Source organism: Motacilla alba, chromosome 1 (assembly GCF_015832195.1).
Source record: "Motacilla alba alba isolate MOTALB_02 chromosome 1, Motacilla_alba_V1.0_pri, whole genome shotgun sequence".
Classification (NCBI taxonomy): domain Eukaryota; kingdom Metazoa; phylum Chordata; class Aves; order Passeriformes; family Motacillidae; genus Motacilla; species Motacilla alba.
The window spans coordinates 105,628,249-106,204,964 of NC_052016.1; the positions used below are offsets into that span (position 1 = coordinate 105,628,249).

The window sequence follows — 576,716 nt, forward strand, 5'->3', positions numbered from 1 at the left end:
CTTGATGAAGGAGTGCTTGCTGCTTTCTCAGTCACCTTGTAGATGGTTGGGGAATGGTCAGTGAGCCCATCACTCCTACTTAGGACCACCAAGGACCACCTCCCTCATGAAAATTCAGTGGCAATTCTAATACTTCCTTTACACTAAAGAAGGCAAAGGATGTAAAAATGACATTAAAATTAAGGACTTGAGAAATTAGCTACACCATTAAAAGGCATATAGAGAGAAATTAAATATTCGTCTAAGATAAGTTTTGCTAATGATGATTTCAATCTGACTTCGAATTATATTCTGGTTTGTAGACTGACCTGTCAAACTGACTGCCAAAATATCCTACACAGCCCTCCAACACAGTAAATATCTCCATTAACAAATCTGTTACTGAAATCTGCCTTCCTTGGAGTGGAGACTGACTTGGAAGTAAAGTTTTTCTTTCCCATTATTCATTTTTTTTGGTTGCAAGTGAATTGGCCCAAGAAACTTTTCAAAAACCCCTCGCAACTAATTTAATTAATGCAATTTTTTTTACTCATTACAGTCTATCCTCTTTTTTCACCTTTGTCAGATATGGTTTTCCTTTTGTTCCTTAATGTTGATTGTAGAATCTGCCATCCTGCTGGAAGGCTACCATTTGTGTGGATAACTTAGTTGCTATAAGCTCCATCTTATTTACAAAATAGAAATACACATTTTCCTGGAAGACAGGAGGGTAGTCCTGAGTTACATCACTCTAAATATTCATGAGTTCTGAAAATAATTTTTAATGCTTTATAACTTCCACAGGAGTCATTATACCAACATCTAAACAAGAATGATGCATGGCTCATCAGAAATCCTTGACAGAAATTAGGTACAATAATAAATAAATAAGCATGGAGTCTTGCTATGTCTGGATCAAGTGATCTTTAATTACGGCCTGTTGAAATTACAAAGTATAATTTCTATGTGCGCCACCTTTAGCCCGATTGCTGCTTGTGTGGTTATAGCTTCTCTGGGTTGTTCATGAGCCATTTTCAAAAGAGAAATGTTGCTTGTCACTGCTGATGTAATGTGAGCATTCTCAGGCTCCACGCACAGCAATCAAAAAGGCGTGAACCTCTGTGACATGGATCTGGATACCTGTTTTGGGTCCCCAGCAGCTCCAGCTCAGTCACAGGAAGCAGCCAGAAACCACTGAAAAGACAAACTGTGGCTGCTCACAGCTTTATTTTGAACAGACCTGACACGTCAGTCATTGGAAAACCATCTGTGAGCCGCTTAACCTTGACCATAATTTGTTTCTTCCAGTTTCTGAGGCAACTCTGTGCCAAAATATGTTGGGGTGGATATAAATCTTCTGGTGGTACATGACTTCTTGGGTCACAGTCCCAGCTTGCTTACGGTAGGGTGTCAGTTTCTGTTTGCTCAAGGCAGTAAGGAATGTGTCTAAGTTAATTATTACCTGGGACTTCTGTAGATCCAAGTTTCTAAAACAAAAAAATATTTTTAAACACTTCTGGCAGCACTGAGACTCCTCTCTTTTTCTCTTTCGTGTCCTGGATTTATTCCACCATGCATATTCACCATGAGTTGTATCTAATTCTGACTGTGGTATTACCTCATAGGATCTTATCTGGCAGGTGCAAGGTTGGAAAAATGCAATTTAAATTTTTCCCCTGATTTTATATTTCCCTGTAACTAAGGAACATGTACAGCAATAGTGCTTATTGCAGCTCTGTAACACACCTGAAAATCAGTTTGCTTGTTTTACCAGTCTGTTTACTGATTTTAAGATGATAAATAATAGCATATGAAGAATTCTCCTAAGGATGTCAAATGCTTTATATAGCTTTGTTGATATGACGAGTGCAGAAAAATTACTTGATTTGATGCAAACATCAATACATACAAGTCAAACATAAGCTGATTGTTAAACAAACACATTGCAACTCCAAATGGATCACAGATGCAAGATTAGCACCATCACTTCTCTCCTCCAGCTCTGCCCACTGTTTTCAGTGAGCCTGGGACATGCCCAAAGCTCCAACACTGTCAGTCTGCCCTCAGTTACTCATTCCTGTCTTTTCCACACCTCAGCTCCTTTCACTAATGGGCAGCACTGGAGATGAATTTGGAAGGAGAGGAGGAAAGAGCCCACTTTTCAAGTGAGAAACACTGTATGAAAAGTTCTGACAGAGGATGTAATTATGATAAACAATGGGAAGAGGACTCTTGCTGAATACATTCAACACCATGGTCTACCTGAATTATGCCCAAAAAAAGTGTGTGGATCTTAATGTGTTGGGGTTTGGGAGGATGAGGGAGTGCTGGGCTTTTGAGAAAAGAGCCAGAACACTGCCAGAGCATGTTTTTCACATGATTGCTGGCAAGCCTATACTTTCTGACATGTAAAAGGTTTTCTTCAAAAAACTTCCTTCCAAACCTCTTGAAAGCCAGATTCAGTCACACCAGCAAATATAATTTTATGGAATACTGCATCAGGGGAGCAGTAGCAAGAGACTGGCAGCATGGTAGACCAGTGTAACACCAAAGCCCAGTCTGTATCTTGCTTTCATGTCTGTAATATAGACCCTCAAGGGAGGCTCTGAGACACAGACCCTTACTTGAAGTTTTAAGTTCAGAGTTTCTCCTTTAGATTCTATTCTTCTTTGTTGTACATAATGTGTTGCCAGTCTACAGTACTACATACCAAACAACTCAGATAGACAGTAAATGGAAAAAAAGACTTCTAGGCATTATTCATCTTGACTGTAAAGCAGCCAGCTGAATTAGGTCAGATGAATCACATCCTAGAAGCCGCTGTGGCAGCAAGCAGTGGGTGACCAGCAGAGACAGCCAACTGCACCATAGGCCTCTGGTGTCAGACGATGCGAGTCCTGCTTGTGAGGATTGTTGCCAAGACCAAATGAAGCTAGAGTATGTCTAGATTAGCTGTTTTGTAGAAAAAAATTACCCCTTTCATGCCCTTAAATAGGGTCCATAATGCTTTTATTTTTTTCCAAACTGAGTTCAACTAACATGCTATTTAATAATTGCCCTATGGAATCGCCACCATACTTGGCCTCCTGATCACTTAGAGACTTCTCTGTATTGAAATGCCATCAGACCTGAGGCACCAACATGATAGGCAAAGTTTAATTTTTTAATAATTCCTGTGAAGCAGTAGTTAATTTCCTGACTAGCAGAACAGTCAAATTGGCAACTTATCAGCACTGTTCTGTGTATTCATTTAGTTAGCAAAGCCTGCCTTTGGCTTTACAAAATGGTATTGACACCTTATCCTTAGAAACCATGTTGCACCCAGTGGACTGAAACTGATGTTAAGTAAAAATAAGCGCTGGCCCCACTGTAACCTAGAGCAGCCATGGAAATCAGGATGAGGCTTCACCTTGCCTCAGTTTAGTGGCTATTCCTTCTCTTATGATGAAGTTCATCGGACTCAAACATATCTCTATAATGAGATGCATTACATCCACAGGTGCCTTATTCTTTAGTGATTTTGGACTCTTAGGTGAGGGGATTAAAAGTCTGCACTTCGTAAGATAGGTCTCATTCTTCCAGTTTAAATGCAAAAATGTTGGACATAGCAGTGAGAGAATAATTAATTTTGTTGTGGGTTCTAGGAGCACTGTTATTGTGGGTTTAGTTGATTTTTGTCCCTTTTTTTTTTCAGTAGCATTACATCTTTTCTAAGGTTATAGTCATGTTCATCTCAGCAAAGTCAATCGTATTAAAACCAAATCCTGTGCCGGAATTACCAGTTACATAACTTATGAAACCTTTTATTAAGGCCCAGTTGTCGTAGCTTCTAGTGGATATATATTATCATTGCTCTACTGGTTTCAATGTGTGTGCATCAAATCATGCCAGATGAGCATCTGGCCCCAAACGTTCAGTACGTGATTCTCAAGATGCTTTTAAGGGTGTAGTGAGAGGAAAGGATCATGTTAAAGGCTAGTTCATTTCATCACTGGTTTGTTCACAAGAGATGCTCTGAGAAGAACAAATAAAATACGTCATTTTTCCCCTCTCTAGTTCTTTCAGTGTTCGTCTTACTGGAATTTCAAAACGGGGAAGTCTAGAAATGGGAAACTGCTGGTGCTGAAGGTTGGCTTCTGGGACCTATCTCATTTTGTATCATGTTATCACGAAAATGACGTCATTAATTTCTTCTGAGTAATGAGTTTGATCTCAGTGTCTAATGGTGCACGAGTAACTCCTGCCATATCTTTCATAGTGTGGGCAGACACCAAGGTTTCTCTACAAAATATTAGAGAATCTGAAAAATGAGTAATAAAGATCCAGATAAATCACATGCAACTGGGAGAAAACACGAGAGTGAAAGTAAGTGATCAGATTATCTATTCAAGTGCACGTGAGGAAGTCATATGGGGTAAACTACCCACATCATCCCTCAAACTATTCCACAAATATTGCCTGAATAATCTTTTAGATATGTAAACCTTTGCTTCTCTTTTGGACATTTGGAAACTAATGCAGTCTGAGTAGCTGTGAAGCCTGTTGAATTAGTGGGATATCTCCAAAAACACTTGCAAGGCTTGAGATGAAAAACTTGCTATTTAAAAAAGTGTCTTCTGATTACAGAAGTCAAATTAGTGGCATTTTGTATCTAGATGAGTTTAAAAAAAATGATCATCTGTGACTAACCCTTCAGGATGACACTCACTTTGAAAATACAGCCCCACATGTCTCAGGCTGAATACTGAGTATTAGTAGCTCTGTTTGAACAAATGTCTCTACAAGTTGTCTGTTAACAATTTGCTCACTGCCAGAAATAAAATTAGTTTCAGAGCTAGGATCTGAATTCAGAAATGTTGCCTAACCCCATATTTATACTACAGTGCACTTGGAGTTTTTCAGTGCCCTGGAGTTTTTTAACCCTTAGATCACGTATTCAAACCACCCTTGAGAAAACAGCCATTACACTTGTTATCAGCCTGCTTAGCTGGAATCAAAGCTTACCTTAGGAAAAAATCCTGTCTGCTTTTTGCACAAGTGGAGATGTTTACCTCATCTTGTGATCCCAAAAGAAGGGCCCAACTTTGCTAGTAGACCAGAGTGTCCAGCTGTAATGTGATAGACCCTGCAGACATCAGCATTTCAACAAGGCTGGTGGTGTAATGTGCTCAGCCTGAGAATTAACACTCTCAGACCTTCCATTAGCACTTTTTAAATGGAAAGATACATAATGGTCTCCATTTCACTTCTCCATGTGAAAATATGAGTGCCACAGCACAGTAAAAACCCACCAGGTTGTCAGCTATGCTTTTACAGCAAGGCTCTGGAGCCTTGGTGTGGATTTCCCAAGCGTTTCTCAATCCACTGCAGCCACTGCACAGAAGTGATTCTGTCTTCTCTTATCTTGCTCTGCTTGGGGCTGCAATGAAAGGTCTTTAGCCTCGGTCATTAGCCTTTAGCTGAAATGATCTCTGTTAAGCTGTGGTCCCTTCCAACCTTAGGGTGATTCTGTAATCACCACTGCAGCAATGCCAGCAGTGTTTGTGATCCAGCTGCTTGGAACTTCTATTCTGGAGTTTTTCACCTCACTAGGAGAGATTGCATTTCCTTGTAATTTTGTCAGCCTAGGTGAGAGCTGTGGGAGAGCAGATGGGTCTGCCTTGTTGGAAACGGAGATGCCATTTAACTAGCTGCTTTCAGGACATCCATTTCCATGGTGGCTGCCTTTGATGGTAAAGACTCACACTTCAGGTATCCAGCTTAATGACTGCAGCCACCTCTTTTCCCTCTTCTTTTGCTTCTCTTCATCTACTTGGACACAGCAGTTCCTGTCACCCAGTGTAGTCTGGGGGTGAGGGCTGGTGCACTTCCCACAGCTTCCCACGTGCCTGTCAGCCCAGCCTCACTGTACAATCTGTCCTTTCTCCTCACCTGAATGAAGCTGTGTCCAGTGCTGCACTCCTGGAGTCAGGGCACTGGGTGTCTGAAGAGAAGAAGTAGTGCTCCCTTGGAAGTGCTCAGCTGTCATCTGACTTTCACAGCTGAAGGATTTTTTCATGCAGGATCACTGGGGAATAGGTCATTATTCCTTCAGCAACTGTCTCAGGACCATTGTGTTTAAATTGCAGTGTAGATTGGTAAGGAAATACTGTTTCTTTACTTGAATAAACTGTGTTTCTCACAGGTGTTTTGTAAGATAATTAAGTTCTGGAGCTGTAAGATCCTTTTAAAGACATACTTATCAAAAACTAGTGGCATCCTCCTTTGAAAATCAGAGGTCTTCAGCTCGGCAGAGGAAAACTTGGAAATACACTCAATTGGTTTTAGTGGAGTGGTTTGTACTGTTCGTCCTGTGATATTTAACTGACAGTCTTTCTCTTTCTGTCATGTTTTTCTTTTCATAAGCAGAAGAAAGCTTTATTTCATTACAACCCCCAAAGTTATATTCTATTCTAAGAATCCCAGCCAAGGCAAAGAAAACAAAGCACAACTGCGCCTATCCCTCCTTACACCGGCAGACACTGACACGTCATTAACATTAGGCTGGAATCACACATGATCCAGTCTGCATCAACATACATTTCTGTATTTGTTAAGGTTAATCTCAAGGCTTGTTTCAAGGTGAAGCTACCCAACAGTTTTAAAAATTGTCATTAAATCATTACAGCCCAGACCACGGGACCGCAATTTTCCCATTGATCCTCCCGTGTCAGCAGCATTGACATGGATTGGCGTGTGGGAGCGTCACTGCCATAGAACCCCCCCGTGTCCCCCACTGCCTCTGGCAGCTCTGAGCCAGCAGCAGTGTCCATGGTTCCATAGGCAGCCTGGGAGAGGCCAGGGAAGCACACCCAGAGGAGGGCTGGGGGTGGGTGTGTGTGCAGGAGCGCGTGTGGAGGGTGCCGCAAAGGAAAGGAGGCACAGATTCACCAACCCAGACTGCCGTGCCCCAGGACTTTGCCACCCGCTTCCATCAGCTTTAAACACAATGGACGTTTATGATAATCCGTTGGGAATCTTCACCGTGATTCAGTGAGTAAGCTAACACATCTGTTCTTCCCATTTCCAGCTAATGGGAATATAAATATTTAAATATATGCATACTTTGCAAGGGCAATATGGTTTTGAATACTCACACCTCTGTGCCCTTAATGGTAAGGCATGTTTTGAAATGACTTAGTTAAACACTGAAAATAGTTTGACCTTTGAATTGAACTAATCTAAGTAGCATTTCAACAACCAGTAACACAGACATTCTAGATAATTTATTGAAAATGCCATAGAACTGCAGTGAACTTCAGAAAGTGAAGAAAGAAATCAGGCATTTTCTTTCTGCAAAGAATGCTGACTCTCTCAGAAGTTTTAAGAATGTTTTAGTAAGCATGTATTTATGTCACAAATGGATTTGAAAGATCCTGAAAGTAATGAAGCAAGTTCCCATTAAACTGCATGGTATGCTTGTCTTTGAATAATGAACTCATACGGTAGATAAATTATTCAAGATTTCACTGTATTGTATGTGTATTGGGTCATAGCATAGGATATGGTGTTTGTTTAAAGAGTGCCTCTCTGCATTTATTTGCTAAAAGAGGTTGTCCAATACTTAGGAGGGGTGGGAGGTGGTATGCCTGGATTCTACTCCCAGTTCCAACAAGGACAATTCTTCAGCTCCAACTCAGGTTGGAGGTTTTTTTGTTTGGTTTCATTTTGGTTTTCTTATGTTGTTGTTGTTGTTGTTATTGTTTGTTTTCTCTTTTTGATTATTTGGTATTTTTTCATCTTTTTGGATGCAAAACTAGAATTCAATGAATAACAGCGTGTCAGGAGAGTTAAGTTTTGCACAATCCGAATCTTCAAGAATTGTAGAGGTTTGGACTCATCTGGTCCCTTTCTACTTGAATAGAATTGTCTCTTCCCATTGAAGTGGACCACAGCTGAAGCAATTTTCTCTGGATCTTTCAGTAATGTGGGTTGTTTGTGAATGATTTAAACTGTTTTGCCTCTATTTAATTTTCCGCAAATGTGACAAAATAAAATAAGCCCAAAGACATCTGTAAATTTTCATTAACAATATGATTGTCAGATTTTTGTATCTATTCCTTCTGCATTGTTTGCTTTTCATTACTCTTTTGAAAGTTTTAAATCTATGCTAGACATTTTTTGAATAGGGACCTTGTCTTTGTAGGTCACCAATGGAAAAGCTAGTATATTCTGGAGCATATTAAAATAAATTCAAGAATTCCGAGTAGTTTCTTTAAGAACAAACTCTGCCCTTCCTCCCCTCCATGAACCCCAAGGCAGATGGGCCACTGCTGTGGGGCCAGCTTGCTCCCTTGTTCTGGATGCAGCAGCTGAATGCAGGAACTGGGCAGACTCCAAAAAGAAAGAACAGAGACACAAAAAAGATTGCAAATAAAGAACTACGTTCACAAATATTTCCCTTTCCCCACCTTCCCTACTCCAAAGACAAGAAAACAAACACCAAGCCTGGAACAGGCAATGCAGATGGAATACAAACCGACACAGTCTCGGGAGCAGCAGAGGGATGGCAGCTTCAGCTCCACACACACGGGACCTGCTTGGGGCAATGCTGCTGCTCCTGGTCTTCCAGAGCCTCTGGATACTTTGCCTTTGAGGACTGCTGGGCTGCTATGTAAAGCAAGGCAACCACTGCCAGTTTAATGAGGCATAGCAACTGAGCTTCTGCAGGAGGATTTGCTGAATAAATTGATGGAAAGACAGGTTCATCTTTCCATACTCTCCTTCACATTTCAGAGGGGCTTCAGGAAGTGTGTTTGCAAATTTGGACCCAAAGACTGTACAATGGCTGCTGTTTTTAAAGTTTATATGCACTGAAGTTATGCTCAGCAGGCTTAGAACTGATAATTATTTTTTTTTCCAAGTAGAATTCTTTGAACATACTACATCAGAACAAAAGATGCTTGGAATGAGTGGGCAGAGCCTGTGCAGGCTCTACCATTGAGCCATGAGAAGGAGGCAGAACTCTCTATTATGCACATTCCCCTTAAAACATGAAGAAAGCTGGCAAGTCCTGAACTTGGAATAAGGAATTTGAAAGCTTCAAAAGAAAGGAAATATTCAGACACAGTCATTACAGTCTCTGTTCTTTGATTATCTGGACGAGGAGTACCAGGGATACAGAGTGAATTAAATAAGGATTCTTGTATCGTCATCAAGCCCCTGTATTATCTGCTGCAGAATTCTGTCTGACGTAGGCTGTTTTTTTTCCCCGGAGCACTGAGCTATCCCCCAAAGTCAGTTATACAGTAATACAGATCCCTATTTGCTTGTGGTATGCCCACAAAACTTGATCAGACATATGCTCCTTTGTATATGTGGCTGAGTCTTCATCTCTGTGAAAGCCATTTATCTCTATAAACAACTGTGCTTCAATGCATTCAGAATGGAGAGAAGCAAGAAAAATCAAATCACACCGAACAAACCCCTCCCAAAAAAACAATAAAAAAACTCCCAAGAAAGCAATATATCTCGCAACAGTTGGGCAGTGAGGGTTATGCCTGTATGTAGGGCTGTTCTCCTGATTCTGTTTCTGACACATTCTTCTCTGAATGCCCATCAAGCTCACTGCGAAATGGACTTGCTGGAGTTTAACCAGAGGAATCTGCTTACTGGAATACAGTATTTGTGGTTTCTGTGAATTGGCAGCAGTAAACATCTCCCCTGTGCAGAGAGCTGCACAGTGCTGTCCCCAGAGCACCATTCCTGACTCACAAAGCATCATAAGACCAGGTGTCCCACCATGGACATGCCTGGAAGATGACAACATCTGGCAGTGATGGCCTGGGACAAATAAATACGCTTTTGGACCCAATTCATATAAAAACTTGACAGAATAGGCTAATAATGTAAAGCATTCCAAAACCAGTCATGTGTACTGCTCAGTGTTAAACTTTCAAATAACAAAAAAGACAGGTATTTCCTGATTTGAATCTCTTCTTCTTTGTAACATTTAAGTCCTACCTTTCCAATAAAGAGGGAGAAATAATTTACTAGCTCTCACAGTGGTTCATCAAACTTATTAGTTTTATGTTGAACTGTGTACAGACAATGTGAGCAGCCAAGGATGCTTATTATCTCCACAGTCAGAATCTTTTCCACACAAAGGTTTTCCCCGAGAAAAGACCACTCCTAAGTGATCCCAAGATGTGTTTGTATTAGTTTAGTAGAGATCAGGAATGTACTCAGGAAGAAAATATCCTGTCCTGTTTCCTGTACTTGCGTTCTCAGTGTGAATGAAGTGGTCTTGGAGCACACAAACTGCATGTCCCTTTGCTGAACCAACTGGATGGGATTCACTCAGTATCCTATGTAGAGTACAAACCAGAGATAGTCTGAAGTAATATCTTTAAAATGTGTACAGATTGGCCCTAAGCTGCTGTGCACCCACCATTTCACTCTACAGATCCATCCCAATCACGCTGTGCGACTTGCCAATGCAAAGATGCCCTAGACTTCGAAAGGGGACAGTCAAAATCAGCCTGGCACTGAGCCAGATCAGCTATTAGCTTGCCGGCTTTTGCAGCAGTTTGCACTGAGATTATGGAGAGGTGCCGAGCAGGAAATCTATGACTGCAGTGTGGGTGGTTTTTAAAGCAGCTTTTAGCTTTAGGTTAGATGAGGGTGTCTGAAAGGGTGGTCTTAGTGACTTGTTTTGCTTCTAGATAAGATGTGTTGTTCTCTCTTGGTTGTTTTCTTTTCACTCTATGCTCATCATCATTATGTGAAAGGTTGTGTCAGGATACAGCAAGTTCCAGCCAATGCCAACAAAAATGGAAGTAAAACCCCCTGTCACAAGCCATTCACTTTGAAACAAAGGCAAGGTAGAGCAAGTGTTACAAATATTCTGTCAGAGAGATCATCTGGATGATATAGCTGGATCTGTGACCTTCCTTGACTCACAGGGGATCTTTTCTGCTCAATAGGCCACTGAAATAGCTGACTTCTGGCTAGATTTAAATAAGCCACTTGTAAATAATTTTGTCATGTGTACTGGGAGGGAAAAAATCAGGCTAAAATTGATTTTGTTCCTGTACTTTCACAGCATTTTGCCACAAGCCCTCAGTATTGACAGTCTTCTCAGACCTACAGTGAATTCACAGTGGCTGCCCTAAATATCTCATGCCTGCTATTTTCTCTTTTCCTACATGTTCATGTTGAATAAACATTGAAACCATTTCTGTCCTTGAAATATTTGCATACTGTGGTTAAGTCTCCAAAATGGCAAATGCATCAAATTGTTCTGTGATCAAGTCTGTAAGTGCTACTTTACTGGGAAGGTACAGATGGGAATGGCAAGCAGCTCACTGGTAATCTGAGTTATGCTCTGTTTGAACCTACTGTAAATCTTACATTCGTTTTAAAGTGTGGGATATTGGGATTATGGAATCCTTTGGTTCAGTCAGCTGTTCCAGTTGAGCTAAGAGTAGTGTAAGTGACTAGTATGGCTATCACCTCACACTAGGCTATTGTCCTGTTTTTGTGGAAGGATGGGTGCCCTCAGACATGGGGCACTGAGCTCTTGTTGGACAGGAGAACAGTGGTGGTCTTTGAGATGGTGACCCATAGCTGAAAGTAAAGGGTCATGAAAAATGGTACTCTCTTGAAAAAGGCCAGGGACTGATAGCCTTGGCAGAAGGTCACCTGGCAATGTGTTCAGTGATGGCTCTGCTTTGAGCAGAAGGTTGGAAGAGAGACTTCCAGAAGTCCCTTTCACTCTGAATAACTCTGTGATGGTTTTAACAGGACAGTGGAGAGGAAATATGCTAGAAGTAGCTTGTGAAAAATAAGTTAATGTGACTCACAGGAGTCACAGACCTTAAACATAAGCAAAATACTGATGGTGATGAAATCAAGAGAGCTGCAGGCAATTACAGCACAAGCATGAAAGATTGTATTAGGGAATCAGATACATGGTTAAATTGGCAATAACACATTTGTCTCCCTCCTCTTTGATGTCCTTCCTTCCACCTTAATACCCAAACTTGCCAGTGGCACAGTTTGTAGCAGTGACTTCAGTCTTGACAAAGTTAATAAGCTGAAAAAGCATTTTTTGTTGTGTCCTGAGATTGACCAGCTTTTTTGTTGGTCTTTTAAACTGGGAGACCCAACTGAAATACAGTTTTCAGTGGTTCTGATGATTTAAATATTCTTAGCTGGTGCAGCTGCAGAAGAGCATCCCCAGGTTGTTCAGTTTCGGTTTGCAATAAAATCTCAGTATCAAAATATCTCAGGCTTGCAAGGGTCTTCATGTGGCAGAGCAGAGCTTATTGTGGGCTGAGACATCCTGGTGTTCAGCACAACAAACTACAGCTCCTTCAGAACTTGGGGTAACTCTCCTCTGCAATCCACCATGAAAACATGTTCTTGTGCACCTCAATTCAATAGCAGGTAGAAATTTTTTTTTAAATGGTTGTCTGGCACCTGCCTGCATCATGAGTCACCTTTGAAAATGTGCCTTTTTGAGCACTGTTTTCAGAGGTATTAATTGCTTGTGTTTCCACTGACAGCGAGTCTGGAACAGAGGGCCCTTACCTGCAGCTTTGTTAATCAAGCATCAGTTTCTGGTGTTTGACAGCAGAACTGGTGGTAATTTCAGAGAGTTCTTCAGTATATTTCTATGATTTCATGGTGGGTTTTACTGCAGAGCTGCTGAGAAAGGAAAATACTCATTTGCATGCTGCAAAGCATAGGCAAGGAGCCAGATCTGTGCTATTACAATATCTGATCTCTGTAAGGCAAACATCCTTTTTGAAAGGAGCTTTTGAAAGGAGCTAATGTTTCTGTCTATTCAATTCAGATTCACAGTTCAGCACTTTCCTCATTCAAACACCCTGGGGAAGAGTTAACTGTATTTTTCTCTTCTCCTTTTATCTTTATTCCTGGATTAAGTGAAGAAATTATTGGTTCATGTTACAGCCCTTTTTTCCCCTTGCAGTAAATCATCTGCAATATTTCTTGCTATTGGTATGCTGCATGCCATGTATACCCTGTTCATGTTACACTGAAATAGTTAATTATTTGCATGACAAACATTCTGGTTTTATCCTATGAGTTGCCCCATAGGAGGCACATATTGTTAACTAATGCATACATGCACATATCTTGAAATGAGCTTTCCATCAAAAGCAAAATATTGCTATAAAACATTTAATAACAAATGTTCTTGATTATTTTCCCTTCTGTTTATGAAGAAAAATCATAATATTTAGTATAGTCATTAGTAGAATCTCAGCACTAATTTTTTATCTGCTGTTCACTTGCTGCCTATGCTTTGCAAACACTTTCCAAAAATCAAATTATAAGAGTCACGAGATGTAGTCTCTTCTTTCTGAGGGGACATGACTGACTATTAAAAGAACCTTTAATTCTGTGAATACACACGTTAAAATTATTTTTCTATAAATACCACGCAAAATGCAATTCATATTTATCACTTGTATTCCTGCCAGGAAATTTAACTGCTGTTCACAGAGAGTAAGTATGGAGAAAAAAAAATCATTTAAATATTTAAACATTTAAACATTTCCTATATGTACTTTATCTGTGAAAAAAACAATCCAAACAAAACAAGCCTAGACCAAACCCACAAAACTCTTATTATAGGGAGCACTTTACATTTATCAACACAAAGACTAGTCATGTCTTTCTCATCAGTCAGCCTGCTTATGCTTTCTCTAACACAGCAGTTGCCCTCTACCTACACCTGCAGTGTCCGTATGGACCCCTTGCCTTTCCAGATGAACAGGCACAGGAGCTAATTATTCTTGAGATGACCCTCCATGTAAAGTCTGGGGAGCATTTCAGAAGCCTCTCCCTGCTGAACCAACATTCCCAGCATGCTAAAATGCTGAATAAATAACTTCCCTCCAAAATCAATGCATGCTATATACTGCTCCTTCATTTAAATAACATCTTTTTTTTTTTTTATCCCAGGGCTTCGGGGTTAGAGTTCTGTAATATGAAGGCAAGTTATCCCTGCATGGTTTCTGGCTTCAATCGCAGGCCAGGCTATTCAGGAATCTTTTTCTTCCAAATACTTCAGCTTGGTCCCACTGTGGCTTTACTGACTAATTCTGTGCTCTGTGAGAACAGCAGCATCAGGGATGAACTTAAGGCATTTCCAGCCAGTCCTTCCCCCCAGGGGTGCCCCAGAGCCTTCCTGCTGCGCTCCCCTCGTGGGGCAGTACCTGCTGAGGGACCACCACGCCCTGCCTGGGGAGGACGGGGTCAAGGAGGCTCTGAGCTCCTGGTCTGGGCTGCCCAGGCAAAGGCATCCCAGCCGGTGTGGGTTTGTCTGTTCTTACCCCACTCTCAGCCATGCCTTTCAGCTCTGCTGGAGGGGGCTGTACAACAGCTGTGCCTCACAAACTCAGCTTCCCAGGGTAGGAGCTTCCAGATTGAAAGCTTCAACAGTTCTTTAATGGTGCTACAGCAAGAACCTTTTTGCAGGAGGTACAGCTGCCTCTAAATACCCGTGGTTCCACAGATACAGGTTAGCAAAGACGTCAGAGTTTCACAGCATGCCTGGGGTTTTACTGAGATCCTGCCACCAGTCCCTGGGATCTGAAAGGGGGCAACAGGCTGCATTTCATTACATGTTTGTATTTCAAATGAGACTTAGTTTTCTTTTGCCTCAACAGTACAGCATTAATGTTTTGGAAACGTTGATGTATTGAAGCTGGAACAGCACAGCTCAATGCATGCTAATGAGCTTTAAACAAATGGAAAAGACATATGAGTGCTTGCCTAGTTCCAGCCTTGGCCAGCTGCACCAGGTAGCAGGGGAGGTTGCTTGTGGGATACAAATAAGTAGCATCAGTCCTCTCCAGAGAAATTGCTCAACATCCCTGCACATACTGACACAGGAAAATATCTCTCCAGCTGTCAATCCTTCAAACTCCTACAAGAGGAAAAAATTGCTGCAGTTTGTTGTGACTACTTATCAGTTTAACTGGTTTATATAACCAAATATTTTACCCACATAGAAAAAAAATTTCAACAGTCAAATACAACAAAGAAATGAAAAAATACATGTGGCACTAGGAAAACTGCATCCTTTTCTGTAAAATCATAAGCAAAGCGAGGGAGAAAAACCTCATGCTTTTTTTAATTTTGAAATTTGCTATTTACTTATTTCTAAATAGTTATGGTTGCTTTGAAAAGATACCTTAAAATTTAAGGAAGAAATGCATTTTTTTCCAGGATTTGCAATTGCATTCCTTGCAGAAGGTTATGACTTTTTTTTTCTGTGCAATTTATTGAGCTAGTCAGGAAGAGAATTAAAAAAAAATAAAAAAAGCAAGCAGTATTGAGCAGTCAGTGTATTCCTGAGCATCTCTGTAGGAGGAAAGGTTTCTTATAAATTAGCATACCTCAAATCTAAGAAGCTTTCTCTCTGATTCATATGGGTCAAAAAAGTTCCTCTCATGAAAACAATTAAGAAAATTCAAAGGTAATCCAGTTCTAGGCTCTCTGCCATCCAGGTGCTTGTACCCAGCAGGAAAAAAAAATCTCCTTAATCCTCTTCTGTTTTTATAATTACTTGTTTTTCCTCTTCCTAGCAGTTCTTCTGTTGAACACAAAAGTTACCATATCCAATTATACCTTTTTGTCCTTGCTTATAAAATCTTCACGTCTCCTTAGTTATATATTAACACAAGATTAATCACTTGATCAATCTCAGGTTTTTTCCTTATCTGGCACAGTGACAGCCACCAGCCATTTGGTGGCATGCTCACAGGGTTTTTGTGCAGCCAACGTACGTGTGTGACTGCATGGGGGAAAAAAGAGGGTGAACTAGAGAGAAAGAAAGAGCAAGAACACCAGTATCACATTTAGCATGGTAAATGCCATGGCATTTTGGAGAGACCAGCTTCCACATGTGATCACCTAATAGCTTCTGATCCATGTTGTTGTGCATTTCACTGTTTATGTAAGAGAGGCTGACAGGAAGGGCACTTCTTGGTAGTTAATGATCACTGTCATTGACCAAGCCAATCAGTCAGTAACTGGAAATATCTGACCTTTATGGCTTTCTTCCTTTGATGATTCTCTTTAATCATATATTTTTTTAACCTTTTCTGTTGGATCTAAAACTGTGTACTTTGATATTAATGCAATGTGCCCTACTAGAATGAAAAGATTTTTCTTTCTCAGACTATTCCTGACAGTTATTGTAACCAAAGGGAAAGCAAGATTTGTTTCTGAAAGCTCCATCATATTTACACTGTCTTCCAATGTTTTCCTTTACTTCCCTTACCTTTGCTGGAGTTGCTGTCACTTTGTACTGTCCAATGCATATTATCTTCAGAGTTCAGCTCAGAAAAAGCCCTGAATTTGTCAATGATTGTTTGCTTAAGGTCTGCTACAATATGAGTATTTTAACCTAGGGGATTTAAAAGTTTCCAAAATTGACTTTCTCTGACAAAAATACGGTTTGATGAAGACTGTAGCCTTTCTTTGGGAAAAGGGTATTACCAAGCTTTTAATTTTCAGATTACTTGGGGTTTATTTGGTAAGCCATTGTGAGTTCAAATGTTGGCATGAACAGAAGTCAATTTACTAGAATGTATCATATTCATAATTTTCGGAAAAGAACTTTGCTTTCCAAGCCATCTTGTGAATGTTTGCAATTATTACAGTAAACACTTGTATACTTCTGGCCAGGGAGAAACATTCTGATTTATTTAGGTGCATATAAATACAAAGCAGAGCCTCAGATTTACAAAGAGTGCTATCATCAAACAATTTTCTTAAAAATTATGGCTAGTCAGTGAAGTGCTGAAGGCCAAGTTTGGCCCTCAGTGAGCAGAGAGCTGGAATTGAGCAGGGGTGCTGCTGCTCTGAGCTGCTGGGGCTCTGGAGCGATGGCTCTGCTCCCCATGACTGAGGCTTGGAAACACATTGCCTGTGCAGCCAAGTACAGCAGACATGGGGCAAGTTCAACTCAGTGGCCAAATTGATTTCCACGGGCATGTTTTGTTTTGTCTTCTGGTTAAGCCTATTTCATGTATAGCATAACAGACGCTGCAACACACAAGAAAAAGGAACCAGCCCAAGGACACTGAACTGGAGACTTTGCAAAGGGAAAGGAGCACAACTCCAATGATTTCAGTGGGCATTCCCATTAACATAGTGCCTCTAGCTGGAAAGATGCAAGAAGGTTAATGTTTGACAATGTATTGTGGTCTTCTTTTGGTGAAGCTCAGAGACACTCTGTCCTGCCCAGTGTGAAATCTCTGTATTTGACTCGTGTCATGGAAAAGGTTAGAGTTAATAGGAACCGTACCTTTAAGCAATAGACTTTCTGTATTACAGCATTCTGGTAAGTTTGGACAATATTTCTAAAATTATATGAAAATTACTTATTGATGTTTTTTGAATTATTGTTTGTGAAGCATTTGTTGAAATTCCTATGCTCCAGTGAATTGGTGAAAAATGACCTATCCCCGAACACCTGAGATACTACAGTAAATGTCTGTACCTAGAAAAATACAATATTGGTATAGCACTCCAGGAGCATTGTGTCCATGACAGAGGGCTCTCATTTCTGGCATCAAGCAGCCAATGAGCAAAATGAACTGATGTTCAAAATGCCAGGCCTCACCTCCATAAATTCACAAAACAAAGACTTGTATCTTGTCACCACACAGATCCCTGCCTTGTTTTGCTTGGTAACCCTATGCATCCCCTGACTTCACTGGTGATAATTATCATGACATTGTGAAGTGCCCTGAGACCAGCTGCTGAAAAATGCCATCCCTGAGGTGCTGCTAAAAAACCCCACAAAGCCAGCCTCCCCCCTTGTGAGGGAGAGCAATTCGTGCTGTGCCTGGGTAAGGGGACGCTGGGGAGTGAGCTCTGGTTTGCAACTCAGCTAATTAAACATTAATGAAGTCCTTTCAGAAGAGGGAGCTTTGCTTCACACATCTGAATGCCTAAATCCAATCTGTAAATGTTTGTTTTCCCCATTTTAGCTTTTTAATTTATTCCTCAATTTTGTAACCTCTGAAATGATAATAAAATGTACTAGATTTGAAATAGAAGTCTCCAAACAGTATTTTGGCAATCTGTTAGGAGCTGGAATACATATGGATTACTCTGTAAATCTAAATTATTGGCACTCAGGAGAGATTATTTCCATGTATTTTGTTTTATTGTGTAATATTTTGCAGCTATGGCTGCAGTGCTGTTATTAACTCGCAATAGTTCTAAACCCGGGTAGGTGATAAGATCATTTACTGTGTAAAATTCATGCCTCCAAAGTAAGATGGTGCTAATCAGTTGAGCCATAGGAGTCCCAGCTGCTCACCCTCTCCATAGATTTGACCCCTAGTGTACTGGAAAAGTCTCCACAGAATTTTAGTTTGTAATTGGAAACAGTTGGTAGAATATATATTTTTCTTGACTAGCTATAATAGAGATAAGATACCAAAAACATTGTCACAGCACAGGATGATTTTAATTTATACAAAGAAATTCATGACAGGAAAACAGTCTTTCCAGATGCAAAGAGGGTTTTGCATATTACAAACATGCTGCTTTCAACCATTTGGAAAGAAGTATTTTTCTCCATTGAAGTTAATTCCTTTTTGCATTAATTACTTATGTATCTTTAAAAATAAGGCAGCCCTCTTTGTTAAATGACAGCTGGCCTTGGTGAGAGATAATTTTGCAACTTGGGCATTCAGGAGATAGGGTATTGCCACAAAGTCACTCTTGGTCCTCAGGCAAGTGATTCTATTGGATTTCTTGCCTGTAAAGTCAGATAAGTCGTCCCTCATAGCTAAGTTAGGATTTTCCTTCCTTTTTTTCTCTCTCTCTCCACATCCTTGCACTTTAGATGGATTTGAATTTATTCACTTAGGAAAAAAAAAGAAAACCAATGCTTGCTCAAGAAGCACACAAACTGACTTAATCGAAAAATCTTGAGAATTGCAAAGTCTAGCACCAGTTTCCACAGGGAGAAGAGCACAGATAGAGTCACTCACAGATGGTCACTCACTGAAAGCTGTGAAGATGTTTATTCTGGGCAGTTGGAACCTGGCTGAGAGAGGTCTTTCACCAGAACCTTTCTGAGCCCAGCTCCAGCCACCACTGATGCAGGTGGTACTTACTGCTCACACAGTTCCCCCGCTGATCTGGGCTGGTTGTAGCTTGCATTATGAAGGGCTATGTAATTTCAGAGTTGTGTAAATGTAGATTGCCACAGTAACCACATACACAACAAACACCAGATTTCTTAGGTAGGTCAGTGACCAAGATGGAAGAAGACTTGCCGGTTCCAAGTCCTGCATTTAGCATGCAATAAAACCTCTTCCCCCAGACACTCACAATATTTGATTTGAAAGTATAAAAATGTATTACTCTTGCTGTGTTATGTCTATTGGGGGCTCATTTAATGCACTTTTACTGTCCTTGCCCAATTGATTCAGACATAACTGAAATAAAAATGTTATTTAGAGAAGCAGGTGAATGTTATGTAAAACCAGAAGAATGCCATTCAGAACTTCAGTTCCTACTAACCTACACAAAAATGCTGGAGGGAGTGTTTAGCTTATTTTCTCAAACTATCACTTATGGCTTAGGTTTCAGACCTTGAGTTAATGACAGCAGTTAATTCAAATAACAATTAGAACAGCCATTTGGAGGTGAAGGGATTTTAACTTCTCACCATTAATACATCCTGTGCTAGCAGAACATGCGATGGAGGAACTTCTCTCAAACAGTAAGCATTTGCATTTGTTTGATATGTTTACAGACTGATGTTAGTAGTTTTCTTTATAAGAAAAATATATAACATGAATTGCAATTGAAGAGCAAGTGGCCTCAGCAAAAATACAGGAAAACAGCACAGGGCACTTTCACATACTTAAAGCAACAAAGAATGATTTGTCCAAGCATCCTGTCAGCTCTTCAAAATAAAATTCATATGATCAGACACCCATGCACACAATCAGGCACCCATGCACACTGTGGTGTGTGTTCTTTGCACATTTTTGTCAGTCTCATCCACTGAGCAGCTTGCTCAATAAAGACTAAAGGAAAAAAAAATCCAAACGATAAGTTTTCCTTATGTTTTTGATAAAGGTGTTACATTATCTACATTATCAACATTTGCAGCAACATCACACCAGTTTGAGATCTTGTCAGAGCTTACAAAAGTAGAGCCAGGTCTTATTGGCAGGTAGATGGCAAACTTCCAGCAGCTCCCAAGTGCTGCAGAGTTCAGCAGCAATTAAAGATGTGCCACTCTGCCTCCAAGACAAGACCATGAGAGCTTGTAAAAACTCAGAGCAAAGCTATGAAGTTCCTGTCAGCTTTTGGAAACTATGTAAAACTGAAGTTCTGGCTACATGTGGTCATTAAAAATCCCTTCAAGCGGTTGGAAAATATCGTGCAATACCTCCTTTATCCTGGACAGGTGCCACTCAGGTTTACTCCCTCACCTGGCAGCTGATGTTCCCTCTGTGGCCTCCTGTGAGCGTGGTGGTCTCGCTTCATGGACAGGGCTGGTGGATGGGAGCTCTGCTTCATGCATGGCTTTCATTCTCTGCATGCCCACTGTGACAGCGTGCTCTTCAGCTTTCAGCTTGCCGGAGCATTCCATCAATGAGAGCATGTGGTTAAAGTTAACACGAGGAAAATGGGCAACCTCATGACTTGAGAAGCACTGTCACACAGGAGTTTTGGAGAATATTCTAAATATTTACACATAAAACCTGCTTACTCTTCCACTCAACCACTTCAAAACTGACTACCTCTTACAGTTAAGACCCTGAATATTTTCTAGAGATCTTATAGAATATTTGAAGTTTACCATGCTCCGAGCATGCTAATGTTCCTGCCCCCTGCAGGCTGGACTGAAAGTCAAACAGAATCACAGAAATATCTAAGTGGAAAAGGCCTGTACAACCATTAAGTCCATCTCTTAACCCAGCACTGCCACGTCTGCCACCAAATCATGTCCCTAAGTGTCACATGTACATATCTTTCTAATACCTCCAGGGGTGGTGACCCAAACACTTCCCTGAGTAGACTATCCCAATGCCTGACTACCATTTCTGTGAAGAAAGTTTTCCAAATACCAGACATAAATGTCCCCTACTGCAACCTGAGGCCATTTCCTCTCATCCTGTCACTTATCTGGGAGAAGAGATTGACCCCTTCCTCACTACAGCCTCCTTTCAGGCAGTTGTGGAGGTCCCCCTGAGGCTCCTTTTCTCCAGGCTAAGCTTCCTCAGCGCTCCTGACAGGACTTGTGCTCCAGACCTGCCACCAGCTCCTTTGTCCTACTTTGGACATGCTCCAGCATATCAGCATTTTTCTCGTAGCAAGGGGCCCAAAACTGAATACTGGCTCCAAGGTGTGACCTCACCAGAGCTGAGGGCAGTGGGATGATCACTGTCCCAGGCCTGCTGGCCACACCATTTCTGACACAAGCCATGATGGTAGAACAGCATACACAATTTGCACTGACATACATAACTGCTCAGCATCCACAGCCACAGAAATCCAGTATTTTTTATCTCCTGACTGCCAAACTAGATAACTGAACAGTGTAGCTCTGTAGCTACAGCATGGGAAGTGAAAGGTGTGAATAGTAAATGCCCTGAGGTCTCTAAATTATCTAAAACATTCTTTCAGTAACCCTGAGATGGTATGGTCTCACCAACAAGTTGCATTACAACTTACACTTTGGATCCACCTGAAAAACTGGAGTTTGGCCTTTCTCAGTGCAATATAGCCCCAATTTTGTTATTCTCCTGGATTTTGCATCATAAATAAAGCTTTCACTGGTTTCTGAATATATATATATATATATATATAGTGCTGATTCAGAGCTCAAGGTCAGTGTATGTCAGAGAGCCTAAAAGAAGATCTTTGTGGCTACATTGTTGGGGAAAAATATTTAAAATAACATCTCTTCAAAGCTATACAACTATTTTAGGCATGTGGTGTGATTCTTGGGGTTGTCCTGTGCAGGGTCAGGAGTTAGACTTCAATGATCCTTGGGTCACTTCCAGCTCATGGTATTCAAAGATTCTATGATTTTAGAAGTTACAAAAAATTGAGGTCAAGCAGTCAGCAAAGTGATTCTGAAATGGTCAAGGATTAAAAAAAAAATCTATCACCATGATCTATTTGCACTTCATCATCTGGGTATCACCACTGAATTCTTAGATTCAGACAGCTAGGCGTCCAGAAATAATGGGATAAAATAAAAAAGGAACAAAGATTTGGACTGGAATACAAATTTTTTTTCCTAAGTTATTTTGAAACTGATGTGGAACAAATTGCTACCTGCATACTTTGCAGTCATACCAATAATAAATCCATAAATAAATACAAAACTGAAGTGAAGTAGAGCACTGCTTTCCACAGCTCCTGCCCTTGATCCCTGAAAATACCAGGAATCACTCTAGTTGTCTTCCACATGGTCTGATTAAAAGTTTTTTGAAATTCTATTTCACAGCCTTAGTGTTTTGAAAATGTTGTTATCCTCAGTTCTTTTCAATAGACAGAAATAGAGGTCTCCAGAGCACCATTCATCTCATCCTAAGATAGGCATCTAAGACAGGTCAGCAAATGGTGTTCTGAAGATGATTCTATTAACTATAAAGGGAGAGTAGACTCAGATATCCAACTTTAAGAAGTCTGTAATTAGACAAGATAATTTTCACTCATCAAGCTATTTTTAGACAAGTTTTTTTCCTCTTAAGATATAAAATCTCAAAGTTTTAAACTAGAAAAATACACTACACCCTTAATAATTTCAAAATCCTGCATATAGTAAGATGGACTTTATTCTTCTGCACTCTAGACAAACTTTCAAGCCTTTCCTTTTTCCTCCACTTGAAATGCCAGCATACTAGAGGGACATTGCTCTCTCTGTATTTCTAGGTGTAACTCAAATCAAAAGTGTTTGAAAACTTGTGAAAAATGTTATACTTGTCACATCTTCAGCTCAGGTTCAGAGACTTCCAGTTCATGTATGATTCAAAGGATCATCTAAATATTAGGATGCCTGTCCAAACTAAAATGAAATTCCAGATACTTGAGATTCACCTGTCATTGAAGATAATGTTCCATAAAGAAAGCCCCAATTATTCCACCAGCAATAAAATACTGAGAATACCAGTAGTAAAAATGGCACCTACTGAATTTACAATGATGCAAAGCTATGAGTTACCAGGAAGATGAACAAGGAATGTGGGACACATTTTCCATTATTCATACTAGGAGCTATACTCTGCTCCTTGCTGTGAACATATCCATCCTATACAGTTTGCCCAGAGTCAGATACTGTCTATCCCAAACAACTGCATGTGTCAGTTCACATTGCTCATTGAACGGTGACACCTCACTCATTTCATGCTCCTCACCCTTTTCTCTGTATCAGTCCTTTGTTGTGACCCTTTCTGTCAGAGATGTTAGTTTTAGAGCCGGCATGAGATTAACAGCATAATGCTCCCCTTTCAAGCCTGCCTTTGCTTTATCTGCATCCAGCTGAGCCGGACACCGGGATGCACCGAGCCCCCCCGGGAATGGCTGCAGCTCCCTGTAGCCTGTTTGCATAACAGCTCACTCCTCTTTCTAACATGGCCACAATAAGAAGAGGGGCCACATTGTTTCCAGAAATAAAACAGATTAATTCTAAACCTACTGCAGAGCCAGGATAATAATTCTTTTTTTTTAGCCATGTGTTTAACCATTTCTGAGGAGTTTAAAATAGCTAGACATTTGTGTGTATGCTATTCTTGTTTAAGGAACAATCCTCATCTGGGTTTAGCAGGGATTTAAGTTTTCTCCCCCCAGTTTAACAAAATACATTCAGAAAAAAAAATCAAAATCAGAAGACTGCATCACTATTTGTTAGTCTCCTCAAAACAAACATATTTAGAATTTTTCCTCAGTCCATCCACTGTTTATCCAGCCAACCATTACTCAAAGACATGTTTACCTTCTTTCAAGGAACAGCTATTACTGCATTTTTCCATGAAAGCCTATATCTGCTCTCTTTGCTGATTAACCAGCTAATTGACACCTTTTATGAGGAGGGTTTTTTTTCCGAGTTTTTCCCCCGCATGTTTATTCTCTGCACAAGGCATTGATTTTCTCATGTTTCTGCTATCCCAGGCAGTTCTGACTTCTTCCCTTCAAGCTACACTGTAATAAAACAGGACAAATGCTGCAGTATTTTCTCCTTAAAAAAAGAACAAGATTTTAGCATGGGTAGTATTTACAAATAAAATTCACCTCTTTTAACTTTGCGCCTCTATGAACTCAGTTTCTAGCAATTTAAGTCATTGCAAACTGACCTTTTACATTCTCTACAGTCTTCAGACAGAAGCTTCCAGATCCCTGGCTAAGATGGGCACTCAAGGCAGGCACCTACAGAAGAGACTGACTCCTATATCATCCATTAAATAAACACAGAACCTTAATGATCTGGCAAAAACAAGACGTGTGGTTTGGCAGGGTCAAGTTTCAGCAGATGAGATTCGCCCGGTGTCTCAATACCTTTAGGAACTTCTAGTCTTAAAAATCCCCAAACCAGTAGTTTTCATATAATCTGAAACAACCTTCAAGTGAAATGAGTGGTGCTGGATCATTCATCACAGTTCAACATGGAAATTAAAGCAATCACAGACAAATGTGTTCCAAGTGATTACAAAATTTTTTCCCCCATTTCTGTGCTCTTTTGGAAAGATAGTAATAGCTTTGATTGTGCATCACCCAATGATACCCTGCCTATATACCTAAGAAAGATATATTTATTACACTGATATAATATTGTTAAGTACTGCTTAAGTACTGCTGAGGGGGGAGGAAAGAAGAAAAGGAAGAGTTATTTTATCTCACTCTTAAATCTACTTCAACAAATAAATTTTATCTTTTCTTGAGTAAATTTAAATACGCCAACTTTCCCAAAGTTTGAAGCTGCAAGCATTCTAAAGCAATTTTCACATGATATATGATATGTGTAGAGATATCAAAACTATGATAAATATCAGTTCACCTACAAGTAGCCTCCTGCTGAACCTATGTTGAACAAGAAAGTATCAGTAGATTTGGGATTTAAAGCTCCTAATGAACCTGGTAAGCTTATCCTAAACATAAGTTTATTTCTACTTTTGCAGAATAATATAAACTTGCATAGATGAGAAGTATGTGAGGTAGGTTGAGTGATTTTTATTTGCCATATGCATTCACTGCATTGGGTTTTCTTGATGATGTCTTTCTTCTGCCCCTCACTGTAGACCCAAGGCAGGTGCTGCAAACCTAAAAGCCTCCTGAAACAGCAGGATCCCCCTTATCCAATGCCTGCCTATGGTGTTGTCAAGGCATATTCTAATCTCCATCCCTGTTACCTTTTGACAAGTGTTTGCAAGATTAGAACTAAGAGAAGGAAAATATCTTCTAAGTAAAATTAGTGGGGCCAACTTTTGCACCATTTGACAAAAGTGAACTCTTTACTTTTAGGCCAGCAAGCAAGGAATAGAGCGGTTTCAGGATGTAAACTTTTCAAAAGTTTAATTTGCTTTTGCAAATTGAATTGTTGTAGCACGGTATGGAAATATTGAGGGAACTCTTGGTCTTTTACTGAAATAAGTTGTGGCTCTTGACAGTGATCTGTATATAGATTATGGCATGAGAAAAACTATTGGGAATTAATCTGATCCTATGAAGGGAATCAGATGGGACTCAACAGGACAAGAGATGCCTCCAGTCGTCTCTCCAAAATGGCTTCTGCATTTTTAACTTGTGGTAAGCTCTTTTTTTAAGTTAGTGCTTTTTTACCAGGAAAACTAAATTGCCAGGAAACCTGAATTAATGATGAGCCAATGTCAAGATCATGTAGTTTCAGCCCACTGTAACCATGTTTGTTATCCCTAAGTAGCAATTCAGCCTTTCTGCTATTCAGAAATAAATGATCATTTTTATCTGCTTGTGTGCAGAATTTATGAAGCATACAAGAAAAGTCCCAGGTCACAACATTATTTACTTAGTGCTGCAAGGGGAGTTCCCTAACAGCAAAAAAGAGTTGTGATATGACATGTTCTTAATATTTCTCTCTTCCCATCCTTGTTATGTACCCTGCAGTACTATGAGAGAAGCTCTCATACCTGTTCTGGGAAATAAGCACATCTGGGTGCCTCCCTAGAGAGCCTGTACACTAATGCCCACAGCATGGGAAAAAAATTGGAGGAATTAGGGCTATGATCTCATTGGAATCACAGAAATGTGGTAGGATTCTTCACACAACTGGAGAATTATGATGGATGGAGACAGATTTTTTGGAAAGGGTGGCAAAAAGGGTGAATTATGCTGCAGCAGAGATGGATGGAGTTCTGCTGCGGGATAGGTGGTAAAAGGGCTGAGAGCCTGTGTGTCAGGATAGGGGACAAACTGACACAGGTCATGTTGTGGGTGTCTGCTACAAACTGCCTGGTCAGAAAGAAGTGGATAAAGTCTTCCTCAGACAACTGGAAAAAGCGTCATGTTCACTGGCCCTGGTCCTCATGGGGAATTAGAATCACGGTGGTATCTTCTGGTGTGCTTTGACAGAGTAGATAATGATGGAGCTGCTTTGCTCATGTCATACTTACAAACAAGGAAGGGCCAATCAGGGATCTGGGGCTGCGAGCACCCTTGGCTGCAGTGATTATCATGACTGGAGTTCAGAAGATGGAGTGGAGGCAACAAGGAAAATTAGGATTATAAACCTAATTTTAATATAAATTAAATATAAAATTTTAATATTATAAACCTGGACTACAGCAGAGGAGACTTTGGCCTTTTTCAGACATCTGCTTGGAAGAATGCCATGCAATATGTCTCTGGAGAAAAGAGAGGTCAGGGAGAGCTGGTTCATTATCAAGGATCACTTTCTCCATCCTCAGGGGTGGTCCATACTAATGAGCAGGAAATCAAGCAGAAGCAGTAGGAGGCCTGCATGGATAAACAAGGATCTCCTGACTCAACTCAGACATTAAAGGGAAACATACAGGAGGGGGAAGCAGGGATTTCAATGACATTTATCAGAAAACTCATCAAACATCAACAGTCTCAGTTTCCTAAAGAAAACTTGGTAGGAGACAGGACATGGAGTTCTAGTTACAGAGAGCAGAAAAAACAATGCAATCTATGCATTTCATATGGCAGTACCTAGAAATCTGAGCAGGTTTAATTCTAACTTGGGACCTATCTGAAAGAGAGTAACTTTTACAAAATAAGAGACTTATCATCCATTGGGACAAAAAATGATCTGTGTTGCTGGTATTTTAGATGGTGTCTCATAATTTTCCCAGTCCCTTTATAAAGATATTGAAAGGAAAGAGTGATTGATGTAGAACTGGAGGGTCTTCATATTTTTGGCAAGTAAGACAAAGCAGGCCATCAGCCCTCTGATTGCATTTCGTACAGTGGATATTTTCCAGCTCAGTGCTTAACCATTAACTTCTCAAGGTAAAATGACTACTCAGTGCAGTGAATATATTGAACATTGTAGAAAGACACAGGAACCTTTAAATGGGCAAGAGTGGGTCATCCATCACTCCAGCCAATGGTGTGTCTATTCCAAATTCTGTCTGCCCGCTATTCAGCTGGAAGGAGTCCATGAGCCAGGTGGTAAATAAGTTGGCTGTGCACAAACACAAATCAAAAGTGGTGTGAAGGCAGAGGTGATGGAATAATAGTAAACAGCATCTAAAAAAGTTTTAAAAATTTGCATTATTAAGTCTGCATTCTCAAAGTGCTCATTTTTTTCCCCGCTTTTTTTTTAAATATAGAACTTAATGTCTACCACTTCACTGATGCCTGGGGCCAGAAATCTATGGAGAGAATCTGGTACTCAAAATACAAAAACCTATCTTCATTTTGCAAAGTTTCTGACCAGACACAGTGAAAAATAGCAAGTACAGTCAATAAAAAATACATATACTTTAGCACTTCCTTGATCTGCAAGGAAAATTTATGGGCTTCAGTTTAAAAGATGGTGTAGAAGAATTTCTTGAACTATAAAACTTTAAAAAGAGGATTGTGTATATGTTCCTTGAAGACATAACCACTTCTGTTTCATATAAATATATATACCTATATATACACACACACACAATGATTTATGAAGGTGATATAGTTAGATAGTATTACAGTAAGGAGCAGTGATCAATGCATCACAAAGACATAAAGTTATGTGCTAATGGGTTTTTGATGTTGCTGGAAAAAAACCCCAGGGGTGATAATATTAGCCTGATGATTCAAAAAATGGATTAAAAATAACACTAATGAAAGGTCAAAACATTGCAAAAGGAACATTGCAAAGCTCTTGGAAAGAGTTTTGGGACTCTCAAGGCCTCAGATTACTCTTGGGGATCATCGAGAAGGATCAGTCTTACCTATCCTTGAGTACGTGAAATGAGTAAAATAGCTTTTCTGCCCACATTCACAGGATATTTTTTAAGGTCAAGAAGAATCAGAAAATATTAAGGGACCACAGAAACACACCCTTCGAAACAGACTGAAGAGCTTCCCGACTTCAAAACTGTCATTAGCAGCAACATTCACCATGCTGCAAATCACAATTCCATCCACCGTATTCCTTACTTTCGGACTTACTGTGTCCGGAACTAGTAGATAAATTCCTCTCCTAGCCACAGATATTTAGACTTCTCAAAACGAGTAAGTTGAGGTCTGCATTGTACATCTAATGTGCTCAATGCTCTTATGATTTTTTTCAGCAGCAAATTCACATAAAGCTGCATGCCTTTCAACCACTCTGATTTATCAGACACTTCCATTAAATTATTAACTCTTTAGAGAGCTATATGTGATGCAGACTAATGCCAGAATTTATCAAACTTTAAACCAACGAAGGAACTAATTGGAATTGTTGTCTTTACGCTAAAAATTATCCAAATCCTAGCTAAACAGCACAATCCTAGAATAATAGAGAACTATTGTGTAGTGAGTATGCTCAAATCCCTGTTACAGCAGTTTTATTAGTCTTCCTTTAGCTGGCATTTGTTTGAATTATTTGACAGTAAATTTGAAGAGGGATAAGGGGCTGAAAGTATTCATAAGGTATTTTCTTGCAATATTACTCACAATATTACTCTCCTCTGATGTCTGTCTTTATCTGGGGAATTTAAAATTTAACTTTTTATATTATTTTATTTAATTTATAGAAAGCTTTTTGATACACTAAAATATAACAAAAAATTTCAATGTTACAATACTAAGCTTAAATTTAAAGGATAATATATTTTTAGTGTTTTTAAATCACATTGGTCTAAAACAAATATGCAATGAGACACCTGTCTAATCATCTTCCTACAGAGAGAAAAAATAAAAATAATCCCAGACTCCAACTGCTTTTCTTACAAACTGTCCTTTATTTGAAGAAAAATAATGAAACTATACATAAAGCTGGTTTTAATGGGATTTTGGAAATTTTTGTGTTCTTACTGAGGCAATTGACTATCAAAGCCAACTCCTGAAAACGTGCATTGTCCAGGAAATTTTTATTTTATTCACAGCAGGATGGTGTGAAAAATATCAGCCATGCAAAATAACAGTCAGAGTCTACAGAGATCTCATTACAATGTCAAAACAAAACATCTCTCATATAAATTATGCTAGCAACAAAATATAAATAATGACCATAGAAGTGAATGGAGAAACTCTTAATCAATTAATATAGAATATAGATTTTTTTGTCTCTGTTGTATCAGCATATAACTTTAATAAAGGCTATTTCTAGCCTTAAATTGGCATGCAGTTACCAGTCCACTGCTTCTGGAACAAATAAGCTCCAGAAGATTACCCGTAATGTTTGAAATTCAGCCTGGGTATTTCAGGAGGCAAACTGACTTGGATCCTTCACCTCAAAAGTCTTATATTTATTCCCGCAAGTTGCAGAACAATTGAAAGTAAGCAGGGTGATAAAAGCAGTGAAATCTCATTTTCCTGAAAGCTTTTACTGTTCTTATTGCAGTGTGTTAGTCTAGTGTTCTTAGTCCAGTGTGTTTTGAAGTTAATTGTAAATTGGAAGGTTTTCAGGTAGATGCTAAGAATATGGCATGTGCCCTTTTTGGTGAACCTTTTAAACACCAGATACACAATTAATGCACAAAAACTCATAAAAGCTGCAGACTAAAGGAGTGAAGTCACAAAATCAATTATAGAATAATAGCATATATTTTTTTCCTTTCAAAAAACTTATGGCCTACTGTCAGCCTTTCTATTTAAGACTTATACCAACACCCTTAGCACCTTAAAGCCATCATGATTCATAAAACACATTTTTCAAAATCTGTGTCATGTTGCTTCCTCAATCTGCTGAGTTTCTGTCCACCTCAGTGACCTAAAATTTCTGACTGACAGATTCCAAACCTTGCATGGTGATCACTTATGATTTCATATGAATAACTCGGAAGTAGAAACGGATATTGTGCCTCAAACAGGGAATAAAATTCTGTAAAAAGTTTGTGTCTAGTTCTGGCAACTTGTAAGATACAATGGCTATATGCCTGCATTGCTCTGATGGAGAGACGTAATATTTTTGTATTTTGGAGGGCTTTACACTTGTACGAATATTATTTTCCCTTTCATTCTAAGGACTATGCTTTGTAACTAGGCAACCAGGCTATAGAGCATTATAGTATAACATTTTTTAATTCTCTAAAAATGATATAGTTATTTGTCCACATTGTTCTCTAAATTTTTCTTTAATGCTGCATAAACAGACAAATCATGGGTTTGTGCCTTTGCACTTTATTGCCCTTAATGATTATATTTACCTATATTGTGGGTGATCTTCAGAGCTTATTTCTGCCTTCATTCCTTGTTAGCAATTACCAGTCATTCCTTTTTCCACTCTGTGGGAGTGGATCCAAACCAAAAATATGATCAATTGTTCCTCTGTCCCAATGATTCTTTTGTGCAGGACTCTGTGGTGCTCAGCTTGGCCATTACTCCTTTTCATCTACAAGGTCATGACTGTTTTAAGCTCTCTTGGCACCAGTGAGCACCACAACTCTTAACCTGGTGATTTCTCATCTAAGCAGTACTAAGGGCTTTGAGTTTTCCCACTCAGAGTGGGACAAAATTGAGATTTAAGTGAGAATTTCTGTACCATATTTATTGCAAAAGATAAAGATACTGTCAGGCTTCTAATAACAGAATTTGTATCTGTTCCTCTACATTATGAATTTCATTATGAAACAGTCAACCAAAAATTGCAGAGGATTAATCAGTAGCAGAGGAAGGCAGGGTTTTGCAGTCTCTAGTGGGAAGACAGAGTGGGATGAACCTGGATGTATGGAATCAACATGGTATGAATGTAATATTACAGTTACCTCTGGCATTGCTGTCTCTTCCTTGTCTTGGACCAATATGAATCCCTCAAAGCTAAGACCAAGAAGCCTGCACTGAGAAGTATGGCTGCCCACTTATTTTGATGGTCTTGGAATGAGTGTGACTTCAACTTTGCACTGTGCACCCTTACGCAAAAAGCCTGTCCCTAGATTAAATTCAAAGTGTTATTTTTGACATTAAAAATCCTTTAATGGGAAGTCATTTAAACCCTGGTGACAAGACTCTTGATTACAAGAGAATCAAGATTATACCAAATTGCACTGAAATACAATACGCAATTTGTGGCGGTTATTTAGCTTTGTGCTTCAGAGTTCATCCTCATCTGAGCACAGAGATGGGATTGTGTGCCACAATATAAGAAAGATATAAAGCTATTAGAGAGTGTCCAAAGGAGTGCAACAAAAGTGGTGAAGGGCCTTGAGGGGAAGCCTGGTCTGTTCAGCCTGGTGGAGACTGAGGGGAGACCTCACTGCGGTTAAAATCTCCTCATGAGGGGAAGAGAAGGCGCAGACACTGATTTCTTCTCTTTGGTGACCAGCCATGGTTGACCCAAGGGTCAACCATGTCTGAAGTTGTATCAGGGGAGGTTTAGGTTGGATATCAGGAAAAGGTTCTTCACCCAGAGGGTGGTTGGGCACCGGAAAGGGCTCCCCAGGGAAGTGGTCACAGCATCAAGCCTGACAGAGTTCAAGAAGCATTTGGCCCATACTGTTGGACACAGGTGACTCTCGAAGATGGTCCTGCACAGGCCAAGGAGTTGGGACTTGATCTTTGTGGGTTACTTCCAACCCAGCATATTTTGTGATTTAGTATAACTACTTTTAACACAGCTGACAGAACCACAGATCTCTGTTCCTTTCTCTTTACTCTGGTGAATGGTGCAAGCTTACCTTGCAACAGACACTACCTGAGATATCCAACCCAGGAGCACAAGTGGTGGTGCAGAGCTGAAAATCCACCTCTAAATTCTCCCACTCCTCCCCCTAAAAAACCAAAACACAAGCTGAACAACCAAACAGTCAGACTTTAGATGAACAGAATTGCCCTCAGAAAATGCTTGCAGTCAGTCTCCACTGACTTCACAGGGAGAAGTACTCAGAAGTTGTAAGGTGACTTTCAGGTAAGCAGAGTTTGTTCCTCTCAAATGCAAATGTCTTAAGCAGGAAGTTGATGTGTGTAGTCATGACCCCTATGGTGTGGTTCTATCAATCTTCCTACTTCAATGGCTTTTTGACAATTTGGCTATTCATCTGGCAGAGATATAGGAGAAGTGGGCCCTGGAGGACAGCCAGCATTATGGAGTTGGCCCGATGGATAACCAGAATAATTATTCAAGTGGATGGTCTGATACAACTAAATATGTATTTTTAATTTTATGTGTTTCAAAACTTCCAATATCCTGACATGTTTTTAGCTGTGCTAAACCAAAAGATTTCTGAGGAATTGTTACACCAGATGTTGTGCATCTCTCTCCCAGATGTTTCTTGAGGCAGTCTGAAAAGACTGGGTTCTCAATGACTGGGGATGACTTGGCTTGGAATTTCATGGGCATCTGATTTATTTCCCCTAAGTGTAGGTTGTGTTTTTTTTAAGAGGGACCCCTTGGAGGAAGGGAAGGTTGTTTCTTCCCCAATGGGCACTGAGTGTGCTCAAAAAGAGAAGGGTCAGGAGACTGCAGGATGCACAGAGAAGGTAAGTTATAGAAGGGGGTCTGGACATTGTGCATGGTTTGGTTTAGAAGACGAAAACAAAGATGCCAGAGCAGGCCAGGAGGCTTTGGACGTAAAGGGATGAATTTCTAGAGGACTAGAGCAGACAAAGCAGAATTTCTGTCCAATCAGAAACCTGTAAAGTTAGCTGCAATCATGGACTACCCTTCAAAACACACTGGATTTGTAAAAGCTCTCTAGAGAATTCAATTTCTCTTTATGTCTTCTTTGTCTCCTTTTTAAAAAGCTAAGACTTTATCTAAGACTTTAGGTTTCAGTTTTCATTCAGACGAAACTTTTATTTCTGAGTAATGTAATGCAGATATGCAATAACCTGACTTTGAAAGAATCATCCAGGGGAAAAAGTGCTTTGGCATATTGTAAACAAATAATTGTACTAATCTCAGCAGAGAAATACAAGAAGACTTTAATAGGACATTTATATCATCTTAAAACACTCATAAGGTACTCACTGGACCGATTTAAATTTACAGTCACAAAAGTATTTCATGGAACATAAAGCCAGCAGCCTCTTTCCTCACCTCTTTCTCACTGCTCCACTGCAAGCAAAAGGAAAAATCTTATATAGCTCTGTGCTCCTTGCTGCATGAAGCCAGCAAGCTTCCTGACAGCTTCACTGATATTATTCTGGCTGCTAAGCTCCAACATAGTTCTGAACCACAGGCATTTCATGAGGCCCGCAGTGATTTGAAAATACCAATGCCTGATGTTTACATGGAACAAGTCCTGATTTTTTAAATTTGAATAAAATTCCATTCACCTGCAGCTACAGAAACTAAAGCAATAGGTTGGGCAGCGGAAAAAATTTTCCCAAGGGCTTTGTGGAAATTGTGCTATGTTTCTTTTTTTGCAAGAGCTAGGAATATCTGCTAAGTATGTTACTGCTCTTTCATTAAATGGAATCACTTTAAATTCCTTTATTATAATTGCATTTGGATGTAAAATACATATCTGTAGAAGATCTGGGTGCACATTACAAAATTTAGATCAGAATTAGGCAACCATTTCTGTGACAACCCCCACATAGCACCAAAATAGCTGCTCTGAAAAGAAGTGATATGAGGCACATGATTAAATGTCAGTGAATTCTAAAGACTGTTTCTACTAGGGAGCACAAAGAAAGTGATCTTGCATTGTGCTCTAAAATGTCTCTACCCTGTAAGCTGATCTGCACAGACTGATGGTTCTTATGCTGTGCATTGGCTCTTGGACTCCTTTTTGACTCCAGAAGGTGTGCCTGTCCATTTGTATTATCAAGGTGCACCATCTAGGCTGAACAGCCTGCCCTAGGGGATGCTCTGCAGTCCATCTCTTTGCTTTCAACCTCGGGGTGCTGCATGCTGCAAAGGGGGAGGGGTAAAACAGGTCCAAGATAATGAGTAAGGAGACAAAACAGGTTATAAATTTCACCCAGACTAGAACTGGTAGCCAAAGAAGTGAGTACAGGAGAGAAGCTCTCTTGTCAATGTTTCTTAGTGATCTGGGCAAACAGATTTCTGTTAGCAGAAAACATGGCACAAGAGCCTTCACATGCAGGTTACTCAGGCACGTGACAGGCCACTTGCTGATGGGGATTGTAAGGCTGGTTTTCTATTTCCTCCTAACTGAAAGCATCAGGCTTGTACATTGTAGTAAGTAAATAGTTTTCTAAATGCATTGTATTTACAAGATAACTTTCATCAACTGCAGTACATTTCTAAATATTGCACACACTTTCTTAAGAAACTTATATGAACTTTATGGGATGTTTTTGTCCCTTTCAGCTTTGCATTCCCCGCTGGTCTTTCCACATACCATATTCCCAAGATAGTTACTCTCCAGTATTTGTTGTTAAGACATTAGGGATTCATTTTCTGTTCTAGAAGCACTAGAGAGCCTGAACAAAAATCAAAATCCTTAGTGACACACACCAGTGGTCACTTCAATAAACAGAAGTGTCTTGGGCATGCAAGACTCCTTATAATTTTACTCAGTATGCTGAGCAAGTAACTATCTGACTGTACTTTTGACTACAGACAGACCTGCAGTCTTCTCTTCTGCCTGGAAAATAAACCCATTAAATATTCTTAATGCAAGCCACATTAAATAGTTGCCTGTACACACCTTGCAAACACAGTTTTACACTGAGAACAACGCCTGATGTACAGACTGGCTGTTCTGTTGATGCTATGGTCAGGAAGAGCAGCTGCAGTGTGCTGTAACTTTAGCTAACAGCAATTCCTCTGCCTGAGACCTCACATATAATTCACAGGCCTAGATGTATTAAATCTGCAATTAAGATCAAAAGAACACATTGTAGTGGATAAAATATGGGGGGGTGTGATCTTTCAATCTACAGGCTGGAAATTTTAAGACTACATGCTTTGTCTCTTCAGATACTCAGGCATCTTTGTATAAGCTGCTTTTAAAAGTACCTAGCAATCTCTTTTTCATTTGTGAATGTTTAGTATTACTGACAAGTAGGCCACCTATGTGAAAATGCCTAAATATGGACTGAGAAAACTAGGTTTTGGCACCCAGATACAAATACTGTGTCTCTGAAGTTTCTGTTCATTGGGAAAATCTCTTTTTTTTTCCTTTGTTCTCTCTCTCCTCTGACTGTAAGCTATTTTGCACCTGAGACATTGCTATTTTCCCCTCTTTGCTCCGATGTTTGCATATACTTCCCAGGAAAATGCACACAGAACGAAAGTTTTCAGTATTTCTTGAGTTTCACCATAATGTCCCATTCTAACATTGAAGAAAAACAAATACAGACAAGCTGGCAAATTTTTAATCCATAACTAATATAAGAATATGCTACTGGGAATAATAATAAAATAAATATTTTAAACTTCAGACTACAACAAAAACAAAGGTTTCCTACCCCAATACAATTCTACCATAACAATCTTGTCCTTGGTTTTGATATCTTAAAAAAAATTGAATATGCCTCTGCTTTTGAAAATTCAACACATATTTGATCATTTTAATCAAAGATAGTACTAGAAAAACTTCAGCGGTAGTCCTGCTTTTTGACATTTTATTAATTTAGAAATTCATACTTTGATAATTTTCTCTGAAGTTGCCACAGAATTTTCATTCTGCAGTCGGTTTTGGTTAAAGTATGAAAAAAGCCCTGATGACAGAATCAGGATTGCCTTTGAGAAAGAAGGTGGATGAGGTTTTACTTTTCCTCAATTTTCCTTTTATTGTAAATAAATTTTAAGCACAAGTACTTGCACATTAGCATTTCAAATTTCTTTTTTTCTGATTCATCTCTATATATTTTCTTATGATTTGTGAAGTCATATTTATTCAACCAACTCTTAAACACGTGCTTAACTTTGTGATTGTTTCAAGTTATATTTTAGATTAAGTGAAGCCATGAATAGGGCTGATTAGAAGCATGTTTAACATTTTCTTGAATTGGTCCATTTGTCAGTAAAACAGCGACTGCAGATAAGTCCTTTCTATACTCTGATTTGAATATTTCATACATACCCATTGCAGAAAAGTGAATCCTTTTTAATAATTTCATTTTAAAATAACTAATGCATTAGCATTGTCTTATTCATCGAAGTAGAAAATGTTGTCTAAGGTCCTCTTCCTTATCTTAATCTCATCTGCCTGCTGCAGCATAGACAAATATTCTATTTAATGGTGTTTTGCTAATGCTACAGGCTCAATACACTGCAAAAGTTTTCAGTTCATAATAAAACCAGTAGTTTTTGTTAACTGTCTTGATAAATATAGGCTTGACTACAGATGTGTGGCTTCATTAGAATTGTTGCAGCAGTTGCAATATTCTTGCTTATATTGTTCTATGCAATTCAGTATCCTTTAGGCTTCTAGATTTTTTTCTTAATTGGCAAGAAAGAAAATCTTATCTGCAATTTAAATTTTCTATCTATTATCTAATTTTGCACTTTGACATACCATGTCCACCACATCAAATTACTCAGCAAAATTGAAAACATACAGGGTTTAGCACTCTGTATGGGTCAATTGTAAAATAGGCCTGAAAAAGAATTTGACACAGTTGCCAAAAATGACAGGTAGAAGCTGGTGCACAGATTCAATGTAAGCAGAGGGACTTCTTGATAATGCTGTAAATACAGACATGGAGAAAATCTGTAATGATTACAACATTTTTATATAGATTTGTATAGTGTTGGTAAGCACCAGGATATAGAAATGTATTCTACAAAAGGCCTGTTTCAAAGGCTCAAGGTTGAAAAAAAGAATGTAACAGTTTATAATACAAGTACCCAGAGTATTACAGGACTTACTACATGACAGAATCATAACCAACTATCTTTAGAAATAACAATCAGTAAGTAGGAGATCACAATGACAAAATATCTTCCCTTAAAACTTTGCATCACCAGCTATGTATTAACACCGCCTTACTCAATGGATTTTATTATCACATTTCTTTACACATTGTTGCCATTTGGATATGAGTAATATCAAGCACTGCAGAAAAATCATAGAACCTTCAGCTCTTATCTAAAAACAAAAACATTCCAACTTGATGAATTTTAAACCATTTTGAAGATGAGACACAGCACTTTAAAGTATCTTTTAAAAGATTCCAAATCATTAAAAACCCTACTTGACTAGTCTTAAAAAAATTATAGTGATGAGCTTTTAATTCACTGAGAGAAAAACTTGTAAGACCTACAGAAGTATTTAAATATTACATGTTTGGTTTAGGATTCTACCTGTCTTCATTTAAATTATCTGGGATCAAATTTTATGCATCTTATAAATGACAGGAGATGCTATTGGTCCAGCTGCAGGGCTAAATGTTTGTACTGCTTGGTATCCAGGAAATCCCAAAGCATCTTCTTCTGGGGACTATTTAGTGCCTCAGAAGAAAAAATAAAAAACCTTAGAACTCACGAACAAAAAAATAAGTGTTTCTTCATGTCAGTTGTAAAGATATATACAATGCATCTTCATAGCAGATTCTCTGGGACCAAAACAACAGGGTTTTCAAAAAATTAAGTCTTTACAGTGGTTGGTTTTAAAAATTACTTGGTTTTAAAGTTTAGATAGTATAGCATTCCTGTCTGCATTACATGTCTGCCATTTCCTTCAGAACAGGGAGCATCATAAAATGACACAGATTTCCTTCTCTAAAAATGCCTGTGAAACTGCCATGCTGTATGAATTTAAGGCTTTTACTGGCCCACAGACTATACAAAAGGATATCTATGACTACACAAAGCATCAGTATTAAGTGTCCTAATTTGATTACTCTGGACAGGCATAATAAAAAGATAATAGTACATGGCAACAAAGCACCCTCAAAAAAGCTATATTTACTATGCTATTCTAAAAAAAAAAATGTAAAAAGCTGTGTAAGAATTCAGCCAGGAACTTACTTTCAGATTAGAAATGTTCATGTTCAATTATTATTTGTTACTGAGATACTGAGTACATGTTGGTTTGCTGTCTCTGGCTGCCTGTTCTCATTCAGTGTTTACATGTACCTTTGTCACATCCAAATGGGTTTTACTTCACCTGACTTCAGTCATCTGGAAGACAGTCCTCTAGTCAAAGGTAGGCATCTGTGCTTCCCCTCACTGGAGTTAACAAAGAAAATAAAGCACCTGCAAAAGGCAATTTATGTCACTTTTCCTAGAAAGAGATGGTTTGGAGTGATGTACCTGTGCACCACAGATGTAGGGTATGACTAGCTGAGGCTGGATCCTGAAATTTTGGGAAGAATTATAGAGAAGAATCCCACTGTAGTAACTGAAAGGTATAAATGTACGTACAAGAGTGCAGTCATGACACCGTCTAATTGATATTTCTGCAAATGAAGATAAAATACCAAAATGTTATTTCAATGTACAGTTGATGGTTTCAAAGCCAGTCCAAACTACATATCAACACTCACTCTTGAAACAGAACAACGCCCACCGCTTCGCTTCTTTGGGTAGGCAAATTTTAATCTTTTACTATAAGACTGACAGTTTTGTATCCAGTTGCTATGACAGCAGAAGCCAAAGAACCATGAACCAAAGCTCACTCTCATACCCCAGCCTCCTTCCCCATGTGTGATTCTCACATTGCACAGCTCCAAAAGGTTATCAGCACTTAGCAAAGTAGGAAGGACACTTGCCCAGGTTCTCTTTTCATGTCTCACATCTGGGAGTAAGGCTCCTGTGATACTGCTATTAATGGACCTCCAGCATATTGGCTGGTCCAAGAGTATCTCCACAGGCATTCTGGAAAATTTGCCATGTTGCACTAGCTTCTGCCTAGGAAAACAAAAATATAAAAGTTACTATAAACACAACAATATGGCACGTATCTATTTGGAAAGCCAAAGAAAGAGGAGATAATTTCAGCTTCATTTCACATTTCAATGACTTTCATAAAGGCATATCATTTTGGGTACACACCCTGTGTTTATAATACTGATGTTTATAAACAACAATCATTTTTATCTCTTAGTCATTGTTTTGCTAGGCAAAACTCTTTCTTGTCATAAGACTGACTCTTCATTACCTTTAACACTCCTGCACCTGCTCTCATTTTTCATAAATGTACTTTTTGAATAAGCTGAGTATGGCATTTCTGATCTGATCTTATGCTTTCTGCTTTTCTTTCTGCTTTTCTACATATCTCTACTGCAAATACTTCAGCCAGTATATCCTAGGATCACATTTGCCTTTCCACTGAAAGACCCTGAAACCACAGAAATTCCTGTGACCACTTAGAATTTTTTCATTTTTCTGGCACTCACCCCTATGCTCTAAGGCACCTTTATGTGAGAAGCCTTGGAGCATGAAGTGCTCAAGACGAGAACCTTGTTTGATATGGAACATATGTGCTTAATCTTATATATGGTATATCATTTCATCAGCTTCAGTTAGCTTTGTAAGATCTTGGCCTATCTGCTCAGTCTATAAATAAATAATGACAGATTTATAAATAAATCAGTTTCTAACCAGCTGAAACTGTGTTATCTTTGTAGCTTTTACCAATCAATAGAGCAGCGTGAATGACAGGCAGAGGTTCTGCAGTTTTAAAAAAATCTAATATAACAATAAATAAATAGAATACACGTAAGTAGCACATAAATATTTTGATGCACTAACATAAAATATTTCATATGGTGTTTCAGAATATGCCCAAGCTGTTTACATCTATGCTGGGCCAGCAAGTACTAGCAGTTCAATGTTCTCCCAATATAAATAGAGGATCAATCATTCTTTGTTGCTATTGTTTTAAAGAATAGTTTGGAACCCAATTCACACTGTGTTAGTACGGCCTGTTCTTTTTGTTCTCTTATCAATTCAAGTTTCAGTATAAAAAAGTGCATTGTTTTCATCTGGCTGCAGGAATATATGGGTTGAGCTCTACTGTAATTTTCTAAGTTCTTGGTTGGTGGGAGGGTGCAGGTGCAAGCCTGCAGAAGAGACTGAAACTCTGTGAAGGCACAAAGCAAAGCACATATCAATCTATTCAGAAAACAAACACACAAATGAAAACTTAAGTGGAGAAAATCCACTCCCATATTGAGAATTATTGTATTACAGTGTAGAGTTTGTGTGGAGATGAACTTGAATTTCACTTGCCTTCCTCTTCTGCTCACTCAGAGGAAACTTGGGGAGATCTAAACTCCAGTGCCTCATTTAAAGCCTGATGCAGGACATAAGTACAAGGCAATGCATCTGTTCTTGTTCTTGGGTCAGGAGCCCTAGATTTATCATTTTTCCACAAGATGTGGTATGAAGAATGCTTGACCTTAATTATGTTGCCACAAATCAGCCTTGTCATGTTCCTGCCACAACGAGGATGCCGTCCGCCGGGTCTCTTTCCTGGCACGTACAGAGAGATCACAGGATAGTGCCAGAAGCCAGGCGGTGGATCTCAGCCCGGTGCCTGTCCTCGGTCCACCACTGATGAGCACTCAGCGCGAGGGCTGAAAGCCAAAAGGCCCTTCCTCATCCTCGGGGACTGCATGGAGCAGTTTGATCGTCGAAGCTAAGACGGCTCTCTGCTTTGCCAAGTTTTTGCTTTCGCAAGGCCCAGGGTGCTGATCCCGGGCTGGGGAGGTGTCGCCTCCTACTTACCCGAGCTCCCCTTCCTCTCTCGCTCAGCGTTCCGGTCCCTGCCCCGGGAACCGCAGCCGTGTCCCTCACACCCGACCCCTCGCCCTCCTTTCCCGGCACCGCGGCTCCGGGAGGCCCTGTGGGGAGCCCGGGGCTCGGCCCGCCGGCCGCAGCGCCGCCTCGGGCTGGGGCGGGCGATCGGCGCTCGCCCGGGCCGCCACCCGCGCCCTGCGCTCGCCCACCGGAGCGGACACACGGCCGGCCAGAGGAGAAGGCACCCCGGTACACCCCGCGCTCTCCTCAGCAGCCCGCCGCCTCCCTCCTCTGGGTACTGCAGAGGGGCGGCGGAGCGCTGCCGCCTCCCCCTCCGGCTGGCGGAGCGCAGGCTGCGGGCAGCGCTCCTGCCGGGCAGCCCCGGCGCCCGCTCCGGTCCGGACTCACCCCGGGAGAGCGCACGGCAGGCGGGGAGCGGGGCGGGGGGGAGCGGGGGCAGGGCTGCGCGCAGATGAGCGCCGGTCCTGCGAGATGCTGCACGCCCAGCTCCCCGCCGGAGGGGGGTAGCAGCCGCTGTCTCCGCCGGCTCCTGCTTTTTTGCAAGGGCTGTTGCTGCCGCTGGACGCAACCTTCTCCCGACATGGAGCTGCCGCCGCCGCCGCCGCCGCCGCTGCTGCTGGAGTGAGTGAGTGTGACGGGCAGAGCTAGGCGGCCGCATGGATGGATGTGTTTAGCTTTGTGAAGATTGGGAAGCTCTCCGGGTAGGTGTTAGCCGCCACGGCTACCGCTCCGCGAACCGCGGGCGTCCCGCGGCTGCGGGCGCTGCCCGTGTCCTGCGGGGGCAGCGAGCGGTGGGGGCTGCCCGGCGTGGGGAGCGCCCGCGCCGCTCCCAACTTCTCTGGCAGCGGGGCTGGGGGCTCGGTGTCGGGGTGGGGCGGTGAGGGCTCGCTGTCCGTGGTATCTGCCCGGGCCGTGCCGATGTCCCTGCGCGGGATGGGTCATCCCCCTCTCCCTGTGAAGGGAGAACGAACTGCGGCCGCAGTTGGGCGAGAGCGGTGCCCTCCTTGAGGCGCCGGCCAGAATGGGCGGCCGGAGTGCTTCTGAAAATGCAAAAGCGGCGACAGAAGCCGGAACCCGGCGCGGTGGCGGTGGCTGAGGGGTGTGCTGGTGCTCGGGGGGTGGTGGCCGCGGTGCGGGTATGGGTCATCTGCCGGAGCGGGGGGCGAAGTTCCGAGGAGCGGGCTGCGCCTGGCCGGGCCGCGCCGCCGGGAAGGGTCTCGCCCTGCCCCTCCGCTCCGCTCCCGCGCTACCTCGGGCACACCGGCTCCCCCAGGAGCCGTATTTTTGGAGAAGTGGTGAAATCGTCGCCACTCGCATCGTTTGTGAGCGCTGCCCCTCCGCCGTTTCACACGGTGATGGGTGCAGGGGCGCGAGTGGATTCGGAGTCTCTTATCCCTTGCTTGTGAAGCTCATACTCCTCGTTGTTTTAATGTGTGGTTGATTTGTATTATTTTTCTCTATTTCTTTGTTTTCCGAATAAACCTCTTGAATGGCCTCAGAGTTGTGGTCTCAGCCTGTGGACTGTTGCGTTCGCAGCCGGTTGCCAGGCCTGGAACTGCATAGATAGATCAAGAGGCACAGCAGCCCCTGTTAACACTGTTCCCACCGTAGTTAAGCATAACTGGAGGTAGCCCTTCGCAGTTACACAGGGGATTGTGCTTCATCTCAAAGATGCTGTATGAAAGTACTTGAGTCACATTTCTTTTTCAGGGTTCTGGTGTGGATAATCTTCCTAAAGGATTTAGCTTTGATCGCTGTAACTAGGAGTGTTTCAAATTCTTATGATTCACTGGTTCCTACACCATAGTTACCATATCCTTTTCTGTTTATGAGGCACGTATGAGGCAGAAATTGGATGGTGTACAAAAGGGAAAAAGGCCTTGGTAAGGAAATAAAAAAGGTGGCTGCTCCAGTGACGGTCAGGTAGGGAGCTTGTCAAAATGACAGATGGTCTGTAAAGAACAAATATTGCATGGCTAGAAGTTACAGAGTGCCACAGGTGCAGGCACTGCCTTTATCCCCCAAAATTCCCACCATTGCACCTGGCTGTGATTACAGCTCTGCTTGTGGCATGCCAGCACAGAACAGCTGCTGTCATTCAAGCACATCATTGTCTCATCCTGCTCACAGCAATTTGACACCATGTGACAATGACAATACAAGCAGCCCCCTCGGATTGCCTTGGGTGGTGTTACTGGCTGATACCGCTAGAGCTGCAGCAGCAGGAACTACAGCAGAGACTTTGAGGAGAGAGAAAATATGCTCACATAGATAAGGAATAGGTCATGTAGTATGGTATTTATTTCCAGGTAACTGAATTGTGTGACCTTCTAAATTTTTTTGGGGGAAATGATGTTTTAGAAAAACTCCTAGGTCTTCATGTCACACTTGGTCTAGAATCAAAGGCAGAGAAAGGGATGTGTCATTCAAAAATTTTATTATGTCAGGTGCACAGCAATTTTTAGGTATGTATATTGTAAGCTTGGGTCTTTCTTGGCATGTACAAAATCTGTAGCTTTCTGCATACTTGAAGACAGAGCTAAGATTTGTACTTAAGTAAAGACAGAAATTTTTCAGAAGAACGTGGAGATTCCTTCTGAAATGAAATTGCAAGTTTTAAAGCTTGTATCTGTCTCTGCTTCATTTAAGGATGTGAAATACCTACAGACTGTGTTTATCTTGTAGATTGCAGTACATGATTTTTGTACTGAGCAACACTTTTTTATTTCTAATTTTCTGGTTGTTAAAAGACATAATAGTTTACACAGGACTTGACTTTACTTGCTGTTACCTAGGTTACAGCCAGGTATCTATTCCAGTTTTATGAGAGCTTCATGAAGAAGACAGGTTCCAATGTAAACCACAGTTTTAGACCCTTTGTGCATTGGGGTTGGAAAACTAGTTTGCCCAAAAATACCAGTTGCTTGCTGCTGGAAGGAAGGCCTTTCTGAAGAAAATATTTGACTGAGAGTGTGATCTTACAGGTAGATGACCTACAGAAAGTTGTTTTGAACATGGCTGATGCGGAACTTCTTTTAAATTTTATTTTGTTGTGCATTCAGATCTCCTCATTTTAAGTTGCAAGTATTCTACTACAGTTTTAGTCTGCAGCCTTGATCTTGCAGGCACACCTAAGTTCTGTTATACATGACTGCTGGAAGGGATGCTTCCTAAAGTCGTGATATGATTTTAATGGATCTGGTAAGAATTTAAATTTTGTCTCGATGAATTAACATACAAATTTTTTTATCTGGAATAAGCTTAAGATGAGGTGTAAAGTCCCAGAAGGTGGCTACTGGATATAAAATTTTACATAACATACATAATTTTTTATGTTTTGATTATTTATGTGGGGTTTTTATGCGATACCTTTATGTTTAGGGTCTTTTAGAGACTCTGCTTCTACAATGGCTTCAACAATTGTCCATACTTGCTGGGTAAGTGGAAAATATGGACATAAGCTGGAAAAGGATTATGTGCAGAAATGAGAGAATGCCAAACTGGTTTTATGACAAATATGATCTCTGGTAATCTTGTCCTTTCCTTGACTTTGTAGATCTGTCACATTGTGTACTATGCATAAACGTACAGATGCTTTGGGATAAAGTTTCTGTTGAAAGTTTGGAGATACCCATCACACACTGAAACCAAAAATACCATGCAAAAACAGTGATCACAACGATGTAGCCTCTCCCCCATTCAGTTTTGGAAATTCACCAATCTGGTAATGGTCTGGAGTAAATGTTTTGGTATAAATCTTATGGTGTCATTCTCTGGAGGAAAAAACCACAAACAACTGCCTTTTATTGTGATGAATTTCCAAGGGTGGAGAATGATTGACAAGTCTTGTTCAATGGATCAGTGCCCTGATGTGGAGCTGTACAAGGCAGGAGATTATTTCTGTACTGTGGGCAGCATAAGCATGAATGGTGTGGTAGCATCTGTAATTTGGGATGGAGGATTAGTGCCATAGGTGAGGTACAGAGCTGACAGTTGAGGTTGGTTCAGAAGTCTGCCGTGCCTAGTATTCTCTCCCAGTTGCTTTTAGCAGCTGCTTGGAGAAACAGTAGGAGTGGTGATTCCTGAGCATGGGTATAGGCAGTGGAGGAAGGATGGTGCTGCTGTTCTGAGCATGGAACTGTTTTCAGATCAAGGTAAATCTGAGAAAAGGGCACAGTGTCAAGTTTCTAGTCAGTACTGGACAGATGAACTATGAAACAATAGGGCAGAATAGTGAATGGAAGTTATTGAGAATTTAAGCCTGTATTCATAGAATATGTTTTAGTTGGACTTTTTTTTTCTATTGGGAATGACTGTTTTTGCGATGTCTGTTGAGGTCAGTTCTATTTCAGAGCTTTCACAGCAGGAATTCTAACTTTGATATGGAAAGATGCTTGTCTGGATATCACCTGAATGTGACTGAGTGAAGAAGTGACTCTCCAGAGTTGGGATACAAAGCTCCTGTGCCCCTGTTTGTAGCTTTGCCAGATAACACTGGGGAGAAAATGACATGTCCGTCTCCATGAGTGGCTGTCAGGTTCTAAGCTGTGGCAATACTGCTGAGGGTAGGGTGGACATCTCTACTATCATACAGTTACATTTGTGGGAGAAGTTCTGAGATCAGGAGTAATTTGTCACCAGAAAGAAAATCTCCAAGTAGGCCTGCAGTATGGGGTAAGAAAGTAGAAATCGAGACCTCATTGTAGCCATTAAAAATATAACTAATGGAGAATTAAACCCATGTAACAAACAGGAGGATACCAGGAAGGTTTGGACCTGCCCTTAACAGCCATGCCAGTCTGTTGCTTGGGGTAGGCAAATTTGTCTTACCTGGATCTTTACTTTTCTGCTCAAGTTTAGCATTGCCATCCATTATCCTTGAGTTTAAATTTATTCTAATGAAATGAGACATGAATAGCCATGTTCTTGTTAGCCAGGCCCTTGGAACTGGCTTTAAAACAATGACAAAAAGAAAACCCCACCACCAACAAAAAACCCTTAACCCTGTAAGCTCTTCTTTTCACAGAACAGTCAAATATTTTTTCTTGCTGTGATTATGCTAAACCTGAGACTGGGTTTCTAACTGAGAAGGAACTTCTTACCAATTCCTTTTTTATTGGGGTGGATAAATCTCACATTCTTATTTTTTGTGTTTATCTTTCCATAGCTGGCCATCTCTAGTCAGACAGACTGACTTGGTACCTACACAGGTGTTTGAACTTTTGAGTTCTTGCTGCTGACAAAAGTGAAAGAAGCCTAAACTGATGTGGAGCCTTGGATTTGTTCTCTCCCTTTCCAGCCTTTGTAGCCCTGTGCTCAGTTTTGTTCTCTCCAGATACTGTCTTAGGATGTCCTGCCAGACTGATGTGAAAGGTTCTCTCCTAGATCTGCCTTAAAATGTAACAGACTAGAAGCTGTGCCTGTATCTTCTGACTACTAAGCTCTGTTGTGTTCTTGTTTGTTTGGTTTTCTGTTTGTTTGTTTGGATTTTTGGTGTGTTTTTTTTTTTAGGGACTCAGATTGCTTGACTTCATGGTTTAATTATTTTTATGCAGCCAAGCATTTGTATGTTTTTAGATTTAAAGTTCTAAAATTAGCCTGTCTGTTGTTTGTGGGTTTGGGTTTTTTTTTGTTGATGGTTTGTTTTTTTTGTTTAAATTTTTTAACCAATTGGAGAAGATTTTGGGATGTTTCTTTGTCTTTATTAGAATAGCACCTTTCTTTCTCTGTGATTTTCCTTGCCAAGTCTTTATTTTCCTGTGAAATTTAAAAAAACTCTGCGTTAATGGAGAGACAGTTGAAAGTGTGATTAACTTACTGATGCTGTTTTGCATATGATTTTTGGAACAATTTTTATGAGTACTCTTTGAAATGACAATATCGCTGCTTGTAAGTTATTTTCAGTATTTACAAAAGATTCAGAAAGAAAGCCTATGATTATCCTTTTCATGTTCAAAGGAGGTAATTTAATTCCAAAAAGGATTTTATTATACTGGGTGATAATTCAAATAACCAATAATTCATTTCAGCCTTTTTCCTTGAGGACTGCATTACATTTAGTAGCACATTTGCCTAGTCACATTAATATAGGAACTTCGCCTTATATTTTATTATTTGTCTGTTTTGTTTTGTTAGCTGACACACATAATAGAGACATATGCTTTAATGTTTGTCATGCTAGTAATGCTGTATGTCATAGTGACTTCAGCGGTTTAGAGATTTATTAAAACCACTCCTTACATTAGGAACTGCTGTAAACTTGTCAAGTGGCCAGTGAGTGATGATGAAACTCTGCTAAATAAATATGTTCTCTATACCAGAAGCAACATTGTCTCCAGAAACTTTTGAAAAAGCAAAAAAAAAAAAAAAAAAAAAAAAAAAAAAAAAAAAAAAAAGAGAGTGAAGAGACTGAACTCTTGAACTCCTAGTATTGCTTTCTTTCTCCCTTTCTCCTCTTGTACTAATTACTGAAGAAGTTGGAATGCAAACTTTGAGAATTTATGCTGTGATTTAAGAAAAATCAAAATGTGCAGGTTCAATATAATGCTTTTATTTCTAGGAAGATGTCTTTTCTGTTTGCTTTTGATTTATTTTGGAGTACTTGAATCTGTAATGTAAAATTGTTGGTGACATGGCCAAATCAAGAATCTCTTATAACTGTAGCCTGCAGCAATGATCTTGTGAGCACATGTTTAAGTCACTCTGTCAAAATTTTTATATGGTTTGAGAAGAGAGAGGAGGATTTTTTTTGTAGGTTTTTGCTTCTATTTCACTGGTACCAGGACAAGCCTGAGGTGTTTTACAGTTTATGTTTAGTTTTTTGAGGGAGGAGAAGGTTTGCTTGCTCATGATGTGATTTGCTTAGTTTGTTAGTTTCTGAGAAGCCTGCTTTTCAGCCTGACAGATTCATGCGGGAAATTTCAGTTAAAGAGGAAAAAATTCTCACCATAGCAGTAATAAAAAATGAGGATATGTTTCCATATTTTGCAGCATTCTAGATCATTATGGAAGTGTGCCAAGCTGTTCATAGGGAATACAAACCATGACCTGAAATAATGAGAGGATAATACATGGTCTCAGCTCCACTCATAATGTGGTGCAGAAGGGGTATTTTACTGCTCTTGAAAGCATTTCCAAACAGTTATGTCAGATCTATCACAACTTAGCATCTGACTGATGGGGTAAAGAATTGACTAAAGTCATGTAGGAACCACTGCCATTTATAAAATGAACCATCATCTGGGACGGATCACAATCTGCTGTAGGCAAATAATGCAAAAAATCGAATGTGAGGAAAGGAAAGGTAATTTTGGGTTCCAGTCCTACTGTGTCATGCACAAATAGCTCTATTAAATCAGGGAAGACCATCCAGGTACATGAACTACTCATTTTCATGACTGTTTGCATGTAACCTATTTGGATCCACGTTATGGAAACTTTCGGTGCTGATAAAGTATCAGTGTCTAAATACTACAGGGACGTGCTTGAACAGGAATTGACTTCTGATTATACCAAACTGTATTTAAAGCTGCTTTTTATAATCAGGAATAAAATGGATAGTTTTGTGACGTACTTTTGAAGGAATCTGTGAAGTGAAAAGGCTGCACATTTATTGAAGGTATGCTTAAAGACCTTTAAAATAATAAGTGAGACACTGTTTCTGATAATTATTCAATTGACTGGAAATGAAGCAAATAACAGTGGAGTAGTATAAATTTCAGTAAGTAATTGCATTTCAAATCCTAGTGAAATCCACACTGCTTAAAATCTAAACCTGTGAAAGTACATTGGAGCTAGAGATGTAAAATACTCCAGGACTCAAAAATCTCTCTGACCTAAATTAGGACCTAGTGTTGGAGAAGTTTCTACCAGTATTCCTTTAGCTCAGAGTGAAAAAAACTCCCTTTAAGAGGTTGATTATTGGCTACAAACTGAGAAATTTCTTTTCATTAGTTTTAAAACCCAATATTTAAAATTATAATAAAGTTAGTGAGTGGACTTGTCAGGTATCAGTTTTAGCTATGAGAGTGTGGGGAGATAAGGCACTGCAGAATAGATGGGTATCTTGCAAGATTTTGACAACTGCTGGTAAAAAAATAATTTATACAGAGAGTAGAAAGAAGGCAGTGAAGACTAAGAAGGAATATTTGTATGTTAGAGTCAAATGCTGAGAATGAATCTTCTTATGATCTGGCTCTTGATAAAGTTTATTTTTGGATTTTGCTGAAGTTTTTGAAACTTTAGGGAAAGAGACTTGGGATATTGCAAGGTATTATGACTTTGTGTGGATTGATGAAAATGACTTAGTGATTTACATTAACAATCAAAAAGACCAAAAAAGTCTCCCTTCTGTTCTTCAGAATTTATTTCTGCATATGTCCTTTCTGTTTGTTTTTGAGGAGTGGGAGAGAAAATATACAATTTTTGTAACTAATGTTGTTTAAGAAGAAAATCTAAAATCACTATTTGTAAAACTTTGCAGTACTGATTGTACCCTATTAAGAGCGAAGGTTTTCATTAATGTTTGTGAGTGATTGAGTTTTAATTGTTCAGATAAACTGTCCACCTTTCTTATGAAAGTGCTTACATATTTGTTTAAAATACTTTTCCAGCATTATGCAGCCCGTAAGGTTTTGCTTATGTTGCTTATAGATTTTGCAGTTTCACTGTTTGTTCCTAATCTTGAATTTGTGATTATATTCCTCTGGATTTGGCAGTACTCATATGTTTGGAAAGCAAAATGCCCATTGTTCTGTGGCAGTAAATGCTACCAGGAGTGCTAGCAGTTGCACCAGCCATGTAAAACAAGCCAGGCACGTGTTACAAGTCCGAGCTGCCTTATTTCACTTGTGCTCTGTGTTTGACTGAAATAGATCAGGAGAGAACTGGAGAAGAAATCTGGAAATATTCCATATCTAAGCGGATTTGTAGAGGCAGGATGCTTCATTACCTGAATGCCTGAATGATGGCACTGACTTTGACTTACTCTAAATGAGGCTGTGACAAGCCTTGAGGCATCTATGACAGGAGCCTTGAGACAGCAGAGATTGTAATTGCACAGAAGAGCAGTTCAGACTTAGGGGTTGGACCTGAGCTTCAAGGTCCTTTCCAACCCAAACCATTCTATAATCCTGTGATTTTTCTTTGTTTGTGATGTTAGACCTTTATCCCACAAAAAAGAAAGCAAAAAAAAAAATTGAAAGTTATGTATGGCAGTATTGTCAAGGCCTTACCCACTCTAGAAAAGGGGTGGGCTGTCTGTTTAACACTGCAATATATAACAGGTTGTACACCTTTATCAGAAAAGACAAGTTTTGTTTTGACAGTACAATGTGGCTGGTAAGTCAAAATGTAGTACATGTGTTCAGTTAGAAATTACCAAATTTTACAGTTTTTTTACTGACATTATGTTTTGGATCATATGAAAGTTGCTATTTAAAGGCATCTGCTTTTTTTCTTTTTTTTAATTTTGAGTTATTGCAAACCTCAGATGATGTTAACTAAATTTTTAATTTTTATCTTTGAAGAATTTTTTTCCCCAGTGGGGGTGGCAGATAGTTTTCTCATGAAGTTGGCTATCTGCCTAGGTCTTTGCTTTGCATAATGTATTGTGTGTTGCCTGTCATGTTTACAAGGAGTGCCTTCTCCTCTGTCAGGGCACACAGTGAAGGGGGACAGAGAAAAACTGTACATGGGGAATGATCTGTACTTCACTATTCTGCTTTGAAGGCAAGGTGAGTATGGGCTACAGCATGTAATAGGGGAGAAATGGCAAAGAAAGGAAGAGAGAAATTGGAGAAAAGAATTTAATGAATGTTGTATTGGGTGGGGGCTAATTTGCCTTGAGTTTAATTAATTGTTCAAGACTAGCTGATCTTTATGTGGAGGTGAACTTACATTGTTGCCTGGGTAGAAGTTTAGTTGCTTCATAAGGCTGGTTGAATTAGTTGGTTAGATGTGCTGTAATCTGTGTGACTGCTGTTCAAAAAAAAGGGAGTAATTCACTTCAGCATTGGAACAGAAACAACCTTTTTGTTTTCTAAGGTCTTGATTTTCTTCTTGAAAGTCTTTATTTTTGTAAGGGGTTTCTGGTGGCTAAGCTTGAACTAACTCAACACATGCAATAACAAGGTGGTCCTTGACTCCCTGAGTATTTTCTGTCCTGGAGATGCTGCAGTCAGGATGGTGCCTTCTGTTAGGGTGAAGCTCAACCCCTGCATTGGTTTACTGGTGAGCCCTGTTACTTCCCCCTCTTTGAATGCAGATAACTTGACTGCAAAATCTATAGTTGTTGGGGAATGTGTTTATGTTTCATTTTGGCTTTTAAAAAGTACAAAAAACCCCAGAAAGTATATTTGTTTTTTTTTTTAACTCTGAGGCACTTTGAGGGGGCCCTTCTGTGATATGATCAGCCTCATGTAAAATCTACTGGCAGAAGACCTAATGCCAGTGGGGTCTGATTTCCATTTTCTTTTGCTTTTCAGTTTTCCCATTCTGTTCCCTGCAGCCCTTTATGTCTCACACCATGGTGAGCTACTTCAGGGACTAAAACCACTAGAAAACTGGTTTTGGTTTGTTTCATTTCTGCTGGTGTAGATGTCTAAACTGGCTTCGCAGAAGTGATTGAAGCATATTGTCTTGGGCAGCAAGGTGGAAGGGGAGAAGGGGAAATGGAGCTTCTGGCATATGCTGGGCTCTGTTTGCACCCCATTTAGTGGTGGGTGGTGCTGTGGGAGAACATGGAGATGAAACCTTTCTCCAGGTACCTCTGGGGACTGAGGAGCGGGGAGGCTACGTGAGAGCCCCACATATGAGCAAATCCGGGAAGAGGGGAGATCTGCAAAAGATGGCTTGCAGTGAGGAGAGGCTGCTTCAGTCCCTCTGAAATTCCTCAGATCTTTCCTAGTTCCTCTTGCTTCCTTGTAATTTCCTGCCTTTGAAGCCTGTTCTTCAATTGACTTGGCTTTGCTTGGCATTTGGGAAACCAAGTACAGGTTTCATGTGCTAAATGCAACTTTGTGTATCTTGTACATCCTGATGTATGAAGGTATTGTACCCTTGCTACCATACCACACAGTCTAAAGAAACTGGCTTCCTGTTGTCTTAAAAAGCAGATTTCTAATAATATTTTTGCTTTATTAGGCAGCAGAGGAGTGTGGTTGTCCAAGGGATTAACTTTCTTAGATTGCTTGTAGGAGGTGAACTGTCAGGATAAATGAGAGGTTGTTTATTTTTTTGTTATCTTTTAAATAATGAACATGTGTTCATTCCTAGCAGCAAGTCTGCAGTTATATCCTTTCCATGGACGTGTTTTCTAGGTTCTGGAAGCTGTCTGAAGAGATAAAAGGTTTCTTTCAAAGGCTCTATTTCTGAACTTGGAAAGAACACCTTACAGAAGCAAGTATAGAGTGTCTGTGCTACTTCTGAGACCACAAAAAATAACTGGAGAGTATTAATGGCTTGCTTTTCAAATGCTCTCAATTTTGAAACTGGAAATGAGCATTTTATAGGTGCATAAGTAGTCTGAATTTTTAATTATGCTTTGAACCACATGATTTTCTCTTTTTTAGCAAGAGCAGTAGTAAACTTTGAGGATCTTCCATACAGCAATTTTTCTCTTCCTTCTGTATCTTCTGTCATTCTTTATACATATATGGCACTTCATCAGCCTCCTTCCTTGTTGATCACTTTCATACTTTGCAATGTTTATCCACCAACTCTGTCACATCATTGAATATGTGGTCTAAAAACAGTGGTGGTTATGGGGATCTTGAAGGATCCGCCTAAAGGAGAACTCTAAAAAGCCTCACAACGAATGATTCCATAGAAAAAAATCAATTTAGAGCTACTAAAGTTCTTTTAGCTTGGGTGTTTTATTGTAAAAAAATAATATATACATATAGCATATCAAAAGAAGTACTCTCAGGATGCACATTTAAAAATACTGTAGCTTTTACAATTTTTTTTTTCCAGGTGGCTAATATCATGCATCTGCATGACTTATAGTTAGCATGCCTTACAGGATACTACTTTATAAGTAATATCCTTGGAATATAAACAGTGGGATACAAGTCTGTTTTTCTTTAGTTGACATGTTTGGATAAAAAAGACTTCCAATATCTTTATTTTTTGATGCTGAATATGTTGCATATTTGTTTACTGATACAAAGGTGTGTTTTTTCAAAGCAAAACATTGATTATTATTCTTCTCTTTTGATTATTATTCTTCTCTTTTGATGGCTTTAATAGGCATTAAGGTCCTGTGAAGGTCTTGTGGAGACAGGGGTGCTCTGAAGTGGCAGTGTGGAAAGCTGGCAGATTCTTTGCTCCTGCCACTTGTTTCCATAGTTTTCTGTTGGATTCAAGTTGTCCATGGTATCTGCATGTGCTACTTGGTGCTCTGACTGTTTAATAGATAGTAGCCTGCTATGTAGAGGATGAATTTCACTCTTCCATATGTCAGTGCAAGCCTTCTCCTTCATCTCAGCAAAAGTACTTTGTATTTCTTTAATGGCAGAATGTTGTGACTTTTTGTTGTGTTTTCTAAACACAACAAAAATGACTTTTTGTTGTGTTTTCTAAAGCTTGTCGAAACCTCATCGTGTTCTTTAGCCTTGTAATGATTAGACAAATGTATGTTTTTGGAAGTGTTTCCCTTACATTAGTGTTCTTTAGCCATTAATGTCAGAGTTCATCCCATTTTCTCATGTTATGTGCTGGTTCTGAAAAAGAGAAATTCTGTTTTCCTGTTAAATGTTTAAAATGTTTCTTTCATAGTAGAAGGTAAAGCCACATTAGTTTATTTTTTTTTTCTCCAAACGATTCATAGTTCAGTGCTGCAATTAACAGCTCTCCAACTAGAGGACACAATACCTGTTCTACTGCGTGTCATTCCAAAATGGCTGAAATTTATTTTAGCTGCATAAAATGTTAGCAGTACTATTTGTATATATTTATTTACCATGCTGTAATTATAAGAACTGACATTTAATCTACTCAGTGTTAATTCTTTTTTTTCTTCTACAAGTGTGATGGTAAGCAGAAAACAGTTTGTCTCTCAATTTCTGTGGTATGGTTTGCTGTTTTAGTTCCTTTCCCCCATCCCCCTCCAATCAGTTTCCAGCTCAAGCAGCTTTCTTTTGCTAGTTCCCCCCTTTCACAGGGAGTACTTAATGCTGACTCACCACTTGTTGTGATTGGACTGCTTGGCCCTGTTGGCAGGGGCACAGGCATATGTGTGAGAGCACTCTGACCACAACAGACATCTTCTTGATCCAGAGCTCTTTTTTATTAATTAGTTCAGTATTCTGGCTTTTAAAGGTGTTGGGGGAATAGGTGGTTTAGTCTTTAATTTATACTTATGTTCAGGGGAGAACAGTTCTGAGCATTAGAAGTTCCTGGTGCTTCTGCCTTAAGTGAACAGTGACAGGAAGCCATAAAGTTTGTTTAGTGTTATGTGAAACCAAAAGGAAACTTTACTCTTGTTTTTGTGTAGTCTTTGCAAAAGCTGAGGAAGAATGAACAGCCTGGCTACTTTGTTTCTCACATACATGCAATTGTTTTATTCTGTCTTTATGTCATCATTCTTTTCTTTCTGAGCTGAGTGGCACAGACCTTATAATTGACATGTGGTGGATTTTTCTGCTTCCAGCCGGACTGTGCACCCTGCATAGGCCAAATAACCCTGTGCACATCATCTCTTTGCTCAGTAAATAACAGTGCAACTCGAATCGCAGCCAAAACTTTCTTTGCAGGCTTAACTGTAGCTCTAATTTCATCTGGTAGGACCTGCCTGTCCCTGGTGCCAGTTCAATGTGTCTGACCAGCCACAACTGCCCCGTGTACCTGAGCGGAGTACACGGAGCGCCCTCAGCACAGAGCCGCAGCCTGTACTGCTGTCAGGCTGGCTGGGGGAAGGAAACCTGCCACACATACCTTGGGTCTGCTTCCCTGTGCTGATGGACTGCCTCTGAATGTGATGGTTGCCAGCCGAGGCAGACTCTTCAGCAGGGATTTGTACTACACTGAAAGATGACATGATCTATTCTTCAAAATGACAAACCTAGTCCGCAACCGTTTTGAATAATTTGCTGAAAACCCAGCGTTAATAATGGCAAAGGAGTTGCATGTTTGGTGATTTTGGGGTCTGTAAATGCATCATTGTGTACACATGCCCACTCATCTTACCATTCAGCTCCTAGAAAATATCTGTTGAGAGGCTTTGCTATATAAAAGAACAGTAATTTTAGAGGCAAAGATCATGGCTTTCCATTCTCAAGTTAGACTTTCGTAACTTAGGCCTATTGTATTGAAAGATGTGGTTGTTTCACAGTAGAAAAAAAAGTACTATTTCACCTCTGAGAAAGGTACTTCTGCAGTTTAGTACCTGGTGACTCGTTTAGTATTTTTTGATATTTATCAACACATACAAATACTTAGTGATAAGGATGGTGGGTCAACTGGAAGGAAAACTTACCTGTGTAATGACTAGACACTGGGCTCAATGTAAAGATCAGATCACAGAATTAAAACTGTCACCTGGTAAAACATGGGAGAGAATTTTGTTCCAGAAAAAGCCAGCAGTTCTAATTGTCTGGTGTGTTGAGCATGATTGTGGGGTAGGGCAAAACTCCAACAATTAAAGACCATTTTTTGCTATTTATTCCTCTTAGAACTAGGAGTTTGGTATCTGCTACTCTAATGAATACTGAACTTCCACATGAAGATGCAATAAATTCAAGCTGATTTTTTGAAATTTAAGGCCACCTTTGGCATTTCATTATGCCAAGTAGATATTTGACATAGATATTGGACATTAAGAATTTCCTAAAGGACATGTTATTTCTGTGTGAAATTGTCCTAAAATATGCCTTTCTAGTGCATAATTAAAAATACCCATGCTCAAATAAAAATGCACCTTTTACATTTTGATTTTGAAACTGTCTGCTTTCCTCTGCCCCATGTTCCTATAGTGATTCTGATTGATTGCAGTGGCACTTGGTGGTGACAGAAGAATGCACCACCTGCAGTCAAGATCACTTTCTTCTGGATTTAGCCAGGGGAGTCTGCTCCCTTGAATGGGAACTCCAAAACCATTACTGGTAGGGTTTTTTCTTTTCCCAGCTTACTTTCTCTCTTTTTTTTTTTCCTTCTTCTGATTTTTTCTTCCACAGTTCAGAAAATCAGGAGAAATGCTTTTGATGAGAACATTTAGAATTACATGTCTGTCAGTAGATTGGAAGTACCTTTTCATTCATGTTACTGGGTTCTAACTTCTTAACCATTTTTAAAATAAACTCTTATATTTTCCCAAGTTTCTTGTAGAAACTGTGTGTTTCTACACGTGTAGAAGACCCACCAGCATTCAATGGTAGGGTCTGAAACCAGAGTGTTCTGTTCATCCAAGGGATGGACTTGGCAGTGTTTTTTAAAGAATTGCTTAGTTTCCACTGTAATGGGGTATAGATTTGAAGATCTGGTGAGACAATCCATGCTCACCTGGAACACTGCATGTAGATATTTTTTTAAAACAATATTTCCAGATGTTGTTTTTAAAAAAAAAGTGCTGGAGGATAGGAAGAACTGATTTGGGAACTGATTCAGAAAGGGGATTTTCTTAGAGATACAAAACTAAATTTTCAGGTGAGGTAAAGCATGGGTTTGACATTTACCCTTATTTAATCAAAACCTTTAGACCTCCAGAGCAGTTAAAAAAAAAAAAAGGAAGAAAAAACAAAACAGACTTAAGAGGGAGAAGTTTTATGAAACAATGTGTGCATCCAAAATAAACGCCTGTTCAGTAGTTGTGCTCTTTGTGAGCCATAAATACCATCTTCTAGCTGATGAAATTAGGCAAAAAGGGTCAAAGGTCAGTTTGCTACAACTTCAGCTGTATTTTGCCTTAGTATAGAGAGGGTGTCATGAGGAATAGCATTTTGGAAAATGTTCTATTGTTTTGTTGGCGTAACATATTGCTACCACAGAGAAAACATGAGCCTTAAGCTTTCCTATGCTTCATTGGGAAAAGTGTCTTCTCATCCATCTTCCATGGGCTGCACAGCATAGCACTTTATATAAACTGTAATTTAGAAGGATATTCTGAATGTAGCAGTCCTTAAATGTTAGTAAAAAAAAAAAAAAGAATTCTATTACCATTTTTCCACTTGGAGAGGATAAACAGTAAATAAAGTGATGAGAATCTGGAAGACATGCTGTTGGTCAGCTGATGAGAGTTTGTTAGTAAATTAAAGTATGATGATTTATGTTTAGATTTCTCCAGTTTTTGTTGTTTTGGTTTTTTTTTTTTTCTTCAGTAGTTTAAATCTTCACTTGTCTACAAGGACTGTAGAATAAATAACAAAATTGACGGCAAGTGATAATCTACCTACTCTTGAGTGCTCCTGCATTTTCTAGTTGGTATGCAAAAGTGAACTGCTGTTACCTAGTCTCATGTATATTAACTTCTGTGAGAGTTTGTAAGCACCATTTCTGAAGCTGTCTACAGAGCATGCAGAATCACTGGACAAATCATTCCAGAAACTAAAAAGGCTGGATGCCAAATGAGATTTCAAAGCTACTGAAGCAAATGTGTAGGTGAATTATAGAGCCCATTTACAATGTTGTGATATAACCTAAAATTTTGGTGACCTCCAAAAACTACAGAACAGTCCAAGTAACTTTGTTATCACAAAAAGAAGCATCCTTAGGTATGAAAATTTACACCACATTCCTGAGGCTATTGAGTGTTCCAGACCAGTTCATGTTGGCTAATACAGAATACCAGATGTCCCTGATGAGCAGATCTGGAAAACCATTTGGCAGTAGCTAGTAGAAAATATCATCAGGCACAATGGTGTTGCAGAATTTCTGCCCCTCTTTGGATGTTGTGCATTTTATATCCCCTCTGAAGGCTGGAGATCTGAGCCAACATCTGTTGCTCCTGACTACCAGGCATTAGGATATTCCAGGAAGAAAGAATTCTGCCACAAATACAAGAACCAAAATGGAGTAGTGAAGAATATAATGTCTGACTGTTAAGTAGTTATAATTAGCTGCCTAGGAAAGGGATCCTTTGATTCCAGTCCCTTTTCCTGGGCTTATCCAGGACTTTTATTCTCTCATTCTAACACAGGCATGCAGAGAAGAGATGAGACTTAGGGGCCCGACAGCCAACAGCTTGGGCAGCTTCCCTCCATCTCATTCCATTAGCCATTCCCAAGTTCTTCTTATGTATAAAGATACCAAGACTATGTTCTTCCCTTCCTTCTCAACTTTGCCTCTGTTTAGTCCCATTTTGTTGTCCTCCATGTCCTGAGAAAACTGTAGATTATTTTACTTACTCTGTATTTATCCAGACTTAACATTTCTTCAAATACTTTTATTAGAGGATGGTAAAAAAATTTCATTTTGTTGTAAAATAAGGTCAGATAAAGTATTCCAAATCTAGCAAGACTCCAAAGAACATGTATTTTGACAACTTCTACCAAAATTACTTAAGAGGGCTATGCTGCTGGCAACTATAGTTTTCTCAAAATAGACCTCCACTGCAGTGCAACATTATGCTGGAACACTCAGCTATGGTGCAGTTGGCTTTTTTCCCCCACTTCCTTTTCCTGGACTTCATTGATGCCAAAGACAGTACAGTTAAATAACATAATTCCTTATTTTTATTATTAAAATAAATATATAAATGATTAAAATATATCCTAAGCTTGAAAATTAAATCTTCTTATGCCAGACATATCTAAATGTGAGCCTTTAATGTCACTGGGTTTTTTCCTTGTGGAAGGTGCTTGACTCTGTTCTGTTACACGTGATGGTTTTCCAAAGCTAAAATTAACATTAGGATAGGCTTAAAAAATTAGCTGGAAGCTATTTTTGTTCCGTCTTTGGAAGTTGTGTCCTTGCTGTTTTGTGTTGAACAGTGAAATAATATAAATCACTCCCATGAGTTCTGATCTGGGTTATTTTGGTAGCGTGTTCCAGCACAGCAGGTGGTAGCGTGCAGGTTGTGAATGCTTTCTTTGTGGCTCTGCGGTGTTTTTCGGGGAGGAGGGGCCGCAGACAGGGGTGGCTGTGGTGGGGTGGTCTCCGTGTCACCCTGCTGTGGTTGTGCTGTATGCTTGTAAAGCCAGAAGAGGGAGCACAAATGAAGACCTTGTTTCTAAGATGTGACTGAGCTCCATGAGGCAGATCCCAAGCCATGGAAAGCTGAGACCACACGAGTTAATTCAGGGTGCCTTACTCTTAGACTGCATGTGAATAAAGAATGGGAATTTCAGCCTGCTGTGGGCTCCGAAAAGAAGGAGAGAAATGGAAGATGTGAAAAGACTAGGAGAAATGCTGCTTGGCACGAGGACTTTTAGTGCAAAACCAAAGTGTAGTTTGCTATTAAAAGCTAACCAGTGTATTGGGTTTGTAAGTCCAGCGGTGCTTTTCATGAATCAAGAAGAATATTGGTGTTGCTGTGCAGACCGGGTATGTTGGATAGTTGAGACTCATGCCTTCTACAGCTTTTTCAAATATATTTTTTTAAATACAGCTGTTGTGTCTTATTGTGGGTCATATAGCATGTTCCTATGGTCTCTCTTGGTTTTTTATAGGCATGCTGATTTGTAGTTTGCAAATATATATAAATTTATATGTACTTTTACAAATTATGTATTTTTTATGATAATTGCAAACATTGTGTGATGAGCCAAGGTAATATTGAAACTAATCACTAATGGGAACTATGTAAGGAGATGGAGGTGTTGATTAAATTTTGCAAATTGGTCTCCTTGATGGCAATAGCTATTTTGGTTGCAAAGGCTTGTTGACAGACGTGCAACTGCTTCCCACTCAAATTGGAAGACTTTTTAAGAGTATAGTCTTCTCCTAAGTGTTTTCTGAGACTTAAATTTGACTGCATTAGCTTGAGGAGTGTGATACATGATATTTTGAAAAGAATAATTTAAAAAAAAAGCTGCAATCTTATTAGTCTCTTGCATTTTTTTCTTTCTTTTTTTTTTTTGTTTGTTTTGCTATTCAGTTTATTGTTGGGATAGAACTCCAAGTTTCATGTCTGCATCTATTTGCTTTATTACTTTAGATGTGCTATTTCCACTGTTATGCTTGTACACTTAACAAGCTAATCTGGGAGACTAAAGCAGAACTGTCATTTTGAAGCTACTTAGCTGAAGTCTCTTTGAAATCAGTGTAGAAAGCTCCAAGACTATTTTTGTTCTCTTTTTAATTCTTAGAGAAGATGTATTGACGTGTTATGTTATGCTTTTAGTGGTCCCTGGATGAGCTGTTACAGAAATGTTGCCTCTTCAAAATCCCTTAGGCATTAGACCCTAAATGGACATGATTTATATATAGGGACTACGCTGGTCTGAAGGCAGACTTGGGATGACTCCAGGATGCCCCTTTTTTGAGACAATTGTTTCTTAAATTGTATAATACTGAATTTGGTGAAAGTATTTTAATGCCTAACTGAGGAAAGATGGCCCATTAGAACTGTAGTCCATGCCAACGTTGCTTGATAAGAAAGGCACCACAAAATTCGGAGTGCCATCATAATTCCTCTCTCTTGATACAGCTTGTTTACTGTCACTCACAGACGCTTCCAGGACTGTGGAGTAATTATATGTGCTGTGTCCTATAATAGCTGTGTTCCCACAGTGTGGTCATCTCCTCTTCCTGTCTACTTGGATTGCTCTGTCAGAGATTAAGGAGGAGGTGATTGAAGCCATTTCTGTTTGTTTGTTTTCTCATTTCCCCTTGAAGAAGACTGAGGCTATGACATATCTGTGGTGGGCTGCCACTCGTCGCTCAGGATTCCTTACCCAAGGTCCTCGTTGTGTAAACTCTTTGAAGTTCACATGTCAGGAAGCATTTGATCATCCCTGTAGCAAGAAAGTGCTGAACTAATGACAGCAAATGCTGGTGACACAGGTTAATTTCACATTCTTTAGCAAGCAAATTAAATGCATGATAAATCAGATTATTGTCACACTGGCTGTGCTTGTGCTATACATCACATTTTAAAATAATGGAATTATCACAGAATCATAGAATGTGCTGAGTTAGAAGAGACCAATCAGAATCATCAAATCCAACTTCTGGCCCTGCACAGTCACACCATGCACCTAAGAGCATTGTTTGAAGGCTTCTTGAACTCTGTCAGGCTTTAAAAGCCTGTTTCATTGCTCAACCATACTTTGGGTGAAAATCCTTTTCCTGTCATCCAACCTAAACCTGCCCAAACTGAGCTTCACGCTGTTCCCTGAAAGTCTGTCGCTGGCTACAAGAGTGAAGAGATTGGTACCTGCCCCTCTGCTTCCCTTCATGAGGATGTTGATGACCCCAATAAGGCCTCTCCTCATCATCCTCTTCTCCAGGCTGAACAGACCAAGTGACCTCAGCTGCTCCTCATACAGCTTCCCCTCAAGGCCCTTCACCATTCTTGTGGTTCTCCTTTGGATAGTCTCCAATAGCTTGAGGGGTTTTTATATTGTGATGGCCAAAACTGCCTCCAGCACTCAAGGTGGGGCCGCCCCTGTGCAGAGCAGAGAGGGACAATCCCCTCCCTTGCCCAGCTGGCCATGCTGTGCCTGATGCCCCCAGGACAGGGCTGGCTCTCCTGGCTGCCTCATGTTCAGTGCTGCTCATGTTCAACTTGCCATCGCCCAGGACCCCCAGGTCCCTTTCCTGGCACTGCTCTCCAGACTCTCATTTCCTAGTCTCTACACACAGCCAGGGTTTCCCCATCCCAGATATGGAATTCAGCAGTTTTCTTTGTTAAACTTCATATGGTTGGTGATTGCCCAAGATATGGTCAAATGCCCGTCATTGCCTTTCATATGGTTGGTGATGGCCAATTTGTTGAGGTCTGTCTGCACGGCCTTTCTGTCCTAGTTTTGTTGGAAGGGAGTATTAAAAGTCATCTAGGCCAACCCCCCAGCAATGATCAGGGACGTCTTTAACAAGAACAAATTGCTCAGAGCTGTGTCCAACCTGACAATGAATGTGTCCTTGGGTTTTGTCTTAGAAGATCCAGAAGACAGCTTTCAAGTTTGTGCAGCATGATGGTGCCTTCAAAGTACTGTCTTACACGTATCTTCAGATATGTAATAGCATGTTTTGTTTATCAGAATTTATAGCTGTCAAGGTTCATTGGGTTAGAAGGAATAATCAATGGGCTGCCAGTTTTAGAGTGAGCTTTGGCTCCCATCAGGTCACAACCCACTTGCAGCTCCAAATGCTTCTTGAGGGATCTTAAAGGAAAACCCTTGTGTTCTCAAGCCAAAAGATAAGAATGATGCATGACAGGAGCAGTAGATTTTCTACACTCCTTCCCCCTTTTCTTTCCAGTGTTTTCTGAGAGAAAAGAGTTGTCAATTCATCTTGGTCTTAAGGCACCCAAATGAAGATTCTCCTAGGAGTAGTAGGTCATGTGCATGATGCAACTGTTTGTTCAGCTCTGGGTATAGGAGCAAATCCTGTGAACTTGTGTTGTCTCTACTTAAATATATGCTGAATTGAAAGGCTTCTGAAAGCTAACAAAACTGCTGACTAAACTATAAACTATGAATGTATTACCTGAACAGGGAAAATGTGTGCAGTATTATATTTGGGCACTGTGTTCACACTCTTTCCTGTCTTGATTTACTCCATTTGTCCACCAGCAACTTCTGCCTGTTAGTTTTGAGGACCTCTGTTCATCACCTCGTTTTTTTAAAAATGGCAGTTTCTTGGATTCTAAAGATCAGCACATAGATAAGTTCAGCTGATCTAGGGTCACTGCTTTTATTCTATGCTATATGTTGATAAAACCGTTCTTTTAGGGTGACGTGTTCTTGGAAAAAGTTAACGAGAAGTTTTTTAATAGTTGCTGGGTGTTGTCTTTCAGCTGCAGCTGAAGAAGGCACTGGTGCCTGTATGGCCCCAGATTGCTTGAGGTTTTTGGGCCTTTATAATCAGTGCCAGAATTAACAACTGTGTGCCCTTTTACTTTGACCTCCGGTCAAAATAATCTGGGTAATTCTATGCCATTTTAAAAATAATTCTATTCCTACTTAATTGCTACAGTGAAACCAGCAGACTTAGGGGGATTTTCTAGTGAATCAGGATGCAGAAACATGTGGTAAGATTTTGTAAATCACGTGTAGATCTCCTTTGCAGAGACAGATCTGATAGGCTCTTGCAGGGAAGCAAGGAGTTGTATTGTTGTTCTCCTCAGCTTGTTCAGTCTGAAGCTAAGGAAGAGCTTTTATCTGTAGTCTTACTTGTGCTATGTAAAGCAGCGCTAGTATTTTATTTAAACTATTTTCCTGAGAATCTGCAACATTATTTTCATTCTCATCTTCACAGAAGAACAGCCAAACTTATTGCTCTAAATTTAAATTCTGTGTTTTCTCCAGCTCTGAGTTGAAAGTTGAATGTGTACCTTAAGGATCTGTTCTTTGTTTCTCAATTTTATTTTTTACAATTAATAGCAATTATTTGAAAATAATTCAGAACTTGCCTGGGAAAATAGCTTGATGTTCTGAAAAAGGTCAGGAGTCCAGTGGAGATCTTGCTGAAAGAGCAACAAGGAAAGAGTACTGAGGACAATAGAAAAAGGCATTAATTAAGTGGATGCAGAAAATCATGTGGCTTATATGGATCAGTATTCAAAGCACAACTTGCAGTGCTTGGGTTTTTGTTAGGTTTTGTGGGTTTTTTTTTAATTTTTTTTATCTTCCTAAATATATCTAGTAGCAACATCAGCTTTAAGCAGGTAGAAATTGGACTTAAAGACTGAATTACGAGGAGAGCTGAGGAGGAAATAGCAAAGCAAGCGGAAATGATGGAGAGATAGAGGAAAATGGGCAGTGGGAAGAAAAATGAAATCACTTATCCTTGGAAAGAGTACACCTGTTCTTGTCTCACTTGTACTTACTGGTAGCAACTTCTGAAACCAACTGCTATAAATCACTGGAACTGCGAAGGTTTTGAAAAATTGTTCCAGCTTTTACAAACCTTCCTTGTGAGATCTTGCCTTGGAAGCATTCCCAAGCAGAGTACTGGTGAGATGTGCTTGTTTGTACACATATTTGCTACCACTTTAAGAAGAAATGTTGGCAAGGCTGAAAGAAGACTAATTGCAGCTTTGCAGTGAGGGTCTTAATATGGTTGTGGATGACATTGCCTTTTGTTTTTGGAGCAAAAAATAGATGTTAGTGTGAAGCAAGAAGCAGGGACTGCATTGTTAAAATGACTCAAATTATTACTTCAAGAATGTTACTTGCTGGTGATTCAGGATACAGTGATGACAGGGGAGGGTTATTCCTGATGGATGCAAAAGATTAAGTAACATGCAGAAGAAATGAGAGAAATAAATGTGTGTTTGGGAAAGAAATAGCAGGGACAGAATGAGTGTTTAAAGAGAATGAGAGAAAAATCAACCCGTTCCTCAGTTTTGTAGCCAAGTTAGCACCCCCTTGACTCATTAAATTGTTCTTTTGAATCTAGAAATTGCCTTTACAAAATGTCACCTCATCAAACAGCAGAGGGCCCTTAAGAGAGAGGAAGGTCAGGGCCAACAAATTATAAGCAGAAGCCCTAGCTATTTTAGTTCTGCTCATTCAATGTAGCTTTAAGCTGGAGACTTAATTAATCATCTTTGTGTTTGCTGACGTTTGTACATATGCTGTATGTCCATTCTTATTTGGCATCAAGCAGCAGGATGGTGGTTTACTTTTAGTGTATACAGAATCACTGAATGGTTGAGGCCGGAAGGTACCTCTGGATGCCATCAGGTCCAACGCCCTTCTTAGGCAATATCTGGTTCGGTTCAGAATACCTCTAAGGGTAGAGCCTCCACAAAATCTGTGGGCAACATAAACCAGTGTTCAGCTGTCCTCATGGTAGGAAAATATTTTCTTTAGTCAAATGAAGTGTCCTGTATTTAAATTTGTGCCCATTTCTCCTTGTCCTGTCATTGGGAAACTTAGGAAAGCCTGGCTTTGTCTTTATTCTCCCTAGCAGGTATTTATACATGTTGATAAGCCTTCTCCTTTCCAGGCTGAGCTCTGTTCGTTTGTCAGATGCTCTTAACCATCTTCTGGACTTGCTCCAGCATGTCCATATCTCTTTTGCACTGGGGAGCCAAGAGCTGGACCCAGCACTCCACATGTTCCTCACTGGGGATGATGTGATATTCTCCCTAAACCTGCTGGGGTCACTCTTCCCAATTTAGCTTGAATGCAGACAGTTCTGTAAGCCGAAGCATTTCATGAGGCACTTGAGAGCTTTCTCCTCAGATTTGTTGTGCCATCAGCCATGGGTGCTGTGAGGTGCTGGTGTCCCTTGGGTTTGTTTCCCTGCTGCTCTCATGCTCATGTGTTGACTCCTCAGGTAGCTGGGGGAGGGCAGCAACTTGTGGTTGCAGCTTCTTGGTGTGCTCAGCTGCCTACAAGGAAATAGCAGCGCTTGGATCTTGTCTTTGGAAAAGGGTTCTGGAGGGTGTGAAGTGGAAGGAAGTCGGGGATCTGGGGAGGGTGAGGCACAGGTGACAGTGCTGTGAAGGGAAGGGCTTGCCTGACTTTGCCGTTTTGAAATTCTAATGGCTTGTGGACTTATTTTGAGCAGTTGTGGCTGTTCTGTCTATGAGAATATTTTTTTACTTGTTTCAGAGTACTTGGAAAAGGCTTGAATAATGCTTATTCATTTGTGATTTATGCAGTGTCGAGGCTTGCATCCAAAGACACATCCAATGAGTGTCCCTCTGGGCCAGACCGGTCCATTAACTTGTAGTATACTTGCTATAGGCTTCTTAGGCTTCTTAGGCTTCTACTTTCCTTTCTTTTCTTTTTTTTTTTTTTTTTTTTTTTTGTATTCATAGCCGGTATACGTTCACTCTTAACTCCCACCTTCACTGGGAGTATATTTCAGTTATTATTTTCATTTTCATTTTTGTTGTTTGGAGTTCCTTTGCTTTAAAACCATCCCAGAAAAAGACAAACGAAAAACCAAACAAAAGCCCCCAACAACTCCCAGAAAATAGTTGATGGATTTAAAGAAGTTACCACTCAGGTTTACTTAGTATTGAAAGTTGGGTAAGAAATTTATCCAAAACATTCTGGTTTACATCTGGAAGAGAAAAATGCTTCTGCCTCTCCCTTCTTGGTTTACTGAAAGATCTGTGTGTTTTGTATTTGGCAAATGCTTACATTGTGATACTGCTAATTTAAATCAGGGAAAGAAATACGAGATTAATATTGGAAGCTAGAGGTGGATTTAAAAAAAAACTGTATAAATTCTATAGGAGCTACCAAACTTGTAAAATATCAGCTCATTAACTTCTGAATGATACCACCTTTCAAAGGATGATATTTAGGAAATCCAGTATATGTCACTGGAAATTTAAGGAAACAGTTTATTAAGGTATGTACATTTTGATAAACATAGATTTTACTTTTCCTGTTGCAATCTGCTTTTGTGCTTCACTTATGCGCTAGTATCGGCAACATAAGAAATGAGAAGGAATTGCAGAAGAAAGCCTGTGATACTTAAGCTTCATCCTACAAATAATTTAGACAGTCTGACTTAATCAGTTTTAATATTTGTTCTCTGGCTCAGAGTTGAAATGAGTTAATAAAATAGGAATATTTTGTTTTGCTGTAGTTGAAGTTCTTGTAAATTTTATCCGAGTCTTAACTGTAAAAACAATCCTAATAATTCTAAATTAAGGTGTCACCTTGATGTAAAAAAATCTTGACTGAAAACTTGTGAAAGTGATGTGAGATCTGATAGCCTTATTGAGGATCATGCAGAAGAGTGCAGTTTGGGCTGCATTAGCCATGTCTTGGAAGAAATGAGCGCAAATGCATTAGGAATGGGGTCTGATAACCCATTTCTGCAAAAAGATGGTCTAATATATTAGCAACATTTCTATCTAACACAAGGAACTGAAAGTGATACAAACCAGAAGCTCTCATGCTGGGCCCTAATGAAGGCTCTTCTTTTATCCAAATGCAGGAAACATTAGGCAAAGGTTTTAAAGTCCACAATATGAAATATCTAGCACTTTTCATAAGTTAATTTTATTATGTCATGTTCTTACATCTTCAATTTTAGACTCCTTATATTTAAAATATTAATTTTTAAAAAGACTTTAAGAATCCCTCATTTCCAATACAGAAATAATAGGTTTGGTAGGGAAACTTGTAAGTGCTGTATGATAAAGATGTCAATTTTTTTTCCTATTAAAACATTTTCTGCAGTGCTTAGTGAAAACTAGGATTAATCTGAATGAGAATTGAGCAATTTCTGCATATGTTATGTCAAAATTGGCAAATACAAATGTAGGGCAAAATGCTGACAGAGCAACTTTGTCATACTTGAACAGTCTTTTTTCTTTTTTTCTTCATGTCATGCCTGTATTTCTATATGTGAGGTGGGATAGTGCTCTAACAAAGATCAGCTGCTTAATATTTCTCTTTGGCCATGTCTCCTCTGTTCTGCAGCATGTGCAGAACTGCTTGCTTCCCAAAGCTGCTCTGTGGCTCACTTATCATTGTATCTGCGTACTTAAAAGTATACTGAATTCATTTTGCTCTGCTGCTATAAGATTCAGTAGCCTTTTCATATCTGTTTACGGAAGAGGGATTGATATATGAAATGATTAAAGCTAAACAAATATCTAGGTCTTCACCTGTGATATGGGACACATAGATCTGATACTTCATGGGTTGTTCATTTTTTTAGCCCTCTCTGAACAATGAGAAAATTGTGGGGGCAGGTTATTTTGTGTGTGGTTTTCTTTTTGTTGTTATTATTTATTTTGTTTGGTTTTTAATTTTAATTTTAAAAAATTAATTCTGGTCTGAAATATACTTAATTTTTTTTAAAAAAACATATTAATTTAGATGAATACTTGTTTTCCATTTTTGCAAATGTCAGAACCTTTTTTTCTGCCATAAATGACTTTGTTAGTGTAGACATCTTTTCTGCTTAGCATTTTTGCAAGAAAAAGGCCCAATTCAGCCTCTGCTAAAAAGAAGCCCTACAAATGTAGTTTGTAGACACTGGCTTAAGCAATTTGGAAGATCCTGCTTATTCTATAGATTTAGATATTTTTTCTTCTTTTTTCAACCTGTCCATCAGGGAAAGGCTGGCATTTTGTACTCCTGTGTCTGTATGGTTACTGTGTGTGCTTAGATATAGATACATATGTATAGTTTACATATATTTCTTTATTCTAGATGGTTGGTTTGTTTATGTTATTAAAGACATCATCCGGTATCTGGAATAGCAGTAATCTTTTCATGTGTCATATATTGAATCTTAATAACCAGAATTTCAGCAGCTGGCTGGTACCTTCTGTGTGTATGATTGAGATAGAAAATGAAGGCGTCCAGTGGGCTTCACAGCTATTCCCAATTGCATCTTCTGACTCCAGGCTTCTCTCAGTTTTATTTTACTTCCATCTTCTATCATTGCTAGAATTCTTCTATCCCATCCTTGCCCCTCACCAGATTTCTGTTTCCCTGGCACTTCCCTGCTCCTTTTTCCTTACCCCACTTGTGTTGGCTGCCATCTCAGCTCTTCCATGTGCCAGCGAGCGGCGGCCGCAGCTCTGCAGGCTCAACTCTTGTGCCATTCTCTGTAACAGCTCCTGGTCAAGGGGATGAACAACCATAAGTGAAATCTGTCTCAGCTGCTTCAAATTTCAGGTGGAACACCCCCCATAGCCCTCTGGGACCAGTGCAAACTTCCTTGGATGGATGCATGGCCAGCACACAAAAAAAGGGTGTGAGATCTCCCTTCATTTGCTGTCAGGAGAAAAGAGACTGCTGCAGGCCTCCCCAGAAGGATGCCTTTCAGTAAGATCTTTCCCTGCCAAATCTTTTTTTTTTGTGTTTTAAAACTGTCGCTAACTTGACTGCATATTCAGGAAAATAGCAGACACACTGGTTCAGATCAAGGAAAGTGGCTGACAAATGGTTAACTTAACCAAACTTTATTTAGCTTAGATAGAATTAAAAGTCTGTATACTAAGCTGTGTGCAGTGAAAAGATGTAGTACTTGCTGGGAAGGGGGAGGAATATGGAAAAGCATGAAAATATTCCTAGCTTTCAAAAATCAACCCTGGTAGCAGACATAAAATAAGGATGGCGAAGAAGCCTGTTGTGTTTTGATGTATGTATGATAGAAATCTGCAGTTAAATACAGACTTTGTTAAGCATTAAAAAAAAAAAGCAGCTTGGACCCTCTCTGCTTGCCCTCCTCCCTTTTTTCTTTCCCCCTTGCTTTCTGAGAAGCAAATATTTGAACACTGATAGGGTATGGTGGTAACTGGACCAACCACAGTGATATGACTGACAAAAGAAATAAGATGATTCTGTGGCACTTTTAGTTCATCTCTTGTTTTCTGTTTCCATGAATATCTCAGATTCAGTAAGAGAGGTAATGTAGAATTAGCATTTCCCAATCAATGAATAATTATAACAGAAATTTCCTGTTGATTTTGACAGCTGAGTCCATCTTTTTTAAAGGCATCTGCATTTTTAGCTTTAGAATACTGAGCTATTAATGTTAGAAAAGGTCCCTAAGACCACAAATCTAAGCTTTGACTGAATACCACCTTGTCAATTGGACCATATGCTACTAAGTGCCATGTCCAGTTGTTTCTTGAACACTTACAGGGTTGCTGACTCTACCACTTCCTTGGGCTTCAATGCTTCCTTCATCCTTTCAGTAAAGGGATCCTTCCTGAGAATTTCTTTTAATATCTTATTACTAGAAGTAGGACTAGAAGTAGGACTACGGTGATTTACTATCTCTGATGTTTTTGCAGTATAAAGAAATATGATGCAAAAGCACACTTTCGAATTTGGGAATATGAATTGACTACAAAAATCAGCAGTAGTATCCTTTATAGAACAAAACTTAGTGAAAGCATTTGGCTTTAAGTTAGGTGGCCATGGTACTTAATTGCAGCCATAACTATATTTCCTCTACTGGATTAGAAAAATGTACTTGTTGCTGGAAAAATATTGCAGCACATAGAGTGATTGCTGTGTTTTCATACATGTTTAAAAGTGTAAAACTGAATACTGCAATCACTCAGTTTTATTCACAGAAGCAGGTTTTATCTTTTATTGCATAAGTACCCACAGATCACAGACTATGTGCTGTGACCTTTTGAGGTTATTTATCTTCTTTCTTGTATGCACTAGAGCTTGTGTGCTTTAATCTGTGTTTGCTGAGAAGCAGCCAAATTGCCCCTTCTGTAGTAATCTATCTTTTGTGTGTGTGTGTGTGTAATCCATGTTCTGATTGATGTATTAAAGGTTTTGTAGAAAAAATGAGTCATCTGTATCAGTATTTGCTTATGAATCACATTTTATTATATATTTATTAAGTATATGTTAAGACCTCGTGGACACTCAGATGCTATATATAAGAATAAATACTTAATTGTTTAAATGTGCTTTAGCCTGTTAGGACTGGGTGAGATGTGGTGCCTTCTTCATGTACATGTTCCCTCAGTTTGTTAATCTGAAGCTTTCAGATCCAGCCATATAAAGCACTGACAAATTGATAGAGATTAAATTAATCTGATTTATTCAATTTTCTTGTGTGTGTAAGTAAGCCTGAAGGACAGAAGAATGAAAAGCAAGTTGCTTGGGGTAGATGAAAATTCTTTTCAAATGCTGGAATAAATAACTGTTTCTGATATGAGATCTAATTATGGACCAGAGAGCTGAATGATGAAAACCCCATTGACGTCAGCATCACTAGGGTTTGCACATATGAAGTCAAGGCAAATGACAAAAAAAGTGGGTCTAAATTGTGCTTTCAGATCTTCAGTAGTGGTGTAAAAGTAGTTCAGTTAAAAAATTCCATGTGAGACAGATTTCTTTCCATGATTCCATTACTAGCTCTTTTAAAACTATGTTGTACTTAAGGTTGCACACTGTGATGTCTCTCCCTGTAACACAAGTGGCAAAAAGAGTTGATAATTTTGTCCTGGATTTGTGGAACATTTGTCTAGGCATTTTTGAAGCCACTATTGCTGGTATATAGCTGTCTAGGTCAGGAAGGAAAGACAGCAAGATAGATCAGGTAGAAGACATCATGTAGAACAATGATAAATTGGTTTATGCTGAATTATTTCTGTGTAGTCCAGAGTTTAGTTAAGATTTTGCATCAAACTTTTCCAAGAGGCAAAATGTTTTATTCTTTGTTAAAATGCAATAAAACTGTATAGTGTAAGAACTATTGAAATTAGGCAAATTATTTACTGTACAGGTATGCATATTTATGTTATTTTCCCTCCTTCCCCTTATTTATAGTGGATTTATAGAGTTTTCTTCATTGGTATAATTTGTTATTCTAGAAGTCTCAGATAGAATTACAGCCCTTTTTTGTCATGTTGCACAAATAAATTAATATTTATAATGAGGTCAAAGTAAACTCAGTAGATTAAAATAATATTAAAAGACCCGAGTGTAGTTGGTAACAACATTACTTTTTGCCTAGAATCTTTGTGTCTCTGATCCCTCATAGCATGTTCCTTTTTTTCCCCTCATGGCTTTCTCAACTTCTGCTTTTGTGCAGATTGTGTGAGGATGTACTCGAGCGACATGCAGACTGTGAAAACAGTGTAGAGTTTTGGGCCCATGTACTGATGTGGGCAAGGCCCTGGGATTCTAAAAGGTATTCATTTAAGGGAAGGAAGCAGGTAATAAGACGTCTAATAAAAGTGACCTTTTCAGAAGTCTGAAGGAATCCTGCTTTACTTACTGATGGGAGAAACAAATTTTCATGTATGTGGAAGACTGATGCCAGGGGAGAAGCAACAATAGACTTTCTATTCAGAAGGGACAAGGCAAGAATTTCAATGTGCAGCTAAAAGAATGTGGGTTAGATACTGAAAAAAAAAATAAAGACAAACAGGTGAAAGATAAAGAATGGGCAGAATACTTTTGAACAGCAAGAACCATGAGCTTGGGATAGATTACTTGGAGACTCTGAGGAACAGGTTGGAAAACTCTCTGCCTGGATTACATTGGAATGGGACTTGGGCTATCTGACCTCTCCAGGTCATCTTCTGTGCCCTTTTTCTCCCCACTGGTGATTATGTTGTTGTTGTTGTGTTTGTTGTTTTTAGGTAAGGATTTGCTTTCCTTAGGGATCTGGACCCTATATTATGAACACATGGTAGTCTGAAGTTTCCATTTTTATTTACAATAACATTTTGCAGGCCAGTAAGCCCTGCTGTCCAATGGATGTGTGTATTTTGGTATTTATGATCTGCAAATTAAGGTAATTTTTTTACAGTTCCTGCTTGTGTATGCTGGAGGAGTAGCTGAATGCCTAAACAAATGGTTTCCTACAAAGCAATCAAGAAACAATTTTGTTTCAGAGGCCAGTTCTGCTTCTTCGCTTAATCTCTTTTCAGATGCACCCTTAGAGTACAGGTGGTGTTAAGAAGGAGATGAATATCTGGAAAATGACAATTTAGGGGCATGAGATGCATTTACATTCAGGCTGGGAATATACTTGCTGCCTGTGAGTCAGCAGTGTCAAGGAACTATGCGGCAGAAAAGAAAATGATAAAAAGGACAGAAGTGAAAAAATGAGTGCAAATTATGTAATCAATGTTTCTCTTTTTATCAAAACAGTTATTTCAAACCTAAATGAGCTTTGCCAGCTAGTGGTAACATTTTGAAGTATTAGAGTAATTAGCATTCATTGGATTTTGTTAGTATTGATACAATATTCAGTAATGCTGTGTTAATATCTAGGTGACATTTATCCCAGCTGCTAAGTAGTAGAAAAAGGTTATTTTTTTTTAAAGATATGCATGAAATAAATAGCCTTTTTATTATATGAAATGAGATCATATGGGGGAAATGTGTTGTTTTTACCAGATGGAGATGCCTCGATTCTGTGTAGAAGGGTTGGGTGACTTAAAAAAAATAGGGAATCTCTTTGTAATGTTGCTGTGTGATCCTGTGTGGTTGATTACTACTAATTAGCTGGGCACTGATTCATATGCCCTAGCAATATCAAGGTCCTGCAGGACCATTACATCATATGGGCTAAACTCTGCATAGTATAGGCTTTTTCTGAATCTATGCAGCTACCTTTCTGTTAGGCTGGTACTTATCATGGAGTGTAGCTTCTGGAAGTGTTTGGTCTTCATTTACAGATGTGGAAGATGTGTTGCACTCTAACTTCATCAGTAGTTAATGGTCCTCATTGCTGGAAAATGTAATTAAGCTCTATTTCTAATATGAATTTGTCTGGCTTCAGTTTCCAGGCATGGCCTCTGGTTTCTTCTTCAGAGCTTGAATGTTTTATTCTTAGTGAGATGTTTATACTCTCTAATGAAGTCACCTTTCAATACGCTTGTACTGAACTAATCAGACATCTCTTTAACTCTAGTTGTAAGGCATTTTCTCTAGTCCTTTGTTGTTACTGTATTGATATGAATTGTTTTAGTTGTATTTTTATTAAAGGTTTCAAAGAGAACTGCCCAAGTGCTGTTAACATCTACCTGGCCAGTGCAATACAACATACTAAAATCAATACTCTGTTGTTTTCCTGTTGATTTAGCCAAAGATTGCTCTGTACTTCTTCAATTCTGTGTCATCCTCCTAGGAGATCAGATTCATCTACTAGCTCACTAGGAATTTTTTGTAGATGTTACTCTTCAAAACATGTATAGAGTTCTACAGAATAGGTTAGACTATTTTTTGCCCAGCTATAAACTTTAGATTATTTCCCTGGTCCCTCTGCCAGTGGTGGCTTGTATTAACAGCAGCCCTTTGTCTTCTGGATCATTAGTGAACTGTTAAATAGCGAAGGGCCAAAAACTGTTTTTGGTGGGTCCTACTTAGTTACGAATCTATGTTAAATAATGTCTTGTCAAAATTTAATTTTATTGTGTTTGCAAATTACTTGATTTTTAAATCAAAATAATGAATGGATAAATAATTTGTGTTTGAAAATGCCAGATACATTCTGTTAGCACTCCTTTCCTATTTAGCATTACATTCATCATTTTTTAGCTGCCAACTTTTTTAGCTGTGGACTGTAGCAGAGCCACTAAGATGATCAGAGGGCTGGAGCACCTCTCATATGAAGATGGGATGAGAGAGTTGGGGCTGTTCAGCCTGGAGAAGAGAAGGGTCCATCAAGACTTTACAGCACCTTTCTGTATCTAAGGCGGGGCTGGAGAGGGACTTTTCATGAGGGCCTGAAGTGATAGGACCCGGGGAAATGGCCTTGAGCTGAAGGAGGGCAGGTTTAGATTAAATATTAGAAAGAAATTCTGTACTGTGAGGGTGGTAAGGTTGCTCAGAGAGATTGTGGTCTCCTTAGCCCTGGAAGTGTTATAGACCAGGCTGGATAGGGCTCTGAGTTCCCTGCTGTAGTGTAAGATGTTCCAGACAAAAGGTGATCTTTGAGGTTCTTCCTTCAGACCCAAATCATTCCATGACTCTATGAGTTTCTGTGTACGTACATTAATTTTTAACACTAGCAGACATACTGGATATATTGGATATATTTGGATTTGATATATTAATGTAAATATTTAAGAATGTAGTAACTTAATTTCTGAAAGTATTTTCTCAAAACTAAGTTTAATAAAGAAATCCTTTTTTTCAGTTTTGCTCAGAGCAAGACTTCCTTTCATTTCTGTGAGGCCCATACTGTATATACCTGGGCTTATGTATATGAAGCCTGTATATCTGGAGACTTTAAATAGCATATATATAAAGTTTTGTTTCAACTTAAGAATTTATTTTTTGAACAGCTTATTCAACTATCTAGAGGAATAGTAGACTTCTGCCTGTCATGCCAGCCAACTAATTGTGTCTTAAGAAATATTTTGCCTTGTTAAGTATTTGAAAGTGATATCTGAAATGGAGAAGCTTTGGAAAAATGTTTGACTTTCCTTTGTGTCTTGAAAGCTACCCTGTCAGTCCTCCTGTGGTGGGAGAACAAATGTGTGTAGGTGTCAGCAAGAGCAGATTGGGTTGTGTTAGCAGCAGCCAATAGAAGGGCATTCTCAGTGGGGTCTGGAACTTACTGTCAGTGTAGTTGGGTGCCACAGTCCCTAAAAAGTGGGACTTGGCAGGTTGATTCCAGTCAAAGCCATGTCTGTACTGCCACTGGGGTTCAGTTCTTGCAGAGGGCGGTTTGTTGTTCCCAGTGGTGCTGTTGGAAGGATGGATGACACCAGGGGGGCTGCCTGCCCTTCACGGGATGCGAAGGAAGTGTGGTGGGAGTCATTTCTGTGCTTTTCTTTTTGGATGGATGCTGATTACTGCTGTGAGTTCCTTGTACAGAAGGCAGATATTTAACTTGTGCCACTCTCCCTTAAATGCCTTAAATGCAGAAAACAGGTAGAATAGGGGAAAAAAAAACCTCAAACCTCATTTCTTCCCTTGATGTTGCAATTTTGGCCATGCTTGTCCTTGGGATGACATTGGTTCCATTTGCACCCACAGCTCAGCTTGCAAACTATGTATTTTGTGCTCTTCCCAGGATTTGGAAATAAGTAGTGTGCTCATAACATAGAGCAGCACATAAATATTAAGAATTTGGAAGCACAAGTATAAAATGAATAAAATCAGTGTAAAATGAAAGCCACCAGAAACATTTGGCTTGCTATTTTTTGTGTTATTTATCGCTTTTCATTGGCCCCACTATTATGTGTATTGAAATGTGTTACCCAGTTTAGCATTTGATTTATGTGAAAGACTGTTAGCTTCAGGATTCAGCTGCAGCGTACTAAATACTTGGTTCATTCTTAATGAACTGGAATTCTGGATACTGCGTACTGGAAAAGCCCTGGGAATGAGAAATCTTCCCTGATGTCTCAGAGTAACTTTTACTCTGTGTTTCTCCTCCCAACCTATGGTAAGTTACCCTAGATTGTTTTGTTGTGGTATAGGTTTCTTTTTAGGCTTTTTGGTTGTGGGGTTGGATTTTTAAAATTATATTTTACTTATTTAAAAACTTTTGTGACATCATTATCTGTAATATCTGGAGGATAAAAAAAATACCCTTTTCCAGTTGTGAGTAAAAAATCTGAGTCATGCAATGAGATGCCATTCATAAACTTTCACAGGAAATTCTGTTAGCCAGTTGTTTGTAAACTCTGACATTAGAATTGTGTTTAAATCTTATTTCTGAGGTAATTATGATGCCAAACATACTTCCAAAGCTCAGGCTTTCTGCATATTATGCACAAAATACCAGAGCATAATATTTATTATGTTTGTAGGCCCAGAGGGGGAAGAAAGGTGCCAAGTAAATGTAGTGAAGGCTGCCTAAATTATTTCACCGGTTGAAGGATGAGGGAACATTTTAATCTTAGAGCCTGTGGGAGTTTGGGAGGAGAGTTTCAGGGAGAAGAGTAAGTATAGACTGAGATTTGTAGTGATTCAGAGATTGTTAGTAAAAGCCATGTGGAGAAATTGCTAATTTTGGGCTGATAGGTCATCTCTGGCAGTTCTTTAAAATCTGATAAACTTGTTTCCTGCTAATTGTACATGTTCCAATTATGTTTGAAGGAGATTTAATTGGAGTCATTTTAGAAATCACATCCGGCAAGGAAGAATTAGGGAATACAGAGGTTTAAAATTTATAAGTAGCAGCAAAAGATAAATCAGGGAATGTGCCTCTGGGGCAGTTTTAAGTGGTATGCCAAGGTAGGGAGTCTGGTCATAGGTGTGGTGAACTCTCCCTCCAGGCTCTGGTCAACTCTATATATCTAAAATCCTATGTGTCTTTTCTGGACATCAGAGGCATGTTTGTATTTTTAATTTTTTTTTCCCAATTTGTAAATTCCTCTGGTGTTCAGCTGATTAAATTGGTTACACTGCCACAGTGCCAGGAAGGCTTGCCAGGTTGTACAGGTGCTGGCTGTATTTCAGTGGTGGTGAAGAAGGAGACCCAAGTTGACTTTTGGATGACTTATGTATTTGTGGGAGGAGATTTTTAGAGGAAACAAAACATTATTTGCAGCAGCTGTCTTTGTAAATCTTCTAAAAATGGTTTTCCAGAAGAGGTGTATCTCATGGTTTCAGCTGTCTGGGCGCTAAGGTGTTCTGTTTAGAAAGGAAGGCACAAACCAACTTCGTAGAGGTCTGACAGAGGCACAGGATACCAATTCTATGCTGAGTAGGAGTTGATTTACTTTTATTAATGTAAAGGAAAGCATCTTTAAATCACTGCTTGAATTTTTGGTCTTGATTTTTGATTTTTATTAGATTGGTTAAAAATTGATGACAGTAGATTGTTTAAACTCCCTTGGCTTAATGCTTTTTCAGCAGTTTCCACCCATTAGCCAGAAGGCATAGGAGTGCGTCTTTGCTTACCTAACCTGCTACAGTCTTGCTGGTTTTGGCAGGGTGGAGTTAATTTTCTTTACAGTGCTGGTAGGGGGCTTTGTTTTGGATTTGTGCTGATCGCAGGCTTGATAATGTGGAGGAGTTCTAGGTATTGCTGAGGAGTGCTTATAGAGAGCCAAGGCCTTTTCTGACCTTTTACAAATTACAAAGGGATATTCCATACCGTTTGACCTCATGCTCAGTATATAAAGTGGGAGGAAGGAGGCAGAATGTTGTTTGAAGCAGTGGTGTTTGTTTTCCCAAGTCACCATTACTTGTGATGAGTCCCTGCTCTCCTGGAGTTGCCTGATCATGGGAAGCAGTGAATTACTTCTTGCTTTTACTATCTTGGGTGCATAGCTTTCGCTTTCCCCATTAAACTCTCTTTAACTCAACCCATGAGCTCTCTTTTCCCCTTCCATTTCTCTCCCTGATCCTTCTGGTGGGGCAGAGAGTGAGTGCCTGCCTTGGGGCTTGGCTGCTGGCTGCTAAACCATGACAAATGCTGAAGATGAGTTCACTTAAACCAGAGGCAAACAACCCAAGTGCTGTGATAAACTGGCTTCTGGCATAACAGGAGTTTTTATGCCCCTAGAGGATGGTGACTTCAGTCTGGACAGACTTGCCTCTAGGAGAAGGTAAATGTCACCAGCTGGCCCATCTGTAGTCCTCCCAAACTATAGGAAGTTGGTAGCAGGTTCATCTCAAGCTGTGGTTCACAGTTCCTTCCTCTGAATGGCACATGGTGAGGATGGGGAACAGTCTATCACAATATGCTCTTTGGAATATGGTTTGAAATTACTGAGCCATCATTTACATCTTCCCAAAGCCAAGTGTAGAGCTTCATAGTTACTCATTTTTCCCTTTATATAAATTCTTTGCTTTCTCATTTCCCCTTCCTCCTTGTAAACAAAATAGAGAATGATGAACCCAATTGAAAGAAATGTGCTTTGGGAAATGGAAAGTGGGAAAAGAAGACAGAGATCTATTTTAAACCCATCTGTATTATAACTGAAACAATGGAGTAAAATGTTAACCTGGTTTTGCAAAACATTGTCTTAAATTGGCTTCTTACCACAGAGCTGACTAAGGAACTACCCTTTCTAGACAACAAGTCATCTAATAAGACAGACTTATATGACATACTGATCTTAGCTTGGATAAGATAAAATCCAAGCTAAATATAAATTATAAATTGGATAAGCAGTTACACTTTATTTCAGGATTTAAGTAGGATTTATATCTCATATATTAAGAAGACATTTGTTTTGATGCTGTGTAATGCAGTGATTTGCATGGTATGCTTCCTTCCTTGCTACTTCTTTTACCTATTCTTTACTGAGATGCAAACCATCAAGTTTTATTTCTGTTCATTTAAAAACAATGGACTTATTAAAAAGTGCATGTGCATGCATCACAGCTAAGAGTGAAGGCTCACAAGCTTATATTCCTTATACTCTTTTAGTCATATGTTTTAAAGCAGCAAGCAGGAGAAAAAAGTGATCAAAATGAAAATTGAGAAGCAATCAGCTAAAATTCTTTTAATGAGAAAATTAAAATTCATAAATATACTGTGTAACTGAATTTTTATTTAATAAAAATCTCTTAAGTGTAGTTTAAATACTAAGATTAGGTAAATAAATGTGAGACTAAAAGGTAGCATGTTTTGTAAATGTGGATGAGAATATAGTGAATATGTTAAGTGTGGAGAAAGATAAACCTGGCATCCTACCTGGCCACGGGGCCAGTGTGAATGAGGCTTTGAGAAACCTGATCTAATTAAATGGCATCCCTGCCCATGGCAGGGGGATTGGAACTACATGGTCTTCAAGGTCCTGCCCAAACCAAACCAATCTGTGACTCCAGGATAAATGAAAAAAAAGGGATATAATTTTTGCTGCACATTGGAACTCCTAAGGAAATGTTTAAAGCAAAGAATAAAAGTGATGGGAGGTAAGAGCACTAGTGTACCTGAGGGAAGGCAAGACAGGAGGGGCTAAAGAAATGAGAAGTAACTACACTTATGTTACTTTAGTTATATCTAATGCTGAGAGTGTCCCAAAGGAAAGTTAACCCTGGAGAGTTTGTATGCTTGAGGAAGCCTTTACTACGCAAAGCAGTAGTGGAGGAGAACTTGAACAAGGACATTAAAGATGAGCTAGAGAATGTCCGGATTTAACCAGGCACATCTCATCCCAACACAAGGATTGTATAAAACAGGGGAAGATACCTTTGCCTCTTTGCTGATGGGATTGAATCTTCAGCTCATACTACTGTTGCAAAGCTGGCAGGATTTTTAAAATTTTTATAATTTTTCTTTTGTCTTTAGATCAAAAACTTCCCACCTCTCTTGCCTCAGTTATTAATTTGAACATTTCACTGCAAGTGGGATGTTTTAACTGTTTACTACTTTCCATTCTAATACCCTAAATTTTGTGCACATTTTAGCTCTACCTGCTACAATTGAATTATATGGTAAGTAATCTATTTGGGACCTTTAAAGCTTGGCTTTAGCAAATTAGGTCTCCTCTTTTTCAACTCTAGGAATGCCCCACCCATATGTGGTCAAAGTGTTTTATATGTTTCTTGTATATGTATCTGTGTAAAGTTGTGAGTTCTTTGACCTCAGCAATGTTTCCCTGCCAAGTGGATGCCTCTTAAATTATGAAATACCATGTGGCAAATTTCTCTGAGCAGTTGCCTTGCCTCACTTCCGACTATATTAATTCTTTGTTATGTGAAGAACATCAGAAATTTTGATTAAAAAAATAACCAGTTTAACTTGCTCATTGCTGCACCTCTAGCAGATAGCATTGCTCCTTTTGAGCAGTACATTATAGGAACTGTAAGACCTAGTGATTAATTATTATCAGAAGGAATTTAGTCCAGCTATTTGTAGACGAATCCTGAAATGTTTGGTTTCTGAATGTGGACTTTTTTCCTGGTATTTATACTGTGGTGTGGCAGTGAAGGATCTTGTGCCTTTCTATCTTGACTCCCATTTCATAATGGATATTTGTACTTATTTTATTTGTATTTAGCTATTCAAACTGATGCCAAGGTACTGACTATATATATCTGATACTTCTGAGTGGTATTTCTTCTGTAGTGATGGGGACATGATTCAAAACATTGTCATACACCGGGCCTTGTGTGTATGCTTATTGGCAATCATGTTTCTAAATGAAGAGGGAATTTACAGAATTTATAAAAAGATGTTTCTACAATTCTTGGGGAAAAGAAAGCTAGTATAAAGTTAGTCAACACTGATAATTGCAAGATGACAGTTCACCTTTGGTTTTGTTTTTTTCTGAGAATAAACTAAAAGTTACATATTTTAATTGTGTAAGGGTATGCAAAATTTCTAAGGCACTTTTTTTTTTTTGAAAGTTAAGAGAAATGAGTATGAATTATTCTCTTCTATGACATGTGTGCATTAAATAAAAAAACCCCACACTTTTTCATTTTGAGTATTTTGTGTTATGTTCCAAGATGGAAGAATAAGGGGATGAGATCTTCCCTACAAAGAGGATGAGTACATTCACAGCAAGACGTGAGCTGTATAAATGGCAGGTTACAGATGTTTTTATTGAAAGTAACACAGGGCTCTCATGTGACAGTTTTTGCATTGTTTACATCATTCATCTTCCTAAACACAGAAGTAAAGTATGATTTTGTTTTCCTCCTATAAACTTGAGTAAGATACAGCAGAAGAAAATATTTTCGTGTAAGTTATTGCATTTACTTTTATCAAGTTACTATTGACAGGCGTTGTCTTCAGTATTTGTGGAATTTGGAATGTATAGCAGAAATAGGGCAATAAACATTATTTTATATATAAATATGTGCATATTTTCATAGAAATCAAAGCACAAAAAATTTGATGACCTGAGATAAGGTTTCAATTATTTTTAATAATACAACTATTTAGTGTTTTACAAAACTGGATATGATTTAGGTATTAATTGCCAGGTGACCAGATCATAACGTTTTTAGATGGCATACAGAATTAGAACAAAACAAAACTTCTGTACCTGCAGAGCACTCCAACTGTCTTGACATACAGATGCAATTATCTTTGGGAGATATTTGAATTAACTTGTGCTGCATTACAGGACTTGAAGGGAGGTTATGTTGGGTAAAACTCAGCACTTTGCCTTGTTTCAGGTTAGAAGAGAATTCTGCTTCTATTTGGCTTTTCTTTTGTTCCTACCAATTCACATCTAATGAAATCTTCCTCCTTATTTTCTGAAAATTGAGCTTGTTTAAAATTCTATGAGTACTTGGAATTACTTTTCTAGAGTCTTTTTCTCTTGAACATTGATGTATAAAAAACTCAAAACTCCTCCATACAAGGTTTAGTACTTCAAAATCAATTAATTTCCTAAAAGGGCAAATGAGGTATTTTTACTGTCTGCTCAGGAGCTGATTAATTATGAAGGTAAATGTGAACATGGTCATCATACAGTAAGCAGTGGGTGGTGTTTGGTGTATGAACATTTACTTGCTTGTGCTTGGGGTGTGAATGTGGAGGAGCAGTGCCCTCTGCTCTCTGGTCTGAATGCCTGGGGAGAGCAGAACCACCTTGTTGTGTTGCCCCTGTGCTCACATAGCAGCTGCTGTGTGAGAACAAGCCACACATCATTTGGTTTGTCTAAACCTGTGTGTGCCTCCTGATCCCAGAAGATGGTACTGGGGGAGCCTCTTGCCAGAACCATTAGGAGAGAACTATAGAGTTCCAGCCTCTTGCTAGAACTGTAAGAAAGAGACTGGGACAGTATTTAGGGATTCCTACACCATTTCAGAAGTTCCCTGGAAACATTGTGGTATTAGGTCTTGTTGAAATTGTTCTGATTCTTTCTTTTTTTGACTTAAGGGCTCTTGGAAGCCCTGGAGAGTAAGAGATCATTGATAGTCCTTCAGTGGAAAAGCAGCACACACCTTCAGTCAGGACAAGGATATCTGCTTAGCCAAACATTGAATTGTGGGTGGAGGCCAGCCATACAGGCTGGTCTCCCTCCATCTGTGCCTTTGGTGGCAGGTTCAAACAGATGCTGGGGTCACTAGGGGAGGCTGGTCTGGGGAGAGTGCTGGGTTTGCCAGTTCAAACCCAGCTTGGCAGCAGGAGGTGCTCAGCTGTTTGCCCCGTGCTTTGTGTGAAGTTGGTCCTGTGGGCCCTGCCCCAGATTGCCTGCCCTCACATCATCATCCTGTGGCAGGAGGTCTGACACAAGCAGCCAGCTCCTGCATAGGGTCCGGAGACTTGGGGAAGAAGCAGAGACAGGCATGGAAAAAAGCCATAGCTCCTGCTTTGGGATCTGACATCAGCAGTGGTTACCTTCCCTGTCCAGGGACATGTCTGCCTCTGCCTCCTCTACAGCTCTGTGTACCCATGTCATGCCTTATCACCACATAGACCAAACGAGCTCCAATATGACATAAAAAAATGTGTATGAGTTGCCCTGGATTGACTTCACCTGGTATGAAGAGAAAGCTTATGGAAATGCTTATTCCCTTTCACCATTAGATGGAGCAAAGAGCTGTTCTCCCCCCTCAATGCCTCAGAGCTGAGAAGTCCTTGCTTAAGCTCTTCCAGGGAGCAAAAGAAGCCTCATGACTTCCAAGGGCTGTGTGTTTGCTTCAGTTTGGAAAAATAAAGTGCCCAGTGTAGAATCCCAGTATGTTTTCCTGTCTATTCCAAGTTGAAAAACTGAGTATGTGGTAAATTTTTACTGTCTGCAGTGAAGCAGCTTTTATGCACAAGCTCAATCTTTCATGCATGATTTCTACTTGAACCCTCTTCACTTGCCTGGAAAGATAAGCTGAAACAGTCAAAGGGATGTATAACCAAATACTTCCTTTTAAGTAGTGCCTTTTTGCCAACAGGAGGTGAGTATAACTTGTGCTGAAAACTTGAGTTATTAACCTGCTATATTGAGAAATGTAGTTCTTGTGATTTGCAAATCATTTTCCATTGATGCATCTTTACATGCTGTGAAGCTATACTTGATATCTTGTTTTCTGTGACAGATTTTAAAAAAATGTGCTTTTTTCTCCATTAACTCTTCCTATTCTTTGTTTAGGTGTTAGGAGGGAGGGAATGAACATGGAAGGGAACAGGATGAAAGCCTGCTTGTGCCCAGCTGTGGTTGAAGTTGTTTGTGTTTTTCTGTATGTCCATGCATGTCCCATTTCTTGTGTTTATTAGAACAATTGCTTGATCAAAATGGTATTTCTTTCAGGCTGTTCCCCTCTGAAGGTGAATTGCATCTGGTAAGCAGGGAGTTTTTTATGCTTTCATTTTGGGACTGAGAGCAGGTTTGATACCTGGCTCCTGGCTAAGCTTTTTCACTCTTGTTACCTTACAATGTGGGGTTAGTCTCTTCCACTGCTTGTTCTTTCCTGTTTGTGTTTTTATTAGGTTTTCCTATGCTGAGAAAGTATTTAATAATTTGATTCTGCAAATAGTTATTCTTTTGCTAAGGAAAAGGACTGCTGTAAAACTGACTTAGGGAATTCAGAAATAAATAATGGTCAAAAGTAAATCTTGCTGCATGCAGCTTGTAATGTTGTGTTTACAAGTGCGTAGTCACACTGTATTATAAAAATTTGCAAGCATATTTTTCTATTAATACTATGCAACATTTATTGAGATGATGTTACATCAGATATTCTACTTTTTTATGCTGTAAAAGAGTTATGACTCCTAGCACCTCCTTGGACATAATTTTAAGATGACCTGCCTTCATTTATAAGGCACTATTCCTGGCTATATAGGTAATTCAGTAAGAAAGGAATATAATTACTTACATGAATTTTTTTGAGTATAGAGATGAGTTCTTCACTCTTTGCAGTCTTAATGATGGTTGAACCTTTTTATGGTTGTCAGACATCTGTCACAAGGTGGGATCTTGTTCTTTGGAGGGGAGAAAGCTGTTTGGCAGGCTTGCTGCTAGTGTATGAAGCTCTGTAAATTTGTACAAAGCAAAGTCAGGAGAGAGGGTTTTTGGAGAATGAGACAAAGATATTGTGATGGGATTTTGTACATAGTACATGGACATAATCTAGTTCATTATAGCATTGACTATAAGTACTGTAGAGAGATCACTGCAGGCTTACCAAAAGTAATGGGATCTATGGATAGCTCTTTTAAATAGAATCTTCCACTGCAAACTTGGATTTTAGAGACTTATCATTCTGCAAAGATTATTAGAGCCTTAACTCCTTCAGTTTTTTACAAAACCAAACATTTAAAGAATTTTCAGGTTATTTGCTTATTCATAGGGAAGAGTCAGTTACCTATGATTCACTGCAGTGAATACTCAATTTAGTCTTTCTCTCCCTCTCTTTGTCTTCTCTTGTAGTCTGATATGTATTTTATTTAATTTCAAAATCTTCATGGATCACCTCTACATCTGCAGCTGGCCTCTCCTAAGTAGCAGTAATACCTGTGTGGTGATACAAGCAGAATATTTTAATATTGTTATGTGAAGCAGTTCATAAAAAGTTAATGAATGTGTTTTTGATCAGGTATTTTCATAAAGAACATGTGTTATTCACTACTGAAAACTGAAGGAAATAAAACATTGAAATAGATGCATGCACCACTATTTTAGTAAATTTTTTTTTCTGTAGTAAGAACTGTGCAAGAATTCTTTTAGTAGGTGAACTGAAAAATCTGAATTTCTACAGTTTAAAGCTAGATTATTTTTTTCTCCTGTCTGGGGATATTGCATACATTTCATGCTGTGGAACAGTGGTCTTGCTCTGTGCACAGTATGTTGCACTGGCCAAGACACTGCTTAAGGAACTCCAAATTCACATTTGTTCCCTAACGTGTTCTAAAGTAGAAATATGATAAACAGTTATGGAGTGGGTTTTTAGAGGTGAGTGGCATGGACTTTTTTTCTGTGTTTGGTTTGGTTTTGAATCGCATTTTGGGAGAAGGGGTGAATAATAGGATGAAAATATTTGGAAAACTTGATCTGGATTCTCATTAAAGTTTTTAGAGTTACTGAAAGTAAACATTTCTTTCAAAATATTTGTCAAATACTTAAATGACCTTTCTATCATTAAAAATAACTGTGTTCCCAAGGTAGCTGATAACTCTTTACCCTCTGGGAATAGGCTGGAGAATACCAAAATTACTTGGCATGTTATCTCTGCTTTGTATGCAAGCAATCATTTTAACGCCTGTGTATTTTAGTTATATAGACATTCCATTCATATTTTTGTTTATACATAATTATTTATGGAGTGACTGCAGTACTACATCAGAAGTTTTCTATGCTATGTGTGCATGCTGTGCACCTACTGAACTGAAAGGAGAGGAAATTTTAAAGACTTACACATTGACGATAACGCAGAGGTTCTTATGAAAGGGATAACCTGTTATGCAACATTTTCAGAGGATTGGTTATAAGTAGGAGTGAGCTGGGGAGCTGTGTTGCTGTTGAAGCAAGGGCTTGTGACATGATGTTTGCTTGCTGAAGGCTCCCAGCAGCCCCCGGCCTTGCGCGCTCTGCGGCGGGAGGCTCTCCACTGGGTATGGCCATGGGAGGAAGCACTGTTCACAGAGAATCCAAATAAGCTTCATTTTATCCATAGGAAGAGATGTTCAGATGGCAGAGAGGAGTTTTTTTTGAACAGTCAGACAGTGGGCATAATGTTTATTTTGATTTAGAGTTTAGGTAAGAGCTAATCATGTTACTGCTTGTGACTGAACAGTAAAAAATGATTGTGAAATGTTCAGATATTCAATGGCCATTTTCTGGCTGCATCCAAAACATTGTGCATTTCTCTGTACATTTCCTGTATTAAAAATTGGAGAAAAAATTATTAACCCTCTCATTTCCTCATTACTTCTACAAAAAACCACCCCCCCTGTGCTCACCCTGTAAGGATCTCCGCAGGACCAAAGGAAGTTGTAGAACTTTCAGACACTTGTGTTTTGGGTGCTAGTGATCCTCTGAGCCATTGCTAATGATTTGAACTCAGGGTAAATCTCAATATGAAGACGCTGAACGTGTCCTTTCTGCTTTCAAAATTTGGTGTTAGGGAGAGGAAACAGGAGCTCTTCTTTTGTGCTCCTATTGGAATAAATTAAAAAAAAAAAAACCAACCTGCAAAACCAGGATTTTTTTGCTTATTTTCCAAGAAGGAAAAGGGAGGGTTTTTATGGTTTTATTGGTTTGTTTGTGGTTTTTTTTTTGTTGTTGTTGTTTTGTTTTTTTTAAGTTTTAGTGCAGAGAGGGCGAGAAACCTTCTAAGCAGCTAAAATTGCTAGTGTGTGCCACTTTTCAACTTGATCATTAATGAACTAGAGAAGGACTGAGCATTTAGCAGGGGGGAGAGAGGGAAAGTCTTGACCTTGAAATTGGAAAAGTTGTTCATGTACTGATAGAAGTGACCTGCAGTGTACTCCTTTCACAATAGCTTCCATACCTAAGGCATGAGGTCAGTAGAAGAAGCAATAGATTTTTAACTTGAACGGACATAGCCATCCACTATAGATCTAAAAACCTCTAGATTTTTATTGCTGGCCCCAAGAGTAAATCCTGGAGTAGTACTGCAAATTGCTCTAGGGGTGCCTAATCAAAGAAATCCTTCTGAACCACAAAGTACTTGTAGACGTTGGGAGGTTTTTTGATTGTTATTGCTGTTGTTGTTTTCTTTCCAAGCCCTTTAAATGTGGTTTTAAGTTTGCAAAACCACCATGAGCATCCAGACCTGAAACAGTTGCGCTCTTCAGGGTGAGATAATCTCAGACACTGAAAAAGCGAGAGGGCCTCTCATGAGAGGAAGGATTTGAATGGCTGAGCCAGAGCTGGCACGTGGCCCTGGAACTGGCAGGGCCGGCTCAGCCCTGTGCCCTGTGCTGGGGTGTTCGTCACACGGTGAGGGAGCAGGAGCTGGAGTGCTGCCAGCCAAGGTTCTTTGGAGAGAACAACAGCTTTTTGAACAAGCAGGAGCGCCACAGAGGAGGTTTTTATTTTTCCTTTACCTTGTTGAACATTTACCTCTGTTGAACTTGCTCTGTGTCTAGCCCAGCTGCTGAGATGCAAACTGTTGGCAATGTGCTGGTTTAGAAAGAAAAGCACAAGGCCGGCAATGGGGCTGGTTATATTCTGCATGTTACATTTATTTGTTTAGAATATTCCCTTCTAAAGGTCTGGGCAGATGTACAAGGCTGCATTAACAAAGTGTACAAAATGTACGTGGATTATGTAGCATTCCTTTGTGCACTTGTAGCAAAAGCAGTCTGAAGAGAATGAAACAGTGAGGAAATGATGAGGGAGCTCAGGGTGAGAGCAGAGAAGCTGTTGGTAAGGTCAGCTGGTGCCCATGATTTTTGTGTTCAAAATGGCTGTGTACTTTGGGATGGCTTTGCTCTGCTCTGCTGGGCATGGAAGTTGTGTTTTTGCACACAGAAGCAGGTATTGTAGGTTTTGGATCTTTCTTGTGATAGTACATAAAATGGGGTGAATTTTGGAGGTTTCCCTGAGGTTTCTAAATGCTCCCTTAGGAGTTTGTATTGAAGATTTCTGTTCAAGCTGTCTTACTTTTTCATAATGTGAGTTTCACTGTCTTTAGTTTATTTCTAGTAAATGTAGTGCTTTATTTTCTACCTGAAACTTGCTGTGTTGGTCCCTTTTAAGGGAGACAGTGTGTAGATGTTCCTTTTAAGGACATTTGTAGGTTTGTATCTCTGAAAGTGCAAGTTATCTTGCGAATATTATAATTTCTTAAGAAAGAAATCAAGTAAGCCTTGGCTTACAAAGTCATTCTTATTGTCAGAACCCTCATATTGTCTTCCTTATCCCACCTTCCATTGTATAGCCAGACTTCTTATTTCTCGTTTCTCAGCTTGGGGAGGTCTAGTTCCATTATTTGTGCAGCTCAGGACTGGCAGTCTTCCACTGCCATTAAGAGGGTGATTTGCAGATCTTCAAGAACAAAACTTTTTGCTTTGAGGACAGCCTTGCATTTGGTTTACAGTTGGTTACTGGTAAAACAAGGAAGATCTTGATCCTGTGACACTGGAAGGTGAAAATCAGTTTCGGGTGTTGATGCCAGAGCTGTAGTTCACGAGCCTGGCATAGCTACAGCAGAGGAGCTGTACTGAGGAACCAAGACCAGCCCCACATGATGAGCTGTCAGGCCAGTTCTGACAATAGTAATTCTGTTTGCTTTAATTGTTTGGTTTTGTCTTGGTTTTTGTTTGTTGCAGTCTTTTTGTTTAGTTGTTCGTTTGTTTTTTTCTGGGGCATTTTTATACAAAAACATCAGTAGTCTCACCTTCTTTCCATTTCTCATAGTCTTTGTGTGATGAATCACAAGAAGTGTATGTCACTGACAATGCAGAAACTCTCTGAATTTTTAGTTGTGAAATCTGGCAGTCAAGTTGTCAGTTGAGATTTGTCTGCAAATCACGGTATCATGACTAAAATTATCTTTCATAAATGTAATGAAACCAGGTGAAATATATCTTAAACTATTAGCTGAATGGCAGAGCTTGTTATGTACAAACATTGATTTTTTCTATGGTCTGTGGAGAATGAGGAGAAAAATGTTGCAACATTTCCGACAATTTCCCAATCCCCAATTCCGACATCTTCTCAAGGAATTGAAGACTTCATTTTGTTTAATAGAAGAGTTACTTTTGGATAGGAAAACAAAAGTTTTATTATATGAGCTGCATGATCAGGTGTGAACCCGCCACACCCATATGTTTCAGAAATGGGAAATAACTGTCTTTTCATGAATTTGCTCCCATCTCAGACATGAAATAAATGTAATACATTTTCCTAGTTAAAAGATTTGGGAAGTAAAAAGAAAAAATATAAGTGGCCATGATACCCTTTTTTGTAATCCGGGATCTTAAGCTTGAAAGATAAATGCCAAATTATCAACAGATATATAATAATGCTACAGTAATTCTGAACTCAAAATACTTCTGATTCTTAATTTCTGCTGTTCTTTCCACCAAGGCTTTATTGCATTACAAAATTAATAACTCCTATTTTCTTCTTTTCATTTGGTGCATCCCTGTAGCATTCATTTGGTTCATTAGTAAATCAGCTCAAGTGCTGAATGATTTCCTAGACTCATAGGAAAAACACCTACGCTGAAGTTTAAAAACATACACTGTCTCTTAAGTAAAAAAAAAAAAACTGACCCCAGAAAAACAACCTAAAAGCCACATTTCACCTTTACTCCTTTGTGTAAAACTTGGCAGATGTCCTGCAAACCTTACTTAAACATACTAAGAATAAAATGTATGCTGATATATCTGGGGTACTAAATAATTGCTTCATTTTGTAAAGGCTGTTCATTTAATCAATATTTTTGTCTCTCAGATTTTCTTGGTGTTTTTTTAATGGATGCTTGCTAGATTCCAGTGTCAGCCAGCAGCTATTTTCCCTAGAAGAATGGACCAGCTGGAAGTTTTTTTGGTAAGAGTGGAAAAAAATAAAATAATTGACTCCAGCCAATGCCAAGTCCCTTATCAAAGACTGTTACTCAAAATGCTAAATCTAGTTTTCTGCCACCGTTGTGAGCTACTCCTTCTGTATAGCAGATATCGCCCTAACTGTTCCAATTTCAAGTCACCAGTTGTCACTACTAAAGTGCAAATGACTGTTGTAATCCTGAGTATTTATTTTCTATTTTCTTCAGTTTGTAGCTTGTGGGGCAGTTTGGTGGTCATAATGGATTCATAGAATCATCAAACAATGTTTTTTTCCTGGATTCTTCTTCTAATGTATCTTTTACAGACCTACCCCCACCCTGCCCACCCCCCCAAAAAAAAGTTAAAAAAATTTAAGCACACACGTTAGAAAAATTTCTCTGAGTTACTCCTTACAATCAACAGTCTTCCCTCATGAAAGTAGGTTGTATAGCAAATAATCCTCTGCAGGAATGCATTTTAATCTGCTGTTAATGAATACTCTTATATAGAAACATCGGAACATAAATTTGTTAGTTCCTTCCTTCAGTAATTATGGAGATTTAGCCTTCTAGTCTAGTTTCCTGTTACATTAGTATAATACCTATTTCCTTTGGAAATTTACCCTTTAGATGACTGTTTTAAAATCAGTTGGTGCAGTCTTTTATGTCACATTATTATACTCATCCTCTTGAGAATGCCACCTATTCTTTGTTCATATCAAGACCATTACTCTAAGTAACTGTAGGTTACACAGTAAAGAAGTTTTTCCTCATATTCATGTGGAATTTCCTGTGTTCCAGTTTCTTCCCATTGCCTTTTGTCCTATTGCTTGGCACCATTGAGAAGAGCCTGGCTCCATCCTCTTGGCATGCCCCCCTTCAGATACTTACTTACATTGATAAAGTCTTGCTTCTTTGTCATATTTAATGTGTTGGATTGCATGTTTTAATGTATTTTGATGTTGCACAAAGGATTGTTAGAAAACACAAAAAAGAAAATTATTTTCACAGGGCAATGATTTTAAACCTGTAAGTTTATTTTACAAAGCCTGAGAAGTATGTGAAATTTTCAAGAGAAGTGGATGTGATGAAAGGCATCTTGTCAAAAGTTGAGAGATTTCAAAGAAAGCTTCTTAAATAGTGTGAGACTGTGGAAAATGACAGTATAAAAGCAAAGTTTAAAAAAAGGAGTAAATTTCAGAGGCATTCAGGAAAAACACTGATTAGAAGTTCCTTATATGAAATGGAGGACCTCAAGTAAAGCAATAATTTATTAAAACTTTAAATATATATACCAAATCAATTGCTATTAGAACATTTATCTGAGTTGGGATCTTGTGGGGTATGAAATATTGGGTTCAAGTTTTGCTGTCTTCTGAAACATAGCAAATCTCAAATGATGGGACACAAGTCATTTGTGGTAAAAGTGCAGAGCAGAATACTGCTGGCATTTTGGAATGCAAATATATTACCCAAATAATGTTCACATGACATGAACATGCTTGCTTTCTTTTGGAGGTCCCAAGAATTTTGCTTAACAAAGAACATCAAGCAAAGGAAAAGTTCCCTTTTTACTGTTAAAAGTATTTGGAAGCATTATTTTCCAGTCTTCCTTTCTAGTTGCTTGCCTAGATTCATCATCTTGATTACCTCTTGCAGTCTGCAAGTAAATACAAATAATGTTGTTAACTGCAGTGCTTCCCAGGTAGCCAGTTCATTTTCAGTTGTTGGTCCTTGGTTTTTTTTATTTTTATTTCCAATGTTACCGTCTAGCCCATGTTTATAAATCTGCTCCTCTTGCCTGTCCTCCTGTGCTGTAGATTTGGCTCTTTTCTTCTTCTTCTGACTGCCACTCATGCCATTAACTTCTTGTTCGTTCCCACTTTGCTCATTATTGGTTTACATCAGCAGAGGAAAGACAAGGGGTATTCCATAACACAGTGATAAATTAGAATATTATTTATGCTTAGTAAAAGCAAACATCCTGGGAGCAGGGAGATGTATCAAAATGATTGTTTTATAGATATTTGTAGCACCACTTTGATTTATGCCTTCATCCTCAGCAGTACTCCAGCACACTCCTGGGAAAGCTGGCAGCCCCTGGCTTAGACAGGTGCACTTTTTGTTGGTTAAGAACTGGCTGGATGGCCAGGCCCAGAGAGTCGTGGTGAATGGTGCTGCATCCAGTTGGCATCCGGCCCTTGTGGTGTCCCACAGGGATCTGTGTTGGGCCCATTCCTGCTTAATGTCTTTCCTGATAATCTGGTTGAGATGGTTGTGTCTACTATTAGCAAATTCATGGATGGCACCAAACTGGGTCGGTGTGTCAATCTGCTGGAGGGTAGGAAGGCTCTGCAGAGGAACCTGGACAGGCTGGATAGATGGCTGGAGTGTACCCCTGGAGTGCTGCGGGCTGTATGAGAGAGGCTGGAAAGTGGGCCAGCAGACAGGGACATGAAGATGCTGAACAACAGCTGCTGAACATGAGCCAGCAGTGTGCCCAGGTGGCCGAGAATGCCAAAGGTGTCCTGGCCTGGTGTTGGAACCCAGAATGTCCTTCAGACATTCTTGGATGTTGTGGGTCCAGGTCAGAAGCATCTGAGACCCTGGCATGCAGCCCGAAACCCCTGAGGCTTTGAATCTGACCCATGGAACAATTTACCAACCTTGCAGGAAGTACAAGAAGTCACAAAAGTTTAGGTATTGTAGTAGAAGTAGTCACAAAGTGAAGGGAAGGATTTTTCAGTGCTGAACAGGGGGGTTTAAGGCCTTGTATGCAGGGGTCCAAGTTTTGTACATGGGGGTCAGAAGTTCTAAGATGGAGGGATTTGGGTGTGCCCTGTCCTCCTTCTTTCTCCTTCCTAGCCTCCATGTTCACGGTGATGTTGGCACTCACAGATTGGTTTAGAGTAGAAAGTCACCATTCAATATAGATAATAAACATTGGGGGAAAAGTATAAACATGTAATACGTAATGTATGATATAAAAGATGTCCCCAGCCCCCTGGGAGGGCAGTGTGCCTTTGCCTGCCCTGCTGAACGGGCCACAGCAGTTCAGGAAGAAAATCTTCTAGATAATCAACAATAAACAACCTTGAGAACAGACAACAGAAGACTACTGAGTCTTTCTTTGAAGGCACAGGTTGGAGGAGGGACTTTTCCATCTTTCGGGGTCACCCCAATCTGGGGGTGAGTCCTGAGAGCCTGGATCAGAAATCGTGTGGCCTGCATGACTAAGAAGGTGATTCTTAGCCTGTACTGCACCCCAAGTCCTGTGCCCAGTTCTGGGCCTCTCAGTTCAGGGAGGACACTGAGGTGCTGGAGAGATTCCAGAGAAAGGCAGTGAAGCTGGGGAAGGGTCTGGAGCAGCTGGTCCTATGAGGACTGCCTGAGGGAGCTGGGGGTGTTTAGCCTGGAGAAAAGGAGACTCAGGGGAGACCTTACCACCCCCCACAAGTACCTGAAAGGAGGCTGTAGCCAGGTGGGCATTGGCCTCTTCTCCCAGGTAACCAATGACAGGATCAGAGAACATGGTCTCAAGCTACTCCGGGGGAGGTTTAGGTTTGAAGGAAGTTTATGAAGAATTTCTTCACAGAAAGGGTGATTTGATGCTGGAATGGTCTGGACCCAGTGGTGGAGTCACTGTCCCTGGAGGTACTTAAGGAACGACTGGGACTGGCACTCAGTGCCATGATCTGGATGACAGGGTGGTGTTGGGTCATATGTCAGACTTGATGATCTTGGAGGTCTTTTCCAACCTCATTGATGCTATGATTCTGTGAAAAAAATTAAATTAAGGTAACAGCAGAAGAAATAATAAGAGACTTACAGCTCTGCCTCTTGCATAGTATGTTATTCCTCAGTATTTGTGAGAAATTAAACTGGTAAATATTTTCAATGAAGTGTTTGTGCATAAATACTTGATCATATGTGGTAACAGGCTTTGGTCTAAAACATTCCAATGATTTGAGAACTGCCAAGCTTCAAGTGAGCAGTCAGGGCTCTGCAAAAGATGGGAGAGATGGTAATTAGAAAATAAAATGAGGATTATATTTTAATAATAGCAGGCTAAGCTTATTTGTAGTTTTGTTTGGTAACTGCTTGCAGCATGGTCAGCAGCGCTTAATAAAATACAAGAATAGGGGTGAAAAAGGCCTGTTGTGGTGAAAATGCCTGTTTTACATTGTGTTACTGCAGGGGTTTATATGAGGAGACTGAAATTGGCGTGAGTTATAATAGGAGTATATTTGCACTGTGTTTAAAACTGTAGCATAACTTCCTCAGGTTAATGGAATGATTCACATCTGCTATGAAATATTTTAATTCTAGCTGTGTTTTCCACAAAGTGAGTTTACACTTCCAAAAGTATAGGGTGAGGCATCAAGAGATCTGAATTCATGTTAAGAACCAATTTCCTTTGTGATTGCTGAGATCCTCAACCATTTGAGTGTACTCTTTCTTTCTATAAAAGAAAATAACTGAAGATATTGGATTGTTTCATAGTAAAATGAAAAGAAATGTTGACAAGAAAAAAAGCATGTCTTAATGGGAACATTTTGAACATATTGGTAACGTACTGCTGAAAACCTTGGCAGTTTTCTTAGTGTCAGCTAGTTATTATCTTTCATGTGTGCCCTCTCAGCAAAAAACTCATGTTTTAATGGTGAGGAATCATCCTTTTTTCTTTCCTTGACTTGCTTTATTAATTAAAAGTCTTGGGATCTCCTAAAGCTAGCAAGTATGTTCATGTGATGACAGCAGCATTTGGATAATACATTTACACGATCCTCCTGCAAATACCCAATGTTTGTTTTATGGTCTTTTATTCTTAGAAAAACACATTAGTAATAACAAAAATGTTTAGTTTATATTATATACTTATAGATCTATGTTGAAGTTACCCATAAAGACGCCAGTGAAGAGTTAAAGCAGTGTTTAAAACCTAGTCACTGGTGCTTCTTTTTCTGCCAGAGATTAGGCCCACTGCTCAGACATTGAATCTGCCTGGAAGTAAATGTGGACTTCCCTGGAAGTTTTATATGCCAGTTCTGGGTGAAAAGGGTTTGAGATCCATTCTTTTGAATTCTGCTTGGTTTTTTTTGTGCAGCATTAGAGTCTTACTGATTGCTTGGCAGTTTCCTTTTTTTTTCCTTGGTTGTTTTTTTTTTTTTTTTTTTTTTTGTTGTTGACTTGGTTGGGTTTTTTTTTGTTGTTGTTGTTTTTTGGTTTTTTTAAAATTATGGGGCAGTTGCAGTGTGTAACTTGTAGAGGATGAAGCAAGTAGCATTCACTTGCTCAAGAAAGGGGCGCTCAGTTTCTTCCTCTTCTTCCTACATAGCTTCAAGTAACAGTAACTAAGACAGAAAGCTTTTTATTCAACTTCTAAGAAGATCTAGGAAGGGAGAAGTAACATCAAGGTGAGGTCTTTACTAGAAATTATGAATTTAAATTTCAGTATCATTTTTTAGTTTAAAGGAACCAGCTGCTTATAACTAATGACAAATCGTTCTTTGAGCTCTGAATGCTGTTATGAAACTTAAGATCATAAGCTTCTGGGACCAAGGCTAAACCAACTCTTTGGGAGCCTGGTGCAGCTGGTGCTGTAACCTTTGTTCTTTAAGCCTATTTTGTTACAAAAGCACAGAGTGGCCTCCAAAGTGTGTAATGGGATGCAGTTGCCTTATTCGACTCTATCACTGAGTTTGTTTCCTGCAAGTTTTGCAGTTTTCTGTATTTTGTGGCAAGTCTGTCTCCAAGTTGTGCTGGGTCCTTGTAAAATAATTAGGTTTTGATGTTAAAATGTGTGTATTAGTGTAGGAAACACCTAAGAATGAGGTTAAGCTTTCTGTCATGTTGGGGATTGATCTTTACCTTTGTTGTCCAGATTTATCTCTGTTTCATTGCCCTTACTCAAAACTGGTCTCACAAATAAGGAATTCAGTGAAGATAATGGCTTTCTAGTCAAGTGTTCAACTTCATAAATGCAGGCTCTTGTGCCTAGATCACATAGTATCTGCCACATCTCCTGTTGAGGAAAACTGAATTAGCTATCTCTCCTTTGTTTTCTGAATGCAAACTTTTTGTTGTCTGTTCCTTTTTTTGTTAGTGACAAACTTCATCCTCAGAATTCAATGCTATTATTTTTGCTTCTCCCAGTAAGAAGTGTTAATAGATATGCAATGATTCAGGTGTGACCAATCTTTGCATATAAAAATACAATCTTCATACAACATTGTGCCATCATTTGCTAAGAAGCTCAGGAGCTGGGAGTCCTGCAAAGGACTCTGTCTGTCCCAGGATCTCCTGTGGCTGGTCAGCTGGAAAGGAGCTGACTTCCCAAGGACATATCGTGTTCTATCCCTTGCAGCAGCTCTTCCATGCTCCCTGATTAGGAATCACCTGTTGCATCTATATTTGCCACATACACTGCAGGTTTGGGGCAGCTTTCAGCAGCTCATGATCACCTCTAAGAACATTTATGTGGTAGTTGTTCACCATATTTGCATTTCAAAAAGTTAATGTGTGTAGTAAAGCTTGGCTCCCACCAGTTATGTCTCCATACTAAGACAGCTGAAAACATGTCTGAAATGTCTGTCTTACAGGTTTGGATTCTGCAGCAAAATCATATTGCTTGGCTGTTAATTATACAGCACACTAATGCAACAGAAGTAAACCTGAGCAAAATAGTGGAATAAGATATATTAAAAGAAAAATGACATTTAAAGGCACTGCAATGCAGATGACAGTTTCTCTTAAAACAGGATTACAGAGGCTGTCGTGGTGATAATTGTGTGTTATCTAACTTACTATCCAGTCACCTGTTATTCATAGTTTGGGGTTTTTTTTCCCTAGGAGTTTGGATTTTTTGCTGATCTTCATAATTTTATTAAGTTTTATGTGTGATTTTTTGAGGCATTTAACAGCTGCAGCAAGCCATAGTGTGACTTGAAGAGATTTGTTGAGATGCCTAGGCTGTTAGTCTGAATTTAATACAACATGTAAGAGAGCAGCCATAAGAGTTGTAAATAGTCAAGAGAGATTATGTTGAAAAAGAGACTGCATTTTTTGCCTACATGTAAAAAGTGTTTTCTGGGAAGCATTTTGTGAGGTTATTCAGGTAACTGTTTATCAAGTAGAAAGTTAGAAGAGAACCAAATCTTTACTTACAGCTTTTTTTGCTTATGTAAGCAAGTTCAAGCCTTATTTAATATTTTTTATACTTTTGAAAGCTATCTGTTAAAAAGTGCAAGGATTAAATTTAAAAAATCCAAAGAAAACTGCTCTGCAAAAGCATTACTGTCACTTCATATGACAGACCAAAACCACTAAAATGTATCGAGTTTGAAGTAATACCAAAACATGTATGATGCTGATAAAAGGCAGTTACTACTGTGGTAAATTCCACCAATGCACAGGAGAATCTGACCTGAACTCTAGAATTGAGAAACCTTTTCCTTTTAGGCAGTTTCTTTTTCTTGAAGGGAAGAGAATGGGGGAATAAAAAAAAAACCCTGGGGACTGTAAAGTCCATACAAAGCAAATGACTTTTTTCTTTCTAAAAGCATCATTCAGACAGTGGGAGTAAGAGGTATATAAAGCCTTTGTACCTCGCAGCCATTTGATGGACAGGCTGTCATTATTTCTGTTAAAGTCTTGCAAGTCTTCTGCTGGAATCAGAATGTTTAATTTTGAGCCTTTGGCAGGCGAGGATGGCAGTACCCCTTTTGCTTCCGAATTCAAACAATGAATGTGGGCATTCAGGAAGTTTCACTGTATTACATAAGCTCTTTTGTTAGGCCTTCCATACAGACTCCCCATCATTTCAAATTAGTTGAAAATACCCTGGCATTGCCTATTCCAAATGAAGTCAAACTAGGGGAAAAATCCAACAAGAACAACAAAACAAAACAAAAAATCCCCCTAAAAACACTAAAAAAACCCAACATAAAACCACTCAGAAACTGGAACAAAGATTTATAACTTTGAGTGGTGAGACACGGACTGTGTGTTTTTTCTTCATGTGTTGGTGTTTTTTGCAGTCCTGTGTAGAGATATGCCTAAAAAATGCCATTAACCTGTGTGCCCAATCAAGTTTGAATGTTTACCTCCTTGCATAGCAGAAACTCTTGGTGTAGGGAAGACTGAAGATACCTGTTGTTTAGGGATGATGTTTTTAGTGTTTTGGTATGCAGACTTCTTGCTTTTTGTTTTCTTTTTGAGGCAGACATGTCCTATATGGAGTGATACTCTTGTATCCTCTTTTTCTTTACCCTTCTGTACATCTGTGCATCTCTGGTATTATTTTTTTTCTGTACTTCATATTCTGAACCCAAGAATTTGAGCATCATCAGTAGAAAACTCTGACGTGTACAAAACTTAGATTTCCATTGTAGGTTGAGCAGACAGCCTGTTTGCATGTGGGACATGTACAGAGTTTTCTGTAACTCAAGTAATTATGAGTAAGATACAAATATGGAGGCCACCTTATCTTTCAGTGTGATGCCTGCTGGGTAATACTCCCCACCCCCTACAATCAGGTAGTTGATAGTGTAGTGATCCTCACTGTTTAAGATTCCAAAAGAGATTCTGTAACATAGGAATTTAGGATTATAAACTGTGGTTTAAATACTTGCACCCTTGGGATGTATCTCTTTGATCCAATTTTTCTAGAAGGCACTCTTGTGTGACTGAAAATGTTCTCATTTCTGGAGTTAGCAGTTCCGTAGGTTTTCCTAACTGTATTCAGTAGCTTCTGTCTATATACAGCCTGGCCTTGTGGACTGAGACAGAAAATACATGATATTTGATGGTAGGATTGTATGCTGAAGGTTTGCCTCTTTCTTCTCAGTGGGAGTGTGCCCAACTGGCTTAATTCCTCCCTCAAGTCCTAACAATACACACCTGAAATTTGGTTTCTGAATTCTGTTCCTGTTACCTTAGTAAATATGTTTTGGGGAGGTTTTGATCAATCATAGCTTTCTGCTTGTCTTCCAGGTGCTCACTGTTTTGCAGATCTCTCTCTTCTGTGGTTGTTTATTTTGAAAACTAGAAATAAAGACCATTGAAATTCCATTAACGGTGTCCTATTTGCTCTCCATTTCTCTCTTGATGTGTTTCCTTTGTCTGAGGATTACTGGAAAAAAGTAGTTTTGTAACATTTAGTTCTTGCATTACTATTGCCCATCATGCAACTCATTTCCAATGGATGTGCACTCCTCCTGCCGTGCTGCCAGGCAGCCTGGGCTCCAGCCTTAAGGGATCCACATCCTCTTTGTGCCTGCAGGATGTGTCATTCTCTTCCTTTTTTTTTTTTTTTTTTTTTTCCCTTGTGGGTAATACTTACAGCTCTATTTTATTTCCAGGCTGATATTCAGAAAAGCGTGCATAATTGAACGGTGCAGTCTAAGAGGTTAGAAGTGCAAAAGTTATTTTTAAGCATCTGTTTTCTGGCTCAGACTTAATGATATCTGAAGCATGTTTTTCAGGACAACTCTGTTAAAATGGTTTGTTGTGTGGAAAGGCTGATCAAAATCTATTGAAAGTGATGATTCCTTTCACATAACGTTTTCTATTCAGCAGTGTGGTGAATTATGTAAAAGTTTATATAACACTGTATTAAAAAATTGCTAGTTTGTTATTTTTGCAGTTTTCTTTCCCTCTTAAGACTTCAGGAAGTGTTCTTCCTTGACTGGATTAGAGACAGTCAGGCAACTATTGCTTGGAGACCCCTGTTTAATGGGTCTTTGTAAAATTAAAAAGAGAGATGCTCCCTTTTTTTAAAACAAAACCAAAACCAAAAACCCCACAAACTGGTAAGAAATTTGTTATCAGACATAAGAAATCTTGTGTCTGACTTACTTTATTTATTTATTGCAAGAAAATACAAATAAAAAGTGAATTTCAGTTTTGCAAAATTTGCATTTTCATGATTACTTTCTAGACTATTTTTGAAGCTCCCTTAGATTTTTTGTTTCCACAGGTAAAAAGCTAGGAAAAAAAGTAGCTCATGAAGGTTATACATCTTCGTATTTCAGGATGAAAGACAAGCTAAACATTTTAAAAATAAAAATCAGGTGTATATAGATGAAAACCAGACAAGTTTTGTTAATGTATGTAATTGCATTTATTCTGTTCTTTATGTGTCATATTTTGGTTTTATTATAAAATGCCTAAAACTTTTTAATGCTTTGTTCAGGAGGGGTTGCAGGATGTCTATAACAAACTGTGCATTTAAAGAGGAATCTGTTTTTAACAAAGGTTACAGATCTGTTATTTAATGAATATCATTGTATACTTTCATAGCAGGGTTTGCATTAAAGCTTTATGCTGGTGATTTTTTCCAATTTCAAACCTCATTTACTGAGTAGTATAAGAATGTTGTGACTGTGACAAAATTTCTACCAAAAAAAAAAAGTAAAAAAGAATATATCTTTTTATTAGGAATACATCTTAAGAAATTATGATTTATATTTTTGGACATGCCTTTTGTATCCAAGATTCAAGGAGAATCTTGCCTTCCCTGAATAGAGTAAGTACATAAAATATGTGCAAGTAACAGCAGAGTTTAAGACTATATTTTCCCTATGAGTAGGCTTTTTTTGGGATTTTGCAGTAAAAGTTCAGAAGAACCAACATATGGCTGGTATGAATAGTCTGTAAGGGCAATATATAATGGAATCATGGATTCATTAAGGTTGGGAATATTCTCTAAGATCATTGAGTCCAATCATATCCCTGGGGGTTGCATCCACACATCTTTTCAATGCTTCCAGGAATACTCTGGTATCTTGTCAAATTGTAAAAATCTTTTGCCCCTTAGTAAAAATTTTCATGGAGAGGAACGGGCACAAGTGTTGAGGGATGCATATTATAAAAGAGCAATTCAGTAATATCATAATAGAAAATAAGAATTGAATTTGCCTAGTCTTTTCTACGGATAAACAGAATGCCCAATCATTTGTTTCTTCAAAGTGTAAGTTTAATGTAAATTGTAAATATAGGTGCCTTTTGGTGACGGCTGATAACCTTTTATAGTTTGAGCTTTGCCTTAGATTGACAGGCGACAGCCCTAGGTTTTTCCTGACCTCAGAGATTTGCTCACATGAGCACTTGGAGAAAGCTGATCTGGTAGAGGTTGAGTGGCTCATTGCTGTTACTCTTCAGCCTTAGCAGGGTGCAGGTGAGGTGATGTTGTCTTGTGCTCTGCACAGACTGTCCTGGCAATGTCTCCCTGTCTGTCCCTCTGCCACGCTGGGGCTCGCACAGCCATCGTGCCATCCGTGTGGCGGAGGAGGAGGAGGAGCATACAGCTGGTGGATGTAGTGAGCCGTGAGCTGGTTCATGTGGTCCCTTTTTGTGGGGACTGTTGATAAGCAGTGTGGAAAGAGTCTGGGCTGGAGTTCCAGTGCCAGGCAACACCTGCATTGATGTAGGAAAACCCCCTTTAAATTTATTTTTTTTTTAATGGCCGGGCTGCTAGGTGAAGTTTGGCAAATGAAACTCAGAAGACTGTGCTGCTTACCTGGGGAGGCATGCTGGCTGTTCTCAGATTTCTTCTGCTTCAAAGCAGAAGGGATCAAAGATAATGGACATCTCACTTGGCCAGCCTTCTTTTGTTAATACCTTTTTATTAAGACTCTATTGTTTGCCATGCTAGGTGTAAGTCTAAATCAGTAAATGAAGCACTTACATAAGCTTTGTGTGCCAATGCATCATCCAGGAACAATGTGAACTGCTTTCACAGAGAAGTAGTTCTGCATTTTGTTTGTGTTTCTTCTAGGATGAGAATGCTTGGGAGGAATAACACATTATCTATTTAATTCACTTGGATGTAAATTGTTTTGGAAGAAGGAGGAGAGCAATGAGCTGCAATTGCTAAAGAAAAATGAAAAAATGTGAAAGAAAAATATGTTTAACAAGAACCGAGAGTTTTAATACATTTCTCTAAAAATAGCCTAGATAAAGTATGTCATTCTGCTCTATTTCAGTCACATTGGTTTGTTTCATAGATTTGTTTTTAGTCTCAGTTCCTTCAGGCAGAGAAATTTAAGAAACATGAGATCATTGCATCTCTGAAGGTAGACTACCACGAGGCTTGCAGAGCCTTGGAAACTCGGTTACCATAACGCCTGTGTCTCCCATGGGAAAACTTTTGGTTTGAACTAAAACGGCCTGTGATGTGGAATGTTGTTTTTGACCCTTTTAATAAGTAATGTGAAAGTGGAAGGAGGTGGTGCCATGTAGCAATAGTCTAAACCTTAAACCAAAGCCGAAGAAAGAACAGCCCCACTGATTTCAGCATCCTTTTTGGGGGTAAAAAAGGTTTAATAAAGCTAGAGTAGCTACATTTGTATTTGCTTTCATAAATTACAGTCATAAAATTGTAAACCAGCCCACGTTGGAAGGGACCTTGAAAGATGATATGGTCCAAACTTTCTTGGGAATGGGAACCTAGATGAAATTATCTACCACCCTCTCTAATCTCATCTTGAAAACCTCCAGTGATAGGATCTCTACCACATCCCTGGAGAGAGGCTGTTGCAGAGAATGATCATTTGCTCTATAAAGAAAGTGTATCTTATGCTGAGGTGAAACCACTCTTGGTGTAGGTTGTTCCCTTTGCCCCTTGTCTTTTCCATGTGGCTTCTTTGAAGAGACAGCTCCATCCTCTTTGTAGCTACCCATTACATACAGGAATTGTGATGTTCTTCCGGGCCTTCTTTTCTCCAGGGAGAAAAGTTTAATTCCTTCTGTCTTTTGTCAAAAGGCATGTTTTATAACACTTTGCTCATTTTTATGGCCTTTCCTTGGAGCGTCTCTGGACTGTCTGGACCTTTCTTGAATTGTGGAGATGAGAACTGGTCTGGTACTGCAGATGTGGCCTGAGAAACGCTGAGCAGAGTTGGATGATCACACCCCTACCTCTGCTACTAATGTCCCTGAAGATTCAGCCCAGGATTCAATCCCTTGCTGCAGTGACACACTGCTGACTCATGGTCAGCTTGTTGTCCACCAAGACTCTCAGGTCCCTTTGAACACAGCAGCTCCCCAGCCATATAAATCCTGTCCTGTTTGGACAGGATTTGGTTATATTTGCCCCAAGTGCAGGACCTGGCACTTGTCTGTTAAATGTCATACTGTTTTTGCTGCTCCACTTTTTCCAGTTTCCAGCTCTCTGCAGGATGGGTCTCCCTTCTGATGTGTCATAAACAGACTTGGTGAGGGCATTTTCAAACCTGTCATTCCCATGATTTATGAAGGTGTTGAACAGTATTTATCCCTGAGGGATGACCTATGACAGGCTGCCAGCCGCAGTAAAAACCCATGTTCACCACCCTCTGAGTCTGACCATGTCTGCTTCCAACCCATCTTGCAGACAGGTCATCCCATCTGTATTTTGCCAATTTGTCCAGGAGAAGGCTGTGGGAAGCAAGACTGAATGCTTTGCTGAAGTCCAGGTGAACAACATCCTGTTCTCCCTATGTCCACAGAAGAGATTACTTTGCTGTAGAAGTTGTTCAGGTTTGTTGGTACAGTTTGCCCTCAGTATATCATGGTAGCTTTTCACTTGCTTCATTAGGTTCTTTACATCTACTTGTGACCAAGCTGAAAGCCCTCAAGTTGCATGATGTTTACAGTAAAGGGGATTGGGAAAAGTTACCTTGGCAATTAAGCTGTGAAATTTAAAATGATTCAGGGTTGGTAAGGCTCTTTAACCTTCCCTGCAGTTCTTTTTTTTTTTCTTATTTAAAGCTCCTTTATAAAAGTAAAAGAAGCTTTCCAGAGCGTGCTTGATACATAAAATAGACTGGCTAACCATGGAGTAATGCTGTGTGGCACCTCCTGAGGAGAAAATAATGATGTTTCAATATATCATAGGGAAAAAATATCTAGATGTTAAAAGCAGAATATATTAAGTGTGATCAGTAAAAAAAGGACTCGATATTTTAAAAAAATATCAAGGTAATAGCAGAAAAGTTCATATTTATTATAAAAAGCAGGTGTCTGGCACACAAGGTAATTTAGCATTCAGAGCTGAGTACTTTTAGGAGAAGCACGTGCATAAGAAATATCAGATTTTTAAAAAAATATTTTAAGGCTAAGAGAACCTACTTAAAAGATGAAAGAGTGAACCGAAGTAACTGTCCATAGTGGATAAAAGATCTTACGTGTTTTCATCTTGCACAAATGAAATCCTTTTAACAATTACTGGACTTTAGAATGAATATAGGGAACAATACTTTAGTTCATTAGTCGTTGTATCTCTTGGTTTTGTTCTTTATTCTCACCCGGGGTGGTAGCAAGAATACTTTTTATTGGCTAAATAAGGGACTAAATGAACACAAATTATTGTTCTCTTTTTTTTGAGCAAGTTTGTTTTCTTGGCAGACTTGACAAGATTCCATATGGGAGTGAAACAAACCTCATTGTTTTCCATTCAATTGAGATCTAATTCTTGTAGGACAATCAGTAGCTTTTGAATAGAAGTCTTGTGCAGAGAAGTTTGCTTTTCAGGCAAAGGAAAACTGCAAAACCCTTTTCCAAATATCAGATGTGCTCAAGATGTTGAGTAGTTTTCTTTAACTTCCAAAGTGAACCAGCTGTATGTGTCCGAGGTACATGGTTATGAATTTTACACAACTGGGTGTGTTTAAAATTCATCTGGTGTCAGAGGACCTTGTGTTTTTTGAGGAGGGAGCAAATTCTCTCTGCAGCCATTTTTGGTTTTAACTTCCACTAGAAGCTTTTATTTATTTTCATTAACATGTTGATAGAGATACCACTAATAACAAATATAAATGCGTAGTTGAAAATGTGACACTAATAACATTTTTGATTTTGTTATCCCCATTCAGAATGTCCTTTACAAGTTTTTCTCAGCCTTGTCCTTATTTCATTTAGGAGAACTAGAGAAACTATCTGTTTTTTTATAAACCTTTGGAAACTGAATGGACAAAATATTTAGTATTCTGCTGCTCTGCTTCCCAGAAACTTTCTCTAGTGAGAACCTAGACTAGTAAATGAAGCAACTGGGACTTGGAAAGAAGTCCCAGAATGGGTTAATTTGAATCCTGTGCTCTACTTCCCGAGATGTAATGGTTTTAGAAATCTGCTGAAGAGCTGTTCCTGAAAAAAATGAGGAGCTGTGAAAGGCATCTAGGAGAGGAGATAGTGATGCTGCTTCACTGTAGACCTTCAACAGAAAGAATAACTAATCTTCTAATGATTTTCAATAAGTTTTTGTAGCTTTCTCTTTTCCTGGGAGTGATGGGTAGGATATCCAGGGCAGAGCAAGTGTCTTGGAAGATTGCATTGAAAATCTTTTTGGTAACATTAAGAAAAATCTTTTTACTTGTATTGCTTCATTTCCAGTTGTAATGTTTCATGTTGTATGGCCAATATTGTAGTTATAAAAACAGGAAGAAAGTTCAAGCTTTCAAGAAAGTTCAAGCTTGTTAGAAATTGTGTATTTTCTAGAATTTAAAATGAATGATCCTTGTTTTCCCTCCAAAATTCTGAAAAGGTGTGCAGAGTCTCTTTCTGGGACAGAACTAATAATGGCTGCAACTTAATTAATAAGGTTCTGCAACTTCAACAAAGATGCAAAATAATGTGAACTAAGATGATACATGGGATCACATTTTAATTCTCATCCTTGCTTTGTTCCAAAAAGCAGATATTTCATTCATATATTTATTTGGTGTGGTTAGTGATACCAAACTTGCAAAGCTTGATGGTCTCTTGATGATATTTGTGATAACTGGCTGGTTCCTTGAAAAGATGAGGTTTGTGAAACCAAAACCTTTTGTATGCTACAGAGATTAAGTAGTAATTCTGTTCTTTGCAATGATGAGGAACTCTGTTAGTTCAATCTTACTGTGATTTTTATTGAGCTTTGTTTGATGGATTTGCCCCTGCTTGAACATGAAAAGCGATTTTGCATTTACATTGAATTTTGTTCTACATGGTTCCTGTTGTGGCAGGTTCTCTTTTGATGCTATAAATCACATACATTATAATGGATTATTACTTATTGCACAGTATTTTGCTGTATGCCAAAGTCCTGAAGCACTGAGTTTACATTTTGAGAAAATACATGATATTACTGTAAGATTACTACTTGTGATTGTGGAGTGCTTTAGCTTTTTAATGGTACTCCTGTATTTACTCTCCTAAATAGTTCTCTGTCTCTCCTCATGTTCATGTGCTCTTCCAAATTAACTCAAGGGTACTTATCAGAACTTAATTATGAGACAAATAAACTCTGAAGTCAGCTCCTACTCTTGTGTAGTAGCTCATAGCACTGCAACACCCGTGCCCAGGAGCGGCAGAGCGGCACTTCCCTGTGAGTGCTTCACACACAGGAGTGCCTTGTGACTGCACCAAGGTTCTGAATTTCCTTGGCTTTGGGAGAGCTCCAGCTCTCCTGTTTCCTACACCTCTTGGTCTCTGTTGCACATCTGCAGACACAAGGACCTTACAGAGTAGGCAGTCAAGAAGGCTTTTCTCACCCATGCCCAGCTGTTCAGGCTCTTCTTAGCACACCCTAACCTGGAGCTCAGGTGTTTTAGCACCTAGTCTGAGGTAGTTTGTCTAGCTCTGCATAGTAAAGGGTTGAATGAGCTGTTAGCAAAGGATGATTTGTTTCATTTTCTATGTCTAGTGCCTGACTCTACCTTTAATGTAAAATAGAATCCTGGAATTTAGGATTAGCAAAGAGAATCCTAGCCCCTTTGTTCATGTTTCTGTACTCCTTTAGGCACAGATGTTACCCTTCAAGGCAGTCAGTTCTTACCTTAGTGGTGTTAGAGATGCAGACAGAGCCATAAAATAGAAATGATTGTAGGACTAGGGACATGCAAAGTCCTTTCAGTGATTTGCAAAAATTTTTTTTTGTCTCAAAGAAGCATAATACAACTCTTACTTAAATTAATTGGGTTCACCCATTCTGTGTGAGTTCATTCTTTACTGTCTTTGTATTAACAAAACTGTTCCTGGATCCGATTTCTTATGTGGATGCTTTTAGGACTGAAATCATATCATGTAGCTGGGGCTGTAGTTTTTGTTATTGCTTGTTGGTTTTAATCTTTTGTTTATAATAAGATCCTTAATAATCTGAAAACTGGCAACTATCTATGTGCTGGATCTGAGGGTTGGACACTTGTAAAGGGAAAACAGGAACAATATTATTCTTAGCTTGGGATTTTTTGGTGACTCAGTGAAATAGAGTATGAAAAGAACCAGATTTGTATAAAAAGGGGAGCAACATAGGGAATATGCAAGGGGAGGAGAGCTGAGAGGATACCTCACGAACCTCAAGAAAAGCATGGACCTCAAGAAAAACATTACAGGTGTCTACTGTTCAGGGTTTTGCTGGCTGTAGCCATGGTAGTTGGCAGAGCAGCTGTTTGGCAGTCTGGAGCCATGGGGTTGGGTGGCAGTTTGGTACAGAAATAGAAAGGTGTAGTTGATGCTTTTCACTTTGGTGACATGCTCTGTGGAACTGCTCTCCAGCAGAAGTTCTAAAAGAGGATAACTGAGTCATGTGCCACTGGAAGTGCCAGTATGCTTTTAGAGTGAGCTGTTGAAGTTGTTTCCTCAGGAAGATAAACTTGCTGAGCTACCTGGGCCTTCTGCAGTCAGTTTATATATCAAATAGTATGTGCTGTTACCCTGTCAGCCCAGGCTGGTGTTAACTGAAATGAGGTCATTGAGGGTGGAGAGGAGCTCAGAAGGACTCTAGTGCAACCTCTTTCTGAAAGCAGGACTTTTACTGAATTTGAGATGCTCTAGTTTTTGGTTTTTTTTGGTTTTTTTTTTTTTTTGTGTGTGTGTGTATGTGTGTGTATGTGTGTGTGTGGATATAATGAATAGTGCTGTGTGCCACACCCATGATGTTGGCAGTAGCAGGCAGTCCACAGTGATAGCAGAAGAGCACATGCAACTCCTATAGCTCCAGCTGGGTACTAGGAGGCAGTTGATGCTGTAAATTGCAAGATCATTGCTGGCACCATGTTACAGAGAAGTCTCACAAAATAAGTGTTGATGTCTGTACAGCTCTGAAGTAAAAAGTTTTCCTTTGTAAACACAGACTTAATATGCATAAAGATTTTGAGGTATCAGTGTCCTAGAAAAAGCTCCTGAAACCTGTGCAACTGATGTAGGTGCCAATGCCTGGCTCAGCTGTGGTTTGCTGCTGCCTGGCAAGGAGCAGAGTGAGCCAGGGCACCTTCAGTGTTGAGAGTTGATTTGGGACGAGAACCTACCTCTAGAAACATAATAACATCTGCTGTGTTTTGTTTCTCTAAATATAATTTCCAGAGGGAAAAAAAGAATTCATTTAAATATGCATCTCAAAGGCTTGTGTAGAGAATCACAGCTGGCCTAGTGCCTTCAGGAAAAAAGTGTATTGCCATTGGTTTCTGTACATTCATCTTTTAGCTGATTTCTTTTTTTAAAAAAAGGCCTTAGTATGCAACCACTTGTGTAAGTACTGTTCGAATGTTGCTGTCATCAGTATATTTGCATATCATCTTTATTTATACTGTGTGATTGCTGACAGCTTCATTTTTTCTTTTGATAACTCCTTTGGGTTAACCAAGGCATCTTCTTCTAACAAAGCTTTTTTTCTGTTTGACTGAACTCTCATCCTCATACTGTTGGTCAGCTATGGATAGCACAGGGCATGCAGGGCAGGCAGAGAGAGAAATGCCTGTTAGTGCTCTTTCAGTTCCTTTTGCTGTTTCATTTTCTGTTGCAAAACAATGCTGCCTTTTAACTTCTTTGGTTTTCCTCTGAGCACTACCAAAGTGTGGCAAGTTTCACAGCTTTTTTTTTTTCCTTAATGATATGTTTATCTTTTCTAGTCTGAGACAGCATGGTTACAACTCTGATTTAGAGAACTCTTTATTCTCAATTTGTATTAACTCTCCTCAGCCTTTTTTTCCGAGGTAAAAGGAGGTGATACTTTGTGGTGTGCTAGTGTAAAACATATTTTTCAGTTGCTTCAGTCGTTCTTGTGATGTTCTTCTGAACCCTTTTCAATATGTGGGCACCCAAATTGGATATTATTCTCTGATGCTGTCTTGGAGAAGCTGCCACAACAACAGTTGTCATACAGACTCTTTATTATTTCAGATTATATGAGATTCTAAGTTTACAGATTCAAATTTAATTTTATTCGTTTTCCTGAATGTTTTCCTGGGAAATTTCTTTCGTTTGTTAGCTCTTAATGGTCCCCAAGTCTTGTTCATAGCTTTTTTAGATTGAAATTCATAATTAAATGCATTCTTCCTAATATTTATTTTTTTAATTTTTAGTAGATCTCTGGTTCTTTACTTGAGCCTTGCTGTTTATGGAAGTCAAGTTACTGTCTTCAGTGAACTGTACCACTGATTTTCTTGGCTTAATTATTTATTATCTGATTTTGCACCAAGTAATTCAATAAAAATACTGTAGATCCTAGCATGTTGTCAATATAGTCAGTCAAAGGTGTTGTATTGGTAATCACAGAGACCTATTATGAACCATATTTCTAATCTTGCAAAAAATTATTTTAAATTGGCTTGACATAAAGTTTTGCCTTAAATCCAAAATGTTTTAACTATATTCTCCTTGGAAAGCTAAAACTCCTTCATACTAGTTGTTTTATCTACTCATTTTATGATATTAATACTATGTTTTCAAAGTTAAAAAAAAAGACACCTAAATGTAGAAAAGACTACTTTGAGATTTGTATCTTTTCTGTTGATGCCATTTGGGTTTTGCCTTTTTTTTTTTTTTTAATATTTTCTCTGTATTCTTCACACACATATTTGTAACTCTGTCACCTACTGTATTAGTAGCTGGTTTTCCCAGCACTTTTCCATGTCCATTCCTGAGGCAGAAAGAGGGAAATTCCAGAGCTCCAAGCCCTGGGTGTACAAGGCCCCAGTGCTGTCTTGGTTATTTCTGGGAACCAAGACTGAGAACAACTCTTCAGGATACATTCTCATGGATAAAGTACAGCTAGTGCTAAAGGAAGGGCTCCAAAGAAAAGGCTTGACCTAAGAAAAAATTGCATCACCACTTGTCCTCCTAATTGGTGCTTTTTATCAGTTATGCTAATTTCCTAAAACTTATAAAAATGTACTCGCCCCTGGAGGACGTAGGATTTTGGAGACATCTTTCCATAACTGGTCCTGAAAACCTTGAAATAAACATCCACTCTTATGTTAGCTCCTTACTAAAATTATCTCAAGTTTCATTTCCAGGCTGAGCAAAAGGCAACAGTGCTACTATTATAGCTCCAGCACTCATTAGTGAATCTGCATTATAGTGTTGCTTTTTGTAAAAGCCACTTGCCCACCATGTTTGTAGCCTCCCTAGCAGCAGGTTTCTTTTCTGTTCTCTTGAATACATTGTAACTTCAAATTTTGTGTGTAACAGAAGGGCATGTTGATGAAGAATCTATTTATGGATGTCACGCTTGACTGAGCACATAATTTTTAAGTTTAGTAAAATTGGTTGTTTTTAAAGGATGAAGAACATCTTTTATTTTCCATGTTCAATTCTAGTAAAAATCTTTTTTAATACCTTTTTCTTTTTTCTTTTAGTGCTATAGTTGATAAATCAACTTTTTTTTTCTTTTTTTTTTTTTCTCTTTATAAATATCCTTTAGGGGCTTTAGAATAAAAAATATTTTTCTTAGGTCCTCCTTCATTCAGTATCCAAGAGGTGCCATAACATTTAAGAGTAGTAATGATTAAACTGCCCTGTTGTTTTTTGTCATTTTTGTTGTTTGCAACAACCATGAGATACACTGAATTTCTACTTTGAATTTTCTGTGCCACAGGTGGTGAAACTGTTCAGTTGGAATCCAGAAAGATGGACACTGAGAGGTGGACTGACCTTGCTCATTCTTGAGTTTTAGCTAGGTTAAAAAAGAATGGTCCTAGGGAAGAATCAAATTTCTGAAAGGAAGACTTTGGGGTGATGCTTTGGTTTGCACATTGTCAGCTCTCCAGCTGGAGCTGGGGTCTGGCTTACTTGGTGAGGCATTGTGTGTGCCTTTGTGTCTTGAGGGCATCTGCTGCCTCTTTCTTCCTATGAGTCAGTCAGCTGAAGAACATGGATGTCTTCTTAAGAAAGCCTAAAGGATTCTAGATGTGTTTTCTGGAGACAACTCATTCCATCCACCGGCATATAGCAAATTAATATTTTCTTAATGTAAATAGTATCATTTGTTATCTAGTTTCCAGGAAAGGGAGTAGAATAAAAAATGTCTATTGAATGTTCTTTAGGTTAATGTTTTCCTTTTGATGTCCTGACCTTTTGGCTTTAATTTCATTTTGCATTAATGACGTTCAGGGAGAATGTACTGAATGTATGGAATGGCTGAATTTGGTTGCCATTTCTATGCCATTTTACCTCATTAAAAATCTGGTTTTGTTCTCTTAATCATCAGGTATTGAATGTGCCTTCTGGGAATTTCAGCAGCAAATACTTTCTGAATCCTCAGAGAGTAAATTTCTGTCTCTCTGAGGTAGGTGTGAGTTTTATACTGAGTGTGTCACCTCTGAGCAGTGTGCATCATTGTGGTAGCTTAGCTGTATATAGCACATGAAGTCAGCACGTATGTTACCTCCGTTCCACTTCCACTTCAAACAGGAGGTGGTTTGCTGAAGGTCACTCTGCAAGCTGTTGGGCAAGGGAGAAAACAGCCCACAGGTTTTCTGTTCAGCCACATTGTCTAATTTGGTGGAGAGCCCTTTCATAGCAAGTGGCATGTAGGGTATTTGACAAGAGGTAAATAAATCTTCTCCTATATTGTTAGATTTTGAGTACTGAGGTGTCAGTTGTTAGTCATGATGAGTTCAGCTAAACCTGAATTTTTAGCCAAGCAGTGTGAATCCAACAAGAGCAAAAAGCAGTAGAAAGCGTCTGTGAACATGCAGTCCTAAAAATACCCCCAAATCACTGAAAATTAAAAGGGACCCACAAGGATCATTGAGTCCAACTCCTGGCCTTGCAGAGACCCATCTCCAAGAGTCACACCATGTTCTTGAAAGCATTGTCCAAATGCTTCTTGAGCTCTGTCAGGTTTGGTTTTACAACCACTTCCCTGGGACCTGTTCCAGTGTCCAACCACCCTCTGAGGGAAGAATCTTCTGATGTCCAGCCTAAACCTCCCCTGATACAACTTCAGGCCATTCCCTTGGGACAGCTGTCACTGGTCCCCACAGAGAAGAGGTCAGTGTCTGCCCTCCTCTTCCCCTCACGAGGAGGTTGTAACTGTCGAGAGGTCTCCCCTTGGTCTCCTCTTCTCCAGGCTGAACACACCAAGTGACCTCAGCCACTCCTTATAAGGCTCCCTCTCAAGGCCCTTCACCATCCCCGTGGCATGCCTTTGGACACTCTCATAGTTCAATGTATCAGTAGTTCTTACATTGTGGTGACCCCAACACTTGAGGTGAGGCCATCCCTGTGCAGAGCAGAGCTGGACAATCCCCTCCCTTGCCCAGCTAGTGCTGGGCATGCTGTGCCTGATGCCTCCTAGGAGAGGGTTGGCTTTCCTGTCTTTCAGAGCACTGCTGAGTCATGTTGAACTTTCCATTGATCAGGATCCCCAGATCCCTTTCCATGGCACTGCTTTCCAGCCTCTCATTCCCCACTCTGTCTGTGCAGAGTGACATCCATGTGCAGAATCCAGCACTTATCTTTGTTAAACTTCAAACAGTTGGGGATTGCCCAGCCCTCTGATTTGTTCAGCTCTCTCTGCAGGGCCTCCGTGCCCTTGAGAGAGTCAACTACTCCTCCCAGTTTTATATAATATGAGAACTTCCTTAGTGTCCCTTCCCGTAGGAGGAATCCAGACATCCACATTATTTGTGAAGATGTTGAAGAGCACAGGGCCAAGGATGGAACCTTGCAGAAGTGACACGCCACCAGAGTGATGTTGCTCCATTCACTATAACCTTTTATGCGCACTGCATGAGCCAGCTGCTCACCCATCACACCTTTATCCAGCTGTGAACTGGACATTTTGTCCAGAAGGATCTTGAGAGAAGGCAGTTTTGAACGCATTACTGAAATCCAAAAAGATTGTATCAACTGACTTCCCTTGATCACTTATGTGGGTTTCCTTGTCATAAAAGCAAAATGAGTTTAACAAGCAGGACTTTCCTCTCAGGAAGCCATAGTGGCTGTGACCAGTGACTGCATTGTCTTTCAGATGCTTTTCAGTACCTCCCAGAATAATCTTTTCCATGGTTTTTCCAGACACTGAAGTAAGACTGACAGGCCTGCTGTTTCCAGGGTCCTCCTTCTTGCCCTTCTTGAAAATCAGGGTCAATGTTGGCCAGCTTCCAGTCAGCTGGAATGTCCCTGAATTCCCAATATGGCTCAAAAATCATCAAGAGAGGCTTTGTGATGGCATCAGTCATCTCTTTGAGAGTTCTTGAATGAATCCTATCAGGCCCCATAGATTTGTAGAGATCCAGCTGGAGCAGCAGATTGTGCACAATTTCAGGGTCGACTGGGATTTGATCATTCTTGCAGTCATGGTCCTCCAGCTCAGGGTACTGAGACCCCCTTGGTCCATCATACATGTTGAGGACAGAAGCAAAGAATGTCATAAACACCTCTGCCTTGTCTCTGTCCCTGTTTGTCAGGTGACCATCCTCATCATGTAACGGGTTGATGTTATATAAATGATTTGATACTGACATAATCTCAGTAATTGCCAAGATTATATATTTTAGAAATCCTCCTCAGTCAGATTGTCTGCAACTGTCTTGGCATTAACTTGAAACTACGATAGATCTGGCTAAATGTAGTAATGATCCTTTTGTACTTGATAATAGATCTGCAAATTGATCCAGAAAAGCTTTTAATTAAAATTAAAAAAATACAAATGTATTCTTTTAGATTTGCTTTTTGAAGAACCTTTTAAGTAGGGGCAATGACAATCATGAAGGAATGATGCTGGTGACTATTACAGCTTATTTTAAATTCTGTTTTGAAGAATTGAACAGTGTGATTGACACTGCAGGTAATATGCTAAGCTATAATTCACTTTGTTGTATTTAAATAATGATTTCTGTTTAAAAGGAGATGCTCACTTCATTAATCTACATGAATTGACAGTGATGTCATGGATGTGAATGTAAGTTATGTATCACATTTATTATTAGGAGCTTTGTCATTTTTATTGTGACAATGAAAATGAGGAAGAAGACTGAAGTGGCCAGGATAAAAAACACAATGAAGTCCTCAGAGACTGCTTGTGCATGGTTTGGGAATGCTCTTCAACCAAACATCCCCTTGGCCATATAATATTTATTATGACTTTTTTTTCTCCTATCAAATTTCATTCTCTCTGAACTGTTAGGAACATTTGCCTGCTGTGACGATAATAAGGTCTTTGAATATTAAATGTGTCTTAAATGATTTATGAAGTTTTGAAATAAACTAAACTCTGTTTTAATATAGGTGGGAATAGGTCTTTGTGATTTCATAAAAATATGAAGTCCACATCAAAGACCCCAAACTAAGTGGAAAGTCTTATTAGTACTCTGCATTTACTGTATCTGGGACCAGATGTAACATGAAGCTGATGTCACAGAAAAGTCACACTGTGTGACTTTTCTGCAGTGTAACCTATTCATGTCACTCTTTTGGAGCTGATTAGGAGGAGACTGTGGGAAAGGACTTGGGGTTCTGTGAGGATCTGTATTCAATGTAGTTGGTCAGGGAAAAAAGTAAGTATGGAAATTGGGCACTTTGTGGGGATGTCTTGTAACAATAAAGTGTAAACACATGAAGTGTAAGCAGAGCTTTATGTATGACATGAAAATTATTCATTTTGTTCTGTTCAACTTTGGTAAAATATTGTAGAAAAGATGTGGACCAATTTCAATCCAGAAGGATACAAGAAAATCAAGCTGGAATCTGAGAAATGTTGCCTTATATTGGAGGTCATATTAGGAGATTAGTGTTATTACTCTTTAGGGGGCAAGACCAAGGAGGAACTTAAATTCTCAACCGTACAAAAATGGCATTGCATGATGAGTGTGTATTTAGTGTTTCTTGTGAATATCCATTTCAATGTGGCCAGCATAAAAAAAGTCTTCAGCAGCTCTATATTTCAAAGACGCTTGTTACTGAAAACCTCCCCTGCTGGAATGTGGACAGGAAAGGGATTATTGTCAGGGAAATGGAACCTATTGCATGGTATGGGCAGAGACTTTAGGCATCTGCCCTCTTTGAGGTCATGGGTCTACAGGAGAGGTTGTGACAGGTTCCTTCCTGTGGTGCACATGTGCTGGCCTTTCAGCCTCATCTGTCATCTGTGCAGCCAGCAGCTCTCCCTGGCCAGTTTTTTGCTATGTGGGATTATGGAGCAGGAGGGAAAATGGGATCTTTGGTTATTTGAAGTGGACAGTTGTACCTGCCCTGACAGGTCCTGGTTTTGAGCCTCAGCTCAGTGACTGGCTGAGGTGGAGCGCAGGCAGCCGTATGGCTGGACAGGGATTGTGGAGGTGGAAGCAAGAATAGAGCAGGTGTGGGAAAGAAGGTGGCACAAGATACAGGATAACAGGATGGAGGACGAAGGAAAGATCCTGATTTTCAAAAATAGGGAAAATTGGAGCATAATAGAAGTAACATAAATAAAGTCTTGATGTACTGGTTGAAAATTATATAAAAGGGAAGGTGAGAGAGGAAGTGACAAATGCATTCTTCTGATAGAAGGAGCAAATAGGAAGGAAGAGAGCTACCTAGACAAGGAGACTGAAATGCTGTGAGGGACCTGACTGCAAATTAGTGTCTACTGGCTGGTGAGAATATGAGTGATTATGGAGTTTGCTCCTACTGAAGTCAAATCAGGGCAGATCAGGAGCTTGTGGACACATTCTCTCACAGAATTATTTATACTTTATTTCCTACTTTCTCAGATTGGAGGAGGTAATTAGTCCTCTTATTGGCAGGACTATTAAAATATATGTCCTCTTCTTTCATTTCTGCTGTAGGATTGTTCAGTCAGATTACTTGGAACTGCTCTCAATTCTCCTTTAAAATGCAGTTTTAAGGTGGGTAAAATGGTTTGGGGAAGGGAAACTATAAAAACCAGGTTTTGTAGCAGTCATTAGTAATTAGGTATTTCTGTTTATCTGCTTTCTTTCTTTAAGAGAAAAAATAAACTCAAACTACAAATTGCTCAAACTACAATTGCAAAAAATTGCTCAAACTACAAATGCTCAAAGAGAAATATTTATTGAATGGATGTTTTGTGAGCAGAAGTAAGAGCAAAGAGCAAAGGAAAGTTTAGAACACACTTCATGAATGATGTGGAAGTTAGCAACTTTTAGCATTGTTTTAGCATTGTTTTAGCATTGTTTTATAACTGATTAAAACTAATGTATGTAGCTCATGGGCAAAAGAGCTAGAAAATATTTCAAGGGGTTAAAGTCTTCTCCTGTCAGAAGATGTAGTGTTTTGGAAAGACTACATATCAATAATTTTTGTGAGAAAAATATCATGCTCTCCCCAGCCTTGGTTTCTGAAAAGGAATTATTTTTCATCAAGGTCTCTGTAATCCTCAAGTTGGGTGAAGGGCTGTTTTTTGTAGTGCTTGCTAGTCTTGGCTGTGTGACATTGCCAGAGCTGAGCAATTGCAGAGGGCCATTAGAGTGGGAAGCACTCTAATGGACAGGGCCCCTGGTCCCTACTGAAGTAGCTTTCTTGCTGGATGTAGACATGAGTTTGGTTAGATGAAACTCACTTCAGTGTTCTGAAGTTCTGTCTGGTTTTGCTAGTTATGAAGTGAAATTGTCTTTATATTTCAGTAGTAAGTATTAAGGTCTAATACCTGTTTTCCTCTGCAGGCCACAAATCCCCATCTACCATCTACCTTTTAAAATTACTAGTTAACCTGCTTTGCACAAGGCACCCAGAGTAAGAAAAAGTCTCCTCTTTAACTTAAGTCTTTAACACACTTTTGATATCCTTTTAAAGAATAAGCTTACTCTTTCCTGTTTAGGTTTAGGTTTGGGGGATTTTTATTTAGTTGGGTTTTTTGTTTGATTTGAGAGGAAAACAGCTCAACACAAAATACTGTCAACACAACAATACTGTCCTAGTCATACTGGATTGTCTCTTGATGCCCACTGCCTTGACTGATTGCACTGTACAGGCTGCCTACACCACAGAACAAGAAACACCTGAAGGGTGCAGTTTGTGGGAGTTCAATAAGCAGTTGCTCAGTACAGAGAGGAGGCAAAGTGAAGGCAGTGTCCGAGGTCTTTCTAATGCTTTCCTTTCTGATGATGTGTGAAAAGTTTCCCAATCAGTTCAGAAGCTACTTGCAGTGAAATAGTCTCATTCTCCTGTGGTGATAACACTGCTGTCCTTTCTCCTGGTTGGTCTTTCAACAGTTGTCCTGCAGTTCAGCTGACTTTTCTTATGGCTGAGTGAAAGATTAATTAAGAAGGACAGGCAATGTGAATTGTATATGAATAATAGTAGACAACTTACCTTATATAAAAATTTATCTAATCTTTTGGAAGTGGGTGTAAAAAGAAATGTATAACTTTTTTTTTTCTTTTTTCCCCATCAAACCTGGAAAAAAGAAATCCATCTATTTCCAGCGTAAATTTTATTGTAATATCTGGAGAATGTGGCCATATGATTCCTTACAGATTTCATATATCCTTTTTGTCTCTTACTTAAATCAGTACAGGAGTTCTGTATTTGTGTGGGAATGTTTTAAATGACTGACATTTTTGTTTTCCTGGGGTTTGTTGTCATTTGGGGTTAAAAGAATTCCAGTCCATTTTCTTTTGAGCCTGTAGGATGTTTTGACTGACGTTTCCATCCTGTGTCTTATTTTCCTGTAACTGGATTGTGTACTGAAGTATGTAGACAAAGTGTATAAAACTGAAAGATCCATCCTTAAAATAATGACGAATTAACAAAAATGTTCACAGACATAGAATCACAGGATCATTTAGGTTGGAAAAGGCCTTTAAAATCATTGATTAGCATTAACCCAGCATTGTCAGGTCCACCACTAAAACATGTACCCAAGTGGCCTGTCTACATGCATTTTAAACACCCCCAAGGGTGGTTACTGAACCTTGCTGGGCAATGTCTTGCAGTGCTTGACCTTTTGGCAAAGAAATTTTTCCTAGTATCCAATCTAAACCTCCCCTGGTGCAACTTGAGGCTGTTTCTTCTTGTGGAATCCTGTGGGTTCCCAGATGAACTGACACTGCTCTTAACTTGTTTTGGAAGTTTACTCCCTCACATGGGAAATTCTGCAGGTGCATGAGACAGAGTATCATGTGGGTTCTTTGATTCTCTCTCTGTGCTCTCAGTCTCCAGTGTGCTGACTGATGTCAGCTATTAATGGTGATTTTTTGCCTCATACAAATGCAGGACACTGTCTACTACAAGTAACTTGTGTGTTGTAATTTGCTTTTAAGGAAAAGTGAAAAGTAACTTTATCTGAAATGCAGTCTAATTTTGCATGTCACTGTTTTTTTTGCCTGGGTGCACACAGAGCTGTGTAAACACTGGAGAAGTAGTAGCACTTAGGGAAATACAAATAAGTCACTAATAAAGTGTGTAGTTGGAAAAGTTCAAACTCATTTAAGAAAAATGATGGACCCAATAATAAAGAATTAAGTGGAGAGTGCTGACTGACAACTAGCATGCATCTGCTTCCAAATTTCAAGATTACTGTTGTAACAGACAATGCTTAAAATGACTGTAATAGCACAAAATTGGATGAAGATAATGCTTCTGTCTTTGTTCATTTATATTCTGCTTTTGCAGCACTTTGGATATAGCCATCCTGTCCTTTTGTACTCAGCCAATTTGTCTGTTTTTGTTTGTGTGAGTTCGGTTTTTTCTTCCTGTGGAAAAGCAGGACATAATGTTTTCGGAGGAGAGAGGGAATGTATATTATTTTGAAACCACTATTAGTCATCAGGGGACTCAAAATGTTTGGTACCTTGAAGTTTTTTTTGAATTGCTACCTTTAAAAGTTGAAAGGTTTAGCAGGAAGACCACGATGGTCCATAGCATCTATTTACTGGAATTCAGAACAAGTGAAAAGCAAAATGTGGCAATTTAGAAGTCAGTTCTGTGGAGCTACTAAATATTGCACAGCTGAAATCTCTTCTGGCTTTCTCATACAGACAAGTTCATGTATGTGGAAAAGCTGCAGGACAGAAGTCTGTGGATGGCATGAACTGAATTGGTCTCATCAGCTGAAGCAATTCAGACGAACTGATTTGGATTTTGTCTTTAGAAACAGCCATTTTCATGAGCAGAGGAGACTGAAACCTGCATAAGTATTGAATGGACTCTGCTAAAATACATATTTGCAGTAATAAATGTTGCTTTTTTCATACATTAGGGAAGAAAGGTTTCCTCTAAGTGAGGAAACTGTAAGTTAGTGTTAGAAATAACTAAAGGCCTCTTTTTCGATGTTCTGATCATCTACAATATATTAGGTGTGTGTGCTGGTTTGATTCATTTTTACAGATTGAACATCTGTGTTCTGTGTCTAATTTGGGTGTGTTTACACCCTTTTAATCTGCACTCCTGTTGTGTGAAAAGAGCAGTTGCAGAATCACAGAATGGTGGGGGTTGGAAAGGACCTCTGGGGATACCAATTCCAACTTCCCCGCTACAGCAGGTTCACTTCCAGCAGGTTGTGCAGGACAGTGTCCAGGCAGGTTTTGATAATCTCAAAGAGACTCTAAAGCCTCTCTGGGCATCCTAATTGCTTAATACCTCCGTCTGCTGAAAGACTTTCCTAGGCTGTCAGCAGTGCACACACATCAGGGAATACTGAAATATTAAACTACTGGAACAGATTTGGCAGAAATCAAAGCCTTCTTTCTGGTAAGAATATTTTTTTTTAACTTCAGGTTAAATAAAATAGGCCAGAATATAGCTAGAAAAGTTTGGGAACTGTCTCTTAAATGTGAGTAAATCTTGAATGTAATAGATATATGGTTTTCTGGCAACATAAGTTGTTATGATTTTGCCTGAAATTTTAATTGCATATTCATCAAGGAACTGATTTGATGAAGCACTTAGGAATAAGCTTAATTATAAACCTGTGAGTCGTCACACTGTTGGTTTTATTTTAAGATTGTGAATTTGTTGTGTTCAGTAGCTTTGTTGATTTTTGAGGCATGGAACAAACTTTGCTATTGTACTTAATTGTTTTTTCTGGTGTGGAGAAAACTTTGTGGGAATTAGTCATTTTGGGGACTAGTTTTGTGCGGATTCTGCTAATTTCCCAATTTTTTTTGTAATAGTGTCACTGAGCTGATGAGAAGTTCAGAGGGGACAGGTGCCACACTCCTGAGAAAATATAACATTTTAAGAAGTTGAATGTGCTGATTTGATACCTCACTTTTAGCATTAGAGGCAATTTAGGAGGATCTGGTAAACAATTCTGTTGTGGGGTAGATTTTCAACTGGAAACACTTTGCCTCTAAAAATCTAAAATTTTTGGTGTGATTTTGTGCTTTTTTTTTTTTAATGAGTTCATGTCAGTCCCCTTAAATGAATCTTGTCAGGACCTGGGGCAATATTTCCAATATTTCACAGGAACAGTAGTAGAACCAGATAGTCTGAAGCCACTTCTTATCTCTACTGTTTTTAGCAAAAAATGTTTGTTAAAGTGACTCTGTCTTCAGGTTGAAATAAAATTTTAGTTCTGAATTAATCTGTGCTACAGAGAGACTTGGCTTTTTGATCTTCCTAAGGAGCCTCTTTAGAAGTAAGGGAGCTTTGAATTCTGACAGGTGACTGATAGACAGTGAAGAAGAGGCACAATGAAGCTTATGTTCCAAAGAAATGTAGTCATCTGAAAGGTCAGTTGAATTGAGGGTGGGAATAAACATCTTCCTGTTAATGCATTTTTAAAACATAAGCGATGTCAGCAAATAATTCTGGAGAAATGTATTATAGATGTCTTGAGGTGACTCATGAGTCATTATCTGATGGCTCTTTCGAAGATAAAAAGGCAAGAAAAAGAAAGGATGCTACTTGCCATGTTCTAAAATTCAGAAGATTAGATGGTGCTGGGGAAATGGCATAAACATTTCTTTCTGGGTATGAGAGCAAATACTGACTGGTTTCCCACTTGGAGCACTCTGATTCAAGAAATTAAGCAAGTTGGCCAGTGTAATGGCCTTGTAAGAGAGGAAATCAAAGGAAGGAAAGAAAGAAATGGAACTCCAATTCCTATCAGAACAGGATTTCTTCTGCAGGTAAGAGTTTATAGCCTGAATCCCTTCTGTATTGCCCCCACTGATATATTTTGGTGATGTTATTCAAGCTATCTGTTATAGTGTCACCTGACGAAACATACTTTCCTTCTCCTATCTGTGCTCTCAAGTTTGGCATCAGTCTTTTGGGGCATTTATGCTCAAGCAACTTTGATTGTTGTGCAGCTTCTTGTTTTGGGTATTTTTAAATCCCAATACCTTGTTTGTTTTGCAGGCTTCATGAGTACCCAGCTTTACACAAAAGAGACTGTTTCTTTGTGATGCTGCCACTGATCCCTGACAGATAGTGTATGTGTTTGTGTCCAAGTTTAGCTGAGTGAAAACCTGGCCTACTTTCTAAAGATTTTTTTCAGGCTGTAATAAATATGCCAAATTTGGAAGCAGAGAAGATTGTTCATAATGTCTAATTTGCATGCCAATACTTTGAGTGCATTTGCGGATCATTAGGGCTTCTTAACAGTGCTGGATTGGGTGGCTTTGGTGCTGTACCTTCTTCAATGTCACCTGCTGCTTTGGGAGAGTCTGTTTCATAAGGGAACTATGAAGACTTTCCACATAGCTCTTTGCACTTTTGAAACTGAGAAAAACTGTTTTTTTACCATAGAATCATTATGACTGGGGAAGACCTCCAAGATCATCAGTTGACTAAATACCACCTTGCCCACTAAACCATATTACAAAGTGCCACACCTGCTTGTTTTTCAAACACTTCAAGAGAGTGACTCTAACTCTAAAATGCCCTAGAGGCCTTTTCCAATGCTTAACCACCCTTTTAGTGGTTAAGCTCAATCATACTCACTTGCAGGGAAAAAAAGCAGGCCCTATATGCTTTTGTTTATACATTTCTTTTCAATTCAATTTTTAAAAATATTTGTTCTGCTCCAGAAAGTGGAAGTAATATTTATTTGTCTTAGACCAGTCAGGAAGCACTTCTGCTTCAGATCAGATGCCTAAAAGGCTAGAAATGAGTCATAGGCCAGATCCTCAGCTCATGTAAGTTATCACAGTTTGAATGAAGTAATTTGAGTGGTGACAGATGAGACTGACTCTATATTCTGTGCAGATTTTCTTTTAACTATATGAAATCCAAAAAGCCTGTTTATTCCAGGTAATTTCCAACATGGGGAGATGATAGAAATTTTTTGAACTCCTCAAGGATTCATCTGGTGTTGAAAGCTCTCTAGTTTCATCTGTTATGGATAGTATTACCTGAAATACCTTTTCCTGTAATGACTAATTGCACATTAAAATACTAACTCCTCAGTCCTGCTCTTTTAAGGAAATAGGACAGTCCTGCTTTTTGTTCTTAAATGGCACTGAAAGGCTTCTGAAAGTTCTTCATAAGTTCTTAGGAGAATTTCAGAATTTTCAGGTACAGACCATTCTAACTTTTTGCTAAAAAAAAAAGGTGTTTTTGTCTTTGTCATGTGTATCTAATGCACCTTGAAAGGAAGATGTGATTTACCCAGAAACACCATACAGCTTTTATAAACTTTGATTGCATTATGGATTTGATGCTGATTGTTAATATGATACTCAACTGCATTGTAGCTCCTTTTTTCAGTGTTGAATATTTTACTGTATTAATCCTTAATTTAGGATTTTTCCTCTGTAATTATTTTTCTGCCTAATTTCAAGATTTTTGTCAGATACATAAGATGAATTACGTTAAATCAGTCATTAAAATAAAGCAACGCTACAGGTTACAAAAAATAACCTACTTGAAATTTAATAGAGATGTGTATGATGATAAAAATTTGACCTCAGCTCATTTTAGAGGTAAGTGTAGATGGACAGATTGTAGTGGCAATGTTGTAACTGCCTGTACTTGTCAGCATGTAAAATATGCTAGAGGGGATAGATGGCTGTGTCCTAAGTTTATGGTTGCCATCTGGTACCTATTCTCCTTTGTTGTTTCTCCCTACAGCTTCATCCTGTGCCCTTCAGCATCATAACTGCAGATCCAGCTCTTTGGGACTTTCCTGCTACAATACAAATTCTCAAAATCATGTAATTGGGCCTCAAAATTATTTTGTATTTAATTAAAGAAATAAGTGCTCTAACATTCACACTTGACAATAACACTGACTGTTTCAGTGGGCAAGGGAAGGGCTACAGATGTCATTTATCTGAACTTTTGTAAAGGCTTTGACACAGTCCCCCACAACATTCTTCCCTCAAAGTTGGAGAGAGATGGATTTGATGAGTGGACTGTTGAGTGGGTAAGTTGACAGACACTTGCATACAGAGGCCTGTGGTCAGTGGCTCAGAGTTTTGTTGGACATCAGTGACAAGTGATGCCCTCGGGGGTCCTTAATGGGACCAGCGTCATTTAATACCTTCATTAATGACAAAGAGAATTGAGTGTACCTTTGGCAAATTTGCAGGTGATACCAGGCTGAGTGGTGTGGTTGGTGCTCTGGAAGGATGGAATCCATTCAGAAGCACCTGGATAGACTTGAGAAATGGGCCCACAAGAATCTTATAAACCTTAATAAGATCAAGTGCAAGGTGCTGCACCTGGGCTGGGGCAACGCCTCATATCCATGTGGGCAGGGATGAACAGATGGGGAGCAGCCCTGCTGAGAAAGACTTGGGGATGCTGGTGGGTGAGAGCCTGGACATGACCTGGCCATGTGCACTTGCAGCCCAGAAAGCCAAACGTGTCCTGTGCTACATCAAAAGCAGTGTAACCAGGGTTTGTTCAGCCTGGGAAAGAGAAAGCTTTGGGGTGGCCTAGTTTCAGTCTTCTTGAACCTGAGGGGAGCCTGCAAGAATGCTGGAGAGGGACTGTTTTCAGGAGCATGTAGTGAAAAGACAAAGGAGAATGGCTTCATACTGAAAGAGAAAAGGTTTAAATTACATACTAGGAGGAAGTTCTTTGCTGTGATGCTGATGGCACACTGGAACAGGTTGTTCAGAGAAGTTGTGGATGCCCTGTCCATGGCAGTGTTGAAAGCCAGGTTGGATGAAGCTCTGAGGAACCTGGTCTAGTGGATGTGTGATTGGAACTAGATGATCTTCAAGTTCCCTTCCAACCCAACCCATTCTATGATTCTTTGCTCAGGTATAAGAATTAGTGTATGTTAGAAATCGCTTTCTTGTGATTTTTAGATCTTGTATGGAGCACTACTTTATCCAGGTCTCTATCTTAGACCACTGGTTCTATTACAGAATATCCCAAAAAGATGAAATGTACCAATAAGGTGCACCTGAAAGAAAGCTTTTTGGCTCAAGATTTGTCTGAAGGTTGAAAAAGGAGATGGGGAAGTTTTCATTTTTGTCATTGCTGTGCTGACTGAGTGTACTGAGTGTGGTAGGAAGGGAATTGACCTTCAAAGAGTGTGAGCTCTTGGAACAGTGTCTGACAGATGTGCAGAAGATGCCGATTGATATGGAGCACAATGCACCAGGCTGGTGCTCGACTGGGAGCTGTCTGAACAAGTGCTACTTCAACAGAAAGTGTGTTGTGGAACACACAGTGTCAGTCTACTTTAGCAAAGAAAACGTTTCTATGGCCTGGCTGTATAAATAATAAGAGTACAAATACATATGTTCATAAAGATTCCTAAAAACTATGCCTCATTTACTAGTGGTTGAGAAAACATACTTTCAAATGAAAAAAAAATATCCTCCCCCCCCCCCAAAAAGAAAGAATTTATTACTGGCAGTTGTCAGACCATTGCATCTGGTTCTTGGTTTGCTTTACCTTGAAGCGTGAGCAATTTCTTTTTAAGAGGGGTTTTGGTAGTTTTTTGTTTGTTTGTTTTGGTCTGGTTTTTGTTGTTGTTTTGGGGGTTTTTTTTAGAAAGACTGGAGTACCTTGGTGTGTAAATAGTGAATTTTCACTACTAGCCATGTTTCTTGTAGTTCAAATCTTACTGTTATGTTCCTATTTTGTGGAAGTGTTCTATATCTGATTTTGATTGGCAGGTCAGCTGATCAAAACAAGTTGTCATAAAATATCTACATTGCCAAGTCTTCTTTTTCCTCCTCATTTTTACCATTTGCAGGTGACTTTCTGCTATTTTTGGCATTCATAGTCTTCACTTTTGTATTATACCTGATATTTGGTGCCTTTGCTAATAACAGGATTCTTTGTGCGTTTTTCTTACCGTGATTCATGTGAGTTTTAATATTTGGAATTCCTTTGTTAGGTTGCTATTTCAGAGCCGCCTAGAACTCTTTTTTGCAGCTTGTTATTTCTTTTAGGAAGGAAAAATGAGAAGGCTCTAGTGTACTGTTGACTTGAACTCTTTACAAAAATTCAGCTTTGAAGCAATAAATGTCTTGAATAGATTGCCTACTTAGCAGTATGGGATAGACCTATCCTTTAATGCTATTACATTTCTTGAAACATTTCTTAGTTTAGAAAGTAGAACACAAACTGTAGTTCCCTTCTCAAAACTCAAAGTGATGATTACTCTTATTTTTGTTGTGAGCCCAGCAGTGTGCAGCTACTTCAATTGTAAATGTTAAAATACCGCTTGCTGAAATCTGTCCTGGAAACCATGTAGCCTTTTGGAAACACTGTTCTAGCAGGCTGTGTGCAGATTTGTGCAAGATTTCGCAAGCAATCACAGGCTATGCAAAATCAACTTGAGCTGGGAAACTCTTGGTCCTACACAGGAAGCCCTTTGTATGACAGAACTCAGTGTCTTCAACTGAAGTTCCAGAAAGAAGGTATAGTGCTCTTACTTCATTAAATACAAATTCTGAGTGTAAACCCCTTTTTTCCCTTGAATATTCTGAGACTGAGATACATCTCAGTTAATTTGAGGTGGACACAATGGCTTATTATTGCTTTAACCTACATTAGCACAGTTTTGTAGCATCGTATTAAACTGTGTCTGGAAGTGCCACTGAATGACTATGTGCTGAATGAAAAATAGTAAAATATAACCTCTCATTTTACCTGAACTAATGGTGAGACTGACTTTACATAGCTTGAAAGTGTTGAAAGTATCATATGACGGTGGCACTTCATTCCATGTTTAAAAATTTCTGTTAAGGTTTTTTTTTCCTCCATCTGATACATGCAACATTACTTCAGTCATTTTGCAGCATCTCTGAGAGGGGTAGGGAAAAGTGAAAGGCTGAACACATTGATACTGAGAAGTGTTTAGTCTCAGGTCCAGGTAATTACAATTTCTGTCGTGTCATAGGATGGATTATTTGTTATCTTATATATGACCAGTCTTCCTAATTAGTACTTAGCTATTCCAGAGTGCAGCGACTTTTTAATTTAGCACACTGAAATTCTTCTGAGAAGGTAAATGATAAACTGTGTTTGGAGAAGAAAAGGCATCGTCAGTGCCATTTAAAAAAAAACCAAACAAATCCCAACCCCATTTTAATCAAATCCCATTCTGTTTTTATAATATGTGCCTGTTACTGAAATTAGGATCTCTATTGCTTATGCATTGGCCTGGATATGTTGCTTTTATTTTTTTTTTTTCTGAGGATACTGGATTAAAATTTCACATTTAATAAAACCGTTTCAGTTTTTTAGGATTGTTTTGTTTTCTTCATTGCAGTCAGCTCTGGTGGCCAACACTGGCTTGAGGAGAATGCCCTTATGGTGTTTACCAGGTTTCCCTGGGTGTAGTGGTATTTTTCTTACAACTATAAGTCTCAGGAGTTGATTATGGTGGTGCACTTCAGTGTGAGAGCCAGGCAGAGAGAAAGATGCTTCAGAAAGAAAATTTTCTTTGTATCTGGAAATGCGCAGGGGGGTTTTGATCCTAGAATCTGTGAAGAAGAAAGATCTGTCATGATGACAATGGAATATAACCTCTTGGGGAAAAATTCTGCAGGCATTACAGTGTCTGTCTGTCTACTGACTTCTGTGAAAAACATTTCAGAGTAGTTGGATCTTTTGCTATTTCAGGTAATTCTAAAATATTTAATACAGATGCTTCCTGAATACACATGAATTCTAAACATCACTTTATTTCCTACTTAATCTCTTTCTGTAGTCCTCAACAAGGGAAATGAAGGACTGTTTTCCACTGTATTTTAAAAATACAAGTTTTTTTTCTCACAAGCAATTATTCATTAAATTGCACTTAATATTTGCTAATGTGGTGGATATCTCTGAATTACTTTTTAGCTGTAATAAACAAAACAATAATGTGGGCTCTTGCACAGAAACACGTTTCTAGTTTGAATGACCCAAAGCTGGAGCATTGATTACTGAAAATTAAAGAAGAAAAGAGTGGGAAAAATGAGTCTTAAGTTTTTTGCTGCACTAAGCCTGGAGAAATCCCCCAAAGCAAGAATTTAAATCTCAATGTTTAATACTTTTGCCAGCATGGAAATAAAAATGCTTAGTATATTTTCATTGGAAAAAGAAGGAAAGGTGCTTGTTCTGGGTCTTTTCAGGAATCTTCCGAACAAAAATTCGTTTTTCTTCTTCAAACTTTAAGCTGTAAAAGCACTGCAAATGGTACAATCTTTCAGTGGACTTCAGAACACAAAGATGAGCAGTTGTATATGCTGACTAAAACTTCTTTTTTAATGTATCTGTAGGAGATGGGGATATTGGTTTTTCTTAGTCATCTTGGAGCAGACAATAGAATATTACAGCTATTGGGAAATGCTGTGTAACAAAGCTTTTGATTACATACTGTCTGTGGTATTTTTCAGTAATGTGAAAAGAAGTGCTGACCTTCACAAAGACAAATGAATTACATTAATACCATGATGCCTGGGTCCTCTTCTCCCAGAACCTTCAAATATTTCAGTGGGTGTTAAGTAAAATAGAGTACTCTGTGGAAGTGAAGAAGTCATTACTGCTTCTGGCACTATCATGGCTTCCTTTTAAAGCTTCTTAAAATGCATAAAATTAAAAACCCATCAGAAATCGGTAGAAGCACAGCTTTTGTACACCGAAAAAGAGGAAGTAGAATGGATATGAGAAAAGGAGCACTGCATGTGAAATGCCTCGGTAATGGATCATTTTGGGATGTATGACAAAGGAAAGTACAGAAGTATATAAAGGCATAGATTGTAAAAGGAAGAAAAGGAGGTAGTTTACAGAAGGTGACACAAAGTCAGTCAGCTCATCTGTGGAGAATATCAACTCAAGAAGTATTTTCCAGGTCAGTGCTAGCCATTATTTGCCTTAACAGCTGTAGGTAACTTCAAATACCAAATTGTATGCTGTGGCTTTCTGGAATTTCTCATTTTACTAAGTCCCAGAAGATTGGTAAAGGCCAAGGAAAGTGCGCAAAGGAATTTTTTTTTTTTTTTTTTTTTTTTTTTTTTTTTTTTTGTTTGGTTTGGTTTTTGTTTTCATCCTTTCAGGGGGATTGCAAGCTAAAGACTCGACTTTCTTTGACAAAAACATTGGTGGAAAGTAGTTACACTATTTGAAGATTCATGGAAGAAGAGTTGGATCAAGAGCAAATCACACTAAACCAAGTCAGTCTATCACTGTGTTTCAGAAGAAAAATTGATCATTAGATATTTTCTTCTCTTAAAATCCCAGTATGACTCTTGCTATCATGTAATGAATATGGCAGGGGAAACTAGCTTAGGGGACACAGAGTGTAGATAGAAAACTTCCTTCTAGTTGTCACCCATTTACTTGTGAATTTTTAAGATTTGCAGAGTTCTGATTAGTCTGATGTTGCCCTGAATTTCTGTGCACGAGCTGAGTGATGGAGGACGTATTCTGTGACATTTCCAGGTGACATTTCCTCCTTAAGAACATGTTAGACAACTGTCAGAATGATATAGGCAGAGCTGATCCTGTCTGGAGGAAATAGATGCATGCAGAAACTTTTTCCAATTCCATCTCATTTCACCATTGGCTCCTGGCACCTGCCAATTCTCTGTCTGGCAGCTTAGGAGGGGGAGAAAGGCTTTATTTGGTTGGGGTTTTGTTTGGTTTGTATTTTTTTCGTTTGGTTTGGTTTGGTTTGGTTTTTTGTGTTTTGTTTGTTTGTTTTGTGTTTTTGTTTTTGGTTTTGTGTTTTTGTTTTGTTTTGTTTTTAATATGCCAAAATTTCCAGGGACTAGGAAACATCTGTTTCCTATATTTCCACACATTTTGCATCATTTTTATATTTTTCCTTTCCAGAAAACCATGTTAACATATATAATGTGTATTTGTAGAAGAAAAGCTAAGTAATAATTATTTACAGAAAAATTTGGTGCATGTGTCATCTCTAAAACAGGAAATCCAAGGTGGTGTCCCTCCAAAGGTCTTGAGATTTCCATCTGAGCCTAATGGAGATGGCAAATTTTTACTAGGGATTGAGGCAAGAGATATTGTTTCTCTGAACAAAAGAACAATGAGATAGCTCTTCCTGTTTGCTGGAGCCTCAAGAAAAACCCAACCTTTTTAATTAAAAAAAAAACCAAACTAAAAATTAGTTGTAGGAGAATATCCATGGCAACAATAAAGGTGGTCAGTGCAAGGGCAGTTCCTGTTAAGATGGTATTTTGTGGGCTTAGATTTAGGTCGAAGTTTAGGTTGCTTATGATCTTCATGCCACAGGAAATGTACGTATAAATATTGGTGAAATATTGTATGTTGTAAGCATAGTCTGAGAGGACATGGTCTCCACTGTCACACAGGATAGTGCCCATCAGCTGTGCCCAGAAGCATAAGGATTAGACAGATGAATCCAACTGAGAGAACAAAATATTTAAACTGAAGCCCAGATTAGGAAAGGACATTGCAACCTGGTTACTGGGAAAGAAATTCTCAATGCTCATTTTACCTGATCACAAAATATTGGTTGGCTGGTTTAGTGTGATTTTGTTGGGGTTTTTTGGTTGGTTGTGGGGTTTTTTGTTTGGTTGGTTTTGTTTTGTTGTTTTTTGGTGTTTTTTTGGTGGTTTTTTTTTTGGTTTTTTTGGTTTTTGTTTTTTTTTTTTTTGTGCATGGGAGTTTTTTGTCTGCTTGTTGGTTTTTTTTTTTTGATTTTTGAGGGAGCTTGAGTGTGTGTCCATGCTTTCAGAAGCTGAGTTACTGTGAGGCTTTTTTGTGGTGAGAGACAAAGATGTTTCTAGAAACAAGTAAATGAGGTTCTGCATAGGTACTATAGGATAAAATCTGGGTTAATTCTGAGATATACTCACACTGAGTGGACGTAGATGTGCATACACCCGCATTGCTTTGCAAATAGATTTTTTACTGTCTTTTACAACATCCTACTAAAATAAAATAGGTGTCTAAAAAGCATTGCTGTATTTGGATATGATAGATTATATCATGCATAACTAGCTTTCTGGGACATAGATGAAGGTATCTGCCATCTCTATTTTACTACTGCTGTGAGAAACATAATGCAATATCTGCTTCTTTTAGTCAGAATTTTGATTAAATTTTCTGCTTTCACAATTTATTACATGGCTGTGTAACTTGGATGAGCTGCTGCATTTCCAAGTAACATAATTCTGAAATAACAGCATCCTCTCTCACTTTACACTCTTATATCTCAAGGTGACAATTACTTAATCATTTTATAATTTCTTCTGATTGCTGCATAGTACTAACTTCTCATTTGAGCAATGACTCTATCCTGGACAAGGAGCCTCATTTTGGTAGCCTCTGTACAATGCACCAAAAAAAAAAAAGGTGCTTGGTCAGCTAAACCTTTAATGATCTTTAATTAACACAAAATGGTTTGTGTTTAATAGATCACATTTACATTATTAGTTAATGTAACACATACCCTTAAAGATATAAAAAGTGCTAAGTTATCTATACTATGCTGCTTCATTGAAGGCTGTATGTATTACTAAGAGACTGTTTCAAACTTTTACTTAATATAACTGAGGATCCCTGCAAAAAGTTCTGAAGCTCAGTTCTAAAAGCCACCTGTCCTCAATAAACCTGAAACAGAAATACTTACAGATTACGTAAGTACTGTTATTTTTGTAGATTCACTAGCTTTCTTTCAGAGATCTGAATACAGATGACAAGGGTAAAATATTGTGCTTTTCTCCTAATCCACAGTGCAATTTGCTATTAGCATGCTTCATAATGGGTTTACTGTCATCATTGTTGAATTGAATGGGGTTAGCTGAGTCAGTGAGTGATTGTGGTGCTTGAATTTCTAGCTTGAACTGTGCTATTATTTCTATGAGCACAATACTAATATGTTTCCTTAAAATGAAGTCATAATGTCACTAAAGGGCTTGGTTTTTGAAGTTATCCCTCACTGTTTCTTTCAGGCAGAAACCTTGTTTTACTCCTAACCCTTTTTAACTTTCCTAAACAACTATTTATTTTCATCCTTTCATTTCCCCTTAATTAGTCTTTAAAAGAATTGTGACTTTGTTTTATGGAACTACTAACAAGGTCAACATTTCAGATATATTATTTTCTTACCATCCAGATCCTCTTTTCATATACCAAACCAGTTGCTTTGCAATTCTGAAATAGAAATGGCTTCTAGCCATATAGCTGAACTAAAAGAAAGATGTGTTGGGCAGACTCTTTCTGACTTGAATCACAGAGTAGTTTGGGGTGGAAAGAACCTTAAAGATCATCCAGTTCCAACCACCCCCAGCCAGGGACAGGGACACCTCCCACTAGACCAGGTTGCTCAAAAGTCAAGTCTCTCTATCTGTTCACACTTTTGTGCATATTTTTATCTGGAAGGCAGTTTGCTGTCCCTAAAGCAAAGGCAGAACACAGCAGGATTGGCCAGGTGTCTCCCAGGGGATGGCCTGGGCAGGGAGGGTGGAAACCCTGCAGAAAGGGATTAATCATCCCCTGTGGTTGGGGGCTGGGGCTGGGCCAGGGCAGGGAATTAAGCAGAGATCATTCCATTTTTTTAGAGATTTAAGTATGGTTGTTTATTCAATAGGTTGATGTTTGAGGAAAGTTACAAGGGAATTGACCCTCAGGGATTAGTACTCAGTTGCTGCCTATTCCTGTGTGATTGTGATCCTTTCAAGTAACTGGAAGGGCATCAGTATCTAGACAACTGATTTTTATAATGCTTTCAAAATCCTGAGCCTTGTTCATGAATCTCTCACCTTCTGGGGCAGTGATTCTTCTCTGATGTGTGAGATTCCATTTAGTGTGTTTAATCCTCATTTTCCTTTTCAAAGAGCAGCAATTGCAATACATAGCTATTATACTTTCTTCAGTGCTCTAATCTGAAGTGTGAGTTAGGGTTTATCACATTGTTTTGTATAAGGAGTAAGTTACAAAAAAAGTGAATAGAAAACAAACACTTAATGGGTTATTGAGGAGAGAAAGGAGTAATCTGAAACTGTCAAAATGTTTTCAATGTGGAAGCATGTATCCATCACAATTTTATTGCTCCACAGAAAGGTAAACTAAGGATGTTAGATTCAGAACTCAAAGAGAGTGGCATAATGAATAATTTGCTATAAAATGACAATAACATTTTTATTAGAAATACTGTTGTAAGTATCAATGCTTCAAAATATATTTTCATGGATTATTTCTAGAGATGGTGTTTTTATGAAATATGTTTGTGGTAGTCTTTTACAATTTTACCTGATCTGTAGCACTGAGTGTTTTCAGAGATGTATTTCCATAGATATGTTTAGTGACTTTTTCTGTGTTAAAGACTGTATCACAAAGGGAATTCAAAACTTAGCTTCCTAAAAATAATACTTAAAAATAGCTTTTTTTTTTTTTTTTTTTTTTTTTGTTAAGCATTTTCTGAGATCACAGTTATGCCAGTGAAGGATGAGTAGTGATATGTCTTTGTTAAAACTGTAGCAGTTTTTGGAGCTCTTCCTTCTTACATTTTAAAAATGGTTTCAGACATGACTTATCACTAAAGCAGAGACAGTTTCACTGGTCTGAAATTGTGGTGGGTGAAATTGTGTGATCTGTCCATGATGGTGTTTGGTGTTCTATAGTAACCCACATGCTGATGTGAAGAAGCAGCTGAAAAGTTGTGGAGGCTGTCTCATTTCTACAGGAGATGAAGAGTAATTTTGTCTGCTGAAATAACTGATAAAAGATCATTTTTAACTCATAAAGCAGTGTTTTGCATTTTTTTTGCTGTAATACCTAAGAATTTTCCTTAGTGATGGGGAATTCCTTTTAAACCAAACTAAAAACCAAAGTACAACATTTAACTTGCAATTGTGGTATACTTTTTTTGCATAAGTGGGACAGATTTTTTTTTTTTTTTGTCAGGGGAGAGGGGCTATGCACTGCTGAAGCTCTTAAGGGCTTTAATGTATGGATTTTTCCAAATCCAATTATATCTTGATTATCTTCAGTCAGTCTTGCATATCATTCAGTAACCTTTCAAGTGATAGGAGCTTGAAACTTACAGTAATAAAGATGCTCTTAGATGTATTTAAATTCCAGACCTCTGAGACCAGGGTGCTGTGCCAGACTTTGGGCTAGCATGGTGTGTTTAGAACACAGATGCTCAGGCCACTGCAGTTCAGTGGGATTCGTCTGTTCCATAGAGGCTGGGTGGTGATGGTGGGACCTTTCCCTATGCCTGTCTTCTCCCCATTCTTTCATTTTTGCAGGCAGTATGTTTGGTTTTTTTTTCCCAGTAAAATGACATGGAAACTACAGACAAGTTAAATATGTTCAGTGATGTGGAAATTCTGCAAAGGTTTGGGGACAGATGTCAAACCAGGAACCAATCTTTGCTTGCAGTGAAAAGAAGTTGTTCTCATGCGTGTGGAAGACTTGTTCCCTCTAGCTGCTTGTGCCAGTCCCTTTTCTCTCCAGCTGGGGATCCTGGAGAATCCTGTTTATCAAGATGGAAGTGCTTGGTGACTTCCTGCTGAATCCTCATGACCTAAGAAAATGACCCTAATTAAAGTATGTTATGAAAATAAGATCTAATGTAATAGAAGACTAAGCTGTAGTCCTGCAAGATACAGAATTTATATTTATCCCACATCATACTTGATATAGTAATAAAATATATGATAAAGTAATAAAATATTACTTAGCTATATAATTATAGTAAAATAACGGGCATTGACAAGCAAAGTTTCTGTCCTTATCTAAAAGCATGTTGTTTAAATCATTGCAAGGAAGATAGCAAAATCAGAAGTTACTGTGGGATGGAAAACATAAATAAATGTCTTGGGATTATGTGGATACCAAGCTGGGGTTCTGTAAGAGGAATGTAGGATGCGCATGAGGGACTGACAACATGTTGTAAATGTATGCAAGAATTGCCCAATGCAGGTTTTTAAATAAACCTGAGAAATAAAGTTTAGATATGCAAGCATTTTCTACTGCTCTTTTATTTAAAGCAAAACCATTTGGAATTTACAATTCTGTAGGTTCCTGTGTGAGCTCTCACTTTAGATTTGATAGCTGTAGTGGTAGATTTGGGTTTGACATAGTTTTAGGATGAAGCAAAAGGGTGAAATAAGTCCACCTCAAGAAATATCTCTGCCTGTGTTATTCTGATAAGAAAATATTGTACCTTTGTGGCTTGACTGTGACTGAGTTGATATACTCTACTCAAAAAAGAAGAAGATATACTTGAAAATAAAGTATTGGTCCAACTGAATAATTTATTCTCTATTTATTGCAGACAGTTTTGTAAAATGAATTCCTTCAGTGTTTCAGTTGTTCCTGGAGGCTCCCTGGTGGCTTAGCTTTTATATGAAGGAAACTATACTTTTGTGGCTCGTCTGAGCTACTAAGGGCAAGGTAACAAGTTTGTGTTTCAACATTTGGCTCAACCTTGTGTGTAGTAGACTTCAGTCAGACTTCCCTATTTCTGTATCTCAGGCAGCTGAGGGTTATAATGCTCCTGTAGCTGATGAACTTTGAAACTGGTGTATTCATGAGTGATTTAATGCTATGTACTCTGAACCTTTCCTACAGCACTGCAGTAGTTGACTGTTGTCCTTTGTGAAAATTTCATCCCGTGAGGATGTTGTCAAAATGCTGGGGAGGCAGATTATGCTGCTTCCCCTGGTCCTGTATCTGCTGGGGGAAAGTAGAAGGGGGGACTTCCTAAATGAAGTATGGTGGATTAATGCTTGGGTTGTTTTTTTTAATTTGTTTTGGTTTTGTTTTGATTTTCTTTTTTTGGCTGGTTTGTTTTTGGGTGGGTTTTTTTTTTTTGCGGGGGGAACATATTCTGTTTTTTTGGTTTTTTGGGTTTTTTTTAAATTTATTTTCTTAATCCCTAATCTTTGGGGCCGTTTTTAGATTATGATAACCTCTGAAATCAATCATCAGAATCTGAAGCAGGGATTGTGATGGATTCTGTCCTTGCAGTGCCTCCAGTATGTGCTGTTTTGAATTCAGCATGATGTGAACAGATGGTTGTTACAACTTAGCTTTCTGGTGCTCTTAATAGTACAAAATTATTGGAGTATTAAAAAAAAAAAAAAAAAGGCAGTAGAATTTTCCTTGTTTCCATTCCTGAGCTGGATGAGAGGTGGTTTTCTCTGCACAGCAGACTGCAGACTGAGGAGCAGCACAGGGGCAACGTGGTGCCCATGTGCACAATTCCTCTTGACGTTAATGGCCCTTATGAATATAAAGTGAGGCTTGCATGCGGTGATTACACATGAAGAGCCAAATTATTATTGGTAATGATGATGTGTATATGTTTCAGTGATGGCTGAATTGCTTCTAATGGGTTTTGTTTTCAATTCCCATGTTTAATGTGAGGTACTTCTGGCTCCTGGGTTCTTGTTTAAAATAGGATTCCCATCTTCTGCTGTCTGTGAAACATGATTCTGGATTCTCTCGATTGATATATGCACTTTTGGTTTTGCTGTTCCTTTTTTTGAGGGGGCGTGTGGTGGTTTTTTTGGTTGTCAGGGTTTGGTTTTTTTTTGTTTATTTGTTCTTGAACTGTCAAAATAAGCAGCATATTTTCACCTTATGTAAGGTATAACTTGCACCTTATATAACTGTTGTGATAAGAGTATGAAATTTTGCAGAAAATAACGCCCCTTGCGCTCCAACTTGTCCTCAGACATCAGAAGGGCGGGGTGCAGCTGGCCTTAATTTCTGATTTATAACCAATTCAACACTATGGGTCTGGTTACATTGAATCAGAACTTTCACCGTCACAGATTCACAAAGTGCAGTTTCTTGAAGCAACAGGTTATAGATTATTGTTAGATTGCTGGTGATAAATTCACTCAACCTGAAAATATGAGCGTGTAGTGCTCTGTACAAGTGTCCTTGTGTGTGCTTTGATGTATTTAGAGGTACAAATCTTACCCAAGAGGTGTCCCTGCTTTGGAGGGCAGAGCAAGGAGCAAGCCTGTTAAGTGAACATTTTCTGTGAAGTTTGTTTGTATTCTGATCCTCCCTAATGGAGAATTTCAAGTATCAATTTTTTTACTTTTTTAAGAAAATGGAAGTGTGACTGTAGTCAAGAATAATTGCTTACCTGTTGCTGCCATCAGAGATGGTGGGGGGAAGATGTTTTTTCATTTTCATATTGGTTGATGTGTTCTTTTTAATGTATTAATTAAATTATGAATAATGAGTTTTTCGTTCCCTTCAGTAAAACCGAGTTTTGTAGCTAGTGGTTAAAACAAAGACAGCATGGAACCATAACACCTCAGTATTCTCCTCCTCCTAGCTGGGAAAGTGGCAGTTGAAGATCCGTGGGTTTTGGGCTGTAAAATCCCCCCGGCTAGTTTGGGATTTAGGCCAGCACGGATCCTACATAGACGAAGCAAAAGACGAGAAGCGCTCTTTCTCCACGTGGTTCTGATGTCCTGTTTTATTAGCTGGTAAGGGACATCTGCATAGGAGAGCACCCAGGTGAAAAAAGAGACCGAATTCCAATCCCAAGGGACATTTATACCGGCGGAATGGGAGGCGGGGATGGAAGGCTGCAGCCAATGGGATACCAGTGAGGAGGGGCGAAGGGAGTGGCTACAAGGGCAAAGGGATACAAAGGGAACAAACCGCCTGAGGGAAAGGGGAACCGTTCATGTAACACAACACCCAGTGCAGAACATCTAAATAACTATTTAGTGCATCACAACAGGCAGTGAAGTTCCTCTGACATCTGCCGGAATTTTACTCATACTGTTAATCTCCTTGAAGGACCAGATTTATTACAATGTTTGTTATGAATGGAGGAGGGAGAGGGAGAGTGATGGCTGGCACAGAGATACGGGTGCTCTCTTGTGCTTCACTGAGATAACATCAGGCTATGAGGCCTTCAGTCCACCCCAGACCTCATTCAGATGTTGAGCACAGCTCAAGCCCAGGTGCAAGATGAGCAAGACGCCCAGATCATGGTTCTTGCTAATTTCACCAGCATCTCTGTATCTTTGCAAGACAAACCTGTCAATCTCCCACAATAACCAATGTAAACTATGAGGGAAGGCAATCCACAGAGGCAGCAGGTGGCAAGTAATGGTGGAGTGGAAGCAAGGCAACTGGGATTTTTAGAGGAGGCGGGGAATAGGAGAAAAAGCATTCCTGCAGCTGGGGCTGACTGTGCCCAGGCAGCTGGGAATGTGTGACCACCACGAGGGGGCTGTGCTGGGGCAGTACAACTGTGAGGAAGGAATCAGAGCTGTCATTGAGGTCCTTGCCTCCTAGATGGCATGCATGCTTCTACTGGATTCACAAGGTGCAGCGATGGAAAATTTCAGGACACTCCAGAAAACCTAAGCAGTTCACTGATTCATTATTAAATGTCAGGCCTTACTTAGTCTCTTTTTACCCTTCAGCTCCTCTCTGAGTTTCTGTATTTGGCTGTCCCCCCTGAGATACTGACAAGAGATGCGTCCCACCCTGCCTTTTGATGGTGTGGATGGTGAAATTGCCTGACAGGTGATGTTTGGATGCTGGCTTGCTCACAGCAAAAGACTAGACTGTGAGCAGCCAAGCTTAAAACCTCTGCTATTTAATAAAAAAAACCCAACCCAACCCAAACCAAAAAACCTGACAGGAACCCCCAGAATTCGGAAAGTTTTTTCTGGAAAAAAGACTTAGTTGTTACATCAAGAGTCTTCTTTGCTGGGGGGAAAAAAAAAGTTAGGTGTTTTTGGTCAGTTTTTTCAAGGGATGGAATGCCAGTATGCTAATTATTATGATGATAATTTTTTTTAGAATTGCTGTTAGTGAATCTTAGTGATGTATATGATTGAAATTGTGAAATGGAGCTTTCAAAGGAGAAGATAGCCAGAGAAGCCATTACCTTTAGGAGGAAAAAAAATAGCGTGAAATTAATTGTTTGTCCTAGGAAACCTTTAAAAAATGATATCCTTCCTCTCTTTGTAAGAGGAACAGGAGATGATAATTTTGAACAGAAAAAAACATTTTAATACTTTGTGTTCCATGGTCAACTTCAGTGCATGTCTTCTGACAAACCAGAGGAGAAGCCATGTTGTGAGTTCGACTGAAAACCTTATCTCAAGATCTGAAATACGAGTAAACCCAGAGGGATTTGCCCTCCAAGACGTATCAGAGCAACTCCACTGAGTTAATGTAATTTATTTCCACTTTTTCAAACTGCTTCATTTAAAATTCAGTGATATTTATCTTAGGCAACTCTAGTTTTGTGTAGGCATTACTAGTTTATCAAGCATGGCCATTATTTTCCAAAATATTTTTATTACAGCTTTAATAAATTATTTAAGATATGTCATCATTTTCATTGGTTTCTCAAGACTGAGCATTTCTAGTGGCCTTCAGGCAACTGCTTAGTTTATCCAATGCACATTATAGTATTGGAAAAGTGATCTCCATCTCTAGGAAAGGAGGTACATTTTCAAGACTAGGAATAGCTGGCTAGCAGTTGGTTTATGCTGATACTTTATTTTGGCAATTGCCAGCTTTCTGACAACATTCAGTGCTTGCAGCTGTCCCTATTAGGGCATTAGCTCGTATGCCTGCAGTAAAGATTTCCTTTCCTTAGTTACAGAAGAATGAGACAAATGCTACATTGCACTTATTTGTTTTTTCAGTTAATTCATGTTTTTGCTAGAAGATGTACGAACAGGAGTACAGGAGAGAAGGATATTGGAAACAGAAGTAGATGGGAAAGAATAGAACCTGCGCAACTTGGGAAAGAGTGCCCAAATTTGGCCCATGGGGCAGAGGGAGATAATTATGGCAGGAAGAGAGAGGTGTGAGACAGTGAAAGTATGTTGGATTGGGAGCTCCTTTGGGGTTAGGAGAAGCAGAAGGTTGAATGCATCTGCTCATGATGCATAGAGTTTGGCTTTTACCCATATGTCTTAAAGGTCCTTTTTGACAGAGAATTGGACTCACTCTTGAAACACTAACTTGAAAAACAACCCACCCTTTCTTATTTTTTTCCTTCTGAAAAGTGGTTTGGAACTCTGAGTTTCTTCTAGGTACACTGTTGGTAAAATGTGAATCCTAAACCTTTAAATCTGCAGTGCAGACCCATTACAGTGGAGGAAAAGAATAAATTTTGATCATCTTGAGGACCCAAGTGTTAGAAAGATTTTTATACTGTTTTGGTTTTTTTTGTATCACAACTGTTTGATAGGTACAATAATAGGGATGCAATGCTGAGTTTGAGCTTCAGGTATGAGAGGGGACTGCTGTCTCTTGATTCCAGAAACAATCAAAAAATAATTACCTTGCATGATCAGCTCAAGAGTCTGTTAATTTATTGGCTTGGCAACAGTTACATAGAGCTGCTACATGGGTGGGATAAAACTGCTTCAGTTTATAGGGAAGCATAGGAAATCTTGTAAGTAGAAGGCATATGAGAACCTAGAAACATGGTTAAAACTCTCTTAAAAGGTGGCAGAATCATAGATTTTCTGTCTGGCTTCTGAAAGAAAGATGAAGTGTGATCTAGTTGGAGTAATGACATTGAATTAAAATTGAGCATTCATGAGAAGCAAAATTATGATTTTATTGGCTTTTTTTTTTCAATGGATTTTCAGGTAGGAGTATATGTAAAGTCATTGAAGCATTTTTGTGAAACTTTGTATTATTTGGATTCAAATTGATGCTGGTAATGCCACTCAAAATTAAGGGAAAAGATATAGGATAGTATCACATTTATGCAGCAAAGGTAGTACTTTTCTTTTTGTCTTTTTTCTTTGTTTCTTTTTTGTTTTCCTAGTTTCTTTATTAATTTATTCAGTGCATATTGAGCTCAGGACCAGCAAACAAAATATTGGCAACTACAGAGCTTAATCCAACTACTGAATCAATCACTCTCAGAAATGAGTACTCATTGCATTCTCACACCAAATTACCATCTCTTGCCTGGTGTCATTGTAAGAATGCCTTAAGGAAATGGCACTATCCCTTTCCTAAGGAATAACAGAGCTTGTATACAATATAGAGATAAGATACTCTTAAGTCTCCCATGTTCACGGTTTTAAAACACCAAGCCAGGTCTGGACTTTATACTTCCTCTCCTTTTTATTTTTCACTATTAATTGTATAGTTATGGTATTGTAGTGCTAGGTACAGTTAATGATGAAAATTTTCTGGGAAAAAAAAAAAAACAAACTTATTTCAGAAATCATGCTTGGTTACTCTAAATCCAGTGTTAATAAGCAGGGAGGAGGTAAATGTTGGTCCATTCATCTCACATGTTCTGAGGTTGTAATGAGTCAAAGGATACTGCTTCCACACACCCCAAGTCTCCTTGTCCCAAATCCTGCAGCTGCACCAAATCTTGAAATTCAGTAAATTATTAAATTGCTTTTTTCAAGGCAAAGATCAGATTAAAAGCCACCTTCTTGAAGAAGGCACCAAGAAGTTGCCTTTTTGCCCAAACAAAGTTTGGTCCATCATGCAGCCAGCTTCAGACAGGATGCTCCAGGTAGAAGTAGATGGGTCACTCTTCCAGTGTTTTGGGCATAAGGGACTCATCCATTTCTCCAGTTATTATTCTGTTGGGATGACTCTTGAAATCAGGCTAGGAAAAGTTTTGTACCTTGTTTTGTAGAAGTGATATGAAGTTTGTTCTGGTTACATGAATTCCTGGTCCTGGCCATTTTATCTGTATTTTTGCTTGAACGATAACATCGATTGAAACAAGATAACAATAACAAGATTGAAACTTTCTGTTAGTACTAAGTAAAACTGTAATTAATATAGGGCTAAGCTTTGACAGGAAAAAGAAAATCTTCAAACCAGATGCTGGTATTAATTGGGCACTGAACTGCATGAAATCATTCATTAGCCTGTAGGTACAGTGTTCCCAGTCAGCTGCAGTTTCATTTCAGGCAGAAAGTGATAACATAATCTCATTTTAATTAAGGTGATATTATAAATTAACCTGTCAATAAATGGCATTAACTTTTTCAGCAGTGCAGTTACAAGTGGATGGATTCATGGCACTGTTCTTTTGCCAAAAGACAAATATTGTATCCAGTGCCAAGTTGTTAAATACTAATGAATAATTTATTTAATGAATTTTGTCTTTCTCTGTTCACAATGTGACTGACTGAGCAGCAGCCTTCTCCAATTGTTCTGTTCTTCATAATTACTCTGAATTTTGGGGCTTACTGCTTCAACTTTGCTACCCAGCATGCTAACTCCTTTGCTCTATTTTGGACAAGATAAGTACATTAACTGTTAATTTCCCTGATTCAGCTGAGAACTATTTTATATTAAAAGTTGTGGTGGGAAAGCATATTGGTGATTAATTTTTAAATTCAGTTTCTGCAAAAGGTTAGCATGTGTGTCTCTGTAAACCTAATTGTGAAAATGATCATGAAAGTGAATCTACAGTGGCTCAGACATCAAAGTGAATTAAAAATGTGGTGAACTGCAGAAATACTTTATACTATATCTGGTCAGATCCAGGTCATTATTCTCTTTTTAAAGATTATTGGGGCTTTTGAAAGAAGAGGGAACTATCTCCAAAAATATTACTTGAAGCAAATTGGCTTACTATGGGCATCCAGTGTAAAGTAACACATGATAAAATTATTTCCAAAATTTGTAAGTGCTTATAGGTCCAGCTGTTTTTTACTGAACTGTTGGTGCTGAAGCAGCTCTCTTTAGAAGATGGTCTACATGTTTAGTATCTTTTGACACAATTTAAAAATAAAAAAGTATGGCATGTTCTGGTTTAGTATACTGCAGTAAAAAGGTAACCCAGGGTACCTGGAAGTGAGACTGTGTTGGGATGAGACTTGTGCTGGAAGTGTTGCAGAGATCTGAAGGGGTAATCCTGAGGAATATATGGAGTTGGTGAACATCACTGCTGCTCCTCTTCACGAGCAGCTGCTGCATTTTAGGCTCATGTGCTGCTCCTGCTGGTTTGCCCCATGCCCTGTATAATCTGGTTTGCATGAAGGCACTTTACATTTTAAGCTTTTTTTTTAGCATATTTTTCTTTTTGTCATCTTCTGACATCTGCATGCTATTTAAAATATCACTACTATTCACTACTACCCCATCTGCTTCTTGAAGGCTACCAAATGTGCTTCTGTTGGAAAAGATGTTGTGTCTTTTTTCTCCTGCCCTCTTAGCAGACACTTTAGGGGCTGATGCTGAGGGCGGGGGAGATCTTTTTCCCTGCCTGAATGTAAAAGAGGGAGGCATGTGCAGCAGCTGATGTGCATTCTCGAGTAGAAGCTGGAGAAATAGGGCTTCAGTATTCAATGCTGGAGCTCTGCTGGGAGTACTTGTGGGATGGAGGTCAAAATATTTCAAGTGCAAATTCAGTTTGTTTATTCCCTGAACACAGATTGTTTGGCCTACCTGGTCTGTCACAGGCAATAGCTTTTAACCAGTCTTTAAAATCAATTGGTGTGATTATGTTTATGGCACAGTGGCTTCTACTGAAAGTCTCTGTCCTGTAGGAAACCAGGACCCAGGTCCTAAGCATGAGTGCTTTGAGCAGTAGTCAATTATTTGATAGCTGGCTTTCTTCCTGCTATTTCCATGACGTTGTATGTGGTGTTCCCCTAAGGCATATTGGGATGCTGAAGTGGAACTTTTTAATTACTATTTTTGATTGATCTGGGAGGGCATGGTTGAGGGGGGGAAGTATGGGGATCCACTAGTTAAACTTGAAAATAAAAAACAGTAACGGAAAGAAAAAAAAAAACCAAAAACAAAAACAAAGCAAAAAACCCTCAAGCCACAAGGCACTGAACAGTGTGATTCAGTGTAACTGAATCACAGTTATTCTGCCTTTGCAAAACATAATAATTACTTTTTAATTCTTATTTCCTGTCTGAATTAATTGCATTTTGTATTCAAATATGTTCATCTGAATTATTCTCTTCTTAAGTGACTTCCTCTTAATTGCATTTTTAATTACATGCCCTTCATAGTAACATAAATGTTTGTATTTGTCTCCTGTTCCCTAGTTTTTGATATATTCCCCCCATAGTCCGTACATTTTCGTAGTGCTTTGAGCTCCCCCTTTGTTTTGCCTGAGTTCACTGTAGGTATTAAAGGCTGTTGATTTTCTGTGAGTTGGCAGTTTCGCCAATTTTAAGGAAGACAAGGCAAATTCCATGTTACTGTACAGTACTGTAGCAGCTGGGGCAGGAGAACTGATATTGCTCAGAGACTTCCAAAGGATCCATAGCCTCGAGAAAAAGGTGGAGAAAATACAGATTAAATAAAAGAAAAATTTTTTTTACATCTCTAACAGTGCTGTGACTCACAGGAGGCAAGAAAAGAAGTTGATTTTCCTTCAGCTGCTTGCAGAGACTATGCACACACTTTTCTTAGGTTGTTGAATGATAAGTAGGAAATTAAAGGATGCCCATTGGGGGATTTCATCCTAAGTGGGGGAAGCTTCTCTCTGCTCAAACAGTCAGAGAGCAAGCCATCTTCCCAGGGAGGTACTCGGGAAATACTTCACTAGGTTTTGTGCTTAGAAAGGAGCAAACCTAGTTGCCCACTGTTGGATTAGTATGAACCATGGAGTATTTCAGAATATACCCCATCTGAGAAAGCGCTCTTCTTTTCCTCTCTGGAGAGAAAATATTTTTCCTAATTTAAATTAATAGCATTTTGGCATCAAGAAAGAAAAGGACTTCATGCTTGGTTGTGGCACTTGCAAATATGAAGGCAAAACCCTTTCCTTAGCAGTAAGGATGGTTTTACATGCTGTGTGGAAAGTACCTGTGTGCTGGTCTGCTATCAGTGCTTTTCTCATTGGCCTGTTGCTAATGACAGGCCAACTGTAGGAGTATCCATTTCTTCCCATTTTAGTTTTCAGATGTTCAGTTTCTTTACAAATCTTAATCTTTAAACCCCAGATCTTTTTTAGCAGGAGAGCTGGAGTGGACTTTAAATTGTCTAAGCTTGAATGAAGGACTGTGGCTTTGGTTGACAGTTGCTTTCTGGCCGTTCATGATTGCTTTAGCTGCCAGCCCAGAGGTATTAAATGAATGGAAATTCTGTAACAGGGTGCCAGTGCCAACAGACAAGTGCCTATTCTGGGCTTGCTCGTTATGCCAGACAACAAAAATGTTGTGAAGCCGCGTAACACTTGCATTGTGATTAGATGCATCACTTATTCATGTTCTGCAAAATAAACACATTTAGATGGCTGACCATGATAAGCATTTGGAGAAGTAATAGTCTTTAGGCATCAGCAAAGACATAATTAAACTGAATATTGAAAAGAGCTTCACAGCTGTGAGTACAGTTAATCAATGAAATGGGCTCTCAAAAAAGCCAGTAATGGTCACATCGGTCCTAAATTTTGGGTCCAAGAATAATATCATTAATGCCCGACTAAAAGTGATGGAGACCAGCCTTCTGTACCTCAAAGTGAACAGTAACCATCCACTGACCTCCTCTTGGGGAGCTGCTGCACTGCAACCCTGCTGGGGATGGAGCTGGAGTGGGTTGATTCACAAGAGGAAACACCTCTATGTCAATTATAGGAAGAAGGATTGCTAAAAGGAAGTTGGTGTGTTCGGCATTGAGATAGTGCACAGTGCCATTGCAGTCACAGCACAAATCCTTAAACTCTTCCTTAGTAAGAGGAAATTTAATTTTCCACAAGAAGAAATTTTATGCTACTGTGTTTCACCTATTAATGTCTTTGTGATCAGAACATTCACTGTGAGCCTAGAATTAAAAAATCACGGAATATGCTGAGTTGGAAGGGACCCATCAGGATCATCAAGTCCAACTCCTAGCCCTGCACAGGACACCACAAGAATCACACCATGTGCATGAGAGCATTGTCCAAAGTATGTTCTGCAAGTAGTATGTTCTCCAGTAGTTCTGCAAGGAACGGGGGAGTTGCACTCAGTCATTATGGGTGCCTTTCAAATTGAGATAGTCTACAAATCTGACTCTTACAGACAGTAGGGAATGAGAAAAAAGTCAAGTTGGCAAAGCGTGAAGTATAAGGAAATCACAAAGTAAGGATGAAAAGAAGAAATCATGAAGCAAAAGGAGAGGCTGGAAAGTATAGCAAAGTGGTGGAGAAGTTTGTTAAATAATGAAGAAATTAAAGGCGAAGAGAAATGATGCAAATAAGTGAAAATCAGAGAAACAGATTGAAAGAGGAGGAAGAAGGCAATAATTTAAAAGCCACACACTTTATTAAAAAATACAGATAAAATAGCAGTGAAAAGAGTGTCTGTGTATAACAGCTGTGCAAACATGCAAAGCCCACTACTGATTAGATTTCTAGTATGTGTATTGGCAGATGGATTTACTTGGAATGCTTTATGTAAGCCGTAGGCTCAGCTGTGTCTTACTGGCCCTTCCTTTTCAAAGACAGGTGGGGGACAGTAGTCTGGCAAGTTAAGGATGGAAATTCTCTCTCCGATTCTATGTTACTACTAATGTGCAGGTGATCTAGGGTAATGAACCTCTAACATTAGATGGGTGTGAAAAATATCTGTGTATAAATCCCTTTTGGTGTCTTCACACCCTCAACACTCCTCCTAAGTGGGACTTCCCCAAAACTTTTGTTTATGAAATTTTGGCTGTTATTTTGTTTTCTCAGTCTTCAAAATCTGAATTTTTTAATCTTTTTTTCCCTGAAGAGATGTGAGACCAGAAAAATTGAGTTAGAAATAAGAAAAGGTTACATTTTGCTATGTAAATCATGTATGCAATTTAAAAAACCCTCTCTCCCTCAACAACTGGTCAGAGGAAGAAGAGTCAAGTTTCAGGATACTCAATGTCAAAGTGGAAAATCCTGGTGTATGTGAGTTATTGTAGCTCTCGTGCTGGCAGCTTTATGAATCAGGACTATAGGAAACAAGGCTGTCATCTCTCTTGCTTCTCAGTTGATTTATAACTGCTTAACACCCAGCTTCTCAGCTCTGTTGGACTCTTACGTTGGGTAAAGTGAAAGAGTTATTGTCTTGTGGAATGACAATGCATCCAAAGACTTGAGTGATTTGATTGGATGGACAGTGGTAGAGTGTCCATAGAACCATTCTGCATAGTTCTATTTATTGATAGGAAAATATGTGTGGAACTTAAAATCTGTGGTATTTCAGAGTAAGATGTCTCGGTCCTGTTGAACTCCAGTGATATTTTAGTGACTGAGTTAGCTTTTTAAATTTCTGGTCCTTAAACTCACAGACAGAACTGTAAATGTCCCCTTCCAATTTTTCATTTTGCATTGGTTTGTGCTGTCACCCAGTCTCTTCTTCATGTTTTGCAGCAATCACCCCATCCTAAATCAGAGCTAAAAAGCTCCGTGCATCCCCAGATAGAGAACTTTTATTGGCTGTATTAGAATTAACCAGATTAATTTAGATTAACAAACTTCTGAGTTTAGTTTTATCTGCTACTTTGTACTTTCTATAAAGGGTTTTCCAAGATCACCTCTTTGAAGAACTGTTTACATGTGACAGAGCACTCAGTTAAGCAGTGATTTGGTGATTTTTCAAATTACAAATCTCTGTGTAAAATTGATATTTTGGGGTATTACTCTGCAGCATGAAAATTGTTTGAATTTTTCTTCACTCCACTGCTAGTGGAGTTGATGTTGTCAAGGTTTCTCATCAATCATCAGTACATTTATTCTTTGAGTTTTTCTTAATAGGATGGTGACTCTTGGGAGTCACTATGATCTTTTGAGTTTCTGAAGACAAATATGCAGAAACTGCTGTGTTGGGTGGAATAATTGGGTGGTACAAATAAGAACATAAAGGTTATTCACTTGTTGGTGCATAGGTTGGTATGTGACCTGAAATTAAACTGGGACATGGCTGGGGCCTACTGAAAAGAACCAGCACAGCTGGTCTGACACAGGCTAAGAGTCCCGATGTGGTTTAGTCCCTGTTTTACTTACAATTGAGAGCTAATAGAAGAAAACAGGACTTTATGATTTAACCCAGTTGGTTGAAATGGGGCAAATGGAACTCAGCATAAGAGAACAACTCTTGGATTGTCCACATGGGTGGTGCTTCCAGTTCCCTGTCTCTGAACATTGCCTCCCTATTGTACATCTGTGTTGGTTGTGACTAAAGGTAAAGCAGTTGAAACGAGGAGTTTCCTCAGTGGCAAAACAGAAAAGTCTTGATCTGAATCCAAAACACCTATTACTTCTCCTGGAATTATTCAGTGAGGGACATACTAGAAAGAGGGTCAATTCTTAGCTGAGAATAAAAATGAAAAAATCAAATATTAAACTACCAGGGAGTTGACATTCTTTCAACTCTTAGATTTTTTTCCCTCTTACACATGTTATATCTATAATGTTAATTAGGTTGTATTGCAGTCAGTAGGTTTCAGCATATCTAATGGCCACCAGGTGGAATGTAAGTTCTTCAGTCTGCCTGCCTTCTATTTCAGAGAGGAAAGAAGGGAATATTTTTATTCTTTTTTATTCTCTGAGTTGGTTTTGGTTGTTTTTTCCCCTTGATTTTTTTTAATGAGTTTGGGTTTTTTGTTTTGGTGGGGTTTTTTTGTTTGTTTGTTTTGGTTTGTTTTTTTTTTTGGTGGGAGGTGGGTTGGTTGGGTTTTGTTTTCTTTGTCCTGTTGATTTGGAGGGGCAGAATGAGGTTTCTATGAGGAACGTTTGAAGGAACTGGAGTTGTTCAGCCTGGAGAAGAGGAGGCTTAGGGATGACCTTATTGCTCTCTACAGCCTCCTGAAGGGAGGTTGTAGACAGGTGGGGGTCAGTCTCTTCCACCGGGCAGCAAGTGACAGAACATGAGGACACAGTCTCAAGCTACATCAGGGAAGGTATGGGTTGGATATTAGGAAAAAAATTTTCACCAAAAGAATAACAAAGTACTGGAATTGTCTTCCCAGAGAAGTGGTAGAATCACCATCTCTGGATGTGTTTAAAAAAAGATTGGACATGGCACTTGGTGCTATAGTCTAGTTGAGGTGTTAGGACATAGGTTGGACTTGATGATCTCAGAGGTCCTTTCCAACCTCATTGTTCTGTGTGATTCTGTGATTCTGTAATGTTTGATAAATGGATGCCTTAAGCTTTCACCCAACCTCCATAGCAAAATCCCTATAACTTCCCCCATACCTGAAGAGGTAATAATTGCCTTGCAACACTCTGTTTGGAATAGGAAAAAAATGTGGAACTGGCTGATACTGGGAATCACTAATAAGTGATTAAATGTTGAATGCTCTGTTTCCCCATCGAGTGAGCATTTCCTTGAGTATGAAGGTACAGTGCACATGGAATCAGGAACTCTGCCTATACAGAAGGAAAATATTTTTGTTCTTCACTGTGGGTCTGCAACTGCAATCGGTAATACAGGGGAGGAAAAAAGATACCAGTGGAAGTGCTGGACTGGTTCAGCAAACACTTATGCATATTTGGTGTAACTAATTAACCTAATATCAGCCTTTGCCAACATCAGCATGTATTGCTTAAAAACTCAGGATGAAGCCAGAAGGCAGAAAAATTAAATCTTTGTTCATGCAAGAATAGTTGATAGGTTATTACTCTGTCTCTCCATTTGGAACAGTAATATTTCTGTCTGTAACTTACAATTAATATAATTCTCTGGAGAGCATTAATTTGCCATACCTGAAGTTATCAAAATTATGTTCTAAAATTTATATTTTTTCTGTAATGCAGTTCCCGTGTCCTTTTCTTCTTCTGCACATTGCATTGAGAAAGATAGAAAGTTTCTTGTCTTTATTCTAAAAGAGGTAGATTGCTCTTTTTCCATTATGTCATCTTCTTTTATCCTCTAAAAGGATAAGTAGATAATGGCATAGCTTCAACAATAGTAGATAGAAGAGGAATAATCTAAAAAATTTTCCATAATATTTTGTTTTTATCATCTTATTCCACTGCTGAATGTTTTCTAAAACAAATTTGGTCAGAGCTGTGAGTCTTTCTACTCTTTTGAAATTACCAACAGTCTTGCTTGATAAACTTTAAGGATCATCAAGAATTTAAACAGAATAATTTTATCACACTGGGGGTACTCTCAGTTGGGCATATGAGTCCGTAAAGTCCCTGATGACTTTTGTAATAACTCACCACAACATGCCCTGTTGTATTGCAGCTATTAAGAAAATCTAATTTCTAGTAGTGCAAGACCTTTCTGAAATTTCTACCCTTCTTGGTAGGGCTGAGTGATGGGGGCAGTCAGTCCAGGGCAGTGTGTGGGGATATGTGGTGTACATCCCCTTTCCCCTACCTCTAACCAAACAGTCAGACACTCCAGAAAATTCTGGGGATCAATCCTGCAGCATAAGTGGTATAAAAGAGACAATATTTTAGTAAAGGCACAGTGGCTGAATGAGAAATATGGTGTTAATAGGAGTGCATAATAATATATAGTGAAAAGAATAAAGAAAAACAAAGAAATGGGAAAAGCAAGGAAGATACAGGATCCATCAAGATATTATATTTTTAAGACTTCATTTTATTGAGCTTTTATTGTTTTATCAAAGACAATAGTGAAAGGTATTGCCACAGATAGCATATTTTTTGAACTTAATATTTCAAAGAAGTTTTCACTTAGAATGGCAGCTTCTCTGTCCCATTACTTGTAACATGCATTTTTATTATAACTAGGAAACTGAATTTTTAAAATGATAACTTTTTACTTCCTTGCTGTCTTGGAATGAATGATCTTTTCAACAGAGACTTCTTTCCTACTGGTGTAGAAGAAGATTACCTCGTGGAGAATGCTCCTGAAATATAAATAATGTATCATCAGGAACTGTAGAACGATGTAGGTGGAGGACTAGAAAAACTGAATGTTTGCCAGGCTCGTCTATTATTTATCAAAGCTGGTTAAATCTAGTTGTCACAGCCCAAGATATTCACAGATCTTGGTAAGAGCCATTCTTCTCATAAGTCTTATTTCTTTAACCAAAAATTGCAGTAACACTACTTCTTTAAAGAGCTGCGGGGTCTAGGAAGTTTGTTGTGGTTTTGTAGTTTTGTTTGGGTTTTTTTTTCCTTGTTTGTTTGGGGTCTTTTTTAATACAGATTTTAACTCATTTGGTTGACAGGTTGGGACATTTTACATTATTGTCATATGGATCTCTGATACAACAGAAAAAAAAACATTTTTAATCAAAAACTTGTTTGTGCTTTCATTGAACTGCCAGGTTTTTCTCTGAGGACTACAGAGCAAGTTCATAAAATAAACTTACCTTTAGGCACATTTGAAAATTAAAGCCCTTAATGAGTTTTGGAAGCCAAAAGAGTTTAAATCTGGTTCCTAATAGCCAGAAAGTTAGCTGTATGGATTATTAGCAGAATATATTTTTTATTCATTGCTTCCTGTTATCACCTGGATAGGTTTGACAGTTTTTTGAGTTGCTCCTGTGGGGTCATAAAGCACGTGTGATAGAGGGTGTGTGTGTATACCAAACATAAATACAAGTGTACAGATAGTGTCTGGCCATAAAAGAAGTAGAATGCTTGCAGGCATGCTGACACACACCAGCGCAGAAGAAAGAGAGCCCTGTAATAAAATCTCATTGAGGATGCAGAGAGAATGTTTGAGCATTAGGCATTCTCCTCATGTTTCACATAAATGCATCCTCCTCTCATGAGGGGATGAACAGTGCATTTGCACCTGCTCGTTTAAATTGAACATTGGTAAAAGAAGAGTCTTGAGCAAACACTGAAGAGTCTGACATTTTTTAAAGACAGGGGAAAGGTTAAGCTGACTGCTGTTTAAACTGCTGTTTATTGGATATTTATTTGCTTACCGTGTTTATTGAAGGTGGTGTTGAAAAGATCACTGGCAAGATTTCGGATGGCTGCGTAGCACAGGTCAGAATTCTATTAAGCTAATGCAGTTTTTAAAATGAAGTTTAGATCTTCATAGGTGACTTAGTAAGTTTTTTTTATATCTGAGAGTGGTTAGATTGTATTTTTCTGGAAAAGAGGGTAGGATGTGCCTTCTCTGTATCATTTCCTTTCTCTCTCACAGCACTGCAGCTTTAACTTTGCTTAGGGCTGTAGTAAATGAGGAACTTCCTCTAGCATTTACAAACCAGAACATTTATTAAGAATAATTATATTTCAATATGAATGTTTTGTTTTTTATTATTTTTGTTTGCTGTTTCAAAAACAACAGAGCTCACTGAATTTGCTAATTTTCTCCTTAATGCACTGAGGGGCTGCATGGGGGAGAGTCACAGTCACTCTTTTGGGTGAAGCACAGGGTCATCTAGCAGTGCCTTAGGCATATTTAAAAGCATCACTTGTTAATTTTTAGAAACAAAAGGTAAGGCAGTATATGGACACTAGATCTAGTCTTGCATTGTACTCACAATGAAGAGATTTAGAAGAACCAAGGAATTTTTGAGGTATTCTAATTTTACACTGGTTTAACTCTCCGACCTTGCAATAGACACACACACACAGGCACCACCTCTCTGTATAGCTGAATGTCAGAAATAAAGTCACTGTTTCAGCAGGGCTCTTCTTTAGTGGTGTCTGAAACATTAGGGGAAGTCTTGTGTTACAAATGCGTCTGAGGTGTTATTTGCTTCTCTTCCTCTGCATGCACATGCTCTCTGTTTATATTTTTTTTTATTTTCAAGGCACTCTTTCTAGGAATTTTATGGGGATTTATTATTTTTTATTATTTAATTTATTTACTTTTTCCCTGTCTTTCTCAGACATAGGATAAAAAGTCTTGTAACTTAACTGTTGCAATGAAAGTTTGTGCTCCTGGTTGTGAGGTCTTGCTTACATAGTGAATGTGGTCTGCAATATTTCCTCAGGAGAGCTGCACTCAGGAAATACTCAAAATAGCAGTGTTTTGCTTTAAAAATGTGTGTGTAGGCATGTCATTTATGTATATAAATATATGCTATATGTGTCCAGAGCTGGTACTGAATTGTCTATGCAAAACAGACATGTATGGCGTTTGTATTAGTGGCACTGCCTTCAGATTGCTTAGACATTCTTCCACGGACATTCTGGATTGGAGGTTCCTAAAGGACTAACACGAACTCACATGCAGCTCATCTTGGGGTTGACTGGCTCTGTTTGGATGATTTAGTGTAGAGAAGCTGTAAGCAGTCACATGCTCTGTACCTGCTTCCATGGACAATTTGATTGCATTAGTGGTCTCAGGTGAATGGTAGAAGCCAGGTGGCCCTCCTGTCATTACTGGGAATAAACAAGATCATAAGCTTATGCAGCCTCTAAAGCATTTCAGTACTGGAATGTGGTTTTCTTTTGTTTTGGTTTGTCTGTTTGTTTTGTTGTTGTTGTTGGCTTTTTGGTTGGTTGGTTGGTTTTAAGTTTTTTGTTTTGGTTTTGTGTTGTGAGATTTGCAGGGATCCCAGGACGAGGGAAGAGACAAGAATCTTCACTCCATGTTTCAGAAGGCTGATTTATTATATTATGATATATGCTATATTAAAAAAGCTATATTAAAATTACACTAAAAGAATGGAGAGGAAGGATTCATCAGAAGGTGAGACAGGAATAGAAAGGAGTGAATAATAAAGACTTGTGACTGACCAGAGAGTCAATGCATCTGGATCCTTGATTGGTCACTAAGTAGAAACACTTAACATGGACCAATCAAGGAAGCATCTGTTGCATTCCACAGCAGCAGATAGCTGTTGTTTACATTTACTTCCTGAGGCTCCTCAGCTTCTCAGGAGAAGAAAATCCTAGCAAAGGATATTCATTAAAATGTCGTGGTGACAGTTTTGTTGTTGTTTTTTTGTACTAGGAAAAACAATCTTGCACTGGGCTCTGTGTGTGTAGTTACTGCAGTGACACTTGAAATCAGAGTAACTCTGGAATCCTAAGACTGTAAGGTGTGCTCCAGAGCTGGGTAAATGCTTCCTGTGAGTTTCCTATGTATTTGTTAATAGGTTTCCAGATGACATGGTTTGATTTTATGTTTGAATGAAAGTATTATGTGAACAGAACATAGCTCACTCAGTTCCACAAGGATTTGTTTAAATACTCACCCCTACCATCTATTTTACAACAGCTGATTTTGGAAACACTGGGTGTGATCAATGTTGAGTGAAAGGGCCTATGATGGAAAAAGGCATGACATGAAGCATAGAGAATTATTGCGGTCCATAGCATTGCTTTGCTGCCCCCATGGTTGTCAGTTGTTCTGGATTTGACTGTATTTATTGCTTAGTACAGTGTGAAATGACAGGCAGCTCTGTCATGTGCTGGTATTTGAGAGGGGGAAAAAAGTGATGCATGTTGTGACTTGCACCACTTTAAATACTGGTTAAAAGGCTGAAAGACACTAATCCTTCCTGGCTGGGACAGCTGTATTTGGTTTGGGTGGCCAGGTTTTGGTAGCAGGGGAGCTACATGGGGCTTCTGTGAGAAGCTGCCAGAAGCTTCCCTGTGTCTGGCAGAGCCAATTCCTGGTGGGTCCAAGATGGACACACTGCTGGCCAAGGCTGAGCCAGTCAGGAATGATAGCAATGCCTCTGTGTTAACATACTTAAAAAGGGAAAAAAAATAGTTATTGCATGGATGTAATTGTGGCCAGAGAAGAGCAGAGTGAGAATATGTGAGAGGAACAATTCTGGCCAGTGAAGGAGGGGCAGAACCTGCTCCAGGCACCAAGACTGAAATTCCCCTGCAGCTCGTGGTGAAGACCATGGTGAAGCAACTGTGCCCTGGCAGCCCATGGAGGACCATGGGCATGCAGAGATCCACCTGCAGCCTATGGAGGAGACCCATGCTGGAGCAGGTTGTGTCTGAAGGACACAGTATGGAAGTATTACCCACACTGGAGCAGTTCATGGAGAACTGTTTCCTGTGGGAGGACCCTCATGCTGGAGAAGGGGAAGAACTCTTTTCCCTAAGTAGCATCAGGAACAACTTGTGATGAACTGACCATAACCCCCATTCAATTTCTACCTGCACCACTGTGGGGGGCGAAGGTAAAGCTGGGAAGCAGGGAAGAGTGGGGGAAAGATTTTTATTTTTTAATATTTATTTTACTTCTCATTATCCTGCTCTGATTTTGTTAGTAGAAATGCAGTTACTTCCAATTTGAGTCTGTTTTGCCTGTGATGGTATCTGGTGAGAGATGTCTCTCCGTCCTTATCTCAACCCATGAACCCTTTTTTATGCGTTTTCTCCCCTGTCCAGCTGCAGAGAGAAGCGATAGGGCAGCTTTGATAGGTGTCTGGCTCCCAGCCAGGGTAAACCCATTACAACAGCCTCTTCCTATCCCATACACGTGGCAGGTTTTGATTGCACTGAATTTTATGCTGTTGTGTCAGTGTTTGGGAGTTGCGTGTTGGAATTTTTTAAAAATCATTTTATTTTTAAATCAACACATTTTGAACTCTTTTTTGAAAACTGGAAGTCAAATCCCAATTCTATCTTAAATGTTAATTAACTTTTAGTACTAGAACACAGTTTCTTGCTTTTCTGAAATCTGATGATTAATGCTTTTGTTTACTTCCACGTGATACGTTGTCGTGTCACCACTGAAGCCCTGCTCCTTTTCTAAAATTGTTGTTCTTGGCTTTGCATGAGCAAATGTTTTATTTTTCTTGCTAAACTGCCTTACTTTCTTGTCCAGAATCCAAATAGTGAATGGAATTAAAATTTTTAATTAACCTTAGAGCAATATTTTGCAATTAAGTCTCAGCATCAAGTTTTACAGGATCATATAATGGTTTGTGTTGGAAGAGGTCTTAATGATCATCTATTTCCAACCCCCCTGCCATGGGCAGAGAAAACTTCCACTAGAGCAGGTTACTCAGAGCTCCATACAGCCTGGCCTTGAACACCTCCCGCAGTGGTGAGTCCATAACTGCTCTGGGAAGTAAGTTAGAGTTAGTCCTTTTTTCTGGCTACCTATAAGAAAGATGAAGGCAATGACAGCCCATTTTCCTGTGTGTAAACAGGATGCTTTCAATATCATTGCATAGTTGATTCTGCTGATAAGCTCAGGGGGTTCTAGTTCTACAAAACTAACCAGTCATTTGGCAGCTCTGCATGTCCATCTTTCACTTCTAAACATTTTAAACATTTGTTTCTAAGAGAGCTGTCAGGCAGTTCTCAATCAATATTTATAAAATTCATATTTGTCAGAGAACATGAAGAATCTCTCCGGTGTCATCACACCTGTGAGTGAGTGCAGCCTTTCACTCGATGGTAGAGAAATGTCAGAGGCTGCGTGGTGATCCTTGTGTTGTTTCAAGATGACAATAGAAGAATTAGCCATTTCTTGGAGGATATGTCTGAGCTGTCCCAGAGAAGATGTAAACAGGTACATTAGAAGAGGTGGAAAGAAAATCGGAGCTAACATTTTCTGGGAAAGTGTAACTTCCCTGCGGATGCCTAGAAAACTGTCCATTTGGTAGTATTGCACTTTGTCAGGAAGTGAAAGTGTTGGCATTTGTTACATTTACATTGTAAATACAAGTATCATGTCTGCTTCTAATGGACGTCCACTGAATGATGCAAAGGCAGACTTTGAGGTAAGAAATACTATTGTGGTAAATTTAGTTGGTTGCTTACTCATTTTGCAGATGGGGAAAAAAACTTTTACTGGGGTGTTGAGGATACCTCGCAACTTGGAGGTTTTCCGAAGCTCTAGTCCAGGAAAAATACAAATATCTCTGGAAAATAAAAAGAAACGACAATGAATATTCCTAATGTATGCTTTTTTTTCCAGTTAAAATTTTGTTCAAGAAGGTAGCTATTAAAAATTGAAATTATTAATAGATTTTGTATTTTAAGCTACTTTTAAAGTTCAAGCTGTAGTAATTCAAGAAGGTTTTGGCCATTTTCACACCTATCTGAGAGTTACAGAGAGGGAAAAGACTCAAAGTTGTGCTCATGCTCTAGGAAGGACCGAGCTCTGCGCTTCCTGATGATTGGTCTGCTTGAAAGTGGACATGAGCTACCTTTCTGCTCAGCTGTTCTCATAGATACAGTCACTCTCCAGGATTTTTTAGGGAAAGAGAGGTACCCTAATGTCTGAAGACAGCTACTTCTGTGCAAGAACTTCGGTGTTTGGTGAAAAATTCTTCCTTTCAGATACTGAAGGATAAATTTGAATTATAAATCCTTTGGATTTAGAATGTTGCTATTACTCTGTGAGGAAAGTATAAGGTTCTTGTATGGATGCAGTTGTACTAAACGGCTGGATTTTGTATTTGGTTGAGTATATGCAATAAACATCAGTCAGATTTCATTCAAGGGGATGCTGCAGCTGTTGGGGAAAATGCTGTGAGTGAAATTTAAGGGTAATTATGACTCAGTAGTCTTTGCATAGAGTTTCTAAGAAACTGAATAGTCATTTGCCAATGAAAACAGTTCATTGAAGTTAATGCTTTATGGATATGAAAAGGGATGATGAGGCTATAGGCACTGCAGAAAGTAGCAACAGGACAACAAAGTCCTTGCTGCCAATCAGGTGGTGTCATCAAATTTTTCTTAGTCTTTGAAAATCCTTTTGCAGTCATGTTTTTTTGTGAGTTTTTTTGCTAGCCTTTTGCCCACTCAAAATTTAGGATGTAGAAAATCTAAATGTCGCTTCCATATTAAGGATTAGCTTTGGGCTTGGAGGAAAAGGCATAAAGTTAATTGGAAGGTCATAAATAAATCAGTGCATTTATCATGTGTGTTTATGCATATACTTTAAAAATCTCTTTGTAGAAAAATAAATCTTTGGTTTCTAAAGAAGATTTGGATAAATTTCTGCCCATTGACCATCTTAGCTGCAATCTGTAAGATTCTCTATTTCTCAGTTAGCTGATAAAATTATTTCTGAATTTCTGGAGCTGGCTGTATTGTTTCAGAAACAAAAAGGAGATGCCATATACCCTAAATAGAAAGAAATAATTTTAACACCTCATATAAAATATTTAATAAAAAGAAAAAGAGAAAAATAAGAAAATTGTTTATTGTAAGAGAAACAGCATTTCATGAAAAATTTGTGTGTGTTTATGGTGCCAGACAATTTTGATTTCTCAGTTTTAGTGAAACTATATAATGAAAAATGCCTGTTACCACCAGACATGGAGGTATTTCAAAGACCTGTAGATGTGGTGCTTAGGAATGTTTTTTAATGGTGGATTTGGCAGTACTGGATTTATTATTCTGTGATTCTATAATGTGATCATGACAGTTAATATAATGATATAATCTTTGGCACATGATAATTAATGTACATCTTCCATTTTAGAAAGAAGATTTGCAAGAGTTTTTAGCATATTTTTTGCTATTAATTAAAAATAAAAACTCCTTCAAGTACCGATTACAGTTAAATTGCTTCAGGAATGCTGAACAAGTGATCTTGGGGCTGTGGACAGCACGAGAGCACTGTAATCTCTGGCTCCGGTGGACAGCAATGGTGTGTAGCCTTTCTGCTTCAAAAGCCAGTGGTCAGCAGCTGGCCAGAAGCAGAGAACCCCCTTCTGGCTGGGACAGTGGGGACATCCATAAGGATCATGGGAGCTGCTGGCACTTCCACCAAGGTGGGTGCAGAGAGGGTCCAGCCATGGTGGAGTGTCAGTAAAATCATCTTGTATCACCTTCTCCAGTCCCTTGTGTCACAGTGATTTGAGCTGTAATACTTACAGCTCTGTGTGTTCACAAGAACACCTTGATGGACTTCAGTGACTTGGTTACACTCAGAGATGGTATTTCCAAGTTCATGAAGGTGTAGGCAATGCAGAGGTGATGTGAGGGAGCACTCAGTTGATGTGAAAGTGCTTTGTCAAACAAAACTGCTCTAGGTTGTGGTGGGTTGACGATCTTTAAGGTTTTGCAAAGTGTTTTGTATATAATAGGCTCTAGATTACCTCTATTTCAAATGTATGATATGAGACTAAGCAGTGAAAATTTTACATATCTTAGTTATCAGATTTCTCATGTTTTTTCAGAGCTTTATTGTATCCTGTTTCATGGTGGAGTCTCTTTCAGTGGTTTCATATTTTGATAGTAGTATGTGGAAATTTTTACCTTGCTCTTAATTTAATAATTAAGTGGAAAAAAATAGTCTAGGGATGACATAGTGGTGGGCTTGTTTGTTTGTTTTGGGTTTTTTCCCTCCATCTTGGTAACTGGGAAATTAATGCTGAGTGGATGCTGTGCTCAGAAAACAAATGCTGTACATAATTCTATTTTGAAGTAAAGTGGCACCATACTAGTGTGTATATCATTACTGATATGCTCCTGCGCCTTGTAGAGTACATATATCAATGTTTTGGACTGAAACTCCTTTACTGGGGTACTAGAAAGCAGTACTAGGCAATACATGAAAATGATGAAGTGGAAACTGACATTTCTTAGTCTTGTAGCCATTCCTGTTCGAAGCAAGTAGCTATTACACCAAAGAAATCACTGTTCTGCAAAGCTGAATTTGTGAAATCTTCAAGGTGTTTTCTTTTTTCCTGAAAATCTATTGAAACTACTTTTTTGAGGTTTGCAGAGGAAGTCGGCAAAACTCTTAGGAGTTTGTACAAGGTTACAGATTTCCAGCTGATTTCTGAATTACCTTTCTCTTAAGCTTTTCTTTCATCTGGGCAGCTGCTATAGATGAGGTGAGTTTGGTGCTTATTGCCTCCTTCAAGGGATGGACTAAAGCCATGGTGTTGACTTTGATGTAGAAACAACAGCCAGCTGTTCTGCTTCCTATTTTCCATGGACTTCACGTGAAATGAAATTGCATATGAGAAGGATAATGGATTTAAGGAAAAGGAGTTAGAGAGCTTCCTAATCTATTAAAGCAGAGAGATGCAGAGAGAGAAAATGCTAAATGAGAAAGAAAATAATGAATCCAAAGAATGGTTTCTCTGCAAAGGCTGGTGGCATTACCAGAGAAAGCCAACATGCATTTGTGACTGAAACTTGTGTATTGTTTGTAAGTTGGGTTTTGTCTAACTTCTGGTACATTTTCACTTCAGACAAAGAAAATAGGTTCTAACTTTCACGTGGGTTCTTGGGAGTAAAACACAGGTTTATCAGAGATGAATAAGTATCTCAGGATTACTTTTATATATTTATGTGCATATCCACAAACACAGATGTGTGTTGTTGTTGGGTCTGGGAATTATTTTTGTCCCTCAAGTTTTAAATACTTAATCTGTGAACAAAAGTCTTCTCTAGAGCCGAGTAAGGTGTGGTTTTTTTTGTTTTGTTGGGTTTTTTGTTTTGTTTTAGCCTTTTTGTTTGTTTGCTTTTTACATTTTATTTTATTTTATTTTGTAGTGATGAGCTATAGCTCATAACTGTCTGGCAGAGCTAAAGTGCAGTTGTTTACTGTGCTTGTATTTTATTTCTGATCTGAGCCAAAGTGCTGAACCATAACAAATCTACAATGCAGAAAATTTCTTTATAAAGATTGAGCACAGTAATTTTACAAACTGGAATAGAGTTCATTTAACAAAGTGCTGAGGAGAAAAAAAAAAAAAAAAAAAGAAATTCATCAGCTCTATTCCTATCCCACTGCTGGACGGTTTCCAGACTTCATGGAGTAGGGTTCCAGCTCTTGAATTCAGGAGCATGAACTTTTCCTGGAATAAAGGCTGAGTGTATTAAAGCCTCAAAAGGCTTCTGCTATGCTCTGCAGTGACCACCAAGAATTACAGTTCTCCTTCTGTGAACCTGATGCATTGTGCAGAGCTTTAAAAGCTGTATTGACAAACATGTAGTTGAGATAATTAGCCTCTGGAGGCTTCACTGAGATGTGAGAAAGCAGCTGTCTGGTATTGTGAGGAACCAGGGTCCTTTGCAGTTGCAGTGATGTAGGGCTGAAAGTCAATTCCTTTGACATGACATGAGATGTGTAATTACATTTTTTTTGTCTTTTATAAACTACTTGCTGATAGAAATGTGAATTTTTGATAGACTGCAGAATGTGATGGAGGATGGACTTTCCCAGTAGTGGGAACAGCAATATTTGCTGATGCATCTCTTTGGTTAGCTCTGGGCTATTAATAATGGTGAGTGGTCCTTGAAAACACAAGCAAAAAGATCTGTTTAGATGGGGAGAGTTTGATGGGAGTGAGAGAAAGGAAAAAGCATTTTTCTGTGTGCTGTTGTATCTTCTGAAGAAGGGCAGGATCAATTTGCGATGTGAAAATAAGGCCATAGTGTGTAACATGGCAAAACATTACTTCCAGCTTTTTTAACTAGTTTGTTTTTCAGTGTACAGAGTCTGACATGGCTTGTCCTTGTCCATCCATGCACATGAATGTCTTTTTAGAAAAGAATAAAAATATGTCTGTCAGCAGCTGGAGTGTCCCAGGGTCCCATTTCAGCAGTGTCACCAAAAGAAAACTTGATGAAATATGGGAGGGAAGCTTGCTCATCTAGAGCTTTGCCAGTGGATAGGATAAAACCTTTCCATTATGATTTTTTAAATCATTTTGATTGAACAGTTAAAACTTTAGTGATATTTATGCTAGTTATAACTTTTTTCTGTAAGCATTTTGCATCTATTCTTAGGTATTTTGTTCTGAAACATGAAAACTGAAAGGGAGAACTTGCAGAAAACATAGATAGCTGAACCAGAGTTTGACTAGTCAGCTTGCTTGAAACACTCAAAAAAAATGTATATGAAGACACTAAAGCTGGTTTTACATCTTTCCAGCTTGGCTTCACAGTTTATGAGAGTTTTGTTTTTCAACTTTGACAGAATTATTACTGTTTGTTATGATTATTGTTTAAGAAGAAATATTCCAAAATGTTATTGAATGCAAGAGGAGGAAAAAGTTCCACAGCAATTTTGAGGAGAACTTTAATTTGAATAACAATTTTAGTAGTGTATCCTAGAACTTACTCTTCACTGAGACTACATGAAAGTGCATTGGAAGACAAATATTTCTTAGCTCTGAACAAGTTTCAATTTGGACTCATGCCTGTTACATTTTCAAAGTGCAGAGCATGGGATATGTGACAAGAATTTGGGTGAGAAGTACAGGAGTGCACCGTATCTGTGGTTTGAAAGGAGTAGTTGTTTTCTATAATGAGCAGTTTTTTTTAATTGGTTATTGAAATCTGAGCACTGAATTCTTTTACTGAGCTTTCTGATTCTTCTGATGTTTTTGTGCTTGCAAACAAAAAGAGCTGCCTGCGAGAAGTAGATGAGAAACAATTTTATGTCTGTTCTCTTTTTTTTTTTTTTGTGAATGAAATTCTGTCAAAAGTCAACTAAGAATCTGGAGAACAGAATTTCTCTCTCACTTTTTTTGACTTATTTAGGACCTGTTTGTTACAGGGTGACAACTAGTAAGCCATTCATGTTTCCACAAATTCTATAGGGTTTTTTCTACAGTTGGCTATTTTAATCTAAAATATGGGTGTCTGCACAGTGAGTGTATAAAAACCCCATTTCTGGTGTGTTAGATGTGCTTGCCCAGGCTCTACAGCCCTTGCTTGTAAATATAAACTCACAATTGTAGATCATCATTTGTCTGTATGTATGCATGTATGCTTTCTTTCAATATAGAAACTTAAATCTGACCTGTCTTGCTGGTAGCTGGCAGCCTCCTGGCTAATTGGGGTAAGACTGGCCTGGTGTCAGGGGGTGAGGTGAGCCCAGGATAGCATTACTTCAGGGTAATGTAATAAATAACTATGATTTGTTCCTGGAAATTTTATGATTGTAGAGAAATTATAGGGTAACACTCAGTGATTTTTATTTGTTTGGTATTTGTTTGGTTTTTTTTTTTAACTTAGCACTATTTTTTTTTTTTAGTAGGTGTCTGGAAAAATAATACCTGAAGACAAGAGTCTTGACTATTATTTTATTTACCACAAGCAGAAACACCAAAATCTTCTTCAAACCTCATTGCTTCTCTATTCAAACTAGTTTAGAGCTCATGGCAGTGGGCAGCTGAGCCACATGGTGCAGGAAGCTTGCCAGCGTCGTGGTTGCTACCCTTGCAGGTGTTCCTGCTCGCCTTCTGGAAACACGAACATCCAGCCCTAGCAGGGACTAAAATCAAAACATTTATGCTCTTGTTACTCCTGTGATTGACCTGTGCTGCCCTTCTTCATTAGCTGTAGCAAACCCCTACCCTTAGCCCTTTTTGCACAAGTGAAGCTATGCCTTAGTATGATGTGTAAGTAACAGCTGCAGCTGGGCTCTTTGGAGATGAGGCTCAGGTCTACTCATGCCATGTGTTTACAAAGAAAAAGAGAAAGCAAAAAATCATGTCACAAATTGTGGTGTTTTCCCAAATTGTGGTGTTGTTGGCTAAAGGAGATCTTGACAATGTGGAAACCATCCTGGTTAGGGTCGAGTAGTTCTTCCTCACAAGGCAGGTCCAGATCTGTGTTTTCCTTAGCCCAGCATCTGGAATCTGACAGATTTTTCTATAGCTACTGATGCAAGACCAAGGATGTTCAGTTTCTGCAATCTCTTTTATTTAAAGATGTGACAAACAGAACAAAACCTTGACCTTGTTAACTCTAACTCCTGAAGTCATTGGTTGCAGTAAAGCTTGAATATCATGAGTACCTCTAACAATTTTTCCAGTTTTTGTTTGGGAGCATCAGGATATCTCTCTGTCCCCTTACTCTAGCCATGAACTATATAGCAATAAAATGGCTATAAAGTTATTGGTAAACACCCCCTATACTGTGACTGGTGTGGGGTCAAGACCATAGCTGAGAGAAGTGCAGTATTCACTCTAAATATTTTCTTTTCTGAGCAAAGTGTTAATCTAATAGGTTTTGTGAGACAGATAGATAAAGTCGTGTGCTGGTTTAACAAAGGCAAACTGTGGTCTTGCACAAAGTTGGTCTAAATATCTCTTTTGCCAACTTCCTGTGCTCAGGCTCTCTTTTCTCCCGAGATTCACCTCTGCCAAGTACTGTGTTCATTTTATTGTAACGATGTAAAGGGGTGGTAGGAATAGAGAGGGACTGTGCTGTGCTAGGTTCTGGCAGCAGAATACCAATCAGATTGTGGTATTCTCCTTGATGCTTAAAGATCAGCAGTTCCCTTATACATTCTTTCCAGTTTAAATTTTTAAGCCGATGTATGGTATTTATGTATTTATTTTGGTAGGCCATGTGAAGTTTTCAAAAATTCACTCCAAGCTGGACAGTTCTTTTAGTCTTCCCTCTATCTAGGGAGAATTAAAAGAAATTTCTGTGTGAGTTCTTTTTGGTTCTTCTAGCAGGAAGAAACTGGATGAACTATTTTTTTTTTAATTGTGCAATTGAAAAATCTGGAAAATATGTGTGGAAACGTGGCATTATGGAAAGTGAAGGCACAGAACTTGCTATTGTGAGTTGGAAAGTGAAATTTATTGTTAAAAGACATGGTGTAAGCTGGTTTTACTCAGGCTAGCGAAGAGTTCTCATGGGAAGGTTGTCACTCCTCACATAGAGGAGGAGGAGAGAGGATCTACAGACTTCTTAGGATATTTCAGAAGAAAAAGTAGAATAAATTATGCATTTCATTGTTTGTCTCAAAGCACTCAGTAAACTTCCACCTTATGCTGTTTTCAGCAATGAAATTTTACCTTTACATCAAGGGCAGTAATGGAACTTTGTTCTGAGTGGTGTGTGAGAAAGGCAGTGTCAGAACATACAGGTCTTCCTGCTTACAAGCGGGGTTTGTCATCCTTTTCAAAGTGTATAATAATATGGCTAGATGAAGAAACTCCTAAACAGCACTTCTTTTTCAGGTCTGCATGCTGTGTTCTTACTGCTCTCAGTCCTTGTGGTGCTCTCATGTAAATCAGCGGCTGACTGGTCTGTCTCATTTATGATACTTGCAGCAATTCATTAGCTCTGTCTTATTTAAAGGACTTTTATTTTTAGCTTTACGGTCCTTTAATGTGCTTCTTTCTGGCACTGACACATGACTGTGAGAGAGCTCTCAGATCCAGCTTGAAAATGTGTTATTCTACAGGGAATGAATACAGTGGGAATTAATCCAGTTTTTCCAGGGGCTTATATGATACTTGCTGCCATGTCCTATGAACTTGGACTTCTTTTGGAGTAATTTCTGTAGTGAAACTCTGCGCTATGGGGAAGGGTGCTAATGACTTAATAGACAGAATAGACTTTGATAGTAGATTTAGTCATACTTTCTCTTACAGACTAGTGGTTTCATTATATAATTTTAAAAGCACACTATAATACTCTGCTATGTGGGCACCTGCTTACAAGAGCTGCTGAGCTTCAGTGAATGGTCTCTATTTAAGATGCTCAGTGACAGATTCTGTCACAAACTAGTCTTAATTATATTTATGTTTACCTGTCTCCTCTGTAACTTAACTGCATTATGAAAAGGTTTCTTATTTTTCTGTTAGTAGCGAGCTGTCCAGTAATACAGACTTGCATGTGGCACTGATGAGTAAGTATCATTTAGGTAAACTAAATATATTTAGAGACACCTTTCATAGTTGTTAGCATGCTATATTTAGAGAGCAACAGCTGAGTGATGGATTTAGGTAGGGAGGTGTAGGAGAATATGGCTAGAAATTTAAGTGAGGAGTCATCTGTAGTGGTAGCTAAGAAGGGTCGTCAGTGATGGTAATGCACGTAAAATCCTCCAGAGAACATTCTCCCTGCTCTTGTCACATTCAAGGGAGAGAAGATGGCTCTTCCGAAAGAGAGTTCACTGCCCAAGAGAGATTCCAGTTTCTGCATCCCACTCCTTGGGAGAGTCGCTTTTTCAGTGTCAGCAATAGATCAAGCTAAAGGGGACAAGCATCACTAAACCAAAGATTGCTTTTCTGAATACCTCCCACAGGGCCTCTGAGGGCAACATTCAAGTGAAAAATATGAGAAGCATTTCAGATTTCTAACAGCTGTCTGCTCTCTTTGGGTTTGCTTGGACTTCAGAAGAGATAGGAAACAGTGCAGTGGAAGTGTGCAGATATGAGATCAAGTGGGGAAAAAAATGGCATAAAAAATTTATTCATTTTTTCTGAGGCTGTCTGTAACATTCTTTTCCATATTGCCAGCATGTCTGAGAGTGTTTGACAGCATTGAAAACCTGGGTTATTTAAAAAACAATCCTTAAGGAGTTTAAAATTGCTTCTGAAGAGGAACCTCGACTGAGTTGTGGTTGGTTTAGAGGGGGTTTGCTAAGAGAAATGGTATAGCAAGGTGTGCTGGTACCTTAACTGGGCTGGATCATGCTTCAGGATGACTTTGTTCCCTCTGTTTTCACATAAACTTTTCATACTTCTTAACTTTGCTTGTGATCATTAGTTGCCTCTTGAGTAAATGAGGTGCATCGTTGTGGCCCTCTGAGTTCAAATAAATAAGCTTCCATAGTTTTCTGTCTGAGACCAGATCACTTCACACTTACATGTGTTCACGTTTCCCAAACAGCTGGAGTCAGCAGCAGCAAGTGTAATTGGGTAATATTTTTGTATAAATTGATTTGGCTTCAGTTTCAAAGAGGTTCCAAAACAATGAAGCCCTTCAGAATCCCATTGGATTTCATAAGAATATAACATCTCTTCAATCTGTTCTTTAGTGATAACTCATATCTTGTCAAACACTTTTATGACACAGCTATTTTTTCTTTTTATTTTATAATTTTGTTGTTAATGTATGTTTTTTTTCTTCAGCTACAGAGCATTGAGCATATTCTTGAAACTGCTCTATGCCTTACCAGTGTGTCCTGACTGATTGTACATTAGAATCAGAAATGCAAATGGTTTCTATCCAGTGCCTGCTTTCTCCCCAAACATGGAAACAGCTGCTTAAGCAGTGAACCTCCTGGCCAAAAGTCAAATGTCAACCCCTTAAGCACTGTTTGACAGGGATTTGGCTGCTACAGCCATCAGTGGAACCTGCAGAGTAAGTGAAGGGCAAGGAAGGTGAGAAGTGTTGCCCCCTGGTCCCCAGGGACATGAAGAGCCGGGTGTGTAGGCAAAGATGAGAACCCTGTTTCCTGAGAGGAGAACAGACTGTGGGGAAGATATTACACACTGGGATATGCTTCCTCTGCTGCTAGGACTGTCAGCATCCGGATTTGAAGGGGGAAAAGAAAAAAACATCTCAAATACTGTTAAAAGGAAAAAGTAGGTGTACTTTCATATAGTACGTAGCCCTCTACCTCTTGATATTTCAGCGTAGCTAGAGATTTTATTCCCGCTTCATGCAACATGCCTGGAGCTCATGGCCGTGTGTTGTTGGAATTAAGATTTTTGTGAAATGGCTCTTGCTACCACAGTGGTGCTGTCACTAAGCAATTGCTCCCTCTGACATCTGGCCTGTCCTTTTAATTCCCAGTTTGCTCACAAGCCTCTGCCAGCTGGCGGCCTGGCAGGGGAGGTATTCAGAGGTGAAGCTAATGTGCAGGGTGGGACGTGAACAGGTATGTTACTGAATGTCTCCTGGACAAAAAAATAGATGGAGATTGTCTTTGATGCAAACAGTTGTGCTACTTTGCCGCTGAGGCAGTTGGGTGGCCATGGTGCCTCTGGTGATGAGAAGATGACAGATGAGGTAATCTGCTTATTTAATAATTTTTCACCAAAAATTTTAAAACTGGAAAGCAGCAACTAGCTGATCACATGGATTCTTAGGACAAAGAAATATTACAGTCTACAAGTCCAAATATACCGACAGACCAAATGGCCTTCTTGCTGTAAAAAGCAAAAAAAAAAAAAAAAAAAAAGAAAAGAAAGGAAAAGGTAAAGGTAAAATAAAATTTTGGTATTGCTGATAGATGTTACATCTGTCACTACAAGATGTATGTATGGGGAAAATATACTTAGAAGAATTTATGTTCTTCATCATTGCAGTCCAAGGAGCTGTCCGTTTTCTGCAGCCTTCATAGCAGCAGTAGTATTTCAGTGTTTCAGATGTATTTTTCTTCCATCACATGCTATCCAGTGCCAGATTTACAACCTGTGCCAATGCAAGTGACTAGGTACTGTTTCTTCCCACTTCCTCTCAAAATGTATAACCTAAATTTGCCTTCTGAAAAACCTTGGTGCTACAACTAAATATGTTAAAACAATAGATATGAAATAGGTAGTTGGGGGACCACCTAGCTCCCCTATTTATTTGGGGGTTATACTCTCTAGAGCTTCCGAGCTGAAGCAGCCAGATATTTAGTGTGTTCCACATTCAGGTGTGCAAATAGTTCCTCCAGCAGGAGGAGGAAACTAGGCTTGGTATATCCTGGTTTACCTGGTGGATTTAGTTGGGTTGTTTTTTTTCTTTGTCAAAAAACACAGGAACAACTTAAACAAGAGGTGTCTGGAGACACCTCTGGGATAGGTGTCCTCCATAGTAAATTGTAGTGTTTCATGGATTGAATAAAGCTGTTATTTGAGAGAAACAGACACAGAGGTTTCTCCTTAGCAAATCAGCATTTTGCATGCACAGCATTCTCTTCAAAGATCAGTTTTTTTCAACTACCATCCATTTCAAAACAGGTTATAATGACACAATTAATCAGGGTAAGTCTTTGTTATATGGACAAATGAAAAATTAAAATGTGCCTTATTTTACTTTCTGGGAATTTCTGTGGTCAGAAATGAGAGTAGGAACCAGCAGTCTCTTTGGGAGTTGTGAGCTCAGGCATTTGATCAGTTGGAAAAGATACTCACAGATGTTAAACCTTCAGGCATCCATGCACTCAGTTTGTAACTTCTCTATTAATGAATTTGCCATGATTATAGAATTTCAGTTTGCCAGAAGGAAAAAATAATGGGTGACAATTTCTAGGAAGCTATTGTATTATGCTGGTGTCTTTCACTGCAGTAAAAATCCGTGCATCAAACTGCAGGGTTGTCAGAGGTCTTTTGAGACTACATGTGCCAACAAGGAAAGTATATAATGAGAGATGAAATGACTAGTGTAGTTTCTTGAAGGAGCTCAATTTCCTTTTCTGAAGAGAAATTTTCTTCAGGATTTGAAATACTATTGCAGTGTAGCTATTTGGCAGCTTGGCTTGTTCGTGTGTTATGAGAATGATGCTGATAATTCCTACTGACTGCTGTGACCTCTGCTGCAGGGAAAAGAGCCCATTTCCTTGTACCCCCTCCTCTCAAAGCCTGGTAAGATATTCTTAATTTATTTATTTACTACCTGTTTGTTCCCTGCAGCAAATTTCCCTGCAGCCCTGCCTGCCAGGTGGCTGAAGTAATTTATATACGTTGTCATTTATCTCTTGTCATAAATGTAGTTCAAAATCACATATCTGATATCATTTTTAACCTAATAGGCCTTCAGTTCTATGGCTGTATGCTTTGTATTCTTTGTGGGGCTTAATTTAACTTAGCCTATGCATGTCTGTCTTAACGTTTACATCCACAGCTACATTTCTGTATTTGTACAACACGTCTTGCTCCAAGCGTTCAGAGATGTCAATGTGTAAGTCTAGATTGCATCACCTTTCTGAGCGCATACCCTGAATCTGCAGTCAGATCTACTCAGTTTGAAGGCTGCTGTTGCAGTTCTGCCTCTGTTTAGTTGGAAACTACTGACAGTGGAGCCATTTCAGAATAACAGATCTTTGGCTTCAGACTGTGAGGATAGCCACTAATTATGTATTTCTCATTCTTCAATGCTGCAAACATTGGCTTACATTTTGACTTTATGCTCCAGTTCACTAATTAGATTCCTCTTTAAGAAGATGCATGTTCAGTATCATTGTTTTGGAAACATTAAGAGGCTTGGGGTTTTTTGTTTGTTGGATGGAGAGTTTTTTGAGGAGTTTGATTTGTTTTGGGTTTTGTTGTAGTTTTGCTTGTTTGGGTTTTTTTAACATGGAGGACTTTTTGCTGTATCTAAAGCAGGCTTGTCGTTGGCTTCAGATCAAGAACTGTCCTTTGCTGTCCTGGCTCTGCCCCAGAGGGGTTGCAGTGCAAAGTAGCAATGAGCACACCTGTGCCATGTTTTTGCGGGGACTCCAAGCAGTACATTGTAGCCCTGTTGTGTCAAACAGCCAAAACTTTTTGAGCTCTGACCCAAAAAGCATGACGCAGAGTTTTGCTTGCTAGCTCTCAGCAGCCTAGGAGGAGCTTACTAGAGACACACGTAGGCCCACGTGGTGTTTGTTCTCTGCACATTTGTGGGCAGTGTTGTTGTGGTTTGGTTGTAAAAGCAGCCCCCTCAGATGGGGAAACAGGTCAGCAGAGCGCCAGATTTTGGGTACAAGTGGGAGGCTTTCAGGGAGGAGTGTGAGATGCAGTTACTTGCAGCCTTGGGAGTCTCTGCGTGCTCCTTTCTTCTGGTGAAATGGCATCTTTCTGTGCCAGCTTAGCTGCCTGTGGTGAGACACGTGCACAAACCAGGTGTTGGAGCCACAGCTGTGACACTGGCAGAAGAGAAAAATAGCTGGGAGGGACAAGCCACAGGATTCATGTGATGCCTTAGGTTTTTGTGTGTGGGAGGGAGGGAGCTCAGGGTTTGCTGTTTCTGTCATGTCTCTGGGGGCTGGAGAGGCACCAAAAGTTGATGCGGAATGAAGCTTGAGTAGAAGAATCCTTAAGAGGAAAGATCTGGGAAAAAGGAAGTCATCTGCAGGGCATAAAGGAATTTGGGAAGAATAACAAATGAAAAAGTCTAGATAAGCATAGTTTTTTTCCCTTCCGTTTAGCCTGTGTTCTAGCTAACAGCACAGAAGAATCAAAGCCCTCAATATTTCAGAAGGTCAAAATCTAAACTGCTGTACTGGGCAAATCCAAAATGGTTCCATAAATGGTGTTGCATGTCTAATTGTCTCTTGCTGGCTGGATTGTTTAAAGGTGGATATCCCCATCCTTTAGTATCTTAATACACCTTTGTTGCTCAGAGGGGCTGTGTTGGCATCTCCATCTTCTCTTGCTCCTTGCCAGGCAGATTTTACCATGCTTACTTCTTCATGTCTAAAGCTTTGAAGCTCAGTGAGGGAAAGCAGCTTAAACTCTTGGAGGCTATCATGACCATAGTGTTGCACATGGAGAGGAATTTACAAACCTGGAATCTGTGGTTCTCATATTAAATGACAGACAAGAAATAATTATAAAAGAACTTTTATGCTATTGAAATGAATGTTATAAAAGCAAACTCCAGAAGTGGAAACAAATATAACAGTTTAAAAAAATAATAAATTTTGAAAAATAGATAAGTCTTAGAAATCCAAACTTTAGAATCAGTTCTGGGTTTTTTTTTTTACTTTTTCCATAAAACCTTTATACTTATTCAAGGCAACAGTGGAATTTGAACACAGTCATATTTACATAGTAAAGTGGCAGTTATTTCCTTTTCCTGTAAGATTGATTTAATTAACATTTCTATTATCTGGGAAAAAAAAAGTCTACCTGCCTGCTTGACATCTCCTCATCTCCTCTAAAAATCTTCTAAAGACCTTGTGACAAAAGGCAGTCTTAAGAATCTTAGCAACCACTTATGGATTATAAATTCATTCTACCATGAACTTTAGTAGAATAGAAGAAATACAATGGTTGGTGAAATAGGAATGGTGATGCTTAAAATACATCCCCTCTACTGCTTTTTTGGGGAGTGGCGCTCTTCCTGTAAGCCAGTCTCCAACATTCATATCAAGACAGCATTCTTTGTGTAAAGTATTCAGTTATTCCTTTATATTCACATGAGTACTTCTCCTTATGTGGAAATCCAAAATGCCACCGAGTGGAGGAGTCCTTACAGCATCCATAGGGACAGATTGTGTTTGCATTTCTATGGCTGGTGAAAACCTGAAATGCTGGAGGATGGAAGAGTTTGGATCACCTGTACTTAGTGTTATACTAAAATATCTAAATGGCAGCCAGTGTGAGTTTAGTTGTGCCAGCAGTGCAACTTTAAAGTGCCTTTAAAGAGCAAAAGTTTTGTTTTTTTAAATTATTGTTTGCAGTATTTTCTGTTGGTATGTTGTGATGTTACAGACCCAGGCATGCAATCACTAAAACTCCAGTGCTGCTTGCTTTTCTCCAAATTACATCTCTGTGGGAGTAGTCCAAGAAAGTTAAAAGGAGGACTTACTTCTTGATGGAAAAGGACTGAGTTCCTGCATAATCACTGCAATATTCCTTAGTTTGAGTTATAGTTTGAAGAAATGCTTCCCCAGGTCCTGTCTCACAACAAGCTGTCATGGTTATCTTGACTTCCAAAACTGCTTGTGTACTTCCAGAATGAAGGGATAACATTTCTCATGTTTAGTTGTAGAGTTTTCATCTGTTGATTTGTGTGGGGCTTTTTTGGTGGTTTTTTTTTTAATTTTGTTTTGGGTTTTGGTTTGATGTTTGGGTTTTTTTGGTTGTTGGTTGGTTTGGTTTTTGGATTTTTTTGTTTGTTTTTTGGGGGAGTTATTTGCTTTGTTGTTGTTGTTCTGGTCTTTTTTATGTGTTTTTTAATTGGTTTTTTGGGGGGGTTGATTTTTTTTTCCTGTTGTAGGATAGAGTTGGAAAGAATATAGCATAATTTACTTCAGTTCACCTGCCAAAAATATTCCAGTTGGAGGCTTTCTTCTCTAGAGTTTAGGGGGAATGTTGGTGATAAAGCCTGATTGTTTAGTACTTTTCTGCCTATTAATCTGTAGAAGTCAATTCTCTTTCTAAAGAAGACAGCAATCATTTATTTCATTATTTTTACAGTAGATTGAATTTAAGCTAACCTCCATTCCACTTCAGTAAAGTGGGCCTGAAAGATAGATTTGCCCATCCCTTCTTTAAATTCCTGTCTTCTGCAATCCAGACAATTAAGTTTAATGCTTGCATCTCTAGTGTTACTGTGGCTTGAGTGAGCTGGTACTGGACTTGCAGCTTCAAGTTAGTTACCATTGCTTTAGGACAGGCAATTTGACATTTTCTGAAACTGAATGTTGAGCTGCAGTTTGACAATTGGACTTGTCAAGGATAACATGTTTTATGTCCAGATCTCAGGAAATGACAGGTTGGTTTATGTTCTCCCCCCTCACCCCGTAGTGCATAAATGAAGTTGTACTATCGCCTTCCATCCCTCATAAGATTATTTTCTGGCTTCAGCAACAGAAAGGCCTTTTGTGGTGACTTTGAAGGAAATATCTGATTGAAGTTAGTTAGCCTTGTATTATCTATTAAAACTAAGTTTCAGTCATCGACTCGCAATAACCAACATGTTGGAAATTATGACCCTGAACCTTCAGATGTTAGCCAGGACTTCAGCAAATATGACATGTGATAATGAGTACTGAAGGAAAAAGTAATTAGTAGTTCTTGAATTTTATTTATGAGAAGGATTGCATGGAGCAACTGACTTCAACTTGCAGACTTTTATTTTTGTTTCTCTTAATATTGTTTGGTGTTTTCTTTACATTATCTGAATCAAAGCTGATGGAGGGGGGAAAAAATCAATATAATTTGCTTGTATTGTATTAGATGCCTAAATCCCACTAATGTCTGTATTACATTTGTTTCTATTACATTATAGCTAAAATGTAAATCAGTAGATTTGAATATAGCTTTTTTTCTTTTTTAAATTTTTGTTCTTCATTTTACTTTAAGTTATATCTTGGATTAAATCCACTTTAACTGATGTGGCAGGTGTTAATTTTCCAAACAATGGGCTGTCAAACCATTTAGGCTTGGAAATGAGTTGTATTAAATGAATTTTTGTAATCTTTCTAATGTGGGGAAAGTATGCTACATTCTGCAAGGCTACATTTTCAACTTTATCATAGCAAATCTGCAATAACTCTTTATTGCTGTTAAGCGATTTATATTATCTCTTAATGGAACTTAGTGATAGATAAAACTGCCCCAACAGAAAGGCTAAGATTTTTAGCACCTGCTTCATCTTCTGTTTTTAGGCATGAAACAAATTCTGATTCTTTTCATAGCAGCATTTTGGAAGAAGGGGGTTAGAGCAAATAGTGTGCTGTGACACCCAGTATCTTTCCTCTATCATGTGGAAACAAAAAGAACATGTTTTGACTATATGGTCTCAATAGTGCCAAGCAGGAATAGAGAAGGAATTCAGGATGATATTCATGTTGGGGAATGTAATAAATGCATGGACTGGTAACTGAGATTTGGTTAAACTAGTTTGCTGATATGGAGGATGTATGCATATGTAGGGGTGACTTAGCCTGGTTTCCAAAGGGGAAAAAAAGCTTATATATTTTTGCTTCCTGTTTCTGTGCCTGTCACACATTTTAACTCATTGTCAGATGTCTTTCAAGCTGGCCAGATGGGTGGTGATCTCAGTGGTCCTAAAATAGTCTACCACAGCCTTTAGCCAGGAGGACCTATGATCCCTTCCCCAGCACTTGTCTCTGACCCGCTCAGGAATCAGAGGGGCAGTAGGCACTTGCCTGTGGCCCCAGGCAGCTGCCATGTGGCTGAGCAGCTGGTGCCCATGCGGGGCTGGATTAGCCCCAGGTTGCAGTGCTCACACTCTCTCTCTCTCCCCCAGTTATCAGATCAAATTAACCTTGGTAGGTGACCCCTGCCAGTTTCTAAGACTTGGACAGGGGGGAGGCTGGCAGATGCACACAGAAGGCTCCAGCGCTGTTTGTGGCTGTTTGCCTGGGCTTCATGGGCAGAGGAGCGTGGATATCTCTGCTCCTGGGGGACAGCAGCCTGGACACCTCTCTTCACTGATTCAGACCCATCCGTCCTACGAAGATGCCATGACAAGTGCTAGTGGTTTGTGACTTCACCCACTGTGGGACGGGGCATGGTGTTTGCCAGCCAGATCAGTCATCTGGGGAGGGCTGCTGCTTGCCTGGAGCCTGGATCCATGGTGTTACAGAGAGGCTGTCACAGCTTACCTTGCTTTCTGACTGCTTCCTTGGCACCTCATCTAGACAGACATCAGTGAGGAGGCCAGGAAAAGCTTTCAGCAGATTGAAGGTCACTGCAGGGCTCTAGGGGCAGAGGGAAGAAGGACAGGTGTCTGAGTGGCAGGCTTCTCAGTGCTCCCATATAAGATGTGAAAACTTGCTGAGACCTCAGGAAAAAATAATCCTATTGTGCAAGAAGATTAGGGTCTTTTAAATAAGACCCCCTTGACAGGAAACTGCTTTGGGAACTAAAATTCAGAAAGGTATAATGCAAAAAGGGGAATCAAAACCAGCTAAAGTAACAAGTAACATTCTTAAAGTGGATTGATAGCAAAGGGTGGTTTGGAAAAGGTGTATATTCACTGAATAGAAGAAACCAGCTAGTATATAATGGTACAGAAGAACTAAATGCTTTATTGGCTTCAGGGAAAAGCCTGTTCCACTGCCTGGTATTTGCCAGCATTTTTTTGAACAGCCAATATCTGGAGAGCAATTAAGTTCGTGGGCCCTTAAAGAAGCTGGATATATCCAGAAAAGTGGGATCAGATGGGAGCTGCTGAGAGTACTGAAAGAGCTGGAAGATGTGAGACCACTACAAAAAAGCCTGCACCTGGGGAAGGTCCTCAGTGAAAGAGAAAAGCCTGATGTGTTATCCGTCTCTAAGAAAGACAAGGAGAAGCATCTAGGTAACTGTAGGCTGCATAGCTTCTTTTTTGGCCTGGAAAGATCATGGAGTATACTCTTATTTCCAAACACATAAAGAACAAGAGGACAACCAGAAATCACCTGCATGGATTTAGCAAGGGCAAATTGTGCTTGGCTTGCCTTATTGCTGCTTTGGCTGAAATGACTTGTTGCAGAGGTGAGGGCAAGCAGTAGATCTCTTGAATTCTGTAGTGCTTTTGTCACTGTCTCCCACAGAGGTTTCATTTGGAAGCTGAAGTGGTATGGTCTAGGCAAGTGGAATTTTACATGGGCTGAAGACTAGCTGCTGAAAGGTTAATGGTGCTTTATGACTGGTCCTTAACAAGCAGGGTACTCCAGGGAATACTGGAGAGGCTGACACTATTGGGGCTTTCATCACCATCCTGGGTCATGAAGCAAGAGGCACTTTGTGCATATTTTCAGATTCACTAAACCACTTGGTGGAAATTAACCCATGTATTATATTGAATTGAACAAGAGCCTTAAATGTGCCATCGTCACAAATAGGGTAAATAAGGCACTGGGCTGCACCAGAAACAGTACCTCAAGGACTGTTTTTATCTTCCGTATTTAGGGTCTGTAAGGCTGTCTGGAATACTCCATTCAGTTTTGGAGGCACTGCACTTCAAGAGTTAGACAGAAAAGTGGAAGAAGGACCATGTGGATGTCTAGCAAATGGTGTGAGGTTGTGGGTGCGAGTGAGAGGCTGACAGAGTTGAGCTTGCATAGTCTAAAAAAGAGGAATCTGAAGAACAGTCCAGTAGCATCCTAAATCTTCTTGAAGGGCATTTACAAAGATCTTAAAGCTGATTTCTGTTCAGTAGTGACAGATGGCAAAACGACAGATGTAATGGCACAAATGGTAATTTGGGTTTGAACAGTAGGGAGAAAGTTTTATCTGCAGGGACAAAGCAGCCCTGGAAGAGGTTGCACATGGAAATGGTTTAATCTCTGTCCTCAGAGGAATTTGTAACTCCTTTGGACAAAACTGTGACTGACTTCATCTGCTCTTAGCAATGGTTTCCACCTGGGCAGAAGACATCCCAGCCAGCACTTTGATTCTGTGAAGTCTCAGAGACACAGAGGATGTGGGGACAGTTGGTTCAAGTATGGTGCAAAAATATGTAAGAAACCAATTTCTTTCAGCAGGATGCTTTGATGGACCACTTGGTGGTTTGTTGGGGTATTTTGTGTGGTGTCATCATCCCAGATTTCACAGAGTACTGGAAAAAATAATTTCACTCTGGGTCGCTTTAAATTCGGTAAGATTATGTACAAAAGGATAGTTACTCCAGTACCAATATGCACACCCCATACAGAGTGCATCTCTAGTCACTGTTACCACTTAAGCTGAAATGAACCAGCATAGTATTTTTACATCTGAGCTTTAATTTGAAAAGTTTACATTCACTTTTTAATTGGAGACATGGATACTTTTAACACAGGTAGTTTGAAAAACTGAATGTTCCCCATGTATTCCGAGTTCAGCTTTTCTGTCAACGTAGATCAGATAAGGGTCTAATATCCTGAAAGAGTGCCCCATTTGGTGAGTACTCTCTGGATTCAGGGAACCTAATGGAAGCATATGTAATTCCAAGGTTGACTGCCTCTCACTGTGCAACTTCTTAGTCTCATGGTCTGCTGCATAGGGAGCTTTTTGAGTTCAACTGAATGGTCAATATTAGTATTGTTATATACTTCATCTTTGGGAAACTGAGGAGGTAGTCTGAAAGTAAATGTATTGCTGTGTTTTCGTCCTTGTTCATGTTTTGCATCAGTCTGCACAGAGTACTGTCTCTGTGGGGTTGCATGCTTGTAATCAAATTTTTACTGCCCTGCTTATTTTTCTTTCTAACTCTTCATACCTTCATGAAAATTGTTCTTTGTGCACAAGAAATGGTTGGGTGCATGCCAGTAAAGCATGAGCTCAGTAAATAGAGATTTTCCCTTTAAAAGATTAAACAAACTGCAGAACTTCCTATCAGTTTATCACACTTCTTGTTTAATCTAATCACAATGATTGAAGTCTGTTTACTGTGGTAGCTTTTATTAGAGGTTATGCAAATTTTGTGTTAAATCCCATCAGTGATAATCAAGATCTTCTTGGCTAGGAAGTTATATTGCTTGGATTTTTTGATGTCATTTTTTAATAGCTGGGGAGTATCTGAAATATTAATTTTAAGGTATGCCTAAACTGTAGTCACACCTTTTAAAATACCACTGAACTAGTTAGCCTGGTTGACAGTAATAATGCAGTTGGTTCAAAAATCATATGCTGCCACCATTCCTGTGGTTATTGTTACAGGAATGGCATTACTGTAGAGGCTCAAGGTATACTCAAGTGCTGGAGCAAGAATCTGAATGTGCAGGGATGTGGTGTGCAGGTTTTATGAGCTCTGCACATGCAGTTTGTGACCTGGACTGGGAGGTGTGATGTGTATGCACTGACTATATGCACTGTTCATCTCCATAATGAACCTGGGGACTTGGGGGAGGTTTTTTCCTCTTGGTCTTTGCTTCTGGAATACTGAAGGGAAATGTGAAATACAGGCATACCCCATTCACAGTTGGTTTTGCTGCACCATTCATCCTTGCACCAAAAGACCAAAGCTGTGCCTGTCTGGGAAGTGTTTCTGTCTTGGGTGTATCTGCATGAAGCATAATTACCCTTCTGAAAGCAGGATTGATAGTCCTAAAATAGACTCAGGATATGACCTGAAATTTATCTGCAAACTATAAATGTATGTGTTTAGAGGTATTATTAGTGCATGATGTCTGAAGTCCCAAACAGCTGCAAAATTTGATGTTTTAAATTATCTCTGTTTATTTTTTGAGCTGTATGCATAATGGAAGAATTTGTAATGCTGACATGGCAGCTCAGACTGCATGTTGCTAATATTCTTAATTACTCTGCTTCTGCAACTGAGAAGGATGACAGCTCATACCTATTTCAGTGATGATTTGTTTAATTTTGGTGTAATGTCTGTATGAATCAACTTATTTTGCAAATCTTAAAATTGTCAGATTACAGTGGTTCTGATTTGCAATGGCTTTATTTTTAATTGTTGTGCTTGTTTGTGTGGGAAGCTGAAGGAGAGAATTGTCACGATTGAAAATTAGGGTTATCAATCTTCTGTAGAAGCCCTTTCTGGAAAGGTGATTTTCTTTTTCAGTTGCTCATATTTTAGATGTAAATCAAAACTAAAATATTGTGTGTTCCAGTACCAAACCAACATTGATTATCTTAACAATTATCTATTGAATATGGTTGCATGAACTATTAGTAAAGCTGGTCCACACATAGCAGTGGTTGCTACGACAACTTGCAGGGAAGTTGCAAGGCACAGTATGCTTGATGACTATCTATATTGAGGAAAGAAAGATGTAACTTGATTTTAAGCTTAGGTTTTAATGTATAAATGCTTCTGAAAGACAGATTGGTCTCCTGCTTTTCCCTTTCAATTTAACCATCCCATTGTAAACCATAAAAAAGTCTTAGTAATGTTGTAAATGTCTAAATTACTAAGGATCTTAAGTGTTAGAAAAAAATTTAATATGTGATTTTTTGCTACATTAAGGTGTTTGTCTGTTAGAGTATAATGATTTTAGTTGTGTAACAAAATTATGTTATTTCTCTGAACTTGGGTTCAGTGCTTTAGCTTCAGATGTATGTGGCCAGCTTCAATAATCAAAAATTAAAATCATGGAATTAGTCTGAGTTTGAGCTTAAGAGTTTCAAACATCCAAATTTGCAGCTGAATAACCTGGAATGATATAGTCTATCTTGGTTTGATGTTCTGGGTTGTATTTTGTATTTATGAAGTGATGCACTTTTAGCACTTTTCTTGGGTAGTTATTTAATGTTATCATCTTATGAACGTGTATTAAAGCTACATATTATTAATAATTAAATAAGATCTTCATGCATAACATCAGCTTTTACAGTTTTCCTGGTTTATGATCCTCATGTTTTGTTGCAAGTCTCATAAAGTTCAGAGGATTGGCAGCACTGTACAGCAGGAGTGCACAGAGTATCATTTTGTTTTCACTTGTGCTTGTTATCTGCCTGGCATTGTACCTAAGTGCCTGCCAAGGAAAATTAACTGTAGGGAAGTCCATAGAAGCAACTGAATTTGAACCTCCTCTGACTCCTACAATGACTTTTTTTATTTTGGTTAATATTTTTTTATTTTAAAAATTGGAATAGGAGACCTGTATAGAAGATGGTCACTGCATACAATAAAATTTGTGAAGTTCAGGCTTTTCTATCCTAAACACTGGAGTAGACCTGCCTGTTGTCTACAAAAGGAATAATGAATTCCAGCAAATAGAGAGTTGCTTTCTGATTTTATTCCTACCCACAGCAAGGGTTTGAAACGAAAAGTTCTTTAAGGTCCCTTCCAACCCAAACCGTTTTATGATTCTGTTATTTTCCTCAGTTCGTGTCCTTTTTCATATGTGTTTCTGTGTTTGAAACTGGACTTTGTCTTCTTTTACTGAGCAGAGGTCGATTGTTATCACTTGGGTGCCTTGTGGCTTTATTTTCCTAAATTTCGCTGAATGGAGAGCAGAACTGAAAGAAGCAACAGTCTTTGAACTGATCTGGAGGGTGATAATGCAGAGACAAAAGCAGTGGGTTTTAAGTATGCAAGAGGAACTGGGTTGCTGCATGATGACTTCTACAGGACAGCAATATAAAAACATGTGTTCATACTCCTCTGTCTCTTCCTTGGGTTACACACATCAGCTTTGCCTGAGCTAACAGGTGTTGCTAGTGCTCCCTAATATATTTTACAGACATAATACTGAATGCATGTATGCAGGAACTCATATGTTGATATAGCTTGTAAGTCTGTAGTAATATTAAAGCACATTTTGAACCATTTGGAAGATAGGTGTTTTTCACTCTACAAAAAGTGGCAAAAAAAAAATCTTCCTTCTTTTGTCTTGGCCAGTCTAATTTAGATATTTTACCTTTCCTTCCTTCATTAATCCTTGTGAGTATGGAAAAAAACTAATTATTTCAGTGAGCTAATTCTGACTAAACCCTGCGATGCAGAACAGCATGTGAAACTGCTTGTGCCCTTCTATTACTCAGGCCTGCAAGAGAAAAGGGGAAAAAAAGAGCACATATATCATGGATTATATTTTCCTTCAGGCATTTTCTGACCTACTGTATCATGATTTGGCAGTTACATAAAAAAATTAAAAGCTATTTGGGTTCTTACCAAATACATTTTATAAAAATAAAAAACCCCAGTAATTTAGATTGTAGAATGGCTTTAGATGGATGATTAATCTGAAGATTTTAGTAGTCCAATAAGAACCTAATCTAATTGTATGTTGAAATGAAGTTAAATATTTTCCAAGTAGATTACAGAAAGGGAATTGCGTTTGTCAGTGTGGAATGACACCCTTCCTTCTTAGTGAGCACACACATTTAGAACCTGTATTATTTTGACTAAACAAATGTGTCCCAAAGGAAATAGATATAACCAGGTAATGCTGATATCCATTTTGCCCACTTAACGAGAGGATCACCAACTGCAATGCAAAGTCTTGGCAGAGTAGCTGTAAGAGCCAGTTATCTCTTTGTTTCCCAGTTACAGCTTCTGCAAGACATTTAATGGTTCAAGGCAAGTCCTGCTTGGATTGAAAGATACCTTAACTATCACAAGTAGGGCTACATTTGGGACAGTTGTAGAACACTGGCTGTTCCCTTTGAGCTCTCAGTATGAGGCTGGAGTCAGTAAGGACAGTGATCCCAGGGTCCCTTTTGCTGGGTGATGGAGTCTCCAAAGCAGTTTGGTGCCTTGAAGCAGACCTTGAAGAACAAAGGGCTGCAAGATCTGTCAGGGATTGGTCTCATCATCCTTTCGGACCCTAAATGAAAGGACTGGAAGCAGCAATGCACGTCAGAGCTTTTTTGGTTGCAAGGTATGTCTGATACAGCATCTGACTTTCAGATGGTGTGATCTCCTTGATCTTGTCACTTCTTTGAAAATTTTAGGTCAGTACCCGAACCCCACACTTCTGGCCTACAGAAGGAGGTGAGCATACTTGCTGGCTATTCAGCCTGTATCTATTGAAATGTATTACTTAAATATACTATTAATGTAAGTGGTTCTACAGCTAGAAAGGGACTAAATTAGATACTCAAAGGTAGACGCTTTTCAGCCATCAAGTATACTGCTCTCTCCACATCTCTCCAAGTATAATAATAAAATAAACATTCACGTCTATCAAGAACTGAGTTCTGCAAGATTTTATTTTCAATAGGGGAAAAAAAAACCTAAGCTTTTCTCCCATCTCAGTATGAAGTACAAGCTAGGAAAAGGCTGGGGAAGAAACTAGAGCAAGAATGAGTGCAACCTACCTCCTGCATTTGTATTGCACTCTCCCGATCCTTTGCTTCTGATTTAATTTTGTGTTATTACACTTTGGATAGCATGTTATAGTTTACACAGTGGGAATAAAAACTTGTTTTGTTCTGTGCCTGAAATGGCCTAAGGGTGTGCTTTGACAAGATGCTGAGAATTGCTGATCCACATTCAGCAGGTGCAGGTGGAGCTGGTTTGGAGCTTTCATGCTCAGCCCTGGCTCAGCACCCAAAGCGCCATCAAGACCACAGGACTTTTGATGAATGAATTTATGAACTTCTTTGATATCCATGTTCTGAAGGCGTCATGAGAAGAACTGCTGAAATTGATTGTGTGCATTTCAGACACAGAGATGTGAGGGCAGGAAGGGAGATAGGAATAGTTCTCTTCAGATGCCTATAGATTTGCATTAAAAATTACTAATTTAAAAAATCTGCAACCCTGATGGACTGGTTAAATGCATTGTATTACCACGCTCTTTAAATACTAAGGAAGAAACAGTTTTTTCTCTATGCATAATGAGTAGTTTTTCAAAATACTGCTTGGAGAGAAACCTTTTCCTGAAAATTCTTTTTTTTGTTTGTTTATGTTCCCTCTATCCTGAAATTAAAATGGGAATGGGAACACGATTAACTTTCTTTTCCTTTTTTTCCTGTACTTTCATTTTACCAATGTTCTAAGTTTTTGGCTATTAAAATGACGTCTGAGGCCCAAAAACCTAGAGAAAAAGCCAGGAAAAATTATGGAGCAGAAAAAGGGGGAAACCTTTCTTTGGTTAATGCGACCAAAGGAAAAATACAGCTTTCTACTATTCAGTGGTTAGCTAGAAGTGTTCCTGAAAGTTGAATGTGTAGGATCTACCTTTTTCCTAAAAGTTCCAAAAATTTAGGATGATAGAATGGGATAGAAGATTCTCTTTCAATCTTCCAGCCTGTGATTTTGCGCCTTTATATAAATTTTTAGTTATGCATTTATAGGCTTCATGTTACTAAGAAGTTTTTCTTTTTGTTTCAGTTAAGTCTCTTCCAAAAAAACCCCATAGAACAGACAAACTTTCTGAGTTAGTAATATTTTTGGGAGGATAACTTTCTATATGCAAGTCGTATCGATAGATAGAGTGTTGCCAATGCCACCACGAAGGTACTTTTTACCACTGATATACAAAAATTAAGAAATCTAATCTCTTCACTGTACTTGACTGCTAAGCCTACTGTATTGCTTCTATTCAGCATATACCAAAGGTATATAGGTGTATTAAATAGCCAAATATAACCGATGTATTAATATAGCAAAATAATTTCATTAATACTAATTTAAAGAAAGTTTTCTTACTAGCTGTCAATAAGTGTCATTAATCTCAACATCAAAATACTCATGTGTCTGTATTACTTATTAGTCTGTTCCCATGTTTTGATTTACATATGCAGAAAAATTAGTAATTTAACCAAATACATTTCTTAAGGAGTCAGGGTATGTCAGTGTAGAAAAAAGCTGAATGGAGTAGTGGAATTATCAAAAAACCTTTCTTGTTTCGTTTTAGCCATACTTAACGTTCTACAAATTTTCTAGTTTCAATTTTTTTTGAGAAATAAGATACCACAGTGAACCTATTGGCGCCTAAATTGTGTGCCATCAAAGCTGCGTTTATTCTTTTCCCATGCCTTCATTAACAATGAACTCCTTTTGAATGGTTGACAGTTCAGTTTGGGCTAGGTCCTTCTGGTTTTTTAATGGCATATATCACCTTCCACAGTGCTGTTGTGTTAGAGATTCGCTGCCTCGCCATGGTTGCCTCTGTTGCTGCTTTAGAGGGCAGTTCTCAGCCTGCAGCCCAGCGTCTGTGGTGGTGGGAAACCTTACATACACTGCTCAATGGAGTAGATTCTGCTTCACCAATCAGCTGCTAGCCCCTTTTATTGCAGATCTCCTTTTTATTGCAGATTTCTGAAGTATGCATTTATGTCCATTTTTAGTAGGGCTCTCAGTATTGACCAAGATGTCTGTTCTGCCACAGGAGAGATGCCTGAGGAGGTTGGGTTCTTTTGTTTAAAGAAGGATTTCAGACACAGTCATAACTGTCAGCAAAGTGGCTGAAGAATGTCCCTTCTCTCCAATATAAGCTTCAGCTTTTTGGGAAAGAGTTTCAGTAAAGGAATTTTGTTTGAAGAGGGAGGAGCAGTGAAAAAGTGCCCATGAGATAAAGGTTTGAATTCTTTCTCAGTCTCTTCTGAAAAAAGTTCCTGCTGTCACCCATAGCCAAGCATTTAGCAGAATTGCTGACTGCAAACCCAAGAAACATCTTAAGAAACACCCACTGAGGTATTTTTAAACTCTCTGGGGCTGGGGAATAAAACAAGACAAGTTCACAGATGCATAAAATATTCTCTTTATTCTAATCTGAATCCATCATTGATGGATTCAGATTAGAATAATGCAGTATGTAAAGAAAGCAAATATTTTCATGTTTATGTGGAACTAGAAATTATGTAAGATGAACAAGTTTTTATTCCATGCAGTTTATCCTCTGTTTTTACATTTCATAGAAAAATGTTCCCCAGCCCCTAACGGAGGGCCAAACAGGACTTCAGATATTCTGTTAATCATAGAATCACAGTATTTGCTGAGTTGGAAGGGACCTCTCAGGATCATCAAGTCTAGCTCCTGGAAAGAGGACTAGGACACCCCAAGAACTCCCACCATGTGCCTGAAGAACATAGTCCAAATGCTCCTTGAACGCTGTCAGGACTGGTGCTGTGACCTGTTTCCTGGGGAGCCTGTTCCACCCATGGAGTGAAAAACCTTTTCCCAGTCTCCAGCCTAAACCTCCCATGTGTCAGCTTCATGCCATTTCCTCAAGTCCTGTCACAAGAGTGAAGGGATCGGTGCCTGCCCCTCCCCTTCTTTGTGAGGGTGTTGAAGATCACAATGAGGGTACTCCTTGGTACTAAGAGTAAGTTCACATGATCATACTATAGAATTGTGGAATCATTTAGTACAAGAATAAACTCAATACTACCAAGTACACCACTAAACCCAATTCCTGAGCAGTTCATCATTAACTTACATACTATGCAGATACCCCATGTGCAGATGTGTATTGTATACCCACAGTAGTGCAGGCATGGGCTGTAGATTCCCACATCTTATTGAATATGTATTAATCATAAATACTGAGATTTTTAGTCTTAAATGAAAGCAGTGAAACAAACTGTTATTACTAAATTACATAAAAAGTAAAACCACATTTTCTTTCATTAACAGACTGCAGTATTAAGAGCACTCCATTTGCAATTGGTACTTTTTAGTGTCATTCTTCAAAACTGATTAATTGAAGAAGAAATGCTGGACATTGCAAGATACAGACTATCTCATGAACTCTGGCACTTCCTGCTTAAAAGGTGCTGCCATATGGTGTAACAAGGAAAAGTTAATACATTTAGGCATGCTTGATTGCTGTTTTTGTTTAGTGATATTCAATATACTTGCGAGTACAGAAAAAAAAGATAAAAAGCTTGTATTTGAGATTGTCTTAAAGGTTTTCCTACTTTCAAAACTCCTGTTAAAAGTTTTTGATATTACAAACTAACAGTAAAAAGTCAAACAAAAATTTCTCCTGTACCATTGGAAAAGCAGCTTTTTATATTCTTAAAAAGAAGACAAAAAAGTAAGCAAGAGGAAGAAAGTCCTAAGTTGAAACCTAACAGAATGCAAGACCCCCTACATAATACAAATGAATAGGTCTTTTCCAATTAGTTGAGTTTTTGAAATAGATTTTGGTTAAAGAACAAATGCAAGAAAAGTAATAAGGAATCCCAAAATGACCTGTTGGCTCAATTTCTGGGGAGCAGTGATAATTCTAAAATTATGTGCCACTAATCTTTCTTTTTGACATTTAAATTGTCTTTCCTTTTGGGGCATGAAAATTCATTGTTTTCCTTTAACTTCTCTGTGAGAAAGTGGAGAGGAGTAGCATTGAGCGCTGGCACGCTGGAGAGAGCTGGGGAGCAGTTGTGGAGCAGTAATCAGTCTTGCATATTGCAATATCTAAGTGGGTAATGATGATTAATGTTCAGCATGATGCTGTGTGCTATAGAAATGATGCCTCTTCTGTTCGATCTGTATGCAGACAGAGTCCTGCAAAAGCTGTAAGAAAGTAAGGACTATTTGTTTTGGCACAGCCTTGTTAGCACCAGGATTTCTTACATGCAGGTTGTGTGCTGCTTACATATTGGAGGATTTTTTAAAAATTAATTTAGGCTGTTTGGACCTTTGATTTAGTCTTATTTTTGATAGGAACTGACTGATACTTAAAAAAGTAATTTTGGGGTTTTTTTTGCTTGTTTGGCATTGAAGGGAGATGTGGTCTAGGGGGGTTAAATATGGAGTGGAGAGTGCTGGGAAACTGCTGCAGCTATGTGGGTTAATCTCCAATTTAGATGTAACTCAGTCACATTCAGACATGACTCATTTAAAAAGAGAGAAGGCTAGACTGTGTGAATGATCTGTTGTTTTGGCTTTTTTAAGTGCACCTGTATGCATCTGATTCTCTCCAGTATGAAGGGTTACAGTTGCAAGTACATGTGCAGTCTGTCTGAAGTGCTTTAATGCAAACATGTATGTGGAGAGATTAGTTGAAAGGGATGTGGCTGCAAAAGCAAGTTTTTAGAAGAAATCTTTGCCCATCAAAAAGCAGATTTAATGATGTCTTACTGTGTTCAACATGGGAGCCTCTTTCTGTAAAGAGCTAAAGAAGCTGGAGCCAGCTGTGGAAGGAGCCAGCTAAAACTCTTGTCCATGAGTGGGAAACTCAAGATGGTGCAGGAGCCTAGTCTAGGTGGGGAGACTTCTGTGAAGTTACTGTGTGATGTCCTGATCCCTGTGGCAATGCACAGTGTTTGGCTTGGAATTTACTCTGGTGAGGACCATCAGTGGGACTGGAACTTTGAAATGTTGCCCTACTATGCCGTTGCTCCAGATTGCAGTAACTCAGCTAAGATGATTTAGTAGTCTGTAATACTGTGAGCTAATGCATGAGTTACCTGGTGGTGAAATATGATCACTTTTAGGAAAATAAAGTGTTTTAATTGAAAATAATTTTTCTCTTGTTGTTTAAACTGTGGAAGAAAATAAGTACAGCAGCTGCAAGACAAGAGCACCGTGTTAATCTGTGATAGCTAAGGTAGGAATAACAGCCTGGCAGGACTTGCTGCTTGCAATAAATATCCAAAGTTGTATAATAACAAACAGCCTAAGGACAAGGTATTCAGGTATTTGACTGTTTGAGAAAATTGTTCCATATTGTAAGATAATAACACCGTATTGCACTATGTGGATTACAGATTGGTTGTTTTAAAATCACTTAAGTAATACAATAACAAAATAGTAAAATCTTTTTAAATTTGACTGGAGAAATTTTGAGGTTGTTTAGGCTGTTCTATAAAACCTGATTATTAATAGTGGGAATACAAAAAACTTACCATTTTTTTTTAATTTTACCTTTCTCTGCCTTAAAGTAAGTACTAAACTGACTCCATTTATTAAATTCTTTCTGTAAAACCTTTACTTTCAACTACCACTGTTTGAAATAATTCCATTAACAGGGTGGAACACAATGAACTGAAAACTGGCTAACTAGTAATTTTCAAAATAAGAAATAACAACAACAACAAAAAAAAAAAGTGTTGGAGAGAGGCATGTGGTGTGTCCCAAGAAATATACTGCTGGGTGGACATGGCTGAGGGAGCTTGCTAGCACTGGTGTGGCAGAACATAAGAAGTCCCGGACGTGCCAAGTCATCCTTGTGCTGTCTGTGCAGTCTGTTGTTCCTGGGTAGCCTTGGTGTCCCAGCACTCTTGCAATGACATGTGCCTCTGCACAGCAGGCACAATTACCCCCGTTTTGGAATGAAGCATGTTGAGCACTCTTCCTTCCTCCCCTGAAGCCCATATTTCATTTTATGAAGCCCAAAGGGACCTCTACACCTTGTACTTTTATCTGCTTGCTGCGGGCTGTTTAAATAGGCTGTTCCTTGACTGTGTCCCCTAACGTGTAACTGAGACCTGCCTGTTTCAGAGCGTATTTGTTCTTTGCATTCTTGAGAGGTGCCATGGCTCTTGTACTGCTTTCACTCTTGTATTATAGATGAATGTGAACACCTTCTCTCCTTCTTTTATATGAATTTGTCTGACTTCAGTGTCAACTTTTGCCTCTTGTTCTCTTGCACTGTGAGATTGAAGTGCCTTTTCCAGACCTGCTGTTACTTAGCATTTGAGTCACATGCTTTTGCTGTTTGTTTGTGAATCCAGTCACAGTGTCCAATTCTCACAGACAGCTGCTTCTCTCTTTTCTCTGGATGCAGTTTATGGCTCTCTGCTGCATCTCTTGCAACATGGAGACTCAAGCTAGAACCCACATTTCAGCACTGATCTCAGCTCTTCGCTCTCTAACTGTGGGTCACTCTTCCCTATCACCTGGGAACACCTGGGCCTTGCAGTCATACTCATGAGCTCGTTTTGTGGGGAGGTTCATGTGCAGCTCCTGTGCTGCTGCTGCCCACAGAATTTTTCCAATGCTTTCTTGTATGTCAGACTTTATTTCACCATCCCCAGATGTATTAGCTTGTGTACTTAATTTAAGATTTCAGCCAACTGTTTAAAAGCTGTAGCCAGCAGGGCGAGGGAAGTGATTCTGCCCCTCTACTCAGCTCTCATGAAACCTCACCTGGAGCTGTATGTCCAGCTCTGGCATCCTCAGCACAGGAAAAACATGGATCTGTTGGGGCAAGTCCAGAGGAGGACCACAAAGATGATCAGAGGGCTGGAGCACATCTCTTAGGAGAACAGCTTGAGAGGGTTGGGGTTGTTCGGCCTAGGGAAGGAAAGGCACTAGTTTGACAGCAGCCTTCCAGTTCCTGAAGACAGCTACAAAAGAGCTGGAGAGGGACTTTTTCCAAGGGTATGTAGTGACAGGACAAGGGGAAATGGCTTTGAGCTGAAAGTGGATAGATTTAGAGTAGATAAAAGGAAGGAATTCTTTACAATGAGTGTGGTGAGGCACTGAACAGGCTGTTCAGAGAACTTGGGGACTCCCTATTCCTGAAAGTGTTTGAGGCCAGCTTGGATGGGGCTTTGAACAATCTGGTCTAGTGGAAGGTGTCCCTGCCCATGGCAGGGGGGTTGGAACTAGGTGATCTTTAGGTTCCCTTCCAACCCAGACCATTCTGTTATTCTATGATTGTATGAAAAGCTTGGTTTAAATGGTCAAAATAGCTGAATTTCTTCTGCCTTGACCTTCTCTTTTTAACTACTTAATCAATTTGCTTTCTCATCCCAAATTTGCATCAGACCTTTTTATCCTTAGACCTGCAAGGTACCTGTGCTTGAAACACGTTTTGATATAAAACAGGAATTTAAACTGTTTTTTTATTGTTTTATTTCCATTGAACCCATTAAGTTCTAACGGAGAGAGAGAATAGTTCAGTGATTAATTTGGCTTTATTTTTTATAGTGAATTCTTAAGTGAAACCAATCTGGGGATCACTACCTTTTGGTAAAGAACTGGTTATTTTTCTCTTAAAATTTAATTTTCTTCTTGTATGCACACACCTACACATGGACAATTAAAGTTTTGTACAGATTCCAATGGTAATTTTTAGACAGAATTTTCAAAGTTTTGACATTTTAATTTTTTGGTAAACAAAAAAACCCTGTTATCATATAAATGAGGGTTTTCCAAAATAACTCAACATTTTGTCTGGAAGGCTTGTGAAAATGAAAACTATTTCCAGGCTTATGTAATGGGAACAATACAATTAAAAATAGATGAGTCTATTCTTTTTTTATTGGTTCAACATGGTATATTTTTAGTTTTCTATATTTCTTTTAAATACTTCCATGTTTCTCTCTGTAGAAAATGTCAACAACACTCTAATTAATTGTTCTACTGTGTAAAGAAGAGTAGGCTTTTTATATATGCGCAGCACCAAACTGCTACTATATATTTGCAGAAAATCAATGAGAAAAATCTAGCTAGAATATTGTCACTTCCCAAAGGAAGTAAAATTTAATTTTCACCAATCAAAATGTCAGCTTGATGAATGTATGTAAGAATACATATACCAAACTGCAGAGTTCATTATACGAATATAAATTACAGAGTTATCGTTATGTTAATTACATAATGCCTAATAAAATAAATTTCACAGTCCTTAATAATTTGGCTTTATTTGAAAAAAGTGGTTATTTCCAGTAGCTCCTGGGTATTAAAATCATACTTACGTGTTCAATGTTCTCTAAAGTGCACTTGAGGGCCTCAACTCGTGCATTTGTCTATTCTGTGTCTTCATTTCCTTTTCCGTAGGTGAAAATTTTAGTTCCTTCTAAGTATTTCTCTGTAAAATACACGTATATTTTGGGTCTTACTGCTTTGTCCTTTTCTGGCTTAAAATACTTGTTAATGAGTCTTTATTTTGGTATTGCTTGTATTTTTTTCCTCACAGAGCTTGTAGAGTATATAGAAAATATACATTTTGTCACTTAAAGCCTTTCAGTTCACTGTTCAGTACTTTCTCTCCTCACATACATCTCTTGGCATCTGACACACAAGAAATTTTCTCTTAGAGCTGGGTGCCCTCCCAAAACCAGGAGAGAGGCAGGAGCTTGCTGCTGCTGACATACCATTCATGTTGCCCTGTCCAAGCAGTGACAGTTTGGCCAGCACAGCTTAGTCGCTCTCATCTCCCTTATGGCCCTCCCTGGTGGAGTGGGATGTGGGCCTGTCTTCCCCAAAGCGGCATTGACTCTAGACCAGGCTTCTCAGGGCTTGGACCAGTTGGAAGTTGAAAAATCCAGCAATGGAGAGGGCACAGCCTCTTGGGGTTACTCGCTCAGCTGCCTCACTATCATCACTGGGAAACAGATCCTTTCACCTGCGGGAGTGTGGTCTGATGTGTGCTATGCGGAGGGCGACAGTCCCTTAGCTTGATCTCTGGGCTGTGCCCCTGTTTGTACATCCCAGGAACTGCAGGATGCCTTAGTTACCAAGGCACAGTGCACACCATTTGGATGTCCAGGTCATTGATAAGGATGTTAGTGGTCTCAGGACAGACCCCTGCAGTTCTCCCTCCACTTGGTGCTGGTCTCTGGGTGGGCTACAGCTCACTCAGCCTGAGTGTCCAGCCAGCATCTTACCTGTCTGGTTTAGCTGAGCTCCAGTCTTTTCTCTTTCTTGGCCATCTCTCTGAATATTGTGTAAATTCTTAATAGCAATTGTAGTTGTGCTGCTTTTCTTCCTTCACCCCCTTTTCTCTTTCCCCAAAAAAAGACCCTGTACATTCCAAGACAGAGAGCAGGGGAGTGACGCAGTAACCTAAGGTTTACTCTAGAGGGTTTTCTGTACTGGGGCTCCCATGTTTGTCTTCCTCTAAACACGAACCATTAGTTGCCATACAGTAAGTAGGATAATCAGGTTCTTTCTGGGAGGACAGGTAACTAAGATCCTGCATTGCACAGTTGAACTTCTGGAGCTATAATGGAGTTAATTTATCTCCACAGTGTGTTCTTTCAAGCAGGAGAGGCTTTACTGAATTGGTACTTGGCTTTCCTTTTCTTTGGTTATCTGCTGCTGGATAGCTCTGTGTTGAGGAGATGGAGAAAGCTATGAAAAGATCTCAGATGACATGAACTTACCCATCAGCTTGAGAGAAATGCTGTAATTTCTCAGTTTTGACAGTACAGACTGCAATATGACCTGCAAGCTCCTGACACACTGCCTTTGAATAGGTGAGGAAAGGATTGATTTGGTCCTGTTTCTCTCCTTAATGCCTGTTATGGTTGTTGCATTGGTATTAAAAAATAGAAACCGTCATGCTCTCATTTCATGATTTTCCTCATTTCTTGAGGAAATGACTGAATATAAAAACACCCTGATTCCATTACAAGAAGTAATGGCAATAATTTGCTTGACTGTAGAAGTCAGAAAAATTTTATTATGAAAACCGAGAGAAAGAAAGCCTAAATTTTGCACCGTCGTAAATGTTGAATAAAGGTTAGATTTATACAATGTTAAATTATTTTGTCAACACATTAGCTATAAGGATAGATGTACTGCTCAGTTCAGGAGGACCAACCAGCAGCCTGCCAGCAAATTATGAAGAGGGCAGAACTGAGCCTTTTACAGAGGCATTTACCTGAAGAATGACAGATTATAGTAATAAATTGAAAAATGTGAGGTTCAGACTGGATATGAGGAAAGAAAGCTTTATCATAAGGATAATTAAGCAGTGAAGCAGGTTGCCCAGAGTCTGTGCAGTTTCCATCCTTGGATGTGTTCAAGACTAAACGCAATAAAGCCCTGAGGGGAAGCCTGGTTTGACCTTACCTTGGCCAGCAGGTTGAACTAAAGACATCCATATATCCCTTAAAACCTGAATTACTCTCTGGGATAAGGGTCTTCTTTATGCAAGATTCATAGGGGCCTGGCTTTAAATTCCATGGCCATTTGGCCTGGGTGAGTTCTGCAGTTTATGCTCTTTGGAAAGACCAGTTGCTCCACAGCCTTTTTACATCTATAGCAAAACCATTAGTTATTATTACAAGGGATAATTTCATGTTGAATGCTGCAGCAGTTAATTTGATTCTCAGGTGGTATCAGTTGTTGTAAATTTAGAATACATTCTGTATGCTTTTGTTTCATTGGTTTTACACACAGGGCATCTCTTACTCCATATTAACCATGTCACAGGCTACATTTTCACTTCTTTCCCAGGCTTCCTTCATTGTTAATTTTAAGTACAGCTTTGTGCTCCTTTGGTCCTGCCAGTCTTTATGCATAATTTTCCTCCTTTTGTTACATTTCTCAGCATCTAGAGATGTGACAGTAGCAAGTTATTTAGCTATGTTTGTCATCATTCAAAACAAAGAATTTGTTGAAAAGAGAAAACAAACCCCAGATACCATCATTGTCTGTGAAATTTGTAATTCTCAGGACTTCTGTGTAAAGTTATCTTGGATCTCTCATTATTACTATTGTTAATAATATATTCTTCCACTGCCATAAGACAGGCTTCCTCAGCTTTTTTTTTTTTTAATCAAATTTTCATGCTGCAAGCCACTTCTTTATAACTGTTTTATTTTGATACTTGTTTTGGTTCATATTCTGAAAGGAAATATTCTTTTGCATCATGATACTGGATAATTTTATCCCCAAATTATATGACTCTAAGATATGAAGCATAATATACCAAATTAGTGCACATACTTAGTGAATTATGGTACTTCTATCTTGATTTGAGGGAAGGATCCTGTACTTTCACATTTTTAAAATTCGTATCCGTGAAACAGTTGTGTTTTATCTTGCAGAGCTGGAGGTTTATATGTAGAAAGAGGCAGGGTGGTGGGAAAAGTATGAGTTTGGGAAATTCCATAATTAGGACCCAGTGTTAACCCTGCTTTGGTGAGAACAGTTTACTGAAAGCTTTGGACTGAATTAGGGTTTCATTGTTTACATTGCCATCAGTCTGTGTCCTCATCCTGACTCTTTGCAAGCAACATCTTTACCCCACTGAGTTTTAAATACCCCCTGAACTGAGCAGTGTTGGGATCTGACCCGTGATGAGCCTGACATTTTCTAAGGCAAGGAGGGCAGGACAGACTGTGGTTTGGCAGGTCACAGCTGACCGGCAGCACATTATTTTGTCAGGGGGCTGAATGTGCAGGCAGTTAATAGTGAAATTCATAGGTTTGCATATGCATGTGCTCTCACAAAACCAGACTGCTTTAAACTGAGATTTAACCTGAGAGATTTTATCTTTTCCATAACGTGAAGCATTTCAAAATGGGGAATCAGATCTTTGCAATCTGGTTAAGGTCATGGTGCCATCTTCATGCTACAGTTTTAATTTTAGTAGGATGTAGAGTTTTGTTTGGCTTATGGGCAGACACATTTCCTTTGAACTGTGCAAAAGCTTACATTGTGTTTTTTAAGTTAAAAGACTGCCAGCAGCTGGTTCACATTTTTAATTTTTTTTTCTCTTTTTGTAGCTTTGTGAATTGTGAATTGCTCTGAGGAAAATACAAATGAGTTTTGAATCAATTAGAACTATCATTCTGGCTTAAGGATATATAGAAACATAGCCCATAATTGTTAGGCATTTGCAGGTCACAGAAGAGCTTGCTCCTGATCATCAGGTGTTCTTGCACAATATGGATGCAAATGGTTCATTATTCCCAAAGTAATAAGGAACTTCATTTTAAAAACATTTCAAGAGTGAGAATTACAGTTTGTCTGATTATTGATATATTCCAAGTCTACATCTTACAACTTAGGGTTTGTTGTTTGTTTTTTTTTTCTGAAAATATGTTAATTCTTTCTCTAGAAATTATTGCTTTGTGGCAAAGTTTTTCATGTTATAGCAGTTGTCTTGCCTAGTGGCTTGATGATGCTGCATCCTCCACCAGTTTCTTCCTGTCTGTCTGCCCTTCCCTTTTCAAAGGCAATCAGTCTGCCTGCTTTTGTTATTAATTCTGAGCTCTTCCATTTTTCCTGATGGGATGTGGTATTGTATGAAAAAAAAAAAAAAAAGCTTTTTAATTACCACTCATAAGAAGGAAAATTACTGTTTCTAAGAAGGAACTACTTTGTGGCCTTCCTGTAGGTGCTTCAAAGTGCATTCAGGTACAGTTGGCATTTGCATAGACTTTCTGGTCAAACTAAAGCAGATGCCATGAAAATAGGCAGTTGTCATGGAAGTAGGCATGGTTATTTTGCCCTATTTAGCCTGTGTAAATGCAATTATATATACTTATGACTTTGAAGGGGGATCACAATTCAGAGTGCTGGAACAAAATAATTACATTATTCGATGCTTGCTTTTTATTATTTCTTCATTTTTTGTGTTTGCGATGTTTGGATTTGTCACATTAATTGTTCTTGCAGCAGTAAGCATGGCTTTAATTGATGTTCTCAAAGTGTATCCAAGTATTTTTAAAATTGCCAAGCATTCTCTCTTTTTAGTCACTGAGTTTTATTTTTAAACTAACTAAAACTTAGGGCAAGTTTACTAAATATCTCATGGTTTTTTTTTCTTTCTTTCAATACCTAAGATAGAATTTTTAGTATTCTGCAACAGGTTTGTAATGAAGAAGAAATGCTATTTTTCCCCTGTTCCAGAAAGTAGATGCTTGATTTGGTTTTTGAATGCTCAATTCAGAGATCTAATGTGCTGAATTTGTAGTAATAGGTCTCATTTGATGAAGTTTTCTGTGAACTGTGTTATACATGGGTAAGGGTAATGACATGATGCTCCTAGGTTTGAGTCCCAGCTCATTAAATGGATGCCTTGGAATCCTAGCTGGGCTATTAATTTTTCATGTCTTTATACAGTATAAATGATTAATGTGTGCTTCTGCACTAGAGTCTAAGATTTTGAAATGGGGAATAACAGATGACACAGCATACTTTCAGCTGTGAAAATGTTTCCCAGGGGAGCAATGAAATCTAAAAAAAGAGTGAACAGACCAAACGAAGAGTTAAATGAAAGAAAATGCTTTAGGTTTCCGTCATTTGAAAACAGATAAATATTGTAACTTCCCATGAGCATTATATTGTTTCCTACAGGTGTAGGAAAACCTTTGTCTTTAATGTCATGTCAGATAAGCTACTTCAAAAAATATCTTAAATAAAGTATAGGTGGGGTTATTTAGTTAGTTAGTCTTTGCATTCAGATGAATTTCAATGAAAATGTATGCAGTTGATAGCAGAGGAGTTACTTTACCAGTAGTTCCCTGCTGGGAGTTATTTTAGAAGGAGTGCTTTGCTCCCATTGCCTTTGAGAAGATGCTGTTAGGTCTCTGCCAGCTGAGGTGGTCCAGGGGAGCAGCAGGAAGAGCTGTGTCTGACAGAAGTTTGCTCCACTTGCAGGCTTCTGAGGCATGGACCATGAAATACACACACATACAGGGCCAGAAGCCAAAGACTGAAAATAAAAGAGACAGCAAGGACTAGGATGTGCTAGGGGGTCACTTTTGGTGTTGTGTCATTCGTTTTCCACTGCTGACGGAAGTTTAGTGCTGCAGTTCAGAGGTATGTGAAGCGTATGACTAACGCAAAGGACACAAATTTGTTTGTTTCACAAAGCCATTACAGTAAAGTTCCTTTCACTTGCTTATTTCTTCACTGTTGTTTCAGATGTTAATGTTTTTACAAAATCACAGTGTGAGTTTTGCAAGTTGTGTGGCCCCTCTCAGCTATACCTCCTGTGAAAAACTTATTAGATGATACATGCTGAATGACATTAGATAATACTAGGCCTGAAAACTATTCTTGCACTTGACTGTAAACTGCATCAATTCCTGATTTAAGAAAGGCTTTCTGCTAACACAAATTTAGTTGGCTGTGTTGTTTCTGCAGGAGATGTGTGCTCTGCTGTTACCATGTTTGCTTGTAGAACATTTTCCCTCTTTCAGCTTGTTTTTTGGTTCTAACATGACAAAATAGGGACGCTTGTTAAAAAATTAAAAACTCTCATGCACATAAAAAATACCGTGACCAGTGTCCTGACTTTCTTATTAGAAGTTCTCTTGAGATGCTTCTCAACATTGGTTAAACTAAGGAGCTTCCTCAGCCATGTACTTCTGCAGTGCTGCCTTGGAGAGTGGAGCCTCTTTGAAACTTGGAAGCTGTTGGAGCCGAGTTGGAAATTCAGTAGTGTGTTACCTCCAGAGAATTAATTATACTAATAGTGTAAGAGGTTTGCAACTTTGCTTTCTCTCATCAAGGCTTCCTTCCTTTTGAGGGGCTCTCAGGAGATGCATCTTCCTTCTTGTCCTGTTTGGTCGTAATTCCTCTTCTGCTTCTGTCTTCAATGCGATTTCTGGGAGTCTCTGAATTGCAACTGTAGCATAGAGTGTTTTCATACATGCACAGGCACAAATTAGTCTTGTACTACTTTTGTACCAAATATGTCTACTCTAAATATGTATGAAATACCCATCTGTCGTTTATATTTCACAGATTGATCTTCAGAATCACAGGAATGGTTGAGGCTGGAAGGGACCTCTGGAGGTCACCTTGTCTAATCCTTTTCTCAGGCAGGAACACCTAGAGTTGGTAGCCCAGGACTATGGCCAGTTGGGTTTTGAGTGTCTCCAAGGATCCAGACTTCATCATATCTCCATATGAATGAAATCTAATTTGGCCTTTTAGCATATTTCAGTACTAATGAAGTATTTGGGATGCATCTAATGCATCATCATTTACTACATCCTGCAGTAAATGTTTTCTTTGATATTTGCAGGAAATCCCAAATTTGGTCTGTTGTAAGGCTGCAATGGTATGTTATACATAGAAGACATGAAGACTGTCTGAGCTGCTGAACTGTGTTTCGTGGCTGTGTTGGGGGTTTGTTGGGTGGGAAAGGTGACACGATGACAGACTGTGGGGGAGGCTGTGAGGGAGGTGAATAAGCTGTGTAAAGAACATGCAGCTTTGTCCCCGTCTCTGGGACTGTATCATTCTACTCCTGTCCCTAGACTCCTCTCTCAGGAGGTGTCCTGTCTTCCAGTGTCCTCCCCCTGACCTGTGTAGATGTGGCCCATGGATGCCATTCCAGGAGCGAGACATGGGCTTGGGACAGCCCTTGAGTAGCTCTGCTCGTACCCACAGGGTTCCACACCACTGGTAGCTCCACATTGGGTGGACTGCTGAGAGTACAGCTCACAGACTCAGAAAGCTTCCAAAGTAAATTTTATCCTCCTTTCTCTCCTGATCTTTGTCAGATTTGTGGTCTTAGGCCATAGAGAGAAGTTGGAGAATTACTTGGGTTTTGCTTAGCTGAAGTAAGGCCCTCAGGAGAAAATGCAGATGGAGGTGCCTTGGTGTGGTGCACAGGGTTGTTTTGTCTTCTTGAAATGGAGAGATGGGGAGTTATCACAAGATGCTGCTCCTGACTGGCACAGAAAACTTTTGGTACATATTGCCACCTAATTTCTACACGCTGCAATCTTCCCACCTGTGAAGCAGGTGTAAACACATATGCATTAGCAGGTGTTTTGTGGGGTTGAATAGTTTGAGGCTGCTCAGCTGTTTTGGGATTGCCAAAGTGAAATTACAATATAAAGGGCAAATAAATAATTATAATTTGGACACTTCATTTTTCAAGACTACTTATTTCTAAGCTAAGGAAACTTCAAAGCTGACATGTCATTAGGAAATAAAAGATGACTGAAGGCTAAGGAGGTTATTAAGCCAAACTGTGATTAACTGAATTAGTATGAAGTAATGGCAAAATATTGCCACATTTGTAATTACCTCTTTAAAAGCATGAACATTTACAAAACTAATGTTAAAAAGTAGGATTTTTACCAAAGAATCTCTTTGCATGATTTACATTCCTTTATAGGAAAATAACTAGTGCCCCAGAATGTGATGAAAATGTACAATACAACAAGATGAAATTGAGTAAAAATTTTAGTGTGTGGGGTTTATTCTCTCATATTCATATAAATTAATTTTACAAATAAAATAAAAATACAGATTTACTGGTCATGCATTTTGAAATTTTTTTCCCCTATGAGAAGTTTGGCTTTTCTGAGGATTCTTTGAGAGGTAAGCGCCAAATTATTAGTCATATGTTGCCTCAGTGATTAGAAGGTGTTTATTGACTGAATGTTTTGCTGGGACTGGCTACAGTAGAAAATGAAAATAAAGTGCAAAGAATAAAATTATTGCCATTTTTACAAAGTTAAATTTTTTGCAAAATCATTCCAGTAGAAGCTAAGGAGCCATCTTTTCCTGGCAATATGAAATTTCCCACTGAGCTTTTAATTTGAGTATCAGTATATAAGATTAGCCTGATTGAGACAGGTGATTAAGTCTCCAATTTCATTTCAGATGGAAAAAAAAAGGCTGTGCAGCAGAGCATGAGTAACTATCCTCTGGTACTCTGTGCATGGTCATTGTTTTTTTTCAGTCAGCTTTTAAGCTGCAGTGTGTGCCCTGCTTCTTTTTCAATGTGCTGGAGGAAAGCTGGTTGTGCTGTCTGAGAGGAATGTAGCAGCTTTCAACTGGGGTTCATTAACAGGTTGTTCTTTTTTTTTCGGTTGTAACATGAGTAAATACAAATTTCTGGTACAAGTTACTAGTAAGGATAGCAGTCAGATGCAGGCTACCATATATATTTTTTTCTGTCTGTGAAAGAAAGAGAAGACAGGTGTTGATATCAGCATGCCAGTATTCACGGGGAAAAAAATGTGTAGAACCTGCAAGAACTGGCTGCTGTGCACAGAATCTCTGTCTGATGATATTACTGGAGATGTCATTTTGTGGTACTGCTTAACAGGAATTTTCATAGAGATAGCTATATGTGCAAAAGAGAAGGAAAATACCAAGAGTCAGTAAGGTTTTACAGATTGCTTACTGAGTGGAGGTAGTCTTGAATGCTATATGATTGTCCAATTTAAACACTAAATGGATAGTTCGAAGTAGAAATTAGGTGGTGCACATGTCAAGAAAATAAATGTCAGTCTCTCACTGTACATGAACTTTAAACAGCCTCTGCTCTTCTGAATATTTGCACATTGTATCTTAGTGCTAGACAAATGCATTTGCTATTTATCTGTTATTATTATTATTATTATTATTATTATTATTATTATTATTATTATTATTATTATTATTATTATTATTATTATTATTATGTGATTGTACAAAAAGCTGTCTGGATTTTATAGCCCCTGACTGCTGCCAGCTCTCTTTGAATTAGTTCTGTCATTTCTATCATACATTACTTGAGTGGAAGATTCTCAAGTATTGTAGCCTCTCAGGGCTATTGCTTGTTGCCCTCTCCCAGTATTCCCTGCAGATGAAAGAGATGCTGTATCTCTAGGAGGATTTTAGGGTTATTTTTTTCTCTGACAAAGCTTTTACTGTAGCAATGCTTCATGGTGATGACAGTCAGAACATCAATGTTAGTTTTGCATCTCAACCTCTGTGGAGAGGGCCCATCTCCGTGTTGCAGATTAATTCCCAAAGCTAATTAAACCTCATGAAACAGTTTTTTCAAGCCCAGCAAAGCTGCTACAATTGAAGATAGGATTGCTTCGGCTGAGTGACATAGCTGAAACTTCTGAAGCATCCAGCATCTGTGAACCCTCTGTCTTTTGTGGTTTGGGAGCACATTCATTCCTGTTTTTCAAGAAAGGGCCTGTAAGAAAGCAGTATGCATTTGGTGAATTATACGTATTCCCCGAGGTGCTGGGGTGGCAGTGTTTGACGAGAAAGACTATTCAAGTGTGGATCAGAGTCAATGCCTGAAATCTTCCAGAGGTTTGAAAAATGTCTATGTCAAAAGGTTCTTGTCCCATTCAACTCCTATGGCTTTCCTTTTCAAAACATGTCAGTTGGAGTGTAAATGTTAAGGCTTTCAGTCTCATGATGACATCCTTTTGAAGCGTAAACGAGATTTGTATAACCCTGCTAGATATTTAACATTAATTTTGCAGAGTACGCAGGTAACTATCCGCATATAGGGAGTTGATAATGCTTGCAGACTAATTGCTTGAAAATGGATTCACATTATCCGTGAAAAAAACCTAATAATTCATTTAGCTGAAAGCTCAATGCACATGATCCTTCAAAACTGTCTAATGACTCAAGACCTTCTTTGAATTTTAACTTTCTGGTTTTTTCTTAACCAGATAAGGATCTTAGATAATGTGCTCATAATTGCTTTATTGCAAGAAAAGTATTCCTGGAGGATGTTCTTTTCTTTTGTTACTTCAGCTTTCGGTGTAATCCTCTTTCTGCATCTATATTGAAAATAATACAGAGGACTGTTTTCTTATGACATTGACAAGACATGACTTTATTTGGCCTAGAGAAAAAACCTTCTTTGCTCATTCTGGGAAGGTAATACTAATTGCAGATGCTGATGTATTCTTCCCTCCTACATTCTTGTATTCAGTCAAAACCGAATATATTTTAGATGAGACCTGCAGAATCTGCTGCTCTTTAATTTCAGACCACAAAAAACACCACTCTGCAGCCTCAGTTCATCTCACTGGTGAGCTGCTCTTCATGAATATACTTTATTCTGCTTTCTGAGCAGGAAGGTTTAAGGGCACTTTGTCTGAAAACTCTCAGCGATGGTTTTGATTCCTGTTTGCTTTGTATGAGGTAGCACTAACTTTCATATTTGAGCTACAAGGTACGTGAGCTGCTAACGTGAAACAAAACCAAGACCCACATACGTGTGATGAATGTTAACCCTGGGAGTGTGGTCTTTGTAGAGTCCCTCTGTAATGAGTAGAGAGGATGTGGTAGCCCTCTCGCAAAAACAAAAAGTGTTCCAACTTCCTCTGCCGGGTTGCTCCTGGAAGAAACTTCAGTCTTTCCATTGAGAGTAGAGGAAATCTCCTAAGATTACAGTTTTAGGGCTAGTTTCCCAAAGAATTTCTTAATAGTTAAAACAGATGTAAGAGAATACTTTTAATAGGTCAAATCAGTGGGCTGAATTTGAATCAACCTGCATGTTGATTGCTGTATTGTAAATGTAGCACACTTCATCCAAAAGAAATTGCTTGTATTAAACAACCACATTACTACAACTTAGAAAAATATAAGACATGAGCAGCCAGCCTACCTTTTCTTACACAGACTTCAAAAAAGATTAAATTAAAGTTATGACTGTGGAATAGGATTCATCAAAGAAAAAAAAGTGGTAATGTTTTTTTGGTTCTCTAAAATACCTTTGTATTAGATTAACCAGTTGTCACCTGAGGAATTTATAGTCAAAGCTAGTGTAAGAATGTGGAAATCTGTACTGTAGAAATTTCTGATGCTTTCTTGCTCTTTATTAAAAAGAAAAAATCAGTATGATATTTTAAGATGTGTTGAATTATTCATTTAGACATATTAAACAATGAAGACTGTTGGCTTTTCACCATACCATTTTGATAATTACTGTTGGTTTATTTTTTATAAAAAATAGTAGATTCTTTGCAGCCCAGAGCTGTATTTTCCACATTATTATTTTTTCCTTGAGTTGCTGTCCTATTTAAAATCCTGTATCATTGCCAATGCATTCCAGGTTCTGCACCTCAAGCGAAAAAGAAGCTGAGATTTCTGTGTATTACAAGGGGGTTTTATATAGCATTTCTTTAAGAAGGAAAGAGTGTGTAATGACACATTGCATTAATTTGGCATAATTGCATTCCTCAGTGGTGATGCACCTGGAAATCATAAAGAAAGTTTCTTAACTCTAGAAATTAGGAATTTGTTGCCTTTACTAGAACTTACATTAGAACCAGAAAAAAAAGTTAAGCAGTCCCGAAATAAATTAGATCTTTTTGATACGAGACAACAATATCATACAAGACAACAAACAAGTATGTGAAGTGAAATCTTCCTAGGGAAAAATGCTTGCATTCATATTCTTTTAATTGTAGATGTTTGAAAGGCCTGAACTTCTTGAAGTGGTCTTGCCATGATGAGTTAATTGACAGTATAGAAATGTAATCAAAATCCTCATTAAACAGTTGACAGCATTGGATTTTTTAATATTTTATCATTAAAATAGTTATGTATATATAGTAGAGAAGTTTATTAATTTGCATAAGTTCCTTCTGGATTGTGAATGCATTGTACTATTGATGAAGAGACATATGAACTTGCACTGTATAGGTCAGTTTGTTTTGGGCTTGTATTTTTCTCTTGTCTCACTGTAATCCCATTATCTCAATTTTTTGTCCTACAGACAATGGAGAACTGAGTACAATATTGTAAAACCAGTGTTCTTTGTAAGAACTTGATTTTAATGCAATTTTTGTAAGATGGTTCATAGAAGCTGAAAAAGTATTTTATTTTTTCCCTTTCCACAAAATCTAACATTTTACAGTTTAGGCTGTTATTTCAGCCTAAATAGTATTTCAGCCTAGTCCCCCTAAATTGGTGACTAAGTTGTGGGTCTTGTGTAGTATGTACCTGACCTCTCTCCTCTCTGCTGCTCTGAACTGGATAATGAACAAGTTATTCTTCATCTCCATAATTACCAAATATGCCAGGAATTCATGCCTAGCAATAAGTACCCATATTTCATTCAATGCTCATGTGCCGGCTTTCAAACTCAGAGATGCCACTTGTCTTGATGTTTGAGGGTCTTGCTGTTGTTTTTTTTCTGATGTCAGAGTCAAAGATGAAAATGAAGCATGGTGCGTTTGTCTGTGCTGCTCTTGATCGGTGCAATGGTTCATTCAACAGACAGTCTCTAGACATGAGATTGATCTTTTATTTGGGCTTTGTATTCCATTTTTCTTTTTTTAATTTAAAATATTTAGCATGAAATGGTATATTTTGATAGGATTTTTTTTGACTGATTTCAGAGTAAAAGATAATGTAGTGCATATCTGAATAAAGAATATTTTTGATTTTAAAAAAGTGTAAAAATTCTTGAGACTCAACTAAAGAATGTTGCACTGTCTTGACACATTGCCTGGTTTATTTTCATGGCCATTATGTTGCTTTGTTCAAATTTAGTGAAAAATAGTGAAGAATAAGTGCAATCTGAGGCATAAGGTCTATTACATGATCATCTGAATTTTAACAGTTATTTTAGAGTAGGAAGAAATAACTAGTTCAAGAACATTATGAAAGTTTTCCAATGAATTGACAAATGATGTTTTTGCAAAATTATAAGAATAAACTTACACTTTTTATCCAGATGCACTAGTGCTGTCAATACCATCCTTCTTGAAAATATTTACTGTGCTTAGAATATAAAACAATTTTATAAAAAAGTGACTGGAAATCCACAAGCTTGTATGTGTTTCTGTGTAATAGGTAATGTTTGTGTATTGACACTAAGGGCTTCGTTATGCTATATAATAAAATTCAAAGTCACTTGGCTTCCAACTGGTTTGATTTATACAAGGTAGAGTTTAATCCTCTGTCTTTGATTTCTTGGCAGAAAGTAATTTAGAAAAATTTGGGCTTGCATGGCAGATCTGAAGAGCTTGGAAGAAGTCTGACAGAAATGTTTTGGATGATCATTTTCTGGTGGCATGAGAAGGGAATGGGCAAAGTCTGTTCTGTCCTTCAAAAAAAGCAGACTGTTGGTAGTCCTTGGATTAAGTTTGGCAATGTGGGAACAAGCAATCCTGCGATTCTTCCATGCAGCCTCTAAAATTTTGTTACAGATTTTATGGAGAGAAAAATCCATAGTCCATGAGTATGGTGTTTATATTTGAAGCCATTCTATAACTCTCTGCCTAGAAAGAGGAAGATTCTGTACAGAAATGTTGCAGCATTGCTTATCAAGATTCATGATATATAAATAGTTTGAGATTTGAAAGTTCACTGAATGAGGATTTTCTTCCTCTTCCACCATCATATCCTCTCTATATGTTCCCTGTCTAAGGGTTTTGCTTAGCAAAGATTAGTCAAGCCTATTTCTTTTTGGCAGCATAGTGGAACTTCAATTTGTCTTCCATTTTTCTCCTTTATTCCCTTTTGACTGGTCCATATTCTAATTGGGAAATAATCATTCTTCCTACTATTCACTGTTGTTTTCAAACTTCCCCTCAAGCCAACTACTAATTCTGGGAGCTGCACAATTTCTCAGATGTGCAGTTGTTAAATTTTTACTCAGATTACATCTAACAAAGACTGGCCTATTTTCCATAGGTCCATGCTGACCTACCTTAAGAATGTCTTAAATCATCTTATCTTCTTTTTGTTTAAGCTGTCATGAATCACCTGGTAAAGTTTGTGAGCTACTTCTATCTTTTAATTTGACGTCTTATCCAGTTTAAAAAATTGCACTCATTGATTTCTTCGCTGAGCCTGTGTTTTCTGTTTCACCTATGTGTTTTTTTAATGACCTTCAGGTTTGATTTTATGTCTCGAATTGATTCCCTAATTACCTGTTTTATTATTATAAAATATGTCCCTAATTTTTCATTTTAATTCATCTGGTGATCCCATCCAGCCATTGACCCTCATTGTACTGTTTTCTCAGTAGATCTGACATAAGATGTTTCTGCAGGAATGCATTTTTACTTTAATTTAAAAAAGAAGGGGTGAGGGGGAAGCTATGGGCCCTGGTACTTTATCCCTGCTTAAATCTGTCTCCTTTAGGTCTTCATTTTAAACATGAGAAGGTATCTGGTCAGATGCAAAATAATTATGTGCTTTAGAACTTTTGCAGTTCTTGTAAGTGATTATTTAATTATCATTTATTTATTTTATCAGAGATTCATCTATCAGCTGAAGGTCACAATGTCTGCCACCCTAAATTGCTATGGAGGGTGTTGGGGATAACTTTTAAGTCAAATTATATTATAATGTGGAGGGGGTTTGTAATTTCTCTTTCACTGTCCACCTCTAATTTCTATCACTGATGCCACTATAACAAGTTTAGGCCCAGCTAAACCAAATAAATCCTGCTGTCTGATAAAAAGTGAAATGAGGAATGTGGTGCCCAAAGGAATATTTCAGCTTGTCATTCCTTTCCAAGGAAAAATGTCTCCTTGCTTTACTACTACTCCGAGGACAGAGAAGATTACAGAATGCCCAAGATTAATATCTCTTCTGGTGCATCATTCAACCGTTCCCCTTAACTTAGGAATGAAAAATTTGTTGACGGTATTTCATGCTTGCTCTGCTTTTTTATTTTTTTTACTGTGCACTATCTTTGCATGAGCTCATGCAGCTCAGGGCAGCAGCTACATGTGGGGCTGCAGACTGGTGGCAGGGGGGTTGATGCATTTTAGGTGTGCTTTAGGTATAATTTTAAGATGAAAGAAGAGTTTTGGAAGAGAAGGTTTTAAAAATATCAATTAGAAAAATAGGTATCTGTTTACAGAAAAATAAAGATCCTTCAAAGTGCTTTTATATTAAAGCACCTGCCTTTTGTAAGTAATCAAAAGAGAATTGACTCAAGGGTTTCGATTGTGTACCTTTTTGGAAAGCAATGCAATGATGTTACTGTGTTTGATATGGTGAGGTACTGTTGAAAGTGGACTTCTGATCTTCTACTCAGCAAACCGAAGGATGAAAACATCAAATGACATATCTGGAAGTAATAATGTTTAATCTAGTATGAGACAAATAATCCTTATCTTAAGGTGGACTATCTGAGAGAAAATTACAAAAGCAACACTGTACTTCAGAGCCCTTACATTTGTGGAAATATCTCTGTGGGCAGTCAGGGAAGAACAGATCTGTGCTCCTTGGGAAATGTTAGGGGCAGTTTTGTTTCATTTGTACACATGTGCTCCTTTGTTTTTATGCAGCATCAAAACTTTACAGCCAGTTATTTGCCTTCCACCCCAAGACAGTTCTTGTCCAGGCCATGCCCCATCCCTGTTGTGATGCCTACACCTCTCATGGCTTGCCAGAGACCACCATGAAGAGAGGTCACCACTGGTGCCACTCTGCTTTCACTAAGCCTTTCTTGCTAAATGGAAATAAAGTAAGTTCTTCAAAATCCTTTTAAAACCACATGAGTTGAAATCTCAAAAATATGACTAAGTTCAAGAAGCATTTGGACAACACTCTCAGGCACTGGGGCTGCAGCAGGCCAGGAGTTGGATTTGATGATCCTGTTGCATCCTTTATTGCCAAGCAGATTAAAAACCGTTTAATTAATTTGTTCTAATAGAGTATATAAATTCAGGGTATTAAGAATATTAACCCTGAAAGAATGACACTTAATAACAATAGAAATAAATTATAAAATAGTCTTTCCTGATACTTTTAAAATCAGAAGTTTTGGGCTTTTCCTCGAGCCTTCTCTGAGCCAAGCAGTGACTCTTTATCCCATGGCATGGGATTTGCTTGCCTCCATACTCCAGGGATGGTCAGTGGTACCTCATGTAAGGGGATTGCTTCACTGGTCAGGTTCTCAACTGACAGCTCTTCACCTGGTCAATAAGCTCCTGATCCCAGGATTTTGTTGTGTTTGGGAGTGAAATGATAAAAATGAACCTGGGTGTCTCACAGTCATGAGAATGCAAGCTACTAAACATGCATTTTCATAACAGGGACTCTTACTGAACTTGGGTTTTCCAGATTTTGGAATAGTTTAATTGGATTTTGCTTTACATCCCTTCCTATACAAATTGAGGAATATATGATACACCTGTGTATTCCCCTACCTCTTTCTTTCTCTCTAATTAACTTTGGTCCAATGATTTTAAACTAATTAGATCATCCAAGCTGGTGCTAGGAAGCAGGGAGACGTTTCTAATGTGTTGGAGTCAGTGAAAGTACAAATTGGATATTTTTCTGGCAGAAGCTGTTTTCCTGCTTTTTCGTGCACTGATAGTGGATTTAGTTTCTCTCCTCTGCCCAGTGCTTCCAGGTAAATGAGTTAAAAACATTTTAACTGGGTTAGCCTTCTTGGAAGCAATATGTGTTCTGCCAGGTATCTCAACAGCTGGTAATATTAAATTTATTTCTTATGTGGGGTGAAATGTGACCCAGTGTTACAACCAATGGCATGCTTAGAATGAGCATTGGGATTTCACTCCACTGACCATTTTAGAATTCAAGCTAGTTGTTATGTTCCCAAAGCAGTGTGTTTCCATTCCTGGCATTTTCTTTGCTTATGCATCTCATATGTTTACTTCCAAGGTAAAGAAAAGCTACTGACTCAATATGTTATAATAAAAAGTGAGGACAATCGTCCTTGTTATCTGCCTATCTCGCAGTCATTTTTGCCCTGTTTTGCTTGTTTCTCAACTACAGATTAAACTGGTGTCCTATTTGTGCTTCCTAGACAAGTAGTGGGACTAAACAAGCAGTAGCCTTTTCCAGCTGAATGTAACCTAAGAGGTGAGAGGAGTGTGGTGGAGTGGTGGAGAAGGATGATGAAAGGTATCCATGGGATACTCCCCAAGGAAGCAGAGCATTATAAAATGAATGCATGCCTGCTTCCTGCTGTATGAGAATGGTTATAGCTATGTGAGGAGTCAGTAGGAGAGATTGAGTCAAATATTATTAGGGTGGCAAAAACGGAGAAATGGGTTTAGAACAAACCAACTGAGAACATTATGAAAGAAGCCAAGATTGCAGTAGGGGGAAAAAAAAAAGCTTCGCAAAGCATATAAACAGAGCAAGACTGTGCCTCCAGGCATGTGCTTGTATTTAGTGGAAGTGTTTAGCTCCGGTGCCTTGGGCAGTGCTAGGGGAAGAGCTGTGCCTTGGAACTAAGCTGTTTTTTCCCTGCTCATCACCCTTTGCATCTCGAGGGAAGGGGCTGCACTTCCCCACAGAGAGAGGAATGGTGCAGACTTTGCTTCCTGGCTCGATGCTTCTGCTCACCACTTCCCAGCTTCCAAAGCTGGCTGTAGTGACAAGGAAAGGAGCCCTGAGCTTACCAGCTCTTCAGAGCGCATGGTAGTCAAGCTACAGGGTGAAGAAGGGAGAAGAAGGGTAGATGCAAGAGCCAAAAAATGTATTCAAGGATCACCGTGTTATGCATCTGTGCAACTGCAAATTGTTTTGTGCACTGAGCGAGTAACGCAGTTCGTAGAGGGGTGACAAGGGAAATTTGGTGTCAGAATAAGTTTGCATTGTTCAAATGGAGAAAATGTTTCATGTTTTATGACTCCGCGTGCAGCAAGGCACATGAAGTAAATATGCCAGTAAATTGAGGAGCACTTTCCTCCTTAAAAGAGAATAAATTTTAATGAAGATACAGGTGGTATGCACACAGATACGCACACAGAAGAAAATAAAAGAGGAAGTAGAGCAGTTATAAAAAGCAAGCTCTGGAAGAGTTTGATGGCTGCCTTCCCAGAGGTTTTTGGTGGGGGGAAGGTGGAGGAAAATGCAATGGCAGCAACAACAAAAGAAAATCATAACAGGGTTTTATAAACTCCTGAGGAACTGGAAGATGAGACTGAAGGGAACTGAGCAACATCCTCTTCTTAACAGATAAAAGGGAATGTGCTGTAAAAAGCAATATTAAAGTTTGATCTCTTTGCTGGTGACATTTTTGTGATTGATTTAGGGCAGTCCCCAAGCACAAGCTGTTACAGGCCATGCTAGGTCTAACTACAGCACCTTGCTGCAGCTCTGGAGAGACAGGCCCTGAGGACTGGCAGGAAGGGAACAGTTTTTGCTATGGTAAAGACAGCTCAAAATTTAGTAATAGGGCCCGGTGCTACATTCAAGGAGAGAAAATATTTCATGCTTATAGCCAAATGCTTAATGCACAAGCCTTTAACAAAGGATGGTACCACAGAGACCAGACCTGGGTGGGAGACAATTTAATTTAAACTCAATGCTGCCAAACACAAACTCATGTTTGGCTTTTGTGTGGATGAAAGGTCTCAGCACTGAAGTTAAGCTCCTTCGGAGCAAGGCTGAAGCTTTCCACTGTGCCTCACTCCACTTCTTTCCACCCTCAGATAGGGCTCAGCCCATACCTCACATGGCTCTTGTCACCTTGTAGGGCTCGTAGCAGAGAAGCCTTTTGAAGGAGAAGCAGAGAGGTTTGAAGGACTGTCCTGCCTTTCCCCTCCCTGGAGGCAGGCTGTTGGGAGCCTTAGCAGGATGCAGCCAAAGGAAGGCCATCTCCAGCTATGCTGTGTTTCATGGCAGGCACTGGCCAGGGCACAGAGAAATGACAGCAGAGAAACACAAGTGAGGACTCTGGCAACAAGGTACTCAGTTACACAGTACCTTTGTGTATATATTGGGAAAAGAGGAGTCTTGAGCAACATAATGCTAAAAAGAAGAGAGTGTGCAGACTTATTAATTTGAATTGTTTCTCCTTCAGTTTTATTCTGTCTTTATATTTTTCAGTTGCTGTGTAAGTGATGCAGTATTTGGACACTCTGATGCCTTCCTATTGTATACTTGAAATTGTATGTCTTCTGTAAGATTTATGCTAAACCTCTTACAGCTTTTAGGAAAAGAAGCAGCATATTTCATTTGCTGTCCCTCTATAAACAAAATGTAGAAGGACTTTTTTTTTTTTTTAAGTTTGTGTTTTGGGGCAGTAGAAGTAGATGTTTAAAAAATGTGATTAAAAATAAATTTGGAAGCAAGATTAAATATCTGTCAGATCTCTGAGGAATAGATGTCTAAGAATAAAATTAACTCTTTCCCAGAAAAAAACAGTACAGCAAGACTTGTATAAAAGCTTTTATGCAATTCATCTTCTGCCTCAGCATTTCATAGGTAAAAGTCTTCCATATCCACTTTGAGTTCAGGAAATTTCTTTTTATATCTGAATCAAAGTTACCATAAAATAGCAAGATTCCAGGAAGTTTAGAAGACAAAATAATTAAATTTGTAATAAAATCAGAGGTCCCAGCTCTAAAACAACAAAACTGGGGGGGAATTCTACAAGCACACAGGTAAAATGAAGCTTGGTGGGAAAGCGAATTACTTTGTATGATGTATATTTCTAGTACTTCATGCATACATTACGTGTGTGTGTGTGTGTGTGTGTATGTATATATACTTGTGGGTCTCCTTTTTTTCCTTTTTACTTGCAGCTAGATATGCTGTTCCTCACTTGATCATAAAATGGGTAAAGAATTTAAAATAATTTTGCAAATGTAGCATTTGGTAGAAAAATAGGTAAATAAATAATGTTTACATATTTTGTCAGGATAAGTCCTGTAAACTTGTAGACTTCAAAATATCTGTATTAATGGCAGAGTAGATCACAAAGACCAGTTTAAAAAACATTGTTTGCTGCCTTTTTGGATTTCAAATATGCCTACATGTCTGCCTGTTATGACAGAGCTGGTAAAAGGAAATAATTGCCTTGTTGTGACTTAAGAAAACAAGTTTATTTTCCAAACAGTCTCCTAAATATTTACTTCTAGGGAACAGTATGGGGGATAAAACAGTGTATCCTCCCAGTAATGTCTTCAGGACTCTGACTCAACTGTGTTTAACCCAGCAGCAGAGTTAAGGCTGTTGCAATCTAATCTGACAGTCAGTAAATATTTACCATCCAAACCACTCTGTGTTGTTTCTTTGTGCTGTCAGTTCCATGGAGCTAATTTTGACTTGGTGAGATGCTGATGTGGACAGGAACGTTTCTGGGCATGTGCTGCACTCCAGTGCCTGCTGTCCGAGCACACACCTGTCCAGAGCTGCAGGAACCTGCCTGCTGGGGAGAAGAAGACCACCAGTTACGCTGTGGGGTTCAGCAGCCCCAGAGTTACGTACTAGTGTTTGCTGTTGATCATACTGCAGAAATGAAAACCTGACCCTACTAAAGTTAGTAGGAGAGTTCCAGCACCTTAAGTAGGATTAGAATTTCTGTTTATCTTCAGTAATAGTGTTGTGAAGCCGTAGTCCTCATGTGTAAGTACTGTCCTCCAAAGTGAATTTCCAAACCCAGCATATTGTTGTTTGGGAGCAAAGTATATTCCTGTTATTTAAATTAAAAATGAGAATAACAACTTTATTGTCAAAAACCTAGAAACCTAGCCATATTTAAATTTATTCTTTTGTTGGGGTTGGTGAGAAATAGAAGATTAAAATGTGTTAATATATGACCTTTAAAATAAAACAAACTAATTTCACCAATACTGTACTTGTTGACATACTAATTTATTTTAATAATGCCTAAGACAGTCTCAAGCTAACTTAAACTTTATAACATGTTTATAAAACCTGAACCTAGGTTGTTTTGAACTTAGATTTATCTTTGTAAATCATTGCAGTCAGGTTTTTAAGGATATTGAAGCATCTAAAGGTTCGGGTGGGCTTCAGTAGAATCACAGAAAATGTCACAGTAAGTAACACCTGTTACTGGGCACTTTTTTTTTTGCCAGTTTTATAAATAACTAGGCCCTTATGAACACATGTAGCATTTCCGAATGTCTTTACAGAAATTAAGCTGTCAAGTTCTGGCTCTGTGCTTCAGAAAATGGGTGGGAGAGTTAATACATTGAGGAAATAAAAATAGCTCTGTGAAGTATAATGGAGTGGTGGGTGATAAAATCAGCCTGCTGACCTGTTGCCTGGGGTAAAGCTTGCTAGCAAAGGCAGTGAAACAGGCAGCACTTTAGCAGTACTTATTCCAAATAGGCTCTGGCATCCTCCAGAACTGTTTCTTGGGGTATGAAACTCTGCAAGTGGCTGGATGACTGGAAACCTGGAGGCTGGCTACTGTGCTGGTAGTGCTTTCCTGTGGCTAAAGCAGCAGAGAGCTCAGCGTGTGCTAGGTCCCTTTACATTAATCTTACCACAGCCAAGACTTTAGGCTAGCAGAATTGGTTTACTTTATCCTGTCAAGGAAAGAATCTATTTCTAAATGAATTTACAGTGCTGGAGGAGGGAGTGCAAAAGGGTGAAATTTAATGTATGACTCTCAAACCAAACTTTGTAAGATTTTTCTCAGTTGCTTTTGTCTGCATCACTGTCTCAAGTAAGACATGGTTGTGCAGGACAAAAATGCACAGATTACAAAAATGATCTGTTATCTAATGGCTTTTGTAAAAGAAGGGATTAAGTAATTTAATAATCAAAGCTATGAAAAAAATAATTTTAAATGCTGGTTACTTCTTCCCTGAATTTTGTTGCTTCCCATGGTAAGGGACATGGCAAGGAAGCTGGGCTCAAGCCATTTTGGGTCTGACCATCATTACCCATTCTTTATATTGTTTTTCTATCTTCCCTGGATAAAATGGACTCTTGCAAACTCCCATGGGCACCCAAGGCTTCTTATAGTCTGACACAGGTTTTCTGATCTGTCTTCTGTCAGGGCTTCACCTTTTGCTGTATCATACAGGGCAGCAAGAGAAGAGCAATTTTGTTTACTCCCTCTTCCCAAATCTTCCCGCATTTTGTATTCATCATATTCCGTAAAGTGAAGAGGAACGCACAAATTACCATTTTTCTTCTTTTTCTGTCCTCTTTCTTGCAACTCAGGAGATGACACATTTTTTTATTGTGAAAATCACATATGCTCATTGAATAATTTTTAAGCCTTTAGCTCAATAGTTCCAGAATATTTGTTGAGCTGAGACTACCTCGTGAAAGCCCAACACGATACAGCTGGTGCTGATGTTGGGGCCAGTTACATTGAACATATCTCTTTCATGCCCTGTTATTATGAGGGGATCTAATTTATGGACTATGTTGTGAAGTTATTGGGAAACAATACATTAGTAGGTGGAACAATGCATATATCACCCCTTAAATGGATCAAACTCATGTGTGGCTGTGTGACTCCAAGCAATTTCTGCACTGAAAACACAATTTCATTTCAGAATTGCATTGACTGTTAAACTTCAGTGTTTCTGTATGCTCTCGCTCAGATTTCCCTGTATTGGTGCTGTGCCTAATTTCATTCATCTTAGCAACGCAATTAATAACAAGCTCTGAGAACTGCAAATTTAGAGAATGCATAATATCAATGAGCTGGACTTCATCTAAATGTGTGTGTAGGTGCACTCCTTGATTGGAGTAACATGCAGCTAAAACCTGCAAACATCCATCTATATTCCTGTAGGAAAACAGCCAGAAGCACTACAGCCTTGTGTCAGAGAACAGCATTGAACCTGTGTAAGTTGCAAAGTCCCTCTAGTTTTCTTTCTGCAGGGAAAGTTGCATTTTCTCCTGCAAGGTCTTTAAGGAAGCTGCTTGTCAGTGGCAGTAAGTAGGTTAGCTCAGCCGGCTGTACCTCTTGTCTGTATCCTTTTCCTTAGCTATCACTTGCAGAGAGCTGAGAGAGATTTTTTTGGGACTTTCCAGTAGCTGTCACAGTAGCAATGCAGTTGTAGCTTACTGGAATATAGGCAAGCATATGTACCCAAACTCCTACCACGGCATATAACCAAGGACTGGTGAAAATTGGAGGAGGAAAGATTTAGTTTTGGTTTTGTTTTTTTTTTGGTTTTTTTTTTTTTTTTGTATTTATTTCCTGTGTGTATGTGTAACTTCATTTCTAAGAGCCTGCTATTAGAAGAAATTTATAAGTCCATTTACTTAGACGGCTTAACATCATAAGATATTACGGATTTAGATAGCTGGAGCCTTGGAATTTCAGGAGCTTTTTATGCAGCAACATATCACAATAATATTTTCTCTTTTGGTTGTAAAAGTAATGTCTGCCTTCAGAATGCTTTTCAGGTCATAAATCAAATTAAAGAAAAAACATGCATTTTGTGTTACAGGTTTTTGTTTCCAGACTTTATGTTTAAAAATCACTGGGTTAGGAAACACTGATGGGGAAAGAAGAGGATATAGACCAAAAAACAGGAAAGAATGGAATCGGCAAATTTTGCTTTTTCTATCTATTGCTTAGTGATTAATGGGATAGGCATATAGAGTTAAAGTATGTAACTCCAGGCAACTGAGTTTTTGGTGTAATACCTGTTTTTCATATTTTTAATGCTGATTTTTTTTGAGTGGGAAATTGGAGGAGCTGGCCTTGTGAGGTTCTTCCCAAGCGGAGTTGTCCTGTGATTCTGTGACATGTGTAAGTGTGTAGGCTGCTATTGGAGCATGAATGCTGCTGCCTCACAGCTCAGCAAGAGTTTTTGCTGGTCATTGTGTAACATGAAAATGGCAGACAGCCGCATGGTTTGGGACAGCTGGCACTAGAAACATCATTCAAGGTAAACTCTAAGCCTTGCTGCTAATCTTAAAGGCAAGCAAAAGGAAATGGTGCAGCCACTGACTTCACCAAGGGTACTGTAAGCTGAGTAATGGGTAAAAAGTGATTCTAAGTTGACAGAGAAGATTAATGTTACTGGTGCTCCTTGCTGTGGTTTTCTGGGATAGAGGGGGCTTTTGTCAAATATTTAAGTTTGCCTTGATTCTGTTGGGGTTTTTTTTTGTTGTTGTTTGTTTGGTTTTTTTTAATTTGCAACCAAGAAATTTCTTCCTTTATCTCTTGTCCTTCTTTTGCAACTTTACACATTTGTAGCTTCTTGTGTGGAAAGCAGTCATTTCCTTGGAATTTCAGGAAGACATGTACATTAACCAGTAGAGAATGCAGGAAAAAAGATTTTGAAAATAATTCCTGAGCAAATGTCTAGATAATTGTCATGGGAATCTGCCTCTGTCACATATGGATGGATGTTTTGCCCACTTTGTTCTAAGCTCCCCTGTGGTTTGGCCTGGGATGTGTTGAAGGGATGAATGTTCTGAGATAATTTGTCTCCAGTTTTGTATTGGATCTGTACAGCTTCAGATCTTCATAAGTTAAGTTAGTTTTCAAGGCACCTCATATTCTGTTGATGCATCTAGTAAAGTTGTGCACTTTCCCTTAAGTATGTAAGCTCTAAAATAAATTTGAAACGTGAGACTTTGGTTCCACTTTATTGGCTCACACTTCATGAAGTCACTAAGGCTAAGGAAGAAGTTTTAACACTCCACTCCTGAATGATTCTTTCTCATTTGTTAAGGTTTTACACATGCCTTGGTTTGTAACATAATTCTGCAACAGAATGTGCCAAGTGTTGGTAATTTCCTAAGAATGAAACTGCTTCAGATTCTTGTGTTGTTTAGAGTACTTGAAATAACCTCCTGTCTGGATGCAGGCTTCTTACCACTGGTGAAAATGTCTGACTACTACATAACATGTCCTTTACTTACAATATTTCTCAGTATGTTTCCATATAAACCATAATTTTCTCTATGGAAAAATACAAAGGAACTCAAAGAAAATAATTTAAAAATGCCAGCCTTGTAGCATGATAACAGTAGAAACACAGGCTTTTCTGCATATGTTTTGAGAACGTAAGCAGATTGCTCAGCACACGTTTTATCTGGTCCTTTTCTGAAGTTCTTTGTAACTTTTGCTGGGGAGTGAAGTATAGAAAAATGTGTAGTATTGTTACCCTTTTAATAGCAGGATGGCTATTTTGTTATATATTCCCAGTTTTGAGAATTTTGGTTTAAAGGCAAGTGGAATATTGAACTTTTGGGGTATTTTTAATCTACAAATTAGGAAAAAATACCTTGCACTACAATCATGTTCTTGTATATAGTATTTGAAATTAGATTTAAGCCTAGCAGACTGATTAGTTTGGTAATTAAGATTTTTGAATGGGAAGTGCTGCTTATGGAAAGCAAACTCAGCCAGTGGTAAGAGGCTGCATCTCATTTCAAGGTCATCAAATGTGTTTTGTAAGGAGATGACCCTTTAGCTCTCAGAACTTCTTCTGTAATCACTTGCAGTGGTGCTTCGTATTGCTGGATTTCTGTGTAGGGAAAATATTTAAAATATACATGTCTTTCACCTCCAAAACTAAGAGGATAGTATTGGTTGGATTTCATTTACAAAATATGTTTAAGATAGGCTACCTTTATGTAATTTATTGGCCATTTCATTTTATTTCCCAAGAAATTGAAAGGGAGGAGATGAAGTCATAGGAGAAATCTGAAGAGCTGGTAAATACGAAGGTGTTCTTACTCTTCTCTTTTCTCTGCAGTTCTCTTCTCTTAATTAAGATCCACCAGATCTTTTGTTTTACTATTTTGCTGATGGAGCTCATCTTGAGAAAGAGCTCCTACCAAAACCAAGCAGTAGGAAGTTAGGCTTTAATCCAGGTTTACAAAAGCAATTTTGTTTCTTTTTTGGCAATTCACTTCATGCTTCTAATGCAAGGTCACTCCCTACAGACTAAAATGTCACCTTTCAGCAACAGTATGCCATGAAGAATTTCCTGGTGACCACAGGCCTGAAACATGGGTGATATCTTAACAGAAATAGAAATAATTTACCAGGAAGTGCTTAGAATTTTTCTGAGCTGCTTTTTCTAGTGTATGATTGTCCATTTTGCTCACAGCAGGCAGATTGTATTCATGTAAAGGTATTGAAGAAAATTCAAAATTTACAATGCAGAAAAATGAGATTCCCTTTAGCTTTTCCAAATGCTGTGTGCATAATTGAATTTTAATAACTATGTACGCCTCAAACTTTTATGGCATAAAATGGACAGTTGTGTAAGAGGTGGTAAGAAATTATATGCTACACTGTTATTTTTATTTAAAATATTATGCCACTTTACAGCATTGTGTTTGCAGTGCTCTACTGTCTACTACCATAAACTCTCATTATTAGTACCGATGCAGTCAATGAGCTAGACTGCATTTCTATCAGAGGCTTTATGGGACATTTTTTTCATAAGGCAGAAAAGGCAAAATTCCTGCACTTCTACCTGAAACACAGCAGTGAGTCATGGCTGCATGTTACTGCAAAACTGATAAGAGGGCAAATGTTCATTGAGAGCAGAAGTAACAACACTTTAAAGCAAGAAAAAAAAAACCCTAAAAAATAATATGTGAGATAAAATTCAGCATCTGATAATAGCTGTGATTTTTTCAGGGATGGCATTTTATTAATAATTAATTTGGTCCCTGGTCTGGGGGTATACTGCGTATCATATGGTAAGATTTCCTGCAAGTACTAGGTTGAGGGAGGAAAAAAGAAATTAAAAAGGTTTTTCAGAAGATTTAGAAATAAATATCAATACTCCATTTACTAAATGAGAAGAGACAAATATGCTTCATATGCTTTCATTAGTTTCTTTTGTTGATTTTTTTTCTCCTGACATACTGAGTAGGCCTGAGAAAGCCTAAGGTCAAAATCCCCATTAAAACAGAGAAAAACATCTCTCACACATCAGCTTTTACAGACTTTCACTTTCTAGCACACGTCAGCATGAAGCTAAAGCATCCTATAGAACAGAAGAGCCTTTCACAGGCGTCCAAGTCCCAACCATTACTTGCTGCTTTTGGAAATTTTTGGCTTCAGCAATACAAAATTCTGGAGGTGAAAGCAATTCCTTCAGGACTTGGATCTCTAATGAGGTCAGTGTGCTTTAAATGAAAAGCCCTGGCAGTCTAAAAGAAAATACGATGGAGGCTTTTGTTTTCTATGAAATGGGGCCACATCTCTAATAATAATGGATGTAAAACATAGAGTGAGACGAGACAGGCAAATGAAAAATGTGACCTGTATCAGTAATTTTAAAAAGCCCACGAAACCAACCAACCAAATAAAACCCAGAATAACACAAACAACAGACATGAAAGTGCATTAACTGGGCAGCAATGACTGTAGAGAATCAGAGTACATGCACATTTTTTTGCTAAAAGGGAAGACTCAGCCTACAGCAAACAGGGCAGTGCAAGAGACCGGTCTGTCAGTGATAAAGAGTTTATAACTTTTTGTGGAATCAGAGACAAGAAAGGAAGCATTCTGGGGCAGGCAAGGTACCTCAAGGAATGACAAGACCTTTGCCTTGTCCCTTTTCCAAGGCATGTGAAGGTTGTTGGTGCCTGAAACAGTACAGCATTGCCTCACAAGGTTTGTTTCATACCTTCCCAGTGTCCTGTCTGTGCCTTTGATAGTTATGGGTCCACAGAGGACAACAATGGCTCTTTCAGCAGCCAACATTCAATTCTGAGGAGCTTTCTATCTATCTGAAACAAACATGTTCCATAGGTTCTTCACTGTGCTGTTTGGTAACTTGTGGCTTTGCACATATCAGTTAGAGAAGAGAGAGGAAAGCAAAACTGAAATTTTGGAAGATACTTGGTGCAAAATGTTCTACACATACATCCTTAGAACAAAGTTTGTTTGGAGGTAACATCATGTTGTTGTAGTTTCAGACTGAGAGGAACCATTCCTTGGACAGTGAGGTGTGTAATGGGTACAGTGCACATTTTGAAAAGCTGGTGGTTTTGTTCTTCATTGTTCAGTACTGCCTGTGATACAAACAGGAGTCTGGAATTGATGCTGAAGGGTTTGGGGCCTGTGAGTGGCTCACAAAGTCCACAAATAAACTTTTCTGGCCATGTGGAACTGCCCTCTTTTATCCCTGATGAAGTGATGAGCACCTGCTGCTGTATTTCCTGCTTGTGTGGCAGGAGAGCCGGCACAGAGCGTTCCCCATGGCAGCCATGGAATCCCTGGTAAAAGGGATCCCTTACCTTTCAGATCATCTATACAGCATGGGCCCTTGTTGTCTCATGACTAGCAGCAGGAAAAGTGACTTCTGGAGGAGGAATTCTTAATTCATTGGAGTGTCTTGTGTTCTCAATCTAGGCATAGGCTGCCATTTAGAAAAATCTGGTTTAGGTACTGAGGAGATGGAATCTAATGAAATCTATAACAAAACCAGTCTGATAGGGTTTTCTAGAAATGTAGCTTCTCTACAATTGTAAATTACCATAGAGGAGTTCAGTATGAATTTTTGAGTTGTACTTGAGGTTTTCTCTGGTCCCCCAAAGGATTTAAAGGTCGAGTGAAGCCTTTAGCATCGTTGTCTGTTTGGAGTAAGAATGAGTGGTACTTGGTGAAATTGTGAATAATTCAGAGCATCTGTGGTGGAAAGTGAGGACAGGAGAAAAAAAGTTTGGATTTTTTTTTGCTTCAGCCAGAGTTTGGGGAGTAGTTAATGCCTAAGAAAGAAAAACTTTGAGCTGGAGACAATTTCTGCTCCACTGATGCAAGGCAACCTGGCTTTATTCATAGACCTTACTAGGAAAATAGAAAAAACTAACAGAAGGTACAATAAAGGTGAATGCCTTTATTTTCTGAATAGCATTTGCATTTTTCTGATGGTGCATGATGCAGGAGAAAATTTCAGGCAAGCATAGAGAATACAGTAGTCTTATTCTACCTTTGACCAGAGCATGGCTGTGTTGCAAAATTACTGAGAATGATAAATGGTGTCAAAGGGCAAAAATATTTATCTAGCATTTTGTTCTTATGATCAAATAAGAAAAGCAGTCTTGGACAACAATTCTACCTTTGGTGATTGGTTAATTACAAGCTTGAAATTCTAAACTCATTTGTGGGATGATACACATCAAATTTCTTTTAACTGACACACACAAGTTCAAAAACAGAACACATTTAGATGAGGACTAAAACCCTTCTGCTTTCTTACCCGTCAAAAGATCTGAAAGCATGTGGGTTGTAGAAGATGAAGGATATCTGAAGTTATTAGTGTTCCCTTCTGTACTGAAATGATTTAGTAATAAGAGATTAAGTATGAATTAAGTTTTTTTACTACAGCAGAAGGTGTCTGGGGCAGTTGAATTTCTTCTTTTGAGTTTCTGGCAGGACTACTTCTCTGGGGGTTTATAGGACTCATCTCTACAAAGACAAGAAGTCTTTCAGTGTCCTTGATCTTGTATCCAGAAACTATTGTCCATCATGTCTGTGTGCCCCTCAGGAGAGTTTCTATAGCAGGGTATGATGATTGATTTTGATAGTATCTCTGCAGATTCTTTAAAACTTTCATTTCTCATTTTTTCAAGTTAAAGTGGTACGATGGAGGTAAAAGTATTGCAGTAGTCTTCTGGGACAGGAGAGGGTGAGAACTGGATTGAGAAAGAAAGGTTTCATTCCTGAGGCAGTGGAAGATTAAATATCCTAGAGAGATGGTTACTGAGCTCCACTTGTGTCATAATAATGTTTCCTATTTGCAGAAGACATGTCCTGCAGGTACTTCAGGGGGGTGTTCTTACTTTTAAAAACTAATAATACAAAATGTTTATCTCTGGTGTTCCTCTCATTACCTCCTTGGGATTGTTGAGGCTGGAATTGCCTCTGTGCTGTTGAGCTGTGTGTCCTTCATAAGCAGCTCTGGGAGTGCAATGTGGCTTTTGTTCAGGATGTCTTTCTTTTATCATGGGTGGAAGAAGGACTGACCTATGTATTGGCATGTGGGAAGCAGAGAACTGGCTTTTGTACCAATGGAGAGTTGAAATGAAGCCAGGCTACATGGCAAGACTTGAAATTTGGAAGTTTTTTCTTCATGGAAATATTAATATACATAAAGGAAGCCAGCGTATTGACACTGTTACTCCATTTGCAGTGCTGAGTTGCTTGTGCTACGTGGTCGGCCTTGTGTGAGTCACTGTTGCCCCTGCAGACAGTGCTTTCAGGAAAAAACAATTCCTGTATATGAGGAAGTACCATGAGAAACATCAAGATGCTGAACAAGATGATTCTAGGACATTGAATATCCAAATGGTAAACATTATAATGTGAATCCTCATAATAAACATTCTGTGATTTCAGCCATCCACCACAGCTGCAGCAGTTCAAGGGCTTGCTATAAAACAACATTAGAATATAATCCTTCCACTGTTTTAATCCAGGAAATCCAAGGTAGATGCTTAAAAAGTTACTAATACCTAAAGAGAAAGTAGGCATTAAATATTAATAGTTCAAATTATTTATATTTAGGAAAATCGTAGGGCTCCATATGGTTCCACATACAGAGATTTTAAACAATTATGAAGATTTTTGTCAGAAACTCTGTGGATAATGTCAGTTTTTGATAGCCTGTGCTGTGAGCTAACAGATATTAACTAAAAGCAGCACTGGGAGAAAATAAGGCAGAGGAAAAAAATGCTAAGGGTTTTTTTTTGTTTGGTTGGTTGGTTGGGATTTTTTTTTGGTTTTTTTTGGTTTTTTGTTTGTTTTGTTTTGTTTTGTTTTGTTTTTTTGTAGTTGTGTTGAGGGGGAGTTTTCAAGGGGAACTGCTTTGATAGGAACATTTTGGAAGATATGCCCCAACTGTGTACAGAGTGTTGTGCCCCATTAGACATTAAATATGCTAAATACAGTTGGGATATTCCATTTAACTGAATGCTTTACCTAAGAACTCTCTGAAGAATGCAGTTCTACCATTCATTTTCGCTGCCATGTGACCGTCTGTGAGGCCACAAAGTAAGCAGAGATGAATCTGAATGGAAAAAAAAGCTGCTAATTTGAAGGTGAACCAGTGTACGTTCATAGGCACAGGAGCAACTGTGATGTGAAGCAGGAGATGCTGGGAAAATGGGAATACTTTTGTGTCAATGCCAGTTTATGCTGTTTTAAAATTACAGCCTGAGAGCTTAATTTCCACTATTTCCACTATAGGGAAGCATTACATTTATAACAGAGTTTACAGGCTTAGGCTATAGAGGTGGTACAGTTAAAAAGTCGGTCAAGATTTCTATAGAAAAGACCTATTGTGAGGAATCTCCAATTGCTGGTTAAAAAAACAGGTTTGGGACAATATCACATACTTATTGGCTGTAGATACTATTTTTTTTTTTTAATTTGAATTTTTCAACCTATTTAATAATTTATTTTTTCCACATTTGAAAGAAGAAAGGATGTTGCTTTCTGTGTTTATTAACACTATCTGAACTGCTCTGGACATTAGGCTTTAATAGTATGTTCTAAAAATCCAAACTGTTCTAGTTTTGATCTTTAAAAAGGAAGTGGATAATACTACAGATTTGCACTTCCTGTTAAGGCATGGTTTATGCTGATTATGTTCTGCATGTCACATAAAAAGTATATCACTGGTACAGTGCAGGAGACTTTACATATGATCTCATTTCAGATCATTACTCAAGCACAGGGCAGAAAAAAGGCTGACCTGAGATGTTTGCTGTGGCAGAGCTATTGCATTATCAATCAGAATGTTCCTCCACAGGACACATTGATTCCTTACACACCACATCAGTAATCACCACTTCGGTGATTTTAATGAACTGATTATTTAATGTCAAGGAATTTGGAGAGATTGGGTTTTGTATTTCTGCATCAAGAATGGCAAAAGCAGGTTGAGGGGATATTTTAGCTAATCTGCCTTGTTTTCAGACTACTGCTGGCATGGTGCTGGCCTAGCTTTCACGGTGAAGTTTGACACCCAAGAGCTGTGCTCCTAAAGGCTCTCGAGCAGCCAGGCTCTCCCATGGCCATGAGCGAGCAGGGAGGGTGATGGACAGCAGGCAGTGAGGAACAGCAGTGCCAGTGCTGCCTCTGCAGCCAGGCTTGCTGAAGTAGAAGGTGCATTTTCTTTGTCTTTTTGGTCTTTGTAAGTGACATAAATCTAGGCAGTCTTGGTGGGCTCCTCCTTTGCCTGTGCAGGAAGGAAATGGCAAATGGTGATCAGTGAGCTGAGGGATTTATCCAAGATCAAGAGCATGGAGGTAGGATTTGGACTGGAATCTCTCAGGGCCTGATGATCTTCCTCATCACTTAGGCATCCTCTTGACTTAAAGATTACCAAGATGGCTTTGTTCTTCCCCCAAGTGAAATGCCTGACTTGCTTATCATTCCTGGCATTTATCTCCTCTTTGCCATCTTTTGCCCTTCATAGTGGCCACTGAAGAGAATTCTTGCAAACAAGCAGAATTAAATTCAACAAGTGAAGGGAGGTGTATTAAAAAATGCAGGTAACTTGCTCCTTTTTTCAGACTGTACAGGCAGCTGGGAATCTTAGTCACCTCTGAGAGTAAAGAACTTGCTTTATTGTTATGACATGAGTGTTTATTATTGAATTGCACAATAGCTATAGGAAAAATTATGTCTTTTTTTCCCTGTGGAGCCACTGTGAATTTGCACACAGCTGATGTAGGTGCATACAGTGTCTCAAGTGCTAATTTGTATCCCACTGATTATATGAAAGTCTGGAGGAGTAGATCAGATGTAGACACATTTATAGTTAAGTAGGACAGTTATTACCTGTCATATATGATATGGTTCTAACACCATTAATGTTTTAAGGACTCAAAGAAAGCTTTCAAGGGAATTAGATTTACCTTAAAATTCACTAATACTATAATCCTTAAAAAGATGAGCCCTTAATTTGAATGCAGAGAGTTACAATATTGATCATCATCACTGTCCTATGCTCCTACAAATTATCTGATAGTTTGATGTACTTTATGTGGGAATTTAAATGTCACTGTATGCATTTAACAGATGGTGAAACTATAGCACAGGGTTTGTGAAACACATCTAATTAAAAGGAAAACTGTTAAATGGATGGGTATCCATTTATACAGTCTTGATGAAAAAGGTTACGTTCTAGTGTATTTAGTTAACTGCAGTGGTTAGGATTCCAAATACTCTAAAGTGTTATTTGAAGTCTGTAGATGTTGTTAAGCTGACATTCTCACATTGTAGAATGGCTCCTGTCTAAAAGAAGGGGCCCTTTCTTTGTCTCTCAAGCATATGGAGAAAACGGAATGTTTATGCTCAGCTTAACAAGAGACTGCATGAGAGAGTGTTGAAAGTGTATTGGATTTGTTCCTTGTATGACTGTTTTCTAACCAATTCCTTGGATCAGAAATGGACTAGTTGCATTTATGTGGGGTAGTGTATCATATCTGACATTTATGTGTTTGATTAGCCTTGAAGAACTAATTTTTTTAAGGGTTCTAGCATTTTCAATATTAGATTTAAGCCGTGCCTTATGGCAAATACCAGTGTTTGAATATGGTAACAGAAATGTTTTTCTACTCCTTGAAGATAGATTACTTAATGTAATTGATAAACCAAATGATACCTAGCATTCCATTGTAATGCTCTACTTTACATGTAAATTGTATTTTGAAGCACCATGTTTTTTCTCAGTTGTGATTAATCCTTGAAATGAAGGGGGAGGGTTGAGCAGCTAGTTTGTTTTTAATGATACATTCCTCCTTTGGGAAAGATTGACTATGCACAACTTCATTGAATTTAGCAATTTACAATCACTTGTTGAGTTGTCCATGGAGACCAATTCTTTTCCTTCAGGATACTTTGTGCTCTGTTTCTCTAAAGAAAATAATTTCTTATATCTCTATCTGTGGCAAGAGGTAGTAAATTCCTTGCTACAATTTGAATTTAAATAAATCTAGCACATAAAACTAAGGTGTAATATATTTGATGGGTGGAGAAAAGACAGAAATGGGGAAGACAAGTAATTCAAAACATGCTCTTATTTTGTGAGGTTTTGGTTTTCATGTCAAAATTTTAGATTGTATTCAGTGTTGGATGCTCATTCCTATTTGCCTGTCACATACCCTCAGCTGGCCTTTAGCTTTTTTGGTTGCCCTGCCTCTTCTTCCTGCTCTTTCCCTTTTTCAAATTGTACATAGATATTAATGGCTTGAATAATTTTGCTAGAAGACTTGTTTGTTGTCTTCTGAACCTCTTAGTCCCACAGGAGAGAGTGGGAATGTGCAGTAACATCTAGCTTAATCCCTGCAAGTAAGGGGAAAATCATGTGTGCAAACGTTGGGAATTCCTGTGGGAAACTATGGTGGATCCCTGCTAGCTGAATCTTTTTTTGTGGGGAGTCAGTGCCTCACAAAATATTTCAGATTACTGGGGAAACACTGTCACTTGGGAGTGCTGCTGGGCCCTTCTTTGGGAGTGGGAATACCAGCAGACAGTGCTGGAGCAGTGGGATGTAACAGTGTGTGGGCTGAGAGATACTGCAGCCTTTTAAAGGTTATTTGGTGGGAGAGCTTAGTGGCTAATGATCAAGTGCAACAAGATTCACATATTCAGTCAATTTAGTGTGTTATGCAGCAGTGTCATGGCCATCCCTCATGACAGCAAAAGAAGCAAAAAAATGGTTTCCTAACAGAGAGAAGGTTGATGCTCCTTCTCATGCCAGGTGTTGCACTGTGTGTGTGATCTGGAGTGATGTAGTGGGTGGTTTGGTTTGATTTTGGTTTTTTTCCCTAAAACTGTGCTGAGAGCTGGCATTTGAACAAGGAACGGTGATGAATGAAAATGCTTCCTGTTCCTTTTATTAAAAACGGCTGAAAATTAGCACTGTGTATGTGGGAATGATAGAGAATGACAAATTCACCAACCAAAGGGTTGAACTCACACTGTTAGAAATGACAGCGTATCTTTCTACTGACTGAAAGAATATCATAAATGTAAATAGATCTGCTAACCTCTGTTTCATTGTCTGGGTTTTGACTCTGTATTTCACAACTATAAAAGTACTTGGATGTCAAGTGAATCATATGAAGTACAAGAGATAAATAACTTTTTTGTTTCCTCTCTTTTCCCCTCCACATTTTCCAAAATTGCAGCCACAGGAATAAATCTTCAGGCTGGCCTCACCCTTCAGGGACCTGGAGCTTGAACCAGGGGACACCTTATGGATGGGAGATGACGGCAAACAGAGATGGAAGAGACTACTTCATCAGGTAAGTGGGCAGTGTGGGGCGCAGCACTGCAGCCCTGCTCTCAACTGTATCCCCTTGGAATCCTAATTCCTGCTTCAGCCCAACATGGTTAATGTTCACTGCTTTGATTTATGGCACAGGGATAGCTCAGACTGTGCTTGCTGCTCTTTGCTTTGGTACTTGGTTACTTCATTTGCTCAAGAGAATGTTGATAATATAAGGACCTGTAATTCTTTGAGAATTACAAGTAAGGTCATTAACAAAAGATGAATAAAAAATAAAAATGCCATGTTTAAAGAATGAGGCAGAAGGTCAGTTCTGACTGAGACTTCCAACTCTCCTCCATGTTGATGCCTTAGGATTAAGCTTTTATATTTTTCAGATCCTGTACTGCTTTAGTTGTATAACTCTAAAACTCCACAGCCTGTCAGCTACTGTTCTCCTGTTTTATTCAGACAAAACAATTCCTCTCTTGGCCTGAAACTCAAGGACACCTTATTGTCTCAGGCCCAGAGAGATGTAAACAACAGTGAAGAGGGGGGGCAAACTTGGAGTAAATGACTTCATTACCTGAAACTGTCATTGGAGGATTAACCCCTTATATGGAAATAGACTTTTAACTTGTGACCATTGTCCATCTTGGGTAAACCCCCCCGGAGGCTTTTGACTGCCCAAAGTGCCCCTATTGAAGGCCTTTAATGAAGACCCGCTTTCATACTCTTAATTTTGTCTAGCCTCTGTTTTAGGTAGCCACTCCAAGGCATCAATGTGAGGTCTTTTGGTTTAGATATTCATTATACTCATAATAAGAAAGTGTATGTTTGGATCCTGTATAGTAAATGCACTAATTTTTAGCTTTCCCATAGCTTTTAGCTCTGATTTAAAAAAATAAATATCAATATGTATGATATAATTGTAAACATAATTGGCTTTTCTTTTCCCATCATAAGCTGTGAATAATAATTTTTTTTAATCACTGAGGTGCCTTGGATAAAACACATTTTGCTGTACTAGCAAATGTACTCTTAGGTGACTTTGGAACTTCTTCACTAAAAAGGGGTGATGGTAGGTTTAGCAGAGCTATTGGCTGCTTGGCATTCTTTTCTTTAGCTTACATTTCATTTTTAAGGTTAGCATTTTGAGTCTGTTCTTGTGAAGTTTTGGCTTTTTAAATTGCTGTTTAATTTTTGTCCTTATCAACCTATTTAGAAACTTGCAGGTGCTTGAAAAAGTCATGGATGCGAATTAGAATTCTTTTAACACAGAGTAGAAGGATCAATCATATTTTTAATTGACTATTAAAAGTGTTTAATTCTCTCAAGATCCTTCAACTGCAAAAAAAAATAATCACCAAGCATAAGGCTGAAGATCCCTGTAACTGTGCTTTGCTTCCCTAGCTCTTTTGCCCGCAGGGTATGCCCTGGCTTCCTAGGAGGCATTTGCTTTTGGAGCCAAAACAAGATTTGTAGCAGCCTGGTGACCTGAAGGCTTTCAAGATTTAGAGCAATTTCCGACCTGTCCAAATTGGAACAAATTTTCTGGGTTAATGAGGGCTCAGAAGCTGACTTTGAAATGTTGTTTTCTTGCTTCAACAAGTATTTGTCATGCTTTGGATGTCTGAAAGATGGGCAGTATGAAGCTGAATGCCAGGCACAATATAACTGTATTAGCCTAGGTTTTCTGCCTGAGTTAATGAGGCTTGTCGAGAAGTATAGATGAGCCTCCAATGCAGATGTGAGACTGTTGTTTCTGTTACTCGTGTTAATGAAGATACCTGCACACCATCTCATTCTTATTTTCTGCAAACTGTTGGCATGTTTTCATCTGTGTGAATGAGATTCATTTGAAGGAATAATATCCTGATTATGAGGAGAGGTGCTACATTTGATTGCTCCTCTTTTCTCACTGGTCACATAATGGGATGCTGCACTTGTTGTGTAGCTGTCAACAGCTTTAGCTTACAAAAAGCAGTGCCTTAGTACTCATTAATTTTGCAATTTGGGAATGTTTACTAACCCTCTGCAGCTAATGATTATTTTATTTTCTAATGGCTTTTAGTACCTTAAAGTACCACGTCCCTGTCTTAAATTGAGAAAACTGCATCTAGGGAAAAAAAAAAATCCATAACAGGAAGTGCCAAATTATGCCTTAAGTAATTTGAGGCCTGTGGTTGTTTTGTTGTTGGGGTGGTTGTTTCTCATGCTCTTAAGAGGTACTTGTTTTTCGTTCTCTTTTGGGCTCTCGTCTTCCTTCCATTTTTCTCTGCATGTGGATAGCAGACTACGTGGAGAAAAATAGTCTGCTCTGAGAGGTAAAAGGCATGAAGCCTCTGTGGAAACTGATCTGTAGAAGCCTTTGATGTTTTGTGGCAGACTTTCCAACCCACCGGAATCTCTGAGCAGTTTCAGGTGCAAGGTGAACACTGCTACATACCTACACCCTGGGTGGTTTATAGTACATATTCCTACAGTACATATTCATACGGTACCAAATGCTTCACAGCATTGGCTGTAGCCTGTGCACAGATGTGCTTCCAGAGTAGTAATGCATCTTACGTGAAATGATGTAAGGAAAGCATTAAAAGCCAGTACTTTTGGAAACAGAATGAAATCAGGAAAGCATTTGGAGCCACGTACTCCTGCAGCAAGTCCCCAACCATCCGCCATGGCCCAGGGAACATCAGCCCAGGTGGCTGCTACAATGTGACTGGGTAGTTCCATTAGATATATCTTGGTTTTAGAAGAATGACCAAAGACTAAATAGAGCCAGTGACTTGCCAATGATTCCTCTGTGGAGGTGTACATAGTATTTGTCCTTACAGTGACTGTTATTTGGCAGAGAAGCTCTCTGGCTTTCAGAAGAACTGTTTTTTGCAAATAAGGCATGAGACTATATAAATTAAAACAGAATTTAATTTTCTTTCCTTCATTTTCATGCCTAGATTTTAGGAATGATATAGTGAGACGATTGTTGACTGTTATGCCAATAAAGACAGGAGAGAGATCAGCGAGATAGCATTTTTATTGTCTCTAAGGCTTTTTATAGCCATGCAGATTAACAAATTGCATCACACTGAAGGAGAAAAAGCAATTCAAATACTTTGCTTGGTTTTGATTAAAGATGTATAAACCAGGTATTATCACAATGAAATGTATGCCTGAGTTCTGTACAAGGAAGTAACATAATTCATAGCAACATTAACTGCTTTTTAATTAAATAATTTACTTTGTGCCATAGGTACATATCCATTCAACTGCAAGCAGACATATTGTAATTTTGAAATTGTGGGAGGAACAGAGAATCCAGGAGAATCTTCTGGTGAAATGAAATGTAATTATATAGTGTTGGTGCAAATGCTTTAAGGCATGAATGAGAAGAGATGTTTATTCTTTCTGCTGAAGCAAATTTGATTTTCAAATTTTCAAAACTCTGAAAGCCCTGATGACATGAGCTAATCAGGGGCAGCTTCCATCACCAGGCAGTGCTTTTACAAAAGTGTGAGAAGAATCTTTTATCAAAATATTTTCAGATGTTGCTATCAGTTCATTATCTCTTCTGTAGAGATGGCACAACCAGGGTAATTTTGCAAACCTCTAAAATGTTTTTTCTTAAGTTTAGGCCATGCTACATAAAAGTTTCAGAACTTCACCCATTCCCTTTTACCTTGCCCCTTTTACTTGAAATAGCAGTATGATATAAGTAACACATTTCAGTATGGGAGGATGGCAATCATCTAGTATTCTCCCAGCATGTTTCTGTACTTCACAAGCTGTATTAAACTGGACTTTTATTATGAAAAATTTGAATATGGTATATTTAACCACTTTAAAGTTCTAAGTGTTTTATTTGCATCTATTATATATGCTGTGTAGTATATGATCATGAGAAATTCTGTAATGTTAATTTGAATAAAAGTATGACACTTATTAAAAATGATTTTGTGTGAATATAGTATTCCAGAGAGCAGAAAGAGCAGAAGGTCTTGGCTGATTTTGTATATAAAAGGTTAAGACTCACAGCAATTTTAGGTCCTTATTTTTGCCACTGCTGTGATCTTACTGATTTTTAGGCTGGTACATTTTTTTCCTTTCCCTTGTGGAAACTCTGCTGCTTGTCAGATCTAGAGGGAAGTTGATAGAGGGAAATAAACAGGCAAAAGCTAATAAAAAGTCAATCTTAGGGAGAAAGCAATAAATTTTATGTTGGTTTTGCTCTAAGTCAGTCCTTTTCATGGTCTGATGAAGTTGCAGAATGGTTTAGCATGGAAGAATCCTCTGAAGGTCAGTCTGTCCAGCCTCCTGCTCAGACCATGGATATTACCAGGTGATGAGCGTTGCTGCCACACTGAAATACCTGAACGGTTTGAGAATAGGGCTGCAACAGAGTTGTATTGTCTTAAGCTGCCCTGCAACTCCACTTTAAGGTGCAAGTGGAAGCAACATTTACTGCCTTCAAAAGTCTTACCTTTTTGATTCCTATTGCTGTTTAATTCCTAAGGAATGAGACACTTTGGTATTTTCATTGATCTGGTTTCTGTCATTCAAATAAAGACCAGAGAATGTGAAATAAAATTACCTGAAAGGAAGTGCAGCCCTCCTCATGAGAACCTTAAGTAACACTGGTTCCACTAAGGTGTAGTTAGTTATTAGATTTTCAAAGTAGAAGGGTCTCTTAGGTTTATTGCCATATCCTTGTTTGCAAGAGGTGCTATTGGTTGTGTTTACTTTATTTTGCTTTATTATTTTTATTGATTGTGTTTACTTATTCTTGCTATTGCCTGGGAGAGGATGATGGGGTCTGTCTGTGTTTCCACTTTGGTTTGCTCCCTATTTGACTCCAAGGACCCTGGCCATCTGTACTTTGTGCATATTAGCTTGCTTCTGTGCTGCAGTCTGGAACAAACTGAGCAAACAGTTGGGATCCCAGACAAGAAATTAAATGAAGCACACCCAGAGATCAAAGCCTGCAGCATTATTATTGCTTGGTTTGAACCCACAGGCCAGTCTCCAGAGTGCACAGCAGAACTGGGAGAGTACTACTTGTCAAAAGTCTTCCTGAATTTTATTTATGTTAATGTGACGTGGTTGCTAGGGCAGTTGAAATGACTAAGTCCCACCTGGTGGATGAGGGAACCTCTGAGGACGTAGGCTGCTTGGACTTCAGCAAAGTCTTTGATATTGTCTCCCATGGCATTCTCATGGAAAAGCTGGCAGTCCACATGTTGGGCAGGTGCTCTCTTGACTGCATTAAAAACTGGCTGTATTATTGAGCCCAGAGAAGAGTAGTGAATGGTGTCACATGCAGTTGGAGGCCAGTCACTGCTGGGGTTTTCAGAGCTCAGTACTGGACCAGTCCTGTTTAATACCTTTATTAAGGGATGAGGGGATCAAGGGCACCCTCAGTGTGTTCACAGACAACACTAAGTGGGGTGGGAGTATTGATCTGCTGGAGGGTTGGAAGGCTCTGCAGAGGGATCTGGATAGGCTGGATCAAGGGGTGAGGTCAGTGGTGTGAAGTTCTGTTGAGTAATACACTCAGTGCAGGTAGCTGGGTGTGCAGCTGCACTGGGAGCTGCAGGTTGAGCTCTGTGGGTGGGAGCTGGCACTACAGGCTGTGAACTGCCAACCCTTTGCATAACAAAGGGCACAGAGCCCTGTGGCACAGCCAGGTGACCTGATGCTCCAAGACACAGCAGGAGCCAAGGATCCCAGACTTCCCTGTGCTAAAACTGTAAGGATATAAAAGCCCAGGTTTCCTTTATTCAGAGTTCCTCCTCAGAGGCATCCAGCTCAAGCTGTTATTTTGTTCTTGCACCATGATTAAATTATTCTAAATATTAAGACCTGTGAGGCTCTGCTATGGGAAACTTGGGGTCGAGCTGGTAAGGAAACCTGGTCTGATGATGAGTGTGGGGTGTGTAGCTGTGAAGGGGCCTAGGTCCCAGCTAGGGTGGTGTGAATGTGACAGAGTGACTCCTGGATGATCAGACAGGGACAGTTGAACAAGTCTAAGTTTCTGGCTCCTGCACTTACAGTCACAACACACCCTGCAGCACTACAGGCTTAGGGAGAGTGGTTGGAAAGCAGGCCAGTGGAAAGGACCTGAGGGTGTTGGTTGACAGCAGGCTGACCATGAGCTGGTGTGTGCCCAAATGGCTGAGATGGCCAACAGCATCCTGGATTGCATCAAAAACAGTGGGACCAACAGGACTGGGGAAGTAATTTTTCCCCTTTGCTGGCCGCTGGTGAGGCCACACCTCAAATCTGTGGTCAGTTCTGGCCTCCTCACTTCAAGAAAGACATTGAGGTGCTGGAGCATGTGCAGAGAGTGACAACAGAGATGGTGAAGGTCTAGAGAGCTGAATCCTTTAAGGAACTGAAAAAAAGTTATAGGAAGGTGAGGGTCGGCCTCTTCTCCCAAGTAACTAGTGACAGAATGAAAAGACATAGCCTCTGGCTGCACTAGGGGAGGTTCAGCTTGGACATCAGGAAGAATTTCTTCATGGAAAGGGTTGTTAAACATTGGAACAGACTACCCAGGTGGAGTCACCATCCTTGGAGGTGTTCAGGAAATGACTCTACGCGGCACTTATTGGTATGGTCTAGTTGACAAAGTGGTAATCGGTCAAAGGTTGGACTTGGAGGTCTTTTTCAACCTAAATTATTCTGTGTCATATCACATTTTGATATCCTGAGCTCCTTGTTATTCACTAGTGTTTTTGTATTTACTATCAAAAAATAATTCTAGACTTCTTCCAGGTGTATCTGGCAAGCTTAATTATTTTCTCTAAGGTTTGTTATCCTGCATATTTAATCTCCATGATTTTTGGCTTGTGAAATCATTACATTTAGGTTGTTCTTGTTTGGCTTAGTAGCTGTGATATTCCTGAAACATGAAATTCTTAAATGTCAGCTTTTGCCCTGTACAGGAAATAGAGGTAACACGTTTATGTTCTTTGATAACTATTGTAGGTCCCAACATCCCAAATTCTCAAAGCATACACAGTACAATATTTCTTTGCAATAAAAAATATTCTTCTTTACTCAAATACCTAAATTTTCTTTAGTAGTTTTCATCTTATTCTTTTAGTGCCTGCTGTTCTTAGAAGAGGAACTCAGTTGTGTTTTCTGAAAGTTCACCTCTGTGCCTGTTGATGCATCCTGTGTGGTCTGTGTTCTCCTGCTTGTACACACAATTCTCATGGCTGGCCAGCAATGTGGAATGACAAAACACAATCATTGATGATATTAATGGCCTGTCGATCAAGCATCCTGCTTATTAAGGACCACTAATTTATACCAGATGCAAAACTGAGGCTCACAGCTTGCAAATCAGTTTACTTCAAAGTAAATAAGCACAGAAGATGACCAGACCATTCAGCATTTTAAAAAATTATTATTTTCTTTTTTTTATGTCTAGCCTACCCCAACCTTCTCATAAATGTGTTCTGTAGGTGTTTGCATTGTTGGAAGGTTCTGAAAACCATCAGTGGATATAAGTAAAATATAGTGAAAGCCTTGATTGTTGTTACTCTGTTGTTCATCTTCCTGGGTTTTGAAAAGGCTGTTGTTATTTTACCTTAAAACTACCATAGTACATAAGGCCATAATGAAAGTTTGAAGTCACAGGAGCCACCTTCTGCCCTGTAGGTATGATATTACATAGCACTTTATTGAGCACATTGCATTCTTTCATCTCTAAGTGCAGAAACAATGTTCCCTGAATTCACAGGGGATTTATGTGATATTCACAAAAATATGAGCAGCGCAGCTGCTGCTGCTTCGTTCATGAGGCACTCACCCCTTGTGCAGGGCACCTTTCCTTTGGGCGAGGGCTGTGAGCGGAGGCAGCCCGTGCGCCGCTTCAGTGCCTCCAGCCAAAGGCTGGCTGCCGTGCGCCTCTTCGGGCATCTCCACTCCCAGGTGAGATGCCAAGGGGAAAAAAGGCAGTGGAATCACACTCTGGCCCACTTATTCCTGAGTCCCTAAAAGGGACATCCAATGAGATTGAATGGCAGGCAGTTTAACAGTGATAAAAATAGTACAACCTATATAATTAGCAAATAGAACTCTCAGCTACAGGTTACAGTAAAGCCTAAAATGCTTTGTAGGATTGAAATGTACATTTGCAAAGTACATTTGTAATAAGACTTTCACTATTAAATTACATAGGATTAAAAAAATTAGAGCAGATATAAAATCTTATGTTTCAGACAAGCGGGTGAGTCAGCTGCTGACTGCCTAGGGCTAGGACGAAACTTCCTGTATTAATCAGGTTATTCTATAATTACAAGGTTTCTTGCACCTTCCTCTGAAGCGGGTACTGAGTGCTGTCAGAGAAAGAATACTGGACCAGGCGGACAACAGGTCTGATTGGTATGGCGATTCTTGGGGTTTTTTCTATCTCTTTTATGTTGTTTTTTTTTTTTAATTCCCTTGTCACTAATACGGATGGTTGATATGAATAGTGCGCTATTAGAGAAAGAGTGCTACTCTGCTTCTTTCAGACTGCATACAAATTTGCTTTCTGTTGCTAAGGATTTGACCTACTCAAGGACAGGATCATATGGTGGAAGGGGGAGTGGGTCTAGAAGAGATGAGCAGCAGCAGGGATACAAAAATGGAAGGGATTGTTTAAAGCAAACCTGAATAATTTGAAAGGAGAAGAAGGAAAATTGTATAGCAACCTGTTTATGTCAGTAGTTTGCCTAGAGACTACTCCGGTATGGTGAAAAAGAAAGTATTGCTAAATCAGCTCAACCTCCTGAAAAGAGAGTATGATTTAACGATTGTCCTTCCTTCACAAAGAGATGTTGCTCTAGCCATAAATACAGCAGTCATGAATATGACAAAGTGATGTTAATACTGGCTGGGATAAATCGTTGTTATAATGGAGGGTATGATAGCAAGGAGATGATGGTTTGTGGCGTTGTTTTATTTTAACTAGAGCATGGAAAAATGGAGAGTTCATTTCATTGTAAGGCAGCTGTACCTAACCTGGTTAGTGTGCTGTAACTCAGGAGCTAGTCACAGCAGTGTGGCTCCCTCCCTCTCTACTGGCTTGCAGTTACTGAGTCCCCTCTGCACATACACAGAACCCTCACTGACTGAACCAAGAGTATTTCTAACACTGGAAAGGTGAGGGGGGTTATACAAGAAGGTGTGAATGTGGGTGAGACTCCTCAGAATAGAAGAAGCTTTTGCTCAGTCATTTGCCTTGGGTTGCCTGGATGAAATTATGCCTAAGAGGAGTACAGGGAATTATACTGCAGGCCTCTGCTACAGCAAATTCAATGTTTCTGAGCTAGTCCTCTGTGTTTTCTTGAAACACAAACTGGATGGGGACACCATGAAAATCAGAGAAGTATTGCATCCTGAGAACTGTTACGCTTGGGTGTTTGAAGGCGGATTAGGAAGGAACAACATTTCTGGAGCAGAACCAGATTTAAAAAAAAAATCAAAGTACGGAGGATCAGAGAATACATTAATACAGAGGTGCAAAGATTAAATCCTCAGTATTGTTGGAGTACACAGTGTTCTAGGTAGGTGTTTCATATGGAATAACAGCAGTTCGTCTGTGAATTGAATTGCAGCATGTAAATGCTTTTGTAGAAGCTTTGCTTTGGTACACCAAATTACCTTTCCTGGGAGTGTAAAACAAATTAATTCTTGTAAACAGTTTGTGTGAGAATGATAGTCCCCAGTGGAGTCTGTTTTCAAGCATCTCTCTCCTGAAACAGTGTAGTCCCTGCAGAACTGAGACTAAAGGTGTCATGTTCTGTTTCTGCAAAGCCATGGAAGTGGTTGGAAGAGTGGTAGTGTTTTGTAAGAAGCTAAGTCTTATCTTGGGTCACATGCTGGTATCCCAATTGATGCAAACACAGAGACTCTGCATATGAAATAAAACCAGGCTATGTAAAAATAAAGAGGGGAATACAGCCCACCTGAAAGGTGTTTTCTGCAGCTTGCACGTGGGGCCTTAGTGGCCATGAGCTTGGAAATTTAAATAAAGCAAAGCTGTCTGATACTTGGTGATGGAACTGACACCTTTCACAGCAAAGGCTAGGTGAAAATTTCCCCCAGAGCTGCAGTTACGACATTGAGAGAAAAATGTGCTGGAGCTGGGTGATAGAGCTGAAAAAAAAAAAAAAAAAGTATGAGAGTTAGCACATTCTATTGCTGCTGTTCAAATACCACAGTTGAAGTTTACCGGTTCATCATGGTGTATGTAGAGAATTTAAAATTAGTTACTTCATGTGTTATGCCATGACAGGAAATACCGTATTTCCAGCAGACACTCATGTACTAAAGAACTGTGTGCTGATGTATATGAAAGCCAGCAATTAGGAAGCCTAATTCATCCTGTTGGATTAATTTCTCTCCAATAATTATATTTACAGTTTTCTGTAAAGAAAATCAGGTATAAGCCTCCTGTGAAAGGTTCTCATCTGGACAGTTATTGTAGAACATGAAGATAATTTGTTTTAGAAAGACAAGATGAAACTAACAAAAGTTTACTGAATTTTACTTCTCATTTAGTTTTAAATTTCCCTTTTTATAATAAAATACTGCCTAATTATACTCAAAATTCTCAGCTCCCAAATATAATTCTAAGAATCCTCACATTTTGTACGTTGTCATATATGTGTAAGATTCAGGTAAAGAAATAGTTCAACTGAACTCAAATTAATCCAGTCACTGACAACATTATGACTCACTGCAGTATTTTGAAAGCTGTTTATCTCAAGTTCACTGGAATCCTGGACCGTTCCACAGAAGAACTTCAATTTAAAATAAACCAATCAAACTGTGTCGCTGAGCAATTAAATATCTCCATGGTAACAGGGATTAAGCACATAAGGTAAAGACCTGCTGACAGTGCAGAGATTATTTCAAATTTCTGGCTCTTCCAGCAGTATACAAATGAATTTACATTTTCTGCATCAAACATTGGGAGACATAAAATGAAAGCAATTGAGCTACTTCTGTGACATCTTGGGACTTCAGACAGTATTTTCTTGACAGGGGAAGTAATTAGCTGGAATTACAAGAAGGAACTTAGCAGACAGATACAAATAAGCATTTGCTCATGGGATTTATTTAGCTCTTCATAATTAAAACCTGGATAGGCATATTATTTAGGATACAAATAGCATGGAAAAATCTTGCCATCATTAAAAAAAATTAACATAATAACACCATTTTTCTTTTAATTTTTATGTGTTGTTAGGTTCACTTATGAGAGAAGGTTAATTGCAGTTCTGCTATCAAGTAATATTTTTAATGAGAAATTTACTTCTAAAGTTATAGTGCAGATATACCTATCTACTGCCTGTCCTACTGATATTCAGTGAAGACATAGGATGATGCTTTAATCAATCCTAACATCTTTCTGATTCTCTCTGACTCTATTCCTAGCTTTTTTATGTGTATTTATTAAAACTACTGGAAATGCACATCTGTTGGCATGTGTAGTTTTCAGCTTTCCGTTATGTGGCTTAGGGTTGGTTTGTTTTTCTTTTCTTAGACTGGTTTGGTTCCTAGGGACCTAGAAAGACTTGGAAGGGACCTTAAAGATCAGTCAGTTCCAACCACCTGCTGTGCACAGGGACACCTTTCACTAGACCAACCAGCGCAGTTGCTCAGGGCTGCATCCAGCCTGCCCTTGAAAACTTCCAGCAATGAGGCATCCAGAGCTTTTTTGGGCAACCTGTGTCTTCCAGCCTCACTGCCCTCAGAGTAAAGAATTTCTTCCTAGTACCTAATCTAAATCTAGCCTCTTTCAGATTAAAACCACTGCTCCTTGTCTGCAGCTTGTCCTGTCATTGAAAGTCCTTGTAAAATGGCTTTCTCCAGCTCTCCCATAGGGCCCCTTAATGTACTGGAAGGCTGCTCTAATGTCTTCCTGGAGCCTTCTCTTCCCCAGACTGAACAATCTCATGTTTCCTAGCCTGTCTTGATAGGAGAGTTGCTTTTCTGTCAAACTGTGGGAAGTGGAAGTGAGCTGTAGCTCTTCATCCTGTATTAGGCACTTGCAAACTCTGCAGTGCTTCTGCATTCTGAATATTATTTCAGTATTTTGAGCTCACAATATGTTGAGATGAAAGGTGCAGGCTTCCCACCACTAGTGCTTACTACTTTGAGGTTGGTCTTGGACTCATGCTGTTCTCATTCTTTGTGGCAGGATGGACTTCCTACCCTCACAGATAAGACATTTGGAAAATATTTTATGAGACCAAGTTGTAGATGGACTCACAAATGAACCTCTTCATTTGGAATTAGAATTTACCTACCCTGTCAGGCTACATTTTGTTGTCTGCTTTTGAATGTGGGAGCCTAAACAGTCTTGATTCCCTGTTCATTTCAAACACAAGCTTAGGTCTCTGTGTGTAAAGAGACAGGCTTTTTAGCTGTGCTTCAATTGTCCTAGTTGTCTGACACTCAGCTTTATGTTAGCATGTCCTTCCTTGCATATTGAGATGCAATTTTTTCTCTTTGCATCTTGGGATGAAAAACTTTTGTTAAAAATTCATAATAAATATGGCAGATCTATCTAAAAGTCATCGTAAGTGGTACGTTCCTAAAGGAAGAGATTAATACTAAGCACATTTGGTAGGAATGAGTGTAGAGTGTCTGTTTATGGCTGCACTCTTTTACCATTCAAAAAAAGAAGAAGCCCATGGTAAAGTTAGCTCCTGGCATAAACATCCAGCAAATGTAGAAGGAAGAAGTTCTGAAACGTTGATGAAACTTCAGGTAAATCAGAAAGTCAGGGGTTTATGGAGGAGGTGTTGTAAGAAACAACTTCAAAGATAAAGAGAGTTTCTGAGGACTGCTGTTTTAGATAATGCAGTTCCTGGGCTTGACCAGGTGGGAACAACAGTTTTACCTGGGATCAAAAGAGACACTTCATATTTTTGTTCCTGCTTATAATCCCTTTTGTGCAGTGTTTTCTTCTTGCTGCTGTGTTTATTGGTTTTGTTTAATCCAGTCAGTGCCTTGAGCTGGACAGAAGAGACTTGGCAAAAAGCCATACTGATAAAAGACATCTTGGGTTGGGCCAGAGGGGCTGATTTTGGCAGCTCACGGTAATGACATTTAGAGGTTTTGTTGCATAATTTCCTGTTGCCAGCATCCAATGAAGATGCAGTTCCACCCTTTTAACAGGGTCCCATGGAAGTACGAGCTAACGATCATTCTCTGAGAAGGAAACCGTAAGCATAGCAATGGTGTTGCACACTGACAAGTTGTAACTTTACAATTTTAACTTTTTAGTTAAAATATACATATAAAAATAGGGGTTTCAATGCCTTCAAACACGGGCCAAAATTGTGGCTATGTCTTGAAAAATATTTGGGTCCCCAGAGTGTCACACTATGACTAGCCAGAAGTTTCCAAAACACTTTGAACAGTGCCTGGTAAGAGAAATCCCAACGTCAGCATACTCAAGCTCCATCTAAGACAGTCCTGTTTCCCTGACTAGAATTAATTAACGCAAGTGCAAGCTAATGGGCAGATCATAGAAACAGCTGCTTTCATGGCATGAGCCTTCAGGAACACTGTTCCTGAAGGAGGAACCTATCACCTGAACATAATGTGTAATGGATGCACAGCTGGTTTCCCAGCCTTGCCTCTGTGACTTGCATAGGCAATTGAGCCCCGTGCTGAAAGCCTGGGCACCGTTAGGGAGAGTGACAGGACAGGGCTTCACGTGGAGCTGCTTGGAGGGGGCAGTTTGGCTGGGTAGCTTGATGTTTTCCATAAGCTTCTTTTCCAACAAGCTGTACTCAGAGTGAGCTGGCATATCCCAGCCAGTCTTAGAAAGAAAGGATGTCATGACTGCCCATGCTCAAGATTTGTCAATGTGAAACAGCCAGATAGCAGTTAGCTTAATAGTGCTATTGTTTGACCTTGAACTCACATTTAAAGAATTGATCAGTAGAACTTCCAGAGAAATTTGCTCAAAAAATTCAGGGTTTTGGTCACTGGAGTTCTTTTTCTGTTATTGTTTTTGGGGGGTTTGTTTGTTTGTTTTTGGTTTTTTTTTTTTTTTTTTTTTTTGATTGCTTTGGTTTGGTTTTGGTTTGGTTTTTTTGGTTTTTTTTGTTTATACTACAGGACTACAGGAAGTCTGCCACATAAAATTGGGATCCTCATGGACTAAGTGGTTACATTTTAATTAGCAGATGCTAGAGACACTGACTTGATTCTCATTATGGGTTGCAAATCTAAAGCATGAAAAGATTAAGTGAATTTTTTAAGGAGGGATTTACTGTCACCCTCTCCTCCCCAGATCTCTGTTAAAGCTTAAGAACTGAATGTGCATTTTTTCTTAAGTACCATTCAGTGACAAATTAAAAAGCTAAGTTATCCACATGTTGCCAGACTAAGTATTGTGCCATATTTTAAAGTAATAATGATGTTTTAATGTAAATATTAATGATAGAAAAGTGATTTTATGTCAAGTGTTTGGCTAAATTTTTATAGAGTACAGCACAAATGCTGAATGCCTCTGCTACATGGAAGAGTAAAATAAAGTATTTGCACTAACCAATCAGTGTCTTATTTCCTAATGAGCTTTTGAGTTCCATGCATTGTCTGTCATTCCTAGGCTACCATAAAGGTTAGCATGGACAATCTAAAAATTTATTTGGTTTCTCAAGCAGGTTTTACAACTTGGACTGATCTTTCTGCTACAACAGCTAAGCTGCTACTTGAACCTGACTTTGCTACTCTAAAATTATTTTGGGATAGCTTTGCAAGACAGTACTTGCAAGTGGTCTATTGGCTGCATTATGGAAAGGCTGCTGCTTGCAATAAATCTGAAGAGCATTGCTTTTACTGGAGAGCTAAATGTGGATATATATGAGACTTAGGGGGATTCTCACGGTAAAAATTCGAAGGTAGAGGAGAGAGAGGCAGCAGAAGCCAGCCAGGAGGGGTTTATTCCAGTCCCAGTTTCAAGATTCAGCATGATAGCATAGAGTAGTGTGCGAGTATGAGAGACAGGTATGAGTGTAAATACACACATAGATACATCTCTGCACTTGTACAGTGCTGATGCTAAGAATTGCAAAAAGCGTGTTACATATTTAAGGAAAACATTTTTAATCATCTGGATTTATAGTCCAGTTTATAAAGTCTCAGGTCTTTGAGTGATATGCATGCACCTGAAAACTGTTAGAAGATAGGCATAATCAGCTGAATGACCACATCTGTAAATACACTGCATAAAAAGCAACAGATGTGTAAGGAAAGGTTCAAAGGACTGACCAACATCGAGAACTTCATAAAAAGCAGAAATTAGAGGCCTGTAGTGAGGTTTGCAGAAGTGTAGCATGAATTAGTTCTTACAGTGGCTCTTTATCCATACAGAAAGCATTGAAGACCTCTGAATTTTACTATGTGTGTCTGTGTTCTTTACACAAAGACATGATTAAGGATTAATAACAAATCTTTCCAATGATCTAAAAGTAATTGTTCAAACAACTGAGGAGAGGAATCTTGATTTATTACCTGATTTGCTGAGAGAAATCCAAATATCATCATTTGAGTATGTCACTGGAAAATGCTGTTGTAGAGATAGGGAAGTATTATTTATTGCAGCTAGACATGTTTGAGAGTGGGGATTCAAACTGTAACAAATGCAGAAGCTACTGTTAGAATGATTTTGGTGAGGGAAAAAAATAGGGGAAACAAAAACACATTGATTTGTCTAATACAGCATAATTAAGATAAAGAGGGAATAAACACCAGGAAGAAGCAAGAAATATTTAAAACAAAAAGTAATTTGTGCCAAAAAAACCTAAAGGCACTATACATTCAAATTGCAAGAGAGAAGACCCTTAAAGATTAGAACAATGGAGTTAATTTCCAAGTTTGCAGCCAGAGCACTGAATTGAGTAATCCAAAATGTATTTACAAGAATGATTGTTGGTAAGTATTTAAAGGAGAATATGGGACACAGTTTATATGATAGATTGTAAAACAGCAAGGGATTGGAGATGGTGGCAAACCAGATAATTCCCATTCCTGTTTTTCTGTAAGTCAAGTGACACTTTACCTCTTTCTTTAGCATGTAGAACATGAAATCTAAGCAACACATTTGCAAAACAGACTTAATCCACTATATGCCCTTAGAACCTTTTGCAAATATTAATGAAACATATCTAATTATCTCTGTTAGACAGATTACTTGAGGCAATTTAGATTGTCATATAAAAGCAGAATAAAAATCAGTGATTTTAGTTACCATATGGGTAATAAAAATACTTAAATGGGATGATATTCAAGGCAATGATATCATTTGACCAGGCTTTCGGAAAACTGCATAAATTCTCTTTCCTAAATTCTGTCAGAGAATGATGAATAATCTCATTTTAAAAAAATGCTTTTGTTGAAAGATAGGAGAGGAAACATTTTCTTCCTGAAGTGTTTATATGTAGTATCAGCAAAACGTTTTTCTTTCTCTGGAAAATGGGCATTATCATCAATCTTATTAAAGGATAAAACATAGAAGAGGTCTGCAAATATAAGGACAAGTTAAAGGACTATTTCTTTCTAGAAGTTTTGATTTTTATACTGTTTTCTGATAGCAACCAGCAGCAGTTATTAATTTCATCAGGACATGCTGGTTGTCCTCTTCTGCCCACCTATCTAAAAAAGCAATTGCTAGTACCTGATATAATTTTTTTGAAGCAAAATTTAGGGAATCTTTTTGCTTATGTGAACTTCTGCATAATTGTGGTAATATATGTAGTATTTTTGAGTGAGAAGACTTTTGCTGCCAGTAATATAAATGGTGGTGCTTTAAAAGTGTGCTAGTTAGACAGCTCCTCAGAGAAACAAAACCCAACAATTTGAATTCATTTGGCATGCATATGGTACAAGTTGCTAAAGCCTCCATAGTTCAGGCAACCTGTGTAATAATCAGCTTCTTTAGTCAAATGCGACAAGTTACCTTCACACAGGGTGTTAGTTTTGGGCTTTGATGGTTTTATTAGATTATTTTAAAGACTGGATTTTATTTTGGCTCTTTAGTATCAGTAGCACACTTTTCCTGGCATGTAGAGACAACAGTTTCCTTGTACAGGCTGTCAACAATTTGCAGCGCTGCAGCACAGACCCTACAGTACCACCTACCACTACACCCTACAGTAACTACTAGTAACACGAGGAAATACAGATATAAAATAGTGTCAAACAAGCGTTGGCACTGGAGCAAAGCAACTGGCTACATATGTCCAGAATGTTCTGGTGGTTGTTTCACATGCTTCATCAGACCTCCTTTCTGACTGGCTCAATGTCTCTTTCCCTTCTTATCCTAATGTATAGAATGCTAATGCTCCTTATGAGTTCTTAGACATATATATATTGTTTCAATTAAAGTAGAACAGCTAAAGTAATGCTAGTCAAATGTAGAAAATGTTCTAAGAGAAGACAGATTGGTGACCATCTACATCAGAAGGGGTTCCTCCCATGCTAGTCTGATAGCACCAGGCTGCTGCAGTCCCCTGTTCCCTGGTCCAGCCCCCCATAAGGCTGAGCATGCAAACACACTCTGGACTGACACGGATGACCACTATATGCATACAGGCAACCAGTGCCTCTGCAGGCACCACATCAGCACAAACAGCCCACCCATGAACAAGACCAGTACGAACAGCCTGATGCTGTTCTTACCCATCAGCAATTGGATCTTGCTGATCAGGTGCTTGCTATTGGGTCATGTGTGCCCATGCACACGCAACCTCCCCATATTTGTGCAGAATTTGTGTCACCAGAAGACCTGTGGTCTTCCCCACAGCCAACCCTTGTCTCTGGTCTCTCCAGTGCCATGCTCCACATCACTTTTCCTCACTGGTTTCACTTTCATAGCATCTGCACCTAAACATGGTGTTTGTGAACCATCACCTAGATGCCATTAGCCTTACACAGTAAGACCAATACTGTCCCTTGGCACGGTTGGCCTTGGAAGTTCAGTTCCCCAAGGATTGGTTGGGGTCCTGTCAAACGTGGTGATCTTTCACATGGTTCCCCATCACCTGCCCATGACACCCCACCAGCCCTCTCTGTCACTTGTGGCACTTCTCACTCTGCTGTGTGTTACAGCCAGCTGTTTCTCTCTATGTGCTTTCTAGTTTTTCTTGGTTGATCAGCTGCACCTTAATCTCTGTCTGCATTAAAAAAAATAATAAAAAGATCATTGAAAACAGAATAATGTGTGTGTTCACTACATAGTGCCAAGAGTGGTCAGTTCCAAATTCTGTCAATCAACCTCTGGGAAAGAAAAGGAGGCACAATGTATCACAAGTTTAGACAAGGGTTTTGCTCTCCATTTTTCAGTGATGTTTGGATTCTAATTTAGCATCACAACTATTGTATTTTAATTCTTTCTAACAGTACTTCAGGAACTTAACATTTTAAAATATATGTGCTTTCTCTGCAGTAAATGAGGATGGTTGTCTAAGCCAGATATTGTAGATTTATAAAAAAGCTATACTGCTCTATGGGCGTTACAAAATCTTGGAAAAACTTGAATGAAATTATCAAGTTCTTCATGATCTCATTCTTTTTACAAGGGCTACCTTTCATCAGCAGACCCTTTCCAGCAATTTGTAACCTTACATGCTTTCCTTGACTGAGGTGAAAAGTTTTGTTCCCATCTCTTTTCTGAGACCTAATTGTTATATTGAAAAATATCTTCCCTTTCCTGGAGAATCAGAAGATGTTTTGACAAAGTGCATTGCAAAGCTTGGTTCCCAGTGTTTGAGACATATTTGAAACATGACCCACACATCCCCTTGCAACCAGGGATGTACTTTTTGTTGTTGCTGTGAAGCTCTCCTGTTTTAAGAGCCTTCTGAAAATTTTGGAAATTGCCAGAAACACAGAAGGAGCAGTAGTGTCCATGCAATGTGTCCAAAAATCACACGGCTAAAAAGAAGGATGCTGATAGTGACTGCTGGGCATCAGAATGGAGAGCTGAGGGGAAAGCTAGGTAAAAATATGGACAGCACAATTTGAGGAGGAACTAGTGTGAGTGGCAGGACTTGGTTCAACTGAGTTTAACAAGATAGTCATTAGGAACCATGAAAGGAGAAGGATTAGGTGGAAAAGAATTGTTCTCACAAGGAGATGGGAGCAGGAAACATGGAGCACAGGGGAAGTAACAAATGACATCTGTAATTTTTTTGCAGCACAGTGGCACTGAGTCATGATCTGGTTATGACCTGTAATAAGCTTTGCTATTGCTCTGCCTGTTTTATTATAAATTTTTTGCATACGAATTCTCTGTATTTATGCCTGTCAGATGGATAGGAGCATTAAGTCTGCAACATGAATGTTAATATTTTGCTTTGTCAAATGCCCAAAACTCTTAGCCACGTGTTATATGCATATTTACATTATTAAAACATTTTTAGAGTTCAGGAGTGACATGAGTTAAATGTTAAAACATTTTAGCGTTTAGGAGTGGCGTGGATTACGTATTGCAGTTCTTGCTAACTGAATCAAAATTTGTCTTACAAAATTATAATATTTAGTTGTCCTGAAATGTGACTGCTAGTAGTTCTGAAGCATTCATTTCATGCTGTGGTGCTGCCTTTCACAGAGGTGTTATTAGTATTTTAATTATGTGTATCATTGCCGCTGTCAATATGAGACCACAAGATGAATGCAATATCGCTCTCCTGCACAGACTACATACATTTGTGTTCTGTGTTATTGTAGATCTTTAATAATATATTTCTACAGTATCTGCTGTTGAATTTAGACATTAGTTGCCATCACAGGAAATAAAGAGACACAGTCTCTACCATAAGTCGGGTTGGCTTCATTAATGTCAGCAGAGCCCCACTGATTTACACCAGAAATGACACAAAAGCACTTTTTATATTTTACTGCTTCTCCCGTGAGTTGCTTTATTGCAGTGTTTCACGAGTCCTAGAATAACATCTCTTTTTCTCCTTTTTCCCATCTTTTTCTGTCTGTGCTTTCATTGTTTTTTCGGCCACTTGAGCTCAAAAATATCCTTACCGAGTTTGAGTAGATGTAGAAAAAGGTTTAGTATTGTGGTGTTTGTCCATAGCTATCATGAAGGCATTTCAATTTTTACTTTTTCATTAGAGATATTAGTCAAAGTGTGCTTTGGGCTTTTGTGAACAGGAAGCTCGCTGCCTGTAGCTTTCCTGGCCTTGTTCTGCAATCATCATCCACACATAAATGTTTATGGATACGAATGGATGTCCTGTCAGCCCCATGGTAGAACCCAAATTGCAAATGATTGAGTTTAATTAGGCCTACTCAGTTCATTATGGGAACCTTGATGCATTTCTCTTAGATAAGTGCATTATGGGGTCATTTTTCTGGATCAGGGTATCAGTTGTGACTCAGGAAGAAAAAAGGCCTAGTCAAAACGCAGGGTTTTCCCTGCACTGCAGTCGCAGTGACAGTGCCCCAGTCAGCCCTAACTGAGCTGGCACAGGTACCAGTACAGCTCTTGCTATGGCAGCCTCAAGTTTTGGCTGGTGTGAAGTGAAGCAGGTTAAACTTGTGCTGTGCTCTGCCGAGCAGCAGCTGGGCTTCCCACCCAAGCACTCTGGCTGAAAGCTGTATAGATTTCAGACTTCTCACAGCTCACTACTCAAGTATTCACTTTTATAGATAGTTGTCCTTAGTGATGGACTCAGATTTTCAGCCTGACCTATCTTCTAATGGAAATACTCTCTAGGGATGTAGTAGTCTTTTCTGCATGGGAGAATCTCTTCTATTTTATTGCAGTTAGCAGCCTCCACCTTGCACTCCTGGTTTGTATCAGCAATAGCATGGCCAGCAGGACTAGGGCGGTGATCATCCTGCTGTACTCAGCACTGCTCAGCACTGCTGAGGCCACATCTCGAATCTTGTGCTCAGTTTTGGGTCCCTCCCTAGAGAAAAGACTTTGAGGCGCCAAAGCAAGTCCAGAGAAGGGCAGTGGAGGTGCTGAAAGGTCTGGAACACGAGACTCATGAAGAGCAGCTGAGGCAGCTGGGGTTAGCCTGGAAAAGAGGAGGTTGAGGAGGGGCCTTATTGCTCTTTACAACCACCTGAAAGGAGGTTGTACCCAGGTGGGGGTCAGTCACTTCTGCCAGGTGACAGGGTGGGAGGAAGTGGCCTCAAAGTTGCGCTAGGGGAAGCTTAGATTGGATGTTAGGAAAACTTCCTTCACGGAAAGCATTGTCAAGCTCTGAAACGGGCTGCCCAGGGAAGTGATTTCGTAACCAACCCTGGAAGCATTCAAAAGACATGTAGATGTGGCACTTAGGGACATGGTTTAGTGTTGGACTTGGCAGTACTTGGTTAAGGATTTAGCTCAGTGATTTTAAAGGCCTTTTCCAACCTACATTATTTTGTGATTCTATGAGAACTTGCAGCTTTATTCTGTGAATAATTGTTTTTTTCAGCTTGGTTGCTATTTCAGATCAAATCAAATGTAATGGATGTGACTGGTTCTCTTCTTCCGGGTTGTTCCCTGACTAGAACAAAAAGTACTCCACTTCTTCAGTAATTCATGTTTTTCTACACCAAATGGCCCGTTCATGGATAGATTCACAAAACTGCCTGAATATTAGAAACTGCATTTGCTTTTCAAAGTGATTCACGACTTTGTGTTCTTCAGTTTCATCATTTACCACGAGATAAGCTCACGATTCCTGTTCCCTGCACAAGATTATCTGGCAGTCAACATTCCTGGCCACAATGGTACAGCTTCATGTTGCATAAATGTGAATTAAATGCTCACTGAAGCAGAGCAGGGACCAAGTATGACACTTGTCAGATGACTCATTTGGCCTTGCTTCAGCTTGCCTGTGGGTAATGTTTTGATGAGATTTAGCTGATGGACTTTACAACGCAGCCTTATGCTGGGTGGGTAGCAGTCATTCTCCAGTGCCATGGGAGCTTGCTGGATGCCCGGACCCTGGGAAGCTGGGGAAAAAAGCTGGAGTTTTTTCCAGTCCCAGAGACTGCTTCTCCTGAGAAGGAGTGAGCCCAGTTTGAGTCCCAGATACTTCACTCCTCTGATGATTTTGAGATTTTTACTTCAGCAAGTAAAACGCCTGTACCAAACCCTACAGTAGTTAAAGCAGGACTGGCTCACTGCTTTCTAGGTCTTTGGCTTTATGGGAGAGCTGAGGGATTGCATCCCAGTTGCCCTCTTTTATATTCTCTCACTGGGAATATTAGAAGGCAGGGAGCAGCTGTGCTGCTTTCTTGATGGGTACTAACAAATCAGGAAAAATTGGTGTTGTGCATATGTAGCTCATGTGATCTGTTCTAACCTTTAGAGAAACCTGCTCTGCTACAGAATTGCCACTTGATATTCAATATATTTTTTTGAAAGCTGTCTTTGGAGATTAAAATAATTATTTTTGCATTCAGCAGAGTGGAACAACCTCTCACCTTCACCCCACCTCCACAGACTGAAGGAAAGAAAGGAGTCTGAAATAGTTAATAAAGTTAGAAAAATTAACTGCCTTGCAACAGATCCTACTTTATTTTAATAAACCTTCCACTAAGTTGCATTAAAAGATTTATTTTTAATTTCTTTTGAAAAATCACTTAAAATTTGATTATTTATTCTACATATATTCTCAAAACATTTTTCCAAAATTAATGCCACAGAATTCTCTTTTACCCCACTCTATTGTTTCTTTCTTTTCCACATTTGACAAAGTATTTTTTTTAAAGTAGACACTAATTTTGCATGTGTGCTGTAAGCCTTAAAAAGGGTGGTTCGAAGGTTGTGAAAATGTGAAGTGTTTAGGGTTTATCCTTAGAAAAGAAGCACTCATTCGTAGACTCTGAAAAATCTTGATCTCTGGTCAAGCATAGCTTAAATTGTGAACATGAATAATTGTAATAATTACTGGGGTTTTTGTTTGTTTGGTTGGTTGGTTTGGTTTGGTGTTTTTTGTGTTTTTTGTTTTTTTTTTTTTTTTTGTTTGGAGTTTTTTGATTGTTGATGTTTTGGTTTGGTTTTGTTTTGTTTTTATTTTGGGTCAAATTATATAGCTAATGGCTAACACATATCATTACTTTTTGTTGCCATTATAATGTATTTCCTTAGGGGATGTAATGTTTGGGAAATAAGTCGTACATCCCCCCTGTGGTTTATGTTCATATACTTACCTGTATGTATACAGAAAACATAACCTTTCTTTGAGGCAGTCAACTATTAAACTAATTTGCTACAATTCCTTGTTTGGTCTATAACAAGCAGTAGTGCTTTACTCATACACTGCTGTGTATTTTACCTGTACTATGTAATTTGTTCCATTCAGTTTGGTTTATTTTCTAAAACTACTTTAGCCTGTGTTATTTGGTGAATACAGAGTAATGGAAGTGATTTTAAAAATGTTTATCTAAGATTATAAATGAAAATTTTATTAGATACTATAATGTTTTGCATTTGCAGTAAGGTTGTATTTAGAAATTGTGGCTCTTTGGGAAGGCCATGCTGGAAGGCAAGGCATAATTTTTAATGTGAAACAGCAGCTAGGAAGAAAAGAACTCTGCTGTGGGGATGGGAGATGACCAGATCAGTGTGTACAGGTCAGGATTGGCAGGTAAACCAACATGGGTGATGCTGTAGGAAGTCTGCTCTAGGCCACTGTTGTGGTTTAGCCCCAGCCAGCAGCCAAGCCCCAGGCAAACGCTTGCTCACTGCCCCAGCATCAGGATCAGGGAGAGAATTGGAAGGGTAAAAGATAGACATTGTGAGTTGCAATAAACACAGTTTAATATGAAAAGCAAAAGAATCACACACAAGCAAAGTAAAACAAGAAATTAATTCAGGCCTTCCCATGGGCAGGCGGGTGTTCAGCCATCTCCAGGAGAGCAGGGCCCTAGCACATATAACAGTGACTTAGGGAGACAAACACCACCACTCCAAATGTCACCCCCCCTTCCTCTTTCTTCCCCCCATTTAATGTACTGAGCATGATGTCAGATGGTCTGGAATATCCCTTTGGTGAGTTGGGCTCACCTGTCCCATCTGTTTGTCCTCCCAATCTCCCTTGCACCCCAACTTCCTCCACGGCATGGCAGTAGAAAAGGGAGAAAAGGCCTTGGTTCTGTGTAAGCCCTGTTCAGCAATAAAAAAAACATTTCTATATTATTAACTCTGTGCTCAGCATAAATCTAAAACATAGTCCCATACCAGCCACTGTGAAGGAAATTATCTCTACTCCAGCTGAAACCAGCACAGCCCCCTGATCAGGAAGAAGTGGATGAGACCTTAGGACAATGGGAAGTAGCCTCACATTAACACACAAAGGTTGTCAGGGGTGAACCAGCCTCATAACTTGCTGGTGTGCAACACAAATCAACAGCTTTGTGCATAGGTGATGGAGGGGTCAATGAGAGGAGATACTTCACTGGATGTCATACTTAAAAACAAAGGCCAGCTGCAGAGATGAAGGTTAGGAGGAACCTTGGCTTTAATGGCCATAATATGGTGGAGTTCAGGAGCATGAGAAGGGACCACAGCCTTAGACTTCAGGAAAGCAGGCTTTGGCCTGTTTCAGTATCTGCTTGAAAGAATCACATAGCATCTTATGGTATCCGGTAGCCCTGGAAAGAAGAGCAGTTCAAGACTGATCTTCAAGAAGCATCTTGAGCAGGTTGATGGAATTCACTGTCCTGCTCCACTCCGTGCTGGTGCACCCTCATGTCAAGTCCTATGTGCAGTTTTGGCACAGGGAGAAAGATATAAAGCTATTAGAGAGTCTAAAAGCTACAAAGATGGTGAAGGACCTAGAGGAGAAGCCATAGGAGTACTGGATGGGATCACTAGGTCATTCAGCCTGGAGAAGAGGAGACTGAGGGAAGACCTCATTGTAGTCTGCAGCTTCCTCATGAGGGGATGCCAAGGAGCAGGCACTGATGTCTTCTTTCTGGTGACCAGGGCCAGGACCCAAGGGAATGAGAGAAGCTGTGTTGGGGAGAATAAGTTTAGATGTCAGGAAAAGGTTCTTCACCCAAAGGATGGCTGGGCACTGGAACAGGCTCCCCTGGGGAAAGGTTACAGCACCAAGCCTGACAGAGTTCAAGAGGCATTTGGGCAATGTTCTCATGCACATCATGTGAGTCTTGGGGCTGTCCAGTACAGGCCAGGAGTTGAACTTTGATGATCCTTCTGAGTCCCTTCTAACTCAGGCTATTCTATGATTTTGTGATCTTCTGCAGGATTTAATTTGGTCCATCCTAACAAGCAGTCAGCCTGGAAGCAGGGACAGGTAACCCAGGAGTAATAGATACTGTCCAGTCGTGCAGGGGTGGTATCAGGAAAGGCAGAGCTCATGTGGCTTGAATCTTGCAAGAGATGTGAAGGGCAACAAGAAAAGATTTTAGAAGTATATCAGAAGCAAAAGAAAGACTAGAGAAAATGTAAGCCCACTGCTGAATGGTTCTGGAATACTGCTGATAATAGACAGAGAAAATGCTGAGGGACTCAATGCTTTCTTTGCTTCAGTCTTTCCATGCCTTTATGAATCTGGAGCAAAGACTTACCCTTAGTGGAGGGTGATCGGATTAAGGAACCGTTAAAAGGGATGTAAACAAGTCCATAAGGCCTGGTAGATTGCACACATGACTGTTGAGGGAACTGGCTTATTTCACTGTGAGGCAATTCAGCTATCTTTGGAAGGTTCCTGAGAGTGGAGCAAAAACAAATACCACGTCTCTTTTCCAGAAGGGCAAAGAGTGGGATTTGGGGAACTCCAGGCTGGTCAGCCTCACCTGGATCCCTGGAAAGGTGATGGAGCAACTAATCCCAGAAAAGATTTCCATACACAGGAAGGACAAGAAGAGGATCCAGAATAGTCATTGTGGATTTAGATAGAGTAAATCATGCTTATGCAATCTGACAGCCTTCTACAAGGATGTGGCTGATTTGAAGGGAAAGGAGTGGATGCTGATAGCTTTGACTTTGCAGAGGTTTTCAGCAATCTTTCATAAGGTCCTCAAAGACAAGCAGATGAAATAAGGGTGAAACAAGTGAGGTGGAGGGAAAAGTGGCTGAATGACTGAGTCAAGAGGGTTGTGATCAGTGATGCAAAGTCCAGTTGGAAGTCAGTCACTAATATGGTACCCTAGAGGTGGCTACTGAGCTCAGTACTGAGTAACATCTGCATTAAAGACCTGAAGGATGAGGTCAGGTGCACTTCCAGTAAGGTTGCAGATGGTAAAAAATCCTGGGAGGAATGTAAATACACTGACTGGGTGTGATGCCATTTAGAGAGACCCTGACAGGCTGGAGAAATGGGCAGGCCTGATGAAGTTCAAGAGGGGGAGATGCAAGGTCCTGCATTGGTGGAGGAACACCATGCGTGAGTACAGGCTTGGGCCTGACCAGCTGGAAAACTGCTACTGGAAGATTGTTTCTGCTGTACTCCAAGCTGACCATAAACTAGGAATGCACTCTTGGGACAGTGGCAGCCAACAGCATTCTGGGCTACATTAGGAAGTCCATTGCTAGCAGGTCAAGGAAGGTGATTTTCTACCCTGCTCAGCACTGGTGTGGCTGCATCTGGAATCCAGGTCCCCAGAGAGGTTGTGGAGCCTTCATTGTCAGAGGTGCTCAGAATCCATCTGGACACATTTCTGGACAACCAGCTCTAAGTGGCCCTGCTTGAGAAGGGTCTGGACTAGACAATCTTAAAAGGTCATTTCTGGCTTCAATTGCTCTGTGACTCCATAGCTCCCCTGATACACCTTCTCATCGTCCAGCAATCTGTTAGTAGATTCTTGGTGCTACCCATGCAGAGGTTGTACTTAAAGAATGTTTGCCTTTTGCTGGTTGATTGTTGTTAGGTGCATTTAAAGGGCCATGTTTATGAATCTTTCTAGACATGATACTTCTATTAATATGAGTAGAATGAGACACAAGACATTGATACAATTAACACCCTGAAACTTATATTATCACAGTTTTTATTGCTGTTATCATTTAATTTGCACTAAAGCAGCTAGAGACTTTCTCATAAAAGATCATATTGTTTTAGACATCATTGATATAGAAGCATTTGTAAATTAAGCAGTGCTGTATGATTTTTTCAGGGACAAGAATTTGATGGGGCCATCAGCTGAAGTATTAGAATGGTCCTTGACATGCTCATGCATGTGCCACTGAAGACTTTTCAAATAAACTGTGATGAGAGGTTGGGATTTAGCATAGGCTGTACGGGTCTTGTCATCCCCACAAGACTTTTTGGACATCATACCTTCTGTTCTGGAGTTTAACAGAATAACTATAATGAGAAGTACAGTGCAGTAATAATGTTGGCACAGGCTGCTCTGTGCCATTTGCTCTCAGAGCCAGTGAACAGCTTCTGGCATAATTAATTTATTGGTACTACTAGGGAGACAGAAATGTTCTAGGCCAATAATGCTTGCATATTACTGGGAAATATATAATAGGGAGGTTGGGGATACTGGGAATCTTCTAGTCCATTTGCAGAACAAAATCAGATACCTGTTGAGAAGTACCTGGGAAATGATAAATGAGGATGTGCTTGGAGAACACTTCTATCTTAGTAAAGCTCCATTTTTATTTTTCACTGTACATGAATATCCATTTTTGTCAGTTATCCAGCTGGCAGAAGTTGTTTTTTTTTGCCAGAGGAGTATTTCTTTTTCCTAGAGATCCCATGTTAAAGGAATTATTTTCTTTGAGGCATGGTGAAGGATACTTTAAAGGCATGCTGTGTAAACTTGAAAAAGTGCACTATGTTGTCAACGAATCTTACAAATGTATTGTTATATTATTACCAAACTGCTTTAGGCTTTGCATTGGTTAAAAATTTCATGCCAGCCCACAGCCAATGTGGCCATCAGCAAAGGCAATGCCAGTCAATGGCAGGCTTTGGCAGGTAAGAGCTGCAGTGCTGACAGGAGCAGGTATGCTTTCAGGAGAGATCGATCATCTGATGCCAGAGAGAGTCAGTGGATGGGTTTGTTCCCAAGCTTGATTTATGTGCCACTGTATCTTATTTGGCACCTTATTGTTATAATGAATTATTCCTTTATGGAAGGTCCTAGAGATTCCTTTGAGATATGCAAGCACATGTTGACTCTGTATTTAGCCTCACTATTAGTTAGTTATACCATATTTTTGATAAACAAGCAAAATAGCAGGACTTTTCCATGGAAGTTAATCCTTGTCATTGAGGCAGAAAATTCCTTCTGGTTACCTCTTAGTTTTTTTAAGGAGATCCAAAATGTGTCTGTCTGTTTTTGATTGTTGTGAGCAAGGTTGTGGCATTTTAGGCTTTTTATATGTGAAGTCACCAAAACATTGATAGCACCCCAGGCTGCAAAGAAAAAGGTTGCAGAAACTGCATCTGTCAGGAAGCTTGAGAGGGGTGCATAGGAAACTTCATCTATTTCTATGTGTGATCTATCGTGATCCATAGCTGACTTACTGAGTAGAGCAGCTAAGCAGTATTTTCAAACTGATATTTTCTGGCATATGTGGTTGAATTTAATCTGATCTAAGATAAGGTACGGTAAATAAGCCTATACCCAGTATATTATCCACTGTGAAGAACATTAAAAACAGAGTCAGAAAAACCCTCCCTGAGAACAGTGAATAAATTTGTGCTGGTAGTGTTTTTGTAAGTGTGATAGGTCTAGAAATAGAACTGAGGCAGTGCTTGTTAGCAGAGATAGTACCTTCCACTGGGATGACAAAGATAGTTTGGGGAAAAAAACCAAACCAATGAAAACCAAACCCATGCTTTTGGCAACAAGATCTTCTGGTTAAAAGCTTACTTGTTTTCTCAGCTACATAAGCTGCTCTAATAACTTGCTATTAGGCAAACTGGGACTCAAAGTAATTTTTTTATTCCTATAAGCTTTCCTTAACTGCCGTCCATTGCTACCTAAATAAATAGGCATTGCCCATCCAGCCTTGCTGAAAAGCAGCATGCCTTCCAGTGTGCATGAACCTGTCATGCCATCCTTTATACAGCATCTGTTAAGACCATAAGGATCTGAGCCCTCCGCAGAAGTGCTCCCCAGGCAGCTGCTGTTGGACCTGGGGTCTGGTTTCCTGTGTTGCTGCTCAGGGGTCAGGCACATGCTGGGCAGTGTGTTTCTGGTGTTACCATTGATGCTGAGCTGAGCTTTGCTTCTGCACCTGGTTGGACTAGGAACCTGATTTGCTGGACTATATCCAGATAGACACAGAAATAATTTTGGAAGTTTCCACAAGTTGAAGACACAGGCTAATCAAAAATGCTTGACTTATAGTGTCTCCTTAGTGTATGTACTTGCCCACAAGTTGGGGTCCTAGCTCTCAGTCAGTAAGATCTCAGCCCTAATATGAAAAGACTCTGAGAGCTTGCTGCTAGAGCCAAGGACACCAAATCCCTGGCATATCAGACTTGCTGCTCAGGTTTGGAAAACATTGTGCAATGTGAACTGAGACCTGAGTCTGAATGCAGCTTGTGCCTTACCTAGGCCTTCAAACTGTTAAAGGCAGCTGCCTGCCTCATCATCCCCTGCCCAGCTGAATTCAAACACTGGAGTGGTGCTCTGAGCTCATCAGCATGAGTTCATTCCTTCCTGCAGGACCACTGTCCCTCTGATCATGGCACAACGGAGGGGTGTGAAAGTTTGAATGGAGCAGGTGACGATGAGAGCAGTATTTTAGGTCTTCATTTGCTGTTTGTGGCCTTTGTTGATAACATGAAGTCTTCTCTATAAATAGTTTGGGATGGAGGTAATTTTCCTTCCTGAAATCAGGTCATTTGTCCATGATTTCACTTTTTTGGCACAGAAACATGTACTGCACTGCTTCGCATACTTGTACCAAAGCTGAGCTTTCAGAGGCTAATCCAAAATTAGGAAGGACAAAGTACTGCATCCAGCCTTGTTGCCTTCTGATTCAAGCACATAATGTACTTACAAAAGATTATTAGCATGAAACCCCCCTCAAAATACTACTTTTTTTTAAAGAGTTCTATTGAATATAGGACAGCACTTTACCATATTTAGTAAACACTGTCCATGTTGCTTTGTGCCAGCAGCATCATTCATAGGATACAATTATACAAGATAAGCTTTATTAATGAATTAAGATTTGTATGATAGATCTCCCTGCTTTGTAGACTCATCTGCTTTGAAGTTTCTTCTGATCAATCATTAGCATATATATACCTACTGAAGAATTCTCTTTTTTATCTTTTAGAGGACATGTCTTTCTGGCTGAAAACACAGCCATTTCATTTCTCTAGTTTCAGTTTTTATAGTACAGTCTCCCATCCAATTTAATATTTATCAGTAGTAATAACTGACTGCCAGGGTGTTTTCAACATTAATTCCGGGTGTCTGTGCAATGGAAAGTCCTGCATTCAGAATTACTAAGCAGAGTATGCAGGCAGACACTTTGGCTGTAACTTGTTTGCTCATTTATATACAGAAGAATGGAGATGAATAGCTAATTTTGCTGCAGAGAGTTGTCTGCTTTGAATCCCAAATGCTCCATATTTTATAACTCCAGGAGCCTGGTCAAACTATTGTAGCAGTCTTCCAACTGGTGGAAGGGATTAATTATTCCAAGCTCCTTCCTTTTTTTTTTTTTTCTCTTTTTTTTTTTTTTTTTTAATCTCCCTGCCCGTGCAACTTTCACTAAAAGAGGTTCTGAATCATTATTTAGGGAGCAAATTAAATACTTCCAGTATGACTGATTTAAATTTCTCCTAAGGATTACACTGCAAGTGTAGTCTTGACTGAAGATCCATAAAGAAAAGCACATATAAAGGCAAAGGAAGACACACTGCAGCAGAGGATCTGGATATTTTCTGGAGATTTTTTCCAGCCAGATTGTGCCATATTGTTTCAGTCTAAGGGATTGATTTGACCCTAACAGCACATAAATGCAGGTTTATTCCCAGCTGTTTGATATGGAAGCTGCATTGCAGCCTCAAGAGCTATGCAAAACTCAGATGAAAATCCAGTCTTCTGTTTGCCCTTAGTTACAGCTACAAGGAGATCTAAGAGGAAGAGACAGGTTTTGTTCTTGTAGAAAACATTCAGTTCATGCTCATGTTTTATTTCATCTGGCAATATGTACACAGCTTCAGGGTTGGATTAGTGATGGCTTGTGCTCCAAGGAGCTAAGCTCCACTCTAGAAGATTTCCCAAGCAGCATAGTCACTGAAGCTGTGAGAAAAGAGGATACTGGTGGCCATACTCTGTGATCCCTACAAAGTGACTTTAACTGGGCTTGTGTGTGCTGGAGTAATTATACCACTTTATAGAAGGTTGCTTTAGTCTAATTACAGTAAATTAACAGTACCTCACCTGGATTTTACAGGGCAATGTCCTTTCAGAAGAACAGGGAATGCAGGCTGATGGAGTAGACTGAGGATGGTACTGCAGAGTTTGATGGATGGTGAGATGATAATGTTGCCAGGGCTCCCCAATGTTTTTCTATTGCCCTCAAAGAGTTTTATCTTGCCTGGGCTGAGTTTTACCTAGATGTTACTATAAGTCAGGCTGCCTGTGGATTCAGGAAGGAATGAAATACTGATTGATGTTTGAGCTAACCTGTGAGAAAGGATCCTGGTAGGAAAAAAACAAGTTGAGTTTCTTTTCCAGTCTCTGGAAGGAAGCCGGAAGTAAGATATGGAAGTTATGGAGGCTTCTACACAGTTTTCCTTGTAATTTTTTCCTGCACTGATGATGTCGCAGATATAATATTGAGTGTTCCCAGTAGTCCAGAAGTTTGACTGTAAATTTTGTGTTGGCAATAATGATTCTTTCCCCACACGATACACAATTAAGAGGAATAGATACGTTGCTGATGAGTGGCTTCTCCTCTGATGTCATCTCCACCAATTCCCCTTCCCATTTCTCCTTCTGTTTTATGGTTTAACTATGAAACAAGTCACCCTGGACTTGGTGCACTCGTGTTCCTTGGGCTTTTCTTCCTCTCCCATCTTCACTCTTTAAAGAATGTACACATGGCCCGGCGTTTAGCTGGATTTTGGCTGCTGGGGATTTTTTCCTCAAGATGGTGCTAGTGAGGATGGGATTCTTCTTTCTAACCTGAGTATTCTAAATTGTTGCCATGCATCTAGCTATTTTCTAAAGAAAAAAAAAACCTTCAGGTTTATTCTTAAAGTGATTTAATTTTCCTGTCCTTCTGTCTTAGGAGAACAGAAGTTTCATTGAAGTGTAACAGACAGATTTATTGCAAAACATTCTCTGTTTTTTCTGTAGCTGCACCTTTTTTTCTGGTTTATTTTTGGGGTTTGTTTTCTTTAAAAAGCTTTATGTATTTGGATCAGGCCGTAACTGGGAGGTAGAAATACAGGACCTACCACTGGCAAAAGAGTAATCTGCATAACTCTATGGATGCAGAAGCTTAAATGAGACTTCTTCTAAACACATTATTTTGTTCCTACTATTTCATTTATAGCAAAATTATAATGGACAGACATAAGATCCCCTGAATTGCTTATGCTTTAGTTGATCTCACTCTTTACACAAAAGAAAATAAGTAACTGTGTTCTACAAGGATATGAATTTGATTAAAGTGTTAAAACTTTTCCAAATCTATTCCTTAAGTTTATGAACATAAGTAGTAGAGTAGTTGAGTTTGACAGAACAGTGAGTAGGTTAATTATCCATCACTGAAGAAGACTTGCTGTTTTCTCTTGCCAGATGTTTGAAATAATTTTTGAAAATAGTAGAGCTTTGCTTTGTTTTTATTCCAGTTGTTTAAAATCAATAGTGAGAATCTATGACTCATGTTTCAAAACAGAATTTAGAGAGTAATTTAATTTCCTGGTATGACAGATTTTTTCTGTTCTATCCCCAAACCTGAATTATGTAGTTTTTGAAGTTACACTGCTTGTCAGAAATTAGTATAACTTCTCTAATTAATCTTTCTGAGTTCTTGATTAGTGAAATAACAATTTGATTTGCATATGTTTGCTGTATTATTAAATTATGAAAATGTGTTCCATTTATAGACTAGACTCTCTGTGATTTGAAAATATAAATGTTGGTTTGTTGAGTAATTAGTGATGGGAAGGGCTGCTTTGCTTTTGAGGAATTTGTGCTTCCTACATAGACTGGCTTCTTATTCTGTTAAAAATCGGTCTACTAAATGTCCAGAAATTTATTTCCTAGTTTCACTTGTAGGCTGTGATGTGACCAAGATGTGCATACTTCCTGGATCTGTCAGCAAAAATATTGTATGTAGAAGAGAATCATAGAATCGTAGAAATTTGGAAAAAACCTCTAAGATCATAAAATCCAACCATTAACCAAGCACTGCCAAGTTCACCACTAAACCATGACCCCAGTTTTACACATCTTTTAAATACCTCTGGAGTTGGTTCCCTGGAAAGCTTGTTCCAATCCTTGACAAACCTTTTGTTTAAGAAATTTTTCAAATATCCAATCTAAACCTCCTCTGACACACCTTGATGCCATTTCCTCTTGTTCTATTGCTTGTTAGTGGGAAGAGACCAGTCCCTAAGTCACTAAAACCTCCTCTCAGGTGGTTGTAGGGAGGAAAGGTCTCCTCTGAGTCTTCTCCAGACTAAACACTCCCAGGTCCCTCAGCCACTCCTCATAAGGCTTGTGTTCCAGACCCTTGATAAGCTCCACTAACCTCTGAAGTCAGACAGTTTGGTTTGTCTTGGCTTCACATTCCTTGGTGGAAATGTTCTTTACTTTTATGGCAGATGTTTAAAACCAGAGTTCAGTATGCTATGTATGGGCACTAATATTAGGCCACAGCATATTTTATAAAGAGTTGAGGTTTTACTGGTATAATTAGGCAGATGTTTCCCATTTCCTTTTTTCTTTTTTTTTCTTCCCATGTGCTGGGCCATGCAGTTTAAATTCTACCCTCTGGTTTACAGGCCACTATGATTTAATGATGCTCTGTGAAAATTAAGGCACTTTGGGCCCAGAAGTGTTATCTAACTAGAAAAACACTCTTTTATAGAATGCCCTACGTAGTGGAAGTAATTTATGTAGTAACTTGGGAACTTCATCACTGGAATATTTCCTACAAAATTGATTTATCCTCATGGTATAGACTAAGCTTAATGGGAGATAGTATTGGTCTAAATTTAGCTACAGCTAGATAATCAGATCATGCAAGAATGATGTTTAAATAAGTGTGTAGTTCAACACTTATTTTAGTTTTGTAGTGGTTTTGCTAAAAAACAAACCAAAACCAAAAACCTTGGTTTTGTATGGCTGCCAACTACCACTCTTTCCATATAGTCTTGAACCCCAGATCAGCCCAATCCTAAGCAGACCTACACTTACAAGATAAAGTGATTTACATTTGCTGCCAATGACTCAGATCTATCCTTGTTCTTAAGCTTCAGAAGATAAGTAAGAAATTTATATATTTCAGAATATTAGTTATGGCTTATTTTCTTCAAGTTTGGCCTGTTCTGTCAGTCTGACCTATGTACAAAAAGAGACATGACAGTTTCCAGGCTGAAAATGTGTACTACAGGTGTGCAGTATCAATGACCAAGATTTAGTTTCAGTTGTATTTGTTTTTTTGAAAGCCCAAATCTTTAAAGTCATTTTTCAATCCTTGTATTTAATGTCAGAATTGCACTAGTGTTGTTTTTCCTTATAAAAAAACCCCCAGCATTCCAAAGTGCTTTATGTACTTTCTCAGTTAAGAAACCTTGAAGGCCTTTAATTATGTTTTCCATGAGATGGGGCTTTGCAGAGTTTATCAGCTTTAGATTTCAGAGGAGAATGACATGTCTGTGGCTTAACAGAAAGCAAATAATCTGTAGAATTGTTCTGAACTCCAAAGTCAGGATTGTCATAGTCTGGAATTAACTAAGAGCTTCACTGTTTACAGAGAATTGGGACTTGAGATAAACAGGGAGAGTTGATGCACTGATCAGCCTGGCTGCAAGTTCCATCATAATTTACTTTTTTTGTGTCAAGGTTACTGTACGTGACACTTTTGTTTGACCTTTTTCTTCACCTGTAAGTAAGGGGTTTCTATCTGAATAGTCTTCCCTAGAGCAGCTGTCACTCCAGTTTAACTCCAATGCATCTGTTTTGAAATGTTGTACATTACCTTATTTCTCCTTCACCTCTTGAGGAAGCCTGCTGGCAGTTACAAATTGAAGGAGGTAATGATTCGTGTGCATCATTACCACACGTAGTGCCTTTAATAATATTTATATGGATACTATCAAACGCAATGGATTGGAAGCAGGGCAGCTTCTTGCATAGGTAAGCAGGTAAATAGAAATTACTTGCAGGCTTTAGCAAAAGCTTCTTTGATATGATGAAGCTGCAGTATGATCTGCAGCACCCCTATTTCTAAGATATATGAAATATCCTGTGGTTACTAGAAGTGTTCTCACTTAGAAAGGTTAGCTGCTTACTTTGGAATGAAAAACTAAGTTCAGAAAAATAATTCAGCCATTTGTGCTGAAGTATAGAGAATAATATATCAGGAAAAAATTCCAAAGATCAAATACACCTGATTTTTTTTCTCCTTTCAATGTCCTGTACTTAATTTTTGCATGACAGCTCTATCTGGCAGCCTCACATCCCATCAGTGCAATCTGTCATTCTAGCTTATTTCAATTAAGTTCTCTTTTTCATTTTGCATTTGTTGAAGAGTCATAATGGCATGCTCCCAAATCAGCAGTCAAGAAGAGTAATCCTCTCTATTTGTATTTGTTAAAAGAAAGGAGAAGGGAAGAGATGGTTTCTTTGTTTCCTCTCTGTCCTGAAGGCCTTCTCCAGAATTACAGAACTAGAAGATTTGCTTTGAAGACTAATTGTGAAGACTTTGTTACAGATCATGAAGGTTTGATTTTGGGACTTTTGTGAGTTGTTATGAAAATCTTTTAAATTCATTCTATTCCCCTTGATTGCTTGCAGATCCCTTTCTGTCTGGTAGCTGGAAAATTAAAGGTTTTCCTTGCTGTCATTGTATCAGTGCAGGAGTTGTACATCTTTATAAAAATAACTTCCTAATCTTTCCTGTGCTGGAATTTCCACTGAAGAGAATTCATACCCAGCAAAGGAAACTGGAGACAGCTTGTTGTACTGATGTACAGACTGCTCCTCCGTGTTACCCTGAACTTGGACAAACTCAGTGTTTCTAACTGGGTTGTTGTGTTGCCCTTTCATGAAGTGAACATACAGAAGCAGGTACCGTCTGCTTCTGAGTACAGAGAGCTCTACTGACCAGAGTGATGTAAACTCAGGGTTTATATCCCTGAGTATTTAAATTGTCAATAAACTAAGCAGCTACAGTATTGAGTACCCACTGTTTATCAACTAACCCATATGCTGGTATTTCACCTGTTTTAACACTGGCAGCTGATGTTCAGTTTCCCCTGAGAAAGGCTGCACTTTGCCCAAGAGGCAATTGGTGGAATGCTGGGTCAACACGGTGCCATCAGAAGGGCTAGTTTTGGTTCAGGAGCCCTCCACTGCAACTGGAAAGGAAGGAAATGAGTAGATAATTCAGAGCCCTTTCTGTAACCTGCTCATCCATTCAGTTGCTGAAGGAATGAGGAAGATTAAGTTCAAAGGATTAACAAATGGCTTTTGCTTCTGCTGTAATTGCTTATCTCCATATGCTCGTAGTAGCACTGAGCTGCCAAGAGTGAGGCAGGTACAGAACTGTTAAAGCAGGGGTTTCAGTGTTTCAGCTGTTGGTTCATGCCAAGCCCAGCTCTACCAGGGGGTGACAGTGGGCACATTAAATCTGCATTCTGTCTTTTAACCTGTCATCAGGTTACCCACACTTAGTGTTTACAGAGAGTGACATGTGATTGTTAGAGCAAGCTTCCAGCATTGCACCAGAAGAGATTTTTTTTAGTTAGTAGCTTTCCTAATCTAATCAGCACCTTAAAAGCAATTTCCATGCTGCTTCTCCTCCCTTGTTCTTTTTATAACATTTCAGTTGGACAAATTGTCCATGTTGAGTTGGAGATGGCAGCTCCTTTTACTCGCTGGATGGGAAATGCTGGCAGCCCTTAGCACAGGTCTGTGCTGTTTGTTGCAGACTTGGGCCAGGCAGGGCTGACAGATTGCCCTTGATGGGGTTAGTGTGAAATCTCTAAAGCAGGATAAATAGGAGTTGTTTGTTCTGTTTTCCAGAGGACGCTTTCAGCCCAAATGAATTTATTGTGTATTTGCAGGTTGGGTTTTTTTTTTCCTTTTCTATATCACTAGTTGCAACTGGGTTTATTGAAGCATGTTCAGAGGATAATGAAAAGCTCCATTTCAGATCATCCTGAAGGACCTTAAAGTAGTTCACTATCCTAAACTGAGTAGCTCAGATCACTTTAAGAAAAACGCTTTATGTTGGGATAAAACCTAGGTATACTTCAAATCCTAACTTTGTAAGAAATTCCTGCTGTGGAAGAAAGCCAATAATTCTGATTTCTAGCAGAAACATCTTGCACAGTTTCATTTTTGAAGGAGTTGGGCCAGGCAAGTGGCCAAACACACTGCCTCCCTGTGCTATACTACTGCCCATGCTGCATATGAAAGAATTGACCTGTGAAAAGGCTTCTTTCAGGAAGGAAATACCAGTGAATTTGTGGCATTGTAAATCTTTTTTCTGGAAAAAGGCAAGGACCAATTGGTGGCCAAACCAGCCAATGTTAGCCATTTGCCATTTCTGCTGGCTTGCTCTCCCCCACATTTTGGATTACCCTGTGTCTGCAAGCCCAGATCTTGCCCTGGAATTTCTTGTGGGAGCAGCTCATCCATAGCTTCATCCATGCAGTCTTGTACATATGAATATTTTGTGAGCTTCCTTTAGCTGTGAAAACCTGCTCAAGAATGTGCCCCTGAATCTCTGTTCAATGACAGGCTTTGAAACCGAGAGTATTTCTGCTGAACCTGGTGTCACCCAGGTGGGAAAAGTTTGCTGGGACAGAAACTGAGTGCAGAAGCGTGTAGGAGCATAACTGCATGTTAGGGGGGTGGGCTGTCCATGTGCATTATGTGCTGCATGTGCATGGCTGCAGTTCAGCCTTAGTTGTCATTGGCACACCCATGTTGGCTGTGTATTTTGGGCAGTGAGTCAGAACAGAGGCTGGCATCACGGTCAACTTCCAGGGGAGGCAATTCCAGCATTCAGGTAGTCCTTTCTGCACCAGTTTTCACTGAGATGTTCCTCTGCAATTTCTGCTAATTGGCATGTGCCTGTAAAGTCCTGCCCCAATACAAAAGGCAGGAAATCCAACGTTCGTCATTAAGAGAGCCTTTGATATGTTTGTGGCTATCCTGAGAGAAGAATAATTTTAAAAGAGAATTTCTCTAGCAATCTCTAGGTACAATATTCAAAGCAAGCAACTGCTAATTGGCAGTTGGGGCTTGAGGCTTATTTCCATGTCTTTGTGGGATTCAACTATAGAAGTTTGTTTTTTTTTTCTTCCCAGTATATGACATTCCTATATAGAATAAGGCAGAATGCAGAAGTATTCACATTTTACACATGTAATAATATGAGTCCTAATTGTCATTGTGAATTACATTTTCGGTGTGTTTTCCCCAGTGCCTGACTAAAGTTGAGCATAAATCTTTTTAGCCCTCTGAATTTGTATTCATGTCAGTTTTATTCAGTGCAATTTTGGTTCACTTTGCCTTGCTTTAGATTGCAGATCATGCCCAACAGTAGAAGAGTGGATTTTGAAATTTTTTTACGTGTCAGATTTCCCTGTATCCAATTTTATAAAAAAAGCTGTCACCAGCTTCTTCTGAAACCAGCAAACCTTTTTCTTTCTAATTACATTTTTACCATATGTTCATCCAGATGGCATATGCCAAACATTTTCTAGGGTGTTATAAAATGACCTGACTTTGGAGGATTTAACTGTTGAAGAAGCTTTTAAAGAGAAAAAAAAAATTAAAAAATTACACTGGAGCAAAGAAAAAGTAGTCCTAGAAAGAAAGAAACAAAAACATCTGATAAATAGCCCCAGTTGCATTTTGTGGCTGTGATACTGAATTCTGGGTATATACACCTGCACAAAAACCAGTGAAAATATAGGGAATGTTTTCTTGAAGTGTTAAAAGTTGACTCCTTTTTTAACCACTGAAAATAAAATTTTTGTCTGTTGAATACGTCTAAAAAAATTCTAGAGCTTTGAGCGATTCTCTGGTTTTCTGCAAAATGGAGCAAAAAAGAGTTTGTCAAGGCACCAGATTCTCTGTAGGAGCAGCAGTTTTACTGAGCAATGTAATAACTACTTGTGCACTTTTTTCTTGAAGTATTTTCAAGTAAAAGGCAGTTGATGCATCGTTTTGACACTTGTGTCCTAGTTCTTAATAATTCTTGGGGGATTTCTTAGAGAAAATAAAATATCTTGGGATATACTGAGAGATTCCACGAAGAAAGGAAGGAAGGAAATTATTTTTCATATTTAGCTACTAGTTAAGCTAAATTAACAAAGATGAGTTTTTCATTTTTCTGGAGGGTTTGCATATTTCTTCATCTCTACGACAGTTCTCTTTTAACTGTCATTGTTATTTTGGTAGTCTTTCCAGATTATCAAGCAGGAAAATATAGAATACCCTCATGTTGTTATCAGTTTCCACAAATCTGTCTCAAGTCTCAAGCCGTTTTACTTAGTGCTAATTCCTGAAGAACAGTGATTGATTGAGATTTAAATCTACTTCCTCGTGTTGCTACAATAGCTTTTCCCACTCCCAGGAAATTTTGAGCGCAGAGCCCAAGACTCTGAGTATCATAGAGTTCATAGAGCATGAAGAAGTTATTTTGGGGCAGGATGGTCAGAGACTCATGGCAGGGACTCAGATAATTGTAAGTGAAAGTTTGCTCAGTGTCCTTAGCTTCCCTAGATCTTGTTGAAAACCACAACTGCAATCAACAAAGCAGATCCTCCACCTCCTCCAAATTAATGAGACAGGATTTTAACAGTGCTCAACAATTTGAAGTGGTTTTGCTATTTCTGAATTAAACCTTTGGTAAGAAGTCCTCATCTCCATCCTCCTTGCCCACTTCCACTCATCAGTCTGTGAGTGATTTGACATTTCCACAGACTCTTCTCTGTTATTGACCAAGTTTACACCTGCTGTATCTCAAGTGAAAGAGTCTATTTTGTAGGTAAATCAACCTGTAGAGCAGAAATACTGTAACTGTTTAAAAGCGAAGGATTAAACACCCCAATATTGCAAGCTGGTGTTAACCTGTGAAGTAATTGAAACAAACTGTAATAGGGGAATATGCAATGAGACACCTGAAAGCAGCATGTGTCCACTCTGTCCAAAGGTGGAGATGATGCAACAGCTGATTGATTGCAGTTGTTTTAGAGTTTGTGGGTGTGCAGCTGTATTCAACTCAGTTTGAGGTATCACTTTTGCTGCTTTCTTTTTGAAAGTCTTTGCAGAATGGAGCTAAAGTTGTTCTGGTGTCTTTGCTACTTATTTTTAAATAATGTTTATCATACCAGGATTGCTGGGTTCATACCATAGTTTTCAGTTTCTCAGAAGAGTTAGAGCTCTAAGCATTTTTCTGTGGAAATGAAAACTCCATTTTTTATCAAAAAAAACCTACGACATGTCAGGGAAGGACATATCAAAATGCAGAGGCTAAAAAGCATTTTACTCAGATGCTTTGCTTTTAATTACTATTAAGCATTGTTAAATCAAGCTCTCAAATGCAGTTTTTGTTTATATATTTCTTGGATTATTCAGCCTCTAATTTAAATAAGGACAATGCTAGGAAGATTTCCATGCAAAATATTACCAAGTTAATAATTTTGAAGCTAATTATGTGAAGATTCAAAGTGTCAGTCTGAAACCACACCTCTGACTAAGCCAAGCATGAATTTGGATATACAAATGTTAAGTTCGGCTCCTCGTAATGTCCTGGGCTTCTGAATTGTGTTTGCAGGTGCTAGCTGCCGTGATGCAGCTGATCAGTGCTCCCCAGGGTGTTTTTATTTCCTAATTTTCTTCCTCCTTTTCTCACTGTAGGCCCCTTTGTGGGTAAGTGTGCACATGAATTTTATGCCACCCTGCAATGTCTCTGTTCTGCTCTGCGTGTTGGTGCATGCTCGCTCGGATGCCTTCTCTCTCATTTCCCCTGTTACCTTCTGTATTGACTAGAGCAGTTTCCACAGAGAGTTTTTGAGAGTAATTGCTTATGATTGCACTTCTGCTATGATTTTCCATAGCTGGTAGTTTATCTCGCAGAAGAGTCTGGTATATAAAATCTCTGTTCAGGAAATTTCCTAAGAATTTTTTTCCTTCATATGGCAGCAGTCTCCCACTGCTGACAACGTGAGTGCATCAGAGAAGATGGCCTTCTGTAAAGCAGGGACTAATCTCAGCTGTTGAAAATGGGAGGAAATAAATGTCTCTCTTTGAAAAGGCAATCTAAGGTCAGCTTGAGTTTGTGTACATGAAAGAAGAGTACCTATTTAAAACCTTAGGCTTTTTCTTTTTCTCCCATTTTTCCTTGAGAAAGTAAATCTTTAGGTATGATGTAAGAACGGTATCTAAATACTTTTTTTTTTTAGGGTGTTTGAAGCAAATAGAAGTTTGTAGTGTTGCAGTTTTTCTTCTAAGTTCTAGCAGAGTGTACGGGATGTTCTGGGTAGGGTTCTCCAAAGTGGCTTTTTTGAGTCCAAGCTTATTAAATTCTGGTTTAGAACTCGTAGCATAGTTATTCTGCAGAAGTTGATATTTCTCATAGCTGAGATGGAGATCAAATACCTCCGATTAATGCAAAATTCAAATTAGTCTTGAACTGTGGTGTCACAACTGGCATCTCAATAATGAACTAACCACAGCAGGAAGTGGGTTTGTCAATGTACCATCACAAAAAGTTTTGAGCCTTCATCTAATCTCTTCTGGGATCATAGTTATACATCTTGCTACTCTCTTGAAGTACACCCCCAACGTAGTGAATGGCACAAGAATATCCGATGCAGCAAGCTGTGGAAGCGCGAGCTGCAGAGTCTTTTTAGTTGATGTATTCCAAGGTGGATAACCTTAAAAATCAATAGTGTCTGCTGCACCACTCAGAATCATGATGGACTGCTCCTCGCTGATCCTCTTGCTTAGGCTTTGAATACCTGATGCTGTGCTGCTGCAAATCCTCAGCACCAGCCAAGGCAAGGGCTGGAGCATCCAGGAGCAGGGCTGCTCTTTTAAGCAAATCTCTGTCTGCTCTTAGCATTTGTTATGTGAAGTGCTGCTGTTTGTTGGGGGAGGTTGAGGCTGTTTTGAGGTTTTTCCTTTTTAAAACAGATTGCAAAAGTGTTAGAAGACAGAGTAAGTACAATGGCAGGAAAGTAGTTTTCAAAGGCTCAAGCAGTATCTTCACATTGCTTGTAAATATGGTATTTTCTCTCTGGGATAGAAGGCACTTTCTGTTTGGGCTTGTAGATCCCCAAAAATGGAAACACTATTAGGAAAAAATTATTAAATAGATTATCTTAACTTTGTGGAAAGTTAACATTGTGGGGCTGTCATAAAAGAGAGGTAAAAAATGCAGAGTTTTGTCTTGTCTACGAAAACAAAGTTCTCAAGTGGAAATAGATAGTTTTTTAGATAGCAGTGACACCTCAGAAATTGTCTCATTAGAAAGAAATGTTTGAATATCTAGAAGCACAAACCACAAATAGGAATTTATGGAGAGGAGTTGCCTGGGAGGTCTTGAAGATAAGATTTCTTAAAGGGTATGTGTATAATTCTCTGGGCTTTCTAACAGTTCATTGGAAAAAGAAAACAGAATGTTATCTAAAATAAACTGACAAAAGCTGGAGGAACAGCAGGAGGAGGAGGAGGAGGAGGAGGAAGATAATGAAGTATCAGATGTGATGCTCTAGCTGGTAAAAAACAAGCACATTAATCGCTGACCTCACCTTATGCGTATTGAGAGCACAGAGATATTCTCTTGCTCTCTTATTTTTGTAAGGAAGTAGCTTCTGCTGCCTCTGATCATATGCATAAAAAGACAGCATGTTACTCTTAGGCAGACTGAATCTAGTCATAGGGATAGAAAGCTTCTTTGAAGAAAAGCCCTAGAAAAATCCAGTAACAGAAATAGACTCCCACTGAGAGTTTACTGAGATTTTGCTGCTCTTCTGTGTATCAGTAGTGAAGCAGACCATGGAGAGAAAGTAAATTGATGTCATGCCCAAGGTGTATATGTTGGGGAAAGATCAGAGAAGTTTTTGCATGTCATTGATGATGAAAACAGATCTCTGAATGAAACCTTTCTCCTTATGGACTGCCAGTTTGGAGTTCTTCAGGGAGATGTATTCACAGATGGAAAAGGGACAGGTGGTGAGAGCAACAATGCTGGTTGCACGGTATGTCCCTTAACTCTCATGTTATAACAATTATATGTAAAATTATCAAAGATATGTGAAAATTACTTGACTTTCATATTGATTCATATCAATTATTGACTTTCATATTTCATTCATATTTCATATTACTTGACTTTCATACCCATGAGAATACCAATGGGTGATTCTGCCTAGTGCTGTAGGGATATCTGCCTCTCTGATGTGCATTTCAGAGTTCTCAGGCTAGGCACATGGTTGTTACCTTTCTCAGAGCCTGTGCCCTGTCTGCAGGTGGGGCTGGGACTTGGCTTCCTACATTTGTCTACTGCATTTATTTACCATGAGTTAGAGGCAGTTCAGCACTTGCAGACTTACAGTCTCTTGAAAGTAAAAAATGAGTTCACTCTTGGTCAAGCAACTCAAAACAAATATTATCTGAGGTCTCTCAGGACTGCAATAAAGTGATGCCATGAGCTGAAATTTCTCTTTGTACTGTGCTGACCAGATATTGCTTGTTGCCTGCAGTGGTAGTTTGGTTCCCTGAAGCTCATGATTTCAATGGATGCTGTTTGGGGTATGACACTGGAGTGGTCTGTTTGTCTGTCTGATTGGCACTGGGAATTGGTAGCTGTGATTCAGTGTGGACTCCAGCCATTGGGTGGAAATTGCAAAGTATGTTTTGGTTCTGACTGTGTACAGCATCAGCCACGTTTCAGTGTTCATTAATGTTAATTCAAAATCTTTATGCTTTTAAGCTGTTACCTGTTTGCCGGTATGTGATGTTGAAAATAGATGAAAATAATTTCATCTATTTTCTGCTTGAAAACTCAAGATCTTTCCCTCCAGCCACAAGAATTTTTTTCTTCTAGGTACAATAAATAGGATTTGTCATAACATGTATAAGAAATGAAAGTATTTTAGTAATTCCACATAAATATATTTTCTTGATTTATTTTGCTTGTTTGTGCCCTGGAACATTTTGAAGTGATTTCAGATAGTTTGTCCAAATAGCAAATATTGAGGTGCTATGGATGCCTTAGGAAGGGACAGGATTCAGCTCAGAAACTTGCTTAACATGTTAAATCCCCAAATTAAAATGTGTGTCCTCTTTTTAAAAAGTCTGACAGACTCTAATTGTTGTGTTTTTTGTTATGAGTAGGTCACTACTATTGTTTCTCCTTCTAAAAATTGAAGAATGAAAAATTCAAGCGCAGATGACAAAGGCTTTATTATCGGGTTGTTTTTCTTTCATATATGGGATATGATTAAATGTGTGCTGTCAAAAAGAGACCTCTTTAAAGCCTGATACTATCGATTACTATTTGAGACCTGCCAGCAGCATTATTACTTAATGCATAAGAAAATCTAACAGAAAATTATTAAGTTGGTGCTTTAGTTCCTCTAGTGAGAACGTTTCAGATATTCATCTCATATCGTTGCACAAATTGCTTGGCTCAAGTAGATACCACAAAATCATGTTTTAATGATTTTTTTCCTTTTTCCATCTTTTATTTTTTTTCACAGTCACATGACACAATCAGCCACATTTGAAGACCCTCGAATAGAGAGCTGCCAAATAACCCCTCCAGCCCCTCGGAAAGTGGAAATGAGGAGGGATCCTGTGCTAGGATTTGGGTTTGTGGCTGGTAGTGAAAAGCCAGTTGTTGTACGCTCAGTAACACCAGGTATGTTTTCCCCACCTGACCCCAGAAGAAAACTTTGATTTAGCCTACTAAGATGAAATGCAGCTACAATTTGAGAACTATTGAAACATTCAGGCAGGCAAAGTAATCACAAATACTAGATATGATTTTTAGCCTTGTCTCACCCAGTGGTTTCCTTCCTGACACTCATTTTAGAACATTACATAAATGTATTGGCAAAAAGCCAGTTTGGAGTTATTGCTCAGAGCCATTACTATTGTTTGCCTGAAAAAAGGTAACCCATTTCATTCAAGCAAAGAAGGTCTTCTGCCTGGTATCTTTATATTGGTTTGCTGTCACCTTCATTACCATTGAATCAGCATTTTCAAGAGGTATGTTGAGTTCTGAGATTAAAACTTGCATATTTTTCATTCTCACCATCACCTTCCCAAAGAAAGCTAGTTTTCTAAAAACAATATCTCTTTCTGAAAAAGAGGATACTATTGCTGACTTTTTTTTTTTTCTTTAATGAATGCATCTGTATGAATGCATATGGTTAAAAGCCGGGTCAAAAGATATCCCCAAATATCTTACCTGCAGTGAAAATTTAGTGAGGTTTGTGATCTTTTTAAAGTTACAAGAGATCAGACCTGGGATAATCCGTTTCCCAAATTGCAGTCTCCTGCTCTCTATGCTTAAAAGTTCAGTTGTTATGTAAAATTGCAGCCAAGGGCAGGGATTTGACTTTGGTCCTGTTCGATATGTTCTCCAGAGCCCCCACAGAGAGCAGAGGAGAGGCAAAATCGACTCTGTGAAGTTCTGATGTCATTTACCAACGTGTGTGCATTGATTACATTTGTATTGCTTTCACATGAATTGAGCAGTGTAACTAATATTTGAACCAGATCCAGAGGGCTCATTTCTCTCAACTTGGCATTATTAATGTAGTTTTATGTTAAGATTTGGAAAATGTGTTTATTATGTTCTGTTTCAAGTGAATAGGAGGAAGGACAACATTCCATGGAGGGACATGGATTTGTATCCATTTATGCGGGATATGGAAGTGGAGTAAAGTTTTCAAAGCAAACAGAGGAAAGGATCAGCATTAGCTCAATTGTTGAATGAATTGGTTTTGATTCTGAAACATTTTATTTTAAGACTTTATCTTCACAGTGGTAATATTACTTGTTTTTTTATGTATCATCATTGCAGAGCATAAAGACAAAGACTAGAGAGGATATATCTCTACACTAGGAACTGTGATGTCACATCATCTTCTGGGCATGTAATTGTGCTAAGAAACAAAGCAATATGTGCATTTTATAAAATGCAGTGCACTCAGTGTGCACTTCAGCAGCGCCAGAATCCAAATCACATAGAATCCAAGTCGCATAGATGACTGATTGTCTATTCAGACTAATGCTAAATATTCATGTCTGACTGAAAGTGGCAATGCTTTTGGATGTACCCGTGTTCATCAAGTGGTGGGAATCCAGCAGAAAAGAGATTCAAGCAGCTGGGGTATAAAAACTTTCTGTCTCCAATTGAAGAAAACAGGTTTGTTTTGCCTAGAACAGAAAAGTCATAGGAGAGATCTGTGAATGGCATTCAAATATGTGAGTGATGTTTCATAGGAAAGAGGAATAAGATGTTCTCTGGTGTTACTTTGCCTGGGACAGGAAACAATCTATTGTAGCCAGGAAGATTTGGTATATTTATCATGGGAAAAGACTTCCTGTTCTTAGCAGTAGATAAACAGGTTCATTTGTTCACAAGAAAAGAAATCATTCTCAGGGTGGTCTTACAAAATATCAGACAAACATTGATCAAGGGTGATTAAAATATGGTTGATCACACCTTAAAGGGTGCATTAGTCCACGGCTTATGGGTCCTTTTGGCCCTTCAGAAAACTGAGCCCTTAGTTTAGGTGGTTAGAAACAGTTTTAGAACTAGAACTGCAAGCTGCTAAACCACTAGCTTGCAAGATTTTCCTCTTGAGGGAGTACTGGTAATGTCAGAAATAGTGTTAGTGTCATTAGCTGAAGAAAAAACACACTTGTAGTGTATGAACAACAGTATCTGTGTGTTTACAATGGTCTGCTAACCTGTGCTCTTTTTTTTTTTTTTCTTTCTTCATTTGTCTGCAGGCGGCCCCTCTGAAGGAAAGCTTATACCAGGGGATCAGATCATAATGATTAATGATGAGCCAGTCAGCACTGCTCCAAGGGAGAGAGTCATCGACCTTGTCAGGTAGCTGATGTCCTGTCACTTAAACTACAAACCCAGTGACTTACTGCCTTGTGCAGTCATTCAGTAGTACAGCAAGTCTTGCCTTCTCATGGCTGAGAAAAGAGAAAATAATTTTGCTTTAGTTGTAATGAAGAATGATGAATTATTTTAGTATTGAAATGAAGTGTCCTCTTAAAATGTCATCTGGGTAGATGAAAAAGTATAAAAACGTCCAGGATTAGATCCAAAGTACTTGGGTATCAAAAGAGGAATAGTATTCTCCCGGTATTTATTTTTGATATAAATTGTTGAAAAGATGATTCCTGAAGCATGGAAGCTCCACTCACTGTTGCATTACTATTAATTTGCACATGAAGAAAGTAAAGTCAGGTTTGTCTTATCTGAAGAATAAAGAAAATGTGGTAGGGTGATTTTTGAGAGTGAATGAATGCATGTAAACATGTAGAGAAGCTCAAAAGTGTTTAGGTGGAATGCATGTAGGTGAGTTTGTGTGAAAGAAGCATGAAGGAAAGACAGAAGTCAGAAAACTAGACAAAAAAAGTGGCTGGGGATAGTACAGGAAAGGAGAAATGTCAGTATTTGTAAAGGAAGAACAGTGACTGACAAATGCTAAGGATATAGAAAAAAAATTATTGCAATTCATATAATAAATTTTGCTTTTGGAGTAACAAGAAATGTTAATGCATTGCACAGAAAAATGGCAAGTAACTGAAAACATAAACTTAAGAATTAATAATTTAAATTCTAGTAGCCTGGTTGCTGTATACCAGTTTTGTTTCTGAATTATCCTTCCCATTGGTGTAAACTCTGAATTGGTGGTCTTGTTGATTCCTGAGAGATGCTCAGGTTGTAATGGTACAGGTACCTCTCCTCAAAACTTACAGCTATCAGCGTTTTCACTGTTACCTGTGTAATTTTGAGAAGTCACATTTGTTTACAAAAATTTGGCCAGGAAGTGCCACAGGAGTTGTACTCCTCCTGCAAATGGGTGTTTCTTCGCTGGGGATTTAGCTGAAGGAAAACTTCCAAAGATGGTGCAGAAATGGTATAAAAATGCCAGCAATGCTGACGGCCTTCATCTGTGTTAGGTGGGATTAAACAAAATATATTTTCAGATTTTTTTCCAAAAAGTGCTAACCTGCAAGTCAACTAACAAACAAATTTGCTAAGAGCTTCTTGTGTTGAGTAGACTCCTCAAACTGAAAGAACTGTCCTGCTCCTAATAAAGTTCTGTCTTGTGCTCTGTGTAAGGCTCAAAAATGGGTCTTATATTTTTGAGGTCTTCATTTCTCAATAAAGCAGTAAAATTGTGTTGTTCATTCTTTCCCTGATTCTTTGATACTAAGCAAAGTTAGGTTCTCTATCTCATTTTCTGCTTCTAGCAATACATAGTAATAACAGCAAGGAAAATAGACTGATTAGATCTGAGACAAACTGAATTTATTGTATAGTTGATTCTCTGTCTGCCTTCAAATGAGAAGCTTAATTAGAATGTCACCCTTCCCAATTACAATGACTACATAAGTAATGTCAAATTAAGTGTTGTTTCGTTCCAGGGAAAGCTTTAGGTGATGCTTTTCTTACACTGTAATTCTACCTCTGCTCTCAAAACCTGTCTGCTGTTGGGATTTTGACAGAGACTCATTCTTTAATGAAATTTGGAGTGAAATATATTGGGGTTGCATGTTACATTTGAAAATAAGAGCTTTCTTTTCATGCCAATGGGCATGCCTGGAAAGACTAGACACTGTCAATGTGCAGTCCTGTCACCACAGTATAAGCAATTCTTTACATCAATGAAATAGTGACTCTCTTCTGTATAATTGAAGATTTTTATATGGATTAGATACAACTGCAACTTTCCAATGTATCTGCATTTTTCAATGTGTGTGGGAGAAGTTTTGAATCTTGTTTTCCTGCAGGTAGCAGCATCTCAGTGGTCGACAGTGAGGGTGTTTTAAATGCATAGGTTACACAGTGGGCATAATCACAAAAGCACAGAAGAACTGAAAGGAGATTTCTGGAGGTCATCCAGTCTAACTTCTTGCTCCAGGCCAGGTAGTGTCAAAGTTAGATATGGCTGCTCAGCACTTACCTAATCAAGTCTTTAATATCTCCAAATACGGCAACCTTTCAACCACACTGGGTAAGTGTTTCAGTTCTTAACCACTGGCCTTTCAAAAAGACATGAGCCAACTTCTTTATGACCCTTAGATGCATCACATCTAGGTCCATGGACTTGTGAGTGTCACTCTTACTTTAACAATCCCTAATTCAGCCTTTGTCTGCCTTGATTCCTAAATTCTGTCACTGAGCTCAGGGACCAGGGTAGCAGACCTTGCCACTAAAGGCCAAAGCCAAGAAAGCAGTGAACATCTGATCTTGTTCAGTATCCTTCATCAGGTTACCCACTCAATTTAGCAGTAAGTTTGTATTTCCCTTGGCTTTCACTGCTGTTGTGGTTGTAGAGACCCTTCTTGTTATCCTTCATCCAACCTGGATAAGTTTCAGTGCTGAGCTTTGCAAACACCATCCCTGCCTGGCCAGGTACGGCTTCTCTGTTTCTCCTGGGTAACCTGTCTCCATTTCCATCTCTAATCTCTTTCCATTTTGCACTGGGTCTTGTTCAGACTTTCCCTGTGGAGCCACACGGGTGTCCTGCTTTGCCTGCCTGCTTCCTTGCAGATTGGAATAGACCATTCTGGCACCTGGAGGAGGCTCTCTGTGAAGATCATCCAGCTCTATGGAGCTCTGGCCTTTGAGAACTGCAATCCCAAAAGACCCTGCTTGCCAGTGCCCTGAACAAGCTGCACTCTGATTTTAGACTGGACTCCTCTTCCTCTTTTTCTTCAGGATATTAAAGTGTACTATCTTGTGGTCACTGCAGCACATTAATGAGAAATTGATATTCCAACACTATTTTTTTTCTGTAGTCTCTTGCTGATTGGGTATAACAAGGTATATTTTATATTCATGTGAAATTCAGTGGCTATTTTCATGGAGCTTTCGCTCAAAGCTTTTTGTAAAGTCAACAACTTGTCATTATAACTGCAGAGAGTGTGGAAAAAATTAATCTACTTTCAAAATTCTGATATAAAGATCGTAGCATGTCAAATAGGAAAAAAACAAATTGCGTAAGAAAAGAAAAAGGCAGATTTCACAACCAGGTGAGCATCAAACTTCACCAGGATTAGGGAAGCCCAAAACTTCCAAGTAAAATATACATAAATGTTAGATGTTAAGTCAACCTTGAATGTTAAACAGAGTTTTTAATGAAACACAATATTTAATTGTTTCCCAATAAAACATTGTCAGAAAATTAACTTATGAAAAGAGTTATGAGCTTGAAGGAAAAGAAAATGGATGAGGCAATTTCTGCTTTCTTAAAAAAAGTCTATCTATCTTAAAAAAAAATTCAAAACGTCCACCAAAAAGGATAGTGGAAAAAAATGTCAATTAAATCTATTTTTTTTGTTAGAAAATGCATATCCCTAACAAATAAATTAGCTTTATTTCTAAATTTCCCACAAAATAAATCAGTTTAATTTCTTTTAGATATTTTTTTTCTTCAGACCTTTTCCTATCAGCTCCAAATTCATTGTCTAACTGTTACTTCCACAGGATAAGAAATAGTTAGACTGTTTTTTTCAAGAAAGTCCGTTTTTTATAATGGTTTTACTACAGGAAAATTCAAGAAGTTGAATGCAATGCATAATACAGAAATTTTCCTATTGGCTTTTTACTGCATTGTAATATTTTAATTATGTGTGAGCTTTTTTTAAACATTCATTGCTGAAAATAATCTTCCTTAAGTAGAAAACAGTTATAGCCACTTCTGCTGACTCCAGGGGATACTGAGCAGGAACCTGGTGAGAGATTTTGGTTTGTCTTTTAAGAATGAGGGTCACTCTTGTATCTTAGGAAGTCTTAGGTCTGGAGATTATCAGGAATATTCTTTATAAATAGCCCCTGTAGGTCGTTCTGATCCATTGAATTCTTTTGGCTCTGCTTTACTGGCAACACTTAATTAGTGTTCAAGTTGTCCTTTGAAAGCCAGGGTTGCAGAAATATCAATCAAGTATGGTTTGCAGACAAAATCCATTTGGACTCATTATTTCTGAGTGCTGTTCAATGGCTTTTGCACCATATTTTGTTCTTCTGAGCTATTTCCAGCACAAACTCAGAAGTCATGTTTATGGTTTCCCTTTTATGAAAGTCACTTGAGGCTGTGGTCAAGATGAATTCTATTCAAGACAGAGAGTTACAGAACTTCAAAAAAAAGGAAGAAACAAGATCATTTTCTAAATGCAAGCTTCAAGTCAAGGCAAGTCGCAAGCAAACAGAATACAAAGGATGTATTTGAAGTGCAGTCTGTTCAAAATTTATCAGGAGCTATTTATGTTTGGTTTATTTTGCTGCTGATACAGATTCTGTGAGTTATAGCTTTTCACACATACTTAACAATAAGTATTTTGAGATAACATTAAAGTCATGGCACAATGGAGCAGTTTTTTCCTTATATGATGGTGAGCAACAACGCAACACTGACATATTAGAAGGTATATTAGTGTACAGTATAAATTAATTGGTTGCTCAGAAGTTCATGTATCTCATTATCATTGGTTAATGTTACATTTTTATCTGTTTAAGAATCAGCTTAACTAACCCTTTTTTTTTTGAAACAAAGAAAAACATCTAACAAGTAATTTGCCTTATTAGCTGTTCATAGGCAACTCTATAACATGAATAACCTGTTTTTGTTAGATTGCACCGAGGAGGCATTAATCTACAAGGATCCCAACTTACGTAAACTGTCTTTTTATTTAGCAAGGTATTTTACTGAAATTTTAAGTGACACACAAGTGTACTGCTTACTCCATAAACCAAACCGTGAGTAGCAGCATGGTAGTGGTACTTTGTTCACACTTTATTAAAATAGTTATCCAGGCAGCCATCCAGGAGAAATTGGCATCTGAAGAGGGTAATCCATCTGAAATACTTGTTTTGGAAAAACTAGGCTGTTGCAGAAAGCTTTATTGACTAAAGAAGAACAGAAAAGTATTTTTAAGTAGAAACATGACTTCTAGGTTGCTTAATTACGCTAGATTAGCCCATTTCTTGCAACTGTAACAGCAGTAAATCAGCATTTGATATTCTCTGGAATTCCACTAAAATACTTAGATTGCAAAGTGAGAAATGAAGAAGGTGAAATTCATTAAGGGCTTTTATTTCTTGTTAGCTCTATTTTTTTTAAGAGAAATGACTCAAAAAAATGTCTCTGAAATAACTCTTTCTTTGGCAAGTTAATGTCACAGCAAGTTTTCATCAAGAGGATCTAGAGGATTCTTTCAATTCTGCAGTAGAATTTATGGTTTAATGGTGTGTTGCCATAAGACTGGAGAGAAGGAACCCTCCAGGATTTCAGGCTGCATGTTGCATTTTAAGTGCTAACATGAATTTAATCAATACTGACCCTCCTCACCATCATTGTGAAATGAATGAGGATTCTGTCTCTCTCATTTGACTCTGTGTATATCAGGGAACCACTTTTCCTACTCTGCGTCCTCAGAGCTAAGTGCAAGTGTAAAAGCGAGCTCAGTGACAGTGCCTGTCATCATCGTCATCTCACAGCAGCCGAAAATGCCTCTTTTCAAATGTTTCTGGATGTAATTTAGACAGTTTCTTATACTGGATGAAGTAATTTTGGTGGAATTACTATTAAAGATATTCTTTCTTCATCAGCATCATAGAGAAAAAAATCAAACATATTAAGCTATTAGCTATGATACCGCTTAGCAACCATGAACCTTGAAAACGGCTTTTTCTGAAAAACCAGTCATGCAGGCATTTTAATTTGAAGGTACTCCATTACACTCCCAGTTCAGTATATGAATCCAGAGGCTGCACCCACTTTGTGTCAGGCCCTGATTGATGAATTGCTAGTGTTTTGGGTTTTAAACACATAATGGTGAACAAAGGGACAAAATGTTGGACCAAGTGATCTGTAGGAGTTTGACAAGTGTCATCAATGGAGATAAGCTTTCTGCCTGGGCATGTAATTAGCTACATCTGATCAGCTAGCCCATGCAGGGAGCTCAGAGTCAGGATACTAGAAGCCAGTTCCTCTCTGTCCTGAGGGGTGTTGTTAGATATGTATCTTCTATTTTTTGATCTGTTTCTGCAATGTAAGACAGAGATAACTGGATCATATTCCAAATTAGCTCTGAATCTGTGAGAGTACATGTTTAATATTACCTCATTTATCTTCTTTTCTGGGCTGTTGTGGTGCTTCTTGTTCCTGAGCTAATATATTGAAGGCTAATTCAGGTTTCTCCAGATTTTAATTACTAATCTGCAATAACATTTCAGAAATACCCGCCCACCTTTTCAAAGGCCTTTAAGAGCTGAAAGCTGTACAGAGATATTACTTGTTATTGTTAAAATCAATGCCAACTATGGACGTTGTTCTCTTTTAAATCCATCCTATCTCTCAAAGCATGCAGTGCCATATCCTTGCTTATTCTTGGCAGAAAGTTGACTGAGGTGGTTTAGAAAGGTTTGGCCTTGATAATTCAGATGCTCTGAGTGCTGAGATCCTAATTTTTTGTGTAAACTTAATTTTCTTTTTGTGTTAACCATGCTGAATGGCCCTCAGAGTCAGCAAGTGTAGGCCCTTTTTTGAAATTTCAAGGCTGATGTGTCATCTGTTTGAAATGTTGTGCCATCATCTCACTCTGTTCTCTAGAAAAAGGAGTCAGCCATGATGAATTTCAGGTCAGCTGTTCTTTAACAAGTTGCTTTATGGAATGCGAGGGTATGAATGGAGATGTGGAACATCTGTGCCCAAAACACAAGTAACTGTACTGATTGGTTCTTCAGATGTGAACCAGCGAATATTGCTCTCATTAGCTTATTCTGACAAGCTTATTGCTTCTCATCCAACTAAAGTGTTGGCTTGTCCAAATGGAAGATTTGCTCTAAAGCCAGATGCACTGATGTGAATGTTTCAGAGTAATTGTTTCCATGTAAAGCCATTCAAATTAACACCCAGATTTGAGTTTATCATGAATTAATGCTTCCATGCGATGAATTACCTTTATATTGCATGCTCTGCAATAGATGTTTATCCTTCTTTGTACTGTTTATTCAAGTCTCGTGCATCACAGGATTACATTTGGTTGGAATATGTAGCAGGAGGTAGCTAAAAAACTCCTGTCCTGCGTTTGGGGTAGGGAGGGTTGGACACTAGGTGTCAAACTACTGCCATTGCAAGGTTTCGCTTTGCCAGCTGCATTATGTGTCTCTTTTGAAGTGACATTTCCAAATCCTCAAAGACAATGTTGGGGAAGCCAGCCCTTTACATTGTGCTGTTTGTACTGGAATGTTTTGTGGATGCCTTGAAGACGTTACAACAGGACAGCGACACTTACACCGGTTTATTCACTATGAAATTTAATCAGCAGAAAGTAGAAGTCGGGGAGAAACACAAGCCAGAGACAATTTCAGGAACTGTTTGGGAAACATCAGACTCTGCAGAACAGTTTCTGGGACTGGAGAAGCAGTATAGGCTGACAGGAGAGGATCGTGCCATGCACCTGGGGCTGCCAGCATAGAGTGGCTGTGAAGTAGGAAGATGACAGAGATGCCTTCATCACTGCATGCACAGAACTCACAAAATAACTCTGTCCTTACAGAAGGGTCTGTCTGCCCTCACTGGGAAGTTTACAGCTCCCTTATCCTGCCAGTCAGTTGCTGACTAATTCAGCATATATACATCAGCTAATGAAGCTATTGTAAGGGCAAAACACAGCCATTTCTGAGAAGACACGATGCTTGTGGGCCTGTGATGCTTTGGGAAGGCTTTCACAATGTGGCTTTTCCCAATGGTGGCATCAGCATTCCCTTTTTTCCTGAGCCAGTGCTGGCTGTATGAATCACAGAAATTAACTGGTTTTTATCTGCTGCCTAAATAGCTTCAGGATGACAGAGAAGTAGTTCTCTAAAACACTAATACGTAGATTTCATTGTCAATAAAGTGGCTTGTAGTTTCTCTGAGTTACACCAAAATGCTGTATTTTGATAGAAAGATGGCAAAGGTGATGTCAAGAGCTTAGAGGCAAACATGACATTTTTAGGGATTTGTAAGTTGAACCTTGGAGACTTCTGTCAGCTACAGGTATGTAGTATGAGGGAAAGGCATTTGCATTGCCTCCTTATAAGGAATGCTGTTTTGAAGGTGGCAGTTTTACATGCACCAGTGTTCACAGGAAAAAGGTAATTTAAACTGCTGAGAGAGAAGGGTGAAAGGACTGTGACCAATTTGCACTGTCTTGTATATTTCCACTAATTTGAAGTATCTTTAGTCTTTAGTTTTCAGGCTTTTTCCCCTGTCAAGGTGGAAGCAGCACTCCCTGGGGTGGGAAGGACATAAGGAGTAATGACTGTAAATGAGTAAAACTCTACTCAGAGAAAAACGTCATGGAGAGGAGTTGGTACTCCATGATCCACTGCTAGAACAGTATAATTTTAATGAATTGCGTAATGGAAGCTGACTCAGGAGTCCCTGAAAATGACAAGATCTTCTTTCTCTAGCTCTGTGGCATGCTGATGCTGTGTCTTCCTGATACTCAGAGTTAGTTTTTACTTTCACAATTCTATTTATTTTCCAGATGACATTTAGTCTATAAAGTAAAATAAAATGAAGCACGGTGCTTCCTCTGTCTCTAAGGTGGCTGTTCCTCAGAACATTAGGGTCCACTTTCAGTGGCTACCTCTACCCTTCTATTTCATATTCCTTCTCTCATGGCAATGTTGCCTTTCAATCTGCCAAAAACATCTTAGGGATGTCAGTGCCTGAAACATATAACCTGTAGTTTGTCTAAGGAGTTGGAAAAGCACAAAAAAATAGTAGAAATGAGAAAGTACCTAAGTGAATACTTAATAGTTAAGCTAAATTGGAAGGGGCAAAGAGACAAAAACAGGTTTGATGTTGCACCAGGGGAGGTTGAGATTCAATACAAGAATAAAGTTCTTCACCCAAAGAGTGGCTTGGCACTGGAACAGGCTCCCCAGGGAAAGGGCCACAGCACTGACCCTGACAGAGTTCAAGAAGTGTTTGGACAACACTTTCAGGCATGTGGTGTGATTCTTGGGTGGTCCTGTGCAGGGCCAGGAGCTGGACTTCAGTGGTCCTTGTGCATCATTTCCAACTCTGGAAATTCCATGTTTATATGATTCTCTGAATCGTAGCCTGATAAAACTCTCTGTGACTTCTTTTTGACTGAGAGATGTCTAGATTTAATTGTTTTGTAAAATAATTGGGTCCGGCTTTCAGTGCAATTGACTTTGATTTTTTTTCTGACTTCTTTCTTTTGTGTGTTTGCAAGGCCTGATTTTTGGGATTTTTTGAAGCTTCTTAAAAAATCTGATCAAAAGGCTTAAGACTGTCACTAGCAAGTCCTTTCTCTTTCCTGTTTCCCTCCAGTAAGAATAATTTTGTGATTCACAGTCTCTCTTAGCTGTTGATAGATTAATGTAGTTGGAATAGAAATGTTGTGGGGACTTCTGTATTGGTTGATGGACTAGAAAAGCTTGAACACAGAATTAGATCATATTTTTATTTTAGCAGTAGTGCAGCCGACAAGGACTCCCAAAATTGCCAAGAGATTGAGTATCTACTTCTAACTATACCTGATATGCCCAAATCAGGAGGTTAGTTAAAAGGGGAAGAGAACAGTTTTACATATTCTGACTCATTAGTCCCCAAAGTGAGATTCTTCAGTTAAATATTACCACTGATTGGGACGACTGGGTCACAGTGGGACGTCAAAGGAGAAAAACAGTTTCTCATTATTCTGAGACAAAAACTAGTAGAAGCTAGCAGAAAATAAATATAGCTAAAAATGAATTAATTTTTAAAACATTGAATGCTTCAAAAGGCAGCTTAATGTGATAGATTTCTCTGGGATTTATTAGTCAGCTTTTCCTTGATATCTGATGTGACAATTGATCATCTGTAATTTATTACAGGCAACACATGACAAGCAGTGTAAGAGAAGTATTTTAGCTACTACTTCAGCTTTTTTAGGCTTTTTTTTCCCATAGACATAATTTTCTGGTTTTTTTGCTTGACTTTTAACAACCAAGTCTTCACAAACTCCTGAAAGCAGTAACAGGAAGAGAGGAAAGACAAATGGTGTATTTCAAAGCAGGTGACTTCCAAATTATGTTGCTATTAGTCTTGTTTTGGCTTTGTTTGAGAATTAAAGAAGCTGGTTCTGAGAAACCAAGAAGACAGAATATTGAACTAGAGACTGCAAATAGCAAAGGAGAGACTGCAGAGATAAAACCAGATTGCCATCAGCCTACGTTTCCCCAAAGGCGTATTTCTTACATATTATGTGCTGAAATGTTAATTGTTCTTTTAGCTCCTATTCCTCCTCATGCGGACTAAAGCTTCATATATTTTACTTACTGCACAAGGGAAAATCCCTGCAGTCCACTGTCTATATTGTTAAATAAAGTAATTCAGTTTGATTCGAGGTTTAGTTAAAAGCACATTTGTTCAGCTTATGAATCAAACAAGACTCCAGGAGAGGCAAAGGTCTTGTCATCTTGTATCATGGAACATACCCATTTTATGATCACTTCAGCTTTTCAGCAGGACTGTTACTCAGAAAGCACTGTGCAAAAAAGACAGTTCTTTTGCAGAAGACATTGGTTGCTACAGTAGCTGAAAATCCTTTAGGTCATCTGTATTTCATAAAAACCACAGGAATCATGAGGTTTAGTCATTACACTGAAATCTTCATTCCATACTTCATTTTTCTGCTCAATATTATTTTCTGTGTGTCATTAAAGTGTGCCAGAGACTTAAAAAGAAAATATCATCTGCCTGAATTTATCAAGAGAAATAGCAAAAACTCTCCATGTTGGAAGACAGCAAAAAATTAAAACAATTAATTGAGTCTGTAATCTATATTATTTTTATTTTTTTTATCTTGTGTCATTCTCCTTACTGCTCAGTTTTACATGGAAATTATACTTTTGTGACCAGAAATATCCTTTTGTTCTGCATTTCATCTGACATTCTATTTGTGTTCAAAGTCTTTAATTAAATATCAGGACAACTGCATTAGTAAAGATACTGCTTCCTTTTCCCCTTAAAAAGTATTGAATCAATTTCTCAGTGTTCTACACCAATTACAGTCATGATGCAGTGTCCAGCAGATGGCTTGAGTTCATCAATAATTCATTCAAACTGCCATGGGTTTAAGGAAGGAACTGTACCACACTGACATATGAGAGAGGAAGAAAATTCAGCACATACTTTAGCAACCATGGTTTTTTGGACAAAGAGGAAATTGCATAATTTATGCTCCAAGATATATAGACTGAAAACACAGTTTGGTAATGTAAGACTTAGGATTGTTTATTGGACAAATAACATGCCATAAGCATGCAGTATATATTCTACATTTGTATGCAGGCATTTGCACATGTTTGTATGTATGTGTGGACAGAGAGGAATATGATTCATGAAGCTCTGTTATACTGGATTTGGGATTTAGGAGTTACTTAGAAACAAGATGCTGAGGTTCTGCAAATCAAGTTGCTCAAAATCTTGTCATGACCATTTTACATGGTTTGTACAGCTAAGCTGTTATAAGGAGAGTTGCTTAGACAGTTTAAAAATATTTCTTTGAAACATTTCCTTTATCTCAACCTAAAATTGATAAATAAAATGTGCAAATTCTACCATGTCATTGTGATTCTCTCCAGCAGAAATAAAATCATGTTTCACTCCTTTTTTTACAAGAAAAATACATGTTAAAATGGGGAAAGATGTGGACAGAGGGGATTTTTATAACACCTATAATTTTATGAGCATTACTAGTTTTATGGGGTTCATAGGATATACAGGTTACCTGTGAGAGAGAGGGGTACTGCATACATTTTGCCAAAGATACTCAACACACTTAATTTGATCCCTTTGGATATTGTCTCACCTACAGAAGAGGCTGCTAACATGAGGCTTTTGTAAGTAAGGCAGTAACTGGAACTCCATTTCCTTTGAGATGCTGAGGAGTTCCAAAGGGCAGAGCTGGAGGTCATGGCAAAGCTGGTACTTAAGGATGACAAAATAAGCATATCACAGAGCAGTTTGTATTGGAAGGGATCTTAAAGATCATCTAGTTCCAACCTCCCTGCAATGGGCAGGGACATCTTCCACTAGATCAGGTTGCTCAGAGTCCCTTCCAATCTAAACTTGAACACTGCCAGGGATGGAGCATCCATAGCTTCTCTGGGCAACTTGTTCTAGTGCCTTACCACCCTGAAGTAAAGAATTTCTTCCTTCTACTCTAAACATAGTTGTCGTAGTTTAAAATCTCTTGCCCTATTGTGGCAGGCCCAGCTAAACAGTTGGTCCCCATCTTTCTTAGAGGCCTTTAATATACTGGAAGGTGCTATAGGGTCTTCCCAGAACCTTCTCTTTTCCAGGCTGAAGAATCCCAATTCTCTCATTCTGTCTTAATGGCAGAGGTGCTGAAGCACTCTAATCATTTTTGTGAATCTCTCTGGACCTGGGTCTTTGCACCTCTAGCTGATGAAACCACTATCATGTGGCAATAGCTGGTGAAATTCCAGAAGTTCAGAAATTTAGGGAAAGGAGCTTTGAAAGTTGTGTGCTGGCATTACAAGGGTGGTGCTGTTTCCCAGTGCAGCGTGTTGAATATGGCCTCTGGTAGTAAAAACTTTGTTTCAGAAGAAGGCTGACCAAGGTGAAGTGCAGGGTGACTGTGCCTGTTGCTCAGATCAACTGGATTAAAGCTGGTTGAGACCATTCCTCTCTAGATCCCCTTGGCTCACATAATGAAGCTCAGCCTAAGGTGAAACTACCAGAGACTGTTAAGATACAGCAGTTCGTGCCTCAGCTTGCCATGGCATTAAATAATTCATTGAATCTGACCTTTCAGAGCAGTACATTGTAAGTAATAGAATGAATATAAAATGGATATAAAAAGAATAAGAATATCAAGTGGGAGTAGGTAGGCAATATAAATTTTATGTATAACCCTAGAAGGTCTGCAGTGCTGTCCATTCCTGAAAGTGTGCTGGTAATTGGATGTAGTTTGGGAAGAGCAGCAAAAATTACCCACAAGTTTCCCCTTTTATGATATTCATAAGAAACTCAGCCTAGTTAGGTTGCTACAGGACAGATCAAGACAGTTTTATCTGAACAAGGACAAACTGGGATAGCAGGTATCTTTTCAGCTTGATAAAAGAGTCCAGTCTAGTCCTAAGAAACCACAGCTAATAACACTGCGAGATAAGAGATAGAGAGAGCTGCGGTCATTCCTCAACAATTCCAGTATTTCAATTATAAACTTGTATCTGTTTGGAAAGATGTGCTATAGCTCAAGCATAACATAAGGCCTTTACAAAACATCTACCAACAACTCTTAGCCAGGAAGTTTGTATGAAGTCAGACATAAGTTCTGTGTTGGTCTTGGATCTGTGAGTGCATCAGAGTAGTAAGACTGCTCTATCTCATACCTAAATCTGGACTTTGAGGAGTTGAATAAGATGTACTTACTCCTTTGGGACTATCAGCCCTTTCTGGGAAGATGTGAGTTTTCCAGGAAGGAGGAAAAATGAGTAGCTCTTTCTTACAGCAGTGAATTTCTGCTCTTGGACTCTTGTTCATGGTCACCCATGCCTGTGCTCTGTCTACCTGCACTTAGGGCTGCACAGAGCCTTTCAAAGGCTTGCCCACAGCTGGATGTCTTCTGACTTGTTTACAGTGTATTTCAGTACTATTTCTTTTTTTCTGCATTGAAATTCTGTTTTGGCAATTATACCTCTGAATGTCAGAAACAGCAGGAAGAAGTAATAATTTGGTTTGGTTATACTGTGGTGAAGAATATGGCACGACTGCCTTAATCTGATCTAAAACTTATTTTTTATTTAAGCAACAGTTTATTTACTAATCCCTTGATTAGAAATATGATGTTTTATCAAAGGGCAGTGTGCAATAATTTCTTTGAATAGCTGCTGTACTGTACATTTTAAAAATATTTTCATATCTTACTCTTCAATATATTCCTCAGAAATTATAGTCTATTGACTAAATACTAAACCTGAGGAAAATATTCTAGTATTTGCTTGTTTGAGTATTTGATAGATGCTTTTGAACAGTTAAATTGTTTCCAGAAAATAATATTTTGATTTTTAATTGTCTGCTGTCTTCACAGTACTTTCCTCATGACAGATTACCAATATCTCCATGAGATTTTTTCTTTCAGCTGCTGCTTTAGAATAATTATAGTACTTTTTTATGTATGTCATTAACCATGAGGAGAAAAAAATGCTCATATCAAGGTTGTTCATTTAGATATCTAATATATGAGGCAGGATACCATGAATTTCCCAGTAGGTGCTCATAGTGCACCACCAGTGGACTACTTTGTTATTTCAAAGAAGGCAATACTGTTACAAACATGGACTTTTATGACGAGCTTAATTCATGAAGACAAACATCAGTGGCTCTTCCATCAAAAATACATTTGTTAAGATAATTGTTTAGCAATACTCTTATTATTGTAAATGGAGCGATAAAACATGGCAATTTATAATTATTAAACATAATACAGAGAAAGTAATAGTGTTGTTCATCCTATCCTGCCAGAGCCAAATCTATTCAAACCCCTGGGTGTTAAACAGTCAAGTGCGAATAAAGCAATTCTACAGCTTTTAAATTATGGTTTTTGTTTACCAAAGATACATGGTGGAATTTTTTTTTTTTTTTTTTTTTCAGACTTGGAGAATAATGCCTGGGCTTTTTTTTAAGGACAGCTCTAAACCTGATGAATACTTTGTATGTTGAACCTATAAATGATATGTCCATAAATATACATGCTAAAATGCATACTGCCTATTTCTAGAATTGCTTATATTTTGCTTTCTGAGAAGAAGTCCCTACTTGCTTAAGGCTTTGTTAAGGCCAAGTTTGACAAAGGTGTTTTAAAAGCGACAGGAAAGGTGTTGCTTTGCTGCCTGTTCTGCTTTTGTGTCTAATTTTCTTGGGGCGGAACAATGGAGCAATGTTCATCCTCCAGCAACATGACTGATCCAAAGCCTGCTGAAGATGATGGTAGTCTTTTGGTGGATTTCAGTGGTGTTTGACTCAGACTGTTTTATGATTATCCCATGGATTGCTTGTAGTGGTTCTACTGGTAGCCTCCTAATTTTAAGATACTGCTGACAAATGGTGGAATAACAGGCTTCAGTAAAATGTTTCCCTATTTGATCTAGGGTACTTCAAGGGATATGCTATTCCCAGTGATAACCCATGACTGCGGTCAATTACAACAAAGGACAGTTGTAAATAAATCACAGAATTGTAGAATGGCCTAGATTGGAAGGGATCTCAAAGATCATCCAGTTCCAACCTCCCCTGCCATGGACAGGCACATCTTTCCACTAGGCAGAAGTTGCTCAGAGCTCCATCTAACCTGGCCTTGAACACTTCCAAGGGTGGGACATCTACGGCTTTCCTGTGCAATCTATTCCAGTGCCTCACCACCCTCAGTGTAAAGAATTTCTTCCTAATATCTAGTCTAAACCTACACTCTTTCAGCCACTGCCCCTCGTCCTATCACTACATGCCACTCTCCATCTTTCTTGTAGGCTCCCTTCAGGTCTTGGAAGGCCACAATCAGGGCACTCCAAAGCCTTCTCTTCTCCAGGCTGAACAATCCCAATTCTCTCAGCTTTTCCCACAGGAGAGGTGCTCCATCCGTCTGATCATCTTGGTGGCTTCCTCTGGACTTGCTCTAACAGCTCCACATCCTTTCAGTGCTTGGGATCCTGGAGCTGGATGGAGCTGTCCGTCAGAACAGAGGGGCAGAATCCTCTCTCTTACCCTGCTGGCCACGCTGCTTTTGATGCAGCCCAGGACACGTTTGGCTTTCTGGGCTACAAGTCCACATTACCAGGTCAAATCCAGCCTCTCATCTACAGCTCCTCAAGTCCTTCTCAGCAGGGCTGCCCTTGATCTGTTCATTCTCCAACCTGTAAAGGAAAACATATAGAGGTGTAAAATGTTTGTGTTTGTTCTGTGCCTCAGTACAATGGTCTGTGGACTGATGAAATGATACTACCATTTTTTCACAGCATCACAGCTATCTCACACCAGCACCTCTGGGGCAGGGTGCAGGTGCTCATGGGCTGCACAGTTTGCAATAACACCCTTCAACATCACTTGCTAGCTAAAACAGAAAAAAAAAAGAGCAGTTTTTTTTATGTAGGAGTTGAAAAAAAGCAGCATTTTGAAAGCCTTTCTCTCTTTCTTTCATGAGTCTAAATTAAACTGTTAGGTACTTTGTTATGAGTTATGATATTCACGTGAATGGACAAAAGTCCCAGGGTTGTTTCAGTGGAAGAGCATGGTTATATGGACTGCAGAAAGCATAAAATTATGAGCTCAGAAAGACCAAGAATGCAAGAACAGAAGATAGGAGTTTATCATAGCTGGCATCATGGCTTTGAAGTCACGGTAGGCTTTGATACACCATTATTCAATGCATGAGTTTGACAGCACGGAGATAAAGTTTCTGATATAAATCAGTGCTTCTTTTCCCTGAGGCTGTTTTACCATGAAAAGAGGTTAGAGGGGGAGAAGAGGGTGATTGTGCCTTTGCCACATCCCTCCTAATTTTGTCTTCGTCCTCTTCCTCACAAGTGTTATGTGCAGTTTGACCATTTATCTGATGGATTGTAATAACTACCTTTATCTGCATTATCACTACCATCTTCTCTGTAATAATGGGAAAGTTTTTGAAATCAAATTTCATTGCTTTTCATGTTTCTTCTTTTACTTTCCTTAAGTTAGTTGGTTTAATTTTCCAGGTATCAGTACAGTGCTCGAGATGAAAATACAAAGCAGGTTGCATCAGAAATGCCTGAGTTTCAAATTCTGACCTATTATATTAAAACTTCAATAAGTAAAACAAAATATGTTGTTAATTGATAACAACCCTTCTTTACAGCACATATTCTCATGTGGTTTGCAGCGAACTCATTTTCTTTCATGAACTAAGCATTTTGTGCAGAAAAAGTTTATTCTATTCAGAACTTACTGTTATATAATTCCATATAACAAATACATTGGTGATGATTGCTGAAGCTCAGGAAAACTTTGATGAGTAGCAAATGTCAACAAAAAATGTCAATACTGTCTGTACTGGGTAGCCTCTGAATGTGAGCATTATCACAAGCTTTCTAAAAAAGTTAACCACTTGGAAGAGGAAAACAACCATTTAGGAACCACCGAGCCAAAACAGATCCGAGGTCCTTTATTGCTACATGTTGTATTTGATAGACCTGGCTCCAGTTGTTTCAGAGAAAGGTCAGAGAGACCATATAATGACTTGTGTAGGGAATATTCTTCCTTGGAGAAGATCTGTTTCTACAACCCTTTTAATTAGAAAAAGCATAAGCACTTTTTTTTCACTCCCTTGATTTTTACTGCACTTTACACAACAGTCCTGAATTTTCCTTTAAAAGCAGCACTAAGAACCTAGAGGTTCTGTAGGTTCTTCCCTTCAATCATCATTGGCATTGGCTGCACACATTATCAAAGACCTCCTTAATGAACATATATAATATGGATTTTTTCAAGTGGAAACTATGGAGTCACTGTTGTCTTTCCATTTCCCTTGGAATGGGAATGACTGTGTGTGGATCTCACCCTTACTCTGCAAAGGGAAAGAAATCTTACATTTCCAGAGTAGTATAATTTTCCAAATTACTTCTTAAAAACAGGTAGATGGACAGGCAGTAAATGGCATCTGAAGCAGCTGGAGTATTTTGCAGCCTAGGACAGAGGAAGAAAAGTTTGCAGCTTGGAGAGGAGTCACCCCTTCTTCCTGTGCTCCCCAGAGCGAGCTCAGGGAGGAAGCTCCAGGAGGGTGACTTGGCTTTCAATGCCTCTCCAAGAGCCAGCCCTTTGGGAGTGAGATAAAAGGAGTGGCAGGTCTAAGGTTGTGTCACATAACTTTAGGGACCAATAAGCATCTCCAGTGGCTGGCTTTGAGTAACCAGTGACATTGTTGTGCAGGCCATTGCAACACACAGAGCCTTTGGGGCACCTGGAATTCTTTGCCCTTGGACAGAACAAAAAGAGCTCTTTAGGCCTCTGCTCATGGCAGGCACTGCTTCGATGTGCGAGGTGGCAGCAGCAGCACTGTGAGGGAAGTACAAAGTCACTACCACATGTTCCAGAACACCGAGGTGCGTCAGGCTGACTGAACAGGCTAATGATACTGGCAGCAGCAGCTTGCAGAACAGCAAAGCAAAAGTTGAATATCTCAGTGAACGGATGAATCAAAGAACGTGGAGAGTGGATTGTGGATTGTTTATAATTGCCTTTAAAAATGTGAATAGTATGTCATTCAAATGGTGAATTTACAGATTTTGAAGAGCAGAGATCCCCTTCACGGGAGACCTTCCTGAAACTTTCCTTTTGGAGTTCAGATCTTTAGAAGAGCATGGGGAAGGTATGACCTTTGAACAATTCTTGGGAAGTTGCAGCTGGGGAGAGGGTAGAGGAAGGAAAATAAACAAAATAAACCCTCTCAAACCTCTCTGATCTCCCTCCTCCACTTTTTGTTTTAATGATTAGCTTTGAGAGTGTGATTCTATAAACATGCTTCTCCCCCCTGCCTCTTTTCCTTATATGCCTTTGTGGCTGTTGATCCTTTTGATAAAGAGCTTTTGCCCTGAGGTTATCTTTTAGTTAGCATAGGACAGAATTAGGGAATGAAAAGTATACTGAAAATAAAAAAAAGACAACCAAACAAAAAACTTTTTAAAAAAGGATCTGCAAGGTTTAAAGGATTTCTAATAGTTGGATTATTTTTGTAGAATAACAGATTAGTAAATTTGAACTATTTTTCTTGTTTTTATTCTTCTCTTGCCATGTGTGACATAAGGAATTAGTGACATGCATGTGGGCAGTTTGGTGTCTAGTCAGGGCTGCAGGTGATAAAAATGCATCGTTAGTGTCCTGTGACCTCTCTGTTTGGATCTTGCTCTTGCTCTCATCCTGTTTTTGCTGACTTAAAGGCCAAAGTTATGCCTGAGGATGAACTCGTAACTGTTTTCCTCACTTACACGTATGCAAAAAACTACTGACTTGTAGATGTAAAGAATCTGCCAGCCAATACTCATAAATGGGCACTCTGGCACATTATTTAGCAATAAATGTAATTTTGAAATAATGATTCAATTTGCTTTTTACAAATCACATTTGGAGTCTAATTAGACTCAAAAAAAATTACTTTGTGACTACATAATGAAGAATATTATGTCCATTGGAACATAAAGATGCAGGGATTTCTGTCAGACTCAATTTTGACAAGTCTATTTTTAATCTTGAGGTTTAACCTAGAGCCCTTAAAGAACATATACCCTTCCATGCTAAATCTGCTCCTATGGCCCCTTTGAGAACTGAATTTTAATGCACGTCCTTGGAACAAGAAATTTATTCTTGCACAGATAGATTGTTGTCAGTGTGTACAAGTGAAGCAGATTTTTGAAGCGCCTTTTTTTGTGCTTATCTCATGATTGCAGCTGAAGTGAGGGATATTTGTGATGCCTAAAGTTCATGAACTAGCTTTAAATGAAAGTCCTCAACATACTATGGATGAAACAGAAGTACAAGCTGTTCAAGAGGAAAACGGGAAGTTCATCCAAGAGAAGAAATTTGCAGACCCCAAAGGTTGTTCTTTATAGGAGTTATTCTGTAGCAAGGGCACCTTCATGCTGCATACTTCTCAAACTTGGTGAAGGTGTTCACATGGCAAATAAAGGATACATTTTTACACAGCATACCATGAGCTAGTTCAGACTACAAGAGCAAGCCCTGCAGTATCCAAAACCCAGGTAGCTGACTCAAGGTGCCTAAAACCCAGTCTGCAGCCCACAGAGCCTGTTGTTCTCTTTGTGTGTTTGACAGGCCAGGGTAATTTCTGAACAATAAAACTTCTCTCACACCTGATTGAAAATTCACCTCTATGAGCTCCAACTCTATAAAACCAGGCCTTTAGCCCAAACTAGCAGCCTATAACCTTGCTGAGGATGGGAGAAGCTTTTTGCAGCTGTTCCTCTGATTTCAGAAGGCATCTAGAGAAGTGCTTTGAGCTGTGGTACCTCATGCCCTGAGAGGTGAATCTCCTGTTGGGATGGGTGCGGGAGGTGGCTGGTTGTGCTGGCAGGACCAACAGAGCCGCTGGGTTGCCATCTCTCACCTGGGCTCATCTGCAGCTCCCAGTGAGTGCTTGCGCACTCCATCCTAGAGAGCTGGCACAGCGAGTGCCGGCCTGTGCCCAGGGAGATGCCCTGGACAGGCTGCTTCAGAGCATCAGCGGCGACGGGCCCTCGCCCCTTCGTCACCATGGCTTCTGCTTAGAGAGAGCTTGCACAACACGACTCGCTTCACTGTTCGTGTTGAGTAATTGCTTGCTTCGGCAGAGCAGCCGTGCCGGGAGCAGGGGCTGAGCCAGGACAGGCTCCGGCCCAGCGCCGCCGCTCGGAGCCCCACTGCAGGGCGGCGGCTCGGGCAGCCCTGCGGGCCGCAGAGCAGCGCCCTGTCAGCCGCACGCTGAGCAAACACAAGTACACCAAATACATCACGTACGAAATACCTATCAATTTAGCGAGTCACATCGAGTCAGTCCCTTCCTCTTTTTCCCCTACACCAGTACGCATCTTCCCTCCTACCACCTTCTGGCCGCAGCTCTGTGGTGAGTTATGGATTCACCTCCCCCGTGAACAGCTTCCCTCCTCCCCCTTACTGTTTTCCTGAAGAGCAGAGCTGTTTTCCTGTCCTTCCCTTCAGCCCTGACTATTACCCGCAGCTCCTAAGGAGCGGGAGAGGACAGAGATAAACGGGTTAATTTCCACCTTTTCCTTTTTTTTTTTTTTTTTTTTTTTTTTTTTTTTTTTTTTGTGTTGCGAAGGCGGTGGGCTGGGGCGGGCCGGGCACGGCACCTGTGGGAATCGTGTCCCCGGGCGAACTTTAAAGTGCCGGGTACCGAAACATCGGCTTGGCTCGGCAAGCGTGGGCGGTTTTCGAGCCGATACTGAAGAGACTGGCATGGTATTTTTACTGCTGGTGTTACCCATCTAGACTAGAGCTCCCGTCTCTGTGTCCGACTGCTCTGCAATTATGTCTTCACTTTCTGCGTGGATAGAAGAATGCAACCATTCAGCATTTTATGCTTGGTTTGAGTCTGCAGGGCAGTTTTCTTCTCCCCTTTTCAAGCATTCGTTCCCCCTCTATAATTTACAATATATTTGCATTTATCAGGGAAGAATTTCTGCTTAAGTATAATTTAAGTTTTATCTTAACAACTGTGTTTATAAGCAGCAAACATTTGCTTTGAAAGTTTTCAGAGAGACTCATACTAGTCCCAAGAAAAATGTTAAAAATTATGTATTGTTCTAGTGATACATAAAAAGGGAAAAAATGAAGGGTATAGCAGCATAAATGCATTTTTAGATGAACCAGCATCATTAATAAGATTTATTACATGACAATTAATAATATGATTTTGAAAGATTGGACAAAGCTTTGAAGAGAATAGATTTTTAAAGTTACATCTAATTGATTTTAGCACAGTAAATAAAATTTTCCTTTAAATAAATTTTTAAAAAAGGGGATGAACCTTTGAATTTGAAACATTCCAGATATATGGTATATATTCATGGCAGGACTTTTTAATCACTAATGCAATTTAACAGGAACAAGTGATTAATTGTCTGGCAGAATTTCTGTCTCAATTTCTTCTCCTTTCAGTCTACTTCTTAAATAAATAATGTGTGAGGATATAAATATAACTAATGTGAAGAGTTTGCACTTTGAGACTGCTGTCTGAATTACTGTGCTGTGTGAATGGTAGCTTGAGGAGGTAGCCCCTTTGGCTGCTCCTCCACATCATTATAAAATCATGTTTGCCATCACTTGTACTGTTCCAGTGGCACATGGATATGTCTTTGGCATCTGACCGATCAATTTTCTTTTCCAGACGCAATAAGCAAAAATCATTCTGCATTACTCTGCAGCTCAGTATCCATCAATTGTCTAACCTTGCAGATATAATGATAATTACAGTAATACCAATAATAAAACCCACAATGCTCAAGACACTGCTGGAACTTTCCTTAATGAGGAATTGAATGAGTCTTGTTCTGTTCGAACATTTACTTCTTAAAACCATTTCCAGCAATCTGTAATTATTTAAAACATTATTCTAGCATTGTGCTCCATAACAAAGGATTGAGATGCTCTTAGCATAGATTGGATAGTTCGGTCCCAAAAAAGCAGATAAGACTGAAAAGCAAAAGTAATAGTGTTCAGGCATCTGAAAGAAAAATACCATCACTCTTTGAATGAATGTGGGTTTTTGTAAGAAACAATGATAAAGCCAATAATATTGAACTGAGAACAGTATATAATATAGCGCTTGAAAATACAGTGTTCTTCAGAATTCAAGAGCTTTATCACGTTTCCAATTGCATCTTCCTCTTCTTAATTTCTTTTTCTTTATTGGCTGAATTACTTTGAGCTAAGATAATGCTGTGAAGGACTTCCAACACAAAATAGCGCTAAGTGAATGTTATGCATTATTAATAAAAACTCAGATAGCTCTCTAAAACAAGATGATCCTAAAGCATTTAACATTTAATCAGCAAAATTTATCTCATGTTATGCTTTTTGAAAAGCATTAAAGGAAAGAAAAAATTTAATAGCTGCAGGGATGAAGAATGTGTGTGAATGCCTGACCTTTCATTACTGCATACACAATGCCCAAATGTGAAAATGAAAATGCCAGTGCCGTACAGATTATGAATAGCAGCTGTAATGGTTTCTAATGCTTCAGTACAAATCAAAATGAAGCTCTGATCATAAAAGATTATGGTTAATTTGTCACATAGTAAAATATCTGTAAGATTTTCTCATCTTTAGTGATCTTTCATCCTCTTTAACATATAACTTCCATAAATCTCTTTTGCAATTGTACAGATACTGGCAGTTTCTTATTTCCAATTCGAAGTATAATTCTAAAGTATGTGATTTCCTTGTTTCTCAGTAAGGAACGACAAGTCATACTAGTGTTTATTTTAATTCATTGATGTAATTATTTATTCAAGGTGTTTGGTATTAGATAATACATTTTATTAAATGATTATTTTTATTGATCTCTTAATGTCCATAGTATCTAGAATATGCTATACAAAACTATACAAAATACTGCAGCAGCATGTACAGTAGATGTTCTCTGTCCAAAGTATATCCATCTATGTGAAAAATCAGAGTAGGGGAGAAGCTGTTGGGAAAATATAAGTGCTAATGAAGCAATATTTGCATTATATTAGTATCAGTATATCAATTGCCTAAGTTTTGTGAAGACCAGGCAGGAAAACAAGAGCTCTGCTAGAGGTAGTGTTCATTGTGGAAGACAGCAACATTGCTTTTCCTGCTCCAGAAGATGCTGTGGCCATCCAGCAAGGGGACTTTCCTTCAAATCCATAGGCAGTCACTCTCCAGTCCAGCTTTGGATTCATGGTTTGTGACAGCAGAGCTGCAGCTTGCTTGTTCAGTCATCAGTGTAGTTTTAACCTGGGCACAGACTTACATTTCTTCAAAAATAGTCATTAGCTGTGCCATGAAGTTTTTGTTGACTTCTAGGCTAAGTTTACGCTGCTCTACCACTTAAAATGAAGAGAAATAGCCCAGTACAAATTATCTCAAAACTTTCCCTTCTCATGAAGCATGAGATATCTGCTGCATCCAGGCTAGAGAAAAAAATTTATTGAGTAAAGTGATGATTGTTGCCTTCTAACATAGTGTCAGCAAAACAGGCATTAAAAATAAGCCATCAGAAGACATAAATTCTTTTCTAAATGAAAATTTACATAGCATCTCTGAAAGAAGGAAGAGGAAATCAACAAGGCTTCATTATGTGAATGTTAGAATTATGTTTACTCCCTGAAACATCCTTTTCAATTGCTAGAGCATATTGATAATCTCTGTGTTGTACTGAGATAAGGGAATAGAGTAACACAAATTTCCATGGTTTGAAAAATTGTCTCATAATACCCTTCAGCTTTAACCTTCATTATTTTATCTGTTTCCACTATTGAAACAAAAATAAAATAAAAATTCAAGAGACTATGTGACTGAATCAGGGTCTCTAAACAAGTGCTAGAAATTCAGGAGATCATAAGAAAGTTTCTTTTATTCTACTTCAGATAATGTAGAGGAACATAAGAGACCTCTACAGAGATGTTCTCAAGACGTTGTATATCTTTTCTTTCTCTCTCCCAAGTAAGTGAACTCTGAACTCAGTGCGACCATCCATATATATTTACAAAAATGTAGAAGTTATTTTAGAAAACAGGAGGATGTTGTTATTACCTTTAGCATTTTTGAAATTAAACTTTATATGAAAATGTATGCCACTATAGACATATCACGATGGCTCCGTTTCTGAAAGCTGAACGTAAGAAATGATGAAGTAATTGGAATGTATTTAGCAACCATTGCTGGTTATGAAAGTCTCAGTGACTTCTTCAGGTGAATGGTTCATGCCACTCTTTCAAAGCATAGTCTGTCATATCAGCATTGGGGTGGATTTTTTGGAATGGTTAGAATTTACCATGTTGAGCATTTTTGTTCTGGAATTTAGATGTTTTGTTACAGCCCAAGTTCCTGGACATCCTCAATAAGAATGCCAGTGCAAAGGATGAGTGAACCCAAACTGACTGTGTGGGTTTAACATCCCTGAACATTGTGAGCAGTGGGCAGGTGTTGTGTGTCTGCTGCATCTGTGCATGGACAGCTGCTGAATGGCAGAGACGAATTGCACTTAGCTGACTTAGAAATTGTCTGAAAGAGATTGCACAAAATGCTCACAGAAATGCCATTTAAAAGCAATTGCAGTCTCATGGAAACAGCACAGTCTGACAAATAAAGATGAGAAATTTTCAGGAGACTACGACTGACCTTTCCATGGTGAGACCAACATCTTCTGTAAATATTTTACTTTGCTAGTATTGTACTAAAGCTCCATAGAACTATTTCTCAAGATACGTCATCAATAGACATCTTGGGACTGCCTCATATTCATTTTCTTCATTACACTTTGAAAATTAACGTTTCCTCAGAGCTTTTGAGACTTTGGCAGTTAATGATAGAAAAACTAGTGCTGGAACGTTGGCCTGGATGACTGACCTGAGAGACCAATATTATCTCATTTTTGTCTGCCTTGATCCTTTAAAACTAACGTGTAGAAAGTCTAATTAGAAGAGGACAGCTGAACAATTAATTAATAGGGTAATAAGCGCTACATTTTTCTCCTTGGCTGTATGGCATCTTCATGCAGCATGAATTAATTGACGTGGTGATGGTGTAGGCAGTGGTGTGCCAGCAGTTGGACTTGGTGACAGTCTCAGTCCTTCAGATGCACACACATGCTCATCCGGCTCTTGGTTGTTTTTTGATACACTGACCAAAATAAGCACATACTGCTTCTGCTTGATCAGAGAACTCCAGTGTAGTAACTCCTAATATATTGTCGGGTCAGTCTTGAAGTTTAACCCCAAGTGCTCTCAGGGGTTGACGGAGGCCATCATAAATCTGTGTAAGTAGGAGAATTATTGTCTAAGCAAGGCACCTCAGTCAATGTGAAGTTTTCTGCATATTGCCAATACTTAGAGGTGCACTCAAGAATTAATTGAAGGCCAGTGTAGTAAGGAGCAGGTAACATTGCTCAGGAGTTAGACAGCAGTGTAACACTGCTGTTGGTATTCAAAGCACTCCTCTAACAGCATACACAGGTATTAACTGTTTGACCAACATTTGGTAACTCAGTTACAAAGTTTTAACAGCCTTAAAGTTGAAAATATGAGCGACTGGAAAACTTTGAGTATTTGTGAGAGGAGGGTTTATTTTGACAAGAGGTAAATATAGTTGTCTTACAGCACTGAAATTCAACAACTTTATATGGCTTACCTTGACACAGTGCTAGTACAGCAGGAAACAGTGTGAATTTGGTACATGTGAAAGCTTGACAGATAAACAGCTTTAAAGAAGAGGAGGCTTCTTTATTCTCAAAGCCTTTATTGCAGAGGTATCTGAGATGGCATCTGCTGTATGAAAGCCCACCAGTGTGCCACAGCCCTGATCTGAAGGGACCACTTCTGTCGGAGGAAGCGAGTGTAATTCAGCCTGCAGACACATTCACTCCTTGACCCCTTACAGAGATTGCCAACAAGGGTTCCAATTAGTGCCAACAGCAGACTGTGACAATTTTAAAGATTGACTTTCACACCATGCCAGGCCTTTAAAATAAAGAACAAGTATACAGAACACAATTTGCTCTGACAGTAATTTTCAGTATGCTATTATTGAAGTTATTTATGCTGGAATCAGAGCATCTTTTTACTCAGCTGTGTTTCTGCTGCTGTTTGATCCTGCAGTGTTGTAATAATCCCATCCTTATGTGTTTTATACTTTATGTGTCAGTGGTTGTTTCAAGCATCCATTACTTACCCAGTTTTTAGGGCTCAGGCATTCAATCAGGATTCTTGCAAAATTCCCAAGTTCTTCTGCAGATTACTTCTGCTGTTGCAAGCCCTCAGATATTTGATGGCACACTTAAATTTTAATGACTTTGTGAAGCAGCAGGCTATGCAAATTAAACTGTAGGGTTCAGGAGTTCACAAGTTGAAGTTGCTTGGATGTCAAGAGTATTTCACTCCTTTGACAGCAAGGCTAAGGACAGGTAATATCATTAACACCAGCAGACAGGGCAGCCACAGCTTTCCAAATGTGATTGTGATGTCTCTGCCTTCTGATACCAGGGATTACAATGCACCATTCTGTTCTCCAAAAATGAGACCTGGACACTAGGATCTTTGTGTTCTGTGCTCTGTCATCTCCAGAAAATAGTATCCATGTTGATGCTCATCTCTTAAGTGCTCTTACTGTGTCTGAACCCAAATATTGGCACCTTGGCCTTATATGAGGCTTCTCATGTGACTTCTCTGTTACTTCCTCATATGAGTTCTTCTGTGACTATATTTCATGCAGTGTTACCTGTCCTCCCTAAATTGGGACCCCAGACCTCACCTCTGTGGTGATGTACCTTATATCATGAGCCTCCTGCTATGCTTCCTGCAACTGTCTTCTGAGATGGAGTTGGGGGTGTAATGCCATGTGTGGTGTACCCTGCCTTGCCTGCATGGTGTGTTGGCAGGAAGGCCCATCTCTCACTTTATACAGGATCTTCAGAGAGAGTTCCCAGGGATCAGCTGAACAGGCAGAGACTGAAATCCCATTACCACTTTTCCAGCAGTTGGTTCTGCCAGGTATTGGCAGCCTCTAGAGAAAGTATAATTTTCTATGTTCACCTAAAAAAATTTCTGGAAAGCATCTTCCTAGGCTTGGAGAGGTCTGATTCTTCACCTGCTGCTAAAACAGTGATTATCTATGGGTAGATGTAATTAAAAGACCAAAAGGTATCTGCCCACAGTCGCGTGGCTTCCAGCTTGGTGTAATCTGTTGTACTTGTCAATTAGAGTGATGGAACTGTAGTTTTTGTTCTGTGGGGTTACCTTTGGAAATGGAAAGGGAAGAGCCCCACATGCCATGGCTCTTGCTGGAGGATTTTCTGGTGGGCTTTTAGCTTGGGTGTTTTTGTTTGCACAGTGCTGCTTCTCCTGTGACAAAAACAGCCCAGCACACCCCTCTTAAAGCCTTTCTCCCTGGATCTCTCCACATTGTTTCATGGGTGTCCATGAGTTTGTCTGATAATTTATCAAGGTGCCCCAGATCAACTCAGGCAGGTTGGCATCATCACAGGACCTCAAGGCTCTCTCTGTGTGTCTGTGCTGTGTAATAACAACTGAGAATGAGGAAACTGCCTTAAATTGGGTCTACTCTGTCTCACCAAGGTCCTTCCAGGAGATGTCTCCATCCCTGGAAATAAATATACCTGGATCTCTGGGGAAAACTTTTCAACAGGAACTGTTGCTCATGATAAAAGCCTGTGGAAGAGAAATTGGTAACTTCTCTAGGTGGATATAAATACTGTAAAACAGGTTTTATCTAAATATGTGTACACAGCTCAAATAAAAATGATCCTTAGTTGTAACTAAATTATTTTAAGGTCCCTGCCAACCCTGTGATTCATTCTATGAAATAATTTTAAATGTACCACAATAGAGTGACTTTGCAAACCCTTTGCTCATTAATAGTGTGTTAATATTCATAATATTGAAAGATAATTTCCACTTTCCTTAGCTTTGAATAGGGCATTTGAGGTAACTTGTTACATTTTTTAGTTAGCTTTTGACCCGTTGATTTCCATTTCCTTAGTTCAAAAAAGTAGTGTAAACATACTGCAGATCATGGCATCAAAATCCACAATTGTGGAATTCAGACCTTTCTCATCAATAGTGATGCCCAAATTGAAACAGATGATTTTGAAATAGCAGAGAAAAAGCGTTTCAGAACAAGAGTGTTCAAAATTTGTAGTTCATTTTGAATGAAACAGCTAAGTTATGGCTAGATGATTTTTTTTTAGTTGTATTCCCTGAAAATTATGTTATTTATAATAGTTTTAGTTAATTCTTTGTTTGCTCATCCGCAGTGTGAAAGAAACGAAATATTCCTCTAGTATGTAAAATTGCTAAAAGCTTTAAAATTAGCATAAGCAGTTTTTCATTCTTCCTTCTTAAGAGCAATATATATATATATATATATATTTTTTTCTATTTATATGCCACATTTGCTGTAGGATGTATATGAATAAAAGACCCACTTGCTCTATTTGGCTCAGATACTGGGATTCCCCCATGTGTCTCACCTGCCTTTGCCCTTCCTCTCTTCCAGCTAGCAAGAGGCAGAAGAGAGGCAGTGGTTTCCAGCCTCAAGTGCACAGAGGCAGGCATTGTAGCTGAATCTTAATGCCTCATGCAGCTCGAGATGCCTGATACTTAGTAATGCAGCTTTAACCTTTATAATAGACATGATTTGATTCTCAAACCATCTATATTCTCTTCTTGTTGCAGTCTAAGTAGCTGTGAGGAGTAGTGAGAACAGACAAATATAATCACCACGCAGGACACGGAGAAGGACAGAGAGATGAATCACAAATTCCCATCAGATTTTTCAGATTTTAGCCTTGTTATCACTATTTGATTCTAATGTCAGGAAATGAAACAAACATGAAGATACTTCGTTGTGATGTTGATTTAGCCAGTCAGATGGCAGAGCAGTCAAAAAGTCAGCAGCTTGTTTTCTAGGCTGGTATTGCAGATGTTTGGTCTTGAGTGACTCTAAAAGAGCACAGAATTAATAAGTTAGTTGTTAAATCAGTATGAAAGGTAATAAAATAACAGTAATAAAGGCTTTTCTTTTCCTTTTTTTTTTTTTTTTTACTTAGTCACATTTTAAATGAGGAGAGACATTTCAGGGTGAAACTAAGACTGCAGTTGGGGTTTTTTAGCCTTTGCCACTGTGTTTCAGGTATTTAAGACATAACTCACGTTTCAGTGTGATGATGTATCTTGTTTCTGTAAACTTAACTGTCTGTATGTCCTACTATCACACAGGGACATAAGTTTGTCCACATACATTTAAGCTACAAAATGCAGAGATCACACAGTCAGTGATTCCATTGTTTCTCCATTCTTGTGACATATACAATAGATGGTACAATTGGCAGTCTCCAGTGCTGTGCAAGGTTTACCATGTAGATCCATAGGATATGCTAGCCATACCAGAAGTGAAAAAGAAGAGCTGTCCTGCAGAGTTTTGTCATCATTAGTTGAGAAAGTTTTCAAATGAGCAATGGAGTCATGACTGAGTACTGCAGATCAAAAAAGCTGATGATTGAAAACTTAGTTCTTTTGTAAGTGTGCTGTGTTTTGTATGTAGCACAAGTTTTATTGGAAATGTTTACTCTGGTGATGAGGGATTTGTGTGTAGTGCTTGACACCAACTTTCGAATGTGTAACATTATTGTGTACAGATACTCCAAAGGGTCTTATTATAGCCTCAAATGTTGAATGTGTTGTCCAGAGTCTAGCATCCTTCCAATGCAACTGTTGATCCTGCAAGTCTTGTCCACCAAATACATCTTTTGATCTTTTAGTTTGAAAAAAAAAACAACACTTGCTAATCTAGGATGAATCTTGCCTAGCCTGACGTCTGGACAAGTTTAATCCAAGAATAATGAATAGATGAAAAACATTTTCAGGAGAAGGTGATTTTAATTTTTAAAGGCAACTCTCTAACATCGCTGGACTGCGGGAGGCAGTGGTGGTGGGGTAATCATACACAGCGTGAGAAACATAAAGTAGTGAGTTCAAACTAATTGAAAAGATCAGTTGGTCATGGTGCAGTTATCCCAGGGCTGCAGTTTATCCCAAACTAACAACTGTGAGCCTTTCTGTCTACTAACCTGCCTAGGCTAATACAGCAATCATAATTGGATAGGTGTGGTTAGCCCAGAGATGATGAGATTCTTGAAAAAAATTACCTTTCGTAACATGCATTTGTAGATTCCCAAAAAAATGTGGTAATAATACAAATATCTAATAAAAGATGTAAAAATTGAAGCTCTAACTAAGTTTTTTTAGTTACATGATATTAGATTAGACTTTGCTCCTTACATGACTGATGGCTTTGGCAAAAGTAGAATTTGTTATTCCTGTTGACATGTAGTAATGTGTTTGCTTCATCAAGTATAGACTGGCTTCCAGAGCAGTCTTCTGACTAGGCCTTCATTCTCTCCTCCATTGTTTTTGCCTTTAGGCTTTTTAAGTTTCATATCAGAGTTGTCATTTTGCCTATAAGGTGACCCTATATACAACCAATACAGTATGATTTTTTTAGTTAGTTCTGCTCAAGAGGTCAGGTATGCAAAATCAGTTCCCTGTCAATTTAGCCAGGTGGTAAATCACGTAAATCAACAATTTATGTTTGAAAGTAGTAAAACCAAGAGAAATTTCATTCTATCTCAACAAAATGGCAACTGACCTTTTCTTAACTAATATCACTCACTGCAACCATCTGATCAAAAGGTAATACAAGAGATATCAACTGTGATTGTCTTTTCTTCCTTCCTTCCACTTTACTTTTCCACAGTTATCCACCACCCCCATCTACCCACCAAGACTTAAAAATATATGTATTATTTATCTAGGCCACTTGGTCACAGTAAGATTCATAATAATTCCTTCTTTTTATCCTATAAATCAGCTGTTGATTTTTAGAGATTTTCATGTATTTTGCATTTACTAGTTTCATCATGAAGAAGACCTGTTTAAATTGAAAGAAAAAACCTATCCTTAGCAATCCTGTAAAACTTATAAATTCTAATGGGAGAATTCACCAAATATTAGTCTTTTCCCACTCATTTAAAAAGGTGAGCTAGAGAAGGAATGGGGATTAAATTTTGCCCTCATTTTTGCTTTGAAAAAGAACGCTGCTGTTTCAAACAGATTTGGCTTGAAGTGTACAAGAGCTAGATGGTATAAAAGTTACTTGCATTTGTAAAGTAGTTTAAAAAAATTCATGGACTACAGACGCTGAACTAATGCAATTAATCAAAGGTTATTTCATTCTTGCCAGAGACAACCAATATTGCAGCATGCAGGTTTCTCTGATGAAGCAAAAAGTTTGTAGCATAAACTGCAAAGTTAGGCCAATTCAATTTATTAGATTGGAAAAAACTTATTTTGTAATACCAATCATTATTTTGGCATATTATTAATCTCTGTATTACTCTGCTATGTCATTGTAATAAACATTCTTCCATATTACTGCAGTTTTCTCCATTAAAGAAAAAAGCTGGTTATCAATAGTGAATAAAATTATGACTCTTTACTTGATTTTACTTTGTTTTTTCTTTTTATAGAAGCTGCAAAGAATCGATCCTCCTTACTGTCGTTCAACCTTACCCTGTAAGTATTGTCAATGTTTTCTGAATTAGTCTCCTAGCAACATAGCAGCTTCTTTTTCTGCCTATATTCTGTTTGTGTCCCTGCATTATCTGTGCAATAAAAGGAAGTAAGTGCAATAAGGGCTGTATCTATTAAAGGTGGTGTTTAAGATGGTTTTACTGTGTCCTCTACTCAAAGGCTACATTAGTAAATGAAAAAAATAACAGTCTTTGAACTCAGAGTGATAGAGCAGAATTCTGAGTTCTTCTTCAATGTCTTGTTTCTTGCAGCTCCTGGGTTTTTCTTGGTTCTGCCCTGGTCCCGCAAAGTTACACTGCTGCAGCAAACTAGCTGTACCTTATCTAAGGGAAGGCTCTCTCTGTATCTCCAGCCTGTGGAGGTGAAGGGAGAGCAGAGACAGACAGACAACCATGTGAGGTTCCCTTGAATGGACTGGCAGAAACTGCAGCCCATTCAGATCTGGTTGATGCAATGCGACTTTGCAACTCAGTAATTTGTGGGAGTGGGTTCATGACCTGTCAGCTCAAACCCATCTCCCATGAAAAAAGGGGAGAGGCAAAGCCAGGGGAGAAAACTCATCTGTCCGTGCACAGCCATGTGTACATTGCAGGCTGCTGAGGGGCCTCAGCCATGCATCAGGAGTAATTCAACTTCAGCAGGTCCATTTGGCTCCCTGTTGTTTAGCCCGATACATCACGGTTTTCATTAACAAGGGATAATTGCATCCTTTTCACACAAGAATAAGGGATGAGGTGGATTTGACACAAAGACTTGAAAACAAGTTTATCTGATGAAGCTGCCAAAATGTACATCTTGAAAATGCAACTGTGTGTCTTTGTAGTAGTCATTAGCCTTTCTGCTTAGTTTTGAGGTGGCCATGCAGCTTTACTTGTCCTGCACCTTTCTAGAAGCCAGTCTGCACTGCACCCAATACGTGGGAGAAAAGCATGCATTCCACAGCAAAAATGGGCAAGGGCTGCCACCCTGCAGTAAGACCTCTGTCAGGAAGGTGATCTGGGAGCAGGCCAATATCAGTCACCTTAAATGAAAATGAGGCCTGGTCTGACTAAATAAATAACTTCGCTGCCTTTAAAGCTTGTTGGTTTACAGCCAGTGGTTTAGGTCACAGTGAACATATATAATGGGGAAAAAGAAATCCTCGCCCACTTTTCTTTTTTATGTAGGTTTCATCCATTGACAGACTTAATTTTTGTCTGTAAATGTCAGGTGAAGAAAGGGCATTTGCTTTAGTGCACCTAGTGCACTACTAGTACCTATGTGTAGTCCTTGAAAGGAGGCAGCAAAGTGTAGTACTACATCTGTGAGGTGCTGTGACCTCTTATCATTATGCTGCTGATCTGAGAGCAAGCCTGTATGTTCTGAATGTAAGGGAAGCTGAAACCCAAATAAATTATGCACTCCATGTTCAATGGAAGACCTTACAGCACAGGTACAGTCTTTCTCTAGCCTTTACCCTGGAAAAGAAGGAAAGTCATGGCCTGGTATCTTTACCATGGGCAAGTCTTGCCTGACCAATGTAGTGGCTTTCTGTGGAGTGACTGCGTCAGTGGACAAGAGACAGGCTACAGATACCTTTTATCAGGGCTTCTGTAAAGCCTTTGACACAGTCCTCCACAACAGCCTTCTCTCTAAATTGGAGAGAGATGGATTTGTTAGGGACACTGTTAGGTGGATGAAGACTTTGTTGGATGCTCACATCCAGAGGGTTGTGGTCAACATCTCAGAATTCCCATCATCAGTTGGACATCAGTGATAAATGGTGTCCCTCAGGGGTCTGTAATAGGACCAGTGTTGTTTAATATCTTTGTCAATGACAGAGACAAAGGGATTAGGTGCATCCTCAGCAGATTTGTAAGTGACACCAAGTCAAGTGGGATGGTTGACACAACTGAAGGACCAGAGGGACTTGGACAGGCTCAAGAAATGAGCCCATGGGATTCTCCTGAGGTTTAACATGATCAAGTGTGAGGTGTTGCATGTGACAGGACAAGGGGTAGTGGAAGAGAGTAGGTTTAGACTAGACATTAGGAGGAAATTCTTTACTCTGAGGGTGGTGAAGCTCTGGGACAAGGTGCCCAGAGAAGTTGCAGATGCCCCATTCCCTGGAAGTGTCCAAGGCCAGGTTGGATGGAGCTCTGAGCAACCTTATCTATAAGAAGGTATCCCTGTTCATGGCAGAGGGCTTGGAACTGGATGATCTTTGAGGAACCTTCCATTCTTTAATTGTGTCTGTGATTCACAGCTATTTGTTCAAGCTCTTTGTGAGGCCTGACAAGGCAGAATCTGCTCCTCTCATTAAGTAGCAGCAAAATCTAATCAACAGCTGGAATACCTCTAGATGTCACTGAGCTAAGGATGCTACTGAAACACTTTTCTGTCAGCCATTTGGACTGATGTGCCAATTTTTTACATGAACTTGCATTGCCCCACTCTGGTATGTCTATCAGAGTCCCCCAGCTCTACCTCAGCAGACAAAGCACTTGTGTTTTTGGGGGTGATGGACATTTAAGCTCATGTAGGCATGAAGGTATTCCCCTCAAGAATGTGCACAGAGCAGTTAGAAGATGAGATTAATGCCTGCATGTTGGTGCTAGCTTTAATTGACTGATTTTTACCCCAAAGTTGGGATGCTTAGTGAAATGAACTGGTTAGGAGGGCCTTGACTGCAGACTGTTGCACCTGGCAGATCTCGTCTGTGCAGTATTATTGTACCTCTCTACCTGTCCAGACCAGGGTTTTATTGATTCATAGCATTCTCCCCTTACTGCTTGCAGCTTCAATTTTTTTCTGCAGTGGAAGCAAGGGTGTCTGTAGGGACGTGGAGCAGTTGGGATGATGCCAGTTTGTGCAGCCAAGTTTTGGCCCTGAAGCAGGGCAAGACCCCTCAGTTTATGCAAACCTTGGGCTGCAAGATCCCCTTGGTACTCCTGAGTCACTTTGAACATCTGGTCCATGCTGGCCCTCGTACTGCCACACCATTGCTGTCAGTAGTGCCTGAGCCTGTTGGCATCTCTTTCAGCCTTGCAACCCGTGGGCGTTGCTGACTCCAGCTGTGTACTTGTCCTGGTCTTCTGTGCAGGGGATCCTCTGACAAATATGATTTGCCTTACGGTTTGGAAATAATATTTATGCCTTCAAAAATGATGAACATTTGTTTAATTTTGCCTCCTCCATGTTTCCTTCTACTGTTTTGCTAATAAAACTGGGATGATGAAGTAGAGACCAGACAAAGGAAAATAAAATCTTTTAAATAAAGACTGAATTTCTTCCCTGTTCTTGACAGAAATACATCTCTACAAACATTTCATTGATCTCTCTTCTTGATGGTGATTTTCCTTCTACCATTGCATGAAAAATATCTGCCAAGATGGATTACAAAAGTGCTATTTCTTAATTGGTTTTATTTGTGCTACTTAGAGTGTAGTTTGATTTTGCATTTAAGTAACCATCCTTTATGATTGCAGGTGAAAGTAGATGTAATCTAGATTTATAGTACTCTGTAGTTCACTTAGTACTCTTTGAAAGCTTTTGCAGATAATTTTTCCTTAAATGCATTCAGTTTTGTTTAATGCTTAAACACATTAAAACACATTAAAATTTCATTTTAATTATGACCAAGCCAGAGCATTAGGCTGTCTTTTTCTTTCCACCAATCTACAAATCTCTGTTAGGTTCTTATCACCAGTGCTCCTAAGGAGGTCACCGAGCAGCTCAAGCAGTTAACGCAGTTCAGAGTTTTGATTTCTGGAAGTATGGCATTTGATTATAATTTCTGACTCTTCTATTCTGTAAATGAACTATAATTCTGATTGTTGCCTTATTAAGTTTAAGCATTACTTAATTCAAATAACTTGCCTGTTTGATATCCTTTCAGATTTTATGTGCAGAGATCATTTGATAGGTTGCTTTCATGATTAATCTCTTAAGCTCCTTGGATAAAGTCCAGGCCTGGCTGAGATCTATGGCAATTTTGCTGTGCATTAGGTTTTGCAGTGGGAAAAAGATAGGATCTTCTTCTGTTTTGAGAGAGATGCTTCTTTTTTTTAACATGTTTATACTTCTGAGACACAACAGTAGAAAAGCTACAATAAAGAACATTTATGGATCATAATGGTTGTGGCAACAATCTTATTGAGAGTTTGTGGAACTAATGCTCAGACTGTGATTACCATCTAAAAATGGTAAAATATAAATAATGCAAATAATTAAATACAATTGTCTATGATAGATTGCCAACTTTTTAAGAGAGAACCCAGATCTGACCACTATTCCAACAATTAAATTTGTGCCAAGAGTTTAATAAAGAAATGCTCCTGATGATCCTCTGTCAGTGCCGTGTGGTTATCACAAATTACTGTGTGGTAAAACTTCTCCATATTATTTCTTCCATGTCCCCACTTGCTCTTCTACAATGCTCTTGTGAGCCAGTGTAGTCTTTTCAGCCTTGTTCGCAGCTATGAATTACCATATTTAGTTTGCCTTTGGGCATTATGTCCTGTTCCACTTAATAAATGTAATTCTTCCTCTTACTCACCTTTTATTTGCTTGTTAAATACTGGTGCTTGTAATTGCTGTTAGCTGTGAACCAAAAAGTCAACACATTTTTTGCACTTATGCAATTTTTTCCTTATTTTTTTAGGAATCCTAGTATTCTATATGAAACAAATATCTATTTTTAAATAACAAGCTTAACATTTATTGCATGTATACACTCTGTGACTATTTAAAAACTATAATGTTTCTGTAGTTTTAAATGTAGTATTTCTAATTTTGATGCTTACTATCGCAGAGCAGGTTTTCTTTTCACCTTGTGATAGCAGTCCTATACTGCTATCATTCTATTTCTTTATGATATTTCAGTACTACACTGTGCTCTTCTAGCTACTAAATCTTTTTTTTTTTTCTTGAGCATGAGTATAGGTTTTGCTGTTGCAGTACCACTACTGGCAAGAGCACTCAAAGGGGCTTTTTCAGGAAATAAAACCCACTTCCTTCGCAATCTCCCCCAAATTATAGTTTACCTGCAAAAGTGCACAAGGCATTTTTACTTCCATCAAAAAAAGTTTCCCTCATAGTGTAGGATATTGTTTCTAAAATCTATCAATAAATGACCCGCTCTAGTGCTGCTGACAAATATAGGATCTAATTTTGAGAGGTCTAGAAAATGAGAAAGTAACATTTTCCTGAAAGTCTGCTCTGCAATCTTTTGTGTTTTTCACCCTGCTGATGGGAAGCCCATTAATTGCAGTCTCTACAAGCAGGGCTCAAAGTAGGGTCTAGGTCTTCACTATGATTTCCTCCAAGTATATCTCTGTGCAATGCTTCATTTTTCTTGTTAGCAGTTTCTCTAGGTAGTGTTGAAATGATCAGCTGATATTTTCCTTTGAATTCTATGTAAACAAGTTAAAACTATTTAAAATCGTAATAAATTTGAGCTTTTAATAGGAAACAGGGCTTAGATCACACAGAGTAAAGTTTGGGGGGGGTTGAGTTATTTTGACTCTCTGTTAAAATGTGTGCCCTTATTTTGCAGAAGTCAGTCTAATTAAGCGGTTTTTATCTTTGACAATGCAAATACTTTACTTGCAGTGATAGATGTCCTGTAGTAGTGTAAACACCTCCTGCTTAAGGTCATTAACTGAGAATAATGGCATCCATCTGGCTAAAACACAGAGCATCAGAAATAAATGAATTATTATTCAGCACTATGAGAATTAAGTGATAGCATTCTTCTACAAACCTAAAGACATTGAAATACAATAGAGCTGCACATCATCTTGCTGAGGCTTTGTTAAACAGGCGAGTTTCAACAATCAAACTCAACTGTTTTCTCAGGTATTTGCACATCCTTTGGAAACACTTCTATTCCCAACAAGAAAATGTCAAGTGTCAAGTTGATGCAGAAGTAGAAACAATGACATTACACAATTAAATGCAAAAGCTGTGCTATTACTCAAACCTTTAACCAGCAGAGAATGTTCTCCCAAATACCTGGCACAGCTGTTTCATTTCCTTACATCCCTAGTTTATAGTTTGGAGCTTTTTGGAAAACAGTCTGCTTCAGGCACACCCGGAGTGCCTGGCAAAGGGCCAGAGTCCTTCCCATGTATCCACAGCAAAAGTGGAAATGAAAGGAAGCACCATGTTTTATGGTAGACCATGGTGTGCTCTCCTGGCTGTGCAATGGGCTCATTAAACCCCACATCCCAGAGGGGTTCTTGGGAGCCCACGTATGTTCAAACCTTTAGTTGTCCAATTGCATTTTTGCAAAAACATAATTTAAGTGTTTATGCCTCCTGCAAGTGACTTTTGAGGCTGTAGAGAGAAAAAGAAAGAGGTTGTAGAGAGCAATAGGGACACATAGTGGTTTTCCAGATTTGCTGTATGGGAATAACCTTGCCAGAATCCAGAAAAAAATTGGCAGTCTGCCTGTTAAGAGAGGCCAGACTGGTGACTCATCTGAAATAAAAGTAAGCAATAGCACAGAGATTTTTTTCAGCCAGAATAGTAAGAGGAAGCCACTGTTTTCTCCATATTCTTGCAGGGAAAGCCAGTAGCCTAATCCTGCTGCTGTGCTGCCCTGTGGAATCAACAGTTTGCAGTCTATTACTTGGGTGCCAAATAGACGATTCCCCTTACAAATTGCAGAGGGGGACTACATGGAGAGGAAGGAAATTAGAGATAGAGAAGGCATCTCTAGAGTTGTTATATTAATCATGGTACTGTTTTATACTGTATCTTTCTAGGAATTAATCTCCAGAGGACAGTATTTAAACTGCTTGAGCATTTCCATGTTGTCCCCTCTTGCTGAAGTCAGCAAAAAAGCATCTCCCACCCTGAGACGCTTTTTTTTTTTTTTTTTTGCACTATGCCTTTTTTTTTTTTTTTTTTTGGTGGTTGTTTCAAAACTTCTGGGGACCTTCTACTTTTTTCAGCACTGACTCTGGGGCTGGGCTTGGTTTGTTCAGGGGGTTGAATTTTCTGTTATTTACAGTTACTGATTATTATGTGGTCATATGTGCTAGAGAGGTAAGAAAGAATGAACTGTGAAAGCAAAGAAGCATTTATTTTCATTTCTTGATTCTATTTTGTGCCTCAGGAATTACTGGATGTCTCTGATATTTCCTGGGAAAATGTGGCAGTGTTCATTCCTTGTTCACTGGTTGATACTGAACCTATGGTAACAGTTACCATGTTTTCAATGTGATGATAGACTTGAGGCATGCATAAATGAGCTAGACTTGTTCCTGCAAGTTACTAGAAAGAAATAACTAGCAGGTTAAGGAACAAGGCTTCTGCATCACAAGAAAATTAATTTTTAAGCAGTTTTAGCTGAGATCAGAGACAGAAACAGAGGGTCATGTTGTTTCTGCCTTCGACTACTCCATTACTCCTGCAGATTGTTAGTTGAGTCAGAATTTGAGTGGTAGTAGTGAGACTTCCCATGTTTACAAGGACAGCTCTCATGCCACACTGATCATTACCACTTGTACCTCCACTTATTTCTCACAGGAAAACCAACATGACGTAAGTCTTTATTCAAAACTAGTAAGGCCACATCTCAGGACTTAGAGTAAGATTTTGAAATTCTTAATTCATATTTTCACGAAGCAAATGGATCAAAACCTGGCCCAAAAGAGCCCAGTGACTTTCAGCCAAAGTGAGAAAGTCTTCCATTGCCCATTATCACGGTTATGAAGTGAGGCAATGCCACAAGCACTGTGTTTGCAACTGACCTGAGAATAAACCAACTTCACTTCTGCTGCTGAAAATGGAAATCTCATTGACTGTAAATATTTAATTTGTTACTAAAAAGTAGCTCTTTTAGTCAAATTTCTTGAATAAGATTTTTTTCCCAGGGCTGACAACAGGTGAACCCATTGCATAATGTAGTAGGTAAAAGTCAAATATGTCCCAGAAGAAAATTCGGAGTGCTTCTGCACTTCTAATCCATGAAGCCCTACAACATGTCAATATTGATGGCATGCCCTGCCCAGGGTGTGTTTAGGGAATGCCTTCAGGGGAAGCCTGGTGGCCTGCAGGTGCCTCTTGGTGGTTTTCACCTGTGTTCTGAAGTGGACAAATAGAGTGAGATGCCACTGCATTTGGAGACCTCACAGACACTTTTATTGCAAAAGTTGTGTGTATGTCTGTCCAGTAGATCACAGATTATGCAGAGATTTTCCATTCAGTCTGTAAAGAAAGGGTCACTGATAGGTGTCTGGTCAGTGTCCCGTCATGCAGACAAGGTTGGGTGACAGCAGTCATTGTGGGAACACTACAGGAATTTGTGTGTGCACTGAGAACCCTTCTCATCACTCCAGTCTAACAGTGGGATAGTTTCCAGTATGTTCAGTATGTACTGGTGTTTCCTTATGTGTATGTACATGGACATTACCTTAGGATGCATAATGGTTTGACTGTATTTCCATTCTTCTGTATGCAAAATGTTGCTGTATTCATGGAGTTGCCAGCATATTCAGGGGATTAACTGAAAAAAGAAAAGAAAGGTTTTAATTTTAAGTTATGTGATATATCTTGTCATCATCTTTTCTTCCAGTCTCCTAAATCAGCTTTTATTAGTGCTGCAAAAAAGGCAAGATTGAAGTCCAATCCTGTCAAAGTGCGCTTCTCTGAGGAAGTAATTATCAATGGGCAGGTGTCGGTGAGTATGCAGCTATTTAACCTCAGAAAGGATTGTGCATTTCATCCAAAGGTACAGCTCAAGCCTGGAAAGGGAGGTAATTACATGGCAGGAAAAGCAGTGACAGGCTTGCAAAGAGAAGGGTTTTTCTGTTTCTGAAGTTTTCCAAAGATCTTTTTTCAAGTTGATTAGGCCCATGATTTTATGAAAAATTTGTTGCTTTAAATAAAATTAAGATGCTAGTGAATGAACTTTGTGGTGATAACATGTGTCTTTATAGTCTTGATAGTGTTTGTCTGTTGGTTTCTTGGGATCAACTTTGTTTTCATAAACCCATAAGCTCAAGAGAGGCACCATGTCAGAAAAACTGATTAAGATTTTAATTTAAAAACTGATTAACCTCACAGACCACTTTAAAATTTGTTTTATCTACTTGAACTTATTGTTTCCAGACCTCAGGCAACATCAGCCTCCCTTTGAGAGGTACTGAACTCCTCCTCAGACATGAGCTCCCAGCTCATTTTCATAATTTGCCAGAGCATCATTCCACACTGATGTCTTTAGCCAGCTCTCTTCCTAACCTAAAGTGATACTGCATTTTTTCTTAAGCAATTTCTGCTTTTTAAAATAAAAAGAAGCAAACAAAATCTCCAAGGATTTGTTTCCCTTCCTTCTTCCTCTTTATTTTGCTATACTGGTTATGAGTCATCATTAGGTGGCAATGTTATATATTGTTCTAATTAAATGATGAAATAGCAGCATTTAATATCCCCCTATAAAGAACATGTTAATTACCTTGATTGTAATCCTTACTAACAAACTTCAGTTTCAATTTTTTAGATTAAAAACACTAAATAGCTCACCATATTCAGAGAAACAGTAATTCATTTTTCTATTTTAGTGAAAATGTTTCAACTTCAGAGGCAATATTTGTTGTCAGACAGATAGTATTTAGGGAAAGAGAGTACTCCAAGCCAGACATAAAATGTATGTGAACAGTTCTATTTTTCCAGGACAGAAACCTATAGAGGGCAGCTGTAATGAGCCTGGCTAGACCCTTGCAGGGCATGGATATTTCTGCTTTCAGTTTTGGCCAACACCTTCCTTCTCAGTTTTTGCTTTTCTGTCAGAATGATGTACTTCTTGATAGAACAATGTTTATATTTCTGTTGTTGAATGTTGTAATCTGATTCACTTATTTGCTTGACAGGAAACAGTTAAGGATAACTCGCTTCTTTTCATGCCAAATGTTCTAAAGGTGTATCTTGAAAATGGACAAACCAAATCTTTCCGTTTTGACTGCAGCACTTCAATAAAAGTAAGCTAGCTATCCCTCGGTATGAGACCTTCAGTAATTATCATTTACTTGGAATGCTTTAAAAACAAAATTACTGGTGTGTTCAGTTTGAGCTGGACTCTTAGTTCACAAAGAATGAGGATTTTGTCCATTTTTCTGCTCTTAAAAATGTATTTTATTGTCAGTGAAGAAGAAGTGATGACTTTAATGTGTTTGGAGCACAATCAAAATTGTGTGCTTGTATCGTTTTGATATGCTGCCAAACACTAGCGTGATTTGTCAGCAAAAGTCAGGAGCTAAGAAGATTAAGATGTTGGTTACTGATGGAATATCATCCAGCTTATCATTCAGTGAATTTAGGATGGAATATTGTAGGATTATGTAGGTGATAAATTACTTGCCTCAGAGCAGTGCCCTCTACACTTTCTATAGCACATTTCACATGCAGAAATAAAAAGGTAAAGCCTTGGCACAAAACTGAGTCTGCCAGGGAATGCCTGTGACACTGTTCCATGTGGGTTCCTAAATCAGAGACATCATCAGTGTCTGTGAGAGCCTTGGAGCAGTGTGGTAAGCAGCAGGGCTGGCATTACTGTTTGGGGAAGCGAATTTCAACATGGATTGGTTCCAAATCTAGAGTTTGGGCACCAAATCTACACCAAGACATGAGAGGGGCATGGGTGGGATGATCGATGAAGGCTGGGGATGCCAACTTTAGCTAGTTTTAAGGGATTGTAAAACCAGGCATATTTGAAGAAAGGCTGCATTTGTGCTCACTGTTTTACAGCAGCATGGTCAATCAGTTAGAGGAGCAAAGAGAGTTATTTACTAAAGCAGACAAGAAATTTATTCCAGTCTGATGGCAAAACAGATGCTAGAGTCACGCTTAAAAATGGCATGCAACATTTGTTGATAGATGTAGCATATATGCCTTAGGCATAAGTTGAATGTAGGTACGGATACAAGCATTCCATCCATGGGGATACAACCATGGGATACTGAATTCCTTGAGTTAATTGGAATATTTGGCTGGTGAGGAAATAGGAGACATTACTCACGTAGCTAGTGAGGTCTCCATACTCTTCTAAGGTGCCCAAGTCCACTTTCTAGTATTTTCTGTTATGGGCATATAAACAATCAACCTATTCCAGGATGTTTTGCCCCTGAAGACCAGTCTTTTGCCATTATATTACATTAGTTTTCAGTAGTTATGTCAGGGATGTGTCATGTACTATCAGGCCAAATGTCAAATCTGAAATCATTGGCACAGGTACCCATGTGGACTCAGTTACTTAGCTGTATTTATGTTGTAAGCCTGCTTTGAACTTAGTCATTTTGACTATTGGTAGGAATAATTTCCTTTGCGTCTAATTCAGGCAATTATATATTCTGAGGCCTTCACAGCTATAAATGACATATTCTTACGTGTGTGTATATTCCTCAGTGTGGATGGGTGGGTGTGGATTGTCGCTTCTTTGCTTAACTGGGGTGACACGACCCAGGTGAGTCAAGGTAAATGCAGGTTTTTTCACCTCTAGCAGTCCAGTAGTTCACCTCTTAAAAAGGAGGGTACAAGCAGCACCTAACCTGCAGTCCTCACTTTCCATTTTTTTGGGTCATGGCACCTGGGCTGATTCTGAAATTATCAAATGAGAGGAAGAGCAAAAACTTTGGTGCAGTAATTCAGAGGCTGTGTGCCTTAGCCTCATATTTTAAAAGGCCCAGAAGAGCTAATAGTGGATAGCAGTGCCATTACTACCCTCTCTTAAAAGCTTATATTTAGCATTATGCTGTTTCATGTTACTGCTATGCCCATAGTCTTTTAGCATAGTTTAGAAGTATAAATAGAAGTAGATTTAATGTGTAAATAATAAATTCCCCATTGATCAGAATAGTATAATATTAGCCTTCATTATTTAGAGTGACAGCTAGCAATTCATTAATGTTGTCTTATATTCTCTACATTGTAGAGAGTTGTCCCCATCTTCCCACGTACATTTTTTCATCCTTCCACCAGTTTGGTCTTGATTTTCCATAAACACACTGTAATTGATCAATTAATCTTCCTAAATGATGTTAAAACACTTGGATTACAATTCGTCATGATCTCCTTAGTGAATCCTATCCATCTGGATACTTACGTGTATCTGAAAATCTTTCAGATGGAAGGAAATGTTTTAATCTTGTCACCAACATACTGTGAAACTATTTCTAAATGATGGGTTATTATGTATTTCTTTTTCCTACAGTATTCACTAAAGTAAAAGACACCTTGAAAAATGATATTAATAATCTGAATACATTTACAAAGTGTTATATGAAAGTAATGTAGGGATTAGTTGAATGGTTTTGTGAAGAGGTTTGTTTAACTGTTATTTTAAATACAATAATTCCCAAATTAACTATCCTTAGTCATAATTCAGTGTGAAAAAAGCTATTTAGGAGTCTGAATATTGATACAGTCCATCAGTTTAGAGCTATTGTTCTGCACAGTCATCATCACTGACTTTTCTGTCAGCATTTAAAACTCAAGAAGTGAAATTTAAAAAAACCCTTTGTCATATAAGAACAAATAAAGGCCATTCATCTAATTTTTTTTTTTTTTGTTGAACTTATAAATTTGTTTTGTCTGCTTGATGGCGTGGCCCCGACAAAGGGAAGAGAATAGTGATAAGACCATCTCTCCTTTGCCGATGGGTTTTACTTCCAGAGAGACAGATATGATTTAAGGGCCACACCAATATTATTTACATGTTAAATCACAACAGAAAGTTGTCCATTCCTGGCAATCCCACTTATGTATTTCTCACGTTCATATCTGTTACCATCTTGGGGATGTAAGAATCATTGTGATGTCCTGTAAACTTGTGCAAAACAGGCACAAAGCCTGGGCTTCTGCCCTGTGCTGGGCACATACAGGGTATGTGGCAGTGAAGAACTGAATCTCAAGCATTTCATTAATTTAAGCACTTTTTATAAATCCTTTGTTAATTAGGATGTCATCTTAACACTCCAAGAAAAGCTATCCATCAAGTGTATTGAACACTTCTCCCTAATGCTGGAGCAGAGAGTTGAAGGATCTGGAACGAAACTCCTTTTGCTACATGAACAGGAGACTCTAACTCAGGTTTGTGTAATGGTATATGAAAACAGATATTAATGAGATGGCTTAATCAGTAAATTTTCCATTTTTTTCATTACTCAGATGAGTTAGTTGCAAGCTTTTTAGTTTGATACAGTCTATCAAATAGCTAGTATATTTAGATGTGATAGTAAGAATAAGGTTCTCACAGGAATTTTCTGTTATAAAAACATCATATTTCATTGCTTTATTGGGCCTTTCAAAATATAAAGAATTAAAAAATCAGACTGAAATCTGAAAAATGCTTACCTAACCTTTTCATATCACATGAGGCCCAGCTACTGAGCATACTCAACAGCTGGCAAATCCATGGTAACAATTCTGAGAAGCACAGTCTGGCCAAATTAATTTAAAAGCCTTTTTTTTATATTTTATTCCAATTTGATTATACAGATCTGTATCTTTGTGACAGGGAATAGTCCTCTTTCTGATGAAGCCATGTTTGGCTTTTTACACAGAGGTATGTTATGTCACTTCATTGATGATGAAATGTGACACAGAAAATGTTGCTGTGACTTTCTGCCTTAGATCAGGGAAGTGTAACTAAAGTTAAAGTTTCTTCACAGTTACCAGCAGAGTACCCTGATTTTATCTGCTTATCATTTTTCCAATTTGTTTAGCCTGAAATTTTCTATTATATTTCTATGTTTCAGGAGAACATTAGTATTTTTTTAATTTCAGTTAAATTGGAAAAAGAAGGAAAAAGGAGAAATGGATTCTTAGATGTGGAAAAATACTTAATTTAAATGACAGAATTCCTGTAATTATAGTCTGTGTAATGGTGTGAAGGAGCTTAGTTTACCAGATAATAGTCTTTGTAGCATTTTCTAACCTTTAAGCACTTGCTTTTGCTATGTTAACATTCTTTTCTTGTGGGTGTAAGCTACCCAGTGATTGAACAATATCCAGAAATACTCAGTACTTGTCCTCCTAGCCCAGCCATCTCCTTGAAGGTACTGGTAAAATTCTAACCGAAATCAGAAAGATCAGAATAAACCAAGTTATTAAGTCAGCTTTCAAAAATCTCATCTGGAGCTTTTATTAATATGTACAGAGTATGTTGATATACTTAGGAAAGAGGTGAGACAATGTGCAATAAATAGAACTTTTGAAAATTGTTTGAGCAAGACAGAGACTTCTATTGGAGATTTTTAAAAGTACAGTTTTGTCAAGTAAATACGCTGATTTTAAAGTACCCTAACTCTCTAACTGCATTTGCCTAATGAATAAATTACATGAACTACATTAATTCTGAGGGTCTCTTCTTTGAAGTTCCTGTAAAATCAGCAGTATTTTAATTTGCCATTATAATGTTGCTGCTGACCATGACTTACAATGGTAGGCTTGGATTGTTATCCGATTATTCCTTTGCTAGGCAGTGGTCTCCTGTGAATATACGCAGATTACAGAGTTAGATGCTTAAAAACGTTTTGCTGACCGACACACAAAGCAGGCTTTTTAATTTTTTTATGTATTGGATCTCAGTCAGAAGTTATGGAGTAGATCTCTTAATCCAGAATAATCCAAGAAAAAGACTTGATTTCTCTCAATTTGCCTAATGGATTAAAACAAGCAAGAGAAAGTGAGAGTAATTGCTGCCAAGTTGGGCCTCACCTGTGTTCTCAGACAGCCTAAGAAATAAAATGTGACCTCTCCCCAAACACCTAACTCTTCTCTTTTATGTGTTTTAGTCCTGCTGAAGCTCAATTCAGTTTGCATTTCCCTTGGATGGTTTTTGTTAAGATCTGTTTTACCTGTTGTTTCACCCTGGTTTTGAGTGAATTCTGTTGCTTTGAGGATGAGTTGCGTCAGGCAATCATGTCTGTATGAGTCTAAAAGTCCTTCCACAAGATTATATATACAATGTTCTTAGGTGAAGAATTTACTAAGTTGCCCCATGGCGAAGCTCTTTTTTTTGGCAGAATTATTTTTCCTGCTACCACAGGGCTCTGGAGCAGGATAACATTGCCCAAGGCTATACACCCTTTTGCTCAACCAGTGTTGCCAAGCTCTAATATTATTATTGCACTGTCCTAGGTGACCCAAAGGCCAAGCTCGCATAAGATGAGATGTCTTTTCAGGATTAGCTTTGTCCCAAAGGATCCCATTGATCTTTTAAGGAGAGATCCAGTTGCTTTTGAATATCTCTATGTACAGGTAAGTGAAAGGACAGCCATTGCTAGTGTAAAGAAGAATAAAAAAACACACTTACTCTATATATAAATCTACATCTTCACATAGAAAAGCATGGTTGCAGTGAATTCTGGCTTTTATTACTGCTGCATAAAGCCAATGAACGCACTTGGGGAATGTGCAAATCTCTATCATCTGCAAAGTCCTCTTTCTTCATAAGTCTCTCCAAGTAGTAATGCTTTGATATCTTTCCAAAATATATTTGGCTTTAGAGAAGAGTGAAGCTGAATTAATTGTTAATACTTATTTATGGTACTGCAATATCAGACAGAAATTCTGTCTGAAGAGGCGCTTCCAGTAAAGGGGATGGGGGAACTGATGTACAAGCAAGGTGGTTCTCCTGAGTATCTCACTAGGTAGAATCCTGCTATCCTGAATCCAGATACACTGATACCCTCCAAGCACTCTTTGTGATAGAGGATTAGTCTTCTCTCCAGGAAGGCTGAAGAGAGCTTAGGTGAAAATAATCATGCCTTTTGCTCTTTGGCAGAAGTACTGGCATTCTTCATTAGTGCCCATATCATGAATATCTGGCACCTCTGAAAGCAAAATCAGAGTCCTGTTTCTGAGTTAGGGGTTACTTTTCATGAAGTGTTATTTAAAAAAAAAAAAAAAAAAGGGGGGTGAATTAAAAGTAATTTATTTTTAGTGCAAGATTTTTTAACATGATGCTCCCTCTACTGGTTCTTTGGCAGAGCTGTAACGATGTGGTCCAGGAAAGATTTGGACCAGAACTGAAATATGACATTGCCCTGCGGCTGGCTGCATTACAAATGTATATTGCAACTGTGACCACCAAGCAAACTCAGAAAATCTCCCTCAAATACATAGAGTAAGTTGAGAAAGCTGTGTGTTCTTTAAAAGTGAAACGTTAGGAGTAACTTGTAGATTATTTAAGGTTGTTTCTTTAGTATGTCTGTATGCATGCACCAGTTCAGATTTAATCTTTGTCACTGAAAATAATTCAGGTATGTTAAGAATGGCACATTTTGTCCTTTTGATCTGTTTACCTTTTGATCATCTGTTTGGGCATGTGAAATACACTATAAACGTAAATATGATTAGCTCATTTGCTTTCAGTGATTTAAGATGTAATTTTATATGGTCTGAATCCTATGGTTTAGTAAAGATGATTATAGTAAGATTCAGATTATTGGTTTGTTCAGAGGACATTAGGTCATAGATTGGGATTTGTAATATTTCTTAAATGCAGATGTACTGCAGTAGGCACCTGTCATGTTAGACACCATATATATATATATATATATATATATATATGTAACTACATATACATATACATAACTACAATGAAAAATAAACATTGGAAAGTGCAAGTGTGTGTATATCTGCTTGGATTGAACAAAAATAAACCCCACAACAAAATAAAACTCCCAACCCCTAAAACTTATGTTCCTGTTGCTTAGTTTGCTCACAGAATGGAAACAAAACACTCAGTCTTGAAGAGTTTATCCATCATATTGAAGGCAATGTTATATTCTATCCTAACAATGAATCTGCAAAAGTAGTGACAAGTGAAGAGTCACTATTCTGTCAAAAGGGATGCTTCAAGCAAAAAAATAATTTGGTAAATGGAGGCAAACTGGTTGCACTTGAGAAGGAACCAGCCCTCCCCCGAACCCCCAAACATAAGGGTGACAAGAAACTGGCTCTGTTTCCATGTTTTAAAAGAAACCAATAAAATAAAATTAAATCTGACATTGCATTTTTAAATTATCTGCTATTTTAATCATGTAATCGTACCTGTCAATGTAATTAAATGGTGTCTAACATAGACTTTAGATATCAAGCTTGAATATTCTTTTCTGAATGGCATGAATGAAGAGATGGAAGGGGTGGAAGAGAGATTATTTATCATTTTAAAATACCTTTCTCATCAGAAATAAAATGTTTAAATTTGAGAAATAACATGTTATTGCAAAACTCTGGACTTGATCAACTCTCCTTCTGTTTTCAGGTAATCATTCACTTGGCATCGTAGTCACCAGTCTTTAGATAAATAATCATCACAGGAATGTGAAATTAAATATATGCCTTTTATTGCAGAAAAGAATGGGGATTAGAGACTTTTCTTCCATCTGCTGTGCTGCAAAGCATGAAAGAAAAGAACATAAAGAAAGCACTTTCCCACCTTGTCAAAGCAAATCAAAACCTAGTTCCTCCAGGCAAAAAGGTATTACATTTGCATCTTAATGGAAAATATGTTTTAAAGAGCAAAAGTATGGCACGAATGGGACACATTTAAAGCTAATCTTTTGCAGAAACACCTAGCCTCTTTATTTGAACAGATTTAACTTTGGGTGCTGGTGCAACATAGGCAAAAACTATTAAAAATAATTAATTATGCCCCAGCTAAACTATCTTCTTATCTTGAGAATGACAGAGAACTGATTATTAATACCTCATGTATGATAACCATACTTTTTTTTTTAAGTTAACTTTGCACTTTCTATGAATGGCAGATTTGCTAGGAAAGTTTTTGTTCTCTCTCTGATGCTCTCATCTGATATAAATGCTGTTTTTCAGATGGTTTTCTGTTACACTGTAGAGAAAGACTTTTCGCTGGCCAAGACCTAACTAGATAGATGATGGTCCTTGCAGTAAATGACCCTCCTTGCTGTTGTAAAATACTTTTCTTAGCACCAAAATTTCACTTCAGCTGGAAAAAACATGGATAAGACAATGTCTCTGAGAAATGCCTTTGTTACATGCATGCAGCTGAGACTGCTTTTAGACACCATAATGTGGTTTCTTAGTGCAGGTCATCTTCTCATGTGTAGTCGATGGAGAGAAATAGGCACTTCAAGGGAAGCAATTCATCCCATTCCACATTTGGGACCAGAAATAGGTCAGATTGCTTGTGTCCTAGAAATGCTTATGTCTCTTCATGGACTATAAAAAGAATCTGAGAGTGGAGACATAAAATGAGCTGAATCCTGCTTCATGACACTTTGTTTCTGAACCAAAAACACTCAAAACAGCTGGTGCCTGAGCTAAGGCTCATTGTCATCAGCAGAAATCCTGCTTGGTGGTTTCAGAACACATCGTGAGTGTGAACATAGCTCTAAGTGTCTGACCTCAGGAAGAAAGGCTGAAGCAGTGCATGTCTCCTATACTTCTGAAACTAAAGCTAAATTATGCCAATTGCTTAATATTTATCTTGGTAGTATAAATTTGGATTTATTTTAGAAGCCATCACTGCTGTAGGCCTTACCAGTGTGAGATATGCCTTACAGTGGCATACCAGTATCAGTTCTTGGTTAGAAGAGGTATTGCAACAGTCCCTTCCTGCAGCAAGCAGACTTTGTTGGGTTTGCGTCATTCTTTTTGATTTGAGCTTTGGAAATGTGTGTTGGCCAACCTGCTTTCTTAGCAGGTAGGTCTGAGAAAGAAAGCATCCCAGTTCTTCATCCCCTCCTGTCTCACTTGTAGGTACCACCACAGGAATAACTGGTTTCTTTCTGAGGTCTTCTGTTCCTTCATGTGAAGGGAAGCTCATCATGCTCAGGATTCTCCTGGCTTTTTACAACCCTTGTGTATTTCGGCACCAAGTGAACACCTAGTGCAGCAAAGGGCAATGCATTACTACTAGTTGCTCTACTTTGGATCCATTTCCTCCTTGTTGTCTAGGAAAAATTTAGGATAGGGGCCCTTGAAATGCTGTTCAAGATTAAATAAGATTTTGAATTAGAAATCCAGTGACTGGAATGAAACTAGCAAATGATATGAGACTGTTTTATATTATCTTCTAAAAATCCAGATGCGAGGATTTACACAAGGGAAGTATAAGGTTTGGATTCAGACTGGTGTGTTTCTTGTTTCCCTTCTGTCTCATAAAATATTTCCATAAAAGTTTTCTTTTTAAAGTAGGTAGTTTAAGCTCAGAGGAAAAAAAGAGGAGACAAATTCTGACATCTATTATATAATATGATCATATGTATTCATGTGCTGTATTTAGCTTTCTGATTTATTGTCTACTAAATACAGTGGAAGAGTGTATTTTAGAAAGTAGGAAATGCAGTAACAAGGTGGAATAATACGCCAAACACCACAAGTACCTAGCAAAATATAAAATACGTAGCTGACAAATACAAATTCTCTGTTCTCTTTCTCTGTATAGGTACATAAACGTTTAAGAACTGATGGAGTTTATGAATGGAAAGCTGCTGTCTTAGCCTTGAAATCCCTCAGTGAACAGATGTTTAATCTGAGTACTTTAACATTTTCCCTTCATTAAAGCAGTCAGGATGTTCTTGAAGTGCTCTGATCTGCCCATTCCCAAGTCCTCAGTGCATTTTAACTAAACAAGCAAGATACTAATTTTAAGAATGAAACTGTTTCACCTCATCTGAAGCTCAAGCATCTCAAGATTTAGTTTCAGGCTCCAAAGAGCTGTTATTGCAGACCATTCTCTTTATATTACACAAATACATTTCCTTTTGGAATTTTATAATGTGATGATTTCCACAACTACCTCTTAACCGTGTTTCTCCTTTCTCAGCTCTCTGCTCTGCAAGCCAAGGTGCATTATCTAAAGTTCCTCAGTGATCTACGATTATATGGAGGGCGTGTCTTCAAGGCAACACTAGTGGTAACACTTCTCTTAAAATAGTCTCTTCTCTTGATTTTTTTGATCTAATGTCTTCTTTTTTCAAAAGCTGGATGATACAATTTTCTTTAGAAGTTTAGGTTCTATTCATATGCTTAAAATAATTTTTAATTTAACCAAACCACTTTTCGGTTCTTTTAATCTTGAAAATAACATAACTATCATAATAAAAATTGTATTGGGAATTTGGAGATAGATAGCACTTTCTTAGCAAATAACACCAACCAATTATCTATTGAATGCTAAAATTGTTAGTCTGGTAAAATCTTAATGACCAAGTTTTTCTTTTAACAGAAGCAGAGTCCATCCATCGTCTGTCCATCTAACTATCAACCTAAAATCTAGAGTGCAATCAACATACAGCAAGAAATTCCTTTACTTTGTTTTAAAATTATGAATCAAGTATGCTTATGTGTATCGTATCTATCTAGTAAAAACATAATAATCTTTAATGTAGAAATGCCATGCAAATGTAACTCTTCGTAACTGAAAGAAGGGAGTGGTGATTTCTGGCACTATGCAGTACCTATCATGTTTTTTACTTGTGTTTTCTTTCTTTTTCTGCTAAAGCAGGGAGAAAAGCGTTCAGAAGTGACTTTGTTAGTAGGGCCACGGTATGGAATCAGCCATGTGATAAACACCAAAACAAATCTTGTGGCTCTCCTGGCAGACTTCAGCCACGTGAACAGAATTGAGATGTTTACAGAAGATGAAAGCAGTGTTAGAGTTGAGCTGCATGTCTTAGATGTAAAAGTAAGTTTGTTACTGATTTTTGTTGATATAATATCTTCTAATAATGCTTTTCTCTTTGATTATTATATTAAGCTATGCTGTTCTGAACATTTTCCTGCCAATAGTACTCTTGAGAGTACATTTTCAGCTCTTTTTTTGGTCACAGTACATTTGGTCACCGTACAGGTTGGGCCTACAGTGTACTAGGCTGGTGTTTTCCAGCACCTGCATTCTACTTTGATTTTTCTCTCAGCTGACCCCCAGGAACTTGCTTTGTTATTGTTTTCATGGATTTCTATGGTAAGAAGAGGTGTTAATGAAATTGGCTTTCTTTTGTAGCTCCTTCTAGTGTAATATACAGTATCATTGCCAGTAAAGAATCACCAGCTGCATTGGACCAGTGTCCCCTGTAATCCAGTGTTGTAGCCACAAAGTTTACTGCAAGTAACCACCTAACAGTTGCCAATTAAAAAAACTGTAAGAATGAATAGAGTTCTTTCTTAACCTTTATAATTCCAATTTGGTATTCACAGATGCTCATAATCTACCTATAGTAATTTAATTTCATTTAAGTATCACTTAACACTGTGCATCTGTGTGGCATCTAGTGGCAAAATGAGTGGAATTTTGTATGTTACACTGTCCTGGTTGCTTTTAGTGTGGTTTCTATTTGGCTATGAAGTGAAAGGCTTCGTAGACTTTCTAGGGCATTAATCTGAATAACAGGGATTGAAGGTAGAGTTCTCATTGTGTTTGAAACTTAAATATTTTATTAAATAGATAGAACCTAACACTTCTTTTTGCTTACCGAGCAATACACAAAAAGCACACATGAGGAATATTTTACTAGACTTTTTCTTTGAAAGCTTTAGGTGTGTTGACCTGGAAGTGTTTCCCTGTATTTAAGGTAATTAAAAGAAATTGTTGTAAAGTAAACCAGATGTTCTTTGACAGCAATTTAAGAGAAATTTACAGGCTGGTGAACACAGCATCTCTTTCACTTTACTTACTTAGCAATGGTTACACCTGAGGATCTCAGGCTGCTTTGCCTGCATTACTGTGCTAAACTTGTAGGTAGGCCTCTTGTGAGAAAGCTATTATCACCTTTTTACAGATGAGGAAAGTAATATAGAAATTAAATCCTTCCCGTCTGCCCATATGTAATACGCAGCACAGTATTCCAAGTGTTATGTATTACCATGGTATTACGTTGTTATATATTATAATACAGTTACTGTCTTATTGCTAATTGTGCATATCCTCATCTGCTTGCACTTACACACGTGATCTTAAACTCAGAGAGACTGACTTAAAAATAAAAATCTACAAGGCTCTGGGTGGAATTTGACAAAAAGTTGCCTCTCTGTGGGGCACAAGTAGGGGTTGTGACCATGTCCTATGAAGGAGATGCAGGCACACACTGGTGGTATTCTCAATGATGTTTTCATCCTTTCACTTACCCTCAAGTAGCAGGTTCATGTATCCAGCTTCTGAATATACCAATATGTATGATATTATTTTCTTAACAAACAGACAGTTCAGATTTTTATTTTATTTTTGTTTCTTTGAATATGTTCTCAAGCATGTTTCACTTGGCAGAAGCAGGCAATAAAAGTTTAGCTGTCACAGGACTTTTCAGCTGATTAGCAGTACTTCACAGAATTGTTTTCAGCAATCTGAGAGTTCTGCGGAGTTCATCAATTTCTGCCAATCACTGCAGAAAATTTGAGATGAATGTAGCATTTCAAATGTCAGTTTTTAGTAGTTGATCAAAAGAAGAGATTAATTAATCCACTGTAGGTTTAAAATTTATAGTAACTATAATAGCTATAGTTGAATACCTTGAAGGAAGCATGTATTGAATAGAAGCTCAAGCTGTAGCAAAAATAGGTTAAAGAAAAAAAACCTTCATATATTTTTTCAAACAACATGTTTGAAAAAATGTTTATACAACATTCAGGGTACTTAGAACATTGCGGCCTAAGATGCTGTAGCACAGGCTTTCAAAACCTCATCAGACCTATTGTGGGTTTGGTAGTAAGCTGTGATCAGTTATGTTTTGGCCACAGCTTCCATCAGAATCAGTTGTCTTTTTACTAGTAAGGGGTTGAGTAGGTTGGAGACCCATCCTTGTAGCATGTGACATTCCTCCTGGAATGAATGCTACAGGTCCTTGCATCTGTCTTGTGACAGTGGGCTCTGCATGCTAAATTATGATAAATTGTCACAAATGTCCACATACTATGAGTCACTACAAGCTGTGAGTGATAGGATGGGTTGTCTGTGGTGTAATTTCTATCTATGCATCATGGTAAGGGCTTCAATTTTTTTTCCAGTCTAGGAGCTGTAGAGACTAACCACCTTAATAAATTACATTTGAGGAGAACAGCTTTTAGTATTAAAAGCTATAGAGACGAAAAAAAATTTACACAGGAAAATATTTAAATAAAGAAAAGTGAAAGAAAATGAAAATTTAATTAAAAGAAAGTAAAGAAAAATTAATTAAAATAAGTTTCTCATGGATGTCTTGGGTTCGATGCTTGCTATCCTGGCAGCCACAGTTTTTCAAAGCTCTGAGGTCTCACTTTTTGTTAGGACTGTCTTTTTTTTTAGTGTTTTGTGTTTGTTTTCTTTGCTGGTCACGCTTCTGGTGATCTTTCTCTGATCTCTTTGTCTCTGCTTATCTGCTTATTTTTTCACCACTTGTATTTTCAGTAAAACCAGGTCACAAACACTGAAATCTTTTAACCTGTCCCTGTCTTGCAGTGTAATGATAGCTTTAACCTGACTGCTATATTTTATGAACCTCAACTTTCCCTAACTATTTGCTTCCCCTGTCATGCTTCTTTGCATATACTTAGCACACCACATTTTCAGGGAAGCAGCAGATTCCCATACAACTGCAAGACTCCAGCACCTAATGTACCAGGTTCTTCACCTCTGGCATATTCAGAATAACATTAAATAGTGCATTTTCCAGAGTAAGATATCTATGCAAGAAAAAGATGGAACAAGAGTCTTAAAATTGCTAGCTTCATTCAGAAAGAGAGCAATCAGTTTTTAAGATGTCTAGTTGGACTTCTACCTTACAACAACTCCAACCTTGACTAAAGTTTTTATGCTGTTTGATATTGGTAGTGAGGAAAATAAATTCTCCCGTGTATTTTTCAATGTGGTGTTTGTGATGTAATTACTTTTGCTCCAATGTAATAGTATTGTCAACAGGCAAACAGACTGAGGAGGAACAGCATTAACTTGATTGTATTCTTCTCAGCCTATTACTCTTCTGATGGAGTCATCAGATGCAATGAATCTTGCTTGCCTAACGGCTGGATACTACAGACTGCTGGTTGACTCAAGGCGTTCAATATTTAACATGGCCAACAAGAAAAATGCAGGGAGCCGAGAAACAGGTATTTATCTCACAGTATGTCACCCATGGTCCAGTGTATAAAGCAGAAGTCAACTTAAGCCAGAGCACCTCCAGATAAATAGAATGACATCTGATTGCTAGCTCAGACCTAGCAGCACAGTATTCAATTCAGTGTTATAATGTTCTAATACCTAGCCTATGATAGCATCTCCATGGTAAAATAAACCATGTGTTGAATTTCCTTCATACTCTAGTAGACAGATGCACGCTTCCTGTGAGTGTTATTATTTTATATGCATATATCTTTTGTCAGAATACATATGGTGTTATAGAAACCAGCTGCTTTTGTGTTACTATGCCTGAAATACCATTTGTACCTAGCTGAGGTTTAGATTTGTTTTAGAGTACAGAAGCACCAGTTAAACTTTAGGTCATTAAGTCAACAGGTATCTAACTTAGAACAGAGGTGAATTTGAAAACACTTTTCTGAAGTATTTGATGGCTCAGCTATCCTATTCAGAGTGTTTAATACTTAGCATCAAAAAAATATTGTTTACAAATTACTTGACTTTGTTCTTTGATTTCACAATGTTGATTTTATTTCACCATGCTATAGGACCTGAAAATAGAGGGAAGCATAATATCCTTGCTTCTGAGTGGAATTGTATACCAAAAACTACCACTTTCCTGGCCGAAGGAGATCAGGAGGCTCAAATGTCCTTTGGTGATCCAAAGCAGAAGACTATAGATGTTTCCGAAAGTCTGTTATGTCAAAAAGAGCACAGACATCTGTACATAGAAAATACTTATAATTCAGGTGGATTTGATCAGCATCTGACCAAGCAAGGTGACCCTGCTGAAACAGAAGAAAGCAGAAATTTTAACCAGCCTTCACTGCTGTCACTCTCAGGTTTGGAACCTAGCAAGAAAGCACAGGATTCTCCCAGGGGAGCAAAAGTTTCCTTTATATTTGGAGATCCCAGCTTGGATGGTATCAGCCCCCAGACTCTTGGCTATGAAAGGCTTTTGGATGAAAGTCCAGAAGTATTAGAAAAACAAAGAGCCATTTATCTTAGTAATGCCAATGATATTAAAGGCCTGGAGTTGTCACCAGATGCTGAAAGCATTCAGTTTGCTACAAATTCTGTTTACGCAACTATAAGCGATGGTAAAATATTTGGAGCTGCGGAAGGGATAGAAGAGCCTTTGCTGCATGATATCTGTTATGCAGAAAACACAGATGATGCCGAAGATGAAGATGAAGTAAGCTGTGAAGAAGATATTATGGTAGGAGAAATCAATAGGCCTGCTCTTCTCAGCCTTTCTGGTTCTAGTGATGACATTATTGATTTGACTTCACTTCCACCTCCGGAAGGTGATGACAATGAAGATGATTTCCTTTTGCATACCTTAAACATGGCCATTGCTGCTCCTCCACCTGGTTTCAGGGACAGTTCTGATGAGGAAGACTCTCAGAATCAAGCGACGCAGCCTAGAGACAACAAGGAGCAAGACAGTAATCTAGGCAGTGATGACATTCCAGTGTCACTTATCGATGCTGTCCCTACTAATACAGAGGGGAAGTGTGAGAAGGGGCTAGATGATGCTGTAGTCTCTACTCTTCAAGCACTAGAAGCTTTGGCTGCTTCAGAGGAACAGCAGACGAATGACAATTCAGGTTCTTTCACCATAGTTACATTTATTCATTGAGAATCATTCCATCTCATCCATTTAGCTTTGGAAGTACTCCATTTCATGAGGGTTGGTTTGGTTTTTTGTTTTTTTGTTTTTTGTTTTTTAGTTTTCCTTTTATTTTTTTGCCATCATTTTGCATACATCGTATTTCATATTTAATGGAGCCACCACTGTTATTAAACTACCTGTCTCGGGAACTGTGCAATAAAGTCAGAGTATTCTTACAAAGAATATTTTTGTCTCTAATACACCCCCTTTTGCTTGTCACTTATCCAGGTGCCTCAGCTGCTGTCATTTAATTGACTCTTATTTTTTGTGGCTTGCAGGTGTAGCTATCCTGCGAGCATATAGCCCTGAGTCATCTTCAGATTCTGGCAATGAAACAAATTCCTCTGAAATGACTGAAAGCTCTGAACTAGCCACAGCACAGAAACAGTCGGAAAACACTGCACGTATGTTTTTGACCACAAGTGAAGGCTACCAACCGCTTGTGGAAGAGCAGACTGAATTTCCCATTGCTAAGAATCAGGCTGGAGGGCCAGGTATGAAGCCCTCCCAAGCTTTGGCTGGTGGTCAGGCTGCAGAGCTACAGTCAAAAGTTGTGCCTTCAAAGCAGATTCTTCATTCCGATAACATGGAAATGGAGCCAGAGACCATGGAAACAAAATCTGTCACTGATTATTTTAGCAAGTTGCACATGGGATCCTTGGTATATTCTTGCACTAGTAAAAGGAAAAATAAGATGACAGATAGCGAAGTAAAAGCATCCCCTGATGGCAATGCTACTGTGAAAAAGCAACAGGGAAATAAAAAAGCAGAGTCTGATGAAGATCTAAAAGCTAAATTTGGAACTCTTTCAGCAAGAGACAGCCAGCGCCTAAGCACTTTTAATGTGGAGAGAACTGCCTTTCGCCAAAGATGGTATGCTGCCGATGATGGGGCAGCAGATAAGCCAAGTCCAGAAACAGTTAATGGTAAGACTTTTCCAAGAGTTCCTGTCCTTGGTAAAACAGAAACTGACTGTAAGGATGAAGTGGATGCTGAGGTGGATCAGGATGACACCTCAGGGCTTAGCCAAGGTGAAAACTTCCTGTCAGATATGACTCCCGTGTCTTCAGCCAAAGACCTAAACGATGCAGAAGATACTGATTTATCTGCAGATGACCATCCTTCAAAGCTTCCAGAAGCTGAGCAGAGTGTGGCTAGACTTTGTGAGTATCACCTGGCTAAGCGCATGTCATCTCTGCAAAGCGAAGGCCATTTCTCGCTGCAGAGCTCTCAGTGCTCTTCAGTGGATGCAGGATGCAGCACAGGCAGTAGCACGTGTGCTACCCCTGTTGAATCCCCTCTTTGTACCTCTGATGGTAAACACATCATCTCTGATCCATCAATGAAGGGCATTGCCTATGTTCCAGCAGATGACAGAGCTGCCATTCTTCCGAACCATGGAACAACATACAAGGACCTGCACCAGCAGCCTGAAGCCGTGTGTCATAGAGTGACGGTGCCTGGTGTGCATTCAGCAATCAATGCTGAACCACTTTTCGGCACTTTGAGGGAAGGATGCCATCGGATCCCCAAGATAAAAGAAACTACAGGTACAGCAGTAATAGTGTTTCTTCTGTATATTCTTAAAGCTACAAGTTCATGTTGAGGTCTAGGTAAGACATTTCTATTATCTTTATCTGGAACTGCATCATCAAGCTGTAGCAGACAGTGAGATTAGACCTTCAGTTTATCTGTTCATTTTATTTGTTGAGATATTCTGATAAGCTGCATACAAAGATAACCTTTTTAAAAGATCTCTCATTGCAGTTACAATATTTGGAGGGACACTGATGGAGAGGCCTCTCTTCCACTCTTTGGAAGGCTCTCCAAAATCCATAGTGACTTGAGTCCCGGATACTTGTTAGATTGTAAAATTACTTCAGAAGTTATATTAATGTAGGGGAGCAAAACCTTTGATTCATTTCTTAGGTATCTTATAAACTATTTTAGAAGGTTGTCAAAAACATGCCAATATGAATAAAAAGCTCTAGATGTTAAGAATAAGAAAATGTCACTACCTTATTAAGCATGAATTTACTTCACAACCTGACAGTAGGTGTTTCTTTAAAGTTATAAAAAATGCAGTTTTCAGAGACAGCATTGAAATTCTTTCAGTTGGATTTTAAATGTCTCCCTCTTCTTGGATTGCAACTCACATGTAGCAGTAGTGTGTGAATGCATGAAAATCCAAAAGTGGAACAGACTAAGATTTAAAATGAGAAATAATCTTTCTCTGCCAAAAACTGCCACAAAACCAAACCAAAATTACTATGAGCACATCTTTCCATGCTCTTTCAGGTGCAGTTAAAGAAGATATTTTAATCTGAAATTATTCATCTAATTACTTAATAGAAAACATGCAATCCATATATTAGGGGAGATTTAGGATGCTTTATACATAATTTGCTATTCCTTTTCTTGAGTAAGTCTGCTGCAGTGAAATAAACAATTACTTATTCATAAATTACAATTTGTTGACCGGTTGTAAAAGGCATTTTAGTGAAATACGAAAGACTTGTAATGAATTTTTGATGGAATATTTTGAGGAATGGGGACCATTGGGAAGTACCAGGAAACCATTTGTACTAACTGTTAAAAGATACTTAAAAGTTCAGCCTATGAATATTATCAGGGTGATGCTTAATTATTCTGTCTGCTCTTCTACTACCCCTAGTGTAGCTTTCACAGAGCCTGAAAAGGGAAGACAAGGAGGCATGCCTACAGCTTTTCCTAGACAGCCTCTAGCTGACTCCATCATGCTATCATCCATGCTATCAGAATCTAAGGTGCCAAGTCAAAATGAAGACTCTTGCGACATTCCCAAAGTAAATCAGGCTTGTGGGGCAACAGTTGGTTTATGGCCATATGACATGATAGGAGGAAGCCTCAGGATGCCGCAGAACAAGAAAATGCTGAGACGCAGCAGCAGCAGCAGCAGCATTGGAAGATCTGCAGGCACCGAGATGCTGTTTGAGAAGAAGGCAGCCACGGCCAGCTTGAAATGCCTGGACACCACCCAAAAGGATGAATCCAAATCGGAGAGAAGGGTGGAATTTTCCCTGGGCAAAAAGCTGTCAAAAAGTTACTCTCAGAGTTGTGTGTATGTCAGCACTGATAGGAAGGACAGTAAGAGGTGTTCAGGCACAGGCACCAGTCAGAAGGACTCCAAGCAGTGTCGAACACTGCCCTTGCGAAAGCTGACCAGCAGCACCTGGAGGTGTCGGGGCCCCTTTAGCTATTGCTTCCTCAGCAGAGGAAATGATGACAATGAGGAGGAAGATGACCGAGACAGCCATCAGCTCTCACATCTCTTCGAACCACAGACCCTGTGTGAGCTCACAGAGCCAGTTCAGTCGTCCGGTGACAATGAACAGAAAGTCTTGGAGACCCCGAAAGCTGCTGAGCCCCCATGTGATGCAGTCAATGAGCATAAGAAGAGCAGTGCTGACACCCAAGGTGGCCAAATTGATGTGAATCTCAACGATGTAGCCTTCGATGCACGAATCACACGAATAAATGTGATGAAAGAGAAGACATATGCAATGCCTGACGGATTTATTGCAGCACAAAAGGATGCCAATGAGCTACTCTCACTGGTCCGAGCAAGTATGGGCAAGAGAGAAGATTTACATCCAGAAACATATGACCTTAAACTTTCTAAGTACAAACAACTGTTATCTTTGGAATCGAGACAGTTGGGAAGTGCCTGCAGGAAAATGGCCATGGCTGATAAAAGCCCTGAGGAAATGCTTTTAGCTATGACTTCCAGCTTTCAAGTACTCTGTTGCTTAACAGAAGCCTGCATGCGTTTAGTTAAAGTCATGAACTCTGAAACACAGCAGCAGGAAATTATAGCTAAGATAGACGAGGTTGTAATAAACTACATTTGTCTTCTGAGGGCTGCAGAAGCAGTGTCAGGCAAGACCTCCGGTGATCCTAGCATTAAACTCTTGGCTCGACATCCGAATACCATGGCCGCTATTGTAAGCACACTAACACGTTCTCTTAAAATGCTTTTAAACAAGTAAAATACAAAAGTCACTTCATAATCTACCTTTGCAAAGCCATACATTAAAAAATTTTATTTACTGTATGTGTATGAACTAATGTAACAAACTCAGCTTTCTCTGTATATTTTGTTATTTTATATAAAAGAGGTATGAGATTAAAAAAAAGGTTAAAATATTGAACATTGACAAAAGTAATGACTAGAACTGTCCTTCAGTTTATACAAAAACAACAGCCAAAAAACCCTTTTCCCAACATCAGAAAACAAACAGAAAAAAGTCCCATATAGGAGCAAATTGATGTTTGGCTATTTTTCATATAGTCAAATTTATGGTTGTATGAAGTGAACTTCTAAAGCCTGTTATGTCAATGAAATTGTTTTTTGTTTCATCCAAGTTTTCACTTGGAAAATGCTCCATGTTTAGAATGATTAATTAAATCATAATGTATATAACACAATATTTAATGTTTTAAAATTATAATTTTTAAGCATTGAAAATAGCAAAAAGACATTTAAAATCCAAGAGACTATTATAACTTACTAGAGAATATATATATAATAAATTACTCTTTTGTTCATATGGACTGAATTACCTGATTCTTCTTTTCTAGGAAATTCTGTATTTAAAAAAAATGTATTGAATATATGACTATACCAACTTCAGAGGGGATCTGATGTATTGAACTTACAGTGTTGGCCTTTTAGACAGTGAAGGTAACTGTGGAGGACTGAGGACACAGAAACCAGAGTGGTGGTGGTGTTCTCTCTGAAATGAAAGATTGATGCCATAATGGTCAGACCAGAATATATGAGGCAGGTTTACGTACCCTTTTTCCTGGTAAATGACAGAGAGGACCATCAGAAAATTCCTATGCTGTTTACTGTTTCATCATATATTTATGGTGCACCTGAACAACATGGACTGCATCTATTTTGTTAAATATTTTATACTTCATATTTTATGATTCTGAATGTTTAACTGTAAATAAGTTAGAAATAAAATGAAATTTTCAGAATACAATAAATATCTCTGAAATATTTCCAGCTAGAGACAGTTCTTCTCTTGAGTGATGACAAAGGCAATTTGTGAATAATCTCTTCCATCTGAAACTTTCTGGAAAACATTTTGTAGCCTTGTATTTGAGAGGCAGCCAAAGCAACAGCTCTCAGTTTTGGCTGGCAAATAGGCTTTCACAAGAGTGTCTGGTGAACTTCTCAGTGACCAAGGAGCAGCAGCCTCCATTCTCCAAACTGCTGCGGGTAATTTTCAGCTGTTTCTCATAACACCATGTGCAAAGGGTATTACTGCTCTTGTTTTGAAAACTTAGCCTTTCTGTTGAAGCACACGTGAAGCTTTCTGTGCTGAACTCGAATGACTAAACCAACAAAAACTTTCTTGCACTTCACTTCATAAAACAAAGACATGCCTTTCCCTCTGGCTGCAGAGAAACATCTTCAAAAACACAATACCAGAAGCTTAATCTGTTGTCTGTAGTAGAAAAATCTGATTTCTGAGACCAATTCACTTTGTGCATGGACCCACTTTGGAGGGCAGCTCAGAGGTAGGCTGCAGGCTGACTTACACTGTTGGTGGGTGACAACAGCTTGTCCTGTGTGGTGCTCACGTTCTGGCAGCCCAGAGACTGGGGCTGTGTGTGCTGCTCTTGTGCTGCAAATACTATAGGATTTGAGCATTTCATACTGAGGAAAAAAACCAAGCTGAACTGTTGCGTTGGTATCTATTCCTTGATGATTTTCTGAGTTTATAAAAATGTAAACAGTGATTTAGAAATACTAAGTTTCAAAAATAAATTTAGATTGTCACAACTAAGCATTGGCATAGATAGGAATGTGTCAATTTAAGCATTTTTAGTCCAATTCTTTTCATTCTACTTCTTTTCAATTGAACTAATTTTGTTTCAAAGGTAGGTAGATTTTTGTTCTTCTTACTGCTCAAGAACTTTTCTTATTGTAAGCATGTTCATTTTGCTCCTTAAAGTTTACACTGTGGTCTCTGGTCTCTCTCTCTCTCTTTTTTTTTTTTTTTTTGTTTGTTTATTTGTTTGTTTGTTTTTTCCTGTTTGGTTGGTTTTTGGTTTTGGTTTTGGGTTTTTTTTGTGTTTAAAAAGTGGCGGGGTGGGGGGGGGTATCTTCTGCTTTTTAATGCATTTTCATAGAATCATAGAATAATTTGGGTTGTAAATTAAATGGTTCTCTGTAGTTCACCTAGTTCAACCCCTGCTCAGGTCTAATCTGATCAGGTTGCTCAGGGCGGTTTAAAGGGTTTATTGGACACCCTCCAAGGATAGATGCCGCACAATTTCTCTGGTCACCAGTTCCAATATTTGACAGTATTTATGGCTAAAAAATGCAAAATATTCTTTAGGTCTAATCAGAATTTTCCATGTTCCAACAATATCCATTGCCTTTGATCATATCGCTGTACATCCTTTAGAAGAGTCAGGCTCTGTTCTCTCTCTATCCTTTCATCAGGCAGCTGTAGGCTGAAATAAAGTCTCCCCTAAGCCTTCTCTCCTCCAGACTGAGTAAAACCAGTTTCTTCAGTCTTTCCTCATATATCATGTGCTGCAGCCCTGACCAGCATGGTCACCCTTGACTGGGCTCCATGGTGTGATTTCATAAACCACCACCATGCTGTTGTGTCAGTTTTGATAAATAGGATCATCTAGCCAAGTGCTCTGAGGCATCTCTTAGAAGGCAGTTTCTTCTTCCCTCAGGACTTTAGATATCCCCATGTGGTATGTCTTTTTCATAATGTTTCCATACAGATTTATATGCAGGCTTTTAAATGCTGCCTTGTGAGAGCTTTGTGCAATGGCACGGCTGCTGGAAATGATTTGTCTGCAGTCTCCTAGAATCACATGTATTCACAGGCATATTAGGTTAGTGTCTCACAATCATCCTTTGTCAGAAAGTATTCTCATATTTCTACTGGGCTTTTGGGGACCTTACTGCAATGTTCAATACATAAAAAAGGCCTTAGAAGAAGGATGAGGACAAACCTTTAAGCAGGGTCTGTTGCAGTACAAAAAGAGAGAATGGGTTGGAACTACAGACACAAGAAATAAATTTTTTTATTGTGAGAGCAGTGAGACATGGAACAGATTGCCCAGGGTTGCAGTAGGTGCCCCATTCCTGGAAACATTCAAGGTCAGACTGGATGGGACTCTGAGCAACCTCATCTAGTTGAAGATGTCCCTGCCATCGCAGGGGGTTGGACAGAATGACCTTGTACGGTCTGTCCAATGCAAAAATTGTTCTGTAATTCTAAGATTGTATGATTCAGCTTGTCCTGTTCAGCTGAGAGTATTGAATGATAATAGACATAGCTTTTATTAATTCTGGGGCATATCAATTGCTGCTGAATTATAGCTCATTTCTATTAATCTTGAGCACTAAGGTAACCTTGTCTTCCTGCGTGGCATCCTAATTGATTCCTGCATTTATTGCACATTTTACCTTCATGACATGAGGGAATACCATCAGTATGTACCTACTTGAACTAAGGCAGCAAAGAAATGCTAAATGATATCATCATGTAATCTGTATACAATATAATGTAATACTTTTATAAACTTTTATATATACACTATATGTTCAGTGATTTTTAACTTGGCAAAATGACGGTCATCTTCATGTTTGAGTCCTTGAGTTCAGGCTGTTTTAAAAAATAATTGGGCAAACTTTGCCATTTTGCCATTAAGAAACAAAGCTGCATACCTACACTTTTTTTCCTTCAATTTCATTAATACTTCTTCAATTCATGATCACTGGAAGATCCAGAATGCTTCCTGATGTCCTCACTGCTCACCAGACATGTGAAATAATCACACTAGCATGTTATTCAAAGCTGAGAAATGCATTCCTGAGTAACTTTGTTTAAACACAATTTATATCAAAGAGAGACCTTACTGCTCTGAAATCTGGTTAATTTTAGTAGCATTTTACCAGGGATTAATTTGTCTCACTAGGGTGAGGCCAGAACCAGAGTCTCTTTGCACTAAGCACGAAACTGTTACAAATTGAAAACTTGGTTCATGTCACAAATAGTTTAGTGATGAACATGTGGCACTAACATTAACCAGTATTTTTAATTTGCCACTCAAAATTCAGTAGTAGCTGTTCTGCACAAAAAGAAGGTGATCACAATCTTCCACTGTACTATCCATGGAACAGCCCTAATATGTTTTCAGACCTAGATTTGGCCAAAGCCATAGAGAGGTTGAGGGCACAAATCATTAAAGTCTAAACTAAAATAAATAAAATAAGTTAAAATAAAATAAATAAAACAAAACACTAAATACATTTTCCTATAGGTGTTCACAAGGTAAAATCTGAAATTTTCTGTCACTACTGATGGAATTTGGAAGATGCTGATGGGTAGACATTTATGAGACTCAATCAAAAATCTTCCTTTAGAGCCTGTAAAGCAATGGATTCTGGGGAGACCAAATTCTGGCCTATGAGATCTGGGAGCAAATCTTTGATTTCTTAAGGGTGGGAGGGAAGGCAAACTAGCCTAACACCCTACTGTAGTATAGCAAATGCAAATATTTCAGTATTGATTTTGAGGTGCATTTCTTTTACAAAGAGAGACTGTGGCACATTTTTATGCAATAGGAAATACTTTATTGCATTTTAAAGCTCCTTTTGTCATCCTGAAAAAGAAGCAATTATTTACTCTGAGCCTGCAAGTCTAAGAGAAAGAAAAAGGAATGTATTATGTCTCCTGCTCCACTAGCAAAATACTCTAAATTCCTTTTTGTAAGTGGTTGTCCTGCTGCACTGGGTTTATGTGGACCTTATTGTTCAGGTTTCTGGGGTGCTTATTCCTTATGAGACCTGCACTTGCAACAGTCTTCTCTTATTCTCAAAACATTTGACAGATGTTACCTTGAACTATTTCAGTTTTTCTCAATGGCCAACTAAGTTATTGTCATTTGTTCTTCAACCATGCCTTCTTTCAGGATTATCTTTTTGCCTTTTTGATCAGAGACAGTTGAATTATATCTTGCCCATTGTTTAAGAGGTGCCTCTTCTGCCCAAAATAAGGCACCTATGTGATCCTTTCACTATACTTTAAGTATACTTCATATACTTAAAAGTGGAATAAGAGGGCATCTGAGTGAGTTTATCTAGTAGCCTAAGAAGCTTCTTCTCATCTGTGAGGCCAAAACTGCAAAACATGAAAAAAATATTGGGAATATTGGCCAAGCTGAAATGCTTGTCACCTTCTCACAGGGAATGGCTTTCATTTTGACACAGCCAGAAATGGTTGTCCTAAGACTTATCCTCCAGATGATGCTTACCCCTTTCCATGATGCTAAAATGAAGCAGGATTTTTCAATCCAAGTGGCAGGGATTACAGCATGGACAAAGTCCCTGTGTCACCATTGCTATTCCTTGAAGTGGGAGAATTTTCTCTTGTGGTGGCAGCATCAAGTTTCCCCTGGGGGATGATGCTTACATTTTTCCACCTTTCTTGGAAGTGGCATTAGATGTGTTCCCTCCAGTTTGACTGTCCATTTGGGCAGCGGGATTAAACAGGGACTGGCCAAAGGACTGGAAGCTTCACATGTGTATCATGGAGTTCCTCATTATCTGATCTGCAGGAATGGCTTTCTATCATATCTAAAATTGTTCACTCAAATGAGGATTTCACCACTAAACTACCCATTTTTAAACTTGGTAACCGGGGAAGGGTGTGTGTAGGTTTCCTTTCTCTCTTCCAGTATTTAATTAGGCCTTGGCAGAATGTCATTGAGAACTATATTCATTTATTAGTATTTTATCTACCAGGTCCTCCCAAAAAAAATATCTGTCTGAGCTCTACCAATGGATATATCACAAGCAGATTGATGTATCAGTTTGTGTCCCACAATGCTCATTTTCCTCTATCTTGAATGCTCATTCAGGTGTCTTCAACACTTTCATAAAAGTTGTTGAACTATCAGACTGCCTATTGTCAGTCCCCTGATAATGTAGATTAAACATATCCTCCAGGCACTGTGTCCCCAGTTTCAGCTTCCCCAGTTGAGGGTAAGGTGGGATGAAGGATGCAGAATTTTAATGTTAAGAGTTTCTCCCTTTCTCAAAGAGACTTCTGCTGCTACTCATCTACCTGTTAGGTATGTGGGCTTCCTGTGGAATGTGGGCTATTTGACTCATCTGAGTCTAGAAATGCTTTTCTCCATGCTGCACATTGAGAGAGACTCACTATTTCAGCACTCCTACTTCTCTTGTGCCTTATAAGTAATGGAATGGAATGTAAATTATTAACTAGATTCAATTTTTGGGTTGATGCTTTTGTTGGCCTTCCCATCAGTCCAGTCTGTTCCAAGTTACCTGCTCAAACTGAAGCTGTCTGGTCTTTTGTTGCATGTTTCTTACCCTTAATGAAGCCTGCTTACCATCTGTCATGGCCTTGAGCTGTGCTTATCAAGATTTTTCCCTCTGCCAGACAAGTCACTTGCAGGAATTTTAATTTGGTGTTTCATGTTCTCATGGATTCTCCTTCTCCAAAAAAAAAGTGGCAGTCTTTGTTTTTATCTTCTCTGTTAGAAAATCAGAGAAATCCATACCCTTGTGATTCCTTTTCTGACCTTACTCTTCAAAGATAGGCCAGCTCTTAAGATGCAGCCATCATTTTTGCTAAAATTAGTGTCTTTAACTACACTTATTTGTTTGTGCTTTCCTTCACCTTCCCTGGGGCTTCTAAGAAACATGCTTTATTTTGTACCTTTAATAGCAAAAGAGCTCCCTTTATATTTGTAGTCCAGGCTATCTCAGAATATACAGACTGCGTATATCTCTGACAGATCCAGCAGTTATCTAGATGGATGGTAGGTGTCTCAGTATTTGCTATAAAACTTAGGAATCGATACTTCCAACTGAGTGTACAGCTTCTGTGAGACTGCTGAGTTACTGACCCGCAGTATATCCACCACTCTTTCCCCAGGCACTGTGCCATCTCTGGTGAGCTGCCTCGAGAGCTGCCACAGCACTTGGTAAAGCCAAGAACCTCTGGTAGATAATTTCTGTCAGTTAATTTTATGAAGTCTCACAGTGTGAGCAAATTTGGATATTAATTTGAAAGTTGAAAAGGAAAGAAGTTCTATTAGCTGTACGAGCTCTATTAGCAGTGCTCGCTTCAATGTTTTAGACCATGTCTGTGTGGCTGATCATTTAAACAATTTATGGCATGATATGGGGAGTTTTATGCTGTTGTGTCGAAGGTGATGAAAACAGTGTGAATACATCATCCATGGTTACTGCAAAGGAAAAATCTCTGCTGTCTGGAGAGATAAGGTGTAGGTGTACCCTCAGAACAACTTTATTCATAGTCTGTGCATCCTAAAGAAGTCTCACTACTGGTAAGTTATGTTTCTTTCTTGAAGACCAATCTCTATTCTCTATTCTACCCATGGATTACGATAAAGAATAATGGGGCAGCAGTCCATATCAACAAAGATGAAATTATTCTTATAAAAATAAAACAGATTACTGTTGTTTCATACCATACACAGAGGATCGAAAGAAGATAGTTGCCTCATATAGTTGCCACAGATGTGCCGATAACTACTAACAACAAGCACTACTCTCCCATTTTTATGTAGTAATTTGATAATGGGCAACACTGAGATGTTACACAGTGGTAATTGTTTTTACAATGTTTTTTGAGTTGCTCTTCAGAGAGAAGATATGTTTTTTAAATCCTTTTTGGCAGTGCGTTGCAAAACTCTCCCATGTTGCTCATGCCTTTCAAATGACAGCATGGGGTGACAGTAAATGTCATCAACAGCTTTATCCGTGTAAATCTTCTTTTTCATGTGCTAAATTTGCATATTGTATATAGGACAGGTTTGAAAATGGTGTATCTAGGTATTATTGGTAACAACCTGAAGGTTTTAGCCTGTGTTCCAGGGTTTGGTTTCAGTAGAAGTGCTGAGTTCCTTAATATAAATAAGTCTTTCAGTATCCATGGAAGGGGGTGATTCCCTTTATGGGAATCCCATTTTCATAAAGGCCAGGACTGTTTGTTTTTTTTTTTTCTGAAAGAGATGCCGAAGGATCCAGTTTTACTTTAAACCTTTATTGCCAATGAAATGGCCACAGATGCAGCTGAGGATCGAGTTTGTCCCTGTGTTGGCAATGCAGACGCCGTGGATGCCTGAAGAATTTCCTGATCTGTCATTTTGCTGAAATGGAGCATCCTGTCATCCTCGCAACAATTTCTGTTATGAAATCTTCGTGAATGGCTCAAAGAACTGACAACCTTGAGAAAACAGAGCCTAAGTTAAAACTCCAAGTGCATAAACCCAGGCTTACTTCTCCAGCTTATTTTCAACTGCTTTCTGCAGTAAGAGGAGAAAACTGCTTGTGCTCCCTCTCTTAGTTCTAATCCAAAGTCAGCATGTTTTGGTGGAAAGTTTTCATGTTTTCCAGCCCCATTGAATGTTATTTAGGGCTTCTGCTACAGGTCACTTCTACGAGCAAATAACAGGCACAAATGTAGTACAGCTAATTGTACAGCTGAGCTTCTCCTGCCTAAAGCAGCCAGATGAACCTTATAGCGTAGTCAAGTTTCAACAAGTGGAATGCCTCTGAAACATTACTACCTATGCAGGACACTGCTTGGATTTGACACTTCAATACAAGCTATTTATCATACTGAAATTTGGCTTTTTGTAACTGTGATCTCATTTTTCTTTCATACATTTCAGATACCTATATTTTGCACTTGAAAACCACGTCTTAAGAAGCGATGCATTAGGCATGTTTCTCATTAAGGATGCTTTTTTCTTCTCGTTAGGTGTTTTACTTTTAAAAGCAGTTCCTACCTTCTAAAAAGTAAAATGTTTAGTGCAGCATCTTCTCTTTAAATCCATAAAAGAGAATATTAAAAACAATCTTCTTTAAGTATATGGAAGATCTACAAGAGCAAAGTGGCAGTACATTCCTTGAGGAGTCAGGAAGGGTAAGTATTCACCAGAACAACTGAGGACATGCCTTTCGACTGCTTCATTTGTACACTGATAGGGCTTCAGGTAAAATGTTATGTCCAGGAAAAAAAAAAGCAGACAACCTTAGCCTTGGAGATGCTTCTATGGAGCTTCCTGCCAGCATGTCCTCCATAAAAACACAAAGTTGCATCCAGAGAGGTTCAAGGACCTGCACCAAAACTTGAAGAATGTCATGAAGAGCCTTGGACAACTCTTGTGTCTCGGTGGAGGCAGCCTGTTCAGCCCACATGGCTCCGCTTATGGCATGAAGGTAAGATTGCAATTTAAATTTTTTTTTCACATTTTATAAAATGAGTTTCAAAGCTCCTGTTCTTTTTTTTTTTTCTGCCTAGATTTCTCTTGCCAATCTTTCTGACTTAAAAAAAATAGTTTTCAATGTTTTTTCCCCTCTTCTCTTGCTGTATAAAAGACCACATAAATGAGTAAATTAACCACTAGGTTATGGAAGAAAAACTGATTCTACAGAAAGGTTTGTCTTGCATGTAAAAAAAATATCAGTACAGTCAGTATAGATTTGAGGTCTCCTATAACAATTACAGTATTCTTGTAATTGCAGTAATGTCAGTAAAAATTTTTAACAGAAACTTCATTTTGTGTAACTGAGTTCCCCATTGGCAACTTAATTTAATAACATTGGAAGATACTTGAGTCTAGCTTTTTTTTGTTTGCTGCTTTTTAAGCTTTATTTTTCCTTCCCTGCTTATTCCAAAATTCAGGAAAATGCAGTTTTCTTTGCAAAGCTTGAAAAGCTTTGAAAGCTTGAAATCTAATTTAAAATTGCATTAGTCTTCCTGAATGTCCTTATTTGCACTTCACAAGTTACACATTAATAGATTGGGAGTCTCTCTCCTTGCAGAAAAATTTGAACTGTTTATATCTCTTATGTCAATAGGACCTTTGCATTGAAAGGTACCTTCTTCTAGCTGAGTCTTTTTGTGTTTTCTCAGTGCAGACAGGCAGGCTCAAGACTCATCTTGAAAGCACTTGGGGTTTTCTTTGGGTCTTGGGTCTTTCTTGGTAGATAGATGTTCCAGGACATCACTGCTTTTAATTTCTTACCAAAGCCTCTAATAAAAAGCTAGTTGTGATACATTTTTTATTTAAATAGTTCTCTTCTGTTACTGGTGCTTGTGCATCAAATTCCAGATGAGATCTGACCCATTTTTATATAGTGGTAATATTTCTTCTCTGGCTGTGGAAAATTTCTTGTCTGGCTTACTGCAGGATGCCTTTTGCCCTTCATGCCTGAAGCACACTGGTGGCTTAGAGTCATTCTGTGAATTACTGGTATGCTCAGTTCCTTTTCCTTAATCAATTAAAACTGATGAACTCCTAAGTTACCATGGACTTTTTTTTTTTTTTCTTTCCCCAGGGCAGAATTCATCTTGCTTGACTCTAGTTGTCTAAATGCTGAGTATCGGGTATAAATCACATAAACACCCTCTGCAGTCAATGCACGGAGTGGAAGAGACATCTCCAGGGGCACATTCAAAGATGTCTGGGATAAATCACCCCCTGGATGTGTTTTTTATTCTCTTTCCATTGGCAATGTAGAGAGCCTAGACAACCAGCTTGTCTTAGTGTTGAATATAAGGAGACGAAGATTTCTGCCCCGCTCCGCCCCCCCTTTCTCTTCACACTGTTTTTAATTTTAACTCACACCAATTAGCATTTGTCAAGGTCATCTACTCCTCACTTCTTCTAGTGACATCTGAGCATCACTGAATTGATGATGCTTCCTATCTTTGAGTTAACAAAGTGCTTTGAAAGGTACAAAGCACTCCACAAAAAAATGCATTTAAATCGAGGGATGTGCAGCTTTTTCCATTATGTTTGAGGAAGTTGTTTAGCCAGTTAGAACACATCTCCCAGCTTTTCAGACTTTTTTCCTTGTTTGCCCTATTCATACTTGCATTTTTAAATTTTTGCTTGCAAAGTTTTAATGCATTGTGAAAATTTATGGGAAAGTTTCTCTGAAGCTACTGGAGACATTTGTGTGATCACTTATCATATTGGTAATGTTAAGTTAATATGAAATTGGTTTCTTTTGTTTGATCATCCTGCTGATTTAAACTTGAACAGAGTATTAATTCCACCAATGATGCTTAAAAGTGAAGATACTGCTCACTTTAGCAGTGAACAGTAAGAAACACTTCCAGAACTAGTAATGTTAAAGATTTTCTTTGAGTTGCTAGGGCTGAATTCTGGTCCTTAAATGCATTTCAGGTTCTTGGATCAAAATTTCTTTTACTGGATCATTAGCAGAATATGGTCATTGAAAAACCAAAAAAAAAAAAATAGGATTAATTTAAATGACTGGAGATGTTTTTATCAGAAGTTTTCAAATGTGAACTAGTCATGCTGGGTTCCCTTTGAACTGGAGAGAAATAGGCACTACTGGATGCTACTCATATCACTGGAAAGTAAAGATCAAAAATAGGTAAGTGAATTCACATCTAGGAAATGCCCATTTCTCTGTGATAAATTATTAAGGATGTCCAAGCTGACTAGCTCAAATGTTCATGCTTACCTTGTAGATGCTTCAAGTTGTTTGTTTTTAAAGCTAGCAAATGAAAAAAACCCAGCTGAGAAATTAAAGGGTATTGAATTTCATCAGTTCAGAAAGTGTATGAAGCTTTCTACATTTTTCTCTTCTTTTTGTTATTGGGTTTTTTTGTTTTGGTTTGGTTTTTTTTGTTTATTTGCATTTATCGTTATAGTGTTTTCTCTTCCTACTTTTATGTCCTGCTGTCCTGTTAGCCCTTTTGAAAAGCATATTTAAGCCAGTAGAGGACAACATGGAAGAATAACTTTGATAATACTACACAACCTGGTGTTGATATTGGCACCATCATGTCTGTACTCATTTGGTTTGGGATGTACCAGCCTTCCCAGTCTCTCCGAGTGCTCAGGGACCAGCACTGTCTGCCAGAGCTCCTTGTACACATGCACTGGCCTCCCTAAGCCCTTTGTACCACCAGTGCTAGAGATAAAGCAGTGAGCTTTGAGAGCCTGAAAAGGAGTGTCTATGTTCTATATAAAGCTCAGTATTTTATTTTGTGTCAAACTTTAATAAGAGTGATTAACAGCCCTTCATAATCGTTCACAGTTTAACAACATCTTTCTGAATACTCATTAGTATTTATATAGAAATTACATAAATTGTATTTTTCAAGATTTAGAGGGGGCAGAATTCCCAGCTATGCTTTTCTCATATTTCTAAATCCCATTGCAAGGAAATTGCAGGTCAGTATAATAAACAGCAGAAAAAAGGCAGATGGAGAATGTGAAACACAATTTCAGGAATAATGCCATAGTTATAAATGAGAAGTGAAAAGACTGTTTCTCTTTTCTTAGGAAAATGCCATGTTTTTACTTTGAGCATATGTTGTTATTTCCTCAGAGGTGCACAAAATCTTTGTGCAGTTCTTACATTCCAATTCAAAAGGCCAAGGTTTTCTACAAATGAATCTCACAATCTCAGATGGGCCATTTTAGGGGATGGTAACAGCTGTTTGTTTACATTTATTGTTTAGGATGCACATCAATTTCCATGAGACTACTCACATTACATATTCACAGCTTTCATTATATCTCTTTTTCAGTTCAAATTGGCCAAGTATGGTCTTAGTCTGAAGGTTAAACTGGTTTAAAAGCAGTGAATTTGTTGACAGAGCAAAGTACATTTGATGATTTTAAAATATTCTGCCAACACTTCAGAAAAGAACTACATCAAAAGAAATCCAGCCCACTTCACTCTTTGCTTTGAATGCGCATCATTGGTGATGTCAGTGGAGCTCTAGTAAAACAGTTGTTAATTAACTTATGTCCCTTCTCATGGTACTGCAGAATAAAAGCACAGAATGTTGTAGGAGCAACCTGAAGAGCAAACATTCGTTTGTTTGGTTCTTTATTAATAATTTATCATGAAATGTTGTCAAATTCTCCCAACCTATGGCAACATTCCTAGGACTGGACCCCATCAATCTTGCCCCATCCTGATCATTACGATACACGAGTACTGTAATACTTGCTCCTGCAAACACTTCTCAACCCAGCATGAGTTCAGATCTGGCTGGCAACTTAGAGTGACAGTGTCCTCTTGAATATACCTTTGATAACAGAAAAAAAGGCTGCAAACCTTAAATGAAATTGATTTAAATTAAATTAAATTGAATTTGTTTTATGAGCTGTCCTGAAAATAAGAAAAATAAGAAAATCAGAGCATAATAGTGGCTCTTGTATGAAGATCAGAAAGTAAAACAGACCAACAACCACCCAAACCTTAGTTCCTCCTATTACTCCTTTCAAGGCTAGAAAAACCTGCATGGAATAAACATTGAAAAATCGAAATTATTTCAATATCCTGAATTTATTAAGGCTTTGTGTGTGGATACTTGTTCCTTTAATGTAAAACAGCGGCTAGCACTTGCCTCTTCAGATATCCCCATTTACTCATTTGACTTAGTGAAAAGTGTTGACACTGAGACTTGTTTTACATTAGGGAAAAAACAGAGACCTTTTCTTCAGGCAGAATCTATAGAGAAGGCTATAAGCAATCCTAAAAACCACAACATGTCAAGCTTCTCTGACAAAGAGTAAAATCTCATTCTGTACAGCCATATCTGGGTACTGCCTTCTTCACATATCTTTGCTTTCCACATTCCTGTTTCATATACCACTGACATCCTAGTGCCTGTCCTTTGAGTACGAGTGCTGTGGAAATCATGCATATGGGAAACAGCAACATAAATTTTGCAGAGATAGGAAGGTTTAATTTTGAAATGTCACAACTTTTGAGTGTTTGACTTCTGGCCTTCCCCGATATTTTTAAGCAATTTTCTGGAGTTAGAAATCCCAGACAAATCTCTTTGCATGCTACATTGATATTCACACAGGTTTTGTACCTGTTCCTGCTGGATAGCTGTTCTGCAACATCACTCCTTGCAGAGCTAGAAATTTCTTCTTTATTTCCAGGTGAAAACAACATTAATCTTTGTTGCAAACCTTGGGCCTTTTAAACTGTTCTCCTTCAGTCTGTGATAGCATCTTTCCACTTCACATTCCCTCTGGTTTTCTTTAGCTAATCAGCAAACTCTTCTACCATTTTAATCCAGGAGATTCTTTAGAATCTGCTTAATCAGGCCTTTGATAATCATCTGTCTCTACTGACAGTACCTCATATGTACATACTATCATCACATTTGCATTTTTCAGTACATCAGTAGCTCTTAACCATTCTGGCCCTGATTACTGCCAGTGGTTGAAGTTGTTACCATTACCTGTTGACAGTAAACATTTATCCCATTTCTATCACTTATAGTCCTGAAGGGTATCTGATTCTTCCGAAATGTTATCCTCACCAAAACAAACAATTCAACATAAAAAACACTGGCAGAGTAACAGTTCTATAAAAATGTTGTGAAATGAGGAGTTCACTTGGTGTAAAGAAGCAAAGAGTGAAAACTTCATTTAATTAAAAGTTTAGAAGAGTTATAATTTAGATCCATGTTATAATTGAGTTAGAGTTTACTTATACTTGAGGCCCAACATCAGGAATGCCAAACAGCTGTGCTAGACAAGTGAGAAAGTCGCTTAGCCATTGATGAAACATGCCATGAGAATAATATTGATTGTGCTTTTAAGCTGGGACATTTCTGTTTCACAAATGGCAAAGAAACAGAAAACTTAAGCCCATGAACCAAAAACCCATCAGACACATGAATAGCTTTCAAGCTATTTCAGTGTTTCAAAGGAAAACAAAAGTTGTAGAGTTTAGGCACTTCTCAAAGAATCGGACTTTACCTACAACGTGTCAAAGCCCAGTCAAGCAAGCAGAGAGGGGGAGGAATGGTGACATAGATGAGAAGATTCCTGAAATCCCAAAGAGACAGTACCCAGAGGAAACAGAAAAAGAACACAAGCATCATAGTAGCAAGGAAAGTTGTCACTTCTTGTTCTTAAAACCAGCACAGAGTAAGAGCCTTGCCAGTTCCAGCAAAGCAAAAGTATTGAATACTAAGTTGGGGTTTTTTTTTTCAAGCAGATGAAGCACTGGCAAACCTTGGAGGTGAGAAAAGCAGACAAAACTAAAAAGTGGGATGAGAACTTCAGATGTGGGGGTGGGAGCTCAGTACCAATGGAATCTCTTTACAGCATTGAATTATTTGGCCCATCCAAGTAGAATATCTAAATTTACTAAGAAAAAATGGGAAAGCAAGTGACTAGAAATGGTTCCAGTGTTATATAAAACCATGTGCCTTTTTTCATTAAAAAGTGTGAACTAAGACTAGAGTGTAGGTTGAGACAGGGACAGCCACTGTGTTCAGATAGAAAGGTCTAGGGTACTTCAATTGGATGATGACTCTTAATTTAAAAAAGTAGCTTTGAAGAGGGTAATTTTATTTTTTTTTTCATTAAAAGGTCACCAGGAGATAACACAGTATTTTACAGCAATATTGAGACTTTTATTTGGTTCTCCTAGCCAAACTCTTAGTTTTAGTTCCGTTATACATATATATCCTGCAAGCAGAATTGGAAAGAGACTGTGGACAGTTCTTCAGAAAAAAAAATTTAAACAGTCATGCCTTTAAGCAAGATATGTTGAAGCATTAAATGAAAAATATGGGGTTTTGCTGTCTGCTAGATCAGGTAATATTAAAGCCAGATAGCTTCTTATTACAGTTAGTCTACTATCTTTAGATTTCAATTGGGGGGAGAAAAACTAAACAGTGCAGTTGTTAAGAAATATTTCTAATATAATTTCAGGTCTTCCAGCAATCAAAATGAAATAAAATATTTGAGTACAGACTCTTTGCTTTTATTTAGATCATGAGAAGAAATAAAATGGAAATGGGAACAAAGAATGAAAGGTTGTACAAAGTATAAAATTACTAACAGAAAAAGAAAGAGATGAAAGATGTAAGTAAGAAAAAGATGTTATGTATCCCCCTTGAAATAGTCTATTCTCTTTGTTGTAAAAGTGAATAGATATTTCTCCAAAGTGCATATTTGTGCCTCTAGTTACAAATAATTTTTTCCAAGACACTGATTTCAAAGGTGTGCTACTCAACAGTCTCATAAATTGTGTAGGTCCATAAGGCCCATCCAACACTTCAATTGGGAAGTAAAAATAAAAGTTGATTCTTTACCTAAATATTTGTTTCACTGCTGCCATCTCAAGTTTGACCTACCTGGTTCACAACATGGGAAACCACTGAAGCTCTGTTGTTATTTTCTATGTATACAGCTCACACTGATGGATTGCTGCAATATCACTCCCCTCAAAAGACAGAACTCCATCAGGTCTGTAGAAGGACTTCATAAGTCATAGTTCATGACAAAGAAATAATTATAGATAGCAAAATTTGCAAACTTTGTTTTGTCAAGACTTTTTTTTTTAAAGCAGGAAAAATTCACTGAAACTAGCAAATGCATCTTATCCCTGATATATTTAGATTTGATACTTAAATCATGACATGACTTTTAACAAAAAGCACACAGGAACTAAGATTTTTTTAAAATTATTTTGGGTATAGTTATGTAAAAAATAAATCTCTGGTGATAGAAGATTAGAAAATAGAGATTAGGTTCTTAAAAGACATGAAAATCTAAAGTTAAATTGTGGTGCCACTTTCAATTATCTTTTCTCATTCCACACTATCTGAAGCTACCCAAGAAAAGTAGATGTTGCTCCAATTTAAACAGGTTGTCATGTCTTGTTGAATGTATTTGGTGGCTTTATTGACATCTCCTGATTATATACGAAGTGTGGGGGGAGAACAATTAATCATTCTGGAATATATCCTAATGAATTTTTAAATTAATATTCTCTTCTGTTTTTTCTGTGCAAGCACTCAATGAATATTTGATAGCCTGGTTTTTTAGTGGTTTGTTTACATTAGTCTTGTTCCAGTCTGTCACTCTAAGCTTTTCAATTATTTTCAGAATCTCAGATAAGCTTGACTGAAAGACCTAATCTTTTAGTTCATGTCTTCATTAAAGATGGCATCAAAATCAATCCTTCATTAACATCTGTTGAACAAGGCCAATGCTGCTAGAGAAATGCTGCTACATCCCCAGCCAGTGTGAATCAAATCCTTAATGAGACTATCTTCTGATTGCTAATGTCTCCTTATTAGCAAGTGAATGAAAAAAAAATTAATCTCAGTACCTTATCAGGTTAAACAAGCAAATCAGAAGGGGCATATTTATTTTTGTTCCAAGAGCAACAGCAATGAAGAGAAAAAACACATAAATCACTTAAAGAAAATCTCAGAAATAATAATGTGCATGCACCTTATGGGAGTAGCGGGGACATGTGATTTTCAAAGCTCCTAACTTTGAAGATTCAAAACTCTTAATCTGTTCAGAAACAGATTTTAGCATCTGTTTTGTATCAGCCTAAATGGAGATGAAGTGGAAAGCAAAAATTTAATATGACTCTCTAAATCTCACAATAAAATATAAACATTTGCTACAGATAATTTAACTGAATATACCTTTAAAAATGTGGGATGAACTGACTCTGCTTATTAATTTTGCCACTTATTCTCCTGCCACTTATGGACCAAAAAAGCTTCATTCTGAATTTATGGATGCATCTTGTCACAGTGCAAGGCAAGGAGATTTGGTTGTTATATCTGTTTATTTTTAAATAGAACTCCAACCAAGGTTTTTTTCTGTTAACACTCAGTGTGGCATTTATCAGACCAAATGCTAATCATTCCACCTTCACTTTATAGGCAACAGAATTTCTCTCATCTTAAAGAAGGTAGCTTATTCGTGCTCAAGAAATGCTGGGGTTTTTTCTCCACCCCATCTCAACTGGAACTGTGTAGGGAGACTGGGATGCCAGTGCCATTATGGAAATCTAGTCTGTAAAGGTGTAGGTATTGGTGGGATGAATCCTGCCACTAACAGGGTTTGCTTCTCATTTGTAGGAATTACACTGCATTATAGCCCAGTTTTATTTGAATGGGCGTGTCTTGAAATCTTTAGCTGCTTTTATGGAGCTTTCAGATCAAGGAGGCTAGGGGAAAAAAAATCTTATATTACAGGTAACAGCAGAAACTGAAGGCCTTTAAAATGTGAGAAAACATAAAAAGCAAAGGAAAACAGAAAAGCAGAGTTCATGTGTAAATTTTGTTTGATATTGTTACAGGCCACTATACAGATGTTGCTCCCTGTTTCAGTCATCTATTACATATCTGAGGTCAATTCCTGAAGTTGTGCAGATTTAAATATAGTTAGACACAATCCTTGAATACTTCTACTGGCTTCAAGAACTCAATGTAATCCTCTGATTTCAGTGCCTCATGTCTTGCAGTGCTCATTTTTCTAGCTTTATTTCAGTTTCTCTTTTTAAGTTCCCAGGCAGAAGTACATGAGGCCAAATCCAGTAGAAAATGACTGAGTACTCTACAATCCATTCTTGAGTATTTTAGTCAGAAGTGGCATTTCTCATTAGCTGTGCTAAACACTTCTTCACGGGTCTTTGTTAGTGAAAGCTGTGACCAAAAAACCAAAAAAAAAAAACCAACCAGAAAACCCAAAAAAAAAAAAAAGAAAAAAAAAAGAAAAAAAAAAACCCAACAAACCCTTGACTTTCCAGCAATCAGCGATTCCCTACCAAAAGTTTAAAAGTTTTTCTTTTCTCTGAGACAGAGACTGACAATGTCACACACCACTCACTGCTGGTGTGCTCAAGGAAACATTTCTTCTCAGCCTTGGTAATTACTTCTCACCAAACCTGCTTCAGAGGAAACGTCATCAGCTTCAGGACACAACCATTTGACCATTTGCCCCCACCAAGCCCAGCTCTACCACGCTTGCTGTCCCTGAATGTTCCCTGAATGTTCCTCTCCAGCTGCATTGTCTCACTGAGATGGAGGATGTTTGTCTAAGCCCAGATTTTTCAGGTGGAGGAGCAAACACTGAAAAATATTTCCATCCCCTGCATTCTGGGGGCTGCCATTCAGAGCCCTATTCTTTGGGTGGCCTGCCCCAATCTGTACTCTCTGACAGGTGGGAAAATTGGGAACCAAACCAAGAGTAAAAGTGGTAGTATGTTCTTATCCCCAAGGAAAGGGAAAAAATCCAACCAACTAAAGAATTTAATTAATTCCCACCTAAATGGGAAGAGGAACATCTTTAAAAATTCAAAATGGCTTAAAAATTCAAAATAATTGGAGTAGCCATTTTAAAATAACATTTGGGAGTGAACTTCAGAGACAGGAACTAAGAATCCTTTTTTATCATGTAAAAGATAAACACCTTTGCTAATATTGACTAGCATTGCAAAAGGTGTTCATAAAACCTGTCTCTAAATGCTTTTCTAGGTCAAGAGCAGCATCCTAAATTATGTTTGTAAACTACCAGTTAGCTGAGGACTACAGAAGCACCCTGGTTTTACCAAGACTGTCACTTAATGCCCCCTAATTAGGAGAACCCCTAAATTTGCTTCAGCTCTCTTGACCCATGATTTTGAGGGCTACCTGGAATGAGGACAGTCTAGAGACTGTACACAGAAGTGTTGAAACCCCTGGCTAGCAGAAGCAATTATCCTGGTTGCTTTTTGCTCCCATCTCTATTTCGTAAGCACCAAAGGTCACCAAGTGGGAACTGAATTAACAAGAAAAAACCCAAATCCTCAAACAAATAACCCTGCTGAAAGCAAGACCTTATTCTTCTCATATCCTCTGGTTGTTAGCCTGAGTAGGCAAGACAGGTCTGTCTTAGTTTTTTTCATGTCCTAATAGAAGAGACCATGTACAGGAAGCCATTGTAAGAAGCGAGGTTTAGAGAGGGATCATTAGCACCAGGCCCCAGCCTTCTCTTTTCTCTCATAAGGTCTTTGATCTGGGAGTAAGAAACAGCTGTCTTCTGGAAACATTCAACAAGAAAAATTTGGATCCCCAGTGTATCCATCCACTGCAGCAAGAGAGAAGTTACTGCCACCTCACCGATGTTATTTTTACAGCATCAGCCCAGGCTCTTTCAAAACTCTGTCATTGGCTGCAGAAGTGCAGGACTTCATCTTTTACCTCACTCTGCTTTGAAGCAATGAGTGTGTGTGTCATAGCCAAGGTTTGAAAAGCTGCAGAGGATCTGGATGTGTTGTTTTCATGGACTCATTTGAAATTCAAATACCAATTGAGTAACTGATTTAGAAAAAGTGTTATTCTGCAGTGGGTTGTGTGGCAAATAATTTTGTGACAAATTTCAAGGTACAAAATGAAAACATTTTTGCTTGAGAACTCTGAGGAAGTGCTTATATTTTATTAGAGTGAAAGTGTATCTTTTACCACCACCTGACCTGAAAGCAGTTAATGAATTTTTTTCAAAATATTCTCTGTAAAAATTAGATTTGAGCAGATACCAAACTCTAAAAGTGCATCTCTTACAACCTAGAGATGATTTTGAAACAGGTTTTTTTAACAATGTGATGTCCAGCTTTCTCCAAACAGGTCAAATATTAATTATTTTAAAGCTGTGCAATGGGATGCAAGGGATGAGAGCAAGTGTGTGCACATGGCAAGAGATTGTTAACTGGGATATTTTATGACAGGAGGCCAAGCCCTTGAATACTATTGGTGTGCAGTCATGATTTTTCCACTGACAGATTGTATGATCTTGAATATCTCATGTAAACAAATCAGAAGGCTTTTAAGGATTTAAGGATTTTAAGGATTGATAGGTAAATGCTTTAAATAATCCTTTGAAGGAAATTTTTAGTCAGTGCATGCAGATCCAAACAGAAGTCTCAGCAGGGATTTAGCAATGCTAGAGGAGGCACATGTGAAAGAAAGCAACTAATCCACATTCAGTTTTACTGGATGAGTTCCTCATTCTAGAAAGTCAACCTTTAATTACAGAAGTACAACCTATATGATTTAATTTTATTTCCTGTGAATTCTCTTCAAATTCCAAGAAAGAAAAACTATTTGTGTAGGGAAGAATGGGTATGGGGGAAATATTTTATTCTGGAGAGACATTTTAAGCAACAGAAAATAGGGAACAATTATTTTCTTCCCTAACTGCATTTAATTTCCCACAGAATACTTTGCAGACAAATGGCAGGGGCCATAACCTTACTTGTTCAAAATTGTTAGGCAAATTAATCTGTGAATTTATTTAGAAGTACATCAGGTTCTCTCCTACAGTACTGGGCTTTGAAAGTTCACACTAGGTTTCACATGAGAAGCATGAGACTGATGCTGGCAGTCAGTTTATTTGCTTAGGTTGGGACAGGAGCAAGAAGAGAGACACTGCAAATGTTTACTCTGCATAAAATAATTTAATCACATCCATTAAGCTTGCAAGACTGAGTCAAATCACAAAAGCCTGTAGCATTGGTGAATTGCTAGTTATTCTCTGCAGAATTATGGGAAAACATCAATGACTGATATTAATGCTGTTAATGTAATTTTTTTTTAAATAGAGGTCACTAAGAATTGTTGCCTGTAACTTAGAGGAAAATTAGTTTGAAATTGCTTTGTGTGATTCATGTTTTTTCCTGAAAGTTCTCAATCCACTGTAAAATCTGTACAGTATAAAAGCAGTGGGTGATCATTTAATACATCAGCAGAACATCTCAGATAGGGAATTATGCTGTAAAATCATCTTAGTATGCATCCCCTTGAAGACTGTGCTGTGCTCTGAGTCTGAGAAGTGCAGACAATTCAGTAACTGGCCCCACACCTGGCCAAGGTGTGAGCTTTAGGGGCATAATCATGTTAATCCCTGGTTCTTTTAGAGCAGTCAGCTTCTTATACTGAATTTTTCTGCTGCTAAAATGACACTCTTAAAAATACTATTTTTGTGGAAATTGTTTAATTCTGACTTTTGAAAATACACATCTTCTCCTTTCTAAGATTCTGGTCTTTTTTGGTCTTTTCCTTTGCTGTATTTATGGTCATAATTACATTTAAAAAAAATCACATGAAAAATCCAACCAACCAACCAAAAACTCCCCCACCAAACCACAGCACAGAAAGAACAAAACACACACATCTTCCCCCCCACCCATCCCCACCCCTCCATACATTTTTCCTTAGAGGAAATCAGAATTACGTTTCTCAATGGAGATGTGAAGATTTGTTTCCTTATTTTGGAATTCAAACAAGTGTACATTGCCCTTTTTTTTTTGCTCCAGCAGCATAAACAAGCAAAAGCATGCATTAGTATGTATAACACTCAGTATTTTCAAAAAGTAGTAAATTGCCAGCACCACCTTAAAACAATTTGTAAATAAGGGTCAAATTCTCTAAATCATTTTGCTAAGAAAACTGTTCAGGTTTAGCAGCAGCCAAGCAGCACTGACTGTGAAGTAAGCAGATTTTTCTTTGGATTTTGTAATTTGGTGGTCAGAGGCATCATGAAGTGGAATTCAGATTCGTTGTTTCTTGTGTTTTTTTATGATTTTGAACCCACTTTGGGTATAACCACAATATGTGTCCCACCAGTAGTCTTGTCACAGCAGAGTTATTCAACACTGATACTAATTTAACACTGGATATTGCTAGGATAGAGAATGGGCTATTATATCACCTTCAACCACATGTAATAACTTCACTTACGAAATAAATTAGTTCTGTTTGTATGCAATATTCCTCCATCTTGTCCCATAGGATAGGTCCCCGGGGCAAAATATGCTAAATAATTAGCACTCTGGAATATCTGTGCTCTCCCTTTACCAGGGATCATACAGCTCATTCAGCCATCTGAAAACATTTTGGGTGTAGCTAAGGGCACAAATGAGGGCTTCAGAAGCAGCATTACAAAGCTGGGGATAACCTAACTTGGTTTTCAGAGCTTGGTTGCAATTCACTGGATTTGAAATTAATAAACATGTGGGAACCTGTGAGAGAATCAAGCTAGACTTTTATCAGCATGCAGTTACCTCCAAGGAGAGACCTGTGTCCCACAGCAGAGCACTGGGCATTCTCTGTTTGTGTCTCCCTGAACCCATTCAAAAAATTAGGGATGATAGGTAAAATTTACATTCCTTTTTTCCTGCTTATCTTGCAGTTTGAGCCCTGAAGTAGCTAATGTTTAACTTGGTACAATAAATATGCTCGCTGACTAATTTTGCTTTTAAAAATCCCTTTAAGCTCTCAGAAACCTTTAGGTTCTCAGTGACTGGAGAAGATGAATTTTACAGGCGAGTTTGAAAGGCTACTCCTATTTATGTAGTCATTTTGCCATACTGTGATCCAAGAAAGTGGTCTGCAAGTCATTTTTGAGAATTATAGACAACCTTTTTTTCTTGATACCTAATCATGGAGGTTTCAGCAGCATTTCTCTTTCCATTTTTTCTTCCCTTTTTCTCTTCATATATTTGGAGAGTGACTTCACCTTTCCTTTTTCTTTTCAGTCCTTTCTCAGTCTCTGCACCAGGTTTCATGGCTAACAGATTTACTTCAATATTGCTTTTACTTTGTTAAATGTGATGTGAACTGGGTACTACTTGAATCTGAAATGACTTTGCAGGAATAACGAATCAGTAGGTTTCAAATGGGCCTAAAAGGATTCTCTTGGTGATGATCCAGGCTTTTGTCATCTGAATCCTAAATACTGCTTATTTTACAGTATCAGAAACTACAGTGCCAGAACATCCTAGAATGACAATGGGCTAAAAAGTAATTGGGCCATTCTAATCTGTCTGCAATATAATTATATAAATAAAAATATTAGCATAGACTAACATATAGGTAAAACAATGCAGCACCTGAAACTGCCTTTGGAAAACCACTGAGGAACTTCTCCACGTTCACAACAAATTAGATTAAGCTACTTCCTGCAAAAAATAATTGTATTGACATTTTTATATCTTAATCTTCAGGTAGAAGCATCAGGCCTACCTGCAAAATAAAAAAATAAGCAATAATATTTTGGTTTGATGTATTCCGGAGGCTTTTGAATGCCTAATTCATTTATTAATACTAGAAGGTTTTTTGCAAAGGGTAAAAATAGAAGTTATCTTCCTTTTTTGATAGATCCTCTCTCACATCTCACAGTTCTCTGTATGCTTCATTTCTACATAAGTGAGACAAGTGGCAATATCTCTACATACTTTTTGCCCAGTGCCCTTTCACTGAGTGGGTCTGGTGACTGAAGGCAAAGTCATCAGGTTGTACAGAAGTAGGGAGGGAAGGGATGCATCATCTTCCTCTTCTTTTAAGGAGACTGGAAAAAATAACATAGTATTTTATTCTGCTTCAGCACCCTAAGGATTATTCTGCATTTCAAAGAAATACAATTAAATAAAAGCTAGCAGTTGTATAAAGCTACGTGATAGTAGTCATCTTCCACTCCTTCAGGGTGTAGAAAAAGCTGGGACCAATTCCTCCTATGGAGAGGCAAGGCACGTACCAAGCTCAGATGAAACACGCTAAGAAAACAGGAATGATTCCTCCTCCTGAGAACACAGTGGCCTCTCCCTAATGAGATAATTGTTCTGTCCATGTACATTTGTGGAAGTGTTCCATGTGATTGTCTTTCCAGGAGAATGGGGACTATGAGAAGCCTAACTATGATAACCTTTTGTATGAAATCCCATAGCTACTCTAGAAGAAAATAATGACATTCAGGTCATGATAGCTGTGTCTTATATGATGTCCATAATATACAACTTCTGTATTATAAATAAGGTGGAAACAGGAGCCTCTCCCCATAGGTCTTGCAGTCAAAAATTTAGCTCTGAAACTGTGAAAAATGGGCATGTTACCAGTGTATTACATCAGGTGGTATTTTATTTAGTGGAAAAGAAATATGCCTTGGTTGTCTGTCTCTTTTATGGAGTGCTACTGAAATGGGATATGCATGCAGCTGAGATCCGACCAAGAGAAGAATACAGAGCACCAGGCTACATGAAGGGGAAACAAAGAAAAAAATGGAGGAAAAGCCACACATAGTGTGAAAGAGAAATATAGTTGGGAATATAAGGACATATAAAATCTTTAGAGCAACCATTAGAATGTCCCCACCTTCCCAAGGTAATGAAAGCCTGAGTCTACTGTTGCTCAGTTTTACTTGAGCCTATTTCCAACCTACTCAGGGGTGTTCTTCATGGAATAACAATATGTTTTCTCTTAAATTCCATGTAGATGTCAGGTTCTCTCTTTTACAGAAATGCTTGAGCCAAACAATAAGAGTACTAGGGCTGAAAAGCATAAAGTCACCTTACATGGAAGAAAACCACATGTAGTTTATTTTTGTTCTGATCATTAAAAACAGGACAAAGAATGAAAGCTTAGAACTATGTTTGGAATCTGTGTAAGACCTGATAGCAGAAACTGAAGTTCTGTTGCACACAGGTACTTATACTGAGATCTAGAGAGAGAAAAAAACCAGTCTTTTTATCTATAGTTTTACTGTGAGGTTGTGAGCATTGGGCGAAATTCAGAATATTTTTACCTACAGAAAACAGAGCCACCCTAGCAGAAGTTTTGTTCTGCCCTTACTAATATAATTCTGAAGCATCAGTCACTGACAAAGTACTTATATGCAGAACATTAATTCTTTAAGTAGAAAATCTAAATTAATGGTCCAATTCTGAGTCCTCAGCACAGAGCCTGTGGTCCAATCACCATGTTGTATAGGTGGTTGGAACTATTGGAAATGGGTAAAAGATTTCTAATGAAGTGTAAAACAGCAGCACAAAGGTTTCTCTCTTAAGCAGAGAAACTCCTCTGGTTGGTTTCAGACTAAGATTTATTTCAAGTGGTGACAGTGAAGAACTCTAATTTTCAGGCTGCTGGAAAAGGTTATTTAGCCTCCTTGGACAGGTTAGGCTTTTCATGGCTTCACTCTTGTTTCCATTATGTTTTGACAGGTGTGGAGGATACAGGACAGGAATATCAAGGGTTTTCCACCTTGAAGCACCTATTTTTGTATTATGATTTGATGTGACATCTATTTCAAACTTAGGGAAAAAATACAGGTTTCTACTACAGGCAATTAAACAGTTGTGTGAGGAAACATTTTCTGAGAAAGGAAAGGGATGGCTCCTCTCAGATATGCAGCAGTTCCAACTCTTGATTGCCTTCAAAATCAATCACCACTTTTTTGTCATTATGGAATCATACACATTTTAAGGGACATTTTAAGTCCAGTTTTAGGGAATTTTAAAGACTTTTCAAAGTAGATCAAATTAGACTGAGTTGCTTGTTTAGTTTTGAATGTCTCCAAGGATGAGTATTTCACAGCCTCTCTGGGCAACCTGTTTCAGTGTCAGACCACCCCACGGACAAATAAGATTTCCTGTTTCTAATCAGAATTCCCCTGTACCTGCCTGCATCCATTGCTTCTCCTCCTATCACTGTGTCCCTTTGAAAAGAGTCTGGCTCCACTGTCTCTGCAACCCCCGAGAGGTGTTTGGAGACAGCAGCAATATCCCTGTCTTTTCTTCAGACTGAGCCAGCCCAGCTCTCTTGCCCTCTCCTCTTCCATCATGATGCTGTCCCTCTGACCATCCTGGTGGATCACTCATAGCGGGACTCCAGACTGCCAGTGTCTTTCTTGTACTGGGGAGCTCAAAGCTCTGCATGGCACCCCAGAACGGGTGAGCACAGCAAAAGGGAAGCACTTGCCTCAGCTTGCTGGTCAGACCCTTGCTAGAGCAGCCCAGGTTGCCCCAGGCTGCCTTTGCCAGAGGCACATTCCCGGTTTGTGCTCAACGTGTTGTCCACCAGAAACCCCAGGTCCTCTTCTGTAAAGCTGGTCTGTCCTCAGCACGTACTGGTTCCTGGGCTTTTTGCTGTCTCAGTTCAGGCCATTTACCTCTGTTGAGGTTTTCATCAAGCTCCTGATGGCATATTTATGCAGCCTGCTGAAGTTTGTCTGAATACCACCCCTGTCCTCCAGCCTACAAACCACTCACCCCAGTTCAAACTTCCTGAGTGTGCACCTCTGCCCCATTGCTCAGGTTGTTAATAAATAAAATAAACAGTATTAGCTCCAGTATCAACCCCTCAGGCATGCAGCAGGTAACCAGCTGCCAACTGAACTTTGTACAGTTGATCACAACCCTTTGAGTCTGATGAGCAAGCCAATATTTCACCCACCTTATCATCCACCTCTGTAGCACATCTTGGTTATAGGATACTGTAGCACACTGTCAAAAGCATTTCACTTTCTAGGAATGTTTACATTTGCGTATTTGAATTTCCTACTCCAAGATCTAGTCTACCCTTTCTGCGTAGAGCAATAGGTTTTAACCATTTAAATGAACTATCAGTCCTGACACTGAACAAATATGCCTTTTTGCCTTTGCTTGCCTTGAGAGTTAGTGGATATAGGCACTTCCAGAGATAAATCAGTTTGCCAAGAGCAGAATTAACTCCAAGAATTATTTTCTGGTAAGAAAATATCTTTTTAATTATTTCATTTAAATCCCTCTTATGTCTGTTAACTCTTTTATTTTTATCCCCTTGCTAATCCCTAGTATTGTTTTCTTCATACATATGGAGAGATGTCCTTGTTCCTGGCCTGATTTTTCCTTAATTCTCACATTGTTTTAAAACTCTTGGTACAGCCACAGTAATTTCTTATCTTTGCTTTCTGTCTGACATCAGAGATGTTTGCTGTTCTCTCTCCATTTATAAACCTCTTCAGTTAATGCTATCTTCTCGGCAGTCTTCTGTCATTTAAATTAAGTTTCCAGAAGACTCCATCTGCCAGGTCCTTGAGTGTGTTACAGTTTGTTATTTCTTCTAATCCCTTGACTCCTTCCTCTCTTTACAATAATGAATTCTTCTCATTCAATTTCACCAGACTCGCTTCCCACCTTTATCTTTGCAGACATTTTCTAGTGCCAATCAAATTGAGAACAGCCACTTCACCAGTAGCTTCTTATTTGCATGGCTGGGGAAACAGAGGGTTAGAAGGGAGACAGGACAAGGGAGAAATCATTACCGAAAAGATTTCCTGGAATAACTGTGTCTTTACTAGGAGATTTCAGCACGTCTGAGGGTACTGCTGACCTTTAGAGGATAATCCTTTATGCTAACAAACCATTAAACTGTGTCCTGGTGTGAGCTTGGCCTTTCGTAGCTAGTGCTTTCCCCAAATACTTCTTGGGGGCAGTTCAGCTCATCATCCTTCTGGGGGTCACTGCCAATAGGCAGTTTGCACACAGGCACTGATTTGGAGCTGAGAGATTTTCTCTAACTGCATGCTACTTTGCCTCGGTGCAAAGGAAAATTCTTGGATATGTTTTATTCACTGGTATGTAAGATTGCTGTACTGTGTACATTTGCTTCTCCAACAGATTTGATGACTCCATCCATTAGATTCTGTCTTTTGTAGGCTTCAGCTGTCAATTTGAAAGAAAAGAAACTCTCCTCTTCCTGGGTAATACTTCACAGATTTTTGTGGTTAAACAAGCCTGGATCTCATCTCTTGAGCTTCACAAAGACTATATATATATATACCTTCTTGGCATGAAGCTTAACACTATTTTCACTGACGTGCATCTTTGCTTCTTAGTCAACAGGATGTATCTATGCCTTTCCCAGGCAAAAGGACCTTTTAGCCATAACCATTAGTGGAGAGCTGACTCCCAGTGTCTTTCACAGCAAGTGAGATTTTTGTTATTGTAATTGTCTCAAAGGCAAGGAACAGCTTGAGGTTTTTCATTTGTTTCTTTTTAAAAACATTGCACCTTATCCTTTTCCTTTGTAAGATAGTTCCATAAAAATGAGCAGGAAGCAGGAAAAAGCTTATGAAACCTTGAAAATCTTGAAGAAGGAAAAATTAGAATATGTAAAGATTTTTAAGGATCTATATATTTCAAAGAAGATTTTAAAATGTGCAGTCCTGTTTTGATATAAATAATACAAGGATCCTGAAGAATTATTTGATGAAAATGGTTCTTGAACTCAAGGCAACAAGTATACACACATACAAAGATATCTTCACCCAAATCATGAAGTTCCTCAGTGGATGCATTATTATGTGTTTTATTTATGAGTAATTTTATTCACTGATATGCAACACAGAATATTACAGCAGAACTTCTTGAGTAATTTAAAGTCAGGATACAAGACAAGATCAGAAATCAAACCTATGTATTATTTTTAGGTTATGGTATTATATTACTATGTCGAAACAAAATTACTGAGAACTTAGTACTGTTTTAAAATTATTTCAGAGGGAAGTAATCACTGTCTTACTATATTTCTTTAATATTTATTTCTCTCTTCTTAGCTTCATAATAGAAGAGAACATTAATATGTGGCTAGTTTGAAGCAGGTTTGTGCACACATACTCTTTTTCACCCATTTCTAACCCTCATTTTCTTCTTTTTTTCTAGTAAAGGCTGCAGATTTTCTAATATGCTATATTATCTAAAATCTTTGCATGACCTTGTAGATTGAGAATTGGTTTTGACTGTAGGGCATTTGGTCTGATTTACATACAAAGGCAGGAAATATGAAGAAGCATTTTGAAGATGGAGTGACTTATGATGAATTATAGGTACCAAGACTTGTTACATTTCATCACATTTTTATTTCTTGGTCCTTGTTATGCTGGTGTTAGTGAAACTTGATTTGCATGCCTGTCACTTCTAGTGAAGAAAATATTTCTCATACCAGATTTGAATAAAACACACAACTTATAAAGCTGTCTCATATAATAACACTACAGTCAAGTTGATTAAACCTTCTTCAGAATATTTATGCGAAAATATTTCTCTACTCTTTGCCAAATCCTTAGTTCAATTCAATAGCAACTCCAAATACTTATCAATAAGAAAAAATATATAGATAGGCAAAAAGTATTTTCCACGGTTTTCTTTCACCAAAAATATTTTAAAAGCTTTAAAGAATCTTCAATAAAGGACTTTTTAAAATATTTTTCTTAAAATTGCTTATTATGAGTTGGGTGTATCTATTATCTTTGTGTTTGAAGCAATGTTGTAGGAAAACCTAATTTCGGATTCAGGAAATTCAGTTTTACTTTGTTAATATTCTTCTAATTTTTTCTATATATGAAGGTTATATGAAGGTTCTATGTCAATTTCTGAAGTAACTAGCAGCATTTAATAGGAATCATAGTATGGGAACATGAAGGGGAAGGGAAGTTTTGACTCAGTAATAAACGGGCTCTTTTTCAGTCCTATTTTGTTTCTATAGTTGTACTTCAGTTCTCTTCCTTTCAGTGTGCTGGGTTTTTGTAACCATGTGGTAGTTGGTAAATAATTGACCACTTGCATATCTTATCCTGGCTGAGTATCCTGAATGTCCTATGGGATATTCACTCAGATGTGGAAGCAAGGAAGTCTTCTTGGGTGTCACTGCACAACCACGGCCAAAGAAATTACAAGACAATTCCTACAAACTTCACAAGGCAAGTTTTACTCAAAACTGGAGAATGAGCATCACAGACATCACAAAAGTTTACCCTGTGACTTAAAAAATAGACTAAGGGCTGTCTACTTTCATGGAGACTTTTCTTATTTTGGCTTCACACTTCATGCTGTCAGAACACAGGTATAAAACATCAGAAAGGCCACACCAGCTCAGAACATATCTGAGAGAGATTCTGACATTCTGTCTCTGACTGGAGGCAAAAACAGGTGCCTGTGGTTGTGCAAGAATGATTGAAAGAGTGCAGTCTTAGATTGTGATTTCCTTGCTTCTCTTGTTTGCTTCTCTTTCCTTATCTTTTTCCAGTCAAAAATGTCCCTGCAGAATGGTTTTCCTTTGGAAAATGTGATTTGACAGCACAGAGACACAGCATGGTGATGCGTTCATTTAGCAAAAGATTAAAGAGTAAGCAGTCAGGCTTGCAGGCTAAGCTGGAGCCCTATGGCTGTCTAGACTTAGAATCGAGATGCATAAAAGACAAGCTAAAATTTTCTAAATTAGCCTGAAGCAGAATGCACAAGATTCAGCCTTACAAAAGAAATGGAAATCTTTGATCTTTTATCTTGAACAAGGCTATTTTTAAAGGGGTAGATAAGTCTTCTGAAGAGTCTTGGTCTTTTGCCTCTGATACCTGAATGGATGATATGTAACAATTTGCTCTGTCCTTCCACCTTACCTTGGCACTGATATGATCCTTTCTCCAGTAATGGATCCCTGGAGCTTGTTCTGCAAATCAACTGCAATCTGATTATATACAGACTCACAAAGAAATATTTAATTCCAAGATCAGTCTGCTGTCTTGCCTTTATTTACTCAGGCATGTGGTAACAAAGATGTTGTAGACTGGTGGTTGACTAACTGGGGCAAGCAGAGGTAAAAGCTCTGGTACTAGGTTAGAGAAGCATCATTCAGGATGAAGATTATGACCTACTTTGTAGTTCAAGCAGGCAAAATCATGGAAGAAAGGAAAACAAACAAAAAAAACCCAGTAAAAAGGGATCTAAGAAAGAGGTATTACAGAAACTGGAATTAAACTCTTCGGAAAAAAAAATCCCAGCATAGAAAAAGTTGAGAAATGATCTAGTAGTAGGAATTAAATCTCTGAAAAAATTAAAATGTTTCATGATTCACCAGGAAACCCTAATGGAAGGATACTGTGTGGTAATCACATATCCTCTGAACAGAGAGAGATATAATTCTCTCACAAAATTTTCCTGGGAAGCTGTGAGAAGATGTGAGAAAGCACAGAGAAAACAATTCCTATCTCCACTTACAACACCTGTTGTTGTGCACATGTAAAATATGTTATGGAGATTGTTTACCTACCAAAAAATCTCTACCTATGGAGATGGTTTTACTACCAAAAAGTAGTTTCTTAATTAAACTCTAGTAATAGTGTTTTGATTAATTAACCAATTAAGTCAAAACTGTATCAGACTATCTAGCAAAAGCAGTAAGTTTTTCATATAAAATATAGCAGAGTAGAGCAGAGCATAGCATAGTATAGTATAGTATAGTAAAAATAAAGCAATTAATTAACCTTCTACAATCATAAAATCAATACTAATCATTCCCCAGCGGGGACTGCTACTACAATAATCCTGGTCTAAACCACGAGGACAAAACAACAATATCCCACACTATCTACAGCTGACCATTTTAGTTATGGTTATATGGCAAAGAAGTTATTCTCAGGACAAGCTACAGATTCCAGATAGTACTTCTTTAGAAATAAGAAACCTGAAAAGTGCTTTGTAGGCTGTCTGGGAAAACTGCAGCATTATGAGGTGACATATATACCTCATATATAAGTTTTGTAACTTGTCCTAGCTACAAGAATAATGAGTGATTGCTTACTGCAGCTGAAACACATCCACCAATGATCAGACTGGAAAAATAATGAGTTTTCTGGGTTTCTCAACACCAAAAGACAATTATCTGTTGCTCAAGTAAAGGCAGGTTGAGAGAAAATCGGGTAGAGAAGAAGAAATCATCCTTGTGTAGACAGGTAGGGGGCTAAGAACAATCTAGAACATTGATGTGAAAATGTCCCGATAGCCAAGCATGAAGTGAACAGTTAAATTTATGTAACCTGCAGTTTGAAAATTCTTTTTTTTTCCTCTCCATTGATCATGATGCACTCCATTATACAAGATGCACTTGTTAGATGATGATTAGAGTCAAGAAAGGTGTGTTATGATGCACATTAGAAGAAATTTATTAAGAGAGTTTGGCTCAGCATCTTCCTTCAGAATAAATGTAAGAAGGGCAATGAGCTGTTTTCCAGAATAAAGTCGGTGAGACAGTAGGAGCCGTATCTGCTGACAAAGAAAAGTGGAGCTAAGTGATCAAAGAGATTTCAACAGCAGCTGAATAGGACATCACAGAGCTGTGGATCTGAAAGAGAAGCAGCAACTGAAATATTCAGTATTCAGAAAATATCCAGAGGTAACATTAGAAATGATCATGGGAAGACATACAGCAAATCCAGGAAGCACTGGGAATTTGGAAGCTGGGAGAGAGATTACTGGAGCTGTGTGGAAGTTAGGAACAGTGAGGGAAATTTGGAAGCTGTGGGTGGCCAAGATCTTTAAAAAATGATAAGTTATGCAGTGGTAGGGACAACTCTAGGGGTTTTATGACAAAACTTCATGCTTTCTCAGTAGGGATATTCATTTAACAACTGTTTATGTTTTTATACTTGCAGGATAGAACAAGCTTTGGAAGAACCAGATCAGCATTTGAAAACAATAGAATCACAGGTCTCAAAATGCAGAGATAATAGGTTTGGACAGATGTGACTGTAATGTTGTCAGCTGCTGCTATTCCATATCAAGGCCTCTAATATTTGCTTTTTATTCTTCAAGCCAAAGCCTGTGAAGACAAGTGGTTAGAAGCAAATGTTAGTTGTTTTTTTGGTTTTCAAGGGAGATTCTGAGAAAATCTTGAGATCATGACAAAAAAGTACACTAACAGTTAAAAATACACACAACAGAAATAGTCAGCAACTATTTTTTTTTAAATCTCAAATTTTTCACGACCAACTGTTTCAAGACCAGAGCCATGATTTCCTAACATTTGATAACTAAATGATGTAACTGAGGGCAGAAATTAGTCAATGGACTCTTGCAAATTATGACAGTAAAATGGAGGAACTAAATAGCTTGATATTCAGATTGTATTTCCAGAGATACAACAAGGATTTTGTCAGTTCTTTTAAGTCTGGGGATTTTTTTCCCAAACAGATATTCTCCCATAAAGATATTTTGTAACTGGAAGGGAAAAAAAATCAAACAAACAAAAAGTCCTCACCAAACAGTCAGAAGGCATTGTGGTACGGAAACTACTAAAGCCCTGAGTTACTTTGACTTGTTTCATGGTGTAACATTTTTAGTATGGGAACTGTAAGGAGAATCATAAAGCGAGCTGTATGCTAAGATTTGCAAAACTGCAGTGCAAAGAAATCAAGATGGGCAAAAATTTTTCAGTTTTATGTAAATCAGAGAATTTCTGATTTCTGCTTCTGATATTTAGAAGTCTCTTATTGTTCCTTGTCTCTCACACCTTTGCTGGAAGCGCTTTCTGTTGCAGGAGCTGATTCACACATTTTCTCAGGTCCAGCTGACTCAGCTGTTTCAGTCTTTGTCCTGGCTAAACTGACCAATACTTTGATACAACTAGTTACCAGAAAAGAGCATCTTCTTGTTCTTTGCTGATCATTACAGGCTTCTATCAGCCAAGACTGTTTCTAACCACAATGAGATGATAAAAGGAAGAAAGCAATTTCTGGTTGAGAGTTTTAATTTCTCTTGTTTGGCAGGTACCTCCCTTATGGTTTTCTTTTATCAAAAGAGTGGGTTTTTTATTTTCTTTAGCAAAGTACAAAGCTTCAAGTGGGGATGGCGCTAACTTTTGAATTCTGGTCTGCTATTTTAGTCTATGACCACCAAGGGAAAGACAATCACACTTAGCATGTCAATCACCATTATTTCTTTTGCATGACAGCCTCCACGACTACTTTTAATATGCAGTTTCTATATTGTAGCTACTGGATAAACACTAATTAGCTGTAGGGCACAAAAGTCTTAATGGGCCAAAAAGAAATGTCTGGATATCCTGCTAAGCCAGCAAATAAAGGAATATGTAATAATTATGAGGACAAGAGTTTTAACTGGATGCATTAGGGAAAAAAGAGTGGATCAAGGCAATCACCAATTTCACTGTAAGGTTCAGTACTGGCAAATATATATTAAAAAAACTGCGGGCAGTCCAAGCTGGTTTTTTGTCTTTTTTCTGGTCCTGCAGACTATTTTAAAATTTCTGCTGTTACTGAGTGGACAGTGAAGTATGGTTTTCCTTTATTATGTTATTTTAAAGTTAAATTGCCCTTTTCTGTCTAGCAATGCTTTTAGTTCTGATAAACCTGAGGTCATATTAACAAATTTCCTTTTTCACAGATTTGAAACTTGCAGTCTTATTGGCAGCGGTGATGTCCTGTCACAGAGTCTAAAGATTTTAGATGAATCACTACTAAAGATCGCAGCAAAATCAGGACAGTGGGCAAAATTTGGAATTGCAAGAAACTACAATAAAATGTAGACTACTTCAAAGACTACAAAATTAGTCTTTGAAGAAGATGTATGAACTGGAAGAATCACAAATTTGACTTTGAGATGCTTTAGGAGCCTACGGTGCTGATAGTTAAACACTTTTTTTTTTTCATTGTGTAAAAAAGAAAATACAAAGAGGGCAAGTGGGTGAGTGGGCCAAAAAATGGTCTTTGTATGCTGAGGTATTGGCAATGTATCAAATACCGGAAGAGTTTCCAGAATTATGCTGTGGTAAGTCAAAATACTTATATTTTCCATTCTGTCCATAGCCAAATCCCTTTTTTATATTCCCTCTACAATGATGAGATACTTAGCAAGAAGTGTCTATAATTTGTGCAAGCATCTGGACCACCAAAGAACGGGAATGACAGCAACCCAACCAATTAACCCCCAGCTCCCCAACCCAAAACATTTATTACCGAGTTGTTGACCAAAACATTCAATTTAATTTGTGGGGTTTCTTGTTTCTTTGTTTGAGTTTTTTTTTGTTTTGTTTTTTTTTTTTGGTTTTATTTTGAGGAAGTTCCTTACTGGACTTTAGGGTCAGTTGAAAAATTTACTAATCAACAATGGAGTTTATTTAGTCATGAATTATCCTACAGACAGAACATAAAAAACTGTGTGTTCAAGATCCTGCTCTTTGGAGAAAATGTTTAAGACAGGAAAACTGAGGTGGTTCTGAGGTCACCTATCCGATGCAATCTATTTATTTGTATACATACAAGTTAAAACAGCTCTACCTGAAAGCTAAGACCTTTTTATCTCAGTCAGTTTTCAGATAGCACTTTGCTTATAAGCATATTTCTAAGCAACAATCGACAAAACCAAGCTAATGGAAAATGTGTAGCGTTTACCCAGTCACAGGTTATTTAAGGACAGCTCTGCTAAGTAAAACTAGTAAGATCTCTAACCCCACATCAACCTAGCTATAGATGTATTCGGCTTTTTTTTTTTAGGTGCCGGTGTCATCTGAACCACATATCCCATAGGGAGCCGAGCTCCCGTGAGGATCTTCCTTTCGTGCCTCTCTCCAGGTGCGGGAGCGACGTGCGGGCAGATCCCTGCCCGCCCGAGGAGCGGCCCGGCCGAACGCCGCTCCAGGGCCGGCTGGGGGGCACGGACCGCACCGGGCTCGGACGGGGAGGAGGAGAAGGCGGCGGAGGAGGAGGAGGAGGCGGTGGCAGCCACCCCCCCGACCGCGAAGGGCGGCCGGCCGCACCTGTGCCCCGCGGCGCCCCCGGCTCGCCCCGCCCCGGTCCCTCCCGCTGCTGGCGGCGGGGCGGGCCCGCAGCGCCGCTATTTGACCCCGCACGGCGCTCCCCGCGCTCCTCTGCCGCTCTCGCCGCAGCCCCGACCTCGCCCGCCCGCCGCGCTCGCCCCCGCCATGCCGAACATCGTGCTGTTCAGCGGCAGCTCCCACCACGACCTGTCCCAGCGGGTGGCGGACCGGCTCGGGCTGGAGCTGGGCAAGGTGGTCACCAAGAAGTTCAGCAACCAGGAGACAAGGTGCGTGCCTCTGCCCCGGCCGCGTGTCCCGCTCCCACGCCCCGCTGGCGTCACGGGCGCGCCCCGGACACACCCCCGCGCCCGGCGCTGCGGCGGCGGCTCCCGCTCCGCTGTCACCCGGGCTGGCCGCGGCTCCCGCTCCACTGTCACCCGGGCTGGCCGCGGCTCCCGCCCCGCTGTCACCCGCCCCGCTGTCACCCCGAGCTGGCGGCGGGTCCTGCCAGGGCGGCTGAGCCGGTGCGGGAGCCGCGGACGGATGGCTCGGTGCAGGTGCAGCCGCGGGAGCCCGGCGCGGCGCGGTGTGTCCTGCCCGGCGCGGCGCGGTGTGTCCTGCCCGGCACTCGTTCTTGTTGTGCCCCCTCCCTTCCCCCGCCTGCGGAGCACGGGCACCGCACCGCAGGTGTCCCTGCTGGCTGGTGCCCGCCCAGCTCGGGAGCGCTTCCGTCGGGAGCTCCTCGGCCGGAGGAGAGCTGGCACGGCCCTGGCAGGGTGAAGAGCATCCTCCCTCCTTTGTGGTGGGAGTGGTGTTTGCACAGGCAGCCCGCCTGCGACATCAGGTGCATCCCGCTGCTCGCAGATAACTAGTGCGCAGTTGATCAGCTTCATCTACCTAAAGATAAAAAAAAATAGTCTTATAAACTACAGTATGCCATGCAGTTTTGTAAGTAGGTCTGCATACAGGCAGATATAAAAACAGGATACTGGATTAGATTTTGAAAAGTATCTAAGTCAAATTACACTTGCAGAATTTGCTGCAACTGGTCTTTATTTTGTATTAGCAGCCAGGCGTGTGTGATGACCCGTTACAGTTCCTATAGGGCTCCACTCCCTAGTCCAAGACTGATGGTCATGCATGAGAGTGATACAGGTTGTTGTGGTGGCCTTGTCTTACTCCTGAAAGTGCAGTCATACCAGATTCCTAGCCAGCCAAACACCAAAAGTAACTGGTAACAGCGCAAAAAATCCTGTGTGAAACCATGAGGACAGCTTGCTCACCTGGAGTCTGGGAATGTGCTTGCCAGCGCTTTTTCTATCAATATTGCCTCTCTTTACTAGTGTGTCATCTTAGGTTTCGGAGCCACCTATTTAATTTGCTCAGTTTTAATGAAGAATTTTAAACTGAGGTGACAAGTGGTATGTTCACCCCATGAAGCTGGTAAGACTGCAACTGCTTCTCTGTATAGGTATGTGAGTCTAGGCTGCCAGCTGATTCTGAAACACAAGTTCCTGCTGTAAATAGCTGGCTAGTCTCTGAGGTTCTTGTGTGTTTATTTTCATCTGTTCTTGTTCTGAATCTCCTGAAAAAGCATGTTTTCATTGCTTCCTTTGAAAGATTAACATGATGTGTTCTAAAATTGCTCTCACAAAGCTTGTCCTTTTCTGTCTACATTTCTGCATTCTCAGTGCAGTTGCTCTTGTTCTAGTTATGCTCACTGGCATTACTATAAACCCTCTTCCATTGGTGTTTATGCAATCTAATGTTTGCACACTCTAACTCTTCTATTCATTCCTGATTAAATGAAAGCTTAAATCTTCTCTCAATTCTTTCCAGCCCCATACTCACTTTATTGCTCTTTGATCTCCTTTCTGCATGATAAAACTTAACTTGTGTATTTGGTTGCATGACTTCCTTGCTAACTTGTCTAATTTTTTTTAATGTTTCTTCTCCAGAGACACTTATCTTAATCTGTGCTTGAAACATAGCAAACAGCAGAACTAAATTGATTTTGATTTCATCCAAGGTAGAAATTTATTTCCACAGTTTGCATATTTATTTAATGAGATAATTAAATTCTGGGCTTCAGGATACACCTATTTTTCCAGGTATGCAATATTCTATTTTTCCAGATATGGAATATTCTCTCTACCATTAAAAAGAAGGTAGTGGTGACTGCAGTATGTCAGTGTTTGGCTAATCTAGTAGGGCCAGTTTATTTTTTTTAGGCAAGTAGCGATGTACACATATGCAGAATGTATTTATTAGAAACATTATTTCTGGTTGCTTCTGTTGCAACATGGCAAGGCTGACATTATCTTTTTTATTTATTTTATTCCCTGAAGTAAAATGGCTTAATATATTAAACCTTGAAGTTTTTGGATTTTATTTTTTTTTCTTTTGTTTTACAACTTCCTTCTTTTGAGAATGTAATCTGAATTTCCTGTTTCCCCTTCAGCAAGTAAATTTGTATTCACTATATAATATTTCAAATAATTTTTTCAATATTCTTAGCAACTTACTTCAGGATGTTGACTTTCGTTTTCTCAATTAATGTTCTTAATTAAAAAATCCCCAGCAACAATACTAAGAGAATTCCTCAACAATGTATTTGAAAAGTTGACACTTATGCAGAGGGGCTTTTTCCTGAGGCATCTGGATTTTCAGTCTTTCTATACTGTTAAATTGTGTATGTATGTAAGCAAAAAATTACTTTTTCTGTTATACAGTCACTCCAGCACAGTACTTTTAAAATTTTTTCTTCTATTTTAAAATTTATAAACAAGTGTATTGGCATTATGAAATACACTTGCAGTATTGCAGAATACTAAACCTGATAGTTAAAAAGCTCAAAGAACCTTAAACCTTCTAGTGGCACTCCAGCAATCCCCCATGCAAACAGATAAGCCTGGGCCTGAGGGTCAAACTCTTGTTTTCTCAGATCTGTTAAGTTAGCAAGTTGCAGAGAAGATTTACCTTTTGTTCAAAACTCTGTTTTGCTATTTGTTGCATTCTCTTAAATATAAATTATGTGTAAATTGACAACTGTGTGCAGCCCCAGGCTTAAATCCGTGCAAGAGGTCCTAGCTGGAAGCCTTCCACTTGAGAGTTGTAATTAGTCTGGCTTGCAGAATAGAGTGGAGGAAAGAGTTATTAAATATTTTGCATTATATTTCAAGTCAAACAGGCTTTAGGTTTCAGTCCCAGGTCTCAGCAGCTGTAAGTGGGTTTGAGAAACTGATGCTGAGGTTAGCCAGGGATAGGACCACCGCTGACAAGCGCTGTGGCTAAACAGCCAGTGCCTGTATGTTTACAGCTCCAGAACATTTAAAATGGGAAAGGCTTCTCATTTTTATCTGTACAGAGACTGGTGTATCTAGCAACAGATTTCTGATTTAGGCAATCAATAATCTTTCAGGTTCTGTAGCTGGTAAATGTAAAGCCTGTGCTGAGAAAGTGGGGGAAATTACTGCCAGACTCAATCACTGCCCCATTTTTTCCCTCCTTCCCTTTAAACAGTGTGGAAATGCTTTCCTTCAGCTGGCTCCTAAAGTCAGGCGACCCTATCAAATGCAACACCAGAGCTCCTCAATAAACTGTGGTTGTGGACAATAACTCTGTTAGTCTGCACAGCTTGTGTGTCAGTTAAGTGCCAGCCACAGTGGCATGGTAGGAGCTTGGGTGGCACCGCCTTATTTATCTGGCAAAATGATAAGGACTGCAGTGGGGGCTTAGGCAGTTTATCTTCTTCAAACCCCACAAACCAACGGTCATCAGCAGTTTTGAGGCTTGAGGAAGAAGAAAGACTAGAAGTCCTTAAACAGGGATGGCTGTTGTAGCCTCAGCCTCATAAAGCTTTTTGACTGACATGTAACAGATGCATACAGATATTAAACACTATGAAGCTTTCTGCAAAATTGTCTTCAAATACACTGAGGTGGCATTTAATTAGAGTTGCTGTACAATTAAACCCCAGTGCAGATATTTTTGGTGAGTCACTTCAAAAATATGATTTAATTTATTACTTTGTAAATATTTTGTTTTTCTTAAAAAGTTTTATTCCTTCTCTGAAGACTATTTATTTTAACTCTGCCCTTGATATACTTGTTAGTCTCAAAATGGAGAAACTACTCTCAGATGGCATTCTTTTGCACACATTTTTCCTAGTGAAAGATGGTTAGTGCTGCCACCCATTCCTGAGAGGTTCCTGGCTTATTGCTGTCAGATTCACTGGCTAAATTGAGTCTTTTAGATTTTCTTGATCCAAGAGGAAAGGAATCGAAGTCCTGCCTGGCACATGTGAATTTGAAGGCTTCCTACCCACAGCCTTATTCTACTGCTGAAGTTGGACTGTTTCAGAAATATCAAATTAAAGCGAATGTCATTTAGCTTTTGCAGAAGGAAATATGGAATGACTACAAAGGGACATTGCTTTATGGGAAAAGCTGTGCTGTTGATATGAGAGCCATTTTTTTGTGAGTAGATTAAACTTGATTTCATGGGCTGATATGTGATCTTGGAAGTTAGGAAAAAGTAGCTGATGTTTCCCTGGAGAATCCAGGATGGGTTTGAGTCTATATTTCACATGAAGCGGCAAAATGAAATAACTTTGTTCCATGAAGAAAGTAACTGAAAAAAAAATCAAGTGCAAACCTGGAAACTTATGTCCTAGGGATTTACAGTTTGTCACCTGGCTTTAAGACTTCCTTCTTAATCCTCCATCAGCATCCTTGTACTGCTGTTGTCTCAAATGAGACAACTCCACTGCATTTTGTGTAACCTCGCTCCTTTGGGTTCAGCTGGTGTGGATCCACGAGCTGTATCACCCTCACTGAGTAGATGCTTTGGTGTTTGCAGATCCCTAACCATGGAATGAGCAAGCTCAGGTCACAAACTGGTGTTAGAATAGCTGAAGACAGTAGGGACTAGGGTCACACAGGGATGTGAAGTGTTTCTTCATACCAGCCTAGCTGCTGAGGAGGTGATTCCCAGCTGGGCTGGTTGTGGTCTGCCTCTCTCAGTGGGGACAGCTGTTTCCCTCTCTCCCAGCTTGCTTACACTGTCATAAGCTAGAGGAGCCTAGAGAAATAGATTTTACCAGCTTGGTTGGAGAGGGTAAAAATTGTTTCTGGACTGCACATTGTATGTGTTAAAGCCACAACAGTGTTTTGTTTGTATAGGGCATTGAAGACAGCAAAAATGGCCATTTATTGCACTGTTCATTTCTCTGAATTGGAAAAGGACCCAAATTCTTTAAAACTTTTGGTTTGAGACTTCCACTTATTTGACCTTGCCATATGTGGCACACTTTTTATCTTTGTGTAGATGCTAAATACTTGAAATTAAAAAACACCTCCCCCTCAAAAAACCTCAAAACAAACAAACAAAAAACCCCACAACACCTCCTTCCCCACCCCCACCCCCCCAAGAAAAATAACACAAAGGCAAGCCAAACAAAAACCCACGATATGTGCAGATAATGGCTGACAGTCCTGAGGTGTCCTGAGGTGCAGAGTTTGGTACTCAGCCTTTGAAGAGTTTTTGCACATGTTCAGGCTTGTTAGACATTTGTTTCCAAATTTTTGAGGTTAGTTTTTGGGCTACATGTTGTTAAACCCAGAACTTGTTCAAGAAATGGTGTTTTCCTCTTGCTGTGGCAGGCTGTGTGCCAGAGTGGAGGGTAACAAGATATTTCCTATCTTCTGGTGTTTACCATACCAGTGCTCTGCATTAGAGCTGGGCAGTTGTTAATGGAGATAGAGCAGGGGGTTTGTCTTGGAACTGTTAGTCAAAGTGGAAAAGCCTAGAGTTGAGTGGACACCATGGGTGCCAGGAGACAGGGATCCCTGTAGCCTTAAAACCAACTCTGGCATTTTTATTGTTTCTTTGTTGTTTTGGGCTTTGCTGGTACCCGCTTTGTTTTGTAATATCACATCAGATGAAATATTTGCCCAGTGAGTTGAAACTCTTGGGTTGAAAGACTTTACTCTGGGAAATGTGTTCCCAAAGGTAAGAGGTCAAACACACCCTGCTGCTCAGTGCTCGCCATTGGCTGGGTTTCAATGAGTTGCAAACTCAGCATGTGGATTTGTTTGATCACTTTTGAGATATTGATTCATTTGCACACTGTATGAGGACTCTAGACCTTCATTTTTGGCCTCTTCTCTGGGTGTTGGAAGGGCCTGAAGTACACATCTACTTTATTAGCATTTAATTTGCTTGAGAAATCTTTTTAGAAGCATGGCTAGAAACTTAAACTGCTGTAATTATTTTTAAAAATACATAGAGCCCTTTTAAGTGTATAATTTGAACATCCTAGCTATGTGTTTACATTATTTAACTTTGCAGTCTGGCTCTACATACTTAATCCCCTGTTTCCCCACAGCTGCTTGGTTTTTAGTTAGAACATAAAAATTTGTAATTCCCATCACTAAGTTCAGTTGGGACTGCACTATAAATCCAGCTCAAAAGGATCTCAATCTGCAATTACTCCTGATTCTGATTTTTGCTTAAAGGATGCTTCAGCCATTGAAATATGTTTGTAACCTAAGTGGGGTTTATGCTGTACCCTTAATTCATGGTTGTTAGTCTGTCCAAGTTTGTACTTACTACATGGAGCACTCAAATCAGCCCTTGCAAGTTGAAGGCAGATACAACACTTAAACTTGGCATTCATCATGTCCTGTCTTATGTGTATCTTTCCCAGCCAGAGCCTTGTGCTCCTGGATGCCAGTCATCTGGCTCAGAGTTAATTCATTTTTTTTGCTATTGATTTTTGTAAATTTCCCTTTTAAACACAACTGTGTGGTATCAGGGCTTTTAATGTACAGGTTCTGTTGACTCTTCTTGAACAGAAATTTATTTAAACTGTTACCAAATAGCTGAATTTGATTGAATTGCACAAAACAAACAGAGCTTGTAATCTTGAGGCAAGAGCTTGGTCTTGTGTCCTTCCTCTGTGTCCTGACTATGTGAAGTTGTTTAAATAACCTCATAAACAGTTAATAAGGTGATGATATAGATGGGGGAATTTAGTAGCAATGTTAATAAGATAACTGTCACAGAGTTTGACTGCAGTTAGCTTAGTGTTGTCTAATAGATATTTGAAATACAACATTCAAATACCTGATTCTATAGTTAATAGTCATTTACTGGTTGCCTGAATATGGGGAAAAAAAAAAAAAGAAAGGGATGGGGAAAAAAACACAAACCAAAACAAACCCTAACTGCCAATTCCCTGCCCTCCAGTAAAAAAACAAACCAAACCAAAACAAAAAAACCAACAAAACCACCCGAACCCCCACCAGTGAGGTTAGTACAGGCTGTATCTGATGGAACACTTGCAACATAATGACTGGTTATCTTTTACTCTCTGTCTTGGGGAAGGTGAAATAGGCAGCTCTGTGTGTATCTGTTGGTTGAGTCCACACAATACCTCTCAATCTTTGAGAAAGTAGATAATAAGAGATACTGATCTGTTGTAAAGCTCTGCCTTGACTGAGAAATGTGACTACTCACATTTCTATGGCACAAGTAAGTATGTCATTCTAGCCTTAAAAACATAGCTACACTTCTTTTTCAAATGCATGAAGAGAGAAAGAAGTTGCATGTTTGTTTTCTAAGTTGTTTACCAGTTGATGTTAATTGGTAGCCCAAGATCATAAGAAAAAAATACAATTAATGACAATGGAAAAATGACACGGTATTAACCAGACCTATATTTATCTGAAAGTATATTCCTTAACCTTCTGAAAACTGTTAGTTTTTAATCATGTGCATAGAAATGACAGTTTTTAAAAAGAGTAAAACAACTCCAAGTGTTCCTTCTCTATGTAGTGAACATTAAGGTCATATACTTTTGTCACTCAGCCAATTTTTTTCCTAGTATGTAATGTTAGACTGTTAAATTAGCTGTTCCTTTTTTTTTTTTTCTTAAGTAATAAAATAATTTTTCTTTGGGCATATTCCAAAGGTGTGGTAGGAACAACACTCATTATAAAGCAGGTCTGTGTAACTGCTGAGTCAGGGTGCAATTAGAATTTTTTTAAGCCCTCCTGATAATCACAAAGCTATAATAATGATTGCAGCCACATCTGTAAGCTTGTGAGTATATTCTTCACATGGAGCTGGGTTTGTGCTCAGGAGAGCTCCTACTTAAGCCTGGCTAGTTTTTTTCAATCATGTATCATGCTTAATATTTTGCTGAAAAAAATGTTGACCAAAACTTGTCCATCTTCAAAAAGGGAAACAAACTAAGAAAATATTTCAATCAAAACAGAATTCTCTGAATGGCCTCATTCCATTGATCAAAAACTTAGAGAGGGAAATAACAATTTTGTGACTAAAAAATTGTGTCTTTGTGAAATGATGAAAGCCTCCAAAAGGTTTCCTGACATATCTGCAGGTGATGCTGTCCCTGACCACCTCTGTCCTTCCAGAGACCTGATGTTTGATGATTTGCTTTCTTTTGACCTTAAGAAATCCTACTAATAGCATTCTTAGGTAAAAAGAAATGTATTCAGTTAAGGAGAAAAATTAATACAGGATCTTTATATATTTTATTTGGAGCTGCAGAGAACTCGGATAGGGCAGTTGAGAGCATGCACTCAACTATCTTGATAGTGATAAGTCAAATGTGTGCTTATCATTAAGGTGTTTAAAAGCAGTAAATTCCTTTCAGCAGAAAGCTCATGAGTTACATAGCACCCTGAGAGCTGATTAACAAAACTTGTTAGGACTGTGTTTGACTAGAGCCAGCCTCAGCACTGAAGGACCTGTTAGAGAAATTATTCTACCCACTCCTGGGCCATTTGGATGGTTTCCAGTCAGAAACTTATGCTTATTTGTGTCTTGGGTAAAGATACAACCTTTTAAATAAGGGTTCAATACATTCTAGCATTTAATAACTGAGTCTAACATAGCATGGATTTGCAAGGTCTGATCACTTAATTATTTAGGAAATCTGTATGTTTTGTTTACATTGTACATGGATTTAGGGAAACCCAAAGGTTTTCTGTTATATTTATGTGTAAGTTTTGGTGTTAAAAGTTAGTGTGGTTCAGCAGTAGATGTCTTTTGCTTGAATCTAGAATTGAGAAAGAATTACTCATTCAAGAGTTTTGTTTTATTTTTCCTGTTTGTTTTTAAGTTCAATTTAACTTTTGAATTCTGTGGTGTGAGCAGCGATTGATCCCAGAATTTGTCTTGAAATCTGCGGAAGAACAAAAAAACTTAGATTTTCACATAAGGAACCAAAGCATGTAAGGACAGTCAGAGGAAATAGAACTGACACAAAATGAGAGCTGAGCCGTGGTAAGCTGTTGATTAGTAGCCTTCTTAGGTTTTCTGTAAGATTTTTGTCTTTTAAAAACATTTTACTTGAACATCATGGTGTAGATTTTATAGCTGTTGGTTGGTGCTGACCTGATGAAGACCGTACTGGCTTATATTGAAATTGTCAAGGAGGCTCTTATGGAAATTGCTGTAAAAATACTCCTACTCTAAATGGGAAGTTTACAGAAGACCTATGGTAGTTTGTTAAAACACAGCTGCTTTTTTATTATTATTTTTTAGTAATGCCTTTCCAGTAATTTAAGGGTTGAAATGATCATCTTCTGCTCTTTCAGTGTAGAGATTGGTGAAAGTGTGAGAGGGGAAGATGTGTATATTATCCAGAGTGGCTGTGGAGAAATAAATGACAACTTAATGGAACTGCTCATCATGATCAATGCTTGCAAGATTGCATCATCCTCCAGAGTGACTGCTGTAATTCCATGTTTTCCATATGCCAGGCAAGATAAGAAAGACAAGGTAGGTAAGAAGTGTGTCATTTTGGAAGGCTTCTGTTCAGCTTGTTTACTTTAAATTTTTGGAGATTACCAACTATCATAAACAATTAAGTGATTCTAAAGATTTCATTCCCCCCCCCCCAATCATTTTCTCTTGCTAAAATGTTCAATTATTTTATCCACAAGGAATTAAGTGAGACAATAAATTACTATTTTGCTTGTGTTTAGATAATTAACATGCCTTCAGTTTGCAAAAGTAGGTATATTCTATGTGTGTGGTCTATTGCTAGCAAACTGCATTTTAGGGGATTGTTTGTCTTGCTTTTTCAAAGTTTTTTTGGTTTTTTTAATCCCTATTAATGTGGAGAGAACACATTTTTAAGCATTTTAATTGCATGGAATTAAAAACTAAATTCAAAATGCTGCAACAATTATGTAGGTAGGTTTTATCCTAGATGGCTAAACAGAGCAAAATGGAACTGATAAAATCCACACTACAGAACAGAAATTAACAAAAACATTATTTTATGCTGCCAGAGAGATTTAAAAAAATTCTATCTGTAATAATTATTTTGATTCATGAAGACAAGAAATTGTATGGAAACCCCGTAAATGCTCTACTGATTTTATTGCCCTTTCCTGAATTTGATCTGTCATAACTGATGAATATATCAGCTCAGCCAAGATGGTAACACAGTAACAGACCCTCTGTGGGAAGTGAGACTGATTTTAAAAAAGAGAAAACTGGACTTTATCTCTACTATATATAAAAAAACCCTTTGAGAGGTTGTATGAATGGTACTTTTACCTAAGCTCACTTGAAGAGAAGTAGTAAGAAATGTGAATTTGGCTTTAAAGATTTTATTGCAATTGTTGTATTTTTGCAAGATTGTCTCTCTCCTTTACTTCCTGTAAATAGACTGTCCCCTCTCTTTCACTTTGGGCATCAAGTAAACCATTCTGCAAGCCTTCTGTTCGTCTTTATATTCTTTTAGATAAAAAACCTAACAGGAATGAAGTAATCGAGAAGCTAAAAATAATAGCAGTTATTACAAAATATGTAATAGCCTGTGATATCAAAGAACAAAACTAAAAAAAAATGTTCTCTGGTATATTAATTCTTTAAGTGCATGCTCTGTAATACCATATTTCTACAATGAAGGCCTACTTGCTATACTTCCAAAAATGGAATTCAGGAATTAAAATGTAAGACTCTGTTTTATGCCTACACCTCTTGGTTCTCCATTTTTGCTGTATTTTGTGGATGATGCTTTCCCTTGATCAGAAGGGCTGAAATACTTTATATCAAAAGACCTTAAAAGGGTACCAATAAGCATTTTGTTGGTAAGAAGGGAAAGCATCTCACTATGTTTTGATTTCCCGCTTCATATTGGGAGTTCTGCTGTACCATCCTCTAAGTTCTTGGTGTGGGAAAAGGATGAGTATATTCCAAAATTTCCATGCATCTAAATTGTCATATCAAGGGTACTCAGATTTCATGTGGCAGACTTCCAGAGACATTTTAACCCCACAGTGTGGTGGCACAGTGCATGCCATCCAGGAGCATTTTGTATTTCAGAAATGCTGTGGAAAGTGATTTTGATTAATGGAGATTTTGAGATTTTTTTTTTCCAGACTGTTCTCTGCATGTCACTGAGTTCCACAATTGTAGGCATATAATTTTTGGTGTTGTTGTTTGTGAGGGTTTTTTCCCCCCCTCTGTTTTGCAACTGAGAAAATGTTTGCCATCTTTTAAATCTAACCTTGATAGTTGACCTCTGTGTTGCAAAATAAGCTACAATACAGCTGTCAACATTGGTCAGCTTATTGACAGGGACATCTTCCCTCCTGCTTGCATCAGATCACTTGGTCTTTGACCCATCATGAGTGCACAAGCTTTGTGTGCTGCCTGAAGTGTCAGTAAAGTGCCAGCCATTTTCTTCCTGTGACCGCACGCAGATTTTCTCCTCTGTTGGAAGACGTTGCTGTAGTTTGCTTGACTTTGAACTGAAGCAGTATAATCTTCAGTACATGGATGTTGTTTCCTAGTTTGAGTTCAAGTTAGTGACTTTAATTCATTATGAACTAAATAGACTGAGTCCTTGCTGCTTAAAATAACCATGTATTTGTCATACCTCTGCTGCAGTTACGATTTCTGAGAACAATGAAAGTGCTCTTCATTTATTCATGTAAGGAAAGGGCTTTGTAGTAAAAATCTTAGTCTGAACAGTCTAATCTACTCTGAAAATTTTAGCACTAAACCTAAACTATATTTAAATGAGAAACAGATTTAAAATAAAAACCCAAAGGCTCACTGAGAATGATAAAAAAGTCAGTAAATTAATTTAGATTCAGTCAAGTGCTGCCCTAAACTAGAATATTTCTGATGCATAAGCTAGCTAAATTTAAAAATAGCTCAAATGTTTCTGTGCTTTGACTATAACTGCACTTATGCATCCTCTAATTATGCCAACCTTCCAAAACTGTAGGCAGGAAACATTTATGTCGGATGCTGCAGAGATGCCTTTGAGATAAGTTAGAAGTACAGTGACAGATGAGTTTGGTGTTCTACAGCTCATGTAACTTTGTTTTTTTGATTTGTAGAAGGGGTCCGTGGAGCGTTGGGTAGGTATATTTTTTTTTTTTTTTAATCTAACACTACGCATTTCCATTAATATGGCCTTAAAGGGTGAAACTTACTGGGTTACATTATATATAACTAGGAACATTTTCAGTTTCACTTCTTGATTTCAGTTGTGTTTCACCTAGGCCATGACAGTAATCCTGTGGAACAATTGCTACCAAAAAACCCCTAGATTCTAGTTTAAAAATTATTTGGATATTCAAGATAATGGCTGTCAATTTCTGAGGCTTCAAAGCAAATCTCATTTTTGAAATTATATACTTGGGTAATGCATTAGTGAATATTCAGTATCCATACACTTCACAACTGGCTTTCTTGGAAGTGAAAGTTCCAGTTATAAATCTTTGGGCTTTCTTTGATTTCCTTTCCTTTTTTTTTTTTCTGTTCAGTGTGCATGTGATGAATATTGAGCAAGACAATGTACTAAGACGCTTAAAGGCAACAGAGCTTTCATCTTAATGGACAACTTTTACTTTCAGCTGTGTGTCCTTTGCACAGTTACTCTTGTGATGTTGTTTATATTAGCTTTGTGGATTCCCCCTGCCACTGGTAATTCAAGTGATTTTTTTTTAACAATTTCATTTCTGTACATAATCTAATGCTGCATTTCACACTAATAATTCTGAAAATAATCTAAAATTACATCAAAGAATGGAACAATGAAATCTGTGAATCTGTTTTCTTACCTCTCTCATCAGAAGGGAACCTTACAAACTACATTATAAGGAAAATCATGAGTTCTCATTCACGTTTGTCATCCAAGTTTCTGAATAATGAGGTCAGGTTAAATGAGGCTCCCATGAAGGGAAGTGTTTAGCCTGGAAAGATAGGATAGTACAAGCAGGAGAGAAAACCTCTTATTTCAGATTTACCTGTTAGTCCAGCTTTAAATTAGAGCTTTGGAAGGAGCTGGTAAGAGAACACTGCAACCAAATGAAAAGAGTAGATACTAATTTTTTTTTTGTTAGATGTTGACAGATATTTGAGAGTATTTTGAAGTCCAGCTTAAAAATGTCAGGTGCTAAAATGAGCTGAAGGGATCAGGAATTCAAATGGCATGAACAAAAATTTGCTGCTAATAATAGAAACATCCAGAAAGCTTTGGACAAGTTACAGAACTGAACTTAAATGAAGAGCAGTGTTGTTCTCAGTAAGTGGAAAATCAACTGTGCTGAAGCAGTAATGATGATGAACTCTTCTGGAGCTCTGCATCTGAATTGCAGAGATCTAGGGAAGTGCTGGCTGTTGTACCTGCTTTCTGTGTGTCTTACACAGACAAAATGGTGGTGATGTTCTGTGGAACACAACACCCAAAAGGGATGGTTTCCAAAATGGCAAATTTCAGTAATGATGGTGATAAACTTGATCTGGCCATAAAACGAGACTGCAGTATCTGTTTCTATTCTGGAAGTGTGTTGTCAATCTGCAGGTTAAAACAGAGAAATGCCCAGTGTCCACCTAAACTAGGAACAGTTTTGATGAAAATATTGGCTTCTTGATAGGACACAGATGGAAAAGCATCCAGGCTAAATTGTCAGTGATTCAGCTCATTGTCACCTATGCCCTTGAGCATCAATGGAAGGAAAGCAGAGGTACTCTGTAATTCTGTGTATGGGCTGGAAGGAGAGGAAGTTCCTGGGAGGTGAAATGAGGCTGTTTGATAAAAAGATGCAGCAGGAGAGAATACTGTGCCAGCAGAAAGCAGTCTGATATTGAGATGGAAACTCTGACTTGCAGTTCTGCCTTCATGCTAATGTTATTGCCAGCTATTAGCCTTATTTAAAGATTAGCAAAAGAAAGCAGGAGGTTTTGTTTAGTGTAGAGAAAACTGTCTAGGGAAACACAGGTTTTTACAGAGTTTAAAAAAATGAAAAAAACGTTGGAGTAACTGAAAAAAAAAAGTGATTTATCCTCCAGTCATAGTTTCCTTTTTTTGCTTGTTTGTTTGTTCTGCATCCTTGAGGCTTTTAAAAACCTCTTGACATTGGCATTAATTTTGTTAATAATATTTTTATTCTTTCATTCTTTCTACTTAGGATTTCTTCATCCTCCCTTGTGCCTTTTGGGAGTTTTAGACTCCTAATTGCATCCAGGAATTAAACATAAGTTTAAAAAAAATAAAAGTCAGGGTAAAAGACCCCTGCCAACAAGGATCTGCTACAAGCTTTACTGTGTTATGAAGAGATGCTTGATATTAACGTTGTTCTAAAGCAGTGTTCTCAAAAGTTAGGTTCATTTTGCCTTTGATCTTCGGGTTTTGCAATGTTTCTTAGAACAAGATAGAATTGAGTGTTTCTGTGGAGTAGAGAAGTGAAGTTAGCTGAAACTTTCAAGTAGAAGAATTGGAAAACTAGAGCCCAAGTTTTATCTCTTTAAAACAAAGCATTGTTAGGCAGACTGTGCAAACTGATTTAGATCTTCCTAAATGCTTTACTGAGTTTCAAAACCCTAGTAACAAGATTGACAGGCTGGTTTGACTAAAATTCTGAAGCTTTTCATATCTAGATTCCAAATATTGTAAAGGAAAAACCAAGAAAAATAGCTCACCTTCTGATTCCTTGCATCTAGTCAAAATATTTTTTAAATGTAAATGTTTGTGCTTTATTTCTCAGAGCCGTGCACCAATCTCTGCAAAACTTGTTGCCAACATGCTGTCAGTTGCAGGGGCTGACCACATCATCACCATGGACTTGCATGCTTCTCAGATCCAGGTAACTGTTGGTTCTTACCTGCTGTCCTAGAAGCTCGACTGAAGTAATGTGAGAAGCTGATAGTAATTCTCGGTGACTTTGGTCATTATTTTGAAAGGCTATGTACAGAACTGTTAGGGTTCAGAGAAAGTCTTGCTACCTGTTTCTAATGAAACTCCATTTTAGAAAGAGACCAGTCTCGATTTTATGGGGTGATTTTGCAGTTACTTCAAATATTGTGCATTGGAGCTTTGGTAGAATTTGCCAAGTCTAATGTAAGAGCTTCCAGAATATAAAATACACTGGCTTGGGGCAAGTTCTCTTTATCTTAGCCTTGTCAGAGATTATTGTGTTGCCCTAGGTAGAGTTTTGTTGTTACAGCCAAGGGTGTAATATTTTCTTAAAAGAACTGGAGATGTAGCCTGGCAATCCTTATCTGGCTTACTGCTGAATCCAACAAATCACAAAACCTCTGCCTCAGACACAGAGCAGACATAATTTGTCATTCTCATGTGTACGGTGTTTTAAGAGAACTTATTTTTTATAGAAAACACCATATCTTTCAGTTCTGGCACTCTATTTAATCAGAATTTCCTATTATGCTAGGTGGCTGTCACATAAATAAAAAGGTCTAAACCAGATTTCTTGTTTTTCCAACTTGTACAAAGATTCCATTTTAGTTTGAGTCCTCCCCATGTTGAAATACTGCTGTTAATGTCAAGCAGTTGAAATTTATGGAAGTTGAGTATTATTCAGTGGATGTTTTGAGAGCTTTTCACTAGCATGAATTTACTTGAGTGCCTGAAGGTGATCATCTTTTCTGATTTTTATATCAATTGAGAACACCTGTTTCCTTTTTCACTACTCTTGGGTGATATTTTTCAAGACCTTAATACTTATTTGACTTCAGCAGCATTTGACAGTAGTATCAAAAGCAGAATTAGACCAGTGTAAAATACTAATGAAGTTCTGCCATTCATGAAAGGCAAAGGCTTGATTCTTTCCCTTTGTCTTTGTTCCAGGTAAGACACAAACACATATTCATGAAACTCTTTCTCTTTTGGACTAGGGTTTCTTTGACATTCCAGTAGATAACCTGTATGCAGAACCTGCAGTCCTGCAGTGGATTAAAGAGAACATTCCCGAGTGGAGAAACTGTATCATAGTCTCACCTGATGCAGGTGGTGCAAAAAGGTACTATACAAGCCTAAACCATTCAGATTTACATATAGTTAGTGGTTAATGATCTAGTTTGTCTGGTCTTCTATATTCCTCTATGAATTGTGCAAGATAAAGCGTACATCACTGATGAATCCAATTGTAGAAACAGAACAACTTCTTCCAATGCTGTTCATGCTTAAAAACATGCAGGAGCTTTCTATACTCTAAAGAAGATATTTTTCTCTCTCTCTGGATATGGCTTCATTAGCTGAATCCCTCCACCAGAGGGAAGAGATTTTCCCTGCTGCTTGCTTCTTTAGTCAAGTTGCTGCACCTCTTCCTGCTTCGCTCTGGAATTGCCTAAGCTTCCCTTCTCTGTCAAAGCATATGGCCTATCCCCATTGTACCTGCTGGCATTTAGGTAAGAGCTTGCTTGACTCATTTCTTTTTTCTTTACATTATTGAGTTCCAGATGTAAACCTGCTGACCCCAAGTTTTGCACTCTAAGTACTAGAGAAAAAGGAATGAAAGTTTGAGTGGCAAAGGGTAAAAACAGAAAACTTAGTTCATTGGAGGCTTTCTTCATTCACAGCATGTGTTACTCATTTAGCAGACTCTGTTTTATTTGGTATTGATTGAGCATAAACCAATGCCAAAGCTCAGAAGCAGACTGGCTGGTGAGGTCATAAAGCATGCCATTGAGGCAAAATGCTTATTCTCAGGTTTTATTGCTCATGCTGCTGCTGCAGAGGGAGCAAAGACAAATGAAGTAAGACTCCTGTAGGCCCATAGCAATTTAAATGTCTGAAATGTAGTATGGGGAAAAGTGTGGAAGACTGTTATCATTTGATTTTAATTGAAGTCCTTGAGTCTGTTGTGAACGTTCATGTTGTAATGATTTTTAGGGAAATCGGACTGAGTGGAACTCGTAGTTGGGTTCTTTTTAGATTAATCAAGTTAAGGATGTGAAGAACATAGAAAGCATTCTAAAAGATCACTTAGTCAGTTAAATTTCTTTGTTTGTTCCTATCAGGATACTGTTGTTTTTGCATTTGGTTTTTACGTTGGTTTTGTTTTTAATGTAAAATACAATCTTTGGTTAGAATTCAAGTCAGAAGACAGCATTTTTTGCCTACCAAATATTTTGCATTATCAAATTAATCATGCAAGTTTATTTTTCGAAGATCACTCTCACTGTATTCAATATAGATAGTACAGTCTATCTTTAGTGTCTTTCTGTTGTAATGCAACCAACCAGTTTCAGGTGAAGTAGGGGGAGATGTTGTTTTCAATAAATTCAAAGCTTCTCCTTCAGCTCCTGTAATAAAATGTTAAGAAAATTGTTTGGCCTTTCCATTTAAAACGTGCAAAACTTCAAAATAAAGCTTAATAAAAAAAACAATAGAATGTGAAATTTAAACATTAATAGTCTTAAAATTGAAATAGGTAAGTAGTAATTTAAAATAAATCCATTTTCTTGCACTCATTTAAAATACTTGAAGTCTCTTTTGTTTCTTACAACTTGCTTGGTTTTTCCCCAGCTTATTAGATATTGTAACTGAAATAAGACATGGAAATTTTTTTGATATCTTAATGCCTCTGAGGTATTGACACTTGCTATGAAGTTACACTATCCATAAAAAAAACAAAACAGGGGTTTTTTTTGACTTTTTTGTTTATCATCCATTTGTTGAAATACAGTAACTAAAACTTCCATATTTAAGTGATAAAGAAACAAAACTGTATTCTCTATTAACCCATGCATGTTAATAACCTTGTAAACAACATTCTGGACATAATCAAAAAAGGCAGGCTAAAAGGTTGCACCAGCATTTAGAAAAAAATATGGGATTGTTTATTCCTGTCTCTTTATACCTAAGAGCTCTGTTATTTCAAACAAACTGGAAAAAAGCAATCAGAAGTCTGTAATAAGTGAAGTTTATTTTTGGAAGTTTGTTTGGCCACCAGAGGTCACCCTGAAGAGTTTTAAAAGATCTTTGTCAAGCAGATGTATTCTAAGGGAATTATTAATGAAGTAAGCTACTTGATTACTAGTCAAGTACTGTGAAAAGAATCATTAATCACTATTAACTTGTTTGGGTTTTTTTTCCTCCCTTTGGCTTGGTTTCAATCCCTGCAATGGTATTTTCCAGTTAGAGTGTTAAAGTGCACATTCCCGTAGGCTTAGAATTGACTTCCCCTACTTTAAATTACCTAGTGTGACTGGTATTGCAGCAGCTTAATAAAAGCATGTGAATAGCTGAAATGTTTTCAAAGCCAGGCACTTAGTGACTGAAAACCAAAGTCAACTCAATTGAAAAAAACAATTTTTGGAGTACAGCTTAAGACACTCTGGTTCATAATTAGCAATGAATTTAGGTTGCTTCTACCTGTCTCATTCCTTGTAAAAGGTTTTGCTGTGGTAATTTGAAAGCCAGAAGACAAAAACTGTGTTTTGTGACAAAAATATTTGCATGACTGTTTTTTCTTTTAAAATGGTTCTCTAAATGTGGTGTATTTCTTCCTGTAACTTAGGGTTACTTCAATTGCTGACAGACTGAATGTGGAATTTGCTCTCATTCATAAGGAAAGAAAGAAGGCAAATGAAGTGGACAGAATGGTCTTGGTTGGTGATGTGAAAGACAGAGTAGCAATTCTTGTTGATGATATGGCTGACACATGTGGCACAATATGTCATGCAGCAGACAAGTAAGTGTTACTATGATCTGTCTCACTGTAGTGTTCTCACTCACTGCACAGGTGATGAATACAGTTGTCCTTAAAGCCTATAACCCAACCTGACCTCTGTAGTATGAAGTCATTCTGACCCTTGAATTGATAGGTCACAGTTCTGTGATTCAGCTGTGTCCTTCTTCAGAATATGAAATTGAGAAAATATTTACAGAACTATATTATCTGTACCTAGGAAGAGCACAGAATAAATAAAATGTCATAACTTGAAAAGGGCTTGGGCCATCTCGTGCACTTTACAGTTCCAAGGCAGGAACAACAGCTCAAAAATCATTTCCTCCTTGAACCTCATCATGGAGCCTTTCCTCTCTTACACAATCTTCAACAAAGCATTACTGGATTTAACACTGTAAAGTATTTTCACCATAGTGTCCAATGCAAATATAATATTACTTTTCACTGTACATCTTAAGCATAAAACTACTTGTCCTTTTTATCTGGGAAGATGAGCATACGTTTTCCTGTCTTATGTCTGCAAGTTGGTTGAAGAGCTCTCATTTCCCTCTTGACTTGAGTAACTTGAGTTTGTTCAGTCTTTCCACAAGGTTTGTAGACTTCTGCTCAATTACAACACCTTCTGGATTCCTTCCAGCTGTTCTACTTCTTGAAGGGGAGCTTGTGAATGTGGACCCACTATCCTAACTAAGGCTCTAGCAGTGCTAAGTAGAAAGGATTATTTATGGTTTTCCAGGTGCTGGTCCTTTTCAGGTTAGTAGTAAGGTTGGCTTGTATTCATCTGGTTCTCAACCAGCAGCCACAGGTCCTTTTCTACCAGACAGCTTTTCAGCCTCTCTTCCCTGAGCCTGTAGCACTTCATGAGGTTGTTGTGACCAAAGTGCAAGACCTAGGACTTGGCCTTCTTGAACCTCATACAAATGGCCTCAGCCCATTAATCCAGCCTGTCCAGATCCCTCTGCAGAGCCTTCCTGCCCTCAGGCACATCAACACTCCTACCCAACTTGGTGTTACCTGCAAACCTGACTGAGGGTGCCCCCAGTCTGCTTGTCCAGATCCCTGATGAAGATGTCAAATGGGTTTGGCCCTAGAGGAACCCCACTAGTGACTGACTGCCAGCTGGATAGAACTCCATTCACTACCACTTTCTGGGCACAGCCATCCAACCAGTTTTTTACCCAGTGAAAAGTATACCTGTCCAAGCAACAAGATGCAAATGTTCACAGGGGACTGCTGTGGGAAATGGTATGAAAGCACGAGTGAGTTAGACATTGTTCTTGGTGATTTGAAGTAAAGTTAATCTCACAAGTTTACCATCTTTAGTTGCAGACTTGCTGTTTGCATCTATATAAAGGATGTCAAAAATTCACATATAATCTTGTGTTTCTTACAATTTTCATGGAAATTTGATGAAATTTTGCAGAGATGTTGTGTAGTTGTTTGCTATCTGCACTCTAATCTACATCATACCTCAAAGTATTATTTTAGGCTATGCTCTTTGCAGATCAAAATCACAAATTGCCTAGCTACCTTTTTTTAATACTCTTGCATAGAAGTTAATTCCTGTCAAAAACCTTTATTTCTTTCCTGTTTTGAAAGAAGTACTCTGTGTTTACCTACAGTACATTTCTAGAGACCAAATTCTAAAACTCTCAATCACTTTCAATGTCTCTGCAGTGTTCACTAAGAAAGATGCTTCTGCTTCAGTGATGCTGCCTTGTGTCATGTTATTGGCATGAACTAGTGCCTTTCTTTAATGTCAAATCCAGGTGGGATGTACTTTGTCTAGAACAAGACTTGTGCACCAAAATACTCCCTAGAACTCTTTTTGTCTCAGCAGTTTAGATGCATATCAAGCAGATGAACTAAGAAACATATTTTCAGATACAACAAATCAACTTGCTTAAGTACAAACTCAAGTACACACACTTGGTACACACTCACCCTGTTGTAATGGATGCACCTTGTAGGCTGCAGGTACTAAATGTAGTGCTGAAAAGTATCAGAAAACTTAAATTCTGTTAAGTCATTCAAAATGAGATGATGTTTCTGTGCCTTTTTTTTTCTCTTTTGTGCTTCTTCCTGTGCCTTTGTGATGATCTCACGAAATTCCTCAGGGCCTCTTTTTCTAAGGCTAGAGAAGCAGGTAGGACATAGCTGAGCATCTAGAGGCATTGAGGCCATTAGAAACGAAATTAGGATATTTTGAGTCATTCACAAGGTGTTCTAGTTCTTTGATTTATACTTCTTTCCTCCTCATGCATCACTTCACTGTGTGCTTGGATCAGCAGCATGTCTTCCCACAACCTTGCAGTAAGCTAGGCTTTTAATCATTAACATTTTTCTTCCTCAGAAACTCCTTCCAAGCAGAACTGTTTGAATTGCAAATGAAAATAAAGGTGGACAATAATGCAGGCATAATAGAGTTGTGAATACTGCCATCCAACCTACTTAATTTTTTGCCTGGTTGAGATAGAAAGCTTGTACTGGAGATCATTTTTATGTTGTGCTGGTATGGTCAAAAGTGCAGCATTGTAGATTGGTATCACTGCTGCAAATAAGAACTTTTAAATTTAATTATAATTTTTGTTGGGGATTTTTCTGAGACAATTCAAACTTCTTCAAGTTATACAAATATCGGAACTATTTTGTAGATATTTTATATGTAGGACTTCGTAAGTAAAATGCATTTTAGAGATTTTTATCTGGCTTCATCTGTAACTATATATGCACACATGCATCACAGCATGCTATTTTTGTGTGTTCTACAGGTTAATGTCTGCTGGAGCTACTAAAGTTTATGCCATTCTGACTCATGGCATCTTTTCTGGTCCTGCCCTCTCTCGGATTAATAATGCATCGTTTGAGGCTGTTGTGGTAACCAACACAATCCCTCAAGAGGAGAAAATGAAACATTGCCCAAAAATACAGGTACAGTAGTGTTATGTCATTTCTTTTGACTCAGTGTTTGCATTTTACTGCTCACTGGGGCTAGAATTTGTGCCTGGAGACAAAATTAATATTCATAAATACATTGTTTGCAAAACATTTTGCTAAAACATGCTAAAGAACTGTTTTAAGGGGATCCAGGTAATATAATAGGGCACTTCAATATATTTGGTGTTTGCTACACCTTGAGTATTGTGCTTGATTGTAAAAGTGTGAAAAGTGAAAAACTGACTGAGTTTTTCTTTATTTTTAATCAATATTATTCATACAATATTTGCATGTAGGACCTTAGTTATTCTGTTGAGAAGGCCACAGAAATCTTAGGCACCATTATTTTTCTTGAAAAACACAAATGGAATTGTTCTGAAAAGTCACATGTCCCTTTTGGAGGTTTTCCTTAGTCTAGAGTGGAGCAAAGCATAAAAGATTGAGGTTTTTAATGCATTACTGGATTTTTTTAAAGCTTAACATTTGGTATTTATTGAAACAGGGCAAGCACTTTAAAAGGTGTACTGCCTTTAAATTGTATTTATGTCAAGCAGACACTGCCCTCTGATGGCAAAATAGTGGGGCTTTTTGACAACATGCCCTTTGTCAGGAGTACTCAACAATATGACTCTTCAGTGATCCTAGTCAATGCATTCTTACTCAATTTTTTGAGTTCTTATTTGGTATTATTGCAGTTCTTATGTATATATTCAATGCCTAAGCTTTAATGTTTTATTAATTTCTAGAAATAAAAGCTACAAAGGTAGATGGAATGTTTGTTTATATGGTTCTAAACTGCAGTGTTTAATTGCTGTTGGCAATGCCATCAAATTTTTCTTCTCAATTTTTCTTTCAGTTTATTGACATTTCCATGATCCTGGCAGAGGCAATTCGAAGAACACACAATGGTGAATCAGTGTCTTACCTGTTCAGTCACGTCCCCTTGTAACTGCAGGGGATTACACTGCATCTTCGCAAAGGTCTCTTAAGCTAGCACTGTTTTTAACTATGCACATCAACCATGAGAAATTATTATCTTTGTACAATTCGAGAGCTTGTATGTTTAATTATCATATTTGTCTTGTAATTACCGTTTGTTCTTTGTAAATGGGCAATAAATCTCCATCTTGCAGAAACCTTAAGAATTCTCTTGAGAGTCTTGAAGTCTTACGTGTTGTGCAAGTTCTTCTATGTGCCTGTTCTCACATTTGCCTAACTGCTGTGCCAGATCCATTTTTCTATACAGAACTACAAACTGTTCACAGAACTTAACAGGATGTACACATGTAAGATCATTCTCTGTGTTAAGCTAAATGCTACAGACCTGAGTTTCTTCTGTCTATTATTCTGTTGGGCAAACAGCTGGGGGTTTTTTTGTTTATGCTTAAGTACCATGAACAGTATTTTGTAAACCCTAACAATATGTAAAGGTCATGTTAATTTTGAGGAACTGTTAACATGCACATAGTATGACCTGTTTGATACACGTAATGTTCTCTTTTTTTTCCCCACAAGGTATTTGGGGCTGCTGTTTTCATTGTAAAGCTCTCATCACATTAAATTGTTTGCTTAACATCTATTCTGTAAAGTTTCTGTCTAGTAAGACTGATGTTTCAGTATTCCCAGTATTATTAATATCACTTGTCTAAACAATGACCAAGCTTTGATCATGAGCAGTTTGGTGTAAATTTCATTATTTTTCTCTGTCATTTTAGACATTCCCTGATTGTGATGATAGGAATCATTTTATGAAAGCTTTCCTCTTAATATCATAAAGATTTATTGTGCCAGGTCCAAACAGAAAATTAAACACATTTACACAGATCTGTACCATGGTTGAAAAGTATCTGAAAGTACAGGGGTTTTCAACCTGCATAGTCAATGGATCTTCTCCAAATACCTGCTACAAAATACCACAATACTTGACTGTGTAGTACATGAACTAGGCTACAGTAACAAATAATGAATGTTTAAACATTAGATAATTAAAATCATTATGAAAACAATTTTTCCTGATGTGTTATAGGACAGCTTATATTTAAATATGAGTAATGCAAGCAGTCATGGATTAGGGCGGGGGGGTCAGGACTCAAAATTGTAATTTTGTAATTAGGTCTTCGGATCCTATTAGGAATTGTTTTCAGTCTTTCTGTTAGAAGAGTAATGTGTATTAAAATACTATCCCTGCACCCAGATCACAGGAACTCAAGTTTTCTACTTGAAATTGCAGTTTTTATTTACAAAAGCATTGCCATACTTGAGAGATGAATCCTTGCTATAGCGCTGCATAAAAAAAAAAAAACAACAAACCAACAACAAAAAAAACCCCAACCCTTTTATTTCATCCAATCTTGCTTAATTTGGGATATAAATATAATAATACAATGATGTATTATAAAGTGAATTTTTCCATTCCAGTTAAGACAGTCTTCAGAAAGGATATTTTTTTTGTTGTTTCTCTGGGAATAAGTATATTTGGTCTTTATTTTTTTCCCCAGTAATATTCTATTGCTTCTGTCAAGTTCATTTTTTCTACATGAAAATAAGTAAAACAGAATTTCACCTGTACTGCTTTCAGTGATGAATACAGAAATAGAGTATATAAACTCTTGTGGTGAGAATTCAGTTCAGCTGCTTATTTTTAGAGAAGTTCCTCATTAGAGTGGAATTTTCAGAAGTATGTTAGAACAGTGGAAATGAATTTAGAGTATTTGGTAAAGAAATTTCTTAAATGTAATATCACGTAATCACATTATTTTGCAACTAGGTTGTTAGACCCCCAAGTCTGGGGCCATGTAATTATACCAAGTTTACACCAGAATACTACACAAAAGGCATGCAATACAATTAATGCACTGTATCAATTCACTTGTTTTATGCATCAGCTTGTTGGAAGCAAACCCACTCCACTGCATTCGATGAGATGGGAGAAAGAGCAGAAGGAAAACTGCAGGACTAATCTTACTGTATGTGTACCCAAAATGTTTCTGAAGAGTTACAGGTCATTTCCATCAGTTCTGTGAAAACTGCCTCTGTTTTGACAGAATTTAGAGCCATAGGAACAGGAAATGGTGAGGGGTTTGGTGTTTAATTCTCTATGCTCCCTGCTCCATGCCTGGATTCTGGTCTGAAGATCTGTCAGTTCAGCCTGGTGGGAAACATTCCTCTCTCTGCAGCATTATTTTAGATAACAAAAAATAAATTACCCCATTGCATTGCAGAAGGATTTAGCTCATATTTGTACATAAACTTTATACTGACTTATTACACTGCCCCAGTGCAAGTACATATTTTTGGCTCTCTTGGTTAGAGTATTTGATGTTTGCAGCTTTGCTGGAAGCTCTTGCCATGTACTCCCATGGATTTTAAATGTTAAATGCTCAGAGTCTGGTGCTCTGAGGTATTGGACTGTAGGGAGTGAAACCTCAATGTCTTTCTTGTACTGAAGGGCCCAAAACTGAACTGAGATAAAGATTCTCCTTAGCCCTTCTTTGGTTGTTAATGCTTTTATAGGAATACTTTATTCTCTTTTTCTGCAATAGCCAGGTTAATTTCTATTTGGTCTTTAGACCTTGTCACTTTCTCCATGCTCACCAAGGCCCTGAGTGCTTCCTCTGCTCTTGCAGGCCAGTCTGCTCCAGTGCTGTCTTCTGTTTATTGTTTTGGTTAGTTTTAGTGCCTGTAAATACATTTTTGCAACAGGTATCAGTGAGGACCTTACATTACATCCACAGATCATACATTCAGAAGCTTTAAGGCATCTACAAGTGATTTTGTTATCATTTCCCCAATTTTGCTATCCATTTCTCTTTTTGGTTTTTTTGCACATCTGTCTACATCAGTCAGAAGAGTCAAATTATGTATTTCAAAAACTGTGCAAGATTTTCTGGAATAGTTTTATAGGTAAATTATGCAAAGTTACACTGAATTTTGTATTAACTACGAATAGGTGGGGTTGTATCCTCATTCTTGAAAGGAGGGTCAGCACTTTAGAAAGAAGGCATTGCTGCAAGACCTTAGGACTGCGAATAAACTATCCAGATTTAAGATAAACACAGTGGAATCCTGATTTTGATAAATAAGTTAAAGCAACTTGCTCTAAGTTTTCTTTTAGAAGACAAAGGGGAAAAAAAAGTAAATGTGAATTCACCAATCTGATTACAAACCAACTGACAATACTCATAGATGAAGGACTAAAGCAATTACAGGTTCCTGCTTTATTTTAAGTTACATTCTTCACTCATGGCAGCAGCAATATACATTTGCTCTTACTAGTGGGTTGTCCCCTAACACGTGATGTAGTAGGAAGTACTTTTTTGGTTTTTGGTTACTTTGTGTTTCAGAGGAGGCAACAGATTATGTGCAACTTCTGAGGGAAACTGAATTTTTAAAACCAGTAAACCAGTAACTCCTTGTGCCTCCAAAAATCAAACTATATTCTGAAATTCTGCAGTGCATATACTTTCACCACTTTTGAAGGGAAATATTGCTGTATTTTGCTTCCCACATTTCATAGGTTTAAGGAAAAAAAAAAAGCAGCAGAAGCACATTCTGTGTTTCTATTAATGTTTAGCTAAACCTGCAGTTTCACTCTGTAGAGAATTGAAACTCCTATGCTCTTAGATGGGTAACAGCAAGTTTCTAATATAAAGAAGAATCGGCCTTATTTCAAAGTAAAATGCTGAGTGTCTGCCTGGATATTAAAATATCTGAAGTTTGTGGGTTTAGACTGCAAGGAAGATTTCCAAAGACCCTGTGCACCTTCAAAAAATTACTGGTTTGGGTAATTGGACATGGATTAAGAAACCCACTTGCAATCAAAATAAGTAGATATTAAGCATCTCATGTTCTGGTGTTGCATAGCAGGGACATGGCTGGGTACTTGGAGAAATCAACACAGTCCAGCTTGTGTCAAATCTCTCTCTTCTTTCATAATTAGTTAAGCACATTATCTTTGCTATAGGGTCAATAATATAAATGAGTGAAAGCTAACTTTCCTTAATTGTGACATGCACAGTGAAATATCCAGAGCAGAACAGCTATTGTAGAGTGTTTGCTAGTGTAGAGTGAAGGTTTTCCTCCTACCAAAAGTTTCTTGAATGGCCTTTCAACACACAGCAGGATTTTAGTAAGATTTTTGCATTAGCTATGGTAGCACCCAATGAAAACCTCAGTGTTTTTTGAAAAGCAAAATCCATTTATCAGTAAAGAGAATTATTCTGCATTGCAGTACTTTTAGCATTCAGGCACAACGGTGAGAAATATAGTCCTGAATATTTGGGAATTAATAAGCCCTTTTCTAGGCCTTGATTGAAATGGCAGTGATGCTGTACTACTTCCCTGTTTATGTCTATATGACTCAGACACTAAACACAGGCAATTTAAAAGTTTAATTACAAATTCTTTCCCTGTTTATTCTTCAGGTTCCTATCACCTGAAATTAATTTCTCAGCTCCACCATAGTCAGAGAAATTATAAATTTCAATTTCAAATGTAAAGAAAAATATGTGGAGAAGGAAGGCATGAAGAAACCCCATAAACTCCACCTAATAAACATCCTAAAAATCAAACCAGTCTGTTCCGGTGAGCATGGAGGATTATAAGTATGAAACTGTCTGAAAGAAGCCATGTTCTGTGAAATACTGGATTGTGATCAGCAAAAGTCTATCTATGTAGTTTTAAGCTTTGGCCCTTCTACACTCTCCCACACAGTTTTGACCTTGCTGTATGCCATTTCCTGTGCCCTTGCCACTATTTTTTTATCCTCATTGAGTTTGTTTCCCTTCCCCGAAGTCCCATTCACTTAATAGACATTTCCACAGAGTATTCAACTTAGAACCATCCCTGATCTTGAAGCTATTTTCATCAGGAGTGAATGCCAAATAATAAGAAGAATGACTAAACTTCCAAAACGGAACTACTGTTAACATCAATAACCAAATTCTGTCTCTCTTTTCATGCAGCTTACACTAAAAAGAGGCGGAAGGGGAAAGGAGGAACTTGAGCTTCTTCAAATCTTAGTTTAGTCTGAAGTGACTGACTTATGCTTATGTAACACATTTTTCTCCCTGATGATTGATCTTAAACTTTGTGGCCAAATATTTCACAATTGTCCTTTGGAATTCCCCATAGCTTGGGTGTTAACCTTTTTTTGAGCAGTTTTTGTAGTTTTTTATGGTGTGGCACTATATCTAGGTAAAACACAGTTTGAAATTAAAACTCTGTTCAGAAGTAGCATAGTAGATAGCAAATTGCAGCATATGAGAATTAAAGCACATGGATGTAAGTGTAACGTAAGAATTTGTTTAAAGGGTGAAAAATAAGAGTACTCAGATATTTCTGTGGGGGTGGAGCAGTAGATGAGGTGCTGTTGTTTAAAGTAAAAATGTTAGAGGAAGTAGGTTGCAGCCGTTCTTTCACATTCAATTATTTCTCAAGCTGCAATCGAGGTGAAAAATAGTGATTTCTGCTGTTGTCGTGACTGAGTTATATCATGTTACATTCTCTTCTGCACCTCAGCTGAACCACTGGAAACCACTTTGTTGCTGTTTTCTTCTTCTCTGTTTTATAATCTCTTCCAGCATCAAATCTGCCAGACCTGGAAGCACACACAAAATGGTACGTTAAACTTTCATTTTAAAATTGCTCTTAGGTATCTTTGACTGGAACTGTTGTAGGAGATTTTCAAGAAAATATTCTGCTTTTCTGTTTTCTAAATGGTAAAGTTTACTGTTATGGTTAGAAATTGCAGGGCATTATGACCAGAAAGGAAAGTATTCATTTGCATTAAAACTTATTGTACAGCAGTGCTACAGAACGAGCAATGAATGTCTTGTCAAAATGCTCTAAGTTCTTAGGTGTTTATTTTTCTCTTCCCTTTCCTCCTGTCATAACCTAAAATGCATGTGGAACCTCTACAGAAAACCTTCCTTCAGAAACACATAGCTATACTGTTGCTGAATATTTGAAGATACCCTAAATCATTAGGAGTTTGTGCACATGCCAGTTAAGATCAGTAGATTAGTTCTTTTCAAACTTCTTGTAAAGTCAAGCACAGATCACAGAGAAAAGAACAGCTCCCAAACTTTAGCTGTACATTTAAGCAAGCCTCTCATTGCAAAGGCATTGCACAAGACAGCATTGCTTTTTGCTCTTATTTAGAAGTCTTTTTGGTTTTTTCTGGTACTATAATGGACATGAGGTTTTACAGATGTGAATAGCCAGATACAGCACCAGAATGTAACTCTTTTCAGTTCAAATAGCTAACACATTAAAAAGATTATCAGGAAAGGGAAGAACATACAAAGAAATGAAGCACAAAGATGGTAGTAGCTAGGCTGGCTCTGCAACCACACTTAGGTTCCTAAAAGTACTGAAATATGTGAGAGTTCAAAACCTGAGCATTGTGAAACACTCAAGAGTCTTTTCTTAAGAAACATATTAAAAAATATCAATAAAGACTTTCAAACTCCAGATTCACTGCACCTAATTTCAAGCACCTAAACGTGCAGCATTAATCTCTGCTTGGTGTTTACTCAGGCAGATCTCCCTCCATCTTCAAACCAAGCAGTTCCTGCAGAGAGGCCTCTCTCTCTCCCCCACTTGATTTTCAGTGCTGCTATGCTCCATGGGCACTTGCCTTGGGTAACCAGACTAACTCTGGGGTTCATCAGTCTGCTAATGCAGGAAATGGAGGCAGGCAGCTGCTGGGACATTACAGGCCATGGTAGCATAGGCATTCTTTGGTATTCCATTAGTCTCCTAACATCTTTTACGTGTATAATATGCTGTGTCCCCTGGGAAAGAATCAAGGGAGGCAAATTTTTTTCAATAATATATCCAGATTTTTCTTTGTCAGTGTCTCTTGTCACTAAGAAAGACCTTCAATTTTCATATAATTTAATAGCAACGGCAGAGTCCTTCCTTCTCCTTCCCCCATCCCTGACCACACTACTGGAGAAAAAAGGGTTCTACTGAAAAGCTTGGGTGGTGAGAGGAAATTAATGCCTTTTATCTTTTCCAAATTCACTCCCCACTTACTCTGATTATTCTCATTTATCATTTTTATCCAAGTGCTTTTTCTACATCAGGAGATCAAAAAACTTAATCCTGCTCTAAAGCGGATTGGCTAGACTGTACCGAAAACACTGGTGAACTCTCTTACCCAGTGATCTCTGTCTGGGTGGGTTTCCTAAGTGAATTCCAATAAGCCAAATGCTGGTTAATTTTATACCTAGCAAATGAAAACACAAGAGTTGGAGATAAAATATGAATACACAGGCATGGCCTGGTATTCCGTATGAGCCTTCCCTGCATAATTGTATGAATGACAGCCATGGCTACCAGCTAAATACCAGCCATGGTATTTAGCTGCCTTGTCTTTTCCCAGAGGATCTGCGGAAAAGAAGAAAGCACTGCAGCACTTCCAGGGAATGGGCAAAGAAACTGTGGTAGCACTGTAGCACCATGTCACTGTATCAGGTTACACTGAAGTCAAGGTCTGCAGTGGACTTTTACATTCTTCCTTCTGTCCTGGGGCTCTGTAATTCCAATGACTGAAGGAATTACCAAAGTGATGCCATTTGGATGTTGAGTCAAAGTAGCAGAAGCGCAGTGCTGTGTCAGACCTGATCTGGCTTCTCTCACATTTGCTGCCCTGCATGTCACCAGAGCACTCTTCCAGATACACAGATGCAGAGGTAGATCAGCGCAGTTCTCTAAGGTAACACAAAACCACAGATTTGTACAGGGGACACAGTGCTCGAAGTAAATAGGGTGAGCAAGAGGAAGCCTCACTTCACCTCCAAGTCTGTGTCACCTGCAAGGCACAGCTTTGGCAACACTCAACAGGGTTCACACGCAATGCCTGGCAGGTCTCTGTATGTTCTTGTATCCCAGCTAAAGAGATAAAAACATTTCCATGTATCTTGAACATTTTACCTAATCATCCAATTTTCACCTGCTTAACTGGGTTTTGACATTTTATCAATATTATGCCACACATAAACAATCCTCATGGTTTAAGCACCCTCTGTGTGCCATGCAAGCCTCCAGCACCGAGTTTTCAAGGGAGAAATGAGGCTGTTGATTTTTGTGGGGTGTCTTGTCTTTAAAACTCTTGACCAGCACCAGACTCAAGCAGTTAAGATGCTAGGCAAGGCAGCAAGATGGTCAGGGCCCCTGTGCCTCTGCTACACAAGCCAAGGCTGGCAGACTGCCAGCCAGGGTTTCCTTGACACTGACTGCTGCTGAGGAAGTAACTAGCAAGTTGTGAAATTTTAAAGGCTTTTTCCATAATACAGACAAATCTATGAAGTCAGCAAAGGCTTGATAGACAGAGAAGCTTCTTAACATGCCTGTGGAATTTTAGCTCTGGGTATGTAGTAAGATTATTAGTCTTTTATGTAACATGCCCAATTTTTAACTTGCCTTTGATTTTCATGTGCCCACCTCACATTGATACACTGTTTTTTCATCCTTCTTCCCTTATTGGGCAGTGAAAATGCAAACAAGCATTAAACTTTATGGAAATAAAGACATTGACTGGCTTAGGTCAACTCTACATCCATTCTGACACTTATTAGATGAAGAATACTTAGGATAATGTTAAATTTGAATTAGGAACTCAGTCACCTGTTAGTGAAGTTTTGAAGGTTTACACAAGCTTTTAAGTGAATATAGATTTTATCCATCTTGCATAGGATTTGAAAAAGTAGTTGTTCTCATCTATGTTATTATGCAATGGCAATCTGCAGGATGTTTAATACCTCTTATTTTCCCTTAAAAAAGAATGTTCACAGAGACATGGACTTTATCCACCCCTTTTCACTTTTTCAGGAGACATTTTTTAATAATTCATTTTTTAAAAAGCAGTATTTAAATTAATACTAGAATTCTTGGAGATAATAAAAAAGCATTTGAGGGCAAAAACCAGCGTATGCCTTCTGAAACTTCTAATCCTGCTTGCACATCTATTCCTGGTAAGTGTGAGACAAGAACCAGAATTTAGCTGTATAGTTAGCCTGACCCAGTGTACAGATGATATATTCTCATAGCATTACACTAATACTTCCATTTATCCTTGGTTTTAGGTACCTTGTGCAAAGATGTCAAATGCGTTGCCATTTATCTTGCTCTTCATATTCCCAATGCTGCTGTCAGGGGCTTGGTTTCCCAAAACTTTACCCTGTGATGTTAAATCTTCAGAAGATACTGTGACAGTGGACTGCACCGACCGGCGCATTACAGAAGTCCCCAGAGGGATCCCTGGAAACGCTACCAACCTTACCCTGAGTATTAACCATATTCCCCACATCTACCCAACATCCTTTGATCGTCTTGAAAACCTCCAGGAGATTGACTTCAGATGCAACTGTGTACCTGTCAAAATGGGCCCCAAAGACCACGTGTGCACCAGCCCACTGAAAATTGAGAACGGCAGTTTTGCTGCCCTGACAAGATTGAAGTCATTGTATTTGGATGCAAACCAGCTGGCAGAAATACCTCGAGGTCTTCCTGCTACTTTAACCTTGCTGAGCCTGGAAGCAAACCATATCTTTTCTATCCAAAAAGCCAGCTTCTCAGAGCTAGGAAACATAGAGGTATTGTATCTTGGACAGAACTGTTACTATCGCAATCCATGCAATGTTTCCTTTGAAATTGAGGAAACAGCCTTCCTGGCGCTGAAAAAGTTGACAACACTATCCCTGAAGTCCAACAACATAACACAAGTGCCACCCAATTTGTCACCTACTTTAAAGGAATTGTATATTTACAACAACATGATTCAAGAGATTCAAGAACGGGATTTCAGTGGCCTTCACAACCTAGAAATTCTCGACCTAAGTGGCAATTGCCCACGTTGCTATAATGCTCCATATCCTTGCATTCCCTGTCCCAAGAGCTCGATTCAGATACACTCAAAGGCTTTTGACTCCTTGGAAAATTTAAGGATTTTGCGGCTTCACAGTAACTCTCTTCAGAGCATACCCAGCAGCTGGTTTAAAAACATCAAGAATCTCAAAGAACTTGACCTCTCCCAAAATTTCCTTGTGAAGGAGATTGGAGATGCTCAGTTCTTGACATTTCTCCCCAGCCTTGTGCAGCTTGATCTGTCCTTTAACTTTGAGCTGAAGGTGTATTCTCCCTTCTTGAATCTTTCTAAGACATTTTCCTCCCTCTCTAACCTGGAAACCCTGAGGCTCAAGGGTTATGTCTTTAAAGAACTGAGGGCACAAGATCTACATCCACTGCTCGGTCTTAGGAATCTAACCATGTTGGATCTCGGGACTAATTTTATTAAAGTTGCAGACATGACAGTGTTGGAACAATTCCCAGCTCTTAAGTTCATTGACCTCTCAGTGAATAAAATTTCTCCTTCTTCAGGGAAAAGCAACTTCTATGGATTTTGCTCTAATCCTGGCATTTCAGTCGAGCAATACAACAGGCAAGTACATCAAGAGATGCATTATTTCAGGTATGATGTGTATGGGCGAAGTTGCCATTCCAAAGATATAGAGGCTTCTTCCTACCAATCTTTAGTTAAGGAAGATTGCCTTAACTATGGAAAAACTCTGGATTTAAGCAGAAACAATGTATTTTTTGTTAACCCCTCGGACTTCCAGGGACTTAGCTCCCTCAAATGTCTCAACTTGTCAGGTAATGCAATAAGTCAAACTTTAAATGGAAGTGAATTCTCTTACTTGTCTGAGTTGAAATATCTGGATTTTTCTAACAACAGGGTTGATTTACTTTACCAAACTGCTTTCAAAGAACTAAAACTCTTAGAAATTCTAGATCTGAGCAATAACAAATATTACTTTATGGCAGAAGGTGTTACTCATGTGCTTAGTTTTATGAAAAACCTAGTCCATTTGAGGAAGCTGATGATGAACGAGAATGACATTTCTACAACTATTAATACAGGAATGGAAAGTCAATCTCTCCGAATTTTAGAGTTCAGAGGAAATCGTTTAGATGCGTTATGGATGGATGGCAATTCTAGATACTTATCCTTCTTCAAGAATCTGACCAGCCTGGAAGAACTAGATATTTCCTTCAACTCACTCAGTTTTTTGCCTCATAGTGTTTTTGAAGAAATGCCTCCCAGTCTCAAGATCCTCAACTTAACTAATAATCGACTGAAGAGTTTTATCTGGGGAAACCTCCCCTCTCTGAAGAACCTAGTAACTCTAGACCTGAGCAATAACCTTCTGACTAATGTTCCTCGAGAACTGTCCAATTGCACTTCATCTCTCCAAGAACTGATGCTCCGAAACAATCGCATTCATATGCTAACCAAATATTTTCTTAGAGGAGCTTTTCAATTGAGGTACTTGGACCTCAGCTCAAACAAGATTCAAATAATTAAGAGATCTAGCTTCCCTGAAAATGTCATTAACAACCTGAAGATGCTGCTTTTGCACGGCAATCCTTTTAAGTGTAACTGTGAGGCTGTGTGGTTTGTCTGGTGGATCAATCGGACGCAGGTGACCATTCCTCTTCTGGCCACGGACGTCACCTGTGCTGGCCCAGGGGCACATAAGGGAAGGAGCGTGGTTTTCTTGGATCTGTACACCTGCGAGCTGGACACATCGTATTTGATCCTGTATGCTCTGTCAGCTTCAGCCATCCTTGCCTTAATGGTGTTCACAGTGATGAGCCATCTCTACTTCTGGGATGTGTGGTACAGCTACCATTACTGCACTGCCAGGCTGAAGGGCTATCAGCGCTTGTCTTCTCCAGACGCTTGCTACGATGCCTTCATTGCCTACGACAGTGAGGACCCAGCTGTGAACGAGTGGGTGCTGCAAGAGCTGGTTGAAAGGCTGGAAAACCAAAAAGCCAGGCAGTTCAATTTATGCCTGGAAGGAAGGGACTGGCTCCCAGGACAGCCCGTCTTTGACAACCTTTCCCAGAGCATTCAGCTGAGCAAAAAGACCATATTTGTGCTGACCAACAGGTATATTAAAAGTGGCCGCTTCAAGACAACATTTTATATGGCTCATCAGCGGCTTCTGGATGAAAAAATGGATGTCATTATCTTGGTATTTCTTGAGAAGGTTTTGCAGAAGTCCCGCTATGTTCGTCTGAGGAAGAGGCTGTGCAGAAGTTCAGTCCTGGAATGGCCAACTAATCCTCAATCTCAGCCCTACTTCTGGCAGTGCCTGAAAAATTCCATAGCTATGAGCAATTCTCTGGCTTATAACAAGCTTCTCCAAGAAACTGTTTAGTTCTACCCTTTCCCTTAGATATTGTTTTGATACACATGCACCTTGCTTGGTACTTTTTTGTAGCAAGAAATGATGCACTACCCCCTGGAAGTCACTGTTACAGAAAATCACCACTTCCAGCTTTTAGTTCACTATAGGCCTCCAGCATTCCTATGGTTGGGACAAGTGTGGGTTAGACACTTGGTCAACATGCTAAATACGCAGAGTGATGGAGTGGTTGGACCATGCCTAAAGTTGCTGCTGTTCAGATACTGTTGGAATAAATGGGATTTTAATAAAAATGTATGGTTTATCTTTTTGCTGTATTTATGAAAATCAAGAAAAGAAATCACTGACACATAAGTGTCCGGAAATAGCTTTAGAAAAGCTCATTCTTTGACCTTAGGAGTTGGGAAAATAAAAGATTTCTTATATTTTCATCTTAGGATTACAGCTTCTGAGTCTACCACTTCTGTCTGAAGGGGGAAACTGGGGAAAGCAAATTCTGTTGGGACTCATGTCAAGGCCTTGGGTCTGATACAGGAGCTCTCCCATTGTTGCACAGTCAAAAAGCTCACAAATCTGAAGACTTGGAAGTATGTGTGTGGACTGAAATGGAGACATATGAGTTCAGAACATCTTGTAGGCTGTAGGTAAAAAGGAGTTATAAGAGAAAGGGATTCCTTTTGCATGGGTGCAAGAAGAAGGAGAGGACAGTAGATGGGCAGAGGGAGAGGAACAAGGGAGATGGAGTAAATCAGTTAAACCAAAAAGACAAAGAACTAGATATATTCCAGATCCCTTCCAACCCAAATCATTCTATGATTCTGTGATCTCAGCTGCCTCTGGCAGTTCCTTGACTAGGTCTTCTGTCCGGTCCTTTCTTTAAATAGTCCCTTTTTGATTTAGTTTAGTAGGCATGCAGACAGAAAAGAACACAAAAACAAACAAGAAAACTAATGCTCATATAATATTGCAGACAATAAGGATATTTTTTTCCTCCAAATTATCATAGTGGTGTCATTGATTTACAACAGAAGCAGGAGAAAGATCAGGGCCTGTTCAGAAGAGTGGATGTTTTGATTTTATTTTAACATTGGAAGGAGGATCTGGGGAACTAAAGGCTTGTCAGTATGACATTGGTGCCAGTGAAGGTCATGGAGCGATCATCTTGAATGCCATCACGCAAGAAGTACAGGAAAACCAGGGGAAAAGGTCCAGCTGGCATGGGTTTATGAAAGGCAGGTCTTCCTTGACCAACCTGATTGCCTTCTGTGACAAAATTACCTGCTTAGTGGATGAGGGAAAGGCTGTGGATGTTGTCTATCTAGAGTTTAGTAAAGCCTTTTACATAATTCTCCATAGCCAGGAGAAAAGGCAGCTCAGGGAGACCTTATCACTCTCTACCACCACCTGAAAGGAGGCTGTACTCAGTGAGAGTCAGTCTTTTCTCTTGTGTATAAAGTGATAGGATGAAAGAAAATGGACTGGAGTTGCACCAGAGTAGGTTTTAATTAGATATTATGAAAAAAAAAAAAACATGGAAAGGGTTGTCAGGCTATGGAACAGACTGCCCAGGGAAGTGGTGAAGTCACCATCCCTGCAATTGTTTAAAAAACACATGGATATGGCACTTGATATGTTTTAATGCTGAACATGGTCATGGTGCTAGGTTGATGATTAGACTTGATAATCTTAAAGTCTTTCCAACCTTAACCATTTTACGATGCTGTGATTTCTTATGGTTGTGTTTGTAAACCAGTGATTTGAAGTTCAACTACTTTGTGCTCATTGTGACTGAGACAGTCACTAATCACCACTTTGCCGCTGAATCCCTCTCTGCTTCCAAACAACAAATCTAGGTGGGCATGTTGCCTAGTCGGCTCCCTTAATATCTCCACCAAGAAATCATCTTCAACATGCCTCAAGACAGCTTGTGTCCATAGTGCTCTTAATTGAGGTCTAGGAAGTTAAGATCATCCATAAGGATAAGGACAGCTGACCTAGAGATATTTTCTTAATTCTTTTTGGAATAATTTCTTAGTGTCATGGTCCCAGATGGGTGGTTGATAGCATACTCTCACAGCAACACACATTTTCGTCCTTCCTAGAGACTCTCAACCACATCATCACCAACCCCTCCCTCATATAAAGAGCCACCCCATGACTTCCCTGCACTGCCCACCCTTTCTGACAAGCCTATTACTATGTTATAACAAAATAACACGATGAATCAACAGTATTTTTTTATTTGGTAAAGAAATTTCTTAAAAGCAAGATCATTTAACACACATTGCAGTTAAGTTATTAACAACCCCAAAGTCTGGGGCTACATAATTATACCAAAGTCTACACCTGAGCACTACAGTAAAGGAATTTATTGCACTGTATCAGTTAAGTTGCCTCGTATATCAGATCTTTGTTTCAAATAAAGTGCTGAAATATTTGCCTTCCCTGTGCACAAGTACTGTAAAAAAAGCTCCAAAATTACTTGTGCCAAGAGGTTGCTTGGGCTTTTGTTCTTTTGAAACACTTCTTATGCAGATTGTGGCCTGCACGAGTCAAATAGAGAAACATTAAAACAAGTCAAATAGAACATTGACTGTCATACAAACCTTGTTCATAAATCATGCTCCAGCTATCTTGAACATAAGGATGAACTGTTAATCACACCATCACACCAGACTGGTAAACATCTTCATAACAAAATTATTCTTTTTTTTTTTTTTTTTTTTTTTTTTTTTTTTTTTTTTTTTTTTTTTTTTACGGTGTGACAGAAGGGACACAAAGTTTAAATTTCCTTGGTTGTCTGAGATGCATTTTATGAGCAGCTGAAATTTGTATTTCTCAGCTTGTTGGAAGCAAACCCACTCCACTGCATTCGATGAGATGGGAGAAAGAGCAGAAGGAAAACTGCAGAACTAATCTTACTGTATGTGTACCCAAAATGTTTCTGAAGAGTTACAGGTGATTTTCCAACAGCTCTGTGAAAACTGCCTCTGTTTTGACAGAATTTAAAGCCATAGGAACAGAAAATGGGGAGGGGTTTGGTGTTTAATTCTCTATGCTCCCTGCTCCATGCCTGGATTCTGGTCTGAAGATCTGTCAGTTCAGCCTGGTGGGAAACGTTCCTCTCTCTGCAGCATTATTTTGAGATTACTGAAAATATACCCCATTGCATAGCAGAAATTAGAGGATTTAGCTCATTTTATTTTAATCATTCCACTGCCCTAGTGCAAGTACACATTTTTGGCTCTCTTGGTAAGAGTATCTGATGTTTGCAGCTTTGCTGGAAGCTCTTGCCATATACTCCAGGGGTTTTAATTGTCAAACATTCAGAGGCTGTTTCTGAGGCAGTGACTATGGGGAGTGAAACCTGAGCGTGTTTCAGTGTACAAGGCCCTCTCTCGGTTGTTTGTCAGGTGTCTGCTGTCAGTGCTGGTGCTCTGTGGTCTCTCTGGTGCTGAGTGGCGGCTGCGCCTGTCTGGCAGCCAAGGCCCACCCATCCAGGCTGGGGGGAGGATCGGGAGGGCAGGTTCAGAGCAGCTCTTGGTTGCAGATAAAGCTCCTGGGTAAAGATAAAGCCAGGCTAATAAGTTAGGGGAAAAAGAAAAAGGCAAATGATGCAAAAGCAATCACTCACAACCTCCTGGCATCAGACCAGTGCCCACCTAGCCTCTGAGTGATGGCCGCTTTAGCTAAATCCACATCCTGCCACCCCTCCCCAGTTTTATTGCTGTGCATAGAACCTTAATGGCATGAGTTATGCCTTCAGTCAGCTGAGCTCCATAGTTGTGGCTCTCTGTGGCCCTCTCCCATACTCTGGCTCACCCACAGCCTGCTCACCAGTGTGAGGAGTGGAGAATGCCTTGAGGCTCAAATCATAGAGACTTGCTGAATTCCCTGCTCAGATTAGGTGTTGTGCCCCCGTGCATGTGCATACACCTAGACATCTGCTCTTATTAGCAGGATTCATTGTGGATGGCTTTCATCCGACACTAAGGGAAGAGCTAGTCTTTGGCAAAATGATGATGGTGCTATATTGTAGTTACAATGAAAGCATTTTTGATAGGATATTATGATTATTATAGCACATCAATTATTATTATTAAAATACCACAGGATTTCTACAAAACAAATTAACATAGTACAAGCTGTAAGTAGTGTAATAGGGAATTTATAATAAATTTAGTGCAGATCAAGTCGAATCTTAGTCCATGGATTGCTCTATCAATATAGCAATTATAATTAGACTCTCAAAACATTTAAAAGAATAAGTCACTCTCTCCATCTGCAGAGGGTGCAAACAATGGTGGAGGCATCCGTGCTACTGGAGGTTGGTGGGTTTCACTGTCTGTCCAGCAGCAGCTCTGGTTCAAGTTCCCCCCTTATGTCTCATATCTGGTTGGATCTCTAGACCGTGGGCTGCTGCACTTCACCTCCCTCTTCCATGGGGGCCTGGTGGCTAGGGGCCTGGGACCTTCCAGGACAATAAGGAGGGGAGCAGTCACCTAGTGCCCAGGAACCCGGAGGAAGGGAGGGAGGAGAAAAAATGGTTTGTCTGGGTTTTCTTCTGGGTTCACAGAACCCTCAGGGCCTGAGAATGAGGTGAAGGTAATGAAGATGTGATCCACTCAGTAACAGGTGATGGCCACTTGCCTCATGACATGAATTGGCATTAACTAAATCCATGAGCAGGGGTTCAAGCAGGGTGTACTGGTGGCAGTGGCACACATCAACACTTCACTTCTAAAGTGACTTTTCAGGGAAGGCAAGAATGAGGCATGTGCCACTGCCGCTCAGCTCTGAGGAGACCCTCGGTCCCACCAAGGCTTGCAGCAGTAGGGTTCAAAGAACAGTGGTGTGAAAGCAAAGGGAAAATCTGGCTCCAGGACAGGCTCCAGAGCAACCAGGGAGGAAGGTCACAAGGCTGGGAGTGAAAGCCCGCACTGCTGTAAATGGCAGGGCTCTGGACTTGGTTAAACAAGTAAAAATATTTGTGCTATGATGTATTTGCAACTATATAGGTAATATGCAATATACACACTATACAAAATACATTCCTATTGCATATAGGTTTTTTGCATGTATAAATATGCATACATAGAAGGAGATAAGAAATCAATCCATTTCAAGTGCAGTTCATGACATTAGAATCAAAATAATCTCTATTGAATAGGAGCCCTCACAGATGGAAATGTCATGCACAGTTGTCACAAATACAGTATCAAGGTCTAAAATAAATGAAAAAATTACATCTTATAAATTGACATGCATGCATGTGAAAATTGACATGTGCATAATGTGAGCTGTGTTACAGTAGCTTGCCTGCCATAATCTTAAGCCTTTATTTCATATGGAGCTGCTTTCCTGCTATGTGATTTGTTTGGGTCTAGCAGTGTCTGAGCTCCATGTTGTCCTGCAGGGGCTGTTCCAGTGCTCCCTCAGTGCTCTTGCCTGAGGATGACTTCATAAACCATGGCAGGATTACCTACATGAATATGAATATGAAAAAAAGCGAGAAATGTCATCAGTAAGAAGCAGGATTTGAGGATATCCCACTTACAGGTGCCAAACTTCCTCTCAACCTGCCAGTTATATGATTTACCACCACTTTCTCCATTGCCATGCACCATCACTTCCAGCATTACAGCCTTGGCACTTCTCCTCATCATCCCTCAGAGAAAAGGAAGGAATGATGTCTGTGGCTACTCTGTTTTATCTGCTCATGAGGAAGGGGCAAGCAGAAGGGACACAGTTGCAGTGCTGACCCTGGAGAACTTGGAAAATAGCTCAATCTTATTTCAGCTATTCCAGGATGCCTTCTGTCTCCCTTGAAGGCAACTCAGTTTCAAAAACAAGAGTGCTGGGCACCTTTGCTTTGAGCAAACAATTTTAACCTGTTGTAAACCAGTCAGTCCTGGTACTGAGGTAGCCTGGGGCAGCCTGAGCTTTCAGAAAAGGCAGTGTCTGTTTCTGGGGTATTAGTGGCTCCCTCAGCCATGTCTCAGCACCCTGGGCAGTTTCGGTAGGCTCTTAATGCAGATCGGTCAGCATGTTGTCCCTCACCAGGCCTTCCCTGAGTGCTTCCTCTGCCCTCGTTGTAGGCCAATCTCCTCCTGTGCTGCCTTCTATTCATTTTTTGGTTATTTTTAGTGCTCGCAAACACATTTCTGCAACGCCTATCAGCAACTTCAGTTTGAAAATTCAACTTATGTATTTCAAAAACTGATCAAGATAACTGGCTTTCTAGAATAATTTTGTGGACAAATTATGCTGTGTAACGCTGAATGCTGTATTAACCAGGAATAGATGAAGTTGTAGCCTTATTCTTGAAATCAGGGTCAGCACTTTGGAGAAAATACATTGCAGCAAGACTTCAGGGCTGTAAGTAAACTTATCAAGACTTAAAATAAACACAGTGGAATCTTGATTTTGACAAATGAGATAAAGCAACATCCTGTAGACAAAGGGGGGAAAAAAAGGAAATGTGAGTTCACCAATCTGATGACAAGTCAACTGTCAACCAAATGTATCAAAGTAGGATTAAGACAATTAAGGACTCCTGCTTTATTTTAAATTATTTTCCTCACTCACAGAAGCTGTAATATACATTTGCTCTTACCAGTAGGTCCTCCCCTAACACGTGATGTAGTAGGAAGCACTTTTCTGCTTTCAGTTACTTGGTGTTTCAGAGGAGACAAGAGATTTTGTGCAACTTCTGAGGGAAACTGAACTTGTAAAATCAGTAAACCAGTAACTCCCTGTGCCTCCAAAACTCAAGTTATAGTTCAGAAGTCCTGGATTTCTGAAAACTCCCCTCCATTTAACCTGCCTTGATCTCTGAAGTGAATCATTGCTGTATTTTGCTTCCCACATTTCATAGGTAAAAACTAAATAAACATAAGAAGGGCTCTACATTTTACTAGCACTCAGCTAAAGCTGCAGTTTCATTTTACATAGAATTGAAACTCCTTGAGCTCTTAGCTGGTTGACAGCAAGTTCCTAATATTAAAACAAACAAATAAAAGATCAACCTGAGAGCAAAAGAAACTGCTAAGTGTCAGTACAGCTATTAAAATTTCCACAGTTTGTAGTCATAGACTGTGGGGGAGCACCTGTCAAAAATTACAAGGTTGTGTGATTGGATGTTGTGTTTTAGAAAACCTTCCTGCAAGCAAAGGGGACACTGTCCTATTCCAGTGACATGTACCAGGGATGTGGCTGGTTACTTGAAGAAATCATTCACAATCCAACTTGTGCACACTCTTCCACATAGTTTTCACTTCTTTGTGTTCAGTTACCTATGTCCTTATCCTTTTTGTCTTGGTTGCCTTCCCCAAGTTCCTTTCACTTAACAGACATTTCCTCCAAACCTGTACATAAAGTATTCCACTTAAGAGATTTGTCTGCTCATATTAGCGCACAAGTGATTCTTAGAAAGATCTGAATCCTTGAAGCTAGTAACTGCAGAAATAAATACCAAATAAGAATTATGAAAATTACTAAACTTCCATGTCAATAAACATTTTTTGTCTCCCTTTATGCAGCTTACATTTAAAAGAGGAAAAAAAAAAAGGAACTTTAGCTTCTGCAAACTTTGTTGATCACATGAGTATTACCCTTTCCTGATGCCTTTGTCTCCTAGCTGATTAATCTCATACTCTCTCATGAAGGATTTTGAAGTTGTGTTCCTTTGGTGTTCAGATGAAGAGAAAGAAGGTACAGTGTAGATTACTGTTGTCTTGAGTGGGTTATGTCATGTAACGCTCTCGCCTACACCTCAGATGAACCACTGGAAACCACTTTGATGCTGTTCTCTTCTGCTCCAGTTTATGGTTTCTTACAGAATCTAATCTGTCAGACCTGGAAGCGCAAAGAATATGGTATGTTAAACTTTTATTTTAAATTTTCTCTTAGACGTTTTTGACTAGAACTGTTGTGGAACATTTTCAAGAAAATATTCTGCTTCTCTGTTTTCCAAATGGTTCAGTTTATTGTTATGGTTAGAAGTTGCAGAGAATTATGAAAGGAAAGGGTTTATCTGTATTCCTGTACTTCAGAATGAGCGTAATATATTTTCTACTTACTGTAACTTCTTAGGTGTTCCTCTAGCCTTTCCCCCATGAACAAATATATGGAACCCCAGCAGAAAACCTTCCTTCAGAAACACATAGCTGTACTGTTGCTGAATATTTGAAGATACCCTAAATCATCAAGAGTTTGTGCACATGCCAGTTAAGATCAGTAGATTAGTTCTTTTCAAATTTCTTGTAAAGCCAAGCGCAGATCACAGAGAAAAGAACAGCTCCCAAACTTTAGCTGTACATTTAAGCAAGCCTCTCATTGCAAAGGCATTGCACAAGACAGCATTGCTTTTTGCTCTTATTAGAAGTCTTTTTGGGTTTTTTTGGTATTATAATGGACATGAGGTTTTACAGATGTGAATAGCCAGATACAGCACCAGAATGTAACTCTTTTCAGTTCAAATAGCTAACACATTAAAAAGATTATCAGGAAAGGGAAGAATATATGAAGAAGTGAAGCACAAAAACCTAGGCTGGCCCTGCAACCACACTTAGGTCCCTAAAAAACTGAACTACATGAGAAGCTTACAAGTATGTTCATGAAGACTTTCAAACCCCATATTCTTTGCACCTAGTTCCAGGCACCGAAATGTGCAGCGTTTTACTTTCTGTTTGGTGTGTAGTAAGCCAGAGCTCTCTCCATCTTCAGAGTCAAGCAGCAGCTGGAGAGGGATCTCTCAGTCTCTCTCTTCCCTCTCCCCTTCCTCTCTTCAATGTCAGCGCAGCCTAGGTTAACAACAATAAAGTAAGAAACTTGGGTAAGCACCTAAAATTAAGGATCTGAGTGCAATGGCTGCGTACATGTTCATTTAGAAAGTTTGTGTCTTTAATCTTGTGTCTTCAATCTAGATTGCAGTCATACCTTGCTTATATCAGACCCTAATGCTTCGACATTGTTTATTTTGGTTTATCACATCTTTAAAGGTTGACTCTAATTAGCTTTTCCTCCTGTTGCATTGAGTATGTAGCAATTTGGCATAAAATAACCTCACTTGCTTTCCAGCTGGTCCACAGAAATCAGAGGGGCTGGGTGTGTTTGGGTTTAATTTCTGGTTTGAGCCAATTAAGTACTACTAAGTCTGGTCAGGTTCCCAGAAGCAACAATAGTCTGATTTACACTACAAGCCTCATCTCATTCCTGAACAGATTCACCAGTTGTGAGTATTACTGATACTCACTGCAAGTCGGGTTTAGTTCAATAAGAACTTCCATGAACACAGATTCACCAAAAATGCAATTTATAGGATAATTAGTAAATCCACGAGACTTGCAACATACAAATGTACAGTGCTATGTAAGTGCTCCCAGTGCAAATCTTACCAAAGAAACATCCCTAGTTTTGTGAAGAGAGGGAAATAACTGCATTGACTAGTCCGTAAAATGGCTGTATTCTCATCCTCTGCCAATGAAGATTTCAAATGCCAGTTTATACTTTTGGGAGAAGTGGAAGCGAGACTATGGTCAAATATTGTGTTACTGCTGTCTTTAATGGGGGACAGAGAGAAGCCTCTTCTATGTAAATAAGGGATATAAGAGCAACAAAGCAATTACAAAGACTTAAGGTCTTGCACAAGGGAAGTACAGAATTGTGAAACTTTAGCATCACTTCCTCTTCTACCTGGCTGACTGAGGGTAAAAGGGTTACCCGTTTCTGCCTGATAACGTATCACACTTCAGCACACCATCATGCTCAGAGTAATCTGAGAACCCTCCAGATCTCATGGAAATCCCTTTATGACATATATAACAGCATAACTCATAGCTGTAGGCCTATGCCTACAACTTCCTTGTTTTAAAGGTGGACTTTGATGTGCAGTGGCTCCCAGTATTGCCCTCTCTGACTGCAGGTTCAGTGTCCATGGCTGGTGACAGCCAGAACTTCATGGTCTACTGTAGTGTGCATCAACAGATGCACACTAAAGGGTACCCATGTGATGGAGGAAAATGTCTTGCTGTGAAAGGAGCCTCTATGGTTTCCCTATCAGCTCTCTGCTATGCTCCATGGGCACTTGTCTTGGCTAATGTTCTTGGCACTGGAGTACATTGCTCTGCAATAAAAGAAGGAGACAGGCAAATGCTGGGATATCATGGGCCATTTGGCTAGGCTAGACACTGTTTCATTAGACTCATAGCATTCTTTAAATGCATAAAATGCTGTGTCCTCTGGGAAAAAAAAAGGAAAGGAAATACCAGCGTATGCCTTCTGAAACTTCTAATCCTGCTTGCACATCTATTCCTAGTAAGTGTGAGACAAGAACCAGAATTTAGCTGTATAATTTAGCTGTATAGTTAGCCTGACCCAGTGTATAGATGATATATTCTCATAGCATTACACTAATACTTCCATTTATCCTTGGTTTTAGGTACCTTGTGCAAAGATGTCAAATGCATTGCCATTTATCTTGCTCTTCATATTCCCAATGCTGCTGTCAGGGGCTTGGTTTCCCAAAACTTTACCCTGTGATGTTAAATCTTCAGAAGATACTGTGACAGTGGACTGCACCGACCGGCGCATTACAGAAGTCCCCAGAGGGATCCCTGGAAACGCTACCAACCTTACCCTGAGTATTAACCATATTCCCCACATCTACCCAACATCCTTTGATCGTCTTGAAAACCTCCAGGAGATTGACTTCAGATGCAACTGTGTACCTGTCAAACTGGGGCCCAAAAATCACGTGTGCACCAGCCCACTGAAAATTGAGAATGGCAGTTTTGCTGCCCTGACAAGACTGAAGTCATTGTATTTGGATGCAAACCAGCTGGCAGAAATACCTCGAGGTCTTCCTGCTACTTTAACCTTGCTGAGCCTGGAAGCAAACCATATCTTTTCTATCCAAAAAGCCAGCTTCTCAGAGCTAGGAAACATAGAGGTATTGTATCTTGGACAGAACTGTTACTATCGCAATCCATGCAATGTTTCCTTTGAAATTGAGGAAACAGCCTTCCTGGAGCTGAAAAAGTTGACAACGCTATCCCTGAAGTCCAACAACATAACACAAGTGCCACCCAATTTGTCACCTACTTTAAAGGAATTGTATATTTACAACAACATGATTCAAGAGATTCAAGAACGGGATTTCAGTGGGCTTCACAACCTAGAAATTCTCGACCTAAGTGGCAATTGCCCACGTTGCTATGATGCTCCATATCCTTGCATTCCCTGTCCTAAGAGCTCGATTCAGATACACTCAAAGGCTTTTGACTCCTTGGAAAATTTAAGGATTTTGCGGCTTCACAGTAACTCTCTTCAGAGCATACCCAGCAGCTGGTTTAAAAACATCAAGAATCTCAAAGAACTTGACCTCTCCCAAAATTTCCTCATGAGGGAGATTGGAGATGCTCAGTTCTTGACATTTCTCCCCAGCCTTGTGCAGCTTGATCTGTCCTTTAACTTTGAGCTGAAGGTGTATTCTCCCTTCTTGAATCTTTCTAAGACATTTTCCTCCCTCTCTAACCTGGAAACCCTGAGGCTCAAGGGTTATGTCTTTAAAGAACTGAGGGCACAAGATCTACGTCCACTGCTCGGTCTTAGGAATCTAACCATGTTGGATCTCGGGACTAATTTTATTAAAGTTGCAGACATGACAGTGTTGGAACAATTCCCAGCTCTTAAGTTCATTGACCTCTCAGTGAATAAAATTTCTCCTTCTTCGGGGAAAAGCAACTTCTATGGATTTTGCTCTAATCCTGGCATTTCAGTCGAGCAATACAACAGGCAAGTACAACAAGAGTTGCATTATTTCAGGTATGATGAGTATGAACGAAGTTGCCGTTCCAAAGACATAGAGGCTTCTTCCTACCAATCTTTAGTTAAGGAAGATTGCCTTAACTATGGAAAAACTCTGGATTTAAGCAGAAACAATGTATTTTTTGTTAACCCCTCAGACTTCCAGGGACTTAGCTCCCTCAAATGTCTCAACTTGTCAGATAATGCAATAAGTCAAACTTTAAATGGAAGTGAATTCTCTTACTTGTCTGAGTTGAAATATCTGGATTTTTCTAACAACAGGGTTGATTTACTTTACCAAACTGCTTTCAAAGAACTAAAACTCTTAGAAATTCTAGATCTGAGCAATAACAAATATTACTTTATGGCAGAAGGTGTTACTCATGTGCTTAGTTTTATGAAAAACCTAGTCCATTTGAGGAAGCTGATGATGAACGAGAATGACATTTCTACCACTATTAATACAGGAATGGAAAGTCAATCTCTTCGAATTTTAGAGTTCAGAGGAAATCGTTTAGATGCTTTATGGATGGATGGCAATGCTAGATATTTATCCTTCTTCAAGAATCTGACCAGCCTGGAAGAACTAGATATTTCCTTCAACTCACTCAGTTTTTTGCCTCATAGTGTGTTTGAAGAAATGCCTTCCAGTCTCAAGATCCTCAACTTAACTAATAATCAACTGAAGAGTTTTATCTGGGGAAACCTCCCCTCTCTGAAGAACCTAGTAACTCTAGACCTGAGCAATAACCTTCTGACTAATGTTCCCCGAGAACTGTCCAATTGCACTTCATCTCTCCAAGAACTGATGCTCCGAAACAATCGCATTCACATGCTAACCAAACATTTTCTCAGAGGAGCCTTTCAATTGAGGTACTTGGACCTCAGCTCAAACAAGATTGAAATAATTAAGAAATCTAGCTTCCCTGAAAATGTCATTAACAACCTGAAGATGCTGCTCTTGCACGGCAATCCTTTTAAGTGTAACTGTGAGGCTGTGTGGTTTGTCTGGTGGATCAATCAGACGCAGGTGACCATTCCTCTTCTGGCCACAGACGTCACTTGTGCTGGCCCAGGGGCACATAAGGGAAGGAGCGTGGTTTTCTTGGATCTGTACACCTGCGAGCTGGACACATCGTATTTGATCCTGTATGCTCTGTCAGCTTCAGCCATCCTTGCCTTAATGGTGTTCACAGTGATGAGCCATCTCTACTTCTGGGATGTGTGGTACAGCTACCATTACTGCACTGCCAGGCTGAAGGGCTATCGGCGCTTGTCTTCTCCAGACGCTTGCTTCGATGCCTTCATTGCCTACGACAGTGAGGACCCAGCTGTGAACGAGTGGGTGCTGCAAGAGCTGGTTGAAAGGCTGGAAAACCAAAAAGCCAGGCAGTTCAATTTATGCCTGGAAGGAAGGGACTGGCTCCCAGGACAGCCCGTCTTTGACAACCTTTCCCAGAGCATTCAGCTGAGCAAAAAGACCATATTTGTGCTGACCAACAGGTATATTAAAAGTGGCCGCTTCAAGACAACATTTTATATGGCTCATCAGCGGCTTCTGGATGAAAAAATGGACGTCATTATCTTGGTATTTCTTGAGAAGGTTTTGCAGAAGTCCCGCTATGTTCGTCTGAGGAAGAGGCTGTGCAGAAGTTCAGTCCTGGAATGGCCAACTAATCCTCAATCTCAGCCCTACTTCTGGCAGTGCCTGAAAAATGCCACAGCTACGAGCAATTCTCTGGCTTATAACAAGCTTCTCCAAGAAACTGTTTAGCTCTACTTTCCTTTTCAATATTGTTATGATGCACTAGATTAAATGATCCTAGACAAAACATCCTGTACTTCATTGGCGGAAACTGTAAGAGCCTGGAAGTTATGCCTCTTTGATGTTATATCCCAAGATAAAGGGCACAATTGCTTTGAAATCCAGTAATTCCAAATTGAAAAGAAAGTGTTGCCAGAACAGATATTTAGTGTACATGCACCTTGCTTTGCACTTTCTGCACAGGAATGGAAGGTGCTAAAATGGGAGGGTATGTAAGATCAGGTTTTGTAGGTCTTGCAGGCTGCTTTTTGAATGGAGAGCAGGGCAGAACAGCACAGGGCAGGTAGAGAAAATTAAGAGACTAGACCAAGAAAGGAAGGGAAAAGAAAAAAAAAGAGAAAGTGGAAAAGGTGCTAAGAAAGGAGGAACATGGGGCCGTACTAGAGCACAGCAGTAGTTCAGACACATTTACTGCTAATTTCCAAATAGATTTCTCACTTTGCCTTTTATCTGCCTCCATTTCGCTTAGCTGGCTCCTCCCTGAAGACTTTAGGGGTCCTCTCTAATGCTGTACTATCAGTTTGAGGACCTTTTCCACCCAAGCCTGGAGTGACCATCCTTTCTTTATCTTGGGTGTTAGCTGCTCTAGCCAGGGCTGGAGCCTGAGGAATACCACCTGTCCCCAGAAGAAAATTTAGACAGAATTTGGAAGTGAAAAGCATATAAGATCAGGTCACACAAGGAAAGCATTCTTCCCACTGTTTCTTTAGCTGTGCTGTGGTTCTTCAGAGAAGCCTTAAGCCCTCTTTCATCTCCTTGTTCCCCAGGCAGGTCCCTCTCCCACAGCAGCTGATGGGGCACTACTAAACACTTGAGGTAGGAATGGGTCTGACTTTAGGGACATCCTGAAGAAGTGAAGAAAAATAAACACCTGTGTCTGTTCCACACTCTGTTTCACAGAACAGACTCATTGAACACATTTCAAGTAAAACCTTTTGTAATGGCAGCCTAAACCTCTGAGCATGACATAGGCAAGTTCTCTGCTTGATGTGATGGTCTGTTTTGGGAGAAGCAGCATATTTTCACCTTGCTGGGTGCTTCTTTCTGCAGCAGTCTGGACAGCTTCTCCCCTCTTGATCAAAACCCTTTTTCTTTTCTGGCAACTAGTCTTGGTGACATCTCTGGCTGATATTGTCATTGTTAACTGCTTTAAACTTGTTTATTTCAGATGCCACTTGCATTTCCACACCTAAGTGTTCTGGCTGATTCTTTCTTTTGGCAACAAGACAGAAAAACAAAGAAACACAAGAAAAGAAACTTTATATAATAATATAACAGATAAGAAGGGTTTTTCTTTCTCATTTTTTTCATGATATTTTTATTGATTGAATACAAAAGTAGGAAAAATATGAGGGCATCATTAAAACCTGGGAGTTTTGGAGTTATATTTTATTTGGAGTGTATTTCTGGTGGTTTTGTTTGTAAACCTAAACAATCTGTATGTCTAAATATAACATGAACTGTAATGTGACTCTCTCCATAAAGTAATACTCGAAAGAGGAACCTCTATCCCACAGTTACTCCCACACCATCTCCCCACAAAATATCTATTTGGAGCAGATCCTCTTTCTCAGCCTCACTGACAAGGGCAGGAACGCCAGGTCACTTAGCCTTTCTGAGGTTGAGAGGAGAGGTATTTTTTCCTCTTCCATTGAGAAGCATGCACAGGATGGGTATGAGATGAGTAACAATGACTATAAATTGATGCAGGTACTAAAGGAGGTGACTAGGAAAGGTATCCTTGATTTGTTGCTTGCTAGCCAGAAGGTCTCATGAGTGAATTGGTGATTGGTGGACATTTGGGACCATGAAGCAGTTGAATTTAAAATATCTAGTGACAGGAGGAAAATAGCCAGCAAAATTCTGAATGTGGGAGGACTAGATTTCAGGCTGCTCAGGGAAATAGTTTGTAAGGCCCCTTGAGAAAATGGTTTTGAAGATGCTGGGATCTACCAGTGTGGTCAAAATTTAAATACCACCTTCTTGGAGCAGGGGAACATGTAATTCCAAAATGCTGGAAGTCAAACTGGTGAGGCAGAAGGCTTGCTTGGCTGACCAGGAATTTTTCTCTGAAGCTAAGGCAGATAAAAGAAAGTGAATGGCCACTGAAAACAAGGTTGGGTGACTTGGGAGGATCCCCAACTGGCAACTAAGCACTACACAATCATTCACTCACTTCTCTTCCCTCCTGATGGGATGGGGAAGATGAATCAGAAAAGAAATGTAGCCCTTGCTGGTTGAAATAAGGACAGTTTAGTAGTTGAAATGAAGTAAAATATAATATTGCAACAACAAAAATAGTAAGAAAAAAAGAAGAGAGAGAGACAGAGGGGGAGAAAGAAAACCCATGAATGACAAGTGATGCACAATTAATAGCTCACCACCTGCTTACTGATGCGCAACCCATCTCCAAAACACAATCAGATCCCTTTCTTTGTTACTCCACCAGTTTATATACTAGGCATGAAATTCTACGGCACATGACATCCCTTTGGCCAGTTCAGGTCAGCTGGCACAGCTGTGCCCCCTCACTCGGGCCCTTCTCTCTGGCAGAGCTTGGAACTTGCTTGCCTGGTTGGTATAGCTGTGTCACATTACAAACTACTGAAGAGTTCTGAGGTTTCTGTACATCAGGGTGTTGTGATGTTATAGCTTGTGATTTGGTGTGAGGTCAGTTAGGAGAAGGAACTATAGATTTTTGGCCAATTTAAAAGTGAACTTCTACAGCTGCATTAACAAGTCTACGTGTCATTCTCCCTTCAAAGGTGAGATCATAGAGACATTTTATGAATAGCTCATCCTAATGCAGGAATTTAAGAGGGATGCAAGGTGCAGTTATTTGAATTGCAACCCAAAAGTAGGATTTTTCTCCATTAACTCTCTGTAGGTGTTTGCATTGAGAACACTTTCAGTAAGGCAAGGTGGCTGCTGCTCCAGCTTACATGTGCAGCAAGTTGGTCTTGAATAACCATGTCACATGGGCATCAAAGTATCTGATGTATTATAAACACCCACTGTGATGACCAAAGAGTGTTCTGCATCAATATCTTTACAGAAATTGTAACAGGCCATGGCTAGATTTGGTATTTTGCCTGTGTGGCCTGGAAAAACCACACATGGAATAGAAGAAGCAGGAAGAGGAAAAAGGAAGAAGAATATTGATGAATTAATTGAATTTTTACCATTCTTTTGGAATTGGTAGAAAAAATGTGCTATTTACATTACTGTTATTAGTATGACACAAAAATAGGAATCACTGAAAGTTGGTAAGAAGCATCTATACTCACAGCACAGATTTATATGACTGTAAAATCCTCTCTGATCTCTTTGATCTCTCTGTTTTTAAGAACTGACATATGAGGAACTTGCAGGTGCCTTCCCTGTGAGAAAAGTTTATATTTGAAGGGACTTCTGAAATCAAAGCAAGTCTGATTTCAACATAGCCTGTTTAGTCTCTTGTTCTGCAATAAAATTGGGATGCTATGTAGCAAACATGATATTCCATAAAGGAACTTTATAACAGCATCTTTAAAAACACACTGTATAGTAGATCACACTGGGGGTCAATAGGCCCTCTAGAACTGTGAATTTAATTTTTGTCTTCTGACTAACCCTGCCTTTTCATTTCCTCAATCTTGTTCTGAAAGTATCTGCCTGTAGAAATTAGCCCTGTGATAGGTGGTTCATTTGAAAAAAAATCAGCCACAGACCAAATTTCTCCATTTACTACAAACAAGATATTCAGATCATTTTGGTTATAATTACTCTCAGTTGCCTCTGGATGAGCTCAACTTCACTGAATGTCTATGGAAGTTATTCTCATTATTTGGGAAGACAGATTTTGTGTCCAAATACAAAAGACATATACATTAATCCATCATTATCTCTTTAAGTATAAGTGATAAAAATAAAGCACAGAGAAGTCAAATAGTTTCTACTAAATCCATATGCTGCTGCTGAAATTAAAAAGGGAATCCAGATATCCAACTTCTAAAAGCAACCTGTGTGCATTCCTTAGTTAATGAGCACTTAGAGGTTATTATACATAGGATTATATAATTAGAAAAATAGTTAAAATGGAGAATCAAATGTGTACCTGATGAGAAATTTTTAATTTGGGTGTGTAATGTATGAGACAGTAGTAAGCCCTATTAAGTTCTGAAAACTAAGGTGGTTAGGGCAGTTTTCTTTGGTGGGACAGTATCTTTGTTCAAGATATTCAGTCCTGAACTACAGAAGTATACCAGAATAGCCACAGATCAAAATCCATGGCCTTATCTCTCTTTGTTTTCTTTCCTTTATTGTTTCTGCATACTGCTAAGGGCAACATTTTGAGCAAAAGCATATCTAGGTAACTTGAGGGTTTTTTTAAAGAGAAACTCCCGTAAAATCAAAACCATCGTTGCAGATGAGAATTCAGAAACATATGAGGAAATAAATTTTCTGTCTTTTTCTAGCAATGACATTATTAAAAGAGTGATAATAAATTTACATAATTCTGGAAAAGCTGGCAAGCTGTAAAATGGAAGGTTTCCACTTTTAGTTTCTAAATATTTTTTTCTGAATATTTTCTTTCATTTTACAAGCTAAGTTCTAGTCACACCATCTTAGCTATGTGGTTTATCTATGTCATACTCCCTACAGTAATATCTGCAGCTCTGGTATCATATATCTTATCAGTATTTCATTAAGATTCCGCAAAAGTGAGAAGGTCTGAAAGTATGTGTTGCCTAAAAACACACATGTCCAGTCTTGTATTTTCCAACAGACAGAGTAGTTTTCAATTAAAAAGCAAAGCTGTAAATAAGTCCTTTGTAAATATGCCTTCTTTGTGTGACATAATGTTTTATGGTTTTGCTTTGCTAATTGAAGAAATAATTTAAATCTAATTTCTAACTGATCTCCCACAGTGACAAATGGTTTTCAGTGCAGAACACAGGAAAATTTCCTGAAACATAGAACAAGAAAAGTTTTAGTTTATATTCTTATTGGCTGGTTTCCAGATTATTCTTTGCCATAATTTACCCACAATATTTGAGGTCCACAAGTCCATATGGAAGGATTATATTCATACAAGATTATGCTGTTAAGAACTGCAGCTGAATCCTGCATTCTGTACTTGATAAAATTTCTTAACCTAATTACCTTGATCTAAGACTTACTTTTAGTTCTAGTATTAACTTAGGAAAAACAATCACTAATCCATGTTCTTGCTTGTCTATCCTGAACTTCTATTCATGGTGCAAAAGAAAGAACTGCCAAAGAAAGAATTTTATTGACCCTTGCTCCTTTGGAAAAAGAAATGTCAAAGTCCTTCCATACTTCCCTGTAGCTTCTCACTTTGCCTGTTCCTGTCAGAAGTTCCACGGCATCTCTGTGACAGAGTGTGTTTTAGTGTCTTAAATCGTACCTCAGGCAGCACTGGCATCAGCTCATCAAAATCCCAGAGCTTGACTATTTGTCTTTGAAAATCAACCAGAAATTTGGGCTGCTGCAAGAAGCAGAAGTGATGTATAGCCTGCACCTAATGCCATAAAATGTATACACCAGTGTGTCAAAGAGGTGATGAAAAAGGGAGCAGAAGCTAGTGGCTTTAGCTTCCATCCCTGTAACATCAAGAAACCACCTTTTCTGTTGTTTTACCCTGGATATCTTTTGCAATTCCACACAAGACCCATTCTAGCATCTGGTACGAGAAAAGAAGAAGCTCCTCATGTGGGTGACCATTTTGGATTTTGGTTTTGATGTGCACCTCAGCTGGATCTGAAAAGTGAGAGGGAAGAGTGAGGATGTTGGCATGGATTGTAGGTTGGCATGTGGACTCAGCCCAGTGATCTCTGGGAGAGGGAAACACTAAATTTTGAAGGATAACTCAAAGTTTTGTAAAGGTTGACAACTAGCTCCAAAGAAAGAGGAACCTAAGAGCACAAAAGAAACATAATTTCTCAAAGCTGCATTCTATTGTTAGGAACAAAGAAAATTAATTGACAATTCCAGTCTGGCACTGTTCTTAAAATTTTTCTTGTATTAGTAATTTTATACACAATAAGTGATTACTAATGTAAAATGAAAAAAAAATTAATTCTCTTGGACTGGTCAGTTCTTCTTTTCAAAAAGAAAAATAAAAGCTCTCCTTTTCTAGTGTCTCATGGAAAGCCACTTCAAACTAGTGTGGGTGATAACAGAACTGGAGGACCAGCAAGGGAGAAGAGCAGATGCTCCAATTGCCCACTCTGTGGGCAGCTAGCCTGCAAGCCAAAATTGAGAAAGAGATGCTCAGTGTGTCAAAATCCAAATCCTGCCACAAGCGGCTCCCTCTTAACAGGGAGGAGCCAGGCCCAGGGAGTTCCAGGGGAGATGCCCTTCCTTCAGTATGATCCTGCATCGAGGGCTGGGTTCCAGAAAAGGGTAGTGTCAATGCCTCCACCTTGTCCACCTCTCCAGTTTAGACTTTCCTTTCATGAGACAACCTGATGCAGACTCACAAATGCTCTCTAATGTTGTTTCCTTGGGAAAAATAAATCTCACAGCTTTGGCTTCCAGGCTCAATCATGTTCTCATACCTACCTACACATTTTTTTTCTGATTCTGCTACAGGGCAGAGGGCTCAGACAGGACTTTAAAGGCAAACTTGGCATAATGGAGCCTAAGCCTCATTGGCAATCCTCCTAACTAATTCTCTTGGTCTGGAGGTAGAGCTGACATTTCACTAAGTGTAAGCTTGAGAAGGATGACCAGAGACAGTGATTGAAGGACAAGGGAAATTCTCCAGACCCAAAGACCACTTAAATGAAAGATAAACTAATCAGGATAGCACACAAAGAGAACTTAATAGCTTATTGCCTTGTGAATTTTTTAGGGTTTTTTCCTCTAATTTCTGAGTCTTCCTCTAAGTATCCTTAACTCTGATCTTTTGTGATTTATTATATACTAAATATTGTTCAGGGGAAAAAATAGTCTAAAATTGTATTAACTCCTGTTCATAAATTCCTGATAACTAAAATAATTTATAACTTCTGTCTCCTTCTCTCCCTCTCCCTTTGTGTCTTGTCTCTCCATGGCAATATGTTGTCATGCCTAAGCAGAGCACAGTAGCTGTTGCATCGTAGTTATACAATGCAACTGTTTCTCAGAATATGAAAATTTCTTGTAGTGTAAATGAATGGAAAATGCATGTTGGCCTAATGAAACATTACAAATTGTAGCATGAGGTGAAGGGATTGGGTGAACCCTTGGCAAATTTTCAGATGTCAGCAGCCTGAGTGGTGCAGTTTGTGCTCCTGAAAACAGGATTCATCCAGAAGGACCTGGGCAGGCTCAAGAAATGGGCCCATGGGAATATCTTGATGTTTAGTAAGACCAAGTGCAAGGTGCTGCATCAGGTCAGGGCAACCCTCAGTACCAACATAGGCTGGGGGATAAACAGATGGGGAGCAGCCCTGCCAAGAAGGACTTGGGGGTGCTGGTGGATGAGAGCCTTGACATGACCTGGCCATGCAGACTTGTGTCGTTCATCCCAGCTAGGTGGTGACAGGAAGCAACAGTCCCCTCTCTCTCAAACTCCGCTGATTCCCAGATGCCAGGGAGGCACAGAGCAAAACAAAAGACAGCAGCACGGTTCCTGGGATAACTTTATATGATGGTAACACTTCCCCTTCAGCGTCCCAGCGTCCCCGAACTCAGGGCAGACAAAGCTTATGAACATGGGGAAGGCTGAGGGGAGGATACAATCTTCAACTAATCAGAACTAGAGATAAAATACAAGGCAGGCATATAAACAACAACCAATGAAGAATCCCAAGAGAAAAGAACAGTTTCAGTGAACTAATGAAGTTTAAAGAAATACAAAACTGACAGGGAAGTTTCTCGAGAGAAGGCAGGTTTTAGGGAGAGATTGGCATTTCATGAAAGGAGGAGTAAAGAAAGTTCTGGGAAAAGGGGCAGAGACCAAAAGACAGCACAAGAAAATTACAAATCAAACAATAATCATACTAATAAAACAAAAAACACACCACAACAGACTTGTGTTGCCACTTATCATAGTACGAGCTGGCTTGTGCTTGGCAAACTAACCAGCCCTTGACTGACTGACAGGGGCTTTGCCCGATCACATCTCTCCCAAGGCTGCAGACATTCCACCGGCCAGAACCTGAAGGGGCACAGATATCAGACCAATGAAAATATCCAGACTGGGCTTTTCAAATGCCCTTTATAAGGAAGGGCTTGAGAATAAACTCTCTCTGTTGCCATGTGCACACTGGGGTGAGTGGTCTCTTTGTCTCCAACCCACTGCCCCCCAGGCTGACGTTACAGACTTTCAGCCCAGAAAACCAAACACATCCTGTGCTGTATCCAAAGCAGCGTGGCCAGCAGGGTGAGGGAGGGGATTCTGTCCCTCTGCTCCACTCTGGTGTGACCCCACCCAGAGCACTGCATCCAACTCTGGGATCCCCAGCACAGGAAGGACCTGTTAGAGCAAGTCCAGAGGAGGCCACCAAGACAATCAGAGGGATGGAGCACCTCTCCTATGAGGAAATGCTGAAAGAACTGGGATTTTTCAGCCTGGAGAAGAGAAGGCTTTGGGGTGACCTAAATGTGACCTTTGAGGATCTGAAAGGAGCCTACAAGAAAGATGAAGAGGAACTTTTTACAAGGGTGTGTAGTAACAGGACAAGGGAGAGTGTTCTCAAACTGTAAGAGGGTAGGTTTAGATTAGATAATAAGAAGAAATCCTTTCTGTGAGGGTGGTGAGACACTAAACCAGGTTTCCCAGAGGAGTTGTGGTTGCCCCATCCCTAGAAGTGTTCAAGGCCAGATGGGATGAGGCCCTGAGGAACTTGGTCTAGGGGAAGGTGTCCCTGCCCATGGCAGGGGGTTGGAACTATTTCATCTATAAGGCCCTTTCCAACTCAAGCCATTCTATTCTGTGATTGGAAGATTGGAATCTGAGATTGATGTGTTAAGTTCTTGAGGAAGAGTATTTTTGAGACAGTTCTTCCTGAATCCTCACATTCCAGTCGGCTCATCACCACAAACCTGCCCACCCATCGCTTGGACATAGCCATTTTACTTCTTATTTTTCATAACACATTTTATTGTTCTCCTCCCTTATTTCACTTTCACTTTGTATTTTATGAGGGAACTTTTTCTGCAGAGCAAACAAGCTGACTCAACATTGATCTCAAATGGCAATATTCTCTTTAGTCATTGTGTTTTATTCTCATTGTAGATGACAAAATAGCTCATGCTAGCTATCCAGTATGAGATACTTTGTGTGCATGTGCATTAAATAAAAGCACATCCAGGAAACACTTCATGTCAGTCAGTGATGTTTATGACACACTGTATTGCATATTGCATATTCAGACACATTTCTTCATCTAACTCCAGTAAAATCACTGCATTACCTGCCAGGATTTCTTTCTTGTTTCTGCAAGTAAACAGTTATCTTCTTTAGCACAAATTCATATTTAATTTTTTTTCCTTAATTATGTAAGTGGTTTGAGTAATTTTTCATTTGCATGGTTATGTATCACAGTGTTGTGTAGGAATACATGTGCTAGAGAATTGCATTATGTTTCAGGTTTGTTGCTGCATCTGATCCAGCTGTTAGTGTAAATAAATTTTGAATTATCAGTGTAGAGAAATTCATAACATTTTCATCATTTAAACTTCTCCTTCAGGCCAATTTTTAACCTACTGGAGAGGATTTGAAGGTTTTTAACAGCTAATGCCAACACTTTCTACATGTTCTATTCATGTGAAGCTGTTTGCCCTGAAGTAAATGATCCAAGTGCAATCTAATTTCACCTTGGTCATTTTAATACAGACTATGAGCACACTGCTTGATCTGTACTACATGATTAATACCTCATTTTAGTGTGTGAAAAGTAGAATCAACAAACTTTGACTTCAAGTCAGGCCATGGGAGGACTAAAGAAAGAGTGCCCCTAAAAGCATGACGTTTTTAGAGGATTTCAGTAGTTTTGAGAAAATTTAGATTTTGATACTGGACTGAAATTGGCACATTAAATGCAAAGAATGTCACCAGGAGATGTCTTCAGCATATGTATAGATTATATGCAGTTTTCTCAAGTTTGAAAAAGTTGAAGTAATTACATTTTAATGGCAATGATTAATGGAGACAGTACTGAGAGGCCTTCCACCTACTTTACCTGATTAGGTCTCATGCCCATCAGCATCTTTTCCATTACAACACCTTCTCAGTCTTGAAGGAAACTAGTGGGGGTTAGAACTGGGACTTTAGTGAACTCTATGGAAAATATCTTCCTGCAGAACTTAGGGCTGTCCTGCTGTCACCAGCCTGACCATGTTGTTACTGTCTCCCAGTAACCTGGCCTGGGTGTGAGCCTCCCTACCCGTATCTCTACAGCACCTTGATCTAAGTGCATCAATTACACTTCTCCACTTGAACTTTGCTCTGGAAAATCTCTGTTCAAATACATCCTTAAAAAAGAAGACTTTAATTCTGACTCCACAAAATACCTGCTGTATGCTTTCAAAAACTGCCAGAGCTGTGAGTGAATCCCTTCTGCATCTGATTTCCTCAGGCAGGTAGGTCATAGCCTCTGGAGAGGTTGTACAGAGTTCATCTCCTCTGGAAGAGCAGGATTTATTTTTCATTTACCAGAGGCAAATCCAGTCATGGTATTGAAACCATTCTCAACACTTAGAATCCCTAAAATCATTGTATGTAGAGGAAGTCATCATTTTGTTATATGTCTAAGAGCAAACGAAAGAATGTACAAACTTCTATTCACTCTTAGGAGTGAATGCTGAATGTTCTCGATAAAGGTGCAAGCTTTAGAAAAGCTGACATGTCTGTTTTTGTGTAATTTAATAACCTCACAGATCTATCACTGAAAGAAAATTAGATATTTGCACAAAGAAAACTGTATTTTTCCTTAAATATATGAGGAAAAGGCAAGTTGACAGATTACCTTTCCAGCTGAAAGTAGAGAACCAAGTATCGCAACATCACTAGCGTGTTCTGATCAGAGTTCCTGCAGTCAGTTCTCCTCTGTTAGCAGAGATGATGCTGGAAACAGGTCTTCAATCACATTAGTGACATTGTGGGTAGGATTTCATAGCAATGAGCTTGGGGCAGACATTAGGTCTGATACAGAGCAGTTCTGTACACAGTATTCCTCTTTAACTACAGGTTTAAGCTTTTTTTTTTTTTTTTTTTTTTTTAAAAAGCTATCACAGGTTTAAGCTTTTTAAATACAGCATTATGTCTTCTCCTTTGCAGACCAATCATGCACCTCTGCACTTGATTTCAATTTTTCATCCTTCTCCTCTCTCCAACACTACAAAATTATAAAGTAATTTGCTCCCGTTTCTTGGTTTTTGATGCCATCTTCCTTTTAATCTTTTTTTTTTCTGCTGAATTCAGGCATTTTCCAGTCACATACCCTTAAAAAATCCCAACCAAAAAACCAATAAAAAAATTACAAAACAAAACCAAAAGCTAACCCAACAAAAAACTTGTCCCCTTATTTATTCAGGTAGCTTGATACAGTTAGGCTTTAATAAGTCTATTTGGTTTGCTGCCTAGGACAGCTGGAAAATGAGATTTTGACATAAAGTCCTTGTCATCAGCCATTTTGATATATTGGGAAATATTTATTGAAGGCAGGTTTTATATATTCTAAAGTGTTGAGGAGATCAAATACTTAAACATGATTTCCATGGACATGATGTTTGCTGCAGGAACATGGGATAGATTTTCAGTCACCCTACTCCAGTTATTGAGGCTGCAAGTAAGTGGCATACATGTTTATTCCTTTTCCAACAATATTGGAATATTTCACTATTGGTTTAGATATTTTTAAAATATGTAACAGCATTTAAAAGGTATGAACAGAACAAGTCTAAGTTTTGAAACAGTATTTTTCTTTTTTTTATTAAACAGATACTGCCAAAAGGAGAAGGACAAGTATTCAGCTTCCCATGCATTGCTGCTAACATTTCCATCCCTTTTTTTTGCAATGCCTTGAGGGAACAATTCAAATAACAGGAACAGAGACAGCAAAGGGCAGCAAAGAAGTGTGCAACATTAATCTCAACTGAATTCTAATAAAGTCAATAGTAATTTCTCTGTGACTACAATGGCTTTGAATCAAGTCCTCAGGGATAGCTTTGTAAAGTAATGTAGGTGCCAGCATTTTTGTAGATCCCACCTGATACCTATCTGCATGTTTAGACAGATGAATGTAGTGAAATTCTGCGCTATCAGATATCCTTATATCTCAGACAAGGTCAAGTCTATCTGCTACTGCAGTCTGTGTTACAACTTTCTGAAGCTGTTGGGCAGCACCACTTTATATAAAGTGATTATGAGAAGTCGTTAAATTCTTCCCTGAAAGTCAGAAGGCAAACAGTACTCTTTAACCACCCATCACTATTTTTACATGAAAGGCAAAGGCAAGTCAGGAATTTCAAAGCACTTGGAAATACAAATTTTGCTGAGCATGGTCCTCCACAGGCAGGTGTCTCTGCATGTGTGAGTGCGAGATGGTGTGGGGAGGAAGAGCAGGGTGGTGTGAGAAAGCTTGTAGAAGAAGCCTACAAAAGCAGCAAGGGCAGCATTGTGGGATGGGAAAAGAGTCAGAGTCTTTGCAGTTCCTGGCCAAGAGAACTCCTTGGCCAGGAACTCCTTTCCTCCTTGTACTGAGAAAATAAAAATATTTACTGTGACTGAGACAACCTTTGTTGTTGGACAAGAAAAGAATAACTTGTCCATTCTTATGAACAAAAGCTTGAGCTTGCAGAGCAATCAGAGTAAGAATAATGCTGGACTCAAACCTCTGGTTCTCCAGTTATCTGGAGTAATCTACAAAACTTTAATCTCTGGCTGGCTGTTTGGATTAAGAATTGCATGCAGTGTTCCAATGTAGTGTCTGTTTGTCTCATCCATTCCTTTTCTAGCAGCTGCTGTGTCTTTATCTGTGATACAGTTACAGTACACTTTACTTTTTTTCTGAGTCACTTATTGCTATTTTCTTTTAGTGTTGGTGTTCTTTGTACAGTTAATCTGTCCAATTCCTAGATCTTCACTGAAGCATTTGCTTTCAAGATCATTTAGACACACACTGCCTTCAATGTGTTCCAAACATCTGCATTTGAACGGAGGACATGGAGGCATGTTCTGAGAGCCACACTTTGGTCTGTAGTATAGTCATCTCTTCATGGCAACTCCACAGCCATATCCTGAAGGCATTAGGAGGAGTGAAGATTTTGGTACACACTACCTCTGCACCCCACTGAGTTCCCACTGTGAGGACCTCTGGAACTGCAGGCAGGGATGATTGGTGCCCTCCAGCAGGTCCCCAGAGCTAGAAGAGAAAAGTACATGATACATTATGAAGCACGCCTCTTCCTGGCTGTAGGGACAGCCTGGGACACATATGGTCTAGACTATTGAGGATGAAAATTTGTTTAAGGTGCTGCAGGCCAGGTACTGCTTTGGTACTTGATGACATTCTTTGCTTCAGGTGTCTCGGCCCTTGCTTGGCATCCTCCTGTGAGTTAGTGAGATGCCATTGTTTGGATGTCATTGTCTCCTACTGTGATACAGTGGGAGCAGTTGCTCAGTATGCTCAGTCCATTTTTGGAGGACGTTATATTGGCAGTATCTTTGTCCTTTTTTGTAGGGAGGGACAGTCCTCAAAGCTTTTGTCTAGTAATTTGGAAGGCTGGAGCTGACAGTATCCTTTCAATATTCTGGTACAGTGTTTTCTGCACAGTGTTTTCTGGCTTTCCATACTTGTTTCATATCATTTTAATTCCTTTTTTTTATTGTAATAATGTCAATGTCTGACAGTGGGATTTTGCATGAGTGTATGGTTGACAGGAGAGTTTCATTAGCTCATTTATGCAAGTTCCCATTTACTTTAACTGTTCAAGCAGAACCTTGGCATAAAACTTTGATGAGGTTCATGATTTTTGTTGGCATGCAATAGACCTTCAAGATGTTCCAAAGTGAATTGCATTGGCATCTGTCAAATGCTTCCATAAGCCCAGATAAATTTAAGGCTCTAAATACTGTTTGAAATCTGCCTCTAATTGAACTAAGCTCCACAATTTCTGGATTTTAAATCTGCTGTCAGTTTTTTTCTTTATTTAAAACCTGCCATATTTAAGGGCATGCAATGTCTGCACTGTTTGGGCTATCATTTCTTGTTTCATCTCATAGCTCATGTCCATGAAACCCAGGATCACTTGTAAATTGCAGATGTATGGGTCACATGAGGCATTTCCTGCTTTAGCCTGGCATATGCTTTTCCCAATCCAAATGATGAGTACTTATCAAAATAGGGAAGAGAAGACAATCTCAGAAATATTATTTAATGACATCTTATTTTGTAGCAGAATTTGCAATACTAACCTCAAACCCAGAAAAAAAAATGCAGAAGTCAGCTCAAGATAAAAATCTCCTACATTCCTTTTTATTTTCTGCTTAAAGCACTGCTGCTGTGACACTCGTGTTGCCATAAACGTGCCCCTCACATAAGGCAATCCTTAAACCCATTTTCATCTAACTGTAGCTCATGTTCAAACCTGTCTGATTACATCAGCAACACACAATATTTTTAATAGTATGAAAATACTGTCCTGTGCCCATGGAAAGCAGGTAAGTGCTAAGACTCCTCCCTGAGAGTGCAAATACAGTGGAACAGCTTTGAGATTCTGTTTCAATGTGACTTCTCTAATGTTTTCTGAACTGAAAATGTATGGGAGTGAGCCTGGTTACTATAGCAGCTGAGTATTTGCTAAAGTATTCAGAATTTCTAACTGCATATCAGGTTAATGAACCTTGTTCAGTAAGCTAGAAGATGCTGAAGATAAAAATTTGAATTAGTGAAAACATTTTGTTGTGGCAATTTCGAAATTAAACATTTTAATTTTTCATCTTGAAAATGTTTGTACAGAATGGGAAAGTAAACAACTCCCACTGCTGTTACCGATCCAGTAAATATGTCATATTAGATCACTGAGTACAAAGCAGAGAAGAAGTAGCTGCTCAGGAAAAATTCAGAATATTCTGTACCCTTCGCTTCTGAGAGCTGAGTGTTGTCATATCCATGTGCGGAGGTGGGAACTACATTCCTGTCCCCACAACTCAACTATCTCATCAGCTCTGTTACTGACTTCAAATGCTGAGCCTGCACTGAAATAAGGGAAAGTGCATCTTCTGCCTCTGTTAAGCAGCAAGTTTGAATCAGTCAGAATTCCTTTTGGTGACAAAAAATCAACTGCTCAAAGAGTTAAGTCTGCCCTTCTACATGAATAACTTCTTGTATGTTAATGATTTCTTTTAGGCAACTGTCATTCTTCTTTTAGGAAAAATAAAAGTGCACCATTCCACAAAGAAAAGCACAACTCACTCTTTGCCATCCACATGGAGCTAGAGTCACTGAGTGTGACAAACCACCCCAGGAGGGATTTGCACAGAACAACTCTTCCTCCTGTAGACAGCTCTGTGACTGTCAGACGGGAAGGATGCTGTAGCCAGGGAAAAAAAAAAAAAAAAAAGATGAAAATAAAAGTCTACCACCACACTGCTTTTCTAAAATGCAGTCAAAGTGTAGCAAGTGCATAGAAGCAAAGAGACAAAAACCTGACACTGCAGAGATTCTTGCTCCCTGATAGCCTTGGAGAGGAGTTCATCAGAGATGGTCTGTCAGCTGAGGAAATGTGCATCCCTGCACAAGATTTCTTTCATTCGAAATCTGAGATGTCAGAGGCGCGTTTGAGAGTGGGGAGAGATTAATTTGGGTCTCTTTGCTGAATTTGGTGCTAACATTACATCTGCAGTTTAAATGCCCACTCAGTATGCTGCTCCCTCTGAAAAGTAAATTTATGTACCTTGAAAATACTTGCAAGTATTCAAGTCCAAAGAGTGATTCTTTAAATCATCTCAGGTTCCTCTGATCTACCAAAAGATTAGAAATATTAATATTGTTTGAAATACTACTCAGTTCTGTCTGGCAATAGAAAGAGCTACAATTTATGTTACAAAACTTTTTACACAAAGTTGCATTTTCTATCTCTTTAACAAAATTTAAATATTTGAATTTTTAATGTTTATCATGCTGTTATCTGATGAAGTCTAACTCTCAGACTTTAAACTTCTGATTTCAATCTGGACAAACCCAAGGACTCAGAATGTATGCCAGTATTCCAGGTGTTTCTAATCATGGTGTGAACAACTATCACAGAATAATTTTACTCTGTTTCCATCAAAGCAGGTAACATGATGTGGAAGTCCCTTGGTAGCTACAGTTCCAGAAGGTTTTGCACTCTCTTAAACATTTGAAGCAAGTCTTATTAGCGACTGATGTCCAGTTCAGCTAAATAACATGCCATGTCCTTGAAAACAAAGGAATAATGTAAACCTTAAAATATTCCACTGGAGACAATACCTTAATTACTGCTCTGCTTCACCAATTTATGTCCAGCAGATAGACACCATTCCTCAGATTGGACATGCTACATACAGCTGAACATTTTTAGGATAAAAAGCCCCCAATATGCCCATTTCTTGTCACAGGTTATATCTGCAACAGCATATTTTTTAGATATAAAGCAACTAAAATTGAAAGCAACTCTCCCCCTCCTCTGACTGGCTGTGCTTTGGTTCATCATGTGGAATAATCTTGAAACACATCCTCTGGTTTCCTCTTAGCTGAAATGAAGCTGGAAGACAATATGCAGAAGCATAGCTAATGCCCATTCATTCAGTCTAAGGACCAGACTATGACATCTCTCTAAAGTAAATTACTCTGAAAAGCACATATTTTTTCTTGAATCAGACTGTGCCAATGCCACTGATCAGTCAGTATAAGCAATGTTACATACTGCCCTCAAAACCAGCCCAGGATAATATTTGTTCCTTTAATGCCATTTCTTTAACCTTGGGAGAGAAAAACTTATTAAACCCATAAACAACTAGAATCCATGATATTTATAAAGTAGCTACGTTTTTCTTGTGACCTTTTCATGCTTTGTATAATTAAAATGCATGCTTTGTATAATTAAAAATTATCTAGAATGTGATAATTAGCCCTATAGAACAAAATTATCATATGACAGGTTTTATTAATGGGCCATTCATCTAGCTGTTCTCTCTTGATAAAATCTGATAAAATGATATCAAGAGAGCTGTTCTCTCTTGATAAAATCTGATAAAATTTTTCCCTTGAAATAAAATGTCTGCATCCAAGCCTATCTGTTCTGCTTGCTCTTCATGATCCTCACGGACCAGAAATCTTTTATTACCCCAGAAAACTACCATGTACTTTAGAAGCAGAAATCATCAGTTTCGTCATAGTCTTCAATGAAGCTTGAAGGTTTTAACAGTAATTGAAAATAAATGATAATGCAGTCACTTTGATGTTTGCCTATATTCATACCAAAGCAGTTTCTGATGACGTCTTTCAGAAGTTCACAAATCCTAAAGAATGCAATGTGTCAAGTCATTCCTATCTCATTCGTTTGTCCTTTTTTTTTCTTCATCTTAACAGGATTAGGAAAATTATATCTTAGTAACAAGCTCCACAAAGTATCAGGGGTTTTCATCTTTCATTGCAGCACTAGGACTAAATGTTAACAGTGCTGTTCCCCTACCAGGAGTTTGCTCTGACAATTCTATTTACAGAACATTTATATTCTATTTATTGCTCTTACAGAACTGTATGAGCAAGAACTGCTACTAAAGCAATCCTCAGGGAAAGAAATTTGATTCAGGAGATGGGGCTTTTGCAGGTCTCACTGATTGAGCCATTCTTTCTTCTTCAGCAGCTTTATCAGAGCATCTCTCCATCTGCTCTCCTCAGGAACCGAATTTTACCTTTGCCTAACTGTATAAAGACCAGACATAGATGGGATTTAAATATACTTTTTAATATGGAATATCTTCATTCAAGCAGACATTATCTGAGGTGGTATAATGCTCATTTTGTATGTGAGCCCTGTATGGGTAACACCTCCATCCAAACACTTGGTAGATTTGCAAAACCTTTAACAAATTAAACACTTGAATCATTACCAGCCCTTCCCCAACTGTTGTTTCTGCCATCTGGATTCATAGCTTGCCCCAGTGAACTGTTTTACAACTTACATTTAATTATTTCGGGAAAGAAACGGCTTTTGAAAAATTCTTGCTGAGTTTGACCTTTTTGCATAAAGTTATCTTTAAATTTTGAGGAAAAAAATTAGGCTGATAGTATCTAAACCTTGCATAGTCTTTTTCTTCTCTAGTATTTCAAAACTACTAAGTCTCCCATGGTATGTTTGAAGATCTATCTGAAAATATCTCAAAAACTGTTTCCCTAAAATAGCTTTTTCTTTCCTGGCATAAACTTTATAAAACAATCTTAACTTCATTATTTTTCAAAATGTTAATCATCTCACAGAAATTAATTTGCAAGGGGTCACATTGAGGACAAGATAGGACTGCTCTGTTAGACTGCCTTGGTGAAAACATGACTATTTGACCCTTTCAGGTACCCCTTCAGGTACCCTTTCAGCTAGGATAAATCATGGACTATTTATTTTAAGTGCACTCAGACCCTGACCTAGAAAAGCACTGAATCTGAGTTTCAAAAGCCTCACATTCATTAACTCAGAGCAGTTAATAAGCTTTGGGGAAAATTCGTGATTGAATTTCTCTATCAATTACAGCAGTCAGGTTGTGAATGGCCATAAATTCCACCTGTGTGATTTCAAATATTAAATCTGTCTATCAAACAGTATATTGGGTTTTACTTTTAGTTTTGCAGTACAAAAGAATTCAAAATCTAGAACTACTCAAGTGAGCTACAATAGGCAGGACTCACATCTCAGTTACCATTTACTGAAAAGATCCCTTTCCTGAATGTTTCTAGCTTGTGTTGGAATGCATCTTCTACATGTAGAGACAGCCATCTAAGCAATAATCCTCCTGAGGTATCAGTGTTCTAAGGAAACTGCTTTAAGGTTTTATGGATCAACAGATATGGGAAAGACATGCATTTTTAAGGAATATCCACAACCTAACACTGGCATATCCCACATTAAACAGGTAACAATCCCCACTGAAGCATACTTACTATGCTAGGTGTGAGCACCAACAAAGTGAAAGCATTTGCCTTAACACCCTTCAGTGCACTAACTTGTGTGAGGCCAAATGAGCATAATTTTGGCCTTATCACAGCTGCTGATGCTTCTGGAGATTCTTGGTTCACTTCACTGATAAGGTTTGGCAGGATTTCAGAGATTGATGCAGGATGTGCTGTTGAAATAGGATATCTTCTGTATCTGGAGCTGAGTTTCAGCATGCTAAGAGAGCCGGTCAACCTGCAGGGCTTGAAGAAACATTTAGTGAAAAGGCAAATGGACAAAATTATGACTTCATCAGATGTACAAAGCCTGCTACCCCCTTTATACCACAGGCAACAACAACCACCTGAACAACAGCCCTGGGGGTCCTACAGGATAGGCTATTGCACTTGGAGGAGAACACGATCCACGTGCAGTTGAGCTGAGCAGTGCAGGCCTGTGCTGAGCCCTGCTGTACTACACATGGCTTGGCTTTAGGGCTGTGCCTCATGCCTTACCCTACAATAAATGCAGCCAACCCGTCAAACCAAAGAGTCTATAGGCAGCACCTGTTTGTCACCAGCCATGCTGAAAGAACGTGCCTGACTTTATCTTGAAGTGAAGAAGCATGTTTTCCTACAAACATTCTCTTTTTTTTTCCACAGTAAATATGACAGCTAGAGTTGCTTTGCTTCTAAGAAAATCCTATTAAAATTCTGAAGATGACTGCTGGTGGACCTCACCGCAGATGGAAAATCTGAGTAGGGTGCATGGCATGGCCAGAGCTCTATCTTACATTGTATCACTGGGGGTTCCCAGCATCAGAGGGAGCATAAGATAAGACATACTGCTATCCCTTTTGTGGGATATTAATAACATGGTTAACTTTCCTGATAGCACTTTTGCCTTTCTTCCTAGGATCAAAAGACAACCAGCAGCTCCTGATACCAAACAGAAACTATCTGATCTGGTCTGCACAGATTCATAGGACTTCCTACTTACCGTTATTAGCATTATTTTGACAGAAATCACAAACTATTTTCTGGGATGCCCTCTATACCTACTGCTCCTGCCCAGCAAAAGGCCTGGCTGTGTGCATGTCTGTGGCCATGGCCACAGAAAATACTCCAGATGACTCAGGTATTGTGCAGGACACGCAAGAGGCAGCGCTGACTGACCAGAAGGCACCATGCTCCACCCATCTGCAATCTGGCCAGGAGGGAAGGGGAAGAAATGAGTCCTGCTGTGCCCAGAGGGAAGATCCTGGGGCCCAGATAAAGCTGACCAACAGCTGGGTACAGCGTGTCCAGGCAAAAGAAAAGCAATTCTTGTCTGCATGTTTGGGACAGCACAGACAGATACTGCTTACAAGATATGCAGAGAAGGGCATACTCTTAAGCTTCAAAGAGATTTCTGCTTTTAAAAGACTGTTTACTGCTAATGTTTAGGACATTTTTTGTCTCATTCCAAGTGACCCAGGAGTACTTGTGAGGTCTCTCTATGCTTTGCCTTAATCATTTGGGCAATGTAGATAATGAGAATTGCTTCGCAAATCATTTTGTATCTGTAAAGTGCTCTGAGATAATGAAATGAGGGAGCCTCATCTTGCAAAGAGGAGATCTGTCAGGATCTCCCAGAACAGTGCCCAGTTAACATTCAAGCAAGTGAGATATTGCTATTGAACATTTCAGGTGATTACAGCTTTCTCACAGTGGCTGCAAGCAATTATTGGGAACATTTTCCCAGATTTTCTCTCCCTGCCGGCTTTGGTACTCAGCCAGATCAGTTTTTGTTTGTCTCTCTTCCCTTAGTGAAACTATCCTGGATGTTGGCTTACTGATACCCAGGCATAAAAATAGCTAATTACTTCCATCCCACCTGAGGGGAATCCTCCAAGGAAGCTGGGCATTTAAGCCCCAAAATACAATGATCTCTAAGGCTACAGCCTTATTTTGTAAGTATCTACCTATGGGAGATAACTCACAGTCTTCATCCAGCTTTCTCTTACTGGGCATAGGACAGAGAATGGCAACTTAAGGTGGACTTCAACTCAGGCAGCACATTGAGAGGAGGCACCCTCATGCCAAGCAGTAGGAGATGTAGCTTGTGAGACAGGCAAGCTGCAATCCTATCCACCTCCTGCCATTTATGCATCTAGCCACCAGTCTGAGCAGAGGTTGGGGTGTTTATGTCCACTGAGCTGAATACAATAGGATTGATCCTTCTCCTCAATATCACTGGCAAAAATCAATTAAAATTTTCTTTTTCTGATTTTCTGATTAGAGGGTTGGATTATGGTTATTGAATTGCAGTTAGTCACTCCAGAGTTTTTGATGGGGTTTTTCTGGTTGGTTTTTTTGGTGGATTTTTTTTTGGCTGGGCTTTTTTCATATTTAGTTATTGGTCTCTCTACTCTGCTAAGAACCTGTTGCAAATCCTATGACTTGTGGATGTGTCCTTAAGTTACCAGTTGTATCTTGCAGAGTGGAAAAGATGCTCAGAGGTTTTATTCAAATTCAGGCTGAAATCTGAGTGTAGCTTGCCCCACAGAGGAACAAATTATTGCCCTGATTATCAGGGAGGGAAGAAAATAAATATGCAGCAGAAAAACCTTGCACACACACCCTACTGTCAGGGTGGTCCCAGTGTATTTCATACAGGTTTTGGATGTGAGATATTTAAACATCTGGAGGCTGGACAGTTGTATCTCTGTATCTTTTATAAGATGTTTTACAAACATCAGAGTGAGATGCATCCTCGCTGATGGACTCACTAATGATACTGCCATTCTCAGAGTGAGTGCTACGAAAATAACTTCATAACATCTAACATAATCATAAGCAATATCATTTCCCAAATGCCACCAAAATTGAAACTGGAACAAATTTCAGCCATCTAAGCATCTGAGAACTTTCTTTCTCTAAATGGCTTGTCCAGGAGAAGAAAAAGAAAAGGAGCTGGTAAGCCTCTCTGAGGCTAGAAGGAATAAATTATGCAGCAGTAATTGTTAACAAATCTACAAGAATTGTACATAAAATAAATAAAATGTATTTATTTCGAAGTCATGCTTACCTTATTTATTAACTTATTGTCAGCATTGCCCTGGAGAATAATATTTTAAACCATCAGTGAAGTTTCTAGAGGTGTCCATCATGAACTCTATTTTTGAGACTTATGAGACCAATAGGCATAAAAGTTCCCATACATGATAAAAGCTTGGGACTGGAGTTTATTTTGCCATATATATGTATATAAATATTTAAGCTACTATGCAGAAAGCATGGAGTTGTGTGGGCACCATGCTCAGATAATTTCCTCTCCTTTGTACTCTTCCTCCTCAATAGGTCACCAGCTTTGTGATCTATCCTGGCATAACAACTCATCGTGTGGCTGTGTCTCTCTTGGTCATCTGTTGTCATTAGAACTTACATTCCTACACCAGATAAGTATAGAAATTACTCTATTAAAATCATTGTGACTTCATAAAATCATCACAGTTAGTCCAGAGAAGATGCTAGAAAAACACAGATCACTTCTCTTTACACGCTGGCCCCTCTGTGTCAGTTTATCAGTAGATGACAGCTTTCAGTTTTGCCATTACTATACACAGATTATTTTTTATGTCAGAGAGATAAAGAGAATGAGTATTTTCATTTTTTAAGACACAAAAATGCTGCCAAGGATTTCAGAAGTTAGAGGCTGAATTTGCTCTTTCTTAACACAGATTACTCTTCAGGATAGCTTTGTGCATGTGTCATTGGAATCAGTCTCACAGGTTCTGACTGGAAAATCATTGTTCTTCTAGGAAAAAAAAAGCTTTATAAAAATGTCTGCTCTTTAGTATTGTACAAGCTGGGATTGCCTTTTGATGTCTGCCAGGTGACTATAGTGATGAAAAATAAGAACTTTCCAATGCTTCTTAAAAGTGTATTTGTTTGGACAACCAGTCATTTTAATGAAATACTAAGGGCTACCAGCAATCCTGTTTTATGGATATTTTTTATCTTTGTTCTAGACTATTATAATATATTATATTAATTTTTTTATTAAATATCTTTAGATGTTTGCTTGTGCTTGGTGTTTAAAACAAACAAGTTTTAATGCATTTTAATTGTAGAGAACAATGTTTTCTTTGGTCAGACCAGTTCAACAGCTATCATACTACCACTTAATCAGAATTTTAATATCTACCTTTTGATAATAGTTTTTTTCACCTCTTTTGCCTCACATTCTTCCCTTTTTCTTTTCTTCTTTGTATGTTTCCCTATCTGAATATTATCTGTAACATTGTAATAGCTTCTTTCTAATCATATACTTGTATTATTTTGCATAATAATGTCCTTAATTTTTTTTCTTTGTCTTTCCTTATAAATATTATTGTGCATCAAAATATTATTGTAGTTTTGAGACTGGTCCATCTCATTATGATACACTAACCTTCCTTCCAAAAAAAAAAAAGGGAAAGAAACAAAGCTGACAACAGAAGTAAAGATGCCCGAGTGCTGGTGCTACAAGCTTGATCTCCCACATTCAGTCTGAGCCTTCTTCCTGTCTTCACCTGTCTTTGGAGTACAAACACACTGCCATATGCAAATATATTAAAATAACAAAAGTCTGATCAACCTTTCAGAGAAATTTCTAGAATTTTCATCTGAAAATTTTCATGAACTACACACCCTTTTTCTGTCAAGTAGTCTCTGTTGTCTGTGCTGTTGGTATTTATTTAGAGAGGCATCTAATTTCTCCACAAAAGCAATGACAGTCCACCAGAACTTCACAATCCTTGCTCACAGTCCCTCCATGAATTCAAATTCAATTGCTTGCCTCTCTTTTTAAATTTTTTTCTTTTTTAATAGCAAAACCAAGGTATATTATTGTCATAGGAAAAAACAGTCTATGAATGTGTGTATTTCTGTTTTGAATTTTAAAAGCTAGTTCTAAGTACCTGTTAAAAGAAAATTTGAAGTCTCTTTTTTAAAAAAGGAAACTTGAATGCCTGAGTCACAAGTCTTTTATTAATTGTACTTTGATATTTCCAAAATTCTGGCTGAATCCAAGTATCCAAGTGCTGCCACTTACCATTGTAATGAACAATTCTTCTGTCATTCTTGGCTGCAGTATACATCACCTGAAAGGAGAACACATGGAGATGCAATTGAACTGAAACTCTCAGAAAACTGCAAGAACAGAAGATTGTTTTCAGGGCCTGAACAAGCTGATGAAAATGAATCTACACAGGAATCACTAAACAAAGGCAACTGAAATGCCTCATGATTTATACAAGAAAATGGTGGAAACTGAAGATGAATCTTTTGCTAGCTTTGCAAATCCTAGGGAATTGCTGGCTGATGAAAACAATTTATGTAAAGTACCAGCTGGCCTTCCATTTCAAATACTTCAAATACTCTGTATTTGAAAAATAATTGCACATTTTCCATCAGCAACATTTCTTTCAGTACTTACTTACACAACAGCAGAAGCATTTGAAGGAGAATCAGCTTTACAGTAAACCCTGAACAAGAGGAACCAAAAATTTCAATGTCCCTCAAAACATACAAAACCCTCTAAAATCCTAACTTTTTTGTCACAAAGCACTGCTCCTTCCACACCTCACAGCCTCAGGACCAGCCACCCCCTGGGCAGTGCAGGGTTTGGTGTGGGGGTCGGGGTGAGGGTGCTGCTGCCCAATCCTTGCTGATACCCAGGACACTGCTGACATGGAAGCCTCCCTCTAACTACAGCCACCAGCTGGCTTTATGTCTAAAACCTGCTGTTCTGGAATTCAGCTACTCAACAAAAGATAATGGCCTGGGGTGAGCTTCTATTCTATCTTATTTATAGCTTCTTGACTCATCTTTTAATCACAGAAGAGAAATGCACACTCAGGAGCATAAACATGTGTAACTCCTCCTGCAACCTGCTTCCCTCCAGGAACTGTAGGGAAGAGGTTTGATGTTCAAGGACTTTATGATGAACACCTTAAGCCTTTCAGAAATCTGAAAAAAATCTTCCTAACTGCAGTTTTGGAGTCTTATTTATCACACAAGGTAATCTCAGTCTTTCACTAAGTTAAGCACAATTTCTTTGTCTGGCAGCAGAATATCACCTTTATTACAGGGTAGTGACAACCATCCTATTAGTAGGGAATCAGTCAAAACCTGACACAGGCCTGGAGTAAATAATATGCCCTTGCCAGAAGATAAGTCAAGCAATGATATATATTTGCTAAAAATTCATTGCAATGTCTTTGATAAATCCTTCAAATTCAAACAGTGCTTTTTTTTTTTTTTTTTTTTTTTTTTCCACTGACAGAGATCTGAAGGTGTTTAAAGGATATTGTGTTTGAATTGGTCTATGATAGCATTAACTAGGCTCTGAATTATATCAGTTTTATCTTCCAATCTAACCTGAACTATTTCTACGGTCATATAGTGGACTTAGCGTCATTATGTTTTTCATGAATCACCTACTTTAGGGGCATTCAACCTTAGTGAAAAAAAGCAGGACTTTATTGTGACAAGGAGATACACAAGTTGAGTTTTCTATATCTCTCTTTATTTAAGACCTTAGAAACAGCAAAACAGGATTTAAGATTTAGGAAGATCTACCTCAACTGTAGGCACATGAATAAGGAGGTGCCCAAAGGACAAAATGATGGTGGAAGCTCTCACACTCTTCTTGGACATCAAGAGTGGATGTGTCTCTGAAGTGCTATACAGTAATGTCTCTGGCACTTAAAAAAAGGAAGAACTGGTCAAGGATGTGAAGGTCAGGGGCAGCATTGGTGTCCATGACCACAAGATGGTGAAGATCAGGATCCTGCCTGGAGTATCCTGCAAAAAGCAGGCCTGCAACTCTTGTCTTCAAAAGAAAAATCCAAGGCTGAAATGGTTTGCCCAGAGATGTTGAATCTTTGGAGATATTCAAAAACTAATTGGACACAATCCTGAGCAACCTGCCTTAGCTGCTACTGTTTTGAACAAAGAGGATTTACTACATGACCTCACTGGTTCCTTTCAGCCTCAGCTACTCATCAGATTCTTTGGTATTTCACGTTCACAGAGACTATTATAGTCAACAGCTCTCCACAAAAGCTAGAGTTTGATGGAAACCACCTCACCTAGTTATGGAAAGATGGGCATAAAAGTTATGTAGATCAATTAAGGGATCTTTGTATTTTGGTGTATTTTGATATATGCCATAAAGAACTTCATAATATTACCCACCAGAAATTTCTTAATAATCCACGGCATTTATCCAAACTATTTATAAAAATAAACTATTGTGCTTTTTGATTGGAAAACGAAGACTTAAATCCTCAAATGAACTATCTAAGATTAAAAGCAAAAAGTTAGGTATAATAAAAAACAAATGTCTCATGATGATAGAATAGATAATAATTTTTATTACTAAAAATCTTGATGACAGCATTTCTATTTTCAGATATTTTTACTTCAATGTAAGAAGTTATCCCAGCTTTCTGATAGACATTTTTTGTGAGGCATGACTAATTTCGGTTTTTACAACCACTTTCATCACATAAAGCAAATAACCTTCCTGTCTAATAGGTAAAATTACTTAATGCAACAGGGCTATGAAGGGAATCCTTGTTACTGTGCAGTTCCTGATTTTTCTGTAGGGATGAAAATGTTAATGTAAACATCCCATGACTGGAAACTAATCTCATCTATGCAATACCAGAACCTTAGGCAGCTTAGAGAGCATTGAACACAGACCTATGTGCCCAAACAGGGTTTCAGCATTGCGTTGCTTCTTCTTTTTTATTATTTTGACAGCTACAATATCTTCTTTTTTATTATTTTGACTCCCTGACAAATTCTCTGGCTCTGCATCCATGGCCACAAAACCCACTCCCTACAATGCACAGATTGTGTAGGACACCCAAGAGCCAAGACTGACTATCTGGGAAAGAACCAAGCTTCAGTTTGGCTTGGAGGAAAGTGGGTCTAGCCATGCCTGGAAGAAAAGGCCTGGGATGTAGGAAAGGCTATAGGTCTTTTCTGGCAGTCTAGGAACGGCAGGGTGCACAGAAAACCGAACCTAGTAGAGATTTTATATAGATTTTATACACACTTCTCTGAATGATGGAACAGAAAAATCAACCTTTGCCTTAGAAACTGTTTTATCAGCATGGAGAAATCACCTGAATAGTGAAGGTGGCTGTAATTTCACTGGAAAATTGTTCTGCAAAGACTACAGAAGTTTGGAAGAGTCAGAGTCTACAAAGCTTTGGCCTGATTTTATGAGAAGTGTGATAGTATTATATAACTTGGAGTTTCCATTCATAAAGTTATACTGATGATTTTTTGAGAAAAAATGTTATGGATTTAAACAGCTTAAATAGCTATGATCTCACTTGCCAGGGGAATTGCTAAGTGTTTTTTGTCTTTGCTAGCTTTCAATTAATTTATTCTTACTATTTCATTGTTCATTTTAAAATAATTTACAGTTCAAATCATTCGTTGTCCCCCAAAGCACTCAACCACCTGCTCATCTTTCAGTACATACTCATGTCTTATGGAAACTGGATTTATACTTTCTCTTATTTAATTCCCCAAAGGCATAAAAGCAGTGGTGGAAGTCCAGAGTTTTCATGGCTCATATCACCAGCTAAATATAATTTATTTAAAGTGATTGAAATTTAGCTCTTTAATAATAGAAAAGAAACACAGAGGAGGCACACAAGTAGGCACTTAGGGCTTCCTCAACAGATTTGGGTTTGCTCCTTAGAATATTAATTGTGTTAGAGGAATACAAATTTTCTCTTAAGGGAGACATTCTGTCTTCCCCAAAGATATTAGTATTCATAAAAATAATCTTTCCCCTTTTTTCCCTTTCTTGATGAGAGTCTTATGGACTTTAAAGATTAATTTAAGAAACAAAAAAATCTTTTCCATACGAAATAAGCTTTTTTTTGTGCTGCTTCCTTGAACCTAGTGGAAAATCTGCCTGCAATTGCAATGGCACAAGTGGATTTGCTGGGACACATTTATGGGTATGTGCTTTTGGAGATGATTTAAATTAAATAATGCATATAACACAGGCTGCTGCTAAACTGCTGAACTTCCAGGGGGGCGCTTTAGTTTTGTGCTAGTTAAAATAATTAGCTCATCAATCTCTTTTTCAGAAACAGAAAATGTTCTCTTGTGGCAAAGGTTTATGTTGGCTATGTTGGCTCCTCTACAGTCAGAGACAAGCTTCCTAAAAGCTCCAGACCTTGTGTTTGGGAGCATGACCATCTCCACTGAGTATAAGGGGAGCTTGAAAATCTGGACAGCTACCCTTGATTTAAAACCAGGGAGTGGTTTTAAACTTGCTGCCACCTCACTGCCTCCTTCGGGTCCTTGAATTATCTGTGGTGTTGTCCTTTCATCTCCATCATCTGTGGTTCATTCCCAAACTAGGCATAAAGAAAGATTTTCAGTTTCCTACTTTCCAAAGGCTTCCTCAAAAAATGTAAACTAGCCCACACAGAGAAAATTAAATTAGGATGGGAAAGGAATTTTGAATGATTTCTGAGTGATTAAATAAGGCATATATCCACTTTTTCAATATATTTCACATACGTAGAAAGCAATTGGAACTGAAGAGTTTATAAAACCCTTTAAAAATTTTTAGAGAATAATAAAGTGCTTTCCCTGCTATTTTGTTCCTTATAGTTTAAGCAGTGCAGAATCAGTCTACTACCTTGCAAAAAAACGAAAAAAATCTGAAATATTAAATAATTATTGCCCCAAAAATGGAGAATTTGTAAAATCCTGAATCTGGTATAAAAAGTAACTGATTTACCATTTAACTTAATTTAAAACCTTCTAGTAAAAAAAAAAAAAATAAAAAAAAAAAAGATTTTTAAATAAAATTTCTGCTTGACACCAGAATGTGAAATAACCTAGTTTGGAAAATTTCAGATTTATCACATGTACAACATCAAGGCTTTTTTTAAATATTGCCAGTAAAAGGACTTATCAAAACTGCAGCATTTTCACTATCTATTTTCTCTGTCCATTCAAATTTTAACAAAAAGCCTATTTCAAGAAAGAAATTAACTCTTCCAGATTTGGGAAGTTTCTACAAGTAGTTTCATATTTTATTTTCATTTCCTTGCTAGTAAAGAGGTGGCAAAAATAGGCCAAGTATTACTATTTGCATACTCTTTCTATATTTAATTCTGGTGACACTCAATGAAAGCTTGAGAAATCAGAAACTTTCTGACTAATGTTTGCTGGGAGGTGTCTGGCAGCTACTACTGGCAGCTGGGAGAAAGAAAATTCCCCAGCAGTTACAGGTGCATTTGCAATCTGCAAAGAAATCTCATGTTCAGTTGTTTTCAGTGTTGGTGTTTAGAGTAAAATGAGATGAAACTAACATGATTGTGTGTCTTTGTTTAACTGTTGATCAAAAAGGGACAGGATTGGGGGTCCTTGAACAGGATTTGTTCCATGATCTCATTAGGCTAAGCATCAGTAATATCTTTCTCTCAAAGTACTTTGTCCCCTTTCCAGTGGGGATGTGTTCTTCTGACAGACTTTCTGGAGCAAGACATTTCACAAAATCTATGTTCCTGTGACTGGCAGAAAGTTCTTCTCATGATTGATTCTTTTCATTTCTTATTTTTAATTATGGCACAGGGCAGTTCAATAATGCATGTTACCTAATGTCATCTTGTGACACCAAAAAAATGTAAAATCTATTTATATAACCATTGCTGATAGCAACCAAGTAATGAAACAGGTAATAGAAAGATCTAGGCAGATAAAGCCATTTTCTGGACACACCTGTACTGTCATGTCAGCCTCAAAAACCAGAATTGTGCTGCATATTCTACTGGTACTGTGCCATAACTTGCAGTTTTCTTATAACCTTTTCTGCTAAAAAGCCAAAGAGTCTTTTGCATTTTATTTTTAACAGCCTTTTTATGAACAGCAGCTTGGGAAAAGTTAAGATTTTAAACCTGCAGAAGGTGTTTTCATGTACAGAACTATATGTTTGTGATTTCTGATCCACAACAATAATATATTTCTATTTCCAGGTAAAGGCCCTCTTCCTATGTTGCAATTACTGTCTTACCATACTATTAAAGAAAGTGATATTTACAAGGACATAATTTTTGGTCCAGACAACTTATAATTTTCACACGTAAAAAAACCCCAGAATACCAATTTACAAATATAACTACTACTGCCTTGCCTTCCTTGTGTTTTACTTGCCCCAGAAGCAGAGTTTCACCCTCTTTGAAAGATTATTTTAATTACCTATCTGCTTTGTGAATTCCCCACCACTCCATCAGCCACTCAGAGGAACAAAAAGGTGTTATATTTAAGGGCATCAAAGACCAGAAATAGTCCACAACTGCACAGACTTCCAGGGTTTAAGATCATAACATAAACCCTTTATCAATGGCAAAAGTGTGTAAAACAAATCAAAACTTTATAAAAAGAACTTCTCTTGAATATATTAGCAACTGATAGCATTACTTATGTTTTAATGTGACAAACACTCATATGAACAAATCATGAAGTCAGTCAGGGGAAATTCCCCCTAAAAATGGCATAACAGCTGACTGATTTCCTCACAGCATGGGCCTAGAAGTAATAGCTAGAGACAGTGTAAGAGAACCAAATTACAAGGTTGAGGCTCAGCCTTCAAGATTTTAAAAATGCCAGAATTAGAAATGGCTTTACAGTTTCAGCTTTTTCTCGTTGTACCAGGCAGCTTCTCTTCCGAGCCACAGGGTGATGTTTCTCTTCCTCACCTCCCAGGCTCAACTACTCCTTTCCCCAAACCCCTGGGTGCAAGGTCCTTTCTCACCTCCAGCCTCACCTGACCTGCATACCTTGCCCTTTTGGTGGACAGGTCACACTCTGCAGCTCTGGCCTTCTTTCATGGGAAGGAGAAAAGGCACATTTTGGAGAGGCAGGGAAGGACAAATGCCTGCAGCGTGGATCCAGGCGCTGCTCAAAGCCGGCAGCTTTGCACCCAGTTCCTGATCCTGAGCAGGATGTTTGTGAGCATGGGCTCCTGCAGCTGACCAGGTGTGGCCACACCTCAGTGGAGATGCTGATGGACACCTCCTGCAGAAGGAACCTCTCTGGTCTCATGGCAGCTCTCACCTAGGGAAGGAGCAGAAAAGGCGGTGGCTAAGGACAAACCCATCTCTGCTGGAACAGGACCCTTCTTTAAGGACTATAATATGGAGAAATTCAACAACTGGCCTCAGAATGATTCATCTGACAAGCTTCAAATCCCTGCCAAAAGGGAGAATGGTGACAGAGATTCTCAACTAAAAGACTTTGCATCATATATCAGCTCTAACCAGAATCTTGGCTATAAATAGATTTACCAGCAACTTTTTAAGTTCACAGCCACAAAGCTGAACCCAGTGCCTCTAAAATGCCAGCCAGAGCCCTGCCACTTGGAGCAATTGTGGGAAACTGGAAAGAAAACTGTACAGAGGAGAGCTCCTGGTAGTGTTAATGGAATGCTGCTGCTTCCAGCTGGAGGGCACATTTCTTGTGCCAAGACAACCATGTCCCTCTGAACACAAACAATTCCCTTCTTCCCTGTAAACCAGTACCAGGCTTAACAACCATACCCTACAAAAGCACTGCTGCTATGGATGAGAAAGGCAGAGAGGGACAAGAAAAAGTTGTCTCAGGAGCGAGGGCACCCAAGCAGTTTGGCCACCAGAGGACATGAAGGCGGGAAGCAGACGATAGTCACGCCCGCCATCTAACGGCCAGGAGTCTGAAAATAGAGATGAGAGAGAGATGATACAAGTAATGAAGAGGGAAGGGACTCTAGGAGTACAGGTCTAGGGCTGAGCCCTAATGACTGCTCCTATTTCTAATCAGAAATTCAATTTGTGGGATTCGCATTCAGGGAATGGCAAAAGATGTTTAGATCTGACACTGAACTTTCTATTATCCTGTAAATAGCGTGGACGGCCAAGCTGTGCTTATCATATAGTCACAAGTTCTTTCCTGCAGGGTATCTATATACTTCTGGCTATTCTTTAGAGAGCAAGAAGTAGAGAGGGGGAAAAGGACCTATTCCCATTTATCCATTTACAAGGATATTGCAGACAATGCACGTTCTTGGTTAAAAAGTATTAACAGCTCACCAGAATCTGTGTTTCTTTCCCAAGGCCTTTCCAGAGTGCCACAAGATAGAAAAAGAGTTTTCACCAGCAGAGTGCAGTGTTTCCCTAAAAATATGGCACCATGACTTATCAACATAGTAAAAGATACTCTCCACTCTGTGCAAAAGCTGGATTTTACGAAAGACAACTTGAAAAAACCAATTGCATTTTCTGAAAGAAGGTGCCCTTAATAATTATCATGCTAATCAGGAAAATTATGCTGTAAGGTTCAAATATGCACAGCTGTAACAATCTAATTACAGTGACACTTTCTGGCAGCAAGTCTATGTTTAATGAAGTGCATAAGTATTACATTTAGCATGTGAAAGACAGTGAGACTAACCATGTGCTTAAAGTCAAGTTCTTTTGTAGATCATATATGCTTTGGTTAATATGCAAATTACTGCCAGGTTGACTTCCCTTTAAAAATTTTTATTTTTATTTTTTTTAATTCTAACTATTTTGAAACATGCATCTACTTCCCTGGAGGAGTTTGTTTTCCCTTGTTTATCCAGAGCATCATCATATTGCCACTAGTTTTCTCAGAAAAATTGTGTCAAGATTAATCCTTTTCCTTTTTTAAAGAAACATTAGACGAAGGAAAATGGCTAAAGATTTTCTTTTGAAAACAAATATTACCCATTAATTATAATGTCTGTCCAACAAACATAGTATAGTTCAAATATGCAGCCAAAAACCTCTGCAGCAATCCTTCAGGCAAATGGAATGAGTAAATACAGTCAAGGAAATGGAAGAAAACCACAGTCATCCTCAACTACAGCAATGCATTCCACATCCACTTAACCTGTCATGCTGTAACTTAGTAAGAATAAGGCTTGGACCAAATGTCTACTTTTGCACCTTGCTAAAGCACATGGAAGAACCCCACTTAAGATGTTAAGACATGAATAATATCAGCTCCACCCACCAAAAGATCAACCATCTTATTTCTGGAAGCCCTTTACCCATTTCAGAGCAGGACTGCATTTCTCCCTGGTGTATTGAGTGGGGGGTGCACTTCCCTTCATTTTAATGAGTAAATTTGGCTCAGGTTATAGTCAACAATGAGAACCAGATACTTCCACTGAGGATTTATCTGAGTGCTGTAGACACTTACCTTACTCTTATGGTCTTTGGCCTTTGGAGGTGCACATTTCCCCCAGTGGCTGCAGGGAGCCTGGAGTGACTAACTTTGGATGACTAACTATTTAAACAGCTGGCTTAAAGAAAATAAACCCCAACCATATCTTTAAGGGCACTTCTCCCCGCCCCCTCCCCCCCAATTCCCCTCCCCCCAGGAACTACGTGACTTAGTATGCATGACATTCCTAAAAGGGGAAGGGGGCAGGCAAGGAGGAGAGGCCAAGGAGAGAAAAGAAAGAAAGGAAAAAAAATGTTCTTTTGCACTCTATACTTCCCTTTCAGTTTCTTTCTCAAAACGGATGTGGGGAGTCATTAAATGTCAGCTCAGCCAGCGTGGCTCAAAGCTCAGTGTGACAAGGTCATGCAGAGGTGGCAAATGAATGTACAATGAATTCAGCAGAGTACTGCTGGCTGCTGCAATTCTGAAGGGGTCATGCAAGCAGGGAAAATACAGAGAAGCAAGAATTTTTGCATAGAAATGGAAAGAAATACATGTGCTTTGTATGTCATACCTTGGTATTTTTTAGTTTATCGTTATTTTCAAGCACCACTGTACTTTCAAATCTGATCTATTACTATTGTGAGAAAACTAAGCAAGCAAGAACAGTTGTGCTGAAAACTATATAAATAGTGACAGACATGCTAGAAATTTTTCTGTGGGCAGAGGAAGAATCTGGCAGGTATGCAAAGAAAAAGGAGCAGTTAGGAATGTGTGAGAAGGCTTGGAGAAGAACAGAAATCAAGCAAAAAGTGATATCCATGAGAAAAGATAAGCTGTGCTTTGTTTTTGTGTTATTTTGCACTAAAATACACAAGTATATACATAGGAATGTGTGTATATCCATTTATAAAACTGCATGGTATGATAATGGATTTCTGTATTGAAACTTTTGGCTTTTCATTATTCTTGAGACCTCTGTAGTAAACTAGGAATTCACTTTTTTTTTCCTCATGGAGCTGCAAGATATAAAGAAACTCCTTTCAATACAAGTAAATATCCATTGATCCTGCAATATTTATACAAAATGTTAAAGAACAAAACAGCATGCTTAAAAAAAAAGTTCTAAAGTTCATAGCACCTTACAAAGCATCAGCCAATATTCAAACTGGTGTGAGTGGACTGTGTCAAAATGATGCACTCCATATCCTGCCCCGGGAATCACTTTCCATCTTCACAGGACAAAATTAAAGATTTAACTACTGTTTTCCAACCTATTAATCTAATTTTTTCCTGCAACAGGATCTGCCTGGATGACACACGAGGCAGGTGTGCTAATTTTAAAAGCAACTTCCCTCAGGATGTGGAGCCTTTCAAGGATCTCAGCAGCAGCAGGCTGTCTGCCTGAGAGAGCAATTTCCCCTTACAGCTGGGTTGAAAAAAATACAGGAATATGTTTAGACATTTGCCTTCATATTCTATCAGGATATAGGGTTTAAGTATTTTGTAATGGAACAACTCATTTCTTCATTGTTTCAAACACTGCTGCCAAATACACAGGAGAAAGTGCATTGTCCTACGAGAGGTTGTGAAAAAGCTTTAAAATATGGATTAGGGAATAAGACATATAAGCATCTGCCTTGATTAATTATTGGCATCTGTTAATAAGATGTAAGTTTCTACTTGTTCCTTTAACTGTATGAAAATTATATGATAATTATATTATGAAGCAAACAGGTTTACGTACTGGAGCATTTTGGGCCAGGACAGATACCGCAGAAAGCCTTTCCTCAAAAAAAGAGGGATGGAACTTGGTTTGACCCTTGGACCTCAGCTGTGCAATGTCGCTCCTGGTCTCAGTGATCCTCACCCATGCTGCAATTTCAGTCTCCATCCAAACAGAGAGGAGAAGCCAGTCCTTTAACCCAATTCAGAAAGCTGCTTGTGCCTAAAATCACGGTCATTGCATCAACACTGACTTGTCCTCTGTCTTCACTGATCTTGGTGGTGTCAGGGTGATGGTGCAGTGGGACACAAGCACCTTGATGCACCTTGATGCTGTGAGTGGAGTGAGAAGTGACCAGGGGCTCTGGTCAAGGAGTGGTAAGAGCTCACAGAGTGGAGGGTGGGTATGGCTGTGCACTGGGCTCAGATGTGCTGCCAACCAGCAGGAATTGTGGAGTTCTAAGATTCACATGGAAAAAGACCTCTAGGATCATCCAGTCCAGCCATTAACCCAGTACAGCCAAACTCACCACTAAACCATGGTCCTTAAGGGCCATATCTCCACATCCTTTCAATATCTCCACATCCTTTCAGTATCTCCAGGAATGATGACTCAACCACTTCCCTGGGCAGCCCGTTAAAATGCTTGATTTGCGTGGGAAATGCAGGAACAGGCAAGAGTCTTAAGATCCCCATAAAACCTATTTCTTGTGGGAATCTCCTCAATAACAGATCCCAAGTTAAGTTATCAAATATACTTAATGTTGACTTTAAAGAGAACTAAGTATACCCAAATATCTCTGAGAGTCTGGGTGGTTCAGTGGTTACTGCTAAAGGACTAAAGGTCTCACCTAACATTAGCTATCTAAAAGTTAAGTTCCTGTTGTGAGGTAGTCCTTCTACAGTCTCCTACAGTCATTGGGATGGCAGTGAGAGGAAACTGGAGAGTGATTCATTTCCTCAACCTCTATCCTTGGATTGGCTGAATCATCTAAGACTGTTGCCCTGGTTGTGGAAAGAGTCTGGGCTACAGCTGCAGATGGACTTTAGGTAGGATGACTCGCATCCTCTGTGATGCTTTCAGCAGCAGCTGGGGGAATCAGGGAGTGTCCATTTTTTCTGTAAGTGAGACTAAGTTTTCCAAGTCACTTCCATTTTTTTTTGAAAAAGACTGTCTGCCAGACTGCTAATAAAAGTCCCCCTCACAAAACACCTCTCACCTTGATGGAGGACTGATTGCTGATTCTTACTTTTAGTGGACACATTTTGTAGGGGTTTCCCATCTTGGCTGTATTTCCTCAGTTTGGTTACAAGAACAGGAGCGGTCTCATGGGCCCTAAGGGAGTCGGGATATTTTACACTTCTTGCTTTCCCATTATCCAAAGAAAGAAATGGGATTGGCTTGATCTTTGTTGGCAGTCCTTTATCATTATTCTGTCTTCTAGGTATTTAATCTTTTTTTCTGAGGCTTGAAAGTTAGGCTGTTAAGTATATTACAATGCTTTGTTTTTGTATCCCACCATTTAAAAATTAGTGTGGACGTTGACCTTTACAGCTTTTCAGAGATCCCTCTTGTCTCTTCCACATTCTTTGAAGAACCCACTAAGTTATTACTTTTATTTGCTCCATAAATATCTTATCAAATTTCATCAGAATGGTTTGGCTTGAATACATTTATCTCAACCTCACTGCCTAACTCAATCTTCCCTTAGCTTGAATGCCACTCCTGTCTTCATCTGTCTGAACTAGTGTGATTAAGTCGTCACAGAGTTTACCTTTTGGCACCCAAAGACGTAAGAAATTTTCTCATTTTCCTTAAAATTTCATAGGGAGGTTTAAGTTTTAGCCACTCATTTGATCAGAAATATTTATTTCATGACTGTGGATACCTAGTATGCCTCACCCCATATTAAGGCAGATGGACATCACCAACTAGATGAGGGAGTGGTAGGGAATAAGACCTTCTGAGACAATTCCTAGGAGGTACAGCAACTGTCTGGGGAATGGAAGATCCCATTTCAAGCCATGCCCTTTCTTGTCCCTTGTCCCATACCAAGTGGTTTCCAGCCATGCCCCTTGCATTCATGCTTGTGCAATGTTTTCAGCCCATCATGGTCTGAATGAGAGATGAGGTTCAAGATGCTCTCCTAGTATGTTGAAATTTTAACCCCATAGGGTAGCTCCATCTACCTGGAGGTTGCCCCATCTTGGATGCCAGACTACAAAGAGCAGGCACTAGCACATGCTGCACCTCTGCTCTGCAAAGGGCCAGGTGACATCACAAGTGGAGGACAGAAGGGTTTGGTGTCCCCCTGAGCACCTGTGGAAGGCACCACGTGTGGGAGATGCCTCTGGTCCCTCCCTAGTCTAATCCCAGAAACACAACTACAAGCAGACTGCATCTTCCCCTGCAGCTTCCTGAGCTCCCCTTTTAGGCTTCAGGACAAGTATGGTAGCAGTAAGGCAAATTTGGCTCTTTACCCTGCTCTCCAGGCTGCATACTGAAATGTTCAGTGAAGCATTGCCTATGTTTGGCATCTGGATTACGGCAGGCTGGATTTCATCCATCTGATGCTGATGATGTATTTGGAAAACCTCAGAGGAGCACTGATATTATGCAACCGCATGAGTACTTTAATACATCATTTGGAAAGTGGCAGATTTATATAAAGTATTTAAGATGCTGAAAGAAAAATTATCCCAAATACCCATTTATATATACAAAGTCATTTTACAGTGTCTCTTGAAATCTTGCCCCCAAAAAAAAAAAAAGCTTGGGTCAAAACTTTGTGTCAGAAAATAATTAATCAGTTCTCTGAGGTAGACTGATCAGTCTCACTCTTTACTTCATTCTTTCTCCATTACCAAATCCCTCCTTAATCTTTCATTTCTTTCCTTCGCCCATTAATTGAAAACAGTAGTTTTCTCTCCATGAGATAGTTTTGACAAGAAGTATCAAAAGTAAATGATGTCCCCATCTGATGTCCCCATCTCAGCTGATATTGCACACCCTCAGCCCTCCTTATAGTCTGGGGATAGTAGGGGGTGGCCACAAAATTGACCTATTTTGGCACCAAACCACAGGACAAAGACAAATGCTAATGGCATACTAATTTAGACAATACCCATAGCATATCTTAGCTGGCACAAAATAAATAATGGACTCTCCTAAGGTTTTAAATTCAAGGTGAGTTACTGTGGATGTGGGGGGCAGATGGGCAACTACCCAGATTAATAGGCATACATGACTTTTTATGCTGGCTGACTTTCTGTGTTATCTTTCCCAAATCAAAAGGGACTTTGGATATTTGAAAGATTCAGTGGCTGAAATAAAAAGAGCAGTCCTATATGTAACTTCTTTGTCTGTGTCTAGTTTCAATTATTAAAGGCAAAGTATAATCAAACTGCTGAGCTTCAAAAAATTGCCCAAAGCATAATGACATAGGATAGCTCATTTTGAGCAATCCATTCATAAGTGCATTAATATAACTCATGCCCAGCTCCACTTGGCCTTACCTCAGCAAAACAGTATCCCCTGCAAACACCAACTCTCTGTTTCATGGTATTATTTATTTTCTCCCTACCTGTGGTTTTTTTTGCTAGGCATTACTATTAAAAGCATGATTGTAGAGCTGGTGAAAAGAAAATGCAGATTTAAAGAAGGAGGACTGGTTTGAATTGCAATAAAGATCACTTGCTGCCATTTTCCATTTCATTCAGAAGCTCTAGAAAGGGAAACAATACACAGGAGCCAATGACTAATACAAAAGTAATCAATAAGTCTGAAAACTTCATCAAGCCATTAAATGAATGACTAGTTAGCTCATCTGGGACAACTGCCGAAGCATTCAGTAGCAATAATATCACTCTGGCTAGACAAGCAAGGTGGCACCACTGGTGTGACTGGTGGCACCACGTGGTCACCATGCTTTGCTCTGTTCTCTGCCTAGAAAACAGAGAGGCAGTCTCAAAAGCCATGACAAATACCCATCTCAATGGAACCTGGATGGGCTACACTGGTTACTCTCAAAAGAAGACAATAAAAAGCATCCTGATGAAGATTTAATAAAGGTAATGAAGGACACATAGAGAATAACTGGAGATATCTGTTTATCACTTGCCCTCATAGCAAAAGCAGATCTCCAGTGAGAGTGGAACACCACACATCTACTGTTGGTAAAGAGATTTCTCATACAACTAAAAGTTAACTATGTGAATTCCCACTAGGTATCAAGGAGAAGAGTTTGGTAAAGCTCATGAAAAGTGCTATGAAACAAATGCTCAGTTGTGGTCGGTTCTCCTGAAGGAGTATAAAGCCTCATGCCTCACTCTAATTCACAGGGGGCTTCTCACATCAATAATGCAGAAGCATCCATATCTCAGTCTTTGCATGGGCCCTTGCAACTCTGCCATATTGATCACTTACTGTACTCAGACCTAAATATTTACCTTCAGCCTATTTTCCAGCTTTTTCTAATCTATGGCACTATTTTTTCCTCACTGAGTTCAGAGTCCCCATAAAATATGTTTCCCGTAAGTTTTTTGGGGTTTTTAAAATCAAGCTATTCTTTTTTAATCTCTGTTCTACTAGGCCTTGCATTCTAATGTCTTAGGCAGTATCATCTTTATATTTTCCAGAAGTAATATTAACACAGAATATTTTCTGAGCATATGTTAGAACTCCAATTACAGTTCAGCTAATGAAAGCCATACAAATGTTCAATTAGATAAAACATATGCAGTGCAGTCTACCCACCAAAGTACTTGCCCAGCAGTCGACTGTAATGAGATTATGTGGATTCCTATCAGTTCTGCTTCTTCAAAGATTTTGGGGTGAGTTACTGACTTAGAATATTGAAAATTAAATTGAAAACAAGTGAGTGCTCATCTCTCTGACTGCAGGTTGTTCATCACTGGGTCCCTCATTCTTACCAAGAATAGGAAGCTGAAAAGCCTCAGCATTTCCTCTTGACTAACTCCCTTCATACTTCTTGCTCGTCCTCTCTTCCCTAAGGAAGGAAAAACACCCTAAATTGTACGGTTTCATCTTTGCCTCTGTTGATTTTAGCTTTTAAAAATGGACAAAACTAGTCTTTAAAATCTTTGTTTCATCTTCAAAATAAATTGTCTTATTTTCCAAATACAGTATAAACAGCAGCAATTGGCAAAGCCAGCAAATCCAAAGCAAGTTATTTATGGAGCACATAACCGTGGAGTTGGAATCCCATATGCTGTAGATGGATGGGGATGCTGAAGCAATTGTGCCCAGTGGTATGGGCTCAAGAAAGATGTTTGAACAAAAAAACAACAGACTCTTTCACTTCTTCTTGAAATATTCTATGGATTAAATGAGACAGACAACTAAGTACCATCCTCCTGCTATCAAAGAGTGGCATTCCTATTTTTCTGATAACCTTGTATTACTCTGGGAGAGGAGATATAATTTTAGAAAAAAAAGCATACTACCTAGTTATTAGTACTCCCTTAATGGTCAGAGCCTTCCTCACGGCAGTGTGTTGGAGTTGCAAACGCAGAACAAAAATATGAGTTTAGACTCACTGCAGAACTGGAACAGTCATTTCCTTCACCAGCAAGTGATAAATGAAGTTCTTGCTATGACTCTGCCCCAGGATCAGCAGGAGAGAATCTCATTAGACCACTGTAATTCATTACTCACTCCGTAATGAAATCACCCCACATTTACAGAGTCCTAGTCCCTCACTCTTTTGAAGAATTTGAAGCAAATTTGAGATTTTTTGACTTCATAACAAAGATGGTGGTAGTTGTAAGCTGCATGTGAACAACAATTTTGTGCATGAACCCACTGCAGGGCTGTGTTTAAATTCAGTATCTTCTTTTAATGGGTGAAAATGTGTGGCTCAGAGGATGCTCCTGGGATCCAGATCGGAGACCTGAGCAATCTGTGGGCTGTGCAGTGTACAGTTCTACCCCCCAGTGCTAAAGAGAGGTGGGATGCTCCAGGATGATGAAGCTTTTCAGGAAATCCATTTTGGCTGAGGACCCTGAACTTTTTCCTCTTAAATAATTTTGCCCATGCCAGTAACATATCCAAATAGGAAAGATTCTCCATTACCTTTGCTGCTTTGGTTTGGGGTGCGTGAACTGGATGTGCAACGTTAACTCTTACAGCCTGGGTAGGGTAAACCTTTCAGCAAGGTAAAAACTGTTAATGTGAATGACCCTCAGGCTAAGAGATATAACTAAAACATTGAGTCAATATAGCATAATGCAACATAATATTGTAGGTATACTACATGATCATATTATATTAAAAATGCACTCTATATTATGCTGCATTTCATGTTGTATATGTATTACATATTCCATATTCCACATTCTATGTTCTGTATTACATTTTTTATATATATATATATATATATATATATATATCATATGTATGGTATTTTGTACTATACATATTATACATTATACATATACATATATATACATACACACACACACACACACATATACATATATATGCTGTAGGTACATATATATAAGGATCATCATCACCACAATCTCTGGCCACATTCCCACAGAAATGGTAGAAACAAACATATTTTTGAGGAGTCAGGGCTCTGGTGTAAGTTAGTCATGGTCTGATCAAACACTAAGGAATTCTGGAGTGATGTAATTTCCAGATCTTGGATAAACTTAGTCAAGAGCAAAGCACTGGGTTCTCAAAGTAGCTTATGTGCCTGCTTCAGGACACGTATGGATCATTTCTGCTGAAGCTGACCTTCAGCGTCTAAAGCCTGTGTTTTCTTGAATACTGATGTTCAATCTGTGCAAACCCATGGCAATCCCCAGTAAAATTTGAACCCTACAGTATATGCATATATAATTGCATTCCCTCCAAAGAACCAACGTTAGGACTAAGCAATGGCTTAACACCAGCAGATGCAGTGTAAAGGTTATTGTGGGAAAATGATCCCTTAAGGAACTTGAGGGTGTGTCTAAATGAACAGAATTAACATCTATGCTGAGTGTGTATTGCTGAGAGAGAAATGAAACTTTCCATCTAGTACACGTCTCCCTCCAGCTGTCCTGTTCAGGCATGGCTCGATTTTAGACCTGGATTCTTGGAATATTTTGGCTATTATGACAAGCATTGCGGATGTGTAGCATTAAAAGTGTGTGTCGATACAAACCACAGCCCACTGGTGGCAGCAGCTCGTCAAGAGTGGACAAACGCTGCTTGAGCAGCAGGGGGTCTGCAAGCCAACACGTCGTTTGTGGGCAGAGACAGCCACCTCTCACATCTAGTCCAGTCTACGGAGATGCTCCTCTTTCTTATTCCAGAATGTGCATTTCATGAAGACCACTACTGTGAAATAAAACTTAAATTAAAAGTGAGGGAGACAATCGTCCAAATGCCACGAGTCTATGACTTGAGATGCACTCCCTTTGTTACCATCTCCAGTTTCACATCTGTTCTGTATAAGGCACAGTGAGTAACCACAAGGAGTAACTGTGATAAATGGAAGTTGGACCCTTATAAAATTGCAAACGACCATGGTCTCAAAAAAAAATGCGACCTACACATTTTTATTCTTTCTCCTTCTGTGTGATAGCTTGCATACAGGTTCAAGGTAGCTGTACACCTTTCTGCATAAATGAGCTCTGCCTGCCTGCCTGCCTGCAGTGACATATTTTGGCAACAATCCCCTATGTCAATATGTATTAGTGTTGCTGTTGTTGTTTTTCATGTGTGTAGTAACTTCCTACCAACCTTAACACATGCCAGGGAATGCTTTTGTTTCTGTTAAGACATAAACAAACTTGTATCTAAGATAATGAGCATAGGGTGAAACTTGAGATGCCACAGACCCTGTTATCACCAGAAGCTCTGAGTAAAGCTGAAGGTTCCTCTTCTTGCAAGCGAAAATGGACACTGCTCCGCTGCTCCATCTGTTCCCACCACTACTTTTTCTGCCATCAACCATGTCTGTGGGTGTATATATCTAAGCCTGACACTTTAAAAACAAAAATCACAAGCTTTGTCAATTTTTAATCTCTAGCACTGGTCCATACCTTTCTGTGTGGAATAACCTGAACACTCCTATGGGCAAAGTGGTGCATTCCTGAGCCCCCTGCCAGTTGGTCTTAATGACCTCAAGAGCAAAACTAGTCCAGGTGAGATTATTTGAAAAAGTGAGATAGTGATATAGTCTGAGAAAATTCTTACTACCTACCAAGCACAGGGTCCTTTTCAACCCACACAACCTGCATGTGTGACTTTGCTACAACAGATGTCCCTGCCAGTCCGCACCTCTGTTTACACTTAGACATTGTAATTCCCCTCCAATTTAAAAAGAAAAATGTGAGAGAAAAAGACCCGCAAGTTTCAGGAACTGCGTGGGGGCCAAGGACACATTTGTCAGGTGATAAGAGAGCTGTGAGATGAGAGATGCTGTGAGAGCTAGGCCTTTCATCTTTAAGAAGGTTTACCGGCAAAACACACACACGCACGCACGCATGCACACGCACATGCACACACATGCCTAGGCTGTGATACCGGTGGAATAGACAACTAAAATCCAGGATTGTGGCAGTTACAAGAAGCACTTCTTCTGCCTTGCTTTTTACAAACTGGCACTATAAAGAAAGCATCACATCAAGAAAGTTTAAATGACTGGAAGTGCTCTACCTCAAGAGCTTCATCCCTCACTCCTGACTCTGGTGTCAGATTGAATGTCAAGGATGTGAAACAGGTTTTGAGCAAACCTCCCAGCTATTTTTATATCTTGTTGGGTGGCAAATTTAGTTTCTTCTATTTTCTTTTTTTCTTTCTTTTCTCCTAAAATTAAATTAAGGAGGGAGTAGTGTTGAAAAATAAATAGGTTAGATTGGTAAACCCACATGTAAACTTTGACAAATCTCACCTGCCTACAACCTTACAAGAGACAAAAGGTTGTTGCACTTACATGGGTTTGGGAAGCCAAAAACAGAAAGCTTGATAGCTGAATATGCTTAAGATGGTTTTAAAGCAAATGCCTCAGATATGGCTAGCAGCATTCAGCACAAGTGGTAAAATCCACCCAAGAAAATCAACATAAAGCAATAAACCTGGGGTGAGTTCCAAGCTGCTACTAGTTTAAAGCCAGCTCAGAGATAACCATGTACAGAGCACATAGCACAGGTGTGGCCTCACAGATAGTGCCATTTTCCAAGCTAAATAAATAAGTCCTTCCGTGTGCTCATGCACAGTGACTTACACTGCTCTTCTGTGTAATGCCAACTTGTCATAAGAATGTTGGTTGTGGAGGGAGGGAGCCCCACTTTGGAATGACGTAATTCAACTTATTGCTGATGCTGGGTTCATTTTATCACTCTGAAACTCATCCAAGAGTACAGTATGCAATGTGGGTATCTTGGGGATGATCTCTGACGGGTATTTCCTTATTTCTGTGCTGTTTCTTAAGAACAAGTCGACTGGCAATCCTCAAGGGGACTGCCAAAGCCCATACAATAGCCTAGGGAATTTGACGCTATTAGTCATTGTTTAGTTCTGAGTGTTTACTTCTGTCATTCCTTTTTCAATGGAAAGCTGATTAGAATAGCTGACTTGTCTTTTGTATGTTGAATGGACACCACAGTATTTTGAATGCCTATCTAGCTTTACCTTTGCATTGAAAGAAACTCATACTGATGGCATAAAAATCCAGTCTTTTCATTTGCCTGAGATTTCTGTTTGCAATCTCTATTGACACCCATACACATGCCATAAAATTAGCACTTTTGTTCAGGAGAAACCCAGCATTGCAGGAACAAGGGGATGCTGAGCTGCACTAGGAGAAATGATTCATCGTGTTTTTGTGATGCATAATGCTGATATTGTCATTTACAACTTTCAAAATTATGGTTTTTTACTCATATAAATGAGAGGAAAGCTGCTGCAAAATTCAGAGTGATAGCAAGCACTCGTGAAACTTTGGCACAGAGATGTTTCTATTCAAGCAGGAGATATGCTAAGGTATTGTTTTCAGTTCACTCAGGTACTTTGCAACTCAATCACTGTTTCTAGAGATAGCTTTCAAACATATTGTTTACATATAGAATCATACAATAACTGAAGTAGGAAAAGACCTGTAAGATCGTGAAATCCAATCATTAACCCAGCACTGCCAATTCCACTGCTAAACCATGTACCTACCTGCCCTGTGTGAAAAACACAAGACAAGTAACTGGAAGTTTGGTGGTTCCCTGCAAACTTACAGATATCCCTTTGAAACATACCTCTCTTGCTTCTTTTCCATTTATTAGAAATTTCAGAGTATGATGGCAATAAATTCTTAGCATCCCTGAAAAGCCAGAAATGACAGCTGAAGGCCCCCTCACCTTGTTTGCTTTGTTATTGATGGCATGCAGGCAGAGTTCCACTTGCAGTATTTGAATAGCCTGGCTTCCAAACTGTTGCATTGTCACAGCTTTTCGTGTGCATTAAAGAAAGGCTCAGCACTCTTCATTTATTGTTTATGGGTATAGCAAGGCAGGGAAAACAGAGTCAGGCAGATTGGTGTGGGAGAGGAGCATCTGCTACTGGAGGGTATTTAGCTTCCTGTGCAGCAATCCGAGCTTCCCAGCCTGGCTTCTCTTTTCTTCTCCCTCTACTTTCTGAAAGTCATGACCTGTTGCAAAGTTCCCCTTTTGTCAAGCACTGTAAAAAAGGAAATGGCACTTTTTGTAAAGCCAATTAGCACCAGAACCTGTCCAGCTACGACAAGCATTTTGTAATCCCTCTTCTGAAATCGAGTGGTGGGGGGATGGGAAGGTTCTCCTTTTAAAAACGTTGCTCCATGAATCAATTACCCTTTTTTAATTGTGATTGTCGGTAGCAATTTGTGGAATGTGGCACACCACAAATATTGTGCTCTGGTGTTTGAACAACTGAACACCCAAGCCCTGATGTCACTGTCAACACCCCGCTGCTGTTGGCAGGGAGGCAGTGCAGAAAGCGAGTGCCCAAAGGGATTGTCTCTTCACTTACACTCTCGGGCTCTCTGCCAGCTCCTGTTTCCTCTAGCAGTATATGGAGTGAGAGAAAGCATCCTCTCTCAGAGAGTCAAGCATGTGAAAAGAAGATTTCACATGTGAAACTGAGACCTGGAAAACAATCACTTGGCTTCCCTTTCTTTAATTTATTTCCCATATGATGGAGAAAATTGCATAGAGTTTATTTTTAGATTACTAGTCATTTTATGTGACTAGAATCCCATTTTGAATAATAAATTGAGGTGAGAATTAACCTTGGGAGCTTTTTCACATAGGTGTTGCATGCTCCTTTACTTTTTTTTCTTTTTTTAATAAATGTGTAAACTCTATGGCAGAATAAGCATAAGGTTAGAAGATTTGTGCTCCTGATCATGTTTCAAAACATTCTTCAGACAGAGTTCAAGGAAAAGTCCACTGAAGTGAGTTTGAGATACAGATACTTCCACTGACAGCTGCTAATGTCTGATTAAGCCCCCGTTCCACAGCCTTGAGCAAGTCTCACATCACATTTAAGCAAAGAGGATGAGTATGTACTTACCTGAAGAAATGCTCATGTTTTTTTATAAGGCTTCAAATTTGAACATACAAATGAGATGCAAGAACTATGGTTTAGCAGTCACTACCTTTCCTGCAATGCGAATTTCATAGAAGGCAAGAAAAAGCTTGCTGCCTGGTCCTAGTTCATCCCTTCAAGGTGTTAGCGGCAAACTGTTAGCAAGGGTCCAATTTCCTCCTTGCAAATGGAATCACCAATGTGCTGAAAAGTGCTTTCCTTTAGCATGCAAATGACTGATAGAGTGCATGTCTAGCAGGGTACTACAATATCAAATATGAGTTGACTTTTTCAACTGATTTGTTGAATTGTTTTTAATAATCACAGGAATAAACTGCTGACACAAAACTCAATAAAGCACTAAAAAAAATAAATTATCAGCTCATTAATATCCCAACTAAAAATTCCTAAGCTAGCTATCCTTTACAAATCATGGCCTCAGACATTTCTTGAGGATGTCAGCTCTATCCCATCTAAGTGCGCTTTGTTGTCCTCAGAAGTTACTTAACAAGTGACAGTTTTGCATGAACACGCATCTTCCTTGCATTCTCCAAATAATAACAAACATAAGCAAACATAAAAGGACAAGGAGAGGTGCAATTTCTCTAGCCACACCGCTAATGCAAACCATTATGGAGAGCATTTAATTCTACAGAAATTGGCTGACCTCTTGCCACCAAAATGCAACAACACTCATTTTGCTTCACCAGAACAACCCTGCCTTCATATGGAATGTACATGTAACATTACTAAGGTAGTGTGACTACCTCAGTATTACTCCACCAGAAAAAAAAGGCATAGGAAGGCAAAAAAACAGCAACAGTGTAAAATTTTTGTCACTGTATCTCAGAAATATAATTGAATCTAAGCTCAGCACTGGAGTCTGGTTTGTAGATAGCAACAAAGCTCCATCTAAGGCTGTGGTTTACACTGATTTAGGGGATCCATGGCTCTGTCCCAAAATGAGTAGAAGAAAAGAAGGCGATGTTGCTACTGGACAAGCAGTTTCTGAAAAAAAGCCAGACCCCAGTCATACAAACATTCACTCTTCTTTAATTTCAGGAGAACATTTCCTGCAGTTAAGTCAGGGGAATACTGACTTAGACAAATCTGTGAGAAGTTAGAGAATTCATAGAGGAGAACAATTCTAAAGAATATTTATATTACATTTACTCTCACTTAAAAATCAGGAAAATCTTTGGCAAAACTGAAAAGGCTGGGTCTGTAACATCACTGGAGATGCTTATGAACTGATCATCAGGGAAATTTCACAATTCCTAGTCATGAGGTTCAATGCCCAAAGCATCAAAACAGTAAACTGCCATTACCTCATTTTACAGAACTTGTTCAAAAGCTAGCACAGTTAGCTGGTATCCAACACAGAAAATCCCTTGGGAACATTTTTAATGCCAATTATTATGAAAATAGGTAAATAGCCCAAATTTATATGATCTATTCCTGGTCCTTGCTTTCTTGAGAGGTTCTTTTGGCCTTCAGTCTTGCACAGTTCCTGACTTACACCACGTTCATCTCAGTTTTGAAGGTGTTCATGCACTGCAGGAGGAAGCTAGACTTTATACACCACATCTCCAAATGCAGTGGAGCTCGAATTTAGGAAGACTGTGGGCTGACTGGAAATCCTGGTTTACTATAGAAAGTATTGTTGGGATTGCCATGGGGACAAGATTTTACCTCCTCAAAAATACAGCTCTGGAAATGCTTTGAAAAATAGCCAACCAAGGGGGAGAGGACAACCATGAAACAGAGAAAGCAGCATCCCCCGGGATTTTACTGAAATGTATTTACAGTTCTTGCATGTATTAATACTGTTTGTGACTCAGGGCTTTTAATTCAGCATCAATCACACTCGCATCAAATACCCTGCTGGAGGGCAAGGAGCAGGGAGCAATACGCTCCGTGGTTTCCTTTCAGGTACACCAGAAGAAATGAAATGAATTCTCACATGCCTGCTCCTCAGACCTCGAAAGCGAGCGTGCCTTTGCTCCCGTGCAGGGCTGCTGCCAGACAAAGGCGCAGAGATTTCCCCGTCTCCCTGTCAGTCAGCCTCATGCACACGCACACATACTCCCCCCGGCGTCTCTCGGCTCTTTCACGTGAATACTTCAGTAATTTGCCAATGCCGTGTTTGCAGAAACAGGAATCACGCGTCCCGTACACTCCCTGCTTCTTCCCCCTCCCCTACAGCAGCTGCCCACCGCGACAGATGATGCTGCGGCTGGGAGCGATTGCTGCTCGGGGCTGCCTGTCTCAATCCCCCGAGCCGAGGGAACCGCTGGGCACATCTGGAACACCGCAGCGGGGGCAGGCAGCAGCCCAGACCCAGCCGAGGGCCCCCACAGCCCCGTCCTCGGCCCCAGCCCTGTTTCCCTCCGGCCACAGGCTGACTGGGCCGGGCGGGCGGTGCCAGGCCGGGGCCGCCCCGCTGCTCGGGAGCAGGGCTGGGAGGCAGGGCCCGGCGGCATCTGGCCAGAGCCATTGTCTGCTGGCCCGGCACCAAAGCCTGGCCTGGGGGCGTTGTGGGGTGGCTCCCTTCTTCCACTGCAGCAGGGGTGCAGCGACATCAGCAATGGGATTTTGCTGTCCCTGCATCGGGATGCAAAGGCAGCGGGGGGTTGGGGGCGCGCCGGCGACAGCTCCCGGAGCTCTGAAGGGACGAGGGTTTCGGCTTTTCCTTCCAAATGCCGACATTTGAGTAACGTTATCAGCGAGATGATATTGCTCAACCAGGAGAGCGTCACGCAGGGACGTGGAGCACAGCCACCGCCCGGCTCCAGCCAAGCACAGCCCTCCGCCGCCGCGGGAGGCGGCCGGCGGCTGCCCCTGCCCTGGCCGCGGTCCCTGCCTCTGTCCCGGGCTCAGCCCCCGGCCCGGCCCGCCCCGGACACGCAGCAGCCCCGGGACGCGGGCCCGGGAGCCAGGGGCAGTGGCCGCCCCTCCCGGCCCGTCCTGGGGCTGTCTCCCGTCGGTCGGGGCCGGGGCAGGGACCGAGGAGACTGGGGCGATGCTCGGCTACGAGCCGAGCTGAAAGCTGTGCTTGTGTGCTTGTCTGTGTGTGTGTGTCTGTGTGCGTGTGTGTGTCTGCGTGTGTAGCTTTGTGTGCGCGTACGCGTGTGCGCGGGGAGGAGAAGGGCTGGGCGAAGAAGGAGGGGGAGGAAGCAAGGGGGGAAAGAAGAAAAGAGAGAGAGAAAAACGCGGAAAGCGGCAAAAATGACATCACCTCATTTGCATAGGCGCGGGGATAAAACCGCCCCGCCAGCGAGCGCCCTTTATACTGGCGTGCGGAGCGGCGGCAGCAGCGAGCGGCGGGACTGAGCATCACCGCGCGGCGACACCGGTGGGTCCCGCCGCACCCCCAGCCACCCCCCCGGGTCCCTCAGCACAGGCAACATGAACCTGGCACCCCTGCCGGGGGGGGACCGCGGGCAGGGCAGGGCGCGGGGGCTTTTGGCCGGGGGGGTGGGAGGGAGGCGAGGAGGAAGGGGGGCTATTGTCCGCGTGGGGCATTGTCTAAGGGCGCGCTGCTGCAGGGCGGTGGCGTGCGAGGCGCAAGGCGGCTTTGTTGCCGTCTCCGGGCTGTATTTTTTAATTACTCTTCCCTTAACGAGTTAAAAACGCGGTCAGCGCCGGGTGCGTCCCCCCTATTGTACTCCGCAGCGCGCAGACAGTGGCACCAGCCCCCGGTGGAGGCTGGCGGCGAACCGCAACGCTTGGGATGCTGGATTATACAGACGCTTCCCAAAAATTAGTATTATTTTTGAATATGTCGGGGGTGAAGCGTTTAACTCGCAGCGAGCTTGAGCGTGCGGCTCCCGCGGGTCCCCGCGCTGGGTGCGGCGGGCGCGGCCCCGCGGGGGCGCCGGGCAGCCCTGGCCGGGGGTAACGGGCTCTTCCCCTCCGTGCGCAGAGACACCTGCCAACATGTCCGACAAACCAGACATGGCTGAGATCGAGAAATTTGACAAGTCCAAATTGAAGAAGACAGAGACGCAAGAGAAAAATCCGCTGCCTTCAAAAGAAAGTGAGTGAGGGCAGGCGGCAGGGAGGAGCAGGCGCGGAGGGAGGGAGGGAGGGAGTCAGGCAAGGAAGGAGGGAGACGGGCAGGGAGGGAGGGAGGAAAGGATGGAGGGGGGGAGGCGGGAGGAGACAAAGAGGGGCGGCAGGCGGGAGCCGGGGTGCGGCGGGTGGAGGGTGGATACACGGCTGTGTCTGTGCTAGACAGCAAAAACCTGAACCCACCGCCTAACAGCGCTTAATTTACAATTACCTACACCCTGGTTTGATCTGTAGCTAAAAATGTACATTTATTTTAGTAGTTTATAGCAATTGTCATGTGAATGCATATCAGGTTCTCGGTTTTCATTTTGTTTTCTCCTTTTCTGCTTTTTCCCCCCTTTTAGCAATTGAACAGGAGAAGCAAGCGGGTGAATCGTAATGAAATCTGCCCTTCCAAATTATGCACTGTACATTCCACAAGCATTGCCTTCTTATTTTACTTCTTTTAGCTGTTTAACTTTGTTAAGATGCAAAGAGGTTGGATAAAGTTTAAAATGACTGTACTGCCCCTTTCACATCAAAAGAATAGAGAGAACTACTGACACTGAATGAAGGCGCTGCCTTTCCCTCTGCCTGTCTGGCTTTGGTCCTGGTGGCATGAAAGAGCTTGCATGTTGATGAAAGAAGAACTTGGGTGGGACTACAGTAAACTAGAGTAACACACGAATAAATGCAAAGCTGTACCAAGGTCCTGCGAGCTGTAAAATGCAGTTAATCGAGTGCCATTTTTTTTTTTTTGTTCAAATGATTTTAATTATTGGAATGCACAATTTTTTTAATATGCAAATAAAATGTTTTAAAACCTGGATGGTATTTATGTCCTCTATTTGGAGAACTGTATCAATGGATAAGAAGCATAAGAGCCTGAGACACAGGATACAATAACACCTTTGGAGATGCCTCAAACATCAGTCACCATTCTCATTTTTTTCAATATGTGTGCTCACCAACACATAAACTTTTGATCCTCGAAGCTAGATTTTAGACAGATTTCAGTAAAAAATTGCATATCTTATAATTTGTCACCATGTGAGTATATTTCTTTAAGTATTTATTTTATATAGAGATTGATAAAGGGAAAAAAATCGGGCAGCATTTATTGCTTTGCCCCACCCATAGCACAGCTCTTTTACTAAGAACCATTCTGTACTGTTGCAGAGATTCAGCCCCGGTTGTATAAACCCCTAATTAGTTTGTTTAATAATTAAAGGTTGTTATTTTGATACGGTATTTAAAGGAAGTTGTAACTTGAATTTTGAGTCCGAGGTTGAAACAAGCTTTTTAGTTTCCTAAAGCGTTTGTTGGTTGGTGTCCCATAGAAATAAAAATAATTTTGCTACTATGTTGCTCATGTTTTGAACAACATCTTGTAACAGTCTCCTTGATCCTAAGAACTGATTTCAAAGTTTATAAAGCTACAGTCTTCTTAAAAATTCAAAATGGACCATTTGGGGATAAAAACATTTGTGGCAACTTGTAAAATAAAGATCATAATAAATCTGGCATGCAAACATCCACACTCCATTGCTGGTTTACAGCAATTCTTTCAGGCCTGGGATGGGTTTTTGGTTATTTTTCTTCAAATGACTGCGGGTAAAACCTGTGATCCAGGGAGATCAGTAGGAGTTGTCTTTAGTAGTCATGAATTTCATCAAAATGGAGTGAGTAATGAACATTCTGGGAAACAAAAATGCTGTCAGATAACCTGTAGGAGGGTGGTGAGCATGCTTCTGCAGTGCCTTAGTTTTATCTTATGGATTTGAGGCTGCATTAATTTCAGCCAGTTCTATAAAGCAAAATTAGTCCCTCTGGGGAAGCTTGAGTTTTGCTGAGGCTGCTGACTTGGTGGGGTCACACAGACTTGGGGTGTCATCCTATCACTGCTTCCTAAAAGCATCTGACTGCAAACAGTCCTTGGTTTTACACCACTGAGGGCAGTGGGGCTCCTCTCCTTGGAGATTTGGTGGATGTCTGTGCTTCTGGAGAAGATGGGAGCCAGACGAGTGCCACATGTTTGTAGGCACAGTCCCCAGCCCCCCAGCAGGGGAAAACTTGCAGAATTGAGCGTTTAATAAGAATCTTCGTTCAGGCTTGAGATTTTTTGATGCAGTCCATGGGAAAATTTGGGAAGTCCCGGTGTCATACAAGGACCTTCACACTAATTTAAGGTGATGAGTCCAGGAAGGAAATGAACCATTTCTTGTGCTTGTTTAAGCTCTGATTTTATTCCCCACGTATAATGGGAAAGATGGGAAACTTACAAGCTGAGTTTCTGAAAAGTCAATTAATCAACTCGCAGCTACCGATCATAATCAGGTAGCATGGGATGTGACACCGCTTGGTGCAGAAGCGTACAGTGTGAGCTGCACGTGCGCAGAGGAGTAGAAGCGAGCGCTTGGGAAAAAACCAGCAAGGTATTTCTGAGGGAGGCAAAGCATGAGGTATACACAGCCCTGCATAAGTCAATGAAAGTGCATGCTGTAACACAGCAGAGTTCAGCAAAAATGTAATGAGTAATGAGGCCTATGACTTCAGAAATGCACATCCAAAGTGATCAGTGCTGGTCAAAGGGTACCAGCAACTGCAGCTTGAAGAGGTGAAGCTCAGATCTGTTTTCAGGAGATAAGGCACTAAGCCACCACTACTGTTATAGCTCTGTTTCTGCCATCAAGGACTGAACAAAATTACAAAATCAACTGTGAAGAAAACCTTCCAGGTCAAATTCAGAGATTACTGACTGGAGTCTATCATCCCCTGCTTTGCTCCTTGTTCAGCTCTTTTCATACATTCAGACAGAATTGTGGCAGGTCTTTGCCATGCTTTGCATAGGCAGTTACATCTGACACCTATTTCATGGCAATGCAATTGATGAGGTGAAACATGAAGGCTTGGAATCGATTGTAATACTCGGGACTGTGTTGGGTGTTGTTAATAAAATCAATTTCTTTAGCTGTCAGTCTACAAATTTTCATCAGCCACAAATTAACTAGAAAAAAAAATATACAGCCCAAAATCTAGTTATGAAAAAGGGTCACTAGAAAGAGAAACATATGGGTTTTGATCTCACACTCAGTGCAGGCACAGTCTGCCAGCCCTATGAGACTTATGGTGTCTGGTGTTGCTGCCTCCCCACCCCCAGCCAAGAGGCAGCTCTGCTGAGGTGATGTGGTGAGAAGCCCTGCCCTCCAATACTGAAGCAAATTCTTTCTTTCTCAGTATTTCTCAGAAGATTTTCTCTCCCTTTCATGCATGCCCCCAGATATCATTAACTATACATATACTGGACAGAAAGCATATGCTAACTGTATCCAAAATAGATCATTGTGGTATTAATTACAGAAATGTGGAGACTTCAATGTAAGCATTTTGGTTTTCTAGGCTATTTTTGTGCAATGTTGAATGTGTGATAAAACCCCACTTCCCCTAGTAACCCTTTACTTCCCTAGAAACAGTGTAGAAATGAGCAGTTCCTATTGTGTATTGCGATCATATATGGCTGCCACATACATCTGCTGCACAGCAGAATTTTATTAATAAGGAGCCCTGCGCTACTCCAAGCATCGCATAAAACACAATGAGCACATGATACAGTGTTCAGTGCAATAGTTCTACTGGGCTGATAATAAAATGGGCGTGAAGAAATAAAAAATGCAGCTCTTGCTTATTTGTTGATGTACAGGAGGATGACTATGCAAAGCAACCTATGTCAGGCTTGTCCCTCTGTGAGATCCTCTGATGCACCAGCTTTGTGCATTTTCAATTCAAGCAGGCAAGGCAATCAAAATCTAAAAAAACAGGCTATTTTGTTAATTCAGAGAAAAGGAATTGCAGACAACATTTATTTATTATTTGTATGCTGTCTGGCAGTTTCATTTGCTAGTGTTCCTGTGATATGGTGATTAAAAAAAAAAACACAAACAAACAGTGCACTTTGCCTTACACCTGTTTCAAAATTCTGTGGCTTAATGACAGGAGTCTATTTTTCTCTCTGTTTTCAGCTGAAGTTAATGACCTGAATTCCAATATTGCTTTTACCAGGTTTTAAAAATATCAGAACCGTCTCTGACTTCCTCTTCTTCCTGTTTAGAAAGAAAAAAATAAAAATTAAACATGGTGAGTTGTCAGAGATGCTTAATTTGCCTCTGGGTTAATGAGCTTTTAGCATATTGGGAGCAGAGCAAAGATAATTTTTTCTCCTGTTTCTACAGTCATGAGGATTACAACATCGCTTTTTCTCCTTGTAATCAAAAACTGGAGTTCTCAAGAGATTTTTCAGTCTCATGGAGCTTGGGCTTTATGAAAACTGTCAGGCACGACAAGATTCATACAATGTTATGGGAATTGGCAACTTGGAGGTTCTGCAACCACTGCTCCCTCACAGTAAGTGGATATTGATGGCTAAGCAGAGTCAAATATAGCCCTATAGCCTTAGTTTCAGGCCATAATATGTGAAGAATGGCATAGTGAGATGACTAAATATGGGTTGGTTTTTTTTTCCAATTCCTGTGACCTCAGGTTTTCTGATAGCTCTAGATTTATTTTTTGCCTAACACAGATTTTCCTTTCAGCAATATTTTGGAACTGAGTGAGTGGATTGACTCCAACTTAAAAACATTTCCAGCATTTGAACAGTCCCCAAATATTCACCATGTTCCCCATCAAAACATTGTCTTGAAAAAAAAAAATTCATCATTATACTGACCAAAGTCTTCTCAGTGATCAAGAAAATTTTTCCCACTATTGTAATTCTCATCATTTTATCTTTGGCATGTGGTAATGGGCTTGAAATTCGGGCCTGGAAAAAATCTCATGTGATTTTTTGACACTGCAGATTCTATAAACAGACACTTGCAGTGCTCTTTGTTTGCATGTTATCGTCAAATATTGAGTACAGTTACTACACTTAAAGATATGTTTGAAAATGGAAAAAAAAATCCCCTAAAATCAAAACAGCTCCCCCCAACAAATACCAAACCAGGAAGAGGAATACATTGTGTGTTCTATAATATCTGCCATGAGCAATTTAGTTATTCCTAGTATCTTCAAGTGGTGTGAAGCTACTGTAGTAACGTTCTGGTCTCTAAAACAAGTCAAATGAACTCACTGAAATCCTCTCTATAGACCAAAAGTATGAAATTCAGATTCTCAGATGGTTCAGATCTTACCTAATGTATTTTGCAAATTTCCATAGATACTACTTTGTGCTTAATTTTTTATAATGGTGCTTCCTTTCCATCTGACATATAACTATCTATGATATGGTTTATATTAGTCAGATATAGATTTTTAAATGTTTTGAAATGGATAAATAATAAATACTTCTTCAACCATCACTTGAAGTTTTGGAATTTGTCTTTAAAGCCTTCTGCTCAGCTACATTTTGATGTAAGATAATGTAGAGAATTGTGGAGCCACATAATAATCAGAAAAATAATTTGCTAGATTAATTTTTTATGCGTCTTTGTTCACTTCACCTGCTCTATATCATATGGTCTGTACAAGAAAATCTAGCCAACAGAAGGATATTCTTCATCCTTCTGCCTAAACTGGACACTGCCTCTGAGAAATGCCACTGACTCCATGTGCAGTGTGAATAAAAAAGTCCATTCTTTGCACTGCACATTTTTCTTGATGTTTAATATGAGAACCAGTAGAGGGGAAAAAGAGGCCATTGCAGTGTGACATCCTCAGACAGAAAAGTGGACATGGCCCCAGGCATCCACACTGCCAAAGTGGAAACCATCTTCAGCAGGCTGAGCACCCCCCAGGCTCACAGCAGATTTACTCACACCATTTTGGGTTCCTGTGAAGGGGGACCTGTTGGTAGGTCAGACACAGAGTCATCCTGTGGTGTGCATCGCTGGCAGTATCACAGGGTGGGCCCCAGGGGCAGCCCCAGGGCACTCCCCAGGGCAGCAGAGACTTTTTTTATTTTTTAACATTTCAATTCAGCTTTCCCTCACTTCAGTCACAAAGTTTCAGCCACACAGAGCAGTAACACAAAATGCTTGAGCCCTACTAGTACTAGGCTGGAACGCAGACCAGCCATAACATTTTGGTCCTGGCTCAGTGATGGCTTTGCACCCATAGAACGGGGCAAACAGCTCAAATGTAAATCCATTATTTAAATAAATTGATTTCTAGATAAAGGGTACTGCAACCTGCATGAAGGCTTTGGCTTTTGGGGGGCTTGATGCCTACCTCTTCAATCTTGTCCTTACATTACACCAAAGCCTAGAAGGTCCCATGAAAAGTCATCATGGAGGGCGTAATAAAATGACTTCCATGAAAAAGCAATTAAAGATGAATGAGCTTTATACAAAAATTCCTATTCCCTAGCAATAGCAAACAAAACAAGAAATTGAGGTGGTGAAGGCATCAGTGATTTTGCTCCCACAGTATTGTTTCAAAATGAATTAGGAATAAGAAATCTCCTAGCAGCTGAGCTATACCCCATGACTCTGACATGTTGGGGCAGGACAGATGGATCCCAGACAATCTCATCTCCACAGCTCATAACTACAGAAGCAGCTGATGCTTGGATCATGCAGAGAACATTGCTCCTGGGAAGAACTTCACTTTTCTTTAATTTTTTAAATTATTTTTTTAGCAACTTTAATTACCACTCTGAGAGACACAGAAAAATCTGCTGCCTGCTTTACTCGTGGTAGCTGACTTGCTAGCATTAAATGGAGGGGGGGAAGGGGAAGCCCTGAAAATTAGTGAGGCTAAAAATGACACCACTTCTCAGCATGAGGAGTTAGAATGATGCCAAGAGGAGCAGAGGTGAAATTCTGGGAGACATGCATCCCTTTACAGGGGTCCATAGACGGTACATATTCAGACATGTCTGCTTCCCTGGTGCTGTGCTTGTAAAGTCATCCCTGATGCATGTGGGAGGTGTGGGTTACACTGAGAAATGCCAAAGTCGCTCTTGAAGTCCTTGCTGCATTTTAAAGGTTAAAACTAGGAAAAGACTGGCATTCTCCTAAAGGTCTTTAAATGGAAGAGCTGTTAAATCACATGCACTGAAGCACGAGTAGAGCGCTGTCTCTTGTATATCATTCTCAGCTGGAATTTGTGAACTGATAGGTACAGAGCTTGTTTTTAGCAAAGGCAATGCTGTGGCATCTACAGTTTGCTCTCTCCAAGATCATAAAAAACCAGCAAATAGTGTTTTGAGATCAGGAATGGTTTCACGCAGTTCTTAATTTGGTTGCCTAAAAGACTTCTAAATGCACATTTAGGGTTAACAGTAATGGAGCAGTTGAAAATGCTCACCTTCCAGTGAAATTTCCCTCCTTGCTGAAGCAAAGTCCCTATGAAATGCCAGGGTGCTGAGCAGGTGTGGTTGCCTTCATTTCAGTGAGTTTTCTAGATATGAGGCTATTTTTCATTTAAGTGTCTAACTAAGTGTAATAACATAGTTTTAGTCCCATGCAACTCTCCCCAGTTTATGATATTAGCTTGTATGGGGCCTCCTGGCCTGGAGTCTGTTGCAATGAGCACTTCTCAGAAGGAATGGGAGTATCCCCCCTCTTTGCACAACATATGAAGTGCAATCACATCTCTCAAGGCTTTCTCTTCTCACTGTCTCCTTTCACATATTCTAATTTTTCATGGAATCCTGCTCTAAATTTGTTCTCCTCCATCTAGATAAACACCCTAATAATACCCCCATTATGTGCCCAAGAAGTTTGGTCTTCTCCTTGGTCCTCACTTATCAAACCCAAGCCGCGGGTGTAACACCCCTGTCAGCAACTGCTCCCTGCTTCAGATCATATGTCTGACTCCACTATATGGTCTAATAGTCTGTCAGATTCCTTGGTGTCTCCAAATTGCTCACTCTCAGCAGGAGACTTCTGCCAACTTTTTGACAGTGGAATTCTACCAAGCATCTTTTGCCTGAGATGGCTGTGCCTTTAAAATATTGCCAGCAAAAGCTTCACTCTTTCCTTTCCCATTGATGTGGAGTGACCAAAACTGGTCCTCACGGCTGATCCAGCAGAGGAAACAGCTGCATGCCAGCAAACTGGAAGGGTTAGATGCTGTGTAGGCTGCCTGTCAGGAAGAAAGAGCTCCTCTCTAACCTTTGTACAATCCTTCCTCTTGTTTGTCTCAGCTTCAGAACAATAAATTTTAGAGGGTTGTAATGAGCTTGTTTATTTCTAGTGCTAAATTCCTAGACTTATCCTTTTTCGCACTGCTAGCCAGCAGTGGGAAGGTTAAAAATGCAGTCAGTTACCAGTGGCAACATACCAGTGTTGTAAATCCTGCCCACACATCTTCAGATCTACTGACATTTGAAACATCTAGGTCTTTTCTGTTAGCTGTGCCAGTGTAATTATGTCTTGGTATAGCTTTTTTTTCTACATGTCATCCTTCAAGAGTGCTCAGATAAGTATATTTGAAGGATATAAATGGAAGGAGAAAGAAAGAAGGAGGCTGAAGTTACAAAGAAAGAAAGGAAGCCATTGCAAATAGTTCACTGAGGTGTTTGAAAAAGCAATATCACATATTAATAGTTGCAATTTAGCAGCACATTACTGATTCCTGTAAATTATTTGAGATTGTTGCCTGTGAGCTGCAGGACAGGCTGTGCCAGTAAAATCAATTACATTTCATATCAGTACCATATGCTTATCTTGCACAGCAGGGATGTGGAGGTGCTGTACATCCTTCTAGTCAGCAGTGCTGTAAGCTAAACAGGCTGTATGTAGTGGAACTGGCATATATGCTGAGGCAAACGTGTGAAATCTCCATGTGAAGACCAGTGAGTCATTGCTGCTTCTCTTTAGAGTCAGCAGGGAGAGGAGACAGCTTTGCTCTTGGTCAGGATTCAGTTCGATGCAAAACTGGCCTGAATGAATGTGAGAACCTTTTGTTTATAGTGCACACACACACACAGAGAAACAAATGAAATTTCCAAATGGAGGGAGTTTCCAAATGCTGAGAGAAAAAGGCTTTACTGTTCGCTCAAGGCCTTCCTGCCCTGATCACTGTTTTGCTCAGCAGCCTAGACCCCTGCTGTTTCTGCAGGGCTTTGTGAGACTCCACTCCAGGACAGGTGACAAAATGGAGCCTCAGGTGATGGGAAGGGCAGCCACAACTTCATTTGGATATGTCCAGGATAGCAGCAAGTCTCAGCTAGAGCCCGGCCCTTGGTAACTTTCTTCTGTGCAGTGCTTTAGAAGAGGGCAAAGGGAGAGGGTCATCCCCTCATGCCCAGCTCTGGTAAGTGATCTTGAAAAGTTTGTTATTTTTTGTTACTTGCTGCTGGCCCAGAGACAGCAAGGATGTGTCTACCCAGAGCACTGGTTCTCCTGGAACAGAACATCTCACTCATCATCCTTCACATAGAGCAGTATCCAAATATGCACGTGGAATTAAAGGCAGGTAGGAAACTGGAGTACCATGCACTAGTTAGCATGTTTTAAAATTCCTTTAAATTGATATTTTTACAGAAGTAATATAGCTTAGATCAGTGCTGTATTATGGGCATCTTAATCTCATATGTCTTCAGTCATGGTATCTTTCTAAAATGTTATTGTTCTTAAAAGAAAATGGGCCACCACAGAGAACGAATACAAGCTTATGATTATGAAGCAATCACTAGCAGTTTGCACCCTTGTCCACTCCTGTGTGGAGGACCTTTTATGGATGGGTATGCTCCAGGCTGAGAAAAGGTGGCAGTAACCAGCGGGACTAATCACAGGAGTAAACACCACACCAATGAACAAAGATTTGGCAGCTGTTCTCTGTGCAGATAAATCAATTAATTATGTGATCAAGGCCTGCGCTTTGGTCTTTGCCAGTGAGAATTATTTATAACACCATGCTGAATTTCAGCCATATACTAAATTCTTTCAACAGATGTAATGAAGTCTGAGAAATTATCCTTTGTGATATGAATGTATGTTAGTGGACCCTTATAGATTGCTTCTTCCATAGATGCAGTGTATAGATTTTTAATCTGGTAATGGACTGTTTGCTAACTTCAGCCACTATTTTTGCATTTGACAGTAGTGAGACCATTATTACAAATACAGCACAATTTATCCACAGTTTATTGCTTGCCTAGAAGGGGACTATCACACACAGACTTTCTTTCCTAATACGCAAAACAGGATTTCCAGCAAGGTAGTCAAATATACTTTTGCCCTTCTGAACATTTAAACATTACAGCACTCAATAGTGCACTCAATATCTCCATGTAAGTTTGCAGAATCCCATTTATTAGTGTACACTGTGCACTTAGGAAATTATAGATATATATGGACAAAAACTGTCTCTTAATTTGCATATAACATTCTTGGTAGTATTTTAAGCATTACTATGTATTTGACCAAGCTGACAAATATTTTTTATGTTAAGATATGCTTCAGCTTTATCTCAACAAACAAGGAGATATGCAGCTAACTACTTCAGACTTCTCTGTTGACATTAAAAGGGAATTTGTCTGCTATTTTTGGTCTTTCAAATTGTACAAAAGTTAGATCACCAAACCAGCCTAATAGAGATGATGTGGTTTCCCTCATAACAAGGACCTGTTACTGCACTTTTTTTTGCAGGCTCCGTTTCAAATACTCAGCTGGACTGAGAGCACGGATGGCTCTGCAAGTTGAGCTTGGGGGAACTGTAAATTAATATGCCTTGACACATCATTTACTGCCTGAAATCACTAGATTTGGTTAGGAAAAGAAAGGTTCCTACACAGACAGACTTTTCTACAAGCAGAAGCAAAAGAATGCTCCTTTGGTGGGAATAACCACCATCCACACTCCTCATCACCATCCCTGTCTCCCAAGATTGAGGAAACTGGTTCTTGTGCAAGAGCAGTCCTTCTCTCTTCCTCATCCCTCAGCAACCCACAACACGCTCACCAAAATAAGGAGGCAGCATGAGGCTGCACTATCATTGCTTAGAGAAGTATTTAATTTATATTTCAATGTTTATCTGGAGCTACACAAAAGTCAGGAGCTCAACAGACACATAAGATGCCACCTTCTATTTCCTCTAGGTCCTACTATGATTTTCAGACAATTCAATCATACATGCATTGTCCCTTAAGAGAATGACAATTTTTTTTAAAAACCCCACACTTTTAACTCAGTCAGTAGCTAAATTGACAAGAATATGCATACTTTCAGAAAGCAGGTATGAGTATATGAGGATTAGATGAAAATTAAATGAAATGGTTTTATTATGATATTTTTAATTACTTTCTCAGTTGTGGCCAGTGATTCTGTTTCACAGTAGGAAGTCATATTTCAGCAACAAATTCACAGGGCTGGAAATTAATAACTGCCCTTTTTCAGTGCTATCTTAAAAGCCTCTAATTTCACCTCTATTTTCTCACTTTCCCTCTTCTGGGTCTTCTGGTTAGTTTACCATAATGGTAAATATTTGGTCATTTTAGTGCAATAGTGGAGCTTGTACTATACAAATGCACACCTTTCTTATGCAGTATAATTTAGAATTATTTTCTTGGTATAATTTCCACAGGTGCAAATATTAGCTGGAATTTCCATCATTTTGAAGATAAAATTTGGGGCAGGGCAGTGCCTTGTTTCCTCTTAAGAAAAGTGCGATTTATGGATATTATTTGGTTGATTATGACTTTAGAGTTCAGGGTCAAAGTATAGAAGTTTAGTTCACTTTAGGGAAAGCAGTCTTAGTAAACACATTATAAAATATGTTTCTCATCAATCCCCCATGAAATGGACCAAATATCAAGGTCTGTTGCTGTCATTAACATCTTCTTGTCTTGCTTTTCTTCCAGTAACTTAAAAGAACATTAAAATATGTGAATGGCTGATCTCCCATACAAAAGGATCTATCTGACCCTAGATCCCATGCAATTGTTTTAGCAGGGGTATTTCATATGTTGAGTGAGTGCTGTATTTAGGACCACATGTATGTAATCTCCACAGAGTATTAAAAGTTCTGGGTATGGAATATATGTGAAGCATTTATAGTGCAATATATAGCCTTATATACCCAATGTAACATTTGCCTAGCCCTACTGCCTTTATGAATATAGTTTTCCTCCTATTTTGTCTTTCACTCCTTGAGTTTATTCTCATATGCTTCCTGATTTACGGTGTTTCACACTCTGCTTCCTTGTGTTAATCTGTAAGGACAGACTCCAGTGCTGAAAGTGGAGGATCCAAGAGCACCCACACAAACAGACTGAGAGAAGGGACTGTAGTGCACATCTTGTAATTAAGAAATGTGCTCAGAGTGTTAACAGCATCAACAACTGGTATTTCTAAAAAAAAAAAAAATCTTAATTAGGCTGCCATTTCTCTTGTTTAGACTGCCTGGCCTGAGTACCTGGACTATCTTCTACATTACATTTATGTCAGCTTTTGGAAATCAATTCGTATCCACAGGTGGGGACAGATCTGCAGAAACATCCAGTTCATTTGGACACATGTATGCATTGAAACCCCCTCTTTAGGTAGTAGCTCCAGTTGTTCTGTAAAGTCATCCTTAAAGGTCTGGGCCCTTAAAAACTGGGCTCAGGACAAATTTTAGAAAGCAGATCCTATGGAGTCTACCACAGTCCTTCGGGTGCAGTGTGATCTGTAGGCATTGTGGTGGCTTGGGAAATAAATATAACCTCGCCTCTTTCAGTAGGTAATTCAATATAGGCATTTTTTTCAGTGTATAGCTAGGTCAATTTTTGTCTCTTCATAAGATGCTCAGCTCAGTTTTAATAATAGGGCATTCTCAGATCCTTTCTACTTTTCCCCTTTGTTCACAGTTAGCAAAACTCCCAGTTACTTTATACCATTGTATTACTTCTGACAGAAACTAGCCCATGTATTCCCATTTTGGTGAGTTTTTATGTGAAGCTTTCCTATCAGTTTTGAACTCATTAGCTGAAGCAACAGATGGGTATCTCCGTAATAGCTCGGAATTGGTTCTGTCAGGTGTGGGAGGAAAGCAGGGTGAGAAGGACGGGGCCCTCCAGCAGTAACAGCAGCTGGAAACCCCAGTGTGAAGCCAATGGGCCTGCAGTGCCACTGCATCTTTCCATGTCAGCTGAATGGGAGTTTCCACTTTCCTCCTTACTTTGTTCTCTGAAGGTGCTAAACAAGAAATTTATTCTTTTGGCTATTGTTAAGATGAAGAATCTGGGATTCTAGTCTTGCATAAATAACGAGTATACTTATGTAAGGATACTTATAAGAAGCAACAGAGTGCTTATGAGAGCAACAGAGGGGCTGCTCCCTCGGGCCGTGCTGTTCCTATATGCTACCTGCTGGGTTCATTGTTAGATGCAATGTCCTGCTCTGCAACAGCTGAAAGAGAGGCTAAGTATGATAGATTTATTCTCAACCTCCCACCAAGACACTAATTCCAGTTTCAGCAGCTATTTGTTCCCTCGCCTTTCGACTGTTCCTTGCCAGGTTTGCCATGCCCCTCCCTTCCCGCCGTGCAGGGCCCCGCTCCACAGGGAAGGAGAGGGGCAGCCTTTGGGAAGGAGCGTAGCTGACTCCAGAACAGCGCGGCTGGGTGTGCTTGGCACCTTCTCTGGGCTGCTAAGCGTGTCATTTGCACCCTCTGAGAGGCGGCTTCTCCTCGAGTGGCGCTCCCACGCCGGCAGCGGGGCTCGGTGGCAGCGGTGGCCGCCCGGGCGGGAGCGCGGCCCGGGGCTCGCTCCGCACGCCGCTCCCCGCCAGGCGCCAAGGCGGAGGTGCGAGCTGCGGGAGCTGGAATTCAAACTGCGCCACTCAAATAAATAGCGAACTGAGCCTGCCATAAGGCAAGCAGATGGATGTGGTGCCCTTTGGTTCTTTCCAGTTACAAAAGTAATTATTTTTTTCTTGAGTCATGCCTAGCAATGATACAATTATTTTTGGACCACCACCAGGACAGCACTGATATGATGGTCGTTTCTGTGGTACAACTGCTGGCCGTTACTTGTGGCAGAAGTATGAAATAGTGTGTTTAGACCCATTGTTTTTTATTTCTAGATGTTTGTCCAGCTCAATTTAAAATTTTCTTAGTAAGACAGTGTATGAGTGAGTGCCCAAACTGAAACACATTAAAGGACTCTGAACCTTGATAAGCACCACAAAGATTGTCTGTCAAAGATAACCATGAAGTCTGTGGGACATTCCAAATGCACTTTTTCCCAATACCTTTGTCCAGACATCTGGGTATATTTCATAGACATTGCTGCCTACAGTGGTGTAGTTTGAAAACAATTACTTTTTTTTGGTGTATTATTCAAGTAGTAAACCGATACGGAGCTCATCAATATTGATGTGATGGTGATTTTTGCATTTTTATGTACTGACTGTATTATTTTGTGTTTGCTGTGTAGCATTTTTAGAAATGGGACCCTGGGATGCATCTTGAGTGACACTATTGGAATGGCTGGGTGAGGTTCCAGCATTTAATTTAGTGGAGGTCAGAGGACTAATTCTTAGGCTGAGCAGTGAGTACAGAGCTGAGGCTCTCCATACAGTTAACAGTGAGAAACATTTACCTTTAAAAGACGGACACCAGTCTAAGTTTTTCCATTGCTCTAGACTGCATGTAACTGCTGCCATCTCTCCCATCCTCCTGTACTCTCCTCTGTATGGGCCACTGCTTGCATCCTTACTTCCAAATGAAGTTTACTGCTTTATAAGGGGCCAGTGACAATTTTCTGCTTCTGTGGTCCCATGTGAAGGGGATCATACTCCAGAACGAGCCATTAGGAGATGTTATGTATTGTGACTTTCATCCTTTGAGGGAACTTATTTGCCTGACAGCTGATGACAGAAAATTTACTTGTCTTCCTAAGATCAACAGCAAACAGGAGACAGTACAAGAGACTCTGGTGCTGATTTGCAGGACACTTGAGCAGGATTGTAAAGCTGTGTTTTTCCCTCTTCCCCCTGACACTAGCCATTGTGACATATGGTCAGCATTTGACATGGCCACAGCTGAGCAGCTCCCCATTTAGATCTGGGCTGCATCTGCCTCCAGAGACTCAGGTGGCATGTGAGCCATCTGTCTAATGCTAAACGCAGAGACAGCCCAGGGATTGTGCCCTTATATGACTTTTTCTTTTATTTCCTTTAAATAAATAGATTAATCATTCTTGAGCTTACAAGTTTGAAAACAATGGAGGGTTAGAAACTACTATTAGGGAAAATGTTTCGGGGGGCTCCGAAATACAACAAGCTCATTGACATATGGAAGCAAGTCCAGTGGAGAGCAGCTAGGGACTTGAGCATATAAGAGGAAAGACTGCAAGAGCATCTGGCTTTGTGCAGCTTGGTGCAAACCCAGCCTTAATGGGATATTTTAGAGAGGATACAACCAGTCTTTCCACTTACAAGTTGCAACTGCTGTATATTAGAAAAAAGCTTATGATAACCAGGATAGTCAACACTGGAAGCAGAGGGGACCTCCATCACTGGAGATCCTCAAAGTTCCAAGGGCTCTGAGTATTCAAATGCAAGCTTGGCTCTGCTCTGGGTGAACTGTAGGAGCAGAAGACCCACAGACCTCCTTTGCAAACTGTAGGATTTGATAGTTATTTAGCACATGGCATGAAGGCAGGAAACTAGCAGCTGCTGCTAGGGGATAGCATGAGCACAGGGCAGCTGAAGCCATACATAATTTGTATCCTATGATCATCATGGCATGAACTATCTCCCTCGTCTGTAACTGGGTGTGTTACTAGACTAGCACTACCAGATCAGATCAGTGCTGCAGTGGTTCTTGTAATGCATTACTTGGTTGTGCCTTGCCAGTCATTACTTTTCTCCAAGCAGTGAGATTAATATTGGCAATGTGGTGACTATTTTGGCATTATTTGCACCAGGCAGGCCATACCCAGTCACCTAACAACTGCAGCTGTGTTCATATCTTGTCATGTGTTGCTGTACCCTCCTGCAGTGACTATGGGTAGACCAGCCTCAAGCAACTGAGTATTTTTTCGACTTTCAGCATTTAAAAGCTCGTGGAAATATTAAGGCAAACACATGTACTGCTTGCATTTCACCCTTCTTACCCAATGTATTAGCATCATTTTTTCCCTGTGTAGTCCTATGATGACCATCAATTCACTGCCAGTGGCAGGGACTTCCTTCTGACCAATGTCTGAAACAGGGAAGATCCACTAGAGACCCCACATACCAGAGGAGCTAAAGACACCTTTTCCTACTTGAGGCGAGAAACCCAAGCCTGTACCCATGTCAGCCAGTGTCCTTGACTTATTTCCTTCTGCAGATGCCTTTGTCCCAGGACCCAGAATGCTGTGAGCTTGCAGAGTCACTTACCATTTGATAGTCATTTAAGAGACATTTGGCTGGAATTTACAGTCTCTTTCTCTCTTTTTCACTCTCATGACCTCTCAAAACTCTTTCCAGTCCTGTTTTCCAGAGCTATGCAGAATAAAACATAAACCAAAAAAAAAAAAACTATCACAGCCAGGCTAATGATTAAGTATTAGGTTTAAGAGTTCATGTATGAGAAGGACATGAAATAATGGAGTCAGAGGCCATGAAGAGGGAACTTTGGACATGCTGGGAGAAAGACACATGTAGTCTGTTCATTATAAATGCTGGAAGCCTGTATTGATTCTATAAGCACTCAGACATATGGAGAACTACATATGTTGCAAAGAATATTGAAATCCTCACTGAAAACAAATTTTTTTTTGCTGTCAGGCTGGGAGATATTATTTTATTGCACAAGACAATGACAAATAAGTTCACAACCCTTGACCTGGAAGTCTAATAAAACACTAGTGCTGACACAGTATCAGACAATATATAAAAAAATGATAAAAAAGATAAACAGGAATGGGGCATGACTTCATAGATACCTGAGTCATGGGTAATTTAAGGGACCCTGGAGTAGTTTCTGCCAGTTTCATCAGGCACATCATTCAGCAACACCTTAAACCCAGACACTGCTTCTGGCTGCTGGTTCAAGAGCTCTTCTGCTGGATAGGTGTCAAGCAGACAAGGAAGAAACTTGTCCCATTGGCTGTGTTTAGTGACATGAGTCAGGCTTTTCTTGTCTGGAAGAACTTCTACTTCACCCCATTTGTTGCAAGGGTGAGGGTGAGGGGGTGACATCTTGCTGGCCAAGCGGCTGTGTGAGCATTGTGGAGTCCACCAGCACTGCTTTCAAGATGAATCAGAGGCTAAGAAGTAGGTGCTCAGTGAATGTTGTAGCTTCCGCCCAGCAAGGTTTTCCCTGCCACCATCCCCCCATGTCAGTTTGATCCCTGAGCCCGTGGGTGTAGGCTTGGGTCACCATGGCACTGTCGCAGACAGGGTGCTGCCATTGAGTCACCAGCTGCCACGCAGAGGGAACATCAGTCCACCAAGCAATAAACTGAGTAATATTTGATATCATGAAGTGAAAGCAAAAGACAACACAAATAACACACAGCTGTACCTGGTTCTCCCGGATCTCCTTACTCTTTAATTTCACTGGGAAACCTGGGTGCTGTGGTCAGGAGCAGGCTTTGAGCCACCCCTTAGGTGATCATAGGACTGGGAAGTGCCACTGACACTGAAAAGTCTTTGCTTTTAACATTTTGTCCCTGAAAGTGCTGCTGTTTATCTTTTAGGTGCTTGTGGCATGCAAACAGGTTGGTGGTTAACCTCAGCTGTCTAATGCTCGTGGTAGTAACTGCCACTGACATTTGTCAAGACTTTTGTTCTCAAGCACAGGGAGCACTGAAGTGTGACAGGAAGGAAGGAGAAAATTTGCAAAAAACAGGAAAAGGAGGGGAAGCTGCTCATGAATTTCAGAGGCTGGGTCTGCACTGGATGAGGCAGAAGGCCAGACTGAGCCTCAGAGTGGCAAAGGTGAGGTGGCATATGATCTCAGATAAGATGCAGGGGCTAATGCTACAGGCAGCAGTACTATTAACTACTAGGAGTATTAAATAGAGCAGTAGCTACAGGCAGCACTCAGGCTGTCCTGTCCCTTCCATCAGCTGTGCACTTCTCTGTGCCATGAGGGTGCCACAGAGGTTTGTGAGAAGATGGGGTGGGAATATTTATTTTCATCCTGTGAAAATGTTTGGAATTTCAGAGCAGGATAGCAGCCAGCTGGGAATAGAGGAAAGAGCCAGCTCCAAAGTGACTGGAAACTCCTAGATTTTGTACAGGAGTAACCTTTCTCTGTAGACTACTACTAGGAAAAATGAAGAATTCAACCTTTTTTCAGGATAAAGAGTTTGCCAAAAATATTGTCCATATTTAAGTTCTGCAGTAATCAGAGAAAGATCTTTCCTCTGGTCTTTCTCATTCCAGGGACTTGAAGAGGACAATCCTTTAATATTCTTCCTGGAGGCACATCTTTGGTCTCTAGCAACAGCTAGGGCAGGGCTCTGGAGCTCTGCAGGTGGCCTCTGGAAGAAGCCCATGAGCATCTGCAGAGGTGGAGTACCACCAGCCTTGCTCTACAATTCAGCTGCAGTCCCAGAGTGATGATATACCCCTGCTGAATTCCAAGGAATGGGATGAAACCCAGGGAATAAATAAGCTCTAATTTCCCAGATGCTGTTAATTTAAAAACTAAGGCAGATGAGGCTAAAAGCTTTTCAGGGGAGAGAATGATGAATGCAATCTGCTGTTGCTGCTGCTACTGTTGCTATTATTACTAATAATGAAGAATGGCTCTTTTTTAATTTCAATTGCCTTTGAAAGGCTTCCCTGGTAGAAGCTGGATCAACTGCTTTCCCAGATAGGGGGATTTTTCTGACCTCCTATGCTGTGGTGTGTCAGTGTAAGGCACAGAGCCCCTGCCCTGCTGAACAGTAATCAAGGGAGAATGTTTCTCTGGGAATCCTGCTCCCATGGCTGCTCTCACCAGCACTGCTCATGTGCCTGGGAGGGAGCACCACAAGCCTGTGACAAGGGCATAACCAGTCCTACAGAGAATTCCTTGAGGACTTTGAAATTAGAAATGCAACATGCACACCCTCTGAAGCCGCCGTCCTGTGAGAGGAAAAAAGTGCCACAACATGTGTGGGGTACTGTCCTAGAGAAAGTGATGGATTTCCTTCTGCTGCAGACTTCCTGCTGCAGTTGTAGGGCTGTGCAAAGGGAGGCACCTCACAGCCCAGCACAGGACAGCTGAGAAAAAAGGCCATATGCTTTGGGCACATTGCTGTCAGATCATTCTCACTACAGCAGAACTTGTCCTTCTGCTGGGGGAAGGTGTGTTGAAAGCAAAACCACTGATTTCCTGCAAATCAGTCATGCTGGCACTGTGTTTTGCTGGAAGCATTGCTTTTGGGGCAGGAGGCATTCATGGGGGACAGGAGATGTATGGGCACCCATCTAGGATAAGAGAGACATCCCTGTCTCCAGGGCTGCCCCCTCCTGAGCAGCCTGTGGGACATTTCCTATGTAGCCCCTTCGGCATCCTTCAGCCTTCCTTAGATCCCTACAATTCAGTCTTGCTCAGTGGTGCCAGCCAAACCTGGAGGACCAAGTTCTCAACTGTGAGTGCACTCACTGGGCTATTTCACACTGGAAAACCCAAAGACAGATGTGGTGGAGGTACTTGCACTACGTTCCCATGCCTCAGCAGTGAGTGACAGCACTTGATGGCACAACCCAGGGTGTTCATAAACATTCATGGGTACTGCCTACACCAAGAAACACACTCATCTGCACTCTGCCCCCAAGGTGGGAGTGTAGTATGAATTCTTTGAGACACTGATCTCATATGAGACAGACAGAAAAAAATGCCATAAAGTAACAGCTTTGATAGCATTTAAAACAAATGCCCAGCTAGTAGCACACATCCCAGCAGAACTTGAAAATAACTGTATTTTCATTTAATTTCCATGTAGAGTGCTGAAACAACAGTTTTTTAAAGCACTCCTTTTGCTCATTGGTACCTGATTTCCTGCTCTATACTTAATCTCTTTCGTACCCTAGCTGTTTTTTTTATCAATTGTGGTCTAACTTGTGGTATATACTAAAGCAGGGACATGCTTTGGTCCTTCCACCTCTTTGCTTGGTAAGTGCCCTGAAGTGTTTGCTGAAGCTTGCACTGCATTTTAGCCAGTTTCAGTTCATCCGCAGAATTCTACATGGTCAAATAAAACTGTTGAGACAAGTCTGAGTCGGCTCAGCCTTTTGTTTTCAAACAATGTAACATAGAAGCATATGCATCTTCCTTTACCGAAGAGAAAAAAATAAAAAAGGGCAGGAAGGCAAAAGACATGCTTGAAATATTTTCCTGAACTACACAATGATGAGTGCTTCCGTGTTTGGTGCAATCTCTTTCTCTGGCCAAACATGGTAAGGAAGTGACTCTGCTCCCCACAGCACACGCTTGCCAATATCTCCTTTCAGCTGCTGGAGGAAGAGAGGAGGCTGCACGTCTCTGCTGCTGTGAGCTTGAATTCAGAGAAAGGCAGCAGTCCATAGAGACAGTCTTTGTATGAAATCAAGGAGGACATGATTAAAAATTATTTATTTCAAATATACATGCAGATCACTGAATTGTTTTTTCTTTATCCCAAATGTGATAATAAAAAGAAGATCAAGATTAGAATTTCCACAAATCCATAAGCCCAGAGCAAGCAAAGAGGTCTTACCAGCCCACCCTAATCCAAAGCAAGGATTCAAACACCTAGGGCTGGAGGCAACCCCTTTTGGCTTCTAAACTTTCCCTCCACTCCTGATCACAGAAATGCAGCACCTAAAACTTACATAGAACCACATCCGTCCCCATTTCTCGTTTGAGGCTCAGCAGCTGCTCTGACCCTTTACACTGAGGTTGCACTGTCAACCCAAAACCAACATTTCAGCAGGGGAACTGCATTAGAGCATGTTATCACTGCAATATGCCCTGGTGTGTTTCTCACCAAGGGCTGGGAGTAATGTGGAAAGGAGGCGGGTGGCTCATTGCTGTGGCTTTTGCCCTTCTCCTGTCTATGGCTTCTGCTGCCTGTGGCCAGCTTCCCAGTGCTCAGCTTCATGCCTCTGAATTTGGCTACCTGAATTGGTAACTTCAGTTGTGCTAATCTGTTAGCTGGAGCCCTTTTGTCAAATAAATGAATGGTGTATAATTTTACTGCATGGTTTGAAAATCCCTGCATTCACCCATTTTCACTGCATTCGCTCAGTTTCTGGTGAAACCTGCCCTGAGTAGAGCTTTGGAGCCCAGCAGATCAGAAGCACTGCAGGGAGGATGTGTCTGGCTCTGAGTCTTTCTCCTGACTGCGAGGTGATGCTGAGCTGGCAACAGCAGCCACAGAATCCTATATCTAGAAGTGACCTGTGTTAAAGTCTTGGTGTGCTTGAATAAAGGCCAGCTGTCTCTGAACACTGGGCAGGTTTCCTTGAATATAAGTAAATGAAGTTTTGAGATGACTGTGTACCAAAGGTGTCACCTTTTGCTAGTCACAGAAGAGAGGTCTGTAAAACCAGGGGAGGATAAAAAATATCAGGAGCAGTAGTAGGCTTTGTTTTGCTTAACAAAGCACTGTCTAAAGTAGCACAATGTGAATATAAAAAAGAACTGAAAGAGAAAGAGGCTGGTACGGGAAACCTGTGGACTGCTTGACAAGAGGAAGGCTGGGATCTGTTGATTTGGACCCTGTATTTCAGCTGGGCTCTGCTCAGAGCCAACCTGTCTGTCAGGGAAAAGCCTTCAGCAATGTTTCTGAAAGATAGGGAGAGATATCTTTAGGCACAAGGAAAGGAATACCCACAAAAGTCAGCTCCCTATTTCTATCTCATATTCAGAGCTGCCAAGTTTCATACTCAACTATAAATCTATTGCTTTCTAACTATAAAGCTGCCTTTTTGTGTTTTAATGGGAAATCATCTGAAAATTTCACTGAATGGCATTTTCAGATGATTTAAGAAAAGGCTGTTGATTGCAGACCTCCATAAGTGGTTTGGTAAATAAATACAAAACTGAACAAAAAGATGATTCGATGTTTCCCATGACAATTTGGTGGCAATTTTCAGAGATACAATAGCTCTGCATGCAAAATACATTACTTTTTATATCATGGCTGGCAGGAATCAGATATCCTTCTTTCTTTTTTTTTTTTTTTTGCAAATTCATTGAAGAAATTCTGTGGTTTGGTATTAACACAATGCTGTATCAGAAAAACTCATTGACTACTGCTTTTTGCTCCCATCAATAACACCTTCTGGAGGTAGTTCCTGATAACTGCATAATGTATTGTAAACCAGATCACTGCCCAACTACTTCTCAAGGTAATTTATGACTGTAATATCCTGTGAAGATTAGCTGTTTCAAAATTCTCACACTTACAGTTTACTAACACAATTTATTTCCAAGTCTTACAAAGAGGGTGAGAAATAGAGGATGGGAGAAGTTGCAATAAATATCTGCTATACAATTTCCAAGGTATTATTTAACTTTCAAGTCACACTTGGTAGCTGCACAACAGCAGAACAATATTTTTGCCAAAGTTAAACTTTTAAAAAATATACTGCATTTAATATTTTCAACTATTATCTGTTTTTTTCTTTTCATTATGTGCATATTATGTACTTTTGCCATTATGCATTTAGGAACACATTTTTCTTACTATTATTCTTAATGTTATTGAGTAGAGAGCTCAGCTTTAGCATTCTAGAGTGCACCAGAAAACAAGAAAAAAAATTACATTTATGCAACGTAAGTTTGCATCTTCTGATTTCTAATTTTAAAGATTTCAAACAAAAAAACTGTCCAACAGCCTCACCCTAGAATACAAGAGAAGGTCTTGCCTTCATTATTACTTCTGTCAAAAGCAAATTTTACTATTTTTAAACCCAGAAGAATATTTTACTGACACTTGTTTGGTAGAATTTCTGTGAATAACTTAATGTGCCTTGAGCATTGCTAAAATGTAATTGCAACTATTTATGGAATGAGGGGAGAGGGTTTCACACAGGAATTAGTGTGAGGAGCAGGTGAACATGTCATGGGGAGCCAGAATGAGCAAAGTTGTCAGTGATATTCTTCAGGAATGTGTTTGGAAACTAATGCAATGCAATTCTTTCATTATTCACCTGGGTACAAAACATGGCCTAAGCTTAAGACATTTGTCAGTAATATGAAGAGGCACAGGGTCACTAAGGCTGAAAAGGATGGAGCATTATTCATCAGAGAGGACCAGAGGACCCATCAGAGCAACAGAAACAGAGGGAATCGCAGAAGCAGAAAGTGCAATGCCATGAGCATGGACTCATGAGCAGGGTCCCTATGTTAGAGGCAGCAGGGCAGAGAGGGAGAATGTGGAATGGTGGCTGAAGATCTGTGAACCACCAGTGTAATTCTGCTGGGATTCAATCTCAGGAACTCTGAAAGCAGGATTGAATGTCTGGGGTAGTCCCAGGCAGTCCTTTTCCAACCTTACATTGCTCCACTTCTACGATGTATCAATCCAAGCAGAAAAAAAGGAAGATTTTTTACAACTATAGAAGGCATGTGTATCAGCACCTGGAGAATATCAGAGTCTTTTTTTATATTCGGAAAAAAAAGGGAATTTAAACTGAAATGGGACCAGAGGAATTCTACCAAGGTGATGAGGAAACTGAGAGTAACAAATGAGAATATATTATTGGATCTTGGCTTATTTAGCTAAGCAGAGAGAAAGGAAAGAATAGGATTACTTTTAACATTACTCGAAGAGTTTATACTAAAGAGAAAGAGGACTGGGGGGAAGTAGAGAGTAAGAATAATGGTACAATCAGTTCTGGATTTAGAAACTACACTTGTTAAACATAACCTGCCAACTTCCTTCTTAATCAGAGTGCCCAGTTTTGGGAGGATGTGTTAGGGGATTTCTACCTTTATCTTTAGTCTGAGAGGCTGGACTCAGTTAGGGATGAGAAGATGTGTGAACACTGCTGGCAGCTACTTTGGCATGCCTTGCTGATTTGCTCAAGGTTAGACTAATCACCTGAAGTCGTAAACCAATTTTACGCATCCGTTCAGGGGGGACTTCTGGGAGAGAGAAAATGCAAAGTTTGAAGAACTAGAGATGAGAATTCTCAACTGGCACTTTATAAACTCACTAACAAAGCACCCAGAGTAGTAAAAGCGGAGTTTGATTTCTCATTTTCTCTGTAAAGCTCTAGGATTGGCCCTTGTATTTGAATGGGGAAGCTGAAAAGGCTTTGTGGCTTGTGGAAAAGGCAATGATCAGGCTGGATAATGCTTTTCCTGCCCACTGCCTGTGACTGGGGTGTTGGTCAGCCTCAGACAGCATTGAGCTCTGGGTGCCTGGTCCCCTGGAAGAGTTACCATGGTTGTTGGGACACTTTGTGCTTGTGTTTTGTGAAAGAAGCAGCTGGGGACCCTCATGTTGCCCAGGAAGAATTGGTTGAGGGTGTGCTAGGCTTGGTGCAGCCTTGGTGATCCATCCTGCCTGCTGGTCTGTAAGTAATTAAAGCATTCAGACAGAGGCCAGTCCCATGACAAATGCTGACTTACACTTTCTAGAGCTCCAGGAGTTTTTTCAAAGGTATCACAAGAACTGAACTGGCCCTGTCCTGTGCAGTTTATAAGGTGAGCTGACACAGGGTAATTGTTGACTTACTACAATGGAGCACAATAGTAGGAGAAGCACTTAAGCCTTCAACCCTTTTCAGGGCATTTACAGACTGGAGAGAGAGGGTTTATTATACTAACAGCCTGGGAAAGAATTAGATTTTTTTTTTTCCTATAAACACAAAAGGATGATGACAGTCATTGCCAGCTTGGAGAACTAATGTTTATGGTATTGAACTGCAAACCAGTGTACCTCAAGAGCTGAGACCTGAGCTGTTTCTCTGGATCACCCTGTTAACCAGCTCATCCACCATGCTGCTTGCTCCGTCTCTACCTCCCTCTTCTTTCAGGAGTTCAAAATCAGTTCAATGTATCTCTAGGCAGGATATTTCATAAGGAAAAAGACCTTAAAACATAGTCCATTCCTTGTTGAGGTGTGTCTTACCTTACATATGTCTAGCAGAATAGCTTGGTGACTGAAATATATTATTAAGAATAATTGCTGGTGATGAGCAGTTGCAGACTACCTTTTAAAATGTACCCTTCTATGGAAGCAGAAATGGCTGCAAAAATACGGAAAAAATAACGCTTCATAGATTTTTTTAATGAATGCACTCAGTACCACAGTACAATGCATACCTATATAATAAAAATGGTATTTTGCACTAAAAATTTAGTCTTTTTTGAACCTGCAAAAAAAGATCATGCTGTATTGCAACAACTCTTTACAATAAACATCACACTGACTCTGTAAGAATCATTTATATGCTAATATCAATGTGTGCTTGGGCTTAATTCATTCTATTTCAGCTTAGATTGAAAAGATTATTTTTATCAGACTCACAAGCAGACGAACTTATAAAAATATTAAATGAAATTCACAATTGCCAAGAGGAAAATAAAAGAACAATATGGAAGAAATAGTATTTTGGACTTGCTGAAACTGAACTTCTGTGGATAAGCGTATCCATCTTCAGATATGCCCCCTGTGCCTGTTATTTTTTTAAATTTCCTACTTCAGATACTTATATCTACTAAAAAATTTATTTATCCATAAAGCTTACTGTAGAATTGAAATTTTGCAGGCAAGCACTTATCTCAGGAAATATCCATTGCTTTTTAATCCAATCCAGCTGCATTTTGTAGTGTTAATATTTTCAGTGAAGCTTGCTAACTTTGTTTTAAACAGTGCATCAAAGAAGCAGCATATTAACAAGGAAAAGTGTAAGAATCTCGATGACCTGATGTTTTTCAGTGCTGTGCTTGAATTTAGTCACTGGGCTCATTATTTCAGGTATTGTCCCTTCATATTTTCTGGGACAAAGAAGTCTTGGTATCTGTCAGAACTTTAGACACAAGCAGTGATAATGTGCAAAATTGGAGTCGAGTCTGAGTGAATTTGAAAATATGGGTGTCTGTGCACAGCACCATTTAATTCACAATGAGATTTTATTAACATGTTCTGAATCATTTAGTGCTAATATGGAGCACTTTTGATTGATAAATTTCAAGGTTCAACTTTTGTAACAATGTCTGGAGACTCTGAATTCCTGATTTGCAACATTTTCACTGCATCACCTGCTCTGGAAATCAGCATTCTTGTGGGCAAGGTGAAATAACCTAGTGCATTTTTTTCTGAAGAGGATGAGGAGAAGCTCATACAAGCCCTCCTTGTATGTATGTGTGGAGTTCAGGAAGTGATCTTCATTTTGGGGCAGGAGGCAGTCAAGGCAGTTCCATTTTCAGTCAGAACAGCTGTTTGCAAGATGAACATTGTTTCTTAGACTTGCGTGTGTTCTGCAAAAGGCTACAAAACCTGAGGCAATGGGCATAGAGGGTATGCAATGCAATGGGTTCGATTTGGTCAATCAAATCCTCAGGCTGTAGATACTTTTATACTGAGAGTCGAAGGAAAGCCACAATTTGCAATTTATATTGCTGCCCTCCTTTTCTGACCATTTCATAGCAACCCAGCACTAATGTTTGTTTACCCAGGAGGGATGGAGACTCAAGAAGGCTGAGGAAGGCTGACCCGTCTGGATCACAGTGTTTTTGTCCTCTGAAGTTTGTCTGTCACTGCTTACTTCTTCGTAAGTTTTTCTGCAGTCTGTACCTGACCTATAGAGTTAAATAAAGGGTCACTGGATCAACAGCTCAGGGCTAATAATAGCTGCTGACTAACCTAGAGAGGCTGTGGTGTACACCTACCCTGTATCACTGTGCCGAGCATCCTGCCTGAGAAGCCAGGCAACCTTAAAGTCAACAGCTCCTGCCCCTGCCGGCCAGATAATCCTGGAGATACAGAGGTTGCTTTGCAGGGGGAGGTCCTGAGGTCTTGTGCAGCTGAAGCAGCTACAGGACCCTGAAACAAAAGCTGAGCACTATGGAAATACAGGATGGGCACTGGGAGCTTGTCTGCAACCTGCCAGTAGTCTGTGGGTGGGCTCGAGTATTAATTACATCAGAGCACTAAGGATAAAGTAAAAATGTTCAGATTGATATTTTCCCCAACTTTTTTCTCCTAAGGATGGAGCAGGCTGTACCTTCTCCTAAAAGAAGGTGCTGAGCACACAGTGGTGAATGGAGGCTGACATGCTGCTCTCACACCATGAGTGACTGCTTGTGTGCTGGGCTCCCTTTCCTCGCTCACAGCCCTGGCCAGGAGCTGCAGCATCCCTTTTGCAGCCAACAGCAGTGGTACTTGGCCATGATATACCTGGGAACCAGCCTTTGCATTCATCCCCCTGGATTTATGCAATAGTCCTTTTACATCTCTGCCTGTGCAGTCAGTCAGCCCTAAAGGAGAGAAAAGAAATCCAGCTCATGGGGATCGCTGGTATGGACTCTCTTTGTGCAGCTGGAGAAGTTCTCATACAGTGAGCTTCCCAGCTGGCAAAAAAATGTTGGACTGTATCATGTTGATCTGTGTGAAGGCTGGAAGCAGCCACATCTTCACAAAGACTTTCCCCTGTATCCACAAATGAGAGCAGGGAAGACCAAATCCCAAGAACTGCTCTGAATTTTAACTCAGGAAATGCTTAAGCATGTGCCTAAATTTACCTGCTCAGACAGTCCTGTGCTTAAACTTGCTGTTGGTATTGCCTGACTGTGGTCAAAAGGTCCTTGGGAACTCTTGATGAATGAAGACCAGGCGTGTTGAGGGAGCTGAATATAATAGGTTGGATCCTGCTTACCTAGTGCAGTCATGTCACTCCATTCATGGTTTGACTGCTCATAGAAATAAAATTAATAGGATCTGACCCAGGCATTGCACCTAGATGGAAATAATCCCTTTTATGGTTTTTGAGAGCAATTTCTCAGACTGCTTGTACTTTTTTGGCCTCTAAACAGATGGGTTTTTTCCAAACCTTATCAAATTCTGATTAAAATGTTGTGTGGGAGTCAACAGGTACATATTAAATAGGCTGTGAGATTACTTTTCATCCTGATGGCACACCACACATAATTAGAAAAAGAGAAATGAGGCTGGAGGAGCACAACACACAGCTCTGGCAGGAACTCAGGTGGAACCAGAAGAGTACATAATGCAGTCTGCAGACCTTTGACCAGCGCTTTAAAGATCTCCACTAAGGATTGATTAAGCTCCATCTTTTGTTTTCTTTCTGCCTGTTTTTCATGCAAATTCTGATGCAGAAGGACTGAGCAGGGGTTGAGTTCTTAATGTATCCCAAGCAGCAATAAGAAAAAAAAATTGCTTTGAATAAATGCAACAGCTGTAAGAGGATTTTGAGCTGGAGGATAAGGAAGTTCTGGAGTTTTAGAATAGGAAGGAACGCCTGTGTTTTAGTTACTGATGGTAGTTGTGCTTCCTGTTGTGACCCCACTGCAGTGTTTCATAAGACCTTGGGAACAGCTCAGTCTAACACTGTAATGAGGAACAGGGATTCCCAGTTCCTCCATGCTATCTGATAGAATTCAAAGTCTCTTTGGTTATGACAAAAATTGCAATAGGAACTGAAGAAAAAAAGGCAAAATTCCCCAGTTGAAGAAAATTTCCAGCCTTTTATTTCCAAGAGCTCACGTACATCAGTGCAGGTCCTGAGTAAAACTCATGTGGTTCCTGAATGGAAATGGCCACACTGATTTTCAAAGGGCTTTGTTGAAATTCATCTGCACAGCCAGGCTCTGAGCTGCACTGACTGTCAGACCAGAAAAGCAAGGAAAGGATGGGAGGCTGCTGATGGGAAGGCAGCTCTGAACCACCCTGGGGGCTGACATCATCTTGTGTCATCTCCTCATGGGTTGCTCTGCAAGGGCAAAACACATAGACTTTGATACACTGTATTCCTGTTTCTGACTCCTCTAATAGGACCTTTACTGTGCGCTTGAGCTGTGGTGAGTGGAGATTAGGAAGGGATAGGAGAGAGAAAGAAGGAGTTTTTTGGATAAAGAACTTTTATTGATATACACCACAGCCATACACCACAGCACACAAAATCAAAATATTGGTTAAATTCCTTTTGGACTCACTGATTTAACTTTCCAAACATAAATGGAACCCTAACTCTTTGCTTAGATTTTTATACTAACTGGGTAGGAGGAAGGGACTCCAGTCTAAAGACCTGCAGCTTAACAAGAGGCATGTGGGTAGGAACATAATATTTGCACTTTGATAAGGCATAATAACTTACTGCAGTTTGAATTCACAGCATTTTAAAGTAAATCTAGCTAGGCTGTGTTCGCTAGCAATACGCCCACACAACAAATACTATGGTAAGTGGCAATGAGATAAAATCTGGAAAGGCAGCTGTGAAGCAAAAAAATGTATCTGTAGGGATAGGTAGCACATAAGTCATATGAACAGTTTTGAATCATCTTATCGCTGGAGACATATCTTGGATGGCTGTACTTTGTCCTGCAATACCAGTGAGACAAACAGCATATGTAGAAAAGTTGTGAGCTAGTGTCTACTAAGGAGATAATAAGAGATGGCCAAAGAAACTGAGGAGAATTTGGTGGAATAAAAAAAATGTTAGAACACAGCTTGTGATCTTTACCAATGTATTTGCTCCATTGAAAAGCTGTATTTGAACAGAGAAATGCTGTTTGTCTTGTGTACCTAAATTCCTAAGCAGAACAGAACAAACTGTTATTTTCACAGCACAGTAATTTCAGAAGTAATAGGTCACGGTCTCCAACATTTATCAGATCTTAGCCCTTCCCTTCTATCAGTTTTCTCTTATTCTCTTTCACCTTGTTTTGTTTGTTTTGTTTTAGGAAATGTGAATTTTGTTCCACGACTAAAACAAAACCATTCTTAGGTGATATTTACCTGTCTGTACCTGACAGACCCTTTCTGATCAAAGTTATACTAACATTCCTCTGTAGTAACTGTTCAGTTTGCAAGAAAAGTGTATTTCTCTACGGACTAACAATATCATTTAACCAGAAGAAATCCTGACCTTCTCCGGTTTATATGCTGTGAAAAATCTTTATGAAACTGCATGGAAGATGGAAATCATACACTGAATGGGTTTTTGGCAGCATGTGGCATACAGGTTTCCCAGGGCTACTCCATCCATCCATCCATCCATCCATCCATCCATCCATCCATCCATCCATCCATCCATCCATCCATCCATCCATCCATCCACCTTTTCCTGACCTGGATGGACAAGCTGTCATGAGCAAGACCTCCAGCAAAATTGCTAGCCCCTGCCAGGGGTTTGGTAGTTATGGATTTTTGCACAGCAGGGGGACTTTCCATGCTGAAACTGAAGCAGTGTTTTATCCCTTCTTGGAGTGACTCTGGGTGGATCCCAGCTAGTTGGAGAGGCACGGCTGTGTGGCACAACAACCACCACCATGTCCCATGGCTAAGCCCAGGTGCAGAACACCCCACCTCCCTTCTGCTGTGCTGTACCCATCATAATGTCACCAGAATGTCCCTGAGTGCTTGGGACAGCGTGAGTGATATTTATACTGCAGGTGTAGATAACATGCTGCAATGGTATCAAGTGCTTTAAAGGCACTGTATCTAAGGGGAAAAAGCATGGAGATTATAACATATACTGCTTTGCATGGACAAATAAAAGCAGACAAAGTAGGCTTTTGATCTCATTTATACCTTCCATGCAAACTTATTTGATGAACTAGAATTTTTTAAATAAATAGTCTAAAGGTGGGTAAGAAATCAAGACGGAAACTCATTTCAGGTGAAGATTTGAAGAAGACAGCATGACACTTGGTGTATCTTGAGAGCAGAGCCAGAATTAGTTTTTTACCTAGAAGGCTGAAAGGAGCTCAGAAATTTGCCTTCAAAATTTTTGGCATGTTAGCTGTATCTATTCTAAGTTTGAAGGAGAAACTTTAATGTAAGAATTTTGAGTCTAAGAACCAGGGCTTGACTGGGAAAGTGCAACTACATTGTAGGGTTAAACTCTCATTCACCTCATTTAGCCTTTATACCTTTCTAGTAATGGAAAAAGGAGAGAAAGAGAAATTTAAACAACACTAAAGTTCAGAGAGTAAATTTTAGAAATGGCACAAGAACATGATGAGGAAAATTATTAGAGAGTTTCTGTGATGAGAAAAGTCCAGTGAGGAGCTAGGAGGAAAGGACAGAGATGGTGAAATGTGCAAACAGTCCAACTGCACCTACTAGGCCTCAGAGAGCAAAATTCCTTCAAAGAGGAAAGGTAGTATCTTGGCTTATCTCAGTCTCTTTTTAAAATTGAGTATGGGTTATTGTACAGCTCCTGGCATAGACTGAAAGAAGTTAAAAATTAATGATTTATGGGAAGTGTGGTGCTTATGGCAGAGAGTGCAGCCATAAGTCAGCCCTGCTTCTGTACCAAAGGACCAAGCTTCCCCAGTTGGATTTGTCCTAGCACTGGCTCAGAGCAGCAGGACGGTCTGGGAAGCCCTACAAGTCTCGCCCCACACAGACAGATGCATTCCACCTCCAGCAGAAGCAGCACATAGAGAGGCAGGGACACTGTACAGCTGAATGGTGGTGCTTTGATTTAGTGCTTCTCTTGCAACTTCTGCCATCGGGGCTCCTGTGATTGCTTAGCTGTGATTGAAGCTCTGTGAGGTGATTTGCCTGGGTGATTGAGAGCACAGGCGACATCGGTGCTTCCCCAAGGTGAATGTTACCAGGTAAATGGCTTCCAAAAGTGGCATGGGCTTGTTGAAAGCTGGCTTAGATACTACTGCAGATCTTGTACTGCAGTCTGCAGTCAACCCCATCACTTAATGCTGAATCCATCCATAAAATGTTTCCAAATACTTCCCAGCTGGTCAGTGTATAAGAGGCATTGTCCCCAAAACAAATATATCAACATGCCTGCACAGCTGCTTGACAAAGGGGCTGCTCTGAGGTTTTCTGCTAGCTCAGGTGGTTTTCTTAAGGGGATTACCTCCAATGTCTGCAGAAAAGGATACGTCAGCCCTTTCTACAAAAGATATAGAAAAGTCTCAATCAAAACTACTGGAAACCCATTTGTCAAAGTAGAATTTGAAATGTTACAGGTTCACCATTTTCTTCTCCATGTATGTAAAATGGGTATGATATAACTTTTAGAAAACCTGAGAGTGGGAATTGCACATATATAATTAAAAGAAAGGAAAAAAGAAAAAAATGAAAAAAAAAGAAAGAAAAACAACAGAGTAAATGCTTCTTGGCAAAGACCAGGAGAAGAATGTAGCTGCCAAAAGAAGAAGCTGCCTTTGATTAACCTTTACATGCAGTGTGCACTCGTGATTCTTTTCATTTGGGTTTCATTGCAGCAAATGCATAAGAAGTCCCTGATTAATGTGATTGCTTTAAAATATTTTATTTCTAACAGCCTCCAAATATAAATCTGCATATTCAGGACATCTGAATGCTGGTTGTCTTCCTGTCCTTCCCATAAGTACCTCACAGAGGCTGTTTTCTGTAGCATGGGGAGCAGTGTGTTCTGGTCTGCAGATGAGGTAGCACTGCCTCTCCTCCCTCCAGCAGCTTTGCTTTGGCAGCCACATCTCTGACATGCCCACTCACAGTAACAAGTGAGCTTGTACAAGAATGCAAGTGTGAGACCTGTGTGATGGGATTTACAGTACCTGGCTGTCAATGTGATTGCCAATGTCAGTGGGAGAGGGAGAGGGAGAGGAGAGAGAAGAGACCACCACTCTTTTCTTGTATCTCCTTCACGCCATCATCATCATCATCATCATCATCACCACCACCATCTTTCCCAGACCATTAATCTCCTGCTCCACTCAGAACTCCACTAAGAACGTGTGCTTCCTGAGCCAGGTGCTTGTGGCTCTGGAGCAAGTCTGGCAGTGGGAGCAGGATCTGGCAGGATGCCCTGCCTGCAACAAGCCCTGGCCCAGCACGGGGTCAGGCTCTCTGTTGCACCCACTCCAGAGTCTAGTTGCATACACAGGGTAGTATCTGGGGACTCATCATTTTAAAGCAGCTGCTTTACTAGTCATCTCAGCTTCTCTGATCAATATGGAGAGACTAAAGGAGGGGCCTGAGGTGGGAGGGGTGACTCTTCCTCTGGAGCTGTCTGCATATCTACTATTAAATGACCTTAGACAATCAACTCTGACTAGATATCCAGCTTCTAGATAACTAGAGCTGCATAATAGAAATACCTCTCTAGGGCATAAAGATGAATGGAGGAAAAAGTAAGTCAGAATGGTGGATCATAGATCATTTGCTCCTTAAGAACTCAAGGTCTATGAGCTCTTTCCACCAAGGATTTTGGAGTATTTCATTATTTTTTTCTCAATAGACAGATATTATTGCACCCTTCTCCTATAGGTGTCTGAATAAAGTACATAATTTCCTCATATTATCATCTAATGGAGCTACTCCTGTGCTTAATAGGTGGAGGCTTGTATTTTGGAGCTAGAGGTTTTGTAGACAAGTCCCACAAACCATTCATTGTATGTGTCATTGCACAAATTCTGAACAAAGTTTCTCAGCATGTGATGAGCTCACAGTAGACCTGTCTCCATCTGGGCAAACAGGGCTGTGAGAATGCTAAAAGTGCTGAGTGGAGTGCTGGAGCCCAGACTCTGGCTAGAGCAGTGAGAGTTTTTTTGGAGCACAAATGACAAGGCAATTCAGGATTTATGTTACAGAAAGGGCTGTGGTTGCATCTGGTTCCTGCAATGAAATGCTGACCATTCTCAGAAAATCTGTAACTAGCTGTATTAAGCCTGGAAGATTGAACTGGAAGATTTGTCTGGCTGACTGCTAACTAATAATACAGAGAATTTGTATTCCAATCTTTGATAACTGATTAGGCTTAGATGGTAACCTGTTCAAGCAGGTTAGCAGCAAGGCTATTCTAGGCATGCTCAGCATTGCACCTCTAGGAGTGGAGGAATTTAAACGAGTTAGTATAAGGAAAAAATTCCCAAATACTCAGAGCCAGTGGTTTGGTTTTTGGTTTGTTTGTTTTGGTTTTCTTTTCCATTTTAATTTTGGATGTAGGTCCCTATGTTGTCCCTAAATCCTTGATTTATTTCTTCAGAAGTGGTCATTGGCCAGTAAAGCCTTTTGTCCTGACAGTTGCATTAAAAATTGTATTTAATATGTATCAGAATTGGGATCTGAAACTCACTTGTATGAGTTTCTCCTCTTAGCTGGGAGCAGCTGAATTGAGATGTAGCATGTCTCCAACCAGAGTATTTCCCAGCAAGATGAAATAATCATGACATTGAGCCAGAACTGAGAATGAGACCGGGTCCTGATGTCCTACTTTTGTCTGCCAAGCAGAATCCTTTCCTTTTACAGCTCCTGTTAGGCTGGTGGCCTACTATAAAAAAAAAGGCCCTTTTTATTTTATGGTAGCTGTTGTCATAGACAAGGAAGAACTACTGATTGAGGCCCAAAGCTACAGTGCTAGACTCTAGCACAGGTATGCATCATACAACCAGCTGCATTATTTATCAGGAGAATGTTTCTGGGAAGTGCAACTGTTAGTGGTATGGTGGACAGAAAAGTAATTTTATCAAAAGATATAGTGTTACAGAGAGCAATGCATGCTGGGACTAAGAAAAAACCAGAGTGTAAATGCAAAGGGCAGTATATACATTTTGGAGGATGGAAAGGCAAGAACAGGACCATTATCAAGAGGAGATGCTGTCTTTTCAGAACAGATAGCCAGTATGAAAGACCTTGATGGCTCCATCTGAGACTGAAGCACTGATACAAGACTTTTAGTGTGCTGTCTCTTGAGACCTCTCTTTGAGCACTTACATTTTCTTTGCATCATCATGCCTGAGATGCATTAGGATTTATTGAATGTGCAGGATGTTGGCACACTGTGATGACAGTGGCCAGCAGAGCAGATCATTAATGGCTGGTGGTGGATCTCCAAAACAAGGGATAGCAAAGTGGCAGAGAACTGGGCATTACTGCCCTGGAACTAAATGATATACAAGAAGGAAGATGTTATTCTGATGAGTATGATGTGAAATGAGAACAGATGAAAAGTTTGTCAGCTCTGATCACACCAGTTATTTCTTCCTTGTTTTCAGAGGGCAATACCAGCATATTGAATTGTGTGGTTACATGCAAACAGTAAGCATGCTCTGCAGGTTGTGTCAGTAGAGCCCATGAGAAGTCAGATCTCCACAGCGAATATCTCTATGTGTTCTTGTATTCCTCAAGAGTGGAATGATCCCCATCAATTGCTGCAGGCAGGCTTGTGGGCAGGGATCTGGAGGCAATGGGGAGATTAGCTCGCTGACATCTCCTCACCTTGACAAAAGAATTTAGCCTGGAACAACTTCTTGGGTGTAATCTTGGGTGTTTAAAAAGAGAAAAGACAGATGCTTTATTTGTGTCAAGAAATTTTGTATTTAAACTTTGCTTCCAAGTGAAATGTGCCCTCGAGGAATCTCTCTAGTGATGTCAGATGTTAACATGCCTTGCTTCTACAGAGGTGGTGAAAAAGGAGTAGAAAAATCCAAAGCAATTGGGAGTCTTCCCCCTCACACCACTGTAATTACTGCACAGAGAGCATTACGTGTTTGTCTATTCTCCCTAAAGCACTGCTTCATGGCACTCTTCACATGAGCAGTGAATTTCCATAAGTGAGTGGTGACCTACATTCAAGGCAGAAGCCTTGCTGCTTGCTTTCGGGAGTGTGCCCTGGCTGCCTTCCAGATCAAGCCTGAGATTCTCAGCATTTCATTTCCTGGCTCATCCCTGTCGGGTTTTCTGGGGACTGGATTCTCTGCAGAACATCTGCACAAAAAGGTCACTGCAAAAAGAAGGGTTGGAACGAATTTTTGTGGTAGCCTTAAACATTACTCTGACAGAAATTATAAAAATATAGCCTATGATGAACACAAATCAATAGGCAGTTAAGAAAGCAGCAGTCTGTAAAAATCTGGGCTTGTAAAAATTAAGGCTGTGATTCAGTCATAAAGTATTTTTTTTCAAAATTTGTCAAAGTCTTACCATTTAATGAGTTCCTGAATTAAAAGTTGAGGCTTTGCCATTGATGCTTTGTCCTGCTGTGTACCTTATCACTGATGGGAGAAGTTACCAGCCTGTAAAGTGGTGTAAAAGTATTAACATAGTATTAGCATAACAAAAGTGCCATCACAAATCTTTTGTGTGGACAAGACTGTGTAAACTGAGTGCATGATTAATTTTTTTAGTGTATTACACAGCAAACTGGCTGTGAACTTCCTAATTCTGGTTTGAATTTATTGTGCAAATAAAGTGGTTGTTTGAAGTGCTGCAGGGAGCTGTGGTAGGAGCATATGAATCACTGACATCTTTCAAAGGAAAGATCTGCTCCAAGTGTGGCTGTCCCAGTGGTGAGGTGACATGGAGACCAGACAGACCAAAACCAAAGCAGAAATTAAATAAGTTGAATCTGCTTAGAGATTTCAAACATTTCTAGAGAAATTTAGACCAGCTGTTCCTTTGGATTCACACAGTACAACTAGACAAATACTTCAGAATAAGCAGCACTGGCCTCACTAACATTCTCTATAGCTATGAGGGTAATTGAATATTAGGATGTGTTGCTTGGGCTCCAGAAGAGACTTTCCTCTTCCAAGTTATGTCTCACTAATGTGAAAATGTGCAAGGGCTAAGGGAGCACATTCCTGTCTCCTCCAGCCTATCACACTACATAACCACACAGAGAAAGGCGAACAAATAAAAAGATCAAATCAAACTATCCACAGGGAAAATCTCTCCCTACTTACAGCCCAAATACTGAAAATTCTGAAAATCTTGAAAATTTGGCAAACTAAGGGAAACTTTTCTTGGCTAGTGAAAAAATAGGAAAAATATGGGAATGAGTCATTAGGGTCAGGGATAGTTCAGACTTCAGATCAACTGGAGTTTGTTTCGGGCAACTGACTTTTTTCTGTGACACACACAGAGGAAAGGCTGACAAGGCAGAATGAAAATAACAAGTGACTGTGACTCCACAAGGCTCCTCTTTCCCAGTAAGCTGGCTAATTGCTGGGAGGCGACTTACTGTGTGGAAGGGCTATGCTCTGGTTTTTTTCAGTTTCTTAACTTCAGCCAACTGCAGTAACCATACCTGAAGCTGCTTCAGCATAAAAATAGATCAGGAGTGATAACAGCAGTGATGGAAAGCTTTGAGATTCTGCATGTTTTGGCCCCAGGCTATTTATCTTAGCCAGGAGGGATTTCCCACCTTCCTTTGCAGCAACTTCACTCTCCAGAGTGCCTCATTCAGTATGGCTCTGCCTGACCAAGGGCAGTAGAGCAGGGCTGTTTCTGGCAGAGCTGGCACAGCAGTGTCCTTAGCTGCAGTCATGAGAGAGACCCCTGCTCCAGGCTTGGGCCAGGGAATGGTACAGGGCCTGAGTGCTTCATGGCTGAGAAATGCTGACCCAGCGTGACCAGGGCTGGTGTTCAGTGTCCCTTCAAAACACCCCCTCTTTCACTTCCATTTCTGCTTTTGTGCCTGCAATGCACCACTGTGTCTCACTTATTTCTCTGTCTTGCACTGTCTGCTTCTCATTTTCTTTCTTCTCCCTCAACTCTGTTCTTCCCTTGTTCTCTCTTCTCATTCTTGTTAAGTGTGTGTTTCCTCTCTGGCCTTCTTCAAAAATTTCTGCTCCTACCCTCCATGATCCTCACCCTTCTGGAACACTGAACAATGTTAGGAGCTCGACCACCACAGCAAACCTGATGGATGAACTTAATCCTGTATATTTCTCTGGTTGCTGTGCTACAGAAAAGGCTGTTTTGTGCATGAAGATCTAAGGCTTGCCAACCGTGCTTCACCTGGAGGAATATAGCAGCCCAACCTACACCATACTAACACTGGCTTCTAGGTCCAATACTAACACAAGCTGCTAGGCCCAACGCTGAACCAGGATTTTAATTTGCAATACAAACAAAACTGCAGAACTGCATTGTTCAGTGTAAAATTCAGTCTTCTCATTTTTCATGAAAAAGCATGGGAAACTGAAAAACAACACTCTGCCACCAGGCACAGCATGAAGCAAGATAAATGAATAATACTGCTTTCTTTACCTACTTGCCTGGGGGAATCACCTAAAGCAAATTTGGATGCCAAAAATGTTTGCAAGGATAAAAATATCAAGCAATTTTCAGTTAAAAAAAAAAAAGATGACAATACTCCTAAACTTTACTATTTCCTCAGTGCTTAAAAGTGAGTCTGCTGGGGTTCCATCTCTCCTCCTGGTAATGTGAGAGTAAAAGCTTTTCTGAAAAAGATCAACATATAGTTATGTCCTCTCTCACCATCCAAGAAATGTTTCTCCTTCTAAAGCAAAAGAGCATCTTTTACTGATTGCTGTAAATTCAGAAGTCATACATTGGTGTCAGCAATCCACACCTTGCCATAATTAAACTTTCTGTTTCCTTCCTATCCAACCTGCTGGACTGAAACACAACTGTAACATTGGCACCCTTTTTATCACATTTGTAAAAACTGCAAAAATATCCACTTAACTGAGAGCAGGCATTATATATAGTTAATAAATATAGACCACACTAAGACATCAAAAGAAAACTCATCTGGGAATGTTCCTTATAATAACTCTTCCTTAAATCTATTTTGGCTTTTTAAAGAAAAAGAGAAAAATCTAATTGCCACCTTGATTTCTTTTAGGTTGTGGTTCTTTTTAATCAAACCCAAAACCCCAGTCAGAGTGAAGGAATATGAGATAGAGCAATTCTTCTCAAACTGAGGAGTGTAGAATAAATTTCAGATGGATGAGGGAAAAATACATCTCACCTTTGTTTTCATTCTTTCTTCCCTGGTCTTTGGGGCCCCTTTCCCCTTTAATAGCCATAGGATGAAGTGCCAGAAAGAGGACACGAGGAAAGCTCAGGTTTAGATTTTGTGTAGTACCTCCCCTGAGAGATGGCATGGCAAGCTGAGAGAGGGGTCACAAAAGATGTATCTGCCTACAACTGCTGAAGCAGCCCCACGGGGACTTGCCCAGGGGAGGAGGCAGCTGAGGGGCTCAGGTGAGAGTGCAGAGAGCTCCTGCCAGCAGCAGGGATACATGGCACATGAGCCAGGGCACCAGGCTGAGCCAGAGTCAGCCTCCCTCTGAAAAAGCTGGTGATGGAAGGAGTTTAAAATGTTATCTTTAATCCAGACCTGATTGTTACTTAGGAACATTGCAAGTTTTTATCCCATTAGTTAATCAGTTCAAATGGATTGTACAACCTGAAGGAAACAAAGAGGTAGGTGTGGGCAAGACTGCATGGTGCAAATCCATATTACTTCTGAAATGCAGATTCTCTCTTCCTCCTTTTCTCCCCTCCCCTTTGCCAGCACTCTGACTGCAGGGTGCAAAGAGCACTCCCTTGTTTGGTATGGTGAACATTTCACTTGTTCCATCCTGTGGGGAGGCAAGGCACCCAGATGCAGGGATACCACAATTTTCAGCAGTGTCACGTGTGCGCCAAGTCAGCTGGCCTGCAGCACTCTGCCCATGTAAAAATTGACAATCTTATTCTGAACAGTCTCTCCTCTTGCATCCACAGGGGGTGTATTACAGACAGAATTAGCATGTATTGCTTTTTGTATCCTCAATAATTCAGTAACTACTCAGTTTGTTTAAGGAGATTGAAGTTCTAAGCTTGTTCAAAAAACCAAAAGGAACAGTATCTTTTCTGCCACTTTCTTGCCTACTCCTTTGTGCACCTCAGTAACCTGGCTTAAACACTGTGATAATGATTTAATTGCCAACACACTACCTGGCAGTGATGCTTTCAAAAACCACATCCTTCTTGGGTTTCCTGGATCTATGTCTCAGTAGCCTAAGTCATGGCCTCAGAAAAAGAATGGGAAGGTTGTTTCTTTCTTTTATAAAAGACTTATTATGTTAGGAGCTGGACAATTCTCAAGGACTCAAGTGGTCAAGGATATGTGAGAGCAGCAGTGCAGGGTCTTGCCACTAACACTGCTTGGATCCTGCTTCACAGACAGAGCTGCAATTTTGTGTGTGTCTGACTGATGTGTACATCTGACATGCAAAGCCAGGATTTGTGCATGCACATTCGCATTGCATGAGAAAATGTAAAATTTGCTGAGACATGAGATTTCTACCACATGCAACGATTGAATTTCTGCACTATGATAAAACTAGGCTTACATATGACTTTTCTTAGTGCTTTGCAGACTAGAAAGATTAAACAATATGGTTCGGAAGATTTCAGAGCAAGAAATTTGGTGCCTAAGGATTTAAGAATCACTATTGTACACAAAAAGCTGACAAATGTGTGTGGGTGGGAAGGAAGGTCAGCCAGCTCCTTATGCAAAATCATGATCAATAAGAGCAGAGTGATGGCTGGGGTGCAAGAAAGGGGTTATGCTGCAAAGAACTGGGATAAGTGAGACAGCAATAGCTGTAGTCATTATAAATCAGTTCAGATATTAATCATCACTGTATACCACAAGAAAGAGGCTGTTTATCTCTTGTTTCTCCCTCCTAAACTGTCACCAGCTGCCCTACCCTTCTGCTTCAGGGGCACAACCCCTGCAGCCTCTTCTTCCTTTATCAGATTTCACCATGGACTGTCTTTTCCTGGCATACCATTTTGTCTACATCCCACTACTTGCACCCTAGTGTCACAAGCATGTGCTGCACATCTTCTCTACCACAACATCACCTGGTCTATGCCAGGCCTACCAGATCCCCCACGCCTCCCCTCAGATTTTGAGTGTATTCACTACAGTGTCCACTGCTCTCTAGTAGCAGGATCTACTGCAGCTCTTTGAATGCAGCTTTAACAACATCCTTTGCTGTGTTGCTTACAAAAATCTGAACTACAATAAGGAAGTGATACCTTCAGCTTGCTGTGTTGCCTCCTTTGCTCTCTTACTTGATCATCCATGTCCATCCTCTTCACAGCTGCCTAATGGGACCAAGAAGGACCTTTAGAAAACCCTCTGGTTGGAGCCATGCATAGCAGAAACCACAGGTGAAGTTGCTGGGCATTACATCCATTGAACCTCTAAAAAGCAGAAATATAAAATCCAGTATCAAGAAACTTTTGGGCTGGTCTGTCTTGATTGGTCTGTTGAAATAAGCAGGGTCTCAGCTCTTCTGGCTCTTCACAGTTGACTCAGAACTTGTTGCCACAGTGCTCAGGTCCCATATGCACCAGTAAAAATGTGAAGTGTCTAAGTATGACCAATGTTGCAGGTTAGCATTTATTCAGCAGTCAGTGAATAGACTCTTTAGATTTCTCTTGTGATAATTAAATAATGAGAGGTTAGAGACTGGGAAAGCATTCAGGGGAAAGAGTTTGGACTCTTGGCCCAGATTGCTTGTTTCCTTCCCAGTCTGTAAAGTTGTTTTCTTCCTTTCACAGAAACAGTTTCTGTTCTGTGTCATGCAGCTACAGATCTTCCTGGGGTGTGACATGTGCATGTTCAAAACCTCCTGGTGACAGTAAGCAGAAAATAAGCTCAAGAAAGCCTGTTCCTGTCAGCCAGCTGGACATCATCATGCAGGTACTGTGGGGGTAGAGCCTGGTGCATTTTCCATGGTGAGTTTTTGCTCTCCTGCTTACAAAGTATTTGCAAAACCTCCTCTGCTGGAAGCGGAGTGTCGTGTTTGCAAATGAGAAATCCTCCTCTTCCCTTTTCTCATCTGTTATCAGTGATCTCTGGTGTGAACAAAGCAAAAGAAACCCCAGAGAATAAAAAGCACTGAAAATGCTGCTTTAGGCCACAGAAGCATTTTGCAGTTCCTGATTGTCAAGTTCACAGCCAGGACTCAATCTGTATTTGCGGCCAGCCCTCATCACTTCCTCAGCAGCTCTCCAGTCACTTGTGGGCATACGGTGGGGCGTGCAGGGGACAAGCCCACACTGTGTAGAGCTCTGCAGAGGTGCTCAGGAGGCACCAGGAGCAGGCTGGTTGGTTAGCACCTACATGCTCCTTCACTGGAGATCCTGAGTGGACTTTCCCAGGGGTTTAGATAAGGGAGGGGCTGGGGACTAAGGTGGTAGGAGGAGAAGGAGGTGCTGAGAACAGGAGACAGAGCAGACAGCTGCCCTCAAAAGACAGATGCAGTGATGCCAGTGACTGGAGGATGTCTTATCTACTGTTTCAGGAACTGACTGTGATTTCAACAGCAGTTTTGACCAAGGTTGATCAGTTACTTCCAGCACATCCCTGGCTTTTGGCTCTGCAGCTAACTCAGCTAAAGTCTGTATAGAGCAGATACACCACAAAGACACAGTGGCACAGAGCAGACAATGCCATAAAGAGGGTACAACATGTGCTGGAATGGGAAACCACAGTTCCTTCTCCTTGTGTTTAGGTACATTGGCTCAGTGTAACGCAGTTAATACATGGAACTGCATAGAGCTGGTGCACTTGGACCCTTGTATCCCTGCAAAATGCTTGTCTGGATGACCACTGTGCTGTGGTTGGGAGACCCAGAGGGGCAAGATCACAGGATAAACAATGTTTAGGGTTGTCCAAATAATACAAGGCAACATGGAAACTAAGTTGCTAGACCACCTCCCATTATCTTAGTCCAGCCTTTAAGGAAAGCAGTAATACTCCTGCAAGAAGCTATGTCAGATATAGTTCTCTACTGGAACTAGAGATGGCTGCTGACCTACAATGACCTTATTTACAATCCTTTTCAAAGAATTTCTTTCTGGATCTTCTTGTCAGCCATTTAAATGCCCACTCCCTGCGTTGATTTAGTGAGGTGTTCAGCCAATCCTCCTGAGAATAAAGCAGTCTTAACAGCGTTTTGCATTCAAGCCAGTATCCCTTCTTCTACCATCATCACCCTAGGATTACTTCACAGCCAGCAAAAGACAAAAGCCTGTGACAAAAGTGATGACAGCAGTTTCCCAGGCTAACATGTCCCAGGGGCTCCTCAGCTGGGCACCAGCTTTCCTGTGCAGTGGGGAGTAAAGGGGCTTGCTCCCATGTGGTAGCCCAGAGCCTGGGGCATCCCAGAGGATGTTTATGTTGCCAAAACATGGAGTGGAGATGGGGGTTTAGTGACTACAGTGCTGGGAGGGCAGTGGTCTTGGCTGACTGCTCTCTTCAGGAGCAATTAGTCAGCACCACCAAGTGTGTGCGCCCAACCCTGCACACACTGCCAAGGACCCATTCCAGAAGGGATGAAATGTATCTGACAACACCAGTGCAGCTGTGAGTCTGCTACACTTCTGTGTGGAGAGCCCTCTTGCCAAGTACCACTAGGAGAGTAATTTACTTGCTGCTGCTATGTCAAAAAACATCATCTGTGCTGTAGTCCCTGAAATTCATCCTCAACACTTTCCTTTTGCTTTGCTCTCAGATAATATTTTCCCAGTGCAAGAGGTCTTGCTTCATTCCCTCTATTCCACAGAAATGAAACATAAACAAAAGCACGATGTAAACATATGGGTCTCCTGTGTAAAGCTCCATTAACCAGTGCTCCTGCAGGGCTGGATGAATCACCCTGAGCAGGGACATTTCTAAGCACACACCGAATGTGCTTTAGAGCAAAATAGGAAATACCTGTGCTTCAGTCTTATAACAGTCGTGCTTGAATCAAAGCAGATGATTTGTAGCGAGGGTCAGGTTCACAAGAAAGGGCGAGGTTGCTAGAAAATCAAAATGATAAAGCTTCCTGTTTTTAGAGATAGATTTCAACAATGATTATTGCTGCTTCAGAGAAGGAAATGAATGCCTGCTGGCTGAAAAGTACCTCGCTATATCTCCTGGCATTTGTGTGCCAAAAAGTCACAAACAACAAGTGAATTGTGCTGGAACTGAATGGAGGCTTCCTTTTGGAGTTTTCATCTACAGTAAAATTACTACACACTTGCAAAATTAAGGCTGCTCTGGTTTTTGCTGTTATGCAAACTTTAGGCTTTCTCCTAGGCAACGCAGAGTGCCCTTAAGAACTAGAAGTGCTCCATGTCATATGACTTTCTTTTCCTTATATACACAATGATTAAAACAAAAGACAGCTGTAGATTTCAGGAAAAAGCCACCATGCAATAAATCTTTTGTGCAGCACCATAATAACACTCCTCTTCAGACAGACACAATTGAGCATAAGAGCTGTCTACATTTGGTACTACTTACCATAAGAAGGTATCCTTTTATTTCCAAATATAAGGGAAAGTTGGCTGCACATCACAGAGCTGCAGATCATGATACATACAGGAAGGGAAATCTCATTTTTTCTTCTTAAGTGACACTTCACCAAAGGCATTACGTGCTTTCTGTGTCATAGAAGTATATAATCATGGAATGCTTTGGGCTAAAAAGGACCATAAAGATAATTTAATTGTAACCCCCATCCCTTCCAGGAGCAGAGATATTGCTCACTAGACCAAGCTGCTTAAAGCTCCATCCTACCTGGCCTGGAACATTTACTGAAATAAGTACCAACTGATTATTTTTCACCAATGTCATCACATGCTTTTGTAAAACAGGTGACAGATTTCATGTTTGCTGTGAATTGTGTTAAGTCAGTCAACCAGAAGGGTCTGAATCACCTCTTTGTCACAAAGGCTCACCTTGTCAGAGATGAGAGAAGCGAGACAGGAAGAGGCAAAGCACTTAGTGTCTCCCTGGTTATGTATCCCAGGAACCATTGTACTTTACTCCAGATGGGAAGGCACAAAAGCAAGCTTGAATACCATCAGCTCCTCTTCTCCCAGAATGTGATGAACATATGGTTTGATGCAGCACCTGGGGAGCACTGGAGATGGGGCCTTTCCCACAGCCAGGCTGTTGTGTAAAGTCCAGACTTGTCCTTCCTGAGGACTTAATCTGTACTTGTGTTTCATTTTTGAGGGGTAGTTACAAAACTGAGTGGACAGCTGTCTCTGGAGTAAAGTTTGGTTTCATTCAGTCTGTGCTGGTTTTGACCAGATCAAGGTAACTATTCATAATGAATTAGAACAAGTATAATAAAACAGTTTTGTTTCAAAATGAGACACCTACCATGGGACATGCTCTTCCACCAGAAGCTGTAGAAGTATTTCTTCAGTCAGTGTCTCCCTCTATGAAGAGCATTTCCCGTTTGTATCTTCAAGACTCAGGGTCAATGGAACACCCAAAGCAGCAAGTGTCCCCCCAGCTGCAGCAGAGCACACACCCTCACAGGGCCACAGCATCACAGAAACAGATTCACAAGACAAGCTGATGAGCTGCTGCCAAATGACGAGGCATGGATAAACACATTGAGGCAGCAGCATGCAGATTTGCATTGCAATGCTTTGATACACACTCTAAAATGATCAGATGCAAAGGGGATCCTGTCTGGATGCATTAGCTCCTCAACAAAACAGGGTCTGCTTTTGTTTTGAATCACTCTGAACAACACAGTAGCACAGAATTCATGTAGGTAAAAAACACTGAGTCAGCGTGCTTGGTTTAATAATTTCTCAGACTCTGCAGGTAAGCTCCATTAATATCTCTGCGGATTTTGAGAGAGATAAGATTTTATGTTCCAGGTGTTGTAGAGGATTTAGTGATCCTCTTGATTTCAACAGTGATACAGAAGGTGGTACGAACAGTTCTTTGCTGAGTCCCTCCTACTCGTCTCTGTTTTTGGAGGTTGAATATAAGTTCAGTGTCACCTTGAATCTATATTTTAAGGGTATTTCTTGTACAAGTAAGTAGGTAATTTGATACGAAGAAGGTACAAAGAAAGTAATTTGTAGAGATTTGATGTTTAGAAACAAGTACTTATGAAATGATGTGTGAATTCAGGATCGTGGTTCATCTTCTGGGGTCAGTTCTGAAGTTCAAATTTGGATCCAGGTGCACTTTTCAGACCATTTGCTAGGTTTGGCACATGAGGAATATGATAATTGATAAAACATTTAAAAAGACATAACAAGAAATCCCAAAAGGTCCTTTTCAGGTTTATTTGCTTTTTGAAAAATGTCTTTAGGTTGGGAGAACTCAGATTGGCCTGTGAAAAGTTTCTCTGCATTTAGAACCTATTCTAAATAAAAGCTTGTGAAGGGAAGAAAAAGTATGGCTAGAATATTTGCTGCTATTGGAGAAATTCTGGGATTATGAAGTGGGCCATTTCAAGGCAATGTGTTTTATGCTGGAAAAGGATGTGTAGCCTGATGTGCAAGGTCTGTTGGAACTATTAAGGTGGTTTAAAGCAACCTTTGCCTGTTCAAATCCCACAAGGAATTCAGCAACTATTTATGAGCATGCTTGTAGTGCTAAGTAAAGTGAAGCAGGGAGGACATACAACACTGCATCCTCCTCACTTGCCCTGTCCCATTGCTAAGTCACCTCCAAAGCCTGATTTGGGCCATTCCAACAAAAGAAATTTCTTCTGCAGTGGAACGTGAGACTTGGCTTGGTGGTGAGAGACAAGCCCCTGGACTTCCTTTATGCAGTCATAAAGCCACAGGATCTCAACCAACTTGCAAAACTCATCCAGTCCTATGTAACCTAAGCATATTTAAACAAAGAAACAAACAAACAAAAAAATTTAGAATACTTACAACTATCAGTAAAACTGTAGTTTCATCATACTGGTCTCTTTAGCTGAATACCATCCAGCTGGTCCATGGTGCAGAGAACTGGTAGAAATAGGTAGAAACACCAGATTACTTTGGAGAAGATGACCTCCATAAGGATGGGATGCCCTTGATATATTCTCTCCAACCTCAACTATTTTGTAATTTAAATTTCTGTGAAAATCTGTTTGTCCCAGAAAACTTTATACTTTGTGGTCTATGCTTGTCCATGCTATTCTAATTCTGCCCTGAAATTTCTGATTCACAGCTGGAATAGCATGAACATAGAACCAAAAGAATGAGGTAAACACCTTGCTGGGAAACATGTCTTATTCAACAGAAGTGCCATTTTTTGCCCAGACTATGTCCAAATCACACCTGACTTCTGGTATTGTTCGTCACAGGATCATGTTCAACAATCAAATGGGAGCTGTAACTTTTCCTGGCAAAGTCAGTCAAGGCCTCAAAACAAAACATCCAGCCTGCTTATTCTTATAAAATATCTTTGCTTTTCAGCTATGAGCAAGTAAACTGGATTTTGTGCTATGCTCAGCAGCGAATTTAACTAAAAGTGACAGTCTTCCCATTGCTGCCTCTTTCTGGCCACTGGACATCAAGAACCTTTAGCTGTGTTCTGGGGAGGTGGACTGGGGGCTGGTATTTTCAAAACACAAGATTGTTTCCTCTAAACTTGTGGCCATGAATAGACATGTGCACACACCAAAGACACCAAAGCCTCACCAAAGACACCAAAGACACCCAAATGACACCAAAAGACATTCATATAATCATCAATCTGCCTGAGTTTTTAATAGACTATGACCCTTGCTTTTAGAAAAAGAAAAGAAGCCCTTCTGCAGGCCAAGCACATATCTAAATAAACCTGAAACTCAATAAGTTTAGGTTTGGAGCAGAGCACATTTGAATCATGGAATCCTTTGAGACAAGGTGAAGTGATATTACATTTCTTTATAGTCTTATTTAATACAACTGAAGGGAAACATTTTTATGCTGCAATATAAAAACTTCAGAAAAAAAAATCAACAAAGGGCTAAAGTGTGCATTGCATTCTGGGGCTAAAAGCTGCTTAAACTCTGGGATTTCCTTCTCCTGGGATTTCCTAAAGTTCTTGAACTGTGATAATGCCAATGTGTTTCTGATCATGTGTATGAGCTTGCTAAGACTGTGTTTCCGTGAGCTAATGCTTTGAAGCCACCAGCAAAATTTGTAGTTATTGTCTGGTTGTGATCTGGATGCTGGATATCTGGAATTAGGCAGGACCAAATAACTCCCAGGTGACCCAACACAAGTGTGAAGAATGTCAGGAGAGAATATTACACTGGGATTTTTAAATACTTATACTGAAGGCAGTTGCACACCAATGGTATAAATCATATGTAGCACCGTCTAGCTGGAATAAGCCTATTTTGCACACTCTGAGTTGCGAGAAGAATGGCTGGCCATTAACATTCACTACATCCCTTCTTTTTGTACTCTGAGTTATTTTGTAATGAGCTTCTTATATAATTTTACACATAAAAGTTGTTTCGTGGGTTTGTTGGTCAGTATGGCTTACACGTAAATGATCTTTTAAAAAAAGCTACTTTCCTCCCCTGCACAGGCTGGCTATTTAAGCTCACTGTTGCCCCTTTCAGTAATTGTTAGTTCAGGGTATTAACCATTTTATAGGAAGAACATGGAGAGATTTTTCAGTCATTATGAAGAGTGTGTTATGGGCACGATGTAGCCCAAACTCAACAGCAGGGATGGCCACAGCTTCAGCTAGGTAGAAAATAACCTAGACCTCTAATAAATTGAGTGAAATGACCACCTAGGCAGCCCAAGCTATTTTTGGTCCAAGCAACAAAGGAACAAATAATTCCCCCCCTAAAAACACCACCCCAAACAAACAAAAAGCAAAAGAAGGAAAAAGGCGTCTGAGGAGGTCTTGACCAGGACTCCTGATGGACTCTTCTTGTGTGGGCAAAAATATACCTGGAAAACCAGATATGTTTAAAAGCAAGGCCAAAACGAAGAGAAGGCCCTTGCAAAGGGCAGCCTGAAATCCCAGAAGGGAACTGCTTTCATTTGTGACAGATGACAAGCTAAGTTTAGAATTAGGAAGTTCACTTGAGAAGCAAGTAAGTAAATGACTCCTCCAAGTCATTAGCTAATTTGGATTAGGAGAGAAATACTTTAAACTCCTGTCTTAGACACCAGCTGCAAGCCCCTACTAGGAGAAATTCAGCAAATTTTCTTGTTCCAAGAAGCAGTGCCACTGCACAAATCACAGTCTTTGGACTATGACTTAGGCATAGGTTGCTAATTTGACATATGGCAAACAGAACATAATTTATGATCTTAAAGTGCCCAGCAATTGATTCTCCAATCTAGATCCAAAATTCCAGCAAATCCTGAAGTTACTAGAGCTGTAAAATTATTTACCTCACAAATAGTAGTGGCAGTGGAAATTAATTTTCAAGTAAGGACAATTTGGGGTTTCTCCTTAGTTTTGGTTTTGTTATCGGTATTGGTCTTTCAAAAAATACTTCCTGTGCCAATTATTTTGCAGCAAAAGCAAAACTCCCAGGCACTGACCAGACTCTGAACTGAAGAGTAGTTTGATTTCTCTTCTGCTTTTTAGTGGCCACTGGGATTGCTTTTACTTTTCAAGAGGCAATGTTGAGCAACTGTTGCAGGGTATTCATTCATTCCCAGCAAGCAACCTGCTTTTAAAATTCAAGCAAACATGAGTCTCCCCCAGTGTCTGTGAATTCCAGACGTCCAGCTGGGTGCTGCTGATAATGAAAAGGAACTGACAGCTATGTCCCAGCTGTCCCAACACAGAGTTAATTTCTCTGTTTCATAAAGAGAAAACCAGCCCCAAGTCTTGCCTGCATCCCAAAGTGGAGAGGGTTGATTGGACATTAGAAATGGGATCTGGCATACGTGAAAGTAGAATAATAATAAGTGGTAAAGTAAGAGAACGTTTACTTTTAAGAGTGAAAAAAAGCAATAAGCTTTTCAATGTTGAGTGAAGTATGATGCAATCCATCAATTTCACATGCAATATATTTCTTTCCACTTGCATCCCTGCCTGCTGTACTCTTCTGAACTAAAATACCAACAGTGGGGCTGGATGCTCCACAGGGTGTGATGAGAGGATGATTCCTGTGGACACAGAGTGATCCCTCTCCAGCAGCAGCAGGCTCCAGCAGCAATGTGTATCCTTGAGTGTCACTCTGGGCATGCACAAATGTGGCTCTTTGTTCCATCAGCTGCTCTGCATGTGACAGGGGGCTGTTTCAGAAACAGGAGTTCCTTGTTTATGCTGCCCTGAGGATGAATGAATATAGACTTACTTAGTAAGATATCCTCACATTGAAAGTCCAGCTTTTCAGCCATGAGGAGTTAAAATTGACATGGCCTTTCCAAAAGAGTTAGCAATTTTGGGGTTGTGTCCTTCGTCCCTCCCTCCAGTTTTAGAGAGTAGTACAGGCCAGCCCTGATGTCCCTCAGTGCTGCTCATTTACCTCTGCATGGAAACAGCAGTGGTTTGGTGTGGTGTGTGGTGCTGCCTGCTTTCTTCCTTGCCAAATCATTGCTGCTCTTAAGGTACACAGGGCAAACCTGCAAATCATAACATTCCTGCATCAGCTGTTTCTATGAGTTAAAGAGCTTACTGCTGGGGCTGCAGCATCCCTCAAGGATATTTGCAGCCTCAGTTTGCCATGCTGAATAATTTTTCTATATCAAATAAGTCCTAATTTTGAAACTTCTAAGAAGATCCTTGTTTGCATTTTCTCTTGGTAGCTGTGACCCCAGCAGAGACATTTTTGAATGGCCTGATTGCTTCTGCTTCCTAATAATTATTTAGTAATTACCTGTTGCTGATAAATAATTGCTAATAATTAGCACAGTGTAACTAGGAGAACACTTCCTCCCTGTAAGCATGTAAGATATCTATAGTAACCATGGAATAACATCTAGTGTATAGAAACTTTTTGAATGAAAAATTAATGCAAGTTAGGGGTGGTTTTAAATGATCTGCACATGGCTTTTTAAAAAGCAACTCAGCATATCTGCAATAAGGAAAAAAGTTTTAGACCAAATCCTGAAATTTTCCATGTCCAATTTGGTAATTTTTTTTTTCCTTGACAAATGACATGGTTTCCAGTAGTCTCTACTGCTTTAATGTTATTCTACTTTGATACCTGCCATTAGCATGTCCCGATGAACTAAAGCAAATCAATCCAGTGGCACAGTATGTTCTGGAGGAACAGGTGACACTGTGTGAGATTTCCACAGGAAAAAAACACACCACTGACAGGCATAGAGAAATCTGGGGAAAACTGGCCAGGAGCCAGGGAATATGGTTATACGGCCAGCTCTCCTTCCTACAGAGGCTGCATCATAACCCAGGATTAGTCAATGTGAGCTGCTCCTGCAAGGTGTGTAATGCAGTCTTGTCTCTTGTCTGCTGGAGCACAGAGGAAGAAAGGAGGGCCAGCAGGCATTTAGAGCAGGAGATCCACCCTCTGGGCATCAGTTTAGCCCATGTACACACTTTCCTGCACAAAAACACTTTGCAATTCTGCCTCACCATTGCAGACACCTGGTTCCTGTGGGGCAGAGGGAGGAAGTCGGATTCGTTGACTGAGCCTCAAAAACATGGTTAATTTTGTAGCATTTTGTCTTTACAACCCAATGGTGCCCATTGATATCAGAGCACTGCATTCCTTTCTGTTTTACACACACTTCCATTGGATGCAAGAAAACATCTCTGTGTTCCAGGCCTGTGCTTTTTTCCTCCTCCCCATAATCATTTCAAGCACCTTACAATCTGTGGTACAGAAGTACATCTCCTAAGGTGCAGGATGCAGCACTCTGAACATGAGCAGGCTGCCCAGGGAAGGGGTTGAGTCACCACAGGTGGAGGTATTTAAAAGATGTAGATGTGTTTAGGGACATGGTTTAGTGATGGACTTGGCAATGTGAGCTTCACAGTTGGACTCAATGATCTTAAAGGTCTATAATGATCTTAAATGGTCCTATGACCCTATTGATTCTATGTTGTGCATAGAACATGCACACAAAGGTGCTGCCACTGCTGATATAGTCCTTTCAGATCTTTAAGCCTAAATTAAGACTGAAGCTTTCATGTCTTTTGGTGATTTATTAACCATAATCTCATTTATCTTATTTTTCTTTCCATTGCCTTGGCAGTGCACCAGAGCTCATGCATTGATATCAACATGCACCGAGGAGCATATTTATGCCACAGAACATTTCCCAGGCAGCAGTGGCATAGTGGCTGGAGGAGCACAGATGAATGAAAAAAGCTACCCTACAGTACAAAGATCTGAGCCTACCATCACACTAATGTCTACTTTCACTGAAGACATCCTACAATACATCAAGAGCAGGTGCAGACACAATGTGAGTGAGGAGGAAAAGAAACAAAGCATCACTATCCTGAGTTTGGCTCTCTGGTGCCAGCCAGGACCAGTGTGGAGATATTTGGGCATAGGTTACCAAAACATTTCACCAGAAGACAGAGTGGAGCATTACTGGGGTCTCAGGTTAGTGGGATGTGATGAAAGCTGTGGGGTTGGCAGGACTGACCACAAGAAAGACTTAGAGGAGGATCTCTTTCCACACAACTTGCTGTCTCCTATTTCCCATCAGCATATTGTGCCTTTGAACTAAAATACAATATACATTGGAATTTCAAAATGGGAAGAGCAGTAGGAACCTACAAGGATCCTACCTCACCCCTTCTAACAATTCCAACTCTGATACATTAGTATTGAAAGTAACCCATGGGAGGAAAGGAAAATTGCAATGATAGGTGATGCTAATTATCTCCCTGAGGATGCTTTACACAAGTAGGGTCAAGGTCATATTGGAAAAATAGTTCTTACATATAGCCTCTGTTGAAACACCAAGGTTAATAACCTTAGAGAGTATTTATTGTATCCCTTAAGCTGATAAAATAGACACAAACCCATACAATGTTCACATAAAACTTCTGTGCAAATATGGCCTCCTATTCAGAATGGTATTTAGAATATGATTATTTATTTAGACAAATATTTACAGTGCTAGTGAATTCTGCAAAGATCCTGTTGAACTAAAATCTACTTGTAGATTTGTTAATGAATAGCAAAATAAAAGTGGTTTTAGGCACGGCCTCAATTAATGAGCTGTCTTATTTCCGGTACTCAAATATCATATTGCTACATTCACCAAATGCATTGAGAGGGTAATAAAAGTGATTAATGAGTGATAGCAAGTGACTTATTAGAAGGAACTAAATATATCAGTCTTGCTGACTCTGAGGGACCACCTGCAAATATTAATATAGGAAACTGTGAGTTCTTAAATCTGACGTACTGCTGAACAAAGGTTGTACCCACCAAACAGCATCATTGAGGTTGACAAGGTGTCTTCTGGGACACCACACTGGTACAAATGAATGATGATAATGGTGCCAGACTTCAGTAGAGATAAAGGAGTTGTTAACCTGGTGCCAGTTCAGGGATAAGGTCGTAGAGAGGGGAAAAACCCCAGAAGTTTAATGGCAGAAAAAGTATTCTAAGGGTACCATCTATGAAGACGCCCCCAGGTGAATGAACATTCCTGTCCTTGGGGTAAATAAAACAACTGGAAGGTTGTTGTCTGAACTGGACTGTCACTGCAAGAAGATGGTGAAAACTGCCAAATATTTGTTGATATCCTCTAGTTCTAACATGTTTACGATTCCACAACCTTGCTGTGATATATAACAGTCAAGGCTGCTTCATACAGGCAAGCAGAACCTCAGCTTCAAAATTATGCAAAAGTTCTTAGAAGACACTGTACATTTTTTGTGGCTCATCTCTGTGGTTCCTCACTCTTCCCTGGACTATAGAGAGCCTGCAAAATGAAGGCTGAATTCAAACCTTCAAAAAATATCTATGTCACTATCTAGCAAGTGCAACAAGGAGCTTCTGAATAGAAGCTGTAAAATTTCTTTGTCAAGAATTTAAGCTGCAATATTAATGCAGAGAAATGTAGGCATGCCTGGAGATGGAAGGGTGAAGAAGAAAGAACTCATCCATTCTCTCTTACATTCTTCACTCTGAATTTTACATTTCCATGGGTTCAGGTTTTCTAGATGCATAGAAGTCTCCTCCCACGTTCTTGCAAGTCATATTATTGCCTATCCCAGAGCTACAGGCTGTGATGTCTCCTTCCTTCCTGTTCATTTTCAGCTGAAACAGGAAAGCAGGCAGAAGTATGTGGCTGGCACTCAGAGGAGCAAAGGAAAACACTTTTATATTGTGGCCACAGCTTTTAATTAAAGCTCCAGCAGGATCTTTCTGCTCAGGGACTGAGATTACCTCGTACAAAACTGAGAGGGTGGGACGTGGGGAATATTGAATCCTAAAACACACAAAACTGTATTCATGAAATCAATTTGGGCTACTGGGAGGCCAGGGAGCTTTATGGAAATGAGGCGACCAGTAAAGCAATGTCTAAAGACTCTAGGAACAATGGGCTCCACTTTCACAATCCTGTCTGGGAGGCAAAAACGAAGCGCAGGGCCTCGGTGCCTGTGGCTCCTGTATCTCCCTTGTGCTAGCACAGCAGCTGGCCCTGCACAACAGGAGATCTCTGACCCAGAGAGGCAATTTCTGCATGACTGAGCATGTACACTGCTGCTGGGGCTCTGGCAGTGGTTTTGGTGGAGGTTTTTTTTGATTGTTTGGGGTGGGGTTTTTTGGGTTTTTTGGGTTTTGTGGTGCCACCACCCCGAATGGCTTTTGACTGCCAGGCTGAATAATTTCTGCCCCACGCCCCTTCCTCCCCCATTTCTCCTTTTACAATCTTACATTGTTGTGGACAGTTACCAGGGTTTGCCTTGTCATTGTTTCATCAAATGTAATGTTAACACATATTTTGTTCTCTGCAGTTTTCTACCCATGCCATTAACTATTCATTCTACTTCTTGGGTTGTTTTTTTTTCCTTTTCAGAACTTTCTCTGTCTTGTCTGAATACTTTTCATGTGGAGGCCTTTAAAGGTGCGTGTAATAATATGTTATCTACCACAGCAATTGTAGCTTGCATTGTGAAAGCAGGAAAATGTTAAATACTTCAACATTAATTTATTGTAGAGTATCTTAAAATATGCTCTAGAAGACTTTTTGGACTACCTTGAAGCAGTAGACCCCAGATGCACTTCTCAGTTGGCAGGTAGAGACGAACACAGCTAGTAGGTCCCACCCGAATTTTAGGCTGGGACCTGGATCAACATGGTTTCAGTTTTGGTCCCACTCAGGCTCTGTGAACCTTGCTTCCCACAGAAAGCTGCCCAGTGCTTTCCCACAGATCTCCCAGTGAGGCAAAGCAAGGGGGCAGGACTGAGGGGCAGAGGGGCTTGCGGGGAGCCTCGCTCATGGAGGGCTCACGGGCTTAGTGTGAGCTCAGAGGGGGAAGGAAAATAAAGGGAAGAAGACAAGGTTACAGCAACACATCTCTGGGTGGTACAACGTCTGTGGGTGGTAGAACTCTGGGGCCCAAGCTAAATTTTTCTCATTAATATAGTGTGACTGGTTATTGTCAAAAAGCTCAACTTTGCAGTCACTGCTGGCAAAATATTTGGGAGTGTGGTGAAGAGGAAAATGCTTAACTTACAATCTAGCACTGCAAAGCAGAGTGTGATTTGATGCATTGTATAACAAGTGGACAAAGCATAGTATAAGACAATGCCTCAGAAAATAGTCTTAGAAAAACAGATGTAAAATACAACCTGGTTACCTGACTTACCCTCAGCTGATTTAGTCATGACCAGGACCACAGATGTTCAAAATCTGAAAGGTGAGCCTTATTTAAGGGAAGGCAACCAGTGCAATTTCAGTTGCGCAACTGCACAGTTGTATATTGAGACTATCCTCAGTGTTCTCTCCAGGGTTGATGGCAGGGAAAAAAGCAGAAACAGGAGCTGGATGTAGCAATTTCTAGCTTCCCCTCTTGCAGTGGATTCAAACTTTTGACTGGACAAAAGTGTAGAGGAGTCCAAGGCAAATGTACCTCCTGGTATCCCTTGATTCTGAGTACTGCATTTCATTTGGAGATTTTCTTGTCAGTTATGCACTTGCTAAGCTTCAATCCTGTCCTCCTTCCTGCATGCATTGTAAACAGAAAACTTGGTTGAGAAAAAGATGAGAGTGGTGAAACAATGATTCAGCTCTTCCTCAGTTCCTCAGGATTTTCAGTTCCCTGCTAACAATATAGAAGCATTATTTTTACTGTCTTTATTGGAAAATCCATATGGAAATTTTGCAAAGTTCATGCTAGTACTGGAAACTAGCATGTTGGTTCAAATCCAAAACTGAATACAGTTTTGTGAAGTTAGCCTGGGTCCCCAGAGACTTGGTTCCTCTTGCTACAAACACAAAAAGTTGTGACCTTACTGTAACCAGGATCTCACACATGTTCCTACATTACTTAAATGAACACATCATAGTTTGTGCTAATGCCTAATCTATTTGCAAGCAAACATCTTGGATAAAATCTTGAAGTGAATAAAAAACTGGGTGTAGCTAATGCTGGGCTACCCAATATAACCAGATTTATTATTCAGTTTTATGAAAATCTGTTTCCAGTAGACTTTTGTCCTCTGGCTGATTTACATCTATTGAGGTTCAAGTTCTGATCAAGTGTTGGCTTTGTGTTGTGTTTTCCCAGCTTCATCTTCTGTATATTCACTGGTAGGGCCTGGCTTTATAAGCTCTGACTGCAGCCTTCCCCACTGTGGCACCATGGCTTTTCTCCTACACTGACCAAGAGCCTTTTCCTCCCAGCCACCAGCTTTCATGAAACAGATTTTTGTGACACCTGTGCCCCCTTACAAATTTTGTTGGCACCTGTGAATGAGCTCAGATCTCAAACAGTCAGTCAGAGGCAGATGGAGAGTTACACACATACAATGTGGTTGCACAAGTGTAATTTCCTTTGGAAGCCAGACAAAAGGGGAAATTCTCTCAAAGTGCATTTTACGAGCCTGAGTATTTTTACTCTTAGGCTATTTTAATCCATGGTGTCCAGTCTGAATAAAATGTATCAGCAATCCTGCTTATACTGTGCTGTTTTGCTGGTGGGGGCCTTGTGCAGACCAACCATTTAGAAAAAAGTTCCCTAAGTGTACAAAGGTTTAAAGATGAACCACATCTTTGTCTGTGGGAGCTAAGCATCAGTAGGTGTTAATTCATGCTTTGCTAGTGGAGCTTTGTTCAGTAGCAGTGATAAACACAGACTGGAGACAGACTCCATGCTATTTTTATGAGACACATTATTTTGATGCCTTCTTCACTTAATGGTCACAGACGATCATAGGATGAGTGTTGATATATCTATTGTAATATTATGGCACACATTAAATCCTTGCCAACCCAACTGTGAAGTCAAGCATTATTATTTCAGATGTATCCTGACTACTAGAAAAGTTACTAATTCTATCTTGAGACTAATGGCCTTTCTTCCAAACAAGTTAAACCTACCTATGCCACTTTTCTCTAAAACAAACAAACAAACAAACAAATTCTTCCCAATGGTAGCAATATCTGTTCCTTTACTTGGTTGTCTTGCATTTTTGCCAGATGAACTTCTTTGACATTAGTGTTCCTGTGAAGCTAATAGAATACTTCTATTAATCCCTATCCTTCTCTTAAGTATTTCCATCCCTAAACCATGCATACCTTTGCTGAAAATCAGAAAACTATGCAGCCAATTCTGTTAGCAGACCACCAAGAGCATGGCCTTCACTTGTGAAAACAGCTGGGGAACATGCTTTGTCAGCAACGCAGCATAAACAATCTCTGTTATTTTATACAGCATCTTTTTTCTGCTCTGGTAATAACAATGTGAGTTTTGTTAGTGACTGTGGCAGGATTTTGCTTGTTTATGGCTTTTTTTTTTTTTTTTTTTGAGTCACAGCACTTCATAACAATCCCCAGCTCTGCATTTTACTCCCTAGCACTTTCATCAAAACCTCCAGAGAGTGTGCTGGAAGTAGTTTTCCCCACAAGCTTCCTTTTTGATTAGAAATTCATGCTTTCGAACTGAAAATCACCTCTGTTCACCAGAGGAAAGAAATAATTTATGGCCAGGTTCATTTAACAGTGCCTTCTCACGAGCAAACGTCAAACATTTTGTGAAGGACGGAGTTGCCCTCCCTGGAATTCCTGGTCAACACCGAGGCTTTGCTAAGACCTGGCCTGCACAAGATGCTACTACTGCTCTTTCCAGAGATGCTGGGGACTCAGGGGCATGCTCTGCTACAGAGCACAGCTCCTCTCAAGCTCTTATTCTCTCCTGAAAACCTTCGGTTATGAACAGAACCCAAAGAGTTCCCAGGGCAAAGTGACATGACCACAGCGCCATGCAATGTTTATCTAAGGGCCCCTTCCAGAGCTCTGCTGATGCCTCAAGCACTGGGATATATTTAGCCCCTATCTACTATGCAGAAGCATCTCCTGTTTTGTCTGGTGCAAAATGTTTGCTTTTTAACTTCCTTTATTCTGTAGGATTTCTTTAGTGAGAGGATCTGTCCTTCTTTCCCAAGTGGCTGTCCCTAGCTCTCATGCCTCCAGGTTTTGAGGCAATGAAACTACCCAGCTTCTCTCTCAGCACCTCCGTGAGGGACACGTGTCACAATAGTGCAGTCCTTGAGCTCAAACACTTCAAACATTTCTTATTCTGTTTTGAACCCATGCCTATCAAATGTATTCTCCTAAAAAATTATAAACAGTCCAACACATTTCAAATACAGCAACTGTTTCTTGCCTCTTCCCCATGCATTGCTGCTGCCACAGTAATGCTGAGTTCACATAACAACTTTGTGAGGACAGAAAGTGACACTGTCCTGAGTTTCACTTGTTTATGCCTGGGCCTCTGTGGCTTTTCCTTCTTGTCACTGTCAAAGGGATGACATTATCATGGACCAACAGCCAGCTCAAAAGGAGGAAGAATTTGAATTGGTTTTACACTGATAACCCAGTCATTCTCTGATGCAATGTAATCCCTCAGTCCCAGGCAGAACCCCTTAGGGGTGACACTGCTGTCCTTGCCCCATACAGATCCATATATGAAACCTTCTCAGCAAATGATGTCCCAGTGTTTTCATGCAGCTGTTGGTGTCATCTGGGTCTCCTGACAGGAACTGTGCCAATCCCTCCAGTTCACCATCTCAGCTGTCCGTCTTTCAGCCTTTTATGAGCATCTCTTCCAGGTCTCTGGTTAAAGATGAACTTCTCACAGGTGTGGAGCACACCACTGGTGTCCCTGGCACAGTCTTGCACAGTCCCAGTGGAGATTTTTACCAACTGATCCAAATGACTGTCAGAGTCACAGACAAGGAAATGAAGGAAAAGCAAAGGGATGTGGCTGACTCAAGAGCAAATCCTTCATTCACCCCACACTGCTGCCTTCCCTGCAGGCATGTCTAGGATAGGAATGAACCACAAGTTTCTGATTCATTGCAAAATCTCTCAATTAGCTGATACTGAGGGATTTGCCTTCACCCCAGTGCTATGCTAAGCTCCAGGCAAAAGATGCTCTGATCCCAATTTCTGCTGCTTCTGCTCACGCCTCATTTTTTCCTGTTAGCCAAACAACAGAGTGAGGCAAACAGGCCTATTAGTGGTAATGTTTTCTATATTTTCTGAGAAGCTGGCATTACCTGCCTCAGCCTGTTGTGTGTGGGAGGGACCTGCTGGTCCCGCTGTGAATAACCACCACTGGTTTTGTGTAGCTGAGCAGAGTGCTGAAAAGCTGATGATGAGAAATGTGCCTCCCACCCAAAACAAAAGGCACAATCTCTGGTATCATTTACATAGCTACCTTCAGAGTTGATCCTGACTGTATCTGTGTTCAGTTTTTTAAATAGCAGCACTAGAAAAGCATTTACATAAGCAGAGCATCCAGAATATGCTATACAAGAATAGCCATATCTGACAATCATTAAATGGATTTTTTTTAATGGGAAAGTGTATGTGTGTACATTTTATTAGAGTTTGGGGGACAATTTGCCTCAGAAGTCCAATAAATAAAAAAAGCACAACTCTCCACCATGAACTTTATGTGCTATTATATTGTTGAACTATCTTGTGGCATGAAAATTCAATTTATGTTTTACACATAATTTATTTTCTATTTAAATGGCTTTTTAATTACTCTCTAGGCAGTAAGCAGAATCAAATATAATTTATGGCTCTTTTAGTAACAAACCCATTGTACATTTTCCTACAGAGCTGAACACACCAGCAAGGCAATGTTGAAATAGCTTTTATTCAGGCAGCTCTGATGTTTTCTGAAGAAAATGTGTGCCAGGTCCACAGCCCTGAGAGTGAGAATGCATCTTTGTTTTAGGAACGATTCACATACAAATACATAAAATGCCCTCCCAGACAAAAGGAACGGGGCTAGCGAGGCTTTTGGAGAGACTGCACAGCACAATAACACAGCAATTGGTATTTTCATTTCAGTGTTGGCTTTTGCTCTGAAGAGAAACTGCCACAGTGCACCAGACACGAATAAAAATCATCATGAGTAAATAGCAGGCTATTTATTTGGAGGTCATACTTCCCTACCATCATTCAGCACAATGAAGTTACCTGTAAGTTAAATAAATTAAATACATTTCTCATTTGTGTTTTTATGCCTAACGCCACAGTCCCTGATGCCATGCAATCATCTAATGAAAGACAGATGCTGCTTTAAAGATCTTGCAGCTGAAACAAACTACACACAGACATGGAAGGTGTAATAGAGATGCTGAGTTATCAGATATTATTAATTTAATGTTTGGGTTCAGAGCCATCCCAGGAAATTTTTTTCTGAAGTGCTGCAATTAGGAAAAGAATCACCAGGGCCCCATCTAGAAACAGTGGAGAGGGAAAGTCCTTGCAGAGGGGGATCCAGAGCTCAGCTCAGCCCTGAACAAAAGAAAGATGAATCCAGTCCTGGGTGCTGAGCACAGCAGCAGGATTAGCACCCACCAAGCCTGGCAGGAGATGGAGCCAGCCCATGATCCTGGCCTGGTTTCTGCACAGGCTTGTGGCATTTCCACTCTCCCTGCACCATCAGGATGCCTCAATTGCTGTCCACTATCAGCCATGTGTGATCTCCCCCAAAGCTCCTGCTGGGAGCTCCTCACACACCTGAATGCAAAAAAGAAATCTCAGCTTTCCAAGAGAATTTATATGGGTTTTTTTCTGCTTAACACTGAACAGTTGCTATGTGGCCTTAGTGCTATATTTGGTTGACATTCCATGTTTTTATATTTTCCTGTTTCTGTTGTTTTCAGTTGATCCTATGGAAAGTTTTCTGAATCATAAATACACCACTCAATGCTCTTGTTTTGTCCTCCATGGAACAATTTTTATCTAAAGCTCCATTGTACTGTGTTTAATAATGAAAGACCTGTGTACCTATCACAGCACCATAGCTATGGTACACAAGGCTTTTATCTTGAATAACATCCAGTGTTTTCATTTTTCCAGTGGTCTTTTTGATTAAACCAAGAAGTAACAGCTTTGTAGACAAAAACATAGCACTTTGTGACATTTTCTGCAAACCAGGTAATATTCAGATATTTTGTTGAAAGATATGTTATTCATCAAAATTATGGTTTTTAGAAAGACAGAAAATGTTCTTAGAATTTAACAAATCTTGTGATTTCTTCAGGTAGAAAATGAATACTAAGAAAAAAAATGTTATTCTCATTACTTTTCAAAACAACATTTGGAGTAATAAACTAATAATAAAGGGGGTTTGAATGCCAAAAACTGACTTTAGCATTTATTGTTAGATTAACTAGAATATTCGGTTTCTACCAAGCACAACTTAAAAACTTCCTCACTTCTTTTTTTTTTTTTTTTTTTTTAAAAAAAGTCATGCAATTTAAAAACTGTACTTTAGATACAATGTGATTCAGCCATCAGACTGAAAAATACACCACTCTGGTCTTAGTTTCGGCATCAACAGCTGATCTAGCCTCAAGAATGATCACAGGAAGTCTTGGTTTCCAGAGCCCGGTGTTATAGAAGTGTATAGAAATGGCGTATAGAAGTGATAATTCAGTTTCAGAATTTCCATACAGATGACTGTCCGGTGCTGCCAAAATACTGCACAGAAGACCTATAGTGCTTGGTAAAATTGTTGAAAGCTGCCACTTATTGCAACCCAGACCTCAGAAGACGTTGCAGTGGGTGTCTCAGATGGGCACCAGCAGATTGGGTATCACTAATTTGCTATCTCCTTTAGATCTCAGAGGAGCTTGAATTAAATCTCAGAATTAAAGCTGCCCCATGTACATGACAATGCCAACTACAGAGATTTTACACCAATGTTGGGGCACCTGGTGCTGGGTGCAGTGGAGGACTGGGTACCAGCTAAGGGATGTGAATCTTGTATTGCACCTTGTGACTTCCTCAAGCCTGTGTCAAAGTCTTGGTGTGAGAACCCTCCTGTTTGTCAGGCAAGCTTGCCCAAATAATGGTGGCATCTATGACTCCTCAGTGACAAAAGCACAAGTCAAAGCCTGGCATGTCCTGAATTCCACAAGCCTTTTCTTTCCTCCCTGCTGTAATGAATGGGGAAAAGGATGATGGTATTGGCTCTGGAGGAAATCCTACAGGCCAGTAGTCTTAGAGCCACCAGGAGGCTATGATACAGCTGCTGAACTGAACCTTGTGGAGACCAAATCCAAAAGGATCCACAGGGAAATTAACCCCCAAAGCCAAGCCAAGTTGATTTTGGGAGTAATTGTACCTTAGATCTACATTGACACTGCTATAGGGTGCAGAAAACCAGGGTTCAAATCCCTACACCAGCTTTGATTTACACAGCTAGATCCCAAAGGTCTCGGTCTGAAATGAGTGCTTCTCTCTTTCTGGAGATATTCTCTTGTGAGTAAAAAACTGCATATGAAGAAGGAAAAAATGGGTCCCTAGCCTACTGTGAGCTGACATTTTACTTCAATTGGGATGCAGCTATTTATGTCCCTCTCTCAGATTTCCATCAAGGAGAGCGAGCTTAAGAGCTGACTCTCTGGCATCTTGACCGTGCACCATTGGCCATCTCAGATGGGTGGCTCCCAACCCATTTATTTACCAAGGAACCCCTGGGCCTGACAAGCTGCTCCTAGTCTTGTCAGAGTGGACACAAGTTTCTGAGTTAACGTAGTATTTTCTCATGGAAAGCATTTGCAATTAAAAAAAACCCCAATAACCCAAAAACCTGTCAAGCTCTAGGTATGTTACATTCATCTCTTTGATTATTTGAAAATTATGTGTGGTTGTTTCTATTTTAAAAAGAACAGATCAAAAGTGTGTAGCATATCCCATGAATATTTAATTTCCAATGAATTCAAGAGGAATTCCTTAATAAATTTAACTGAAAGCAACACTGAACCACCAGTGATTCTTTTTACTTATTCTGACACTTTACATTGTTTAATTCTTACAACCAAAGCTACTTATTCCTACCATAGAAAGAAAGTAATGGAGGGCTTCATTTAGACTTCACTCTGTGTAAGCAGCTCAAATAACTTCAACTTTATGAATATGCCAATCATCTCATAGTTCTACAACATCTGCTCTAGATATTTGCTCCACTTGGGGTAACCAAGGCAAAGTGATGATTTTTAAAGAACCTCCAGGACTCGGAGGTAATTTTAAAAAAAGGTGTTAGGCTGACAGGCTTTCCCACATTTAAAAACATAAAACAAACCAAAAAAACAATCTCACAGATTGCCTTAGGGTGAGCCTTAGGGTGCAATCCCACTGGATATAATTCTCCAAAGCACCGAAATACTGCAGTGAGGGAAGTGAGGGAAGTGCACCCCCCTTCTCCCCACCCGGGCCCATTGCCTCCATTAGGTAGGTTATGGAGGGAGCCCTCAGACCACACAGGGAACTGAGATCAGTCACAAGGTAATTTTTCATTTCTCTTTTAGGGTTTATTATATCTTTTACTACTTTTTAAATAGTTCCTGAGAGAGAAGAAAGCCTAGCTACATATAAATAAAAGTACACAGAGGGAATCAGCAAAATGAGGAGTTTTTTCCTACAGAATTAGCTCAGTTTTAAGTAGCAGGGACATTTGGTTTTGTTCTTGCAGTTGATTTGCCATGGCTCTGCAGGAACCTGGAATCTGACATGCACAGGAATAATCCTATCCTGACAGATCTGACGTAATAAACCACCACATTTTTGTGGTATTGCAAAATATGTAAATAATTTTTAGAGTCTGATCTACTCATTTTTTTTAATGATGAAATGTTGATGACTTATTATTCATAACATAAACTGAGTCGGAGTTCAAACATCTACACATAAAATTCAACAGTCTCCACATACTTTAGAGAGCACAGAAGACAAGACTGAGAGAGCACAGGGTAATATTGCCATCAGCACTCATGGATCCTGTTGCTCACCACTAGTCAAGAGACTGCTGACTGAAAAGCCATTTCTCTTTCTTCCCTCCAACTGGAGACAAACCCTGGTGTTGTGTTGGAAGGATGTTGCAAACAACAGCCTGAGGAAGAGCCTGATAGAGCAAGGAACACAAAAAGTGCTTGCAGTTGTAGTTCCCACTTCGCTGAATTAGGAACCAGTTTATTTTCTGGGTGCATCCAAAGCTGGCACTCTTCAGCTGTGCTCTGCACAAAGCCCAGTTGCAATTACTTGCACATAGAAAATGACAGGCATCCTGAGAGCATCCCCAGCATCAGGAAAGGTTGCTATGACCCAGTCTGGCTGGGAAAAGGATGGTGAAAGCCTGACTGGGGAGGCCAGTGCTCTCCAGGCTGTATCTGAACTTGTGCTCAGCACTGTGCCTCACATCCCTGACTCCCCAGGCACACAGAACAGGGGCCTTGTTGAAGAAGTGATGTTCTCAGCTGCCCAGACTTCCCCTGAATGCTGGCAGAAAAATGAGGGAAGGTTGTACATTCCAGGGGGCAGCTGGGATGTAACAGCATCCCTGGGGAGTGCAGCCAGGCACTGCAGTTTCCATGTAACCCTGCAGGGAAGACAGCAGCCACCATGCATGCCACCCAGTACATTGGAGTCTCCACCTTGTTTTAAAGCAGGGTTTAAAGCTTTCTATTCCAATTGTTTCTTTCCGTTTGCTTATGCTTACAACCTTTTATTAGCTCCTTAGCCTTTCCATATTTTCCCCTTCTTTCTGTCTTTTTTTTTTTTTTAATTATGCTTTCAGAGCTACTGCTTACCTCCTGTGAAGGTATTTGAAACTATGCAGTGTGTTTGACAAAAAGCTGCCTGCCTGCTCTACAGTGTGGGCTCTGTGACTATTAAAGACAGGAGAAAAAAGTGAAGACTGCACAAGGACATGCAGTGTCCAAATCATTGTGGCAGACAGGCAGGAAGTCCCTCTCAGTGGCATGCCACAGGCTGTCCCACAGAGAGCTTGCACAAGGCCTTTTGAAATTAGAAAATAGCATCATGTGCTTCCTGCGCAGATTTGAAACTGAAGAGGCATTTTGCTGCCCAGAGCTCCTCCCCTGAGCTCTGGCAGGGCTCAGCAAGCGCAGCCTTCTAGAGGGATTGGTTACACCTCTGTAATTCCCCCTGCTCCCACCTGCCTTTTTTCAGTACATAAATACACTTGAGGCACTTTCTGGCCCTTTTACCAGGAAGTTTTTCACACTGTTTGAATAATTAAACATTTAGACAATGCAACTGTTTCATTTAGAAACTGGACCTGGTATGTTGTGTTTTAACAGATAGTTAACAGTTACAGACCTGGACACCCTTAGTATCAGGCTTTTTATTTTTCCTCCAGTACTTCTAAGACAAAATCAAAGAGTACAATTTAAGAAAAAAAGACTCCTCTTTCATTTTTTCAGTTTTGGGTGCTTCATTTTTCAACTTCAGTTCCAGTATCTGTCATGATGGAAGCAAGGATATCTTTGCAATTTCTGAATGCTAATGAAGGCTGGGTTTGGGTGGGAAGTATGCAATTAGTGATTCTGCAGAAAACACAACCAAGTGGCAGAAAACTGAGCCCATGCATTTAGCTTATTGGCTATATAACTCCTCAGCTTTCAATTCTGAAGGAGCTGGCTTTCAGAAATGAAACTACTTTCTCAGGTGTTCTGCACTTTCAAGTGAAGAGACCTCAGCCAGACTTCAAAATATGCCAAAGCCCCAGTGCTCTCAGCTAATCACATTCGTGGACATTTACATCTAGTGTGGCAATGGAAGATGAGCCTATTTGAAAATCTGTCTGTAGTGATAGGACTAGGCACTGTAAGAAGGAAGATCTACCAGAAAAAGAGTTTTGAATCCTAGTTGAAAATACCTTTTTTTAAAATAGTGTTTTCCAGGAGGAATCCCAGCTTTTTTATAGTTTTCTTCTATTTGTCAGAAAACCCTACAGCCCAAATTATTCGTCAACAAGAATCCCAACTGCTTATCAAATAAAAATTTGGTAACACTAAGCACATATGTGTGCTAAAAGCATACATAGCAACTTGCAAAAACTGTTACATGCTGTTCCAATCTGTTTCATTAGTTTTCTTCCCTGGATAGATACCATTCCCACAATTAAAAAAAAAAAGAAATAAAAGGAGGAAAGAAAAACTGTAGACTCTGTAGATTCCACAATCTCTTCATAGCCACTCTAATCTCTGCTATCAAGCCTCATTTTTAACCCTCAGTAAGCAGCCAAGCATGACAATTAGAAAGTAATGCATTAAGAAAGGTTCTTTTGAAAGTGCCTGTCCCCACACAGTACTTCCCCAGTTTAGAGAGATTATGGCAATTATGACACAGACTATGGGCTGGCAGCACAGGGTGAGAGGCAAGTGGGAGTATTCATAATCCTTAGCCTTTTCTTTGGCCTGTGCAGAGCAGGAGGAAAGGTGGATTTTGTTTCCTCAGGATCCCATTGGATAACAGTGAGGAAAGAGCTGCCAAATCATGAATGTGTGGACTGGGAAATGCAGGTCCTTGGTGCACCTAAAGAGGTTTAAGGCTACTCCCCAGAGCTGGCTCCAAATTTCATTTTGAGACTGAGGAGCTGATCATGGTAAATTGCAGCTGATCATGGTAAAGGTTGTACAGATATGATAACTTTTATGATAACTTTTCCACTTTGAGAGCTGTGGTGCATAGTCTCCCTAGCTGCTGCTCCTAAATATGTGTTGGGTTGTTGCAAGAAAACCCACACAGATTTCCTGTTGCTCATGGTTCACGATAAAGGTTGCACACAGCATGAGCTCAGTTCTTTACAGCAGCTGATTTCTAGTACAACTACAGTGAAGGATCTACAATTAACTCTATTTCAACCAGCTTATAACTTCTCAGAAGAGTTAGTCATTCTGCACAAAAGGATCATCCCATCTCCTAGAAAAAAAAGAAAAAACCCCATAAGAGCACAAGATATGGGTATCTGTGGTGTCTAGTACAGCATCACTAAAATGATGAACATGGCCATGCCTCAGATCAGAGCAAAGGCTGGTAGCTAGCAGCCACAAAAAGAGAATGTCATTGCAGCATAGAAATCTTTCCACTGCAGTGGATTGCATCCCCTGCACTCTCCTCTCATAATGGCTTCTCTTCAGTTTGTTTCCTCTGGAAACCAGAGGCACCTGAGCCATGAGAGGGAGAAGCAGGGGGGAGTCAGTGTGTGCCCGCAGTGCAGCAGGTGCCCTGCCTGCTCTGGGTGTGGATGTGCAGGGGAGCCCCTAAGCACTGAGGGGTGGCCCTGGCACTGCAGAGATGCTGTGGGCTGGGGACAAGGGGGGCATGGCCTGCACAGGGACCTGCACAAACGTGTTCGCCTGCACGGGGTCTGCACTGGAACTCTGATGTTCACTGGTGTAAGCTTGTGCCCAGAGCTGATGTCAAGGAAGTTGCTCAGATATAAATTGTCTTGGAGATAAGAACCACCATGTCTTCCCTCATATGGAGTCCCACTGGGGATGCTGCTGCCATGGCTTTGGGGTTTCTGTTTGTCACTGCCTCAGGCAGGTGTTTCAGAGAAATGAAAGATTTCTGGTACATACAATTTCAGTATCTCTCCCCATCTGACAGACGAGGCACCCTTCAAAAAAGGCAGGAAGGAGCTGGCACTGCTTCTGAAAAGCGCTGTTCTAAGGAGGTGAAGGAGATGGCTGTCACTTGATGAGGCTACAGCACCCCGCCACCTTTCCCAAGCAGAAAGCAGGAAGCGAGGCTGGGATCGGATCACTAAAAATTTGTGTCACCACAAGCTCCTCTACTATTTTCCATGATGAGACTGAAAAAGAAATACTAGTTTACAGAGTCTGAGAGCTAAACACACCCTGAACTGCTGGTGTAAGGGAAGTGGGACTGAGAATCTGTGTTAAGCATTACCTACCTCTGCTAACAAGAGAACAGCACTTATCTATTTTTTCAAGCTTTGATCCCAAAATAAGATAGAAGTGTCACTTGAACCCATTACCAAATGATACCAGCACTACTCAGAGAAACATGAAATGTTCAGCTCTGCTTGGGTGGGGGGCAATCACTCAGACACCACTATGCAGTAGTGATATGTAATAGTCCTGCTGGTTCTTTTAAATTCTCTGGCATAAAGCTATTCTGCTCCTGCCTGATCCCTCCTACCAGTTCTGGAGCAGGTTCCAGACCCTGCAGGGTGAGTCAGTTCAACTGTCTGAGCTGGCAAGGACCATTGTGCAAAAACAGGAGGCAGGGGGATGAAAACATTTTTCATTAGCTCAGCTACTGCATCTTCTCTTCCTCTATCCAGACAACTTCTAGGTCCAGTTTGAGACACCAGTTTGAGACAGAAGGTAATGCCAAGAAGCAGGACCATTTGGAAGGTCCCATATTTAGTTGAGGTGTAATATAAAACCACATCCTTAGAGGCCCAGGTAAGGAAATGCCAGCAGCTGAGGCTCAGATACACCAGTCCTTCTGCCAACCTGCTGAGGGACAGTCACCCTTGCCAGGAGAGCAGGCACATTTTAAGTGTCCACAGGTGTTTGCACAGTAATGTCCTATCCTAATATTCAGTTTCTCATGTGAGCTCCTTTTGAGAGGTCATGGTTCAGCTGATGTGTCTCAAGTCCCTGCAGGAGGAGAAATTTTTCAGGAGGTGGAGGGTGGATATTCAGAATTCCATGTACTAATCACTACATGATGCTCTGCAGAGGAGAGACATCAGCTTGAGCTTTTTAAAATAAACATGATGGTACATGCCCGGTATATCTCTTACAGGGTAGAGGCCAAACTCATCACTGAGATGGGTTCCCTGTCCTCCTGCAGTGCTGGTTGCACAAGAGATGGGTTCCCTTTCCTCCTGCAGTGCTGCACAGAGGTACAGGAAACACAGGCCCAAATCCTAGGGCTGCAATTTAAGTGGAGAATACAGAAATATTATGCATCCAGAAGAAAATCTGGGGCAAAACAAAAGTTCAATCAGCTTTCTTGGAGACTTCCTGCTAAATGCAGCCAAATAACAGATAATGAAGAAAGCTGTCAATGTGTCCTGTTTCCTGATTAACCCATTCTATTCTCTGCAGACAAGTGCAGCTTCTTTTGTCCTCCAAATGCCATTTTAGTGGCTGGAATTTATTTTGTACCACAGCAGAATTTTCTTTGTAAAGAGTGCATATAAACTGCCTTTTAAGCACTGATAGGCACACTTTGTGCATGTGTGTTTTATTTACATATATTTCAAACTTAACTGTGCCTGCCACGAGCTCTGACACAAATAGATTTCCCAAATGTTAAGAGTAATCCAAAGTCACTAATCACTGGTGAATCCTGGCTATAATGGTACCTGATTTAAAGCCCTTTAAGGTCACTAGAAATAATTCCAGTGTCCTTCACTTACACCCATAAAACACACATTCATGTCTGTACAAGTTACACATGTGCAGGGATGATGGAATACGGTGCAGAGGGATGCCAAACTTCTGTAAAATGCTGTCGAAATATTGCTGCTCTTGCTTGCAAATCACGAGCTCATCAGGCCCTCTAGGTTTGTATGTTTCTGCATTCATCTTTACTCTTAATGATGGAGACCTGCTATTTGTTTGGCAGCTTTCCCCCACACACAGTGTTCTGTGTCTCATAAAGCCATACAAATATAGGCAATGAAAGTGTGCAGCTGCACAAGGTTGCTTGAATTCTAAGGAAAACTGTGGGAAAGCAGAAACAAAAAAACCAAAAGCTTGGGGAGCCCCTTCTTCTGCATCCCTGCCCTATCCTCATGGGTCCTAACTACTAAAACCAAATTGGCTTAAACCAGAATTTCTGTCTGGTAGAAAAGTTCACTTTGTCTCTAGACACAAGCATAAACCAGTTCTCTGCCTGGTAGTGTTCCCCTAAGCAAATGGCTCAGCCCTTGCCCTGAGGGATTTGTTTCCCTGAATCTGCAAGATTTAATTCTACTCAGGTGAATCTCTGGTATCAGCAAAGCAAAGGAACAAATTCTCAAGTGAGAAAATATTGCCAGGACCTGATTCAAAATGCGTGCAAGAACAAGAAGGCAATTGGCATGTCTTTGACATGTTCATTCATATTGCATCAGCACATTCAAGCCTTACTCATCCTCTCTGAATTCTGTTTTCCAGTGATACTTCTTCACTTCTTGAACCCTCCTTTTATTTTCCTCAGATGGCACTTTTTCATTTGTATAATTATCAGTGAACTGGGTCCCAAGAGAAAAATGGCAAAATATAACCCAGATAACCGAGCAGAGTGAGCAAACACATGTCCCATTCTGATACATCAGAGTCAGCAAGGGAATCTATGCATCAGCCGGGTCACAAGCAGCACTACACATCTTCCTTCTTCAGCCACCAGACTTCAGCTCAAAGAGAGCAAAAACCAACCTCAAGTTAACAGGGCTCAGCTGCTGTCTTTTAAGACACTCCAAATTTAACCCCCAACCCTTTTATTCTAACTGAAAATAACCTCTACAAGCAACTATGATGCAATCTAGAAAGGAACTCCCCATATTTGGCATACCACTTGCTTCATTCCAGAAACCTTAAATCACATTGACTAATCACAGACATAGTTTTTATGTGAATGTGAAATCCTTTTTCACCATATTTGCTGATTCCCATGCTTGAAAAGAGAAAGGGAGAGCCAGCAGGGAATTTCAGCTTTTTGTCTGACTCATTCCTTCATATAACTCCTCATCTTCCTAAACAAACACCTTTCATCCTAGAAGAGAAAAGCAATGTGTGCATTTCTGCTTTATGGAAATTGTATTCATTGCATTACTATAAATCCCAGATATGAAAATGGGCAAGGTAGCTGGCAAGTAAGGGTCTGTATAAAGCAAATTGATAGAAAACCTGTAACATCATGTAAAACCAGCTCTGGTTTTGCTGTTTCTCTTTGTCGGCATTGTTAGCCATTGTCCTGCAAGGTACTTGTCTATACTTACATGGGCAGATACATCTGTATTTTAATGTAAATTATTCTAAAGAAGGGAAGGAGCTGTCAGAAAGAAAGACAAAAATTATCATTCACTTCTGATAACTACTAGGCAAACAAAGACAGGAATAAATCCTCTCTTGCTCATTTTCTTCTTTTTTAGATACAGAACTTCAAAGAATCAACCAATTTGCAAAGTCTGTCCTTAAAAGCAAGTAAGAGCCGGTATTCAAGAATATGCAGGTTGGTTAGTCAGGTTGCTACTAAGCTTGGGAAATGAATTAACTCTGTTGCCAAATATAGGCAGATTTTTTCCCCAATCTGATTTAACTGGTGGGAAATGTTATATTAAACACATCCTTGATATTTTAAGGGAAGCTTGAAATTTGTAATATGCCCCAAGTCTGGTCACAGGAGTAAAGAAAAATCTTGAAGACAATATGTTAATGCCTATTACCAGGCTTGAAGGTTTGTTATGATACTGAATTCTCCTCGTTGCTTTCTAAGCAGATCTGCCAAAAAAGGCAACCCTCATTTTTCCAGAGGAACTGATGATATGGGCCAAGAAGCTGTAGGATCTAGGCAGTGCTTTCCCTCAGCCGGTTCCTGGTGTCCACCTGAGTAGCATGGCACTGTGACAGGCTGTGCAATTTGGGGTGTTTTCCTGCATCTGGATGGTGGGGTCAGATCTCCACTCCATCCCTCTGCTCCCACACAAGACATTTGACCCTCAGCAATGGAGCCTACCTGCCAGGAGACAGGCATATACATGCATCTGATATTTTCAGGGAAGCAGCTGCTGCAAGCCTTTCCCCTTTCCTCTTTTCCCATTTCTATGTCCTCCCGATTCCCAGACCTTTCAAGAAAATCCCCTCCATTTCCCATAACATGCATTTGTTTTCAGCCAGCAAGTAATGACCAGGAAACTAATGAGCAACAGCCATTTATTGTTTCAGCTCCCTAAGTGCTTTATTACTTTGCTTTCCAAACAGGGAGCCTGCTTTCCTTCAACCCTCATTTCCTTTCCAAAATGGCTCTTAGAGTTCCTCCTCAACTGCTCAAGCACCTACTCTCCCTCCACACCCAGGACAGCATCAAGTCTGGTAGCCCTGACCAGTAGCTGTTCTCTCTTGCTGACCCATTCCAGAAAAACACCATCCCACCTGGGGCCAGGTCTCACTGCTGCTTCTGCCAAGGTTCCCTATTATTCTTGCATGTCCCAACCTGCTCTGTGTTCCCTATGGCTGTGGCAGTGTATCTGTCCAGGAAGACCACTCCCTGTTTACAGCCATTTCATTTCTCTGTTTGCAGGTCAGTAGATGTCATCTGGATGAATTCCTGATGTTTCTCCTAAAAAGCTGTATGCAGACACATGGGCTAGAAATGTGTCCAGAGACACAGCAGCAGCATGAACAAAGGAGTGCTGCAGCCATCTCCTTCCTTCCTTCACCAACAGAGCGGGAGAAGGGCCTGGAGCAGGAGTCTTATGAGGACTTTTTGATGTATTTGGGATTTTTAGCCTAGAGAAGTGAAGGCAGAAGTCCCTGAGGGATGACTTTATTGCTCTCTACATCTACCTGAAAAGAGGCTGTAGCAAAACAGGTGTTGGTCTCTTCTCCCAGGTAACAAGTGACAGGACAAGAGGAAGTGGCCTCAGGTTGCAACAGGGAAGGTTTTGATTAGATATTAAGAAAAATTTCTTCATTGAAGGGCAATCAGGCATTGGAACAGGTTCTACAGGGAAGTGGTGGAATCATGTTCCCTGTAAGTGTTCAAAAAAAGTGTGGATGGGGCACTCGGGGACTTGGTTTAGTGGTGGATTTGGCGTCCATTAACATTTGGATTTAATGATCTTAGAGATCTTTTCTAACCTTGCTGAACCTGTGAGTCTATGATTCCTGACCCTGAGGGGCAATGGTGGTGGGAGGTGCAGGGTTTCCAGGCCAAGGGTTTTGAGTCTGCAGGCTGTTGTCCTTTCAGAAAGAGAGCATGAATGACATTGAAATGTCTCAGCACCACCAAGCCTTGCTGTGGAGCGCAGTACTGCTCCTGGAGGAAAGCCTCCGTGCTTCCATGCACAGGCAAGCACTAGGTCAGCAGCTGGCAGTGGGGATGAGGTTGCACACAGGATAACATGGAACAGGAAAGCCAGTTTAAAAACAAAAGGAAGGGGAAGTGCTGCAGCAAATGTCCGATTTCCATGAGCTTAACTGTTTTGTCCCTCCAATGTATTGCAGTTTCAAAATAGTGACAGTCTCTTGGTGAGCAATGGCATGACAGGAGCCAACATTGATATTTAATATGTGCAACTATTTGCTCAGCAGCGACAGGCCTTGTTCCTCTATGTACTGAACAAACACAGTGGGGCACACTGCCTGCTCCAAGGAGGAGCTGTAGCCATGTGATGGCTATAGAAAGAGGTGAAGAGAAAAACACACATGCGCAAGGGCAGGTCAGTGACAATGGCATTACCTGTGCTTCAAACAATGGGAAGGATTGGAGCCTTGTGCATGGGGTTGTGCTCTACCACAAGGTCAGTAGCACAATGAATTAATCTCGAGTCCTTCACAAATTGTGATAGCTGTGATCCCTATCACCATAAAGCTGTTCCACCCAGCAAATCAGCCAGACCAGGACCATCTATTTCCTCTCTCTAGCAATGACAAGTGATCCTTCCTGACTGAGCAAGGGCTTTCCCACCAGGAAGCCTATGCAGTAACGTGTGGCTATGTGAGACTTATTTTTACAAGATAGATGGAGCCTTCAGTTCTCATGTAATTTTTAATATCTCATCATTGTTTATATGAGTAACTAAGTGATTCCTTAAATTGAGGTCCTTTTATTTCAGGGACAGACACTGCCAGAAGAAATAATATTTGATATTTTATGGGCAGTAACATGATCTTGGAATAGGGACAGCTCAATCACTCTTGTGTTTTATTAAGGTCATATTTAACTGTCTCAAACTAATACCTCTTCTATTTTTTTAGTTAAGGGTTATTCTGACGTAGAAAACACATTTTTTAATAGTGAAGGAGATCAGACACTGGAACAAATACAGACTGGCTGATTTTCTTTCTGATCTTCAAACTGCAAAAGCTACACTCTGGCCAAAAGAGCTCTGAGGCTCAAAGCAGCGGAAACCAGAACATTACAGTGGCGTGTTAAATGGGGGAAGCCAGAAAAGATCCAGCTTTGGTGACTTTCTTCTCTGCAGCTCCTGTATATGTTCTGTGTATATGTCTCTTTGTCTTGGTGTAGGTAGAACCACAGGATCATAGACTGTTTGCATTGGAAAGGACCTTAGAAATAATCTAGCTCCAATGCCCCTGCCATGGGCAGGGATACCTTCTGCTAGAACAGATTTCTCAGAGGTCCCTCCGTCCAGCCTGACCTTAAACACTTTCAGGGAGAGGACATCCACAACTTCTCTGGACAACCCGTTCCAGTGCCTCACCACTCTCACAGTTGAGAGTTTCTTCCTAATATCTAATCTAAACATACTGTCTTTCTTGTTAAAAACATTCCCCCTTGTCCTATCACTACACACCCTTGCAAAAACTCCCTCTCTGGCTTTCTAGGAGGACCACATCAGGTACTGAAAGGCTGCAATAATGTCACCCTGAAGACTTCTCTTCTCCAGCCTAAACAACCCCAATTTCACATGCTTTCCTCATAAGGGTTCTCTGTCCCTCTCATCATCTTAGCAGCTCTCCTCTGGACTTGCTCTAACAGGTCCACGTCCTTCCTGTGCTGGGGACCCCTGAGTTGGATGCAGTGCTCCAGATGAGGTCTCACGAGAGTGCAGTAGAGGGGGAAAATCACCTCCTTCAACCTGCTGGTCACACATTGTTGCAGCCCAGCATACAGTTGGGTCCCTGGGCTGCAAGCACACACTGCTGGTTCATGCCCAGCCTCTCACTCACCAGCAGCCCCATGTCCTTCTCAGTAGTGCTGCTTTTGATATGTTCATCTCCCAGCCTGCACTGATATGGGGGCTTGCTCTCACCCAGGTGCAGCACTTTGCACTTGGTCTTGTTAAAGGCTCCTGTGGGCCCATTTCTTGAGCCTGTCCATGTCCCTCTGGGTGGATCCTATCCTTCAGGAGTGTCAGCTGCACCACTCAGCTTGGTGTCATCTGCAAACTTGCTGAGGGCACACTAGATCTCTTTGTCTATATCATTGATGAAGATATTAAATAACATTGGTCCCAATAAGGACCCCTGAAGGACACCACTTGTCACTGATGTCCATCAGGACTCTGAACCATTGACCACAACCATCTGAATGTGACCATCTAGCATATTCCTTATCCACTGAACAGTCCATCAAATCTTTCTCTCTCCAGTTTGAAGAGTAGAATGTTATGGGGGACTATGTCAAAAGCTTTACAGAATTCCAGATAAATGACATTTGTAGCCCTTCCCTTTCCCACTGATGTAGTTGTTCCATCATAGAAGGCCACTGGGTTTGTCAGGTAGGACTTCCCTTGGTGAAGCCATTCTGGGTGCCTTGAATCACCTCCCAGTCCTTCATGGGCCTTTGTACAGCTTCTAGGAGGATCTGTTCTATGATCTTCACAGGCACAGAGGTGAGAATGACTGGTTGGTAGCTCCCAGGATATTATTTTGATAATTTTTAAAGATGGGTACAATGTTTCCTTTTCCCAGTCACCTGGGACTTCACCTGACTGCCATTATTTTTTGAATAACATTGGGACTGGTTTGACAACTACGTCAACCAATTCCCTCAGAATTCTGGGATGCATCTCATGAGGTCCCATAGACTTACATACAGTCAGGTTTTGCAGGTAGTCATGCGCCTGATCTTTACTTACAGTGGGAAGCACTCTGCTTCTCCAGTCCTTGTCTTGCTGTCAACTCACTCAGGAGGTGTGGGAAGAGATGCTGCCATTGAAGACTAAGGCAAAAGGCTTGTTGAATACCTCAGCCTAGGTAGCCATCTCATAGCTGCAGAGTGACAGTAGCCAAGTGAGGAAGCTGTGTAGCCCAGTCACAATGACTGTGAATTGACACAGCGCCTGTGACTATGGGGAAGAATCTCCGAAATCCTTTCGCTGAAGGTTTTTGGGGGTCTCTTTGTCCAGCTATGGGAAGTAACTTCATCCAAGGCAATGGGACTGTGAACTACTCCAGCTGAAGCCCCTGCACAAGAAAGTCACTTGATGTCTCATTTGCAAACTTCATGCCCTTCCGTGGAATCCAGCCAGGGTCAAACCACAACTACCATATACATTTCTGAGTCACTTTGATTGGACTGAGCAGCTTTCTAAGAAAAAAAGAAAAATCTAAAATAAAATGGTGGTCTAGTCAGTAAAATTTCAGATTAATAGAAAAGCTTTCGATTTTGTATGTTTGTTTGGGTGTTTGTTCAGAGTTTCTTTTTTCTTTAAACTTCTTTCTTTTGAAAAAGTTTCCTGAAATCATCCTTTATTTCTAGTCATCCTCCCCTTTGTATGCATCTTCAAGGCTTAGATTTAGAAGACCCACAAATACTTGGAGATAGAAAATCCAAAGATCTGATACAAAGTACTTGCTGGAGATGTCTATGAAATGCATCTACAGAGAAAAAGCCATAAGACCTATTTACTGACAGGTGTCTAGGCAAGACTATCCAATAAATAATGTTATCAATAATATGATTCTGTAATTATGCCATGCTTTACACAGACATGAAGTGACAATTTACAAAGTGGCAGTTAGTATGAATGTGTCTGCTCAGGGCTTGGGCAGAACTAAACTGGATGATAGTTGCCCAGGGAAAAAATATGCGGGTGGCAAGCATGAGTACCATTGTGTCTAGGCAGGCAGTAAGGTTTCCTTATACACTCAGTTATCTGAAATTTTCAGTATTTCAAAAATTTTACACCTCTGAACCTCTTCATCTTACCAATGAAAATATTGTCTTAGGAAGCATTCGCATAAGATAAAGCAGGATAAAATTAATCTAAAATCAGTTTGATAAACTTTAATAGATGACTTCAAATCTACAAGTATTTTGCAACATATTTAATTGCCATCAAGGATATATTTCTGCTTTTATAAAATGTAGCTTGGCTTTGCTTAGTCATGCATATGAAGAGTTGACTTATGACATTTATAAATGCCATAAGTAATAAATGTAAATCAGGCTCTATTTCTTCAACAATAAACTTGTCTTTATGCTTGGTGCATGACTTACACTTTCTAGAATCACCTCTTGTGCCACAGATAGTCAGTGAGAAGCTTTATTTAACTTTTTTCAATTGCCAGTTTTGTTTTTAGAAACGTTCAGCTTAATTCAGAAGACTGTGCTCAGGAGGTTTAATTTCAAGTCTCATCAATTCAAACTTTTCTTTCGTGTCATTTAGATACACAAGAACAAGCACTTATATTTTCCTTCAGGATGGAGGACCTTAAGGCCAACAGTTTCCAAATAACACGTATGAGAAGGTCTTATCCTTCAGGAAAGAAAAGCATGGCCAAATTGTTTCCCATGGGAAAATAAGAGCATCTGGTTCCAAAACCCCAACATCACAAGGCAATGGACCCCAACAGAGAAATTCAGTTCAACCCTCAGATGAGCTGAAATGGAGCTCATGTCAATTAAACAGACAAAAATTAAATACATGAATATTTTGAAATCAAAATGTTTCAGAATATTTTTCCTCATGGACATGTCTTGAAAGATAGAAGATAGCAAATTCAATACTTGTGTCAACTGGAGAAAGAATTTTAGCATAAAAGTCCTATTGCTCTCAAGGCTCTTAGTTGCCCAGAGAGGCATTAGGTGGCAAATATGTTTTGAACGTCAGCCTGAGTTCCTCAAGTTCTTCTGCATCCTTCTGATGCAGTTTGAAAATTAAAAAGACAGTATGTAGCCAGGGATAGATTTAAGAAATAACACTGCAGAGCAAGTAAGGCCCCAAACCATCAAACCTGGAAGAGAGAAAGAATGTGCTAGAAAAATAAATTATAGCAATGAACACCCTTTTGCAAACTGCTGTGAAAGAGACAGAACCCATCCTAATCCCTCAACTCTAAGGAAAATAAATGGTTTGTATTTATATTTGATTACATGGAAAACTGAACTTTAAATAATAATCATCTGGTCAAATTTCTAAATAGAAAAGATACTAAATTCCCAGTGCATGTCTGCTTGGAATTTGCAGGCAGTCATGCTGGTTCTGCTCAGCACAGCCTGTCAAGCCTAAATTAACACACCCTGCAGGGAGTCAGGGTGTGTGTTGTCAGGTGCTGAGCATCTCCCTCACCTGCCTTCCTGGCTGTAGCTCAGTCTGTGTGAGCACAGACCTACCCTTAACTCGTCTGGAAAAGGCCCATGTGCTCTACGTGCCTGCTGCATGCTCAGGCTCCTGTTGTCACCCAGACAGTACAGTCCAAGGGCTCAGAGTCACACCTGGGCCCTGAATCCCTCTTTAGGCTCCTCTGGCTGAGATGATCAGGGCTCAGGTCTGTTGCTTGAGTTTAAGTATTCAGTGCAATTAGGCAATCAAGGGTAATCAAAGATGGTGTTGGCCCTGCCAGACACTGATATGACGGCAACTAGTTATGGCCTGGCTCTTCACTGCCTGCAGCAGGAGCTTGTACACCAGGTTCACAGCACCTACATTTCAGCCAAGTGAATGCAGGTGTCTCAACCTGGTTCTGAGGCTGCCAGCCTAGGAAAAAATCTGGAGCTGTTCATGCAAGTAACATGTTCTAGATGTGTTCATGTGAATAAAAATAGCCCAAATTAAGTGAATGCAGCAGTGGGAGCTCTAAAAGAGCTACTGTGGGGTCACACCCACATGCATGGAATCAGAATCCTATTTAAGAAGTGGATTAGATTTAACAACACCTTTCTGGAGGTCAAGTAGTATTAAACTAATGAGAGAAAAATCTAAACTGAATCACCAGGAGTCATTTCTCCCATCCCTCATCTACCTGCAGCCACTGAATGCCCAAGCTCTTTCTCACTTGTCCCTGTTGAGGCATAGTCACATCAAAGTGGAGGGAGATATGGATATGATTGATGGTGGCCAAAGTCTGGCAGCAGAAAATTGTGAGGCAGAATTGTCTCAGTCAAAATGCCACTTTTGCCATGGAGTGAGTGGAACATCAGGGCTTTCTTGTTGGGTTTGGGGGTTTTCTGATCACAGGGTCAAAATTTGATTAACTCTAAAATCTCTCTGGTTTTAGGACGAAACCGGACTTAAGTGCCTGAATTAAGGATTGCAACAGCTAATAATAAAGAAACATGAATAGATTTAAGATATGAATGGAAAATTAGCAAATAGCTCCAAAACAAAGGAAATCCCTTCTTATCCATTGTTTGCTTTTGAGGCAAAACCATTGTTTGTCTTTAGTTACTACTGAGACACTGGGGCACCAGTCAGAAAAAAGGTGCATTCAATACTTCAAGCAAATTTCATGTGTCCTCCCTTTACAGTTTTGCAAGTGTACCTTCTCACACACTTTCTTACTTTTTCATTCTTTTTCCCTTTCAGCCTCTTCATTATGGTGAGAGTTTGTGCATGACTCACTTCATTTCATCAAGGTCACATTACTGCAGGGGATGAAGGTAAAGAGGGGAGACAGAGGTCACCAAGAAGAAGGCGGCGTAGGCAGACTACCTCAAAATGCATTTGCATCTCATGGTTAATACTCCTTGAAAAAACTATGTGAAATTAAATAGGTTCCCTTTCCTCTTCTCTTCTCTATTTCTTTCCCAGTCACGACCTTTCAAACAACATTATTATTATTATTTGTTATAATCTCAAAATTGAATCTTCTCAAAATTTTGCATTTAGTCTATGTCTTGTATGATGCTTAGACTCCCAGCATAAACTTATATTGTGAACCTCTTAGGAGAACTGATTCAGCCAAAATGTAATGGAGAGGAGAAGGGAGGGGAGGGGAGGACAGGAGACATATTTTCAGTGAACCAGCTCACTTGAGTATGCATTTAAGTGAAGGGCCAAAGAGACAGTGCAAGGCTTTGGATGTATAACCTAGTATGGGAAGAGAGGTGCAGAAATCAGGCTGGTTGCCACCTGGGATGAACAGGATAAATTGCTCATGCAAATGCCTTTATCTCTCCAATAAATACGAAAAGAATTTGTACAAGTGTCTTAGGCTGGGCAAACACCTGTCAAACAATTTTACTTAGTAAAAAGAATCCTCCCCTTTGAAGATATGCGTGTTATTGTGGTTATTGTTGAGTTCTGGATCCAGACTCCTTTCAGGCACACAAGTGGAAGCAAAGGGAACTCATATGTCCTACTGGGGCTTTGTCTCTTTCCTGTTCTTGTTTAAAATCCTATGCCTAAATTAATCATGGAGTAACACCTGGCCCATTGCACAGTTAATTAACTTAGTACTGGGGTTATTTACAGTTCTTGACAGACTCAGATGCTTCTTGGCACGGAATTGTACAGACCTAGGGAAATACTTTCTGCTCTGCCTTATTTGCAAGCATTGTCACGAGGATGTTTTTTATCAGCAGAAACAATTCCATGTTTGAACACTCTGAGCAGTTCTCCTAGTAGAGGTCCAGCTAATTACTACTAGGCCCCAGCTCACGTTCCTCAAAAAAAGCATCAATGGGCTATAAAGGCCTGCAATTGAAGTCATAGCTCAGCTGGTGGCAGGAGTTCCTAATACTCACAGAATCCTATAAAACCACGAGGATGCCTACTGTCCCAAATTTTACACCTTCTTCCGGTACCGTGAGCAATTTACTTCCTTGGTTTGTCTCTCAACTGGATTGTTTTGTGCCAGCTTGGGCACAGACACCCTTTAAAATGCAACTCTTTTGACTTCCAACAAAACCAATTTAAATGCAATGACCTTTTGTCAGAACAAGGTTTAGGCAGTTCTGAATATCTCATACCTGTTTGGATATCAGGTATTGGGGTGAGACCTGGTTTAAATCATCAGGAGTCCTTCCTGATATAGTTCCATGTTTAGCTTTGGACAAAGGAATTAGGATTCCTTGAACATACGGTCACTTCCCACTGTGTTCTTGCAGCACAGATGTTTTGCCCAGCTGCACACTTGTATAGCTGCTGGCATTGATTATGTGGAATGAGTTTTGTTCTAGCAGAATAATTATACAGCAAAGTGCGCCCACCTTTCCTTATTCATTTCATAGAACTGTCGACATGCCGGTGCTTAAAGAAAAGCTTGTTTGTGCTCTGCCACCAGGATGACATGAGAGTATATAGATTTCATCTTTTAGACTGCCAAGATTCCTGAAGTTCCCATTATGTCCAGCACCTATTTCTACTGCAAAAACTGTTATGAAGATTTAGTATTGGAGGTTATATACTCCGACATTTTGCCATTTTTTTGGTCACCAGAATAATGATAATAGCAAAAAACAAAAATCAGTGGAGGACTGTGTGCTTGCATTGGACGCAGGGAGGGATGGAAAGACAATGTGACAGGTTGATAATGGTGTAGACTTCATTATTCTTCCTTACACTGGTGAGGTAGAACAGACAGGTGAGTTCTGCACTGTCGCTCGCCTGGACAGCTGGGATATCAGCAGCCCATAGCAGAAGAGGTTACAGTCATTGAGACATGAAAAACACACTTCTTGTGGCAGCCCTTGCCTCTTAACTTTGCTAGATACAGTCCTGCACCCAAGTGATCTGTGGAAGAAGCATGTGTGGAAGCCAGCTAAATCCCAAATAAACTGCCTAGTGTAATGGCATCTTCTATGGACACTGCAAAGGGGCTGTTTTAGCGAGGACAAGTAAGGAGAGAGGAAGTAGAGTTTGCTTACTGGTTGGACTTGATGATCTTTGAGGGATTTTTCAACATAAGTGATTCTATTATTCTGAATGCTTGGTGGCTTCCTGACACTTTAGCAGCGTTGCAGGGCCAGAATCTCCTTGAATACCCAGGGCAAATATGGCTCGCTCTGATCAGCTGGTGGCTAAGGCACTGTGGGGTGCTTTGTTATACAAGATGTAAAAGAAATCAGCAGCAGTGGCTGCTGAAATAATTTGAATCAATCTTAGAACCAGATGATGGAGGAAAAGATATCCTCAAATGTTTATTTGACAAGCAATATTTTACCAGGCACATTTCTACAATTTGAATCCCTCCACTCCCGCATTGTTCCCCAGCATTCACCAGATCCAGCATTTTATTATGGAAGTATGTTGACTGCTGCACACCAGCAACAACTGATGGCTGTTCCTTCTGCAAGCTGCTGAAAGAGGTGTCAAATGGGGTAAACAGCTCCTCCAGCATCTGGATGGCAGGGGTGATGTGAGAAGGCAAGTCCTAAATCTTCTTTTTACATCCAGACATTGCTGAGGGAAATGCCAGAGCAAAGTCTGTTTTGCTCTGTATTCACAGATATGTTTTGTCATAAAAAGGCTCAAGGTTTTGAGGTCCTGGTCTTTGGCCATGTGACATCCCAAAGCTAGTGTGTACTTCGCCAGTACAATGTTTTCTTCATCTCTTTACAAGGCAGGAGGCAAGCTTTTCAAAGGTATTTTGCTAACAATGAAAATCCATTTTCTCCTAGTTTTTTCTATTCCTTGTGATAAAAACCCCTTACAGCTATAATGGGCATTCTGTTTAGTATTGAGGCGCCCTATAAATAAATGTGCAGTTAATGATGTTCATTTCAGCTCCTTTCACTATGCAGATAAAGAATATATTATTCAAAAAGCAAGTCAGCTTTCATTATGATGACATGAATAAAAACACAAGGGAACACATTGCTCTACCAAATCCCAGAACCTAGGCAGGCACTTCTGTGGAAGGTTTTTGTTTCAGAATTTAAAAGACTAAATATTTCAACCAAGCCTCTGGCTGGAGTTTGTATATTTACATATTTTTTAAAATTTTTTTTTTCCTTGGAGCCTGACCCTGTTTCCTGAGGCTTGAGTGAGGGACTGGCTTGCTTTTTCCAGCTTTTGAAAGGCTTGTTTTTTTAGTCCTGCTTTCTTATTAAATGTAGATCAGGGACTCTAAAAGTCAGTTTACACCACTTCCACTTGCTAGAAGATTGCTTCTTAAAACCCCTTTCCTCCATCATTACAAATAAGCAGTCTAAAAAATTCTAAATTACACATTTTCATTAACAAATCACTTGCATAATACTAATGCCCCCCACTCAGATTCCTATATATCATGTGGCTTTGAAACTGCAGCATGCTGAGGTCTTCTGGCTCTATTATTTATGTCTCTCACATATGAAAAATAACTCTGCTGACATAAATTCATCTGATGGAGGCAACTTTATGCTCAATAAATATTGTGAATGCTTGCTGAATATCACACACAGTAAGAATCTCTTCATGTACGTCCCACCGAAGGAGAGGAACTCTCTTCTGCATGGAAATCGCTTTAAGCCTGGCTCAAGTTTCAACCTGTCACTATGTGCACTCAAGTGAGTGCAAGCCCTGTCCTGACACAAATTGGAAATGAAAGATGTTGACAAAAATTTCAGCAATGTGAGTAATGATTTATGACTGGTTTTGCCCAGGCATCTCAACAATGTTCAGGAATAAAGCATTGGGGTTTACGGTAGCAAATAATTCATTAGAAAGAAAATTTCAATTTGATTAGAGATTCCTGAGACAGAAAAAGGAAAGGCCAGAACATTTTATGAATCAACATGCACTTCAATTCTTCTTATTTAAATATCTGTGGCAACATGTAAAATTTAGGTCACATCTTTAACCAGAGGCACCTGCTGGAGACATGTTGCCAATCTACAGCGCTACTGACAGTGTAAGAGACAGTGTTTACACTGTGGCCACATCTGCGAGTCCCATTTTTGCATGGGAACCCAACATGACATCTGAATATGAAACACCATGATCCTGTAAGCTTCATGAATTTTCCCTGGTCTGGACTGTCTTATATAGAGAATCTTTTATTTAATGATAATATGATAGTGAAAAAGAAGGCAGATGGTTCATGATACCAAAAAGGTCTTGTAAGTATTCCTAAGATACCACTCTACTTCTGAAAAGAAAAACAAAATTTTCCTTGCCTTCAGAAAACAAAATGAAAATCTTTTAAATTATTAATATATATTCATGTGCACTCTTAAAAATATGGTTTGCCCCAGACTAAGAGCCAAGTGTGTGCTCTTAAATCATAGCATTTCTGTAGATAGCATCTGCAATGCCAAACACCAAAAGCCCCACCCTGCAGGAAAATTGTCCCCCCAGACGCCCTTTCATTCCAGACATACTCATTCAGACGCTGCTTTCACAGCCTTTTAATCAAATCAACCCTTACAATCTTCCTTTCACATCACCATCCCGTCTGTCACACACAAGCAAGCCAATTTTACACAGCAATTGTCCTCTCATTTCTGAGCATCACATCAGCCCCATTTTCACTCTAAAAAGCTAAATCCTTTTTTCAGACTGCCATGAAGCTGAGAGAACTTTATATAACCTACATTTTGAGGAGGGAAAAGAAGTGGCAATTACAGTAAAGCACAGAAGCTCTTAGAAGGAAAGATTTCTTGTGCTTTCCCCTCTGCTTCCACCTTTTTTCAGACCCAGTTTGTAAGTGCAAGAAGGCTTTAAAGAGCAATGGTAGTTGTAAGGAAACTTAAATACTCTGCAGGTGATCCTGCACCTTTAGGAGATGTAGACCAGAATTTGAAGGAAGACCTAAGAGTTTTGGTACTTGGAAACATTTTTGCTCACTTTGAGCCCTGTTTACAAGAACAAGGCTCAGAAGACCTTTATGTTTTAACATTCTACTATTAAAAGCAGTGAGGATCTCTTTACGACCTTCTGACATTTTTGTGTGGCGAATTGAGTCCAAACTGGCCCAGTGATCCTTCTTCCCAGCTTTGCCATTTTGTCCTTTGGGAAACAACCCTGAACAGTTTGTTTGTCTAATGTGAGCATAAAATATGGCATGGTGTTACTGCAGGTTTGCACATGAGTCGCCAGTGACTTAATCAGAAATTGGGAGCACTAATACTGTGATATATTCCTGCCAAGATGCAGTCTGAAAACCACAGATAAGAGAAATTGTATGTGATAGATATGAAAAGAATTTTTTTTAGCAATAATAAGCACATAAAAGCTCTTCAACTAGTGCTCTAACATGGAAAGAGTTGATGAGAAGTGCTAATAGCACTGAAGGAGTGAAATCAGTTAAAGCCTCGTCTGCAAAATAAATTACAAGAGCAGAATAATTGTCTGTTTTAAGCAGTTTCCAGATCATCTGGGAGTTTGAAAACCTTGACATAAATGGCTTTACTGACATTGCCAGTGTATTGTCTGCTTAAGAACACCAACTCTACTCCTTTGTATTTTAGCAAGGGCAGTTTGCCACATAAAAGAGCAGTGTAAGAGTTGGTACTGTGACCACATCTGAGAGTCCCATTTTGCATTTTGGCTACTTGGAATCTGCATGGTCATGCTGGCAACAGCAATGTACTGGCTTTAGACAGCTGGTGTACGAGATCAGCTGTAGGGTGCAATGGGGCTGCACATCCATGGGGAATCAGAGCAGGCGGATGCGAAGGACGCAGGTGTTCCCTCCTGTCTTGGGATGCTCCCTGACCAGCTGTGCCCCATGGCTGCCCAGTAGCCTCAACAGGACTGTGCACAGTACAAATAAGTGTGAATCTTGTACTTTAAGCTTATTGCAAAATGTTTGAGTGAACCATACCATCTTCTCAAAAAGTTACTGAAGCATACCTCTTAGTGTATGAGCAGCTCAAGCTATCTGCCCATGCATGGGATCCCAGACTCTTCAACTGAGTGCTTTTCCAGTGATCATAGACTGGACTTCACCACATGACTGCTGTAGGTTAGTACACCTACATCATATTCAACCAAATCAGCTGTCACATCAGCTCTCCATTTTCATACAAACAGGCAACAATAGTTATTTCCAGCTTGCAGTGCTCACCAGCTAAATCAAATTTTCCATGTATATTTAAACACCAAGGTCATTTTGTTGACAGTAGCTGAAGTAAGAAGCAAACTCTGAATTCTAAAGAAACATTTTTCTTCACACAAGAGGGATCATTTTGTTTGTGCAGTTCACATTTAAGGCATCCTCTAACATATTATCAAATCTGTGATTCCTCTTCTGGTATGAATGACCTATCTCATGTTGTATGCTGCCTCTTTCACTGCATCCTGCATGAGACAACAGTAATTTAAAATTTCACCTTTCTGCAACTTCACTCAATCATTTCTATGCATCTGTATAATTTTTATTAATTCAGGGTCTATGACTAGAAAGTCAAATGATTTCCTACTAGAGAAATATTAATGCTCTGCTATAACAATGCTGATTGCATTACTGCTACTGGAGCTGTGCACTAAGCAAGCATTGTCTGTTTTTTGTCAAGCTAAGCATGGTAAACATAGACCAGAATCAGTTTGAGCAGGGATATACTAGTAGTCATGTCAATGTTCTGCCTGACCACTGCTACACTTAATCATAAGCATGTTACTCAATTAGGTGGATGTCTCTTAATGTCTTCTGGCAAAAATGTTCCACTTGGTATAAACAATTAAATGTCCAAACAAGGATTTCAGTCTAACTATTTTGTCTCCCAAGTTAGTGCCTTCCAAAACTAATCTCACTATTTTCCTCATGCAATGCAATAGATTTTAATTATTTATGCCAAGCAGAACAGTTTAGCTAGAGGAGATGGAAATAGCAGGCCTGTCTGCTCCCCCTCTACAGCTTGGGAGTTCCCATGGGCCCTTTGGGACATGAAGTCTATACATTCCCGTTCCTGCTTCTGCATGGGGAAGGTATAGGAAGAGTACGGGCTTTCCCCCTGCTGCTGGGTTTAAGGTGGCATCACATTCCTTTTATTCTACTGTAAGTTTCTGCATTGGGTCCCAGAGGCAAAGCAGCCAGGGCTGATGACTCCCACTTGTGCTCCAGTGCAAGCTTTTGGCAAGGATAGGTATTTACATGTGTGGAGGCAGCAGCGTAGGTACCTTGGTGGTTTCATGAACTAAACCACAGATCCTGAGAGGACCGACTTGCTTCCTTGTTGTCTGCAGCCAAGTAGCGATGCAGGGATGTAAGACATCCATCAGACATGTGAATCATCCTGGGGATCTGGCCCCTGACTTGCAAGACTGCATAAGATGCTGACTTCAGTGTGTGTTTTCAGCACTGTCCCTATACCATGAGTAGCTACCACAGTTCATTTGGGATGTTGAATGAATAACGTTTTGCTTGACAGGGGAAGAAAGAAGAATGTACCCCTTCTCAAGTATCACTAATCTCACTTACCTTACCTGTCATACACAAGTGTTATCAACAATATTATACTACATCAGTCTTGGTGCAATAGAACAAAAGGGAATAAAGTAGAATCAGAGGACAGCAGCTGGCTATGTAGAGATGAGCAGTAGCAGCATTTTCTTTTTCCATTATGGTTATATGAACAATTAGTTTATTTCTTCATTTTCCTTGCTCGCTTGGTAGAGGAAGATATCCAAAGACAGTAGATGAAATTACCTCAGTCCTTTAATAAACTGGTGTATTTTTTAACATGAACATTTTTGTAACAGTTTACAAAAGATCTCATTTGCATTTGGCATTTTAGCGTTTTGGCGTTAAAAGACAGAGAAACAAAGCAGGATTTTTATTTTGGTGGGATATTTTTGTTGTTGTTATTAATTTTTGGGGGGTTGTTTTTCTGCTTTCCTCTTCTCTTTGCTCTCTAACCACCATTTCAGGTCTGTTGAATGTATCTAACAAAATACATTACCATCCATAATGTCTCAACGTGCCCTTGTAAAAATATCAAGTGTATCAAGTAGAAATCTATAGGGCCAGATTGCAACTCATCCTGTTAGCTCATTATACTGTGAAGGAGGGAGGGAGAGATGGAGGGAGTTTTCTCAGGTGATTCCTCCTTCCCTTCTCTTCCTGCAAAGGGGAAACGAGGAGTGCTTGGTCTGTGTGGATCTGGCACAGCCGTGTGGTTTCAGCCCACCATTAGCAGGTGGCTGGCATGACTCCCTGCCTCACAAGCATGATAAGGGATGGGGTAGCCATCATGGCATTGAGCTTTACAGGCTCTTTTTCATAACCAGTACTCAAAGATCTGCCAAATGCAGGCAGTACCTTTCAGTGTTGGGCCAGAGGTTGAGACTCTCTAGGCTCCTTGCTCCAGGGCCATGCTGGTCACCACAGGAGGCCACAAGCTCTATGGAGTGCATCCCTCATGTTGCATGGACAGGATGTGCTACAACAGCCTAGAGTTTCCCACCTGCCCGTTTTCCATGTGGCACCCTGCCTTGGATATCCCTCCTACAATGGTGGTGTGAGAGAAGTGATCCCTGGGAATGGACCAGGTAGGGAATAGCATGGTTGTCCTGCTCTGTGCTGACAGCAAGGGGCTTGTGCTAAAGACAGCCTGAGCTCAGCCAGTACATCTCAAACCTTGCTCACGGGCGGCACCAGAATGTGACTATGCCACTAGATGAGGGGCAAGCTCAAATCTGTGCCCTACTCACCATACAATAGAGATGCAGTCATGGTACCTCTATGTAAATAACATTTAAATAAAACAAAGCCAAAGAGCCTGAGCTTGCAGTTTTCTTGTGGATCCTCTTTTCATGTAACTAAGCACAGAGGCAGCAGCTTCTGCACATCACTGTGAACAACACTCTGGAAGAAGCAGCCCACACTTCCTCCATACCAGAAACAAAAATGAGCCTAACACTGGGGTTATTTTCTCTTTCTCACCATCCATTAATAATTTTTGGCTATAGGCAAAGATCTGAAAGTCAGTAGCATGTCAACCTTCTTGCTTGCACTGCCGTTCTATGGTGCACACCAGAAGACATGTCATTATTTCTTGCAAGGCAATACACACATTGCAAGCCTGGTTCATGCTCCCTGGAGTATCTATAAGGTGGGAAATGCAATTAATTTTAGAAGGAATCCTTCCTGCTGGCAGGCAGCCAGAGATAGCAGAGCCATAATAGCTTTTGGGCAGCCACAGCAAAGAAATTACAGCCATTCACCAAGGACACTCCCCCTGAGCTTCTGCTTTCTTGAAGTAAAAATTGCAAATAATATCACTTGGATTCAGATAGCTGGAGGGGAAACTCAGGCACCAATGAAGCATGAAACAGCCTGGCTTGAGACCTAAAATAATCCTGCGTAAAAATTCACAGCTGCCCATAGTCAAAAATAAAAACAAGACCATATCCCCCTCTGCTTTCAGTCAATGAATTTCCTTTTGTTCCCTTCCCCCACAGACTTTCCTCCACTTCCTGCGTGCCTGCCTGTGCCCTGTCAGACACCATTCCTTGCCCTGTGGCACCTGGAGGCTGAGTGACACCGGCATGAGGGCAAAGGGTGTCCCCAGCCTGCCCACTAAGCCCCAGCCATTGCTGGTGCCCCTCTGGTGGCAGGAATGGTGGCCCCACATGCACAGAGTCCCCACAGTGCTCTCATCACCTGCAGCTTTGGCTCCTCTGAGCACAGACCATGCCAGCACTGGGCATCTCCAGCTGGGGGCATGTCACCTGCTCAGATGGGAGCTGCACGGCTGCAGAGGTGCTGCAGAAAGAGCTGCCACCTCTGGCCAACAGGTTGGCCGGTGTGAGTTCCACCAACAGCATGGGGTTTGGCAGGAGAAAAATCCCAAGGGTCTATTGATCTCCTACCTTCCCAAGCCTAAAACAACTCATCAGAAGAAGGAGATTCAAAATCTTCATATTTGTTTCAGTATCCTGAACTGAACTAGTTCAGTATCCTGAACTGTTTTAGTATCCTGAACTGAACTAGTTCAGTATCCTGAACTGTTTCAGTATCCTGAACTGTGGCTAAAATACATGGTGAGAAGCATTCAGGAAGGAGGAGATGCAACAAAATACAGTAATAATTGCAGTTAACAATGCAAGTTTATTGATGGACTAGATTCTGACCCTTTTCTCACATTAAGTAATGGTTTACTGCCATGGAGTAAGCAATGCCTCTTGCAAAGAAGAATACTGTAGGAAATCCATGCTATGACATACAAAAGTAAAGTGCACACTGTGGCATCCTGACAAAATGGCCTTGCTAAGAGGAAGAGGTCATTCATTCTGAGGGAGGAAGGCTGGCAGAGTCTTATCTGCCCAGAATATCTGCCTGTCTTTTAGTTCATATTGCAGTAGCCCTAAGGGTGGCCAGACCAAAACTAGAGTTTCACTGCCTTTCCTTGGCAGATGTGCACAGTAACCTTTTCTCAGAGTCTTATGATCCAGAAGAAAGGGGGAGATGATAGTAATTTCTATATAAGGAAACCCGGATTCCATACAAGGAATCTTGAAACCAGTTGGGATGTTCTTAGACTTGTGAATCCTTGTCCTGTCTCCTAGCTCCTCCACCTCCTCAAGGGATGAATTTTTCCTATGGAAATATACCACTGCATCTAATAATGCCTTCCACTTCTGTAGCCTCCTCTATGCAAAGATCACAAAACAGCTCCCAAAGGAAGGGGATCACCACACCCTACACAGTCAGCTGTAGTGCAGACATCTAAGCCAAAGCTAGGTCACAGCCAGCAGAAAAAGAATTAGTGCCATCAGGGATGACTGGCTGTACAATGGGATTCACCTCATTGCTCAATAACTCATGGGACAATGGAACTAAAAGTGGAATATCCCCTGAAGCTGCAGGCAGCCCTCGTCACCCAAACACTGGTGCAGTCTTGCTGGGTAAGGTAAGGAGAAGGTACAGTGACCCAAGGGAAAGCTTTGCCCCATGCTATCTGGGTCTGGCCCAAAGTAAAAGCAAGGGAAAAGTTATTTCAGTATGACAGGTTTTGGTCAAACTACCTCCCTGGCTGCTTAGGAGAGCACATTGTTGCAACTCCTGTCCTCAGAACTTCCAGAATCCACCAGATTCCAGAATCCAGGCACTGCATGCATTCCCTGCCTCCACATCTGCTCTTGGGATGCAATGACAGTGCAAAGGTAAAGAAATAATGTTGTTAAAAGATCTTATTTGGCATAAGTAAGAAGTCACATGTTACCCAAACTGGAGTGGGTAACTTCGTTGTGAATTTTTATCTATACTGTTGGGGTGCAAATTTCTCACCTAGTGGGCTGCTTGAGGGATGCTGGTCTGCCTCCCTACCAACAAAACTGGGTGCTGGCCTTGCTGCCCCATGCTTTGGGCACTTCTCTTACCACAGAAAGTAAAGTCTTCCTTTACAGCACTCCTCTGTTCGGTGGCAGATGGCATTCATGAGATGATGCACGTGCACATGCAATGCACATGCTACACATGTGTCATTGAATACACGTGCCCCACACAGCAAACCAGGACCCAAAACCTATTGTAGTGTCATGAAGAGTAAATAGTTCTTGTTACGTATAATATATGGCATGCACATTTTACTGCTTCCCATTCTCCACTATAGTCAGATAGGGCAAAGTGACATTCAGAGAGCTCGAATTTGCCTTTACAACTTAGGTTTTGAATTCTTTGAGTTCAGTCACCCAATTTTAACTCCCCCCTGCCTTCCCCACAATAAGTGCCCATTTGCCTATCCTGTCCCATTCATTAAGGCTTCCCAGTCACTTCTGCAATCCTTGTTTCTGATTATCCAACACCTGGTTTTGTGCTGCTCCTGGTAACTTTCCACTCTTTTAAACCCCACACAGAACCTGGAAAAACCTGTTTGTGTAAACTTTAAGTAACCCCTTGTGCCAAGAGTATTTCTAACTCAGTAGTGGAACATGATGGTTTAATGGTCAGGGATTGTTCCCAGCAGAGAAGTTACAAAGCATTTAGGGAGGAGAGGAGAGAGGGGATTTCAGACTCAGTTGCATTTGGCTTCAAACTCCCTATAAAATTTGTGTTAAGATTCATGTCATACATTTATGGGGAGCTATTTCCAAGGAAGCATACCAAGTGTGTTAGCATGTCATTGGGAGTTAGAAAGCTTTTATTTGGCTGGAGATTGAGCTGTTCCAAAGACCAGGGACTGATGGCTCATCACAAGCTGGAGCATTGAATCATAATTAATACTGTTATCAGGAACAAATTTTGCACTCACAGGAGAGAGGCCAGAATAAGTCTGCATAAACTATGTGTGGAATGGTGTCGGTGTGGACTGAATCTTGCTGTACTTTCATACTTATAAGCCACTATTTCTACTGAATAGAAACACAAAGTCTGAGTCAACACTAAAAACCCAACAGAACTGTTACCGTTTTTTGCAGGAGATATGTTTGTCCTGATGAGAGACCCTTCCTTCACCACAGCCTGCATCTTTGTACAGGCAAGCTGAGCTCCCTCAGCTCTCAACTGTGACAAAGCAGCCTCACACAAACGAGTCCTTCTGCTTGTAGGAAGCCGAGCGCTCATAAGGAAACACAGCTAGAGGTTCACAGGATGTTAGTAAAGGGATGTCTGCGTGGGATGTAAGTAAATTACAAAGAGCTACAAACACACTGAAATCAAGACAGGAAGCATCTGTGGGGGTCACTGAGGAGCCATGGAGAACTCAATCCATTCGACATTTTCTGAGTCATGAATTTTTTTAATGCAGTATAAAGCTAGTTTTCACTAAAATATTTTACTTCTTTTTCATTTTATTCTCCTTCTCCAGTCATTAATACTGCAACTGGTCAAATTAGATCCTATCTCAAACAAACTGTCTTCAAAACTAAGGAAAAGAAGAAAAAGCAATTGGAATCTAAAGGGTACCCTCTTAAATGCTTGAAATCTGAGTGCTTGCAATCTCTTGAAAGGCAAATGGCCTAGCCAGGAGAAAGCAGACTTCAGATTCATGGAGGGAGTGGAATTTGGAGGAAGTCTAGAAGTTATGCACATAAACCTTGGTGAAGTTTTCCAAGAGGCTGGACACAAAAATAAGTGAAACTATACATTCCTTTAACCCTTCTGTGTTTTCCCTTTAGGCCTTTAACCTTTCTGGTTTACACCTTTCATTAGGTTACACCTTTATATTGCTTTTCTTGCCCATTCTATTCCATTTTAATCAAGCTGTGAGAACAGTCATGGCTAAGCACCAGCAGGGCCCACCACCCAGCACCCATCCTGTCAGCTGTGAGTGAAAACCATTCTGAAGAAAGGAATAAAGAGTACAGTGAACAGTAAATCCTTAGTAACATGTACAAGAAATTCAGAGAAGGCACCAGAAAATGTATTGCACAGAGAAAACCTAAGCTGATGTCAAGATGACCAAGTGCATTTTTTCCATCTTTCACTTCCGTGATTCTGTAGCACATGAGATCACCTTCCTTTTTATAAATGATATAAACTTCTGTCTGGGGTATTGTTCCCACAAGGTCCAAAGACTGCGTGTTTCTCACTACTGCTCTTAAGTTAACTCTGCATTGCAAATGTATCCTAGATTTGTTCAGCTTCTCCCATTTTTGATTCTGCTGTTAGAACTATGTCAGAAATAGATTTTTTCCTTGGATATAGTCCAATATTCATTATTTAGTGAAGACACTGTTAAATCAGCAGGACTGTGCATATGGGAAAAAATAGACTGGAAGGTCAATGAATAATGATGGATCCTGTCAGAAGACCTCTTAAAAGAAGAGAAGCTATCAAGCAAGGTCAGAAAGCATAAGCTTTCCCTCTTAAATAAAAGGACTTCTTTTAAAAAAAGTCAGAAATCAACAACAGTGGTACAGAAACAACAATAGCATCTATGAGGGAAGTAACATTGTTCTGTGACTGTGACACCCATACAACTTGAAAAAAGTTTCATTCAAACAACAGTCTCTTTTTGTAAGAGTTGCAGAACAAAAAGTATGCATAAGGGAGCCTAAAGTGTATATAGAAAAAGTGGCAGGATCTTTCACTTGACTTGTTCCCATGGGATTGAGAGTTGTGTATCTCAGCTAAGTGGGAGGAAGGTGATCAAATACAGTCGTTAGTTGGCATTTATACAGGACATCTGTATCAAGAAGTGTAAGGCTGCACAGGCACAGAGTGCAGACACAGAGTTCAGGACAGAGCAGCAACAACCCAGATCTGGCTAAAGCTTAGCATGATCAAAAGCAGTTTTTAAACTAAGGGAGCTCATATTCAAAGTCTGGAAATTAAAATCAGTCAAATAAAAATGGTGCTGAGTAACACACTGTTCCCTTAAGCTAGTAATTTGGTTTTTGTTGTGGCTTTGCAGGGGATGCTTTGACAATAGGACATCAGGAAATGCAGTTTCAGCACCTGACCTATGTTAGCTGCTAAGCTGAGGTGGTAGCACAAAGGGATGAGCTACACAGCAAGAAGCATCTTGCAGTACAGCACTCAGTACACTTTCGGATCAAGATCAAAGGTAAAGCTTTAGCTTCACATCACAGGCTTACCATTCACATAAAAGATATCTTGCAGAGAATCATTTACTTCTCCAGTTTTTCATTCATTACATAACCTGCTAGCCTTAGAAATACAGGTTCACATGCTAAGCCTTTGCAAACATCTGATCATTAAGATACAAACATTGCTGTATTTAAAATCCTCCTTCAAACGGAAGACTAGGAATGATTCACAATTCAGTATTTCTTGGCCTATTTCAGAGTCTTTGCAAATCATGGTCCTTGCACCTAAAATAACACTTCCAGCTTAGTTGTCAAATATCATCACAACTGCTAAAGGTTGTATTGACACAGGAATGAAATGTACACCTGCTCCTTTCCACTGACTGACCACTGACTGTTAGCCAGGCTGTCACAGACCATGGACTGGCCAGATGCAGTCGGGAGCCCTAGATGCTAGTCTGCAGCCAGTCACCTTAGTGCTCCATCATAAAACATTTGACTCGTGCCAGGGGAGCATACCCCTTTTCACTCACAATCTGTGCAGTGCTGCCACAAGTGGACAGTGGGAGAACATTTACCAACAGCAGGATATAGATAGACTATCTGAAAATATGAGCTTGCGCCAGATTAAAAATAGCAGTCACATCCTTTTTATGCCTGACATCGAACCCAAAATGGAAAGTACCTTTCAGAAGACTGTTTGCCTTTATGAAGGTACATTTTGAGTCTCTCAAAATGCTACACACAGACGTTCTGCTGTCTCAGTGTTCTACCTCATTCATGGATATTATTAAACACCTTAAAAACATGTTTATCGAACCTAATATTTATGATACGGGACTCTATGTAAAAATGAAAGGTTTGCCATTCACAGAGCTCTTGCTCAGTGTTTCATTCACGAAGCTGCACGCGGCAGTCATTGCTGACAATTGTCTGCCGGTGCTACCCACACCGCGGCTCTTTGTGCAGTGTGAGTCACTCCCTGCAAGCTGCAGCTCCAAGAAGAATTTCTTCATCCTGCAGTAACCACGTACTTTGTTCCAGATTACCCTCTTTCCTTTTGAGTGGGCAGAATTAGTGAATGCAATTAGTGATAACGCTATTTGTCCCCCGGGTCATAATTTTTCTGAAAGCATTTATTCTTTTCAGTACCTCTCATATTACACCAAAAAAACTGCTGGAAAACTGGCATGTAATAGTCACAGATGCCAGAGGAAAGATGCATCTCTGCTGCTGAAAGGAAGAATAGTGGCCCACGAGAATTTGATTCAACATGTAGAAATATTTCTATGCAGTTATAATGCAATTTAGTCCAATTCCACTGTTCTCTTGTGAAAATATCTTCCTACTCTCTGTCAGGAGGGAACAATTATTCTGCACCTTTCTCTTTCTCTCCCAGTGCTGGAGGATAATGCCAGAGGTAAACAGACAATGCTTTGTCTTTTTTTCAAAACTGTCTATTTGCAACCATTTATTCTAGAAACCTGGGTGAGAGTAGACTATCTGTCTGCTGTTTTTCAGGTTTTACCTTTTTTCCTGTTCTGGTTCCTGGTTAGATGCCATCGCTCTCCCTTTCCACTTACTCCAAATATAAATAGAGTGGATAGGTGTTTTTATTGAGTAAATAATTCCTGAAACCTCAAATAAATGGGAGGGTGATTTTTTCCTACTTTCCTCATGAGTACAGCAGGGTAAATTACCTTTACATCCTTCATGTGAAGCCACATTTCAGCTCTTTTATGGTGGTCTGACTCAGATTCAAACAGCATATAGATTTATGTGGAGTTAATGCACATTGTGCCTATTACTCCTGGCACCTGTCCTCACACAGATGCTTTTGGATATCATTATTTTAACCCTGTGGGAAAATTACAGAAAATTAGCAATGGCTTTATACAACAAGCCACATATAAATATGACAAGACAGATACAAATAACTCAGAGTACTCACTTGATCTATGTATTTCTTTGGGCTTTTTTATTTTTCTGTATTCTCTTTGCTAAAAAAGCCATATTTGAGACACAGATTTGCTCATGTGAAAAACTGAACCCAAAGAACAGCAATCTATTCCCAGGCGGCAAAACACACCCTCCCCTCTGAGGCAGTTGGGACTGGCCCATGAATTGAACTGTACTTATCAACAGATAAGGCTGAAACCCAGCCTGGAGGCTTGCTCAAAACAAGGCAAACTGAAAGTACAGCTCTTATAATCTCTACCAAACATGGCATCGTGATGGGAGGGGCAGTGCTTTATCTGCTGTTGATCTCTCAAAGGGCATTAACTGCAGAATTGCCTCAACTCCTCAACCTTCTCCTCTCTGTCAAATTGCCTGTGGTTTGGTGCAGAATAAGCATGTTCAGCAAGGACAGGTGGCTTTTACCAGTTTATCTCATGTCCCAAGGGTACACACTGTTTTGTCCTTTACTGCTCCTAGGAAGGGTAGCAGTGCCTGTCAGAAGGAGATTCAAAGGAATGGAAGAATGAAGGAGGTTTCTTTCCAAAAGTCACATCCAAAAGAAGAATTACAGCTGTGCAGCATAAAGCTAAGCCAAGTGCTCCAGAGGCCCTGGAAAAACTCCCACTGTCACTTCTGAAGCCTACATAGCACCAGGGTGGCAGAGCCACCTTTTTCCTGGTAAAGCCTGTCCAAACCTCTCATCATGGTGAGCATCCTCTTTTGTGGACCCCAAAAGCAGAGGTCCCTAGTGCTGGTTCTGTCATCAGATCTTCACAGCTCCTCAGAGGAGCATTTCCTCTGGGCAGCCTGGGGTAAACTGGTTTTGCTTGTGTAATTAGACCAAGCACAAGTTAGCTCTTCTGTTCCAGGCTCCTGAAAGGTACCAGTGCCTGCCCCCACACCAGGTTCATCATGTTAATCACAGCCATAAGCTATGACTGTGTTTCCATCTGCCTTTCAAACCTTACAGTCATACCACAGTTTCCTGGCCCCACTTGGCTTTGACAACAGAACAACCAGAGGCAGCTACTGCACGGCAAAACCAACAATTTTATTTTGCCACAGAGAAGAAAGCAGATTGTAATTTTGAGAGAGTCACTGACACAAAACCCTCCAGGTCCATTAAAACTGGCGAGTCCCAGCCTGGATGGGAATCAATGGGATGGACTGTGAGAAGTTCTGTGGGCTAGAACTTGTGCACTATGGTCAGATGTGTGCCAGCTGCTCACACCAACAGGTGTGGGTAGTCCCCATGAGGTCCCCTCTGTGAGGACGTATCTCTGGACAAGTCAGCTGTCCTCTGATGCAGGAACACCTATTTACAAACATCTTTCTACCAGCTCTCAGGCATAGCAGGTGCTCCCAGTTTCACTTTTCCAAGCCTATACCATCAGTCCTGGGTTTTTTGGTTTTTGGGGTTTTTTTTTTGTTTGTTTGTTTTTGGTTGTTTTTTTTTTTTTTTTTTTTTGGGGGGGGGGGGGTTGTCTTTTTATTTCTCAAGCATTTACTCTACCTTTGAACAGGGGAGAAAAACCAACCCAAGCCTCCTTCCATCTTTCTGCCAGCATTAGTGAAAACACTTTACCCACAATACAAATTCAAGAGTAACCTCAAATACACTTTTAAGTTTAGGCAGCAATTTAAGTGTGCTTTGGCTACAGGCCAAGCACAGGGCAGGGAGGGCAGGATTCCTCTAACTGCAAACTAAGCAGGCACTGGTACCTGCATTAGTCACTCTGACTCCTTTTTATAGCAGAGAGGAACAAACATTTCCAGGGGAGGATTCCTCTGACCTACTATTACACTGACCTATTATAGGTGAGATTAATCACACCCTTGAGATGTGCTGCTCTTCCTAGTTGCAGGGGGAGCCCAAGGCAATTATCTCAACTGCTTTACAGACACTTGAGACATCCCAAATGCACCTCTGCTAGGGAATCAGGCCTGAGATGCACAGACCTCAGATATCTGTCACCTACCCTAATGCTGTGGTGTCACCTTTTTGCATTTTGTTCATGCTTCCATGATGTGAATGTGTTTGTTCAGCGTGTTCTGAATACTACTAACCCTCTGGTGCTTCCATACTGTTGTTTTTGTGTCCCCCTAGAGAGAAGGCTGCATTTTTCAATAGGGTGAAATGTCAGACCCTTGCCTACTCACACTTGAGGTAGGTGTACGTCCCTAGGAACCAAGAACAAAAGGTGACCAGACAGTGCAAAGCTAGCATGGTGATTACTGATGTATCAGGTAACACAGCCCAGCTGTAGAGAGAGAGAGATGTCTCCTGGGTAACTAATGGCTGCCTCTGTAAATAAACCCTCAGGAAAAGGCCCTCTGCACCCAAGGGCTTCTAATTTCTGCAATTTACACTGGGTGGCTCAAGAAAACAGATTACCATTCCTGACATACCTTTCACTGCATGTACCCTTAGGCCATCGCAGCTGTAATGACTCTACAGCACTGCCACATCCCCGGAGCAGGGCCTTTTTCTTAAGAGCTGGAGAGATGGAGGAAGACTAATTACATTCCCTACACATGTTTGCAAGGAAAAACGTCTGGAGGTGATACTGGAGGAAGAGCTAGGGCTCACTAACCATAACAATTGCAGCCTCTCTTCCTCAGTTTAATGCACTCAGATGAAGATAGAAGAAGAAAAAATTAATAGCAAAGGGTGCAAGGGAATCAGCTTGTGGAGAAGTTTTCAGTGTTGCAAAAAATACATATTTCCATAAATTCCAGACCAGGAAGCTGGGAAACTTCGGAGCATCTTTAGATAGTTACTATCCACTGTGCAAGACATTGCCAAGGCCAGCATCACCAGTACCCACTGCTCCTTTTCTGGGAGAAGCATTTCTGACTGTGCTTATTCACAGCAACATTGAGAGACACCATCAGGGTGGGTCACTAATGCTCCATGATGTGCACTGCACACAGGAATATACCAACTTCTGTACTGGAAGAGCTGCAGTGATATTGCAAGGGAGGGTAACTTGGGCCAGAGAAAGCCCTGATTCATGCTGCCACAGCAGCTCCTCTGTCAGTGCTGTGTCCCACCTTCAGACACCCTTCTTTTGTCCCCTCTGCATGCTGGTCCTTGCTGGTTACTGTAAACCCTCTTAAGGGCTTGAGGAATGGGAGGGCAGCAAGACCAACACCACCTTTTATGAAAGAGTGGCCAGAGCAGCTTAAGAGATCACACTTCTCAGACACCCTGCAAAACTTGTAAGCCACCTTTCAATATGCTGCATTGGAAAATATCTGATATTTCCTAACAGCTTTTTCTCAGCACCTAGCTTGTTGGGTTTTGACACTTTTGATCTTGTTTGATTATTTATTTCCACTCTGCAGTAACTATATTCTAACTCTTCTGGTTTTGAAGTGCTTCTTTCTGACAGAATTTCTCCCTTGATTTCACTGGACATCTTTCCAACTTTACCCTGTAAATGAGTTTGGTGCAAGATATTTTTATCTGCTGGTTTAGAGTCAAAGAGTCAACTGTAGGGTTTTTTTTTCTTTCTGAAATATCCCAATTCAAGACAACTAGATTTGGTTTTGTCTTTTAATGGAAACCTTAATGTTTTGAGGAGCTCTACAGGAATAGAACATGTAATCAGTAGCACTTGGGACTAAATGTTCCTTGCAAATAACATAATGCTGGGCAGTTTTCCTCCTTCCAGAAATTAAAGGGAAAGCAAGACACAGTCCTGACTTCATTTACACAGCTTTATTTCAGCTTATTTAAAATACTTAATTAAAAAAATTAAGTTTCAGCATCTGTATTTCTTCATCTCTATGGGAAAAAGCAGTAATAGCAGAGTATGCCATCATCAGAATTTCCTGTTGGACTTAAAATCTCCTTATATGATGGCTCAGCTTTTCATGGAGTTTGTTTTGCTTTGTTTGGGGGGGGGGGGGGTGATGAGGTGTAGAAAGTTTTTGCCTGAACACAATAAAATTCTGTGCTTTCATAAACTCAGCTTCACTCAAACCCTGTCAATGACAAAAGTATTGCAGAACAATGACCACAGTGGGGGTCATGTTCTTATTCTCACACTACATACCCAGTATTTTGTGCATTGACAAGTAAAGAGACCGGGTAGAGTAGACTGGATATCTGGCAAGGTTTTATTTAAATAGACATGGAGACAAAATATTATTGAACAATTATTTTATTAAATTGTCCTGCCTGTTACTTGTTCATTCACCAGAAATTGTTGCAAGAGTATTCTGAAGCCACCAATGTCCTTGCAACCTTAAAAAAATCTGGTTATCCAGGAACTCAGCCATGGGGAGGAGATCAATTCAGTGTATCCCTATATTCAGACAATGTGGAAATTATACACACTATGACCTCTAGCACAGTTAGACACTGACACTGGATGTGCACTTAAAAACAGATGTTAGCTCTGCAATAATAAAAACCATGTCCAACAAGAATCTTCCCAATTGCTGTGTAAGAAATGTGGCCTCCAGCAAATTAAAGGTTATACAGCATGACATGGATTTCATAAGGCTGTTTGCCCCCATGTTGGGGGTGTTCACACCCCACTGCTTCTGAGCTGGGAGTGGAGGAGGTGCAGACAACGTGGCCACCCCACAGTGCTCTGGTGGGTCCTCAGCCCACCCAGACACATGACAGCACTACTGCAGTGTGGAAGCTCTCAGCATTTGGAAGAGACACTCTGCATCTTGAAGGGGAAAGAAGCCAGACTGAACATCTACATCTATTCCTGACTGCATGCACAAATATTGAGCCCCATCTATTATCAACTGGCTTGGCTATGAGCCTTTAGGTCATCAAAGCTCCATCAACAGAGCAAAGCTACTGCTCTATCTCTATTAATGGCAGAGACATTGTGCATCTCCTTTTAACTAATGGGAATTACAGAAAAAAGTGTCAAATGCCAGGTTTAAAATGCCAGTGTCACTAGAAATTCCTGGCCTGACTGGTGTGAAAAGAGACAACAAATTTGAGACAGCAGGAATCTGTTGGTAATATTTATGGAGGACTTGCAAGTGTCAAGTAGTTTTTGGTGTTTACTTTTTTAAGAGGTTCTCATTTTAATAATATGCAATTCCCCAATGTCTGAATTTCATGAAACTGTAAAAAACTCTAGATGAAATACAATAAAAGGAAAGCAGTGAGAGACCATACTCTTTAGAAAAAAAGAATCCGGTCAATATTTCTGCATGTGTACATTTGTTCTTACCACAGAACAAATACAGCCTTACTAACCTGGGTAACTCATGTGCCAGAGAAACATAGGGGTTTTTCCTCCCCTGAACTAAAAGGACAAAGTACCTGATATACAGCTGGGGACAGATGTATATTTATTTTAGAGCTGAGAGAAGTGAGGCTGCAAGGCATGTCAGTGATGAAACTGGGGACGTTGATTCTGACTCCACACTTACTTCCTAATCCCCTCCTTCCCAGTTCAAACAGCAGCATCCAATGTATAATTCTTTTTGAAGAGGAATGGCATTCTCATTAAATCTGCCACCACTGACACTGCCGGTATCTACCACTACTAGGGGACATCCATTATCTGACTCCTAAAATACTGATGAACACTCTGTCGCTCTGCAGCTCTTCACTAGCCCAAGAGAGTGTTTTGTAGATGGCCATACCCACAGGTGTGGATCTTGCAAGCAGTGTTCCTTTCTCTGTTCAGCCAGATGCTGTGCCTGTGCCATACCCCACAGAGAGAGAGTGGGAGGTGCAGGGATCCCTGAGCTGAAAGCACAGCAGCTGACACATCCCAGCTACATCTCTTCTCTCTAGAAGCACTTTTTGGACAGCCTTTGTAGGTCTGCCTGGGTTGTCCTAGTCTGCATAAAGATCTAAGTGCCCCAGGCAACATGACCTGGGTGTACCACGGGTGGGTTTTAAAGCTGCTACTTACGTGCAGGGTGATCCATTCTTGAGCACAGCACCAGAACCATTCCTGGTTGAGAGGACAAAGAGAATTAGAGGAATATTTTCCACCCTCCTAACCATCTTCTTAGGTCCAACTGGTTGGAAACTGCAGTGCAGTTACTAGTTCCTATCAGGGGAAAGCAGGTGCCTGCTCATGGGCAGCATGTACCCCATGGGAGTCAGGGGAACAAGGGGTACTCTGCACTGGTGGCTGAAGGGACAGAAAGGTTCAGAGCTCTGGCCTGGCCACTTGGGGATGAGCATCAAAACAGACCTCCAAGGAAATTAATTGTATCTGCTTTGCGTTGATGGAGCCCTTTGGTCATGGTTCTGCTGCAACCGGAGTATTTTGAGAGAGTGAAGAAGGGAATATCTGTGCTTATCCCTCTGAGGTTGAAGGAAATGGGAAAACTTGATAAAAACATGAAGATGTGAAACAGAAACATGCTTAAGATTTTCCAGTTGAACTGTTCTGAGTAGTGTCTCTTTAGAGTAGTTTACTGAATAGTCTAAGATGGAAATAATTTTCCCTAGTCTTACTAAAGTTTTGGCAAAATTAAATATTTCACTCACTTTTCCTAGAAAGGAAAAAAATAGCTCAAGAAAAATTTCAAACTGGGAGAAGCATCCAAAGGAAAGGTCATACATATGAATGTGCTTACTGATACCCTATTAAACAGTTAAGGTAAACTGTTTTTTGGTTTTTTGTTTTCTTTTTTATGCAAAGCAATAAGATTCATGTAAGGAAATATCTTAAACTGTATTCTGCTGGATTTGGGGAACTCTTGAAAGTCTAGTAGGGGTTCTGGACAAATGAGAGATGCTGCATTGGCATTGCCTGGCTTTACAGCAGGAATCTTGCCTTCACTACAGGTTTCTCTCACAAGTAATCTTTCCTTGGAGACTTCTCACAGGCATCCACCCAGCTTCACAAGAGCATCAGACCTACAGAAAGAGAGCTCTGCCATTTTATTTCTAAATTAAGGTTAGCTCAAGAGGCTCTTCGATTGCATGTTGTTGCCATAAGACAGATCTGTTGAGTTTTTGCAGCAATGACTACCCTTGCCACTTTGAACATCAGAGTCCTCCAATTTTTTTTTCTGTATCCATACATTAACCAGCCCGGCCTTTCCCTTTGTTGACTCTTGCCATGTCCTCACATCCTTAGATGAAATTAATTCATGTCTGCATCCACATTCCATCCTGCCAGCTTTTTCAAGCTTGGCACAGACTTGAAGAAAATCCATCTGTGGACCAGATTTTCCCTGTTCAGTTACTGAAGTAACACTTCAGTAAATGCACTGTTAATAGCTATGGCAATTATTTAAATCATCCTGAAACTAGTAGTGATGCTTTTATTTAATAATTCTACCTCACCGTCTGATTAATTCACTCTCAAAGTATTTCCTTATTAATCAGATTACAAAGAGAGTTACTTAATTTTTCCAGCTGACAGTTAGCATGTTGACACCCTCTCTGCTTAGTAACAGAAGTCACATGAGATTATCAGGAGGAGAAGGCAAACCCATTTCTGTGCAGAGTGAGAGCACAGCTTTGTTAGCAATCCCAGAGCAGAGTCTCACCCCTATTGACTGCTCTCCTCTGAGGTTTCTTGCATCAGCAACAGCCCTCTCAAATGTCTCCATCTCATTTCAGATCAGATCTGAAAATGTCTTTGCAATGTAGCTAGCCTGTGACCATTTTAGTCTTCTCATCCTTTCTCTGCATGCTCTCAAAAATACTAATGAAATGAGTTAATCTTTTAGAGGGATAATTTGAATGCACAATAGTAAATAAAACTGTACTGCCCTTGGTCTCATGCTAAATCAGTAAATTGTAGAAAACTGGCAGTCAAACAGAGGGGTATTTTAACTGCTCTTATCTCAAACCTAGAATAAGGGCATCATTAGGGACAGTTGTTACTGGGAAGTCAGTGCTTGTCCTCGTTTTAACAATACACTACAATGCCAAATTTGAATATGTTGAGAGCATGAATGATCTAACAGTAAGAAAGGCACCAACAATTCTCAGTGGCTTGAATGGAAATAGCAGGTGTCTGGTACTTTTCTGGCCCTAAGACAGTAATCAGTCACAGATAATTGACTACTTTCAGATCCTGAAAGTGATTTGCAAGGGAATATATTTCCAGAGTACTGTACTAGCTTAACATTAACTGCACAGTAGGAACCGGATTTTTTGAAGCACCAACCACAAACCACTCATTTTTGTTCATTTGAGCCATCTCCTTACCCAGTGTATTTGTATGTTCAGACTTCTGGGCAAATACTAATTAAGCCTTCTAATTGCAACACAGCTGCTTTCATTCCCTTTATTAAACTCTATTCATCCCTTATTATTAAACAAAACATAGGGCAGGGAAATAGAAAGGTATTTTCCTATGCATCTGTCTCTTTGAGAACAAATTCCTTTCCTGAACAAGTACAGCCATGTCTATAATCATATCTAATATGCAGTATCACAAAACTACTCACATTCATTTTGAAGACCAATCTACCAGTGAATTATCTCCTGTATTGTCAAAATGAGCATGCCTGCACATTAGGCACAGCATGATTCACAGGCACAGCAATAAGGAAAACTGCCCTTTGGGAAGTTTAGCTAGATCCACTAAAGTGCCCAGAAGGAACCTCTCCACCTTGAACAATGGTTTAAGAGCAAGAATCTGTGACCAAGAAGATAAGCACTATTGCAACACTGCAAAATCCATCGAGTCTGGAAAGCAAACAGGAGTCCTGACACAGCAGCACCAGTGTAGAGCAGTCACAGTCCTTCTGCCCACCAGACATGGGGAGAAGTGCTTGTCTGGGCTACTCCATCAACTGTTTCACTTTTTAACCCAGCTCAAAGTGATCCCAGCAGAAAAGATGGCATTTTATTTTTTTTGCAGGTGAAAGAATTAATTAACCCAGAGATGGCTGGGTCGTGTGAAGGAGGGAGGGTCGTGTGAAGGGTGTGAAGGAGGGGAACTGAGACATTCCCCTCCCCTTTGCTACCATTCAGGTCACAAACTGGCTCAGCTACATATGTCATGGCAGCCTCAGCTCTCAATCTAATTAAACAGAGACAATCATGATAGTTTTCAATTGTATCAGGAGTAAAAACCCCTGAACACTCAGAACTTGTAAGGATTTTTTATAAGCACATCTGATGCTACCTCTACCCTTTCTCATGAATTTATCTACAGAAATGTATACAAGGTCATTCCCATTAATGTCTGTGGAAAAGCACCTGTCCTAGCAAAGGGCTGCCATTCAAATATTCATGTACAAGAATCAGCTATTATGTAGCTGTTGATCTTTTTGTGGAAAAGCGCCATTTTGTCTTTCTAAACAAAGTTCTCATCAAATTTGTGCTGAAGTCAATGGCCAGACATGTTCCTGGGAAGCCAAGGTTTAATTCCAGAGCTGGTCCCTGGAAGACTGGCTTCCTACCACCCTGGAAAAGATGCTCCCTACCAGCCAAGTTAAGTTAACTTGGTAGCTAAGTGAATCTCTTCCATGCCTCTTTTGCCAATTAGGTTTGAAGATGAGTCGAGGCAGAAGGCGCACCGCCGTGTGTCCTCTCTGGAGGGTCCATCTCTTGCTTCTGCCTGGGATGGATGAGGAACCTGCTGAGGAACCTGCTGCTACTGCAGAGATGGGTCTCTGTGGGCAGAGGAGGGTTCTGCAGCATCATGTCCCAGAGGAATGTCCTACCTGGCAGGCCCTTTCACAGGAGGTATGTTTGCATTTTGCATTTCCTCGTCTGCTGTGTAGGTGACGATTAAATCTGGCCTGTCTGTTCCAACAAATAATTTTCATCAGAAACAAGCTGGCTCAGAAAAGAGTAGCTTTGTCTGAAATAAAATGAAATATTTCCCTCATCTCACAGACCCAAAATAAAAAAAAAAAAAAAAAAAAAAAAAAAGAAGAAGAATAAGAAGAAAAAGGCAGGGGAAAAAAATGCCCAACAAATTGAGCTGAGATGGACTATACTATTTTTTTCTCTCAATTTTTTGGTTGAACTGCTATACTGAAAAATCAGTTATTTTCATAGCTCTACATCAGTCATTCCTTTTTATAAAAATTCTGGTCATACAATCTGAGAGCAGATTTTCCCTGCTGTTACATTGACTTGAGCTTCCAGGGGAGCCAATGAAGATGAGCTCTTTGGGAGAAATATGTCCCTGGAGTAGACAGCCTGACACTCCCCTCTCATGAATAACAAACAGAAAATGTTAGAACTATTATCACCATGAACAATTTATATGAAATAACCACTGATTGAAATTTCCTTGCTTAAAACAATTCATAAATGTAACCAGCTCCACTTGCTATAACCTGTTGAAATTACTTCTTGGGCTTTGGCCCTAGACAAGCCCAAGAATTAGAGCCCAAGCTCTAATTTTACTGCATTTTATACAATGCTACTCCCATAGTGGGGATATGGTTGTCTGATTTTGCTGGTATAGTTCACT

The 576,716-nt window shown here is 39.6% G+C and overlaps 7 protein-coding genes and 1 long non-coding RNA gene across 17 annotated transcripts; 7 read left to right on the forward strand and 1 right to left on the reverse strand.

Moving 5' to 3' along the window:
* Positions 1 to 4,452: 4,452 nt before the first annotated feature.
* FRMPD4 (FERM and PDZ domain containing 4) lies at positions 4,453 to 335,430 on the forward strand. 5 transcript variants are annotated; one of them, XM_038135852.1, is made up of 17 exons: positions 4,453 to 7,011; positions 225,251 to 225,367; positions 270,216 to 270,376; positions 272,482 to 272,584; positions 304,579 to 304,624; positions 313,206 to 313,310; positions 314,500 to 314,607; positions 317,582 to 317,713; positions 319,766 to 319,885; positions 320,617 to 320,753; positions 321,986 to 322,112; positions 324,441 to 324,530; positions 325,119 to 325,301; positions 328,555 to 328,693; positions 329,270 to 330,331; positions 330,675 to 331,946; positions 333,076 to 335,430. In XM_038135852.1, exons 1-17 carry the CDS (start codon positions 6,968 to 6,970, stop codon positions 334,422 to 334,424), a joined length of 5,295 nt encoding a protein of 1,764 aa, XP_037991780.1. In that variant the 5' UTR covers positions 4,453 to 6,967; the 3' UTR covers positions 334,425 to 335,430. The 5 variants fall into 5 exon arrangements, with proteins under 5 accessions (XP_037991780.1, XP_037991813.1, XP_037991789.1 ...); XM_038135885.1 differs by having other exon boundaries at positions 4,454 to 7,011; positions 333,071 to 333,848; XM_038135861.1 differs by lacking the exon at positions 4,453 to 7,011 and adding an exon at positions 39,770 to 41,940.
* Positions 335,431 to 370,739: 35,309 nt separating this feature from the next.
* Positions 370,740 to 394,252, forward strand: PRPS2 (phosphoribosyl pyrophosphate synthetase 2). Of its 2 annotated transcripts, XM_038147300.1 has the most exons (8): positions 370,740 to 370,939; positions 380,282 to 380,465; positions 383,048 to 383,068; positions 385,700 to 385,798; positions 386,847 to 386,971; positions 389,474 to 389,647; positions 392,416 to 392,575; positions 393,438 to 393,723. In XM_038147300.1, exons 1-8 carry the CDS (start codon positions 370,818 to 370,820, stop codon positions 393,528 to 393,530), a joined length of 978 nt encoding a protein of 325 aa, XP_038003228.1. In that variant the 5' UTR covers positions 370,740 to 370,817; the 3' UTR covers positions 393,531 to 393,723. The 2 variants fall into 2 exon arrangements, with proteins under 2 accessions (XP_038003228.1, XP_038003239.1); XM_038147311.1 differs by lacking the exon at positions 383,048 to 383,068 and having other exon boundaries at positions 393,438 to 394,252.
* Positions 394,253 to 395,999: 1,747 nt separating this feature from the next.
* LOC119708908 (toll-like receptor 7) lies at positions 396,000 to 406,441 on the forward strand. The gene is made up of 2 exons (XM_038155893.1): positions 396,000 to 399,199; positions 402,673 to 406,441. The coding sequence occupies exons 1-2, from the start codon at positions 399,197 to 399,199 to the stop codon at positions 405,811 to 405,813; spliced, it is 3,144 nt and encodes a 1,047-aa protein (XP_038011821.1). The 5' UTR covers positions 396,000 to 399,196; the 3' UTR covers positions 405,814 to 406,441.
* A 5,653-nt stretch (positions 406,442 to 412,094) lies between these two features.
* On the forward strand, positions 412,095 to 420,900 carry LOC119706426 (toll-like receptor 7). 2 transcript variants are annotated; one of them, XM_038150127.1, is made up of 2 exons: positions 412,095 to 413,514; positions 416,243 to 420,900. In XM_038150127.1, exons 1-2 carry the CDS (start codon positions 413,500 to 413,502, stop codon positions 419,381 to 419,383), a joined length of 3,156 nt encoding a protein of 1,051 aa, XP_038006055.1. In that variant the 5' UTR covers positions 412,095 to 413,499; the 3' UTR covers positions 419,384 to 420,900. The 2 variants fall into 2 exon arrangements, with proteins under 2 accessions (XP_038006055.1, XP_038006065.1); XM_038150137.1 differs by having other exon boundaries at positions 413,430 to 413,678.
* Positions 420,901 to 466,044: 45,144 nt separating this feature from the next.
* Positions 466,045 to 470,955, forward strand: LOC119703711 (synapsin-1-like). The gene is made up of 4 exons (XM_038143882.1): positions 466,045 to 466,048; positions 468,228 to 469,430; positions 470,001 to 470,114; positions 470,494 to 470,955. The coding sequence occupies exons 1-2, from the start codon at positions 466,045 to 466,047 to the stop codon at positions 469,184 to 469,186; spliced, it is 963 nt and encodes a 320-aa protein (XP_037999810.1). The 3' UTR covers positions 469,187 to 469,430; positions 470,001 to 470,114; positions 470,494 to 470,955.
* Positions 469,292 to 470,955, forward strand: TMSB4X (thymosin beta 4 X-linked). Its single transcript, XM_038137233.1, has 3 exons — positions 469,292 to 469,430; positions 470,001 to 470,114; positions 470,494 to 470,955. Exons 2-3 carry the CDS (start codon positions 470,015 to 470,017, stop codon positions 470,526 to 470,528), a joined length of 135 nt encoding a protein of 44 aa, XP_037993161.1. The 5' UTR covers positions 469,292 to 469,430; positions 470,001 to 470,014; the 3' UTR covers positions 470,529 to 470,955.
* A 28,000-nt stretch (positions 470,956 to 498,955) lies between these two features.
* On the reverse strand, positions 498,956 to 513,581 carry LOC119701126. Its single transcript, XR_005257012.1, has 3 exons — positions 510,957 to 513,581; positions 506,094 to 506,185; positions 498,956 to 505,431 (listed from the first exon to the last, which is right to left on the reverse strand). It is a non-coding gene; the product is annotated as an uncharacterized LOC119701126 (long non-coding RNA).
* On the forward strand, positions 510,978 to 530,347 carry LOC119701111. Of its 4 annotated transcripts, none has more exons than XM_038137214.1 (4): positions 510,978 to 511,091; positions 511,485 to 511,626; positions 521,856 to 522,211; positions 524,649 to 524,814. In XM_038137214.1, exons 1-4 carry the CDS (start codon positions 511,072 to 511,074, stop codon positions 524,692 to 524,694), a joined length of 564 nt encoding a protein of 187 aa, XP_037993142.1. In that variant the 5' UTR covers positions 510,978 to 511,071; the 3' UTR covers positions 524,695 to 524,814. The 4 variants fall into 4 exon arrangements, 3 of the variants coding, with proteins under 3 accessions (XP_037993142.1, XP_037993124.1, XP_037993133.1); XR_005257004.1 differs by lacking the exon at positions 510,978 to 511,091 and adding an exon at positions 530,160 to 530,347 and having other exon boundaries at positions 511,493 to 511,626; positions 521,856 to 522,068; positions 524,649 to 524,696; XM_038137196.1 differs by lacking the exon at positions 524,649 to 524,814 and having other exon boundaries at positions 521,856 to 522,718.
* Positions 530,348 to 576,716: the final 46,369 nt, after the last annotated feature.

Bases quoted from the DNA above. Each gene is read 5' to 3' on its own strand.
- FRMPD4 (XM_038135852.1), top strand. From the start codon at position 6,968: ATGGACGTTTATGATAATCCGTTGGGAATCTTCACCGTGATTCA. The intron at 272,585-304,578 runs GTAGCTGATGTC...TTCTTTTTATAG, and splicing joins AGAGTCATCGACCTTGTCAG to AAGCTGCAAAGAATCGATCC. The intron at 331,947-333,075 runs GTACAGCAGTAA...CCCCTAGTGTAG, and splicing joins CAAGATAAAAGAAACTACAG to CTTTCACAGAGCCTGAAAAG.
- PRPS2 (XM_038147300.1), top strand. From the start codon at position 370,818: ATGCCGAACATCGTGCTGTTCAGCGGCAGCTCCCACCACGACCTGTCC. The intron at 383,069-385,699 runs GTAGGTATATTT...TTTATTTCTCAG, and splicing joins AGGGGTCCGTGGAGCGTTGG to AGCCGTGCACCAATCTCTGC. The intron at 389,648-392,415 runs GTAAGTGTTACT...TGTGTTCTACAG, and splicing joins ATATGTCATGCAGCAGACAA to GTTAATGTCTGCTGGAGCTA.
- TMSB4X (XM_038137233.1), top strand. From the start codon at position 470,015: ATGTCCGACAAACCAGACATGGCTGAGATCGAGAAATTTGACAAGTCC. The intron at 470,115-470,493 runs GTGAGTGAGGGC...CCCCCCTTTTAG, and splicing joins TCCGCTGCCTTCAAAAGAAA to CAATTGAACAGGAGAAGCAA.
- LOC119701111 (XM_038137196.1), top strand. From the start codon at position 511,072: ATGCATAGCAGAAACCACAG. The intron at 511,092-511,484 runs GTGAAGTTGCTG...TTCCTTTCACAG, and splicing joins ATGCATAGCAGAAACCACAG to AAACAGTTTCTGTTCTGTGT. The intron at 511,627-521,855 runs GTACTGTGGGGG...TTGCCTTGGCAG, and splicing joins AGCTGGACATCATCATGCAG to TGCACCAGAGCTCATGCATT.